Here is a 576,716-nt window from a genome sequence, read left to right as displayed (position 1 = left end):
TTTGGCAACACCCTTTGCTTGTGCTGGGACATTATAAAGCCCATTTCCATTCAGTTGATTGCAGCTTTCCAGTTATTCACCCTTTACATCATAATGTTCTGTCTGGTTTCTTTCCCAGAGTGAATTTTTCAGGAACTATTTCTGAAAACAAAACAAAATTAATCTCTCTTTAAAAACAAAGAAAAATTGAAAATGCTAAAAGCACTTGCCTATTGTTCTACATTGTAACCCTACAGGGTTGGTTTTTCAGTGTTGTGGGGTAGAGAGTTAAAAGTAGGCATAAATATCAGTCAATTAGGAACACACCTTTTAGTGAAATACTTGGTGTGATCACTGAGGCTGGATTTTTATCAAATTAATGGGTTATTTAAAAAGAAAAATCCTTACATCCAATTAACCCAGTTCCAAGAGAACTATTGTTGCATTGTACATTTGCACATGGAATAGAAATCATATTATAGGAATACGTCTACCATACATCTGATTATTTTTTTTCCCTCCTTGGATGTCAGCTTGCCTTCCCCTCACCCACCCTCTAGGTCCCATCTGGGTAACCTTTTCAAAATTGCACTCTGTGTTTTAAAATCTCTGCCAGAGTGAGAACTCTGGCTTTTTGTTTTGTTTCCTCTCTCTTTTTTTTGGTCTTCTTTCTGCTTCATTTTGCTACAGGGAAAAGTAGACGAGGGATGGACTTGGTCTTGCATGGTATCTAATGAGAGAGTGATAATGCAGTGGCAGCAACATGGAGGCACTAATAGGAGCAGTGCAGTTTGAAAATGCAGGAGGCAGTTTGAAGGATCATGCTTAGGAGAGAGGATGCCCTGAGCTGGGTTGATAAGGAGAATAGTGCTAGTGTTTGAAGGGGCTTTGATCACAGGGGAAGTTTGGGGAAGTGTTCCACCAGGCAGCTAAGTGTTTCAGGGAAGGTACAAGAGGTTGGGGTTTGATGACCCCCTCAAACTTGGGGTTGAAGGATCTCTGAGTTAGGAATATTTAGGATTGCCTCCCTGGGCACTTCTAACAAGGACTTCAGCTTATGGTAAGGAAGATGTTCAGGGCCGTTGAACATCCTCTTCCACCATAAAACAGGACAGGCAGTAGTGGTGGGCATGCCATATGGATCTTCTATAAACCTGCTGCAGAAACAGATCACGACACCTGTCACTGTTGTGATACTATTAAATCTTTTAGACATGGTCAGTAAGGTTTTGGGGGCTGTGTATGGAAAATTCCCTCTCTAGCTCTCTTTCTACTTCTCCCTCCTTCCATCCTTCCTTTGTTAGACTCTTGCTACCCAGTTAATCTCTTATTGGTCAAAGAAGCTCAACAGTCACCTTGAAAGTGACCCTAATAGACTAGTCTTAACATTCAAAAGTCTCTGGCATAGGTGGGAAGTGAACCCAGACCTCCCCAGTGGTCCTTCAGTTTGCTAAACATGAGGTCTGCTTCACACTTACCAATACCACCCATTCTGTTTCCCTCCTTTTAAAATTTTTTTTAATCTCTCCCTTTAGCACTTTTCTACTCCTTTTACTCTTCATATTCCGTTTTCTTTCACTTTTCAAGTTCAACTTAAAACGCTCTATTTAAAAACATAGGGGCCAGATCCTTGGAGCCAGCCAAACCACACATGGTGCAGGCCCAAGGTATAGGGAGGGGGAAGGTGGCTCTAAGCCATTTTTCATCTCCCTGGATTCTAGGTTGACTTAATGCCAAAGTGGCCCCTGGCATAACTGAGAGCAGGAATGCTCTAAATTACACTAGTTAGAACAGTTCCCAAGGGCCTATCCTATGCCACTTGCTCCTTTCCGCCTTGGCCACCTATGAAGGCCTCCTACACTGCCTTATTTTGTGCAAGGATTTCCTACATCAGGGAATGCCCAGCTGCCCTATTACAGCACAAAGGTGATGGAGATTCATTCCCTAAGCATTTCCAGTATAAATAAAGCAATTCTGTTGAAGAAAATTACCGAACTAACATAACATTAGAATTTGTCATCTTAATGACTTTGCTTGAACATCGCATTTTTCCTTCCTTCCTTCCATGTGTGTTTGTCAGGGAAAGGGCTTGGTTTTAATTAGGCTGTAAAGTCTTCAGGGTGGGGGCTGGGTAGGTTGAATAAAGAATGGTCTGGAGAACAATACAGAAAACATTTCATACCTTTAAAAAAATTGGCAACTTTTTTTTTCTTTGATCAGAATATTGCATGTGGTTCTAGTCGTGCCATTTCCCAAAGGAGACTGCCATTATGGAGATGTGATGGAAGGGCTGGAGCATGGGAAGGCTGAAGTGAGGCTGAAAAGATTTGAAGTGATCCACTCAGAAGACAACTAAGACAGGCTATAATAAAAAATATTAAAATAATACCAAAAAATCTTAGATTTGAGTGGGAGACATTTTTTACAACAGGCCTTTTTTAGTGAAAGATGGCAAACTGAAAACCAGCCCAGGAAAATATTTTCTCTTAAAAGGAGGTATGGACTGTGGCACCTGAGACTTCACTAACATACTGCACTAAAGAAGACAGCAAAATATTCCAAGTGAGGTAAACATGGCAACAAGAACATCCCCTGTTCTAGTTAATGATTTAAAAGATAGGTAGTTTGCATAAGGTATGTAGACCGATACTTTGTAGTTCATTATGGCTCATAGTTTAAGACAACTTCTTAGGAATTAAAATGTGACGTAATGAGGACAGGCTATCCCGAAGCTTCCTAGAAAGGATTTCTAGCACATAACTCTGAGGTATCTGGTTCCACCAGCTGACTAAGCAGGTCGCAGATATAATTCTGTATTGCTGTATATATGCAGAGAGACAGGGAGAGGGAGAAGGAGAGTTGGCCTTGTATTTTGGGGAGATCCAGATCCCTTTTTGGCACCACTGAGTGCTCTCACATTAGAAACAACTATAATTTTGATCATAACAAATGTAGTCAGAAGTCAACACTGGGACACAATGGAATGTCAGCTGAAAAAAGGAAAACAGTCCTAGAGCTGAACAGGTTATCTTCAAAATGTGTGGGAGAGTTGAGTTTTGAAGTGTCTGAAGGCCTGAAGTAACCTTTGAATTTTAATTACCATCCAACAATATCTTACCTTCCTCTTGAAAGAGTTGTTCTTCATACCCACATCTTCAACTTTTATGATGGTAAGTTTCCAAAAGGATTATAGGTTGGTCTAGATTTGACAATTTTAACAGAAAGCTTTGTTATGTGCTGTTGTCCAAAGTGACTAGATTTTGAGCTGAATTAGCAAAACTAAGTTTGAATTTGCTTTGAAAAGACTACTCAGTATTCCTGAGCTGCCTCAACTGTAGCCAGTAGATCTCTGTCATGCTGCTTCTGTTGCTGCATGTATCTTCCACCTGTATTTTGAGCCCTAGGAACCATAGCTGGGGCTCTGATACATATTCTGTGAATGTTTCATTACCTGGCATATCAGGAAGTCATACAGCCTCCTCACTTGGAAAGCTCACTCAAAATGTTGAGGAGAAAGGTTAGTGAAATTTTGCTCTGGGTTTTCCTGGAAATATGTGTCTTGGAGAGAGGGATTTATGAAAGGCAATGTGAATTTTGAATTCCCACTGCTTTCTGACCCTGTCTACAGATTGTGAAGATTTGCAGGGTAGGAAACCACTCTTAGATGTAAGAGCTGTGTGTTGGAATGATTGTTGTTCTTCTGCCTTGTTGTACATTACTGCTTTAGTGTTTTCTGGAAGTCCTAGGTTAAGATAGAGTCATAGCACATGTGAAGGAATATCTGTACAGCAAAAGTGCCACAGCCCACATCTCCTTTTGAGCAAGGAAAGGAAGACCTGTCTACTGAAGGGATCCTCTCCTGTACTTCTTTGCTCAGAACAAATTACTCAAATCAATTGAGAAATAAAAGATGTTTTTTTCCTGTCAAATACAAGGGGTCTTAATTCCCTAAGTTTCTTGAGCTTCCAGAACTGTATGATTGGACACCTAAAAGGGCGTTACTGTCATCAGACATCAGACATCTTTTGAAGAAATAGGAGGCTGATCACACCCATAGAACAAATTTTTCCTTGGTTTCAATCTCCAGGAGTGGTCTTGTGACCTGAGGCTACATTGCATTGCATTTTGCATTGCAGTCAGACATTGGAACCTGCTGCCCAGGGAGGTGGTTGAGTCCCCATCCCTGGATGTCTTTAAAAGTCATCTAGATGTGGCACTTGGGAATATGGCTTAGTGCTGGAGTTGGTGGATTCAGGTTAACGGTTGGACTCAATGATCTTAAATAACCTTTTCCAACCTAAGTGGTTCTATGATTCTATGATTTTGCTTCACATTGTTAGCTCTGAGAATCTGGAAAAATACCTTCTTGTGTGGTGGATCATTTGTCTAGCTATTAAGCTGCAAGGCAGCAGCAGATAGCTAGTGTGCGGGCTTCTTGCAGGTCAGGTCAGTCAGTGCTCAGTTTAATTCAATTGAGTGAGATTTTATTGGCCTGACAAGCTTCCCTAGCACATGCACATGCTGAAAGTTTAGCAAAATCACACCTACTAAAATTGCCCTCTTTTATAGGGCAATTTGTGGAGCACTGGTAGCACTCAAGTGGCATGTTACAGTGTCAGCAGAGGCTTTCTGAACTTACTGCTGCCACTGACCAATAAAACCATTAAGAAAGTCTTGAATGGCTTCTATTTTTAACAGATAGCTTAAATAATCATGTGATGGCACTTTCAAGAACTGAAGTGATTCTGTCATGCTTTTGGGAAATCTTAAGAAAGTGAGTTATTTTTCATTACATCTGTGCCTGAGTACAGTGTGTCAAATCTGTGGTATGACCTTGTGTTTTCCTACCCAAGGAAATCACAGCCCTCTACAGACATTAAAGTGCCTTACAATATCTCTGACAAATAGCTACTATTCTAATTTTATAGGGGAAGAAAATGAGTTTATATGATTTGAGCAAAGTCTCACCAGCTCTCTGCAGCAGGACCCAGAAAGAACTTACATATTATTTTAACTACAGGTTCAGAAAAATGGTGTGAGATGAGGTCTAATGCAATTGGTCTGACTTACTTGAGAAAGATTCATTTAGACAAAGACATGTCAAGGAATCTGAGCTAGAACTCAATCATGTCAGGCTCGTATAGCCTGTCTGATCTGGAAGCCTCTTTGGATGTCCAGTTCAGCTGTGGATATGCAGTCAACAAGAACTATAAGGAAGAGCAGGACCTACAACCAGTACATCACCAAGGTTTATTGCATGTTTCAGAGGGAGATGGAATAGTGTTGAATAGCGTTGGATAGCGGTGAATGAGTAGGCTGTAACTTACCAATTTGATCCATAAAATGGAATAAAGTATTTTACATTCTAAGATGGGAATGTGCCATAGAGATTCTAGAAGGAAAAATTAATTCAGCAGGGAACTCTAATATTTTTATGTTTTCATCCAGATCAGGGATGAGATGTTAAAAACTTTACTGCACAGAATTTTTCCCGAAAACTGTTGTTCACAGTATCAGAATACTTTACTGCAACACTTTCAATCAACTCCAGACACAATCACATAATTTATAAGTGTAAAAAGAAGAAGGGACATAACTAGGCTTTCAGTCAGTATAGATGCCAGCATTTGCAGGTTGCTGGATTTGTTTTTCAGTGTCAGTTCAGAATGTTGGTATCTGCATCACTTCTGATTCACTGCTGAGTCTGAGTCTAGGGGCAGTAAGAGAACCATTTATTTACATGTAAGAACTGCATAATTTTGTTTGTTAGGTATGTGAATTAGACTATGGGTTTCCTAAACTAATGAGCTGAGATCTCTTAATTATGCTTGAGATGCCCCAATAAGGCTATGGAACTGGCCAAAAAGGTATCTTCCCATGCCAGATGAATGCCAATGTGGCCATCCAGTGACTGTATCAGATTGTGCCAAGGGTCAGAATGCCACATGTGTTCCCTGGAGGACTTGAGCTCAAATAAACAGACCTGTCTGGTCTTAAAACTCAAATCTTTACAGTACAGTAGCACAATCTATGATTCTAGCATGGAGGAATATCTGATATGATCTAGCTGAGTGCCTGCTCTGGCATTTGAGAAAGATAATGCAAAATACTAGGAAGGATGTGGCATATTGATAGTAGTTAATAGCAACTCCTAATGTTGCCTACTCAATTATCAGTTTTCATTGCATTAAATTTGCTCTGAGTCCCAATGATTGTTCTCCTACTGGTGTCTGCATCATTGTGTTAGGGGCACAGCCACCCGGATGACCAGGTGTTTACCCCAACTGACAGCTTAGGGGAGGAATGGTAGGCAAAACTATTTTAGATTTATAATATAAATTACATAAGTTGACTTTGCTTAGTTCTGTCTGTGCTTTTCACAGCTCTAGTAACTGAGCTTTTTGGATTGTGTTCTAGAGGAAGGATTAACTTTATTCTTTTGACTTTCATGACTGTGAGCAGCCTGACTGGATTGTCCAATGGCAGTGGGAATACTCATGACAGAAAAGAAAGTCAGGATCAGAACCATGCAGAGGAGTCACCATTTGCAAGGACTTGCCCAAGCTTCACATTGAAGTGTTGCAGATAAGAACTTGGATGCACTGATAGCTGTACGTGAAAGTTTGAGCAGAATCTGCTTGCAGTTCTTGACCCAGGCCAGTGTGGTTTGCCCTTTGCCTTTATGTGCACCAAATTGACCCACAACATTTTGTGGATATGGAAGTATTACATGTGTTTAGAACTTGTAAATATTAAACTTCTCAATTGTTATTACACAAATGGTTTTAGAAGAGCCTGATCATCATTATGGACTAGTTTTATAAAACATAAAGCAGTTAGTTTTCAGCTACAAAACAGTTGCCCCACCACTACTGGTTTCCAACTTTTAAAATGGCCGAAATAATGTTTTTGAAAATATGCTGAGATGAATTTGTACTTACTTGGAAGCTTGCTGTAGAATCATATGCAGTGTGTCAGGCAGTTAAACCTTTGTGGGATGGGAGAAAATCTTGTGTTTTAATGGAATTCTTCAGAAGCATCCTGCACTGCTGCTCTACTCAGTTTTAACACAGCTTTGCATTGCTTCTTCCTTCATCATTCTTCTGAACCCTAGCGCAGAGACTGCTTCCAGACATGTACCCTTGCATCTGCTGAGCCTCAAGTGATGGTTTCACCTTTATTTCTTCTTTTCTATTGATCTTTCTAATCCTGCATTCACTTTGTCTCCCTTCCACCCTCCTCAGAAAATCACTGCCCCCCATGTTCTCAATGCAGTTCCTAGCCCTGAGATTCTTTGTCAGTCTGTGGGAACCACAGTTCCTCCCATAGCGGCGTTGCTCCAGACACACAAGCAATCTGTTTTCCGTCCCCATTCAGAGTCTGTCCACATGCATCCACCCTAATCTTTTGCTTATCTAATGCAGGTCCTTTGGGCAAAGTCTGATGTGAGGGTTAGGAGTCTGTGACTGGCAAGGTGCCAGCATGCTTTCCATGCTATAGTCATTTATTACAGATTTTAGAAAGACTTTTTCCAGCATATAATTATAGAGAGGGCCAGTGTCCATTTATTAGAAGTCCCCTACTCTGATCTATCAGTTACAGGTGTTGCTGAGTAATACTACTATAACATGCACCTGTTATTCCCATTTGTCATGCTATGCCTTTTCACTAGTAATTCTAGTCCCCTTCTCGGGCCCTTGTGAAACTAAACTCAAATGAAAGCCACAAATGGTGTTTAACGTTGCTCCACAGCCTGTGTACAGCTGAACACTCACAACTGTGCCTGTTCTTGAGCTCACTGCTGACCAAATGAAGTGCATGCTTTCAGAAGAAATGAGCAGAGGGTAAGAGCATACTCAGGTGGCTCCAAGTTGCTCTGATGGCTTAGAGGCCATGAGATACTGGAAGGGCAGAGTTGGAAGCTGCAAGGTGAGTCAAGGGTGAAGAAGCAATGGTATTAGGAAAAGCCATTGGTTGTAGTCTTTTCCCTGAATACACATGAGTAGACACTGAAAAGGGTATTGTTCCTGCCAATACTCTATGGTGGTTATTTTCCCAAAACTTCACAAACTGATCAACAACAGTTTTTCACATAATAAACAACTGAACATTGAATAACCTGGGCTCTCAGAACCTGTTTACTCTTAGTAGGGCTGTTATCCCTACTTTTCCTTCAGAGACCCAAAAAGTGAGATAGGGTCCTGAATTCAGTATTCAGGACTCCATTAATAATAGTTGTTTTCCCCTGGGTTTTAAAGGGTAACTAGGGCTCTCCATTAGACCAGATTTTGAAAGCAGAGTCAGAAAAATGCAGATGGTAGTTGGCAGCTACTAGCCTAATGATAGAGTGCATTTGTTACAATTGTAGCTCATAAGCCATGTAAATACAGCTTAGCAAATTTTAAGTAAATATAAAGAAATCTGAAAAAAGAAGATGTATGTAATATTTTCTGTAAGAAGGAAGGACTAGACGTAGTAACTTTTTTCTTTCTCATCTTTGTCTATAAGCTGCAGGCAGTTACTGTGCCCGCCCCAGCACATCTGTACATATTTAGACACTTCGCTATAATACATGAGAAAAATCTTGTAAATATACTTGTTGTTTGAGGTTCTACCCTACCACTAGGATATGTTAACTAGTTAAAGTAAAGCCACTAATTTAGATTGTTTATAAAGAAGTTTATTGTTGATGGCTTTTGTGGAACACGTTAAGTATATATAGATTTCAGAGGCATGAGGGTGTTTTTTTTTCCTTTTCTTTAATTGTATGAAACTTTCAGGTAGAAGAGATCTTAAATGAATATGGTCGGATTTATTGCCTTTAAAAAGTTCATCTGTCTGGTCCAATCAGTCTCTTGTCACTGTAGAAAAAGTGTGATGCTTTCCTGTTATGTCAATTACTAGAGTATGAAGAATAATATAAAAGAAATTAAAAATCAGTAAACCTGCAACACATATAAATACTTTACTTTCTGGCTGCTGTCATTTTTACAAAATAGGTAGAAACTGGGAAGATTATGGGATTGTAATTTTAGTAAATCAAATAATTTTAAAAGTCTGCAAGTTGGGTCATCCACTTGAGACAGCTAAAACCTCAGTGGAGCAAAGAGGCAGCAGAATTATTGAATGCTTTAAGTGTGAATGGGTGGCTCCTTCACCATGACAAGAAACATTTACAGTGCTCCTGTAAATCTTCCCAAGTGCTTCACATTTTGCTAAATATTTATAAGATCTTCATGGGTCTTCATGAAGTTTTTTTAGGAACTGCTCCTGACTAAATTCTTGTCTTAAGGACCTGCCCTTCATGGTGCTTATCCTCCTCAAATTCTGCTGAGACCAGGGATTGATGACCCTTAGGTTCTTGCAGAATGGGGCCCTATGAGTGAATTTCTTTGATTAGTTAAACTGGTGCTTTAGAAGTTGCTGAATTGCCTCCCATTTTGCTTTCTATTGATGGCCAGTTACTGCATAGGACCACTGTTTCCAGATGGGTAGAAGCACATTAAGAGTCATGACAGAAATTGTATGGTTGCCATGAACTGTACATGTAGTTATTGATTATTTGGGGTTTTTTGTCAAGTGAAAAGGAAGCAGGAGTTAGTGATATTTTCTCATGTTGCTTTGCTCAGATTCTAGGAGAGAGATGGTAGCAGGGGAAGGGATGGCAATGATAATGGTTACACTCATAAGCTTGCTGTCTGGGTTCTTCACTTAGTAAACACACCAGATAGCTGCTACATGGTAGTTCAGAACAATAGAAAGGCTTAAGTTGTATTTATCTCTTCTCCTATATTAGTTCATGTTTTTACCTTTAGCTCCTTTCTATTCTGAGTGGGCTTTAAGACAGACTTTTCTAGTAGGTATGTAAAAATGAGTTTGGTAACTTAATGCGGAGAAAATGAAAAAGGAATTAAATCTTTGAGAATTGCTTGGGTTTGTTCTTTTCTGTACTGTTAGTACTATCTGTCCAGCTTTGTTGAACTGTATTAAATAGCATTTTAGAGGTAGAAAAAAAAACAAAATTATCCACCTTTGGATAAGATGTAATTCCCAAATATTTGAAGCCTTTCTTACTCCATGAAAAAGGAGAGTTCTGTAAAAGAATTTTTGAAGCTATTGGTGGTTTGAATTATTTTCCATGAGACAGAGATGTATGAAAGGTACAAGACTGACAAATAATAAAAATTTAACTAATGTTTGTATCTTTAGAACACGCATAACATAGGTAGCAGCTGTGGTAATTACTTTCTCAATAAGCTGCCAGTGTGTTCCCACCTTGCTCTGCAGGGAACACAATTGTTCAGTTTCCAATGCACTTGTATCTTTGGTCTTGCTTACAGGGACACCAGTGATGAAGTAAGCAAGCTTCTCCATCAGAACAAGATGGAAAATTAGACATTCATCTTAAGCTTTTAATCAACATATCTAAAAATAAGAATTAAAACACTGTCTTTTAAATATATAAGTAAATAGAAGAGAATATTCAATGTCATTCAGATATTTAAATATTTGAATTATCTTGAACTTCAATACCTCTAATAAGCCAAACATAAAGTGCCTGCACCCACAAATAAAGCTTTTTAATGTCTTCATACAAATATTGCCAAAACTAAGACAAAATACATTTTATGCTTTAAAAAAAATTCCCACAAATCACACTTATTCTAATGGCATGATTGCTATAAAAATACACAGATACATCACAGGAACAGCCAGACCAAAGATCTATCTGACTTGGTAACCTGCCCCAAACAGAAGATAAAGCAGATGCATAGGGAAGGATATAAGGGGGAAGAAATCTCTCCTGGCCTCCAGTAACTTGCAGTTCATGTATTTCCTGTATCAAAGGTTGTGTCTTTGTTTTTAAAATTCCTCATTGGATTCCTTTGCCTTTTCATTTGCCTAATAAACTTTTACCATCCAAAGTATCCTATGGTGGGTAATTCCACAGTGTGACTAAAGCATGTGGAGAATCACCTCTCTTTGTTTTCAACCTGTAGACAAACAGGCTGTTCTTATTTTCCCTCTCTTTGCTCCTTTTTGCTTCTCCTGTTGCCATTTCTTGCACTGTACTGTACAAAAGGCAGAAGTCAATCATACCAACACTTTCCTGGGCCAGTTTTTAAAAAAACTGTTGTTGCCTTGCAAATGTCCTCCTCAGTTTGCCACTCTTACGTTCTGAAAGTTCCTCTGGCTTATTTTCTCTTTCTCTTAAGGCACATGATTTGTTTAGGGAAGCTTTTATCTTGCCCCCATGTTAAGAGTGCTAGAAAATTATCCCTGCTGAGAGAAAGTTGTGCTCACTCCAATACTGTTTGTTCTTTCTGTTCTGTTCACCTTGTAGCAAGCCCTGAAAACTGTTGAACTTTGCTGAGATAGACTTGTTCTTCCATGTCTCTCATCTGCACAGAAGTATGCTTAGTACCTGCCAGATACAGATTTGGGATTCATCTCTTTTATTTTGGTGTGCCTGTCGTGCAGCCCTCTTCAACTGAGAAAGTCACCCCAGGCTCCTTTTTAGGAGAGAAATAAACACTTTTAGAGCACAATTTGTCAACATTATTTGTGCTGTTTACTTTAGAAGCAGGTTACTTATATTTTCATTCTTTCCATTGACTATGAAGCAGTCTTGACAATTAAATCAGTTAGGTGTCCACGTTGTAGGTATCTACAGTTGGTTGTGATGTTAGAGAGGAAGTGTTCCATACTCATTGTTGTGGTTGATTCAGAGACCTCCAACATCAGGAGGAAAATGTTGTTTCCCATGTTTCACATGTTTTACACTCCCCTGTCTTTAGAAAAACATGCAGAAAATCCTGAGAGGTCCAACTCATGGAGAAATGGGCTGTCACTAGGAACAAGTAGCAAATATATAAGCTCAAGATCTACAGAAGTCAAACCTTAATCAAATCGAGCCCTTCTTCATTGGACACTATGGATGTAATGTATATTTGTATGAATTTCTCCTCCAAATCTGATGCAGTCGTGATGTACAATATGTCCCTTCTTGGCATCCCCAGGGGAGTCCATGGACTACATGGGTTTTTTCCTTCAAAGCCAGGGGAATTCTGAACCCCTAGTAAGTTTATGGAGACACTTCACGGGGGGTGCTTGACAGTTACCACTCTTAATTTCCTTCTGTCTTGGAGAACTTATGGTCTCTACTTAAAAAGGTTCTAGGAGTTTGCATCCATGGAATTCCAAACTCACTTGCAAAGGAGGTGCCAAAGAATTGAGGGCTCATATTTCTCATTTCTTATCCCTGTTTTTCTCTTTTGTTTATGATTGGTATTTTGAGCAAAAATATTTGTATGTGCCATGCATTTAGTAATGCCTGCCTGAGTCAGCAAGTAGCCCCTAAAAACAGCACTTGGAGAATTAAGCTGCTCTGTTCCTCTCGTCCATGGAGTTCTGCAGATGATCTTGCAGCTGAAGAACATGTCATTTGCTCACAACCCCAGGGACTTCAATCTTTGACTGCATCCAGACAACCACTATTAAGTTTTTGGTCTTACCATACTGGAATTTCTTGCCAGCCTTTTACTTTTTCACAACAATAACTGATTTTATTGTGTGCTTCAGGTATTGTACTGTGGATCAAGGGTTTTGGGAGTCATGGAGCCATCTTGCAGAAGTCAGAGGGTCAGGCTGGAGAGCTAGACAGTGTGGAGAGCAAATTGAGATGGAGGTCTGAGGAATAAAGCCATCATGAACATGTAAAAAAAGCCTACATTGGTGGTAGAAATTGTTAAGTTCATTTTCATATGGGTACTGCTATCAAGACTCGCTAGTACAAAATTTTATTCTATTGCACTAGAAGGTATGCAGAGCTGTGTCTTGAGTTTGCTTTGCCATCCTCTATGCCTCTTAGAGGTAGAGGACAGCATCTGGACCAGTTTTTTTAAAGGGAAATCACTCTTCCATGTTTATATGCACACTCCTCAGATATTTGACTCTTTCAAACCTTCTAATTGCATAGTAAAACATTTTAAAAGAATAAAACTATCCAAATAGGTGACTGACTCTCAAAAACAATTGTTTTTTCCCAGCATCGGCTTCTAGTTTAAAAATCTCAGCCATCTGCTTTCCATCTTATGTATATTGATGTTATTTTTTTATTTAGTCGGTATTTTATGGGGCTGTTATAATAAGGGGAAGTCTGGATATTAAAACTGTATCATGGCTTCTTGATCATTAGTGGTAAAACACATCTGTTGATGCAAATTTATCCCCTTCCGTTCCCTTCCCTTCCCTTCCCTTCCCTTCCCTTCCCTTCCCTTCCCTTCCCTTCCCTTCCCTTCCCTTCCCTTCCCTTCCCCTTCCCCTTTCCCTTCCCCTTTCCCTTCCCCCTCTTCCTCTCCCTCTCTTCCTCTCCCTCTCTCCCTCTCCCTTTCCCTTTCCCTTTCCCTTTCCCTTTCCCTTTCCCTTTCCCTTTCCCTTTCCCTTTCCCTTTCCCTTTCCCTTTCTCCCTTTTCCCCTTTTTTCCCTTTTTCCCTTTTTTCCCTTTTTTCCCTTTTTTCCCTTTTTCCCTTTTTCCCTTTCCTCACCTTCAGCTGCTTCTGGCATTTATTCTGCAACATCAGTTCAGGAGTCTGTTGTACTCTCAGGGTTGGTGTTAATGTTCACAAGGGTTAGCTGCAAGTGTGTCAGGTGCTTACAAGAACAGTGTACAGGGTCACCCAAAACCACAGACTGCTGCCTTCCCTGTTTCTGCTGCTTGGACCTTTCTCTGGAATGTAGAAATTTTCAACTACTCCATCTTCCAAAATATCCCAGTAGAGCACAGGAGCAACTGTAATATGCTGCTATAATTAGAACTTATTTCAATATTAATACGGAGTAATGCAGTATTCAGGTTTAAAAAGTGATCCTTTTCATATTAAGTTGGTTAGAAATAGTCCCCTTGGACCACTAAGTTTAGAAGGAGTACTTTCATTCACCTCCACTGGTAACCTGTGATCACTACCTCTTTTTCTGTAGTGGCTGCTATGTGAAAAGAGTGTTTTCAACCATTAAAAAATGGGAATGTCTGATTATATAGCAATGTCTACTGCACTGTCTTCTGACCAAGTATGCTGGATAATTTATATTTATATTGGGGAAGCATTTCTGGACTAACCCTTTTCTTTAAAGCTCTGTGAGCTAAAGTAGCATGGTTTTACAAACCTCATATTGCTCAAATGATGGGCTTGTTGACATCAGGCAAGCACAGGGTGGTTATTTTCACTTTACTCAGCAGCTAACAGAGCTACCTGGTTGTACCCTACATCCACACAGGATTTGCCAGTGCTGTGGAGAGAAAGGGCAAAGGGAAGGAATTTTTGCTATGATCATTGCTTTCACACAGAGCTGGTAAATGTTAAAAGATTTTCCAGAGTTGGAGAAGAGCCCAAAGCAAAGAATTGCTATAGCACAGGTCTTCTGACAGCTCACTAGATGCCTCTACCACTGATTTCAGGTGACAAACAGAAAACAGACAAATATGAATAGACCTGATTTTAGGGATTATTTGGGGTTGAATTAGAATTGATTACTGGATTTTATGCTGCACAAACAGAATGTCCCTTTATAACCCTTCCATGGTAATGCTTGAGCTGGTCACCCATCTACTTCAGAGGAAGTACTATGGAAAAAATTATTCAGCAGGATGAAACCCCATCAGTTTGTCCTGGTTTGAGCCAGGATGAAGCCAGTTTTCTTTTTACTACTTTTTTTTTTTTTTTTTTCATTCAGTGAGCTCTCTTTTAAGTAACAGCAAGTGTTCCAGCTAGTGGACTGATAACACTGGAATGTTTATGTTACTGCTGAGAGATCAAGGACACTTTGCTCTGCTTCAGTTTCACATGCTGAAGGACCAGAAGGGTTGTATTTGCAACCCTCCCTGAGGGAGGACTGGAGTCGATGGACAGCAAAATCAGCTAGAGATATTGTATACATATATATACGCATATAAGACTCGGTGTAAAGTAAGGGATCACAGAAGTCAAGCCCCTTCCTTCCTGCTTTTTCTTCCCTTCTTCTTCCATTTTTTCTTCTGTTCTTGGCTGGGAGGACTCCATCTATCCATCACCGCTGGTCGCTAGGCTTGCACATCTCTCACCCTCATAACTCCAGCCTCAGCTCCTCTCTGCTCTGCTGCAACCCCCAGCAGTGGTCTGGGACATTTTGGAGCTGCTCACAGCTAAGGAGAGTTCCATGGGAGTTGCTGGGGGTAGAGGGAAGCAATACGGTTTTGGACATTCCTGCATATACTTGTATAAATTTGTACATATTTTCTTTTATCGTTAGTATTTAACTAAAGCTGTCAGTTTAGTTTTCAATCCAGAAAGTCTCTCTCCTATTATCTCTCTCCTTTCCCCACCTGGGTCGGGGGGGGAGGGGATTGAGAGCATTATTGTCATAGAATCATAGAATCATAGCATGGTTAAGGTTGGAAAGGACTTTAAGGATCATCAGGTTCCAGTCTCCCTGCTATAAGCTGGGACACCTCACTCTACCAGGCTGCACAAGCCTCATCCAACCTGGCCTTGAACATCCTGAGTCAAACCCTGACACAGTACTGAGAGTTTTAAAACCTGGTGACAGTGGTTTACCAAGTATCTTTCTCTAATCTCTTGGAAGTGCACACATTCTGTCTCCTTTTGTCCCTCAACAGAGGGTGCTTTCTGTGGCTGTAGTGGATTTAATTATTTAAGCCTTGTTCGTGTTCTTGTACTTTATAGATAGCTGTACCTTAAATCTCTGTGTATTGGGATTCTCAACAGAAGAAATATGCAGACAATATGGTCACTACTGTAATGCCCCTTTATTAAGCTGGAATTGCAATTAATTAAATCATTGCACTATAAGAATAAAAAATGGTTGGAAGATAAATACCGTAGATACAGTCCCTAGAAACCACTGCTCACGTTAATTGAGAGCAGCTGCAATATTGCAGAAGCCCAGGGAATGTTGCAGTTCATATTCTCCCTCCCTGGCTTTTTCTAGGGAAGCATAATACATTTTGACTAGCATAATACCTTTTGACTAACATACATCCTGGCGAGTTTGTGTACAGATGTTTTTCTTTAATATATAAAAAAATGAATTTAATAGCTGCTTGCACCCAGGAATCCATAGATGATCCATAGATGCTCCACAGCTTCAGAGCCAAACAGGCTGCTCTTTTCACATTTCCTTTGTTCTTGAGAACTGCCCATACATTGGGTTGTACTTTTCAGATTTCCAATTGAATAGGGCATCTGGGACCTCAAGGAAACACTTGGTCTGCCAAAAATTTGCAAGCACAAATAGAAATGCATTGGAAAATACATATCTCTTATCTGGTTCATCTTCCAGTTCAAAGATTTTGTTTAGGCTGGTCTTTCATGTTACTTCTTTATCATTACTTGTGGAAAAAAAATGCATGAAGTCATACAGTGCTCCCAGAACTCCTATCTCTATTGAAACAGGCATTAGAGTAAAGAAATACTGAGAACCTGGTATTTTTCAGTCCCACTTGTATAACTGATGAGAGACTATAACATATCCTTAGTCTGAAGATATTCCTGTGTGCATTTTTGGAGACAGAAAACATGTATTGAAGAACACAAACAGCTTAACAGTCCAGGTGCATAACTTTCACTTTTAAGTCATTCTCCCCCCTCCCATATATGCAATTTTACTTTCCTGTCAGATGCACAAGCAATAGAACCATTTTAACAGCGTCAAATCTGCCTCTGTGTACCTCTCCTCTCGCTAGCTTTAACGACTGACTAAAGTGAGTGCAGTTCTCTGGGGGAACTACCATGGCTTAGAAACCTTCAAAACAATTGCCAGCCAAACACATTCAGTTCCTGCCAATGAATAGCTCAGTCTTCTGATCTAAGATAGATTTTATAGTGTATATATACTGAGGAAAATATGCAGACAGCAAGAGAGCATCTCAGAGTGGAACACTGCACGTCATGCAGAGTAAATCTGTTCGAGTTAAGCTTGCAGGTTAATCCCTGTCCTGCCATTTGAAGTGTGTGCCACACTTACTTTATTTGTTTAAAAAAGAGATTGTTCCTCCTCATGAGATTTTTATAAACCCTAATAAATAGTCTCTCCAGATGGTTCTGGGAGGGACATCGGTAGCATTAATCAATTTTTATTTTCCAAAGAGAAAGTGAGTCATAGCAGCTGTGTCTCTCACCCAAGTTCTCCTAGAAAGCCTGAACAAGAGAAGGCAAAAGGATCCAGATCCCCCTTACTCCAAGCCTCTCTTCCTTCCCTGCTAGTGTTCTGTCCTCCACTTTAATATTTCAGATTATCCATACAGTGTGTAGGGAAAAGGTTCATAATGAGATTTTCTTCTGTGGAATTTTTCCAGGGTTCCACCTAGACATGGCATTTTTATTTTCACAGGAGGACTTTCCCTTCCCCAGGCCCCACAAAAGTTTCTCTGATGGAGAGATGGGACAACTTGGGAGGTCTGTGTGAAGAACTGAATTTTGCTGGATACACTCCTGCTGTTAGCAAAATTGCTCCAAAGGGAGGACCAGCCAACTAACCCAGTCAACCTACAAAATTGGATTCCCTATTTTATAGAGATAGATCCTCTCAGTTAACTCATCTGTTAGATTGTAAAAAAAAATGAGAGAAGACAGAGCACGTACTATGTGGGAAGAGTAAACAAAGGCTAATGGGTAAGGTTTTGTAGGTATCAACAAAGGTTCGTACTTCCCTGTTTGCTCTTTGCTCTACATCAGTTTTCATGTGTTCCCTGTCTCCCTTCACTGATTCTGATTTTGGTTCTATAAACATAAACCAGGAAAAAAATTTCCACAGGGAGCAAACAAAGAACTCCTTGCAGATTATTCCCAGGATTGTCAAAGGGAAAAAAAAAAAAAGTATATGCAAACCTCACAAAGAATTCTCAGGAGACCCTCATCAATGTTTGCATTTAACCTGAGCTCTGTGAAATACGAATCCACTGCTCTTTACTGCTACCTGTACAAGTCGGAAACCGCCCAAGCAATTGGAAAACTGGTCCTAAGTTACAGGCTTTGACTGGATGTTTCCTTCAGTCAGCTTTGGCAGCCTATGAAAGAATACTGGTTTTTGGAACAGCTAGTTCATCACATGAAAACCATACTACAGAATTGTGTTATTTCTGCTGCTGTCTTCGAAGACAGGTCTCTGGTTCTCTCTCTTGTCATTCCTGAATACTCTCAGTTGGCTAATTTTGCTCTTCTTATTTTTCTGGCAGCAGCACTGTTACATCTCTAAGTTTCTCACAGTGTTGGATAGCTTTTGAAAGCTGGTCACATTTTTTTAAAAGAGCAATGGGTAGTTATAGCCGTGTGCTTTTTCTTTTCTTTATTGTAGCTAGTCAAAGCAATTGATGTGTCAATCAAAGTTGAACTCTGGGCTGTAAAGGCAAGAGAGCAGGGCATAGATGGGTAACATGCTAGAATGTCTGTCAGATGGGAAATCCAGCCAAGGCAAATGACAAGATAGGAACTGTTTATTGTGTGTCCTTTTACAGGCTGTATGCAATAATGAACAATGCAGAGAAGACAAATAGAATGCTTCTGCTTACTCTCTTCATGTAATTGAAGGTCACTCAGCTGCAAAGGGACCAAAATATGACAACACCATAAACAGCTAGCTAAAGAAACCAATTGCTGCAAGTTTCAGACCACAAACTTAGCAAGCATAAAGAAAGCAATTGGTTTGTTACAACCATGTATATTCAGTTTAAAACAGTAAAAAGAGAATGAGAGCTGTAAAATGACATTTTTCAGCACATGAAGCTGAACTTACTTCACTGGCAGTTGTTAGTGGAGGGTCTAAACAGTTAATTGAGCACAGGCAGCATTATATGCCAGTAAAATGACCTATAGCTTCCTTCTGCTTGGCTTCATGGTCCTTCATTAATTGCTGACATTCTTGGGATATCAAATGAAACACAACATTCATCTGATCATTGTCCTCCACATCAATATGCATGCTCCTTAGTTACTTCCTGCTATTTTCAAAGCCATGGAATGGCACTTTTTGTCAGTGATTCTGGGAACATCACTGACCAGTGGCAGCCTAGATGCCAGCAGCTCTGTAGCAAGTTAATTTATCCAGGGCTGGAATGCATGTAGTCCATGTTTCAGCTCCAAAGCAAAATAAGAAAAAAAGAAAACAAAGGCACTTCTCAGACTCTTTGTCACAGCTCTGTAAGAAACCGATATTCTTGCCTCTTTTAAGTCATGGGGGCATTTTTATTGTGTTGTTTTTGTAGTTATACTATATTAACTGTATCACTGTAATAATTGTATGAGCTCTGCCAGATTGAAAATTAGCTGTGAAATCATACCATACGTGACAAACAGATAGTACACAATATTACTTAAATTGTAAATTTTTTTCTCTGATGCTAGTAAGCTCCAGTCTTGTAAATCTATCAGAAATGCTGTCCTTACACAATTTTTGCATGCCTAGCAGTCTCTTCTGCCAGATTGGCATCTCAAGTCAAAGACTCACTCTGTTATATAGGAAAACACCTTCATTTCCTTGTTTACCACGCACTGATGCTTGTTACATGATGCAGCCATTCTGCTGCTCTAAAGGTGGTTGGCTGTATTATATTTTATTGAGGAAAAAGGTTGATGCAGAACTAGCATAACAGAGTATGATATTAAAACATACAACAATATGAGATTTGGATCAAAAGACTAATACTAACTTGTAGTACACCAGCTAAGCTTTGTTAGCTAATATTTGGACAAAAAAAATAGGATTTATATAAAGAAATGACATTGGCTTGTAACTCAGAAGAAAAATCCCCATTACACACCTGTGTAATTTCCAACCTTGCATGGAAACCACAAACCAAATAAAACTAAATAGCTGCTTACTTGTATCCCAAGTTCCTTAGGTGGAAGAAGGAAGGGGACTACACTCCAGGGCTACCTTCAGCTTGCAGACAAGGGCAGCTAAGTGAGCATACCTTTGTAAATGCAAGCCAAAGGACCTGAACTTTCTTGTAGGTATGTAGGCACCACTCTGTCCAGCAAGACCTAAAGAAATTAAACTACCAGTTTGATGTTCAAAATGGTTCATAGATGCAGAAAGCCAGATCCAGTGAAGACTCAGGTGTCTAGAAATTAATTCTTGCACCACCAGTCTGTTGACATGTGCTCCTCAGGGCTCTGTGCTGGATGGCAAGGCTCTCTCTGCAGTAGGGGAAGAGCTGGGTTCAAAAACAGCTGGCAAACTGAGCTTCTCTAAACACCTGGAATTGACCAGTTGAGAAATTTGACAAATGTGTAGGTGTATCTATAAACCTTCCCAGTGGATCTCATTCAGGGCCACAGGAACTGTTTCCATTCACTCGGCATCTACAGCTTGGCACTCCTTGAAGGAGGCTATCAATTCAACACCACTCATTCTCTTCTGAAATGAGGCTCAAGTTCTATACAAAAGCCATTTTGCCTTTGGTATAACAGGTAGAGCACACACCTCCAACATAAGAAATGAGGGTCAATTCCCAGCTCTGTTGGTGGGGGTTCACACCCAAGAGAATTGTCTTCCAGCAGGATGCTTTCACCAGTAGATCAAAGGCTACTGGAATGAGAGAGAAGATGGACTTTTCCCATTCCTTCTGTTAGGGCTGTGCCATTGCAAAATGTAAGTAAGAGTCTTAAGGCCAAGCATGACTTCGTCCTAATAGTTAAGAAAGTTCCACTTGCTGTTTTCAGTGTAGTTTCTGTATTTTGGGGGAGGAGTACATAACATTAACTTAGAAATATGAATGGTCCTGACAGACAGGATGAGAACTCGGGGTCTCTCTCTTTGTGCTGGTTTAAAAGAACAGGGTGATTGATACTGCATTTTCCAAAACATCTAACTCTATCAGTGTTTCCCATACATACTTAATTTCTAGCTCTGATAAAGAGCAACCCTGCACATCTAGAAAAGCAGAAGTTTCAGGCACAGATAGAGGTGTCTTTTGTGTAAATCCAAATGGGCTAGAAAGAAATAGAGTGTAAGGAGTCTACAGTTCTCACAGCACAGCCACTTGTTGTCCCATCAGGTTGCAAGCCTTGTGTTCTGTTGGAAACAAATCTTGAACAACCATGTTCTTTGAGATCTGGCACAAGTCTCCTCATAAAGACTTCTACAAGAATGTGCTTTTTGATATTTTATGCACGTATGTAGAAACACTCATCTCAGAGTTCAGATTTCTTAGACTTTTACTCTCCTTTGGTTTCACATTGCACTTCAGATATTAAATAATGATAAGCATTATTATAATCAGGAGGACATTACTGCTCTTCTGTTGGGTGTAAATCCAGAGCAAATCCATCAATGTCAGAAGTTTTAGCCTGGATTTGGTTTTGTGCACTCGACAACAGAATTTGGATCATACAACACATTTTACTTTTGATATAATACAGTGTATCTGGAAACAAGAAAGTAATATCAAGGTCCAAATCATAGAACTTAAGTTTTTAAAGATATCAGCTTTCTTTTACAATCTGGGTGGCCTTCACCCAGTCTGGGAAAACATGAACCCAGTGGCCCTGGTAATGCATCACCTGCTTTTTTCCTGACTGCTGTAATCAATTTGTCTTTATCCACGAAATTACCAAAAGACACTATTAAAATTCGTATCTGTGTGTTCTCCCCAGAGGGTAAACCATCAGAGATCTCCAGGGTTTTGGAGGTTTTTGTGGAGCTGCAGAAGGCTTTAATTAGGTTTAAAATAAGATCAAATTTCTTCCCTACAGTAATTTCAGATACTTCCACCAGATTCCTCTAGGCCTATTTTGCACTCTGAAAACTTGATCAATCCTCAACCTCACAAAGTACAGCTTTTGTTTACATTTTTCTAGAACATCAAAGTACAGGAGTGTTGCCCTTAACCAGTGTTCCCAGGCTTAAATAATGGTGTTTTAGTTTTTTGCTTAAAGATTTATGATGATCTTTCCTGTAGGCCCTGGAATGGTTACTTTGGGAATTTGGGCCTGAAGGATCTTGGTTGTGCTTAGGATAATCTTTGAGATACTTGGTATCCTTTAAGAGCTGAATCCTGAGGTTATTCCTCAGGCAAAACTGTTGAAACAAATGGAGTCCTGCCCAAGTAATAAATGCATAAGAACCAAGTAAGAATTAAAATTTTGGCCCCAAGATATTCACCTCTTCAACACTGTCAGCAGAGACACAGTATTTTTTTTTATCTAAGGGACTTGTTTCACTCTGTTACTGAAACACTTGGCATTATAAGTGAAGAAGGAGACTCAGTTCTTTTTCCAGATGCCTCTGACTCCAGAGAAGATGAACATCCCCAAAAAAACGTCTTTGGCCTACCATTCTCCTGCTTGTATTTAGGACATCTTCTTTCAAAAGAGCATCTTGTGAAAGCAAGCAGAATTCCAGAAAATAAATTAGCAAAAGTGATTGAAAAAGGAGGGGATACAAGCTAGGAATAATCCCACTATGAGAACTGTAACGAAGAACCTACTGGACTTTCAGAGCAGAGCTGCCAGGCACTCTGTACCTGTGTCTGTCTCCCCATTTACTGTGTTCTACTGGCCCATCATCTCCCAGAGTGTTCTTCTGTGGAAATCCATGGGAAATGTTGATTATGTTTTGCAAGAGAGAAATCTTATATCTCAAACACTGTAAAATTTCTTAGAGGAAGTGAATACATAAATGTGGTTTGGCTTCTCTAATATTCCATTTTAATAACTCTCTATATCTCCTTTTTTATTACTTTCTGCAACATCATATTTCTTATGTCCAAGAAATGTCTCTTCAGTGTATATTGTTTTACTGTGTCTGGTGTGAACAAAAAAATGTACTTTCTGTAACTAGAATTCCTACCCATGAACACTGATCACTTGGAACCCTTTTTGCTTCATTCATATTTTTTCCCACACTTTCCTGCTCTGGCTACTTCTGAATTCTGCATCCATCCACTTGTGATCTAAAGTCTTAAATGACAGCAAAATCTGGAGCAACCAGATGCATTGCTCTATGAGCAGCTAATGAAGCCTGGACACACTCTCGGTGGGTGTCAGTTAACTTCTGGTTCCCCTCCTCCTTTTTGCTGCAAACAATCCCACATTTGACTTGCCCTAGCAGACAAAATTAGGAGTTTTGCAGCAAGCCTGGAACAGTGCATGTTCTGAATGGTCAGCCAGTCATTTGTACTGATTGGATAAAAGGCTACTGTTAAATTTAACATATTATACCTGAATTCTGCACAACTTCCCCTCTGTTGGAGCAATCATTTAGATCCCTCTCATTTACGTATAGGAGCCTAATTATTTTTGAGACTTACACTGTTCTTTCAAGTATGGTTCAGATTAATGGATTGTTTCTTTAAAAGAACAGGCTTAACATGATTGCTGGTGGTGTGCCATCCATTTTGCAGAATGAACTAGGGGTTTCTTTGAAAAGTATACAATTCTGAGAAGCTTGTCCTCCCCACAGAACAAAATAAATGATCAAATCATAACATCAAAAGCAATTTGCCTTTCCCAAAATATTCCAGTGCTCTGCAGTCTTCCCCACACTGTCTCTGTGTTGAGATTCCCAAGTCATTGCAGAATTAGTAGAGCCTTGTAACTTGCTGTAAATGTTAATGTAACAAGGGTACTGATGCAATACAAATATCTTTCCAACAGCAGCTATCTTCAAAACTAAGACGTGTTCAGCTGATCTTCTTTGCTGACTGCAGGAGCAGCAGAATCCTGCAAAAACAGATCGATGGTCACTTTTGGATCAAAATTGAGGCTGATTTCAAGTCTTTGTTCCTGGCTTCATCAGTTTCCCTCTTGATTATACTTTTTCAAATCTATGCAGCCCTATATAACAAAACAAAATACCAAGTGTCAATACATTCAGCCTGTAGATGAGAATCTGAAAAGATCTGGAGTACTCTGCCTTCTGTCCAGCGAGACACATAATTTCCTGCTTAATTTTAGGCATGTGAATAACCCCACCAAAGAGAACGGAATTACCTACTCAACGGGGTCCTGGCCAAAGCACTGAGCCTATGAAGTATTGAATTCTCAGTGAAGATAAGATGGCTTGGTTTGAGCGAAATAGGCTTTTGGAAATAGGAGAGTATTATATTCCATGCAGTTCTGTTATTCCATTATTTAGTTATGCCAATTAATGTATGAATGTTCCATCAAAACATTTTTACTTCACAGAAAGTTCATGCATTTAGGGGAATGTTCAGTCTGACAAACAGTAAGAATTCCAGATAAATATATTATGTTTTAAAGAACCTACACATTTGCAATAAACCAACTTTCAAACATCTGCCATCTAGATTTTGGGGATTTCTTTATGTACTATTCTCCAAGAATCTTATTCAACTGAACAGAGGTATCTGTACTGATGTTACTGGGCAAATATTCCTGTATACATTGTCAGAAATAAAAATAAAGTTGATATGTGTTCAGTTCTAATATGGATATAGCCCCTTACCTTTAGTAAATATAAGATACTCTTATCTGTTATACTTTGTTATTGTTAAAACACTCATTCTATGTTATACTGACTTAGTGCTTGTATTTAAAACATTTGCTACTAGACTGATGGAAGTCTAAACATTTGGCTTTAAGGATAAAGAAGAAAAACACTGACCTTATATTTCTTCAGTTCAGAGTTTGCATTTTCATTGAGATACATGTTTTTATAGACTGTGCATTTAGACACTAGAGACACATGGTGCAAGTTGCATATATTATACTGGTTCTTGCTTGGAGTTGCTTGCTTTTGGCTATTCTGTACTGAAAGTTGACCAAACTCAAGTAGTTAAGCACCCTCTTCTCACAATAAAATATTTATCTTTTTCCATAAATATGGAGTATCATCCTTTTATGGGTGGGATAAACAATACTCTGCCTGGATCTGTGTTAAATGTGTCCATTTTAACCTATCAGGTAATGTAGAATTTTATTCTCCAAGTGAGCTGAGAATCTCTAAGGCATTAGTTGTTATACATGCTCAATCACGTGGCAACATAGCCTAGAACTGCCATTGGACTGCTGCACATAAAACTGCTATATGGAAAAGCTATTTTGGATAGTATTAAGAGGGTTCTAATGTGTTAATATGTTTTTTTTCCTTCCATCAAGCCTGGTAGTTAAACCTACAGTACTAAGGTAGCCAGACTTTAAAAGTGCAAGAAAAAAGTGCATGAAAAATATTGTCAATAAATCCTGAGTATTCTTGTAAGTGAAAGAAGCAGTTTTCTGTGTTACACTTTATATGCTTTTCTGAGCACCCTTGACCACAGACATAGTTCCTTCCCTCTTCTGTCCCCTAATCCTTTTTTCCTCAGTATCCTATGTCAGTCAGATGTGCATGTGGTTAACCCAGCTCCCTCCATCACCCCGGCAATCGAATGGACTAGAGACTACTTGTGCTGTGATTCCCCACTACACCTATGTTTACTGTCTGACCAGCCTCAGCATTCTCAAATGGGTGGTGACAGACAAAACAGGAAGAGAACTACTGAGCTCCCACTGCAGCTTTTCTGCCAATGGAGGCATCTTTATCTTTTTCTCTTAAGCTCAGATAGAATTTTACTTCTTTTTTTTTTCTTCTGTTGGAGTGATTTTGCTGTCTGAAGTGACCCTAAGATTATGAACTAAGTTAAAAACCAGAGGGCAGAGGTCTCCTTGGTGAAGAATGTTGCTGTTATGGAAACTGTTTTAAGTGCATCCCTCCTTCTAACACTTGATAGTTTGGGTTCAGTTTTTGCCAGTTATTTTATGTATACGTCTGGATTACAGTGTGGTGTTGAGGTATTTGGGAGCTTCTGCTGTTTATATTTGATGAGATGTATAGAGCCAGACAAGAGCCAGACAAGCTTTGTGAACTGCTATCATTTCAGCTCTTTTTCTCTTGCTAGGTCTTGCAGATTTTTGCAGATCAGGCGAAGACTAAACTTTGAAAGACTCCTCAGGTAAGCACTGCATTTGGTCTGAAGGGATAGGCCTGACTCATTTTGGAGCATTCATACTTGCTACTTCAGCTTTTTAGAAACCAGACAGAACCGCCAGGTAATCCATACTATTAAATGCTGCAGAAAAGTCTGATAGGGCTGGTTAACCTCCTTTGCCAGTGATCTGAGTAACACTATCCATAACATCATGACATCAAGTGTTCATTATGCATATATGTATCTCAGATATGCAAGATATACTGAATTTGTCCTACCTTAACCTGTAAGGATTTGATAACTAGGAAATGGTGATAGACTTTAAATAACCATCTTACAAAGAAAAGCTGACTGGTAGGTGGCATTTTTCTTCATCAAAGCGACAATATTTGTTTTTCCTCACTGGCCAAGTGAATTGCTTCAGATCTGCTGGAAATAATACATATGAATGCAGAGAGACTTACTTCCTTGCAGATCCTAGACAAGATGATTTTCTGCAAAAGCTTTTCTGTGAAGGATTTATTCAAAGCCAGTCTGTTCAGCAAAGCAAACCCAAAGAAGAAAGAATGAAGGAGCATGTAACTGGTGCACCATCTCTTGCCCTTTCCACTCATACACTTGAGTCAGTACTAAATCACTTCTGGTGTGAAGAAAATAAATAAATAAGAAAACAATTGTAAAGAAAGAAAAGAACTGCTTTTGCTTTGGGAAGCTCTGGAGATTTTTGTACCGTTTGCTGTTAAAAGCAGAGGAGGGAGTGGTGCTCTAAGGAGAGACTACGAAGTTTGGTCTAATAGATGTGAATGGATATACAGGGCATGATTGTTCTTTCACACCAGTGAAACTCCAAGGACTGAAATCAAGCACACCAATTACACAATATACTTCTGTAACGATTTGTAACTCCGGAGTGGCTGAATTGTAATATAACCTAAGGCACAATGTGAATGTGCACCCCTGGTCCCTGAGGTGTGTGTTAATAGTAATACAGCTTGTCATCGTGTGTTTTTAAATTTTTAAATCTAAGTAAAATATAACATTGCATGTAATACATACTTTAAATGGCAGACGTGTAATAAACATCTCTATTTATGACAGACTTAGGCAGCAAAACATAATGAGGTGTGGTTCTGGTACAAATTTTGCTTCAGGTTCACTTTGTACTTCTAAACACCCCAGTTAATTACACAGCTAAGATCATGCCCTGGAGAGTTTTAATTTCCTTGTGATTATATAATGGACTCTTACTAATATCATTATTCAAAAAAATAAATAAAAGGTTAGGAATATTTTCAGACAGAACTTTAAGTACCAAGATTTGTTTAAGCCTCTTTTTACTAACTCTGAGTCATGACTAAAAACATTTAAAGATGTTTCTTTGCCTTACGTAAGTAACCATGCAGCTTTTCCTCAGTGCTTGCACTATTCTCTCTCATACATCTGATTTTTGAATGTTTGCCATTACCCTAGTTTCTGTAGGCCAGAAATGTCCTCATCTTCTTAATGGCCCTGGAAGATAGGGTGTTTTCCCACCTGCATTTTCCTGATAAGACACAGACTTTTCCTTCTTGCTCAGCTCAGTGGGAGGTAGGCATCCCAACACCTCCAAGGAGCTGGATGTACATGGTTTGCCCAAGGTCAGACAGGAATGAACACTTGGCTATGGGAAAGGAGGAATCTAATTTCCTGAGCTCCCAACTGATGCTATAAGCCCTGGACCCTCTGTTGTACTCCATATATGCCCATAGGGAAAACAGACAAAAAGCAATCTAATAATCAAATAAATGGAACAGTTTGGAAACACGATGACTGTATGCTGTAGGAAACAGGTGCTTATCCTATGGAGTGCAGGCTTTTGTGGCAGATGGGACAATTTATCAGGCCCACAGCCTGTTCCCGGCAGCCTTCTTCCCTGGGCACAGCTCTGGAGCATGTAAGGAATGGGCTGTGTGTCAGATGAATTGTTCTGGCAGCCACCGCCGCTCCCACCCGGCCCCAGCCTTTCCCGATGGCTGCTTGGCTGCTCTCCCATCACACCAGGGTTACATGTCTGGGATGTGACAGGCAAATGACCCTTGGGCAAAATGGTGGCTGGGAGCAGCTGCCATTGCCGGGTGAGCTCGCTCAGCTTGCGGCCAGCTCTCCTCCCCGCTCCCAGGCCGGGGAGCTGCTCACCTACCTCTGCAGGTAGGCAGAGGCACCTGCCTGCTCGCTGCAGCCAGGGGTGCAGCCTGCCCAGCTGGAAACCGTGGGCATCTCTGGAGCCTGGAGAAGTTTTGGCTCAAAAGACTACAGGTAGTAGTAGCACGCACTGTGCCGCGAAGGAGGAGGTGGGTGTAAGACAGACAGCAGACTCAAATCTTCAGGTGCTGTGAACCATTGTTACTTCACTGGCTAGTCTGTATCCTTCTGCTCCATATTAGTTTATTTTCCTTCCCCCAGGGTTGACAAATTTGGGTTTTTTTTTCTAGCCATACAGTGGTTTTACATAGACACATTACAGTGGTTTTAAGGCTTCACCAGGCAACAAAAGATCTTAAGGATCTTAGTTTTAAGGCACATTCACAACATATCCATTAATTTCAGAGAGAATGCTGATTTTAACACCTTTTGGAATATGAACTAAGAACTTACTGTAATGTAAATAATTTACCACATACTTTGTAAAAGTAAGTATAGTGGAAAATTATATTTAGCTACTAATTTCTAAACTGAAACAGCAATATACTTCTCTGGTGTAATATATTTTCCAGTCATGTGCTGAAGAGAAGCATTTTTTTCAGCTGAGCTCACTTAAAGTTCAAAAGATAAATATATCACAATGACAAATTGCAAAATGCTATTCATACATTTAGGTAAAAATCGTTCCCTCATTTGTTTGTATTTCACATAAACTGTATTACTGTTATTTCCAAAGAAAATATAGTACAAAATAATTCTGATTAAAAATACAAGTATTGTTAATGGACCAAAGCAGAAATTTATCTTAGCTTGTGGGGAAAAAAGTTTAGAAACGAAGTATACTCTCTTTGGGTGAAATTAATTCCAGCACTAAACGATATCCACTCAGCCCTCTGAACTGCCTAATCTTCAACTCAGGGTCCCTACAGGGTGGGACATGAGAGGAATAGTTAGTGCAGGGGTTTTTCCATGTGTTCTGTTCCAGGTGGTTGAGAACTTGTCCACGTGGGAAAGTGGTCTGAATTTACATTGCTGGCAGACTGGTTTAGGACTTGTCCACAAGGAGAATTTAAAAGACATTTGGGAACAAACTTGCCATGCACTCCTGACTCCATACCTGCAAGGGTGAGGACACGCAGCCTGCTGAGAGTAGGAACTAGTTCATGTATATGCTGCGAGCTAAGTCATGCATGCTGTGCACAAAACCAGTTTATGCAGGGCATGAACGTGCAGTAGATTGCTGCTGTATGTTTGCCCCTTCTCCTGTGTGAGGAGTAGCAGGCAAGACTCAAAGGTGTCGACTGGGATGGGGCTACTAAGTTCATTTTGCCCTGGGAGTACGGAGGCATTTCTCAGTGTCCTGGTTTGAACCAGGACAAGAACTAATTTTCTTTCTAGTAATATTACTTTTCAGTTAAATCTCTTCTTACTAGCTGCAGCTGCTGAAATTAACAGCCTGCTTTTCAGGCCATGTCAATTAAATCCTGATGAGGTCTATCCATACATGATGACACTGTGAGTAAAGTTTTTTGTTTGTCTTGGTTAAAGCTTTTTATTTGTCAAATGCAGCATCAAATCCTGCTTTTCCTCTAGATCACTAACTTACCTTACACATGCACATTCTCTGTACAGTCTTTAGTAGTTAATGAGCTTTTTGTGTAATAAGTAAGGATTTGCAGCTGCTGCCTTGGTTTCATCTTCGTGTTGCTTACCATTGACTAAGACACTGTATGACTCAGGTCAAGGAATCTACATTTAGAACATAAGTAAAAATAAGGAAATGTGACAACAATAAATCTGATATTTAAAATTATATATCAGCAAAAGGTGAATGAGTAACTATTGGTAGAATATATAAAGTAGCGTGTTGGTATCAGAAGCATTAGTTACCACAAATACAAGGTAATGCACCAGAGGTCTGTAACTTGACTGCTCGCTGTTTTTATCACTTTTATGTTATCAGTTCAGAAATCATTTATGGAAAGAATATACCCTGATTTCTCTTTCCAAACCATTCTGTGCACCCTGCCTTGCTTCCAACACATATGCATGTTCTCTCTTTCTCACACACACACAAAGGATTCTATAACAACAGGACCATTATAGAGAATGATCTAAAACATGTGGACTGCAGCCAATATTTAGATATGGTATAGTAAATTCTGGAAGGTATAAAAAGGAAATAACTGAACTCATTGCATGAGAAAAATGAACCAGTCTTAAGTACTTTTAATCACAGAGTTTCATATGAAAACATATACAAGATACTGAGTCTAATATTGAAGTGGAAAGGGGCTAAGGGAGAGGAAAAATCCAATTCTACTGGCATTCTGCATGGGAGTTTTCTAGCATTTTTATAAGAACCTTTCAAGTGATCTACTAAAACCTTTTCAGCAAATATATAAATAAGTTTACCAAGAGCCATGCTCCTTGTGTGTCAACCAGGACCTGAGAACTTTGTCATGCATCCCCACAGCTAAACCTGAGCTAAAGCAGTAGTCCATATGTTGCTCCTTCTTCCTTCCATAGATTGCTGTCCCACCTGCTTTGCAGGCAGCTCAGTTACTCTGCCCACTTCCTCAGTTTGTCCAAAGGGATCCCTGGGAGAGAGAAACACCCACCACAGCAGTGCTAGAGACGAAGGCAGTGTGAGCCAGTTCCTTTCTGCTTTCTCAGAATACCCAGCTGTATCCAAGTTTCTGCCAAATCAGTTTTTGCTCAACATCCCAGCACCCTGAGCTGAGCTTTCCAGCTCACCTCCACGGGTGGGAGGCTGCAGACAGCATTTCATCTGTGGCTGCCCCATTTCCCTGGGCAAATTATGTTGAGCCTCTGTAGATACTTACAGGCATATGCAGTTGTCCACCATTCTACATATAGCTGTCTTCTGTATTTGCATGAAATGCCATGCATTAATTGAAACCTGCTTTTCATTAATCAAGGGTTTCCGTGAGCTAGAGTTATTCATGGAGGTTTTTGCTGAGCCCGGGCTTCAACATTTTCACACTTGCACACTGCACTTAGAAAAACCTGATTGCTGGCATCTGATAAATAGTTGTTCAAAGATTTAAAAAATGCAAAACAACTTTTCCTTGTCTTAGCCAGTATTGGACATGGTTGTGGAAGAAGGATAGACAAGAGGCTTTTTAGAAGTATTAGTCTTACTCAGCAGGGGGTGAAACCCCCTTTTCACCAGCCTGTTTCATAACTGCTTCCTAAAGCACATGGAAACAAGTGGGACTGATTCTGCCAACTCTGCTAATTTGAAATACAACTTTATCAGAAATTGCTTGAGCCTTCATAGTGCTGCTCTGCATAAATGAGGCTTAACTTGTTAGCATTAAAAAAGGCAAAACTGCTAGAGAACAAGAGTCTCCAGCCATAACTTCAAGAACCAGCTCTGTCTTAAGAAATGAATACCAAAAAGAAATCATGAAGTTTCCATGAATGAAAGGGCAAAATTAGTTTTGAATTAATGATTGTATGAATCAATGAAAAGCCACTACCAGACAACTGGCTCTTCCTCCACACAACTTGAAGTCCAGAGCTAGTGAGAACTAATGAGCAGAGGCAGTCGCATGGAGGTGACAGGGACTCCAGTTTGCTGAGCCTACTGAGTATTTAATACAGAAAAAAAAAAAAAAAAATCTTCTGGACTGTAAGGGCTGTAGGAAAAACCTCACTCTCAAGGGTAACAGCCTAGATGCATACCTGTTGAGGTGCAGCAGAAGGGTGTTTTGGCCCATAAGGTGACTATGTTGCATTTTTAGGCTGTTTTCAGGTTGGAGAACTGTTACCAAAAGAATCCCACATGGGCTGATTCTACTGCAGCTGCACCAGGGTTAGCAACAATGGGAGCCTTAGTATAGACAGCTTTCGGCTCCAGCAGCCGTTTTCAGCACTGTATCAGTTAACCCTGCTCTGAGGAGGGTTAATTGACACAGTGCTGCAAATGGCTGATGAGATGAAAACTCATATATTATGACTCCCAACGTCCCTAACAATTGTGCAGCTGCATTCATATTAGCAATGGAGGGAATTTGGAGGAGGGCAGAAAATTCCCCAATGCAGGCAAAGCCTGAGAGTGAGCCTTAATGTTCCTTTCTGGATCTTGTTTGTCAGCCAGAGTCGCATCCTCCCAGCCATCTGCAGATCGCTGATTACAAAGGAGCAGCCACTGTCGGTTCCACCAGTTGGCTGAAAAGAAATGAGCAGCAGAGTGGCGATTCAACCTGGGCCATCTGAAAGGTGCACTCAAGGTTCCCGTGCTTGCTCTTCTCTCTCATGTACCCCAAGAGAGCAGAGAGAGTCTATTCAAAAAGAACTGGGAAAAACAAAAGTTAACTTTCCCCACAAATATAGACAGTATTTGCAAAATCTGCTTCTCCTGGGAGGATTTGTTTTCTAGAAACAAAGTATTAGGATTCCCAGCTCCTTGAGTACCCATTGTAGCCTTTGATTACATAAATACATTTGGCTGCTATGTTGGCCACAAGAGTGTAATACCCAACCAATATATGACCCTTATAGACAGGGTAGTCTGTCTATAGCACTGGTAGGCCAAGACTGTTCTAAAAAGCTCTCTGAGGCAGTGCAGAGCTGTGAGCTATTTGAAGAACTGAGGAAACAGGCAGAAATATTCATCTGAATTTTACCATCTGCTCTCCCATTCCTGGCCAGAGATCTCTCTCAAAGTCAAACCATCACTGCGCGCCCTGAGCTGGGGTCTTTAACTTTCTTTATCACTACCCCCTATTGAGTAGCTGGCACTCCATGAGAACTAGGGTGGAGAAAACAGGACTCCCCCCCACTTGAGCAGAACAGAGGGGCGGCCTCACTCCTTGCACTCTTACATACATGGTGAGCCACTTCCCATCACACAGACTGCATCGCTGACCCTCAGGGAAAGGTAGCAGCTTGGAAAGAAATAATGTTCTGCCCTTGTGTAATGCACTACCAGTTGAGACCATCTGCACTCCCAGGCTTCCACAGGTGGGACTTAGTTATAGTAATGTATGAGTTATGTTATGTTGCTATCTGTACGTGACATCTCCCAGTGACAGTGAACAGCATGATCCTATTGGTGAAGAACCTTTGTGGTTCTTCTGCATCTACAGCCTTTTGAGAAGGGAGGTAGATGAAGAAGTGAGCAAGGGTTGCTATTTATAATCTCAAAGGCCTATTTAACCTTCAATTTTGTATTATTGCTGCTGTTAAGACTGCACAATTTAGAAAGATCCCTTCTGGAAACAAAGGCAAATTAATCCTCTAGAAGCCCTTACACTGACTATAGCATAGCAAATGGCCTCTTTATAAGTGTTCCAGGTTAGGCAGCAAAACAGCCATCTTATTTTCTTTCTCTTCTTCTTAATCTTGTAGGAAGTTCCTTTATTTAGAAATTTCCTGAGTTTGTAGGCTCATGGAGAGTAGAAACCAGGCCTTATTTTATGTTTATAAATTCCCTACACTATTAAAAATGCTTCCAGAAAAAAATAAAAGCACTGACAATTAATACTTCTGTTGACTGACAAATCTGGTGGAAAGTAGAAAATCTTTACTCCAGTAACTTTGCAGTATTCTCTTAAATGAATTACACAGTTCGGTGTTTGCACTGGATGAAGCAATAATCCACAGCCAGATTGGGTTGGAACAGTGGAAGGAACAGTTACCACATCTCTTTTGGGAAGAAATGTGAAACAAAACCAACAGCTGTTTCTGACTTCTCAGCTTCCACCAGCCACTTAAGGAAGCCGAGGCTTTCTGGGTGCTGGATGTTATGTTGCTTACCTGTGTTAAGGTACTCTGGATATAAATGATATAAGAACAAGTTTTTGGATTAGTCTAGATAGGTTTGCATCCCCAGAGTTGCCATCAGGAATATCATACTGGTTTATAATCTAAGAACTTCTGGTTAAGGAGGAAATCAAGACAGTTTCAAATAAATAAAAGACCCACAGTCGTTTAGATCTCTGATGCTAATTCTTGTTATAATAGTGAATCTGTAGGTGGACATTCCTTGAAAGATCCCAACTCTGTCGTCCTGGGCACAGCACAAGCGCCAAGAACTTTCTTGACTGGAACAGCTTTCAAAGCATGAGTTCAGGAGCACTGCTGGCACGTGAAGATTATTTGCTTATGGCTGTATGTAAAGAATCTTTGGACTATGGTGTTACTGGAACTACTCAAGGGAAGACTAATGGAACTATTAATAGCCCATATAGGACGAATTTATAGTGATGGCAGTTTTGGAGCTACTGGCTTTTAGCTACTGCATGTACCACTTTCTTCCAGAGAAATGGATACATGAATATGCTTCAAAGAGATTAATGGGTGTTATAAAAGTTATTTGCTGCTACGCTTTAAACTGTATATTGTATACTGTAGACTTTACAATCTACACTTGGCATCCTGATCTCACACAGCAGCTTTAATCATTTTATGTACAGAATGGATGCAGAACTCTGCAGATTCCTTCATGGTCTGATGGGAACTGAATATATTACAAGGTACAGTTGGGGCTACAAGACTTCCAATATATGCGAGACATTAACAGGTGGACTGTGTCCATCTTCCGTAGCTGGTTGCTTTTGGGGATGGGAGGGAAGCAGGCTTCAGGAGGTTCGTGATTGGATTAAGAACACTGTGGGAATATTTTCAGCCTTAATAAGTGTTCTAGGATTACCCTTACTTTAGCCCATCTGTCTGCAGTGTACTTTTCCTATTCCACAGAAAATAACTCAGCTGTCTCCTCAGCACAGTTCTTGCTCGTCAGGGCTTGCATATGTTTGTTTGGAGTAACTTTTTGTCTGATTACGTTTATTTATCTATAGGCAGCTAAGAACTTATAAGGTACCAAGACAACTGGATGTATCTAAATAGCCAGTGCAAGAAGTGTTGAAGTAGTATCTCTGCCCTCTTCAGATTATATATGAAAATGTAACTTATTTTCCCTTCTAAGATCTCTCATGTCCGTTCACCCGAGTAAGGGAGGCAGGATGTGAGGAGCCAGTTGCAGAGGCAGATCTCTCTCAGCCGAAGTCCGAGACTTTGAGGCAAGTGTGGGACTGGGGGAAACGCCGAAGTCGCACATGGAGCCCAGGTGCGGGCGTCTTCCTTCGGAGACGCGCAGACATCGGGGTCCTTTGTGGCGATCTCCTCGTGTCACGGGGAAGGGGCGCCTAACCGTGGCTTACACGGGAGCGGACCGGACACCGACGCTGTTCGGCAGCAGCACTTTGGGCAGATGCGTAGACGGCAGCAAGCCCAGCCGCGCTCACGGGAACAATGCCGGGGCAGGGCTCTGCAGAAGAAGCCATTCCCTCTGCCCGTCGTCCTCTCGGCAGGAAAGCTCCGGCCCGCTCCTGCCTCACACCACCCACTTCCCCCGCCCCGGCGGCGGCCGCACGTGGAGCGCCGATCCCGCAGCCGGCGCCAGTGCCGGTCCCGCAGCGCGGCCGCAACGCAGCGCCCCACTCGGCAGCCTGAGGCGGCCGGAGCGCGGGTGTTGCCCAGCGGGCCCGTCCCAGGGGCGGCCCCGTTCCCGCCGCCTTTGTTCCGCCGGGCGCCCACGTGCAGCGGCGGCACCGCGCCCGCGCAGCCGCCCGCGGGTGGGTTGGGGGGTGGGCGGCGAGCGCGCCCCGCGGGCGGCTGCGCGGCGGCCACCGGAGGGAACGGTCTGGGGGGCCGGGACCCTTGTCCTGGCCCTTTAAACCGGTGGCGGCGGGGCCGGGCCGGTGCGGGACACGTGAGGCGGTCGCGGCGTGCTCCGCAGCCGCTGCCCCGGCCGCCGGGCTGCTCGTGTTTTATCTGGCCGGTCGCCAGCCCCCGATCGCTGGGCTTTTCGGTTTTTTCGCTCTGCCTCCTCTTTTTTTTTCTTTTTTTTTTTTTTTCCCTTTCTTTCTTCCCCCCACACCCCCCACCCCTCGCAGCCCCCTCCTGGTTTTTCCACCCACGGAGAAAGGTGGTTTTTCTTTTATTTTCCCTTTTTTTATTTATTTTTTTTATTTTTTTCAACCCGCATCCTAGTTTAGTCCGTGGGCAGGACTCGCATAATATTTCCAGTCCCAGCAGCTCGCATCACAGACACGAACCCAGGACCGCCCCCCCAACCCCCCCCTTTTTTTTTTTCCTTCCCAATCTCCCAAATCGTTTTATTATTATTATTTTTTAAATGATCGCTCTTTTTGCCCGCTGCTCCCGCTGCTGCCGAAATCCCCGTCTTCCCAGGGTGCATGCTTCTGGCAAGATCGTGCAGTGTTCTCAGTCCATTTTCAGTGTGTCTTATCTTAATTTGTCCTGATCCGATCTAAGTGCGATAGCCACCACTTGCTTTCAATTTGTAGGATTTTCTTTCCCCTTCTTGGTTTGCTCCGACTACCATCGGAGTATTTCCCTCTCTCCCTGCGTTTCCAGGATTGCAATTTACTCTGCCTCATATTTTTCCTCCCTTTTTTTTTTTTTTTCCTTTTTCTTTTTTAAACCTCCCCTCTTTTGAATTGCTTCATGTTACTAACCATTCCTAAATTGTAAGAGAGATTCATTCCCCCTCCTCTTCCACCACCACCAGCACCACTACCACCATCACCTCCTCCTCCTCCTCCTCCCCTTCTCTTCTCCTTTTTGGCAGCACCAGGACGTCCGGTGTGGTGGTGGCAGCGAGCAGCAAAAGCAGCAAGAGCTCGTTTTGAATTCCCCCCCTTCCAAGGTGCTTTGGAGAGACTGGTTTCAGGCTGAGCAGCAGAAGTCACGATGAGTGCACAAGGTGAGGGACCCGGTCAGCCTTCCACTGCTGCCCAGGAGCAACCTGCAACCGCAGAGCCTCAGAAGAGAGGACGAGGCAGACCCAGGAAGCAACCACAAGTCAGTATCGTATAGATACGTAGAGCCGCAGATCTATAGTATTATAGGCATGTACATGTACGTATTATGCTGCAAGCGAAGGAGTCCTGCAGACGGGGCGGGGGGCTTTGTTGTGTGCTGCTTCCCGGAGAGGTGGTTGCAGAGGCGTCGCGGGGGGCTCGGCGAGGCGCCCCGGCGGGGGGACCCCGGGAGCGGCGGGGTGCTGCCTGCCTGTGGCTGAGCCGCACAGCCTCCTCGGGACTTTCACTATTGTGCAGGGAGCGAACTGGGGCTTTTCAATGTAAATGGGGAACATGGAGCAGCGCGGCTCCGACCAACCAGCGCTCGCTGGGTCATTTCGAGCTGATTTTGAAATTGCGAAAGCGAGGAGCAGGGAATGGGGCTCTCCTGTCTCCCTCCTCTCTCAGCCCTTGCAATGTCTCTGTCTGTGTGTGTGTGTGCGCGCGTGTGTCGGGTCCCCCCGGGGGCTGCTGCCGCCTCCGATCTTGACCAGCCCAGCCCCTGACAGCCCTGATCTTGGGGTTGGGGGAGAGGAGGGTGTCTAGAAAGTCGCATAGGGTTTTTTTTTTCGCTTTCTTTCTTCCCCTTTTTTTTTTTTTTTTTTTTTTTTCCCCTGGCGTCCCCCCCGTCCCCACCTCCTCCCTCACCCCCGTCATTGTATGCAGAGAGGTGCCCCCGTTGCCGATTGAGGTGGGGGAGGTAGCCGGAGGGGGCTTGCCCTGCATTTGCAACACCTTTTGCCTCTGCTCCGGCGCTTTCCCAGGCAGGTCGAGGCGAGGGGGGTCTGTTCCCGGGTCTCGGCTCCCTCCCACCCGCAACCCACAGCCTCCTCCCAGGCCCCGAAGGAGACGCGCTGAGCTCCAATTTTTCACTCGCAAGACCTGAATCCGCGCTAAGGTTGCTAGATCCCTGCTTTATTTCCACTCCCCACCCCCTCCTTCCCTTCCTTTCTCCCGAAGTGCCATTGTCGCATCGCCTGGAAATGCCGAGCAGCCTCAGACCCCGCCGCCGGGGAGGCGGCCCGGGAGCCCCCGGGCCCTGCAGCCCCTCCGCTGGCGCCGCCGACGGGGGGATTTTGCCCGCGGATGCAAGCAATTAAACCCGCAGTTTCGCAGGGGCAGCGCGGAGTTGGTCGCAGCCCTTTCTTTTTGTGCCTCCCTCTCCTCCGGATAATCGGGATTGGGAAGTTGGGCTACCTACGGAGCTCGTTTTTAAAGCCAGCTTTCGCGGACTTTAAAAAGGTTTACCCCATTCATTTAGCATCAGCCCACGGCCACAAGAGCCTGCGAGGGGCTCCGAAAACACGGAGAGAGCTGAACAGCAGAGCTCCGAGCCGGAGGGAAACTCGGCTGCTTTGCTCCCCCCGCCTCCCACCGATGTGCTCCTGCAAATTGCGCAGAAAGTCCTTTTTGGAAAGCCATAAAAGCGGAGCCCCCGGGTTTCCCGCTCTGCCCTCAGTGACACTGATTTCGCCGCAGCGGCTCCGGGCTCTGCCCCCCACCACTGTTCCGCTTAGCCCCCCGGGCTCCGCTCGCCCATCTCGGGCAGCCGGCATCAGCCCTTCAGCTGGGGCTGCCTTTCTCCCCCCACCCATCCCCCCCGCCCCCTTTTTGTTGGCTTGTTCTTTTTTTTCTTCCCCCTTCCCCTATAGCGTTTTAATGTATGGAAGAGAAAGAAAAGTGCTGCTCCTTAAGCGTGCTCAGCCCAGATGTGCAGTGGCTGCCAGGCGCGCCACCGAGAGCTGGGGCAGCCGGGGAGTCCCCTCGCCAGCCTCCCCTTCACCTACCCGGGAATTAAAAAGCTGAAGGGTTTTAAGCTGGTTTAAGTTAACAAACTGCATTTAATTAGTCTTACCACATCCTGTAATCTGAACGAAATGTATAATATTTAAGACTAGAAGAGTTTTATAGTATTTATGATTCACTGAATAAATATTTGGAATCTGAACTCTTAGTAATTCATACCCATGTTTAAGGACTGGTTATTTACTGTCAGGCAGAGGAGTTAAGAAAATAGCTAAAATAGTCAGTGTTCCTGTGGAGTCATTTTAGAGTTGGGTTTTTGTTTCTTTTGTCGAGTTTTTTTTGGCATTCTAGTGTTCTATTTGAAGAAACTTTCATATTTACAAATCAATTATGTTTACGTGGAAATGTAATGCCGACTGCAGAACAATTAAAAAAAAAACAGAACAAAACAAAATATTTGTGCTCTTTGGAGAGAAAATACTCAAAGGTTACTTTACAGTTTTCCAGTAGTTAACTTTCCCCAAAGGTTTGTGCTAGAAACTGCATATGATAATTGTATCTTGCTATACTGAAATGCAATTGGCAATTGTATGGGCAGCTGTATTATTTTTTGAATAATCATTCTTACATGAGGGGAAATCATAGCCATCTTCTTTTAAAAATGTGCTTTCTGCTGTAACTTACGTCCTGGAATAGGCAAACTTTACAAAGTTTTTAATGCAATTACAAGGGAAGTGAAACTTTTATTATGCAAAGATGTATTTTTACCTGGAGTTGTTTCATTTTTCATGCTGCATTTTAAATATTGTGTTATTTATTTATACTGTTAAATCAGATGCTTCAAGTAATTTTTCAGTTTTAGTTTATCCTTCAGATCTTCTGGGTTACTTGTAGCCTCTTGCCACAATAGCATGTTTTCCTGTATTTAGGAACCAACTGGTGAACCATCTCCTAAAAGACCAAGAGGAAGACCCAAAGGAAGCAAAAACAAGAGTCCCTCTAAAGCAGCTCAGAAGGTGAGATTATGAAAGAGAGTTCCTAATGCTGGTTTTCATCAGCTAGTAGCAAAAAATCTAGTAATTCAGGCTCTGCAGTGTGGGTTTGAAACCCTTTTAATGGACCTACATAAAGCATATATTTTGCATTTTAAAAATTGGCATCAACATGCTGCATGAAGAATCTAGGTACAGAACCTACTAAGGGTAGCTTGCTTTTTGAGTAGTGTGCAGGTTAGTGAAATAACATTATGCATTTGATGCATTTACATGAGATCCTTGTATCTAGTAAGGAAATCAACATTACAGATATTATTTTCTTGATAAGATTTTTGAAGGAGTGTTAATTTCTTGCCCACTTACAGTCATTACTGCTACAGACCAAATCTATGTATTAAAGCTAAGTGTTTTGTCAAACATAGGTTAATTAGAAGTAAATCCAATTATGTGTTGATGGAAATAAGTGCATATATTGAAATTTACAGCTTTAAAATATGGTGGTAAACTGTGAGTTACAGTAAAAGCCTTCTAGATCTTGTTTACTAATCAATTTCAAAGAGACAGTTAGTTGAAGTGCTAGTCTTCTGAACCATTACTTCTGGTTGGTGATGGGGGCAAACTTCTAGTCTGGTGTTTCTGACTGCATTTAGCCATAGGAGAAGCCACTGCATTTAGTGCATGGACTTTACATCACAAATACAGTGTGGCAGGGTGACTGCATTTTACATGAATTGGGGAAAGCTCAGAATTAGAAAACTGTGAAATAAAAAACCTTTCTCTAGGAATTGTTTTAGTGAAGGCACGTAGTTTTGTACAGGACTGAAAACAAATACGGGAGTTTTGTTTATGTTGATGGTTACACAGCAGTTAGCACTAATTTACAGGTACTAAATTGGAAACAAAAGCTTACCAAATCTGGTAGTGAACTGTAGGGCTTAAGTGTATCAGTGTCTTTTAAGTAGATCTGTGACAAAATGTGTGTGGAAGGTATTTGTGGCCTCATCTAATTATGGTTCATTTTTCAGTATGGCTGTGGTACTGACCATATTAAGATTGATAGTTTTCAGTGATATAAATTACTACAGCAACTACCGATAAATATAAATTTATTAGGGGGTGACTATGGTTTCATGTCTGTTTTGATATAAATGTTTTCAGCATTTGTTTCAGGGAAGTTTTCCAACTCTCTTTTAATTGAAAATTGGGGTTTTTTATTTTCTGAGCTATAAAAAAAAGCAGTATATTCCATCAATAAGTTAAAGAATTAGTAAAGAATGCTTTGCAAGTTAAGTATTGAAAATATATCAAAGCCACTCTGCAACTTAGTGAGCTTAAAATGTTGATCTATTTTTTTTTTAATGTAGTAAAAGTGTTTCTCAAATTCTCTACAAAAAAGTTTAAATGTCACTCTTCAAAAGAGAGAAAAGTTTTTTATTAGCCTAGCAAATCCAAATGTGAGCTTTAGTATTTTAAATATTACTCTTAGGAGTGTTGGCTTTCCTAGGAGAAATATTTGTAGTAAGATTAAATTTAAAGTAATTCATAGCAATGTGTTTTTTAAAGATATTTCTAAAATAAATATTAACATTATTTCATTTATATGAGTGATTTAGAAATCAGTATAAATGGAAAATAACTTAAAGCCATTCATATATATGTAGGTATATAAAATCAAGAGCTTTCCAGATGATACTTACACATGTAGTTGGGGGGGGTTTAATCTAATTTACAAACTGAGCAATTTCATGATAACATTTTGATTTTGAGAATGTATCAAGTTACTGCTCTAAATAAAGTAAAACCTTTCAGGTGTTGATAATGAAAAAAAAAATTGACGAAAGACCACATGTCTTTTTCATCATTAAAAAAACCTTTGAGGGATTTGTAATAACAAGTCTTATTTGTTCCTAGGTTTATAAATAAAGTATATGAATGTTTGATAAACCCACTAAAACATAAAACACTTATAAAGCCTTACCAGAAGAAAGTCACTGAGATCACATTTCAAATAAATATTTTAGCTCTTTTTCCAAATTGATAATTAACCTTCTCTAAAATGGTTCAGCTTTTCACCAGGCATCTCAAAGTATCTTTCTATGTAATATTAATTCAGATAGTTTTTCTAACAGTAATATGAATGGAAAGGTTTTGGCACTGTAAGAAAGGTTCATTTGGTGGTGAGGGTGTCACCTCTTAAAAGAACGAGCTGTATGTTTGATTTTGTGGTAAACATATTTACACACACATACACATCCATCTGTTTATTTAGGGCTTTCTACAGCCTGTCTCAGCCCTCAGGAGAGCTGGCAAACTTAGCTTAAGCCCCTCTACATGTGAACCTGGGTACTATACATGCAACTGGAAATTGCTGGAATTTCTAAAGAATGGTGTGTGGCCTGGGTGTTTCAAAGGGAGCTCATTGAAATGTATTAGAGTGTTCACAACATGCAAGATAAACGTCAGCTGGGAGAACCCACGGAGCAGCCATGAGAAGGCACTCATGATTAATTGATTGGGTGTTCTCTTGCAAACCATTACACATCACAATTAAAAATGTATTGCACAAACTGGCAGTGAGTTAAAAATACTCCAGAACTGGGTCTTTGTTTTGTTATACTTCAAAAAGGAAATACCCTTAAATCCATTGAGGGACAGTGTACCCAGGAATCATGGCTGTGGTGTGTATTTAAAATGTCTTGGTTCATGGGAATTTTAATTTATTTTTTTTATTATTATTTTTTTTTTAGCTTTCAGAGCTTGTGTTTGGTCTTAGTAAACTGGCCTTGGGGCATCTGAAAACAAACTGTGCTTGTTAGGAAATTAGCAATGTGAAACTTGACAGTGCATACAGAATGTTGCAAGACCAATTGAATGGCTAATAATGTAGCAATTACGCTAATTTTAGGTAATGTGCTTTTTTTAAAAGAAAAAAAAAGCCTTGTATATCACACATGCCTCATTTGTTATAAACTGGACACAAAAGAAAAACTGCATTTTATAGAAAACCAAACAATTTCTCAGTTGTTTAATTTTCATGACCAGAAGGAACACAACATGTTAGCAGATGAGGAGATGGGCACGAAAAAGGTCTTGATCACCTTGCGTTTGAGTCCCCACAATTAGGCTGTTACTGAAATCTGTGCCTTTAAATGAGTCATTCTGTTACTCATTTAAAATATTTGTCAAAAATTAGCAAAAAAGTGGCTATTTTCTTTTTTCTTCCCCCCCCACCAAAGAACAACTAGTTTTGCAGGAATATCCTAGTAGGGATGTTCCTTTTTAGATTCCTGGGTGTTCTGTGGTTTATTTGTTGAGCTGAGTTGTGTTCCCAGCCCACCACATTTCCCTAAGCATTTTCTTTGTTTAGCTCCTGTAGTTGAGCTTGACAATAATACTGTATAGGCATAAATACTCTCCTGTTTGGAAGAAGGAAACACAACTGTGAAGTTAAAAAAAGAGTGAGTATTAGCTCCTATGAGTTTGTCTTGAAAGAAAAAGTCAAGAGGTATCCCAGGAATATCCAAAAGTGAATGCACTTTACAAAATTCACCTTCAGTGAACAGATTTTGAGTTTTGTTGTCGTTATTGATGTAGTGAAACTCACTGAAAATACCTTCACATCTTGAAATATTCTCTGAAAACCAGAACTTGTGGTATTCTGTGTGTGACTACACTGAACTACTGTCTCTACATTACATGGCTGGAGTTTGGTGTGTAGAAAGGCACGTCCCTGCGTCAAGCAGTCCAAAGGTAAAAAAAAAAAAAAAAAAAAGTGCATGTGACCAGGACTCTGCCCTAAAATGGTTCATGAAAATCTCTTTGGCTTCTCCATGCTTCATTCATTCTCACCAACACCAGTCATTAGAGGCTTAAAGGGAAAACAAGATCAGATTTATCAAGTATTCATAGTGTGGTTATTGTACCTAAAAACATAAGAGACTTCAAAATGAGGCATTTTGATCCAAGGTGGGAGGAACAGGAGAAGACTGACTCCTGTTTAGAATTAAAATGGGTAAAACAGGACAGGAGGAGTGTGATGTTTTTGTATGTAGCCAATAACTAAGTTTGCTTTCAGAAGTTTTTTTACCAAAATAACTTTTTTGCTTGCGGAGAGGGACACATTCCTGGGCAAGGTCCTTAGACACACTTTGACAACAGTGATCCTGCTCCTGAGAACTCTTGCTTATTTCACCTGACTTATGCCTCTGACACATTTTATCTGAAATCGCCAGCAGATCATTTTGCAAAGTGGATAGAGTTCTCCAAGTTTGGATTCTGTTGCATTTGAGGTCTTCTTGACAATAGATAGATGCCCCAAAGAGCACTTTATAGCCATTCAATTATTTATACTTGTCTTGTTAATTGCTTTCAGTAGTACAGCCTCTGTTTCTGTCTGGGCATGGCACATTTCTGTGACAAGGAGGCCAAGGGGGTGGGCAGTCAAGTCCTAGGGTCGCTGACAGCAGCTGTTTGGAAGCAGGGTTTGATGGCCCTGTGGTACAGGGCTTGGGTGAATTGCAAATCTGCCTAGGGACATTTTTTTCCTGACAGCACAGACTAGAGGGGCCATCTTTCTCACCTGGGACCAAAAAAAAACTGGTCTCCCTTACAGATCGTGAGCTTAAAAGCAAGTAAATCTAGTTCTATTCCTAAAATGCAACATAGGAAGTATGATGTATTTTATTACTGATTGTAAGAAATGTCACATTTTTTCATGACATACGATAAATGTGTTTTCATACCATACCTGACCTTCCTTTAAGACTGGTGATCTCGCCTTAGCTGTATAGAGCAAGATCATGCCTCACACTGTAGCACCAAATGTTAAGAAAACTCTGACACAACACATCTCAATTTCAAAAAGCTTTTTAGAGGATGAAGACAGCAGCTTTCTTCCTGACTAAGCAGATGTTGACTGCTGCATGTAGGGTGGCTGGGAACATGAGTATCTTGCTGCCCAGGTGAGAATCCGTGTTACCTCTGGGTGGCTTGGGGCTCTCTCTGGATCTCTTCCTAGCTTCAGAGGCAACACTTCAGTTAAAGCAAAGAGCCATCAGACTGGCATGTTTCTGATGATGCACATACCTGTTTCAGAGGAAAGGCAATGCTTCGGCACTTACGTGTTCCTTTTCTTACTAATGGCTTGAAAATTATATGGAGAAACATTGGATTGTTTGTCTGATACGCAATAAAACCTTTCTTCAAATGCTTACATTAAAAGACAGTCTTGTGCTGCTGCAGAAAATACGGGCTGTGTTTGCAAAATGCCAAAAGAAAAAAAATTCCAGAGGTAAAGAGGTAGAATATTTTCCTACATTTCATGTCTTTATCATCACCCCTGGACTGCCGCTGCTCCTTTAGGTTGTTCTAGAAGTGTTTTGTCTTTCCCTTCCCTTGGAGTGGAGATAAAACCATCCATTTTGGAGGTGCTTGTTGCTAATTTTCTGCAGTTTAGTCTGTGGAAACCTTCCTATTTACTTACAGAATCGCTCTACACGGAAACAGCATCTCTGGCATGCCTCGCTGTTTGCTCAGCTCACCTCTGGGAAAGATTGGGTTTTGATAAGAACTGTGGAAATGTTTTTCTTCTAACATGAGGTGGAAATAATATACAGCAGCAATACAGTGCCTTTCAATCTGAAAGGTCCCCAAGCACTTGACAAACTGATATCCAAACTAGCCAGGGGGAACATTAGCCACTTCTGGTGTGGACCTTCCTCAGGGGTAAAGCGAAGCATTGTTCGTGCTGCTGGACAGTTTATGGCAGGAAGCAAAGATTAGTTATTCAAAGAAATCTCTCATGTTCTCTTTCCCATCAAACAAGATTATATGCTGTAGATAAATTTCCAATTCGTGTCAGGTTGGTAGGAACTTAAATTTAGAGACTAAAGTAGGTTTTCTTTCCAATAAGTTAGTTATTTATCTTTTTTTCATAAGGGTTTTGGAAAAGGGCCTTTCCTTCAGATGTGGTACAATACAGAAGAAAGTAAATGACAAATGATAACATGTCAGGTGTTGATTTGTTAAGACAATTTTAACCAATATTTTCTTTTAAGATTTATGGCCAGTATTTCATGAAATAAACATAAATGCAGGGGGCTACAGCTTGTCAAAACTGAACCATGTCTTTTTTTGCCTCCTTCAAGTTATAAGGTATGAGTGCTTTAAAAGGAAACAAAACTCTGAAATAGACAGCTACAGTATATAGTAAATGCACTTTAACAGGTATTCTCATAAGAGGGTTTCACCTTACATGGAACACTGGTATAAATGATTAAAGAGCAAGTTTACTCTTTTAACAAGTCTGAGTGATAATTTTGCCCTTTAGGAGCATGAATTTTATTTTTCACAGCTTTCTTCTTGGTGAGATATTTATTTCAAAGTAATTGCATTTAACTTGCAGGGCATCTTTTTGTAGAGATTCCTCCACTGCTTCCTCAGCTCAAGTTCTCTTTTAGAGGGATCCACTTTCCACAGCATTAAGTTACAGTGTCTGTTACAGAGATTGACCGGCAAGTGATTTATTTAATGGCACAGTTGATTTCTAAGGGCAAATCAAATAGACGTACAGTTAACTGGAAGAAAAAAAAAGACAATTCATGAAAATGTGGAAGCACAATTACTGAATGGGTACTGTAAGTCTTCATTCTAAAAGACTTTGGATGCAGCCAAAGTCCAGCTTTCACTAAAGCTGGTGGCAAAATCCTCATCGTCCTCCACTAGACCAGGTTGCTGAAAGCCCTATCCAGCCTGTCACTTCTAGGGTACCTTCCATGCTGTTTCCTCAAACTTGAAAAGGGAAGGTGTGTTGTGAACCACTGAAAGGTTTACTTGCAGCTTGAGGATGTATTTTTACCTGGAAAACTTCACCTGAAGTAGAGGGGTTATCACCCAATATGAACACACACACATTCATGTTGATAATCTGTCCAAATCCATTTCATGCATGAGCATCATGAGACTAAAATAAGGAATTGTGGCTGCTATAAACTGCTTTGTTCAGACTTGAAACAGCCTGTGATTTTCATTTAGTATCTACAGGAAATTTCTGACAGCCTGTGAAAGACTAGATTTGATGTTTTTGGGGGTTCTGGGATTCCCAAGCTGTCCTGCATCCCCATCCACAGCCTGCATGCCCCACGTCTGGCCAGTGCTGGGCACCCCAGGCTGTGCTGGGGGCACGCTCCTTTCTGCCCCTGGACACAGCGTGGATCAGGGCTGGTGGTACCGTTGGGCACAGGCGAGGCATCCCCTGGCCACACTGCCTAGGAAATGTCAGAAAAAACAACATAAACACATTCCACCAGAAAACCATAGACCAAGAGGGGGGCTTGGTACCACCCGAGAGTTACAATTGTGGATAATGTTACAGGAAAGGAGTTCCTAGTTACTGAGGCTGTTAAATAACACTGAGGTCTAAAATATGTTGTGTTTCTTTTCCCTTTACAGAAAGCAGAAGCCACTGGTGAAAAGCGACCAAGAGGCCGGCCCAGAAAATGGGTAAGTATTTCACTTCCAATAATATGATTTATTCGCTGTGTTATGAAACATACTAGAAAGTCCGTTCTTTTAGAGGCCAATTATTTCTGCTTTGTTTGTAAAAAAAGAGCATCCATCTTCCGTATCTGTTTGTTCTGCTGGGTTGACTAAAGGGTTAAGTTAGAGAAGTTAACCACAGCTTCCTACCTTTAGACTCTGGTAGTTTGCTCAAGACACTTTACTATTAAATGTTTGCTGGAAGTGAACATTTATGTGTCTCTTATCAGCATGAAAAGAGGCACAACTCTTCCTTCAAAAGAGAGTAACAATGAGATAACTTGTTTAGTAATTGAGTAACAGAGGTTAAAGGGGCACTATCAGACATCAGAAGGTGATTAAGAGAGGTGATAACATTCAGATTTAGTGTGCACAAGATAATGTTTAAAAGCTGAAAAGGTCTTTGTCTTACATTGCCTGAAAACACAGCATATTTTCCTTAAATCCAGTGAGAAAGTACAAAATTTAATCACAGGATACTTAGAGTTTAGTTTTTCCTTTGTGGACCATCCTCATGCCTCATATAATCATAGCGACTAGTAACATGTTTCATTAGGTTTCCTCTTTCCCTATCTGTTTAGTCTGTAGACATGGCTATCACACACACGTTTTGATTCTTTGGCCGTGGAAAGATACCAGTCTCTGATACTTGAAGTTCTGAGTTCTTGCTGGTGTTTACAGCTAAAGAGAGTCTGCCTCGTGCACCTCTGCTCTGCATGTCTTTCACAAAAGCTTTCAAAAAGAAAAGTGATGGGGATGTCACTTGGAAAACATGATCGGTAGTAGAAGTTTCAAAAGTGTGGCTCCATCACAAGTTAGCACTTATGATTTCCCTTTTCCAGTTCCTTCTCCCTCTATCAGTCAACATTTTTCTTTAAACTTTCTCAAGTCCATCTCTCCCTATCTCGGTTTTTTTTACTCTGCCTTGTCTTTCCTCTCTGCAGTCCTGTCATTTTCCCCTTTATTTTTTTCAGTGCTTTTGCATAGATGTTAACACAGCTGTAGAAGAATATGCTTGAAAAAGCTCAAACAGCACTCTAAGGTACTTAAAACTACAGCTGAGGTTCTTCAGAGTATCCACAGCTAAACACAGGAGAAATGGCTTTAACAATCACTTTAAGGACTAGTTCTCTTGTGTTGGCCAGTGATACAAAATATTTCTTTGGAGAAAACAGACCATTACACACTAGTTGTATTGTTTAATGCCTGCAGTTTTTAAGTCAGGAAGATTTCAAGTACGTGAGGAGGCTCAGGGACATGCGGAAGAAGGTGGCATGTTCAAATGTGCCTATGCTGGTAGCCTTCTCAAAGGCAGCTTGGAGAAGGCAAGTGCCAAGTGTGGTAAACCATAGATTGGTTACTGTCTGCTCGCTCCCCCCCGGCTTGGACCTTGGACATGTGGATGCTGAGTGTTGCTTGCTTGATACACACCTTGGGTGCAGTCCCAGGGGAAGCAGCAGAAATAGCTGGTTTATGAGACAGATTGATCAGAGACAGGTCATCCTCACTGAATTAGGAATGTATGACAGTTGCACAACAGTGGTTGAGCTTTGCAAAAAGGGAAAAAGCAGGGGTCTGAAATGTTAGAAAGATTTTTCTGTCCCCAGCACTTAAGAGTCAGACACTAAGGTGAGTTTTCAGTGAAAAGGGCTAAAATAAGGCTTGTGGCGTCTTTTAGGCTAGAATGTTTCCCCTTTGGTTTTGAGTTGTTATGAGGAAGAAAGAATAGGCAGGATCAGTGGAGCATTAAGTTTAGTATGGGCTGTTTGTCAGGTCAAGAGTTGAGTTTGCAGAAATGGGAATTAGTGGTTACTTAGTAGGTGTCTGCATTTTCTTCATTGTGAGACAGTTTCACTCATTTTTTTAATCAAAAGTGTTTTTTCAAACTTGGTATTGCTTTACTGTTGTGCCTTTTGAAAACACAGTCTTTTTATTTGCTTGTTCCAACAATAGGATGGTTTCTTGTGATTTTCAGAGATAATGCTCCTATCTGCAGCTTGCATTGAGTTAATTCGGTGGACTGTAATAATCAAATACACCTTCTTTCCCTCCTTTCTCTTCTCTCTTCAGTTTAAGTTAGGTTCATGGGTTCATCCTCTGTGCATGGTGAAATGGAGAGTGATGTTATATTTTGCTCCAGAAAGAAATGTAGTAAGATTATTATAAGCCATCACAGTGCCAACTATAAGCAAAGCTTACAGCTGAAGTCAAGGGAGGAATCTGTTTAAAAACAGATGACACAGTATCATCCTTTCTGTTCTGACGTTCAACATGGACTCAGAAAATGTCCCTTTTTATCATCCAAACTTCAGTTAACTCCTTAGTGATTATTTTCTTCTTTAATCCTGTTTATTTATTCACGTATCAAGTGTTAATGAGGGCAGTTCTTTGTCAATAAAAGTAAGGAGTGTGTAGGGTTTCTTTTTCTCTTGGAGAGAGCAGAATTCTATATGGCAGGTATTTTCCTAAGTTTGTAACCCTTTTTTTTGTGATTCTAGAGGTTCTGTGTCATATGTTGTTCATCAAATTGTAAAGTATTATTTCTGCTGTTTCCTTCAATATGCACATGCAGAGACATACGAGCTAACAGACCACTGTAGAATTCCGGTAGCTGTTCTTTCTGCCGGTTCAAATTAAGTATTTAATGTTTGTGACTCGCAATGTATTTATTTAGATATTAGTTTTTTGAAGAGAAGTAAATCTTTTTGACTAGTATAAAACTGGGAAGGGGGAGGGAGAGCCCATGTGAAGAGGGCAAGGAGCAGTTTATCACAAGCAGATGAGACATCTGATGATCTTTTAAATGCTATAATGTGTACTTTGCAAAGCAAAGGAAAGAAGACCCTTGTCAATAAAACAGACAGTAAAGACTGACAAACTCTTACAAAAGAAAAACATTCAGCTACATAGAAAAGCTTTCAAATGTGGAAGGCTGATTGGATAAAAATCCTGATGATAATAAGGTAGAGCAGCTGGGAAGTGGACATATTCGGAGTCAGAAACGCAGTGCCTGCTGCAGTAAAGCTCATCTTCACTGTAGGTTGCTGCATGTGTGAGAAGTGCATTGAAGGCTGAGTCCTATTAACTGAGAGGGAGGTAAACTTCTTCATCACCTTGGTACTCCTTAATTTTAGAGGTGTTCATGCAGGAACATGTTCTAAGCTCTTGGGATGCATCTACATTATTGTGTTAGGAGTGTGCTTTGGAAATAGATCTCCTACTTGCCCCCACATATTGTATGCCTTGTGAAGCAGTCCCAGAGCTCATGGGCTCCTTTCAAATGAAACAAAGTTGGAAGATGTATGCTAGAGAAGCACAGTCTGGTAGGCACTGAACCCACAGGACTAGGCTAGAGTGAAATGAAAACCTCTTTGAAGGTGCGTGGTGTGGACCTGAGGTCCTCAGCCCCAGCCTTTTTTCTCCTGCTGGTCCACATTTTCTGTATATTGTAGACATAGCCTTTGATGCTTGAAAAGGGCAGATGGAGCACCCTGCTTTTTATTAGCAGAATTATTTTCATGTAGCGTAGGCATAAAGTCAAATTCATAGCCATGGAGATTGATATTCCCAGAAGTCAGTGGAAGATTTGTCATTGACTTGACCAGTGCCACTTTTTTGCCACCGAGACCTGATGCTACTGCTTGTGGAATCAGCAACAGTCTTGCTGGTGGCTTCACCTAACCCTTTGTTAAGTGCTCACAGTCAAAGCTTTTTATTTTATTTTAATTTTTTAATTTGTGTTTGTCTAGAACTTGACTGAAAAAAGGGGTCTGAAGGTTTATGACTAGAGCAGGAGACTGAATGATCAATTCTTCTGCTGTTTGTTCCAAACAAACCCTTGAAAAGGATTGAAAACCCCTGGAAATCTTACAGATTTTAGTGCTCTGAGGTGTCAGCTTAATGGGGAAACCTGGGACCCAGTTGTGAAGTTGATGCTTGGAAAGGTATTTGCTTTTTATTTCAATGTTTTTTGTTACGTCTTTAGACAGATTTTTTTGGTCTGATTTCACCTCCACATTTTTTTACCTGAATCACAGATTCACTGCATGGCATGGCAGAATTCCTAAAAAAACCCAAGGAACCATCCAGAGCTTTTTCCATCTTTGAGCAGGACTTTCGTAGTGCCATGCTATAAAACTGATTTAAAGGGTGGAAAGAAGGAGTTCTGAATGCTTGTAACAGTGGAAGAGAATCAATGACTCTCCAAGCACAGAGAGCATGGGAAGCATCCCCTTGAACATGTTGTCACTGATGGCCAGCTAACAACTGTGACTTGTTCAGAAAAATTCTCTTTCTTTCAAGGTTTTTGTTTTCTCCTTGACAGTCTAGCTACTACATTTCAGGTTGGTAGAAGATACAGGCTAATGAGAAATGAACTTTTATTTCCTTTATCAGGAGCTTTATCTGATCCAGTTATGATTAGATAGTGCTTTTGAAGCTCAGGTTTTCAGCTTTTTAATGAGGGCAGAGTTTCACTTTATCCTGAAGGTCAGTTGAAGTGGTGCCAAACCACATGTAAAAAAATCATTACAAAAACGCTTTTTTCCAAAACCTTTTTTTTTTCCAGATTATTTCCCACTGTTTTGACATAGCTGAGATATCGAACCTTAAACATGGAATTTGTGAGATGTTTCTATGCCAGCACTTCCAGAAGGTTTATTTCAGGGCAAGGACTCCTAATGTGCATTTGCTCATAAAATTTTGAAAATGACGTTCTGAATTTTGAAGAAATACGTATCAAGAGAACACGTTGCCTCAGAAGACTCGTTAGTGTTTTAAGAGTGTTTCTTGCCCAAAATGAATCTTTGCAAACCATTATCTAAGTAGATGTTTCTGTCTGGTAGTGCCATGCTCTGTTATGTGAAGCCATTTAACTAATTTTGCTTATTTCTCATTTAGTGCAGGTTTTTTAGTCTCATCTGAAGTCAGAGTCTAGGAGGTGCTTGAAGTCACACAGGCTTCTTCACTAGGTGGTGGAGAGAGATGGATGTTCTGAGATCATGGTCCATCCTGCCCTAAAAAGGCTTTATTATAGGTGGAGTGAATTCTCATCTGGAATTAGCGCTCTTTTTTGACATTGGAAAAGACGCTATAGATGATAAATAAAACAGATATCTTATTTTCAGATAGCAAAAGCTCTGTGTGAGAGATTCCCCCCCTTTGATGGCATGGTGCTTACCAGGGCATCCCTGAGCTAGGTTAGAGATGTCATTGTTACAAGAACATATATTTGTTTGAATACATTACTTGATTGTCCATTTGGAGCAAACCACTATTGAGGTAAAACCTAAATCACAGGTATTGGATGATGAATCAAGAAGGAAGTTGCTTTTTATGTAATCATAGAAGACAGCACAGGTAAAATTCAGTTTCTTGTACTCAGAATCATAGAATCATGGAATGGTTTGGGTTGGAAGGGACCTTAAAGATCCTCTAGATCCAACCCCCCTGCGTTGTCAGGGACACCTCCCACTAGATCAGATTGTTCTGAGCTTCATTGTTGGAAGAATAATGTAATTTCAGTTCCTTTACATCTTTACAACTTTGATTGCAGTATCTGTGGTTTTACTGCTTTACCTTACCTTCTTTGTGAAGGTCATAGATACTGTTCCATAATATGGTAATAAAAAATACTTTCTTTCATTAACATGTTTTATATCTGTATGAGCAAGACTGCCACCTGGGAGGGGTGAATGTTTCAGTTGTCTGAAGAGCCTGAAAGGGCAGCTTTTATAATAACAAAAAACAGACTATTGACCTGTCTCCCTCAGAATTCCTAAATGTAAGAAGTGGGTGAAGAACATGAACTGAAAGACTTACAAGCTTTATACATAATCCAGTTCAGATGATCTGTAAAATAAACCATGTCTCATAACCTGAAAATTTTGACAGAAGTAATTACTATTGAACTTTTCTCCTATGATTAACAAATACTTAATACTCTTTTTTATGCCAATTTTTTTTTTAATTCAACATTCTGCAAAAGCAAAAAGCATCTTGCATGCTTATACAAAATGTAAAAAATCACAAAAAGTATGTTCTGTCTCACCTGTGTTCAGAAAGGAATTCTATGATTTAGTGATTCATTTCTCTAGGAGCTTGTCTAAGCAGTGTCCTTCCGTGGATCTTAGAGTCCTGCTCCTTGTTGCTATAAGTAGGTATGGCACCATTTATTTCAAGTGCAGGTCTTCCTGTAGACCACAACAGAAAATTTAGCCATGGTATTTCTTTTCTATATACATCTATATTATTGAAAAGGTATTGCATTCATTCTCTAACTCACTTCAACTTCTATTAAGGTATACTAAAAGATGTCCACTTTAGTTAAAAATGTTTTTTACTTTAGCTGTCATTTCAGAACCCTTAAAGGAAAATCTTTTATTCTGTTTGAGGTCCAAATAGGAAATTTTAACAGGCAAAAATGGAGAAAGTAAGAATACAGCATCTGTTGCGAAGAATAAACTGAAATTCTAGCTGTTTCCTTTTTATAATCTCAGATAACGGGTGTTTGGGAACTTTAAAAATTAGTTTTCTGTTTGGCTGTGTATTTTGATTTTATAAGCCTCATTGCCCATTTTACATTCAAGGAAACTGAGCACTGAGGCTGATAGTGGCAGCATCAAGAAGCATTTTTGCACCTGCTGTGTTTGAATTTTTTGTTTTGTTGCGAACACAGGTATTAGTAATTGTACATCCAGCTACCTGGCAGACAAAACATACCAAGTAGTGAAAAGTACAGGCACTTGTTCTTGCGCTGACAATTCCATTTTCACTCGTGAAAATGTTACGAATGCAGGAAGAGAAGCTGGGCCTCACCTCAATTGAAAATGTACTCTACAAGGTTAATTGCCTTGCCCAAGGAAATCTGTAGAAGAGCCAGGAATAGAACTCGGATTTCCTGGCAGGCTGCCCCGTGCCTTCAGCTCAAGGCCATCCTCCTCCAGTAAAGCTTGCTTGTGAACAGGTTGAATGAGGGAGGAAAACACTCTTTTCACTTCTGTATCTTAGACCAATGTAAAGTTTTAACCTGTTTCTGTAAACTCAGATGTTAGTATCTCTAGCAGGTGTTTATCTGGTGGGCAGTGAGAGGTAGGAACAAGACAGTAAAGAACTGTGTGTGTTCTCTATATACAAGGATAGAATGTAGATATCTGGGACCAGAAGGGTTTTGTACCAAACCCAAATATAAGCCTGAAAGGTATTTGATGTGTATTGGTGGTATTTTCTCATCTTCATACCTTCATGACTTACAGAAGTCCTATACTGGTCTAACAAATGAGAAACATACTCATGAAAGCAAGGTGCCCAGTTCCTTGAATGTTTTGAATGTGGTTACTCCACTTTTCAGGACTAGCTGATCTGAGCCATGCTGCAGGACAGGGCCCATCCAGGTCATCTCATCCAGAGATGGTGTTACCATTCCCTGTCCCCTTGATATAGGTAGTGGTTCAGAGGGAATGAAAACCCCTGTGTTAGGTTGAGAATCAGTACAGAAGACTCAGAGTCAAGACTTGTAGGTTTTCTTTAATTTCTGACTAATTGTGCAGCTTATTTAATGTAATTTTATTTATTTCTGCTTTATGCTGCAAGCCCCAGCAATGCATTAGCCTTACAAGAAAATATCACATTTTTTTCTCTGTCAGTGATAGAAAAGGGCCATATTAAATGGCAGTCAGTCCCTGTGTGGGTGAATTTACTCCTCTTAATTAAGAGTTATGATAATAATTAAAGAGGAGTAATATTTTTTATTTTGTTCTGCATTCTTTACAGACTCAAGCAGGTGATGTGGATGCAGAAGGAATGCAGTGTTGATCCTCTCCCAGAATGACTGGGGGGAGGCTAGTACTGTGATAATTAGTATTTGGAAAGTGCTTTCTGGTGTTTGAATGAAAGTCATTACATGCTTTAGGTGCAAGTATTGTTATTTCCTCTTCTTTAATCCTGGGACTAAGCCTCACTTCAAATTACAGTTCCTTATTACATTTTAGGTATGAGGCTAGACTTTCAACAAGAAAGTGGCCTTCTTTCAGTAACAGCTGCAAACTGTCCTCACCAGGAGGTGGCTTCTAATGCAGTAGCACACAGCTCCAAGAGAGGCAAAAAAAATATTTTTGTATCAACAGTACTGTACTTTAAATGTGATTTAGCTAGCATGATGCATTCTTGCTCTGCTGTCTTTAATTTATTTTGTGCTGGGTACCAATTTAAAACACAAAGGAGCAAAGTTGACAGTGGTGTTCAGAAGTGCACCTGTTTTTCTATTCCAAGAGTTATGTGAGATACTCATCAGACTGGAGAAGAAAGACAAAATAAAAATAGTGAGACAAGAACCTGAAATTTGAAAATTGTGAATAGTCAGATTGGGATATGCAGTGTAGTGGTTTAAAGGTGCAGTAGTGACTGCTAAAAGATGTAAAGAGAATCCAGGTATTTTCAGTCTTTAGGGGAACCCTGAAATGGGAAACACGGAGGCCTGAGAAGATGATAGACTGAGAAAGCCTTATGTTGAGGAGCTTGTAATCATGGTGTTGAGGCTGATAATGCTTATAGTGCCATTTGTTTTGCAAACCCTGTTCTGAATGATTTGTGGTTGCACAGAAAATGTGTCTTAGCCTCGCTGTGACTGGAGGCTGTGAATGGCGTGTGATTTCCTTCTTTGCAAATCAGTGAGGCAGGGAGGCTTCTCTGTTGTTTGGATGTTGGAGTGATTTCTTTCTAGAAGGAAATCTTCCTGCTGTGCCAGGGCAGCTGCTGGCTGCGCTGAGCTGGCAGACAGGAGAAGAGGGTGGATTTGTTTCCTCAACACAGGCATCTCTGCATTTCATCCCTTTTCTTTTGTAGCCTGGCATTGTGGGAAGTCCATTCCAGCCAAGCTACGTGTAGTCTGACTAGGATTTTAGGAGCCTGTCCTGGAAAGGGACAGATGATACAATCTACCTGGTAAAACCCATTCTTATTTAGTCTTTATGCAGCCAGCACTGTGAAATGGTTGCCTTAGAAGGGCTGCAGAGAGGGGCCCATTCACCCAGCTTGTGTACTGCCTGCTCCCCACACGTGATCCAGTGAGCTGACACTGAATTAGCACATCTGCCCCTCCGCTCTGTGTATGGGGATCCAGAAACACAGTGCTTCCCCTCGTGCTACTCTGGACAAGTCTGCTTAGGCAGCTCCTAAGTGTGGACGCTTTGTGGAGGAGGATTGTAAGTCCCTCTTAAGTATAATAGCCCAATAGCTGGAGGACTGAGAGACCCTAGGTACTGCTCAATCAGGACTGAACCTGTGTGCCGAGAGAAGTGATGTGCCATGAGCTCATCGGGGTGACAGCTCTTTAGACCTAAGGCTGCTATTCGGCAATGCATTTAAAAGTTGTGGGGCTACCTACAAGGGAGAAGAAGAAAACAAGAGGAAGCCTGGCCTAGTGCTTTAGGCATCTGTGTGAAGACCTGAGGTGACAGCCCTTGGGCTGCTTTTTGACTAATACAAAATGCAGACACTGACAGACGTAGCCTGGAGCCCCACTTCTTTCTTAATTTGAGAATGGGCCTTTGCTAATACCCCTTTCTTCCTCATTTTTCTTCTGGAGCCTGTTCTCTGCATGGCATTTTAGCTTCAAGAACAGGGCTGGAGAATGATTCTCATCCAGGGAAGTATAGAAGCTGGTGGTTAGGACATTTATGTGGGAGGTGTGGGTACAAATCTTTGTTGTGTTTACTAATGGGCAGATTTCCTGTGAGCACTCTTGCTCTGAGACACTGATGTACAGGTTGGGCAGGATCACTGTGAGTGGAGCTGTGCCCTGTCCTGACCTTACGTAGCTCTGAAGATTCAAATGGTATCACCTGTTATTATTGCAAGTATTGTAGAGTTTCAGAGAATTTTTGGCAGCTTAGTTATGTATCTGTGTGCTTGCTATTCACATAGCAGTTCTAGAAGGCTAGTAATGAATAATGTGTATCTGTATTCTGCCTTTTCTTTTTACTTTTAAAAATAAACTTGCTGCTTTCAGTTTGCTTTATTCTAGTCTGTCAGTTCTGAGAAATGTTGAACTGAGGAACTGCAGGGTCAGACTTTGGCATTACTTTCTATTATTTAAATAATAGTACTGATAAATTAAATTTGATGCATTGTATTACTTGTGCATCTGTATCAGAGTCAATGAGAACAGAATCTTGTCTACAGAGGTTGGTTTGCTTTGATTAGAAGGGATTTACTGGTAGTGGCAGTCTGCTGTTTTGGAGCCTTGAAGATTATCAGTGAGTTGGCAAGGTTTAGGATTTTTGCATCCTGTCTGTTCAGAGTAATTGCTGGGAGCTAGTCAGACTGATAGTTCCTATATACAGCACAAATCATTACTTTACCCAACATATTATCCTAACCCATTTTGACTGTTAGATCAATTATCCTAATAGACAGCCACTGGGGCCTTTTACAAGGCATATACAAGCACATATGTGAGCTTCACTATTACGATCTTATCAAAGTTGCATTGTGTTAACATGTTCTTGGGGTTTCCTTAGTATTCACACAGAACCCATTCATGCTCTGGCTGCTCCTGCAGCGTTATTTCCTGTTAAGGATGCTGAATGTCTTGAGAATTCTGCCTGGAGACTCTCTTTCCACAGACAACTGTTTGAGTCTTGGAAAAACAACTCATACAACACGTTGACAAAGTACACAGAGTACTTGGATCACAGTATTGAACATGTAAAGGAGACAAGGCTATCTCTGCCATGGCATACACTCTCACATTCATTACAATTTATTAGCGTTCATAAACTCTTTGCAGGAGGCAGAGCTGTCTGCAGTTTTTAAGGTGCTTCTTTTGCAGACTTTCAGTTCAAGTCAGGGATGACCATTCAAGCATGCAACAACTGTTCTATCACGTTTTATATGTAAGTCTTACTGAGAGAGGTAGACTGACAAATGATATGTCAATGACACATGGTGCCTCTGGTCAAATAGATTGAATATGAAGCCAGGAGATGCATGATAGAATCTTAGGCTTGATGAAGTCAGTGTCCAAACTCTTAATAGAATCAGCTGCCTGGATTTCAGCTCTTCGTCTGCCACTAGTATGATGTATAACTCTGTCTGCTGGTTGGTTATAAGTTCTATAAATTGTGCAAATAGCCATGTTTGTACAAAGCACAGGTCATTTGAGGAAGAAGATCTATACTTCTTCAAGTTAGGCACCACATGAACAGCAACTTTACAGTGATTCTCACATAGCAAGAACAGCATTTGAATCAATCTGTGAATATGATTTATTTATTATTTGTGTGAGTAAGTTTTGAGCAGTCACTACGCAGGTAGGCTAGAATTGTATAGGGATACAGACATTTTATTGATGCTTTTTTAAATACAAAGCAACTTGTATGCTATATAATCAGTATTGCTTCTTAAAAGTAGAAGTTTGTTCTTGTTTAATCATTTCAGTGGACTATTTGACAACCGGAATATGGACAACTCTGTACGTTAACCTTCAGCAAATTTTTGAAGCTGTACAAAGACATGGTTTTGACAATGTCTGAATGATCTTGCTTTTTCTTTTTCCTTAACTTTCCTTAAGGACTAGTTCAGCTATTGTCATACAGAGAGTGCATTACTCACTGAAACAAATTCTTTTTAAGGGAAGTCTGCAAAAAGTAGTGGTTCCATTGAAGCAAATTCAGTAGCGAGACTTGGCTAGAGTTAGGATTTTCTCTCCAAATACTTGTAAATGGTGAGAGATAAATTGGAAACCTTTTCTTAGTTTTGCTAACGAAAAGCCACTGATGACGGTTTTGAATAAGGGAAAAAAATTGTCCTTTTATCTACAGCCTATCTTGAGGGAGAACGTTTTGTGCATTGTACTTCTTATTTAAACAAGATCAAAATTTCTTAGGTAAAGGCGATACCCGTTGCACAGAGAGCAACAAAATACTACAGTTCACACATGCACACAAAAACGTTTCAAGAATATATACTTAATTTTGCTCCGAGCAGAAGCTACTTCCGTCTCTTTCATTGCTCATTTTAGGAAGCAGGTCTCAGAGCCTCTGTGGGCAAACCAGATGCCAATATTTTCCAAGAAAGAGATAATTAATCCTATCCTTCCAAATCGCTAAGAAAGCTATTTAAGGGGGAAGTTAGAGTCATCATTATATTTTTGCATAATTAGAAGTCATTTTGGTTTGCTTTGCATGATTAAAATTTCAGATAGTTACTTAAATAATGTCCCAGAGCAAGCTTTGTACATTGCAAAGCTCTGTACACCCTTCTTTACACCCCCAAAAGCCATTATCTAACGCATGTAGTGACTGGGAGGCAGAACTCTGATTTGCTTAGCTTCCTCATTTTTTTGTTGGCTTGTTACGGAGTTAATTTTCATAAAAAAATTTAGTGGCCTTATAATAAAAAGCCAAGGATTCTGTCCTTCTGTTGTACTTTTGCAGTGTGAGCATTCCAGACACTTTGCACAAGTACAGAGGCAGGGGTGAACTGTAGCTGCATCCATTCTCTGTCTTTTTCAGGTCCATGTTTGAATACTTAGTTTGCCCACTTGCCTCATTCAGGGCTACATAAATGTCATGGATAGAAGCTTTGAAAAAGTTCTCATTTTTAGTAATTTGAGCATGATAAGGCAGCTGAAAACCTGAAAAGGGTATTTATTTAATTTTAAAGTGTCTGACTGGATTTACTTGGAAGCTATCCAACAAAATAAACACCTGGTCCAAGACTAAATATGGGGAATTTCAGTTAACCTTTGAGAAGGTTTTCTGGGTAAGGTGAGAGCCTAAGTTACCTTTCTCTTATTTTACATGGCTGCTTGTGGTCAGTCCTAGCCCCTCTGCCTCTTGCAGTCTAGGAAATTGAAAGGAAAAATGATTTTTCCTCTTTCAGAAACAGAAGTGATGTGGAAAGCTCTTTTGTTTACAGCAGTTCTGCTCTGTATCTCAAGGCTCAGGGCAGTGGTCTTACGTACCTGGGTTAGCTGTGGAAAAGTACAGTTCAGGAGGTTGCATCCTGTCTTCTTCCAGTTTTCCCCATCACATCCCTTTTTTGGATCCTATTGCTCAGCCAGATACCTGGAGATCTTCTAGTAACCAGTTAATTATAGTTACCTTGCTCTGTCAGGGAGGGAATAGCCAGACCCCAGAGCCAAAAGCCGTGTCAGCTTGAGGACGAAGGCAGAATCATGGGAAGCTTGAAGGCAGTTCAAAATCACTTAATTCCCTTCATATCCTGCCTTAAGCTGTACGTTTGATTTTGCACTTCCAGAGTACACCAAAGAATTGGACCCAAAACATATGATTTAAACTGCTGCTGACATCAAGCTTAGCTCAGCACTAGCACCAAAGTTGACTTTGGGTGGCAACACATCAGCACCATGAATGACTTATGAATGAAACAGCAATTTTTAAGGGGCATTTTCATAACTGGCTTGAGTGAAAAGCAGATAATTTTATTTCTGCAGACTGAAATGTCCATGCCCGGTGAGGTGCAGTGTTGCCTTTGCTAATCTCAGATACACTTGTGTTTGAGTGTGGATTTTCTCCTTCACACTGAGGTTCTCCTTCTAGTTGGCCTGTCAGTGAAGTCATAATCCCACGATTGACATCATAGTCTGTAATGATGGAAACTATTGGGATTGCACAAATTCAGTTTTAAAGCAGTCTCTGAACGATGGGAGAACGAGCTGTAAGGATGTTGCTGTTTAAACTCAAATATCTTTTGTAATTATCAGAAATGGAGAAAATATAAAGATTATTGGTGTAGTACTGCTGAAGGCACTTTATTTACCTCAGGGAGGAACTTACCCCCTGTGTCTGGAGTGACTTGATGGCAAACATGTGAAGAGGAAGTGAATTTATGCTCCAGTTTAATATATTGGAAAGTTTTCCCTCATCTCAAAGTCTTTCTTTATCTCTGAATTTCCTGGCTTTTGTGGATTTATATTAGATCCTTAATGTTATTTCAATGTATTTTTTCTGGTGTTTGATGTCTTTTGGATTGTTTTTACTTGGGATATAATATATATATAAATTTAATGAAAGTAAAAGCAATCTTCCATTGAGGAGGTCACAAAACTTTCATGAAAACTGTGTTAGCTACCAAGTACAAGGCGTCTCCTTATTTCAAATCTGTGGTTGCTTTTGTAAGCAAAAGAGTTCATTTCAGTGAGAAGATACGAATATGTCTTAGAGAACATTTTAACACCTGTTTTCCAAGGTTAAACATTATTGTAACTTTTCATTATTTACAAAATAATTACATCTCCAACTCTATATGCAGAGTGCTTGTATCTTTTTTAAATTAATGACCCTCAGTATAAATAGAACATCAGTACATAGAACTAGTGGAAACCTTGGAAAAATAATTATTTTAAGACATGTGGAAAGATGGGATAAACAATTACATGCTGTAACTTTGTGGAAGTTCTTCACCCTTATTCTTTATGAGAATTCCATATTCGGAGCCTGCTGGGAGGCACAGAACGTGTACAAAGTCAGGATGGTTGCTTTTGAGGATGCAAGTGAATGAAGTGTCAAACTCCAAACAGAACAGCACTCAGTTCTCCTTCACTTGCACAAATCTACCAAGGCCATGGCATTTCCCCAGCTATGTAATGGTGTAAGGGGACAAGGGACAATAGCCACAAGATTCAGCAAGGGAAATTGCTGTGGAGCAAGGAAAAAAATGTGGAAGGAGATGAGCATGGGACATGCTCTGCAGAGAGGCTGAGAAATTTCCCACCTTGAAGATTTCCAAATATCGACCAGAGAAAGCCCAGACCAACCTGATCTCTCCTTTGATTTAGAATTTAGCCCAGCTTTGAGCAGAAGGTTGGACTAGATAAGTTCTAGGCACCTTCCAAACCAATTTTTTGGGTTTTTTTTGCTATACCAGACAGCGTACTTGAGCCTGCTTTATCTTAAATCCTTTAATGACTGAGAATGTCACCAGGGTGCTCCCACACACATGGGCTGCACATCCCACACTGGCCATGCACAGCCACAGCCTCTCCTCTGCTTGACCTCACCTGCTACAGCTGATGGACAGACTTGCCACCCAGCTGCCTCAGGCAGCTGCTGCCAGTCAGGGAGAAGAGAGGCTGCAGCAATCAATGAGCTGCCAAGAACGGTCCTCTCAGACAGACCCCATCAGACACATTCTTCCACTGCAGGCTAGTGCCTGTGCTGCCACTCTGACCCTTGATTCCTGTCCCATGACTCACTGCAGCCCTGTCACCTGCCAAAGTGCAAGAGTTCACAAGTCTGAGTATTGGAGGTATTTTGTGTGTGAACAGTGGTTGCTCTGATGGAAGGGGCTGCAGGTAGGAGCCACAAGGGGTTGGTTTTAATTATTTTGATCTGAAGTTCATCAAGATTATTTTTATCACTATGCCAAATGCATAGTTTTCCAGAGGAAAAATATATCCGTATATTAGCCACAGAATAGTTGGCTTGTTGTCTGTTGAGAAGGGAAGAAAAGCACAAGGTTCACAGTAGTCTGAATGTAAAGTCCTGTGTACTAGAGGTATCTTATCAAGATGCAGTAAATATATTCACAGCCAGACTTTTCTGAACACTGCTCCTGGGCCAAAAGTCAAAAAGGAGATTTTGTGTCTGGTCTGTGACAGCACTGCAGGAATGTCTCTCATAGATCAGGTTTTGGGGGAAGTTTTGGTCTTGTTTCTTTTTATTTTTGTGAATAGTTGAAGGAAAAGGGCCTATTTAAAAGTTCATCTGCTCAACTTGTTTATTCCCGGCTTGGAGTTTTGCTAATCCTTTTTTTTGGTGTTACAGCAATGGTGAGGTTGCAAACACAGGGTTATGACTTTGGGTGCAGAATGAACAGACAAACTCTGAAGAAACAGGTTTTCAGGCAAATTACTCTATAATAAAGAATGAGAGGGGAGGAGAAAGATCCTCAAACACATGATGTGCAATATCAACAGAGGTGATTGAAGCAGAACAGTTGTCAGGATTTCCTGTGAGGTTATAAGAAGGTTTGAAGGCAATAAAATACATGAATCTGCAAGAAATTATTTTTTCCACATCTCTATTAGAAATGCTGAAGTTGCTATTGCAAGCTGCTCTGTTTGTCAGAAAGAAGTACCTCTTTGTTGTTCCAAAATAACACGAACCTCCAAGGCATAACTATTATCAAAAAAGACACTTAGTGGTTCCTCAAGGACTTTGTTGCAAGTATGATCCATGTGTAGCTGACAGCCATGATGGGTTTCTTGCAAAAGCTTACTCAGATTGTTAGCAGCAAACAGTTTTGATGAACTTCATTGCATTCCCTGTTTGAGTGACATGGTGAAGAGATTCTGTCAGGAATAATCTTACCTCTCATACCAGAAGTTCCCAAATCTTTTTTGATGATGTTTGCTATATCCAGCTTCACTTTTGGCTTTATGGCTCTTCTTTCACTCCTGCTGCTTAGTGGGGCTCATAAACCCCACTTGAAAGAGTCATGACAGTCCTTAAGGTTCAGAAAGGTCTGCCTTACGTCCTCAGCAAACAGATTTTTAATTCCTTCCCAATACATTGGAATCATTAGTTTAAACAAGACAGGAGATGCAGGACTGAGTCCGTAACAACCACATAGTTTCTGTGGACATCCTTTTGTGTTCATATCCCTTTAGACTTTGTTTTTCCTTGAACAGGTTGCTGGGAAAGCTTACAAATCACAGCAGCTCTAGGAGTTTGCTTCCTACACTTCTTTCTGACTGCTAACAGAGATGGAAGTCTGTCCGTGTTCATGCTTTGTTCTCAGTTAGAAGCTCTGTGCACAGTTCATGGCCCTGGTTCTTTTCCAGTGGGTAACTGCCACCCTGCAGCCACTTCACCTCCCTGTGGAACAATCTTCTCTCCCTACCCTGTGCCTGGACGTCTTTACCAAAAAGCACCTGGAAAGTCATAGCACATTTATGGAGGCTTCATTAAATGGGCAGCATATCCTGGGTGGAGCTTTCCTTTCTCCATGCTCTTTCTTCAGCTTCTTTCCGTCTCAGACCTCACGACAGTATTCATAGTTATGGACTTGTCAGTTAATAAAATTGATGAGTTGTGGTAGGTCTTGCCGTATTTAGTTGTGTTTGTGTTCTTCAGCCATCTTTGTCTTACTCTCATTTCCCTCTTCTCATAATGACAGGAGGGGTTTCTGTGTGGGACAGTAATTCTAACCCTAAATGCTTTCCAAATTTCCTTTCTCCTTTGGTTTCCCACAGGTGCTATTTCTTAATTGCTCAGAAATATTTCCCCTAGGATTTGTCTCTCTTTTCCCTAGCATTTCAAAGTTTGTACAGGGAATCTTCACTGCCTGGAGTTTTAATAATTACATCCTCTGTGCCCAGCAGTGGCCTGTTAATGGAGTAATACACACTGGTTTTCATACACAGATTTTCTGTTTGCTGCTCCGAAGACAGCAGAAGGGCTTCTCACAACTGGTACTGGAGTAAGAACAAATGCATTGGGCTTTTCCTGGGTGGTGGGACTGACTGGGAGGGGTTGCTGACTCTTGTTTTATCCATCCTGAGGAAACAGCCAGTGTGAGTTTGCTCTTCGTTTTGGTGAGCTGAGAGAAGAGGTAGAGCAGTCCTTCTGGGGAGTGGGAGGTATTGTGGAGACCATTTTAACCAGGTTCCTTGTGTAACCTTTAAGTTGTTTATCAAGATGACAACTTTCCCATTTAGAACGTTAGATATTTCTAGTAACTCTGGCCCCAGTACAGTTTCTGCAGGTGCTTGAAAATTAAGGTTGTATAAAGGTAAATGTACTAGGCAGAAGAATTTTTTAGGGTTGTTGCAGTGATACCGACATCTTTTAATTGCTGTGGACTATTTTCAGGCTCTGTGGGCAATATTCAGCAAACTAGGGTAGATGTATAATTGAGGTGATTAACCACTTACCCACATTGACTGATGAGTCAGGATGATAGGTGATCAACCATCCCTTGAGCTGCCTATTGTCTTCTGTATGTAAAGCCATGCCATAAAGAAATGAGAGGACTAGTTGTGAGGTTCTTGTTTGATTCTTCTTCCTCCTGTTGCCTATTATGTTTTCCTTTTTGTCACCCTGAGCCAGGTCTTTCAGCCTGCTACAGTTGCCATAGGCACCTCCTTCCATTTGCTTTCATCTTAGTAAACCTGATGTATGGGAATGGCATCCTTAGAAATATTTGCCCCACAAGGCAATGCTTTCCCTCAGCCTTGTAGATAAAAGAGCAGAGCCTTCAGCTTTGTGAGGAAGTGAGCAGATACCGACAGGTAGTGTCTGCTGAGTTTTTTGCTGCCAGAAAGGACAAAAGAAAACCTGTTGCTTTTATGAGGTACCTAGAAAATCCATGGTTGTCAACGGATAAATGCAAACATACATGCTCTACACATTCCAGGCCCATGCACACACTGGAAGCACTCCAGCATCCCGCTTGCCGTTGTTGCAGAGTCATTCACCTTTATTCGCAGAGAGACATATTTTAGCCATGATGTGGGTGGTTATTTTAGTCTCTGTTTCATAGTAGCAGTACCTGGAATGATTACGCCAGCAACAGTGCAAAACATCTTAATGCAGACAACAGTGATGAGTGGCGTAGGCTGGAATCTGCTGTACCCCCACCTCTGTGCTCCCACCTCCATACCCCCACCTCTGCTGCAGCCCTGCTGCAAGTCAGGGCTGCCCACAGCTGGGAGTACTTAACCCACAGGCTTCACGTAAGTAGCTTCTATTTTATTTTGAGCACCGTGACATCTCTACTTAAAAAAGAAACCGTCTTTACTGCAGCTTGTGAAGCTGGGCTTGGAGACAAACACATTCACCAAGAGGTTTAAATGTTAATAAATGGAGATTAGTCTCAGGTTTTGGGGTTGATTTTTTTCAGACTCTACTTGGCTGCATCTCTTTCTGAATTGAGTATTTTATTACTTGATGAAGGGTGCTTCCGGAGGCTAGCGGAAATACATTTTACTGTTTGTTGGTTACATATTCTACAGAAGTTACACGTGTAAAACCTCCATGGCTGATGAGTGCATTTTAGCATGGGGCCTGCGGTCATTTTGTAACACCTGAATAATGCCTTCATCTGCATGAAGGAGGCAACAGGAGGATGTGAGTGGCTGTAGTGAGCAGTCAGAGCATCATAGAATCACAGAAGGGTTTGGGTTGGAAGGGACCTTAAAGATCATCTAGTTCCAGCCCTCTGAATGGGCCGGGCCACCTTCCACTAGACCAGGTTGCTAAAAGCCCCATCCAGCCTGGCCTCAAGCTGTGCCAGGGGAGGTTTGGACTAGACATTAGGAGGAGCTTTTTCGCTGAAAGGGCTGTCAGACATTGGAACCTGCTGCCCAGGGAGGTGGTTGAGTCACCATCACTGGATTGTGTTTAAAAGTCATCTAGATGTGGTGCTTGGGAATATGGCTTAGTGCTGGAGTTGGTAGAGTAGGGTTAATGGTTGGATTCGATGATCTTAAAGGTATTTTCCAACCTGTGTGATTCTGTGAATGAGACACTGAATGAGAAATGAGAAGGAGAGAGCCTTTGAGTGAACTGGATGCCATATGAGGGAGAACAGCTTGACTGGTATGTGGCTAATGAGGTCCTTACAGGTGCCTGTATTTGAACCATTCTTCTATATACATAATACACACAGACTCACATGCATATTTTAAAAATGAAGACATTCCAATCTTTGATCGTAATTAATAGAAATGGAACATATTAATAAAACATAGAAAATAGTAAACAGCTAAGAAAATAAAATGTATTAAATTGCATGGAAATAGAAAATAATACATTACATAGAAAAAAAATAACATTGGACTTAAAAATTTTAAATCCTCGTGCTTGTAAGCCTGAGAGATTAAAAATTCAGGTTATATTTGGAAAAAAAAAAACCCACAACCCAACTCTGGCAAACAACAGTGAGGACAAAATTTTAACCTCCCCAGTGAAATAACTTGGTTTCTTTTCACTTTTTAATTGTGATTTTTTTACTTGGCCCTCATGTAGTTTGACTTTGAATCCTAAATGTGTACTGTGATATCATTTGAAAAGAGCTGCCCTGCCTTGCTGACTCCATTTCAGCTGATGGAGTCGCTGCGACAGCCCCTCTTTGTGCGGGGAATGTATCCAGGTCTGGAGACTGTGGGTCAAGTTCAAGTCACAGGTTGTGAGGACAGCATTGCTAGTTTACACCTGGTGGTAGCAAGCTTACTTAATTTCATATTTCTCTGCAGAGAACGAATCCATCTTGCTCCTGAAGTCATATTCTGCCCAACAACATTTATCAACAATTACTTCTGTGTCTTTAGTCACAAAAATGTTGTATCTAAATAGAAAATGATGTGATACAAATCCTTAAATTATGGAATAATATATGTGGAGTAAATAATATGAAGTGCTATGTAGAGAATATCTAGAATGTATGGAATGTGCTAAGAACTATGTTTAATGATTTGGCAAATAATCTCACCCTTGGTGCATGCAGCTGGGGCTGCATTTAATGTGGCGTGTCCTACATGTGGCATTCAGCTCCCTGTGACTTTTCCATTAAGTTCACTGACATGTGTGCTGGTTTTCTTGAAGTGCTTAGGAAAAGGAAGTTTTGCAGCAACTAATCTCTTTCAAAAAAATAATGATAATGTAGCACTTTACAAAATAAATATGAAAGGTAAATGTTTGGCTGGGTTAATGAGAAGATTTAAGGTAGGTAGATAATCAGATTTGAACAATCATGTCTTTTACTTGTTTGCATGCTTGTGGTGCTAATTGCTGCCTCAGTTTTTATTTTAAAAATTGCAAGTTAATATGCAGCTTTAAAAGGCATCAACTTATCTTACTGAGCAAATGAGCAATGACACACTTTCAAGAATACTTGTTAAAGAGTCATTTCCTAGTCCCACAAACCGAGGAAGTAATTTTAAATTAGTAACTAACTAGTTGATTTAATAAGTCAGCTAATGTACTCTTTAAAGGAATGGAAATAATTTAATATCAAACTAAAATATTTGATAAAGAACCTGTTGTACCTTCATCTCTCAGGCTCAACTCAAGTATTTAAAATCTATGGAAGTGTTTTCTGTGATTTAGGGCTGGTTAATCAAGTTTTTACAAACACGTTAAGCAATTAGGTTGATCCTTTACAGTATGGTCCTTACAGGAGATTATGCAGATAGATGGTAATTTTGACCTTTATTAACATTGGCTTCCGTGATGGTTAGTGGAGATTGTGAATAGTAATGAGGTGCTGATGTAAAATTGTCAGTTTGCTATTACTACCAAAATGGATCTTTAGTACTAGAATTGCAGTTAGCAGAGCTAAACAATAAAAGCTGTTCAGCTGACGTAGAAAATTTCTATTTTAATGTATTTTTCTTTTAGGTTGATTTGCAAGATGTTTTTGTATTTAAATTGGAGATGACAAACTCTTTTACATGAAAACTATTTCCCTTCACTTGGACTTCCAAGTGTTTCTCTTGTCTGTTTGTAAGTGGCTTTTGTTGGTCAGATGGGAAAAGTATTCCTGAGTTATCTTATCCTTTTGCAATTAAAATCAGCCTGAATTTTATGGCTTTTAAAATTTTATGTATTAAAAATGAGAATATCAACTGTAATAGATGCACTAGTAGTAAGCACTTGTAAAATAAATGCAGAAAACCCCTGATGGATATGTAGCTGGTTTTCAGTGTTTATTTTCAGTGATTTTTGTTATTTCCTTTACTAGGAAGGAATTTTGCATGTTATATGAGCAGGGCTGAAAAATCACATTCATAGAAACTCATTAATGATTAATTATAGTAGAAATGTATGGCTTTAGCAATTTTTCTTAAACAGATAGCAAATAATAGAAAAGTATATTAAAGTATCCTGTGTAATGCAGTAGCAGAGATACAACGATTTATTAAGAATACTAGGATTTCTTTTGTTGTTGTTGTTGTTTTCCTTTTGTTGCAATTGATATTTTTTTTAACAGTAATGCAATCTATGATTTTAAAAGTTTTGTTATTAAAGTGGGGGTTTTTCCATCAGGGGCTTGGGAATCAATATTGCAGAACAGCAACTGAATGTGTTTATAGCTTTATTCTGTAAATGCTGCCAGCAGAGGCTCAACACTATTGGCACATTTCATATAAAGATAACCAAGGACCCAATAAAAACTAAAAGATAAAGTGGATGTAATAGGCAAAACTGAACAAAGGAAATTTTATATTGAATATCAGGAATATTTCCAAAATAGCAAAATGTATTAAGTCATGGAGCAGACTCCTCAGAGTTGTACTAGGAATGCCACTGCTTTAAAACACTTGAAGGAGAACTACCAGACTGAAATGAGCTTGGAGTTAAGCGCAGCTAGGCCTGCTGATAAACCACTAGCCGAGCTGCAGTCAGCAGAGACCTCAGCAAGTTGAGCTGCTTAATTTCCCATTGCCTTTTGCTGCCCTGGTGGAATCCAACCTGCTCCTCTAAGATGCTCATCTAGAAGCTCACCAGGTTGCTGCCTTGATGCTCCAGTCGTCACTCCCATGCTTTCTTAGTCTAGGAAGGTTTCTATAGCAAGATTTCTCAAGGTCTGAGTCTCTTCCACTCAGTCACAGCTGTGACTCTTCACAGATGTGAAGCTGGGTGGCCTCTGCAGCCACTGATTTTCCTTACTCTTTCTCAGGTTCATATGTCCCAGAGGGCCAATCCTGACAGCTCTGTGAAATAAAGTAGACTTTTAAGGTGTCTTAAGATGCCCTAGCTTAGAGAGACCTAGGCAAAATAATGAATGGCCACACATAGACCCTTGCCTCAGTTTCTTTATAGGTTTGTGGGGAAAGGGCAAAGTCATGTGAGAAGTCACTGTCCTTTCTGAGGCTTTTGTTCTATTAAGATCCGTGAAGTCACTTCCTGTGGCAGTGAATTTCCATCTTCCTCAGCTAATTCAGCTGTGAGACATGTTTCCCACCTAAGAAAGCATGCTTCTATTTCCTGCTAAAAGCCTCCTGCTCACATGAGTACTGCTCCTGTCTGCCTTACCTTCTTATTTTAAAAACAATTTTCCAACACCTAGTTTCTATGTTCTAGACCTTGGGTTTCTTCTCAAAATTGGAAGAAATCTGAGAAGAGGTAGAGTAAGAAAGAAGATCCAATTGACTGGGGACAAGTCAGAAGAGCCCACTGGGATTGAGTGTGCATACAAAGAAAAAAAAAAAAGGGGGCCAACAAGAACATGTTTTTTCTGTCTTTCAGAGCAAGATAGGCTAAAAGGGCTGGTAAAGAAGGATTAATACTATTTAGACAATCAAAAAACTGAGGATAATGTATAAAAATAAAGTAATCAGTGTCATGCTTGGGATTGCAGAAACTCTGTGTCTTTGATTTAGTGTGAGAAAGAGGAAAAGGGAGAATTCAGGTTAGTGCAGAAGAGGAATCACTGAAAGAAAAGGAGAAAAAAGAGAGAGTGGAAAGGAAGGAGGAAACAGACATTAAGGACAAGTGGAAAGAAAGATAGGCTGTAATCTACGGCACAACATAAAATGAAAAGTGGAGCAAAGCCAGAGAGGGTAAGAGAAAGCAGGAGATTACATTGTGTTATAAAACAAATGTATTGGAAAACCAGTGGGCTTTCCTGCAATCAGTGGACTAGATGAGGTAAAGAGTCTGTCACAGTCCAGACTTCCATGGTTCTGTGACATTAAAGCAGCAGGATGAGGGAGGGGAGCTCAAAGAAGGGACAGAGCAAAAAAGAATGTGAGTGGAATAAGAGACACAACTCCAGAGGAAACCTCAGAATTTATGAGTATAAACTAATGAATTCTGAGTTTATACTTGCATATTTAAATGGAGAGTCAGTGAAGTTATCCACTGATTAGGATGTTGTTCATTTGGGAAGCTGGACTGAGCAGTCCTGAAGATAGTGCTCACAGGCTGATCACGAGCTTGGTGTGGTCAGCAGAACTGTCTCACTCTACGTTGGCTTGTTTCCAGAATCTCCAGACCACTCAGCCCGAAAGGCAAATGCAAAACTTCTGCCATTACAATTTGGCAAGTGTTTCTGAAGCAAAGGAAATAGTCATGAGCGTGTTTTACCCACTGACCTGCCCTCTGACTAAAATGTTGGTGTGGGAGGAGAACTCTTATTAAGAGCAATGAGACAGAATATTTCTGCTGTTAGTGTCCATGGTTAGGGGGAAAAGGAAATAACACAGAACTGGTTCAAGCATTGTCACCCAGCAAACTCTGCACACTAGGATCATTCAAGGAGCATTTAGATAGCATTCCTATCTTAGGTACTCAATGCTGCCACATAATTCTGTCACTTACTAACACCAGCTAGAAGGGCAGCTACCCCCTAAGAGTCCAGATACTATTTTCCAGTTTGTCTTTGTTTCCATCCTTTTCAATAGAGATGGGTTGGTTCTTTGTAACAGGTTTAACCCTAATGGGTACCAGATAAGCAACAACAGTAAGCAAGTTTACGTCTCTGTAACTAATCAGCAGTTGTTAAAACTCTTGACATTCTTTGACCATATCTGGTGTGCTGTGAGTTTCCAACTATATTTGATCAGTAAGTTACTCTTCATAGTCTTTCTGGAAAGAGAACTCTATCTGTATTTGTATTTTCACATCCAGACTCTCCGCCTACTTGTGCCATATGTTCCATTTAAAGTTCCAGGACAGGAAGTATAGTAACGATACCGTTCACTTTTACGTCTAATGACAATTAAGTGCTTTACATTCAGTCAGATTTTCACTTTCCCTGTTCCAGCATTCCACAGGTGGGGCTTTCAGTTAAAGAAGGCTTTGCCTCTGTATTCAAGAATGTTGGATTTGTAATTTTCCTTTATTACTATCCAATGCAAAATATAGTTTCATAATCAGTCCGTAATAATTAAGAAAACGTTTGAAAAGGCCAAGCATAAAGTAGTATTTGTCATGACATAACATTTAGAGCTTCACTAAATATAGCCAATATCTGACAGTTAAGAACCTAGCCTTTGCCACTGTGAGCATGACACCTGTAGGTGCATTTTAGTGCTGCTGGGGATGCTTTTATCTACAATTAAAACCACATTTCTAATCTGTTTTTGAAAAATGGCCTTCTTTATTTTGCCTGCAAATTTGCTTCAGGAAATAATTGTGGTTGCCATTTATGGAGCTTAGAACACTAACTACCCGATCACATCTACAAATTAGGCAATTAGACATCTAAGAACTAGAAAACAAACCTGTGAAATAATCCTCACAGGTATTTCTGGAAGCAAAATTCCAACCAAAGAATTAATGAGGTCAAGCCCTTTCAACAACAGCAAAAAGCTCAGCACCTCTAAATGAGCTTTCTCACAAAATGATTATTGCCACGGTTTTTATTAGGTGAATGATGATACAAATATTTGATTAATTTGGAAAAGCAATGACCTTAAGCAGTGATTAACAGTATTAACAAAAGCAATACATGTGTAGAATGTAAGTATCTTAATGAAACTAAATTAAAGGTGCTGGATACATGGCCTCTGAAGTGGTATTCTGCATGCAAATAAAAATTTTATCATAGCCAGAAGAATTGCAGGTTGGCCCACGCTGGTTTGCCTAAAGCTTTTAATGGGTAGATTTAAATACAGGCTCTGTCTTTTGTCTGAAATCCTTAAAAATATATACTTGAACCAAGGAGGAGCCATGAGGAGGTGAAGCTGATGCCATAGACTCATTTGATGGAAGCTAATCAACCGGTGTGTAAAGCCCAGCAATACTCAGTCATTTGTCATTGAGGGTGTAGATGAATGCATGATTCCAGAGCAAGAGGTGTTTTATTGGTCCTTGGGAAAAGGAACCTTTTATTATCCTGTTTGAAAAGAGCTTAAAATCCATGGAGTCATAGTCATACTGGGCAAAGATGTCCTACTGAATCGTCTTTGTTCTTCTACTTCACTGTCATTTCTCCACAGTCATATCTGAGTTCTGAGTTCGTAAAGAGGAACAACATAACACTGAGGTTAAAAGGGAATGAAAAGGAAGAGTCAGCAGGGTGAAGTGACTTTCACTCAGGAGGAAGACTGCTTACAGACATCTTAAGTGTTCCAACTATGTGTATACCAGCTATCAAAAATACTTCAGAAGGATTATGAAAAGGCTGCCAATTTTAAGGAGATGAGTAGAGAGGACAATTTTAAATAAATTGTCTTAAAAACATAGAAGTAATGTCCAAATGAAGGAGAAAGGAAAATACGTTCCTGTTAAGTGTGAAGCATGTTACACAGGAAGCACTGATGAAAAATGGGCCTAAAAAGGTGCTGAGCAACAGCCTGTTACAGACTTGGGGGTACTAAAAACCACTTTCAAATATGCTCGAAACAGGAGGTCATTGAAGAGTCTGTAGAGACAATGAATTTTGAACAAGTAAAAGGAGAGCTCGAGTAAGGCAAGGCCACAGGAGTAGAGAGATACAGATTCTAGGCACCTTAAAAGAATTTAAGAAGATTTCCATGCCAGAATCTTCCTTTATGGGGAGTGATTTTGGGGAGCTGTCGAATGTTGAAAAGCAGGTGAAGGAGTTTTCAAACAGATCAATAAATTAGTAGTGACAGACTGTCAGGACCAAATACTGTTCTCCAAAGGAGCCAGATCAAACTGAAATAAGAAATTTCCAAACTTCCTACAGCAAAGTCCTAGCTGTAAGGCATAGAGTAGGTGGTGGCTCAGCACCAGAGAAGGTGATGGCATCTATTCTGATGCCACGAGAACTCCTGGAACCTACTGGCTAGTAGGTCAGATCACCACACCAGGCAGATAGATGCAAGCTGTGAAAAGGAATAAAATTATAGAAACCTTGGTGAGTATAGTATTGATAGGGAAAATTAGTTCAGAAATAATAAAAGCAATAAGCCTTTTTTAGAAAGGAATTGTGTATCATAAACCTGTTGGAAAGAAAGAAGCATGTGAAAAAAAACTTGTGTTTGGCTAGGATCAATTAAATCAGTGTGATGTGTCTGTTTTCCAAAATATTTTTTTCCAGTGTTATGAATTCAGTACTTTAAGTGAATTAAGTGGTCAGGGAATGAGAGAGAAGCATCTCTTCTGAGATGTTTTGACTGTGGAGGGGAGGTACCAGTATACTTCCAGGAGGAATTCTGCTGGGACCTGTGCTGCTCAAAATTAATTATTTTGAAACTATAGTGATGTAAAGTTAGGATTTGGTGTTGATAAAAAATTAATTAGGTAGTTAATACCGCAGTGGATTCTGAGCAGTTGAAGAAGCAACTCTTAGTACTGAACGGCTTGGCAATAGCAATGCAATGGCAGGTGACACTTGGTGTTGCTGTGTTCAGGGTCATGGGAAGGCACTCTGCCCTTGCCAGGGTGAGCTCTGAGTTAGTTCTTTCCACACAGGAAACAGAACTTGGGAGTCATGATGGATAGTTCTTGCAAAATTCCAGTTCTGTGACAGCGGTGGTCAAAAGAAAGGAGTAAAATATTAATAATTTTTAGGAAAGGAAAAGAGAACAAAATGTAAGACATAATCCTGACTTATATAACTCAGTGGCACACTTGGATTTTGAATGGATTTGAATATTACAAATAATAACGGACCTGAAGTAGTGCAGATGAATATTAGATTGTTCAGAGGTACAGAATTATTTCCCCTCAAAGGGTGATAAATAGACTGAATCTTCTCAACTAAAAATGAGAACTGAAAAACAAATATGACAGAGACCTGTAAATCTAATTAATTCTATATAGGACATTAATGGAAAATAATTATTTATTTTTTTTTCAAAATATAGCAACTAGCAGATCAACAGAATTTATAAGGGTAAAAACAAACAAAAGGAAGATTTTTTTTTCACATAACAGTTTAATTGTTGAGCTCATTAGCAGAGAAGTTCTTCATGTCAGATGTATAAATTGGTTTACAAAACTGTCACACAAATTCACAGAAAAAATAAGATACAGAAGCGGGATTTTTACAGGCCTTACACAGAAGGTATTTTTAAACTCAGTGGACTTCATGCCATCTCCCATCTTAAAAAATGCAGGAAGTGTCATTCCATATTTGCCACATATATTGTTCCTCAGCATCCATTATTAGCCACTGTCTGAGCTGGCACTACTCTAGAAATAGATTTTTATTCTGACTCACTGCAAGTGCTCTTAAGGTCTTAATTTCTATTTCAGTATGCTTCTATATTATAGCTAACATTTCAGCAATAAGAAATTTCAGCTGAAATAGCAATTCCAACATGTGCTACAGTAAGGAATATGTTTTTTGATGGTGTAAAGTATCAGGGACCCCTGGACTGGAAGTGTGTCTCCAACTTCAACATCTTTTTGTATGACAGAAATCAAGATTATACTTTCTCTTACATGCAGAGAAACTGCTGTTGTTTGCAGTAGTTGTCTTGGTAGTATGCTGTAGGAGAACCTTTCTGAACACTGAATAGAAATACTAGCATTTTTACTGAACACATGTTTAGAACAACTTGTCCCAGAACAGCATGTCTTCAATTCCATAGCAGCATATCTATATCTCCATTATCATACATACATATATGTGTATATATATATATATATACATACATGCATACCTGTCTGTGTGTATCTGTGAGAGAGAATAACCCTTGGAATGTTGTAAGTAAGTTCTGTAGATGAAAAAGTTTCTATATTAATACCCAAACATTTCCAAATGTTCAGGGTTAGTTATACATGATGATGTGTATTTATGAGCCAGATGGAACTGTGAACATGCTGAATTTCAGGTATCTTTGTGGTAGAGGTTATATTTGGATTTGCTGAAATTCATCCCAGTATCATGAGGCAATGATTACAGGCAGAGCAAGAAAATAATGCCCTTACTGCACTGCTTTTCCCCCTCTTTCCAAACCCCAAACCAACAACAACCAAAAAAAAAAAAAAAAAAAAGGGCTAATGTATGAATTAAAGCACCTTTCCAAAATGACAAGTCAAATCTGGTTGTGGTAGAAGTCTGTTGAGTGTAGTTGACTTATTCCACAGATGATTTTGCCCAAACACAACGCGCAGGATTTAAATTACATGATTCAGGCCCAGATGCCCTCAGTGGTTGGTTGCTGGGAGATGAACTGCAGTGCTCTGCTGGCTGCCAGGCCAGGAGGCAGGTCTCAAAGCAGACAGGGTTGCAGAGGTCCCCCTGTCACATCTTTCCACCAGGGCTTACAGGGAGGGCAGCAGAAGCTTTCCCTTGTGCAGGGTTGAGTCCTGCTGGCAGCAGGGACAGTTGGGCAGTGTTGGGTTTGAGGATGCTCTGTGGTCCTCTACAGGTCCTCTACCTTATTAGAAGGGTGGATTTTTTTTCCCCTTTTTCTCTGGTTTATGTCAGTGGAAAATGGTATGAATTAGAGATTTCTTTCTAATATATTGAACCAGTACAGACTCTTTAGCCCCTATAACATTTGAAAATGTAGTCTTTACTTATTACAGCAAAATCTGAGCACTACCATAAAGGTTTGTGACCTAGGCTGGGATAGGTACAAGGCAGTAATATCCCATTTTATAGTCAGCAAAAATTAGGGTCATTGTACTGCTCAGAGAAGTATAGAAAATCTTTAGCATAACCAGGAACAGCACTAAGATCTATGAGTCCTGTTCCCTATGGGATTGCTCCTTCTCCATCAACTACTGCACTGTAGACCTGAAGCCTTTCAACAGCAATATGTGAAATTGTGCATGTGAAAGTAGATTTATATAATATTTTATGGAGGTTCAGTTACATATTTTTAAAGATATGTTTATGGTCAGGTTAATTCAAGCCATGAAAGCATTGCCAACTAATGGAGTGCCTGCTTCTGTCGTGTTCATGTAGCTCAATGGTGGTTTAATCGCCCCATTTTTTTAACTCCGTGGAGAAAGCAGGTGTTGAAGTAGACACAAAAATCTACTGAGTGTACAAATCTACCTGGGGCTCTATGCAGAAACACTGTGACAATAGCACTTCTGTTTTCACCAGGCAATTCCACTCTTACTTTAGGTCCAGTTACTGAAGCTATTAGAAACCAGATTCTTTGAGCTCGTCTTCTTGGCTGAAGGGAACAGTTTAGCAGCACAAAGACCGTGTTACCATTTCACAGATCCTGAGTTTCCCAAAACAACTGGAATGTCATCAGGAGCAATTTAGAGCAGCTCAAGGCAAAAGCTGGTTACTGAAAAACTAATCTGGGCCTGCAAATGGGAATTCCTTAATGGGAATTTAAGAAGCTTAGTTTAAAAAGCAAACAAACTGTAAACAAAAATAAATCCTCAAGAATATGTACTTTGCATGTTTTGCATGAGTCCTGGAAACACTGGTAACTGGGTGAAACAGCCCAGTTTCTGGTTAATCTCTGTGATCTATGAATATAACAAGGTAAGACCTGCATGACCGTCCCTACTTTTACCTTATCTCATCTGCCTTCTGCAGAATGAACCTTTGGAGAAGCCAGGGGTCCTGAGGAGAGATTGCAGCTGAGGTGATGTTCTGCAGGGTAGGACAAAGACTTGGTGTGAGTGGTTCCCGTGCAAGTGTGTGCAGGTGTATGTTCTGTACAGTCACAGGAAAAGCTTGCAGTCAACAAGCCAGAGGAGGAATGGGATAAAAGGGATGAGCTGGCATCAGGTTTCAAGCTACTGCCATACAGTTCATCCCCTGTCTCTGGGGTAGTCATGCGACTGACGCTGGAAAGTTGAGATAGCAAATCTTCTTCCTAAAGCTGTGTGCTGAAAGGGCATGCAGGATTTTTGGGATGCCTGAGTTCATGCTATCATCAGAAGAGCATTGCCACTCTACATCAAGTCATAAAGGACAAAGTCAGGGTGACTTTGCATGTGCAGTTTGACCCTCAGAGCAACAGGAATTGTTACTTACCTGAGCAGCTAGGCCAGTCTTTAGCAATTTTCTGAGAATAAAAGGGTTGCATATAAATAAGTGAACCTGAGAATGTTTGTGAGCTCCTAACTCCAGATGTGCTCCCCAGCTGTGTTCCAAATTAATGCCCAGGCAAGACCCAGGAGTGGACCAGGCTCTGACTCTGTCCTCCAAACCACACACACTTTTCACCATGCAAAGGAAACCAGAACACACAGGCCAGAAGGGAGCCATGGTGTGCTCAAACCACATCTCTGATCTGGACAACTGGTACACCACAGCATTCAGCCACCACTCAGTCTAGACACAGCCAAAGGAAACTTCAGGTCTCCTCATTCTTCAGCCATCCTGGAGGGTCTCCTCTGCGGGCCAAAAATGAAAGTGTGGAGGGTGTGAGGAATTAAAGAGAGTGGACTGGAAAAGACACGCAGGAGAGTAAAGTGGATAATTAAAGGTGTAGAAAGAATTTCAGGTGATTAATCAAACAGAGTAGGGCTCTTTGGCCAGGAGGGAAGATGACTGTAGGTAGGATGTGTTTCGAGGGTCTCAAAAATCAGTCATGGCACACAGAAGGGGAAATGTTCACTGTCATTCTTTTGATAATGTAACTGGGACTCATTTAGTGAAAGTAGTACCTTGTAGGTCTGAAAGAAACAAAAGAGGATGCTTTATCACACAAGGTGTATTGAAACCCCTTATTACAGAATGTTGTAGAAAATGAAAGTTTTTAACTGAATTCAAAGATTAATGGGACAGATTCAAAGAATGTGATTTTTATCTAGGCCTATTGAATGCCAAAGCTTAGGTTCAGGAAATTCCAGAGCCATCAGTCACTGCAAATTGAGGCAGCATTATGGGGAGTATCACTATGCGCTTGTCTTATTCATACAGTCTTCCCTAGGTGTTCCTCACTGGCAACCATTTCAGAAAGGGTACTGGCCTTGATAGTCTTAACTGGAATGCCCATTCTTATCTTTTTAGGAAAGAGGTAATGGTGAAAAGATAGCGTTTGAGATCTGAATAACAGTGCAGAGATTTTACTAATGATAGTAGTAACCAACTAAACAAGCCATTACTGTAGTTAACAGCAGAAAATCAAGCATACCGTGTCAGTCACTTCTTTTCACTTCAGAGAGGGTTTTGCAGCCCTCCTCCAACTGTTTGGAAACTCTGTGAGGTCTCCAAGCTCCAGGTGCTGAGTTCTGTCAGTTGTCAGTGGAGTCATTCTGAGAGTATGGTGAAGTCAGATTGGTAACAAACAGGATTAGGTCATTTATCCTTTCCCCCTAGATGAAAGTGCATATTTAGGTGGAAAATGGAAAATGAGTTTCTCATTTAACAGACATCACACAATTAGTACATGATAAACTGCATACAGGATTTAGTTAAATATGAATTTTGGGGTGTAATTTTGTTAGGTGGTCAGTTAACTGTTTTTTTACACTACTTCAGAGGTGTAATTTGGTAATTAATCACATTGCATCATTTGTTTATATTTTAAATGTGCATTTATGTGGTATGCAAATAGGCATTTATTTGAGTAAGATGCTGCAGCAGAATATTATACCTGTGTTAAGTACAGGAGATAGTGCTCATTACAGGAAGCTAGTTATTACAGTTCAGCCCCAGCCTGTGACATCTGCTTTTATGTCATTTGGGGCCTTTGTGGAGCTGGGGGGTTTGTGCCAAACTGCATGTTCACTTGTTTGTTTTATGAGGTGAGAATAAGAGGATGCAAAAGTGCATTTCTGCTTGCAGTATGTACTAAGACCTTGTGCTGTTGAGGTGAAACGCATTAGTATACTGTCTCTGTTAGCTAGAATGACCTTGGTGTTCTTAAAGTTTGATACAAAAACATTTAATGGAAGAATGGAGCTAATTTAATGGGGTTATTAGGCTTTTTTATCTTTATGTGGTGGAAATGTATAACTTTTTAAGGTCTGAATTACAGTTAAAAGGCAAAAGTGAATTAAGAGTACAATAAAATTATATATATTACTTGAAAGTGCTTTGTATTTTTGTAATTTCTATTCAGCAGCACCAGCAGACTGTAGAGCAGATAAAAGTCAGTCAACCCTGTATAAGAAATGTAAAATATAAATGTATATTAACAGTGTAAAAATAGTTTCTGTTCCTTGGTGTTCCTCTTCTTTGCCCTTTAGTTATAATTTCTCTTAAAACATCAAAAGATCTTTCCCATAAAAACAATATATGTGATTTTGAAAAGTGCTTTAGTGCCTCTGTATGTCATTTCTGTAGCTGCACAGAAGTTTTTTGAAAAGAGAACATATACACCAGGCTTCATGAGATTGGCTGAGAATTTTAAGAGACTTAGAAGAGAAGCTGCTTTTATATTTGCCTTCAGGATTTTGAGCTTTTCCTTTAAAAACACTTTAATGGTGATGTAGTATGGATTTTAGTATTTTTATGTATGCATTTGGCTCTAGCATCTGAGAATTTAAGAAACTCACCAAGTATCACAGAACGTGTCATGGAACTTAGTGTGCCAGTCTTTCAAGGTAGCAGCTCCCAACTCTTCTGCTACCAGCCTTCATTGACAACCAATCTCCTCTTCAGCACCCCATCCATTCCCAGTTTGGCCTGCTGTTTCCATAACCTGCCCTGCTGGCCCCAGTAGCCCAACTGTCCTCTCTTCCTCCTGTTCCCTTCTCTCCCTGAGTCCTACCAAAGTGGCACCAGAACTCAGCCTAGTCATGGTGTCTCAGGGAATGAGCTTGGGCTCCATGCCACGTCTCACCTCTGTTGTTGCCACACCTCATCCATCCAATGCAGCAGGAATGCTGCATTTCTGGATTTATGGTTTTGGCTGCCATAATCCAGGGATGCTCATATCCATTAACATTTCCAGGCTTACATCCATGCCCGGAAGTACCCTTCTGGTCAGTACAAGTGGCAAGATGAGTATCAGAAAGGAACCTTTGCCATTTTGCTAGAATAACTAGAAATCTTGGAGGAGAACTTTATCCTGATTGCATGAGAAGCTCAGCAGGCTGCAGCAGTTCCAAATAAACCATTTCAACACAGCATATGCATTACTTACTTGAATGCTTTGGTATGTTGTATAAAATATGTATTTAGGGCAAGGTTTTTTGTTTGGTTGTTTTTTGGTTTCATTTTTAACACGTCTGTTTGTAGTTTAAGAAAACTGCTTCTTCAGAGATTTGCAAGTCTGTCCATTAAAGGCAGAAGACCAAGTCCTGCTTCAAATGAAGTTATTTTAAGAGGTGGCCAGTAGGCTGGAGCCTCACATAACACCAGCTGTGTCTCTGCCCATTCCTTTAGGAAAACATGCAGTCATCCAGAGCCATACCAAGGTTTCTTGTTACATGAACATCATAGCTTTATCTGTGCATTATCAGTTATTAACACAAGCAGTATTAAGTTGATCTGAAAAGCACCATGCTCCATCAGTCAGGGATGTCATTTCTTCCTCATTCTTCTTCCTGTTACTTTTTCACTGGATGGCAAACAGGGCCAACATGGACCTGGCCAGTCCAGCAAAGCCTGGTTGTCACAGGCTAATAGCAGGTTACAGTGGTGCTTTCTTTTCTGAGGATACATAGGCAAGACAGGGATGCACGGATTTAATTTACCGCTTGTAACTGGCATCCCAATGGTATGTATACTGGTGGCGCAGGATGTAGATGAGGTGGGTGATGGAGCAGGAGCAGTGCTGGAGTGTCTGCCAAGTACTGAATCTCCTGAAGTGAGGTGATATAAAATAGGAAAATATTGTCCATGTTGAAGATGTTCTCTGCACCAACAAAGCACCATATCAGGGCTATGTTGAGCTTCAGGTAGAGAGCTGGATGCCCCAGGTGTAGCACCAACAAGATTGTTCATAGTAACATAGGTAAGTGCTAAGAGGCAGGGCTGTGGAGGTATGACAAATCTACACTGGCAAGCTGTAAGCTCCTGGCCTTGGACGAGAACTGCAGTGCAGGCTTGTGATCCATGGGTAGCCTTGGCTCTGAGAGGTGGGTTCCGCCTGTATAGCCATTCTGTGCCCACACCACACACAGCTGGCCTGATGAACTCCATGCAGGTCTCTGGCCAAGAAAAGGGTCCACAGTGTGAACCATTTTAAAGACCTGTAATTTTTCATATGACTGGTGCGGTGTGGCAATGTTAGTAGTACATGAGAAAGCTTGATGGTGAGTCATCGGTTGTTGTTCCAAAAAGTTTGCTCCCTAGGGTTGGAGCTGTGCCATACCTTCCAGTAACAGCCTACAGGCTCTTTCAGAGGGCTGCCCAGTTGCTGCTGGCACAGCTGAACTCCTCCTGCATGTGCTGTGCCTGCGCAGGGCTGGACGCTGCTGCCGCACCGGCAGTGATGCATGGCCAAAACCAAATGCAGGGGCCCCTAACTTAACAGCAAGGTGAGTGGTATTTCAGTTGATGGCTAGTAAAGAGCCCATTTGTGGGCTGACCATCTTAGGCACCTGCTTGCTGTTCTGTCTGGATGGTGAACTTTCACTGTCGTGTGTATTACTTCACATGAAATAATTTTAATTTCTTCAGTGTCAAGCATCATGAGAATTCTATCTAGAAGGCATATTGCTCCAGGCAGAGAGCAGAATATGTGTCTGCTAAGCTGCCTTTTTATGACTATGTTGATCACTGTTCTTTTATTTTCCCAATCAGACTAGCTGACTAGAAGATCAGTGGTTTTTTGTAGAAATGGAAGACATACATGGAAAAGCATTCAGACATGGTAACCTCATTTTTTTAAAAAAACACATAAGTATGATTTTAAAAGAGCCAAACCAATTATTTTTGAAATATGGTAAAAATCATTTGCTCTCTGGCTGACAACTGTGTGTGCCAAGTTTTGCTCAGTGAGCAAGTTTTACAGCCAGTTGTAAACTCTCAAATACAGGGGTTTATAATGGAAACTGCAACTCTGCCATCACCAAGACTGTGTGGACACACCGCTGCAATATCAATTAAATTAGACACTGCACAGTTATTCCTGGTAACAAAAACATAGGGCAAGCAGTGTTTTAGCATCACACATACTGCTTTTATTCAGGATACTTGGCAGGTGAACATCTGAAGGGGAGAACTAGAAATAGAAGCTCTAAGCTATTTGAATTCCCTCCTTGCAGCACTGGTTTGTGAAGTGATTTATTTGATCTGCAGCCTATAGACCATACATCACCTTCCTGGTTGGCTTTGTTGGCACCTTGTCACATTCTTGTGGGCTTGAGGAATTCATTGTTCTTGTTTGAACTGATAAGAACAAAAAAGGATTTTCTGCCGGAGACCTTGGGAAAGGCAGAGGGGGAGGAATGTTGACATGAAACAGCAGGGCTGCACTTTCCCAAGCCTTTCAGCCACACAGCAGCCCACATTCTTCCCTAGTTGGGGAGCCGGGGCTGAGGTGTGCCGAGAGCTGCTTTACTTGCTGCTGCCTGCAAGCATGGCCTGGGATGGTGGCAGAGCAGGGAGGGAACAGGGCGATAGATGCTTTTGGGGCCCAGAGTAGGATTGCTTCAAAGGGAATCTCACATAGTGGCAGGAGATCATGATGGCCAAAAGGAATGTGAAGCATGGAGTGTCGCTTGATTTGAGCCAGCCCTCCAAAGTTCACCTCGCTCGTGTGTGCCTTTTGGGAAAGGTGCCACCCTGATCCTTCTTCCTCCACTGTATCCTTGAATGCTTAATTCAGGAAGGCAGCCTAAAGCTCGTGGTTCCAGCTGTCACGTGAACCACTCTTTGAAAGTGGAAGATGTAATGGATATTGAGAGCATCACTTTGCCCTGTGCATGCTTGGTAGCACGTGCCGGTATGGATCTAGTATCTTGTCACTATCCTAAGAGTTGCTATCCTGGATGAAAAGTCTAGCTGGTTTTTTTCTCACATTTCCTCAACATTATGAGAAAGATGTGTTTTCTTGCTTCTCCTGAAAGGTGTGCCAGTACAAACCCTATTGGTACTGGTGAGCAGTGAGCTACAAAAAATACTAAGTAAAACTATTATTTTTGCTCTGAGAACATGAAAGACAACCATCGGCTCTGGAGTTCTACACCTGCTACATGCACAGAGGAGTGCTTTGCTTTTTTTATGCCTTCCAGGTACCTGGGGAAAAGAGGTCATTGCATCCTCTACCTCATTTGCTGAGAGGATATCAGAAAGCCCTAACAAATGCTGTCCTTAAAATAATGCCAGCTCTCTTTGTAATAGCAATAATATTAATAATATTAATAATCATCATCATCATCATCTCCTCTTTACCTTTCCAAGTGGTTCCAGACTTAAATTTCAAAATGCTGATGACAAACAGATAGGCTGGTATAATTTTTAAATTCAAACAGTAACAAGGATGTTGGCTACAAGGGGAGGGTGTAAGGTCAGTGTGTGGCAAAGGATCTGACAAAAAAAATCCTTTGTTTCTGCTCTCATGGTTATTTTTCTTACCGTTTAGGCTACTGACCTGCTTATTACATTGTGTCTACAGAATCATCTAGAAGGATCCGTAGACACAACATGCCACTTGGCAGTAAAGCCCAGACTGATGGGGAAAGCAGGGGTTTCTCTCTCCTTAGGGCTGTTCCTGGCCAAGGGGAAGGCTGAGGATCATTGCTGAAGGCAGAGCTCTCAGATGCTTTTCATTCATGCTGTATCCTGCAGGGTCATGTGCCCACAAGATGCAGAAAGAGTATGTGGTTATTTGAGTAAAAAAAGAATTGTGCCCACGTGCATACTTGAGACCAAAAAGCATAGGATTACTTCAGGCGATGGCGAACATCTCCCCGGGTTACTGGAATGGAGGGTACAAGCGTGCCTGAACTCCTCAGCCCTGCCACCACCGAGGTAGGCTCCAGCAAAAGGGGAGCCAGTCTGGTTCCTACCAGCACCAGCAGTGCTCTCACCACCACCCTTTCTCCTGCACCCCAGCCATCCCCTGCAATGGGGAGTGTAGCAGGATTCACAAGCTTTCCTTACTTTGCATGTGGGTGGAAAGAGAGACTGGCTAGCCAGGTTGTAGTGCTATATATAACCCAGAGCCAGCTCTGACTGATGTGTCATTGCTTAAAGAGCAGTTCCTGCCTGGGTTTCATGAAGACAGGAAAGACTCCTTTGCTGCACTGGGCAAGGTGAAGTGGCCCTGATGAGGGCTGGAGTGTGCCTGTGTACTCATGCATGCTCTTGATTCATGGAGCTCCCCACTGACAAAGCAGCCTTCTTTTGGTGATAGCTGGTGTGAAATAGCCTTGTATTACAGCTCAAGTATTCAGGCTGGCCTAAAAGTGCTTTTCAGAAACTGCAATTTGTGTGGTGTAATGGATGTTATGTTTTTTTCCATTGTAAGAGCAGACTTACATCTATGTGTGGGACACAAAGCCAAATGAGACAACTTATGGTTTAAATTATCTGCTGTCACCAAAGGAGGTGGCTCTCACGAGACCAGGTTGCCTGCTGAGCCAGGGTGCTGCAGGGAGCACCGACTTGAAAGCTCTGTGGGGAGGATGAGCATGGGCTCCTCACCAACACTGCTGGTGTGGGAGGGTGAGGGAGAGCTGGGCCAGCAGCCAGGGAGGAGAGAGCACACTGGTGTCAAGAGGATGGTGGGGAAGGAGTGAAGTAATGAGGGAGTCTGAAGCAGCAGTGGCAGAGAGCTGAAGTAATGTGGCAGGCAGAAAAGCAGTGGCAGGGTGCCCTGGCTGCAACCAGGTTGGGAAGCATCAGTGTATAACACAAGACTTGCTTGCCTGACTTTGTGTCCTCAGTCCTCAGACAGTGTACTTTATGTGCTTCAATTTTCATCATGTGTAAAATAGGAATGGTAATGCTGGTCTTTTACTTTGTGAAGCATTTTGAGATCTTTAGAAGAAAACCTAACATTTACTAGCACGTGGGATGGAGGAAAAACTTTACACTTGGCAAAGCTTGCTTCTGGGGATCAAGATCAGTGCCTTTGTGGTTGGGACAGGTAAAGCCTGCTGCTTAGACCATGGCAATGAAATATGTAATTTAACATTCTGTACTTTTTATTGCCTAAGAGGGTTCACATTTTGACTTTGTAACTACTGTCAGTGGCTACTGAAAATATATACAAGGTTAAAATACAGATAAGATGTAAAGGGTGAAGTGGCCATGTGTGTGGATGGATATGTGTAAGCCTATCTTTGTAATAAGTGAAGCAGTTTATGTATAGGACAAAGCTTGGGACAAATTTGTTCGGTATTTTAAGTCAGTGTTGGCTGATTAATATTGGAGACTTTCTGCCTGCAAATCTTGCCTTGTTCACAACCTGAGCTGGTCAAATTTACCATGACTATGCTATTTCAAACACAGTTTGTAAGACAGATGCTATTCTGTTGGCGGCATCTTCTCCTTGATATCACCTGAACAGGTATAAGCACCTTTTAGCAATTGTTGCCAGAAAGTATGAGACATTAATTTGGAGGCAGGTGGACTTCATGGTACAAATGCCCCGTACATCTCTTGGCTTATAGTGTAAAATGCTGCAAGGATTGCATACCTGATCTGAGAGCACTTGATTTGAGTATTCCTATTGAAGTGAGGACTGGTGGCTCAGGAACTGCCTTTGCAGGTGTTCTTAATGGTTTTCTTTTCAGACAACCCCACGTTCACATCTTTTTCTTCAAGTCCAGCTCATCTGACATTCACATAGGCAAGCTTGCCAGCTTTGAGCTTTGCTTTTTCTAGAGCTTGGAAGCTGCCTGGCTTTCCAGGGCTGAGCTCACTGACAGCGTATCACTGCTCTCTGCTGGAGAAGCTCTGAGCTGGGCTAGGCCTCTCTGGGTCTCCAGCTGTTTGTCAGGAATGCAGGTATGATGGCCAAACTGATAACTTCTGAGCCTTCAAGAGCAATCTTAATGTACAGCTTATTCTTGTTCCCCATACAGCACAATTCAGGGTCTTTGTTGTGCAGGCTGGAGACAAGAGTTTTCAGAAGGAAGATGAGAGAGATAAATACAATGATGCTGGCTGAACATAAACATCTGTGGGCACATGGAGTTACTGCCTGATAGTGCAGGACAACAGACTACAGTGGTGTAATTTTCACAGGTTTCTGCTCTAGCCTGAAGTATGATTTTTTGATTGTGTTTGCAGTCATGTATCATGTTCCATCTGTAAAATATTTTGTGTCTTCAAATGCAATGTCCAGTTTTTAGTGTATTGTTTTTCTACTCAAGGGACATAGCAAGCATGAGGTCATAGGACTTAATGTTGAAAGAGTCTCATTCTGATCATCTTGGTTAGATTTTGGTAGTTGCAGAAGTTAATCTGGCAGTTGCATTGAGTAACTTTTTCAAAGACGCAGACAAATGATCAGATCTTCCCCACAAAATGAAAATTATTTAAAATAAGTCTCCCCCACTTGAGCCCACACACACACGTATAATGTACATGCACACATGATACATCTTCTAATTTCATATACTTGTGTAGAACTGGCATCTTTTTTTGCTTGAAAACAACTCAAACATAAATCATAAAAGGCAGCTTTACAGCAGCTTTAAAGTGCTATTATATTCTGCAGCATTCCAAGTGAATTATTGCTGTGCTGTCAAAGAAAACAAAAACATTTGGGAAGGACTGTTTATTTTACAGTGGTTGACCAAAAGTATGCAAGTGGTTATAAAAAATGTAGACAGTTAACGATGGGAGGTGCCATTGCTCATTCTGTAACCCATTCACAAACCTTTGACACTGATTTTAGATCACTAGAGATAGAGCGAGGCACTTCCCTCGGGAAAACACACACACTTCCAAATCACCTAAGTTATAAACAAAACAGCATTCTCCCCTCCCTCACTCCACCCTGATCCTTCTTCCCCACCCACCCACATAGCCAAGCAAAAAAGCATGGTATTTCTGTGTGTAGGAATGCCTGTTCAACCAACAGATTCTTTGAACTGTTTTCCACTATGACAAGGTGTAACTAGTAGAGCTGCGTATTTTAATTCTACTCGTCTTTCAGAGAAACCTTTTTATTAAGGTGGTACCCTTTTTGGCTCTGTCGGGTACCATTTCCTCTGATTAGACTCCCCTTGTATTGAGCTCCGCACCAAAATCGTTGCATGCAAGTTGAAGGTAAGTTGGGGTCTGTACACTAATGTGTTTGTCAACATCTTGGAAATATGGCACGTGGTTCTGGTCTCCTCATCCTAGAAAGAAAAGCAGCGGAATAGAAGATTTCTCAAAGGTTGATCAAGGAGGCTGCTGTATGAGTGGCTACCTGTGATGAATGACTGAGTAAGCTGGGAAGAGAGATGATTTAGAAGAGCCTATAAAGTCATGGAGAGAGTTGGTAGGGACTGACTGTTGACTGGCTTTTCTAAAGCCAGTGGAATCAATTAAAATCAGTAGTAGCATATTTCAGAACAAGTAGAGATGGTTCTTCACACTGCAGGTTGTAGATCAGTGCAACTTCTTGCCACAGGATGTTGCTTGAGGGTTCAAGGGAAAACTGGAGAAATCACTGAAAGGGAGATCCCTTGAGGGTTACTAAACACAGACCACGTCTGACTGAGGTGCCCCTACAACTTAAATAAAGGCTTTGAGATTTTCAGGGGATTACACATTGTAGTATCTTTTCTCTGCACGTCCTTTTTTAGGCATCTCCTTACAGAAAAAGAATACATAGATCAACATCTGTTCTGTCCTAGTTAGACCATTCCTGTGTAGATAACGTAAGTCTAATAGTGGAGGCATCATAGAATCACAGAATGGTTAAGATTGGAAGGGACCTTAAAGATCATCATGTTGCAGCCTCCCTGCTATGAGCAGGGACACCTCACACTAAATCAGACTGCACAAAGCCTCATCCCACCTGGCCTTAAACACATCCAGGGAGGGGAATTCCACAACCTCCTGAAGCAACCTTTTCCAGCACTTTACTACTGTCATGATGAAGAATTTCTTACTGATGTCTAACCTAAATCTACCCTCTTTCAATTTAAAACCATTGCCCCCTGTCCTGTCACTGCCCTCTCTAGGGAAAAGCCCCTCTCCAGCTTTCCTGTAGCCCCTTCAGGTACTGGAAGGCCGCTATGAGGTCTCCCTGGAGCCTTCTCTTCCCCAGGCTGAGCAACCCCAACTCTCTCAGACTGTCTTCATAGCAGAGGTGCTCCAGCCTTTTGATCATCTTCATGGCCCTTCTTGGGACCCTCTCCAACAGCTCCATGTCTTTCCTGTGATAAGGGCTCCAGAGCTGTACACAGTAGTCCAGGCGCAGCCTCACCAGAGCAGAGTAGAGGGGCAGAATCACCTCCCTGGCCCTGATGGCCACACTTCTTTTGATGCAGACCAGGATGTGTTTGGCCCTCTGAGCTGCAAAGTGCACACTGGTGGCTCATGTTGGGCTTCTCATCTACCACCCCCAAGTGCCTTTCTTCAGGGCTGCTCTCTAGCCATTCTCCCCCCAGCCTGTATTTGTGCCTGGGGTTGCACTGACCCAGGTGCAGGGCCCTGCACTTGGCCTTGTTGAACTTCATGAGGTTGGCGTTGACCCACCTCTCAAGCTTGTCAAGTTTCCTCTGGATGGCATCCCTTCATTCTAGGGTGGCAACTCCACACAGCTTGGTATTGTCAGCAAACTTGTTGAGGACCCACTCAATCCCACTGTCCATGTGTCCAACAAAGATGTTGAACAGGACTGGTCCCAATACTGACCCCTGAGGAACACCACTCATCACTTGCCTCCACTTGGACACTGAACCATTGATCACAACTCTCTGGGTGCGGCCATCCAGCTGCAGTGGTCCATCTGTCAAATCTATGTCTTTTCAGTTTGGAGACCAGGATGTCATCTGGGACAGTGTCAAAAACGCCTTGCACAAATCCAGGTAGATGACATCCGTTGCTCTGCCACCATCCACCATCTCTGTAGCCTTGTCACAGAAGGCCACCAAATTGGCCAGGCATGATTTGCCCTTAGTGAAGCCATGTTGGCTGTCACCAATCACCTCCTTGTTTTCCAGGTGCCTTAGCAGATTTTCCAGGAGGATCTGCTCCATGATCTTGCGGGGCACAGAGGTGAGACTGACAAGCCTGTAGTTCCCTGGGTGTTCCTAGGTCAGGATCCTCATGAATTAAGTGCTGACCTTGGCATCCTCAAATACACACCTCACAGCTGCCGTCTCTTAAATAACATCAGAGGCCATATACATGTTGTCAGTGAATCTAAACATCAAGCTGCCTGTGTTTGTCTGTCTAAAATAGATATAGAAGCTCATACTGTACTTGAGCACGTTTATTTTGGTTTGAGTGTGAGTAAGTGTATTTATCAAGCTGATGCAGAGCCTACCAAATTCAGTGGAAAGTTGGCTTGGCTGAGGAGTAGGACTAGCTTAATCCCTGGTGCTTAATGCATTAAGCGTTCAGGTGCTTAATGGTCTCCCAGTGTACATACACTAAATTTAGTACTTCAGGAGATGGTATTTCTTCCTAGAAGATCTGTGTCGCTGTCACTGCCCATCATGAAACACTTCACCAATCACCATCCCTTTCTGCTCAGTCCCTTTCTGCAACAAAACATCTGACAGAGGCTTTTACAAAGAAACAGCAATTGTAATTTTTATCAAATGAGCCCATTAAGAAATGGGTTATGGCAGAAAAAGAAAGAAATGGGAGAAGAGTCACCTCTGATTTGGGAATGATCTTATATTTCCTTGAATCAACCATCTTGCTTTGGTTGGTCACAGTGTGGTTGGTTGGGTGAGGGAAGAGTCCTTAAAAGCATTGGATTTGAGCTTGTAGGAAACTAAAAAAGAGGAAGGAGGGAAGGAGGGAAGGAGGGAAGGAGGGAAGGAGGGAAGGAAGGAAGGAAGGAAGGAAGGAAGGAAGGAAGGAAGGAAGGAAGGAAGGAAGGAAGGAAGGAAGGAAGGAAGGAAGGAAGGAAGGAAGGAAGGAAGGAAGGAAGGAAGGAAGGAAGGAAGGAAGGAAGGAAGGAAGGAAGGAAGGAAGGAAGGAAGGAGAGGGAGGGAATGGAAAAAGAAAAAAGAAAGAAACACAGGGTCCATGCTCTTGGTAATGGAGATCTGTTGATGAAGGAAGCATGTGATTCGGAGTAAATTTTGTAAATGTGCTGGGATTACTGTGTCATTGGTGTTGACACATTTCCCTTCTCTGTTGGTGCACATCCTTTCCCATGCATGTGAATTAGTCTGAGGAGTCATCCAGCTACACCCCTTAAGTGGAATTTCCTTAGAAAGCCAAGGTGCGGAGTATCTTTAAGCTACTTAACATCTGATCAGTCCTTCTGCCCTCTATTTACTACTATGATACATCAACAGTGCCAGAGACTGTACGGTATTACCTTGCATGGCTACATAATTAAAGCTGTCTTCCCTGACTGGAGGGAAATAAGCATGCAAAAGCCTGCTACTGCTTGCCAAGAGCAACCTTTGTCAGCGGGGGAGAGAGAGAGATGTTTTGTGCTTGGTCTTTTTGCTGCTTGTATTAGAATCATGCACTGCTATTTCTATCAGTTTTGCCAACTGGCATCCATCCACCTTTTCTGTTCATGCTCAAGCAGCTGGGAACACTGCGTCGGGAGAGGAAGCCCCTTCTCATATGTTGCTGGCTGAGCTGCCGATGGCTTGTGCTTGTAGTGGATCCAGCAACAAAACAGAACAGCCCCATCAGATCAGCTGTGGTCACTAACAAATAGGTCCCCTGAATAGCATTGGAGTAGTGTCCCAAAGCTCCCCTTCCTCTCCAGTCTCAATGAAGGTATTTAATGCCTTTAAAGCAAAAATGGGCATATGTTTCTCTAAACTTGAATAGCTATTTTGTTAGACCAAAAAATCCAAACAACCAACCAACAAAAAAAACACCAGAAGTAAAACCTTACTCGAGTAGTACTTACTACTCAAATGTAGGTGGAGGTGAATGAACTCAGTCTGAACTGATCAAGTTGATTAGATGGTTTAATTGAGCTCTGGTACAGCAGAAAAGTAGAAACCTCTTCTGACCAGGAAATGGTAAAAGCTGCTTTTAAACAGCCTGTAATGAGAGAATCTGAGTCATTAACTTGCATGTGCAGATGGGGTATACACTTACGTGTCTCATGCCCAAGTTATAGCCACAACAGAAATACTTTTATGTGGACTGAATAATAGTTGTAAGAAGCAGAGTGGGTAGGGAAGCAAGAAAAACAGCCAAGTAATTGAAAACATCCTCTGGAGAAGTAGCCTACAAATAATGTTTGGGATGCTGAATGTGAACTGGCAATATGAATACAATTCTTACTGAAAAGCTGCTTGTCAAGATAGTCATAATTTTTGGACTGCTTGATTTGAAAGGATATGCTTGCTGATAGAAATAGGCTTATCCCAGCCTTCCCCAAGGGAACAGTACCTACTGATGCTGGGGCTGGATTCTGCTCTTGGTGTCTCACTGAAAAATGATGTTAAAATTTTTCTTCCGTCCACTCATTCTGAACCACCTACTTATGTGATCACCACGGGAGTCAAGGTATATACCCCGGGTGCCGTCTGCTGTGCTAACCTTAGTGGAACCACTTACTAGGTTTAGTTCAAAGACCGATCGGAGTCTGTTATGTCTTCTAAAGCAGCTTGCTATCAAGAATGACGGAAGGAAATATTTCTAACATGAATAGTACGGTCTTGTTGTAGTCAGACACTTTTATTTCCAGAATTTATTGGTGCCTACAAATACTGCTTTCTTCCATTAGGACAGAGGTAACAATGATTTATTCAGCTTTCTGAAAATCTTAGACTAGGAGAATGTAATGCAGTTAGGATAAGTTAATAATAATTTATTTAAAATGGAGTGACTCATTTTAAATAGTTTCTTTTTGTTCTAAATTAAATGGTATTTTTGGGTCTCTGATTGAGGAAGTATTTTTTTACAAGAGTAAAAATGTTGTTATTTTCTATGTATATCACATTTCTGATGTGTGAATCTCTCGGGCATTGTAAAAAGGAGAATGCCATTGTACCATTTAGGAAATTAGGCAGCATAAGGTGAATTGGAAGCATGTTCCCACTCCTCATTCTCTCCCTGATAGATTCCCTGGAAGTGTGTTTCAGGAGTTTAAATTATGTTGTAAAGTACTTAACATATTTTCCTATTAGTTACAAGAAAAATAGTGTATTTTGAAAATAGTTACCCATCAGTTGCAAGAAAAAGAGTGTTGTGAAGGTGTTTCAGAAAACTACAGTGCATTTTCTCAAAGGCTGTCCTTTTTCTTACATGGAAACTTGCCAGTGGTTTCTGCCTCAGCTCCATAATCAGGACTACTTTGAAAATTGAAAATAGTCAATGAGATGCTCACATTACAGAAAAGGAGCATGGGCTGACCCCGGGCATTTCACACATGTTCATATTCAGTGTCTCTGTGCCCTGCAAAGCCAGTCAGAGCTGTGATATCCATAGTGTGTTACTTCCTAGAGAAAGCATGCAGAAGGACTGGGACCTGGAATCTGTTTTGCCTGTTGGCTGACCTGTGATAGCCAGCCGTGTGTGTGCCATTAGCCCACTGCAAATGGAAGGCAAAAGGCATCCCTTAAACTGCTCTCACAGAGCTTACACGTGGTCAGTAATGTGACTGTGTGCCTGTGATGCCTCTTTTGAGCTGACCCAGAGGCAGTCAGTTGGCAGTAAAACCTACCTGAGAAACATTATGCAGGGAACGTTTAAAACATAGCTTATATGGGAACGGGCTTAGTAAGAAGGAAATTAATTTAGTGTAAACTGTGACAAGTCAGTCCAAGCTTTTCATCCTAGCATTTGTAGGGTTCTCAGCATAGCTGCAATGTGTCAGGAAGGTGGGCATTCACATTTGGGACGTTTCTGAGCCTGGGGTCTCTGGCCATGGAAACACTGCATATGCAAGAACAAAGCACCAGAGCTCAGAGATTCCAGAGTTTAATATCCTTTGGGGTGCTTTTCCTTCCTTGCTTTTATGGACAATGAATAAACCTGGGAGAATAATATAAGTCTACATTTACTGTACACGTTTTAAGTCTCATATTCTTTATGGCACAAGGTAAGCTGTAAAAGTTCAAGGTTTCAGCTCTGTGTAAATCAGTGTAGAGCCATCTAAGAGACTGGGACAATGTTTGTGTATAAGAATCAGGGCATAATTTGGAAAAAAAAAATAAAACTAGCTCAGTGTTACTCCACTAGAATGTTTTCACTACCATAAGACAAGTAAAAACATCCCAGATTAGTAAAGCGTTACCAGCGGACAAGATTTTTCTATCATTTAGAAGCAGGTCAGTAATTTGTAAGGCTGGGTAAAGATACTTTTAGTTGTGCCAGAACGAATAAACCTTTTAGAATCCTGCATCTTAAGTCATGCTCCTATATCTAGTGTTCTGGACTGACACCACCATTCTCATGAAAAGGAAATATTTTCTTTAAGATGGGCAGTGATTTTTGCACATGTAAGTAATATCAGCACTTTATTTGAAAAGCATCTGAAAGGCAGGATTCTTTTGTCTGAAAGCTCTGTTTTAAAGATTTCATAGATTTTGAATTATTTTGGTTTTTACCTGAAGTACTCACTGTACTCTTCATGCTATAGGTACTCAATAGCAGCTAGCAGTTGGATTCAGCTGATGAGGACTTGAAAGTGCTATGCACTATATTTTTTTCTTTGCTTAAAACCCTAATTGAGGATTTTGTATTTTCATCCCTTACTGCGGTTTGTGGGTACCTTCTGCATAAAATCAATGCCAGTAGCAAAGACTCTAGAGAAGGGCACAGAACCTCTCATTGTTCTCTGCGGATGAAGTAAAAACCTTTGTCAGAGGCATGAGTTTGTGAGCTTGGCTGGCAGGAGGCCTGGTGGCTAGGCAGCTTGAGCGAAGCTGTGAGGGCCACTCTTGCACCCTGCTGAGGGTGCTTGCTGGTCCCGCCAGATCCCTCCAGCACTCACTTCAGCCCTCAGTAACAGGGTAGGGAGGTCTTGGAAACATAGGAACTGCTCTCATCCTCGGCTTTGCACATATTTATACCCGTCCACTGCTTGCTGAAGCATCCAGAAGCCCATATGCTTTAATTGCAGCATGTAGCCCCCACCTTCACATGTAAAGTGTATTTTTTCCTGAGCTTGGCACATTGAACACTGTTAGGCAGGATACCCTCTTTTCTTGCCTTTTGAAAAATGAAATGATGTGACCTATGTTCCTCAAGCTCCTCTCAGTTTATACTTTTCTTCCCACTCTCCTGTCTGTTGTAGACTGGGGCCCTGATGCTGCAGCCTGGGAAGACAGGTTCTGGTAGAGTTAGGCAGTCTCACAGCTCTGTTGTGCAAGGTTCCCTGTTGCTGATAAACATAACCTGGTCGAAAGCAGCATTGTACTGATCAGCCACTATGGGATGGACAGATGAAGAGTATCTGTGGGGGGGTGGGAGGGAGGATGCCATGCTCAGCCACCTGGCAGCACTGTGTGGGCTGCAAAATCCAGCCGGCCCCACACCTCCTCCTTCCCCTCTCTCCCTCTATTTCAGCTCCTGACTTACTCAATTTCTTCCTCTTGAGCTACACCAGTACCTCTTTAAACTAGCTCTGTGATTACAGGTCTCTTAATGCTGTGGCCTGCTTGTTTCCTCAGAGGAGAAGGAGGGAGAGAGGGAGCCCCGTCCCTTCCCCTGGCACTTGCCCCCATGGTCTTGGCTATGGGACAGCTGCTGCTGGCAGCAGTCTAGGAGGAACTCACAGTGGTAGCAGAAGAAAAGAATTTGGCAGGGAGGTGAGCCACATGATTGTGATTCATCCTGCACTCTTGAAATATGGCAGCAGGTCTAGGAAGGGCTGTGGGTGCCAGCACCGAGAGCAGAGACACTCACGTTCAAACATTGCATTCTTTTTATAATAAGGCATGCCTCATAGGAAAAATATTGAACTTGGCCTTCCAGGATGAAGAAAATAGGGCCAACTGTGATTTTACTGCTTGAGTCACTCACTTAATCAGTTACTGGTTGCATGTAGGAAGCCTTCTATTAGGCTGACTTGGAAAAATTGTTTTTAATTAATTAATAGTGACATTGAGCTGTTTTTCAATTTGCTCAAAACTGCTTTCATTTGTAGTTCCCTTTATGTAAAACCACTCTTCAGATACCATAATCCAGAAGAGTAATCGTCTTAATCCAGTCAGTTGATGTAACTGCCACCTAGATAGGGCCCTTTTTTTATCAGGGGTTACAAGTTTGCGGGGAAGGTGAGCAAAGTTGTACTGGAATCATGACAACTTTGTGGACTTGATTCTTCTACCTTTCCTCACAGAGGGTGGCTCCTTAACCCTGGGTTGCATGCGTGCCCTCTTCACATCTCACGCAGGAATAAAAGAAGCAGAAGATGTCATTTAGTATGCATGGGAGTGCAGGGTGGCAGTTTGAAGACCGTGTAACAAATCAGTTCCAGTCCAGCTTAAAAATTCAGGCTTTCCTTCAGTAGGCCACCTTGTGAAAATCCAACGTAACAATAGCCTTGTTTTGACCCAGCTCTCTTGCCTGGTTACAAATGCCACTGTGGAAGTGCAGTTCAGTTGAGGAACACCAGCCTGTGCAGCCCCCCACACTCACAAGGCACACACTGGCTCAAAGGCTTATTGCCTCCCGTGCTCCATAAATCTGCATCTGCATCCAAAAATGTAGAGGCCACAGTGTGTGGAAGTTCCTCTTCCTCACTGAGTGCGCTTATGACAGATTTATATTGATGGCAGCAGTGCTGCCACAGCCACAGACTTCTATTGTATTCAGGCTCTCCTAATTCAGTCCCTATTTCCTGTTGAAGGTGAGACAAGGTCCTGCGTGAATGAGGGGTGAAATTACAGCTGAACTTTCTAATTGCTGTTAGTGCAGGAGAACCTTTAAGAAATATAGCAAGAGCTTTTGTGTTCGGAGCTACCTCTGCCCTCTCTTCCCTGGTGTGTTAGCTTTTTTCTCCCTACAAAAAGCTAGCAAATATATGCCTATATATCTCATTACTTTACAAAAGGTATTTGAATAGAAGGTCAGAAGTGCTGTAATTCTTGAAAAAAAAAATGAAACAAACAAACAAACTAGCCAGTTCCAGCTACCCAGAACTTTGAAAGTGTATATAAAACCACAAATGCTTGTAACTGTTATTTCAGGCCTTGGACTTGGACATGATAAATTAACACTGTCCAGATTTCATTTTGGAAGCAGTGCCTGCTCCTGCACAGACACATTCATATCCTGATGAACTCCAGGGTGGTTCGGCAGGGCAATCATCACATCCTCTGTCTGACCTTGACACTGTCTGCTTCCTCCGGCCTCCCGCGCTGGGGCTGAGTGACCGAGCCTGGGTGCGAATGCTGGCCACAGCTCTGAAAGCTGAGCACATGCTGAGTTTAGCTCTGCAAAGAGTATTCTAGGACCAGATACTCCTTCATCCTGTCCTCCTTTTCCTCTGCCTGTTTCACTGTGACAGCGGAGGAGGAAAAATCCAATGTTTACAGCAAGGGCTTCAGAGGTTCCTGACACGTGTTAGGAGTGGTGCCAGCATCTTCAGGGTTTTGAAGTATCTCATCGTGAAGCTGCTCTGATAAACCACAGTCCTCCTTCTGGTCTCAGACTGATTTGGCACCACTGTTTTAACTGGAATAATTTGTTCTCAATTCTAAGTCTAAATCAGTTCATGGAAGAAGGCAATGCTAAGTGGTAACCAGAAGGAGGTTAACAGATTGACCCTTTATTTGTCCTCTGTAAATGTTCTTACTTCTTACATTTGTTGAACAAAGATCCATTTTATTTAGCTTGCTGTTGTGGGATCTGGTCACTTCGCTGAGAGACTGGAGGAGAAGTAGGTCTCCCATGGACACGAGCAGGATCCAACTACTTGTAAGAGACTATCAAAGAAACTGAATCAGCCCCAGAAATCACAAGGTGCAAGCTGCCTTTCCACTTCTCTTTTTGTTTGTACCAGACTCTGAATCTAGGCCAGTCAGTTATTTCTTGCTTCAAATCCTTGTTTCACTACAGGATTTAATGGCTTAAGTCTTAATGGTTCTTTGCAGTGGTAAATAACTCTGCCTTTGATTGAAAGGAGAGTTCAAAATCTTCTGAACCGAATCCCCTCTTTAAACAGCGAGTCTTTATTTTTTCCTTTAGAGCAGAAATCACTGGGGTGTTACTGGATGTGTTTGCCATGATTCACCCATCAGCCACCTACCTCATGCAGGGTGGTTTCATGTTGTCCCTGCCCGAGCCTCTGTGTCATCCCTGGTGCAGGAGGTTGAGCAGCTGGCTGAGCTGGGGTGTCTGAATGGCCAAGGTGTCTGCTGCTGGATTAACACAGTTTTTTTTGGTCTGACATGTTATTGCAAACATCTGTCTGTGCCCTTAGGTTTCTAAAATATCTTTAAATGCCTGGGTGCACGCGTCTTCTGAAAGACACAGAGGATGTCTGTGGTAGAGCAGGAACTTCTCCACAGGGGAGGGACCCTGATGGTGCAGAACAGCAAGTAAATCAGTCTGTTGATTGTGGACATTTTTGAAGGTAGCTCAAAAAGTGGCTGGTCAAAGGAGCATGTGTGAGATGATGTAACCCTGGCCTGCGAGGAAGAGCCAAGGGCTTCACACCACTCCATGGCAGCGTGACAAGTCAGGCTTCCAGTGACAGTAATTTACCCTTCTAGCCTGGATTTCAGTGGATTATATCTGGAGTTGTTATGGTCTGTTTGGCGGAACACAAACAAACAAACAGATCTTAAAACATCAACCATCTGCCAGGCAGAGGCTCAATAAATCAAGGTTGCAGGAGAAGGTTAGTGCACACACGTGTGCGCATGTTCTGCAGGCCTTGCATACTTCCACAATGACCACTTTTCCGAGTCGATGCTTATTTTGCAGAAGATACTCCAAGGATCTCCGCATCTGATGGCAATTAAAGAACTACGCTGAGGAGACATGGGCCCTGTTTGGAGGGAATTTAGTTACTGTCTCTCCGTTTATTTCTTTTTTTACTATAGTTGACGGTGCTTTGATTATCTAACCTTGGAAAGTGCTGAATACCTGCACTTCCTGTTGTATTTAAGTGGCACCACAGGTGTTGTATACATTTGCTGGAGGAATGATGTATCTTGAGATCTGTTATTTTGCTCAGTGGCCACATTGTCCTGGGGGTGTGTGAATGGCACAGCCCTTGCAGCCTATCTGTCTTCATGCTATTTTTTTTTCTCAAGGCTCCATTCTCAGTGCATCTCACCCATGAGAGCAGTTTGCTATCTCATAGGAATCCCATTGAATAAAATGAGTGAGTGAGAGACTCCAGCTCTCCCTTTCCTACCAGAGAAGGAGGTTCTGTCCCAGGTTTTGCAGTCAGGTACAGTGGCAGTGCTCCCACTGACACTGAGGGAAGCTAAAGCATACCCTAACCCGCTTGCTTGGGAATATTCAGGAGAAAGCAGCACCTGGCTGTTAGCAGAAACCTTTGGTTTCTTTTTTTCCTTAAAAAACAGAGGAAAAGAGCTCTTCTACCATGACTACTTTTTTTACACACGTGGTGGTGCTCTGCACAGCCCAGCTTTGTTTTTACACCCAACTCTATCCTTTCGCTGCCCCCTGTGCTGCTGTATGAACGTAAATCCGCTTGGACCAGTAAAAGATTGTTTAAAACAAATAGTAAAATGAACAGCATTTGCAGAGCAATAAAGGAAACACCTTTGCAAACAATTCACACCCATTTTGAAAAATGTCAGAGTATCAGTCTCCAAAGTTGCAAATGGTATTTTTATTTGATTTCAGATGCACTCACTCAAACAGACAGCATACGCCCATAGAGGCTTACAGAGCCTGCTTCCAACTGCATGATTATTACTCTACTCCATCATCACAGCAAATTCTTTAATACAGGACATAAAATGAAAATCATTAACAATGTTTATGAGGAAGCATATTGTGTTTAAGTGCACATTGTGAAGCAAAAAAAAGGCAGATTGTTCAGAGCATAGGAAGTGAGGAGGGAAGGAGGAAGTCATGTTTGTTGAATGTATTTATGTGAGGATTAAATGCAGTTTATGCAATTCAAGTTTTCAGAAGCAGATAAGATCTTCTAAGTCAGCCATAAAATCTCTATCTGGTTTTTCACACCAAAGAAATAACAAAAAATGGTTTTGTTTTCTCTGGAGGAAAACAGTGAAGGAGGCATAGGGCCAGATTCTGATCTCACCATTGCTGGTGTTCAGTGAAATTGTTGGAAATATGCTGGATTTACACTGATGTAAGCAAGATTAGAACTTTGCCTGTGGCAGAAGAAATGTTGTCTCTGTATGTTTAGTATGGTTTGGGGCTATTTAAATACAAAAACTGTATTGCTGTAATGTAGTTGAGAAGGTCATGGGAAGCAAATATGGACAAATGTTACGTAACATTTTGCAGCTTTAATATAATTTTACTGATATTTAGCTGAGTTTTGGGGTCTCTGTATAATTTTGCTGGCGTAAATGTGTTTCTTATGAATGAGTTCTTTATTTAGAAGAAGTAAGAAGCATCCACCATGTGAATCCGAAATGAATCAACACCCATATACCGTGTCCCTTTCAGTCACTAAGTGACAGCTTGCCTCGTCCAATCTTGTGAATTTAATTTGTGACTGAATGTGTTTATACTCTCAAAATGAATCTATCCAGGCAAATCTTTCATTCTGCAGCACAGTCTTAGGTGCCACTGTATAGCTTGTAGGTGATTTGTATTCATTTGGCACACATATTAACAAGGTGGGGTGAATCGGAGGTGGGGGGGTCAATGTCCCTTCTCTACTGGCTGTAGGTCCATTCTGGTGGTTGGGTGCATTTCTTCTGCTTAACAGGCTAAATCTGCGGTCAAATTCTATACTGCTGTAAGCCAGTATAGATCCTTTTATTTCTGTGGATCTCTAGCAGTTTGCACTGGCTGAGAATTTGGCCCCTAAAAGCTTGTGTCAACAGAAGTTTTAACTGGGCAAAAAGCAGTAGAAAAGAACTGAGTAAAGCTGTGACTGTCGGGAGACATTTCTATTATGTAATCCTAAAATAGTAGTGTTTTCAGTATTGCCCATCCAGTCATCCTAAACAGAATTAGTACAGTTGGAAAAGGGAGGGGGAGGTGTGAATGTTTCAAGGAGGTCTTTGAACGTTTTCTTCAAAAGTTCATTGCATCTGAGATCCCATTTTTTGTGTGCCTTTATTTGCTCCAGAATACCACAGGACTGCCAACAAAGGAGGGCCTGTCCTCCCAGGAATTTTCTGCATTCCTCTCTGGAGTAGGCATTTTTCTCAGCTACAAAGGCCCTTTGGCAAATTCCCTCTAATCATTGGATTTACCCTGGGGTCTGATAGGTGCCATTCATGAACTTGGTCTGCTGTTTGATGGGGCTGAAGCATTAATGGGATCTTTTCATGATAAACAAAACAGAGTAACATTACTGGAGGAATCACAAAGCTGCTCTTGTAGGGCAGTGCTGTTCTTTCTCCATTCTCTTTCAGTTTCCCTCCGTTCTCCATTCTCCTTCTGTTTTTATCTCATCCTTTCCTTGCTTTTATGAACATAGATTTTTTTTTGTCTCTGGGACCATTTTTAGTGGCAGATCTTGCCAGCTCTGCTTGTCTCAGGAGGCGGTGGGCTAGCTCACTGCCTGTGTTCAGCCCCAGGAGATTCTGTAAACCCATACAAACTGCCCAGCTTTAGTGGTTACTCCAAGAGCCTTAGACACTATGAGAACAGAGACATCCATGGATCCTGATTCCTGTCTTCCCTCCCATGGGTTTCATTCATCCATGGCTTCACTCCCATCAATAACTGGTGTTCAGATGAAGAGGGGAAGGAAAAGAAGTTAAGGAGAGACTTACCTTGGTATCAAAGCAAAAGCCAAAGGTGCCCCTGCTTTTGAACTCCATTGCTAATAGTGACTTTGTAGTCTTTCAGCCAGTAGATCTGCAGGTTTTTTTCTCTAGTAACTTTTTAAAAAGTGCTATACTGTACTGGTAATGGATATGTTGTTAAAAGCAATATTCTGAACTCACAGAGGTAATAGAAAAGTAGTTGTATTTGTAAAAAATAAGCTCAGACAGCAAAGATAAGACTGAACTGCATCTTTTTTTTTTTTTTTTGAAGTTGTTTCTGCTCCTCTTTGCAGGGTGATGGGACCCATTAAAATGTAAATAATACAATGCTCTTTCTACCAACACTGCTTTAATTTAAACTTTTCTCATGTCTCTGGTGAAATGTCTCACTGACAGGTTGTACAGCTCCTTTTGAAAAAAACAAAAATTGCAAGACTTTTGTTAAAAAAAACTTGAATTTTAAACTTCTGACTTTGAAAAACAGTACATTTACAACCAGCAGTTTGAAACCAAATAATTTTCACATTCACCACTTAAGTTGTTAAATAATCTCTATTTTAAGCTGATAATTAATTAATTAAATAAACATAAACCAGCTGTTTTTGTTTCAGAATTTCCTATAGCCAACCAGTCTTTTTCCGTAGAAAGAAAGTTTTGCTGGTATTTTTCTCTCCAAAATTAAAAAAGGGAGGAATCAGACAGAAAGGAAAAGAGCATGTTGTCTTCCATGTGCTGCACATAACTTCTCATGCTTCCATCCTGCTGCACAACACTGGATTTGGGGACTGTTGGGGGAAGAGCTGGATGTACTTGTAAGTATGTTAGAGAGCTCTTCTTAAACTCATAATAAACAGTAGTTCATCAGGCTATACATGAAGGCATTGCAGTTCATAAGTCCTTTTGTTGGTACCCTGGAGAACCCCCCTAGCTCTTCAGGTAAGAGCCTTAAACTTAAGTACTTGATGGGATTGTTTAGGTTGAGAGATTTACTGTAATTGGGCCTAGTTATAGCCCTTTTGGGGAAAATTCCCCAAATCTTCCTTCATTTATCTGTCTGTGTATCCATTTACTCACCTCGGTGTCATTGCAAAGCCATCAGAGAAGGCAGGGTTTTTCTCATGTACTCAGGAGACAGAAAAGGCTGCTTGAGCTGACAGTCACAGGAATGGAAAGCCCTCATAGATCCAGCTGAGAGCTCTAAAGTGAGAATAAATGTGAACAAGGGAGAGGAAGAGGTTGCATCTCTGACGGATGAAGGGAAAAATGGGGTGAGAATGACTGTGGTGCTGTTTAAGCTAACTAGGCTGGCTGGCCTGGACATAATGGACACTCCAGCTGCCTTGGTCACGCCACAACCAGGACCTGTTGGGTGTGTTTCATCAGCTTCCAAGTGCTGTGTTTCCAAGGAGACCACACCTGATAGTGTGCTCCTGTGGAAATTTGGCAGCTATAGAGGGTCAAGAGAGTACAGAAAGAAGTCAAGGCACTGGCTTGACAAAAGTTCAGTCTCCTTAACTGTAGAGAGATGCAAGATATGAATGACCTCAAGGCCCCAGAGCCCCTCAGCTCTTCCATATGAGCTTCCAAACCCAGAGTGCACAGCATTTTATTAACAGTTGCTGTCACTATAAACACTTGACGCCAGTCACTGTGGTGTTCAAGGACTGTAGTGCATTTTAGTGAATTAATTAAACATATTAGGGCATTTAATGCCCACGGTGGGAGATTCAGTCCTGGGCCATGTGGACTCAGAGATGCATGGTTTGAGTGGGACACGTGATTAAACGATGTATTCATAATTCCAATCAGTGCACTGACAACTTTATTTTGTATTTGTTCTCTTTTTAAATTCACCTTCCAAAATACTCATTGCCAAAAATACTGCAGGGATTAGGAATTAATATGAAAGCAACTTCATGTTGGAAGTAATATGTTTCATACCTCCTGGGAATAGCTTGAATGGTATAGAAATTAGAGGTATGTTAAAATAATGGAGGTTTTTTTCCTCAAAGACTATTGGTAAAAACGAGCTTTGCTGTCCTCAAAGAACTAGTCCTATAAAATGCCAATTATGATTTAATTGTGATTCTGTATGTTAATTATATATGACAGACTAAAGGTCTTTGAAGTCTGATTCTTGATTGTGTTTAATAATCTGGGTTTTTATAGTGCTGAACTTTAAATCATCAGCCTGCAGCTAAACTGAGGCAGGCGAATATAGTCATGAGGTCATATATAACAGTGATTGAAGGTGAAGTCCTTCTAGTGTTCACTTGGAGACTAGAGTTGAGTCATGAAGGAGTCATCCCAGAGGTCAGCCTCCAGCCACAAGCTCGTGTTTTCTGAAAATCTGTTTCCCATGTGCTTGACTGAAAAGCAGTAAGAATAACCATTTGAAAACTGGTGACTCAAGTAAAATGCCACCCTTCCCATCAAACACAGGAAATATTGGCATGAGGAGGGAGAAGGCTGTGCCTCCATGTGCTAGTTGGCTTCTTCCAGCTCACTGAAAGATGTTGGACCTCTGCTTTCCCTGGATGGAGTGAACTAGTAGGTGAGGGTCTGCTGAGGGTCCTTTCCATAGCCATACCCTTTGTGTGATCTGATTCCTCCAGGTGAAAAGAAAACCTTGAAGGAGAATGCGTGCTTTGGGAGGATTTACATTGGAGAAAACCTTCTGGCTTTATAGAAAGACCACAATGACAATTGTTTCCTTAGATCCCAGTGGCAGTAACAGGTTGACATCTTCTTCAAGGGAAGAACAGATGACAGCATACAGAAGTGCTGGTTTTGGACTTCCAAGACAAGAAAACAGAACACTTGCAACACTTTTTCCCCCCCCGCCAAAATATGTCCTTTATCACTCACTGCTTCCCTCTTGCCCATGGCTGCTGCTTTCTTTCTCAATCCTTGAAATACCAGCTGCAAGGTCAAGCAACTTCCAATTTTCAGACCCTTAGCATGACATTTGTCAATTTGCAAGGCAAAGTCACTCCCCTTTTGTTACATGCCAGCCACATGTCCTCTGTCTTGGTTCATATGGAGAAACCAGAGCTATAGATGGGAAAAAAAAAAACAAACGTGCTTTTGAGAGCACTACGGTTTCTTTTAACTTCAGGAGCTGACTTTTCAGCCCCAGCTGCTTGTCAAGCAAGCCAGTCTGGTGGCAAGAGAAAAGCCATGGTACCACTACCATTGTGGTGGCTGTTGAGATTATGTACCTTGTGTAAAAATTATGCAACTTGTCAAATCTGTTTTAGCCTTGAGGAAACACAATCTGAAAAGTCTCATGAAGTGAGGAAAATACTTAGCACTTCTCTTGCTAAATCCTGTATGAGATCTTCCAGAAAGATAGTGTAGCCTCTTATGTGGAATTATAATAACCTCATAAAACTGATATGAGGTTGATTCTTCACTCATTCCAGAGCATCAGAACTTGGCTTGTTCACCCTTTGCGTTTGCAGTTCCCACATGCACATGAGGTACACATTTTGAAGAATGAAAGCAGTTGATCATGGGAACAGCTTGCTTAGGGGATGTGGTGAATTCTTCAAGACTGGCAGTCTTTAAATCACAATGGGATGTTTTTCTGAAAGATATGCAATACTTCAACCTGAAATTATGGTGTTGATGTAAGAATTACTGGGCAAAACTCAGTGACTTGCGCTGTGCAGGAGGTCAGACTAGGGGGTAGCAATGGCACCTTCTGGTTTTACTGGTGTCTGTTAGGGGTGTTCAGGGATTTATTAACTACTACGACCCATACGTTTTGCCTCATTTTGGTGTTTTTTCAGTTTGGTGTTACCATGAAGACTATTCACATTGCTGTAGCAGTAAAATTATCTGAAAGCAAAACTTCATCCTTTCCAGAGCTGTGTGCTGGTGAGAAGGGACTGTTTGCCTGGGTGGTACAAAGTGTGTGAGGTCTGTGGAGGAAAGAGGACAAGTCATCCTGGTTGCCCGTTTCTGGTGGAGGACCCCACACAGTTAAGCTGTAGGGTGATGTCCCCTTTGAGATCCAGAGATGCTGGAGGAAGTGGTCAGTGCCCTCAACTGCTTGTCACAGCCTCTGGCCAGACGTTACTGACCTTGCCCAGCTGCTGCCAGGTGCTTTCTGTGGGAGCTTCCTCATCTGCTCCAAGCAAAATCAGTCGGATCAGTTCAGTTAGTTTAAATGGTTGATCTAAGCAAGCCTAGACACTTTTGTTAGAAGAGGATGAGAAGCTGTGCCACAGCACATGCTGATGGGAGAGCAGGGAAAGCAGTGCTGGCTCTTCCTTCCCCTCTCTGCTGCCCAGTTCCCACCGTGGAGAGTAATCAGGAACAGATAATTAGGCTCCTTATATTACATATCTAATTATCCTGTAGCACAAGGCTTTTTGTTGCTATATTTGCACACACCCAAGCCTCACCTGAATTCCACTGTAATTATCTTGACTGCACCTCCACCATAGCAAGCCCCAATTACAGGTATATCCATTAAAAAATGATTTGTTTTGTTTACTCATCTAGGAAACAGAAGTTCACATCCTCTGAGTTGTACTGGCCTTGTTTTTTGTCCTCATTTCTGGCACAACTCTGGCACTACTCTGAAAAGCTATTTAACTTGTCAGCAATAACGGCTTTATCAGCTCTTTCAAGTTATCAGCAAACCTGTAAAGCAGCATCTTTTGATGAGCCCTTGTGCCTTGCAGCCTCAGTGCTTGGAGAGCAGCACACATGAGAGAGATTACTGTGCCTGGCATCAGTACAGACTTTGTGCTGAGACTGGCCTCTTTTAGTGCAAGTTTTATTACCTGTGGATTTTAAAAAGGATGTTCAGTGTAGCATGTCCGACAGGCAGGAAGCAACTAAAGCTTGATTTTTAACTCTGGTTAATATCCAAATATTTTGTTGTACAGGAACTGCTAATTTTTGTTTAATCTTTTCAGCAGCTACTGGGCCAAAGTCAGCGCTGTAGTCATAACCTCCGTAAGGATGCTGAGGGCTTGTGTAGCCAGCCGTGATATTCTAGATTTAAAGGAGCATAATCTGGTCAAATGAATAGGGAATCTGGTCTAACATCAGTAGCTTCTGTTGATTTGCAGAAGGTGCATGGGTTTACGAAACCTGCTACTCCATGGGAGGAATTTGAGGATGGCAAGTCTTCAAGAACTGGGAGCAGCCAGTCCGTGCTAGTTTTATTTTATCCTGAGCATAAATGAATTAGATGGGATGTGAAGACATCAGAGTTTCTATTAGATGTTAATTGAATTTATTACAGCACTCCGTGCTGGTATTGCTTTGGTGGAGGTCCTCTCATTATTTACATTATAAACTGTGTTTATTAGTAATAACGCAGCCATAAACATTCTCTCCAGATTGAAATGTAGTGCGCAAGTTCACAGCCGAGAACCAGGAACATTTCTCTTTTCCTTAAAATCTGAAGGAAATTAATTTGGCCATGGTTTAGTTAGAATAAGATGAAAATGTGATTTTGGCTGCAATTGGGCATATTTTACATTTCTTCCACTAAAACAGAAACAAACATTTTAGAGGCAAAAAAATTCTTTAGTGTTTTTATATATAAAAAAATTAAGGAACCAGACAGAGAAGATTTTGCATACAATTTAACTGTCTATCCACATGTGAAAATATGCCATAATTCCCCATCTCATTGGCAAGGGGATTCTGTTTTAAGGTCAGCTGTGAGAGAGTAGGGGTTGTTATGCTCTGCAAGTACTGTGTAGGCATCTCCTTTTTTAAAAAAATACTTGTCCAATTAGGATAAGATAGTGGATTCGTTAATCTAGTGTCCTGTGTATAGTAGTCAGCACCAGAAAAGGATACAGTCTCCTAATAGACAGTTACTAATGAAGGAAGCCTGCTAGGGAAGATTCAGTCTGGCTTATGGGCCTTTAATGATTGTCAGATGCCTTGAAACATGAGGATGTAGACGTAGACATCAGACGGCACTAATGCACTTTTGTCTCCATTCTCCTTTAGCTTCTATAGCTACTTGTGATAATTCTGTGTAAATAAATGACCCACAAGTAAGATGATGGCTCCACAGACACCTCATGCAGCACCCACAGAGCACTCTCTCACCATGGGCAATTTGGGGACTGCAGAGGTGATGTGGCCTAAACCCTGAGGGTGCAGTGATCTACTGGTGCCCAGGCTTTTTGTGTCTGCAGGCTGGTGTGCTGGAGAAGAGTGATTCACTCTCATTGCTCCCAGCTCTCATCTGCCCCATCTGATCACCTAGAGGGATCAGCAGTTGCATTGGGTGACACCCTGCTCGCTGACATCAACCTTGCTGCTCTCACTCAGTGTGGGAAAGCCAGCCCCAAAACAAGTGGCCTGAGGCTGGGCAGAGTGCTAAAGGGAAGATAAGGTCATCCTCTCACAGTTGGATTCCCCTGTTTCTTGGCAGCGTGCTGGCTGCTTTGGGGGGTTTCACTGGAAGCAGAAGAAGGAAGTATTTTTAGGGGGTGCTTTTGTAGATACTGGTTGCTTGCCCTTGGTCTATGACTGCTAATAAGAGTTCTGACAAGCAGCAATTGCAGCATCCTCACCTATGGAGTGAAGTGCCCTGTGCCCCGCCGTGCCCCCAGTGGGACTGGGACACTAGTGTCATGTTTTGCACCAAGAAACTTGCTGGTGTGGGTGACACATGCTGTCTCATTATTCAGGTTTTAAACCTTTATGCTGGAATCCGTGTAGCCTCTCACTGCACTGTAGGAGCCACTAAGACAGTGGTGTCGATGACCGGCATCATAATTGTGTCCACAAGGCTGGGCTGGGCTGTGCTGCTGGAGCCCTGTGGGCTGGTCCTGCAGGGAATGCTGGCAGCTGAGGTAGCGATGCCACTGCAGCCCTGGACAAGCCTGCAGGGAAGGGGTTAACGACCTTGTGATCTACACTGACATGACGTGGCATATGTGGCACTTTCCAGAGGTTTTGTAGGTTTTTTTAATGTAAGTCCTTATGTTATGCGTAGGCTGCCAGATTAACATTTCACTTCCGTAACTGCTGTCGTGTCAGATGTGAGAGTCTCATGTAGATGTGATGGAAGGATTAGAGTGCAAATGTATGTTCCTCAGAGACTTCGGGAACATGAAGTGACCAAAGGAGATCTTAGAAGACGAGGTGACAGAGGTTCTTTTATGGTGCATAACACAGCTGCTCAAATGTGCTGAAATTTAGTGCACGTTCATGAGAACATCCTCCACAGACAATTGTGACATGAGGTAAACTCAGTGTGATAATTAAGCTATTTCTATAAGCCAAAAGGAAGAGGGGGACAAATCATTGTATGTGTATATTTTTTAGTGTATGGGAAATTGTCTGGTACTGTAGCAATAGGGGTTTCATACAGAACTCAAATGGTACTGCAAGCCAGAGAGGTCTCAGAACTTTAGGCGGTTGCTCCAAGGGGCTCTACACTTGAGTTCCTCTTGGAGCGTTTCATTGCAGAGCACATCTCCTCCCGCGACACGAGCCAGTTCTCACCAGTGCTGCACCACTGGAGCGAAACCTGGCAGGTCACCAGCTGCCGGCTGTTGATTTTGCCTGGTGCTTCCCCAAATGGCTTATGTTTGGCTCTCAAACACATCACTGTTCTTTCCCTTGATGCTTGGAGCAGACAAATCCAATAGTTTCATATGTGCTGATGTCCGCTTACGTGACAAGAGGATAAAAGCAGGGCACTGAGGGGTCAGAGTCAGTGATGTCTCCATCTTTGGACTTGCAGGCCATATTGAGAGCCAAAATGCATGTTGATTGGGCAGGATACTGGTCTGGGGAGTGGAAACACACAGAGATGTGCTGTCACAGCAGAGTACAAAGCTTTGTTAGCTACTGACAAGTCTATTTCTGTCTAAATACTTTTGCCAGAAAATTGGGTTTCAGATGAAAAGGAAATTTTGAGCTCAAAGTCCTTGCTCACTTCATAAGATTTTGTCTTCATGAAAACCCCCAAAACGTAACGTTTTATAGTCCACACTGAACTAGTGTATCAGTAATCAGTTTTCCTGTGAAAAGCTGATTTTATCTCTCCGTCAGTGCGTGGAAGAGTGTGTGGGGTGGGGAGGTGGCAGAGGTGCCTGTGTCTTTCCCAGCCTGCTTGTGTGACCTGAACCAAATCCAAGTAGTTCCGCGGTGTACTGAGATATGCAGCATTAACCCATTCACAAGTTTGAGAAGAAGGGAAGGGAGGAGGTCCTTACTTACAGAGGTACTGTGCTCATGTGAACCTTGTGGGACAACTCTTGAACTGGTGTAAACTGGTCTGGCTCCATTGACCTGGAGCTATGCTAAGTATGCATTAGGGGGTCTGATGCATTCAAGCAGCTCTTGCTTTGTTTGCATTAATTCAGAAACTGCGCCAGTGCCCAAAGTGTGACATGAGCATGTATTTTAGAACTTAAAAATCTGATTTTGAATGTGGTGGGTTTTTGTTTTTCTTTTATGTTATTTATGGCACTGGAAAGGACAAATTAGCGTGAATCCCAAGGAAATGTTTGATCTAAAATAAGGAAAATTCCTTTAAAGGAGAAACATTTAAGGGGCTGATAGTTATTTTATTAAGCATATAAGGGTTGTTTGGATTTGTGTCCTACCTATAGTTCCTCTGTTTAGAGCAATGCTGATGGGAAAATGGCATCCAGCGGTTAATGAAAGGTGATACTGTGTCAACAGATAAGCAGTGGATTGGGACATGTGACAGTAATCTACCTCGGCATCCAGAGCATTCAGACCATATGCTTTAAAACATCAGTAAAATACATGTCAGAACCACTTCCTCCCTGTGCCCCCCTCCCAATGACCATGGCAGGGGGACACTAAGGAGGGGAGCTGGGGGGCTGCCCTGCAGCCCTCAGCACCAAGGTGCTCTGTGGAAAGGCAACGGGCTGGTGGGACCAGGGCGAGAACTGCAGCGCCTTCTCTCAAGTGTATGAATGAATGAAGTTCAAACGTGTGAGGAAGTGGATGGATAGGGGCAACAGCTGGATGACGTTAGCAGGACGCAGTGGACTGATGTGAGGTTTGATCACAAGTATTTACTGACTTCTTTTTGTACGGTCTTGTTGGAGCAAACTCACAGAAATAAATGGTGGAAACATGGCTTTTGGCTGTTGTTTCTACTCCTGCTCTTCTGTACTGTCCTGGTTTTCATCTCGAGGCTGTAAGAGCTTTTTAGAAACACAGCACATCTTAGTGTATACAGCTTGCAGAGGGGATAAAGGCTGAAGAATGTTAGCAAAAGATTTTTGAGTATTTTTCAACTCAGTCAAAATCGTTGTCATGACATCCCATCTCTACCCTCTGTTTCTGCTCTGTAAAGGCAGGGGTTGCGGGTACAAATTCAAGTCACAAAACTCAAGAGAGTAATTTGGGAGCCCTTTTGAGTCCACATACAAGTCGGGATCGTGGGAAACCCCCTTTGTACCTCTTTGGGTTGGCCTGGAAAACTGAAAGTTCAGACATGAGGAAGCACCTCAAACCACAAATAAACTGTTCTGTTCATTTGAAGGTAATGGGCCAAAACTTGGTATTTTTACTCAGGCAGAACTCTCACAGAAGTCATTAGGCAGTGTGTCTGAAGAAGGGTGGCAGGTCTCACTCTGGAGTTATTTATTAGGACCAGCATTTCTGCTGGTAGTGCTCATCTGCTTGAAAAACAGACTTCTTGGGAAGGGAGCGACAGGGGATTCCTGTGCAGAGGCTATAAAATGGTTTACATTCTGTATTAATATTGATTTAACAATCATAAAAGGAACATAAATGTTTAAAAATTAAACATATTTTTGTTTAAATATTAAACACTGGCATTTCTCCTCCTCCTGATTTTTAAATCAGCCTTGAGAGCGGCTGGGGCAGGTTTGCAGTAATTTCTTGCCATCCCTTCGAGGTAACTTTTTAGTAGCACAAAAGCTTCCAGGCAGGAGAGGGTACCAAACAGCTAATTTTAATTGCAAAGGTTATTTCCAAATGTGCGTCGCTGTTTATTCCTGTCAAGAGGTGTTCCTCACCTTTTGAACTTTCTGACTGCCAGCCTAGGTCATCCAGAGTGTCATGCTGATTGGTATTTCTGAGCTCAGCACAGCGTAGAGAGGAATAACCCATTCAGGCCTCCTTGAAAGATCAGTGACGGCTTCCTTAATTGAATAAGGGGTGACTCAGTGTTTTATGAGAATCTCTCAACACAGTCATCAGTTTTATCAGTCTGAAGTTTTAAAAGACAGCTCTTGTAAAACAGCCTCTGAGTCAGTGCCAGCTCGCAGCTCTCTTCTGCCAGCAAGACCTCACCATTGCCAACTGCTAAATCCAAATACCTGGCAGGACTCCCCAGAGGGGGGAAATTCTCAGCTGGTTTGCGGTAGTCCTCATGTCTGGGAAAAGGCATTGTGACTTTATACCTCTTTGCATTTCCTTTTCATGGGCAAGAAGAACAAACAGAGCTCACACAACTTTTTGCAGTTTTGCAGCTGCTTGTCCCAGCGCCACATCAGCAGCTCAGACCTGCTGGCATAGTGGCAACTTTCAGACTTGCTCCTGCAGCAGGGATGGAGCAGCCTGTATCACCTCTGGCTCTATATGGCGTGCAGCTCCCTGACAGCAGGACAGTTTGGCTCTGGTGGTGGTGGTGGCAATGGCAGTACAGCTCCCTGTCACAAATGGGGTGGGAGAGTGACTCGGGGAAGCTGTTGGTGGGTGCCTTCCTCTGCTGCCACCTCAGTCATGACCTTTTGTGCAGCCACCCAAAAAGAAAGTTTCCTTCAAAACAGAGTGTAAGGCTCACTGCCCTCTCTCAGCAGTCTCCAGTGCTGCTGCTTGAAATAAAGATATGTCTTGAAACACCCTCATAATAAAATAAAAAAAATACTTCAAGGCATTCCTTCCAGAAGTGAAATCTCTGGGATGTGTTCAGTCAGCCAAGAAGAAACTGTGTAAGAAAGTTCCCACAGTCACACTTCTTCTGAAGCCACAGAGCTGGATGTGGACAGATCTCCACAAATAAAGCCATTTTTAAGCACATTTCTACCTTTGGTCTGTTTGCCTTGTGCCCATAGTTTGGTGTGTTTCTGGGTGGCATGGCAGGCTCCCTGGGAGCGGTGGTAAATGGCTGCAAGTGCCCCTCTCCCCCTGACATTTCACGTGGCACACACTTCCCAACACGTGTGAGGGGCCACGATACTCAGCCGTGCCTCTTGCTGCCCTGGCTACATCTGCTCGAAGCAGGTACTCTGCTCTGCCCTGCAGGACATGTCAGCTACGGGGGAGAAAACACAACAGCCAAACTTGGGTTTGAAGAGGTAGGAAAAAGGCTACTAATGCTTCATGTACTCCGTGTTGTGTAGAAAATGCATCAGAAATGTGCAGGATTGCAGCTTCCTTCTAACAGGTTTCCTTCTCCTTCCTGCCCAACCCCTTATGGTCATGCTGAGAATGCTAAGGGAGTAAAGCTGTTGGAGTTTGTGTTGGTGGCTGCCTCAAAATCTCCTCCAGGAAAAAATGCTGAAGGGCTGAAGGACTAAAGTTTGGGTTTGGGATTTTGCAAGGCTTGTGAGCACCTAATGAGGGGTGATTTTCCTTCCCCTGCCATTGGTCCCGAAATGCCACATTGTCACATCCAGTGAATGAGAGGCTAGAAGGAAACCATTAAGCTCCCTTTAGAAACCACGCTCAAGCCTCCTGTATTTCTGCAAGAGAACAAATCCTCTGGCTGCATCCACCACCTCATTCCTCAGTGCTGTTTGCAGAGGCTGGAAGAATGTGTTCAGGCAGTGACCCAGCTCTGGAGGAGAGCTGGCCAAGCTGAGGGAGACGTGCAAAGAGGCTGAATTGCTCCTGAACCCCTGTGGAAGTGACAGGGAGGGAGAGCTGTTGTTTGTCTTTTCAGTCTTGATTGTTAATGACCATGAAATGCTAGTGGGGAGGCCAGCCAGACCACCCATTCTTTCTAGCTTTCAGGGGTCGCAACACTTAGGGATAATGAAATAAATGTAGGTTGTCAGTCCAAAATAATAACTCTTTACAAAGTGGAAATGCAAATTTCCTGCAATATCGCTGAATAGCAGGTGGTATTTCCTGATGTATTGTTTCTGACCTTCGGGGAAATTGATAGTATGAACTGACTGAGGAGAATGAGTATGGTATCAAGCTCCAGCAATTAAAGTAAAACAACAAGAGAACGGTAAAGTGGGTAAAGCAACAAGCAAGAGAAGGCTTGGATTTTGTATGTTTGTTGTTGGGGAGTTTTAGAATGCTTTGGACACTTGGTGCAGTTAAGATGCAGGAACACACTTTCTGCAGAAAAGGCAGTGGCTGAAAGGAAACACAATAAAAGGTTTAAGTTAAATTGTTTTTAAGGGCACAAGCAACTAATCTAGAATGATAAAGACTATTACTAAATAAGTAAAAATTAGCCATGTGACAGGTTAACTAATACTTGTTTGTGTTGACCAGAGCAGACAAACATTCACTCGAGCTTCTAACAGTGTGATCAGGAGAAAAATGCTTGTGTTTCTGTTAACTAGATTTTCCTTTGAAAAAAGGACAATCTGTGCTTGGTTGCTGTCAGGCAAAAATCACAATTTTGGTTCTGATTTTATAAAAAGGAGATGAGCTATTAGATTTGCTGGTCTGCCCTTGGTACAGTGTCACTTCTGTCTCATTTGAGTGAGAGCCTTCTAATGTGACCTTAAGTACATAATGCTGTTTTCTCAATTCTGTTCAAAACCAGTCCCTACCTAAAGACTGATGACAGTTCTAAAATGTCTTCTGAGCAGGCATTGCTGCATATTCCTACATTATATATGACTTTATAGATGAAAGACCTATATAGTACCTTGCCTCACCCTGTAGAACCCTCAAGATTCATTTTCTTCCAGTGCCACAGTCCTGCACTTTCCCACATACAGATGCTCTTAAGCTATCAACTGAGTGGATTTGAGTTGGGTTCACTCTGTGACATGGTTCAAACAAATCTGAGATTTCTAGTTATGTGCATCTGGTCTTAGTGGGTTTTGTGTCAACTCCTTTAATTTTCCCTGATCATAATTTATTAAATTTCTCTGCAGCACATATGCACATGTTCCTGCTATGTAAAGGAAGTAATTGTGAAAAAGAAACCATCTTGGCAGTATATCTATGAGACAGACTTGCTCTCCCTTGTTAGACTAGTGACATTGTTATCCAACCCTTGATTCACAGATGCTAAAACCAGATGGGACCATGTAATAATCTGATGTGACCTCCTGTGCAAGATGGGCCATTGGAGTCCCATCACAGCAAAGGTCTGCTACAGATTTCTTAGGATTATGGCCAGAGGGGGATTTATTGGATGGCATTCAAATGCAGGTGACAAACTCTTGTCATCTTTTGAGTCACATTTTTAAAATTACGACTGTGATAGAGGTCTAGACCAGTTCCAAGAACCCTGCATTCAGTAATGTTTTTGACACCGATATATTCAACCAGAAGAGAAGATTCCAGGGAGGCCTTAGAGCAGTTTTCCAGTACCTGAAGGGGCCTGTAGGAAAGCTGGTGAGGTGCTTTTTACAGGGGCATGTAGTGATAGGACATGGGGGAATGGATTTAAACTGGAAGAGGGTAGATTTAGATTAGATATTAGGAAGGAATTCTTCACTGTGAGGGTGGTGAAACACTGGAACAGGTTGCTCAGGGAAGCTGTGGATGCCTCATCCCTGGAAGTGTTCAAGGCCAGGTTGGATGGGGCTTGGAGCAACCTGGTCTAGTGGGAGGTGTCCCTGCCCATGGCAGAGGGTTGGACTAGGTGATCTTTTAAGGCCCCTTCCAATACAAACCATTCTATGATTTCGTGTTCTGTGAGGAAACATTTCATCCTCTTTTCCATGGCCCGTGTTTTGTCAGTCTTCCATGTCTGGAGTACCTCTTCTTCATGTGAGGGGATCAGCTATGCAGCATATAATGCAGAGACAGTAAATTTCCCAATTCCCCAATGTTGTGTGAAAATCTTGGTGCCCAGAATCTTTCTGCCTCACTTGCTGGGTTCATTGCTTGTTTCACCAGAGCTGTACAGTGCTGTGGGAAGTGCTGTGGGAAGACACGAACAGAGTGAGAAGATGGGTGAACATTTGATGGGCCACTTGCAAATGTCAGCTTTGGTGATTTATCCTGTCTCCAGTAGCACGGGGTTTGAATCCTCCTAGTCTTGCTGCTGGTTGTGGTATGTAGTGCAGCACAATACAGTTCATGGGCTACTAGGACTACAGTCATCTGAGTTCCAGGAGGCATCTGCCATTAGGTCTGGCTCTCACACACTTTAAGAATTACCCTAGAAGCATCAGGGCTTGTTGAGAATTGTATGATGTTTTATGCCAGGCAGAATCTGTTCAGGGTGAGTAGGTTGCTGAACTTCGTTTTAAGAATCCAGACTGATAAAAATTAACAGTCTTAAGGTGTAAGCCACCTTAGTACATTAGCACTAAGTTCCTCTCTCCAAATCTATAAAAACAGCTATGGACAGAAATTCTAGTCTCAGGTATTTAATGCATGAATAGGTTACTGTGTCCGGCTGAGCTTTGACCAGTACTAGTGACTACCCACACATGTGCTACTAGCCTGTCCTCATCGATAAGTAGTATTCCTTCACCCTAGGAAAAGACATGTAAAGTAATGCTGTATATCCTCACATCCGAAGCAGGCTAAAGCCCGTATGTATTCTGTTATGCTGCTTACCTGGTGGTGGCTTTTAGGTTAGTGATGTGTTTTGTTTACTTAAATCATGCAGAATGCAGTAGCTAATACCGCAGTGGAAAGTAATTTGTTTGGTTTAGTAGCCATTCATAGATTAAATACCCATTGTGATTCTCATTTTAGACAACAGAAGTCAATTCATGAGTTGGTCATGGGAGGAGTATTGCTGTTCTGAAAATAGTGGGCTTGTGATCTGAGTTTCTGATAAATATATCCAACACAAACAGTGTCCTGTTCTCTTTGTAGAGCAGTGCTGAGAAGGGGGTATGTATATGTCTGCTGGGCTTTCAGATTATATAGGCTTACTCAAAAACAAAATTAATGCCTCCAAGGACACTTAGCCACTGTGCTGGGATGCACTTTTCTTATTCACTTAGGATGAATGCCTCTGTGTGGTATTCAAGAAAACTGGTGTTGGAGGTGTCATTTTTCAGATGAGATGAAAAATCAAGGCTCTGACCACTTGTGGTCATTAGTGTTCCCATGACACTTCTCAAAAGAGTCAGGGTTTTGACCCCAGTATCCTGGCCAAATTCCAATTTGGATAATTACATCCTTCCTTCCCTGCCACATATACTGGGTATGCTATTCTTCACCTCATGCCCCAACTGCATGTAACATTGTCTTGTGCTGTTAAAACAGCTGCCAGACCTCATCCCAAAAATGGCTGCATTTTGGTTCAGAGTGAAACAGATCCCTTTGTAAGGTTCCTCTGTCACTTCCAGTGTATGAATCACTTTGGGATTTGCAGAGATGAAAAGGATACTCAGAGATGGGATTATGTATTTAAATATTGTGATTGATTTTAGTTATCTGATATATATTCTAAAGTTTTTCTTAAGGAAGGCCATGTTGAGCTGAGAAGTGGTACCGATGTGACTCCTCACACAGCATCACAGGTCTCCCACAGGACACCTGGTAATGAGTTAGATTTCCATTTCTGAAGGAACACTGAGGGCAAAGAAAAATGTACTTGGAAGAAAAAAAAAAAAAAAAGGAATCCACCATAAGTGATACTGATGAGGAGGTAGACAAACTTGTTCATCATGGTGGTGTCCAGGCACTTCCCAAGTTTTTTTGCTTGGAGTTTGCCCTTGTCTGCTGCCTACCAATAGGTCAGGTTCAGATTGCAATTAGTTTTGTAGTCTTCAAGAACTAGATGTCTTTGTATTGGTGTTACTATGGCATACTGATCAGTGAATTAGTCATCTATGCATTTTGCTCCTGAAGTGTCCATGGTGTTCACTGGCATCCCGTGCTCTTCCAGGAACATGACTTCTGCACACTGAAGACTCCCCCAGGACATTGGCAGCCCTATTGTTGCACTGTAGTATGCCTGAGACAGCTGGGGGAAAGCATACTCCCAGGTATTACTGGCCAGTGCTCTAAGTGAAAATTCAAAATTTTAAATGGACCTACTCATAGCTTTCTAGGGCAGGGCTGATTACACTAAGGCTCATAAGCTAGAGCCTCCCTGCCAAAATTATCAACAGTGCAAATTACCCTGCATCCTCTTCTGAAGGCTCTTATTCTTGGCAGAGGGCAACAGCCTTCTTTCCATGGTGCTTTCTCTTGAAGGATGTGTGAATCCTGCTTTTCATCCATCTGATCTTATGTCTATTGGTTGATACAAGCACAGATATCATCTTGTCACGGGCTGAGTATGAATGTAAAAGAAGTGTCTTCATGTACTAAGAAGAGAGACCTTGAGTATCTCCATAAGGGACGGTTCGACGAACCCCAGCCTAAAAGGTTGGCCAGAAGGGCCCATGACACTTAGGAGTAAGGAGAGGGAGGAGACATCCAGAGTGCTGAGCAGGGAGCCATATGGTGCTTGCGTGATATTAGGGGGGGTCCTTCTGAGGTACAGAACATTTATTAATAATATCCTGATGTGGAGATCTCACAGAAGTCCTGACATTCTTGTGAGTGAGGAAGCTTTCTGGAACTGTGATAAGCATCTGGAAGACTCATGAAATCATCCGTTTTGGGTTTGTAAAGGAGTTTACAGTTAGCAAATCATTATATTTTTGACTGAGAAAAAGAAGAGAAGAAAGAAAAAGAAAAAAGCCCAGTATTTTCTAAGTAAAATGGAGCTAGACTGTATCACTTTCATGAGCTCTGCGTTTGCCTAACTATAAAATAAATTTATATTCAGTAATAAAGGACAATTATACAATGTCAAATGAGCAAAATAACCACAAATTGCCAAGGGCATGTGCCAGCAGGGGCAGACAGGAATTAAAGTGAAAAAATGTGGCTGAAAAGGCCACACATTTATTAATGTAAATGCATCTAAATTAGCCCCGAAGGCAGACATTCCTGGGAGGTGATGAAAGGCAAAGAGGCATGGGCAACTCCTTTTCCCATCACTGTCCCCCACCCTTTTGAAGTGCTTGTCTAACACACAGTGAATGTCCTGGCTGTCCCTCTGCCAGCGCCGACTAACCACAAAGCTGAAGCAGACCTGCTTCCTCTCAGATTGCCGTGCTGAGAGATGGCTTGAGTTCTTCTTCGGGAAGAGCACGAGCTCCTGCGGATCCTGCTGTCATCAGCCTTGAGCAGGAGGTTGTTTCTCTGCTTGTGGGTAGGGATGTAATCCTCTGCTCCAAAAGGCATTACAGTCCCAGGGCCTTCCTGTTTCTCTCTACCGTTTTTACGATCTGAGAAGATGAAGCACTCCCATAAAGCCAAAAAAATGCATCTGATCCTAAAATCAGAAAACCCCACCAGTACCTAAAAAGAGTCTTTCTAAATTACTGTCTTTAAAAATATAACAAAACACCCAAAGTATGTCAGTAACTCACACACTTCCAAGAGCATAAAAGGAACAAAAAAAAAGTTACAACAGTTCAGCCATCTTGTGTGTGCTGGTGGACAAAAAGCATTATGAATAAGGTATTTCTGTGTGCATCTTCTCAGTTCCTTGCACGTAACAGGCAGCGTAGAGACCTCTTTCCCATTTGTATGCAAACAGGGAAGATGGTGTTTGGTCTCCTTATTCCCCACCGTCCCTCCTTGCCACTTTCATTCCCCTATCCTGTCCCTTTGGATCTGTTCCCATTGTTTCCCCGCTCTCCTACTGTTATTGTGCAACCCAGCCAAAACTTCCCAAGACTCTTCCCAACCAACCAGAGACCTCCAGAAGCTCCTAGGTGTACACACGCTGTCCCCTGCTGTACTGTTGTTTCCTTGCCCTTCCTCCAAATGCTGTCCTTCTTCTCTGGTGTCCTTCCTTCTGGCCATGGGCCATGCCTGGGAGAGCTATGGGCTCACACCAATCTCTGGTGTCTGTGGGACTCACCTCAAGTTGAACCCCTGCGCTCCTAAGCTCTCTTCTTAAGATAAAGTCTTTCTTGGGGCTGGGCTGGGGAGTCACAGGCATGGATTGTGGGAACATTGAGGTGCCTGGGAGCGGCCTGCTGACTACAGGCAGAAGGACCTTGCTCTGCACCATCAGTAGCACCCATACCTGTTAGTATCTAGAGTATCAGGTTATCCTTGGCCACATTGCAGCCAATACTAAAATGATCTTGCAGCTACCATTAAAAAATCTGGTGCTGATATAATACTTGATCTCATGGAGGTGGATTATGTTCAGCTGCAAATGAAGCTTCTGTCTACTCAGTGTACCTAATTCCCAAAAAGGATATGACTCTCTGTGCCAACTAGAGCAGCATTTGGAGGCCAACTATCCTGCTCCTCCATCCAGCAAGCTGCTTTCACCTCTGCTGCCAGGACCACCTAGCCACACATGCTACCAACTGGTATATTTTTGGCACGTCCCAGACCACATAGGTTCCAAGCATAACAAAATGTGGCTGGTTGGGAGATGGAAGCATTTACCTCTTTGTGTAGACTCTGGTTTGGACCAAGGGCAAGATTTAGCTTTGTTTTTTAAAGCATGAAAAATCAAATTTTGTCGCTTAAGCAGCAGTAACAACAAAACATGGAAGGGTTCTCAGGAACTGAAAGTAAATATCAAGCAGTCTGAAATTACCTGTGTTAGGTAGAATGTTCACAGGCCCTCCCTAGCAACCGTAACATTTAAAAGCAGGCGGCTTTCCAAGTGGTGGATGGAGCTTTGTAAGTGAGGAAACCACTTGAAGCTGTCCTGGGGAGCGGGGCTGCAGGAGGGTGCTGCGGGAGCTGCATTCTTGGGGTGGGATCGGGTTTCAGCACTCTTATGAAAAAAGCTGCAGGGGATTTGCCTGCATACCTAACGTGTATACCTTTGGTGCTCACATAGTTAGATGCAAGCAACAAATAGAATCTTCAGGTGAGATGAAGCTTCTAAAAGGCTATTAAATAACTGTAGCCAAACAATCAGGTAATTGTCTTGTAAAAATTACCATCAAATTCTTCTTTCCTAGACTGGGCTAAATTCGGAGTCTATCCAGGGCCATAAATAGAAGAACTTTAAAATTATACCAGGATTATCAAGAGCAGAATCTTTTTCTCCCTCCCTCTTTAAGACAGAGGGAAGCGTCTGTACACAGTGTTCTTATTTCTTGCTCCTGTTAAGAAGCTGACAGTAGGATATCGTAGACTTTGACTTTGCAAATTTTTAGTAAATGGGTTCTAACTGTTTAAAAGATAAAATTATTTTGCTGTCATTTTTTAAAATACGTTACTGTGCCATGCAGGTTTCACAATGATGCATATGATGAAATTGCTTTTAATGAGTGAATAGTAAAAGCACACCAGAAATGCAATGCCATGTTTTTTTCCTGCTTTGCAAGAAGTGCCTACAAGGAGTGCCTTATTCTGGAGAATAAGTCCTATGAGGAGAGGAACTGGGATTGTTTAGTTTGAAGAAGAGGACGCTGAGGGGAGACCTCATTGCTCTACTACAACTACCTCCTGAAAGGAGGTTGTAGGGAGGTGGGTTTTGGTCTCTTCTCTCAAGTGAATAATACAAGATGAGAGGAAGTGGCCTGAAGCTGCGCCAGAGGAGGTTTAGACTGGATATTAGAAAGAATTTCATTACCAAAAGAGTGGTTGGACAGTGGAAGAGGCTGCCCAGGGAGGTGGTGGAGTCACCATCCCTGGAAGTGTTTAAAGGAAATATATAGTGCTTAGCAGCATGATTTAAGCACTGAACAGTTAAATTAGGTTATGGTTGGACTTGATGATCTTCAAGGTCCCTTCCAACCAGGCTAATTCGATACAAATCATGCCTTCAGACATTAATCAATGAAATTTCCACTTATAACAATATCAGCTGAGTTCAGTATTTAGCATACCATGCACCAGAATGATCCCAAAATATATCAAGCCAGGAAGTGGATTAATTACAGCAACTCACCACCAAGCCTGAGGTATGTTTCAAGTACGCAGAAAATGTATTTCTATTTTGGACACTGACTTCTTTATGAAACTGTGCCAGGATGTCAGCAGACTCCAGTCAGACTCTTGACAGACACTCTTAGCAGCATCAGTGTCCTGGAGGCAGTAATAATTATCAAATCTATTCAATAGACAGACAGCTATCAGACATCTGTATATCCCAGACATACAAAAACATCCCCAGCCAACCATGTGGCTACCAATGGATCTGCTCAGACAAAGAAGTTCAAGAGAAGTGCCTCAGGCCAGATCCTCAGCTGCAGAAAATCAGGCAGGCCTTCCTTGTGCTGTGTGCCATTTCTTTGGAGGAAAACCCTGCCCAGCTGTCACAGGGCAACGGGAGGTCACAGAGGCAATGGGCTGGGTGGGAAAGGGAAGCTCCTGCAGTAGTTTAGGGCCAGGTCTCGGGATGACTGCATAAGCTCTGTACAGGATGGTTTACACCTCTGAAGGGACAGAAGTGGCTCTGCAAAAGAGGCTGCCTGTATCCTCTGTATCCTAACCCCAGTTTTTGCAGATGAGGGGACAGATAGCTCTTCCAAATGGGATCTGGAATTGTGTCTGTGCTCAGTGAGCTGAACAGTGCCTGGGCACAGCCTCAGGCACTGCCCTACAGTCATCTCTGCAGTGCCATTGGGAGCCTTCTCTCCTTCACCGTCTTGTCCTCTGCCACCTAACATGGTGCCCAGATGTGGTTAAGGAAATAAGAAGGCCTGCAGGCTCTTCCCTCTAGGCAATGGGGAGGTGGTGGCCCCGCACAGGAGAAGGAAAGGTGGTGTGGATGCAAGCCACTGGACTGGATTGTTCTTGCCTACAGGTGAATTCTGCAGATTTTCTGGGCAAATTATGTTCTCCTGCACCTGCCTTTACATAGTGCCCGTTCTGATGCACTCCTCCTCTGGCTGAGACGTGCCTTGCTAAAACATGAAGCACAAATCTCTGGATGCAGCAGCTCTTCTAGCATGCAGCTAAACTGAAGAAATATGCCACAGTCTGCCACTGGGAAATCCTCAAGGGAGGACACTCAGACCCTTGGCTTGAATCACTGCCTTCAAGGTAGCTTGAATGGCCACCGTTCCAGGGTAGCAAAGGTGCCCAAGGGCTGAGGGAAGTTCATATTGTGTTTTGGGAGCTCCTGGCAGTGCAGTCCAGAGATGAGTCCACTGCTGACAGTTCTGCAGCTCTGATCAGCTCCACACAGCCACCGTCAGTGATACCACCAGGAATGGCCTCTGAAACAGGAACTGTCCCTGTTTTTTTGGTCTGTATAACAGGAGGTGCCTGAGCAAGAAGAGAGGGAAGACTCTAAAAGAGAAGTTAGAACCAGATGGTAATGCAATACGGTGCTTTTCACCTCTAGGTCATCAAATCAAATCTAGCCTGTTTAGTAGTGACCAAAAATCATTTCCACATGGGCCAAGAGAATTGCAGGGTGAACATAGCAGTTGCTGCCCAAACAGACAAGATAGTCTGAAGATCAGCAGTTGCACAGTAGTTATTTGTCTGGAGAAGTCTGCAAAGTGTAAAGCTAAGTAGTTTCTGATCGGTTTATATCTCTGAACCATGAGGGCTTCTTTTCTTTGAAAATAACTTGTTTATTTTTTTTCTGTCTACTGAAGTGTAGGTTTTTTCCTTACGCTATAACTAAGAATAATTGGAACCTCCCATTTGTTTTTCTCAATAGTCTGTCTGTGTAGGGAGTAATAAATAGAAATATAAATATGACTTTTGCCAGACAAAAGAGCCAGCTCATGTTTCTTCAGTTGCATAGCAAGAAAACCTCCATCCTGAACTGCATACTAGAATTATTCTGAAGGGCAGAAGTTGCTTCTTAATATTTTAGCAGAAAAATACACAAGTTGCTGAACTAAACCTGAGCAAAATACATCAGGGAAGTTTCTCAAACACATGATGGGTCATAATGAAGTAACAGGGGAACCCAACAGTGCAGCCGTGACTCTGAAGAAGAACAGTCAGCAACAACAGTTGCTCCTGCTGCCAAACTGTGTTGATTTTAGCTAAATAAGCCAATTCAAACTTTTGCGCTTTTTTTGATACTTAACTGCAGATAGAATGCCTGTATGGGTGTTTCATACACTGCATTCCCTAAATATTGTATGGAAATGTAGCCAATACTGGCTGAAATATTATAAAAATTATTAGCATGTATCAAGAGCACTGAACTAACAGCCACTGTGCTTGGAATCTTGACTGTATTCTTGATAAACTCAGTGGAGAATTGTGCTTGAGCTAACAGTTGCTGGCAGATGAAGAAAAAGTATGTTTTTTCCCTACCTGTTCTAACCATTGAGTTTGTATTTGCCAAGACCTGCAATGGTGGGAAATCTACCTCTATGAGGAGAGCTGGGTCAAAGCAACTGAAAAATAATGTGTTACATGAGTGTGAAAGAAAATAGAATATGGTTTTAATATATTTCTTTGATGGTTTTGGTCCTCTTGAAACATAAAACCATTGCATATGTAGTGGAGGTACCTTTGTCTAAAAAAAAAAAAAAAAAAAGTATTAAATCCTAACCCTGCTGGAGTCAGTTGTTTGATATACACATACCTGACTAGATATATGTGCCAGTTTCTGCGTTTTCAGGCTACCAAAAGAGTAATTTGAAGTAGTGTGTTTTTAATTTGCCAACTAAAATATAAAATTTTGTTGCCAGTCAGATAACTATTGAAAGTCACTTTGTGTACTTGGAAAACTCTGATGCTCTCTGCTCTTCTCCACAAGTGGAATAGAAGTACTATTTATTTTGTCATCAGCTCAAGTTATTGGTGCACCTCCGGACATGGTGCAGGGCTTTCTAGCAGCAGTCAGGGGAGGTCAGTTTAATAAGCTAATAAATATTTTTTGAATGACCTGACTTTCTATTTGGTATTAAAAACTCAAAGGAGTGCCAAGTAGGATAGAAAACAAAGAATCAAAGTTCCACAGATTTTGCCAGAATTCTCCATAGATTACTGTTAGCCTCATTTATGAGGCTGCACAGAGGACTGCGAAATCTCCTTTGAACTGTAAGGGCCAGATGGTTTTGCTGTTAGATCCTAATGACCCACAGCAGTGTGCATACACAGACACCAGGGTTGCCAGTTGACTGCAAACATGCGATGGAAGCAGAATTCCTGACCTGTGCTTCCAAAACACAAGCCAGTCCTGCTTGAGACAGAGAGGGCATCCTCCCTCGCTGTTGATGGGGTCAAAAAGCATTTTTGCTATCCCCTCGAAAGGTTGATCATTTCTGTAGCAAACCACAAGTGTACCTGAACCAGAGGAGTGAATGACAGGCATGCCGTCCCATGCAGGCTAGGATAGGTTCCTGCTGGTGGTCATGAAGCTGAAAGTGGCCTTTGCCCAGAGGTGAGGGCTCTCTTCCAGGCTGCATGGGGCCCCAGTCCCAGCGTTGTATCATTCTGTGCTGGAAGAAGGAGGGAAAGGCTGGACTCGAACCAATTAAAGCTGTAGGGCAGAACAGTAGTCACTCTGCTGTCATATGGAACTGCTTGGGAGACATGATTTATTTTGGATTATATTGGTTTCAACTGGTATAATACGAACTTCCTGATTTCTTAAGGATATGTAGACAAAAAGACTTAAGTATGGTTTTACTCATCTTTTAATTTAGAACTACAAGTGTTTAAGCGACCTATGAAATTATTTTAATGATCTCTGCACAACACTGAGCTGTCAGCACTATAAATGTCATCCTAACTGGGTATTAGTTTCCATCGTGGTCGTTTAGTCTCACATCTTCATAATACCCAGTTTGAAGAGGAAGATGAACACAAAATCTAGGAGCACTGTGAGTGTGCCCTTGGAGCTTCAGGCACAACAGTCAGGGGATGATTTTCATTCAAACCAGTGCTTTTGTCTCTGATCATTAAAAATAAGTTCCAGCACTGCTCATACTAGTTGACATAGACTTGTCCTTCCTTATTTTTATAACACCATGAAAAGTCATAGGATAAGAAGTACTCCAACGAATGAGAAGTGTGACAAATTGAATTTGATACACCTTTTGACTGCTGGTACAAGGTGAATATAGACTCATCACATGAGCCTGCTCTTTTGTTCTCATAGAGAAGGCAAATAAATTGTTTGACCAGTGACTGAGTAGGCTCTAAGCATGCATCTAAGTTATTGACAAAGAGTAAAGTAACAGAATCTGAAAATAAAATTAGGAATGTCTGACAGAGCAGGAGTGGAAGAAGTGTCTTGGAGGAGATAAACAGTTGGGCCTTGAACATCTGTAACCTACAACAAAAATAAAACCACCAAAAACTTTGTGTAGTTTCCTCTCTAGATGTATTTGGTTTTGGTTTTGGTTTTCTGCTCAAAGTTAGGGATCTTACCCTGAGGTTTGAAATTATTATATTTTGCCTTAACTCACATACTTAATAGTTTAAACATGGCAAAAGAAATTCTGCTGTATTTTGTATTTGTGCTTGTGTGACAGACATTTAAATGACATGGTCATAGGATTTTTCCAGCACTGTCACTTTTTCTTACTCTCACACAGATTTAAGAACGCTACTTAAGGTTGACTTGTACTTGTATTAAGATGTAAAAAAATCCCTGAATTTTGCTTCAAAGTGTGTGGAATTTTAGCTGCTATACATTGAATATACATTACCTGTTTTTTAAACTAAGGATAAAAATAAAACATGAAGTCTGGTACTGCATGAAGTTTCCTTAACATGGGAGAGCTGCTAGCAGAGCAGAAGGTCTTACTCTGCAGGCTGCTGGAGGGATATATAATAGTTGAGAGTTCTTGTGTCTTACTTACAACTTTATTTGGCTCCAAAGCATATCTTTATAAAGCCTTTCGTCCTTGGCTTTTTCGTGGTTCCAGTCTTCTCCATAATCAAGACAATTTATCTTTCTTTCCAGCTAGTTGAACATGCGGCTGTAACACTTCTGAATAAGAGGTGTCTCCTTTGAAGCCCTGAAAAGATCTCTTAACTCAGAGAACACAAAGCTTAGCAAGTTGAGGCATTTGTTTCTGTAGTGCATCAAAAAGTTTCCAAAGGCATCACATTCAGAACAGTTACACAAATGAAAGGGAGTGCTTTGGAAATTTCTCATTACTCTTGTACGCCTCAGTTCTTCTGGTCTTGGGGTGACCTAAGTGAGCAGACACAGCAATCCTCTTAGGACTGGACCTTGCTGGATTTATCCAGCCAGCATTTGTCCAGATAGCTCTGCAGTTGGGAGAGCTGATGCAGGAAAAACAATGCCCCTGAAAACCGGCACTTGCAATGATTCAGCTGCCACAAGCTGGAGCCCTCAGCGTGACATGAGTGGGCACAGCTCCTGGTGTGTTGGTGGTATGTGCCATCGATACCAGCTGAGGGGCTGAGCACTGCTTTTGAGCTTTCATTGCTTTGCTGCTCCCATCTAAGGGAGAAAACTTAACACATGCTGAGCTCCAGATCCAGTGGAAAACAAGCCAGCAGTAAGCGAGTGCTGCCAGGGAGCTCTCAACGTGAAGCACTACAATAGCAAAGGTCTTGAATGACTAAGATTCTTGAAAGCCTTGGTCAGTATCAGAGGCAGTTTCCAACTGGGCAAAGTACAATATTTTCCCTCTGCTTTTTTATGAATGGCTGGATACGCTTGTGCTGGAGTCAGAGCCTCCTGCAAAAGCCATTCATAAAAATAACAACAAAACAAAACAAACACACACAAAAAACTTTCTAGGTCCAGTCCAGAGCCACTGGGTGCCAGAGGCTGGGAAAACACACTGGCAGCTTGAACCCCAGCTATCACTGAAAGTATTCAAGGGGCTTTTTGGTGGTCTGAAAAGTATGAAGTGCTGTGTAGAAGGGCAGCTGGTGGAATTACTGTGACACATACTAGGCAGAAAGCCAGAGCTGGCCTTGTTTCAGACATTGTCTTTCCTCTCATTGATGTGTCAGGACCTAATTCATGGAAAATTTGGTGAGTTGGCAGCTCTTTCAGAAGATCTCATTGAGCTACAGAGTGTGAGAGTCACATGAATGCAGAGTGCATGGCCAAAAATATATGGGGATTTCTGAGCAGGAGAAAACAGTCAGCCTCTAAGAATGTCTGCGGGTTTCATGTGGTTTGGGAATAAACATGTGCACAGGTGTAATCAGCAGGCAAAAAAAGAAAATAAAGCAGAAAAGCACTACTGGCAGATTACTGAAGAGCTCAGTAAATTCTGTAATTACGAGGAATTCCTTTGAAACAAGTAATTAATTTGTCCAAAGGCAGCAAATGCCCATTAATGAGTTCAGGGCTTGCAGTCCACCTGGAGAAAGCATCAGTAAAATGTGTACCTTGGTAATAGCTTCTCCATTGCTAGGGAATTTAATGGAAAGAAAAGGGTCCAGCCGGAAGTATAAAGATAGACCCAGTCATCACGTAGTTTTTTTCTCATATTTATTTGAGAGCAGAACTTGGAGCCTGAGGCACAGATACAAAAATAAAACAGCAATAGGATTCTGTTGAATTAGAAAAAGACTGAAAATAAACAAAGCATCTCTTGTTAAAATGGGACACTTGTGGTGGGCAGTCTGAATTGAATCAGTTACATTTAATTTACATTTTCATTGATCCTTCCCTCTGAAATATTGCTCTGGAAGGCCAGTTACACTAAACTGTTTATTCAGAAATATTCCAGTTATTTGCTACTACAGTCATGAAAATTAGGTTTTTGGCCATGCAGAGGGACAGCATGTTGGCTTCTGCCCAAGCGAGGCACTGAAATCATGGCTGGGATTAGGAACAGGCAGGAAGGAAGGGCAGGAAGAAAATCATTGGGTGCAATTAATACACGTTGAAAACAGAAAGCCCTAGGGGGTGGGGAAGGCAGCAGCTTTGCCCCACTGAAGTAAGAAAAGCCCTTTTGTGTTCTTGGTCTCAAGATTTCATCCTTTATCTGTAGTCTTACTGTTCTGTGCTGCTCCTAGCACCCACAAGGGTTGTCACATCACCTGGGTGGTGGTGGTGTATTTTAACTGTGCATGTGTTAGTTCCCTAAGCAGTACTCCTCTTCCTCCCCACAGTGGGGATGAAGGGCACTGGCACCTTGATGGGCTTCCTGGTTCGCAGGGGGACTGTTTCCCGTTCCTGGGTGAGAGCAGTCAGGAAGGAGACCTGTAGAAGAGCCTGTTGCTTTACCACCAGGTCCCATGTAGGCAGATGGACATGGCCTCCAATTGTCCCCACCGTGTTCCCAACCAGCTCCCTGATGGGCATCCCTGAAATCATGTCAACAGGCTCACAAGGGTCAGCATTGCTTTCGTACAGCTAGAGGTCTCAAACGAGAGCTTCCCAGGGCTGAAGCCACTGCCCCTTCCAGCCTGCTGGCTTCATCAGGGTTCAAGTTAGAATCCCTGGCTTGAAATGGGGTTGTGTGTCCCTCACACAGCCCGAGCTGTGCTTCTACTCATGTCCAGGGGGGAGGGCTTCCCCACAGCAACACACTCCACTGAAAGAGTGTGGAAAGAGCGTGTACAGCGTCAGTGGAGACAACAAAATCTCATTACAAAATTAGGCCTGACGGACGTAATATGCTAAATTAGAATTCACCTTGGTTTTAATTACACAAACTTAACATACTCCTCTGCATCCACAGCAATCTGAATTACTTCACAGCAAGGTCACATAGATAAGTATAGGAGAAGCTGAGTATGAGAGCTGGGTATGTTCATCACTCTCTTTCTGAATGTAGGCTTTGCCTGTGTTCTATTTCTGTTGTTGAAAATATTTTTTTCACCATCTGTGAAATCACTGTTAAGTGATATCAGAGAACTTTGTTTCTCACTGTGCTTTTGTTTTACTTTTCAGCCTCAACAAGTGGTTCAAAAGAAGCCTGCTCAGGTAAGAAAAGCTATTTTAAATTCTTTGAACCACTTGAAATGAAAAAATTATTCAGTATTGAAATTGGTCTCCTTTACTGTGAAGAATGAAGGGTAATACATCAACCCTATGAGCTGGGGGACAGCTGTTGGTTTGCTAGGCAGGTACCAGGGCAGCTCAAGCTCTGGCACTTGGGAATGGGAGGAGAAAGCAGTGAATGGTGCTTGCTCAGAAATGTCTTCTTTCTGCGGTGACCACTTTGTGACGGTAATGCAGGCACATGCAAACCTAGATCTGGTACAAGTCCATGTGATGGGTATCTCTGTGTGTCCTTCAGAATGGGTAGCTGGGACTGCTCAGCAAGGAGGGGAACAGGTCTAAAACCCTACTGCCCACTGGTCTAAAGGAGTTTCTAAATCCACAAAAGTAAATGTGCTGAACTTGGTAACTAGACTGGATCCATCGTGAAGAGTAATATATTTGAACTTCTGCTGTTGGATGGCATTGTTCTTCTTTAATACCTTGGACAAAGTGCAAGCTAGGGTGTCATGTAAGTGGCCAGACACTGCATTTGAGATTGCCATAATGTTCTTTCCCCAACCTACCCCATGTTAAAAAAATACCCCAAATGAACACCCTAACTCTGCCACTTGGTTACATATAAACCAACAAAGAAAAGTGGCATGGGAGCAGGTCTGTCACTTCCCAGCTGACTCCATGGGCTCTGCTGCTATACCTTGGTGAACATGAATGATTGCTGAGTCAAGAGCATAAAAGGTTCATTGCTTTACTGGAAAGAGGTCTGCTTTCTGAAGGGAACAGTACTTTTGTTTTTCTGCCTTATGGTTTTAATACGTTATTGTACAGTGTGCGTTATTGTAATGTCTACTGTAATCTGAATTAGGAGCTGTTACACAAGAAAGAGAAAACATCCTAGCTGTGAGTTGAAGGGGCGAAATGATGTAACTCTCAAAAGCACATGCAGGAGTTTAGTTTCTACAAAATAAATCAATACAGTCACAGCAATGATGAATCCTTGGCACTGGCAGTAATGATTACATCTCTGAATGGTGTATAAAATATTCAGGATGAATGTAGTAGTATTTTCAAGTGAGGTAAGTTTTGCAAGGAGAGGTAATGTCTTTTGTTAGGCCAGCTTATGCAAGAAACACATCAGTCCCCAAGGACTTACCATCTATAACCTTCTAACTACACTACACAATTCAAAGCACACCAAGTTGTTCTAATAAAAGATATTTCCTCTCCCTGGTCTCTCCTACATCCTTCAACTGTTCTGGCCACAATTGGGCTATTCCTACTAAAAACAACATGGTAGTAAATCTGCCAGTGGGCAAAAAGCCAGCCATCTCCTCTGGGGCACCTGAGAGACAGGGAGGCTTAAACCCTGCTGTGCAAAGGAGGCCAAACCCAAGAGGCAGAGGCTCCGCAAGGCTGTTCGTGTTGCGCTTTGCTCCAGTACATGACAGAGCTCATCCCCACCGGGGTCAGTGGGATACAGGTGTCTAGAGGTGGTGGCTCTGCCTGCAGCTTAACCAGGTAGAAGCCATTGCTGCTGGTGGGACATGTGTCACTAGCTCTCCAGTCTCTCCGGGCAGTTATTCCTGTGAGTATTTTGTTTGTATGAGCCCTGACACAAGAGAGAATGAAATGACCGGGACTGAGACTGCAACAAGGTATGGGAGGACAGAAAGGGGACCTGCATCTCCATCTTTTGGTAGCAGGACAAAGTAATGACAGATTCAACTGATGGCGAAACGCTGTAGGCGTTTGAACCAAAGCGTGGGGGTTACCCGAATGCATCTTCCAGACCCTTCTTTCCTGAAGCGGTGACACCAGCGAGAATGCTGTGGGGTGTTTCAGCCAGCCAGATGCAGCCACTGCTGCACAGTGCCTCAGCAGCATCTCTGTGGTCAGAGACAGAGAGAGAAAAAAGAAGGCCCTTTGACATTCCCATTAGTAATGGAAATGTTTGTATAGAAATGAGGAGGCACAGAATGCATGAACAGAGAGAGAAGGCTTTTTAGAAATCCCCAGTCGCCACAACACAACTAGTGAAATTACACTCTTTCAAGTATTTGTGTGCCATGCGTCACTCGGAGAACATTTATTTTATTTTCAATCCTTTGGCCTAAGGGATGTGCAGTAAAATTATTGACTTGTCTTTAACCCTTCCTGGTTTTAATAGGCCCTGCTCCCACGCTTACACTAGCACAACATTGTGGTTTTGCTGGGTGTGGGTGCATGCAGAGAACAAAAATCATTGCTGTGAGCAAGTGGTCCTGACAGTGTCTTCCTGAGACTGAAAGAAGGAGAAGGTAGAACTGTGTTGCCTGGGACGATCAGGAACTTCATGCTGCTGGGTTTCACTTAAGTCCGGTTGCCTTTCTCCATTTTCCTTTTACACTACTGAATTTCCCTTTAAAGGAGGGAGATTCAGACTCAGAATTAACAACAAGAACATGAGCTCATGCAGGCTTCCTAATCTGAGCTGTCTAAGGAAATAGTGATAAATTATATAAACATGGGGACTACATGGAAGTTCATGGAGGATAATGTAAATCTTACACTACATTCAGAGGAATCTCTTCCTTTTCCATCTGTTTCCTTCAAAATATCCTCCCAGATGGCTTTACCATGTGGCAGTCTGGATTAAGTTAGAAATGTATCCTTTCTTCATCAGTGGGAACACGTTACAGTCAAGAACCACTGTGTGATGGCGAGCATATTACCCCAGCCTGCCTTGATAAAAGTGGCAGAAACTCTTGGTCATGTTTCACCCCTGAGTGCCATGCCTTGAATTTTGGTGTGTTCTCAGAGATTTCTGTGAGCATTAGTTTACATCACTGTTATTCTTGTTACTGTTGCTAGTACATGTGCTGCTTGGGTTTGTGTAATTTTTAAAAATATAGAAACAGCAAGACCAGATAAAATTCTCAATTTAAAAATAACAGCTCCACCATGATCTAAATCTTTCTGTGGACATCTGCTGTCCAATTTAGGGCCCTACAGATGCCTATGTAATCTTCTGCATCATCTCCAAACATCCCCAGAGTTCTTAAGTTTTACTGTCACACATACAATAAATGCAAAATTATAATCCACTGGAAATCTACACACCCAAGTCATTAATAAAAATGTTTAACTACTATGGTCTGTATACATCTTTGTGATGATCACTGATGCACACTCTCACGCTTTTTTGGGGAAATGAAGAGAAGATGGTCAGATGTCCATGTGACATCAGTGATCTTAGCACCTTCCAGTAAATATGTGCCTAAACCTCAAAAACAAGATGCTCTTTTGAAACCCACTCTGTCTCCAAAGAATGGACAGCCAAAGCGTACAGTTGTGATGTAGTAATATTCTTAATGAAGTGGGCAATTAAGCAGTCCAAATAGAAATAGAAATTTCTCCATTTCCTCATTTTTAAGCTTTTTGCAGCAGCTGTAGCTTCAGCCATATGGGGGAGTTACACCCTTTTAAGTAAGACAAAGGAAATAGGTATTTTTAGGAAGACATCATGAAAGCTATCAAAGTTTTCTGGAAACAGGACATGCTTTTATTTGTATGATTTCTGGAGAGAAGAAATTCTGTGAGTGTAGGACAGCCCTTTGAGAATATTCTTATAATCTCTTTCAGAGGTCTGTTAAAATCTCGAATCCTCACAAAACCTTTGCATCTGAGTCCGAAAGACAGTATATCAGTCAGAAAAGTACACATAAAGTATACATAGAAAAGTGTATACAAGGAAGTGTATGGAAAAAGTACACCAAAAGTGCACGAAGTGTACTTTCTACCTAATGCTGAACACATTAGATGATTTTAAAGCAACATCCAAGAAATCAAATCCCAGCAAGAATGAAAGCTAAAAATAAACGTGTTATTTGGTATCAGAAAGAAAACAGAATTTTGCTGTATTTTTTCCTGTTACTCATTCCTTACTCTTAGTATCAATAAAGTTATGCATGTTACCTTGTCATGATACATATATACCGCACAACCTCAAGTTATATGTGTTCCCCAGCTGTATCCATCACATATGCCTATTCAGTGCAGAACACAATAAATGCTAAAAGCATCAGATAGGCTCTGCAGCCCAGGAGCTCCATCAGTGACTCACATATTAATATGTAGCCTCAAAGCAGCAGACTGAGCAGAGTTGAGCCTGGGACTCATCATGGCTGTGTGGCAGGTTCGACAATCTGAGACACCCTGGTCAGCAGGCCCATGATGCACGTGCTGCATCACCTCTCTGGGCTGTGCAGTAAATCCACACTTCCGCTTTAAGATCCAAAGGCTCCTTCTGTGTTGGATTATGCCATGGCACTCCTCTTCAACTGAGTCAGAAACTGGCTGACAAGGACATGACATCTCCAAGCAGCACGTTGCAGCAGGCAAGACTGAATCCTCCAGACAGCCCCTGACAAAGCCATGAAGCAAAAAAATACCTTGCTAAATCTGATTCCTTTTTAATCACATCAAATTAGAAATCTGTGTACTCTCGTAACTCCCTTACACACAAAAGGAGCATCAGCACCCCTCAGTTTTAACAGAAGGGGAATCAAGGCACTAGGAGACTTCCTAAAATGGGACTTGCTCACTGCAATGCTCAGCATGGATGACTTTCTGAATGCAGCACTGGTCACACAGTTGTCCATTCAATACAGACATGCTCTCAGGTCGCTGCTTTTTCCCTGTGTGCTGGGCAAGGCTTGTCCCTAATGGCACATAGAAACGTTCAGGGACTGCAGCTGTTGAGCCTGCCCTCAGAGCAGGTGCAGCAGTTGATGGCAGAAGGCTGGAGGCTGAAGAGGGAAGCTAAAACATTTCCCTAAGTCAGCAGTGCTCCTCTTCATCCTCTCCCCACCTCATTGCTCTCCCCTCCCTACTTGGGGAAGAAGCTCAAGGCAGGCAGGTGATGGCTGTGGGCAGGGTGGCTGTGTGTTTGACCCCATGACTGTGTCCACAGGAGCTGTTTAGGGACATAGTCCATCCAGTTCAGAACTTCGCTGCAATGTGACATGAATCAAATTCTCACTAGCAATAGCCAGAAGAGAAGGAGCTGTGATGTGTTCTTGGGAAACACCATTGAGGAAGATGGCTGGGCAAGAAAGAGTGTTTAAAAAAATGTCAGTCAAGAGTAAATTAAACAGTACTACTTTTGCATACACGTGCTACACATTTTGGCCAAGTTTTCAGAGTCTTTGCTGCCAACATGTCGGTATCTGACTTCACAGACATACAGGATTCTAGGCCGTACTTGGCTACCCTGTGAAAATTTGGATTATTTAAAAATGGTTCCAGAATTATATCCAGAAGGTTGAAACTATCAGAACAATCAACCTCTGGACTTACAGCAACAACAGTAGTCAAGATGCTACTTAGCAAAGATGAGGTATGTCAGAAGGCTGCACAGGAAGAAAGTGCTCTTCGCTGAGAGCTTGATTCCTGAGCTCCTCATAGAGGCTCTGCGTCTTTCACAGGGAATATTGTTGATGCTCCTCCACACCTGGATGAAGTCACTGAAAGATGCCCTGTTTCCTGACATAAATGTTATCAGTAGATACTCCAGGGATGTAATCTATCTCATCTGCTGCACTGAAAAACATGGAACCTGAACCTTGTATATAGCCTCTTAGAGAAATTGCTACATCTTTGCTATGCCAGTTCAGGACCATGAAAATTCTGTTGCGAGTCGTATGTTAAAAATTAGATATGCTGCAATGGATGTGGAATAGGTAAACACAATGAAAATCAAAGTTAAGACCAATGAAAATACATTTTTTAACTGTGAGATAATTTGCTAGGATGGGCAGTTGTAGTATTTGGATACCAGCACTATACAAAAATTTGGTTAGGGAAAAGAGCAGTGTGTTCAGCCCTTATTAACTGATAAACATCTTTAAACATGTTCTGGGAGGAAGCAATAAGAATCCAGTATTCAGTTTTATTCTGAGGTTTCCATGATATATGGAGATTTTTATAACATCCTCTCGTTGCCCAAAATAGTCTTGGAATAGAAGACAAATAAGGAGCAATTCACAGCTACTCTGTCAGTCACTATGGGGCATTTGTGGAATTTGGTGAATTTAGTTCCTTGAAATCAGTGCTGCCATGCTACCCTGGGGTGACATCTGGCCTCCCTGGGCTGCCTGTCAGCTTGTGACACCTGTGCCAAACATTAAGGCTGGGAGGGATAGGCTGGACCTACAAGGGTGCTTCCTCCCTTGTAGCTCAGAGAGGACAATGCAAGCAAAGGATTCATGAAAGTGACAAGGAAATAAAATTGTGATAGACACTCTCAAGCCATTTTCCCCGATGGAGCTTCCATCCCGTATCGCTTCCATGGGCACTTTCACTTTGCTGTCCCTCAGTGCTGTGATGATGTGAAGCAGCCCAGCCAGCAAGCACTGGCTGTGACAGACAGTCTGCTGTTTGCGGGCTGTTCAGAGCTCATGGTCATCGATTTCTCGTGGGATGTTGTGGTCATGGTCTTTATAGGCAGAGTAAAAACTTAGGGAGAGTCACAGCCTCTCAGTAGACTATGCAGCGAGAATTACGCTCCTAGGTACTTCATGTTGAAGACTATAGGAATACACAGGTGTTTTTCAGACATCAGCACATTGCCAAGCAGTGCATGAAGAACCTAAACCTTCAGGCAATCCACCATTTGTAAGCATCTTGAGTTCATCCTTACAAGACCTAAGTAAATAAGTAAATGTGCTTTTCTTACACCGAGGAAGGAAAAAAGCCATTCAGAATGACTTCCTGACAATTGGGCATTGTAGCGCTCACATCACCGTAGCAAACCATCTCATGGATCCAGTTTCATTGGGATCTCAATGCCACAAATGTTAAATTCTTTATGAAGTCTGCTCCAGCAGATGGTGAGCATCACCATGATGAAGTTCTGATGCTGTTCCCACTGTAAGGCATTTCTGGAAATGCTAGAATGTTTTCAGAAAATGTTGGCCAAAATCTCTTCTAGAAACAACTGTTGCTTATATTAAAAAGGGATATAATATCACTGTTGTAGTTCTTCCTTTGCCTCTCGAGGTTCAAGGTTGATCTCTGATCTCAGGTTTGAAGAGTTATTTGCCACACAACAATCATGGGAAAAGAGGAGGAGAGAAATAAAAAAATTAATCACCCACATTCTGCCTGAATTCAGATCTCAGATTTCCCACATCCTGGTATTTAATTTCTCACAGAGTTACCAATGGTTGATCTCACGGCAGGATTAGTGGGAAGAAAAATGAGAGCTCCATTGAAACCAGACTTGAGTCTGGAAGGAAGGGACATGTGAGCTCTAGGACCTGGGAGATATCAGATTCGGGGCAGTGAATGGCTTCCACCCCCTCCCCTTCCTTGATTCTCATGCTTAATTTGAGGCAAAATCTGGAAACTGAAATCAGAACAGCAAAGAGACAGTTACAGTCTGTTAGGCAGCTTGTCCATGGCTTTAATAGTCTTCTGAGAGCTGTGTTATATAGTGAGGCATATCTGTAATTTATATTAGTATTTTTTATGTTTAGGAAGAGGAGAATAGATTAAAATTGGGTACAAATTGCAGAAAATCTGTCTCAGTCCTACAAGAAAACATGTTTTGAACATATTTACACCGGGATACCTTTTTTTATTTGCTTACAGAAGATAGATAAGTTCAATTGGAAAATAAACTCCCATTAAAGGTTCTGTAATCAAAAGGAAATTATCACTATCTGTTAAGTTGGACAGCCTGACTCACTTTTAGTCAGACTGTCTTGCTTAGAGAAAGAAAAAGCTTTGCCCTTCATGGTGTGGCATGGATCACAGTGCAGATGGAGCTTGAAAGGTTGGGTTGCTGCTCTGTGCTGAAGAGGACTGTAGTTTATCACCATTTCCACCAGATTGTGTGGACATACTAAAGAAGCTGGAAAAATCTTTAAATGCATCACTCTAAATCCTTCAGAAGTTGAACATATTAACCTGACAAGAAGAGTATGTCATTAAACGATAAATACCTTTTTAGATTACCTGGTATTTGTAGATTTATTGGCAAGATGGCTTAAATTAGGGATGTATTTTTAGCCTGCAGCATTACATAATAAAATAACAGCAGAATTCTTAGCAGTAAAAAAGGGAAGGGATGAGGCAGGGAGTTTATGAAAACCAACACAAATGTCTCTGATTTTGCACTTTTCCTGCACAAAGAGGTGCTCCATGGATACACTATCAATAAAGTTTGCAAGAAAAGCATTCCCTTTACCCTGCTTTGCTCTGAAGTTGATGCCCTGCCTTTCGCTGCAGACCTGCTGTTTAGTCTGAAGCTGGAAATTAAACCCAGAACTTCAGCTCCCAAAGTTAAATACTCGCTTTACTGCCAGCACACAGCCTCACCAGTGTCTGTGTGGTAAGACCTGTGACCAAACTTTTCAGACATTTTAAAAAGCATTTTACAAGTCTGTTAAGCTTTAGTGAGTGTTTAGTGAGCTTTAGTGGTTTTGTTTTGGTTTTGTTGTGTTTTTTGTTTGTTTGTGTTTGTTTTTTTAAGAAAAAAAGTCATTTAACTGAAATTATACCATAAAGCCTGACATGAACTTGGCTGAACCAGGTCGGAGAATCCAGCCCGCTGTCTTTCAGAAATACATTTCTCAGTTCAGGGCGGGTGCTTTTCTGAGCACAATCTGGGCATGGTAGAGTTCAACTCTCTTCTTCAGAAATGAAAAAAAGAAAGGAAGGGGAAAACGGGCTGAGGGGGGGGATGACAGGGATGGAGGTGGTTTCTGAGGAGCGAGGGCAGCGGCAGAGCACCCTGCCTGCTCCAAGGCCTGCGCCCGCGGGCGGCAGCACGGCGGGGCTGCATGCAGGGTCGCCAGCCGCTCGGCCTTGGGGCTGGTGCTCGTAAAAATGTCACTGGTGCACTTCCACCGTGAAAGGCTCTTTTATCTTTCCTTCTCGCAGCCCCTTTCCAGCGGGTACACGGGGCTGGGCCCGGCGGCTGCCGCTCGGCCTTCCCGCATGGCTGGGCCCTAATGAGGTGTGTGCGGCTCTTGGCTGCAGGTTTTCAATCTCTTTCTTATTACTTCAAAGCTGCTGCTCCGAGGTTCAGACAAGTTTGATCACTTGGCAAAATCTCTCAGCTGGGATTCAAAAGGGAAGACACTTTATTTTATTATTTATCAGTACAGATAAATAGCTGTTCCCAAACTGCAGTTGCCAGTGGCTCTGTGGACTGAGCTGTAATGCTTTTATAAGTGATAAAGGATTGGAGGTGAATAACTTCTGGCAGTTGCTTCCTGTCTGTAACAAGCAGTCATTTTTAGGGGGGAGGAAAGGATAATAGAAATCTAACAGGCCTTACTTTATTCTCCTTTTCATGTTCTAAAATAGGAGGAGGGCAAAAGGTAAACAATGTGAGTTTGACCTCCATTTCAAAGCCTGTCCTAGCATTACTTTCCCTCCTCCATTCTGGGAGACCTTCACCACAGTCCTTCCTCTGTCGCTCAACATAAAATACGCACATAACCAGGCGTTGTTTCAAGTACCGTGTGGGTTCAGGCGGGAGGCAGACTCCCTCAGGCTTACCTGTGCAGGCTCCGCTATCCTTTGGGCTTTGCTGTCTCCACTGCCACAAGAAAGCAGAGCTAATGCAGTGACCAACAGTGTCTCAGTGAACTGTGCAAGCCTAAAGGTTTTTAAAGATTGTTGTCCATGTTTTTTTTGCTCTTTCATCGAATTACAGACATACATATTAGTCATTCTTAGAATCATAGAATGGTTTTGGTTGGAAGGGACCTTAAAAATCATCTAGTTCCAACCCCCCTGCATGGGCAGGGACACCTCCCACTAGACCAGGTTGCGCAAAGCCCCGTCCAACATGGCCTTGATTAGACTATTGTTAGAGCCTCAGCTTGCCTTACGCTCCAGTCTGGATTTTGGCTCTGGAGCATTGTTTGCAGTGTGAATGCAGAGCAGTTTACCACTCCTCCAGTTTACAGCCTCCACAAGAGGTTGGTAAGAGCAACTTCTCAAAGCTAGGGTTACTCCAGCTTGGTTGTATATGTTTCTAATAGGCCCACTGCCTTTTTTTTCTTAATATTTCATTTCCTTCCCACCAGATCTGTTTTCATCTTGTAGGGCTGAAGCTCTCCAAGACAAAATACATCTCTGTCAATGTTAGCACAGCACACATGAATGCTTCAAGCAACATTTTTGCTTTAAGTCTGTGCTTTGCAGACTTCAAATGGTGCTTCCTGCAGAATTCTTCTGACTGGTACAGAGATTTTGCTTGAGATTTTAATTTTCCTTTTAATCACATGGGGAACAGATTTTTTCAAAGTGTTTTGACCTGCTTAGGTCGAAAAGGCACTTGCTCTACTCAGATGCCAAAATGCGTTTAAGAAATCTGGCCTGACGTAATTTAGACAGCTGAGTCTCAATTTCAAAAGCCTTCAGCAGCGCAGGCTTCAGCACTGAGCAAGTTGCTGCCTTGCAGACACCTCATTGCTGAGTTAACTTTAGGGCTGCCCTAAAATCTGGGGCAAAGTTGGGCACTTGGAGCCACGGTTCATTTTAAACCTATCTGTAGGAGATGTTTGGAGGCAGTGCCTACGGCAAGTACTTTTTAGGGCGTCTAAATGCTGGCCAGCCTAATTCCTGTCCCTGGAAGCATCCTGGATTTAAAAATTCTGTGTCAGATAAGCCCTTCTTTCAGAGTAACCAGAGAAACTCATTATCACTCCATTATATCAAGTTCTTCTCCTAGTAGGAGATAAGCTAGGAGATAAAGAAAAGCATTTGAATCTCCCTTAATCTAACAGGAAGAAGAGACTTGAATCTATGTTTAAAGAAGGATGTTCTAGCTTAAATAGGAGTGTAGCGTCCTATCCTAAGGGGATCCTCCTAAACGCTGGCCTGGTCCCTTCCAGTTATCTGAACCTGTTATGTTACTCAAGGACCAAAACTTTGCCAAGCCTTGTGAGACATTTCCTGCAGCAGAGACACCCTCAATTTGCTTACTAACTATGCAGTTCAAAAGCCACAGACTGGTCACCTGCAGGACAACAGTGTTGTGCTTTATTGTCTCTGCTCCCTTTCCATCCCTCACAGAATATTTGATTAGTTATATAAAATATGAGTGACTTCAACAGAAGATGCACCCTTTGTACACAACAGCTTAGTGGGTAGGCTTCTTCCTAGAAGGTAGAAAACACAGCTTGAAGTATCTGCTTCAAATCAGAGAGCGTAGGGATTTCAAAACAAGTCCACGTGTGAGTTTCCAAACCTTGCTATTATGTACACGCACTCTCAAAGATCAGTCTTGTTCTTTCTGTCTGTTGTGCATTGCCTTCCTGAGCATGGAAACTTTGAGGACATTTCCAAGTCAAAATTATCTTTAAGACACTTGCCATCCCTTATGCTGCTTGCAAGAGCATTAGGCAGCTCTGCATACGCCCACCAACATGCACTTGGCCATTGGGAAAGTTAAGTGACAGCTCAGCAGTGCTTCTTGCTGGTATCCAAATATTGGGCTCATGCTGTGGTCAAGTCTGTAGTCTTTTGAAGGCCAAGACCTTTAGGTAACAAGGTGGACAGTTAGAGGCCAAGTCTGTACGGACTTACACTTTTAAAGCAGCCCTTAAATCTCAACCCAAAACTGCCTTGTCAGCTGCCACCTCTCTTGTTTGTCTTTCTGTTTATATCTTGAATGTTATTTTATACAGAGAGTTTTGCTTACCTTGGGGGACCTGCCTGCTCACTACCCCCAGGCCTGTCCCATCCCTTAGTGACTGCAGAAACAGTGCTGGGAGAGGGCAGGGGGTCTCAGAATTTCTCCATAGGCAGAGGTTTTAATTGTGCTTTTAACCGCCTGGCTAGAGTGGTTGTGCTTCATGCATGTGAGGAGTGATGGCGCACAGGAATTGCTTGGTTGTGGGCTGATTGATTTACATGTATTCAGGTACAGGGTCTCTGTATTGAAATAATTTCTTTAGGTGCCCTTCTTAAAAACATACTTTAAGCCAGCAGTAAGAAGAGTTTTGTGGTCTTTCTGTATATGGTCATAGTGATCTCTTCTGCCCTAATAAGCGCTTTTATTGTGTGAAGTAGAGAGCTGCAACAATTTGAGCTCTGAATCCAGCTTTTGGAATTAAGCTTTGCCTTGCTGCTGAATGACAGCTATCACCAAGCTCATCAGTGTGCTTTACAGGGGGTGAAGTAGCTCGAAGCATCAGATCCCACCTTACAATTTAAGCAGAGCAAACCTACTTTGAGTGTCTGTTAGTGCTATAAGAATTTCTGAAGTGGTTCAGTGAGTTGGCTGCAGAGCAGTAGGGAGGGCACTGTGTCTCAGCTGGGCACAGCCTGGGCCCCCGGGTCTGCCATAGGATCCACTGGCTTCAGGGATTCCTCTAAAATCCTAGCTTGCATGCCAGGGGATTTCAGACAAGTTAACGGCAGACAATGGTCCACAGTTTGCAAGTGCTCTTGTCAGCAGTTCTTTTTGACATATCTATTCAAGCATACCCTCTTGGGCTTAGAAAGCAGCCAGCAGAATCTGTGCCAATAGCTAATACTTTGTTATAAAATACAAGCTCTGACAAATACAGAGTCTCCATATGTAGCATTACTGTCATCCTACAGTTCATCTCACAAAATTGGTTTAGTTTTTTTTAATCTGTGATTCAGAAATTCATGAGCAGAAGATGAAAAAATTGAATTGCCAGCTGAATTGCCAGTGAGTTTCTTGAGGCAAAGACAATTAACCTTGAAGTAGCCATAAAGGAGCTTTGCCCCAGGGTATTAGAGTAGAACAAACATTTTACAAAAAAGCCAAGCAGTTGCCCCTCTGGAGGTGGGAGGAATGCTCCTCTCAAACACCAGCAGCTGTCTCATCATTGGGTTTTGTTGCGACCACTTTGAGGGAGGTCCAGCAAAAAAAAAGAAATGCAGAGGATTTACCAAGACCAAACTAAGCTTGTCTGTTCTTGAGGACTCCAGGATGCTACTGTCTGCTTGTACTGCCAGAAGAATAACCCCAACCAACCAATGTGGTTCACCAAATCTTGAGTGGCAGGTAGAGCTGCATTTTACCCACACAGGATGTCATGGGAAAGAAGTCTCTTGGGAATACAGGGTGACTCTGACCTGAAAAGTCACTAGTTTAAATACAGTAGTTTGTTGCACAGCTCTTTTCTGGATGGTGCCACCTCTGAGCTTTAGGAATGAGGTGCACATGATAGTGGTTATCACTTCGCGTATTCCTGCGTTGTACACCAGTTTGTTTTTCCACAGTGGAGGACCTTCAAAGGGAGACATGCAGCATAATACCTCTGGAGAGGGTTATTGAGTCCATCTATCTTGACTCTGCTGTTTTGTGCCCTTTTACGTGTCCCAGGGGATCACAGACATCCACACAGAGCAGGTAGACATGACACAGGAGACCAGAACCCTTCTGGCCTGGCTGCTGGATACCAGATGCAATACCAAGGGCATCTAGAACAGCTCTGGGGTCCTATCTTTAGGCAACCAGATCCCACCAAGGATGTATATTATGTGTTGGGCAAGCCCAAAATAGGCATACTGGCTGCAGACAGCACTTCTAACTGAAGTCTGCTGTCCTGCCTCCTGGTCCTTTTTGTTACCTTCACCACTGTTAAATCAGGGCTAACAACAGCCGTGCCAGCCCCCCCACAGAGTAGCCCTTCTCAGGGCAGATAGCTGCTGTAAGCCACTGGGAGACATCTGTCCTTTCTCTCCTGCTGGGAGCCAACAGCAGTGAGAGGTGGGGAGGCTGCTCTGGTGTGTTCCAGTCCAGTGTACACATCTGACAGCTACTTGCCAGTGATACCTCTCAAGGAAAGACCTGTTAAACTTCTGTGCACATAGAAGATTCAGAGAAAACTGCCTTGCTGCTCTTTTTTGGGAGAGAAAGCAGCTCCACTCCTGGCTTGGGATGGGGCAGTTACAGCAATTAATGATGGAAATGGCTCAGGGTGCTGACTTGCAGTTTGTCTTACAGTGTCACACTGCGACCTGTGCTAACTTGGGATAAATGTACCCAAGTACGTTGTCCCAATGCATGGGACAACCAAGGACAGGACGTGCCACATAAAAATGTTTCTGTGGTGCATCCCCCAGTCAGTCAGCCCCTGAGGATGTATGGATGCATATCTCAGGGGAGCCACCTGGGATATTGTCTTAGCAGCAAGGGAGTGAAGCCTGAGCTATGCATGTGAGCATTTACCCTGCCCTTCAGGTGGGTGTGCTGTTCACCCTGAGGTCTGCATGGCTGTGGCTTCCCTGTTAGCCAGGTACAACCTGGGTAGTTTGAAGCTTTCTCAGGTTTCTTGTTGCTAGCCCTGCCTGTTGCAAGCTTGCTGCAGCAGAAAACAAATAACCAGGGGAGTAGCTGCTTGAGCCAAAACTGGGTCAATGAACATTTACGCTTAATTAACACATGTCACCATTCTGGCTCCAAGACTACGGTGAATGCACCTAAAAAGTGAGAAAACCTGAATTAAGGCTGCCATGTAACCTGAAACTTTTGCTTCTTGGCTGAGCATTTCCTGTGATGGTGTTGCTGAATTTATGCTCTGCATGACTATGATGCTGTGAGTGACTTGGATTTCCAGTGTCTGCTCTAAGGACCATGCTTTCCTTCTGGATTTTTGCTCTTCTCTTCAACTTGATCGGGAACACATCTGGCCATCCAGTTCCTCCTTTGACTTTTGACTCAGGCACTGATCCTATGATATGTGGCTATACCAGTGACTTTGGTGAGTCTGTATGGGCACCTTGTAAGTGCCTGAAAGGTGCTAACTGGTGCTAAAGCATCCTGTCCCTGAGCTGCCCAGCACAGAATCGCCAAGGCTGGAATCACAGAATCACCAAGGCTGGAAAAGACCTTTAAGATCAAGTCCCTGACGTGTCACACAGTACACTTCAGTGATTCTCTGGCTGAACCAACTCAGTGCAGAGCTGGTTTGTGACTTCCAGCGGGTGCACAGTTTTCAAAACATCTGCCCCCCTCCATCTTTTGGGGAGAAGTGTGCGTGGGTGCTGTAGAGGCAAAGTGTGGGTTGAGGATCACAGCTGCATAACCTTCTGATATTTGTAACCAGTTTTTCACCAGAAATCCCTCTCTGTTCCTGTCTTACACATCCCATTTTCTTTCAGAATCTCTACCCACTTCTTCCTTTGGGGTCCTCCATGCATGTGTGTCTGATTTGTATTATCCCTTTGTTTGAATTGTAAGCACTTCAGAGCAGCAATCATGTCTCCATCTGTGTCTTGACAAGGAACTTATATGATGGGTTGGCTTAAAACCACCCATCTGTAACTGAGCTATCTTAGGCTTTTGCAAGGAATAAACTTAATGAAGGCAAGTTTTCTTTTTGCTGCACGACAATCTGATTCCTCTGCCAGCTTTTCTTTGTGAATAGAAGTATTTCCCAACTGATGTGAATTTTAAGCCTGCCGGTCTCAAATATATTTTAATAATTAGTTTATTATTTAAATATTGGAGGGAGTTTAGCTTGATTTTTGATTTCTCATCCTTCCAGGTACTACAGGTATTGGACATTTGCATGTACATATGCAGATGAGAGAAACTCATTCTTCATTACATGAACATATATATCGAGAGAGATAATGGAAGAACTAACTCATTTTCTTGGTCACTGTAGCAAGAGCTACAAGAAAAAAAATTATTGTGAGGTTGACAGTAAAAATCACTAGGGTGGGCAACTCTTTAACTAAAAATAGCTCTTTGTGGCTGCCCTGGCTGGGCTCTGATGTATGTCTTCCCATATACTTTGCCTCTCCTCTGCCCTTATTTTGTGATTGGTAGTCCACCTTCATGGAAAAGGAGTCTTCCAGGTTTCAGTAGTCTCCTGAGAAGCCAAGCGTAAAACAAAGTGAGCTGCCACTCTGCACCCACTTGTGCACAGCCATCTCCTGGGAAACAATTATGAGAGGCTCAGGGCTGACTGCAGTGCTGTAAGGAATTAAGCACGTGATCATCATCAAATACCAAAACTTTTCTACCTGTATTATGTCAAGAGCACAGAACCCATAGTTGTAGTTTTTAACTGAAATACTTGGCTTGGAGGCAAAGTCGTTTGCCTTGATGATCCCAAGTCTTGAATTACCGAGGCTCAAACCAACATTTTGCACTGTCTCTCCACGTGCAGACCACATTAGCCCTTCATTAGGTGCCTGTAGATACCATTTTTCTTCTTGACTGAAATGTTGCAGCAGTCGCAGTCCCATTCAGTGGGGAAGTGAAGCAAGGAAAATGCAGTAGGCATTAACGGGATTGGATGGGACGTGAGCGAGGTCCCCCAGTGCTGCCAGGGACAGGGTAAAATTTGCTTAATCATTTAGTGAGTCAAGGATCATTTTCATAGCGACGGAGTGAATGTAAAACCCTGCTATGAGTGAACATGAATTGTTGTGAGGAAGAAATTGTTCATCTGCATGATAGATCAGTGTCTTCTGGAATTTAAATGTTAATTGAAAAGTCAAGGTCAGAGGGCAGCTGACACTTGACTTAGCTCTCTTTCCTCCGTCCATGGCTTTGATCATGCTCCATCTTTCTTTGTGCCTGGCGCTCGAGAGAGTACCCCAGGGTCATGGCCTGTTTCCTAGTCAAGAGGTAAAAACCTACTGGCTTAAATATCTGAGGTCTGAGCTTTAGCAGGGGGCTGGGGGCATGAAGGGAGAGGGGGGAGCGTTTGCTTCATGCTTTTCACATTTCCCACATAACCCAAAGCAGACTAAACAAAACCAGTGTGAAATCTCATGGCTTGATGCTGCTATGGTTATATTTTCTAAGCTGTTATCCATTCATTTATATGTATGTTTATTCCCTGGATTTACAGCTCTCTTTTTTTTATTATTTTTTTCCCAGTCTTTTCTTGCAGGGAGGTGGGGGTGGGAAGGAGGTTGAAACCTTTTGAAAGAGGATTGCAGTGAGCAGTGGCCTATGATTAAAGCCCAGTGTTTTTCCTTGATGCCGCTCCCTCGGCAGCAGTGTCACACATGGTAGCATTTAGGAGCCCTTCACAGCTGAGGTGTTTCAAACACTAATGAATGGAAGTTTGGTCCTGTAACGCAGGCAAGCTTTAAGACGTGCTCCGCTGAATGGTGTACTGTAGTGGCCTGGGAAAGGAAGAGAGTTATAAATTGTGTCAGTTAGCCACCCAGACAAAATGAAGCCATGTGGAAAATCAAATCTATTAAAGTATGAAGACTGTTATAAGCTGTTTTAAGCTGGTCATTCTTAAAAGGTCTCAGTTAGCTGAGGGGGTAAATTCCTCTTCTTCCTAGATCTTTTTCACGTGCTGTCTTAAGCAAGGATGTGCAGTGTTTGATAAAGACCAACTTTTAACTGACAGCCCCTTTTATCAGAAGTGTTTGTTGCCCCCATTTTACCTCCCGTGTCCTGAAAGGTATTGCACATTTGTGAAATAAGCAGCGTGAGAGCATTGCATTTGGTCAGGCCTGCTGAAGGCAAACATGAAAGCTTGATGGCAGGGAGAAGGCTTCCCAGAGCACTTGCTTAACCTTGGATACCTACTCAAAATGCTTTCATTTTCTAACTTCCCCTGTCTGCTGGCTGTAACAGGCTCACAACAGAGTGCAGCACAAATTACTTTTTCTTGGTATCCCCTGGTGTAGGAAGAAAGCCTGGCAAACTAAAGTGGGGTGACCAGAGGCCAGGGGATCTTCCATTCCTCCCCAAGGTGGCTTCTTGAGATGTGACAACAGCTGTAAAGGGCATTTTGTTAGCTCAGGAGATAATTGTCAGCTATGTGAGATAACAGTGAGGTGGCAGCCTGAAATGCATGCTTACCACAGTATTTATTTTTTCTGGTCTTGTATTCTAGGAAGAGACTGAAGAAACATCCTCACAAGAGTCTGCAGAGGAAGACTAGGAGACCGCACCATGCAATTTCTACCTCATCAGCAGTTGGGTCTTTTGAAGGGAGAAGACACTGCCTTGACCACTTATTTTCTATTGCCATGGTCTTTCCACTTTTGCCTGGGGAAAAAGAATATCGCATAACCTTAAAAAGGATTTGACTAATCATCTTCTTTGTAATCCCTTCACAGTCCCAGGTTTAGTGAAAAACTGCTGTAACACAAAGGGGACACAGATTAACGATGCAACCTTTAATTACCGTTTTCTTTTTTCTTAACCTACTAATAGTTTGTTTGAGCTGCTAAGTAAGGGGGAATGGGTGAAGAAGAGCTCAGAATCAGGTTTATGTCATTCACTGCACTGCATATAAACAAGAAACTTGTAACATAGTCATTATAATGGGCATTGAAATAGGAAAGGCTGAATGTGTAACACTACAGCCTTGCAACACTTCAGCAACCCACTCCCTACTTAGTGAACTCCCTGTTTTAGAACACCAAAGATAAGGGATAGATACTATTGTTTTTTGGGTTTTTTGTTGGGTTTTTTTTGGTGTTTTTTTTTGTAACCCTTAGACTTGTACTTGATTTTTAATTTTTTTTTTAAGACTTACTGTTATTTCAGGAAAAAAAAAATTGAAAGCTGATCTTTCACTTCATTCAGCTGGTAACCAGAAGAAAGAAATCAACATGAAAAAGGTACTTTCATTTTGCAAAAGGGAAGAAAGACAGAGATAGGTTGTATAGTTATAGATACAAACATATCAGCAGAAGCAGTAGTAAACAAAATGAACCTCCCTCATCTTCTGGAGGATAGGAAGCCAGACAGAGTTGGCTTTCTGTAGAGCCAGGCATTTTCTATGGGAAAAAAGTGACACCAAACACCCTGACGCCATCAATGACCAAGTCTTTAGCAAGAAAAGTGTTTTAAAACATGCAGAAAGGTACCTCAAAATTAAACATAAATTTATCTGAACAAAAATAATCCATATGTTTTGTTTAGTTTTGACTAATTCCAGTTGTCCTGTACCAGTATTTCAAAATGAACAGAATCTCTCCTCATTACTCATCGGTCATGATGTAAGAACCAAAACACGTACCTCAGCTAAGCTCGTGCATTACTTTAAGCAATGTTTTTTGACATAGGATGGTTCACTGAGCACCTCTGTGCCAGTGGCATTTCTCCATCTTTTCATTCAAAGCAGCACTTTTAGCACCAGATGCAATATTACCCCACTATTCAATACTACCTCTGATTTTTTACAAATAACTCAACAGACTGATAAATACATGCTGCTATACACATTCAATGCAGGAAATTTTTGCTGGGTAGATAATCATTAATATCTGCATTTTCCCCTTATTTCTATTTCAACACTTAATTACAGTTAAGGAAGCAATATCTTTATTGTGTTTCAGCATGAATATGTATTTTTCTTTCTCTTGGTTTATTTTGGTTTGGTTTTTTTTTAATGTACTTACCTATTCTCTGCTAGACTTCTGTGTAATGTACTGTTAACTTGAATATATTTTTGTACTGAATTGCTGATAGGTTTGTGAGGATAATTTTCTTCAATGACACTACATGACATAGAAAAAAATTTAACTGTAATGTTTAAATATTACTGTCCAAGTTTGTACCTCAAGTGAATTGTTTAAAGAAATGGACTAATTGATTGACAAAGACCTACCTCCAGACTTTAAATGGAATGAACTTCTTACTTTCAGCATTAGTTTTGAGACGTTTGAAACAGTTAGGACTGCAACTAAATCCCTAATTCAAAACTATTTTTGTAAAATAACTTGTGGAAAAAGAACACATTTTAAATTACTTTCGTATTAAAAAAAAAAAAAAAAGAACAAAAAAAGCCTTCAAAGAAACTTGAAGCTTTGTAGGTGGGAAGCAACAAGCTCAGCTTTTGCATAATGCAATCACAAATATGTGTTTAAAAAAATAATTAGTAGATTGTAAGAAAATACTTGACAAGTATTTTCGTGTATTTTACACAAATGTGATTTTGTAATATGTTTCAGCCAGATTTATTTTAAATGCTTCTTATGTAGAGGTTTTTATTCTCCTCTCTCTCACTTTCATTGTTCTTTCTCCTTTTCTCTCTCTCCTCGTATTTTGTTTTCTCTATCTCTGTTTTATTTCCCTTCTTCCTCTCTTTCCTAGTCAGTACTTTGTACCATTATATTAATGACTGGGCCAGGGGTAGTTTCTCAGGAAGGCATCTGTTGGTATGGGTTAAGTACCGAGCCAAATGCAGTTAAAGATTACTTACTGGCTTCTTCCAAGAGGCAGTGTCAAGAAATGTGGACCTCCTCGAAAGCCTGCAGAGGGTTCAGTGACAGAAATTGCTGAGAAAGAGCTGATCGGAGTATTGCAACTAGACACGTTCGTTTTAAATGAAAGAGAACTAATCCTAGCTGTACAGTAGCTGTAACAGGCCAAATCCATGGTCACTTGAAGGCAGTAGAAGGAATTCTGCTGAATTCAAGGGCATCAAATCAAGCCTTAGCAAGTCCTTTTTGGGGTTTGGGGTTTGTTTTTATCATTTTTTTTAAATCACAGTATTCAGTGGACAACACAGAAATAATTGCTGGGTATGTGTCACACTTTGACCTCTGAGAGCGACTTACCACTCTGATGAGCTGAATCTTGTATTTTCTATGTAATTGTAGTACAATCAAAACACATTACTACCTCTTAGGGCCTACTATACCTCATTTTTTCAGACTGAAAAATAGCATGTGGTCATTGATCCAGCAAGAACATCATAAAATTTTTTATATATATAGTTTATTTTTGTGGGAGATAAATTTTATACGACTGTTCTTTGCTGTCATTGGTCACTGCTAACTAAGACTGGACATCTAACTCTTCTACCATTTCTGCAAGAGAGGTGTGTTTGCAGGAAAAAAAAAAAGGCTTCAAGATGTTTAACTACAGTTTACTTCTTCTTGTGAGTGTCTTCTAACTTTTTGCTCTGTTCTTCATGTAGAGATGCTGTCTATGATTGTACTTCAAATCGCTTGCTTGTTGAAAATGTTCCTTTAATGGTTTATCACAGTCTGTTCAGCACAATAAACATACTAGCCTCTGTGATCCCCATGGTGTTTGGTTCCTAGACTTTTGTCACAGTTCCATAAAATGGGTAATAAAGTTTGGTCACAGTGACCAAATTTGTAAAAGCTTTGCATGCAAGTAGTCTTTTTTTTTAATCCCAGGACCGTAGGACAGCAACCTGAGAAGAAGTTTGTTTGCTGTTAGGGGCCCCAGGGGTGGGTGCACAGCAAAGGGACATGTCTTACAAGGCTCTCCTAGAGGTGAGGCACCCGTTCCTGGACTGGGACTCACCATACTGAGCTAAGGGCTGAGCCATGCACTGGGGAATGACAATCCCACCCACCAGAGAGGAAACACATACCAGGCTCAAGTTGAGGTTTTTTTGCCTTGTCTTAGACCTGCCTCTCAAGGTTACACCAAGATGATGAGCCTTCTCCTTTTTTTAGGCAAGATCATAGTTCACATCCAAGTTTACGGAGTTTCCACTATGTGGCCATTAGGTTAAAAAGAGCAGGGCAGGGGAGACAGGGGTGTGGCTGATACAGTCTGGGGTACAACTGGAGCACAGGAAACTCTGCATTAGAACTCAGACCTGTGCAAGGTTTCCCCAGGCAAGTTGGGCAGGATTCTTCTGGCTTCTTCTCTTCAGTTGCTCTTACATGGGCTCCCAGCCTGTTAAAATGAGATTTGATTGTGGTGCATGTCTATTGATTCATATTTGGGACCGTGCCTCTGTCACCTAGAATGATTGTTCAGATACTAATTCCTCAGATATATAGGCTTACACGTTCTCTGTGCTCAATCATTTGCAGACTCTCCACCTAATCTCTTTAGGCCTGGTAACCTCTGCTTTCCCAAGAGCTTTATGGCATGTTCCCTTTGGACTCTGTTACTTGTAAAATAACCAAAATACAAACAACATATTAAGTAGTAACACTCAGTCCTGAGTCAGAGATGAGTAATTGCATTCATCACATGGTCTGTCCTCTTCTCCTCTCCTTTCTTACCCTGCTCCATGGTATTAAAGGATTGTTTCACTTTTCAGTCTTCCTGGTGGTCTTCTTCCCTGTGGTTGCCATCACTCGACTCTTCCTGTTATTTTATCTGATGTGGTGCTCCAGCTGTAACCCACCCACCTGATGGATCAGCCAAGTGGCTGAACTTCTGCTACCCTGTGCTTAACTCCCCTACACTTCTTATTAGTCATTCCTCCAGCTTGCTTCACTCCCACTTCCCTTCTTGGGGCATCTTCCAATAAACTTCTGCATGCTTTATGCCACAGTGGGACTATTTGTGTGTATAAAACTAATAATCTTCTGCAGGATCGTGGCCTGCATTTTGTCTAGCAGCCAAGAGTGCTTTATCCAAGATGCCTGTGGGTCATACTAAATTTCTGCTTTTGCTTTGTACTCCCATCACATCTCATCCACACAAAGACAGGGAATTACTGAAAGCTGGCACTGCCAGTGCCTTGCACAGCCATTTAGTTGTCCGTATCTCTTTTTAAAACCAAAACATCTGGTCATCATTTGAGGCAGCATCTGGCACAATGGCAACAACATGTTCTGATGACAAGAGAGGAGTCAGATTTGTCAGAACTCAAACATCACCTCAAGTCTGAATGAAGCAATGTTTCTCACCCCGGCACCTCTGCATACATGAATGTAGAATTTCTGTTTCTCAGTTAATCCATTTTTTTTCCATCTCCCACCATCTTCCTGCTCACATTAATTTTTAAACACAAAAAAGTACTTCAGCATATAGCCTTCAGTAAAAATAAAGATCTGATTGTTACATGCCTTCTTCATTCAGAAATAATGCCAACTGAAGCCTTACCACATCTACGTAACCAGTCTGATGAATTTCTGCCACTCTCACTTCTGTACTTTGTCTGAAAAACACAGACATCTTTGCTGTCTGGATGTCTCATAGTTGGCACAGTTTGTGTGGGTTAATGCTCTGTTCCTGCCTGGCTCCCAGACCCAGGGACTGTGTGCCACACAAGGAGACACAAGTGATGGGGACCCTTGACCCCCTTGACACCCCACCTCACTTGCAGGTGCCTGAGGAGCAAAGTTGCCCCATGCACATGCTCCACCTTGCTCCAGGACTTCTCTGGCACACAGGTCCCAAGCTGCTGCTCTAACCATCCTCACTTCCTTCATCCTGATTCACCTCCATGCAACAGCAAGATTTAACTTGTCTTTTATCTTCCCACTTTCATTTCTCTTTGCCACCTTGTTTACCTATTTATTACGCTTTGCCACCCAAACAACCTTTTGGCTTACTGGAATTTATTTATTTTTTCCATTTCTTTCCTTCCCACCTGTGATTTAATGTGATTTATTGTTCCAGACTTGCAGTGGCCTTGTTCCAATATTCAAGAAAAAGAAGGCATCTTACTGTAATTAACATCCTCTGAAGATACGTGAGTGTAATCAGGATTAGCCTGAAGATAACAGTCCAGTGTGGTAGCAGTTTAAGTGGGAAGCAATCTGCCTGTTTACACTCTAAAATAAGGCTGCAGAGGCTTGTGCCCCAAACCTGCAGCACAGAATTATCATCAGCTTTTATCTGCTAGCAAAAGGGGAAATTCAAACATTAGATGATAAGACACAAGCCTTCAACAGTGCTTCCCTACTAAGATGAGGCTAATTAAATACAGCTAAAACCATTAGCGTTGTCATATAAAGGAGGAGCTTTACATTGTTAATAATGGCTGGGGTAAAACTGGAACAGGAATCCAAACATCTGCTACATTAAGGCATGCTATTAAAATAATCAGTGGAAGAAAATAACAAATGAAAGCTGGGTGGATCTGAAAAATCAATGGCAGGCAGAAACATTCATTAGCCAGAGAGGAAACTTAGCAAAGGCAGAAGTCCCATCAAAAAGCAAGATTACGTTACATTATATATGAATGTCAGCTACAAAATATTATGTGGGACCACCAAAGATTATGATTTTAATCGTAGGGGTTTCTAATTCAGAAAATCCACTAAATATATATAGTCCCTTAAGGCATTTTATTCTTAGTTCATGGAGTAGGCAGAAAAATAAGCACATTTTTATTGCATTGGAACACATTTGCCATAAAATCATAGTTTTAGCAATATCACATAATAAAAACTAAAATTTAAATCAACATTTGAAAACAAATTGGCTCAGCAAATGCACAGAAGGAGTTACTCTGGGGCTACATCACAGTCTAAGATAGAGCTTTTATGAGGCCTGACATGCTCTAAAGGTGTTTACAGTGAATTACTGCTCCAGGACTGCATCTGCACTTGGGGCCAAGACAAATTAATTTCTACCTGAGGTGCTGTTCTAAGACTGTTTTTGCCAAAGGTTCATGATGTGCTCATTTTGGGATGGTTTAGGTTTGGCCTTTGTATCCCAACAAACATGCAGTAACTTCAATGAGATCCAAGACCTGGGGAATATCACCCACTGGCATCTTGCTCTGCAATCCAGAATTTGGGTGTCCCCAAAGCCTGAAGGAAACAGGTGAAAAGCAGGACCACGTTTGGATGTTCTTGTGTTACTAGCAACACTCTTGAGATCCACTTCATTGTCCAGAGATATTCCCTATAGATCTCAGAGGTATCACCATGACTGGTCGACACGTCACCTTACTTTTTTGCAGGGAGAAAGGGATCTTGCCCTCAACAACACCATGTGTGGCAAAGCCCATGAAACAGAACTTGTGTTTGAGGTGGCCATAACAAAAAGCCCTCCATCACCTTTGCAAACGGTTTGCAATCACAAGATGGACCTTTGTTTGTCTTTGGGTGCATAAAACTATACAGCAGAACAATTAGTGTGACTGTATCTTTTTAACATTTTAAAAATACTGAGATTTTAGATTTTACAAAGCTTTCTGGTGGTTCTCCATCACATGTGCCTCTGGCACACTCAGCAAGTGTTATGTTGTATTCAAAACAAAAATACAGCAATGACAGCACAGAGTAAGTGACCAGAAGAAATGTCAGCAACTCTTTATTATCCAGATCAATAAGTACATTTGTTTCATAAGTAAGTTTCAGTGCATCATTATTCACAGACTTATGGGGGGAAAAGTTACAGTTTCTGATTAACATCCTTAGAATTAAATGGCTTCATCAGCACTTAATTATCCATGCTGGGAATGGAAGATGCTTTCCTTCTATCAGAATCTGACAAAAAAACCCTTTGGTTTGGTTATGCATGTGTGTGTTACATGAAAATAGTCCCCATCTTTCTTAACCAATACACGATTAAATAGCATATCTCCTGATTTCAGTAGGAAATAGGCTTAAGTAATGAAAATAGGAAGTTTTCATTTCCTATGGAACACAGGAAGCATTCATAGTCTTCTGTCTATCCCCTTGCCCTTAACAACTTCAAGGCTGTTTCCATTCTTTTCAGTAATTAGCCTTGACCTGTAAAGGATGACCTCTACTATTGCCTTTTTCTCATGAAGTCTTGACTTAGATCAGCTTGTAGTGCATAAATTAACCTGTGTACTTTTCTGAACTCTGTGTTATGGGGAAGCTCAAGGTCTTAAATACACCCCTAGGACATGGTGCCCTGAAAGTAACTGGTTGTGGATAAGTAATGACTTCTCTGGTAACACCAAAACCTCCAAATTCATGAGGATAAACAGGCACAGATTTGGGTGCACACACGTGACAGAAGCAGAGATTAAAACAGTGCTGGGGTAGTGGGTGACATCTTTCCAGAGTTGCTTATGGCAATGACCGTTAGCAATAATTAATTTCTTTCATGGAAGTAAAGACCTCCTAAAGTTGTGACATCTGTTCACAGAAAACTAGTGAAAGATATTTTATTGTTATTATAGTAAAATTTATGTGGAAAAACAAAACAAAACAAAACCAAAAACAAACAAGATGAAAACAGAAGCTGAGAAAGGAGTGACCCAAAACACTGAGATCATGGCTGGAGGAAAGCTTAGCAAGAGCACTTTTGGCCCAATTGCAGACTAGAAAGACTAAACCTGTGGGTAAAGAAGTTGTGCACGACTCCTTGGTCAATTCCTGTTCTACTCAGGAGACCAAACTCAACTCCGTCTTCACAAAGAGGCAGGCTTAGGTCAAAGCAACACTTGATTTTTCTTTCCAAATAAAACTACATTCAGGGCCCTGGATTTTGGCTAATTGCTTGGCTTGGAAATGGGAAAGTTCCAAAACAGCCACATCCAAAGAGGCCAAACAGAGCAGAAGGCACTCCAGAGTGTATCAGCAGGTTGGGAGTGCTGCCTCTACTCACACTCCCCCTTTTGAGATGGAAGGCAACTTATATTGCGCTATTTACACACCTTGCTTCTCTCCTGCTCAAATACTTCACGGAAATTCAGAGGCTAACACACAGCTCCTAATAAACTTAACATTCTGCTGTCTGCTTAAGAATAGCTGTGAGTTACACAAGAAAATTAAAAATTAGTAAATAGCTCAATAAATCATTCAGAAGTAACCGCTCCCTGCCTGCTCCACATCATCACAACTAATGCACTAACTCTTACGCTTTTCAACAGAGTCACTCTGAAATATCCTTGCTGGTAAGATTAGGACTTCTCCTCAAGTGCCTTCAAAAGCTCATGGTGCAGTCTAGGTGCCTTGTTCTAGACAATGCTGATCATCCTGCCCCTTGGATCTGAGAGACGTGGCACTTTGCAGGATCTGGCCTTGAATTTGGACTTGCTTTAGTTTCCCTGCTAAGGCTGCTGTACTGTATGTAAAGCATTAAATTGGTTTACATGAGGTTTCCCTTTCACCCATTGTTGTGGGTTTCAGTAGAACTAGCCAGTGGTGACTACACAGAGAAGAGCCATCCTTAATCTGAGAAGCTTCCAAAACATTTTGTATTTTAGTAAGTTCAAGTAACCTGCACCAGCCTCACAGTTTTGCTCTGGGTGATTGAAATGTATAGATGTGATTTTACACTGCCAGGAAGGTGACACGCAGAGACATAAAGCTACAGACAACTTGGGGTGTGATTGTCTGCCGGTGACAAAAGTCCAAAGGCTTCTCTGCTCCAAGGGGACTGAGTCCCCTCAGTGGCAGAACCCTGCAATAGTGTCAGCAGTGCAAACCTTTGGGATGAGTTCCTCTCCCCTGCTCCCCACCATACGCATAAGGGCAGTTAAAGACACCTGGACAGCATCAGTAAAATGAGCGGGTACCCTTGTAGTCTATGTAGGTATAGGGGATTGTGCTAGAGCACCCACACTGTGGTTTCAGTTGACACCCACAGGCTAAGGAGGGCTGACCCCAGGAAGCAGTGGGATAGTAGTAAATAAAAACTAAACTTAAGTGTTAGGTGTTGATGAAAAGTCAGTGTGGGTTTTTTTCCAGAAAAAGGTCAAAAGAGTAGCCAAATAAAACAGGCTTTCTGCATTTAGAAGGGGATCTGTGTCACCAAGCTTTAGTCATATGTAAGTTAGATGTCTCATCTAAGGTCTTCACCCGCCAGAGTAATTAATTCCTTCCTAAAATATGGGTGGGATGACTCACTGATCCCTCCCCACTGACTGTTCAGGAAGCTGAGGGTGATGTTAACCTAGCTCCAAAAAATTTGGACTGTCTACAACTACATTGCTGAGCTGAGAGTTCCTACTTATGAGCAATTGCTCTAACCCTTGCACTGCTCTTCCAGCTTTGTCTCCAAAGGGAGGTAAGCCAGCTGCCTTCATCACATGTCCAGGGTAGGAACATAAAATCCTGAATAGGGTTCAGGCTCTGTGTCCCAGTTTCACAGAATTATCTAACTGCAGACTGGGAAAAGGACATAGGACAGACAGACATCTCCCCCCTGAGCCAGCACAACCCACTACCTGGAGCTGGCAGGTATTCTCATACCTGTCCTTTGAATGCTACTTGTCAAAGGCTAAGGTAATTTCTAACTTTATGCTTAGAGGTATTTATTCACATGCATCATTCCCTCCTTTGATGCCCCTGGTACATTTGGTGGACTAAGATCATACATGCTTCAAAGTCCTGCTGTACAACACTGTCATGTATCTGCAAGGAGATTTCCATCTGTGATATTGTGTTATCACTACACTTTCCTATCATTGTGTATTTTGCTTATGATTTGTCCAGCCCTCAGTACAGCACTCAAGAAGTGGGGGGAACAGCATCAACAATCACAGCAAATACAGGAGCTAATGCAAAGCTTGCAGTCTCTCCCAAAGGATGGATGGGCTGCACTAGCTGAGAAGCCAGTGGGAGCCAGTGGGATAAAATAGTTATCTTCTGGTCTTTCTTAATCTGATGTTATCAAATTTTTAAAATAGTTTCAACTTAAAATCACCTGGAACAATTCATTAAATAAGAAAGGCTAATTAGAGGCATAGACTTAAAAAGTCTGTCCTCAATCATAAGCCATCCTGCCAAAACACACTTCTACACAAGACATACTTCCTTATCTTCCCTAATAACAAATCTCACTACACTGAATGTACCACCTACGTAACTTCAGGCTGTTTCTGTCCCATCATGCTCCTAGTGGCCTGAGAGCGAGAGATGGAAAAAATGTTCCAAGTTTAAGATTTGTGGTGGAAAACAATAATCTCAGCTGAGACTTTCTGCTCAGTGAGTACAGTTATGTCACAGACTGCAAGGACAGATATTTCAAATAAGAGCCAGCAGCTTCTTGAGGGTTGGGAAGTTCATCAGCACTTGGTCTTCCTGAGATGCTACCAGGACATGGGAGACTGAAAGCCCAAATACGATCAGATTCCCTCAGGTAATATGTCAATTAAACATACCAAAACATGCCAGACACTTCCTACAATGAGGATTGGTTCATTAAAGCAAATAGCCACTTCCACCAACATTGCCATCTGGCTCGGTCCTGCAGCACCAACTCTACCCATCCTCAATTGAGAGTTCAATTGAAAACTACACAGTTGAGCCTTTATATGGAGCCTAAATATCCATCCAGGCAGTCCAATAAAAAGGCTATAAAAGGAAGCTTTTGAATTATCATTGTCCAGAACGTGATGCCATTACAATAAAGCAACATCAGGAAACAATAAAAATATTACGTACCTTTTTCACTGTAAATCCTTTGTGTCAGCCTCCCAGATGGTGCAAATCTGTGTAGCCCTGAGAAATCAATGAAACCACTCTGCCTTATACCACTGAAGAAGTCAGCCTATTAAACTCAAGTCAAAATATTTTCAAAGCCTCCTCAACTGAAAGGAGGAGAACGGAAATGCACAGGAGCACCAAAGGTAATATCTAGCAGCACTTCCCTGGAATCAGGGGCAGGTGCTCCAAAGACCCATTTGAATGTCTAGATTAGACCTCAACAAGATCCAATTAGAAGGCAAAGGCACGTTCTCATTATACAAGGACAAATGCGGAATGATCCTGCAGAAACCACACACTCATTTGAGTGCAATGTGTGTAAGAAAAGTTTCAAACCTTCTGAGTTGTTGTTTTTTTTGTTTGTTTTTTTTTGCATTCATGGGTTATACAAAACATGTTCATTCTGCCTTAGATATCTCATGGGTTGTGGTATCTTCAAAACCCTCCAAAACATATGTTCTGTCTTCAAGTGCTTTCAGAGTCAGAGCCTGAACTCAGCAGTATACTCCGCACTGGGTGTTACTATGTGGAGACAGTGCTTACTTCTCCATGTGGAATTAATTTCAATAGATGCTATCAATTCTGTATGAATCAAAAGCCTCCCCTTCTCTCCAGCCTTGGGATGGTCTGGATCAAGGGGCTGGATGTCCCCAAAAGCAATAATCCGCAGACAACAGGGGGGTTCTTTGTACCCTGCTTTGAAAATCCTTTGAAAACTTCCCTCATCCACACATTGCCTCCCAAAACTTTGTCACTGGCAAACATGGGCATGGCACCGACCCCCTGCCTACAGCCCATCCCTGTGCTGTTCCCAGCACCACGTGCACCACCTCCTCCTCCACTTCCTGACAGCAATGGTGAGCCCAGAGCTGCAGTCCTGTTGAGAACCCCACCAGAAGGTGCATCAGGGAGGAGGTCCTGGCTGCAGCAATGGTTGTGGCACCAGCGGGGCCATGCTCTCACCTTCAGCACTTTGCTGAATCATAACTTTACAACCCTGCAAGATCACAAGAACAAGCACATATGGGGAAAAAAAAAAAAGAAAAAAAGAAAAAAAAGAAAAGAAATACGAACAGGAACACTAAAAGAAATATCTAACAACCAACTATCACTTTCCAAATATTTTTCTTCTATTAATTTTAAAGGGGAAATCATTTGGTGGTAAATGGGAAATAAACTAAAACCATCTGCACCCTGCTAGGCGGCTGTTGGAAAGCCAAGTGAGCTCTTTGGGTATACAGGCCTGATGTTTAAATCCACTGAAGCTAATCCAGCAGTGTCAAGCACACTGATGAGAGCTCTTTCCCAGTGCAGTGCAGTTTATTGTTGTGGGAAGAATATTGATAGTATTAGAAAGGTGCAGTAAAAGAACACTAAAATGATACAGTTTTGCAAAAAATGAATTGTGTTGGGAGATTAGTCATATGGCACCCATCTATTTTAGAATTAAAGGAAAGCAGGAGGGCAGAGAAGAGATGTCAAGGATTGATGGGATAAGATGCCTAACACAGTATGTAATTTAAAAAACAGAGGTTCAGACCTGAGCAGAAAGGGAGGGGAGCAGCCTATAAACGATTTGAGAAGAATGTCTTAATCCAAGGAGTAGCCAGCAGAGAGCCCGATGGCTAACTTTGGCAGTTTGATCTAAGCAGCAAACACCAGCAGTCCTGGAGGAGGGAAAGGCTTTTTGAAAAAGAAGTAAACTTAAGAGTATATCCCATCAACTAGATTTTTGAGATAAGGTTAATGAGAAATAGGTTGATTTGTACTTCCTGAGTTTAAAAGTGCAGATCTCCATGGATCATAATGTCCTGCCTGGCTGCTAATGTTCATGTGTTAAATAAACACAACTTCTCTTCCGAACATTAAGAGAGTGCAACAGTACTTTTCCAGAGCAAATCTAAAATACATCTTACTTTACAGGATCAGTGTTATATGGGGAGGAGAGAGAAGGGTCAGTATTTATGCTGCAAGGTATTGAAAACATTTTATCTGAAGATTTTGTAATTCTACTGGGACAACTGGTAATTCAGCTGGTATAAATATGGATATAACTACTATCCCTGAGTTTAAAATTTTCATCCTACTGAACAATCTTTACAGATGGTACAAAGGGATTTATTTTAATCCATTTTACGTCTTCAGCCACGTCCTTTCTCCTTACTCGCATAGTGTAGCAAAAGGCACATAAAAGTCTTGAGCAGCTTTCCCTGTGTCCTTCATTATGGCTCACAGCCTGGTCCCAGCACCCTTTCTTCATGGAGAAAACAGCCCAAGGGCAAAGTGCAAGCCCTCCCTTTGAGTTTCATGGGCCCAAGTCTCACCTGCAATTCTCAGGCCAAAGCCTGGAGTAAATACAGAGATTTGCACTGGCAGGAGCCAAGGGGACCAGCAGCAGGAGGTGGGAACCAGGAGAACAGCCCAAGCCCTGCAAGCACCCACCTTGCCATGGCTCACTACACTGTCTAAAGAAGCCCAACTTAGTTGGCACCTACCTTTATGAGAAAAGCAAACCTTGTGTTTGAATGCACTGACTCCTGGGGGAAGGCATCAGGCTAACTTTTCCAGTGAGGACCTTGGGCTCTACAATCATTTTGCTCCCCTTCACATACTCTCATAGCTCATCCTGGCCAACCCCTATGAGCACACACAGCTGAGCACATAACCAAAGTCACCAGAGTTGGCACCCTGAAAAATTTAATAGCCATGTCTCCAGACCGCCCTGATCATGGTGTTGAGGAAACCTGCTTAGTGTCATGGAGTGACATGGAGTGTCACAATCTCCAGCCCCTGTGAATTTGAGTACAGCCCTCAGCAGGAGGTGCAAATGTTTCTTTTAATTTCCAGAAGAAGATTTCTGAACTCCAGGGAACTCCAAAAACACAGCTTTCTTCTATTTCATCCCATAGAGCCATTGCATGGGAAAGAGAAGACTTTATCTTAAAGGTTATTTCCCTTTTTTCTTCGGCTCCTTTTTGACAGTGTGTTTCCCAGAATAGGTTCTTGTCCCTGGGCCAAGAGCACCCTTGTAATGTCAGTGTCCCCTAACATACTTTAAGTATTGTAACCAAATGGGATTCCCACATCTATTTTCTCTAGACAATGTGAGCAGCCAAAGCTGCATGAAGGGAAGGCTGAGAGCCAGCTTGCACAGCATTCAGTGAGGTCCTCCTGGACATGCTGCATCTCAGCTTTCAGAGACCTGTGACAAAACTCTTATTCAAAGGCTTTGGGATATGATAAAAGTGAAGAAAAAAAAACAACAACTACCCTTTGCCTGAATTCTCCTTTGGCCTTGCAGGATAGCCAGACTCTCTAACACACATGGAAACAAGTATCACTTGTGAAGCTTAAATATTAAAATCCAAGAGCAACAGTGCTTCAGATCTGTGTTGTAATGTGCCCAGTTTTCATTATTACTTTCATACAATTTGCTTCTAGTATAAGAAAGTGAAATTACTGAAAAAAAAAATAAAAAATTAAAACATCATGGGAGAAAGAGGATAATATAGCTATGTTGAACTTTTCTTCCTGGATTTTCTTAATAAACTACAGCAATAGCAGCTTAAGTGCTAAATGTAGAGACATAATTTTTCTGCCTTTAATTCCATACCCCTGAGCATAGCACATATCAGCACTTGGAAAAGCCATTAGTTTCACATATATCGGTAAATAGTGGAGACCTGCAATAAAACTAGTAATTTTGGATTACCACAAATTGCTAAAACTCTCACCCTCCTGTTCCATGGCTGGTTCCTACCCCAGAGTTACGGCAGGTGGGGACTTGTTTGTAGCCACAGGGTTTCTGCTTGTCTGAACCAAGGAAGTGTTCAGAAAGACTTGCATGGACTTGCTGCAGCATTCTTGAAAGCTTTTTAAGAATTGAAGTACATGATAGCTCACTCATACTTTAAAGGGCCAAGCTTTATCAAGTGTGGTATCATTTGTACCCAAAATCAGAACAGAGTTCTCTTTATTGGAAAGCATATTTCTAAATGTTTGGCAAAGCAAACCTTTTTTGTTCTGGTACTCAGCAAGTGAATTGCTCTTCCTAAGTGCTCCTCAAACAGTTTTGCTACAGATCCACCATATTTCTTGAATAAAGCTATAAACCAAGAGAACCTTTCTGTGAAGGTTTATGAGCATTTTTCTGTGAAGCACAAGTCAAACAAAAGATGAAAGCCATAGAGTGAAAATAAAAATAAGTTAGGGGTTAAAAATAGAACAGCATGTTTTAGGTGGGAAACCTACTTGGGGGAATTTAGAAAAACACTTTAAGAGCTTCTTAATAAAAAATTAATTACTCCATCCTGATGGACACTGTGTATGAATATTAACATTTCAGTTTTATATTCAAGTCTTGTACTACTTTAGCAGTCACGCCACAGAGCAGTTAGAAAGGAGATGCAGGGCTTCAATACTAACAGAGAAACCCAGCTGCTAAGTGCTGTTAAAGCAAATGCCTCCAAGTTTTGCCTGTAAGTTCACCGGAGCCAGTGTTTCCTCCTTCCCTGCAGAGAGTAAGGGTACATGTTACACCAGCAGTTCTGAGCTGAGCCCAGCTCCAAATATAGGATGAACAAGGGAGCCTTTTTGCATGGCAGGGAGCAGACAGGGTTGGGATGTGCTATAAGAAAGGGTGCTCTGACTCAGTTTTCCCCTGGGCTTCTCCCTGCTTCTGTGCTCAGAAACGCAGGAGAGGACCACCTGCTGCCCAGCTCCACAATACGGTCTCTCCACCCTCTCAGTGTAAGGATGTAGTGGGTGTGTTTGTTGCCACCACCCAGGTGACAAGAAACAAAATGAGTTGTTAACAAGGTCATCTGATACTACATGTGCATGGAGAGACCAGCAGGTGGGGAAGCCAGATTGCCTGGCTGATGTGCAAGGGCTTGTGGCAGCAGCACTGTCTGGGAAGCGCAGTGGTAGAAGCACAGAGCAAAACTGGGTCAAGATTTTCTGCTTTGTATTTCCCATAAAGCATTGGTTGGTGAAGCATGTGCAGTATCCCACATATGGCGAGTTAGGGTAAAGCTGTTGGATGCCTTCCCTGGATGATTTAGGAGCCCACACTGCAGGTGAAGGCACTGATCTTTACAATCTCCAGTCACTGCCAGCATCTCCTGCTGCTCACACGCACTGCTCAAAGCCCACACCCTCCTAGGTGAGGATTGCAAGCTGACTGCCAGGGGCAAGTGGCAAACTCAGCTAGATTCCTTCTTCCAGAGCAGGACAAAACCCTTCACTTTTCCCCTCACTGTCTGCAAAGCAGCCATCTCAACCCTGGAGCTTTGCTGGCATGTTTCTGCACATCCACAGTGGTGGATCATGCTGGAAGGGTTGGACCCACTGGGGACATCAGCAGGATTGTGGTGTGGAGGATCTGCCACTTCAGCACAGCTCAGGTGATATCTACAGGTCTCATTAGACATGTCTAAAAGTGACTCTGGTACCAAAGTTATGGCCTGGATGCAGTAGATCGGGATTCAGGTTGCTAGATCATTTTTGTTTTTTCCTCCCATGGCTTGCTAATTATTTAGCATCTCCTCTGGACACCTTGCAAATACTCATCTCAATATGCCTGTGCACTCACACACCTTCCCCACATCTTCTGCTGGCTAGGACCAGGGCAGGATACCAAAATGACAGTGGTCTGACTCTCTTACACTATTGGAAAGCCACCAATAAAGCTGAAAGTAATTGCTTTTTGCGTACAACAATTGCTAAGTTCAATTGCTAAGTATATCCGGATTGAACACAAATTGAAACAGCTAAACACACACCAAATATGGCCAAGAAATGCTTAATCATAAATACGTCAGTTGTGGAATAGTCTCATAACAGTGTGGGATCTAACATTTTGGGGAGAGGGAGGTTATACATATATATAGGATGGTTATTACATTGTAAAGAAATTTCCTTTCAACTGTTCATGGAGAAAATAAATCATGTTTCTGGTACTGTGAAAATAAGATTTTAAAATAAAAAAGGAGATGAACATAGTACAGGATGGGAAGAGGATGAGAACACTGAGCCACACAAGAGTTGGTATTAAAACATTTCCAGCTAAAGCAGTCACAGACTGTTGTGTTAACTTAGCAATAAGTGGAGAAAATGGCTCCCACCAAGGACAGTCTGGCATCAAGCATGTTCAAAAGGATGCCGGGGTCCCAGTGATCACAGTTAATAAGAGTTTATCCCAAAAAGGCATGGAGATACACCCAAATGTGCACCGTATGCCCTCATCCACTACACTTTGGTGTCAGCCCTTTGGCCCAGAGACCACAAGGGCAGATGCTCACTGCCACATGCCCTCAGTCTGAAGATTGTCACCTTGTCACTTAACCACAATCCACAGGGTCTTTGTGGTGCTTGCTGTGGAGCCTGTGGGACTGCCCCATGCAGCCAATGCCTTTACTGGGGACCAGTATTTTTTAATATATTGTAACAATTGTAAAGCACTTTGCCACAGTAAATACCTACATTATTTATATTTCCCCCGCCTTCTCTTTCAGTGTGATAATATACATTCAAAATAAACATTATCAGTTTATACCTTCATTAAAACTCTGTATATGCTCTTCTACATCCCCAAGGCATTTGCTGGAGTCATAATCGTAACCGGCGTGTGACGTAAGAATTGAAGCCCATAAAACCCGTTCACAGACACTTCGCACCATACGCTGTTTATTTGGGCATCCATCAAAGGTATTAAGTTGCCATACTTTGCAAGAGTAAATAATTTCAAAACATTGCTTATTCTTTAAATGGAGCTTGGGTATCTGTGGGAAATTGCTGGCAAAAATGTGCCTAATTGACCTGTTGCTGTGCACGTCTTTTTAACTCTCTTTTTAACTCTCATTTCAGCTCTGCAGGTAGATTGCACTCCTGCAGGGTGTTTTGGGGGTGCAAAAGGCACTGTATGGGGTTCCCCGTATCATTTCAGTGCTTAGCACAGTAAGCCAAGCATTCCTCATGGTTTATTTGGTCTCTACTCTGAGCCCACTGGAAAACCCTTGGGTGTAGGCAGCCTTCTGCTGATGGCCACATTACCAGGACTGTCTTCTCTGAAAAGTTCTCTGTAAACTTGCCCTCATCTTGAAACCCAAAAAATCTCTAGGCTTTTCACATTTCTGGCCACCTCATTAGACCAAAATATTACTTAAATCCTTGCCTTTTATACCCTTCTGGTTCCTTCATCACAGATTTTTTCTGTAGTCTCACAACCTGAGACAGTTCATCCCACTTCTTGCTTCTCAGTGTTGTTCCATTTGCACTGAAAGGGCTGAACAAGGCAAGAAGAGATCAAGAAATGCAAAAATGATATTTCAACATTTTTTCAGAATACATTTTCATAAAAAGCATCATGAAAAGATTTCCACTATTTTACCATCCACTAAGCCTCCCAAAATCCATTTTTGTTTCTTACTGAGTTGTATAAAAATCTTGATGAAATACGCAAGTTCTTCTGTATCTGTTCACTTTTAGAGATTGTTCTGTTAACACAGATTCGTTATTCAGGCAGCTTTATTCTGTTTTATTCTTCATTTTATCATTATCAGAGATAAACAGAAAACATGCAAGCACCAAATTCTGCCCTTGGTCAAAAGTAGAGCTTGTGATTGCTATAACTTCTATGGGTTTGCTACTCTTAGGCTAAAGTAATTCTGAATATCATAAAAGAGCAGTTTTGTCTCATCCTACCAAACAAAGGCCCAATACTACAGGCACACAACCGATTAACTGAATGCATATGGATGATTCCACAGAATTCAAAAGAATCTGTATGTCTGGAGACTAACTTGTGTATAGAAGTGCTTGCAAATGGCAGCTTACACTTTAGAGTCTAGTTGGGTAACAGACTTACCTTTCAACAACATCTAATATCTAGCATTGCTAATACTGGGACATGAAATCGCATAATCTTTTCCCTCTTGCCTATTTTGGAGTGAAAGCATACATAGCAGAAACCTAAAAGAAATATGGTGCATCACTGTCATTAATTTGCCATATTGCAGAGCTGTTCATTGCAAGCCAACATTTTCCTCATTTGCCATTGTTACAAAGTGTAACAGATTAATTTTGTGGCACTCAATCCTACGAGAAAATAAACAGCATTGAATGAGAAACCTAACACTTTCTGCTGGCACAGAAACCAGCATTTCAGCAGACAGTTAGCACATCTGATGTTTGCAGTTCCAGATACACTCTCATTAGAAGCTGGTTCCAAACCAGCATCCTGCACCAACAAAGGCAAGTTATATACAGAGAAGACCCAATTCTGGTCCTGCTGTAACCGCTGGCAAACTCCCACAGTTTTCAATAATCAACTAGACTGGGTCCAAAATGCAGACGTTAGACATACCATAAAAGAATGACTGTCTGGAATTTATTATGCAGCAGATATGCCACCAAACTGGAAATTTCACATGGGGGGGGGGGGGGGGGGGGGCGAGGGTAGGGGGGAAATCACATTGTGCTTTTAGCTTGGATAGGTTGGAAATTATGTAATAGAAGCATTATGATTTATAACAAATTTATGAGCTATGCAGGCAAGTCGTTCTCTGGGGATATATGCGGTAAATGGAGAATACCAGTGGCAAATAGAATTAACATCAAAGCAATCCTGCAAACCTCAAACACTTATTACTCTATTCATGACCTTTGTTAGTACACAGAAGTAGAATACAGCTTAACATAATGTTAACATTCACCTAAAATGAAACATTTCTGTTTAAACGCTTACTGAAAACTTTACGTCAGCTACACAACATATATTTTTTACATCATGCACCATTCTTTGAAAGCAAGTTGCCTTTAAAGGCTGATGTAAGTTTATTAAATCAACACATTTTGATGCAAGGGGCTGCTTTTCTGATAAAATATCTGTGACGCTCCTCAGAGGGCACAATGTAAAGCTTTGTGATTGTGGGCTCAGGTGGGGTTTTGGTAATTTTTTTGTGGACTTTAGGCCACATATCAGAGACTATCACACAATTCTCAGCTAAAGGCAAACCCCTTCTGCAGAGATATAGATTTCTGTATCAGTGGCCCCAAAATGAAGTTAGTTTGTGCTCCTAAAAGGGGAGGAACAGAAATTTTGGTATGGGTTCCAGGGAATTTTCCCTGCTATTTTGCTTTTTTTAAAAATTTTTTATTACCAGACCTGGTCTATGAAGAAATACTGAGTAGCAGCAAACACAGACAATGCCAGGTGACACTCTCTGCATTGCACTGGCACACTAGGCACTAAGGGTTTCATACAGACATGTGGCCAAGGAGGGCTAGAGGGCTATGAAGGCCTCAGCAGGGCTGTGCAGCAGTTTGCTTTCACTTTTGGCTTGTACTGCCTCTCTCTGAGACAACCAGTGGAAGTATTTATTGCCCCCACTTGCTCTTTACAGTGGGGCTAATTTATTAGAAGTCTCTGGGTCTTGTGCCAACCTACAGTGTCTAGGAAGCCATGACAGCTGCCAAGCTGGAACAGTCCCCTGCTGAGCTCCATCATCCAAAGGATGTCCTGACCCAGTGTTGAGCAAGCAAAGAGTTTTTATTTTTTTATTTACTTACTTTCCCTGGATGATGGATGCTGACCATCTTGCTTGCACGAGCTGGGCTTCCCCTAGAAAATCCTCTGGAAATTCTGGTTCTCTTTCTGCTCCCCAGTTAAGTTTTCTAGATTAACAGGTGTTTCTGGATCATTTTGTTGAGACCTGAGCTCCCAGTAAAAAAGAGGTATGGACATCCTGGAGACAGTTAAAAAAGAAAGGGTCACAAAGATGATGAAGGACAGGAATGTGATCAGAGGGCTGAAGCACCTCTCATATGACGACAGGCTGAGAGAGTTGATGTTGTTCAGTCAGGAAAAAAGAAGGCACTGGGGAGACTTTCTAGCAGCCTTCCAGTACCTGAAGAGGAAGGGGGGATACAGGAAAGCTGGGAAGGGACTTTTTACAATGGTGTGTAGTGATAGGATGAGGGGCAATGGTTTCAAACTGAAAAAGGGCAGATTTAGATTAGACATTTAAAAAAAGAACATTTCTTGTGAGGGTAGTGAGACGCTGGAACAGGTTGCCCAGGGAAGCTGTCGATGTTCCCTCCCTGGAAGGGTTGAAGGCCAGGTTGGATGGGGCCTTGAGAAACCTGGTGTAGTGGAAGGTGTCCCAGCCCATGGCAAGGGGTTGGGAACTAGATGATCTTTAACATCTCTTCCAACCCAAACCTTTCTATGATTTTAAGATCTCTTCTATGGGGAAAGGATGAGAGAGCTGTAACTGTTCAGCCTGGAGAAGAGAAGGCTCAGAGGGATCTTAACAGTGTATATAAATACATGAAGCGAGGATGCAAGAAAGACAGAGCCAGGCTCTTTGCGGTGGCGCCCAGTGACATGACAAGAGACAATAGGCACAAAATGAAACACAGGAGGTTCCTCCTGAACATCAGGAAACACCTTTTTTTGCTGTGAGAGTGATCAAGCACTGCCACAGGTTATCCAGAGAGCTTATGAAATCTCCATCCTTGGAGATATTCAAAAGCCACCTGGAGACATTCCTGGGCAACCTGCTGCAGGTGGTCTTGCTAGGGACATCCAGAGATCCCTTCTAAATTCAATCACCCTGTGATTCAGTGACAACCCTGACAGTGTGCATCATCCAGTGATCCCACCAGTGTCTTGAGAGCTCCAGCCTCTTCTAAAGCCCTTGGGGACCCACTGAGGTTTTAAAACACTGAGTCCCTTACACACCTACATAACTTAAAGTCTGTTTATCTTTGTGTTTGTGCATTGTGTCTTTTAAAGCACAAGAAAAACATTTCTTGTTCTCACACTGGAAAGAGGGAAGAGTGAAGAGAAGTTGTGTCAGGTGGTTCCAGACCTCTTAACTTTTGATAAGAGGTGAGTATATTTAAAATATGTTTAGGTATCATATGTATCCATCAACATCAGTAGAGCTCAACAGTTTCTTGGCAGCTGGGACATAGCAAAGGATGTCTGCCTGGCCTACTGCAGCTGTTTCACGTGGAATTAAACTGTGACCTGCTATGTCTTTCACACAGAAGTGGCAATATATGGTCAGAAAATGAGTAATCAAAATACATGTATTTCTTTTCCTGAAACTTCAGGTGTTCTCCTGAAAACTATAAAATGGAATACTGAAAACTACCTTCTCCCCCAACATGTCTAAGTTGTGTTTTCCCAAAACTTGAAATACTTTCTGCAAGTGATTTACACACCTTTTTTAGCTGAACCTCCTTGATAAACTTTCACAGAAAACCCACGATGATTCATTTTGACCATGTAAGTCAAATGAAGCAAACTGTAGGAAGTTTTACTTCTCCTCAAGTCCTGTAGACCTGCTTCAGACTCCAAAACTCTCCTTCGTGATGGAGCTGGGTAGCAGCAAGAGTCAGCCAGTGTCTCCAGGAGCTGGGTGCACTATCCTAGGGCAAAGGAACTGAAGGAAACTAGATCAGAGCATCGAATTTGGATCCCTCAGTCTGAAGAGCTGTCTGAGTGAGTTATTCCATTAAGATTGCTCCTGCCACTCTTTTAATATTCATTCACTCAGCAGGAGACCAAATAGCTTTTAAGTCTTCATGAAAACAATGGCCCATTTATCTCAAACTTAATCAATAAAGGAAAAGAAGGATGCTACAAGGCTAAGCTATTCAAACATAAGTGTAATATTGGATGTCAAACAATAGCATATTGTAAGCAATACCAAAAAAATGTTTACTCCTATAGCAACATTTAAGGAAAACATATGATAACAATAAAAACTATTTCCACAACCTTTTCACCACTTATTCCATGTGGGAATGATAAGTGATACTCCTGCTATACATTTTTAAAGAAATATTCCTCACAAATAATACAGTACAAGCTTTGTACCTCTATTGTGAGTGTGTTCTCCATTACTACTTTTCTAGAACATGAATTGTATTATGAAGACCAGTGTGCAAAATCACTCAGGCTCATTTAAAGCCATTTCAATGGGCTCTTTCTAGCCTTGAGTTCTACCAGAATTAAGGGAATGGTTTGGTTTTGAGTCATCTTCCCCTAGTTGCCATTTGAGCACAAATATTCAAATTTGTTCTTTTTTAAATTAACACCGGATGAGGCCATTAAATAATATACATTCATTCAACAGTTCATGGTCATGATCTGCATCAAGGCACTGCCAAGAACATATATGCATTATTGCTTAGTTCTGTGCTCTGGCTTACATTTTTAAGCATGCGTCAATTCACAGCAATGGTTTTGCAGCCAGAAGAAAGTGAATGAGCAATGGATTTTGTTTTATTAGAGGATTCCTCCATTAGTAAGACACATGCCTTGATCAGTAGGCTCAACGAGCAGAAATATTACAGTGTCTTGCATTTCCATGCTTTTCATCAGAGGACCACAAAAGCTTTTTCAAACTTGGGTTACGTCAGTTGTTGCTACGGACCTTAAAAGAGGTAAAAGTGAATGATGACTCTGGTACAGATGGCTAAACTGATATAAAGAGAGCTCAAGGGCATGATTATATGAGCTGCAATCACACCTTTGATGGCAGCATGGACATAAAGACTTGCTCCAGATCACACAGTCAAATTGTGGCAAAGCTTGACACGAAATCAACAGCAACTCCTTTGTTCCAGCCTGGCCTCCTTGGGCTGGGTTTCATTATGCTGCTTTCCTCATATCCCTTTCTCTTAAATACTGGACTAGATCAGACAATGAGATTTTTATGAAATGTAAAGTCTTCTCAACTCCCTAAATCATTTTCGAAAGAAGGATGGTTCAGTGATCGTATCTTGTGTTACTAGCCTGCTCTCACATTTCAATTAACAAGGCTGTTGTGCCTTTTTGTTTGTCCTGGTATTTCATGTTTCCAAAAATAGCTTTTAAATATGAGATTTTTGCCTATAAAAAAAACCCAGCAATTTCAGCAGGATAGAAAGGCACAAAAGCAGAGAGAAGTGGTATTTTACTCCTCCATTCTTCTTCACTGTTCATCACTCTCGGAGTTATACCCAGGTTTATGTGAAGCTGAGGAGTGTAAAGGAGCCCTGGCTTTGTTGTTGTAACATAACTTTCTAAGTTCCTTTTTTTATTTAAGATTTTGAGCTTCAAATCAAAGCCACACATTTGCAAGTGGCCAGACCTAAGCTCCCCTTAGCCTTTCCCAGCCCGAGATAGTCTGGCAAAGGGATCTCCTTCACACCAGGCTATTTACTGCTTTATTTTAAAATTCTGAGTAGATAAAGTGTTGATTTTTTTCTACTGTAGATCAAAATACCCTGGTCTTTGGAATTAACTCCAAATTGTTGGTCTGGACATGAACTTCACCATGAGTACCTCCTCTATCCTGGCTGACATTTTCCCATTAATTTCTTTTTCCCTTTTATCCACTCATTGGCTGATGAGCCTACAAATACACTTCATCTGCTTTTACTTTGCTTTTTAAGCATAAACCAATTCTGAACACGTTGACTTGATTATGTCCAGAGGCAAAAGCCTTGCATGCTTCTTAAGTCACAGCAATAGCTTGAAACTTGACTTTCTGCTCCTTCGGTCCTTTAGGATAATCAGTGGGTCACCTCCTCCTACGCCCGGAGTAAATAGTGTCATGCAGAAGAAATGCCATCTTTGAAAAGCAGTAAACCACTCACAGCCAGATGGAGCAGAGGGCAGAAGAGCGCAGGAAAGCAGTAAATAGTGACCTGGTGATCCCCTGCTCCCTGCCCCAGCCTGCTTTGCAGGCTGCAGGAGTTTCCTTCCCTGCCCCCCAGGAGACCTCTGCCCTCTCCAGTTTCTATTGCTATATAGCAACCGATTCTTCCTGGGAGGTGCTGTCAGTTTTACCCACAGCCTGTCCATGCACTGACATCCACTAACTAAATTAATGCTTCCTTCCTCTAACCTTAATTTCCAGGCACCCTTCTTGAATAGACCCACTTACCTCAACTCATGCAGAGGGTTAAAACCCCTGCAAGGATCGCATGAGATTTTTTTTCCCATCTAACTAGTCACTGGTGGCATGGGTTAGATACCTCAGTGATTTTTAAAAGGTGCAGTTTGTCGGCATCTTTGACCTTTTGTGCATTTGCCTGGTGAGACCACCGTGGACTCAGCTTGATCAGCAGCTGTTATAGCACTGCCTGCAGCTATAGCGACTGGATATGGATAATCTATCCAGCAGCTGGATATGGATAACAACTTGAGCAGGCATTCCTTGGCCAAGCAGCTCATAGAACCACAGAAAGGTGTGGGTTGGAACGGACCTTAAAGATCATCTAGTTCCCAACCCCCTGCCATGGGCAGGGGCACCTTTCACTACACCAGGTTGCTCAAAGCCCCATCCAATCTGGCCTTCAGCCCTTCCAGGGAGGGACTATCCACAGCTTCCCTGGGCAACCTGTTCCAGTGTCTCACCACCCTCACAGGAAAAAATTTCTTCCTTAATATCTAATCTAAATCTACCCTCTTTCAGATAAAACCATTGCCCCTCATGCTATGACTACACACCCTTTTAAAAAGTCCCTCTACGGCTCTCCTGTAGGCCCCTTCAGGTGCTGGAAGGCTGCACAATCACAAGGGACCCAGGTTCTTATCACTTTCAGGAGGCATCTCCTGCTTGGGAAGTGCTCCCAAAGCCACTCCAGACAAACTCACGCTAGCCAGGACCCTCAACTGGAAATTGTTCAAGATGAGATCCACTGAGTTAAAGAAAATGTAGGTACACCCATCTGTTGTAGTTGCCCTCTGCAAGAAAGCAGTGGTGAACCACAGGGGCCATACTGGAGGGGTAACTCCTTATCCAGGACAGCCACAGCCACATCAGAGTGGCACAAACAAAGCTGGCTGAGTGTGGCAGACATCAGGAACATAATTCATGGCCTGCAGTGTATTATCACAAGCTCTTCTTTCTCTTGCTTTGCTCCTGAAGCATTTTTAAAATTACAATTATTGGGAAGTATCTGTCGTGGTTTGGGGCCCACATGATAACAAAGAACAGCCACATGGCCTCACTCAACTCCTCCCCCAACACACACACTCTGTTACGAGGAGGACAAAGCTCCTGGGTCAAGACAATGGACAAGGAGGGTTCTTCACCGATTAAGGTCCAGGGCAAAACAGTCTCAACATGGGGAAAAAATAATAATTTAATTTCACACTAATGAAACACACAGGACACAAACAACACGCAGAGCAGGGCTTGCATATGTTACCCCACCCCTCCCTTCTTCCCGGGCCCAAATCACTTTGTTCCTGGTTTGTCTCCCTCCTTCCCCCCAGCGGCACAGGGGGACAGGGGAGGGGGTTTAGAGTCAGTTCACAGGCTGGTGGTTCCTGCTGCTCCTTCCTCCTCAGGAAGAAGGATTCCTTACAGTCCTCCCCTGCTTCCCCACAGGGTCCCTCCCATGGGAGAGAGTCCTCCACGAACCTCTCCTTCATGAGTCTTTCCCACGAGGTCCAGAGCTGCTCCAGCCTGGGCTTCCCACAGAGTCACGGGCTGCTTCAGGAACAAACTCCCCTGGCACCAGGGTCTTCCAAAGCTGCACAATCAGAGTCCACTGGCACCAAATCCTCTGGTCACAAAATCCAAGTCCAGTGGCCACGCTCACCCCTCCTGGTGCCTTCAGGGAATGTTCCACCACGTTCCTCCACGAGTGCAGGGGGACAGCTGCCATCTCGCCATGGGTTGCAGGGAAACTTCTGCTTGGGCACCTTCTTCCCCTTCTTCTTCACCAACCACCAGCACCACTCTCCTCCTCCAGCACAGCTGTTCTCCCCACAAGAGCCTCTCTGCTCAGGTGTTACAGCTGTTCTTTCATATGTTAATCGCTGAGGCGCATCTATTGACCCTCTAATGGATCTTTGGCTGAGTTTTGGAAGTAGGGGAACTTCTCAGCGTCTTACCGGAGCAGTTCCTGTGGCCCTTCCCCCGCTACCAAAAACCCCACCAAACCAAACAGAACACTGTCCTAAAACAAGAAATGCAAAAGCTGCAGAACATTATTCGTAAGAGTTGCAGATAAAAATCAGACTGTAAAAAGTGGTTCACTTCTGACATTGATTAAAATTACATTTTTTATTACATTTACATACATTAAAACTACGTTTTGCATTATCTTTGCTTTCCCAGATGGTTTAGCAGATTTAAATCCTTCAAAGAAGTTAAGTCTCTTGCTAGCAAACATATTGCAACAAGCTTGATCAAATGATAGCTCTGATTCTTAATGCAAGTACCACAGCAAAAATAACATTCCTCCTATATAAGCAATTACAGGCAGAGAAACTGATCCAAATCCCAGAGAAATCAGAGAAAGTTTACCACAGAAAGTTACGGCGGGCTTTGGATTAAGTCCTCATTTTTTATCAAGTCCCAGCCCTGTGCAATGTATGTATCAGGAAAGATTATTACGGCCCATCTTCAAATGAGGTTTCCCGTGAAAAGCAGCAACTCAGCCTCCATGACAGCAGCAATGCCGCGTGCTGCTGGAATAACAGGATGCAAAACATCCTCTGGAGAGTGCACAACTGCTTCTTCTCTGTTGTGAGGTTGGTGGTGTGTATTTAAGCTGCTGCTGAGAGCTTTCCTGTAACTTTCTTCAAAGGGGACACTGGGTCCTAGTTCAAGGAAATAATCTAAACCGTGCCCCTTTTCAGACAAAAAAAAAACGTAGTTGGTTTTACTTTGTTTAAATTTAATTACATGGTCTGTCATATTCTGGTCATGAATGGCATTAAAATCATCTATCAGTAATAAGCAAACAAATCAAAAAAGTGCAAGAAAATGAAAAACGAGGCCAACGAGGCTAGAATTCCAGGATGAAATGATAAATAAATCCTTGTCCTTCCTACTAAGCTTTTGCAGATTTCAACGCAAAAGGCATTTGGAGCTGAGGCTCTGACAGGGAGCTTGGCCCCTCTTCCCACTGGGCTCCATGGTACTGGAAGTTTTTTCTTTCAGATGCTTGTCAGTATCTGTAGCACAGTGGCTTCCTTGAAAGAAACTTTCCAAGGGAAGATGTACTAGACTTGTTCTACTTATCTATATTTTATTGTGTGTGAAGATAACTTTGAAAGCTCCATTGCTTCTGTTGTTCCCTCCCATTTGTGTGATCAATGCGAGTTATATTTAACTCAATTCCAGCAAAGCAAAAGGGGCACTGATGCTTTTCTGAGATAACAGGCCAAAATCTTGGCTGTACTGATTTTCCACTCCCAGATTTCCATCCTGGCACACTCTTCCCACATTGCAGATCATGTGTTCTTGCCATCACAGATGTTTACAGCAGCACCTCCCTCCCCATCCTCACTTCAGCAGCTCCCAGGTGAGGGGTCCCGAAAGGAACCTTCAGTTGTTCCCAGGACATTTTCTTCATACAACAATTGTTTGCTACTTTCTTCCTAGTCCCCTCTACACCTGCCCTGTTTTTCCTGCCCTCTTCCCCAAATGCTCTTTCTTTTCCATTTAGCTGGCTCCCTTCCTAAATAAGCTTCTTTTGACCACAACAAGGGGAGAAACCAAAGTACCTTTAGCCACCATCCCTACTCAAGCAGGCACTTGCCTGTGGATCCCATTGCACCTTGCAGACCGGGTTGACGTGTCCATGTGAGTCCAGTGCCATGATATGGTGGCACAAAGCTCTCTGCACTGTGGGCTCTGAGACCTCACCAACAGGGGTAGACCTGGCTGCCAAGCTTACCCACTGGCAACAGGGTGCAAGATTGTCTGCTGGTAAGAAGTAGCACTGCCATGTCATGCTGGCAGGTTCTTGGGATTTTTTCCATTACCTGAATGGGACTGTGCGTATGAAAGAAGATCAGCTTTAACTCCAGGACTCAAATGGCAACACATATATGGCCACAGAGTCTAGGATGCAACAGAGCATCTTGGACTTCGAGAGTGAGCACATCTCTCCACCCAACCATACGCTTGCCACTAAGTCCTCAGGGAGACAGTTCGACTTTAATATGTCTGTAGAGCACTTGCATGCCAATAACATGGCATAAACAGCAGCACTGTTCTCCAGCCATACAATCCCAGCTCATGAAATAACATTAAAATCCCATGCACAGAGGAGGAGCGAGTGCGTTCTCCCACCGACCAGACACCGGTTGGCCTCAGCAGGGGGGGTGGATGCCAAGTCTGTGGGGAGATTAAAAATACAAAGTACCCAGTATCAACATGTTCTCACAATATACACACAGTGTAGTGGTATGTCACCCAGCCTGGTTGCTCCACGTTATTTATAACTGCCTACATGGTTGATTCATGTCTCCTGAAAACTTATTGCCACAGCCTTGTTTTGAAAGGAATGCAGTGTCCCACTCCCCCAGCAGCTCCTGCTGGACTGCTCCTTGTTTCATTTATTAATTCATTCACTGCCAAGAACAGCACAGTGATGTAATAATGAAATGTGCTTTGAAATCAACATGATATAAAGGACTTCTGCAAGGCTTCAGGCTGGCAAAGCACTTAAACACACGCGTGACTTTAAGCATGTGAGCGGTAGTCCCGTTGGTTTCAGCAACGCTACACATGTGCTTAAGTGCTTTGCTGGATCGGGGCCCACATTTGACAGACAACTCAGGTTAGGCCTTGAACAAAGAACCTCTTTGACACAGGATTTTTTACAGAAAAAAACAGAGTTTCACGTAATCCTTAGAACCGAGCACAAAGCCAGCGCTGAGCCCGCAGGAGCTGATAGCCATTCTCCCACCAGTTTTGGTGAAGTGAGGCTTTTGCTCTGAGATCTGGAGCTGGGTGAGTGTTGTGGCTGCTCTTCCCTTCTGACTAGAGAAAAAAATTTTGACACCATTAGTTTTTATCAAAGAATCGCAAATAAAAATAGCTGACTTTTATTGGTTACAGGCCATGTCTGTTGCAGTTGTTCAGATTTTTAGCTGTGTTACTCTTGCAGGAAAGTCTGAAGAACTGATTCTCTTGTCTACAAATATAGACCTGTCAAGGTTGAACACTTATGTTCAATGTCATCGTAAGCAAAACTGACGTTTTATTTACTCATTTGTACCACCAGAGTGTCAGCTCAGCAATGATTAAAGCTGTCAGTAGAATCAACAAATAGTGTAAAAACACTGAGCTGCCAGTCCAAGTTTCTGTTTCATTGAACATGTTAGTTTGAGTGAAGCTTTGCCTGAATGTTTTGATGGTTTTGTGGCTTATTTTCACTAATGAATTTGCTTGGCTATTATCCTCTGGAGGCAAACAACATAATTGACAAATAAAATGGCTCTCATTCATTCATTCAGTCAGGCCTCAAGAGGAAATCCTGCTCAACTGGATATGAATTTCCAGCTGATCTGTAGTTTTGACCAGAAACAGGTTTTTTTATGCTATTCAGATTTCTGTCAAGGAATTGAAAGTCACCCATCTAAAGAACAGATTAATCCAGGACTGATCTCAGGAAAGTAACGTGCTTGGAAGAAATGACCTGTGGTGCTCACCTGCAGAGAAAGATGTATGTTGCAGAGGCTCTTGCAATAGAAGTTAGCAGATTTGCCTCGGTCTCTTTATTAAAGCCAGGTTCAGGAAGATAATTTGCTCTTGCTGCTGATGAGAGAGACGACTTTTTCCCTCAATTACATGGACATGGGATGTGATGCCAGTAATTACAATATGCAGAAAAAGACAGATATGAGGCATATGCTCAAAATGGGTCACCAGTGTAGTGTTCCCAGACTAAGAATTAACACTTCATTCTCTGTAATCTGTAATAAAATAGGTAGGAGTTGCTGTGTGACTAATTTTAAATGACTTCCATTACAGCTATCAACTTTCCTAACGGAGGAGCCTGTTGATAGAACTAAAGTTACATGAGGCTTTTTACTGATGAAATGTACTTGCTGCAATGCACTTCTTGAAAAATCATTCAGGCAAGCATCAAAATAATCAACAAAGCAATCCCATTTGCTTTCAAGCAGGCCTGATCCTGCAGAAGAGCTCCCATGCCTGCAAATGAAGCCCTTTCCTGGTAGGAAACCTGTTTGCAGTACTGTTGTGTGGCACCACCAGTATTTGTACTTCACTTCATGTGCCCACGTGTCATTGGGACTTGCCTTGTTATCACAATGCTGACATTAGGCCTGGTCAAAAATAGATCATGTATGTCACTGAATGTCTGATTTTCAAAGGCTGGTTTCCACCATGGTAGCAGATAAGATTTCTATGGCTTCAAGTAGTCATACCATAAGTACCTTGTGGCATTCAGACTCAAATGTTTAGCTAATTCTTCTCAGAAAGTGCAGAAGCCAGGGAAAATTTGATTTCTTTTTAAAAGTCATCTTAATGCTTTTTACTGTATAAAATGTACTTGCAGTCATTACTTGCCATGCTTATAAAAACTCCTGAAGCATATAAAAGTGATCTGTGAATCCTAGAACAGAAACTTCTCCTTTTACCTACAGAAATTTACATAAAATTACTGAAGAAGGTTAAATCTAAAAATTATTCCATTATTTCCAATTATGGAACACTGTTTTAATTTTCATTTCTGTCTGCAATCTGCCCTCATTTATATTCCCAGACCACGAAAGTTACAATAACATTTACAACATGTAAGTGATGTTTTGGGGTTTACAGCTGAATATGTAAAGACCCCCAAAGCAGGGTCACCAAAGCTGTTTCCAAAGTAAATTTGGGTAAAAGCTAAGTACAAGAAGTTGTGTTCAAGTTTCTCTTTTCCATGCAAAGTCTGGGGGGAGGGTGTGGGGGGGAAGAAGTTTCCTTCATTTTATACAGTTCATAAAGATTATTTTTCTGACCAGACAAAACCTGAGAGGAGTCTGATAGTGGTACACATTTGGGCCAGCTAGCTACATGCTAGTAACATGCCAAGGATGAGTAGCCACTGACACACTTTATCCTCTCATTTAGGGGACACTTCTCTTTAGTTCCAAGAACACCTCTATCTTTAACAAAAAATATCCTCTGAAATCCACTTTCAATGTCTTCTATTGTGATCTCCTGCCCTCTTTGTTTTGTCTCATGCTTTTGGGCTGCTGCAGCTAAGTCCTCAGCAGATTCTTTTAAGCTTCTAGGTCTTCCTTCCTTCTATAAGAGATGATGGGTGTGGTTCTGTATTCCACTCAGGAAACAACAGGATTCTATTTGTAACAAGCAGCCGTTTTCCAGCACATCCTCGGAATATTTGTAGTTGTTATTCTTCTTCTTCTCAAAAAAAAAAAAAAAAAAAATCCATCTAGCAAATGCTCTAATAGGGCTCACTCAGTTTTACCTTATGTGACCACCTACCCACTAGGTATGTAATGAAGCTGAAGTATCAGGGGGACAACATCTGGCAAAGGCTTGTGAATTACAATTTTCTTTTGCAAGTGGAGAACCATATCCTGCACCAGGTCTCAGTGGGGTTTAATGCTGTCAGAGCATACAAGGTTTGTTTTGATCTGTTATGGAGTAACACACATAGCTTTCAGTTCACGCTAATAACATCCCCGTGCCTGGGGTATACACCAATCCAGAGGCTACTAATTAAAGGTTAGAATTAACCCAACACAGCTCTTCTACAAAACATATGCAACTTATTAAAACTTAAAAGTGACGGCTGGGTCTCAATATAAGCAAAGCAAAGAATTCAAGAGTATGATGCAGGGTTATTCAAGCACATTTTATTTCAGCGTATTAAAAATTTCCTGTGTCTGCCAGTTCAGCACATAACATTTTAGTGTTTCATGTGAAAACACAGCAAACTTTTAAAGAATCAGTTATCGGTCCAACGTTATCATAAAATAAATCTCGGTTTTGGTATTACCATCAAGCTTTTAATGTTATTTTGATCTGAAAGAGGTTTTATGGAAGTTCACAATGTTAAAAGTGGGGCAGCACAATGCTGTTGTGAGCCACCTTTCATTTATTTCAGCTACCGGTCGGACATTTTGGGACAAACCTCATATATCAGAGTACTCAGATGATACGGGGGTGCACAGCAGCTATTTCAAGCTTATGATACTGTTCAAATGAATAAGCACAACCAGGAACTCCTGCATTAACAGGACTTGATCTACAAGGAGAAAATCCTTTTGAAATAGTGGGAGTGACGTAACCTGGTAACTTTTACCCTCTTTGCTTCCATAAGCCAACTTGGAGAGTATACTATGAGTGTTATGCAATTTATGTGCCCACTAGATCCTCCTATTTATGTTTTATAAATATACCCTCATTAAGCCCTCCAATGTTATCTATCATCTTTGAAGTAAATGCTCTTGGTGCAGATAGGCTATCTCTGCTGGCAGAGCCTCCTTTCCTCGGCGGCGAGTGTCTTCAACATGTTGCAGCCTGTACCCTCAGCCTGATAATGTCTTCACATGGAGCTTAATGAGCTCATTACCCTTAATGCTGTCATAACAAGATAGCTTGTAAATGTACTTATTTTTAATTAGGTCTATTCAGCTGCATGAATTGAATTATATAAGACTAATTAATTGATGTAATTGAAGCCCTCGTAAGGATAGGGCTTCTCAAACTGGCAAAACACACTTTTGTCAAATCTTCCTGTTCCCAAAATTAATTAAGGGAGACCTGGAAACAGCAGATTCAAAGCTGATAGAAAAACTTAAAATCTGTTGAAGAATAATGGTTACTGAAAGGCTGTTCCCTTAACAGTGGTTTTTCTCACTACTTCACCTCAGTACAAAGAAAATAAAAGGTAAGACTATAAAATCTGCACTTGTAAACTGTTTAAAAATGGGTTAGGGTCCTATAGCTTCTAATTAAAAGATAAGAGCTGAAATCACTGAGCATAGATCTACCTTATTAAACTGTGCACGTGTTGGTTTACAGCCAACACAAACTTTTCTCCCACAGGCTCCTTTTTTATTTTTTTTGATCAAGCCGAAACATTACAAACACAACACCACTGCACATTCGTCCAACTCCAAGCACAACGGGGCTCTGCGCCATGGCTGGGGCTCCTGGGCACTACAGAAAAACAACTAATCCCCAGTAACAAGTGCTCTAAAACACAGAGGTGAGCATTACACCGCTGTTACCAGAGCTGGCCCCTGAATCCCACAGCTGCAGAACCCTGAGACAGGGAGATCTTGACCACTGCATGAGGATAAACAGCTTTCTTCTACCAGTTTAGCACAATTAGGTGGCATGGAATCCGTACAATAATATAGGCTGTGAGATTACTAGTCTGTTTTTTACTTGAACATAGTTATGCTTGTTATTTTCCTTAAAAATAAGGTTCGTTTGTTTGGTTTTTAAAAGCATTTTTTTCCTTGAAAACAGAAATCTAACATGAATAGTTGATATGTATTAGTAGGAGAGGAAACAGGAGAAGTGCTTAGCCTTTCCCTTCCCTCTTCCTCCCACCACAAGCCTCTGTCTCACCCTGGACAATAAAATCTCTCAAACAGCAGTACAGTTTATATGCTATTACAGCTATTACCTATCAGAGATCAGTATCACCAATAAGTAGTGGGCTGGAAATGAGTGCAGAGTTTTGATGGAAAAAATGAACATACTGGAGTTTCCTGAGTCCATCCCACTTTTGAGACCTGTAACTACTTCAACCAGAAGACAGACAGACAGTACTTTAGGTTAGAAATTATCAGGAGCTACACACAGCTACTTCAGCCGTGGGTGCTACAGTGGGAAAAGCCTGGTCCCTGGGTGAGCTGCTGCAGACTGCTCACATCTGATATGCTCTGGCTTATCACCAAATATTTGGCACAGGGCTTCCCTGGGCACCATGTCATAACAGTAGCTTCTGGTGGCTTTTCTGAGCAAAGTGCCCAAAATAATAAAAATGCTGTATTGCAGCCCATTAGACTTCTTTTGATACCCTCCATGTGGAGGAAGCTCTTAGGGCTAAATAAACTCACCAAGACTTGGATAGCTAAGAGTCTGACACAGTGACAGAGCATTCACTAGTGTTGAGCTCTGTGTTATGTTCTGCTCTTTTCCCACTTAGAATATTTTATTCCCTTTTATATTCAAAACTGCCTTGGTAGATCCTAGTATAGAACATAAAATTTGTTTTCTTTTCTGTCCTCATCAAGGAAAAGAGTTGTTTATAGCTGTAGTATTGGTTATTAGATTGCCACATATTTGTATTGAAGAAATTAATCTCCCAGAGGGTAAACACTGTAATAGGTAATAAAACCTGAGAGCCCAGTCAAGGACTTTCTAGTAAGTGATCAGTCCTCTTTACCTGCAGTGAGTTTCAGGAGGTTCTCTCCATTTGAGTTGTCAGTTACATACTGGCAAATGAGCAGTGGTGTGTGGTGATGAATATGTTCTCTCTGCACAAAAAAAAAAAAAAAGAATATTATGCTAAAGCAACTGGCCTCTTCACCAAAAAGAAATGTAATTTAAAATTGTTATGCAACAGCATTCTTAGCCACTGTAGCACAAAGCAAACTAAAGAGGAAGGTAACGGTGCCTTGCTCCCTTTCAGTCCACACTCTCTCCCTCTGCCAAGTATTTCTAAATGTTGCAGGAATGTAGTTCATGTGTTTCACAGACTACCCACTTTTCCCAGTGCTTTGACCACCAGACACACCAGCATCCAAACGCAACACAATGGTAATTCAAACAAGACTGCAGGTTCTATTACGTTATAGGTGTAACACTAGAGTGGTGAAAAAATAGATCTGTGACTCCTGCACTAGATCTGTGACTCCTGCACAAGTCTATAATACAGAAGAAAATCTAAAGGAAGTACAGTGGTAAGATAAAGAGCAACAAAATTAGCAGGGCTGAGCCTCATATCCCTTTGATGCATATAGCTTATCTTCAGGATGAGCTCTGGATGGCCAGCTGAGTACATAGTCTGTAAGTTGTCTATAATTTTGATTATTTTGCAGATAAGTGTGCCAAAGCCTTGTACAAATCACATCTATAGAAAGGATGGTTCCAACTGGAGCTGAATCTACAGTTTGTGGTATGTCCTCCAAAAAAGCAAAGAGGGAAGTAAGCAAGTTACAGACACAGCTTTCCTGAAGACTTGCAGTACTTTGTACCTCCAACTACCCTGGCCACAATCCTGGAAGAGCAGATGCACAGAGGCTTACCTTATTATCACAAATAGTTCCAAAGATGCTCTTTGATCACTTCCATAATGCAGAAAATAATCTCATCCAGGAGAGACACAAACTTTAAATAGTCAAATTGTACCACAAAGCACACAACTAACTAATTACAGGAGAGAACATTAATTAGACAATAATGCTTAAACCCATTAACATTATTTTCCCTTCCATATCCTTAAACTGATTGTGAACCTTTCACACCTAAATGTGAATTTCTTGCCTTTCTGTTTTCTATGAACCAGAAGCTTCCAACCAGACCCTGAACTGCAAATACATAGAAGTGTTTTTGTCAGAATACACTTACCCAAATGTCTCTGGATTTAATGTAAGCTTGCCTGCTTAACCTCTCAGGGGTCAAGATGTTTTGTAGTAACTAGATTCACCACAAAGAGGAGGTCAGGTGGTATGGTGAGGACCTCAGGATGAAATCTGGAGGAAGCGTGTGTAATGCCCATGGAACTGGGAGAAAGAGTAGAAAGAAGAGCCTAGGCATTCCAGGATGGATTCTAAATTTGGCAGCACAGTGATTCACGCAAGTCTGTTTGGAACAGCATTACAATGGCAGCTACAGGAAGCATTGGAAAATACCCAAAACCTTCAAAGAAAATGAAATTAAAATAATGAGATGGAAAGCTCTCCTTTTTCACAGGAAATAGTGACCATTTCAGTCCGTCTGACTTGCAGAAGCACCCGGTATCATGTAGATGTACTTGCGGACACACTAGGTTCAGGTTCCACCCCTTGCTTTGCCTGACCTGTGCCATGCACTCCCAGACCCCAGATCACTGACAGTTGCATACCAGAGAGATACCACTAAAGCCTTCAAGGGCTACATGGATTTACTCCAAAATGAAGCACTGCCCCTAGCTCTTCTTCTGTAATTTTTATTTAGGTTGTGTCTTTTTTGTCTGCTTGTAACAGACTTTGGGGTGGTCTTTTCCATCTCTTTGTATTCTTCTTGCGCAGCAGAGCTGATGGTACTTTCACTTGTGGTTACAAACTGTGGACAAAAGCTTGATATTAATCTCCATTTGAAGTCAGCACCTACCCCTACCGGGTGGTCCAGAGTCAATCCCTGGTCATGATCTTGGCACACCTCACTACTCTGCCATGGAGATACGGACCTAGCCCCAACTACCAGGGAGACTGTAGCTGGGAAGTCTTCCTGAAATGTACAAGGTGGTGCTACACTGTGCATGGATCTCTCTCCTCACAGAGGCTGTCTGGGCACAAGAGAAGAACAGTCCCCATGCCTCCTTTCCCAATGGACCTATTTTGCCTGTTGTCCCCCAACTAGTGCCAGGCTCAAATGAGTGAATGTGGTGCAGTGAGAGTGGTGGAAGAAAGAGGTTGTGTCCAGGCCCTGCTGCACATGTATTTTTGGTGTTTATCTATTTAATATATACAAATTTATAAAGAGGTCTGGAAGCAGGGACCAGACCATCAGGTTCCCCTGCTTCCAATCAAGACCCTTCACTGTAAGATTAAGTAGCCAGGAGCTTCTTTCAGATCCATGAGGTTTGCATACCTCTGTGCAATTTCAGTGGGGTGCTTTGCTCTGGAATAGTCTAAACCCGGTGGCCAAAACATTCACCTTGGCTCCTTGAACCAAGGAGCAACTGGAGCACACATCTCCCTCCTTCCTTGGCAAGCCATTTGGCCAACAGAGACAAATAGCACCAGTGTTTCCAGAGACGCCAACTATTATTGTGATGTTTATACCTAAAATTTGCTTTTATCTGCTAAATATCACTTTTGTGGGTGTGGCATTTCCACACCCATGGTCAGTAGGTTCCTCGCTGCAGCTCTGGCTTGGGCACTCACAACCTTCCTCTGTTCCATGCCTTGTGTTATTACTGTGGTGTCCACCTCAGCATTCCCAGGGCTTCACCTACACCACTGCACTGACTTTTCAGCATAGTGCTGAACTGGCAGCATCTCCAGCCACGTGCCAGAGTTCCCAAACTGAGGCCATGCCAGAAAAATGGGTTGACTTGGGCGTTCAGTGTAGCTGGGAAGGAGGGAGAGGAAATGCTTAGGTTTCTGTCAGGAGTGTAATCTGCACGTCAGGTCCTAGACTTATCCCTTGTAACTTCAGATGCTTAACCAAGGTGCCTAAATTAGGAACCTTGTTCACTTCAGGGTCCTTCTACAGCCCCTGAAGATAGAGGGAGAAGGTGAGCAGGGGGTTGCAAGTGCCACTCTTTTCCTGCTGAGTGCTTTGCCTCTGATTTTGAGAACCACCATAACCTCATTTAGGGAGAAGGAGCATGACCCTTGGCACTGGGAACCCCTCTGAGCCTGGCATTGATGCTCCCAGACTTCCCCTTCACTTCAGGCCCACAGGCTCTTAAAACAGAACTAACATTTCTTTCTTCAAAAGAGACTTTCTTGCCATAACAGATGTCTCAATGTAAGTCAAGTTGATCAAATCAAATTCTGGTGAGTAAGGGTCTGCCTACTTTGGAGGAAAACGGGACAGTGTTCTCGCCAATGGGAATGTGCACAAACAGGTTTTTCTGCAACACTCTGCTTCTCTGCAAAACCCTGGCTGAAGAGGACCCAAACATCCATAACCCTGATAATTATTCAGGGTTTCCACCAAGGCCCTACAGGGTGGCAGCCCACCACAATTTCATTTTTCACCCCTACACATTTCCTTCCCGGGAAGCCTCCACCCACCATTCACTTCATCTAAGATAATGCCAAAAGAAACAAAGTTGTCTTCTTTTTTTTTTTATGTATAACATTCATCCTTCTACCACAGAAACCACCTGATGGCTCAATTTTCACTCTTCCTAAAAAATCCCACTAATAACTCATGGTAAATACAAAGGCAAAAAATACTGATTACTGTATTCAGCAGATGCGGAACCTGCAGCTTCGCCTTAAACTGGCTGCTTTCTGTTGTCACTACTATTTTCAAAAGAAAACATCTCGGCACAGAGTAAACAGTTTAAAACAAGGCAGATTTGGAGTGTGACAGAACTGCTGGCTGGAGGATGAGCCAACTGCACATTTCCTACCAGCTACTGAAAATAAGTGGAGATTGCTCAGCTCCGGTTTAGTGTGGGGAATGGGTGTAGGTGTCAAACCGAGGAGGAAGTTGTGTAATAGCAGGGAGTGTATTACTAATATGTACTTAGAAATCATAATAAGGCTGAATCACAAGTTACTCAGCACTTTCCCCATTTATAATCTTGAAAGCTTGTTATGACTAATGCAATAGGCACTGACCTGGCTCAGCATATAGCTCTTTAAACAAACACAGACACTGAAGGGCCAAATCACTGCCTGCCAGGGCTTGCACCACCTAATTTGAGATGCCTGTCATGGATATGGGAGTCTAGACATTTTCCCTGGGTGCTGAGCTCCAGTATGTGGGGGGAGTTAGTGGTCTTTGGAGATGCTCCAGAAAAACCCACACTGAGGCAAAAGAGGGTTTCAAAGGTACATACCATGGCTCCCTCTCCTCTGAGCTCTCCTTCAACAGCAGAGCAAGGCTGTTTTTTATGCCTTTAATAGCCAGCTAGCAGGGGCAGCTATGTTTCTTTATACAGCAATGCAGTGGCAGGAGTGCTCATCCAGCATGTAGGAGACCTAAATTGGGTTTCCCTGTCTGCTTGCAGCAACCCAGGCTCCTGCCCCCCTGTAGATGGAGAAACCATTAGGTAAGGTGTATAAAAAGATGCTGGAGCAGATGCCTGGATTCCTCCATCCTGAGAAGCAGAAAGACATAGCAGTTCCTTCTTCCTGGCCAAGTAATTTCTGCTTTTGCTAAGCAACAGGGGTTGCCCCAGCAAGGGCAGAGGACATGGAAAACTGATGAGAGGATTAGCCCCCCCTCACGTGCATGGGGTAAGCATAGGACAGTCAGCACAGGGCAGGACATTGCCCTCCCCCCTTCCTGCTGCTGTTGGAAGTTAAAAGAGCTGTTACTGGGCTTGTGAGAAGCCTCTTTTATTAAGCACAATGTGACAAGGAGAAACAACTTCCTCCACAGGTCCCAGTAGACCTTCAGTCCAAGGCAGATGCCTGTGTGCCCAGGCCTCTCAGAGGCCACCTTCCCCATGCACTGGAGCCAAGCTACCCCTCCCCAGGGTACGGAAATGGAAAAAAGAGTCTCATCCCCTGTGGCACCAGGCACTGAAGGAGCAGCAGATTGGAGGGTCTCAGCTTTGGAACAGCATCCCAGATTCTTTCTGATTCCCGTTGGAAGTGCTTGGCCTTCTCCTGGACCTGAGCTTTCATGATTTACTGCTGCTTACTTTTCTGTTTGGAAGGACCAACCTGTTGTGTACGACCAAGGCTCAAACCTGCCTCTGTTTTGAGCCACAAAGCTGCTCCCAATGTTACAAAGGCACAGTTTTTTGAAATTCAAGGAAAGGAAATTCACTACAATTAAAAATATGAAAAGCAGATTTTATTGCTTTCATTTGATGCACTTTCTGGAGGAAGGGATTAGTACTATACTCTAAACATACTCTTCTCATGGAAAAATAAGTAGGAATTCTTGTGTTTTGACACATACACATTTAGTCTTTCAGCAGACAAAATCTCTTCTCACCCAATTAATACACAATCTGTATGAGCAGAATGACCATCTCAAAAAGTACGTCCATAAGTACCATTTGTAGTACACAACTACAAAGATAAAGGAAAGATGCTAAAATAAATGTAGTTGTCTAGAAATTAGCATTGTCTCTGTCCCTGTGACACCTGAGTGTCTCACCATCAGAAATGATTTTATTCTCACAACATCCTTATGTGGTTGATAAGTGCTATCATCCTCTTTTCTTAACCCATTTTCCTTAGGAAACTAGGTTTATACAAGCACCCTGTGTATCTGCTTTCAGTCTCCTCACAAACATCTTTTGGCTAATTTCAACCAAATCTAACACCATAACCCATGGTCAGGGACCCCAGATCCTGCTGAGCCAGGTGAGGACCACAGCCCCCTCAGCCTGGGACATAGGGTGCCCATGCCTTCCTGCAGCATACACCCAGAGCTGTAGGGACAGCTTGGGCAGCAACTGCCTGCAAATCCTGTGTGCTTTTGTGGAAAGTACCTCAGATATATTTGGAGAGGGCCTCTCTCTGCCCCATGAGGACAGCTGGGATAGCAGGGTATGTCCTCCCCAGCTCCACTCTGGGTCAGTGTGTGCTGCCACCAGTGTCCATAGCAGCAAGAGCCCAATACTTCAGTTTTACTAAAGTAAAGCAGTTGGACATGGCATTGCATCCATATCATGCCAGTATAAAAGGGGTTTAGTGTTGGACTTGGACCTGCCCCAGGGCCTACCTGTATCCCAAAGAGCATGTGCTGTGGTAGGGAAGATATTTGTAGCAGAATAGGGAACTGAGCTCACTCTTTAGCATTTCAGATCAATGCCTGTTCTGTTTATACCTCTACACACTGTAATTTAAATGAAACATCAATAATAGAAAGATTTTCTGTAGGGACATCCCTCTGTGCTTTGCTACCTGTGGATGATGCTTAGGTGCAATTGTGTACTTGTTATGTCTAAAAGGACAAGACTACCTGCATGAATCTATTAAAAAATATAATGTCAAACCTTCAAAGTTATAATAATTTGCATACTCACAGGGTAGTCTTTCCACTACCTCTCCCTCATCCTCACAAGTAAAGCGGCAGAGAGCAAACAGGCATGTGATGAATGTTACTTACATCTATTACATGTTAGAACTCTCATGAAAACAGTCAGTCACCACAGTGTATATATACTAAGCAAAGCATTAAAATATTTTGCTGTTTTTCTTTCCAAATGGAGTAAACAAAGTTTATGAAAAAATGGTTATTGGATAATTGGCAAAATTACAGTTCAATAATGTAACATCCCACGTCCCCAGATTCCTTAACAAGGCTCAAGTTTTCCATTATCTACTCTGAAAAAGATAAGAAAAGTGCAACATCCTAAATGGATTAGAAAGGATCTTTATTTGCCTGACTGATGGAGGTTAAGTATTTTTTAAAGTCTTGTATTCTGACATCAGTCAGACAACACTATGCCTCTGAACCCTACTGAAAAATAAATCCTTTCTTCTTTCATTATTCCATCATGGTAATGTGACTAATGTCGACTACAAAAGTATTTTTCATGTTCCAGGCTGGATATGAATGATAAAAATGAAGGGACTATGTTTCTACCCCTGTTAATGAGCTTGTCCTTTTTTTAATCCCACATAAAATGTAACCGAAGTAAAGCAGACACAGAGACTGATCCATATAGCACTGAAAAACCCTTTTTGTTGCAGCAAGTAGGTCTTGCTTAAAGCACATTAGCTGCTCTGCTGCTCTGATCAATATAAAATACACCTTAGCACAAGTATAAAAAAAATATGGTTTTGAATCCACATTGAAGCTCCACCCTCATGGTGTGGCTATGCATTTTCTGCTAAAGATCATCTGAAGTCAGGGCTCCTCTTTTGTTACTTCAATTCCAAGTTACTCTGATAGAAATGAGAGGAGAATTGGACCCTTCAAAGAAGTCAATTATAGGACCAGAAATTGGGAAAATACTTAAGTGTCAGTTTAATTTGTGTGTACATAGGAAAACATGTAAGATCTAAAATCGCTGAACATTTGCTTAGAGTGCTTAAACAGTTTGTGTTTATGGAAGAAGAAATCTTATATTTCTCTGTATCTCATACTGTAATTTTCATCTCTTTTAAAGCAATTCACTCATACTTACTTAGAAACTAATTCTCTTTTATTTGGGGGTCCCAGAAAAAACATAAATTTTAAATTTTATTTTGTATTTTCTTAAGACTAAATATGCTTTTAAACAGTCAAGAAAGGACATGGAGTCTGAACTTGTTAGAACGTATTTCCACTTAATGCAAACAAATAATAATTTAAAATATTCCATTTGTTTCCAATTGAAACTGACTAATTCTATTCTGTGTGATGATTTAGTTATAACTCAATAAAACATACCAGCAAACTCAGATTTTCTTTTGAAACAGAATGGTCTCTACAACACAGTACTTTTAATGGCTCGCTTATAAGTTTTTTCCTTCCCTTTCTTCTGCAAATTACTTAAGGGTTTCTTAAAATATCTATTTAAGAGCTTCCCTGCACAAAAAGAAAAAGCCCAAAAGAGTTGCTTGTATCTTTAACATCAGGAAATGCATGTAGTAAGAACATAATAAGTAATAAAATCAGTGTTGACAGAAAAATAAATATAGCACTTTTGCCTGGGTTAAATGTCAGATGTAAGGAAGTGCTGAGCATCCTTACTTCCTATAGAATCACTCATCCTTCCTCTACTGAGCCTGTTTCCAAAAAGGTTGTTATTAAGTCTGGGAAAGGATGTGGCAGCAAAAGATGGTAAAACACTTGAACACATGTGCTTTGTAAACCTTTCTAGAATGAGAAATATTTATTTCGCAAAGAGAGCAAACGCAATGTCAGATGAAGAGAAGCAACCCACCGGTTTCCATAAATGTAGCTGGGCTTAGGTAATGCACTATGCAGTGTTTGATTTAAAACGTTAAAATATTAAAAGAAGTTTTCTGTAGCATAGTGTTACTATCAAAGTGAAATGACTCATAAGAATGCTAAATTCAAACCATATGGGTATAAACACTCGCTGAAAAAAATCAGATATTTAGAGGTCAGCATGGGTCTCTGTAAAAATGAAGACCTTGTCTGAGTTACTGAAAAATGAACTTCAGTGATAAAAAAGAAAACAAGAGAAAATATTAGTGATTTTATTTTAATTATACAAGCCACTGTCAATTAGGAGAACTAACATTTACAAAACTTTACATTGCCATTTTAATTTGAAAAAGATGGCTGGGACAGTCCTTAGACTCCAGAGAAACAGCAGCGCGGTGTCTCCCGCACAGGGAGAGAGTGAGGGATGTGAGAGTTCAGAAATGCCATGCTAATGTTCTGCAACAATCCCTGTGCTTCCCATTGAGGAGTAACCCTGATTACAGATTTGTACAGGAGAGAAATCTTCCACCCCAGGTCGGCAGCATGATGCCAGCCTTCACTTCTCTTTGAATCAGACCACAGAGCGGGGAAAACCTCTCGTTCCTGCTACCATACCAAAAAAGTTCATACCAACCAGCACTGCTGCTGCTCTGCTGTTAAACATGCTTTTTGTTTTGTTTCCCTTTCCTCATTTCATCCATTGCTCTCTACCATTTACAGATTGTCTGGAGCATGTACTTATTTTAAACTTTTATACCCTACCAGAAGAAAAATATGTGGGCTCAAAATTAATATATTTTTTTACTTACGGTGAAATTCCAGTAATGTTTAACTTGGATCACTAGACCTGTGCATTTTACTGAGAGCAGAAAGGAATACTTTTTGAGCTGAAATGTGTAATGGGAGTTCCCTACTGTTTTGTTGCTGGGATCTTGGACAACAAGAAAAACGATGAGCATAAAACTTGTTCCTTTCAAAACATACTAAGTGGAGAAAACGAGAGTTCTACCCATGCCATAAACTATAAAGGCATGTGCTTGTATCCCTCTTCCCTGATTAATTTGTTAACCACTACCATTCAACCTTCTAATAAAAAATGATTGTTCAATGTATGTTACTGTCAAGGACTTTACATTCCAAACCATAATCTCTTGGGGCACAAGTCAGCAAAAGATATGTGTGGCTTCCATCGTGCAGAAGCCCACACAATGCTGTGGAAACAGATCTTTCTGGGCTTCTGGGGCCTCCTACAAAAGGGCCATAATTTTATTTTGCAGAAAAAATGCCTGTACTTTTGGCCTATGTGTGACTGTCATTAGTAGCCTTCTCAGAATAAAGGTAAGGGGTGAAACTCAACCCCAGCAGTGTCACTCAGAGCTTGGCCAGTGGGGTTGGAGGAGCCAGCATTCCCTGCAATGTGCAGGGTGATGCTTTGCAGGGCAAGCTCCAGAGCTGTCATTGCAGTATCCTGAAGGCTGCATAGCACAAGTATTACGGATTTTCCCACTGGTGGCTCTTTCTGATTGATCCTTTTTTTTGCTGTAAGTAAAAGCATTGCTTGGAGATCAGACCCCTTTACCTAATTAGATGCACACTTCTAATTGGGGAACTTGCCTTTGAAATGCTTTGGGTCCCAGCAGATCTCTCCAGATCAAACATATGACTGTCACAAATGGGATACTTGCAGCATTCGTTCTTAAAAAAGGTTTTAAAATGTTTCACTTTCTAAGACATTGAATACTCTTGGCATTCTCTCGGTGCAAAATTGAGAGAGTCCTCGTCCACCAAACTACGCCACTACTATTACCCATTTATTTCCAAAGGCTTGCTTCTTCCCCGTGCTGCTTGGAGTTGAACATTATGAGCCATTTCCTATTGATATGATTCCTGTGGTTTAGAACAACTATCAGCAAATGCTTTGCCAGCCTCCTATGCAAAATGCCCTCTTCATGCCTCACAGGTCCAATCCACCAAAACCTCTCCCTTCCAAAGAGTACAAATGGTCATAAAGACAATGAAAAAAATCCCCAGCTCTGAGCAACTGCAGTGCTAAACAAAACCATAGGGCTTTTGGCACTTCCAAAAAATCAGGCAGTGTGCATTCATTTCACTGTATCCCATTGCTGGAACCTGGTCTAGCACAAAGAGTCCACATACACACATAAATAACAGTATATGCATATGCTTACATACATATGCACCCTTCTATAATGAACACCACTCCTTCATTATCCTCATGGATAGGCCTAAATATTTCACAGAATGCTGGGAGGAAAACATGGTGGTTGGGGCCCTAACATTTCTGTTTCCTTGAAACAGCCAAAAGCTTTTTTAAAAAAAACACAGGATAACACAGGACAGGTATCAATTAAAGTCTCTACATTCTGAAGTTCAGATGTCTAAAGCCACATGCAATGGTTTACATGAAGGAAAAGGAGACAATTTCAAGTGCAAGGAAGTAGGCAGGTGGGCAAGGAAAGGGCTAAGATGGAAGGACGGGGACTTGGTGTAATAGCCAGGAAGAAAAGACAACAACAACAACAATGCTGAGAACTTGTGGCCAAAGGGAAAAACACATTTGAGATGAACCTCAGGGTGAGTCTGAAATTAATTTTTTCACTAGGTGTGACAGGGAGCTTGCACAGCACGGTGAGAAGTTCTCAGTGTATACAGTGACTAACAGCTATGGGAAACTCTGTAGCATTGTGAAAACCCAATTCAGCTGGGAAAAGGCTGGGAAAAGGCTGGGAAAAGGCTGGAAGAGCTCTCCCTGGTCACCAGGGACTGTATTTCCTCCATTTTAGACAGGGGAGTTCCATGAAGGACTTTCAGACAAGCACTGTGAGCTGGAAAGTTAAGGAACATTTTCTACCATTTAGCATACCTGGGCAATGCCAAGGGCATAACATAACTGTCGCCCCAAATGAGAACTGGAGCATGCAAGGCATCTTCTCTGAGGCATTCTGAAAGCCACTGGAGTCCATAAAAACAAAGCTGGCCATAATGATATTCAAAAGCCTGAGGGTGAGGGAAGAGTGTGATAGGGCCAGGCTGGCAAAGCTGGCCCACCACAACACGTCCTTGTAAGACTGGCAGGAGAGGACAAGCAGAGACTCTGACAGGCCAGAAAACCAGGCACAACTTCAAGGAGGCAGACTTTGGTGTGCCCAAAACTCTGTGCAGGTCACGGGTTATAAAGACAGCAAACTCAGCAGTGAGATACAGCAAGGAAGTACTGAGATCCCTGCACATCAAGGGGCTGCCAGAGGGCAGCGGGTGAGGGACTCATCCTTTCTGCTCCCTGAAATGACACAACAAAATGAAAGCTGACAGAAGAAAGTTGTAACAGCCTAGCAGAGAAAGGAAGGTTGCTGGAGGGAGGAGACATCAGGAAATCAGTCTGTTTGCAGAACACTAGCAGGTCAGCCGTGCTGGCAGCATCTTCATAAATATTTCTCTTGATGCTGAAGAAGTTTAGTTTTATAAGCATGGGATCCTCTCATGTGGTTACTGAGCATGAATCAAAGACATTGTGGCTCAGCACTGCCCTGTTTTTATATTGTGCTTTCTTGAACATCCTGGGGTTGCACAGCCCCAACAAGCACAGCAGGGCCGGAGGCTGGGACCACTCCCATTCTCTCACCCCCCCAAGTTAAGGCAACCAAGGGTTGGCAGCCCTGGGTCACAGAAGTCCCCCAGAAAGGGGGATCTGAGGAGGAGCATGAGGCCAGGCCGCCAAGTGGAGGAAGCTGGTGGGGAAAACCGGCAGAAAGAGGTCCTGGGGAGTCACAGAGCCCCACTGAACTGTGGCACCTCAGGCTCAGCTGCTGCTACCCCATCCCCATTCCCCTGCCCACCCAACTGGCCCACCACAGAGGGATAGACTTCCTGCCTCACACCAATTTTCCTCCCATTTCTCCTCACCATCGTCTTCATGTTTCCAAACCTTAGAAGCATCTCACCAAAAGGGAGGGTAAGCAGAGTCAAAAGCCCAGCAAGGGCAGAGCATCCCCAAGGACAGCACAGACAAAGCCTGAGTGAAGTCTGTCAGCTCTGGGACAAGCAGAAAAGAGAGGATATCTGCTCTGTCTGAAATTGAAGGAAAAACAATGAAAGTGGGCCATTCATTTTTACTTATGTATCTGGCTGGTTTCACTTTTTAGTCTACCTGCCACAGTTTTTGAGCTACAACTAATGGGAATTTTCCAATCCAAACAAAACAAGCAAAACAAACAAAACAGTTCTGCTGGATTACTGCAATGGGCGAGAGAGAGAGGCAGGCTGGTGAGAAGGGAAGAGTGAGACTGCAAGTACAACCCCCCTGTCTGCTCTTTTGTTAGAGGATTTTAGATTAGCTGTGGTCTGACTGGTTGGTTGGTTTTGGGTTGTGGTTTTTTGTTTGTTTGTTTGTTTGGGGGGGGGGCTGGCAATTGACATAAATAACAATTTTGAGCAGAGGTTGTGTCCAAGCTTATTTCCCAGTTCTGGTGGATAAAATGCACCAAACAACTCTGGTTCCTCATGTTCTCTGACTGGTGTGCTGGAACCCTCGCCTGCCTCAGGAGATGGCCGGAGAGGCACCAGGGAAATGCTCCCCCTTGCCCCGGGACAGCTGTCCTCTGAGCTGTAGAGCTGTACGCTGTGCCCAGACCGCCGGGAAGGAAAAGCTGGGGCTAAGCAGAGCTGGATCCTAAGGTGAATGCTCTCCCACCCCCTGTGAGGCAGTGAACAAACACCTCCTCTGGGTCCAGCCATACTGGTGGAGAAGAGAGTCTCCTCCCAGTGCTCCCTCACCTCTGCCAGTCAAAGCAACACATCTACAGAGCAAGGAGCAGGTTGTTGCTTGGAGCCAGGGCACTGAGAAGACAAAGTACCTGCTTGGCTTTGTGCTCAGGGATTTCCTCACAGGCAGCACCTGAAGCAACAGGCCAGCCCTGCCAGTGAAGCACCTATGGTGCTGCCGTGGTGCCCTGGTCTTCCCCGCTAGTGAGGTGCAGAGGGGAGGTCCTCTCTGGGGAGCTTCAGGCAATGCAGCGAAACCTCAGCCCTGCTGAAGTCAGTAGTAGGACTCCACTGGACGTCAATCAGCCCAAGGTTTCACCCCATCAGTTGACAACTAACACATTTTGTAAAAACAGACTCAGATAAGGTTCAATAAATGTCTTTGGGTGATTTCAGATTGCTTTTTCTCTGCTTTAGGAGAATGACTTTCTTTTTGAAAAATGCCTGCCCAATTTTCACACTTTTTTTTTTTTAGTCTGTTGTTATTTATAGATTTCACAGATGGACAAGACCCACTAGGTCACCCAGTGCTCCCTGCCAATGCAGCACTGCTCTCCAGCAAACATGTATTATGAGCTTGTTTAGACTAGTTTCACATGCTTCAAACAGCAAGGTTTCGGCTACTTCCCCAGGGATAGCAGGCAGCAAGTTCATGCCACTGACCCACAGAAAGGCTTCTCCTAATTTTCTTCAGCCCATATCTTCCCTCTTCATATGTTTGTTTCCGTTTTACACTCTAATGTCTATTTAACGTGAGGTTTTTTCCTCAGTTTTGCTTATCAGTACAGCACCCGTGGTGCACAGGGCTTTTAGACTGTGTATGCTTCCAGCCCCGCCCCTAAACAGAAGTACAGAATCACAGAATTACCAAGGCTGGAAAAGACCATTAGGATCATCAAGTCCAGCCTATGACCTAACACCAGCACAACAGCTAGACCATGGCACTAAGTGCCACATCCAGCCTTTCCTTGAACACATCCAGGGACGGTGCCTCCACCACTTCCCTGGGAAGTCCATTCCAATGTCTAATCACCCTCCCCATGAGGAAGTACTTCCTAAACCACCCCTTATGTGCCCCTCCACCCTGAGAATGAGAATGTCTTTCCCCTCCAGGCTTCTCCTTTCCAGAGCTCTCTTCTCTAAGCAGTTCTCTGGTTTGTATGGTGCTTCCTGCTAATCACTAGCCTGGAGTACAAAAGCAATATTGCAGGTGTGATCGCACAAGGAATAATTACTTCCCTCATCTGTCTGCTGCCTCTTGAAATACAAACCCAAATTGCAAAGGCAGCATTGCTGTCAGAAAGCACGGGAGAGTCACATCTCATTTACTGCCAGCTACCTTCACCAAGTGTCTCCTGATGATCCTGTTTTCTGTACTTCCACAGCCGATTGAATGTGCTTTGGATTATTTCTGTCCCACTGAATTCCATGGGTTTTTCCAGCTCACTGCAGCTTATAACCTTTACATTTTCAAAATAAAAAGCAAGTTGCCTTGTAATTGTTTTCTTTAGTCTCTGTAACAAACAATGAACTGGGAAGCAAATGAGCCTTATTTATCTAAAACATGAGGTATAAGAAATATAATGGCTGGCCTAACAGAGAAACTTTATCTTTCGAGGAATATTTGGGGTTTGCCAACAGTAAACAAACCAGATTGTATTACTAAAGCCATTCCAAGTTAGCTTTCTTCATTTATGTTACAGAAAGTAGCATTTGCTGTTCCAAGAGAAAATGAACTAGAAATAAGAGCATCAAGAGTATTAAGCATTTCTCCATTAAACTAAAATACAATTACAGAGTCTGTGCTAAATAACACACCAGTTTGCATGAAACACATTGCATGTGTTTGCACGAGAAAAGCACACAGAAGAAAAACATAAAGAAATCATTTACTTTGTCCATTTCACTATATAGTAGTATTTGTAAAGGAAAGTAACACAAAGCCAAAACTGGCAAATTGAAAATACAAGGAAATCAAGACAAAAGCTAGCCCAATAACCGCTAATGGAAGGGATCATCTTGTCAATTGAGAAGAAACATGAGGAATACAAATACCAGTTTTTTCCCTAACCCTTGAATGCTGATGGCTCCATCATGCTTCAATTTTCTACCCCTACACATGCCCTGCTCTGCAAACGTCCCACATATTTTCACTTAATTTCAAAGTGGAGCTCCTCTCTGAAATGGCACTGTAAACATTACATTGTGGGGTCCCATGTTTGACTTCTGTCAGTGATTTTCTAATCAAAACTGCTCAATTAATAAGTAAAAAACAGATTTCTTCTTGTTTATTTCTCAGTGCTGCCGTCTGCAGTATGAAAAGCAAGCTTGATGCTTTCCATTGACATCTTGCCCATAATAAAGACTGGCACTGGGCGAGAACCCTATGATGGAAGAGGAGCTGGATTACAATCTGGTGGGTTTGTCCTCCTGCTGTGGAGTCACCATGGCTGGGAAGGGTGAAACACTGCCAGGGCAGTATGGTCTCCATACCACCAACCTCTGACAGTTGCTTACAGTCCCTTTGCATGAGGTTATCTTTAATGGAGCTCTGCTGGCAAAGTCATGGTGGTTTCAGCACTTGCTAATCCACTTTCATGCAAAATCTACCAAGGTAGCTTAGATGGTTTAAATTGAATTAGCCCTGCTCCTGTTGCCTAAAGTAGATTATGCAATGCTTATACCATTTCTCCAGCCAGAAAGAACTAGCAGGGAGCAGTCAGAAGAGAGAAGCTTTTTCAGCAGGCAAGGGGAGACCTAGAAATCATCACCCTGCTGCCTTAGCCTCTGGCATGCAAGAATGCAATACACAGACAGATGGCCTATTTTCTCTTGTCTCCTTATTTGTGTGACGTTGCTGTCCTCCCACCTGGCCAGTTCCAGAGCATCCCTGAAAATTCCAGACCAGATCAGATTTAGAGAAGAGTTAGGAAACCAAATCCTGGAGAAAGGACATGTGGGTCATGGCCACCTAGTTAACAGAGCTACAATGGTGCAGAAGACCAATTGCTCAAATTAGTGATGTTTTCCATTGTAACAGTACCACTCTCCAGGCTGCCCAGCTCGCAGCTAATTGGAGTCCTGACTTCTTTCCAAGGGAAACAATTATTCTGAGTGAGGAGAGGAAACTGAGAAGAGAAAGCACAGTGTGGAGAAAATGGGAAGTACTGCTACAGAAAAAAGGGGCTCAGAAAGCTCATCTGTGAGGGCATCGTGCTGGATTTTTGCTAAAGGTTTTTCCAAGGTAAAAAGCCTTGTGTTAGTCCCAGCTCAGCCACTCAAGCATTTGCTCCTGTGAGCTCAATTTAAATACATACTTCCACATCTCACCAAACGAAGTCCCAAGCCTGCAAGTACTCGTCACTGCACAAAACAAAATGCATTCCCAAATGTTACAGGGTCAGGGCCTAGGGTGTACCTTGGCTTGTGCTGGAGTAATTTGCTGAACAAGACAATAGTTGGACTACAGTTCATAGCATTTGGTAATGAGACATTGTGTGATGTGATGCAGAAATTAAAGATGAGAAGGTAACTGAGAAGCTTCTCTTTCCAATAAGGAGCTATGCTACTAGTATTAAGGTAGATGCTTCCACCTAGTGACTTAGAGCAGTAGCTTATAGATTTTTATTTTAGAAGGTTGGAGGGCAGCTGCAGCAGAAAATAAAATTATAGAAAAATATCATTAATCATCTGTAGTCAAGAAGAGACACAGAAACATACCTTACAAAGGGGGTCTGTACATTCAGACTTCAGTAATACCCAGAGTATCCTTTCCACAAACAATGCTGGCCCAGTGCATGCACTCTGATTCACCTCTGGATAAATGGCACTCCCCCCTTCCCCCTCCCCATTTCTGGCTGTGCTACTGATAATCCTGCACCCTCGAAGCCCACATATGGCAGAGCAGGAAGGATAACTCCTGGTGAGAGGAGGTGTTGCTGATATCCTAGCGGTAGGCAGGTCACCAGAACAGTGACTCCATCAAAGGTATAATTGCCAAAGTTTTCCTTCCGTTTCAAAAAGTGAGAGCAGTAGGTTTTTTGTGTTCTTTAGCAACACAAGTGCACGTGTGCTAGGTCTGACTGGCCAGTGCAAGAGCAGCAGCTGCAGCTTCAGAGCCCAGGATTGTTCTCTTTCGCCTCTATGCCAGAAGCTCTCAAACTCCTGAGATTTTACACACACCTGCATGTGCAAAAGTTAGTGACTTGAGCCCTCACAGCATACTCAACAAAAGACATAAACCCCATAAAAGAGAAGTGCTCAATGTTAAGCTTCAGGCTTTGATGTCAAATGACACTTTAAAATAAACAGGGAGCAATATGTGGCTCTGCAAAAGAGTCAAAGTCTGCTGAACATCCGCTTCAAGATGCATCCTGAATCTTGTCTCTCCCTGGAAATGCCATATTCAAGACTAACGAGAGATGTCCATTCACCTCGAATCCACAGCCTGGAAAGCTCTCTAGAGGGCTGGCTGCTGCTTACATCCTTCCTCCGAAAGAACATTCTTATATTTTCAGATACAGACAGAGAAGCAAATAGTTTCAAGGTTAATGCAAAAGTTTTGATAGTTTCAAGGTTAATGCAAGGCACAAATTCTGCTTGCAAGAAGTCAGGCTCTTCTGTCCTGTCACCCTGTGGCTTCAGCCTGTATGCTCTACTGGCTGGGGAGGGATCTAACCTAAGTAAGTGACCTGAGGCTTTCCCTGTGGACAGAAGTGGGCAGAGTACAACAGATTAGTATATACAGAAGTAGTCAACAGAAATTAGATTAAATATCCCCTTGAGCTGTCTCTTATTTCCTCCACTGGTTGAAAAGGGAGCTAAGAACAACCAGCTCTGATTAAAGTGTCTAACATAAAGAATCTAATCCTGGAGCTCTGATTTCCCAGTTGTGCTTAAGGATGTGCTATCAGCCTGCAATAATTTTGAACATGAGCAGAAACACAATTACAGGCACCAAGTAAACACGTGAACCCAACAGAGAAGAACAGAGGAAGCTTTGGGGGCAGAAAGTGGGTCTTTTTTCTCGGCAGTGTTGAAGTTAGGGCTCCCATTTCTGTACATTTCCTCCTCTGGTTTCCACTGAAACTCATTTTTCTTTCACTCTGGCTTTACTCCCTGTGGTCATTAAGGACTGACCTGCAAGGCAGTGAGCGATTTACCCTGAGCAGATAAGTACCAACCTTATCTTGAGGCCTATGGTTTACCCCTTTGAAGTTAAGTAAGCATCTGTGTGTTTAGCTGACTCAGGACCTAAACCAGCAAATGCATGGCATTGACAGTAGAACTCAATGACCTCGGCTTCCCCAGACAAGGAACCAAGAGTCAGTGCCAAAAAAATAAACACTTGAAAATGGCTTTTTAAAAAAGAGTAAAACTCAAAGTTCATGGTGTGCCCAAAAGTATGACAATTCTACAGAAGAAAACAGATTTACGCACTTTGGTAGATGGTGTGCAATCTGGATGTAGCTTCGCTTCTCATGAACTTCTGTAACAAACGCTAAATCCTTTGTTAAAAGGTTTGGTGAACTCCCATCCTTTCAATGTATTCCTGTTCTCTTATTGTATAGTCATTGCAATGTTAATAGCTTTGCTAGGGTGTTCTCTCTCATTTGTGCTTTAGTGAACTGACATATAGATTAATCTTTCACTAGTTAATGAACTCTGGTAGCTAAGACACTGCACTAGATCTAACTGAGGAAGGAAAGGTGGGGAAGCACATCATCATCTGGCAATTTCCATGGCAACTTCTATCTACTTCAGGCAAATTGTCAATTGTATTCCAATAAGAGTGTCAAGGTGTCTCAAAATGTAAAACAAAACAAAACAAAAACCACATCACCTCCAAGCAGAGAACATGGCAAAACTTTATGTAATTAAGATTCTTACTGATAATTTTGATTACAGCAGGGAGACATAGGAAACAACCTTTTTTTATCAACTGTGTAGGTAAACAAGGCCTTTGGTCACCACATCCCTATCACCTTTCCAGGTCATCACCTTTAATGATCACAAACCTCTGAGCTACTCACTGTTTGCAAAGCCAAGCAGGGACTATGTCATTCCTGCCATCAGAAGCACTTCAAGTCACTGAGTCAACTCCTGAGGAAAATGTGAAACACATCTTCAAAGCTCTTGTTCAAGATTTATACAGTACTTCAATTTTATCTACAGTCACTGAAATCTCTGTATTTTATTAAAGCAAAATATTTGGATTTATAACTTTTGAATGTTTAACTTAACACTACCGTGTGAGTATGCACGATGCACGCATACATACATTCACACGTGTACAGGCATACATATGTTAAGTTTTAATTTTTTATGTTAGAATCTATAAAAACATCATATAATTTATTGAAGTGCAGAAGACCTAGTTTCCCTTCCCCTCTTCTGACAGTTTCTCTCTCGCCCACATGGTTTATATGAATGATATTTATAACGGAGCTGTTTTGATCTGATAGAGCCTCAGTGGATTTATTGCTGTTTCTGCCCCACTGTAACTGAACCTGACAAGAACCAGAAGAATCTGCAGTTTTATTTTGGGCTTTATAGGTTTTTCCTCACTCCCTTTTCTTATGCCTGGATGGGGTCGGCAGCTAAAGAAGACCCGTACATTCTGCAACAACAGATAGCTATGAGGCTGCAGGACTTGCAGGATGAGATGAATTGCTCCTTTGATCAAAACCAGGGTTAATTTGCTCTGGCTAATAATTGGTTTGTCAAAAAAAAAAAAAAAAGTTGAACAACAGAATTTTTCCTTTATAAATGTAATCTTTCCCTGTATGTAATTAATAGCTGCAGTGTTCACAAACATCATATGCTGCATACAACCATTAGCCCAGCTATTTAAAATGTGTTGCTGTATTTTCCAAGAATTTGTAGGATTTTGAAAATGGATGAGCATTTCCTCTTTGTTGAGACAAACATTTTTTTCTGTTCCTCATAAGATTTTCTCCCTAACACTGCATATAGAAATGAAATTACTTGCCTAAGTGCTCTGAATGGCTCAAAGGAAAGATAAATGAGATTTAGATTTCACTCCATTAAGGAGGAAAGCTGTTCAGGCACTCACTTGATAATTAAAGTTGTTATTTTAGGGTAAGCACTTGGTAGCTACAATCGAATGTAAAATTGCTTTTAATAATTGGTTTCACTTTTGATTTTCTCATAAGTGTTTTTACATAATAAGACATTTTTGCTGATCACAAACGCAATTCTACTGTAAAAATAATTGCTATAGAACAAAACAAAAAAAAATTAACTGCAGGTTTATGTCATGTGAGCAATGTGTTCCTCTTGTCAAGTTTTAAGGTGCTCAGACTCAGTTTCCCTGAAGTACATGAATGAAACTTCAAGAAACTGCACGCCTGGTAATTCATCCTAGAATTCAATACAAGCTATTTTTTCAGAACGTATCCACATTTATTAGCAATCACCAGATGGAATCCCAGTGTAACCTCAGGGAAGAAAACTAATGGTTTTCCCATCAAGTCATATTTGGATAGGATCCAGTCACTGTTAACATATCCAAATTCATTAGGAGCCACCGAATCCAAGAGCTGTTTAACGCGAAAAGATACTTGGGAAAGATCATTTTAGAAATTATTTCATTTCCTTCCACAGCAAATTCACATTACATCTGAAAGGGAATGAAAGCTGTGGGTCCTCTGTTTCTCATGAAACAATCTCTAAAGATATCAGGGCAGACCAGAAGATGCATTCGTTGGCTTACATTTTTGTGTTAGTGAGGTTTCTGACAGAAATAAGAACCTAAAACATAGAGATTGTGAATGAAACATAGTATTATTTTTTTTAATTGTTTCAGGTGTATTTAGGAGTTTAATTTACATCTGGGACAGTTTTTAAAAAACTTTACTGCACATTTTATGTTCATTTTTTGTTTTTTTTTAATGAAAACCAAAACTTCTATTCTTTTGAAGTTCTAATCTTTGTTTCCAGGCAAACGAATAGCAAGATTCTCATTCACTAAAACTGGCAAGTTTAGATGCAACATAGATTTAGCTTATTCATATAGATTTATGCAATTTGAATCTACATCTAACTTCGTTTTTGCAAGTATGAATCTATTTCTCCAAGTTAAGCAACACTTAAAAATATTTTTTAAGTGATAAGAAATTCAGTTTCAAATATTATTCCATAAATTCATTCAACTGTATCACTGTGTATTTGTTTTTTAAATTTCTGTTTAGATAAAGAGGGCTTGTTTTCCGTGTTTTTATCACAGAGTTGATCTTGTACTTTTAAAATGTTTTTTCTCTCTAATTTTATATTACCTAATGCTTGCATCTTACTCCTGACACACACAAGATTATTTTATATTCCTCAGCTTCAGTGACAGTTGCAGAAAGAGGTGCCTGTTATTGTAACAGTGTTTGTTGGTACAAGAGCAAAATTTTCTCTATACATTCCTAAACACAAAAACACTTTCTTTTCTTTTCTTTTTCTTTAATGCATAGAAACCAGTTCTTGTAGTTTCAAAACTATTTCTAACCTAACACAAACAGTTATCCTTTTTGGTGTTTCTGAGGTTCCTTTTAGAATTTAAAAAAAAATCCAATTCATTTTTAACCATGTGAAACTGCTGGTTTAAGTTATTGCACATCATTATGTTTGGACAATGAAAACAACACAGGCATTTTTACTTGTCTCTGGTCAACTTCACTTCTGGGTTTCCCTGACACAGTACCTTGGTTGAAATCACCATGTGGAGGTTTTAAAATCCAAATAAAACAAGCAAATATAAAACGAGTCTCCACCAAGTTTCTGAAATTTTCATTTAAAAAAAATTCATTTCCGTTTCTTGATAAAAGGCTTTCCAAGAACGTTCCTTTTAAAGACTAAACACAATATATCAGAAGTCATTATGGATCCCTTTGTGTTCTTTCCTGGAAAAATGATACGATTAAGGAAAAAAAAATACTAATTACATTGGGGAAGCATTTGCTTAGCAATTTTAGTATATTTTTAAAGGATAATGGAATATCAGTAAAAATATGAAGTGATTTTACACATTTCAATGTCACCCTTAATTGGGATGAAATACCTGAGAATAATTACAGCAGTTTTTCTGACAGCTAGGAAAAGGGTGAGCATAAAAGTACTAGAAATACCCACAGCAAACTCAGCACAGATTATTGCAGAATGTTGCAACATTCTGCAGTAAACACAGCGCTGAGCGTTTTCCTGCAATTAATACAATACTGGAAGATAATTATATTTGCTGAAGGAAAAAAAAAAAACACAACAACAAAACCAACAACAAGCTGTTCAGGGTGATAGAGATGTGATTTTTCAGATGGTACTTGGGCTGGGGACACGCTCAGTGGCTGGTTTGGCTCCCTTCCGCTGCCTGCTGGACAGGGCAGGGCAGAGCAGGGCAGTGTAGGGCAGGGCAGAGAAAGGCAGAGAAGGGCGAGCAGAGCAGTGCAGGCAGGACAGGGAGGGCAGAGCAGGGCAGAGTAGGCAGAGAAGGCACTGCAGAGCAGGGCAGGGCAGGGCAGGGCAGGGCAGGGCAGGGCAGTGTAGGCAGTGCAGAGCAGAGCAGGGCAGAGCAGAACAGAGCAGAGCAGAGCAGGCAATGCAGGCAGACCAGAGCAGTGTAGGCAAAGCAGTGCAGGCAGAGCAGGGATGGCAGAGCAGGGATGGCAGAGCAGGGATGGCAGAGCGGTGCAGGGCAGAGCGGTGCAGGGCAGAGCGGTGCAGGGCAGAGCGGTGCAGTGTAGGCAGAGCAGAACAGAGCAGAGCAGGCAATGCAGGCAGACCAGAGCAGTGCAGGCAGAGCAGTGAAGGGCAGAGCAGGGATGGCAGAGCAGGGATGGCAGAGCAGGGACGGCAGGGCAGGGCAGGGCAGGGCAGGGCAGGGCAGGGCAGGGCAGGGCAGGGCAGGGCAGGCAGAGACCCCCGCCGGCCGCCGCCTCTCCGCTGGTGCCACCTACCGAGCAGCGCGTCCCAGAGCAGAGCCCGGGCTGCAGGGAGGCTGCCTGCCCGGAGCTCGTTGCTCCTTGGAGGGGGGCTCGTTCTCCACAGCGTCTTTCCGAAAATGCCCAGAGATGGACCGGGTCATCACAGCACTAAGACATTTCGGAGGAAGTAGACTGAAGGAGCGAACTCACCTCACCCGTGTCGCTGCTGAATTTGAAGCACTCGTTTAGGGGTTGGTGCCATAGATAGCGGCATCAGATGGCAGCAGATAGTGGCACCAGATAACCCAGCCTGTTACTGGTGAGTTTGGATGGTGCTGTTACGGACACTGAAATGCTGAGATGGGACCGGGGAAACACATCACATAGCCACTTTTTTGCTTCCTCCTCTGCCCATCACTGTCACAGGGCAATCACCAGACATGCACAGATCCAGTTCCAGTTGCTGGGAGCATCTTTCAGAAGCTTGGTGAAGAGGTAGAAAAGCAAGTTTATTTTCCACAGGGAAAAAAAAAAAGATTACTTCCTCAGACTAGCCCCTCTGTGACTAACAGGGGGCGAAATTCCTGAGATGAGCTCTGATAGCATGTGTTACAGACACACACTGGCTGTTAGGATCACACTGGCTAGCTAGGGAAACAGAACTGCAACTCGGGTTGGTTGTTTAGGCATTTTCCGTTTTATAACAATTATTCTAAAATAATGAACAATTAGAGGGCTTAGCGGACTAGAATGAACTTTAAACACAATAAAGTAAAATAATAATAAAAATGGATCTACATGGGATTTTCTTCCTCCAGAGAGAAAAAGAGAAGGCCTAGTTCTTGACATTCAGTTGCCCCTTTGAAAGGGACAGATAAAAACATAGGTGTCTGTATATACAAACACCATACCTTATATTGGAGCAACAGTTGCAAAAGTTCTTCCGTCAGCAGCCCGACCTGTAAATTTTCCCATGGATGATCTTATACCCTGGTCTTACACTCAAGGAATAAGGATTTTTTTTTTCTGTTCAACATGGTAACAGCCAGGGCTATGATTAACAGCCCAGGCAACTATTTGTATAAGGACAATACTCTGGCTGCAGCTTCTCTAGAACAAGCCTGGCAATCCTCATGCCATTTTCACAAGGACTCAGTCTTAAGAACATTTAGGAGAGAAAGAATAACTGTTTTGCAGCTCCACCACCAGCTTCCCGCATAACCTGGTACAATCTGGTCTCTGGCTTCTTTGTGTTCTCTGACAATATCACCTTCTAGAGGAGTGCAAGAAGTTTAGAAAAAGCAACATATCAGGGCTTTCTAAGTTCACTCTTTTAAAAATATTTGTTTGCACATATTCTTTATATTAAGAGAACTAACTTGAATTTTTAATTTGGGGTGGGGATGTTCAGTAGCAGAAGTGATCATGATCTAAACCTGAGACTACAAGCAAAAAGTTACTGACACACAGCCCTCGCTCTAATCTTTCATAGAAATCTTTTGTAACCGTTTGCATGCCATCACTTGGCTCTGATCCTTTCTGCACAGAAAAATGGACAGAAATTAACTGTAAGGTTATAGAACCAGACCAGGAAGCACAATCAATAGATCTAAAGCTTTCTTTTTCCATACATACGTTACATACAATCTGTCAAAGCCAAGCCCAAGCTTACAGAACGTCTGTTGTCTAAGTAATTTCAAGACACAAGGTAGCAATCTGTAGCACTGAATTGGTGTTGAACCTGTACATTAAAATTTTGCCCGCTTTTTGGAAGGAGACATTATACATGTTTCACGTAACAGTGGCAGGTATGGAGCGATCTGTTGGATGAGAAGTAATGAGTCAAAAAATGTGCCTTTGTTTTCTGAAATAGTGTCCCCAAGCCCAATTTCTGGTTAAATGCATAAGTCTAAAAATGCTATAAAATCTACATCCAGACTTCAGAAGCCCTATAAGAAAATTAACTTCAATTAGAGTCAAAATATGCTGAATAATAGTTTACCAAATCAGAAAAAATATAACTCCTAACCTTCCTAGTCTCCTGAGTAGTTCAGACTGAATTTGGAGGAAAACAATCCACCGATTGTTCACCCTCAGTAAACAAAAGCCCTTCACAAAGCAATCCTCCTGCTACCTTGTGTAGGACCCTTGACACACAACCCTCTGCCACTGTACTACATACTGTTTATAACATTTCAGACCTCTTCTATCAATACATGTGCATCAGAAAAATTAGTGACCTGTGAGAGTGGTGTTAAAGTGATTGGGAAGATGGAGAGGGGGCAGCACAAAAATTCTCCTCTTCCCATTCTGCCTTCTATTTTCCTTTCAAAACTGTTGCTATTGATAAGGGAAAGTTGAAATCAGAACCCTGGAGGAGTGCAGGAAGAATAAAAAGTCAGTGGGCATGGGGGGCTTGTCACAACTGTGAAGTGCTCATTAAATGGAAGAAAGTCATCAGTCCTCTCCCTTTTAGGTCAGGAAAAAAAAAAAAAAAAAAAAGAGAGAGAGAAAGAAAGAAAGAAATCCCAATGTCTTTTTCTCCTGAAGCAGTAAATCATGAATTGGGCAGTACAGCTGCAGAAGGGAGGGGGGAAACTTGAAAAGCAGAGCCTCTTCCTGCAGCAGTGAGCTATCAGATGGCTCAGTCCTCCCCTGAAACCTCAACCTTAGATAAGTTAAAATTGATGGCAAAACCCTGGCCTGAAGAGAGCAATTCATAGCCATTGCTTCAGACTCTAATCATCCCCACAACTGCCATAACTCAATTAAGACCATGCCACCCAGAGGAATAGATTGCCTTGCACCTCTCAGATTTCTGCAATGCTAAGACTGTAGTCCTATAATCTCTAATACCAGACAAATTCACACTACAAATCTGATATAGATCAGACATCCAGCTTCCATCAAATTCACTAGAACCCAAGTGACTCTTGAGACTGCAGAGGGAAAAGGTAGCATGCTAGAAACAGACGTATAGAGCCTTCATATAGATAACAGAAGACTACTTCTGTTTAAAAAAAGCTGTGACCATGAGGAGCACTCAGCATCACATGGCCATGACATTCTTCCTCCAGTACTAGACACCCCTCGAGCAGACTGTCTACTCTATAACCACAGTGTCAGCTACAGATAAACCCAAAGATAAGGCAAGCCAAAAGAATCTGTGAAAACTTGCAGCTCACTACATGCACCACTGGAGCCTATCCTGTCTGAGCACTACAGCAAAACTTAATGGGGGCTGTAAGAAGGAACACTGACCTCAATTATTCTAATACTACACCCTCCATTGAGTAACACTTTCAAAACTACTATTCAATGCCCTGAACCTCTCCCCATCCTTAAAGACGCTGCACTAAGACAAACAGCCACTAGTGTCCCAGCAGAGAAGGTGTCGCACAAGATCAGTGCCTAAGCAAGAGGACTGTCACACAGCCCTGCCTTCAGCATGTTTGCTCCCAGCCTTGTATTGCCTCCTGCTGGCGCTTTTTGTACAGTAGTGCTGTAAACCCATCCAGCTGAAAAAAAAAATAAAAATGGGGAAAAATAGGAGTATTTTCAGTGTATCTCAGCTAGATTGGCTCCACAAACCACATGGCTACACAATGCAGAAAAGGTGTCCCAGAGGAGGAATGAGTGACCAGAAAAGCCCAGGAACTGTACTGTCACCACCATCAGTTATTTTAGGCATCTGAAACAACCCACTTTAAAACCAAGTCCTGCATACTGCATCACAAAAGGCAGACGTCATCTCTCAGGAAACTGCTGACGATTTCCAGGACATTTTGCAATTTGCTAATGTAGCTTTTATACTGCACACACACACACACTTTATACACATAAACATTTCAGTAAAATGACAATATTTATGTCTTTGTGCTCTAGCATTTATGCTTGTTGTTCAAACCTGACCACGCTATTTCCCCTACCTCCCACAGGTCCATGAAACGGAGCTACCACCGCGCTGTGAGGGTAGGGGGCAGAGTTACAGCGGTAGGAAACTTAGAGCAGCTGCTTAACAGCAGTTACACACTCAAAATGCCCCGCCGCTGCTAATGCCATTTCAGTTACACAATCTTAGACTTCCAGTAGTTTGCTTCATCAACTGCAAACGCTTCCCCCCAGTCACTATATATATATATAAATATATATATGTAAAGGGCAACAAATTATGTTACAATTAAATGTTGCCTACAGGCAGATAGCTTACTTCTTAAGGAAATCCCTCCGCAGGCTTTAAAACATTTATTTCAGCCCAAACTAGTATGTTTAATTTCACCTTCTACTGTAAAGAGAAAATAATTATTTTTCCATCAACTAATCAAACAGAAAGTGGTTCAGATTCAGCAATATAAATACTCAGTGACAAAAAAGGTGGTGCTCAGTCAAAAATAGCTGCTCAAAGCAAATTCAAAATACAGAATTACAGTATCTGTATATAGTATATACTGAAATCCCTGAAGATAAAATTTCCCTGCTGCATCTGTGACCCAATCTCTGAGGCTAAATCCATGCTGTGCATTTAGCCAGGTTCCTGATGTCTGCAAGTGAGCCTTCAGCCTGGATTAGAGATCCCACCCAAACCACGACTCAGATTCCTTCCTGGCCTACAGGGAGCTCATCTTCACCCCAATGGTGTTGTACATTGGCCATCAGTAGTAGACCAAGAGCTGCCTTCCACTCAAGACTGAGGTTTATTACTTTCTTACCCACTGTTTGAGCTCAAAAAGTCAAAGAGGATGTCTTAAAATATCTGTAGTTTAAGTGAACCTGTTTGACTTTATCCTGGACACCATGAAGGAAATACCTCACACAGCCATTATTGTTTCAGCTGGCAGAAAGCAACTGCTAAATACAAGATCAGTGCAGCATCTGCCTTCTCTCATTTGAGATTCAAATCCCTAATCTGGCCACAAAAAACAGTAGACTCATAAATTTGTACAACAAAGCTCAGAGCCAGGTTGTAAAAGCAGAAATAAGAAAGAGTTGTGCAGATCATTTTCTCTTAAGAGGAAAGAGCAGAGGCAGAACTGGAACAACTCCAGAGCGACCAGAGGGTAAGGCACATACAGCGGTGGCTGCCTTTGCTAAGACGAGACACAGAGCACGGCTGCACACCTGGAGAATGAAAATAAACCAACTCTGAAGCCACACACTTAAATGGGAGCACTTTGCCAGTTTGATGTTCTCCCCTCAGGAAAAGCAGTCTGCTTGCCCACCAGCAGCTGCCTGAAAGTAATCTGATTTACAAACAGCTCCCCTCCACAACTCCCCAAAGCACACATCAAGCAAAATACACCTTAAGTAGGGGAATACAAACTGACTGTTCATTCCACTCCAGTTCTGCATAAACATAATTATTAACCTTAAAGAGCACTTTCCTCCATACTATTTTTCAAGTAGCACTAATCCAAATGCTGAAATATTTGATACCGAAAGCTAGATCCACTAATGTAATGAAACAAAAAAATTGAGAAGCATGTTGTTTTAGTAGGGGTATTATCAACTTAACGGAAGTATTTTTGAAATACAGTTATTAGTGGCATGTAATTTGGTAAACTTGGATCTGTACATCTTAGCAAGTCTCACTAACTGTCAATGTATGTGAAAACAGAAGCCATGCTGGTATTTCCTCTGACACGTCTGTAGTTCTTTAGCTAAATACTTTCCCCCTAATAATAATAATAAACCTACTGCATTTTTCCAGAAAAAAAACCCTTAAGTTTTCTATCAGGTTGACTCCTTCTTAGTTTATTTCAGCACACTCTAAGCAACTGTAATTATTTTTAAAATAATAAATCCTATTCCCTATGCCCAAACTATCACAACAAACACATACCACAATTTGTGGGCAATTACAAAACCCACCTTGGATGAAGTTGGACAAAGGTTATGCTCTGTCTCAATGAATGGTACTTCAACAGGCAACATACTGCAGGACCAGTACTGTAATTGTTTCCATCCTTGAAACAAGAGACATTTTAAAAACACCAGCTTTCAGGGTAACTAATTCTTGCATCTGTCATCATGTGTTATTGCCAAGTAATGTGCAACGAACTGTAGCTAATCACACATCAACGGCATCTGTTATGCAATCATGCAATATTTTATCCCATGCCCACATTGCAAAGCATGATAGATGAGTACCATTTTAAGAGGAATAAAAGGCTACTGAAAATACATACAGAAAAAGTAAATTCTCATCTGCTTTAGTAAAACTTAGAATGTCTTAAATAAAACTGTATTTTATTTCCAATCCGTGTGTTTGCATTCTCAATAATACAAGAATTCATTTTACTTTCAGTTATTTGACAATACCTGACAATATTTCAGTTACAGACAGCAGTAAAATACCTCTTTCTTCCAACAACTTTCTCTCTGTGGATTAAAGTCTTTTAACCTTTTAAGTTCAAGGCTACTTTTGTTAATTACCAGATGTTAAAAGCAACACAAACTGGCACGACAGAAGTAATTTTACAGAATTTAAAGGTTATGGTGTGTTTACAGAATTCTTTGGTTGAATTTACTAAAAGACAAGTTACGTTCACAAGGATCACAGTACAAAAAACAGTTTCATTATTTCTAGATTTCCTTTAGCATTTTCAGTGTTCACAATATAAAAGATGAAGACCCTCCCCCCTCAAGAAAACAGATAACCACAGTCTATTCAAAGGCACTCAGCTTGCTTTTTGTATTGTTCTGAAGTTCTGCAGACACCAAGCTGATATTGCTTTCATAATTTCTGACCTAACAGTCTCCTGAAAAGTTCATGCAACACAGTAAGTTATACTTGGTGGCCAAGCAGAAAAATATCATGTACTTATTTTGGGATATTTATTTTTGAGTAAAATATTCATGATCTTCACAAGTCTGATTTTACCAGACTAGGCCTTTGGCCACTTTTGTTTTTTTTTTCCTTTTAACACGCTGTGCCTTCATCTTCTTTCTCTGCCTGGAATTCATCCATATTGGGTACTGTCCATGCTGGTCTAGAAGAGTTTTTTTGTTTCGTTTATTATCTATCTCCATTTTGCAGTCATCTGAAAAAGAAATGTATTTATGGTGAGTAAAATACATGAATCAGCTTCACAGAAGCTATTTATTAGAATCACAAAAATGATAGAAAAAAGATTCCTATGCACAATGGTATCTGTACATAGAGAGCTGAAGGCTTTATAGACTGAAATCACTTTCTAAACCAACACAACTGCAACCCAGAAACTTCAAGAGCTGATGGTAAATATGCAGAACTTAAAGGCCCACACCTGGGCAAAGCACCTTATTCTTTAGTCTGCCATCTGTTCCAATACTGTGCCTAAAAACATTATGTATGGTCTCCATCAAATGCTGCAAACATACAGGAATCCACAGGCTCAATGAAACATATGCACATTTAAACACTTTTTATGCAGCAATGTTTAAGATTGGTTCTAAAAAACTGAGTGGAAGAGATGTGCTTAGGGAGACCCAAGGCTGGAATACAGACACTCCGGGTCAGCAGAGCATCAGCACAGAAGCCTTCTGCCTGCTGGCACAACTGAATGCAGATCCAGCATGGGACAGGCAGCAAAAGACCACCTCCCTCCCAAAACCTCCTGAGACATCAGAGAAACACAAAGCATTCTTGATGGTGTTTTTTTCCAAATGTCATAGAAGGAGGCCTTCAACACCACAAGACAGAAACACCAAATCCCAAGAAAGCCAACGCTATATAAGCTGCTTCTCTGGTTCCTGTTCTCTTACATGATTGAATCTGTTACATGAATTTTGACTGCAAAAAAGCACATCCACACTGCATGTCAGCTGCAACATTAACTAGATTAAGAAAAACTCCTGGAAAAAAAATACCAGTTGTTCACACAGAACAAAGTTTTCAACATACTTTACAATCTCAAGGATGCTGTAAGGAACCAGTAATGGGAAAAAAAACCTACTCAACAGAGAAGTGGACCAAGGACATAAAGAAAACCTTGAAGAGAAAAGAAATAAGAAAAAAAAAAAAGCTATCAAGGTAGCTTATCAAAGCAGACTCAATGGATATGATTGTTGTAAAAAACATGTGCATGCTTCAAGTTTCAAAAACAGCTACAAAACCAATCTTGACCAAAAGTTAGACAGAGCTTCTTAATTTTCCTTCTAACAACAAAAACTTAAAATAAAATTCCATGCGCTGTGAAAAATACCTTAAAGTAACATACAAATGTGTCCCTAATGTACACCTATATACTTTCTTCAGCTGGAAAACCACCACCTATCTACGGGAAATGAATATTCTAGATGAAGCTTTAGGACAAGGAGTAATGGATACAAATTGGAGCATAGGAGGTTTAAGGTGAATATCAGAAAAATTTTTTTACTGTGAGAGTGACAGAGCACTGGAACAGGCTGCCCAGAGAGGTTGTGGAGTCTTCTTCACTGGAGACATTCAAAACCCGCCTGGACGCCTTCCTGTGTGATGTACTCTAGGTGACCCTGCTCTGACAGGGGGGTTGGACTAGATGATCTTTCGAGGTCCCTTCCAACCCCTAGGATTCTATGATTCTAAGCTTTCATCTACTCCAGTCCTTACAACATTTGGCAATGTGAACTCCACTGTGTTTACAAACACAATGCCGAAACACAGTGCTGAGAAGTCCTGTCAAAGACATTGCTATTTAAAAAAAAGACATGGCTGTTTTGTGAAATATATACATTCTTAGGTATTTCTGAGGCTGCCATTTTTCTATACAGGCCAACTGAAATTGGCCACTTGTAGAAAAGTTGCCAGCAGAGTTAGAAGGGGGTGCAGGAGTGACATACAACCAGGCACTTGCTTCAGAACCAGGCTTAAGACAGTGATGTTTCCCCCAGCTTTAGATTCAGTGTCAGAAGGCTGACGATGTTCCAAAACGTTTTGAAAATTCAATTCCAACAATCCCGTAAAGAACAACTTCTACATTTGTTTCATGGGACAAATCAGAACGACGGATAAAATTACAAATTATACTCCAAGCTACTCTTAATCTGGCAAGTATTTTTTTAAACAATCTATTTCAGTTTTCAATATATTTTATATAATTTGCTATTCAGCCTCACAACACTTCCCTGTCTTTCCTAATTTCTGCAACAGTGACAAAACTGGCTGCCTGACTGAAAGCAACCATGAGTATTGTTCTGTACCCCCACTGAGGTGTTTCAAGAGACTTCTGCATACCACATAAAAAGCTCACATCAGCAATATTGTAACACCTTAAGTGGCATAAACTGGAGAAGCAAAAAGGCTTATGATTTAGTTTGGGCTGCAGTTTTGAAAACATGTCTTTCTGAGTTCTGTTCAGTAGGTAGCTATTTCAAACCTGTTTCCACTTGCTGGGTACCTCCCTTTACAGATCACATCCCATTCAAGGAGCAGAGAGGAAGATGGCATCTGTAGACACTTAGTATCATCCACTCCTGCCCATGTGCAATGCAGCACTAATTAGCATACAAAAACAGAGTCCCTACTAACCCTACCTTGAGGTAGTGCATTTGAAGAGGAAAAAAAACCCCACCACTCTATTACTGATAAAAACTGTACAAAATTGCTTCAGCTTTAGGTCCAACTTTTATGCTTCCTTCCTTAAACTAAGAGGAAAACTGTATCCTACCACCAGCTTAACAGCAAATACGATGCTGTGATTGAAACAAGTGCTACGTGATGAATTCTCACTCACCTGAGGTCTTCACAAAGAGAGACTACGTACTTCAAATCGAACCTTAACAAGCTTGTTCCACAAGCGACCACATGCCATATAGACGCGAATGTTGTGAAACTACCAGATTCAGTGATTTAACGGCACCCTTTGGCTCTCACGGATAAAGACTGTTTACCCAGCTCGCTATGCTCGACCTGCAATAACCCTAGATGTGATCCTGCGCAGGAACAGCAACGAACGCCCCGCAGGGCGCCCCCGCACCCGGGCGGCTCCTGCAGGAGAACCGGCCCCGCGGCACCGGCCCCACGCCGGAAGCGGCACCGGGGGGCGGGCGGAAGGGGCGGGAGGGCCCGGGGAAGGGGGGGCGGGAGGGCCCGGGGAAGGGGGGGCGGGAGGGCCCGGGGAAGGGGGGGCGGGAGGGCCCTCCCGGCACCGCGGCCTCCTCCGGCGCTGGCCCGCTCTGCCCGCGGGGCTTCCCCGCGGCTCCGGCGCTCACCTCCCCGCTCCAGGACTTGCTTGGGGGGCAGCACGGTCGCCACCTCCTTGACCTCCTCCATGACGGCGTCCGCGTGGGTTCCCAGGACCTTCTTCAGCCGCTCCAGCTCCCTGGGCGCGTTCTTTTTCCTCTTCTCCGCCCGCATCTTCCTCCTCCACTTGCTCCTCAGGCTCTTCGCCATGTCCTGAGGAGGGGGCAGAGCGCACGGTGAGGGCACAGGTCCCGGACACCCCCCCGCCCCCCACCCCCCGCAGACGCAGCCCCCCCCGCCCCGCTCACCCCCGCCCGCGCACGAGGCCTCCCGCCCGCCCTCGCGCTAGGCCGCGCGCCCTGCCCGCGCGTGCGCAGGGCGGCGGGCACGCCGGGCCCCGCCCCCTCAGGCGGCCGGGCGGGCGGTACCGACAGTCCCGGGCGGGCGCCGTCAGCTGGGGGCGGGGCCGGGCCCCCCGGGGCTAGCCCGGGCCCCCCCTGCCGGCCCCGAGCGGTGAGGTCATGCCCGGGCCCCCCCTGCCCGTCGAGAGTGGCGGGGAGGGATGAAAAAAAAAAATCAACCCGTATTCCATCAGGAGGAAAAAAAGCGAAGTTTGGTTTGTTTGGGTTTTTTTTGCTACTTCTGCGCCTTTCTTAAGGAAAGCCTGTGACAGAAGAGAGAAATCGTCAGACTCGCTCAGAGCAGTTCGCAGGCTCAGTCAAGCTCCAGCCCGGGAAGCAGGTGTTCCTGCTCCTGGCAGCGACAAGAGGAATAACGAGTTTACAACCAGCAGGGTTACAAAGGAGGTGTTTATTCAGCGCCGGGTGCACGGGGCCTCGCTCCTCCACGAGCCTGCACACCCTGGAGCTGTTGGCAAGCTCATTATATGACACAAAGTAATACATATTCATCCATGTTGTTGCATATACATTAGGTGTCCGAGGATAGGGAGGGGTTATTACAATTAGTTCCCGGAAATCATTATTACAGTTGCCCCCCGAGCTCCTCCTTGTTGAATCATAGAATCATAGAATCATAGAATCATAGAATCCTAGGGGTTGGAAGGGACCTTGAAAGATCATCTAGTCCAACCCCCCTGCCAGAGCAGGGTCACCTAGAGCACATCACACAGGAAGGCGTCCAGGCGGGTTTTGAATGTCTCCAGCGAAGGAGACTCCACAACCTCTCTGGGCAGCCTGTTCCAGTGCTCTGTCACTCTTACAGTAAAAAAATTTTTCCTGATATTCATCTTAAACCTCCTATGCTCCAACTTGTATCCATTACCCCTTGTCCTATCACTGGTCTTCACTGAAAAAAGCTTAACTCCATCGTCTTGACACTCACCCTTTACATATTTGTAAACATTGATGAGGTCACCTCTCAGTCTCCTTTTCTCCAAACTAAAGAGACCCAGCTCCCTCAGCCTTTCCTCATAAGGGAGATGTTCCACTCCCTTAATCATCTTTGTAGCTCTGCGTTGGACTCTTTCAAGCACTTCCCTGTCCTTCTTGAACTGAGGGGCCCAGAACTGGACACAATATTCCAGATGTGGCCTCACCAATGCAGAATAGAGGGGGAGGAGAACCTCTCTTGACCTACTAACCACACCCTTTCTAATACACCCCAGGATGCCATTGGCCTTCTTAGCCACAAGGGCACACTGCTGGCTCATGGTCATCCTCCTGTCTACCATGACCCCCAGGTCCCTTTCACCTACACTGCTCTCCAGCAGGTCAGCCCCCAACCTGTACTGGTGCATGGCGTTTTTCTTCCCCAAATGCAAAACTCTACACTTGCTCTTGTTAAACTTCATCAGGTTTTTCCCCGCCCAAGTCTCCAGCCTGTCTAAGTCTCTCTGAATGGCAGCACAGCCTTCTGGTGTGTCAGCCACTCCTCCCAGCTTGGTGTCATCAGCAAACTTGCTGAGGGTACATTCTGTGCCCTCATCCAGGTCGTTGATGAAGATATTGAACAACACCGGTCCCAGTACCGACCCCTGAGGGACTCCACTAGTCACAGGCCTCCAACTAGATTTTGCCCCATTGACTACAACTCTCTGACTTCTTCCTTTCAACCAGTTCTTGATCCACCTCACTGCCTGATCATCAAACCCATACTTGATCAACTTATCTACAAGGATGCTGTGGGAGACGGTGTCAAATGCTTTACTGAAATCAAGATAGACCACATCAACCGCTCTACCATCATCTATCCACCTAGTAATTTCCTCATAGAAGGCTATGAGGTTAGTCAAACATGACTTACCCTTGGTAAAACCATGTTGACTGCTCTTGATGACCCCCATCTCCTTGATATGTCTAGAGATAGTGCCAAGGACAAGTTGTTCCATTACCTTTCCAGGGATGGAGGTGAGGCTGACCGGTCTATAGTTACCCGGGTCCTCCTTCTTGCCCTTCTTGTAGACTGGAGTGACATTTGCTATCCTCCAGTCCTCAGGCACCTCTCCTGTTACCCATGACTTACCGAAGATGATGGAGAGTGGACTAGCAATGACCTCCGCCAGCTCCCTCAGCACCCTTGGATGCATTTCATCCGGACCCATCGATTTATGGATGTCCAGATTATGCAACTGATCCCTAACCCAATCCTCATCTACTATGTCCTCACCTATCTTGACTACTTCTGGGGTTATATGAATCTGGGGCTCATGGGAAAAGCCTGCAGGAGTAAAGACAGAGGCAAAGAAGGCATTCAGCACCTCTGCCTTCTTCATATCCTCTGTCACCAGGGCACCCACCTCATTCAGCAGTGGGCCTATACTGCCTCTGGTATTAGCTTTGTTGGCTATGTATTTGAAAAAGCCCTTTCTACTGTCCTTAACCCGACTTGCAAGGTTAAGTTCCAAGGAGGCCTTAGCTTTCCTAGTTGCCTCCCTACATTCCCTGACAACATTCCTATATTCCTCCCAAGTGACCAGTCCCTCCTTCCATGATCTATAGATTTTCCTCTTCCACTTGAGTTTCCCCAGCAGTTCCTTTTTTAACCACGCTGGTCTCCTAGCTCCCTTACTAGATTTTCTACCCATTGGGACACACTGATGCTGTGCTTGCAAGAAGTGGTCCTTGAATATTGTCCAGCTATCTTGAGCCCCTTTACCTTCTAGCACTCTGTCCCATGGGACTTCCCTTAACAATTGGTTGAGGAGGCCGAAGTTTGCTCTGTAGAAGTCCAGGGTTCTGGTCCTGCTGGAAATTCTGTTCCTCCCACACAGGATCCTGAACTCCACCATCTCATGGTCGCTGCAGCCAAGGTTGCCATTGACCACCACTGCTTCAATAAGGCCCTCCTTGTTGGTGAGCACAAGATCCAGCAGCGCTCCTCTTCTAGTCGGCTCATCCACCATTTGCATTAAGAAGTTGTCATCAATGCATTGGAGGAACCTCCTAGACTGTGAAAGGCTGGCTGTATAAGTCTTCCAGCAGATATCAGGATAGTTAAAATCTCCCATGAGGACCAAGGACTGCAGTTGTGAGGCTGCTTTCAGCTGCCTGTAGAAAGCTTCATCAACTTCCTCATCTTGATCAGGAGGTCTGTAGTAGACCCCCACAACTGTGTCACCCATACTACCCTGTCCTTTAATTCTTACCCACAGAATTTCAACTCGCCCCTCATCAGCCCCTGTACAAAACTCAATACATTCTAGCTGCTCTCTCACATAAAGAGCAACTCCACCACCTCGCTTCACCGACCGATCTTTCCTAAAAAGCACATAGCCATCCATGGCCACATTCCAGTCGTGTGAGCTGTCCCACCATGTCTCTGTTATTGCTACCAGATCATAACCCTTAGACCGCACACAGACCTCTAACTCTTCCTGTTTATTCCCCATGCTGCGTGCATTGGTGTACAGGCATTTCAGGAAGCAAGTAGAGCACATCGGTGGGACTAAATCCTCCTTAGCCCATCCTCCTACAGGCCCTGGTATGTTCCTCTTGGGCTTGTCCCTAACAGACCCAGTTTTCTCCCCTTCCCCCTTCACATCTAGTTTAAAGCTCTCTCAATGAGCCCTGCTAAGTCCTGCCCCAAAAGCCTTTTCCCCCTCTGGGACAGGTGCATCCCACCCGCCACCATCAGGCCAGGTGTCTCATAGAGCAGCCCATGATCAAAAAAGCCAAAGCCCTGCCTTTGGCACCAGTCTCTTAGCCATTCGTTCATCATTAAACTCTTCCTGCTTATCTCTCCACCCATTCTTGCAGGAGGTATGGAGGCAAACACGACTTGTGCTCCAGACCCCCTAACTAGCCGTCCCAGGGCCCTGAAGTCTCTCTTCATTGCCCTTACATTTCTTGTAGTAATTTCGTCACTGCCAACCTGAAAAATCAGCAGTGGGTAGTAATCAGATGGATTTACCATACTAGAGAGTTTCCTTTTAACATCTCTAATGCGAGCCCCAGGGAGGCAGCAGACCTCCCTGTGGGATGGGTCAGGTCTACAGATGGGCCCCTCTGTTCCCCTCAGAAGGGAGTCACCCACCACAACTACCCTCCTTTCCTTCTTAGTTGAAGAAGTCCTAAGTCGTGGAGCTGAGCGACAAGTCCTAGGCGGTTCACTAGACAAATCTGCCACTCCAGCTTCATTTTCCTTTCCCTGAAGTTCCAAGACCTCGTACCTATTCTTCAAGGGCAATTCGGAGGATGGACGGAGTTGGGAGGGTTTTTTCTTGCCTCTCCGAGGACGGACCTCCCTCCATTCCTCCATGTTCCTAAAGTTCTCTCCTTCTGTCTGAGAACAGGAGGGGAGGGGATCCATCACTTGTTCTAGCATCTCTTCCTCCTGCCCTTGCCTCAGGGTTTGACTCCACCAATCTATTTCATTCTCACATTCTCTGATAATTCTCAGTCTTTCAACCTCCTCTGTCAGTCTAACCACCTGCCTGAGGAGATCATCGATTTGCTCGCACCGCACACACGCGGTGCCACTGGCTCCCTCTGGCACCAGTGCCAGGCTCAGGCACTCGCTGCAGCCAGAGACCTGCACGGCTGCGTGCCTGCTCAGAACCTCCGTCTGAGTTCCCATATCCTTCTTCAATACAGTTTTAGGGCGTGTTGCCACCATGCTAGAGAAATTTACTGGTGTTCTCTGCTTCCTGCCTCCACTCACGCCGCTCTCCCCCTGCCCTCGCGCTACTTCACTTCCTGTGATGGCCGCTGCCGCTCTGCGTTCTCACCGCTGCCGCGTGCTCTGAGGGAGCTGCCGAGATGGCCGCTTTTAAACCTTGCCGCGGTTCTCAGCCACACCCCCTGCCACGTCAGCCTTCCTGCTCCTCTCAGGATTCCCGCTCAGACTCGGGTCTCCTCGCTCTGCTCCGGCTTCGCCGTCTCCGGGAAGCCCGGTCTCTTCTCTAATCCTCAGTAATTAAAGGAGCAGCTCTCACCGCTGCCGCTCTGCGCTCTCACCGCTGCCGCGTGCTCTTGTTGCACCTGCGTAGTGTCTTATGGTGGTCGCGGGCCTTTGGGATGAAGGCTGTATGTCTTCCTCGCTGTGCACTTTTCACACTCGGCATTCTTTTCTGGGGTCTGCACCATGTTCTTGCTTTCTCAGCAAGTTTCTGGGGGAACATCCTCTCACACAACACCCTCCCTCACAATCCAAACCTTATCTATACATTCCAAGCCTTATCGATGCTAAGCAATGCTATCCTGTTTACTCCTTATGTGTTAGTCCTTTTTACCAAGGGAGGCCGCCTGGTTTCCTCAGATCAGCAGGACACGCACGGGACATTTCCCAGGTACTGTCTCACCTTTTTGCTCAACGCTCGCTGACAGGGCAAGACCTGACATAACCACTGCAGTGGGAAAGACTTCCCAAACTGTTTTCACCCCACCAGCCCTTTCAGGGTTTCAACAGCCTGGGCAGCAGCTGCTACTGTGGCACCTCTCCCTAGTCCAAACCGGGTCTGCAGTGCTCCCCTCAGCACCCCAAAGTTCTCTGGTTGCAGCAGCAAGAACAGACTAAAGGTTTCCCAGTTTTTATTGACAATTAACCTTAATATATACAATCCGACAAAACAGCAGAATCCATCTCCAAATGATTCTTTGGAACATTGAAAGGCAATCAATAATACTTACATGAACAACATTCTCTTTAATTGCTTTAACACCCTCCCAGTGTACATCAGTCTGACAGCCCTGAACAAGAATAAATTATCTGTGAGAGACAGCATTCCACTTTACCAAACAAAAACAAGAAATACATTTTAGCTTAGTAAAACATTGCACAGTGATAAACTCAGGCTACCCTTACACAGTCCATTCACTTGTAATCCCAAAGGAAACCTTTCCAGCACTACAACGTAGCAAGACAGGCTTATGCTGGAGCAAGTGGAAGTTGGCAAAAGTTTTAATCATTAATTATTGTCAAGCGCAAATTTAGTGATTAAAAAAGTGACTGGCATGATGACAGCGTGTTAACTACATAAAATATATGTTCTAGAGAATAACTTTAGCTACATAGAAAGCCTTTTTCCTAAGGAGGGATCAATATTCATGGAATGAAAAAGTAGTAAAGATTCAGTCTACACAGTTTGTAGATCATCCAAATGCTATTTAGATACTTAACTTCATATACGCTATAGCCAAGCCACACTTCTTTTGACTATTTTTTATTAAATACTTCCAGTATACGCAGCAGGTGTAGGAAGAGATTGATGATGTCCAGGTAGAGATTGATTGCAGCCTGTATGTACTCTTCAGGGGACAATTTGTGCATCAGCAAATGAGTGTCATAAATAATAAATCCACAGAACAGAAGAGCGCCAGCAGCAGCAACCACCAACTCTATTGTCTCGCTGTAGAAAAACACCTGGAGGCAAATGAAACATGAAAAAAGAGAACCGAAAAATTAATTTTATTTTTAATATTAAAATCCCTGCATAATGATACACCACACTTAAAAAAAAGGATGCATGATGAGTTTTTACTGTTACGCATACACATATACAGTATTACGATGACATTTCAATATTCTATGTAAATATTCAATATTAACAGTAGAAAAATTAGAAAAACAAAATACAACTGAACACTAAATTTTATTCCCATTTTCTCAATCAAGTAGTGGATCCCAACTGGCTAAGTTTGTCAATCAGTGCAAATACCATTTTTACATTAGCAAGAACAGCATCCAACAAAAATTTGAATTAGAAATGAATGGTTAAAAGATCAGCAGCACGACCTACACCAATAATGGATCTGCTTAGGAATTTTCTTTCATTAAGCTGTCGTGGATTGTCCAAAACTTTTTTGTTATACTACAAGTTAGTACAAGATTTATGTTAAAGAATAATTTTTAAGCTTGAATATAAGGTATCTTACCCTCAATAAACACGAGAAGATTAAAATCCACAAACAAGTGAAGAGGCTGGAAAAAAAATTAAACTGTGAGCAACAATGCATTTTATTTAAAATGTTACTTAAAATTTCTTCCCTTCCTATAAAACCTCTTTGTATTATATTTAGTAAGAAAATATCAATAATTCTTAGATGTCAACTGTTCACTGGCATCAGCGGTAGAATTCAGTTTTATAAAGCTGCCAAAACTTATGTCCTACATTTACTTCTTTTTGAAAGTATTTGAAGCAGTTGCCTTCTGTCTCAGTGAAAAATTCAGGTAAACTAGATTTTAGTGTAATAATACAGTTTTAAGAATCATAATCACAGAAAAGAATTCCTCACCAAGGAAGTGGAACTGCATAAAATTAATAATCTAAGATAAATAACACCTTCACCATTCTCTTCAAGCATGTTCTGTTGACCTGTATTCATGATCATATCTGCAAAGCTTGCTTTAGAAAAGGAAAAACTAGCTTAACAAAAACCAAACCAAAACAACAAACAAAAAAATCTCAATATGACAACATACCCTGCTCCAAATTTGCTGAAGTCTCTCTTTGACTGCAAGGTATATGCAGTCAGTCCAAGAAACACAGCAGTAGTAAGAAGAAAGGCTTGCAAGACCACGGACACGTCAAAGAAACTCACTATAAACAAAAGAAGTAAACTGTCATTTAAGAAACACTACACTCTGCATTTGCTAAATTATCTTTTGAGGAAACAGAAGTTTAAACTCACAGACAGGAAAAGAGAATCTTAACTGTGAACTAAACAAGTAAATTGTGCCTGAACTTGCCTTCGCACTTCAAAACCATGATCATAGGGCTCGGGTACCCCTGCACTAGCTAAGTTTGACAGTTACAGTATAGCTGTAGCTTCTCAAAATAACAGACCTTCCCTACTCATAATAAAAATAATTTTTTTAAAAATGTATTTTTAAGCCTAGATATGGGAGATCCTTAAGGAAAAAGCTATCTGAATTTTTCAGGATACTGAAACAACAACAAAATCACAAGATAATCAGTCCCCTGTAAAGGCTCATAAAAGCATTGATGAGGGGATAGAAAGGGAAAGATAAGTGAATCGAGTCAAACTTTTTCTTCCCTTCTGCCTCAATCTCTTTTTTTCCCCAAGCAATTTTTTATTGTTTTGTGTTTTTTTTTTCAGGAGACCATAAACCATAATGAAGAGGTTTTAGCTTATGCTGGAAGCTATAGTGCAAGGTGATGCCGTAACTTGTCCACATGCTCCCCCAGCTTGACCCTGACAAGAAAGTACAGAATGCTCCAAACTCAAAGTCTTGGAGGAAGCAGAGGAGAAAGATGAGGTTGTTCCACTTGCAGATCAGCTCTGCTGACGGCTGCCTTATAGCAGAGAGCATTGTTAACTCTACTGAAAGAACAGATGGCACAGCCCATTTCTCACTTCAGGTTTATAGAGTTTTAGTTCTGGATCAGAATCCAGTTATCACCCTTGATTCCCTGTTGTGCTTTTTTTCTAAACTCATATCACTGTCATTACAATTTTCAAACAGGGGATTTATTACCACTTTAGTCACATCTAGGAATGTCAGATAGCAATTAGTATGACATATTGGATTCCTTTTCCAGTTTTTTTAAGGAATCAGAGAATCAGACGGCTACCATTTACCTGTAAAGGCAACTGACAGTGCTACCAGCAGGGTCTATAAAAAGTAAAAACAAAAAATTACAAGGATGAAAAAAAGGCCCACAAAACACTCACACGTACACTTCACATGCAATGAGTACCATTCCATTACGTATCCCAGCATGGAATACATTAGCTCTCTTGTTATATCTTTGTATATGAAAACGTTTAGTGTTCAACAAGAAAATGGCAATCATACTGTCTTATTGTGTTAGAAGTTGTTGTGTTACATAAAAATAATACAATATAAACTGAAAAGGAATGAGAGACAGCTCCTGTAGAAAAATTTTGTTCAGGTCTTCCACTCCAAGCCACAGTGTTCTTACCACGCTTACTGCCAACTATTCGAGGAGTTATAACATTTCTCAGAGCTGCTGTTAGAAATTAACTGTTTTCATCTTTTTGCACACTTTTCAATATTTGAAATACTTCCATCCAATACTCTTAATATCTCATTAGACAGCTAAGTATCAGCATCAATTTCCTTTCCCACACATCCCTGTTTTGAAACAGCTAACTTAGAAACAAACTTTACTGAAGTTCAGCCTGAAGGCTAGTAGGGGCCCAGAGTTATTCTAAAATGGAATTTCAAATTAAGTTCCATTACAATAAAAGATGAGAAAAGTATCTATGGCATGACCTGAGAGGTCAGAAATAACAGAACATTTAACCCATATTCTGTTAAACCACTTTATCATACAGAGATTTGAATCCTTCTATTCCTATGCGATGTCATACTTAAACTGTCATATCACTAACTCCCACACTACATTTAGCCCAACTATTACATCAGTCCTTGTTACAGCTGCATCTGTTGAAAATTTTTAAACATTTAATTCTCCTGCAAGACTTCAGAAGTCAAGAAGCATGTAACTGTGTTACAATTTAAACAGTCTACTTACACGGCAAAGTTGTCTGCCTGTTGTATCACAAATACAATTTAGGCAGCTACTAAAGCATCAAATTCCAGTGGTGCTACTGTGAATTATTTTTGGAAGGCTGTTTTGTTACATAATCTAAAATATCCAAGAGCAACAGTTAGGACAGATCTACAAATCTGCAACATCAGGCAGGGGACTGAAATTTAAGGACAGCTCTGATTGACCTGTCTGTGTTGGAAACATGCTCAGAATTCAGCATCAAGATTGCTGATTGCATTTGGGTCTCTGCTTGAGCTTATCCATTAAACAAATAAGGTAATGGATACACCTCCTTCCTTCCTGCTGAGTAGTTTCGTAGAAAAATCACCCACATAAATAGGTAAGACATCAATAAGAGCGCACAGATAGATACACAAGCCATGAAAAAAAATGCTTGCTCAAACTGATTCAAGTTCTAACACTCTTCCTAAAAAGATGCTGGAAGAAACCTGAAGTAGAGGCTACCTAGGAACAACCTGTGGCTACAGCCTACAAAAAAAAGAACTCAGAACTTCCTAAGTGTATAGGGCACCTTTCAAGAAATACAAGAAAAACAAATTAGCCATCACCACTTTGCTTCAAGGAGTCAAAAATTGTATTCTAGGGACTATTAATACTGAATTTATATAAATACTTACAAATCCAAAAAGGAGGTATAAATTAACAGGATGCTTGTGACTGTAGAAGCCCAGTGCCACAATTACAGCCAAAGATCCAATCCAAGGTATCAAGACCAAGGCAGGCCTGTAAAGTTTCATACAAGATAGTCACCAAAATTAAAATAACGGAAAACTAAAAAACAGTTTATATAAACTCAAATTTTTAAGTGATCACCTACATAAAGACACTACTATGTAAAACCGAAGCAAGTTTTACAATAAAATTGCTCTAAAACATACCACCATAGATAATCAGTTAAAACTAGTAAAGTCACAAGACAATTTCTTCATACTGGAGCTAAAGACTGACCAGGAATCCACTCCCTGTAGATGAACCTGTATGAAGAGAAAAATCCATCCATACTAAACTCACAGTATTAAAGTTTATATGGTGTTTCCCCTATTAAGAACTCCACATTCATAGAACCATTTTTCATAAGCACCTGCATGCAACAAAAATGGGCACTAACTGCACCAAAGAAGACCAGTACTGACCAGGAAGTATCACTATAATTAAATAATCCAAGCAGCTCTTCAAGCAAAAACTGGACCAAAATCAAACACAAAATTACAGCAGTTCTAAGTGAGCAGGACAATTATCCTATTTAAGAAGAAAACTGTAGTTTTACAACCTCTGTTATGTACACTACAGCTTATAGAGAAACTTTCATATAGTGTTTGATGCTCCTTCTTTGTTTGGGCTTTGAAAAGTAAAAGTAAAAGTAATGTGAAAGTAAAAGTGAAAGTAAAGCAAAGTCTGCAAGTGCACTTAGGAAAAACAACAATCAGACTCCCTTCCCCAGTGTTCTTTCCCCCTGCCTGTTCACCACAATTTATTTTTTGACTTGTTTTTTTCTCATTAAAATCTGAGAGGCAAAAAGAAGCAAGCCTATGAGAATTTCAGCAGACTAGTTTTCAGAAAACAAAACAAAATCACAAAACAAACAAACAAAGCCGAAAGAAGATGTAGGGAAGAACAGGAGTGGGAGAGTAAGATACTAGTCAGCTTTTTGGAACAAGGACCTATGAACTACAACATTCCAAACAGATTCTAAAAGCAGGTACTTAGGCCACAAAACAAGAAATACCACTAACTAAGAAGTTCTGCAACTGATGTATAGGTTTTTATAATGCAAACATTAATTCATATTAATAAGCGGTGATTAAAATAAAATTTAATGGTAATAATAAAAACTAATTTCATAATAAACCAAGTAGAAAAATGTCAGAGAAGAAAAGTATTTCCTAATCGTGCTATGAAATTTCTATTACAGAACCAAAACACAGGGTATAAACATTATTAGGAATACTTAAATGTTCCAGAGCAATAAACTACAAAAATTACAGTTAACACATGATAAACTGCTCCATTTCATTTTAGTATTTACCTTTCAAGAACAAATGCCTTCACTCCAGTAGAATACAGAAAAATTGCAGATATGACTGTGGTCAGAAGAATTTGAACAGAAAGAATGCTGTAGACTTTCCGTAGAAAAGCTAGAATAAGGAACATAAAAAATAAATAACTTTAGAGTTACACCCACAGAGTTCAACAGTAAATCAGATAAGAGCTTTCTATTTGTTAAGGAACCATCAGAAACTCTTTATTCAGTGAAAAAGCACTGAGAAAAGTGATAAGAAGTCATTTTTTCTTAAAAAGAATTTACACAGTATTCCAGAAAAATTACATTTATTCCTGGACATCATTACAAAAGTAATAACACTGGTAAGAAAATAAATACAAAAACTAGTTGCAAGGAATTTCTTTCAGGCTGTTTTAAAAACCACATACACCTAATCTCACCAAGGAATTATTAACAGTATACCTTTTCCATCATGTTACTGGTAACTAAGGGACCTAAATGAAGCAAGGTTAAATTAGAAGTTCTGTAGAAGACAGAAACAGCCATAAAAGTTTAAAAAAGAAAACCTTTTACAGTAATATCTATTTTATTGACCTTCTACCACGTTAAATATCCTTCATCATCATTTGCCACTTGCATTGTACTGAATGGGTATCTACAGACTGCTACCAAAAAAAAATTAAATCCCAGAATTAAGATAACAGGCTTCATAACTCTAAAATTAGTGGGGAGTCATTCAGGACATACAAATACATCTATCATACAGATACTCTCCGTTCTGCATGCAAAGAGACCAAGCCCATTATGCAAAACGCTCTGAAAGGAAGAATAAACTTACAGAGAGAATCAATTCAATCTTCAATAGTAGAGCCTAAACATCCTACAAGAAGCTGAATTACCTGCTTGTAAGCCATGAGGGACTGCGACCTGCTTTGCTGCAACGAACAGAACACACCTGGAAGCAGCCTGCTCGCTAGCATAGCCTTCTCCCCACACTATTAAATACATCAGCAGTTCTGCTAATGGCAATACCTCTTCCATATTTCCTATCTCATCCTTTATTTTCCAAAAATAAAACTATTTTAACATGAAAAGGTCTCCTGTTTATCAGAAGTATCCAATAAAAATTCACAGCACACAGCTGTTTTTATTCCACGATGTATCCAGTAACACTTGCAACTACTTCAGCAAGGATTACTCATTAGGAACCTTACAGACGAGTATTTGAGGCATTTGAAACCTGCATACAAACATCAAAGTAATATTTCGTGGCCACTAATATGATGTCATAGCACTCAAACACTTACGTGGAGGAGCAAGTGGAAGAGAATATTTTAACCACCTCACAGAGGAAACCCGAATCCCTCAGCCTCCTGGTTAAACCACTCTAATTACGGGCAGCAAATTTAACTTTTATACATCTTGTGTATTATCACGTCTGGGCTTCAAAAAGCATCGCTGCGGAAAATCAAGCCTGGCTCTACGTGAGTTAAACCTCCCCGTCAAAGACCTGCCCTCTGTAGGCCGAGTCCCGTTTTTCGCTGGCCACTGGCCCTTCTCTCACCCTCGAGGCTTCACCTGGACTACCAGACCCCCTGGCTCCACACTCACAGCCTTTACCAGCAGGTTAAAAACATTGCGCAGAACCCCAACCAGGCGATGGGGTGAACGGGGAGCGACCTGTCGGGAACCCCGGGACAAGACACCCCCTTGGCCGGCCCAGCGAGGGTGGGGAGCCAGGGGGAAAGCCAAAGGGAGAGCTCGGGGCCGAAGGGGGCGGCCTTACTCATCCCCCCCACCCCAGCCCCTACCCATGCGGATGTGGACGCTGGCCGAGGCCACGTTGGTGCCATAGTTGAAGTCATCCTCGATGGAGCTCCGCGGGTACCGCTGCCCCGCCGCCGCCATGGCCGCCTCCCGCAGCCCCGCCCCGCAGGGCCGGGCGCCCGCAGCGCCGCGCAGGGCCCTGCCTCGAGCGCCGAGCGCCTCGATGGAGCTGCCGGGCCGCGCAAGGGGCGCGGCGGGGCGGGCACGCAGGGGTGGGGGCAGGGGGCCACGGTTGGGCTGGAAGGGGCCTTGGGGAGCGGTTACTTACGAGCCCCCTGCACGGGTAGGGACACCCCGCTGCTCGAGCGGGTTGCTCAGAGCCCCGTCCAACCTGGCCTTGAACACTGCCAGGGAAGGAGCAGGCACAGCTGCTCGGAGCAACCTGTTCCAGTGTCTCACCACCTTCATAGTGAAGAATTTCCTCCCAATGTCCAATCTAAATCTTCCCTTTCCGAGTTTTAATCTGTTCCCTTGTCCTCTTGCTACAAGCCCTTGCCAGAGTTCCCTCCCCAGCTTTCCTGTAGCCCCCTCGGGTACTGGAAGGCCACTGTGAGGTCTCCCCAGAGCCTTCTCCAGGCTGCACAACCCCAGCTCTCCCAGCCTGTCTCCATAGGAGAGGTCCTCCCACCTTCTAATCATCTTCATAGCCCTTCTATGGAAGAGAAGAGGGTGGAAGAGAACCCTGTGTCCTTTAGAGTTTACACGTGGGCTTTACGTGAGTTGAGGAAGACTGGGTTTCCCCACGAAGATCTCTTCAGGGTGCTGGCATTTACCCACCCGGGCCTGCCCTGCACATGACTCACCGTGGCTTGAAGGGAGTATTGTATATGTGTTTATCTTGAACATGATTTCCTGTGTGTATTTTAGGTCTGAAAGGTCTGAAGAGGAAGTTCCAGTGACTGGAAATTGAGCCCTTTTACTGGTTTTCACCTTTGATTCACCTCTAGCTGCTACACAGAAAGAGTTCTCCAGCAACCTGGGGTTGTCCACAGCTACAAACACGTAGTAACATTTAGATATAAATGATAAAAGAGGCTTTGGACATTATTGCTCTCCATCAGGTTTGTATCCTATCCTTCAAAATAAACTCAGTTTAAGGCAATGAAACACAAATACCATACAATGGTTTGGGTTAGAAGGGAACTTAAAGATCCTATAGTTCCCACCCCCCTGTCATAGGTGGGGGCATCTTCCATGATGTCAGGTTTCTCAAAGCCCCATCCAACCTACTCTTGAGCACTTCCAGGGAGGAAGTATCCACAACTTCCCTAGGCAACCTGTTTCAGTGTCTTACCACCCTGACAAGAAATACCTTCTTACTGATATTTAGTATGAATCTACCCTCTTTCAGCTTTGAACTGTTCCATGTCATATCACTACATACCCTTATAAAAAGTCCCTCCTCAGCTTTCCTGTAGCTCCTTCAGGTACCAGAAGGCTACCAGAAGGTCTCCCTGGAGCCTTCTCTTCTCCAGGCTGAGCAGCCCCAACTCCCTCAGCCTGTTTTCATAGGAGAGGTGCTCCAGCCTTCTGATCATCTTTGTGGTCCTCTTCTGGACAGGACCATGCTCCAACAGGACCAAGATGCTCAACATTTCTCAGGCATTATGCAGCACTTAGTCCAGTCAGACTTGGCACTTGTGGAATCGCCCCCCAAAAGTTACTCAGGATGGTAGCTGACATTAAGGAATCCAGGAAAGCTAAGATTTTTGGGAAGTGGGATGGGGAGTGCAATATATTAGTCTTTAACTTGTGAATGTTATCTAAAGCATGGCAATAAACTGGAGTGATAGACACTTTAGAAATTTATGTAATAGATTAGACTAAAAGCACCTTTAAAAATTGGAAAATAGTGGTCTTTACTGTACTCATAGTATCAAGGGAGAAGTAAATAAATTACATGATTGTGTGATGAAATAATTTTGAGCGAAGTTCTACTAGCGAGCTGATTTAGGATACTATATTTCAGTTGCAGATACAAAAATTATGAGCATGACTTTATATTCTGGAAAGTATTTATTTAATGGATCAAAATTGGAAGAGAGGAGATTTAGGTTAGAAATTAGGAGGAAATTCTGTAGTGTGAGGGTGGCGAGACACTGGAACAGGTTGCCCAGGGAAGATGTGGAAGCCCCATCAATGGAAGCATTCAAGGCCAGGTTGGATGGGGCCCTGAGCAACCTGGTGTAGTAGGAGGTGTCCCTGCCCATGCAGAGGGGTTGAAACTAGATGATCTTTAAGGTCCCTTCCAACCCAAACCATTCTATGATGCTACGGTTCTAAGATTTATGGTTTTCCTAATGATGTTTTGCTTTTTTAGTTGCTGCAGATCAGGATCTTTCAGCTCTTTTCCTGGAGTTGAAGATTTATGCATTGTTTGTGTTGCTGAATAGTAACTGTTCTGAAATAATTATACTGTCTGCTTTCTTGCACATCTGTTCAGAAGAACAATACTGATGTTGTCCCAAAAGCAGTGTTTAGAGTTCTGGACAAGAATCCTGTGTTGCCTTCTCCTAATATATGCAGTGTAATTTTCTTTGAAATGCCTCTTAGAGATGGCCTCACTCCTGAGTCAGATAATTGCCACAGAGTTGACTTCTGTGAATAGCCTAGAGATGTTTGAAGGAGAGACATAATGGTAGCCTTCAAATACTTTATAAAAGGCAGTAACAGTTCTCCAGCTGTGGAGAAAGTATCATGTAAGAGGTAGTGTGGCTTATACAGTAAGGAAGATTCAGGGTGAAAAGTTGAGAAGCTACTTTTTTTAAGAGTGATCAGGGTAAAGCTGGGCAATAGTTAGCCTGGGGTTTAGGCACAGACTGACAGGTAGGCAATTGCAGGAAATAGGTGTGTGCACCTTTGCACTTTAGCACACCCACCTCCTGCGTGGAAGTTGTTGGACTGATGCAAGCCACCAAGAGGCAGTAATGGGCTCATTTAGAAAGACAGGAGATAGAGCAGCAGATAATTCAGTGACGCTACTCACAAGCATGGTCTGCTAGTGTTGCTGCAGATGGGAATGGAAAGAATATTTACGTCTGCAATACTGATAAAGCCTGTGATTTTCATGCCAAAAGAAAGTGTCATTCTTATCTTGAGATCTTTTTGTTGCTTGCAGGGACCCATAAGATGTGTGGTGCAGCGAGCAGTGCTTCAGAGTGCCCGTGCTGCACCAGGGTTTCCTAAGACCAAGCCTGGCTGAGTGCTTGCAATGTCTTTGCAATTTTCCATTCCTCACTTGCGAAAGCGTACCTTACAAAATGCTAAATATTTGCTTATTGAAAAGCAAAGGATGTTTTACATTGCCTTTCTTTTCTGTATATGAAGTTTCCATAAGCATGCCTCCATCAGACTATTCCTCAGTGACTTGCCTAGGACCGGCTCGACACTCCCACTCTGCGTGCAGGGGTGAAAGAATTTTCTGTTCTCCAGGTCCTGTTTTGGATGCCACTACAGGGAAAGGAAGCTCACTCTCACTGGAGCCCTGGTTAAGGACCATGGAGGTCTCTGTGCCTTTTGTCTGAGGTGTTCATATTCAGTGACTTTGCTGGAAAAAGTCCATCCCGTGTTTGGAGATGCTTGGGAAAGGTACATGGAGCATTGCCAGAGTTCTGCTTCTTTCCAGAAGTTTGTTTTAAAATCATTGTGTCAGAACTGTTTTGTTTGCTGGAGCTTTGAGCAGTGTTCCCAGAGTGACCCCACTCAGCATCACTTTGATATACATCTGTGTATCTTCACATCACCACGGCTATTGTTGAGGCAGGACTAAGCAGTCTCCTCTACCCGAATTGCAAAGTTGGTGACCTCTGCATGGCTCCATACAAATGCATGAGCCATGACGGCTGTAATATTGCTGGAGCGCAGGCTGTGGGGTTCCAGGAGTATGTAGTCACACATGGCGTCTCGTGGCTCCCTGCCAGCCTTTCAACAAGGAGGTAACATCCAGGCAATTTGTGTTCAAAACAGCACAGCACATGCAGTTCAGATGCAAAGCAATGTGGGAAAACAGAGGAGAGAAGTTTGATTATATATAGGTACATCCACATGGCCAATAACTATTAATTTATCTCCAGGTGAACTTTGTTCTCTTAATTTCAAAATAGCTGGCTAGTTAAGTTAGAGGGATCATTTTATTGTGTGACCCTGAGGAATCTTAATTTGAAGAAATGAGAGCTACTGTGAAATTACCCTCACACTCAAAGTAGGAAGTTTTTAATGAGAAGTGGAGACAATCTCATAATTGCAAAGTTCTTCCAAATTATACTTCAAAATGTACAGTATGTAGCTGCAAAACTGTCATGATACTCTTACAGGGCAGGAAAATAACGAAGAAGCTTGGGGACAGATGTGCCATCTGTTGCTCTAAAATCCCTTATGGTGAATTTTCAAATCCACTGATCAAGGGAAGAGAGTTTATCTTCTTTAATACTTACAGTTTCATGAGAACAACTCTACCCTTTTGCAAGCAAGTCACTAAGTCAACCTTTCATTATTCCAGGATGAAAAAATAATTTCAGTGTTCCTTCAGTTTTCTAGTACCAACATCTTTGCCTAATATTCTTTTTCCTATTAAATCCTTATTTGAATTATAAATTTGTTTCGTTATGCCTCATGATATTGTAACCCAATTCACTCCTTTTTTTTTGTTTTTGTTTTTGTTTTGTTTTGTTTTTTTGTTTTTTTCCCTGTACATTGTCCGTAAGACATGCCGGGTTAGTTTTGGGTCTTGATCTCACTAGAGGTCTCAGATGCAGTAAGAAATGTGTTACTTCTAGGCATGGAGCTATCTGGTGACACTAGTCCATCAGTGTGGGGTGTATGACTTTACCTTCAAGGAAGCCTGATGTGGAAGTTAACTGCCTGGACCTTTATTTTAAGGACTGTGAACAGCTCTTGAACAGATCTGTTGGTTTGAACGATGTGATTTGGTGAGGCATTTTGAGTGGGGTCAGGGTGGGTATGTCTCCTTTTGAAAACAAGACTTCAGGATCATTATCTCTCTGTGGTTAATAGAGTAGTGGTGGTAGTTAATCCTAGCATTAAAAGTCTTTTACCAAGGTGCTTGTCCCTTTATGCAAGGCTCATCTCTTTCAAGGGTGTAATCTTCTTTTGACAAGTTCAGATGTTTTATATTTTAAGGTCATACTGAAAGCTGTCCTTACTATAATCCCACCTTTGTTATTGTAGTAATTGCTGGAGTTGAAAAAATTACCATTTTATTCCATGTATAAGCCTGAATCCTGGGGAATACAGAGTGCTACTCTGACAGCCCAGTTATAGGTAACTTTTCCTTTTTTATGGAAGGTTTTGTTTTGCATTTTGGTGTTTATTTTGTTGGGGGTTTTTTGTTGTTGTTTTTGTTTGTTTGGGGTATTTTTTTGCATGGAAGTAATGTTACAAACTAAACCAATCTAATAGCTGCACTGCCTCTTGAAACAGAAGGGGAAGCATTCTTGTTTCTCTGAGTGAAACATGAAAACATACCATAGTTTGGGTTTGACACTATTCTGTTAATTTTCAATTTAGCAGTAAGAGCTGCTTGAATTTTTTGAGTGCCACATGGAATCTGTTTATAAAACACATAACTACTCTTTCTATACAAATTCCAATGTGCCTTAACTATCTTGACTGGACAGCCTACATCACCTGAAATGGCTGGTCATTTTGCCATCTAAAACCTGGGTGTACTCATGTAAATTAGTTTATCTAAACCTTTGAGATTATTTTGTCCTTAACGTTTTTAATTCTGAAGCTTTTTTTTTTCCCTTGCATTTTGAAAACTTGATGCCAAATTTTCTTATTTCTGTTTGAGTGTCTGGTTTAATCAGATCCTAAAGAGCTCCAATGTGTAACAACAGTATGTGTGCTCCAAAAGGAAAGAAGGCCAATGGCCTTACAACTGTTGGTCAAGTAGAGATTGAAGAGCAGGATTCAGCTCCAGATGAAGACAACTGCATTTAGGTTTCTATAAATAGGTATCTACATATGTGCTACATGCCTAAGAAACTATTACTGTCAATGGAAAAGGAGGCAGCATTCATATGCCTAAGCATAAGCATCTGGCACCATTTTACGGCCTGCAGGATATCACTCTCAGTTCCATTTGCTTCTCCCAGAAAGGAGAAGCTGAGCTTCTATCAATTTTCAATTACAGCTGCAAAGCCATGCAGATGCCTTAAGTGCCCTGTAGCATCCTAAAAGGCTCTGGATGCCAATGCTTAGGCAATGGCACCCTGCATATGTAGAAAATGTATTATGGCTGGGATGGGGACATGGCAATGACAGAAAATGAGGCATGGGAAGGGTATGGGAAAAGGAACTTCATAATTTCAGTATCTTCAGGCAAAAATGCCAAGAGTACCAGGGTACTTTGGGCCATGAGGTGCTGTTGTCCACCGAGCAGCCTCCCTCCTTCTCCTCCTCCTCCTCTTCCAGGGTCCAGCAGAGAGGGCAGAGAAGAAGTGGAGGGCTGATCATGGAGGTGGGTGGTCTTAGGGAGAAATGTGTGTCACGTAGTTGCAGAAAGGAAGAACTGTAACAGGTTTTACTGCCACTTCAGAAGTGTGGACACTTCAGACCTGCAGGTAGGAGCTGGGAGCTCCAGATCTCTGGTCTGCATTAATTAGTCAGAAGTGAATGGAAACTGCCTCACTTCAATTGAAAAAAACATCCAAGTGCCAGCATGCATTCCAGTTACAGTGGAGTATATGGCTTCCAGCCATGGAAGATGTGGCTTTACTCCTGTTAAAGAGATGCTCCTGTCCTGTCCTTTTCGCAGGGACAGCCTTCTGCCCTTATTTTTCTCACTTCCCTCCCTGCCCCCTCCCAGCTGAGTAGCTTTCAAGACACTTGCTGAAGCATTGAAAAATATGGAGGGAAGGACAAAACTGGTGTGAGGGGTTTGTTCTGATGCTGGTGGAACAAGGCTGTTGGCAGCCTCACCTAGGCTCTTTGGGAAGTGGGTCAATGGCAAATGTTTGCTTATTCACAAAGTTAATTATTTAGTTTTGTCAAGCAGACCAGCATTAATTCTCAAGGTAGGTGTGCCAGATACATAGTTACTGCTTATTTTGCTCCCTGCAGAAGCAAAGCTGGTGGCTCCAGACACAGCAGGGGAATTCCACATTGCTTCAAGCCACCTTTCTGGAAGAGCAGTCAGAAAGGAATACTAGAGATCCCTAGACAGTTTGTCCTGACTGTTGAAGCCAGGGAGAAAAGAGTTGAAGACAGGTCTCTCACCTTAATGCTTCCTAGTGTCAGTGTTCCCTAGTTTTAATTAATATTTAAATACCATTTTTAAGAGCCTTAGTGAGCCTCATGTCATCTTGACTTTCTCAGATACTACCAGTAAGAAGAGTGGTTTGTCAGCCAGCCAGAGGTTTGGATAATCACTTGAAAATTTTTAGCTAGATGTTCCTTTTAAAACTTGCTTTTGAATTATGTGCCTGAAAAATACTATTCATTGTTGTGTGGTACCTTTGTAGAGATTGTGGGCTGGACAGTCATCTTTTTGAATGCTGCATTTTTTCAACACTCTTGCCAGCATTACCCCCATTTGCGCTGTTGAAGGTGTTGTTTGGACAAACCCTGCCTTCTGTGAAAAGCTCCTCAGTTTTTTTAGGAAATGGAATTACGGTGAGATTTTTCTGATGCTTTTAGGATTGAGAGGTATTATCACCAATGTTGATGCTGTGGCTTAAAAAGCAGAAGCACCACTTCTCCTGCAGCAACAAAGCAGATCAGCAGCCTCTGTTTATTTAAAAAGAATTAATTATGTATTTCACTCCACATCCAATGCTGCAGATTTTGCCTACAAGGATTGCAATTACTGGCATTACCTCTACAAAAAGTGTTGTCCTATTGAGTATAAAGTCCACGGTAATGCCTTCTCCAGAAGGATGCCTCTACTAAGAGACAGGCAGGCTAGAGGGTGGATTTACACCAAACAGATCTGTAATCTCTGTGGTGGCTATCAGCCTGCTAACACTTAGGATTAAAATGTCCACACTGTGGTTAGAAACAGCTTTAGGATATCTGCTGGTTGAGTGGGCTTTAGCCTGTAATTCCTGGCTTGGTCTTGCAAAAAAAGACACCAGATGTGCTTGAGCTCTCTCCCTCCTTAAATTTAGGCAACTAGGAAACATGAACAAGGGGAAAGTCCGTGTTGAGACGTACCATGTATCATTTGCTTTTCAGGAGAGCACAACCATATCAAATTGATAGGTCAAGTACACTAATTTAAGGGAAGATATCTTTGACAGCAGTGTTTAATTTTAAGCCTATTTCAGAAATGGTTGCTGCTGAGCATGCAGAAAAGCAGCCAGAAGGATGTAGCAGTGGTAGTTATGCTAAGAAATTGAATGATCCAACTAAATTTCTACTGTAAATCCCTAAACTTGGCCACTGTCACCTGTGTGAGATCTTCCTGACCATTCTGAAGCATGCATTATTTGGAGCACATCTGAATCATATTACATCCTAATTGTTATCCAATACTGCTTTCAGTTTTTAGAGATCATTGCCTGAGAAAAATGGATTTAAAAATTATTTTAGAAGGTGATTGTCACTATATCTTAATGAGTCAACCATTAAATTCATTAAATCTAATACTTGGTTTTAGACATGTAATGTAATTGGAAATCTAATATCTTTGCTAAAATGCTAAACACATTCATTAATACCTGCCAACAAAATAATTGTAATTGCAAGTGAACCCTTTTAATGGTGCTTTCATGATTCCTGGCCAAAACACAGAACTGTTCACAACTGATGTGCAGTTCCTGTGAATCGCTATGGCCAAAGTCAGCAGCCATATTTTAGATGCTAACACCTTTCCTTTAACTGAAAATAACTGCTGGGACAGGATTCTGCTCAATCATCTCTGTCAGTAGGGGACAGTGACCTGTCAGCTGGCTTCTGAAGTATCACTTTGCCATGGTATTTTCTAAGAACTGGATCTCAGTCTGAAAACTCCTGTGCTCTAGTATTTAGCAGGACAGAAATATCCAATCTTACATGGCTGTGATGCAAGACATTCCAGGCAAAAGGTCCAACAAACAAAAATAAAGCCAAGCAAACCAAACACAAGCATAAGCTCCTCTGGCAAAAAATGAGGACACAACAAAAAACAACAACAAAACCAACCAAAACAAAAACAAAAACAAAAACCAACCAACCAAAAAAAACCCAAAACACAAACCATCAAAACAAAAAAAACCCACAAACAAATAAACAAACCAACCCAAACTAGCAGCTTTTATAAAAAATCAAACATCTTACCAAAAATTCATTCTCTACCATACGTCTGGGTTTGTTCCTTAAATACTAGCAGAATCTTTACACGAGATCATACAGGCAGAATTCTGAATTTCCCAGGTGGGCAGAGATTTTCTTTGTGCAAGGCCTTGCCCAGCACCTACCCTCTCTGCCCTGGAGCAGAGGGGGTGGCATCTCTGTCATTAGGTCTGGGACTGCCTTATAAACTGCTGGTTTTCTGATGGGCTTAGCAATACACATGCCTACATGGATCATTATGAAGTCTATGTGCTTTTTTTGAGGGTGGGGAATAGAGCCATTACTTGAGATTGCTTGAGCCAGAAATCAATCCCAGAAAGGGGGAGATTTACAATCCCACTTGAATAAGCCTTTGATCACAAGCGTGAAGTAGTTATTTTAGAATAGTCTGCATAAATTTGAGACCAATGTATGACTTTGCTCTCTCTGAAACTGTTCTCCTTGTTTGATTTTTGTACAGAAATTCGTATACAACTGAATGTTTGCCTGGGTTAGAAGGACTGTGGATGGAAAGTGCAGCAGCTCATCCTGAAGAGCTTTGGAAGCAGATTTCCAAAGATAAATTGGAAAAACAACCATATTTTTTTATAAGTCCATACTTAATAACTGAATGAATATCTAGAACATAATCAGTATGAGCTGATCTCTGTGGGGGCTGCTGTATATGCTCACAGGAGGGAGATGTCGGGCACACAGGAGAGGGTATTGCCTTTTTGGGTGGCAGCCTGTGTTCCAGCAGCTTGAACTAATTAGAAAGTCACAGTTTCAATTAATATTTGGCCCAGCTATTTCCTTTGTGGATATCATATTCCAATGTTATTCAGAGAAAAAAAAAAAAAAGTTTTCCAGTAGTGTTTGGGCTTGGGACAACATTACCTAGTTCCAACCCCCCTGCATGGGCAGGGACACCTCCCACTACACCAGATTGCTCAAAGCCCCATCCAACCTGGCCTTGAATGCTTCCAGGGAGGGGGCTTCCACAGCTTCCCTGGGCAACCTGTTCCAATGTCTCACCACCCTTACACTAAATAATTTCTTCTTAATGTCTAACCTCTCAGAGAGTGTGTAGTGATAGCATGAGGGGTAATAGTTTTAAGCTGGAATAGTGTAGATTTAGGTTAGACTTTTTTTTTTTTTATAGGAAATAATTTGTGTGGTATGCATCCCTGAATCTCATCTTTAAGTTAGAAAATACTTAAATATGCTTTGATTGGCAGTTTGTAGCAGCACTGATGTGGGAAAAGATGCTTTTCAGCAACCCCACATATAATTATAATTCTCACTGAAATTCCTTCTGTAAATAGGTTGATGCTGGAAATACAGTTTGAGAAGCTCACATGCTTTCCTAAAATATATGCTTCCCATGATGGCAATAAATTACAAAACTCATGTTACGTGCCTTCAAGTTCTCAGAATACAGATGCAGATTTTTCATTCTGAAGCTTATGGTCATTCTACATCTGTGAAGTTTGTTGCTTCTATACAAGATAGAAAACAAATATAAAACTGCTGCATTTTTGTCATTTTATAGATGTTTTAGTTCATAACAGATCTAGCAATATATATATATACCATTTATGGTATTATTGATGGTATTTCTAAATACAGACTAACTTTAGCACAGTTTTATTTTGGCTGTGAAACTGCAGCTTCATCTCTTAGGTTACATCAGCGTAGGCACCACTGAGTTCCATCCCACTGATACCACTATCCTGAAGTAACAAAGAATAAAGTTTCTACTTTAATTAATACATTCCTGAGACTGTATTTTTCTGTGACAGGAAAATATTTTATGTGAAAAGCTCTTGATTATCAAAACCCTAATCAGACCTCTGACAATAGAGAAAGTGAGTTTATTTATCAAAATATGTGTTGTTTTCCAACATAAAATGTTTTAAAATATTTTTTTAAGCAGGTGTAGTCTAGAAATAATGCTGCTGTATGAAAACAAAATTGATGCCTTATGAAGATCCTGCCAATATTTCCTTATCTTCTCAGTTGAAACCATCTTAACTTTCTCAGGCTATGTATGAGGGCTTCCAAAAATTGAATTGGTGCTGAAGATAGTTATGATATATTCTATTATTTTTGGCAGTGGTTTTGATCTACACTAGCTTTAAGACTATTACCTGTGCTCTTTCAAAGATTTCTCATGGAAGTATTGGACTGGATCAAACACTGGGTTATGACAAAGTAGTCCAAAGTGTGTGAAAAAAATACAAATATAAATAACATAAATTATGTGAAAATAAGGCTGAATTTTGGTTTAATGTTGACAGTTGCATACTCCTTGATGTCCAAAACATTCATTTTTTTTCACGTTTCCTTTCAGGAAATGTATGTTTTTTCCTGGATTTATTTGCCCATGCTTAAGAGTACAGAAGCCCAGACACTGACCCTGTCTGTAATTCAAAATATGTTCGGGAGCAGCTTGAACATCTTGGAAACAGCACACTTTTCACCTCTATTGTTTCAGACTTCCTGGTCATGTTGAGATTTGGTTTCAACATGCTTTAAATAATCATAGTTTTTCTGCAGGTCAGGCTGAAAAGAAACATAATTGTAAGTGCAACACTAAATAATACGGGTTTGCTGAAATTTGGGATCAGTATCTTTAGCAATAAATAGAAATCAGGGGACTTTAAACCTACTCTGAACTGATGGGGGCTGAGATAACTAAGTAGTAATCACAGAGAGTCATATGCCCTCATATTCATCAGGGTGCATGTGCAGTCTTTGGGTGAGAGTAGCAGCCATCCCTCTGAGTGAGCAGGCCAGACAGGAGGGGCTTTATGCAACCTGAGTCTTGTAAGTGTTAATTTTATCTATGTCTATTTTGGTGTGAGTTCTTGAAGACTGCTGGGAGGAAAATTTTAACTAAATGACTTGAAATTCCCCTTCCTGCAATGAACATTTAGAACAGAACAAAAAAGGAAGGGAAAGGTAACTTGCCTTTTGCTTACAAGTAATTCTTTGGCTAGTGGTATTGAGACATCAGAGGTGTCATAAAGTATCTGCACATGCATTTATTTAGGTTATGTACACATGGAAATACTGTCATTATTTTCTTGAGTTTTGTTATATGGTGGTGTCTGTTGGCACAGGCTTTTTGTGTGCTGGTTTTCGGGATGACTTGCCATCAGTCTGATTCCTGTTAAAGATAGTTTAATTAAATTATAATTACAGAAGACATAGTACTAATTATCATATACGTCCTGCCACAGAGTGTGGCTCATTCTCATCATTATGGACAAGTGTGTGAACTGGATCTCTTACAGCTGTCCTGGAAACAATCCCAATGCAAGAGCTCTCCTGGGATCTTGTGCCTGTCTGATAGCAAAGGAAAAGTAAAAGTCTTTGGTATCTTCCCTGGCATATGCTTATTCTTACCTTTTATTTGGGCAAACACAGAAGTTCATGCACATTCCCCTGTGGCCAAGGTATTGGATGTAAACAAGGTAAATGACTTTGCATTTTCCCTTTGTGAGAGAGGTGTTTTAAGAAAACAAGTCTTAAAAACATCTGCACACTGTAACTCACATATTGATTATGTATGTTTCCTGGCTAATATATAGGCAAAACATATGAGGAAACAGTGAAAACTCTTCCATTCAGAAACTGAAGCTTTGCAGTTGTGAGTTGATTTTATGCTTTTAGCTTTTCCTTTTCACATTAACTTCTTGCCAAGCTGCATGTAAACCTCCTTTGTGTAGAAAACGCAACCTTTTAAAGAGCCAAATATTCCAGAGGTTAGCTGAAACCAGTCTTAACAGTGCTATTCTTCTGGCTTCATGCCTATGGAAGTGGTTAATGGTTGGAATTTATGTCACAGAACACATAATAATTTGTTAGAAGAAACTGGATTCAGTCACAGCACAGGCATTTTTCTCTTCCTGTCATTATATTTTGTGAGGACTTACTTATTTCCTGCAATCTCAGCCCATGTGAAGAAGAGAATGATAAAATTTCTGCATAATTTTTCTGAGAATACATTTATACTCCAGATGACCTTTGGAGTTAATTTGAACTATTAGATTTTCCTACATATTTATAGCTGTGGCCATGTATCTTTGCCAGCAAATCTTATAGGCTTTAGCCACCAAATATTTATTTATGTTAAAAAAACAATTTGCACTTGGAACACTACAGAAAAAGTTCAAAGCCATTCCATTTGAAGTTAAGCTTTCCTTCATAGTATTTTCTTTTTTCTGTATTGTCATCAGCCAATGTTACATTCAAATTCATAACACATTTGCCTAAAATAACTGTTTATTTAATTTAATGCCTTTCTGTGCTGATAACTATTGTCTGTGAAAGTGGTTTTCCTGAGACCACACTGGTATACTTAAAGTACTGGTCCTTTTCTTTCTGCTGAGAGATCACAGATTCAAAAGCTACCTTACACCTAGTCTCCTTGATCCGAGCTTAGTTGAACTAGATGGATATTTCTCAGGGAATGGGCTGTTCTGCTTCATATCAAGAAAAAAAGAATGTGGAAATCTTAGTTTGCAAATAAAGACTGGCCATTCCGCTTTTGGTCAGACATTATCAAATTATTTGCTAATACTGTATGAGGTATCCTGTTGTTGACTACATTAATATACATACCCAAAGAAAAAAATATTTGCTGAAGAGTACTTTTGGTCTGAGAATTTGATCTGGATTTCTGTTTGGGATTTTCTGCCTCCATGTGCTCTGTACACCTTGCCACACCGTGGGACACCAGGGCGGTTACTTTCAGCCCAGATAACATCCATGTAAGCTGGTTTTGGGTAGATATCACTTAAGGATACTAATGAAGAAACCTGGAGCATGGAGAAAGGAGGAACACTGACACGCGATTGAGCAGAGACCCCAAGGAGCAATACCTGGATGTGCAGAGAGTCCCGGGACAGAGCCTGCTGGGTGACCCCACAGTGTTACTGACATGCTGCATGGAGCAACCGCTGCTCTCCAAAGACTCATTAACTCAGGGCTTCCTTGAGCAATGCCTGTGAAGGTGTGTTAAGGCCCCAATTCACCAGTGCCAATAAGAACTGTTTCTTTTAAAACATACCTTCAAATCTGGTCTCAAAATACCCATTTAAGTGCTTTTCTGAACCAGGTATTAAGGGCAGCACCTGTGTTATTTTATAGGCTGGGTTTAGGCACTGCAGGCACTGAAGAGGGTCAAATGGGAGATGATTTATCCTAACTGCTGTGATGTAAGAAGAGCAGCAGGGGGTAGACAGGCAAAAAATTCTTTAATCCTGCCATGTATAGAACAAAAGCATTTTCAGCACCTTTTCAAGATGTGTGATGGTGCATAATCTCCCATGTCTCTGTCAATCCTTCTATAACTGCACTGAAAATGGATTTGCCCTGTCAACATCAATTGAGAAACCCTTGTTGCCAATAATTGAAACCTGCAATAGCAATAGATTTTTCCTGAGATGAAATGGGCTTTGAAAGCCTCCAGTACAATTCAATGTAAAACACTCTCCATTATCCACTGGTGTTCATACCAACCCCATCTCTTCAGTGTCTGTTTTATACTGTAAAGGTAAGAAAAGAAGGTTTTGAGAGTATTGGTGTTGCAAATACAGTTGTACTTCTTCAGCAGTAGTGTCATTATTTTGGAAAAATGTATATTATTTTTCCAATGTATTTCCAATATATTGGAAAAGACTAATGTGAACTTAATCCCCTCTGAAAATTTTGCAAGGTTATTTTTTAATTTGATGACAAAACTCAACTACATGGCTCTAATTGAAGAACAACAAAACAGACCACTTAAGTGGGAGAATGTAGAGTAGACCATATATCAAAGCCCCTCAGTGAGTATCCACTCTATATTCAGACACAGAAGAGTAGCAATTATCATATATGGGTGGTTTATTTTTTAAGATTGTCATCTAGTGTTTTGCTTTTTGAAATGGAATTTTTTGATTATACAGAGCACCTGCTTAGTTAGTGTCTCTATTTTTATAACGACGGTCTCTCTTTACCCTAGCAAACTTGCCTGTAGGTATTAATAGGAATTACTGAAGCTTTTCAATATTTGCATACTCTCCAGCCCTGCCCTGTTTTATGTGGTAGAATAGCAAAGTAGGTCATAAAAAAAACATTTTCATACATGCTTTATAGTATGCATACATGGACAGGACAGTAGGAACCAGCATGGCATGGCATGTATTTAGAACGTGACCACTCTATAACAGTTTAATTCTGTTAAAAATGTTTGGTTGTCCAATATTTGGATAATAAATCATCTACTTAATGTCTCTCAGTTACCTAATTTTGTGAAGAGCTCTTAGCAGAATGAAAAGCATTGAAGTGACTTGGTGCTTCATCAGGGAACACCATTTCAGCTCAGCTAGGGGCTGTCAGTCCCTGCTCCAGATGACCCTGTCCTCAGCCCTGCCCCAGCCCTGTACAGCTGTGGACCCTGCTGACCCAGACCCTGACTTGCAGACTGACTTTCTGGCTCAGACCTGTGTGGTGTCACCACAAATACGCCTGGCTGCGGGGCTGGGCGATGCCCCTGCTACCCTCCCCACCCTGCCTCACTCCCTTGCAGGGTCTGTGAGGCAGATCCTGGCCTATTCGCCCCTGTAGGGGTCCCCTGTGGGTCTTGACATCCTGGTCCCTTGCAGGGGGCTTCATCCTGCCCTTAACATCATTCAGGTGAAACCCTGATCCTCCTTGAGTTTTTGTAGAGCTCATTGAATCTGTGAGTGGGAGTCATGGTGCACCTGCTGAGGATTCATTATAAAACAAGAGGGTTATTTTGCAGTTTCAACCCTGGTTGAAACTTCATGGCTGTTCTCAGTTATATGAATGTAAAAAATTGAGCTAGAGATCATGGTAACCACTTCTGCTTTCTCCCCATATTGTGAATTCAGATGGATGTATTTTACAGGTACTAAAACACAAAGACTGGCTTTTTGCATGAAGCCAAATATTTTGAATATAAGGTAAAAAGGGAATTTGATTTTTGTAGTTATGAAAAGCTGAAGAGAGAATTTAGAGTGGAAGCAACTATTACATTAACCATGCACTACTACTAATACATACTGTGTAGTGTGGTTAGGCACTGACCCAGTGTATGCTCATTTTAACCATCTGTTCAACTTGAAAAAATTTAAGGAATCTCACTGAATGTTCTTCCAGCATGCACATAAATGGGATTGCTTCACTGGAGCTATAATGCAAAATAAAATAGTAGCATAATAAACTGGAAGAATTTGATGCATTAGGAAAATCTAAGCATTTTATTTCCTTTGCCCAATTTTTCACCCTCCCTTCTTTCTCCCTCCCCCTGTTTTCTCATATGTAAGCTATATATATATACATCTATATATAATTCCAGTACAAACATACTTTTGGATTACCATAATCAACCAAAATTATTGGATTTTGCTGCGTCATGTCTGAGATCACATGAGGTACTTCAGAATTGTGCTTTAAGTGTGGATATCAGTCCGTTCTGGAGATACATGCCAGAGGAGTTAATAAAGTAGGGCAAACCTCTGTAAAATTGTCTACAGCTGTGGAATAGTGAATATCAGCTTCTGTAAACCAAGAAACAAATCTTCTTTTCTAAATTATCTGATTGGGAGAAGCGATGATCTTAATCTGTTATCACTATTTGCTTTAATGTAAGCACAAAATAATAAAATTATTCTCTAAAAAAGATAAGTATTAAAATATTTTTAATAGCTAACATTGGTTTTTCATGGGACATTAATATTTTATGATCTCAGAAAAGAGCCTATTGTTATTTTGAACTACATTAGGACATAATGGAAATGTTTACAGGATTTAAAGCACAGAGAGAGTCCAAAACACTCTGTTGGTAAAGTCACAGTTCAAAGAGTCATGTTGTGTTCCTTTTTTTTTTTTTTTTCTTTTTTGATGTAACTAGATTATACTTTTCCTAGCCAGAAGTACGTGATGATGAACATGATGAAGAGCAGCTTTGATTCATGCCTTGAAAATGCTTGGTCTGGTATGTCAAGGTACATCATGTGCAAAGCTGAGAGCCACAGGGAGAGAAGTTTATATGAGATTATAAATTTTATGATTAAAATAAGCCTCGGGTTCCCTTTTCCATGTACCTCGCCCCCAGTTTTTGTGAAATCCCTTCCACACACGGGTTGTATTTCCAGAAGAAAACCTCAGGTGGCAGCAGCTTCACAGCTTTTGTAACTGGCCCTGGTCTTCGTGCAGTTCTTCGTTGTGCCACCAGCCATTAGACCTTGATTAACGCGGGGCCCTTGTACTTAACAACGTGATTAGCGCACCGTCAGCCTATCGCAGAGTGAAAGTGTTCTTTCCTGGCTGATTTCGTGATGTGCATTTCTCATTTGAACGTCCTCCTATACCATGTTTTATATATTAACGCAAAAATGTGTATTTTTATATATTCATCCAAGAGGAATGCATATAACTTTACTGGCTCTTGATGGTAACCTGCGATGGTGGTAGCTACTTTGTACTGATTATGTGTTTGAGCTGAGTTAAACCTCTTAGAGCACTGCCTGAAAGATCTTGCATCTCCTTTAAGCTAGATAGTTGTCCACTTTATGTTTTCTTGTATGTGGCAGAAAAGGAGGGGGGGAGGAATTAAAAGAATTGCTAAAATGGCAGTAGGGAATCCAAAAGGGAGGAATTTGGGAGTAGAAGAAGCAACAAAAAGAGATGTACGAAATCAGACAGAGAATGCACAAGGGAGGAACAGTTTGAGCCTGGTTGGAATATGGGTTGTTTCTCACAGCTGTTTTTGGGGGTCATGAACACTTGTAGTTCCTTTGCATGGCTCCAAGACACAGTGTTGCAGAGATCAGCTTTGGGATTTTTTGCTAGTCTCACTTGCAATTACATCCTTTCCACCTAACTGGGTTTTTTGGGTACTGGATGCTAGAAAACTCTCTCTACACTTCGAATTTCATTGCCAGTCAGCCAAGATCTTTGAAGTCTTTTACTGCTTCCTCTGTAAGGCTCCTGCCATTAAAGTATACCTGTAGAAAACAATAAGCACCAAAACTTTCTGTTCTCTCCTCCCAAAACAGACAAGTGAGCAAAGAACAATCCTCTTAAGCACAGTGACTTTGAAGTCACATTCCTGCAACTAGACAGAAAAGAAGGGTTAAGGATCAGCAGAGCCTACCGCTAACTAACAGAATTGTCGCTAGCTGGGGGACTGTCAATGGGCCATTTCTCCAACCTAGCCCTGAAAAGACCATGCTTCCTGATATCCACAACGGCTTATAATCTTCTTGACTGCAGCATTAGAACAAGATTCTCATGATCTTGTGGGACTGAAGAATGGTCACCAAATGACATCAGCACCTTCTGCACCAGAAAATAAACGAAATGGTAAATGTATTCAGTTTTAATGGACTGTGATGAATTTTTGGTGCATCTGCTGCATTTGATAGTGATGCTGCTGCGTCTGTCTGTTCATGACACCTTGGCCTGGTTTAGACACAGGTAAAGTTGTTATTTGGAGAAGCATATGGGTATAAGGTGATGGAAGGTCTGAGAAAGGCAGCCCTGCTCCCTGCTGCTAGTATAACTATTCCTCAGTGCAGCACTAGTGGTTGGAGTAAAGGAGAACCAGAGTCCATGCTGTGTCCTCTCTGCCAAGGACTAGGATGAGAAACAAGGGAGTAGTTCACTTTCACACATACCATCTCTTGCTGTATGGGATTCATTATGTGAAGGAAGTGGTGGTAGACTGCATGCATTGGCATTGCTGTTTGAGAGACTGCTGCCAAGTATGGGTAAAGCCACTGCTCAGCAGTTTGCAGAATGCATCCAGGAAGCGGAGAAATTAGGATGGAGCAATGCTGTGTAGTGTTAAGGTGCTGGTGGCATCTCAAAGCTGGTATTTCTTTCAGGATGGTGGATGATATCAGTAGGTTGGTCTCTCACAGCATCCTAACACACTGCATCTCACCAGACAGCAGGTGAGTAGGTGAGCAAGGCCAGATGTTTCAGCACCATGAGATGTGAGGGATGCCCATGAAGTGAGCCAACCTATACAGAACGTTGTGTATTTTCGCTTGCTCAGCAGAAGTACCAGCACATTCTCACTCTCCACATAGACTGATGTCATAGAATCATAGAATCATAAAACTATTCAGGTCGGAAAAGACCCTTGGGATCACCAAGTCCAGCCATCATCCCTACTTTACAAAGTTATCCCCTAAACTATATCCACCAACATCACATCTAAATGACTCTTAAATACATCCAAGGATGGTGACTCAACCACCTCCCTGGGCAGCCTATTCCAGTGTCTGTCATTTCTGTGAAAACATTTTTCCTAATGTCCAGTCTAAACCTCCCCTGTTGCAGCTTGAAGCCATTCCCTCTTGTTCTGTCACTAATTACCTGTGGGAAGTGACCAGCACCAACCTCTCTACAATGTCCTTTCAGGTAGCTGTAGAGACTGATGAGGTCTCCCCTCAGCCTCCTCTTCCTCGAACTAAACATTCCCAGAATGTCATACCTGAGCAGATCCTACTTGAGTCCCTGTTGCTCAGATCAGCCAGGGTCTGACCTGTGAGAGGTCCCACAGGCATCAGCAGGGCTGCTCAAGCTGTGGCACGGCTGAGCACAGCCACAAAACCAGATGGGTCTCTAGGACCAGTGCTGCTGAACCTTGGTGCAGAGCAGAGCAGGTTTCTAACTCCAGAGCTGTCTGCTGAGCCCATCCTCCTGTAGCACCCCGACACTTTCTCCAGAGCCTCCTCACTTGAACCAGCAGTGGTGGTGTATAGTAAATATTTTCCTTGTGCAAGAGGGTAGGTGATTTAGACAGGTTAGGTCAGTGGGCCGGGGTTAGGTGTATGGGGTACAACAAGGCCAAGTGCCGGGTCCTGCACTTGGGTCGTAACAACCCCATGGTAAGCTGCAGACTTGGTGATGTGCGGTTGGAAAGCTGCAGGTTGGAAAAGGACCTGGGGTTATTGATGGACAGTAGACTAGATATGAGTCAGCAGTGCGTGCAGGTGGCTAAGAAGGCCAATGCCACCCGGCTTGTATTAGGAACACTGTGGCCAGCAGGAACAGGGAGGTGATCATCCCCCTGTATTCAGTGCTGGTGAGGCCACACCTTGATTATTGTGTTCAGTTCTGGGCTCCTCACTATAAGAAAGTCACAGAAGTGCTGGAGTGTGTCCAGAAAAGGGCAACGAGGCTTGTGAAGGGCCTGGAGTGGAAGGCCTCTGAGAAGCAGCTGAGGGAGCTGGGGTTGTTTAGTCTGGAGAAGAGGAGGCTGAGGGGAGACCTCATTGCTCTTTACAACTACCTGAAAGGAGGCTGGAAGGATGAGGGGGACAGCCTCTTCTCCCTGGTGAACTGTGATAGAACCAGAGGGAGTGGATGCAAGCTGCACCAGGGAAGGTTTAGGTTAGATAATTAGGAAGCCTTTCTTCACTGAAAGGGTTGTCAGGCACTGGAATAGATTGCCCAGGGAAGTGGTGGAGTCACCATCTCTGGATGCATTTAAACAGCATGTGGACCTGGTGCTTAGGGACATGGCTTAGTGGTGAGCTTGCAGTGTTAGGGCTAGGGCTGGACTGGATGATCTTGGAGGTCTCTTCCAGCCAGGGACATTCTGTGATTCTGTGATTTTTCATTGCACATGAAATACATATAGCTCCAGTTGTTTCAATACTGGAAAGAATGCAATGAAAGGTAGAAGAACCTTACAGTAATGTGTCCTCCCATAATAACAGTCTTTTAAGAACTTCAGAGTAATTTATATGTAATATCCATATATGTATATTTATATGTAATATACACATAAATAGCCTTTTAAAAATTAGTTATTCACTGGAGACAATTTTATGTCATTTCATAAATGCACACCCAATTACAATACAATCGCTGGTCTATTAAATACCTGACTTACCTGTATTTCTAAATGTTTTGTTATTACAAGGCACAGTATTTAAAATTGTGAGTTGACTTCAGCACAGGGTTTATCTTACTGTATAATTGCTGGTTTTATTTATATTTATATTTTGAGATTTCCCTGGACATCCTAACAGATATTTTGCATAAATTGATTGTCTGCTGTTTCAAGCTCTCATGACTTTTAGAAGAAAGAATTGCAAAGCTTCCAGAATTGCATGCATTCATTACATGTGAATTGGCACTTTTATCTAATTTGAGCCTGTTGCAAGGTGGTTTACGCTCCCATAAACTGTATCTTGTTCTTGTGTAGTTTGAAGGAAAATTTCTACAAAGCATCAATTAAGTCACTGTAAAATATGAGCCAGTCTACACAGGCTTGGGGATCTTGGGAGTGAGGAAAGTACTTAACTCCCAAAACGAATGCTAAACTCAGTGGAAAATAGAAAGAAGAAATACTTGCATTAATCTGGAGTGTATACAGTGACTCAAATTGGGTTGTGGCAGGTTGTTGTTTGTTGTTTTTTTTTTTTTTCCTGTGGGATGACTATAGAATCACAAATGGATGTAGGAGCCTCAGGCAAAGGTTGTTTCCTTGAGACATGTGATAGTGAAGATGGGTGAGGAATCCTAATGTCTCAGGCCTTCTCTGCAGCTGGAAGTTTTAAAGCTATTTTAGCAATGTGGAAACAGCGTTGCTACTTGAAATGGAGCAAACACAGCTGTAGACAGGCTTCAGGTGCTTGTAGTGTCACAGAAATCTGTCCGGATCAGGTTCTCATGTCCCAGCAATCAAATTCTGGCTGCTCTGCTTGCAGGGCTCTGCTGGTGGGGTGCAGAGTTGGGAACTTCAATCAAAAAAAATCAGAGCAAATTCATGCTGTGTGCTGCAATGGGCACAGGCCTTTGAGATGCTGAAGGAACTGCCAGGAGTCTCATGTATGACCAGCATATGTTTAAAAAAATAGCTACAATGCAAATGCACCTTCAGGCCATTGTAACCCAAGAAACCATGTACAGAGTTTCAGCTATGGAATTACTCTCTCCAACTTCAGCAATACTTCTCAAAAGCTTGATATTTCAAACATGTTTTAAGTGTGTGCCAATGTCACAAAACTCTGACAGCTTGACATCTCATGCGTGACTGACTTGTGACAGAGGTGGTAGAATGGCCAAGTGCTTTGATAGGCTCTTGTTTGCCATCCCCTTTTCCCTGGGGATGGAAACACAGACTATAATAAACCCATCTCCAGAAAGACATAGGTTCATAGTCTGCATTTTACAAATTATTCAGATGCAGTGGTAATTAGTACACATACATATGCATACACTTTTTTTCTTTTTCTATGTCAATAGTTATACTTAATTTTTATACACATCCAGGGAAACAGTGAAGTCACAGAAATGCAGCACAGAAAAATAAATGAGTCAATCAAAAGTCAAGACAAGCTGTGTTCTGGAGCCTGTGATGAGAAGGTGCAACCAGTTCAGAACTTCACTGATTTCAGTGAGATGGCACATACATTCTTTGCAAATCAAGGTTTTAAAAAAGGCAGGAGAGGATACACTGAAAGGAAAGACATAAGGAAAAAACAAAATAGGAGAAAATTAGTATAACTGTATGCTAACACAAATCATAAAAGAGAGGACAGCAACTATATGACATCTACAAAAAAATTTAGGGGAAAAATACAAACTGTCCAAACTGGGAAAGTGGCAACGTAAAAGCACAGTTGAAAGCACAACACATCACATCATACAGGTGCAATTAAAGCTGCCCTGTAACATTGGGTTATGGTTTTGAATAGAAATGGACAAGAAACAAAAGGAGTATCCTATGCCAAAAATATGTCATTTAATAAATAGCTTTGACAGACATACAATTTCAGGATGTGAATCCTAATTTATAATGGAGTAGCACCAAGCTAAAAGAATCTTATCTTGATGAAGCTTTCACTAGCTGGAAAAGCCAAGTGAACACAAGGGCAATACTAACTCTTTTGCAGGACCCCATTGTACTCAACACACTATGAATGAAGACTCTCAAAGCCCAGTGTCTCAGAGAGTTTACAACATAAATATTATAAAGCAGATGTTAGACATCAATCCCTGAACCACTGAAATTAATACAAGGTTTGCACTGATTTCAGTGAGCCTGGATATTGGCCAGGCTCTCTATGCAGTGTAGCAGTAAGTTTAATAGTTCTGAAGGCCACATGAAACCACTCTCTTATCTTGTCTTCTCTTCTTCATAATGCAAGATTTAGGATTTCCCCTAAATCCTTTACTTAAAATCCAACTGCTATTGACATAACACACAACTTTTAGACAAGTGTCCATTTTTACTACCTATACTTTTAATCACTGGTTTCCTTAGGAATAGGCCTATTTAACAAAGGTTCTCAGTTTTCATCCTGAGATCCACCAGTCCATTTAATGCATGATGTCAGCATCTATTCAGCTGCTTAGTCAAAATGTTATGCTAGATGAGGTCTCATACAGTAACCTGCATGTATTAACTTCATACCAATCCCTTGCCAACAAAATTTATAATTGGCAAAAAAAGGCAACTTAGAAAGCATTGTGGGCTTTTAATTTTTTTTTTTTTAAGTCCACTTTGATTGCATCAATAATAGTTTCCTGAAACTTGAAAGCAATTGGCTCATCACTACAGTGAAAGCGAAGCACCCTGCAGGTCAGCATTAGTCCTTTAGACTTCAAAGGCCACCTAATAATTACAATACCTCCTGCCAACCACTGACAAAATACAGGAAAATTCACCAAAAGACTTTTTCTGTCCCAAGCGCCAATGATATTTTTTGTCATACTAAGCTGGGAGCAGGAAGAAATTACCAGACAACCTTTCCCTCTAACAAAACTCCTCCATGTACATATTGACTAACATCCACCCAACCTTCACCAGGGAATGAGCTGGAGCCAATTTCTTTCTTGTGTCATCTCACACGGGACAAGACAAACGTGTATGTATTATCAAGAGACTGGAAGGAAGGCAGACACAGTGTTTGCCACACTCCAGGGAGCTGATGGCTATTTAGCTTTGTGTAGTCAAGAGGGATTTCTATGGCTTTGCTCCTTGCCCAGAATGGTGATTGTGCTGGGAGGGTTGGAGAGGAATTGTTTCTAGTAACACTGTTCCTGTGTGTATACAAATATTCCCTGGCTGGAGCTTGCTCATCACACAAGATGGCAATCCATACTGCCCTTCCCCCTGCTTTCCCTCCCTCCTCACATCTCTACCAGCACAGCAGATTCCAATAATAAACCCATCACTGTGAAAGCCAGGTGTCATCCAAATTCATTTGCTGCAGTGTTTGATCTATCCTCTGCTTCAAGATACAGGTTTCAGAGTATTTATGAGATGCACTTCATGGCTTTGTATCATTCAAGACATTCTACAGCTTTTTATGTGCTGCATTTTATAAAATTTCATTGACTATTATGTAGAATATTTTAGCAATAAGCCCTTTTTTAGGTGATCAGATCGAGTACAATCTTGCATACATATGAAAGTGCACAGAGAAAATGTTAACATCCTCAAAATACTTTTAACACTTAACCTTCCGGAGGATCTTTGCTGGGCTATTTATTTTGTGATGGAGCTTGTGCTGTCCACAGGGATAGTAAAATGGGATATAAGCTCCAGCAACTGCTTTACTATGGCTAAAAAAGCAGAGATGTCTCAGTTCATCCAGTGTCCTCAGCACTGTGGGGCAGCCCAGGAAGGATCACGGGCTGAATAACATCACCTTATTCCTCACTGGGCTCCCCTTGGCTTGAATAAGCATCATCTCTGTTTCCAGGTCTCACCAGCCACTGACACATGCTCCATTTGGCAGACTGACTGTACAGGTGCACCTACAGCTCCGACTCTTCTCGTTGCCATTATTTGTCTTGCCCAGTGCTAAGCAAAGCACATCACATGCTGCCAGGCCCTGCAGACCTGCAATCCACAGCCATCCCTCCACCTTGCAGGCACCCCAAAGTACCACAGGAACTCATTACATCTGGGAATCAGATAGTTAATGTCCCCTAATGGTGGGAAGATATTAACAAATGGCATCTGAAAACTGTGGGAAATGTTGTTTTTAATGGTTAAAATGGAAAAGAGAAACAGTCAGTATTTGTTAATTTTCTCAGCTTGTACCTAAACCCAGGCACAGGTAAGATCCATCTCAGCTTCTCAAGGTCTGGGGAGTGGAGGGGAGGATATCTGAAGATCTTGCACTTGCAAAAAGAGCCAGGCCATGTGCTGAGGAGCAGCAGTGCTTCTCCAGTCTTTTCATTATGCCAGTCCTGTCTGAGGTCTGGATTTCAGATCTTTGGGGCTGCACTCTGCTGGCTCAGGCAGCTCAGAAAAGCCTTCCCTGAAAAGCACTGAAGTGTGGGATTCCCTGTATACCTGCAGACGAACACCCTGGACATGGCAGGTTTCCACCTGACATGAAATGAAGGGTCAATTTCTGTAGAGCTCTCTGGAAGAGGCAGACCAGTCCCATTTAGCCAAGTCACTATGAAATATTCAACTTTGTGTTTAATTTTTTAAGTCTTTTCCCATTTGTTTAATGGAAGTTGAAACACTGTCATCACTGTCAAGCCCAGGAGCAGTGTTGGTCTTGCCAGATATTTTTGGGTTTCTAGAGAACGGCAATATTCATACTTACATTACAGAAGCAGAAAATAAAATTGAACATGGCATTTACATTTGCAGCATGAAAATTCAGGTGATGAAACACAACGTGGAAGTTATTTAGGGTCCTAATAGTCTATGCTTGCACACTGCTAGTGTTGTGTCATGCCAGTTGTTTTGAGGGATATGCACTCTCTTAGAGTTCCTGCAAAGGAAAGAAATAAAAATGCTGAAAAATAAAATCAATATACTTCAAAAGAAACCCAAACCAGGAGGAAAATTAATAAGAAGAAAAATAAGATTTCATTTTATTCCATTAACCAAGGAAAAAAGAAACAAACAAGCCACAAAAATTCAGGGCTATTTTTTGATATTTTTTTCCTAAATTGCTTTCTGCCTGTGTTTTTTTTTTTAAATTATATTGTAGTAACTTTCTTCTTGGGCATCAATTGCTAGTCATTACTTAGTTATATCAATGAAAACAAGAAAAAACTCAGGTAATAAATTCTATTGGAAGAAAATAACAAACCAGACTTTCTTCTCTAAAAATGTTGCAGCAGAAGATCATGAAATATATAACAATCACCCTAAAATAAAAATTGCACTGCATTAAATGTATGGTTTAGGTGGTCATCATGCTTCAAGCAGAGATCTGCTGTCCTTACAGAGAACTGAGCAACTGTGAGCTTTGTTCACCTTCACAACCCCTGTACATTTTGGGATAAATTGTCTCTGAGCTAGCAGACATCTCAGGAAAGCATTTTGAAGAAAACTGTTGCTCATTTAATAATATAACAAATTTAGTCTGATGGCTTAAGTGAAAGAACAACCCTCGCAGCTGCCAAGCTCTTACAACCACTATTTTAAATCAAAGAGAGAGGAAAAACCTTATCTATAAACTCAGTGACAAGCAGGAATCTGTAAAGGATAAGAATGAAGTAAAAGAGGAACACACAGATACGGTGAAGGCAGGCAAGCAGGAACCTGCCACTGCTACAGATGAGTAAGTGATACCATGTTTTTTACAGTACACTAATGAAAAACTAGTGCAGGTTAGGTAACAGCCATTCCAGCACACTTAGGCTTCTGTTGTTTATGCTGTTCTCTATTTTATATTAATATTTAATCTCAGTTAGGCTTTTTGATTCTATGCCGGTAGTCACCGATGTATAAAGACAAGTACAGTGCAGTTCAGGAGCATACCCTGCTAGGTCTGTTGATTAGTTAAGGGTCTTAGGAGGAAAATGAGGGATGGTTATAAAAAATGTCCACCCCCCAAATTAACAAGGTACCTGGGAAATATTTCAAAGCTATGGGAATTTAAAAATTGTAGTTCTCATTCAGCAATTCTAAGATGAGAAACACATATTAATATTTAAAAATACTACATTAAATAATTGCTTTAGACAGCTTTGAAGAGTCCTCTTGGCATATTTCTACAGTTTCTGGCTTTCCAGACATTGGCTTAGGCTCAGGAGAAACTCAGTCATGGATGTGAGGCTCTATGAGATCCAGACCCCTCTCCCGCTCCAGAGACCAGACTGCTGAGAGCTCAAGCTGGAGCTATGCTCCAATACCCCATATTTTGGGCACTGAAACCAACCCCAGAGCCCTGTCTTTGTTTTGAGACAGGTGCTGTAGCCAGGAATCACAGCTCAGCTATGCCTGAGGCCAAGAGTCTGAGGAGAAGGCCAGTGAGGAGCACCCAGCAGGGTACTTCCAGGGCCACACGTGGTCCAAAACCCTGCTCATCTTTGGAGATGGACACACATATCAGCTTGGAACCTATGGCTCAGGAGGGAGGCTTGAGGAGCTGATCTGGCATGAAAAAGCCATTAGAGATACCCACTGAGACCCCAAGACCTCACTTCCTTGGACCAGCCTGCATTATCAGGCTTTGACCTTCTCCTTTTCTTTTACTTCCCACTTATGTATCTTTAATTTTACTAGAGGATTATGTATCTAGGAAGGCTGCTGAAGCAGGCTTCATGGGGATGTTAGGAAGAAAAACACACCAGCTCTGGATCCTGATTGGACTTTGGGCTGCTCAGATCAGGTCCATGTGTAGAGACATGGGAAGCTTTAAGGTAGATAAGCTAGGTACCCAGGGTGTTTCAATAATTCCAGAGTGAGGCAATTACAGAGGGGGTTTGAGTTGTAATTTTGGTTTTATGTGCCTAATCTGTGCTTAAATTCAGGTGCCTTCGAAGATTCTAAATCTCACTCTAATTTGAAACGCAGTGCTGCAAGTTCTTTCCTTACTGTCAGCTGAAAAGCCAGGGCTCTGGGAAGTTGCCTGGGGAAAGGTAAATCTTTTCTATCACACTGAGCTACTGTGGGTGCCAAATAGAACGAGGCAGCTTTAAAGGAATTTCCCAAGTCAGCTCAGAAAAAGTGATTACACAGGATTTATGAACCAGCTTCTCATAAATTTAATAATGACTCACCATTTCCTCCACTTGCTAGATTGCTTAGTGCTGATTTGGATGCTCTGATAGAGCAGCATTAATAAGAAGCTGCGTGATTTACCTTGAGGTGTTATTTCATTCTCTGAAGGTAGTTCACAACTCTGATACCAGAATGAAGGAAAATAATGCTTGCATAACAGAAGGTATAAATATGGCATATTCAATAAATGTTTTTAAACTGCTGCTCTCAGAGCTGTTTCAAATGAATCTAGATTTGTCCCCTAAACACCGTGACAAGTCAGGAAAAGAACCAAAATGCCCTGAGCGCAGGTAACTGATCAGAGAGTCTCTTTCAGGTGAAAGAACTTACAAGGGTATCACCTCCAACTGTTCTGTTTGCCTCCTCATGTTTAGCACAAATGCACTTCATCTGTGTCACTGGAAAAACAGGTCATTTAGCTTAAATTGCTGCTGAAAGCTGCTAAACTAAACTGCCTGACTTTGCACAGGAGAGGGTGAGTGCTCTGCCAGCTGAGGGTTTGGTTTCACCTGGGTGGAGACTGACAGAGCAGGAGAAACAAATGGGCCATGATAACATCAGGTCTGTTGTGGAGGTCTGAAGTCTCAGCTCTAACCTTTACTACCGTGGCAACTAGATGAAACTGTGGTTCATTAAGAGGTAGAGGAGCAATACAAGCAATTTATCATCATATCAAGGTCTTAATGGAAATAATTTTAAAAGGAAGCATAGTCACCAGGAAAGAAGAAAAACCTTGTTCTGTTCCTGACCAGTATTATGTTGGAGGGTAAACATCCTGAATCCACTATGGCTGGTCTTGCAACCTCTGGAAATTTTTTTTTCATAATCACCTTATTATTTCAAACTTAGTGGGACATGTTGCCATAGTTCAAAATGCACACGTGAAATTTGAGTTCTGCTGTGAAATATGTTGTGGAAGAAGGACCTGGTACATTTGCATATGCGTTGTCTTTCATTAATTCAATATCAGATTCAATACATGACAAATTCAAAGATTTATTCCAGTCAATAGTCTTGAAATCCTAGCTGGGCTCTGAAATTACTGACTGCACTGTCATTAGTAATAAAAGCACAGTCTGAAGGTAAGTGGTGTGTCTGCCTATATTGTGTTACGGAATCCAGGGGCTCTCCTGTAAGCACTCTCACCCGTAAGCAAAACAAGTCAGAACATAGCAAACTCTGCTATTCATAGAAACCAAAAATACAAGTATGTTATCAAGCAAGTAGGCTTCACGGCAACAGCTCTCTTATATATGAAGTAAATACGTGAGAAGAGTTGAAAGATTTAAAATCTATCACATCAATATAGACAAATTTGTTTTATTTTCTGAATAGCTGTTATGTGAGCAGACTCATACACAAAGGAGTTGGAAAGTGAAAAATTATTCCTTTATTTGTTAGAAAATCTTTGCCACATGTCATGACAAGAAAAGATTTTCTCTGTTTTACATCTTAAAACAAGCTCTTCTGAGACCATCTTATTATTAAACCAAAAATGTTGGATGAAAAGATCTCGCTCTATAGAATAGACATGTCATTACTATTGGAGGCATTATGAACACTGTGTGAGTAATGCTCAGACAATAACAGAGAAATCATGATTTGTCACTAGCATCATAAGGTGTGGGACTTACCAGTGGATTCAGTCAGTGTTTTGCCTTTATCTCTGGAAAGCTGTAGGTGAGAGAAAACTTGCTTATAATTACTAATCAAAACTCTAGCCAGAAGCTGGTGTTTAAACAAGATTAGATGGAAGAGTGCTGCTTAATAGGAGCGGAGATTTCAAGTGTTGTGTTATCTTTCCCTTGAAAAACTGCTATAGAAAGTCTGCCTTCCTTTGTTTTATATTGATTTTCTACTTTTTCTTTTTGCCTCCTCAGAAAGGACGGACCTCCTTTGCTTTCCAATGATAACATCTTCCCCCATTCCTCCACAATTTGGCATCTTCTAAAATGTTTCAGCTTACAGTTCAAGGTAGTCCCCAGATTTGCCTGTGTTGGCCCTCCAGCTCTATGTGCTTTGTTGGGGATCCCCTGGAGCACCGTGTGGCGGGAGCTGCTGGGAGGAGACCCCTACACAGCACAGCCACCAGTGCAAACCCTTCCATCACTTATGAGAGAAATCTTGGCTAAGCTGCAAATATTAGAGCTTCATGTTATACTCTCCCTTCTACTTTATCTCAAGCCATTTGCCATCCATCATGGCAAATTTTATGCTTCAGAAGAAATAAAAAGTTCATTGCGAAAACTACAGCAATGGAAACTGAGGAAACAGCCCTACAAAAAAACCCAACAACAGTGCACACAACTTGTTACCTGTTAAGGTTGCTGTCTATCAACAAAAAGGGAGCAAACATGTCAGTCAAGATAAAAGGTTCTTGTTTGAGGGTCACAAAGGAATTGCTACATTGCAATCAAGAGCAAAAATTCTTTTGAGTTCTGAAAAATCATCCTGTAATTTTATTTCTCAGATATGACAAAGTCCTGGCCTGCAGTGATCACTCAAGGTCTAGCACATTTCCAAAGGAAAAGAATATTAGCTGCAGCACTGTGTCAGTCCCCAACCACTGTGCATTTCTATCAGTCCATAATGTCTCTGGCATTTTGGTCTGGAAAACTTAAATTTCACTCTGTTTGAGGACTCCAAAGGGAGCTTTATTCTTTATTTTAGTCATTCACCTATGCTAAAAAAAGACCAAACCAACATGGTTTGAGCAATTAGGCTGTCACCATGCATTCATTTTCCATGAGTATCTTCTGTTCCATACTATGTACATGACCCAGCACAGTGTTATGTGAGCATTTTAACTTTTTATTAAGCTCAGAGCTGCCATGTCCCTCTTGTCAGATCTAATTCCATTCTCTAGGTGCTTTATTTAGGATGGAAGCTGGTCACTAAGAAAAGTCCATAGTGTCATTAAATACCAGTGGATTTAAAATCCTCCTGACCTCTATGTCTATTGCTGCTTGACAACATCAATCAACAAGATCTCACCATTCTTCTGTTTTTCTACTGTTCACAAGCCCTTTGTACCAGAGTGCCTTACACAAGAACAAGAGGTAGGGCTTACAGTCTGTTATTATTTATCCAGACCTGGAAGCAGTTGGGATGAATGGAAGGACTGTGAAGTTCTTTCCCACAATGTTGGGCTCTACTAGTGTCCCTCATCTGCTCCTACCCCATCCCTTCTCCTCAATAAATCCTCCTTGGAACTCTTGCTTTTCCAACACAATACCTATTGGGAATGGCTGTTTGAAGAAAAAGAGAAGAATGAAAATTAGTGAGAAGTTAATCTTTGTACTCATTAATTTTGTTGTTACAAAATAAGATTAACAGCTGCATTTAAGCTGTTTTTAGCTGTAAACCTAGCACTTCCATCTGCTAATTATGCCTGTAAGATCACACAAAGAATATTGCATTAAATTCATTACCAGGAAAGTATAGAAAAACTGGAGGAACAGTAACAAAAAAGGGCTACAGCACAACAGTGATTTATTTATGAAGAAAGATTAATAGCTAAGCTCAGGAGCCCAGCTGAAGGGAAATAATTGGAAAGGTTCTCAAAGGACCCTCTGAAAACAGGCTCAAACCTCAGACTGTGAAAGTCCTTACTCATTTTTATTTAGTCCTCGTTCAAGAAAAGCTCCAGTTAAAAATTAAATGGCGGAAAGTGGCTACAAATATTTTCCAGGTCTAAGCATCAACCAAGTCTTTATACAGCTAATGTGAGCAGAGGCTTTTGGTCGCAAACAGCTGGAAAGTAGAACTGTACACAGGTAAATGACTTCTCTTGGGAAGCTTTAGTGGCTACCTCCAGACTGGAAAAGAAAACAGCCAGGATTTATTCTTTGGTCCTGAAGCTGAACCATGAGAAGAGTGATAAAGGCACTCAGGGCCTGGGCATCTTTTGGGATGGTGTTTGTTGGCAGAGGACAAAATGTGCCAGGGGCCCCACAGCAACATACAGCGCGGATGAAGGCACACTCCTGCTTCAGCCCCTTTTCTGGCTCAGGTTAGTTTCCAAATATAGTTGTAAATTGGGTCCAGAATCACCTCCTGCCTGTCACACAGTATACTACTGCACTAGAGTGTACCTGTGCTTAGGAAAATAAAAAAAATTACCAATAAGCACAGAGTGTACTAAAATCGTCAGTCAAATCTTGAGGGAAACATACCCTTAATTTATTCCTCTCTGTTATCAGACAAATAATCTCAAAAAGCAAAGATGAGCAACTACAGAACAGTATTTAAAACTTATTTTACAGTCTCAAAGGACAGAGAATATTCCTTTTCTGAAAAAACCCTTTATTTTTAATTTGGGTGTATTAACTAGATATTCACTATTTGCTTCACCAGGAATATAGAGATTACACCATTACAGAATAACATAGCTCTGTAAATTATAGGTATAAATGAAGTGCCTTGAAATGATTTTCTTGCTAAAATGCAGACTTTTGCAATTCACCAACTATTTCTCATCCAAACCATTCATTTTAACAGGATGCTTTAGGAAAAAAGAAGAAAGACAAACCAAAATATTATCACATGGTCATTATAATTACCCAGACTTTAATTACAAATAGCACTGGGTTATTTCAGGAATTTCATAGGAAGGTTGGGCTTTGATTTTCTGGTTTGAGGGGTTTTTTTTTCTGTTTTTCTTAGCCTTTTCATTAATGGAACACATTGGGATAATGTAGTCTTTTTTTTAATAACCCACCAAGATAAAGACTGTTTTAGAAACAGCACTGCAAAGTATTATCCACTACAAAACACTGTTAAGGCAGGTTTTATCTGTTCCTGGAGAACTATATAACAGTTCTGGATTTCTCTCCTGAGAGATACAAACCTGTAAGTATGACGTGGTGCCTGGTGAATGAATGTAATGTATTCAAGCAGAACTCTTTGTACACATAGACTTAATTATAAAAATAGTTATATCTTTTTTAAGCCTGTAGCAGCAGTTATTCTATCCAGAAAGTGTTTTATGTTGGGGTTGTTTTTTCCTCCCTCAGACATAGAGAAGAAAATCGTAACACCATTTTTTAAAATTTTTTTTTAATTCTCTGCAACAGTGTGGTTAAGCTCAAGCAACCCTGATCTTACAGATGAGGTCACCGTTCTGTAAGGGGAAATATATGCCAGATGCTGCTAACATTTTGTGGTCTTGGGACAAAAGAAGAATGAGACCTCTCTTCCTGCTACCAGCCTTTTGCAGAAGGTAGCCTTGCAATGCCAAATAACATATATTTCAATTTGCTTTTAAAAATGATTCTGTCATGCCTTTGAATAGCATATGAACAGCTATAAAGAACACTGTCTATAAGAAAGGTAGGTAAGGGCTTCTTTGAGCATATTTAGTATCCATTTTCTTGAAAACCTTGAGACTAGAAACCAACATTCCTATAACAAGTTTCCAAGATCTCACACACAAGGATAAAATTTTTCAGCAATGTACCTAATCTCAGCACACTCACGGCAAAAGGAACAGGCTGATTAACAACTCCTAGGAATACCAGTCCTACTTACTACTCATAGGCTCTTGAATCAATTTTGTCTTGCCTGTCTGATCAAGAGATAACACTATTGTCTGCCAAACTTGCTGTACTTAGCATCTTGATGCAGCACAAGCTGATGTCCCTGTGACATTCTGGCAAAACCCTTTTAGATAGCTTGAGGAAATTTGGATGGCTGCAATAATACCAAGGAACAAGACATGTGGCCTTAGACTATGCACTACATTAAATTCTTAAAAGTGTTACCAGCCTGAGCATGTCAAGAGCGGACACATACACATTAAAGGTTTGATTATATCCTATTATAGTTGAGCATTTGGTATTTGACATAGCAATCCTGGCTTCTATGTTAAATGCCCTGAGGGAACACTGGAACAGCTTCTGTCTTATGTTTCTTACAGACAAAAGAATGAGTATGCTGAGGCACCACACAAAGCTGTGAAACAAGAAGCAGTAGCTAAGGCACAAAAAATATTGAGGCTGAACTTTTTTTTTTAAAGAGATTTCATTGTAGAGGGCTACAAAGAGGACTATATGGGCTGTACAGGGGACTGTGGGCTATATAGGGGACTATAAGCTTTATGACGTAGCCAAATGTTTGCTTCTCCTCTACCATTTAGAAACAGACCTTTTAAAGTAGGATTTTTTTTAACATTTATTTTAAAGCATTTGCTCTGCACACTGCATCAAGGCTTCATCATGATTTTTTGATTTTTTTTTGATAATGAAAAGATTGTGTTGCTTTTTAGATTCTTCTGAAGCCTTTAATAGGGAGCAGTCCTTTGTCAGAACTTTGAATTAAATGCAAATAACTCACCTTGCTTCCTAAAGCTCTGATAATGCCAAGCATGTTTTCCAAGCATAGTTTAACATTACTGTTAATATTTGGTTTATATTGGCAGAGTTCCAAGCCAAATTGCGGTATCTGTCCTGACCAGGGGGATCTATCCTACAACCCTCAAGTTTTCAGAAAGCCCATCTTCTAGATAATTATTAAGTATGCTGTAATACTATGCTTTTATAACAACTCTCACCTTTTTTATTTCACTTTTTACGTATGTCTCAAGCTTTGCTAGTTCAATTATTTGTAAAGCCTCTGAGACATATAGAACTCATTCATTCCATGTTTGACATGTTCAGAAGTTCATTGTCTGAGGGAAAAAAACCCCATATCTGTGGAATTACCAATTTCTGCTTTATCTATAGAACTGTCATACAGCTGTGTAGAAATTTCACATGAGAAACTCCGGTAAGTAACACTTTTAATTTATCTGCAGTTGATTTACAGCTCCTTCTCACTTGCCACCCCCCCTGCAAAAGCTTCTCTATGTTGACATATCTTTATGGGATCCTTGGACCTCCTAAATCACCATCCTCTGGTATTAGGTCATGCTGCTGGTTGCTGATAACTCCAGGGACTTATGTCATCTTCCAGGAAGCTCATTACGCTCCAGTGCTTGAATTTAGCATCTCAATAATTTCCCTTCCTCAAAAGTATTGCTGTGGAGATGTTTCCTGAACACCCTGAAAAATCAGGGAAAAGCAAGCCCCTTCCATTTCAAGAGGAATGGACGTTTAAACTTCTCTCTGCTACTTCTGCCTGCTGATGTGTGATACAACATTACCTACTTTCATGCTCTGAGGGTTTCCAGTTGATGTTTCTGCATGGCCAAGCCAGACTTTTGGAATTTAGCAGACAGGAATCTCTTGAGTCCCAGTAAAGTATCATGGAGCAAAATACCTGATGATGATGATGATGATGATGATGATTAACAACAACAACAACAATAATAATAATAATAATATCTCAAATAACAAATTTGAAACAGGGGGATCCCCCCTGATCCTAGTGAGATTCAGAGATCAGCTGCCAGTCACCCCTTTAAAGGAGGTGTTTGTCATGCAACAACACTAAGTTTTCAGAGCAGGGTTTCAAATACCCATCTAAAGGGTGGAGAATTATGTGTGCATACTTTTTGTTAAGTGAAAACTTGTTACTGTGTGTCAAGACACAGGTACCAGACAGCACAAATTTTCTCTCCTTGTTCATTGTGACTATTTGCTTCTTACGGGGTTGGAATTTTTTCCCACTGAATGCAGCAATATTGAGTTCAAATTTATAAATAGATTTTTCTCTGTGGTCAGAAAAGTAATAACTTCTTTAGTGTCATGTCAAATTGTACTCTAAGAGTAATAAATTATCATGGCTCTGATATTAATGTGCGTTAGGGGTGAAATCATAGGGTTGTCAAAGTGTGTTTTCCTTTTACTATACATGCTTGGCTTTTGGGGTGCAATTTAAAGTGAGACATGATGAAGAAAAAGCCAGTCCCCAAAGCTGATCTAAGATTTCACAGTATTTTTCAAGCTATGATTTAAAACTTTCGTGACAGAGTAATTTTTGACTGAATCTCCTGGCCTTGCATTCATGTTTTTTAATGCCTAACAATCTTTTCTTGCATGTCTTGTAGATTTCTAAATCTATACAACTGCTCATATATTTTTATATTTTTCACTCTTATAATATGAGTTTCATGGGTGAAATCCTACCTGTATTAGAGATAACCATTTTACCATTGACTTCATAAAATGGAAGATTTACTTCAGCTTCTATTCTCTAACTGCATGGGTTGCAGTATTGAGTACAGGGAAGAAAGTGAACCAGGCAGATGGGAACCTTAAACTTGGCTACACTGTGGAGATGAGAATATTGTTTAGTCTTAAGTAATCAAAAGGATCCTCTACTGCTCAATGCTTGACCACCTAGCTCTAGAAAACAGATCTTACTTCACCTGAGCAGAAAATAGTCACATTTGTGAAAATGAAGGCTTACTGATTGAAAGCTGGGCACACAGAAAGCCATTCATAATCAGGATGCATTGAAACCTCAGGATCTGTTCCTCAGTCTACAAGATAGAGTATTTCTTTACTGAAGTGACAAAAAGGACTGGAAATGTAAGGACTTGTACAGGAACTCAGCATGTATAGAACAGACTGTACAAAGACAAGGAAATTCCAAGGTCAGGCTTGCTGAATATGGTATTAATTTTGTATTTTCAGAATAGACCTGAGCACTCAGACATCCAGTTTCACTTAGACAAATATGAAGTTAAATGTAAAACGATGTTCAAAGAAAAAAGTATCTTAAAGCACTAACTCAAACGTACCACTGCATAACACCATTAAGCACCTCAGTAAGCTAATGCTTTAAATTTTTTAAATTAACATGAAGGTCTATTTCTCCTCTCCCGTCTCCTTTTTGTAGGCCATGTGTTTTCAGCCCTACCATGTGGAGTAATTTCAGTATCTGTGAATCAGGCTGGAGAAAGAATACCATTATTTAAAGTTAACTCACGCAAGATCTGAAACCAACTGTTTCAAGACCTTGTTTGTACGAGACTTGCAGCTGGTTTTAAAGATAATAAAGTCATGCATACGTGTCTCTGTCTTTTAAAGATGTTCGTTGACGGAGTAACGTAGGTTTTCCCAGGAACTGGAAGTTAACAGAGAACACCGCCAGGACAGAGGGAGAGTCCGTGCTCCTGCACCTGACAGAGCAGAAGGCCCCTCAGTTTTGCAGGGAGGAAGGTGGCAAAGGGAGTTACTCTGTGTGCAGGGAGGGTGTGCATCCGGCGCGGGAAGGGGGACTGCAACAGCGTGGAAATGGAGAGCGCCTCTTTTGGCTTAGACCAAGAGGAAATGTTGTACATTGATGTGTTTGATTATATACCCCTTTTTCTAACCGTACGTGCGAACAGCCCTCGCTCCTGTTCGGAAGGCGCTGCCCGCGCCGCCCCCAGCTGCCCGGACCCCGGGCAGGGCCCCTGCGGCCGCTCCGCTCGGCGTGTCCCTCCGCGCCGGGCGCGGGGCTGCGGCGGGCGGAGGGATCCCGCGGCGCGGGCGGGCGGCATGGCGGCGGCGGCGGGCGGGCGGCCCGCGGGGGCGGCCGAGCTGTGGGGGCTGCCGCTGCCTCCGCCGGCAGCGCCGGGGGGCCCGGAGGGCGAGAGCGAGGAGGAGACCGAGGACGAGCCGGTCTTGGAGGAAGCTGCGCTCCTGGAGGCTCCCGGGCAGGAGCTGGCGGCCGCTCTGCCCCCGCGCCGAGCCGGTGAGGGGCGGCGGGGCCGGGCGGGCGGGACAGGGCGCTGGGTTGGAAACGAGTGAGCTGCAGCCGAGGCCGGTCCCGGCGGGAATGGCGCCGGGAAAGGCGGGAGCCTGCGGAAAGGCGGGTGCTGGGGGGCCGCGGGCTCGGCGGTGCCTGGCAGCCTCCTCCCCGGGCGGGGCTCGGGCCTGCCGGGGAACTCGAAACTCGCTCTTCCCCCGCTACCGGATTCCTAACTGAGGAAGGGAAAATTGTCCGAAGTGTGGCCGCGTGTTGCAACAGTGAGGAAGTTTTCGCGTTCAGGCTTAACTTTGAATAAAAATAAATAAATAAATACGAACGATATATTTTATGACATGTAAGAGTGTTGATGCTTGACAGTAATGATTCCCTACTTTCTGCTTAGTGCTTGGAAAGCAGGTGACATTGGAGTGCCTTTTGCCAAGCAAGAATATTTTATCAAAGAATAGCTTAAAAAATGGCCAAGTTGAACTAGGTAGCAAGGGGAAAAGCAAACGGAGTCGTTGTTACAGCCTCAAGGTCTGCTGGTGCTCTGGTTTGGTGAGAAACAAGCCCTGCTCAACACAGGTTCTCACTTTGTTCTGGTCATAGCTTTGAGCACATTTAGTCCCTAAGCGTGAGTTGAGGAATAGTGTTAATTTTTGTGAGGGAACGAAGATGGAAAGAGAAGACAAACCAGGTAATAAAAAATCTTAAGAGCTTGTCTTAATTGCTCATAATTTTGGTGGTTTGAGTTGCAGGAAGTGCTTGGTATAAAAATGTATCTGAAGGGCATGCAGGCACCGTGGTGCAATACTTTGTGGCAAAAGAGTTTCAAATAGAATGGCAAATTTGACTTGACATAAATGGTGAAATATTAAACCACATGCCAGTGTGTTCGATTGTGCTTAAAAATGTTTATGTGCAAGTTTAGTTTTGTAGTTTTGACACTAAGAAGCAGATTTAGTGCTTGTCTCTGAGGTTGGTTTTGCTTTCGTTTTTGAATACTACTGGAAAGACTGACATCAGGAAGTTTATGAAAGTCCCTGTTTCAGTTTCATTACTGCAGCTGATACAAAAGACAAAAGTAAGCTTCGAACAAGCCCAGCTTTTTTAGTCACTCCAAACTTCTTTTTATGACTATCAATTAACAATGGTTTTGTTTTTCTTTTTAATGGTTCAGTCATTATACAAGAAGAGAACTCCAAAAAGCGGTATGAAGTTGTTGGACGTTTTCCATTGGTTGGCCCTTGGTGGAAGGTTAATGTTAAAGCTAAAAGTGCAGGGACAAAGTACTTTGTGCAAGGATATCCGTCGTATTTTCTGCGGACCGATATAGAAGAAAACAACCGACAAGTCTTTTCACTCTTTCTTAAGGAATGTGGTGTTCCTGAGCATTTTAAAGAAAAGTTTTTTACCTGGCTTCCTGCGGGGTTTATGCTGAGTTTTAGAAATCTTGAAGAAAAACTGAAAGAGTTTCAAGTTGCTCACTTAGAGACAGGGAAGAAGCCTGGAGACACCAAGGATTATGATATCTTCTACTATATTTTGAAATCATGTAGGTATTTTGATTGTATTATAAGATACCATCTAACATGTCGTCATATGAAGTGTATATTCAAATGAATTTTGAACCTGCAAAGATTCTTATTTTTAAATTTGAGGACAATGGGACAGGTGACCAATTGAAGATAGGCATACAGTTAGAAACACAGGACTTTCCTGAATTCTCTAGGCTTCCAGAGTAGAGTTGTCTGTGGTAGAGATGCAAAGACACTGGTGCGGGCTTCCTGTGGTTTATTCAGATGTAACAAGGCTTATTAAAAAAAAATGGGTTCAGTACTGCTTAAACATGGTGGTATACCTTTTTAGGACAAATACATGTTCAGCCCTCTTGTTCCCATTGTGATGCAATCTCTGAGAGTGCTGACTATGTTCCTGCCTGGACGAAACCCAGAAGATGTGTTCCAGTTGTACACCTAAGGTACCCCAACCCCAGTGGGCATTCAGTCCCATGGGACCAGACTATAGATAGTCTGAAGCACAGCATTAAATACAGTCAAGACATCTGAGTTGTGCCTTCAGCACTAGCTGTGTTGTTTTGCTGCAATGATCCGTTTCCATTTTACTGTGTTCCTGATGTGGACACAGGCAGTCCTGGGTTGCTGCTGTACAGAGCCACTTAGATGTCAGTGCCGTGGGACTCAGTACTCTGAGTTGGGGGAAGTTTTTTAAAGTCAGCCCTAGCTGTGCATTAATCTGTACAGACAGGTTGGGTCTATTTACTGTTACGTGCATGCAAACAAAGTCTTCCAGTACTTGGTTTACTGGGCAGTGTCAGGTGAAAAGATGGAGGTGACTATTTCAGAAGTCAGATCATGTCTTAACAGAAGAGTTCAGAACTTCAGTTAGACTTAACTCCAGGTCACATGTGTAAGGAGAGGAAAATTTTAACAGTTCTACTGCTTTTTGTTCTGGTTTTGTAATGCTTGTCATTGGGTGTTATATATCAACAACCCACCCCTCTGTATGTCATGTTACTACTATTGTAATTTTTTTCTGGTTGTCATTAATTGCTGTGGGCTCAACCAGTTTGTTCTTCAAGCCTTCATGATGCTTTTGTGTGGAAGTAGTGTGTGTTGGTTCTCCATGTGTAAATTAAGTACTTGCTTAAAAGGGAAAAGTTTTCATCGTTGCCTTTCTGTAAGTAAGAAAGTGATCAGAGAAAGTGAGAAAAATTGATGATTTAAATTTGGAATGACAAAGTTTCCATATCAATTAATTAGGAATGGCATTTTGTTTTTTTTTCTTGCCAAGCGATGATATTTCTAGAAGTCTCACTTTCTTCTAAAATTTGTTTAAATTCTTCTGAAATTTATTTTTCCACCTGGTCAGTTTCATATCCCCCTTTTGCAGCTATCAAGGGAGCTGATAGGGGAAGTGATAGCTTATATTTGAAGTAATTGAGAAAGATAGTAGAGAGCACTGTTTTCCTATGTTCCTTTCCTATTTTGAACGTTCAACATTGCTGTGTACATCAGTAGGAAAATTATCCTTAGGTAAGAGACAGGTGTGGTGAGGTCTGAACTGACTACAGTATGTAATTGAGTATGCAGCTTAAACCAAGTGTCTAATACGTAGTTTCCAAATGAGTACATTTAGTTGCAATCTGTTTACATTCTTTTTTTTCCCCAAGGCTGTTCAGGGAAAACACTTTAAAAGAATTTGAAAAGGGTTACAAATAAGAAGAAACTGAAAGAAATTTGGGATGTTTTGGAGGTAGGGGAGGCAGAAGGATAAAAGCCAGAGTCAGCTTAAATCGCCTTTGCCAAATGCCTTTGTTTATTGCTTTAAACTTTCTTGGTTTCTGGTGCATACAGTTGCAGGGAAGGCGGTGTTGGTAGCTCTGAGTTTTCCGGTGATACTGGAGTTCTTGCCGGTTCTTCTGCCGCGCCATTTTTGCTGCCTGTTGCAAAGACAGACTGACAAGAGCCATGGTATGGATGGTGAGGAAGTACCTTCCCAAGATGACATGCTATCAAAATTGGATGAGATATTAAAGGATGAGCCATGGAAACTTGGATTCAGCAGGGTAGGTAATGTCAAGCAGGGTAAAAAATGGGGTGTTTGTTACATTTGAGCTTCATTAGAATACGGTGGTGGTTTACTTGCATTCAGTTGATTAACTGGGCATTTGTAGCAGGCAAGCTTACTTCACTTGGAAGTGGATGATGTACTGGACTCAGTTTTAGCAAATGTTTGGGTTTTTTTTCATTTGGTCTACAATTAATTCATCTCAGAAGATTTAAAAAGTGGTTTTGTTACAACAATTTCTTTAGTCTTTTCTACAAGGAACAGAACATTATTCATATGAGGTAACTGGGCCAAAAGTAAGAAAGCTAATTTAAAGTCCTCAGTTGTGCTGTTCAGCTTTATGCTGGCAAATAAGATTTTCTGTGCTTAATACATAGGGCAGTATCTGCTTTCATAGTAAAGTAAGTTACTCTCTGAAGAGGTCATCTGGACTAGTCGTTCTCCTTTTTCGCAATGGAATTTGTGGTTGCTGCTTACCTCTCTGTTCTCCTTGGCTTCATGTGGCTGTGCAGCTTTGCTGCTGCACCTCACCTTAGTGTTTCTGTACCTCAGATGGGAGCTGTAGTTCACAAATGTGACTAGTTAATCCCTCTGCTTCATCCCACCAATGCTTTCGGTGACAGATGTTCTAACTTGTTTTTAAGACCTACAGTTTCAGAGTTTCAGCAATCTAGCCAATATATTCCAGTGTTTCATATCCTTTCCTTTGAAAAGCTATTCCTGATGTCCAGTTTGACTATTCCTTTATGTCGTGCAGACTTCATGCTCTCTTATGTTTTGTACCAAGGACCTGCATTCTCACTGCATTTTTTTATTGCTTGAATACTCTCTTCAGCTTTTTCCCTTAAGGTTCAGCAAGTCCAGTTAAGTTTTCTTTCCTTCGGTTGTTCGCCTCTATTTGCCCATCTGTCTCTCACTATTTTGTGGTAGTCTCTGTAAAGGTTGAGTATTTCTTGGAAGTAGCATGTTCAGAATTGGGTATTCTGGGTAGTGCCTTTCCTATGCTCTGTTTTTACAGTTTTTCTGCCTTTACTTGAAATTGTGCTAACCAGGCTTGCACAAGTTCTCCCTGTACCAAATTTCTGCTCCAGGTTTTTATTTTTAAAGTTTCTCTTTTATAAAGAAGGGCCACTGAGGGGAATTAGCATTCTATCTTACTTTTAAATACCTTGCTTTCATACAGCTTGAAAAGTATTTCAACTTAATATGTGATGGAAAAAACATCAATTCAAATTCCATCCTCTGAATTGCAGTTTGTATTTACTAAGAGGAATGTTACTCAGCAAAAGACTAGCATGTTCTGAAATAAATATATATCGTTTGCTTTTATTCTTTTGGGGGGAAGATTACCCATAGGGAATTGAACCTTTCTTACTGTGAGGCAACGTGGGCTGCCTTCTGTCAGTGTGAGCATCTCCTCTGGAAGATTCCTGACTTGCAGAAGAATGCATTAATTCTGTATGATCAACTCAAGAGGCAATGTAGAGAAATGGGACACACTTATGAAGATCAAGATGAATTAGCTCGTTTTGTATCTAAAGACATGTCCATTGAGCACGTTTGGCAGTCTCTTGAATTTTTGAAAGATGAGAACATAGTGATTAAGGAGAAAAAACTAGTGTTTCTGCCTCATCTTTACAAATCTGAAAAAGACATTGCAATGTATATAGGTGACCTTCTATCAAACCACTCGTGGAAACTGGATGCTGATGTGAGAAAGATATTTAATGTTTCTGAGACATCAGGAGAAACGGTAGACAACAAAATGAATGTTACCCAGGCTCATGAAACGGAACATCAGAATGAAAACAGTCTGGACCATCATAATGGTGAAAATCACTTTTCTGAAAAGGAAGTGGGGTCTACATCTGGTACCCAAAGCAAAGCTGAGGTAGACTCAGATCAGGTGATTGCTATGGAAAAGATTTGTTCTAATCCTGTCACAATCATAAGTGGAAAAGGAGGCTGTGGGAAGAGTACGGTAGTTAGCTGCCTTTTTCGACACTTAAAGCAGATGGAAAAAGAAGTGGAAGCTGCTTCTAAAGACTTTGAAGAAGACCTGGATGCATCTGAAGAGTGGAATACCTTTGATCATAATTTGGAGTCAGAGAATATGTACACCAAAAAATATTTGAATGTATTATTTACTGCACCTACAGGGAGGGCAGCAAGCCTTTTGAGTGAAAAAACTAAGCTCCCTGCGTATACACTGCATCAGGTAAGGATTGTTTGTTTGTTTGTTGTTGTTGTCTTTTGGTTTTTTGTTTTTGTTTTTTTTCTGAAAGACCTTTTGACACTGTCCACTCTTGTTTTGGAAAAAGAAGCTTGTTACTGAACTTCCCGTGTGAAATGTATAGCTATTAATGATAATGGTTAGGTACAGCTTCTCAGCATTTGACAGTCAGTGTTATATTTTGGGGAATCATAAATCAGTTATTTGAATCATAGAATCATAGAATGGTTTGTGTTGGAAGGGATCTTAAAGATCATCTAGTTCCAACCCCCCTGCATGGGCAGGGACACCTCCCACTGGATCAGGTTGCTCAGGTCCCCATCCAGCTTGACCTTGAACACTTCCAGGGATGAGGCATCCACAACTTCCCTGAGCAACCTGTTCCAGTGTCTCACCACCCTTGCACTAAAGAATTTCCTCCTAATGTCTAATCTAAATCTAACCTCTTCCAGTTTAAGTAAATTATTTGCTGTAACTTTTTTTTTCCCTTCTTATGCACATCTCAAATTTGTGCCTTTCCAGGGCATCTGATCTTTTTAGCTTCTCACGTTGTTGTTTTTTTAAGACAGAAATCCTTTCTAGATGGCAGAGCTGTTTTCTAGTGTCCTGTTTTCTAGTGGTCCTATTGATGCCTTCACATACATGAAGAGATCAGTAGCTTGGGGTTGAATAATGAGATAAATTTAATTCACAGTGTTTTCTTAGTTACTGTCAAATATTGTACAATTTTTTAAAGAAAAAAAGTACAAAGCCAGCTCTTTGTTATTGAACTTAGGTTCAAGTTCAGAATTTCAGATAATAGCTCTAAATACAGAATTGGATACAACACCCTGGCTGCCTTTATAAGGCATTTCTTTACAGTTGATCAGTGTCAGAGCTTGATTTATTTTAATTTGTTTCTAGATCATCTATAGTTTTAAAACATGGAGGCGGAGTGAACAAGTACAGCCATGGAAGTTTTGTACTGTGACGATTCTGGTTGTGGATGAGGGAAGTTTGGTGTCTGTACACGTTCTTAGTTTAGTTTTAAAACTCTTGTGTGAGCATGCCCAGCTTGCCAAACTTATTATTCTAGGTAAGTGACACAGCAAATTCAGCATTGCACAGTATTTAATAATACACAATCTACAGTCCAAGTAGCAGAACTGCCATTGGTCTCACTGAGTTTCTTAACAATTCTTGACTGTTGCACTGTCCGGGATTTGGAGATTTCTGCTTATTCATAAGGTCAGATGCGATAGGCAGTTTTCCATCTCTGCTACCAGTATGAAAGGATCTCCCTCCTCTGTTCAGCAGTGTTTTGTCTAATTCTGAAAGTATTAATGACTCCCATGTGGTAGCTTATTGCACCTTAGAACTGCAAAACTTTTCTGATTTCCTTAAATTTAAAAAAGCTAGTGTTAGTGTATTAATCACTTGCTAGAAGGGAGGATTCATGTAATTTTTAATGCTGGAATCACCTTGTTTTAATTCAGAAAGGAAAACAAAGAATTGTAAAATCAAAATCTTTTTCAGAGGTTTGCTTTTTGGCAGGCCATTGATGGCATTTGTTTTCCAATTTGTAACTTTAGAAATATGCTTGTGTAAGATGTGATCACTGTCAGTGTTCATCATGCAGTGTGATCTGCACCTGCTAGTAGAGCATTACTGAGTGAGGAATATGAAAAATGGAAAATACACTACAGTCTGATTCCCCAGAGTTTCTTAGATTCTTGAAAGTTTTATTTCACATAATTGATACTGAGAAAACATGTTACTATGTGAAGGGTTGAGTATTTACTAATTCCAGTGTTGGGTTTTTTTTCAAGACAGTTTTTAACAGCTGATCTCTTACTGCTTCTCAAATAATAATTTCCATTTTGTTTAGGTGATACTAGGCAGCTGCCAAGCATAGACCCAGGAAACATGTTTGCTGATATCTTTGAGGGCCTAAAACCAAAAGGTTTTTCTATGGAACTGCGAACTAATCACAGAGCTGAATCACAACTAATTATAGATAATGCAACAAGGTAGGATTTTCTTATGGATGCAGGAAATATGCTTGTAGTAGGCCTGGTCCTTTATTTGCAAAATAGTAGTGCATCCAGTTTTGATTCTTAGTACTGCTTCTGTTACAGTTTCTTACACTAAATCAGTAAGGCTTGTTTTAAAAGCAAACAACCCCAAAAAAAACAACAACAAAAGCCCCAGATTTTCCCAAGAGTGTATGTGTATTGGACAAAAAAAAAGTGTGTGCTGGAATACTCTTGAATTCCATGGGACGTATTTCACTATGAAATACTCTGTTGTTTTCAAATGAGTTGTGCATGCACAAATAACTTTGTCTTCTGAAATGTCTCAAAGTTGCTTCTCTAAAAAGGATGTTTTAAATACATTGCTGGTAAGTGTGGCAACAGCTAAAACAGGCTGAATTGCATTGAGAGTTTAGATGTCAAGGGCCATTAAATCATAGTTTATATTTTGATGTATTAATACCTAGAAACCTCTAAGTGTTTCCAGCATTTGCATTACTTTTGGTCTGGAAATAATCCTGTTTACTGTCAGTGCATGATTTCTTTTTTAAACCTCAGACAACAAAATCTAGGTCTGAATGCCCAAGACCTTTTGATGTTGATTGGAATTTGAGAATATTCTGAACATTTGCAAGATGTTCCACAATTAGTAAATCTTTTACAATACTCTCCCCATTTTGTTCCATAACACTTCTGTGTCACTTCAGTTTGCTCCCATGAGAACTGCATAGGTAATACTAAGTATCTTCTGCAGTGCAGAAGGTTTTAGAGAATAAATTACCCAGTTTCTACGTGTGAAATCAAGTTATGCTCAGAAGGAAGAGTTTTTGGTGTATGTAGTGTAAATGACCAAGAATTTATAAATGGCAGACTCCAGGCTGATGCAGATGATGATACAGTGGAATTCTTTAACTGGAAATAATTTTTCTTCTCTGTTTTCTCACCACTGCTGTGGTCAAGAATCTCTCACCGGAGGTTTCCTGAATTTGATGAGGTGCTGGAAGTTTCTGATTGGAATGAGGAAATGACAATGCCAAGCCCGGAGAAGAAATTCATTCTTATTGCTTTGCCTGTTGGTGCAGATAGCAAGAGTATGTGTGTACCGTCTTGTCATCTTGACTTTCCCTTTGGTAAAGCATAGACTGTTTAGCTGAAACAAACACTTTGGGAAGATTTTTAGTCTGGTTTTGTTTATGGTATAAATTTAAGTGCTAGAATCATAGTTTACCTTTTGCCTTCTGTAGCTGCACATGGCAAGACCCAGTAAGTGCAGAAGGATACTCTGTAGAGCTCCAGCACACCAGTTATGTTTTGAAATGGGAGTGATAAAGCTTCCACCAGTGTCATCAAATGTGATTGTCCTTTTCATGGTGTAGCTGGAGCTGCCAAAACACAACAGATTTAACTTTTCAGAGGTGAATCATTTGAGTAAACAGCAGCTGTAACAGAATGGCGTGTTGGACAGGAATGTGCACCCAATTCTAGAATCAAGTTAGGAAAATGGAAACAGAAGGGACACCACTGTTTAAAAATACTTTGGAGTCAGGGCTAGGGCCATTTTTTACCTTTATTTAATGGATAAGTGGACTGAGTGACTTCTACTTTATATGCATCAAGAAGCTTCAAGGAGGATGTAGAAAAAAATAGTGCTAATATTATCACCGTAGCGTACTATAGTAACTTATTTAGCAAGCAGAATACTAAAATCAGATTTATTCTGTGAAATCTAAATGTATAGGTCTGTGACCTAACAATGCTTTATCTTTACCTCTTTAATGTGCTGTATCAGAACCTTATATTGCATGGAATACACAGCAGGTAGCTGTTTAACACAGGGAAATAAGAATTTCTATCCTTCCGTATCACTCTTGTCTCTCAGATTGTAATAGTGAGATAACTGCATGATACTTTTAGTGGGGGAGTATATATATGGATGTTTTGTGGTGTATTTTTTTTAGGGCGGGAGTGAAGAGGTGTGTTTTTGTGATGTGTTTTTTTCTGTTGTCATTTTAAACAAGTTGAAATGTCATTGAAGCAAGAAATAAACAAAGGAATTTTCATACTGATTTATGCTTTTCTTTCTTAAAGTAATTGTTCTGCATGTTTTTGTACCTTACCTTTTATGTCTTCTAAAACAGATCTGCAGACTGCCATAAAGACTTTACTTGAAAGAGGACCAGGATTGCAGGATGCCAAACAGTCACAGTTCATTGCTTTCAGAAGGTAATGTGGAATGCAGGCAGATTGAAAAAGCCCTTGCCACAATCTAAAAATAGCTGGAAGTGTTGAGTTGAAGAGACTAGTGGTAATATCATAAAATTACTAGAGAGAACAACAGGCAAGGTGTGATGTTACCTTCTGGTTGCCCCCAGTCTCTCCATGGAGAGTTGCTTCATTTTTTATAAGCTGAATGTTATTTTGCAACATATTTTCTGCCTTTGTGTTCATGTTCATCTGTACTGTGTATGGTAAAGAAGCAAAGAATGGATGTAAGTGGTCAGTTTTTAGTAGGTTCCATACTCTAGTGTCTGCTAACAGTGTAGTGTTCTTCAGAAACAAAATGTGAGGGCTTGACTGCAGGAGGAACCCGCACAATGCAAAGAAATCTCCATATTCAAATGTATCCCATCGTGGCAGATGGCAGAATTTCAGGGTACATGATGGAATATATAAACATAAGCTTCTGTCACAGGTGGACACTGACCAAGTAACAGAAGATATGTCTATTTTGATCACGTGACAAGGGTCAGACTTAATCATATAAACTGATGGGTACTAGTGCTCCTGCTGGACAGTGGTGTTTGCTGACTGGCGTATGGATATTTGGAAGCACAATACTTGTCATATAAGAAGGGGTGGGGTGTAGGGCTCTAACATACGTTGAAGATTGGAAAGGTTGGTAATCAGTGATAGTGTGAACCATTACAGGAGCGTGAACAGTATGGATGGCCTCACAGAAATGCTGATGGGATCAGTGTAATGTCCAGTAGTCCATAAACTTACACTTCTGCACAAAAGGCTACTTGAGAAGCAACTCTTCCACTTTGATTTCCAAAGAACCTTTTTTCAGCAATTGAAAAAACACCCACTTGTTACAGGTTACTAACGTGCAGATAAGAGATGTGTACATTTTAGCTAGTTCACTTGTTTGTTGTGAATGCTCAGTAGCTCTGAAATAAATTTTCTTTCTCCAGCCTGCATTCAGGTACAGTACTGTTCTTAATGATTTCCATGTAAGATTCTTCTAGAATGTATTTATAGGTACTTAATCTGCATTTGAAAGTTAAAATTTCAGGTCTTTAAAAAGCAAATAAATCTTCTGATTATTTTTAATACATCCACAGACAGGAAGTAATGTATCCAGGCTTTAGTTTTTCTTCAGTTTTCTTCTTTATCTTAGAAATAAATCTAGCTAACCTAGATGTGCATTGCAAACATCTTTGCCTCACTTTCAATGGTATTTAGAGAAAACTGTTCCTTTACTGCTCTATCTTCTAAACTTAGAATGGGTGATTCCTTTAAATTGTTGGAGGAAGGTCATCATTGCTAAAACGGGCTTTGTCCATTATTTATAAATTAATGCCTTTGTGACATTGCATGTAATTTTATCTTTTGTACATAACTATTTTGTTCATGTTCTTGTTTTGTATGTTGTAGGCAAGACTGTGATATAATAAATGAACTTTGTTGCCGACACTATTCAAACCATCCAACCAGGTAAGCTGGTGTTGTGCAGTTTTTCCTTCGAACAATCTCACATCGTTTTGGAAGTGTTCATCAGGTCAACAACCTAAAACAAGATTGTAAAACCTTTAATGTTTTACCTAGATCTGATTATTTATGTTAGAAAAAATGCATATAATAATCTTTGGTGGGTTCTTTGCACTCAACCTGGACTGTGAACAGAGATAACATTAAACTAAATGTTTGGTTTTTGTTTGAATTGTCATTATGTGAAATCCAAGATTTTGAGTTACTGTTGAATATTCAAAATTGATGTAAAAGCAACTTGAAAAAAACCCACAAGGTGAATTATTTTTTACCACTGTATTTCTAAACAGATTCTGGAATGTTTTTGGAAGGAACATTGTGGTGCTACTGCATATTACTGGTTTTTACCAAAAGGTTTTACAAAAGTTCAAGAAACACCTTTTAAATGTGAGTTGACTTAACTGTTTAGAACATTGTTAAGGTTTTTAATATGACCCAAGTATAGTGAGGGAAAGAGGAAAAAATACTGAGAGATTCTAAATACGTAGTTTGTAAATAGGTTTCTCCCTTTTTCTTTCTCTGACCTAGAGACCATAAAAACCGACTTTTATTCCAAATTGATGACAAGATCTCCTGCACGCGGAATACGTATCTCAAGGATCTCTTGCCAGACTCTAATTTCAGAGGGGATCCTAATGTACATGAAGGTGGAGAAACCCCCCTCACTGCACACCCTGCTGAAGAGGACAAGCGACTCTGCAATGGAGACATATTTTTCATTACAAAGGTAAGTCCTTTTGTCAAAGCCCCAAGGGTTACCCATTCAGTCTTTGTTGACTCCCCAGAGCAAAACAATTCACACTTCAAAATTTTAGTCCATAACACAAACTAACTTAGTTCTTCTGCTAAAGTATCATGGGAAAAGCAAGAAAGAGGCAAACTTGCAATAGCAAGTTAAAAAAAAAACAAACTGGGCATTTCTGTAGTTTCAGTTGGTCTGCTCGTGTCCAGTGTAAATCAATTCTGTAAATACTCTACTGCGATTGTAACATATAATGTTTTGGATATAGGTAGAAACACAGCCTTAAGTAAAGAATAAAGCTAATGTTACATCTACGGTTCTTTAGCAGCAAACTAAGCTGACCAAAAAATACAGCAGCACAAAACTCTGTATTTTTCTCCTGGATTCAGTGAGTTGAGCTGACTCAGGAAAGGACCCAGTGAAAGTACCAATATTTGTGAATGAGAAAGGGGGATCATACGGGGTTGGCAGGAGAGAGTAGGCTCTTTCCTGTTTGTGGCAACAAATTGTTGAATGGCCTCACTGCTATTATTTCACTGTACCCTAGGATAATCCAAGTTTTCTGGGAGCTAAAACTTAAAAAAGCTTTTTCTTACTAAACAGGAGTTAGGGTAGGCCACGTACAGGGAAACTATTTTCCTTGACAGTAGTTGGTGAAAGGTAATAATCTTTTGGGTTTTAAGTATCTTCTGAAGCTGTTCCACTTGGTTGACATTGCAGCTATTGCAGTTTCAGGGAGGCAAGCGCAGGGACAAAGGCAGATGTACAGACATCGATCAAACTGCTGAGACAAGGTCAGTGCTGAGTGTTCTTGTGCTGTTTCTTTAGGATGTAGAAGTTGATAAGCAGCGTTTACTGACCATCAGTAGCACGTACGGCTCCACCTTCACTGTGAGGTATAAGGCACTGAAGAAGCTATGTCATATAAAACATGCATGGGCCAGAACTATTCACACATTTCAGGTAATAAAAAAAAGTAGCTATGAGCTGATGAAACTTTCTCATGGCTTTATCTTGGTAATGCATTGTATTTTTACATGAAGAGACAAGCTTTCTTGAAACTAAAATTCCTTGACTGCAGGATAGAAAATATTTTTGAGCATCCTCAGTTGTCTCCAGTTTCCTTGTTCTTATACGTTTGTTTGTTATTTTGTGGTTGTTTTTTTTTAACTACTTACTGGAGATCTTACTTTGATAAGGCATTCTTAAACATGTTTCAGGGGTCTGAGGAAAAAACTGTTGTCTACGTGGTTGGCAATCCTGGCCGTCAGCACTGGCAGCACGTGTACACCGCCGTGACGAGGGGGCGCTCCCGAGTCTATGTTGTATCTGAAGAGCCGCACCTCAGGAGGGCAGTCACTAACAGAAACATTCCCAGAAAAACTCGCTTGCGGAGATTGTTGAGAGAGGCAATCACAGAAACAAGCAGCTGTCCCAAACAAACTTCCTTTCCCCTGACAAAGCGCTGGCAAAATCAAGAGCTTGAGACTCTGTCTGTTTCTGTATCTCAAGGTGCTCCTGGCCCATCTGAACCTCCAAGTGACTTGATCGAAGAGAAAGGGTCTCTGGTTCTCAGTAAGGAAGGGCAGATGGGCATTTTGCAGCAAAGTCCATGTAAAAGACAAAGTCTTGCACAGAGTTCAGCAGCAGAAGATTCCCCTCTTGGGTCTTCCAGACTTAAGAATCTAACTTTGGGACAACCAACTCCTAGGAAGCTTTTCAAAAGCTAACAAACAAGTAGCTGCCTATGTGAGGAACTTTTCTTGGATCTGTTTTATTCAAGATTTTTGGAATGGGGCAGCTGGGTATGTAGATGATTTTCAAAGGCTCTTCTGTATTTGCATGTTCTACAAAGAACAGCTTGTTTTACAGCGAGCCTTTTCAGTGATCTGTTTTTAGTGGGAGAGTCCTTGGTGTCAGTCATCAAAAGTCATAGAATTCTTTTGTTTTGGTGAAAAATTAACTTAAGCGTCTTACAGGATTCAGACATTTCCTTAAAAAAAACCAAAACTGATGTGCCCAAACTTCAGTTTGCTCCGGAATGAAAAAAAAAAAAAAGTTTGCAAAGGGGACTTTACTTTTTTCTAATGTGATAGATTTATGGGCATGAAGCTTTAATGGATTATGGATTTTAATCTTGTTATAAATAGAGCAAGAAATTTGCCCATCAGTTACATACAAATTTTTTTCCGCTTTGGACTTGAAAGAGATTTTAGAACTTGCTGCTTTAGCTCATAGTTACATGCTGATAATGCTTTTGGTAAGAAAAGCAAAATTCCAAGTCAGAGAGTTCAAGTACCAGTCCATTTTCAGGCTTCTTTGTGTACTGTGTGACTTGCTGGATTGTAATGTTTGAGGTTAGTAAGCTGAATGTTTAATCAACATCAGACAAATTGTATTAAAATTTGGACAACTTGCTTAATTACTTTTAACAATTTATTTTTTTATGCATATGGCAGGAAAAAAGTGTAACATAAATATGAACATGGTATTTTTGCTAAAACTGAGGGGAAAAAAAGTGGGAAAAATATAAAGCAGAAAAATGCTAACTCATCTTCAATGTCTTTAAATCACTGTTTATTTCAATTTATACAGTTTTTCCATACAAATATCTGCAACAGTTTGGATTTCAAAAAAACATAACATAGACGATAAATATCATGCTATTAAAGTATTAAATTTGTACAAAAATACTTTACAGTTTAATACTTATTTGTTACAAATAAAAATACATATTTAAGTGATTCATGAACCTTTTTTTTTTTTTTTAACATGATTCAGCATTGAATGTCCTCCTGACCTTTTCTGGCAGTGCTGAAATAGAAACCAGAGAAGCTTGTGTGTGCAGGGCAGGTGAGCTTGTTCATATACTGGAAACAGCAACAGGGATACAGTTAAACAGTTTAAATTGACCAGAAACAACTCTGTAAGGTGATTTGCTTAGATATGGAGACTCTACAAATGTACAAATCCAGTATCTTTATATTCACCAATAACAATAATTACCAAGAACAACTTGAGTACCGAAATAAACCAAAGCAGCTGCTGGTGAGCCTATAGAGCAACTGGCAGTATTTTATTGCTTAGGTGGAGAGGGGAGAGGAGAGAATTTGTGTGATGTGTTTGTAAAATATATTTACAATTTTAAATTCTAAAAACATGTTGCAGGGGGTAATGTTTATCATAAACATGGCTGAAAATCAAGCATATTAAATGGGACTCTTGGCCCTTTGAGAAATTGACTTAAAAAGCTCGCGTGTGACAGTACAAGTTTACAGGTTTATGAATGATTAAGGAGCTTTTGTATCAGTCATCCAGTGACAGTTAAAAAAGGTCATTCTTTTAAAATCTTTCTAATCTGCCTGAACTCATTATTCTTGTCAGTAATCCTCCTTTAGAGGTTTTATCTCACTAAAAAGGTCTCTGCTTAAAAATTGCCACAGGTTGCCAGACATACCATGAAACAGTTCATTGCATAGGGAATACCATAGCTTCTAAAAGAACATACCAAAGGGGGGGGGGGGGGGGGGGGGGGGGGGGAGCGGGTAGTGATGTTGACACAAACAACGCAGCTTCCTACAAGCATTTTGTTAAAAAGATGGAAACGGTGCTGTGTCTGGAGAGCGCACCCTTCCTGCCAGCAGGGTAAAGGTCCCTTGACATGACAGATCAAACCACCTGACAAGACAGCTGCTGCAGTGTCCTGCTCTGCCCCATCAAATGTTTTTTTTTAAAAAAATGTCACCTGGACACCACTGTTAGCAGCAGTTAACTCTGTGCTTTTCCCACAAACAGCAGCTGCTGATGGAGAAGAACATTTAAATCATGTTTTAAAAATCTCCCCAGCTTTTTATCTGTGGGGGGGAGGAAAGGCCCTCACAATTTTTCATACTGTTGCTAATGATAGTGTGTTTAGAATGGAATTACTTAACGAAGAATTAAACTTTTCCAAAAGTAAGCATGAATTAATTTAAACCTTGAAACAGACAGGCTGACCTCCTGTGCTTTCTAGTGCTATACGGCATCTGAGCCTTGATCTTGGAGACCTCTTAAAGGGATTTAGCACCATAATTGTCTTCTGTTACTGAATGTCCCCCTGAAGTGACTTTCTGCTATAATGTATTGGTAGGATCCCTTGTCTCTGTGTTCACACTGGCATGTCCGCTCTGTTGAAGGAAGGTGTCATGCTGATCACTCCACTCCCCACTCATGGAAGTCTGTTGCTCTGAGCTGCCTTTCTGAGATGCCAGTGGGTTTCTGCTGATCACCAGTTCCAGCTTATTTCCAGACTCTGCGATGAGGGGCACAACTAGGCAGCAGTCAAAGTCTCTGGTGCGAACGTGGTTTACCTGAATGATTAAAAGATTGATTTTCCTTACCATTTTAGGGAAAAGAAATGACATCACAAAAGAAACAGATTTATCCTTGAGATTATAGAACCTGATTTAAATATTCCAAGTTGAAATATTCCAGGTGGAGAGTCACCCACTACAAGACTTGCTTAACCATGGTGTCTGGTCTGAAGACACCGGGTAAGTCTTCTACGCACCCTGAACAGAACATAGCTGAAGTGGGTATATTTGCACTGGTGATAGCTGCTGGCTGCTGTCATCATGCCCACTCCATAAATGACATTTACCAGCGCATAGTTTTTCATGGTGTTCATTAATTTAAATGCAATAAATCACATCTGAAATTTCAATTCTGTTCAGGTCTTCTCTAGCTTTAATTAATATGCTTAAATTTATATAAAGAGTCTTGCTGGTCTCGTTTTTTTCATCACAGTGCAGCTTGGCACAGTGCTAAGTGTGATGCTGAGTATTACATTATTCAGTCAACAACTTGGATTAAGTGCAGAAACAATTCCCAAGTCTGTATCAAGAACAGCAAAAATTACAAATCAGTCTGGAAATGCCTTGGGAAATTCCAGCTTTCCAGTGAGCATTCTTATGTCTCCTTGGGCATTCTGAAATACCTAACATTCTAACAGAATTTGTGTATACAAAGCTGGTTTCACAAGAAAATCTAACCTTGGTGCCACTGCATAAAAGCCCAAGTCACCATAAACTGCTGCCTGTTCTTTTTGAGGCTTTAAGCAATTTACATGGCCTGTGGCACAGAGCAATTAAGATCATTTTTCCTTCTTCCTTTCCCCCCCCTACACAAAACCTTTCCCAGCAGAGATACAAAAGAACAATACTGCTCATCATTTAAAATATAAGCAACATAGATAATAAGGCTGTTCCAAAGAAGTGATGAAAGGACTTTGTGCAGTTTTCTACAATCATGGCTGTGTAGGGAGTCCCAAACACCCTGCAGTGTGGTTACAAATCTTTTTACAACATCATCTGCATCTCATGTCCCTTCACACTAAGCCTGCCTGGTGCCAGAACCATTACCTGTAAGAGTCTGTCGTATGGTTTCAGACCTCCCAGATCGCCAGGGCCAGCTGGCCGAATGTTTTTAACATACACGCCTTTTTCTAATAAACCATCTGAGACACTAAATCCAAAGTCTTCTCCATCAGAGTCCTTGTACAAAGTTACCTGTGGAGGTGATGTGACATGATGAGAAGGAATAAAAACCAACACCAGAACAAACCATTTGTCCACATAACTACAAGCATTAGGCAGGCCTTCTTCCTTGGATGGTTTTGGTCGTTTTTTTTCCTCAGGGAGACCACTTACCTACTATTTGGTACTTACAGTATTAAGAGTTGTTCCCATTTTGACATTATATTAAGATGCTCAGAAGCCACCTTATTCTTCAGTAATAAACAGCCCTTTTCACTTCTGCTTGCCAGCTGGAAATTGGTGGTACTTAGCCCACTTTTTGTGGCATCAATTTTTTTAAGACTTAGGTTTTTGCTCTCTAGTTGCCAGGACCTGAGTACAAGATTAGGTTTAGTTTTGCTTCAGGGATGAAGACCTGGCCTCAACCAAACAATTGGTGTCATGTCTTCCAAAACTTCCAGAGGACATAACCACAACTGGCACTGGCAGTGGTCCACCCTGTAAAGCCAAATCTCCAAAGTGCTCAGTATAAGAGTTACAATGCAATCTTTTAAGAAAGTACAAATAAGGCTTGTTCTGAAGGAACTTGCAGGCAGTGTTCTCAACAGTTACTATCTAAAAGATGGTCATTCAAAAGCGGGAAATAGAAGTTAACAAAAGTTAGGAAAAGGGTTTTGGGCTCTCAGGTGTTCAGAGAACAAGTCCTTGCAGGTAGTTCTGTGAATTCAGTTATTTCACAGAAGAAGACCGAGAGACTTCTTTGTAGGAATGTGTTTTTGTTTCTGTGAGGTTTGGGTTTTTTTCTTGCTTCTCTCTCACATAAGGAGTGCAGATCTATACAAGTAAATTGTGTCAGTGGTGTGACACCCATTTTGTATGTAGACGTGGATGGTGCATTGCTGGGCTGCTGTGAAAACATCTCAGTTTTGTGCCATGGTGAGCACAAATACCCACACATAGTATTTGTCCCTTACTTTACACAAGTTCCTCCTCTTCCCTTATTTTTCTCCCTCTGTACAGCAGAGCAAAGCAGAAAGCCACACCTGACAGCTTTCTCCCTGCCAGTGACTTTTTTTTTATATGAGCTGTCCTGTTAAACTTCCCAGTGGCTGCTGTGTTTATCTTTTTTCCCATCTTTCCCCAAAATAACTTTTTGCTGAACCTGTCATACTTCCTCCTTCTCAGTGTGTATGTTAGAAGTCAGTGGGCATTTCAGCTGCTGAAAAAGCTAACTGCAAATTCAAAATAATTAATCATAGAATAATTTTCATTTGTAGCAACAGCTGCTGTACCAGTAGGACTCTGAGGAACTAATGATTTGTTATCAACAGAGGCATTTGTGCTATCATGGCATGTCTAACATGGCTTTGATCTCAAGTATGTTTGAGGTGCTATGAAAGTGCTGTAAGGCTAACATTCTACAAGACTAAAAAAATAAAGGAGGGAGAGAGATTTTATTGACGTATTTGTGTGCATTTCCTGGCAAGAATGAAAAATAATTTGCATTGGACCAAGCCACAGATTCTCTTCAAATGAGGTAACTTTTTTTCCTCACCATCACAAAGGACAGGAGCACTTCATGTTAACCACTTCATAAAGAAGCCTTGAAAATTCAATGTAACAATGTAAGGCAGTGCCTAAGAGGAGAAAACTTAAAGTACTATGCACTGTTCTGGCACAGATGGCACAGTTTCCAAAGGAACTTCCCCTTTCCACTTAGTCCTTTTCTTCCCCCCCCCTTGTCTTCCTTCAGGCACTGGAATTAAAGGGAGTTGGGTCTGGCCTCAGGTGAACTGCAAAAGCATATGAAATGGGACTGTGAAGTCATCTAGACTACATTCTTGTCCTAAGGCAAGATCAACTGCATCTAACCCATTTCTGAGAGACATTTATCTGTCCTGCTTTTTAAAATCTTCAGTGGTGGAGAGCACACCATCTATGAAAGCACTCCTGATTCCAGTGCTTCAGATGTTTTCCTTGGGTTTAAACTAAATCATCCTTACTGAGACCTGAGCCTGCTGCTATCTGCAGAGAACAAGATCACTCTATTTTCTCCGTCTCTGCAGCAATGTGAAACAAGGCTTGTTTTTCTCTGGACTCTATTCAGTAGGTCAACATCTTTATTTAATTTTAAGACCCCAAACTGGAGACTCTATTACAGTCAAGCCCTTATCAAAGTCAAGCTAGAGTGGAGAATAATTCTGCATGCACTACAGATGCTGGCTTCATTTGTGCATTCTAAGAAAGTGTTGCTTTTTTTCTGTTTTGAGAGAGTGGCCTAAAAGCAAACAAAATACATCCAAATTCTGCTCTGCAGAACTACAGGAAGTGCTGTTCCACATTAGCTCACCTTACTTGTGTCTTGTGTGTAATGCACATTACTGCATCCTCAGCTTGTGAGTCAAAAAACTGGAGGGCTGCAAATACCAAAGGGCACAAAAGTGGGTTTTGCTGCAGAGGGACAGTGGGAAGTACTGCAGTGGAGTGGAGGGGTGGGAGAGAAGGGCAAGGACAGAAGAAGTTGAGAATGATCATCCAAAGTCTTTTACTGCCCCCCACTTGTTCAGGTTGGACTTCCCTGATTTATATGGATTGAGTACTCTGGAAAGGGATGACTCATTACCCTGCAATCACAACGTTCATGAATCAAAATATTTTCTAATTTCTGTGGTTCTTCAGATCTACAGAATATTTTCTGCATACAGATCTTCAGATCTACAGATCCTAGAATATTTTAAAAAAAAACTGTTTCCCTTACAGCCATCTTCTCTTGACTTTTGGTTTATCTAACAGGAGCTTGGAAATTATTCACTTAAGGGATGAGGCTGCAATTTCACTTTGTTGCACGTTTGACAGCTGTCACATTTTTAAGGTGCAAGTCATGCACAGAACTTTCTTTTATATCACAGGTTACAATTTTGGAGCTATTTCTTTTTAGGGCAGCATATATTCTTCAAAGGGAAATGCAGAGTAAAAATCTTGCTGTCTGAAATACTCAGATTTTTATTTCATACTGGCTGTGGGCAAAGCCCTACCACACAGGTTTCTCATCTTCTACCACTTCTTGCCAGTACTGCAGCCCTATCTTAAGGGTAGGAGATTGCAGGCAATTCATGCAACACCTAAACCATGCTGGTTTATCTGTATTTCTGATCACAACTGCTTGCAAGGTTTGATCTCAATAGCAAAATCTCCATTATGGGCCATTTGCTAGACTTCTAATTTTACATCAGAAGCCTAAGAGAACAAGCTGAAATGGAAGTTTAATTCATATTTCATAAACAAATAGTTACAAATTTTAAACAGCAGCTAAAAGTTTTGAGTGTGTTTCTATGCCTCTGTTCCCTCTCAAATCTGCAGGAAAAAGCCTTATTTAAATTTATACATTTTGCACAGATCAGCTATTCAGGTATTTTAACCAACTGTAATTTTAGGTTAATGACTGTTTGCAATAATAATATTGAAAAATTATCTGATGTCTAGTGCATATTTTTGCTCTCAAAGGAATGTGTGCTCTAAGGAACTTGTAAAAACTGGTCTACTATGATTTTTAGAAAAATATTAATCTATATGATTGCCTAGGTAGACAAAATCAATTAAAGACACTCATTAAATTTGGGTACTGATATAGCAATATGCTATCCAGCTAAATTAAATGTTCCTGATTAAACCACCAAGAACAAATGTTCAAAGAGATTTGTACAACCTTTATCTCAGGTTTCCTCCTGCTTTCCTCAGGACAAAAGACAGTTCAAGTGCACGTTTGGTGAATGTAAAGCAGTGAAGTAAGAAAAAGAGCAATGAAAAATTCCAGTTAACTTGCTGCAAAGTTTGCAGCATTCAGCAAAATAATCCTCAGGGCTGTATACAGGGAGAAGGAAAAGCTGTCAGGGGTACAGCTGAGAAGGACAAGCTAATAATGTCATCTGCTCCTGCTGCTGCTCCTTTGGACTTACTCATTTGTGTTTGCAGCCTGAGCAGTTTTTATTCAGTCTTATTCTCTCTTACCTCATACAGTGGGACATTTCATTTTTAAGTGTGCCTTTTTCTTTGGTAGAATCATGTATTCTTGCTCTCTCACAATGAGATTATGAAAAACCAGTGGAACATTGACCTTAGCTGGTCCAATTTCTGCAATCAAACTAAGGTATGAAGTGAAGGTCACAGAGGCATGCGAACTCATTACACTGAGACAGCAAAAAGGCACCTGAACTGTCCTGGTGAAGAAACTGGGAAAGCTCAGCAGTGTACAGATACATGCTTGAGTGTCTTGCTGAGGTAAGTCTTAGGCAAATTGTCTTATCTTGTATTTCCATGACTGTTTTATCATCACAGTTTTCCAAAAGAGTTCTTATTTAATTAGTTGTCCTGTCAGTGGCCCAGCTGATGAAGACATTTGCCTGCAGAGGGCAGAGCACATTTGCCAGCAAGACCTGGTATGAGAAATACTTAAATCAAGGCATTTGTCTGATAGTGAATTCTGTCTGTGGCTGTTTTGGAAAACTATCATTAGACAAGGTGTCCATGAGAAACAGCAACTGAATAGGTTAGTAGTGTTAAACTAGAGATCTAATACAAAAATTAAGGAGGGGAGAGAAAATAACAGGCACGTTTCTACACAAGAAAAGGTAAGAAAAGTAACAAATAAGAACTTGCTAAGATGGGCATGAATCCAAAAGCAGTCCCTGCTGCTTGAGTTAATCTGTGTGTGTCATCACAGGGATACAAGCCCAATTTGGTGAACCAGACTGTAAGAGTCAACCATTGGTTTCTATTTTTTTTTAAATGACTGTAAGGATTTGGAAAATCCTTGGTGCAGGTTCAACTTTTAGATTTTTAGAAAGGAAATTACTCTCTTGTGGATGACAGGACAGACAGTACAAGCAAAGTCAACATTGCTTGAGCAGACAGTGACAAAAGTGGGTATATTGTCTGAACAAAATGTTGAAATCACTAAAATGGAAGGTCACGGGAATCTTAAAAAAAAGAAAACTGAACAGAATGAGATCAAGGACAGGGGATTTTTTACTGTCCAGGACTCTGAGAGCAAGCAGCTATCATAGAATACCCACTCATTAACAGAAATCTGACTCCTCTCCAGCAAAGGATTTATTTTATCAGTCATGAATGACTGGTTTTATGATCCATAGGAGAAAACGGCCTTTGCTGAATATAAGCACATCATGTAAATGCCTAGTGTAGCTTTATACCTCATATCACATTGGACATACGAATAGCATAAAACTATCACAACACACCCTACTGATTGTTTACATTGGCAGTTGATTAATTTTCCACACGTAAGATCTGCTCTCCTCTATTTTCTACAAACATTCCTTTAGCCCATCCCCAGTGAGTCCTTACCTCTGTCAGCTACACTGAACAAACTATGAACTAAGCTCAGTCAAATCCACAGGGACTAGAAACTGAACCATGAGAATGACAACATGTGACCTCTTAACAAAATTTCTCTGCCTCCTCTCTGGGAAGATCTCAGAACTTTTAAGAGGAAGATGGGTGCGGGGGATGTGATCCTCATTCCCATCAAGTCCAACAGCACTGTAATGTTCCCCAAGGTTTTGGAAAATGGTTGTTGTTATAGCCTCAGTGGACTTGAGGCATGAGCTGGTAGGGGTTTGTTGTGAGTATCTAAAGATACTTTATCCAGTACTTCCTGGATAAAGGAAGAGCCACCTTAGTATCACCAGGTGATTTCAACAGTCTTGAGCAGTGAAAAATTGCATAGACTGAAGATTATCCTTTTTAGAGCAAAGAAATTTCAAAGAGAAGAGCAGCAATAGCTAATTTGAAACAGCATTCTATATTATGTACGTCGAGCCTCATGTATTTGATTCAAAATGAGTGTTAATTTGAAAAAGGACCAATGGGAGCCCCAAACTCTCCTGAGTAATTTCCTAAAGAAATATATTTTCTAGAAATCAAACTTTTCTTTCTTAATGAACACATTTTGCAGAGATGAGTTATTGGTATTGTCAATTCAAATTAGCAGCGGATCTTCCTTGCAGAAGAGCAGTCCCTTCTGAGGATTTATTGTAAAACAAAATAGTAGACAAGGATACATCGTGTTTGTTTGTTTCCCCCACAAGGATGTATCATTAATGTGTTTGTAAGAACTAATATGCATGGCCCCCAAATTACATCTGTGGAGTCATTATAAAAAGTGCTTACTGTATTGCCACATAATGAGATTCCCTGTGCTGAATATATTATTTCAAAACTGTGAGAAGGAAAATTACAGACCTTGTGTAACTCCACAGGAGTTGGTGACATGATTTCTTTCATTTCTTGCTTAATTTTTCTCAGGGCCATGGACTTTCTCCCCACATCTGACGGCAACGTGTTGCTACGAGTAGCTTGACTGTAATGTGGCCTTACAGTACTTCTTTCCTGGAAGCTGGCTTGTCTTCCCAGCTGGCTACGAGGTTGTGGATTTTCATGATTCAAACTCATTGTACTTCCTGACATAATTGTGGCCTAGAGCATTAATGAACAGGTTAATTTTTAACACAGAATGTGGGTTAAGTATGCGGTCAATTCATAGCAGTAGGACAAATGTCTCTATTCTTTGTTAAAACACAATCACTCAGGGCACAGCAAAAGGCAAGAGGATAGATGTTCAATCTGCTTGCAAGTCACTATAAAATAAAGGACCACAACAAACCACAACAACAATAACAGAACCCTATGGGCAAAAGTTTTCAGATGGCATTTCAAACTAGAATACTGAGCACTGGAATGGCTAGTTCCCTGGCAGACTGAAGAGTGTGTAGTACAATTGTTTATTTAAAAAATACCTGACATGTAAATAAAATGACATTTAAGTTGCAGCATAATTGCTTTTGTTGGAATTGGAGCTATAGAAAGGCATTTACAATTCAGACTGCGTGCAAGGTAAAAGACTGTGAGTCAGCAGAGTATGTAGGCGGCTCTGGAATCAGCATTGGCAAGAAAGGGTGCCTGGACACCATCTCAGGCTGGGGAAAGCTCCCTGCCTGGAAGGAAACTTTGCGTAACATTGCAAGAGTAACTGCCTTAGCTTAGCACTAATACTTCAGAGACTGGAGCCTCTGTCTCTCTGCTGTTTTTAAGCTCAGTAACAGCTAGTCTTTTCTGTTAGATGTAAGAATACATGGAGGCTGAAATCTTGAAAGACAACGATGGGAATCACCTCATCCACTGGGTGGACCTACCTGAAAAGCACCCATGCACAGCAAGAAGCCTCCTTTCCTGTGGAAGACTTTCTGCTCTGGGGAATGGGAGGCAAACGCACCTTGGCGCAACTGCCATACAGAGGCGGCCCTGCTGGGATCGGGCAGGCTCAATCTCCTGTTTATTCTCCCTGGTGCCAATGGACAAGTAAAAGGGGAAGTAAAAAGGCCGTAACCTGAGCTCTGACTGGGACAGGATGCAGGCAGCCTGCTTGAAAATGAGAAGTAAAAATGAAGGCGGGAAAAATAAGGGCAAAACAGGCAAAAAAGTGTTTGCTTCTGACACTGATGAGCATGTCTGCCACCCTTCTTTCTCCCGGCTCCAGCACAACTTTCAGTAAGGGGTAATACATTATAGCCTTTAACATTCTCAGTTGTGCTCAGTAATGACTGATACTACCCCCTGATGGAGAACAACCATCCAGAGGAGTTGGCAAATAACAGCTGTCTTTGCTTTTTGGCTGAAGACCTTGAAATGAAAAACGATAAGGAGTCCTTGACTACACACTGGCACTTCATAAAGCGGAGGCATCGCCATTCTCAGCATCCTGTCACACTGAATGAGCCCTGCTTTCCTTTCAGAGCTGTGGCTTGTGCCACAAGGCAATTCTGTATATGATCCAGCATCTCCCGGTCTGAATTTCACTTTTGTGAAAGGCTGAGGAAAATTCAACATGTTGAAGCAACTGAATTCTGGTCAGCCTGAACGATCTGTTTCCATTTCAGAATTATCTGTTTCCATCCATATCCTTTTATTGTGCTCTGAATATTGAAAATTGCAAGAGAAGCCTGCGGTATCAAACTGTATCTAACTATGGAATTAAACCAGTAAAACATTTTCTCCTACATTTCTCTGGTTTGCAAGAAAAAATACATAAGAATCACATTTTGCTACCCGTACATGCAATACAAAAGCCATAAATCTGTGGAAGTAAATTAATCTGAACTGAAAAACTTTCACCCAGTTATGCCATTCACATTCCTCCTGGCTGCTAAAGGACTTTATATATAACATAAAAATGAAAATGAGATTCTGCCAGTTTTGCAGCTCCAGGAATTTAAAAGAACATAAAAGAAAATATTTTAGGACCTTTCATTTCGTAACTTTAAGTGGCAGTATAATCTTAATTGTTCTGATTAGACAACTTAGAGAAAAGATTATGAAAAAAAAAAAACAACACATGAACCAAAGTTACTCTCTGTTTGCCTCCCCCTCTGCCCCCCTCAAAACTTAACATGAAGTATGGTTAGATTTGCAATTAATTAACTTCAGGATTAATTGTGAAAATTATTTACACGGTGAAGAAATTGCTGTATAACGAACACTTGTCACATTGGCAGCTTTTTTTTTTTGGTAGAGCAGTAAGAATGTAAGTAACATTTTGGAAAGCTGATTTTCTTTTATGTTCATCTTAATCAAATTAAGTTTCAGTTGCAAAGACAACCTACAGCATGCTAAGAAAAGCTGCATAAAGCGTCTGTCAGAGAATGGGATGCATTGCTGCAGGAAGGTCATGGCCACTTAAGAAGTTCTGCACCTTTTGCTGCCTGTGCAGACAGCATCAATGGTTATGCACAGCAGAAGCTGCAAGTCAAAAGCTCTGGGGTGAACATGTTTATAGAATTTGGGTTGCATTGTACAAAAGAAAACAGCTCTGGTTAGGGGCGGGGGAGGCAGCTGCACAAGCAAAAATACAAAGGTAAAGGGTAGGTACCAAGAGAGTCATGTTTCTCAAACACAGACGCCTGTCAGCCTTGTCCTGTGGAGAGGGGTTAAAGCTTTTAAATGAATTGGTGTGATTAGTGCAACTTAAAAGAAAAAAACAAGGAGAAAATAAAATGAATGTAAACCAAAACCATTATATTTCTCTATAATTGGAAAGAAAGGTTAAGATTGTTCTACCTCTAGTTCCCTCAGAATTCCTGACTGGCCACAGGTCTCTAAATCCTCCAGAGCCTGAGACCAGAAATTTTCCTCCTGGTCAGCCTCGGTGTTATCATGGGTACCTGCGAAGCTAGATTTACAATGAGAGGTTAAAAAAATGTGGACTTTTTTTCCCTTGAAAAATATATTTTACACAAGTGCCTTGCCACAGATTGCAACTTGAAGGACAGAACATTACGGTAGGTAGACAGGAGAGTGGGGAAGAGTTGCTGATCAGGAGAGGCTGGATGGACATGCAGAGCATGGGACAGACAAGTCTTCTCATAACCTGGCAGTCACTAGCAGCTGGCAGGATCTGAGCAGCAAGTTATTCAGTAAGGAGATAAATGGATTCCAAGAACAATTCAATACACATTTTTACTGGATTGAAACTCGGGCCTCCCTATGAAAATTAATGAATCAACTAGTAGGTGTGTGCAGAGCTGCTCTGTGCAACAAATATTTGCAATAACACCTTTCAACCTCACACCTTCTCCCAGGGAATATGAAAAGTGCCCACATTTTGCAAACAGCATTTTGCAAAAGAGGGATAGTGGTGCTTTCTACCCGATTCCTTCAGCCTAAGGTGCATTTATCATGATCGATTTAAGCCCACCTGACTGCCATCATATAAACTGCTCCTGTCATTTCACACACAAACACAGAGAAACTTTCAGGGATGCAACTGTCTTGTGTGGAGACTTGGGTCTCTGGTGTTTCATAAATGGAATGAAACCTTATTACTGGCACTCTTGAGCAAGATGTTGGTTACAGCGATGTTTAAGGAAGTTGCCCAGGAAGAGAGGTCTGGTAAAAAATGTCAACTTTGGACTGCAACACAGCCCAAATAAATACCATCAGCGTGTATGTTTGTGTGGGGAGGAAGCAGGAGTTTTTTGCTGTCTTAGCAAAGGGAATCAGCTTAATCAATGAAGGTTCACACAAGCATCAGAGCTGCGCAATGGGAGGGAGATGATTATGATTACACAGGAGAAGGATGAGGAAGGAATGAATGAGAATTAGCCCTTTGGTGGCAGCAAGCTGTTTGGAGTAGCTGCCCATGGACTGCAGCTAGTGGTGCTTAACAGCACATCAACAGAGCAAAGGCTACTATGGAAGAATTTGAGGCCTTGCTTGACAAACAGTGTATTACTCAGAGTAGTGTGAACGTAACACTGTTAACAGAATGACTTTTAAATAGGAGAACTGCCCAGCACAACAGTCAACAGCTTGAATGCTTCACACACATGATACTCTGCCTCAGAGATGCTTTCTTACAGTTACGATCAGTCAAGCAGACAATGGTCAGCCATTTCAATCTCTTATGATTCTCCATCTAGCATCAGTGTCTCTTCTAAGATATTGCAATAGATACAGCAATGGTGAGAATACCTACTCAGATCACAGATGCAATTCCTCCCAGGCAAGATAAGAAAGTATTTAAAACAGTATTTTAGAAAGATCCTTGACTTCTGAAATTAGCTCTTTCAATAAACCTAAGTAGTTATTTTAATAATCAATGGTGAGCACAGGCTAATGTATTCATTACAATACCTTTTCTTATATTTACTGTAATGTAAAATGGAACTTGAGTTCTTGTAATATAAAATGGAACAAGATTATCTAAGGCAACTGTCTGCAACAGCAAAGACTGGATTTCCTAGAGCAGGAGGTGCATTTGTTTTCAGGAGCATCTGGACCTCTTTTTAGCTGAAACAATTCCTTTTTCTGTCCACACCTCCTCTTTTGCCTTTTCTCTGAGTCTTGTCTCCTGGAGCGTGATATGCTCAACTTTTGCATCTCCATTGCAGCCACATGAATAAATAAATTTGTAGCTGAGCTAGTGCACCAGGAAAAAAAAAAAAGAAAGAAAAAAAAAAGTACCAAAATAATTTCTCATCTAGATAGCTTTTTTTCATGAAAGTAGAGAAATTGATTTTATGTCATGTGAAATATTGTTTGACCTATAACGAATATATATTTGGTTTTCTGATGCTTATTCAAAGAGCCATCAGAGATCTGGATGCATACAAATGCTTAAGGAGATGTAGTGGGGTAGATAAGAAGACACAGGTGCCTATGACTTGGTTCTTATTACCATATGAGAGACAAAATCTTTAATTCAGGAGGTGATAGAATGTTCTAGGATCTGGGAGACTCATTCCTATAAGTATTGTTTTAATGTACAAAGAATTTTCCCTGGAACAGGAACTCTAACAAACTTGTCCTAAGTGCCAGTGATAGGTAGATACCAGGCTACAGAGCAGTGTAAGCTCTCTGGTTTCATCCACTTGCCAACTGAAATTTCACTGTCACTTAACAGCATGTTAATGATGTTAATGATCTGTTTTTCTCCTTTTTTCTTATTTCAACTGTTTTTCCTTTCTTCCCCCTCTCTTCCTCCCTGATCCCAGCCCAGCTGGATCTCGCTCTTGTGCACTCTTTGTTGTCCTACCTGGAAGTATTCCAGTCTTCCAGCTGTCCCCCACCTTTCCTTTGCCCACCAGAGGCACCTTTCCACAGTTTGCCCTCTTTCTTCATGCTCCTGACGCTCTCTGCACCTGATCTTTCTGTGGAAGTTTGCTTTAAATGGTTTTCTTGATTCTCTCCCAATGTCTCAGGATCTTTCTGTTGCCACATATTCTTGGAAGCTGTGCTACACAAAATAAAGGTAAGAAAAAATCACATTTTAGTGTTAGAAAACAAGATAAGTTGCTTAGCTAGAGGCAGAGAAGAGGTGGCTTTCTGGGGATCCCTGTAACAGGCTGGAAGAACAGACATGTCCCTCTCAAATACTCCAGCACTTGGTATAGGAACACCATAAGGCATGGCAAAATCCATTTTACAGATACAGGGTTAAAATAATCATTATTTTAATTTGTGCCATATATCTCAGGTGTAGGTCACATTGACAGGTAGAACAAGATTCTGTAATGTGCATACTCTCTGTTGATCAGCGATTTAAAACAGTAGTAGAATACATGCTTTTCATTTAGAAGATTCTGTATTTTACAATCCAGCTCCCCAGTTCACTGCTCATCAACTTTTTTTGCCTACTACTTCTGTAACTGAAAAACAGTAGGTTTTGGAATCTATGGCTGCCTCTCAGCTGAGACACAAAAGATGGGCTTTAACTGTGGATAAAGATGCTGCTATTAAATTAAAGGTATTAAGTTGCCAAGAATGGGATATATGAATGAAACTACAGTAATTTCCTTTATTAAATATTGCCCATGATTAGCCTATGAAAGTTTCTAATATGCTTCTCATGAGTAGGGACCAATGGAGCCTGGATATAGGCTGAGAGTTCACTCTTGCCCAGATCTTAGCTATCACCTTGCCAGACTTGCTTCCAGATAAAATGCCACTGAGGAATCTGCTGTGTCAGGATTTGTCATGCAGATTCTGAAAAGCAGAACAGGCATCTAAGCCTTGCCCTGATGTATATTTCAAAGCTAGTAGACTGGACCCTAGGGATTTACTTATCCAGCATATTTATACAGGACCCAGAAAGGTTTTCTTTAGTATGACACCTGAATTTCTCATAGACTGGGATTTCAGGCTCATTGTGCTGCTACACCAATAAATGGTATTTCCAGTGAAGGACATGTATGTCTGCTAGTCCTGATGATGAGTACAAAGAGCATAGAAGTCCTTCCGACTGTGACGTCTATCTTCCCTTGTCTGAGGAAGAACTATTTGGCAGAAATTTCCCAAGTCTCTGCAGTGGTTCCATCTATTCTAAGGATCATCCTTAGAATAGAGAATAAGAGACTTTTGGGTTTTTGGATCTTTCACTACCTCCAAGCACTGTCAACTAAGCATTCTTCCCTCAGGAAGTTCTTTTGCCTGCAGAGAAATTCACTGAAGAAGAGATTTACTTCTCCGAAGAAGCGGAATGCAAACTCCCATGACTTTGGAGAATACATTTCTACCTGGGTCACTTTGTTCTACTGAATCACTGCAGATGTCTCAAACATTTATGGAAGACAACCGTAATTTCTGCTTCTTTGCCCAAACCAAAATGAAGAATTTTCATGGAAGACAAAACATTAACATGCCAGGTTTTTTCAGCTGCTTTATTTGTCAGTTTATTTTTGTGAAGTAGAAAACAGTGCAGGGCTTGTTTTTTTTAAAACTTACCAAGAGGAATGTCCTATTTAAATTTTGTTTTGTTTTGTTTTTTATTCTTAAAGAGATAAATGCTGTGCTTTTTAGTCTGAAGTAACAAAAAATAAATAGATCTATTTGTTTTGGTATCATAATCTTCTAGAAATATCACTAATTTACCCTAAGAAATGTTATTCAGTATAAATACTGTATCTAATATTTAAAGGAAGAGCTTTTACAGCTGCGTTAGAAAAACATAACTTAATTTCAGACAGTAAGTGTTCATTTCTGAGGCCCTGCTACAGCTGCAAATCAGGAAACAGAAACTTGAATGTGAACTCACCTGCTTGCTGTAGGTCTGTCCCATTCATCATCACTCAGCCCTGTATCATGAAATGGGTGGTTTCGTGGTTGGCTTGGAGGGGACAGACTAGTCTGTTTAGGGCTCCTCCATTCATAGGCATTGAAGGTGTATCCTGAAGCTTGATAGCTGTGTCCTAAAAAGATGAATTGTATGTTTACAGCACTGTATATGCTGTGATGACAGAAAAGCACAACTCTGGAGCTGGTTTCTCTAGGACTTGGATGTGGACTCATGACTGTTACCTTTTATTTTGCAGTAGTAGTCATATAGTCAGAAGAACAGATGACCTGAAATTAGGTTTGCTCTAGAGCTTCTCCTGTGCAAGTCACTTGAAAGTAGAATCTTAGATATATCCATCCAACACCGTTATCCTACCATTTGTGTCTCAGTTGATTCTGATGTTTAGTTCTGGAGATTTTAATAATTTCTCGATTTCCAAATTTACATAATTAATTGAATTCTAGTGAATAAATCACATTGTGTTATGGATGTGTTATCTATGTGCCAACATGGTCATGTGTGACATGCTCAAAGCTAAACCTGGGCTACTAAGAAAAATGTGCTTCAGATCTATTGGAAAAAGTGTGTGCAAGGATGCATTTAAAAAAACCTATACATTTGACTTTTCAGGTAACTGGCAAGAAAGTTTTTAATTCCGCTGGTAACTTACTCAAATTTGGAAGCAATGCAGCCAAAAATTAGTGACATATTAGTGTCAACTATGCACAATAATACTAACCTGTGGAATGACTGCAAAAATGCAGAAGTTGCCATGATGCAAAGGCTCTTGAGAGACCATTAACTGGAGTAATGCCAGAACAAGGAGGGGGGGTGGTCATCTTCGCAATGCTGAGGCAAGGACTCATCAATACAAAGGCAGGACTGTGCTGCCACAGCCCTGCACTGCCCTGCATGAAGGGCAACATGGGAATCTCTGTGCCCCTGCCCCTCTGTGGAAGGGGGACCTGGACTTAGCAGAGCTCCTGCTTTTTGTTTGGGCTCCGAGAGCTGAGAAAAGGCCTGTCTCATGATGGGCACACATGCTTAGGACAAATACACCCCCTTGGAAATCTCACCCTGCAGAAAGGGATTCTCTGTCAGCCATTTCCAAGTATCTCAAGGCTGTGCAAGTGGTATCAGACAGCCTTTATATCTGAAGAGTTTATCTCTGGGTGCTTTTACTGTATGAGCCATGTTGGTATTAATTCAGTAGTATTTCTTTAACTGAATTAAGCATAATTTGAATTCCAAATAGGAACCAGACAGTCTGGCTTCCAAGTGATGGATCAAGCAGAACACATGGATCAGCTTGTCACAAGCTGATGCTGATTGGGTAAGGAAAGTTCATTATGGTAGACCTTAGCTATCTGTATCTATACCCACATCTGTATCTATATCTATACCTCTATAACTATATGCATTTCATCTGAACATAATATTTTCCTAGCTCTATAGTTAGTGTTTTCTGATATGCATCTTGGATTAGGACATTCTATTTTGTTGACGACTAGCAAATATCACTGCTGTCACCTCTCTATACAGGGCAATTTGCTTCCATAAATCAGTTTAGACCTGTGTCCATGAAATCCCATGTAACTACACAGTTGTTTGCATTTTCCAGCTAACTGGCAGATATTAACATATTCCCAGATTCTAGAAAGGGTTTTGGTTGTGAAAATGTGACTGCTGTGTGGGGAAAATGCCAGATCAGTAAGGCAGACACATTAGAGAAAGATACAAAATGGGGTATTAATTGAAGAATAAAACCCACTGCTCACCAGCATTAAATTAGCAGCTAATGGCATAAAGCATTATCTGATATCTGGTGCTCCAGAAACAATCCCCAAACACCTCCATTTGCTTAGCCTGTGCTTGCCAAACATGCCAAAAAATATTTGGAGGGAAAACAAATTCAACTTGGTAGGTCAAGACAAAATGAACTTTAAGGGGAATGTGGGTCACATGAGTACACAGCAGAGGATAAGGCCCAAATCTGATTACACGCAGGCTGTTTAGCAGAAGTGCAGGGTATTCAGCCAAGATTGGGCTGATTTTTTTCAAAGGAGTTAGAAAAAAAAACTGCTTTGAATTACTAGTTTAGGTTTGGCATGGCATCTGAATCACCAGGGCTCAGGAAAGCAGTATGGGCCTCAATCCTTTCCAGAGTTGGAAAGAACAATTTGCCCCAAATAGCATCAATTCACCCAGGAAATAATAATAATTTTGGTACTTTCATCAATACTTATCCTTAGAACTTAAAGTATCAGATGAAAATCTAACATGATTTCTTTTGATAAATGGACCAAAACAGTTAAAAACAGAAAAAAGGACATATTCATCCCAACTCTAACTTCAGTGAAACACAAATTATACAGGGAGAATACAGCCCAATACTAATTAAAATGTTATATGTAACAGTAAATTAAAAGTAAATTGTAGAAAACATGAGCTATAATTAAATGTATCAAGACTGTTGTATTTAAAGTAAGTTAATGCCAAATACATGTAGGAAGGCTAAGAAATAAAAATTAAAGAACATAAAAAAAAGGCCACTAATAGTGACATCAACTACTTGTTGATCTCAAGTAGCTCAGCAGGTTTCAGAGGAAACCTTCTGCTTCCCAGAAGAAAGTGCCAGTGTTATCATTGAGTCTATATGGGATTTCTGCTGGGCAGAGCTCAGTTTCTCTGTGTGAGGGTACAAGACAGCTGTCCATGAGCTACTACCCATGCTCCTGGAAAGCAAAAGAAAGAAACAGAGAAATAATAGGAAAAGCATGTGTGCAACCAGAGCATGGGAGAAAAAATTACCTGATGTAAAGATCTACCTGTCCAAATACCTACCAGGTAGTAGGAATACCTACTTCACTATGGAAATAACATTTTGAGGAGAGTTAAATAAAAAACTGAAGCTGTGTGGAAGTTATTTCTCTTGTTATCTAGAATATTACAAGATGTCTATATCCCTTGCTACCTAAATATATGTGTCTTATAAACTAAAATGAAATTATTTGATAATCCTATATAAGACAACAGTCAAACAGAAGTAGAAAATTTAGCATTAAGGAAAACAATATCTTTAAACAGAATGACTGCTTGTGAGAGCTGAAAGTTAGATGCTAATACTGCAGGAATGAAGAAGCAGCAGCTTTATAAATCGCAAGCAATGCCTAATGCTCCCCCCTCAGCAGTTTATAATAAATCTGTTGTCAGTTAAAAATTACTGTATATGAGCAAATTCAGGAACATCTTCAGTGTGTTCTGTGCCTTGTATTGATCTGTATTTGAAGGATACACCCATTTAGTTGTGGATGAGCTATGGGCTGTGCTATTCAGTTGTGAGTAAAGTTAACAAAAGCCTGTTAATGTATTGATAAATGCTTCATAACACATCACATTGTCATGAAAGAATGAATCTGAGGCCAACCAAGTGTAAGAAAGCAAGCTGCCTGGTGAGGTGTTTGGTCATAATGAGATATCGGCACATTACAAAGTACGAGGTTTAAAGTTGGTGCAGATAAAGTTCATTTTAAGTCAAAGGAAGGTCAACCATGAAGGCTATAATTTCAACTTTAAAGGTCAATTGCCTTCTTCTTAGTACCTTGATTCCCAAAGCTGGTATCAATACCAGAGCCATCCCACGACTCCACTGCACTGTCAACACTTGGGACTGTAGCAGAATAGATGTCTGAGAGTTTGCCAGATTTCTGTGCTGCAGAGGTTTCATCTTCAGCATCACTCAATTCAGTCATGTGACCCACGGGGACAGAAAATTTCTTGGGACTGGTAGCTGAAGAGGGTTATAAAAAAAGAAAAGCGGGTGGAGGTCCTTGCTTTACTGCAGTTCTAAGAATATGCTTTTTACTAGTGACACAACATTTTTCATGGGATGGCCTAAATGCTTGTTAATCTGTAAGAACACACAAATTAAAAACCACTGATGCCACCCTTGGCCATACTCACCATCTGTCTGCTTCTTGATTTTCAAGGTGACAGTTTCTCCTGCCATCTGTAATAAATGAATGGCTTCACTCAATGGTTTTCCTTTCAGACTGCTACTATTTATTGCTAAGATTCTGTCTCCTATGTGAATTGCCCCAGTCCTACAATAAGAGAGAAGTAAAACACTGAAGAGCATAAAAAGCAACAAAGGTAATTTCTTTGCATATTTGGAGCAGGAAAGTCTCATTTCTGTATTTCATTTTGCTTTTATAGCTGTGTTACAGAGTAATTTGTTTGTAAGAGACACTTAAAAGCAAGTCATCTTTGTTGTAGTGACAAGAGCAGAGCTGCGGCATGGAGGTGTGGATTTCTGTGTTGCTGTGGTACTTGAGTTAATCACCTATGGATGATATTAATTGCATCCCACCTGTTTAAGAGCAATCTCAGACAGCTCAGTAAGTTCTGAAATGTGTCGAGTTTCTAGCAGTCTCAGAACATAACAGGTAATGGCAATGTGAACAAGTAACCAGCTATTTCACCAGTGTGGTTTTCAGCATGGATCATATCAAGAGAAGAAAATAAATTCTCTCTGTGTTTGTTCCAGCTGCACAGTGTCCTGTTCTGTGTGCTCTAAGTTCTCGCTGAAATCACTACCAAAGGTACCAGTTCCAATAACTCTACCAATTCTAGAAATAGCAGGTGACAGAAAACACATTACTTACCATGAGGAGCATTTCCACTCCTCAGATAATACTCACTACTGTGTATGTAAGTGCACATACAGATGCAGTGTGTATATGATAAGCAGCATATTTTCAGATAAACTTAGACATACGTAGTGCTTTCCTTACCTATTTTACTCCACATGGCTATTGCTTTTAAAAGCCTAATAAAATGCTTGTACGACTGCAGTCGGATTGACTAGTCTTTGCTAGGTGATTTATAGTCAGGACCACAATCCTCTCCTCTGTCTTGTATAGTATGTGCAAGAACATCCTATTAAGACATTCCTCATGCTCCTGAACTTGGCAATGATCAAAATATTACAGCAAAAGGCTTACAAACTCAAAATTGGAGAATTATAAAAAAATGAATCGCTAAACCATAAAAATTAGCACGTTCAGGTAAACAAAATAAATCGTCATCTTGACAAAAGGAACACTTAAAAATAATTTGCTTTCCAATTTACCTTTCAGCTAATCCTCCTTTTGTAAGGCTGGAAATGATTATGGGATCAAAGGGCTCTTCAGTACCAGAGATTGTAATTCCAAGAGGCCCACCATAACGCTTCAGCTCAACGGTATAAATAATTGCTCCAGAGCTCTCCTGTTCATCTGCAATAAATGCCAAGGGGATGCAATTGGTTTCTTATGAAAGAGGGAATGAAAAAAATAGCACATTCAGTCTAGTAACTGGTAATCAAGCAACATTTTCAAAGGATTACATTTCAGATACACTTCTTAATCATATTCTACCAGATTATTTTGGAAAAAAAAACCCTCTCTTGTGCAATTACTTTTTTATTGCCAAAACTTGATTACATGGAATTTAATAGAAAAAGCTCCCCTTGTTCTATTAAGATTAAATTTTACTCTGTTTCAAATCTTTCTATCTTCTTTCCTATTAAAATGTAATTTCAGGCTATTTTATAACAGAATCCCAGAATGGCTGAGGTTGGAAGGAACCTCTGGAGGTCATCTGGTCCAAACCCCTGCCCAAGCAGGGCCACTTACAGCAGGTTACCCAGGGCTGTCTCCAGGTGGCTTTTGAATATCTCCAAGAATGGAGACTTCATAACCTCCCTGGGCAACCCGTGGCAGTGCTTGGTCACTCCCACAGTAAAAAGGTGTTTCCTGATGTTCAGGAGGAACCTCCTGTATTTCAGTTTCTGCCCATTGCCTCTTGTTCTGTCACTGGGCACTACTAAAAAAGCCTCTGTTCTCTTTTTGCTCTCCCTTCAACTGTTAATATAAATTGGCAAGATTCTGCCCTGAGCCTTCTCCAGGCTGAGCTGTCCCAGCTCTCACAGCCTTGCCTCCCACCTGGGAGTGAGGCTCCAGTCCCTTCATCATCTTTGTGGCATTTGATGGACCTGCTCCAGTACGTCCACGTCTCTCTTGCACTGGGGAGCCCAGGACTGGGCCCAGCACTCCAGGAGCCTCTCACCAGTGCTGAGCACAGGGAAAGGATGACATCACTCAATATGTTGGTAGCGCTCTGCCTAATGCAGCCCATGGGGCCTTCTCTGCCTCAAGGGCACATTATTAGAGAGACAACAAGTTAGTAATATTGTATAAATATCATTACTCATCTGTTTCTTGAACTCAATGGAAGGTACTTAGAATCAAAGGTAATTCAAAAGTTTTAAAACCAAACTTCCTTAAAAGATTGTGGAAAAGGTAAAAAAATCAAGATAAGATGAGCAGCTGTCTTACTAAGTGAACCTGAAATATATCCTGTGGCTTTGATGGGCAAGATTTAAGCTTTTGTAACAGAATAAAAAAAAGATTCTGAATTCTGAATTATCAAATAACTTGAATAACAACTGCATTAAATTTGATTTCATAATATTGCATGAATTAATTTGCAGTATTTTCAAAATTTAGTCTCACCAAATGACGATGAGAAATTGAGAAGAATTCATAACTGGGTAAGCTTAACCTCCCTCCCAATGCAGAAGGATTGGAACTAGATGACCTTTAAGGTCCCTTCCAACCCAAACCATTCTGTGATTCCATGAAATACAACGTGTTTTCCCTAAACAACACATAAAAGATTGTGCAGCAACAAGAAACACTCCTGTATTTATAGAGTGCGTGCTCTTTACATGCTATCAACAAATATCACAGCAGGAGAGCAATCAACTGTAGTATCTTTGAGTTATGAAGGGTTATTATAAAATTTAAAATGTCAGATTTCTCCTCAGATCAAAATGACAAATGATCCTTTGCTCATCTTATGACATTGGTATTCAGCCAGGATGTCTGGCCTGGCGGGCAATTTTTCCTAGATCTGTGGGTAATGACATTTTGAATGGCTCACTGAGTGTGGAAAATGTCTAGGACACATGTTCTGTAAATGTTACTAGAACTAACCTGAGACAAGTTAGAAAATTCAAATGTTCCCCTTTCTGTTCCTGTAGATGAAAAAACTTTAAAAGGAAGACACCTGCATCACTAGCAAAGGTTCAAAGGGAGTTTAGCTTCCCCTCCTACTTCCCCCTTGCTATCCACATAAAGAAAATGGTACACACATAGAATCAAAGGAGAGGAGAATTAGTGGTATTTGTTCATCAGAGAATACTGGGATTTTCATGCCTAGTATGTTTGCCTAGTATTCCTACTTGGAGCACTATCATCAGTGTTGTGGCACAGTTTGCATCAACGACACTTTAACTGACATGCTCTTTCCAGAAGCACCCAGCTCCCAAGATCCCACTGGAAGCCTCTGGCTGGCATACAGTGGGCTAGCATGTAAGCTGCCACTGCACAGCCGAAGAATGCAGCTCTTGCTCGCTGGAGCATTTATGGAACAATGACAAATCCTCTGGGATCTAATGCATATAATGTTTACACATGGCATTGACATGATACAAGCCTTTGGCTGAAGGATGAAAAGTAATCCACTAAGCTAATTGAAAATGCAGGAACTGCTGTTTGCTAAGGGTTGACACAATACCGATGTTTCCCCACTATCAACAGTAAGTGAACAAGAAGTTATTAATCACTCAGCAGCCCTATCACATGAAGAGTTGGAAGTTTATAGATCTTAGTGAATAACTGCAAAGGAGACTGGTCTATTATTTCTGTCTTCTGCTTAACCCTAGTTAAGAAAATTAACAGCACAGATGCAACAAATTTATCTTCAGTGCTCTTTTGAGGCAGCAGAAACGTGAGCTATCCAAGAACATGGCATGTATGTGGCCTAAATTCACAGTGAAGACCAGTTTTGCTGTGAAAGCAAAGAACTTGGATACGCTAGAAAGGGTGGCAGCCGTTTGTTTAATCAGAGATAGAATTATCACAGATTGGGAAGCTGACAGGAAGAAAAAGAGAAAAACTGCTAAAAACATACTCCCATCTGGAGAGGAAATATAATCAAACTGCCATGTTTCGGGGTCTTGTGTTTTTGAGATTTTCTTTCTTTCTTTTCTTGTGATAGAACTGTGGATTATTCTTGGAAACCACATATAATGAAAGTAGACCCTCTGTGCTGCAGCACCTCTGCCCTGTCCACTAGTCTTTTGCTCTTCAGAGCAACATATGATCCATACAGACAAAAGTGCAAAGAAGAGCATGGTCTGGAGGAGCACATGACATATGCTACTCTGCTGTTGGCCTCACCTGCATGCTTGGCTCTAAGGAACACAGCTCTGGGCTGTCTGGTAAAGGGAAGAGTAGGAGAGCAAGCAGAGGAAGGAAAAAGAGAAGGCAGAAAGAACTACCAGAAGCTAAAGATACCTTAAAATGAATATCAAGTGAGAGTCTGAAAGACAGGGAGGAAATGACAACCTAGTGAGGAAGAACCTCTGCTCCCTGACTTCCCCTCCTCAACAAAGCATGCCATTAGAGGTTAAAAAAATTTAAATTAATCTCATTCTTATTTAGAAATTGTTTTGGATTGTTCCATGTCTACTCATCTATTATCATCAAGCTTTTATTTTCTTGGGGACTTTATGTATGTGTTTGTTTTTTTTCTGTTGAGTTTGAGAAGCACAGAGAACAGACTTCCATAAATAAACAAATGGAAAACAAACAATCAAAAAATTATTTTAACTGAGGTCAATTTTTTGCTACATCTTTGCTACTGTTTTGCCATTGCTTTTTAAAGTATTTTTTCTTTAGAATTCCAGGAGCTATTAATTTTAGATTTCAAAGTAACTGAAATCTGCTATAAATACTTTCAATTACACTTTTAAACTTCGTCAACTGTTATAAGAACCATTGTATAGAGAACTTTGTTCAGTTGATCTCTGAGTAGCCACCCATTTACATTTGAGTCTGTTCAGTCACACCAATCATGCCTAGACAGGACACTGTAGTTGTGTGAGAATCTTGATATAGATATATGATGTAATTATAAAATAAGCAATTTGAACGTGTGAGAGAAAACCATGAAATAAGAATCCCACTCAGACTAAAATCTGTGCCAGGTACCATGGTGTGCAATGCCTAAGAAAGCAAAGATGTTATTCTACATGGGTGGAGACTGAAATCTGCACTTCAGAAAACAAGAAAATGGGTACCAACTTCAAGGGAAATGGAGGCTGTTCTAGAAAAAGGTTAAGTCAAGTTGAGAGGGAGCAGGGGGATGACATGACACACAATCTTCTACCAAGTTTGCTCTTTATAACATACCTGGTTTGCTCAGTTTTGCAAAGCACTCTTTGGATGCATAGCCACTGGCCAGTTTGGCCAGCCTCTGCCCAAGATGGACCAACTCTGCATAGCAAATCCCACCTCACCACCTGGGAGGACCTAACCACAATATCCTGCTGAGCAGCAGCTATTCATTTCGCTGGATCAAAATTTACTTCTGAAAGCCCATTTGCACAAGGTGCTAAATGCATCTGCCCTTGCTTTGTACTGATCATACTGCAAAGATACTCTCTTCTTGCTTTCAAAAGCAGCTAAGGGAAAGAGCATTTTAGTGCTATTCTAAACACCATTCCAATAGTTGCACTTGATTTTAAATAATAAAGTGCAGCAGGCTATGCCTTTTTGCTGTGAGATTGTATAGAGCTTAAGACAAGTGAATCTACAATTCATGCTTTTGTGTAAAGCTGTAAGATAAATCCCAGCAGTAATGGTAGTTGTAATTGTCTAACTTCCTTTGCCACTAGAATGCATAACGGAACTAGCTTTATTATCTCCAGGTAGAAAGTCTGCTCTTATGGAATCCATAACTAGGAAGATCCAGGAATATTAATAGATGTAGGTGTACAGAATGATGGCAGCTCCATTACTTCTCACTGGGCTTATCAGACATGGCTCCTCCACTGGCCATCCAGCACAGTGTGCTATTTAAGCATGTGAACAGTCTAGTGAAGTGAAGTTTGCAACCTTATGGATAAAGCATGCACTTCATCACTCTACCAGAGAACTGAGGCCTATGGATCCATGCTTTACTAACCATGATTTTAAACTTAAAAGAAGAGACAATCTCACTAAGTTGATAAGAGAAAGATTAACCTTATATGGCTGCACCTGAGGGGGAGTTGCTTTTCCAGAAAAGTGAAGATCTCATTTTGCAGTGCAGCTCTTGCAGGCACTCTAGCCACTGAGAAATGCAAAACTTGATACACCACTAAAATTCTTTTTAGTTTGACTTTTTCAGATTAGCGTTAGCATAAATCAGCCATGGGTAGAGAAAACATTTCACTAAAATGTAAATGCAAAAGAATAATACGATATTCTAAAAATCCTGAAAATACACAAGAATCTGCAACAGGCTCATTGTTAATACCAGAATTGTCTTCATCTTTGCGGATCTTTAACTTTACAAGGTCCTCACAGTGCTGAAGGATCTGGACAGCATCTTCCATTGAGCAATTGTCAAGTCGAATGTTATCTATTGCGAGCAACTTATCACCTAGTTCGAGTGTTCCAGTTCTGTGAAGAAGCAAACAAGCTTGCATGACATTCTAGTAATATAAAAGCAAGGTATCTTAGGAGGTATGGACATTTTTATAGAATTGAGATGGAATTTTTAGAACTAATTTTGTTTGTACATTTCATTTGTACATTTGTACTCTTACAAACTCCCGATGTTCAACTTGGGTCATACTGGCTACACAATGGAGACAGATTTTTACTGGGAGCTTGAATGTCTTACCTGTGAGCAACACTTCCTTTCTTGATATCAGAAATAACCAGAGGGTCCCCTGGTTTTCTACTGGATGGAGCTGTAATAAAGCATACACACAAGTATCTGTTTTTTATTTCTAGAGATGCAGACGGGCTAATACTGTCCACAAATCAGTATTTCATAGACGTTGGTTTCCTGTATTACATTTCTCCCCTTTCCCCAAATTATATGTACATGAATATAAACAAATAGCAGCAGGGTATTAGTAGGACAGAATACTCTACTTCACAACAACTAGAAAATGCCAGAACTTAAAGTGACTGGTGTGAAGTGAATTTAACCTGACCTGTCTGAATTGTGGGTTAGGCCAGGAGTGAACCTGAACCATGTGAAGATATCATGGTACAGCTCCAGTGATCTACCATAAACTGCTGTGAGCTTCTAGTAGTAGAACTTCAGCACAACTGCTAATGTGGATCTTTGGCCAGAATATTTCTGTCCATCATAAATCATGTTTTATTATATCCCTGACCAACAGAGCTGCTCTGGCAAAAATTTCCAGAGTGAGCTAGACCACATTCTTTATTTCCACTCCTGTCTCCTTCAGTGTTTAAGGCAGAGGTATGAAGACAGTGCTGCCTGGGTGAGTGCTGCCTACTTCACAATAAATGAGATGCTGTGGAAAATTGCCATGCATACCACTGGGCTGATATGCAGTATCATATCTGCACAGATGTAGCTTACATCAGACCAATGCTTGCTTCCTTGTGTCTTGCTACTTCCTCTGAAGTAAATATGTGTCTCTTACGAGTTATCTTGCTCCTCTACACTCCTGCTGGGCCTTAAGCATGGGGGACTTTCCCCCACTTTGTACTGGGGATACCTACTAGAACCCAATCAGTTCCAGCAACGGTCAGATTAGTAAACTCTCCACCAATCCTCTCCTTGCACACTTATCTCATGTCCTCTGGGAGGTATCTGACATAATTTTCAATTTGTGATCTGTCCATCATGGAGAAAAGGATGCTCTGCTCTATAATGCCAGTTACTGCTTTTCGTAACTAACTTGTGCAAGAGTATTTGACGGGTTTTCCTTAGTCAGTTCTGCAAGCCATTCACAATGCTGCTAAGCAATTCTGCTTGATTTCTGGTTGCATGGGAAGCAGTTAACTACCTCAGGGGAAGAAGACAACAATTACTGACTGCTTCCAGAGGACTGTTTCTTTGAGTAGCTTCAATCAGTGCATTGTTTTGGAGGGTTCATCCATCTGCTGACAGAAGATTGCACTTGAAGATCTGATATGGTAAGTAGAGGGCTCAGAACTTGAAGGTGACAAGAGACATTTTTAGCAAATAGTGTAGCACCCATTCTTTGCCACTGGGAAATGTGTACCACCTACAGCTGCTCTGGCCAGGAGGTAGTCCATATGGTGAATGCATACTGACTTTTGGGACTGTTTTATTAGAGAAGAATGTGGTGATATTAAAACATGGCCACATGGTATAAGGTGCTCAGTTCTCCTGAAAGCACTAAGTATGGCTCTTTAATTGCCCCCAGCCACGTCTGCTCTATGTACTGAGGCCCTGGCATTCATTCACAGAAGGTACTTTTCCATTAGGCTCCAATGCCCAACTGACAATCACCTAAAAAGCTCCCCATATTGGAGGATCATCTACAAAATGCTTACATCAATTACTTTAGCAGCTCATAACTGTTTTCTTTGATGGAAAATGACATATATTCATCTACAGCAACCACAAAGTGTATTAATAATGACATTTCCAACACAATATTCTAACAGATCTTGTTAACCTTGGTTGGCCGAGAAAGCTTTTGAATGTTCAGAGAAACTGTTTAAGAACTGCTAAATAGCCATATTGCAAATGCAGTGTCTTGCAAGTCCAGAATACAGACATACACGGACTTAAAAGAATTTTTAGAAACTTGTCTAGAACAGCACACTTTCAGAAAATGCCTATGTTGCAATTTAGAGAACAACTATTAACTTTTTTCATTATGTGTAATTTTCATAGCTTGTTTCTCATACTTTCATGCCATGGATCTACTATATCTTATATGACAGCTCCATTATTCACTTGAATTCTCTGGGTTTGTCTCATCAATTAGTATTCTGTTGAAATTTTGAAATATCTTTCACTTTAGTGAACTTTTTTTTTTTGGGCAAGAACTGTATACAAATCTGGGACACTATGGGTGCAGGGAAGCACTTCCCCACCGACAGTGTCGCTGGACAGTGGTGCTAACTGTTCTCTCGCTTGCTGTCCTCTGTATCTCTGCTTTCCTCCCTGTCCTATCCGCCCTAGGGACTTTGTTGTGTTACTCTAATAGAAGTTTGGTGTGCATGTGACATCTGATCTCTTAATGCGTCTTAATTTCACCATTTGGGATCACCTTTAAACCTTTTCACAGGTCCTGCCGGACAACAAAGGGTGCAGCTGCTGTGTGGCTTATCCCAGGGGAGGGAAGGCAGAATCCAGCTGCACCAGCCTCCCACTGCGGTGAGGAGTGTTGGTAAGCAAGGGGGTTCTGCCCCATCTCTCCTAAGACCACGCACCAGCCCCAGTGTCTATTTGTGCACCCAATGTTGTGTTACCTTTGTTTTGTTCAGGCAAGATCATAAAAAATTGCCACGTATCCCAGTACCGGCTCGTGACAGGTGGATGACAGCCTTTTTGTAGGCAACAAACACAGCTCAGTGTGAAATGAATCCCCTCATGGTGGCAAGCCCTTAATAAGCAGCTACACCACACTTTGTTTTATTCTTGTTCAATGCTCATGACATACTCATTATAAACTATTCAACTTGTGTTGTGGAGAGAAAATAATTAATTTCTTCCTGAACTTTTCTGCTGCACATCACCAGAGCCTAAGATTTCCTCCCAAACACTAGCAAACAGATGCTGTCCCCAGCAAGAAGTCTGAGTACCATCACCCTGATTTTACAAATGAGAAAAGGAAACATAGGAACATGTAGGTCAAACCATGACCATTTTCAATAAGCGAATTGAGATATGCATGCCTTTATTTCTCACAGTAGTTTGTAGCATATAACAGGTTCTATGTCCAAAGCACAACTACTGTCATTTTCAGCAACAGCTACAGATGTGGAGCATTTCTGCAAGGGTGACCCCAGGATCTCAACAATTTCCCCAGAAAATCAAGCAGCCACTTGTGAAAAATCTCACTCCATTCACCTCTCCAGTAAAATGACTAGCATCTCAGCACAACTGTGTTGCAGAAAAAAGGAAAAACCTCTAATTTCCCCAGGGTAGCATAAACCATCCTAACCATGAGATCACCTCCTTTTGCTTTCTGTAATCCTCCACCTCATTCAATATGCAGCCTCCATCCCCTTTGATACACACCACTGTTTCATCTCCCTCCAGGGAGCACAGAAGCAAGAGTCCCAGTGAGAAAATAGTATTTGACCACTTAATTAAAAAATATATCCTCTTGAATTCATGCAAGTTCATAGTCACTGCACAGCCTTAACTCTCCATTTTTATGTTTAATTTCAGAATTATTTTTAAGAAGCAATTAAAAACAAACTTGATCAAACATTACTATGAGCACAAACAGGAAGAAACACTTGAGGTTCACTAGACAGATCCAGGTGACAGAATCACATGGCACAGAGGTCAGGGACAAAGATGAGAGATAGTTCAGCATTTACTGCTACTAGAAATGCTGTAAAACTCCCTGAGATCTAGTTTCAGGAAGTTAGTGGGCTCCAGTCCCTAGCACAGTTAGTTTCTGCTCCCAAATTCATGTCAGGCCCACTTCCCACAGTTGTCTCTTCCCTTATAGTTTGTGCTTCAGAGACTGAGTGGCCACATGCACAGCTACGCCTGTACCACCCTGATATTTTCCCCTGCCACCAGCGTAACAGCTCCTTGTCACACCTGCTTCTTTCTCCTCATCTCCTCATCACTCACCCATGTCCAGCCTTCTTGCTTAGTTCCAGCTTCCCCTACACCAGATCACACCTCCGCCTCTTGTTTTCTGTCTCTAATAGCTCTCCACTCCTTTTCTCTCCTTGTCGACCAAAGATCTCATCTTTTCCCCTTTTTGGTCCAGCTGTTGGTCTACCTACTGTTGAGCTTTTGTGGAAACCCTACACAGCCTGTATGATGAACTAACTACAACCGGACTGAAGAGCGTGCAAAGTTGTACAGATACTAAGTTTGTATCTGGAAGACTGATCTTCAACGAGTTGTCCTCTATATTTAAATTATTCTATGGTCCTAGGTCTCTGTCCCAGGCCTCTACCCTACTTCTGCTAGTAAAGACCTGCCTATCCCCCAGTCACTTGAAAGCAATATTAGTGAAGTGGTGTCAGTTTTGTAAATCATTAGGTTAAAGAAAAACCCAAACAACCCTCCTTTCTTATTTCACTCCTAACCCAAAAAACCAACCAAACAATATGATTTAAACAGATTTTGGGGTGGATATCTCACCTACCACCCAGGAAAAAACCTGCTAACTAGTCTAAACCTTCAAGTTCCACTGTTTGGTCAAGCTCTGAACAAACCGAAGAAGCAGAGGAAAATGCTCATGGGATGGAGAAGTATTTTTTTACACAGTCAGTCCACTTATCCACAATGCTGATTAGCAGCTACTAAGCTTTTTTAAAGTAGTGAGATTATTAAACAGATAAAAGAGCTTTTTCAAATTAGACTGGTGCAGATCTTTTGTTCCTTAAGTACTGGTTCACAGGGAGCAGCAGAGAAACGTGCTGATTTTTAGGTCATGTTTTGAAAATAATTACTTGTAACATTGCAAAATGAAGTTGAGCTTGCTTGGTGAAATCCCAAAATATGGTGAAATTTGCCTTAGAAAGTAAATTCTACAGTGAATGCCAAGTATCTGTCTATACTTACAAAGCTTGTTTCTGATGGACTATGAAAGCAATAAAGCAGACTACAGTGTAGTTGCTAGTCGAAATGACTTATAAAAACTGATGATAGTTTGGGTGAGATTCTGATATTCTTACCAGCTTTGCAGCTTCTTATTCCTTGAGTAGTCCCATTAGCTTCAGACAGATTATTAATGAAGCAAGGTGCTGCAGTTCATTATCAGTAAGGATATCAGAATCTCACTTCAGAAAGAAAGAGAAGGGAAAAAAAAAGAGTTATTAACTACAATTACCAGACTGTACTAGTAAGTAATTTTCTCGGACATCATTCAATGTATTTAAAGAATATTAGTCTATGATAAAAGTAGCCAGCAGCACAAAAATGTATCTTTTTTTAAAAAAATAAAATCTATATTCTGTTACATAGTCTAAAATCACTGGCAAACAAATTGAAACAGATTTGAACACTGCTACATCTACTTGAAAGCCATCCTTCTTCTAGGGAATGGTTCTGTTATAAAAGCAACATCACACACATGCAGACACCATTGTGTTATGTTCTATTTGGATGATATAATTTTAAGAACAGAGACATTCTAACTGCTCCAACCAGGTAACTAGGGGTGAAAAATATGGTATCTGAAGCGTATGGTCACTTCTATTTGCAAACTATGAAGTAGGCTCTTAATTGAGTGTAAGTAGCTATTAATGGGAAGATCGGACAGATATTGCAGAGATGAGGGAAGTATGACAGAATGACAGAGATCCAGCATGTGTGTGAAGGCTGCAACGGGCAAGGCCAGCATACTGCGAGGTAAGAGACACTATCCAAAACTCAGTGTCCTGGATTAACACTAACAAAGATGCTCATGAAGCCTTTTCTGCCTTACACTCTAGGAGTTTCTGCTATCTAAGGGATTTTGGATTTTTTTGGTTTTGCCTTTTTCTTGCTTTAATAAATCTGAAACTAAGAGAAGCTTTGTCTCTTACCCTATTACACATCATGTTTTTCAAAGATGATGAAGTTTAACTGTCTTCAGTGTTGTGTGTCACCTCAGATATGCCCTCAAGTACCTGGCAGTAACTCCATGCAGGAAGACTTTGCATTCACACATTACCAAGGAAAACAACAGAAAGAAGGAGAAATAAATTCCTCTTCCAGGACGTCTGCCTCTTAACAGCTGACTCAGAGTAATACTTGGATTTAAACTTAGGCATATGTTCAGGTGCCAACCTGAGGTGAGGCTTACACTTCCCATCCGACAAAATGTGCCTGTCTTGTCTGTGTTGGTAATTTCCTGACTTTGTCAACCAAACAACAAATTAAACTGGGAATACGAAAAACAAGACAGATGCTCTCTGCAACATTTTTAGAGAAATCACACTTTCTCACTCACAATTTACTTCACTACCTTGCAAAGTGACAGGATGAAACGAGTCTCTAGCACTTGAACGTATCAAGCCCAAAAGTGAAAAAATCCGATATCCTCTATCACCCCATGTCACACCAACTCTGCTGAGTTTCCCTTAGTAATGCATTTGGTTTTTAAAAGAAAACATATATTGCTTTCTGACAATATCAGTAATAAATGGCATGCTAATGTGCTAAAAGTGCCCTGACAAAAATGTGACAAAATGAATATAAACCACTTCTATTCTTCAAATCACACTACCTCATTTAGGAGTTAATTAGGTAGAACAGGGCAAAGCACTGAAAAGCAAGCATGAAATGCAGCAGTTCAAGACTTCTACTAAGCAAATTTACAAACTTTCAGTTATTAGTATAAATCCTTTAAAATGAAATAAATTATCATTCCTAGGCACATTTCATATGCATTAAATAGCATCAATAAATGGGATTATTATATGTAATAGATAATTTAATTTAAATATTAAAGATCTTGCAGTATACTCAGAAGAGCAGATCTAAAACAAACCAGATGTTTCTTTGATTATATAAATCCCTAATTTTATAAAGCACTAACTTTTGGAATTAATTTCCAAGTCAGGAAGGTATCCAAAGTTTGGAAGACTGGCAAATACTGAATCCCAAGAACATTAGCTTTTCATTCAAAGTTTACTCTTACAGACAAAAAATAAGTACAAGATGTCTGAATTCCAAAAAACAACACAAATCAAATTACTAGGAAGACAGTATTCTTGCAATAATCCTACAAACCATTACCAATCCTAAGAATAACATTTAAATAGAACAGCCTCCCTCCAGGTTTTCTCATTTCTCAATATTTTCATTTGCACAAATACATGCAGACCTATGATTTTGCTTCAAGCATCACATAACATCTTACACAGCCCAACAATTACTCATTCAAGTCTGCAACGCAAGCAAACAGGCCCGCAGTGTCTCTTGTTTGTTCCTCTGCTGTAATTCTTGGCGCTGAGTTCCCTGCTGTACTTTTGATTAACTTTATTCCATTGTGCTGGTAAAAGCTTCAAGAATATAAGTCAAAGCACAATCTTCCCCCAAGACACATGAATAATTCCAAAGAAAGACTAATAGTCTAAGAAAGGCCACAACTGTAAAGAAATGTTAATTCCAGTGAGAACAGATTCTGCACTGTCATTAAGTCCATTAACTTTGATATGGATTTTTCTTTCTTCCATCCAGGCCTGAACTCTCTATACTGGAGTTTACCTGGTCAAAATTTAGCCCAAACACAGCCCTTATTGTCTGCTTCCAAAATAAATAAATATAGAAACACTTTGATTTCAAACAACAGTTACTAATACTTTTTGAGAAATGGACTAATGCACATCCTTTTTATCTTGTTCAGGAATTTCTGAAATCCCTAGTGAAAGAGGATTTTGCTATGTGCCCTGCACATTCAGGACTGCCAACTAGTTTTACTGATTGAGGATGTACCTTCAGGCTCTGGGTTCTGAAGCAGAAAATAATCCCGAGTATGTGGATCCTCATGCCTGCAAGAATCCTTGAATTCAGTACAGTTCTCTTCAAAAGCCTGGGAGAGAGCATGACAGGCTTTTCTTTAAACTTCCCAGCTATGGGAAGAGTTTTGCATGGGCCTAATTCTATTGACTTGTTTTTTTAATAGCTTTAATGGGAGTTGAGTATGTGCTACACATGAAGGAATAGGTCGAGCTTTAGGCCTGGCAAACTTCTGGCTTGTTGAACTGCTAGAAGGGCTGTATAAATCCGTTACAGAATGACATTTCATCAAAGGCAAGAGAACTGCTAATCAACCCTTTCTAGAAAAAGGAAAAAGAAGTTTATACCAAAACAAACACAAGCCTACAGCTACAAGGCCTATTATCTGCAGATTATCCCATAAAAGTGGTCTTAAAAATAAGCACTTTTACTTACAACTTATGGTGATGCCAAGTTCCACATTATGTTTCTTTGGTAGTTTTACATGAAATGTTCCACTGCTTGGTATAACTGATTCTACAAAAAAAATATTTTAAATGTTAGATAATTTATAAGGCACAGCAATTCCAAGTGCATGGAACTACATGTGTAAGTTGATGAAATTACATCAGCATCACAAGCCACATCTGAAAAACAGGTGCTGAAGTGAAGGAAGCAGAACACACAAAGTGTGATTTATTCCTCTTTTGGTAATTTCATGGTAACTCAATTTTTTCTAAGGTTTAACTGAATTTAGGAAGATTGCACAGGCTAGTAGTCAGCTGAGACGACAGGTTTTTAGCTTGTATGCAATTTCTGTGAGCATGTGAAAATTCTAGTGCTGGCAGATACCTTTTAATTAAAAGGACAAGAGATCAAGTCTTAAGGATTTCAGGCCCTTGTTGCTGTACGTATAACACATTTTTAACTGTCTGCTAAGGTTAACTGTCGTGCATTTAACATCTACTGGGAAGAAAAGGAATCAAAACATCACTAACAGAAAAGCACCTGGAGCTGACTGAGGAAAAAACCACCCAGCACTGTATTTGAATTCTGACTTTTGGTGTCACTGCTAGCAAAAGTTTGGGCCTTGGCCTGAAAAGGAGCACTTGAAATTACAGCTGTGGAAACACATAAACATAGATGTGGCAGAGGAGTCTAACCATGAGTATGAGTCTGCTGTCATGGAGCAAATGGGAAGAGAACAAGTCCAGGGACTGAAATACATGTTACTTCAGCTGTATTTAAATTACTTTCTCATTATTCCATTTTATTATTTTTAATATTTCATTTCCTGTGTATATCAGCATACATATTGTATTTTGAGAACATTATACAAGATGATACATACTAAAAGATTATGAAGAATTACTCCACCTTAGCCTGTTTTTGACATAATGATTTAGAATACCATTAACAATAATTACACTATGCAAAATACAGCACAACCAACATTGTCATGACTTCAAAGCAGCTACTGTCAGATGAACATAGAAGTCTTTAAAGTCTGTACTATTCATGTGGGGTCATGCAGGTACACAATCTGTACTTGTTTGATTTACATTATTTGTGATTTCACAGGTGTATCCTGTAGGCTTAAACACATTACAGAAGAAAAGAAAGCCATTAGTAATAATAACGACTCACCAGCAACATTTATCATGATTTTTTCTGGCTTTTATTAATTCAATTTCTATTATTTTCTTTAGATTGTTGGTTTTTGGATACTGTAAGTGAAACCCTTTGGATCACTCTGCTTATCCACCCTCTTATATTTTTCTGTCTAGTAAAACATTTCATTAGCTGGCCTGCAGAAGATTTGTCTCAGCACAGCAGAGTATTTCTGAGGACACAAAAATGTTAGGAAATAACTCATAGAAGGGACTGTCACCAAATCGTACTACAGGACTTGTCATTTCTATTTGCATTCTGAAGCAAGCTGCAGGGCTATGTGAAATGAAAAAGCAGTACAAAAAGACATGTTTCAAATAGGTCATTTGAAAACTCAGTGGTGTATGTGAGAAGAAAATCTCCACCTTGGATGCCTAACACTTGCAATGTGCTTGGGATTTATTCCTTCACTTTTTTTGCAAGACAGAATAACAGTACATTCATACCTGCAACATCAAATTCTATTTCCAAAGTGACCTTATTGGTGACAGAGGAGTCTCTGAGCAGTTGATTGGCCTCATCAAATGTGCTGTCTTCCGTCGGGATGCCGTTTATTGCCACTATTCTGTCTCCTATTTGCAGCACTCCACACCTTGGTAAACGATACAAAACCACCATCAGATGTGTACGTTACCAGAACCAGCAGTATCAAACACAGTCAACCTAACCTTGAAGGACAAGAGTGGTGTAGCAGCTCAGCAGTCTACCCAGGCTCAGGTGAGGACAGAAGCTGCTCCAGTCCCTTTGCACCAAGATGCTATCAAGCACTCCCAGCATGGGTCTTGCTCTCTAGATGCCATGCCCCAAGGAGCGAGGCACAGTCTTCATGCCTCCCTCCTACCCGTGGAACCCGGGCTACAGGTGTTGTAGCTTTGCAGTGGCAGCTAGCACTTGCTTGTGCAACCACTATTGTTCTCATGCCATGATTAAAGACATATATCAGCATAAAAATGCAATTGAAATGCTGCAATGAAATAATCAGTAAATCAAATTTCTGGTATTCCCTAAGATTTGGCTCTGTACGAAAACTGAACAGAGATGGATATGGCCTCCTCCCATGGCACACTGAATTATTACTATTTTGACTTCAGCGATGTTTTTATTTTACTTTTTCATTTTGTATGAATACAGCTTCCAGTCTCCTGCTGAAAGACTCTGGATGATAAAAACACCGGTGCTTGTCATTCTTCTTATAGCTGATCAAGCATATGAAATACCATTGTCAGAACAGACAATTTATTACTTGCCACACTTCCATTGAGCAAAGCCCTGCAATTTATCACAAATCAAAAGCAACAAAGCCTGAAGGACCACAAAGAATGCTCACCAAAACGTACTTGGCAGTCATCTGAAAGAACCTCACCTTTCTGCCGGGCTGTCAGACTCAATATAGGAAATGAGAGGTGGAGAAGATAAGGTCTCAGTCGCAAACACGCTACCCTGGAGCTGTATCCCAAACCCTACTACAGGGTCAGCTGTCAGCACTACTTCTGTTGTTTCTGTGTGGACGACCTGCCCGGCCAAGCCAACAGTGCTAGAGGCTAAAGACACTACAAAACAGAGCAGACCAGGAGGAAAGACATTCATACACAATAGAAATTTCATTGCTTTTTGAGAAAATTGATCTGTACAATAAACTTAGTCAATGAAATATCTCTTCTAAAGTCAGTTTAGGCTAAAGTTTATAATTTATGTATATACAGTTGTGACATATAAGAGAACAGAAAACATCTGGTTGTATGTCAGAATACAAAAAGTTCTTGTACTGAGTAAAATAAATGTGTTTGACATCCCACCCCAAAATCTCAGAACATCCTTGAATTCTGTTTGCATTAGGTGTGAGGCATGGGTGAGCAGAATTTTCACAGGAGCTGAGGCACAAGCCCAGCTATTATTCAGGCCAATTCCCTTAAACAACTCACAGCAATGAGTTGTTAGCAACAAAGCACATGGCCCAGGCTTGTTTGCAAGCAATAAGGATGCCTTTCTCTTGTACGTTTACAACATGTCAGCAATTTGGCAGGTAACTAGGTAGTGTAAATAAGCTGAAGAAACCCTCTGTTTCAGCAACCAGTGTATCTCAAGCAACTGTGAGAAAAAAAGTCCTCTGGGGTCTCCCAAAGTAACCTCAAGGACTCTTCTGTGAGAAACACAGGCACTCCTGATTTACTCCCTTTCTGTTCTCACCCTTGTTCTGAATAGGCTGCATTACAGAACACATCAAGAAAAAAGACTGAGATTCCATGCAACCTATGATGGGAAGAGGCTGCACCTTTGGTTCTTTGGTGTCTGTTTAAAGGTCTATTGTGTGATTGTTCAAATTCCCACAGCGACAGACTACTGCCTTTCATTATGACACACACACTACGATAAGAGTTTTTTTCAATTCCTTTTCAGACAGTAAAGTAACAGTACAGTATTGTAATGATAATCCTCCAATGCCAAGGGTTCTGAAAGTTTTCATGTTATAAATATTCACCATTACCTCTTCACCTCAATTTTCCTTCAATATCCATTTCTGCCCTCAGTAGCTACTAACAATTAGATAAAAGTTCATGGCTTATCTGAGGGATGGTTTCGTTCATTATTTACCTGATGAATTGTTTAACTGAGGGATTTTTTTCCTTGATTTTAGTTCTTGTTTTTACATTATAGATAATATTAGCACAGCTGTACAAAGATGTCAGAAGTTATATAAATATTTTCCACACTTTGGAGCTATAAACATATATTTTCAGACTTTTGGTCTGAAATAGTTAGCATAAAATCTGATTAATGTGGCCCAGTTGGCAATGACAGTTCTGTTGCAAAAGGCGCACTTGTCAAAAAACTAATGGCTTTCTGTTTTCTCTCAGCAAAGCTCCTTTCAACTCTGAAAGCTAAATTACTGTGAATTCCCACTCATATAATGTTTTCATTTTCCTTTATAAGAATTGTGTATTATTTCACTTATTCAATAGCTTCCTTCTTACTATTTCTATTATCTGCACTGGGTAAGACATGCTCATACCCAAACGCAAATATTAATAATCTCTTCTTAGAAATTGCCACCCACTTTAGCATTTACTGCATGCAAAAAATAGGTTTTTCCAGCCCTCAGCTCAGCCAAGGCTAAAATACGACTAAGCCAGATAAAGTCAGAGTCAATAGAATACCAGATCCCCTAACACATCTTCCAGAAACATCTAAATTTAGGGCATCCAAGCTCAGGAAAGTTTCATTCTCCCTTTCTTTAAGGTCATGTAACTACTTGTTAACTGCATCTTTGTTTCCCATCACTTCTGTGTCCATTCCTTCCTTGCAGCAGGCATCTAGCTGACTCTAACTTTCTGTCCTGGTTTAAGCCAGGATGAAGGCTGGCTCAAACCAGGACATTTTCTTAGTCTTTTTCTAATACCCTATCAGGAACCTAAAGGTCTTAAAACATTTTTAACTTTTAGGACAGCTAAGATTTAAATTCACATTAGGAAATTAAGTTAATGTTTGTGGGATTTAAAACTCACCCTGATAAATTATTTTTACAGGGGTGTGTTGTGATAGGACGAGGAGTAATGGTTTTAAGCTGGAAGAGGGTAGATTTAGGTTAGACATTAAGAATAAATTCTTTAATTTGAAGGTGGTAAGACACTGGAACAGGTTACCCAGGGAGGCTGTGGATGCCCCTTCCTTGGGAGTGTTGAAGGCCAGGTTGGATGGGGCTTTGCGCAACCTGGTCTAGTGAGAGATGTCCCTGCCCATGCAGGGGGGCGGACACTAAATGATCTTAAAGGTCCAACCCAAACCATTCTGTTGTTCTACGATCCTATGACATGGACACCTAGAAGCAGCCATCAGCCACTCCTCCCTCTCCCAAAGAATATGAAATAGAAACAGGAACAAAACCAGCAGAGGTGAAAACACGCTTTCCAAATAATGTAACAGGAATCTGCTAAGCCTCTCTAAAATGCCACGGGTGCTCAAAAACACAGCTTAGAGCTTTCAGGGTTTGTAACACAACAGTAAATGCAGCAAGAAACACTGCTTTTTTTTTTTTTTTTTTTTCCTTTGGCTGCTTGATGGATTAAAAGTTTTACAGGCCAGGAAGCAGGCTTACTGCTTTCAAAAGCAGGCATGGATGTGTTATATGGCTTCAGTGAACCCTGGTTGCTAACTGCTAGGGGTACATTTTAGCATACCTGCATATTTTGCATCCAACTCTCAGCAACAATCCTGAGGGCTGCTTTTACTATATGCTTTGCAGCATTTAAATAATAATTTTTAATTTGAAAATTATGTCTTTGTTACTTTTATTTCCGCAGTGTATGAGAAGCAGGGCAAGATGTATTTAAAGGTAAGTGGGTGGATTAAAGATATATGGATTAAAAGTAAGTATATGGATTATGATGCCTGCAGTCTGACCCTTGGGAATGTCCACTATTCCTCCTGGCAGCAGCTAACTTGATGTGTTGAGAAAACAGCACTCAGGCCTCTACCATATATGCAGCTCTAGTAACTATCATGTAAATTGGTATAAAATTGCATCTGACTTTCAAGTACCGGCATGGAACTATTACAAAATACTTCAGGATTTAAACTTTAACCAAATAATAATCTATGTGTTTCCACAATGAGCACAATAATTTAAACCAACTAACCAACCAAACAAAAAAAGCAGAGGAAGAATAAAAATAGAAAACAAGTGGCCTAAATAAAGCACATGACAGCAATGCATGCCTTCAATATTTACAGCCACGTTTGGGAAGATCTGTGTAACTAATGCAATGATTGTAAAATCATGGCTATAAAAGTCTTGTAATGCCCTGTACCATAACACTTTATCATAGTGCATTTTGGCATGATCACATTAAGCTATGCAAATTTTCCTAAATAATTTGCAATGTAAACTTTACAGTACCCTTCACCAAAACATCCTTTTCTTTCCAAATGACATCCTAAAAGATTTATTAAAAGTTACAGTAATTAAGCCCTCAAATTATCCAATTGGATTAATGAAAAATAACTAAAGAGAGCAAGCTATTCCCCTTCTATTAAAAAGAGAGCAGTCAATGCTACCTGGTTCTCATTATTCTCCCACAAAGGCAGAAAAGCAAGGCTTCTCAAGTCCAGTCGATGGATGGTGGAAGGGTACAGGACCAGTCATTCTCTGTCATGGTCACTTGTAGCACATTCAGTCCAGTGTGGGTCTTTTACTGGCTGTTACTACAGTCACAATTATGGGTATAAGTCTAGCAACTGCAGTAAGGAATTCTGTGTGGGCTGAACAGCAAGCTCACTGAGAGGGGAAGCAAGCCTGGCTGGCCGGCCAATTCCTCCAAGGCCAGCTCTGATTCAGTGACTACATCCAGTTGTGGATGTAATCACTGCTCCTGGTGAGGCACAGACTTATACAGTGAAGGGCCCAGTTCAACCTATTTTGTCATGCTCTATATCCAGACCTCACAATGCAAATGCTTAACAAAATACCCCAGAAGAAAACCTCATTCTAATTCCTCCTAGCTAGAGATTTTTTTAATCATAAAAGCCTGTCATTCCCATGGTCTTCTGACATGAGGAATCCTTCAGGTGGGCTGCAGTGCTTACGCAACTGTCCTATTTAAATCTAATGTCACTGGCCTTGTTTCAAGCCTTTGCAGGATAGCAAATTGCAAAGCAAGGCTTCCTTGAATGAAAAATATCTGAAAAATGTAATAACATAAGTAAGAGCTGGCTCCAAGATCATAATAGGATTAGCTTTCAGGATTAGCAGACCTTTGCTGTATGGAACAGTTAAAATATAGAACAACCTGAGAACTACTTTTTGCATCCAGTCTTATTTTACTATTCAATTAAATTAGTATTTGTGTAGAATTACTACTGTTTCTCATGTGCACGTGAGGACATGCAAGAGCTTGACTGATACAGTAGCGTGAATGGACAGACCATCATCACCCTATGACCCAGCAGAACACACTAGAAGCTAACATGTCAACAAATGAGTTGTGACAAATGGCTGACTAGATTAAAAATAAAATCATTCACTTGCAGGCAAGTATTATGTAAAAATACTTGCTTTACAAAAGAAATAAGAACAAGCAAGCAACTAAAAACTCTGCAAAGAAGCAAAACCTCCGTTCCTCCCTCAGACGTTTTGTCTCAACTCCACAGCAAATGGCCTTGGTTGGAGGCTGCTGGTTTGGTCTGATTTTGCTATGATCATTGGAAATCTTTAATATGGGGCAGCAGCAGTGTAATGTGCAGCAGCTCAGTTTTTCCAGAGTCGGCTTGTATTATTAGCTGGAGCCGATGATTTATAGAGCCCTTCTCGCTTCCCTGCCCTGGAGGAACTGAGCTGCTGAGGACTGTAGGAAGATGGACTAGCCAAAAGGAGAGATGGAACTTACATGGAGTCTGGGAAAAACCACACTGATACAGCCATACTCTCTCTCTAGTCCAGTAAACGCTTGGCAATACACAAAGTGGAACAGACTGAAATATATCAGCTCTGGCGTGGGAAATAACTGACTCATGGGAAATTAATGCTTTGAATTCCAGAGAGTGGTCAGATACAAGGCTATTTAGTCCTCACTGTTATTTGTTGATCTTCCTAACAAAAATGATTGTACAGGTTGTGGTGTAGATGCAAATATCAGAACTATCTAGGAGGTACTGCATCAAGATCTTCTTCTCTAATGTGACACCTGAGCTATTTTTGACTATTCAGTTACAAAGTTTATTCCCTGATGAAAATGGGAGAGTTGAAAAGGGAATTTAAAAGTAATTTAAGTCATGGTATGACCAACCCTGGCAGGATTGTCTGAAGAAACATTGTGTTAAATATTTCAGTGGAGACAGGCTGCATGGCCTCTACTCATCTCATTTTAGTGTTTGACAAACACCTTTATGCTGATGTTTCCCTACATGTAACAGAAACTCCAATTGCTCTGTCTTCCGCCTAGCATATATGTTAATTAAGGTACTTTGGACCTTTTTTTCTGAATCTTCCCTCTCCTTTACCCATTCACTACATGTTTTGAGCAATTGCTGTTACCACCTACAGGAGCTTTTGAAGTCCTTCTTTTTCATCTTCCGCCTCATCATTGTCCCACGTGGGCTGGTGGAGTAGAGGCTGCGAGGTAAGGTCCCCATGTTCAGGGAACTCAGGCTGTATGCACTCATGGAGGTAGGAGAGAAGGATGAAGACACCAAAGCTGCTGTAAGAAATGAAACACTTGGCATACAGCACTCAAGTCTTCACAGCAGAGTGCAGCATGTGCCTGTAACTCACCAAGGAATAAACAACGTGGATGATGCACAGGAATGGTTTGTGCATTTCCAGTAACAAATACGCTAAACCAGACAGGTAAAAGTCTTGCCAGCATTTCATGAAAATACCTGCTGGAAGCTAACAAAGACACTGTAGATACAAAAGTACATTCATAACATATAACTTATTTTAGGCAAACCATGTTAAATTAATTTTTTCAACACATATCCATGAACCAATGCAGATCAATAAATCTAAATATACAGATTTTAGAAATGTCTATTTTTAGTCAGTAATTTCTGACAAAAGATTTATAAGCAATGCTTTGCAGTACAAAAAAACCAACTTTATATACACTAACTGAAGTCTAATGGTCCACTCATGTGGACAACTGATTAATTCAGAAATTTCAAGCCTCTTCCTGTTCTACAAAGTTTGCCTTGTTACAGAAAGGAAAAGGTGTAAAATGTCAGAAATAACCTTGGCATAGCTATGAAAAAGTATAGCATCCATAAAACTGAAAAGGTTTTAGTGCCTGTAATGGGAAAAGTATGAGTGAAAGAAGAGGGGAGAGAGAAGGAGGAAGAAGAGGGGGAGAGGATACGTCAGCAGGAAAAAGTGTGGAACATTACGAAGGCTTTTTTGAGGAGACGCTTTCTGGAATTTCAAGTCTGGCATCCTGCAATGGTCAGGGTGGTAGGTGTTATAATGATGGTAGATGAGGAGGCTGCTGTGGCTGCTGGCACATGGGTCCCCGGCAAGTTGTTGCCTGTTGCTTCTTTGAACCTTCACTGGCCACATGAAGGGATGATGGAAAATCAGAAAACAAAAGGACCAGAGAAGAGGGAAAAGTAACTGAATTGCACAAATAAGCAAACAAAAAGAAGTAAAAAAATGAGAATAAAATAAAACGAAATAATAAACAACCTGGTCTTGTCTTCTTACCGGGGGTGTTAACTCGAGGAAAGTAAGTAATATTTTTTCTCAGTATAAGCGCTTCTGATGGTTTCCTTTTTGTTTTCTTGTGTTTGTTTTTAAAACGATTAGCACTGAATGAATTTCTATTCCCATTCTGGCTTTAGGAGCTAAGATTGCAGACTTCCTTAGAAAATACTGAGATATTACATATGACCACTAACTAAAGGTTAGTGAGTCTCTGCTTCCATTCATATACATTAAAAAGACCTGGCCAAACCGTAGAGGAATACTTCGAAGTGGGAATTATTCACTGAATTCTTGTCTTAAAAAACACAAAGGGATTCACTCATACTATGAAACTTAAGTTACAGTCTTTGGCCCATGAGCTGTATAACCTGTGTCTCTCTGCTACCTCCTACAACTATAATGTCTGCAGACACGTGTCCCCACGCTGGACTTTAACAACAGTAAAAAATCTTGACGGTTTAGGTTTGATCCACACCGTGCACTCACACCTTACTCTGGTGAGACAAAATAAAGGGGACGAGGGTAGCCACTGCAGTAAGCACCCCCCAGTGCCAGGAGAAGAGCTACCCTTTTGTTTCACTTCATATTACACGAGTAATGATCTGCTAATTGTCTGAATATATTAACCTTCCTCTGACTGAAAAGCAATGCCTGTCACTACAGTGAGGAGTACACACCAGGGAAAGGAGAGGAAAAGGAGAGTTCAGGGGCCCACCATGCACCTTGTGGGGTGGTCGGGGCTCTGGAGGCCCTGGCACTGCACCCCTGCTGTGCCCTAACACGTCTTTGAATCAAAGTAATTTATTTTTTTTCTCACTCTCAACAGATAACGAAGGCAAGGGTGGGGTGCCACACCAGCATCCCGAGGAGCACCTGGCACCAGGGGATGGCCTGTGCCCTGGGGTACCTGAGCCACAGGCATCAGTGACAGTGAGCTCAGAGAATGCTGAAAATCTCACATCAGCCAGAAACAGCAGCACTAGCCTGGTACATGTATCTTACAGACTTCTCATATCTTCTCGGATGGAACTCTGATTACACTCACAGACAGGAAGATTTCCAAACTTTAACTATAGTTTTAAAACTAAAATCTGATAAGAACAATGTGGCCAGGTGGATTTTCATTATTTTCAAGCTGCGATGAGCCTTGTTTAATTAAAAAGACTGCTTCCAGCAGGAAGTTATCTGGCAGCCTTTTATTTTTATTTTTCTTTAATGTTTTATTTTCACACTGAGAGTAGAGATAAAAATGTCCTACAAAGTGGGAAGGTACACAAATTCTGTGTGCTCAGCATCTAGAAGGATAATCCCAATTCAACAAAAGTTCTGTAAAAGAAAATCCTATCATGTGTAACTGTAGTAATTTAGCAGTAATTTCCGTTATTCCAACCCTGGGTTCTGTATGGCAAACATAAAACTAATGGGGCAGCAAGAGAAATGAATGTTAGCAGCACAATACAAAGGAACAAGTTATGAAAAAAAAAAAAATTGGATATTTTATAGTGCTCTCAATTTTATTTTAGGGCTGAAATTTCAATTTATTTTATATACTGACTTTCCTGCCCATTTTAAACTCCTGACATGTTCCCAAAGGTCCAATAACTGAGCAAAACAGACACAGCCCTAATGACTCAGCTTATCCCAGACACAGAAAGGGAGCTTTTCAAACTCTGCAGTATCTAGGCTATACCAGACCTGATGAAAGGTTGATTCCAAGCAGGTACTTGCTTCCATAAAGCCTGTTAAATATTGATTCAGTCATGGGATTGGAGTAGCACCACCTGGTGAGGGGCTGGGAAGGGCTGTAAACATGCCAGCTATTCTGTCTTACTTGTGAAAGCAACTGTATTCCCTTAGAGAGATTTCTCTCCAAAAGATATGCTTATGTAGTTTTTGCAGATCCCCTTGATTTGATTTCATAATGGCCAGTTCTTAACTCTACCATGGCTAGAGCATTGCTTTTTCTAAGCATCTGCACTGGGTCAAGATGAGTGGCACATTAACAGCATCAATTTGTTTGAAATGTTTGTTAAGAAACTAACGGCTTCAAGTAATACAATCCTCTACAAAAATCTTTGGCCCTGGTGCTTATCCTCCCAGAAGAAACACTCTTCAAAAGGTTATTTAAACAGTAAAAAAATTGGTTGTGTGATATCTTTGCTTAAAAAGTAGGAAAGACCTGTTTGCAACATACTGTCATAACTGAAAAGAATGGAAATATATTGCAAAATTTGTTCTTCATCTCATTCTGCTTCTGCAGCATCACTCCCTGCTCCCTTGCCCTCTAACTGTCTTAAATAGGAGGGGGAAAGAGGTGCAGCTGAATAACAGAACAACATGGTATCACAAGGTTTACCTTTTGTTTAACCTACTCTAGGAGAAACTAGCATCTCCTCAGAGACTAGTTCAATATTTGGCACTCTAACAAACTGACTAGTTTCGCTTATCAGGGAAAGCCTCATCTTGGATAGATGTCCAAAAACATTTACCATCACTGACATTTCTAGGCCTCAGAAATCTTGGTCTAAAGGAGACAGAAGCACAGTACCACATGCTCACAACATGGTACCACTGGTTCATGCTGTAACATAGGTACGTATTCTCTGTGTATTTGGTAGCCCTTGCTACTTCTTAGATGCCCACCAACATGTGGTATTTTATACTAAATTTATGAATACTATGAATGAGTGACTTTCCCAGGATTAGTTAGAAGACAAGACAGGCAGTCCCCATCTTCAAATACGAAGACGTTTTATAGGTATTTGATTTGAAAATGGAAAGCCGTTCTCTTCAAGCATGTCAGTACGAAACACACATCACAGTGAAAAAAGGGCTGGAATCTAGGGAACTGTTTCCAAACAGACCTTTTTCACAAGCGCTGACAATGAAGCCATGAAGCAATCTCAGAAGTACTTTAAAATATTATGGCAATAAAGAAAAATGCCACTAAGAAGAGAATATACAGTGGTTTTTTGAGGTATTTTAGGGGACAAGAAGTGTTATTAATGAAGTGGTCAGAACAGACTATCAATTAAATATGCTGAAAAGAAGTTGGCTGTGGTCCGTCCCTTCCTCTCACTCTAAATTAAGAAGCAATTTATTCATATACTGAAGTACACAGTTGTCCCACCAAATGATTGCAACAGTAGAGTCAACAGGTGTCTTTATGTACACCTACAAGTGCACAGAGCTGTTTCTCAGTAAAACATTTCCCTCTCTATCCATAGGAATCTCTGAGGGTTCATTAAGGCTAATAAAACATAAAGCTTCTCAGAAACTGGAGAAACAGAACCCGGGGAGCTTAAAAAACATTTACAGACATAGCTGCTGTGATAGCTTCCTTGGCCATTCAGCAAGGGGAAGAAAAAGTAAAAGACAGAAAAAGAAAGGGGTGTTTGGGGCTACAAGTCCTCTTACCGTGCTCTGGGCCTTTCAGTGCTAGTCTTGTCTGGTGGTGAGGAAGGATCTCAAGTTTGACATTATCCGCTGCATTAGCCAAAAACTGCGTTGCTTCTGCCAGTGTGCAGTACTCCATGCTGGTGCCATCAATGGATAGAATATGGTCTCCTACATGTAATGCACCACATCTACATAAAAGGGGAAAAACACTGTATTATCATGTATGCCCTTCACTTAGAAAATGAGTTTTACTGCCTTCAAACTGGTCATGACAACTATGAGCGTGTTCTTTTTTTTCGAGAGAGATTTGTGTTTTGTAGGCATTGTCACTGGTCAGACTTTATATCTATTAGTACAAACCTTAAAAACAATTCAGTTAATACAGTATATGCCAAGACATCACTCACAGAACTGGAATGGGGTAGCTGACCATAAAAATATGTGTGAATGGCAGCAGAATAAAATGAGAAGAGCTTAAGGAGACTCAAATAACTTGGTCACATATCCCTCACACAAGCACCCAGTTCATCATTTTTTGAGTTATAGTTCAAACATTAATTAGTACAAAAGCTGTAAATGACGATGAAATTATGCAGTAGTCAAACAAATAATGAAACCAGGGCTAGCATGGTGACTTGAGGAGTGGGGTGGGGAGGGGGCTATCTGCTAAATCTCGCTGCACTCAAGAGACTGGCTACTGGATGAGTTGAGAAATGCAAACACAGCAGTCAGCAGCCCGACGTACCAGTCAAGTAGACAGCTCCTTTAATTGGTTACCCCCTGTGGAATGGGAAAAAACAGAGGGAGAAAATTAAAGCATCCTGAACCATTGAACTGGAGAACACCCCTGGATCAATGGCCGTCACTCTCAAAGTTTCTACTGTAGGGAAAAGCCCACAGAGGAGCTGTAGACTCACTGCTACAAGTGGGTGCTACCAAAAGCACCGTTGTCAAAGAGGAGTTACAAGGTAGGGTGACCGGGGACATGCAGGAGGAATTTGCTGCTGAAACGTAATATTTAAGGATTTTTTAGATAGAGTTATGTATATAGAAATACACTGCATATGTATAAACACATACACACACACACGCACACACCCCAGAAAAGATCCCACAGCTCTTGGTTGTTTAAATGGTTTTATTTAAGGGTTTAAATGAAGTGAAAGAATTACTGCAAAATAACTCCAAAATACAGAAGCCAGTCTTCCTAATGCCTCAGTCATATTCTAAAATGTCAAAAAATCCACACATAAGAAACTGTATTTCACTGTGCCACAAGAATGAGTGATACATTCTAAGAGAACACCTCAAGGTTGCAAAGCCTCAAAATTTACTTCCCATGACAGCTGTTCCATATTGTATACTTACTTTAAGAACTCCAGTGGTGGTTTGTTTTTTTTCTGTTTGTTTGTTTGTTTGTTAAAAATATTAATCTCTGCTGCAGAATTACATTTAATAGTCAGAGCAGACCTCTAAAGTTCTGTGTCACACAGTGCAAAGAGACAGTCACATATTACATAGGGGCTGGCTTATTTCATTGAATACTATGAGAATGATGTAAAGTAAATGGTGCCCAGGAAGTCTTAAACTCAGCAGTATGAAACAACAATCTGTCAAAGTGCTAATTTTAAGGCCTAGCAACGTTGGGAGCATCTGGTTCAGTCAAATTCATCAACAATGTTTCTTTAAAACCAAACCAAAGTAGAAACAAAATGGATGTATGGACCTGCAGTGTCAGCCCTCTGTAACACTCACCTGTCTGCAATACTCGCAGATTTGATTTTGTCTATGACAATGACCTGTTTGTTGCAGCACATCGAGGTAGTTAGTGCAACCCCAAGAGCAGTGCCGGGAGTTTTGGCAACTTCAACTAGTAGTGGCCCAGATGCCGTTGCTACTGAATCTGTTAAAATTAAGACAACAAAAGATCAGTATTATACTGATGTGTTAATTATGCCATGTTCATATTTTCCCACAGAGAATCTCCATGGCTATTCTATTTCTCTAACCAGACAACATACCACATAAAGAAATTCTGGAATAGTAACAGTTTAGGTGTCAAAAATCAGCTCTTAATATTGAAGCCAATAAAACCAAGAAGAGGCCTGTGAATCTGGGATGTTGGGAAGCTTCTGAGTGTGTCAGGATCAGAGATGAACCAGATCAGGGAACCAGGATGTGTTAGTGAACCATTCTCTTGTGCTACTATGCTAAAAATCACCTGGAATTAAAAACAGGCTGAAAAAATAGAATTAATAAAACACGTAGAAAATTATCTGAAAAAAAAGAATGAACTGAGATGAATAGGTTAGAGTAGGATGCTAAATTAATTTTCAGAAAAGAAGGGGAAGGTCTGGAAAACAGCTGTAATAATGAAATGAAGAAGGTGAAGGAAAGGTCTACCAGAAATCTCTCACAAAGGACAATTTAGGAGAAAATGGAGAAAGTGCAGGAGGCACAACAGCTAGAAATAGAAGGTAAACTAAAACGCATCTGAGGAGGTTCAGAGGATTCGTGCAATATCCTGTCACTGGATAAAGTCACTGGGCACAGATCATAAATGACCAACACTGAAAAAAGAAAGCAGAAAAACAGGAGAGAGCAACAGTCATGACTGATGACTGTGGTGAGGAACTATGCCCAAGAGAGACAAGTGCTAGACTGAATGAAGAAAAAAGATAGCAGGCTGCTTCCTAAACGCCAAAACAAAGCAGGCAGTGATAGGAGTGAAGTACATTCTGGACACTGTCTGAGAACTCCTACTAACTGATACCCATCGATCAACATCTGATCTCAGTGGAGTAAGATACAGTAAGCGAAGGTGTCCTTTAAGGAGATAAGAAGACTGAGACAAAGGGCTATCACAAGCCTCTGGAGGTGCTTACAATCAGAATAAACCAAAAATGAATAAGCAAAGACCAAATGTCCTCCTAGCAAACAGGATAAATTTGTATTCAGCAGACTGGAGACTACTGTAAGAATGCTAGGAAATGTTCAATTGAGATGTCTTTCAGAAGTCCCTGAAATTGAAGCTGTAAAAGAACTGCAGCTGGGCTTCAAAGTATGAAGGAGAAGACAGATACACAATATCCCATTCAGTCTTAAATTTAGAAAAGTAGTCCAAAATGTAATTCTGACAGAGAAGCGAAATAGTGCATTATTGTATAAAATTAACAAGCTATGTGATGGTGCAAGAAACTGAGTGACAGGCTTGACTGACTAACACTCAGCTACGGTGCTCTTCCTAGTTAGAGAGTAATGTAGGTAAAGTGAATATAGATATGAAGTGAAAAAGGATGTTTTTATGGAATAAGATATGATACCAGTAAAGTGTCAGTTAATTGTTCTTATAGAATTCCTTTTCCCCTGACAACTTGAAATAAATTTTATATTTTTGCTGTCTTTTTCCAGTTAGAAACCTAGTGGCTTGAAAATGCCCATTAAACGTGTGTTTAATTAAATTAATTTAACTTAAAATTAAATAAATTAAATCAGTTTTGTGACCAACTAGGACTGACTTTTTAAAGGCTGAACTTCCACAGGCACTACCAAAAAAAGCTGCTCCACAAATCCAAACGAAACTTTAAAATGTAATCCAAAAGAAGAGAGTCTACCCAGTAGCATTCCTGCTCAGAATTGAGTAGCTTTAAAGCTTGATGAAGTGCCTTTAACACCTACATGTCTTTCTCTAGTAACTAAAGGCAGCAGTTGTGGCAATCAAACCCCCATCTCAGATGCCTTGGTTAATGGTCTCAGTAAGGCAGGATTCATGCAGTGACTTGCATACAGCCAAATAAGCACGGGCAGCAGAGCAGAATTTAAGAATTCCCAATTCCCATTCCTGCACTGAGAAACAATTATTTTCTCCTTGAATATTACAGTGGTTTCTGGACCTAGAAGCAAGCTCACATGTACAATCATATGGGAAGAAGTCTCAAACAATATTTGTCATCAGTATTGTGTCAAAGGCTTGAACTCACATTAATCTAGAAAATGGTAAAGCTCCACTTGTTATTAGCCACCAGTGAGTTACTTCTGCAATGACTGCCTTGAGGAGAGGAAACTAAATGCAAGTATCTGTTGAGAATTAGTAAATCTTTCAAGATGCTGCTCTGGAGTTCCTTGAGAAACACACCATCAGCTTATGCCCTAGTCTTATTTCCCAGGTGCCTGTTGAAATGCACTGGGAAGGCAAACCAAGGCAGACAGGATGAATAAATAAGATAACTACATTAGAGGAACCAGAAGAGAAGAAATGGAGTGTGTCTAACTGTGGAAAATAAACACAAGGAAGAGAAATCAGAAGGCAATAATCAAGCACACATTCCCTGACAGAGAAGGATTAGTTTATTATGTTGAACTAAAGCATGGATATGAAAAATGAATCATACAGGTATAAATTATTCATGTGTGAAGATGTTTCAGTCATTAAGATATTTACACCGTGACTGAAGCACTTACACACTATGTTGATTTATTGCCTATGTAATTACATAAGATATACCGATGAATGTTTGCATGAAAAACGCTCCAGATTTTTGATTTTGTTAATATTTTTTCTCCCTTTTGAGCACTGCATCTCAATCAGTAGAAGAGGCTTGATTAAAATCTCCCAGAGGAAGCAGCATTGCTTTCCACATGCCAATACATTTCTTCAGCTACATAGCAGCAAACCTTTTTTATTTGACAACTTAAATCACTGGCAAGAAGGGGTTTTATACTGCTTACACTTTGATGACACATATATATATATTTGGATAAAGCAAGCAGTGTCACTACCCTCCTTCACCTCAAAAGAATTGTAAATTGTTTTGAAAGTTAAAAAAAAAAAATTTAGCCTACTACAGTGATCACTCCACATGTCTTTCTTCATGTCCTTGCAAATGTATGTATCTGCTAATCCTTACCTATTCTCATAGCTTGTTGAATCCATTCAACAACTTGTGGGTGGTGGGGGGCAGAAAATCTCTTTCGGTTTCCCACAGTGGGGAAGCCAAAAGTAAGATGCTTGTATAAGGCAGTAAACATTGTGAAACATTACTAATAAATGCCCTAAAAAGGGAAAAACTTCAGTCATAGCTTGCAATCAATAATGACACTAAATCCACAGGAACGCAAACTTTATTAGTTTATGGTGGGGCTTTTTTGCTTCTCAAAACCTTCTTGTACTTAGAGCTGGGAAGTGCTGCTATACCGTGAGCTTGTTCCTGTAGGAACACTGAGCTCTGTGGCTACTATCTGTGCTCTGCAGCTTCTCACTTCTCTAACTGGAAGGTTTTGGGTGCTTTCTTTTTTTTTTCATAAGTCATGGCAACACAAGGTACAAATAATGTCTCTGAGCAGCTTAAAAAAGCCAGACAAGGAGGATGGATGTCAAAACACATTTTGACCTGAAAGAGTCAGCTGAACCAATTGAAGCACAGAGCTCCACAAGACTGCTATTGATCTTGCCTGGATGCTGCTGTATCTTGCAGCAATGATGTGAATGACAAACAAGTGGATACCTTGCTATCTCATACTAATTTTTCTCTTACTGAGATTCTTCCCTATGAGGTGTTGAGAAACTAAGAATTTTTTCACCTTATAATTTTATATAGCAGGTCCATATAGCCTTCTCTGTTCTTGTTGTGATTCTCTTACTGAAAGTATAAAAAAAAGTGAGTCTTCTCTGGTTCTGATCAATAAATAAATGCACAGTTCCTCAAACCTTACAGTGCTCTCCATCCAAAGTTTTAATGCTTTTGTAGCAATACATTCACAGATCTACATGTGTCTCACTCCTATCAAACCAGAAGCCAGTATTTCACAGAAATATTTTTCTTGGTCAAAAAACTGTGTTCTCTGCTCCTCACATCTTTCTTTATTATTTTCTTACAAAATCTTTGCAGCCCACAGAGAGAAAGCAGAGGAATCTCCCCTTCAGTTAGGAGCTTTCTTTTGTCCATTCAGTTCTTATCAGTACAACCAATTCTTTACCTTTTTTCTCTTTTTCTGTAACCCTAATTTTTATACCCATTGCCTCATGCTGTACACATTTTATACCCAGTGAGCCTCATGCTCAGACTAGTCAAGAAAGCACAATGTTAATTAGAACAATGGGACACCCAGAATATATTTTCAGAGCAGCAAACATAATTAAGCTCAGGTCATATGACACCTGGATACCTTTCTATAACCCCCTGAAACAAAAAACCTCTTCAATCCTAAAGTGCAATTTCAAGTACCAATACCCAAAGACTCGACCATTAGTTGGGTAGGTTGCAGGGGTATATTTTAGTAAAGTTAAGGAAGATTGTTGAGTACTGGAAAAAAATCTGAAAGCACTGATACTTTCTCCTTTAAGAGAAAAACATGGAACATTCACAGCAGACCAGTTTGAAGAAATCAATTTGAATCCCCCCATCACTCCCAAATGCCCTACACTTAATTCTCACTTTCCTTTACTCTCTCCGTGCTCTTTTTTTAATTCACAAAAATCAATGATTCTTTTCCAGTACCAGCTCAGCAATCATCTATGCTACAGCACTGATATATTTGACACAGTCGTTGACTGTTCTCCAAGGAATCTGTTGAGTAAACTCTCCTAGAAGGACCCTCCCATGTCCTTAAATGCATAAATGCCCTGCAAGTTCCTTGAACTTGTTTTCACAAAACTGAAGCAGAATGTGTGTGGTGGGGGTGTATTTATGTACGTGAACTAGTGTGAGTTACAGAAAGGGTTCACCATTACAGAACACCCTACTGCAGTCGATTCTTACTTTAAAAGGGTTGAGACAACCAACTCACCACTGTCAGCACTCAGTGTGCAAGTGGAAGGTACTTAGAAATTGCAGTGCTAAGACTGAGGTATAAAGCACAGAATAGGATGACAGCAGTCCCAGCTCCTGCGTCCAAATCTAGGCCTTTATTTGACTTATCTCAGTCTCAGCCGGTATTTACAGAATAGTCTGACAGTGGGGGGATGCACAAGCAGGTGTAGTTTGTGTCAGCCCATTCAGAATCAGTGTTAGGGATAAGCACTCCTGTTTTCTCTCTTTTATATTTTATTTCTCATTATTATTTATTTTATTATTTATTTCCCCCCACTTTTCTTTTACAGAAATGGCTCAAAAAATCAGGTGTCAGACATACCATAGATTTATCACCAGGAGCTTTGCCATTCTTTTGGAAAGTTACATTGCTGAAATCCAAAAATCAAGAGCTGACATTTCTTACTGGGCACTTAAAATCCATGGCCAGCTATACAAATGTGAGCCTGGGTAACCAACCTAAAGAACAGGCAGAACTTCTAACAGACTGGATGAATTTCGTCTTTGAGACCTGTGGCTTTTGCAGTAACACTCTCCATTTTGCATTTTCCTTTTATAGCATTTCTCAGCTGACAGTGCAGCAACATAAAAGCACTCTGATTCTGTGTGCATTCACATCCATTTTTCTTTAGCACTCAACAGACTATTCATCACTGTCAAACAGTATCTTAAACTGCACTTAATGAATCTTGTCATCCTCCATGTGGTTTACTTATTGTATTCATAAGGATATTAATTTTTTAAAATTAACACCAACCCAGAAAGAACACTCCTTGTGTCCTTTAAAACACTCTCTTGGTAAGACTGATACAGTTACTCTTGTCCCAGCTCCTCATAGCAGTAAGATTGTATTCCAATCTGAGACAGTGAGATTCATAATCCCTTAGCATACCTTTCAGAGTCTCCACTATTTGCCTTCCCATGTTTTCCTGAGACTGCCCTAGTGATAAGTGGCTGATCTCCTCCAATTGTCTGCCTTTTCCATAGTCTCCAGCGAAACAAGAGCCAAAACCAGTGACTTTACTGTGCAGGAGAAAGATTTGCTGGGATTGGGGAAGCTTTTCTCCATCCTTCTCCTTCCTTTGTGCTTTACCCCACTAACACCTTTCTTCTTTTTTCCCCAGGTTTGTAGTTCATCAGGTCACAGATGCAGAGATGAAAAAACCCACTTTCGGCACCATTTTCCAGCCACATCCTAAAATATTCCTTAGGCTATTTTGCTAACATTTTTAATTTCCTTTGTAGAGGCATTTTCATTCACTCTTAACACCAACTAGATGATTAGCTAAGTTTCCCTTATACACACAGAGCTGACCTATGTTATTTAAAACACTAAATTTTGGGGGGTGGGAGGCTGCTTATTTATGTAATACCCTTTCCTTGCACACTAAAGATAATCTGATCTCAATGAATCCCTAATCACCATTTTGCAAAGAAGTAAATAATAATTACATATTTTTTTTAAGATTATCTAATTAAGAAACTGAGATTGGGATCATGGGTCAATGGTTTCAAGAGGGAAAGCAGCAGCAAGCAAGAGAGGAAGGAATAAGATTTCTGCAATATTTAAAGGGCAGAGGAAGAACATTCAAGATGCCCTACAGCTGAGTAGCACCATTATCACTCCTTCAGAGCAGTATTATTTGATGCCTCATACTTTTGTGACTGTAAAGGTCATAACTGAACCACACACAGGGCACTGATGCACAGTACTGGCCTTGGTATTCTGTTCTACTGATATTGCATAATATTTGCACCCTGGATTTGTTCATGCTTCGTTTAGCAGAGTAACCTTTTTTCATCTCAGATCTTATGGGAAAACTAAAATCAATGTCAGCTAGCAAGCTCTCATAATGATTTCTGAAAAGCTAGAAGTCATTGACCATATTTCTAATTCTCCCCTGATATCCAGAATGCAAAAATATTAAAAAGCTAAATAACATGTGAGACTTCACCCTAAAATATGTTTTGGAATTGAATAAACTAGCATTATAAATTGTAGGCAATATTTGGAGAAAGAGAGTGGTAGTTTCTTTAATAATAAAACAACTATTTAAAAATTAAATATTGTTCTAAGGATCAGTGGCAGTCTCAAAGGCCCAACTTAGAGCCTACCATAAAATATGTGTGCTCCTTACTGTTCCCTTGATGATGGAGTGTCTGTGTGTTTCAGGCAGGCAGTAGAGTGAGCAACAGTTGTTCTAATCTTACCCAGCTCATTTAGAACTAGAGGAGCAAAAACAGTACTAAGAAATATACTGGGTTTTTTCTTATTGCCAGTAACAGCATGGCACTGGAGTGGCTGGGCTACTAATTGAAAAAAAGGCCACAGAGTCCACAGAAAAACACGAAAGTGCTGCTCTGGAAAAAAAGCCACCAACAACATTTTACACCTTCTCACCTTTAGAATAACCTGATTTCAAAAATGAAATATAGGAAAAATTTCAAGAGGATGCCAGCAGAATGAGTGATGGTGAAATCAGAGGGACCTCTCAACCTCACAATGGAAAACAGAAACATTATTCTCTAAATGAATGTGCCACCTATCTCCTCCCCTATACACAAGCAATTTCACATTATTGACAATTGACTGGCGCAGTCTTTCCACCTTCCTCTTCTTGCTTCCTGCCTGCAGTTCATTTATATGCCTCTAATTCAACTAGGTTCTTCAAATCAAAAGCTTAGGAGCTGCCTTTGCCTAATTTCATACATCGTGACCTTAGCTCCGTCATCCTTTTCAGCTCAGAAATGCCTGCTAACCAGCTGAAGAACCATCCCTGCCTTCTAAGTGCCCACACCAGTATGGGTGGGGACATACTCAAAATCCACTTGTGGACTTTCTGAGCCTTACTCTCATGGTCAGACCACTAAAGCCTGCCTCAACCCCTTCCTCTTGAAAGACTTTCCCCAATTCTTGAAACACTCTTTCCTCCTTTTAACACTGTCTCATGCTTGGGCATCTTTCATTTTTACTGGGTCCCTTTTCTGCTCAAAAGCTGTATTACAATGCAATTTCTTCATTTATCTGTATCCTTCTTTTCACATGTCCTCTTAATCTAAAACCCAATTTAACTCATGCTGAATTTACAATAGAGAAGGGACATGGTGGATGGAGCCTAAACAGAAGATCCTGGATCTGACTCTCTAAGCCTAGTCTGAATGCTTTTAAAGTAGGACCAGGCTCTGCAATTCCTTTCCTTTGTAACCTTGAACACTAACACTACATAGAAAATTCAGGTGGCACTTCAGAACTACTGTAAACTCAAATCTCCACCTGTGATGGCAGCGCATAGTTTCAGAATGTGGAAGCCTATAAACACACCTTAATGGTCAGCTTGGCAACCTGGGCCTCAAACACCACTTTTCTATTGAAGGATGGCTCCTGAAAACTGTTCTGAAACACCATATAGCATCAGATCAATTGCAAAATGTTTGCAGAAGTTAGCTGTGATGGAATTCTGCCTGCATTTCATTCCAGGAATGTAACTCACATATAATTCCTTTTTTAAAGCATCTCCCAAAATAAGAAACACACCCCTCCTGCCCCCCCAGATGGTGTAAATAACATGCAAAGTCCTCTGCTGGGACACTACAATACAAAACACTATTTTCTCTACTGCAGAAAGCATAGATAAAATCATAGAACCATAGAACCATGGAATGGTTTGGGTTGGAAGAGACCTTAATCATCATCCAGTCCAAACCCCCTGCCATGATCAGGGATAACTCTCACTAGATCAGGTGCTCAAAGCCCCATCCAATTTAATCTTGAACACTTCCAGGGAGGGGGCATCCACAACTCCTCTGGGCAGCCTGATAGATAGATAAGATTTCTCATACTTTTTTTTTCTTCCAAGTAGGACAGGAAATAAAATACACAAGAACTCTGATTTCTTCAAAACACTCCAGCTCTTGCACAATTCTGTACCTGACTAATCAGAACAAATAGAACAAATAAGGACAGTGTAATCTGTATCTCTGCCTGCAAACTAAGACACAGCTGGTGTGTCAGATTCTACATCTGCCAGCCTCAAAAGTATGCCTGCAAATACACACTACAATAGATAACACAAAGTGCTGCAGTACCCATAAATTATGTGTATTTGCCATAATGACCCTAAGTTTCTATCTAACAGGAACAGCAATAATTAGAATGGGGCTGGATTCTCTTCAGAAGCCTACAGAGCACAAAGCCCCTTGCTGCCAGCACTTGGCAGATGGGAACAAACACTGCAGACACTCAAACTTTGTGTGGAGCTGACAGTTCCCATCTGCCCATGGCTCTACTAGGATAACAATGTCTTGGATAATCCCAGAAGCTTCAGAGCAGAGGTGTGTGTGCCCTGGACAGCTTGGACATCTCGGTAAGAAAGCTGATGTGCACACAGAACAGTTAAGGCAAATAAGGACATGTCAATGCTGTGGTAGTGAGATACCTGAGCTGTCCCAGTCTCTGCCATGCTGGTGGGAGCTGAAGCCCTGGAAGCAGCAGAGCCACAGAGCAAGGTGCCAGGCCTGTGACAGCCACTTCTGCTTCTCACGAGGGTGGCTGACCCAAGTGCAGCCCCACTCGCACGTGGCTGGGCTGCTTGGCAGACTTGAGATGTATGTCTATGGGGACCTCAAGGGGACCTCTGTTCTGAGCCACACTGTCTCACACATTCATGATTAATTTTGCATGCTTTAGTGATCTCTGCACACCAGCTAAGGGCAATCTCTGCCTTGGAAAGCTAACCTCAGGTGTGCTTCTGCTGACCAGGAAATCATCAGACTTGGTTTGGTTGAAAAGACAGGAGGTTTCAGACCTGTCTTACACACTCCTCTGCAAAGCCCATTAGGTAGTATAAAGCAGAAGAAAATTAAAAATTAAATTAACTCTTCATCATTGTCCACAACAAACAGTATCAATTTCTGATGCTACAAGTTTGTGCTATCATACCAGTTTTTTCCCAAAAAAACTTTGATCTCTTTTTAATAATCCACGCTCTAGCACAGCTGTCATAAATAATTGGTGCTTTAGCACAGCCACAGTATAAAATGCTGCCATGGAGAATACTGAGGCTGAGATCTGACCTTGATATTTATGCACGGAGGAAGAGAGTGAGAGTTTTGCAGCTCTCAGGGGTTGTGCAGGATATTTTGCCATTCAATGCCAATCACTCATGAAATGAAACTTTGGTAGAATGAGTTGGGAAACAAGTTTATTAACTGCCCTCTCTTTCCACTCTGGTATTGCCTGAGCAACAGTTCAGCAAAAACATTTCAAAGAAATAGAGAAAGTAATTTAGGTAAATTGCCCTCAAACCCAACACAGAAGCCACGGTTCTGAACATACGCTCTTTGATCCCACATTGCAAAAATAATTTAGGATTGCTTACCTGTTGCCTATATATTTCCAGCTTTTCCCTTCCCAGTTCTTATTCTGAGCAATACAGAAACAGTACTACTGGGAGTATTCACACACTTAAAGTAAGTTTCTATATCCCCTGTTGTCTGCAGTATACACTTCCAGCAAAAACAATTCCCCATATTTCTTCTCCAAACATCCCAACCAAGCAATAACCTCTAGAAACCCAAGCACCCCATAACTGATAAGAATTCCAGCAATGAGAAGTGCACTCTTTCATCTGCTTCCTTGGTAGGCAGCTGCCAGGCTTGCTGCCAGCCTCACCCTTGGCAAGGTTCCCATGTGTCCCCTTCTTTGCTGCAGGACAAGCCATTTGCCTCCTGCCAGAGCAGCTCCTGCTGCCAGGCCTGAAGGGACTCCGGGTCCCCTCATGCCCCTGGTCTGATGACTTTTTTTTTTCTTTTTGAAGATGTTCTAGTGCTCAGAAGGTACACAGACTTGTAATTCAGTAATCAATGAATTTGTGTAAAGAAGAAACTGTGAAAAGCCTTTCCAGAGGTGTTTTGTTTTTTGTTTTTTTTTTGATCAGTGCAAATCTACCCAAATTCACCTAAGCTGTAAAGACCTTGAAAAATTAGAGGTCACAGTGCTCAGAAGAAGGCTATTCCACTCAACACTGCTGAGCTGACTGAAACAGAAAGACTATGTTTATGCAAATTGTGAAATCCCAAATGAGGAGTTGATTAAAATCAGCAGAACATCAATATAAATCATAATAAATATACGAGCACATTAAAAAAAAAAAAAAAAAAAGCTCAGAAGTGTCTGTTTACAAACAAAATGCCATTAAAAGGAAAATATTACCTTCACCATGTGGACACAAAGCACTTGAAACTTAACGTAACCCCAGAATGAATATTGCCTGGATGAACTTACTCTTACCTCCCTTCTTTAATTAAATAATCACATATTCTTTCTTCTTCAAGAGCCTCATGTGGAAGATAGACAGTGACTATTTAATGAGCAGCAACTCCCTTCCCTTTTTTTTCCCATGCTCATGCCTTAATTACTAAACAGTGTTCTCAACCTCCTCTGAGCATATATTCTGGGGGGAGAGCTACTGTATGGTGCAGCCTCTGAATATTCATTACAACATGGGTTTATTAATGATTGTATCTTATAACCATCCTTTAGAGCAAAAGCAGGGTGTTTTCCCCACTGTATAGATAAAGAAATGAGGTTCAAAGAAATGAAGGTCAAAAGCATCCATTGGTCCAGAGAGGATGATTTGAGACACGTATGCTGGGATTCACTGCACCAAAACGCAGGGATCTATAGGGCAGACCTGAGGTAGCTACACCTAAGCCAGAGGCTTAAACTCCCTCTACAATCATCAGAGAAAACTAGCATTTAAAAATATATTTAACCTGCCCTAGTTTAGGCATCTACATCAAGATGAGATGATTTCTCTCACTTGACTGTTTTTCAGATCACTTAGTACTTCGCAGCAGGTGATGGATGAAAAATGTATGCAATCATTCTAATTAAAATCTGTATCATAACACATATGCTGCAAGGCATCTGAGTAAAGCTGCACGGGCATCTTCAATTCTGGCGTTTCCCACCCCTGAAGAGCTGAACTGAAAGGAACTTTGCAAAGACAAGAAAATACATTCCCCAGTATACAGATTTTTTTTTTTTTTTGAAAAGTCCTCACAATATGCTGCTTCTCCTGAGCTCACTGAGCTGTATGAATTCAAAGACTTCAAATGTAGCTCAGTCTGGGTGGATTTTCACTGGGATAAGCAGAAGAGACTTGCTTGAAAAGGCTCTTCTTTCCCTCAACCAGTGCTTCAAAAAGACACGTCTGTACAAAGAAAAGATTTTCCAACTATTTTTTCATAGGCAAAACAACCTTCTCAGAACTCATTCTCAAAACTCATTCCTAGAAATGGCAGAACGATTTTACCTGAAAATGCTGAAAAAAAACCACAAAACCTGAAGCCTTAGGCAGTTACCTGGAGGAAGGTGAAAGAGAGACACAAGATAAACCCTAGTGTAAACTGCTGATATTTTTCCTCCTTAAAATCATGGGTTTAACTGTGGGGCAATTTACCAGTCTCAAAATAGCCATTCCTCCTGCAAGAGGGATCATAAAGAAGCACAGAAAGGACAAATCCTTTCTACTTTGCTTTTCCTTTGCAGCTGTTTTCTAGTTTAAACATAGCAGCTGATCCTTCTCCCACATTCCATATCCAACTAAAGCATGGCAGTATGCATGGAGACAGAGGAGCAACACCAATGCCTTGTCATGATTTATAACATCAAATGCTAATACTTGAAATCCAGTCTGATATATGAAAGCCAAAAAGCAAATAAAATGAAATGTATGGTGGTTATTCATCTAAGAGTTTCTCTAGCCTGCTTGAGGGTGGAGACTTTTGCTGTGATCTAGATCCAAACTGGGACAATCTATAGAACTTATCCCAGAACAGGTAACTTCATGCATGTACACCCTGTGCCCATGCAAATGCTGCTCAAGTACTTGGAGAGATATATCTCAGCAGAAGGGCCAAGAGAAAATGGGCCAGGCGTGTTCTCTTTTTCATTAGCAGACAGGAGAGGACTGAGTGGTTACCACTGGGTGGGACTAAACAGTGTGAACAACACTATTTTTAAATAATCTGCATCAGAGTTAGGTAATTGTAATACAGGTCTTTTGTACATTTCAGACTTGAGTTGGCTGTAGAATCTCTAAAGTAGATGCTCTTATGCTGACAACGAAATAGAACATTGTTTTAGTGGTACAATCATTGCTTAAACTAGAAGAATGTCATGCTGATGGAAGTCTTTTTCTTTTTAATAAACTGGGTATCCATTTGGTCAGAACTGAGGAGTGGAGCAAAGAAGCAGAGTTCTGCTGTTCACTTCCCTGTGAGCAAAGCTCTTCAAACACAGGACCGGAGCGAGATTTTTCTCCCTTGGGTCTTACTATAAATGTCAACTGAAATAATCAAGAGTCTTCCTACTGAGTCATACTGGCCTGGGCCAGGCCTTGGTTAGCTTCATGAAAGGCACCTGACCTAGGAATCAATAGTTCTTATTCTCATCCTAAACATTTCAGATGACAGCAGCACTGCAGCACTGCTGGGCCCAGGGATTAGATGCGCCTCATGTGCATGGAAAAATGACTAAATTCCACAGAGACAATCACCTAGTGGAGGGGATTCAACAATCAAGATAAAACTACACATTTAGCTAAAAAATGCAATTCCACAGTATTTAATACCTGAATATTACCTTTATTTTAAAAAGAGAAAGTTAAATGTGAACAACAACAGCTTAAATGTGTAAGTTGCTAGTGGCCTTCCTGAGCCAAAAAACGACAGGAGTAATTGCAGGGAGAGTTTGGTTTAGATTTTCTTTGCAGCTATAGGGATGTTGTGCCAAAATCATATTAATGACAGAGTGGAAACCACAGGATCAGTGTGTCTGCAGTACATGTTTTGTGTTTTTGTTTTTTTTTCTTTCTCTCTTTTTTTTTTAAGCTGCTTGAATCTTTTAGATTTCAATTAAGAGCTCAGGCAAGATGACCTGAATCAGCAATAGCTTTTGGATTAAAAAAAAAAAAAAAAAAGGATAAAGAAAAACCCAACTAGGAGCTTTTACAGAAAGTGTTGAGGGACTTCCTAAGTAATATAAAACAAGTCCCAAAGCACTACCTCAAGACGTATATATCACCATCTTTTAATATATATAATCTTGGATTATCTGCCCGGAAAAAAAAAGTGAAACTAACTCTGTAATCCAGAGTCAATATGAGTTATAGATGCCTGTGTTTAACACAATAGGAAACTTTACCCTAGAAAGCCCTTTGCTTCTCATTAGCATCTCCATCTCTGTTCCCCCATTGTCTGCCTCTTTGCTCCCCAGAGCCTCATTGCCTCTGATGCCCTACAGCCAATTTAATCTACTGGCAAAACCCTTCTCTGCTTCCAATTTCATGCAGGCAACTTGAGGGCCACATGACTTGACTCACTTCCAAGATAAGAGTGCTTTTATACCGGTGTGGGTTCTGCATGTAAAAATGCAGTTTTATCAGGCAGGGAAGAAATATCTGGAGGCACGTAAGAGGAAGAAAGAAACCTCAGCTTGCCACAGTTTCACCTGTAACCTTGGGAAGCTGTCATATCCTTCATTACTCATCTCTTCAGGAGGGCTCAGCACTCTTTTCTTTGGCTGCAGTGAGCCATGATTTTTCTGCTAGTGTCAGAATTGCAATTAAAGATTAAACTGGTGTATTGTCTAGGTAAGTACTCTTCATAAAATCACTCCTACCCTCTTCTCCTCCAAGAAGAAAACAGGTAAGAAACCTGGGAGTCAGGTGCGTGCCTTTGGTTTATTTCAAATGCATGTGCAGTTCTCACAGAAACATCATTTCATAAGGGTCTCCCAGCATCTACATTGAAATAGAAACATGACCAATCAATAACAGCTGTCAGAACATTCTAGCTAGTGTCCCTACAAATGAGAATCATGAGACTCACAGAAGGTCAAACACCATCACTGTGAGTCACAGATTAAAAAAAGAAAAATTCAATGATTGTTTTGGCTGAATGTGGGGTACCACACGGAGCAATCTAGTGTTTTTGTCTCCTTGGAATGGAGGCAGGAATGCAGCCTTCTGCTGTTGCTGCTGCTGCTGTTTCCTTAGAAATGGGCTCTTTCAGAGACAGCTTCTGGGGTAACAGACCAAGTCCCTTCTACTATAAAGAAAATAAAATCTGTCCCTTACTCCTTAGTCTCTCAGATGACTGCAGTGCCTCTGAACCAAATCCAAGGCTGATTTTTTTTTTTTTAATTGGATTTTTTTCTGATAATAGATCTCTTGCATTCAATTGCATGGCACATGCAGATGATCCTTTAATCTCAAAGAAGCTTAATTATCATCCTCTTTGTAAAATTTTCACACCTGCATTCTCAATTTAAGTACTTTGGCTACCTGTTCATTTTTTTTCAGACCAGCACAAATTAGGATACCTCATTATCCTTGTTAGTCAGCATGCTAAATAACAGATAATCCATCTTACTTAAAGACCTCTTGACTAACTTCCAGCTGACCAGAGGTATGAGCATGTATTAGAGATGGCAATTCTCTTCATGCTGCATTTCATGGCAGATCTGGATAGCCCTCATGGAAAGTGGTAAGATTTGATCAATTCTTTTTTCCCACCTCTTACTAAATATATATGAGGGTTATTTGCTCCTTCCCTCCACTTGCTTGAAGCCTGGATGGCAGACAGGAGAGGTTATTACAGCAAACTCCTCCTTCCATAATTTGTTTTAAAATACTTACTAAAAAATGATCAAATAGCGTATTTTTAATAGGCAGAAGCTGCTTCCATTTAAGGATCCAAACCCTTGAATTGTCATCTAAAAAATTCAGACCATGTGCTTTGTGAGGGGATAAGAGGACAGAAGAGGAAGGCTCTACTGTAATCAATGTCCATCATGAAATATATTAGATATTTCTGGTTTTTTGTAATTGTACACTATTTAGACTAACTGCATACAAGTACAGGCTTCACCTTCCTCACAAGTCCTTGAAGACAAATTCGTCCATTGCTTTCTGTACTAAGTAAAACATAGAATATTTTATAGATGAAGTGGAACTTGGAAGATAATACCAACCCTCACACACTCCCTTTGCCCCCTCCCCCTTTTCCTAGTTATTTACGACAAATACATAGTATTTTTAGTTTTCTGTTACAGGGACATCTCATGTCACCTTTACAGTTTTTTCTCCCACACAAAGCAATGTTTATTAAGCTGCTTTTAATGAGGCCACGGTTTCAAAAGCACTAGAGGGAAAAGCTAATTGGACCTGTTAGAGTAATTTGTAACTTATATGGCTCAGCTAAACTCCATTTATTTCTCTTTAGGGATGATCAGGAATTTTGTAAAGGAAGAAATTTCTGTAAGATTTATGAAATCCTTGTAAAATATGACAAGTCCTCCCTCCTGTAATCATCTACTAGCAACATGGCTATCAAACTGTATCAACAAATCACAACCAGGCAGGGAAAGAAAGAAAGAAAAAATATTTCTATAGGGCAAACATACTTGGGAATCATAGACTTTTCTCATGAACATATCTTGATTTTAATTGCTTACAACTTACAACTTGGCCACAGTTCAAACATGTGGTGTGATTTTTTCTTATGACTATCAGCTCTCTCAGGCTGCATTTTTTTTTGGTCCCTTAGTTATTTCAGCTGAAATAGGCCAGCTGTGTCTGACAACATCATTAGGAAAAACCATACTGGTTTGCCCTTACACAGAACAATATTCTGTAGGCTTTATATTGAAAATTCATGTTCTCTATGTGTCTTCATTACCTGACAGTCTGGCACAAAGAATCAAGAGGAGAGCCAAGAGGAGGGGAGAGTAGGGCTTTCTGGGCAAGAAGGGGAGGAACTGAGGTAATAAGGTGACTGGTGTGAAAAGAAGCTGCAGTACAAGAAACTTGGGAATGGTTTGCTAAAAGACAGAGACAGGAAAAATGGCTAAAGGAGGACAGGCATGAAAACTGCAAAAGGCCTTTATGGAGGGAAATCAGCAGTGTGAGAGAAATGTGTTGGAAAATTACCTAAGCCTTACTTGACAAAAGATAGAAGAAAAAAATGGGCTGTAAGGAGAGGGAATAGCATGTTGGGGATTTAGGACCTTCTAGACAAGAAAACGCAAACTAGGTCAGTAAGGAAAGGGAGAAATCAAACAGCTGCTGGAAAAAAAGATAGTAATGCAGCTAGGAACCAGGACAAGAACAGAGGAAAAAAATATTATGCTTGCATGAAATGGACAGTGAGGAACACAGAATCCTGAACCTTTACAGTTCTCCGCTGTCAGCAACTGTCTTTACAACCCACGGGTGACACGCGTCTCTCAAGTCTTCTCTGGTGCCCAGGAAGCACAGGTGTAACTGTGCTGGGCAGCGGTAAAGACATAATGTCAGAAAGTTTTTCCCACAGAGAAACCTAGGTGATGATAGACAAAAATGTGCCAACGCTCTTAAGAGTGTAAATACACAAACACTGGGAAATGACAAACTGACAATTCCTCAAGCAAAACAGCGATGCCATTAATTAGATAAATAGTATTTTCTTACAAGGCCCCATTCCACACCTCTTTAACTACTCAGCAGTCCTCATGATGAAACAAGTATCCTATCCATACGGCAAAGCACAGTAAGCATTGACAGAGTTAGCAGTGAATGAATTGGGTGGCAGGTGTTTAAGGCCTAAAAAGGAAATTGCAAGAAAGAGGTCATGGAATATGGAGGAGACACCTAAGTGCTGCTTTTTTAAACCATAATGCCTATTTACCCATTTATCTCAAGGTGTCAAAGGAGGTAGTTATCTTCCTTTAAACCAAGTAAATAGAGTAGATTAAAGCAGGTAAACAAGCAGGAACTGATGCCTGACTAAGAGATATCAATCCTCTTGTAAATTCATGACAAGAATCAGTGAAGTCAGCATGTCATATTTAGTAGAAGCATGAGAGATGAAGGGTTAAAAGCAATAACCACCACTTGCTATTGTAAAAATGCAGTCCTGAAAGCCATAAAATTTGGTAGCAGAAAAAATCACAAGCCTCAGACTTCTCTGAATAAAAAAGCTTCTTTTGGTGGCCAGGGATAAGTCAAATCCAAAAACATTTCTCTTTTGCTAGACGAAGTCCTAACAAGCTAGCACTCTTACTGTACACATCCATGTCTGACTGTCAGATCATACTGATGTCCCTGATGCTGCCATCTGGCACTGACAGCAGAAAGCACAAACTGAGTTTGATAAACAAGGAACTTGCAAAGTTAAGATGAGAGACTAACGTGCCATAGCACATACATTTAAATATCTGCTTAGTTTGTAAAGTGTGAACAGGAATCGTGCATTGGCCTCCAGGAAAAACAAAAAATTCCACTTTTTTAACCTAGTGACACATCTGTGAGTGAATATTTCTGGAACTGTTAAAGAGATATGTCTATGCCATCTTCTGCCTTAAGAAAGAGCCAAAATATTTGGAATGACCTTGGGACACTGAGGTTTTCTCCTTGAGATCTGCATATTGCTTGAAGCACTCAAACTGTGGCAGGAAAAAAGGAAAAAAAAAAAACCTCAGGGGAAAAAAACACCAGGAAATTAATAATTTTGCATTCAGACAAGGATCTGGGCAGTGCCTTCAATGAGCCCATGGTCACATACTGAAGACAAAAAGAAAATTCAAAATTAATAGCTGCATAAAAAGGTTATTATCTCTTGTGACTGCATTGCATGCACACCAAGCTGGACAGAGGCTGAGCAATCTCAATCCTGACATTCCCCAGACAGCATGTTCAACTTTTTTACTTCAAACATTGTCTTTCAGCATAATTTGTGTATGTGTTTGTGTAGCAGTATTTAAAGTAGAGTAATACTTCAACTAATACAGCTGTTGTGACCTTTGCTTTGCACATGAATTTTCATTCAATCTGTCTCTGAAGCAACATAAGTGAGGAAGCATTCTTTAAAGGTTTAAGTAATTAATATTTAGTATTTCAAGGGATCTAGGTCTATCAGAGGAGACCTGCAGTTGCAGTCAAATGCTAGAGTAAGCTACCTATCTGTTCTGTCAAAGACTTGTAAGAGCAAAGGAAATGTTAATTTTAAGTTTGTAAAGAAACAAAGGGCAGTGTGGAATCCTACAGGCTCCCTGACTTCTCTTCAACTTTAAAGGTATTGCAACATTTATAAGGTTTATGAGGATTTGAGTCTGTCCTTGGAGTCTCTGGAGCTCCTATTCCTTGGTCTTTTAAGACTCTATAGCTCTTATAGGTCTCCACAACTCTGGATATGCTTGAGTGATACTGCTTTATGAAACTTAAGGGTCAGCCCATAACTTCTTTTTTCTCCTGTATTTCTTGTCTTGCATGAACTATTGTAAATCTACACTGGATCACAGATTACCTCACCTGATGTGTAAACCATGCAAGCTATCTCTCCCTATTTTTTGACTGAATGGGTGAACTTAAAGAGGCAAAAGGCTTGGGCAGTATTTACTAAACTGCTGTCAGATTTACTAGCAAATGATTACATTAATAATTCCCTTTTTAGAAAGTTGTATTAGTAGTGAATGTTGACTTCCGAAAATTGAGGGTTTTAGTCTAGCTAAAGTTGACCAGTTCTATGTCAGGGTGACTCTCTCTGGCAGCTTGGGACTTAGAAAAACCTGACTATATCTGTTTCACAGAGAACAATTCCAGGGTGCCACATTCCAGAAAATCTATTCTGGCTCAAATAAGTGCCAGAACTGTTAAAGAAGCCGGAGAAACATATGGAATTTGAATGTGCAATATGTTCATTCCTGAAGACCACAGAGTGGTTTGAACTAAGAAAAACCCCATGAACAGATGAGAGAGAAAGATACTGTGTCTCTGAGGTGCAAATAGCTAACAAAAGCTCACTTTTGTGCCTGGCAATAGCTAAGAGTTTTGACTACAGTATCCTTGATTCAAAGATTATCCCAGTAAGAACATCCAAGTTTTAAAAAGTAGGTGGCTCAAAAGCTCAGCAGCAGCAATTTATGAACTAGAGTTAAATATAAATTTTATGGGCCAGCATTTAAACTCAAGATAGCCATTACCTTTGAACTTTTCTGAATGCTTCTTTTCAGAGTAAATATGGAAGATTACACAAACAGATGCAATCCCAATTACAGAGACAACAGAGAGCCCAGTAGCATCATGGCAGTTTTAGAAAACCTGAAGGGAAACAGCATCTGCTCTGCTTCTTAATAAATGTAGTGGTAAACTTTTATTTCTCATTTTAGACAGGGGTAGTGTGAATCTCTGCAGCTTGTTATTAGCATTGCATTCTAATTCTCATTTCTCACTCTAACTGATGATGCCTGTCCTACAGCTTTCAAGCTGTGAGCAGGTCATTAGGACGCTTCACCCAAACCACTGCCAAACAGTGAGAACTTGAGTCTTCCCAACCTACGTTTATAGCTTGGAATTAATACTTGCTCTCTGGTTGCCACAGGAAAAGATTCAGGCTGCAAAATTACCTTGGCAGTGGCAGCAAGACATTGCTAGCCACCTCTACTTCCCCATCACGAGTGGCACAGGTGTAGTCATATGGCACAGAAAGAGCTGAAATATTCAGACCTCTCCCACCACTGGATGAATATACATGATCCACACCACCATAAAGGTTGGACACTTCAGGTGCAAGGATTACTAAGAAAAGTGACAAAGCCCACAAAGTTTATGTTACTTCCACACAGATGTGTGTAGGGCAAGTCCATCTCCTCTGCTAACACCAAAGTGCAGCATTATTAAAGCCTCTCAAAATTAAAAAAATGCAGGTAGTTTCCTGTAAAATCAATGAGTATAAGCAACCACACTGCTTCATGATCAAAGGAGGTGTTTTGGAAGACTGCTGCCTCCACAGCTTCTAATGTAACTTTTATCAGGTTTTAAAATATTTTCTCAGAGATTGTTTTCCTAGTTTCTCCAGAAATTATCTTGGTATTTCTAAACTGCTACCTCCACAACTTCAAGTGTAACTTTTATCAGGGTTTAAAATATTTTCTCAGAGATTATGTTTTCCTAGTTTCTTCAGAAATTATCTTGGTATTTCTAAACCCCTATTATTTCAAAGTCTCTTTGAAACTATATGGCAGCACACTCTACACTCCAACCTGGAAACACTTTCAGCAGAAAAACAAAATAAAAGATCTAACAAGCTAACAACATCTCTTCCAAGAGGCTGAATTAACAAGTTTATTTCCTAGGCCCCAGCTGAGCAGGATACTCTAGGATGTATTTAAGCAAGCACAAGTATAACCCCAGAGAGTCCAGTGGGACTAGCCACATCTCCTACATTATATACACATTTAATTACCCTGCACAGAAGCGCTGGGTGGTTTTTCTATTCCAGTTTGTCTAGGTTCCAGAAACAATAAAATGTACAAGCTCCCCAGGTGACCTCTTGATGACTTCAGGCGAAGGAACTAAACTTCAAGAAATACAGCACCTTTGAAACAGTTTATGCTTATAGGAGTATAAAAAGTCAGTTACACACTACAGGAATGTAGCTGAAAAATAGTTCAGGATTATTTTCTTCATCTAGTGTAACCTTTTCAAATCAAGTTCCAATTTCATGCTATGAGAATATATGTTATGGCTTTTTCCAGTTCTGGCCACATGGGATGTGACTTCACAGGATACAGCCATCTGCTAACAGAAGAAAAGATATTAAAGCTAAACTACTAAACCAGTTCAAGCACCAGTTATTGATAAGCCACCTTACCCAATGTTCTTCCTCTTGTTTTAGCCTATTTTCATATTCATATCAATCCTGAGGTAACATTACGAAAAGCTTGCCTTGTGGGTAATGGAAGAGTTGGGGAAGAGAGAAACATTTCAGTAACTCTGAAATTTCTTTTGATGGCTCATATCCTCCCTTTCATGTTACTTCCAACTCTGACATCACTGCTCTTGAGCAGCAGTAAGTGGAAATTGAAATCAGCACTGTTTTCCTAGGCTAGGAATCAATGGATTTTCACACCACTGCTGGAAACCTATGCAGGGTGTGAAAAAATCAAAACCTACTGGGAGCCAGATAAAATCTAACAAAATCAGAATGCCTTAGAAAGAGAACCACCTGGATTCCTTTATTCTTCCAGACATTGCAGGACCACTACGCCATGCAGTTGCCAGAGTTTGATAACCTTTTCCTTCCTACTTTCTGACTCCAGAAGTTTTAGGTTCTTCTACCTCCTTAAGATCCATAGGATAAAACATATATCCAGTTTTTTTACTGAGAACAAAAGGGAGATAGCAGAGTTTATTCAGAGAGGGAATGACATGAAGAGACCAACTGGTTGGTACTGCCTGCACAGTTATAAGCCTGAAATTTCCAACAAAGATCTGCATCCTTCTGCACAGAGCTCTATCCAGTTAACACCAAAAAGAAGGTTGCCACCTTGAACAAACTGAAATTTAGAGCAGAACTGAGCTTCTCATCTTGTAGTCTTGTCCTCACACAAACCTCCAAAGGTTCCCTCTCTGGGGTATGCAGGAGAACAGGGATGGGAGTCTTCTCTGAAGTGCAAGCCAGGGGTTCTTTTTTCAATGAGATCTTGCTGTTACAAGAAAGAGGAGTATAAAGAATCTGGTTTTAACTGTGGTAGTAGATAATATTTGGTCACCCATCATCTTCCAAAGAAAAAGAAGAAATAAATGGAAACACCTAAATTATAGCTCTCTTCAGGTTACAAAAATCACCTGCATTTCCATTTTCTACACAGGAGGCTCCTGCCCAGAAACTGAGCTGTCACCACCATTCTGGATGTGAACCTTGCAGGCCTGCCAAATGCCAAGCAAACCTTTCACTCCATTCTTGATAGTTAAGTAAGCAAGGGTATATATTATAATAATAAAAAATATAAATCTGTGTCTTGGAGAAGAGCAAAGAAAGCTGTTCCAGAAAAAATAAATATCTGACATTATTCTTCTAAGTATTAATCTTCACCAATGCTTTGAATTTTGACAGTGCTATTTCACAAATTCCTATGAGGCTGCTTCACTGTTATGCTAGAAATCTGAGTGTGGAACTGAGAAGGAAAAGAAGAGAAAGGTTCTCAAACAGAGAAATATTTTAGCTTGACTGGTGACTATTTCTGTCTTGCTGCCATGAATTTTCTCTGCCTTGCAAAAATGGAGGGGATATGACACCTTCTAAAACAAACGGAAATTACTCAATCCCAGATCTGTTGTGAAAAATCATCTCCTCTCCTTGACTTTCCAAAAACCCTCCCATACCTTTAGTGAGTTCAATCAAAGTTTGTATAAAGCATAAGCTCAGTTTTCAAACCATGATTTGCCACCTCTGCAGTTCTTAACGACTTTTCGCTTACCCGTTCTTTTTTTCTATGTGGCAGTTTTGTGGCTTTTTAATAATGTCTTGGCCACCCAGCAGCACTGGTAAAAGGCAAAAGAATTCCTGTAAGAGCAAGTAAACCCCTCTTTCATGTGACATACAAACACTTACACTTCATTAACCTTTGTTATAAACTAGTCACTGGAAAAGTTACTTTGCTAGAATCCACACTATGGTTTCACTCTACAAACCATGAAATGTCAGAATGCTAAATTACAGCAAAATACTGCTCACCTCCTCATGAACCCAAGATTAATGATACGGTGCAGGAGGGAATAGCAGTGCTACTGGGAGCCTAACAGGTCACGATCACTTCTAAAATAGCTCATCAAGAACAGGCAGCAAAACATGGCAGATGGTTCCCACAACTGAAGCCCCACTTCTCAACCTACCCATCACTGAGACATCATATTCAACCAGCAAAGTTGCCTCCTGTCCACATTGTTTGAGAATACTCATGGCTTCAGTGTGTGTTGTTCCAAGCAGTCGGATCCCATCAACACTCAGCAGCCTGTCCCCAGGTTTGATTGTGCCCTCTCTGAAGGGAGATTAAAGGAATGATCTTTATTAATATAAGCAAAATTTATTTGGATAACACCATTTTTATGCAAAGTGGTTCTCTCACACCCTCTCTGACATCCATCCTTCTTGCCTTAACACTTAACATTTACTATGATGGGGAGAATGCTCAGAGGGCGCAGTGGAAAGGAAATTGCTTTAATTGGAAAGTCAGCGACTGGAAAACAGCTTAAGAGATAGCTAAATTATCAAGTCATGTTAAACTGCAACTAAGTATAGCTTCTACTTCAACACATGCTTTCTTTCTGCTTTGTCCACACAACTCCTCTTTCATACATACATAAATACCTCCTTCCCAGATGTTTTCTTAAAAATAAATATCAAGTGCAAAGACACAGGTTCAGATACAGATTGCAAAATATGAACATCCATTTAATGACTTTCTTAAAAAATATCCCTTAGCTGGATAATTCAATTTTTCTTTTCTTCCTACCTAAAAATAAATTGGCTATAAATATACTCTGTCTCCCAGGCTTATCTCATAAAGTATTCAGGATTCTAATAGAAAAGTAAGTACTAATGTTGTCAGCTCAAAACTCAAGGAGAAAAACAAGGAAGCAAAGGGGGTGAGTGTGGCACAAAAGGGAGGGACAAAAGACAAACACTCTCTTGAAATGTTTGCTTCTCGATTAATGTGTCCAAGGTAAAAAATGTTAACACAAGCTGAAGAAAATCAGCCTGCTTTATGTAATTTTTGAAAATATAATTCACACTTACAAATAAAGTGAGTGTTCTTTCTTTATATAGATACAAGATGGTCTTACATACAAATATATTAATTGGGCAAAAACATAAATCAGTACTCGGAAGCTGTCCAGGTGAAGATATCTCTGAACTCACATGCAAGTACATACAAACATCCTAAAATAATGACACAACAATATACAAACACGACAGTATTTTTCTGAAGTACAAGAGTAAAAGATTGTGGTCTTAAGAGTATGAAAAGCATAATAAAGACCTACACTGGTTGTAAGAAGGCTGCAAAAAAATATGCTCTGACCTATTTGTTTGTCCTAACACTTCAGCTTAATTTTTTAAAATGTTTAATGGGAAAGTCATGCAACATACTACATTAAAGTTCACACATACCATGATGTGCTGAGCCTCTGTCATTGCCTGTTACTGTTATTATTACAATTAAACGCATAAACCATGAATTTCAAAGGAACAGGAAAATCTTTAGTGCAAGGGTGGTGAGACACTAGAACAAGTTGCCCAGGGGAGTTGTGGAAGCCCCATCCCTGGAAATGTTCAAGGCCAGGTTGGACAAGGCTCTGAGCAACCTGATCTAGTGAGAGACGTCCCTGCTGATGCAGGGGGGTTGGAACTAGACGATTTTAAAGGTCCTTTCCAACCCAAACCATTCCCTGATTCTCTGATTCTAAGAATATATCTACTTCACTCCAAATCCCAACTTTTGTCCCAAATAAGTCACCTTTCTTAATTTGTTTTTCACATGCACTCCAGAGAAAGATGAATTGTACCTGTCAGCAGGCCCTCCAGGTCTAACACATGTTATTACAACTGGACGAGATTTATTTCTGTCATCATGTGCTCCACCTAGAAAGGGAAAAGTGAGAGAGAACAAACCTTAATTTTGTGCTTTTTATGAAAGCTCATTTCTGAGAGGCAACTCTAAATCTTGCAGCATGCATGCTTACAGATGGGCTAAAAAGATCAAAAAAAGCCAAGCAATTAATATGAACCTCCACTGATTTTATCTTAAATAAAACTGACCTAGTGTATGGCAGAGATGATCCTTTATTAAATATTTCTACATGTTTTGTTCTTTAAGTCAGTGTTAATATTTTTATTTTTTTTTTACAATTCTGACTATCAGTGCAACTAATTAGATTTCATACCTAATTTACACAAATGCTGTAAGTGAACCTTTTGTAAGAACTACAATCTTCCTGCTGATTTCAGTGGTAGCAGAATCTGGTCTTATGTGAAACAAAGTTTGTAATGTTCTTGGTATAGTTGATTAATTTCTGTTATTCCATAAACAAGAAATTAGAGTGGTTCATAAAAGCAGTACATTAATGTATATAAAAAGTAACACATAAATCACAGAGATTTTTACAAACTGTAAGCCATGAATCTTGAAATGATTTCTTAGTGCCATAAAAACTTACTGCTTTTTTTGCTGATTTAGAAAATAGACAGTTCACATTTAATGATAACTCACCTCTTATTACAAATCCAAAAGTGTTCCCCTCTTTATGTAAAGTAACTTCCACAGTTCTAAAAATGAGACCTGATCCTTGTACAGCTAAAAGAAAAAAAAATAATAATAAAAAAAATAAAAAAAATTCCAAAACTTAATTATTTTTCTAATAACACACAGAGATTTTCACCTTTTCCAATTTCAGTCAGCTATTGTGTTTCTGGTTATACAGTTGGAAAGACTCCACTACAGAACAGTCAGATTAAAGACCTGTAATTAAATACAACTCATCCTCTTTTTGACAGAATTTTTGGCCAAATATTTTGAAGATTCCCAGTTATTTGGAAAAAGAGCCATAGATGCACATAATAGATGAGGAATTTGAACCTGCTTAAATTATGGTATAATTTTGCTTTTGGTATTGTTACAGAAGAGAGCTAGAAAAGATAGAAACATGCAGTGAGACACTAAAATGACAAATTAATTTCTAAAATCTACCTCTGGAGTTGGTTGTTCAGCCGTGAAAACATTTATTTTTATTGCATAAAGTCAATGCAGGTGAGATTTTTAGGGTGTATCTTTAACCTCAGATTGCTAGATTAAGATTAAAAAAGTATTTTGCATCACAAGGATTTGTTATTTTTTTCCTCTTTCATCATTGCTAAGTGAGTAAAAAAAATCTTAGCCTTCTAGTCAAGTCAGTATTTTCTCTGTAAGCACTAGAGGAGCAGTGCACAGCTGGGATAGGAGGCAAGAGGCCTAATGCACAAACCAACACATTTGAGCGTGATAATCCACTTTACAGAATTTGAAACCACTGCTGTTAAGAGACCAATGGCCAGTTTACTATTAGCTTTGACAGGAAAAACTTTGGCAGAGTGTAAGAACTCTCTTTTCCAAAGGGAAAAGGATGCTGGGCAAAATGAAATGCATGCGTGCTTCCCAGCTTCCAGTGAGATGCTGCAAACAACACAACACACATTAAGAATAAAAGAAACCCACAACAAAACCCACCTCTATAAAATATATGTTCTGTGAGCAGTAGAACTAATGAAAACTTACATCCTTTACTGCTCCTGCCTGCAATAATTTGTTTCCCCAGTTCCCTATAGGATATCCTGAGGGGGCAATGGCCACTGCAGGCTACACAGCTGAGGAGGTGTGAGATGCCACCCACAAGAGACCCCCAAGGAGAAGTGGTCATCTCCTCAGCACTGCCTGCCTCTCCTTCTGAGGAGTCCCCTGGTCTGGAACTCTTCTGCCCAAGTGTCTGTTTCCATGAAACATGCTGCACTGTACTTTTTTTTTTAGTCTTTCAATCCCCTCTTTAAATAGTTACTGCAGGGAATCAGAAGAACAACACAGTGAAATCACATAAATCTCATTTCCTTAGGAAAACAGGCAAAAGATGGCTCTGCAAAGCACTGCTTTGTATTGCTGTAATTCCTTCTACAGCTTGAAGATTAAGACCACGTAACTGATGTTCATTCAGTTGGTTCCTTTTCAGCTAGAAATGTTCTACTGCTCAAAAAGGACTAAATAACGGGGTGAAAAAGACAACTCTTGCCTTCATTCCTGCCAACTGGAAGTGGCCCAGCACGTAGCTGGAGCTGAATCTGTGCTTCCTAATCTGCTTGGTGCGGCTTGTAACCTCCTCTGGGGAGAAACGAAGCCTGCAGTTCAGCAGTGAGGAACAGCACACAGCATCCTTCAACTTGGGCATCAGCCATTTAGGTGACTGTCCTTCCACCTCAGCCCCAGCCTGGGAGGGGAAAGAAGTCTTTAACCTTCAGCAAGAACAGAAGGCAGATGTAGACCACTCATTGGGCAAAGATCTGGCTGGATGGTCGCACTCAAAGAGTGGTGATCAGTGGTTCAATGTCCAGATAAGAGGCCTGTGACAAGTCACGTTCCCCAACAGTCGGTACTCCAGCCTGTGCTACTTAATATCTTTGTCAGTGACATTGACAGTAGCACTAAGTGCACCCTCAGCAAGTTTGCTGATGACACCAAACTGGTGAGGTTGACATGCTGGAAGGCAGGGATGCCATTCAGAGGAACCTTGACAGGCTTGAAAAGTGGGCTCGTGCCGACTGCAGGAAGTTCAACCAGGCCCAGTGCAAGGTCCTGCACCTGGATTGGGGCAATCCCGAACACAAATACAGGCTGGGTGGAGAATGGATTGAAAACAGTCTGGAGGAGAATGACTTCGGAGTCATGGTACACAAGAAGCTCAACATGAGCTGGCAATGTGTGCTGGCAGCCCAGAAAGCTAACTGTGTCCTGGAGTACTGTGTCCTGGACCCCACCTGGAGTACTGTGTCCAATTCTGGAGCCCCCAACAAAGAACATGGAGCTCATCGAGAAAGACCAGAGAAGGGCCATGAAGATGATCTGAGGGTTGGAGCACCTCTCCTACGAGGACAAGCTGAGAGAGTTGGGGCTGTTCAGCCTGGAGAAGGCTCTGGGGAGACCTTACAGCAGTCTTCCGGTGCCTGAAAGGGGCCTACAGGAAAGCTGGGGAGGGACATTTTACCAGGGCTTGTAGTAAGAAGACATGGGGTAATGGATCAAAACTGGAAGAGGGGAGACTTACGTTAGACATTAGGAGGAAATTCTTCAGTATGAGGGCAGTGAGACATTGGAACAGGTTGCCCAGGGAAGATGTGGAAGCCCCATCCATGGAAGCATTTAAGGCCAGGTTGGATGGGGCTCTGAGCAACCTGGTCTAGTGGGAGGTGTCCTGCACGTGCAGGGGGGTTGAAACTACATGATCTTTAAGGTCCTTTCCAACCCAAACCATTCTATGATTCTATGATGGTTCTATGATATGGTTCATGTTCCAGTTTGAAACCTTGAGGTGGCTCGTGCTAAAAGTAGCAGCTGGATGCTCCTGCTGTGAATGTTGTCAGACAGGGAAGGAAACCCTGGGGAGAGTGGGATTACTAGTGCTTAGACAGATTCAATCCATCATTATTAAAGTACTGAAATTTCCCTACTCTGAAACCATGATAGTCCTCTCTCTGAGGGAGCAACCATGAGACCAACAGAATTTCATTATGTATGGGGCAGGGAAGAAGATGCCAGGACTTCACCACGACCTACTGGAAAACTTCTGTATATAAAGAAGCTAATGGGAAGAACTAGACTGCAAATTATCTCCAGCTTTATTAGCTATGTTTGTATGAAGGAGTCAGAAATTCCAAGGACTTAAATAAGGAGTGATGATTGCTACTTCGATTTATCATATCAAAATCATGTTTCAGAGGACAAGAGTGGCAATTACACCAAAAGCAGGTAAAACAGAAGGAAGCCCACCAGATTAAACACAAAAAAATACTCATAAAACAAGTACATGTCCAGCAAACGAATTCCGAACTCAGCTGACAACATTAACTGAAATACCATAGTTTTTTTTAACATGAAGTACCCTTACCACAAAAAAACACTCATTAACAGAGAACATGCAAAACATATTAAGGGATTTGCCAGGAGGTCACAAAAGCAAGTAAATATGTAATTACACTAACTCTCCATCTGCTGGAAAGCAATGGGGAGTTCATCCTCTTCTGAGCACCAAAGAGAGTGATGGACTTTTTGCCTTCTGTTTTGAGGAAAGTCTTTGTTTAAGGAGACAAAAGCTTCCTAACTGGCTTCACAGATTTTTCTGGCCACACAGCAGCAAACCACATCTCCCCTCTGGTAAGCAGCACGAAGGAGCACACACTGTTTCACAGGTGTGACTGGTGCAGCCCCCTGGGTGCCAGACAGCCACCTGCCACTCACTCCTTCACTTTAGGTCCCAGGTTTCTGACTCACCATTTCTCTAGCTTTCACTTCATACCTGATAGCCTTAATTCCCACTGATTTCCCCTGTGGACAGACGGTCACAGAAATAAGCACAAAAATAAAGAGCAAAGGAGAGGCAAGGACAACATTCAGGAGCATCCTGTGACTTCAGTGTCAGCATAAACTTGTATTTTGAAGACAATCATGCACAGCATGAAGCCCTTGTTTCAGTCACCCAATTCTTGCAGGTTTATATATCCCCATAGCCTACCCACTGGGTCTTCTGCTCTAGAAACAGGATGTTGCCTAAAAGTGATGTCAGCAAAGACTGGAAAGCCCCGAAATATGTTGCTTATCTGGGAGAGTGAAAGGGTGCTGCAAGTGGAGAGGGGGAAGGAAAGGGCAGAGGCAGAACTCGCAGATGTTAATTGGTTGCATCTCAGAAGTTCTTACTATAACAAGGAGGATTCTCTTGCCTGGATTTTATTTAATCTAAATCTCGGTAATCAAACTGTAAACAAGCAAACAAAGAGTAGAGGCTGGCAGCTCTGCTCTGCCATTGTCTGGATTTGTGCTTCTAAAATACCTGAGCATCTCACTGCTAACAACACATCTGCTATTCTGCATAGGTTTCAGTTTGCTCTGCTACTTACAGACTGGAGGCAGCTCATACTCCACTTCCAAAACAACCCGCTCGCCAACATTCTTGAGCAGGCTGATGATCTCATCATGGCGAAATTTGGTCAGGTTGATTCCATTCACAGATTTGATGTAGTCCCCTACATCCAGCTGGTCACTCCTAGGAAAAAGTACGTTTCTTTTTTTAAAGACAGATCTGCTGGCCCAAACTAACTAAATCCTTTAAATTACTGCATAGTGAGAGCAATAAATATTTTTTCCATTCATCTACATTAAAACAAGTTGATTGTTTGAATAGAAGGTGGCATTTTAATTTCTTAATCTAGTCTAGCTTGTTAAATATTGAAAGAAGAACACTGTTGCATTATTAATTTCTGACGTACAAACCAGCTGTACAACAAAGGAGTTGGATGATTTGACTTGTTTGGGCACAGAATCTGGGAAAATGTCTTCTTCATGTCCCCATTTCTCTCTCTCTTTGGAAAGCATCCAAAACTATTCTTTTTGGACAACAGTTGCCTTCACAGCTAACATCACAGCCACAGGAGATAGGCCACAGGCCAAAAGCATATGTTCTGCTCAGTTACTTGGAATAATTTAGCTTAACTCTTATCTTTTGACCTGTTTCACTAATGAATAACAGATTCTTGGTAGCAATACAGCTATGACTTTAGACTTCTTTTTAATCTTAAAACCAGTTGATGAGTAAGTTTTTTTTAAATTAAATTATGGTAGTACTATAGTTAGGTTTTCAATTTGACTTTTTCCCCCTCAGTATTTTATGCTTCTCTCGAGTTTTTGTTCAAGGACACAAAAAAGGAGAAATAAAATGTATATAACTTAGAAGAAACTTAACAGTTGTATGATGACTTTCAAATATCTCACTGGTATTTCTAGTTTTTGTCAAAGTAGCCTTGAGGGAAGAGGGGGACCAGCTGTTGCAGTTTCTCTCTAAGCATCTCTGGTCTGATGGGCTGCCATTATAGATGCATCTAGTCACATATTTGTTAGTGACCTTTCTGATGCAGTACGTATGTCTAAAGCAATCATATCTTATAATGCATTTTGTGGCTTGAGATATGGTTACCTAGCAGCAATTCCTCCTTGACGAAGGTTAGATACTCTTGGTTTCCCATCCTTGTCGATTCCACCCGATACTGTAAGCCCTAGGGTGGTGCCTTCTTTTTTCATTAATTCAACTATTGTTGAGCCCTTGAATTCCTCTGTTGAAAGAAAATTATTTGCATTAATAAAGTTTAAGTGATAACACAGATGTTGCCTATCTAAAATGTCATCTACTTTCCAAGAAAATCATTGGGTATGTTAATAAGAAATAACGTGTTCATCTGGAGACTCTTTATGCTACAATTCACAAGCACTGTCCACAAAGCTCTGCATATAGATAAACCTGAGACATATGCTTTGTAAAAGGTTATTAAAAACTACAGAAACATGCTACATTATAGAGAGTCAATAAATACAAAACCACTAAAGGTAGTTGTTTGACATTTTTAAAAAGCTCTCCCTCTGAACCCTGTATTTTATGAAATATTTCAACTGATTAACTAAATAGAAGTGTAAAAGACACAATGATATAATGGTACTAGAGAATTTGAGACCCAAACTCACTCTGAGGCCACTAGTAGATGCTAATGTTAATAAAAACAATTGAATAAAACAAAAATCCAGACAGAGATTAAATGTATCAGATCTTAAGAGTTTTATTTCTTTATTTCTACACAAATAGATCTCCCCTGTAACTCTGACACCTCTGCAGAACAGGTACAAAGTAAGTGAAGAACTTGCACAGTAATAATTACATATAAAATTTCCCTCGCATGCTGGCTGGGACATGCTCTCCTGCAGTTTGTCCAGTTAGCATTCTTGGAAAATGTCAAGCTAGTGTCACAGAATTCAACATATGCGAGTTACCTGCAATGGAAAGCCTCAGGCTCTCAAAATGAGATTGTCCTTATTGCACATGGCTGGAACAATCTATGTATGCACAGTTCCAGCAGGGCTGCAACTGTTTGGAAAACCACGAGGGAATAATACCTCATGGCCAGTGTGTCTAGTCTGAGAAGACCTATTACAACCACCTGTCCAGTTATTCTGGAAAAATGCATGAAGTCCTAAAAATCCACCTAGAAAATTATAAAATCCTGGAAGGATCATCCATCTCTCTGATCCTTTTCAACATCAATATGAAGCTTTTAGATTAATTAGTTAGATACAAACATCATATATGCACTGTAAATGAACAGTGTGGCTGCACTGCACTAGCAATCTTGTTGTGGCAGTATGAAAAAGAGAAAAAAAATATGAAAAAAAAAATATTAAAAGCCGCCCAAAACCCAAGCAAGCTCCTTGTATACATTCATATGTTCAGCAGTAAGGTCTATAATTAGCACTACAACAAGGCTCTATCAATACCTTTTCATATGACTGAGAAGATGACTTAGTACACCTTCACCTCGAGATGAAGAACAGCTGCCCTGAACGAGAATTGCCAAACACGAGCAAAACACACACGCTGATGACAGACAGAGAAGAGTATTCAGAAAAGCCTCCAGCCCTGGTGGGAGTATCTTGTAAACCTTGGTAATACTTCTAACAGGGTTAACTATTGAGTCTTTTGCAGACACAGCATCAACCTGTACAATGTTCCTGCTCCTCTTTTAGGCAGCTGACAGAATCTTCCCATTCTAGGTGATGATGGCTTCACTTATTCACATATTTACCATTGCATAGCATGATTTAACTGCTTGGGCAAGAATTCTCCTATGCTTATAAAGCATCTATTACAACAACATTTTGCAGTGTATTCAGTCATCAGAACAGGTTGTTTAAATGAGTTTTAAAAATATTTAAGGTGTATTTGTAGAAAGATAAGATTGTAAGAGACTGTGGAACTGAAAACATGCCTCTATCCAGTCAGCACCAGACAGCAGCATAGCTACTTGGTGTATTCTCCAATTTGGCTGACACCAAACCATCATTTGTCATACTTTGGAAGCTACTAAGCTTCCATAATGTTTGCTCACATCTGGCCTTTTTGACAGTTCAGAAAGAACAGATGTGATTACCTGCATCTGACTATGTAGACAACGTTGCCTAGCTGTAAGAGACACTATGGACCAAAATGCTGCTTTCAGTTTTATAAAAACCTGCAAGTATTCATAATGATTACAAGACTTAGTCATGGTACCTACTGCAAACAAAAATACTGTATATTTGCACCCATGATGCAACCTAAAGTGCTTGGCTGGTGTGTCACCATTGCTCAGTCAGGGTTTACTCAACCATGAGATCTGAAGTCAAAAGGAAAAGTCCCCTCTCTGCCCCACTTCCCAAACCAAATCCTTCTTTTGTACTTCTCAGTAGTGCAACCTGGTTCTCAGGACCACCTACTTTTTTTCTTTTTTTTTTACCAATACTTTACTAGAACATATATAGAGGACATCAACAACAACTACCGTAGCATAATACTGCCACATGTTTTGATCTTTTATATAGGTTCTCAGTTTGCAGTCCAATTCTGGGGAATACTCTGCTGTATGAAGTGACATGTAGAACAGACGATCCATGCAGTGTTTTAGCTACTAATGATTACACAGTTCCCAGCAACTACTGGCATGGAAATTATTGACCAGGCTCGCTCCTTCGCACCATCTACCTTGCCAAGAGAACCTCCAAAGGAAGGTGGGAAAGATGCATCAACACTACAAGGGAGTGGTAGTGTGAAATGCTCATTGCTGACACATAAGGTCATCTAAGCATACATAACAGTTTCATTAGCTTTGCAACTCTGATAGATGTCGTAGCTTTGCTTGTACATAATATTAGCAGGAAGAAATTACACAGAATCAAAGAATGGAATGGGTTGCAAGGGACCTCTGGAGATCATCAAGTCCAACCCCCCTGCCAGAGCAAGACCCCCATAGAATCTAGGGCAGGTCACAGAGAAACACATCCAGACAGGTCTTGAAAGTCTCCAGATAAGGAGACTTCACAAACTCTCTGGGCAGCCTGTTCCTGTGCTCTGTAACCCCCACAGTAAAGAAGTTTTCCCTAATGTTGAGGTGGAACTTTCTGTGCTCTAGTTTGCATCCATTGCCCCTTGTCCTATCACAGGGCACGACTAGAGATCGGTCCCTCCTTCCTGACAGTTGCCCTTCAGATATTTATATACATTAATAAGGTCCCATCTCAGTCTTCTCTAGACTAAACAGCCCCAGGTCTCTCAGCCTTTCTTCATAAGGCAGGTGTTCCAGCCCCTTAATTATCTTTGTAGCCTCCGCTGGACTCTCGCAAGTAAATCCCTGTCCCTCTTCAACTGGAAAGCCCAGAACTAGACACATACTCCAGATGTGGTCTCACTAGAGCAGGAGACACACTGTTCTTAATGCATCCCAGGATAACATTAGTCTTCTTGGCCGCAAGGGCACATTGCTCTTCCATGGATAACTTACCTGTTCACCAGGACTCCAAGGTCCTTCTCCATGAAGCTGCTTTCTAGCAGCTCAGCTCCTAATCTATATTGGTGCATGCTGTTTTTTCTGCCCAGGTGCAGGACTCTACACTTGTTGAACCTCATTAGGTTCCTCTTTGCCCAGCTCTCCAGTCTGTCCAAGTCTTGCTGAATGGCCACACAGCCATTCAGTCAATCAGCCAATCCTTCCAGTTTCATGTCATCAGCAAACTTGCTGAGGATACACTCTGTCCCCTCATCCAAGTCATTGATGAAGATGTTGAACAGGACTGGACCCAGCACTGATCCCTGGGGAACACCACTAGTTACAGGTCTTCAGCTGGACTCTCCATCATTGATCACAACCCTCTATTGTTTAGCCAGTTCTCAATCCATCTCACTGTCCATTCTTCTACCCCACACTTCCTGAAGTTGCCCACAAGGATGTGGCAACTTGTGTGACAAGGATGTGACATGGGGGACAGTGTCAAAAGCCTTGCTAAGGTCAAGGTAGACTACATCCACTGGTCTCCCTGCATCCACCCATTCAGCCACAACATCGTAGAAGGCTATCAGGTTAGTCAAACCTGGTTTCCCCTTGGTAATTCCATGCTGGCTACTCCTGATAATTGAACTACCTCAGCTGGTTTAGCTTGTGAGAGACAGTTATTCCTGGGTGCTCCGAACCAGGCACATTTGATACCCCAGTCTCTCAATTTTTCATCTTTGCTTCTTAAATCACACAGGATTACTATTCTTATAATGTTATACATTACACGTTTACTCGTCTGCATTGCTTTGACATTATTATTACAAACTAGTCCCACTGGAGTATTATTGAAATGCCCAATATTAGAGCAACCCTGGGACTTCATTTCCAATCCAACAAGCATCTGCATCTGTACATGATATTCCACAACTAAGGCAAGGTCAGGCTCTATTCTCCAGATAACCCAGTGCTATGGTTTAAAAATCAAACTACTTTATGTATCACCTCACTCATAACTTATTACTTATGCCAAAAAGCAAACTTCTAATTAATTAGGAGTCTCTGGGGCCTGTTCTTTCCTACATGTACTCCTACATTGCTAATAACATTAGCACAGCCAGCAACAGAAGCAAAGGTAGAGAAGTTATTTTCAGATTTCCTATAACTTGTGAGTAAATAGGAATTGAATTTAGAAGCTTTTGCTTAGTGGTAAACTGAATATAGAACACAAGCTTCAGAAACATCTTTTTACTCCATAATAGTCTATGAAGTATCAAATACCAGACTACCACTCCTGCAGTACAGCCCGGTGATAGGAACCAAATGAATTATTTTTAAATGAAACCGTCAAGAAAAGATGGTTCCAGGTCTATAAAAAGTTCAAATCAATACCATTTTACGCTTCAGCTGGAGAAATGCACCTGAGAACACCTTCCCCTCTCCCTGTTAACTCCAGCAGCACTCAGTGAAATACAGCTCACGCTGGCCCTACCTTCCCTCAGCCTTGGAGGGGTTTCAGTCTCTGGGTGGTGGGATCAGCACCCAGCAGTGCCCCAGGACTGCATCACTTCCTGCTGCTGCAGGGGTGATCCTGGGCACACATCTGTCCATGCTGCACCGGTTGCCCTACAGCTTTGCCAGCCTCCACCTACCTCTGGTGTGGGGCTCAGAAATCCTGCTGAATACTGGAAGTGGCCTTGGCAAGGGGAGTGCGAAAATGCAAATGTGTGCACGTATGCACCCTTGTACATGCAAGCAGCAAGCAGGCATAGGATGGAAAAGAAAGGTTCTGCTCCAAAGAACTTCCTTTAGATCCCCAGTCTTGTAAGGTGCAGTATACGTAGGAGCTTGGCTCAGAAGAAAACATTACACTGTTGTTCTCTTAATTCCTGTTTGGGATGTTCTTCTTGAGGTCTGCTGCTGTGATACCACAACTGCACGTGCCTGACTTGACCAGGGTCAGTTGGTGTAACAAGACCATGATCTGCCCTGCAGCCTCAGGGACTACAGGGATACTCAACATAGCACAGTGGGACGTGTCCCTGCCCACAGCAGGGGGGTTGGAATTAGATTATCTTATTTTACCCCTCAAACCCAAAGCATTATGTGATTCTATTCTACGATTCAATGAAACTTCAAATATAGCAGGTGTGCAAATACAAGACGAGGTAAATCTTACTGTACAAAACAACTTGCAAGTAAGCAAAATCCATGCAACACCATGTCAAATTATTTTTTATTCAAGGAATATACTATCATGATATATTCTAGAATTTTATACGTGATCAGATATTCCGTGTCTTTTCTGTCCCTTCTGTGAAAATTTCATTTTTAAATCCAAGAAAATGCCTGGAATCTACACTATCAGGTCAAGTGTCTGTATCTTTCACCAAAAGAATGAGTTTGTTCCATGCAGCTGGGACAGGGCATAAATAGAACTTATCCAAAAAGTAAAAAAATTACTTGTTGTTATTGTTTCCTACCAAAAGCCACAGATAACCAGTAAGTAAATAATTGGTAAGTCTCATGAAAATACAGTCCATGCTGTCTTTGTATGGATTTTCCCTGTATGTCAGCATAAATTCTGCAGAGGAAACAATTTTGCTTTATATTACAGTAGGCATCTCACAGCTTAATAAGAAAACACATATGACGTTAATTCTTAAGAAACAGATAACAGTTTGCTATACTGGGGACATCACAGCTACTCCACATTTCAAGTCCTGCAGGTAGATGTATTTCTTTGACTGTCACAAGAGATAATGAATGCACCCTTCCTTGTTGCCCCTTTCCTGACTGACTGTCACTAACTCCTAAACCACTACAATTTTTATTAGAAACAAGCAAATAAAATCACATAGGTGAACAGATTCTGAAAACATGAAGCTGACCTACTTACCCTCTGCTGCTTCCTCTAGCCTGTGGACAGACAGTCCCCAAAGCAGTCCTAGTTCAGAACCCAGCAAGCCACAGCTGAAGACCAACTGGTATGAGGTGCATCAGAGCACATCTCCAAGGCACAACATACTGCAGTTATCAACAGAACTGTAAATTTAAAGCAATGCCAATGCAGGTAACATTGGGTCAGTGGCCGGGCTGACGTGACTCTGATAACTTGGATAAATTTTCTAAAGGTAAGCGTTGGACCATTTTCAGTGAGAGCAACAAAGATGGGTAAGGGTCAGGCACTTGCACAAAACTGCCTAAAATAGACTCAGGTTGTACCAATAGCTATTTTGGTGACAAGAAAGCAAGAATGCAGGCTGATATTCTAAATATCCCCCAACATTCCAAGTATTAGAAGCCTAAAATTACTGATGATGTTACTTTGACAGATACTGTGCATTCAAAGAGATCAAACTGAGTTACCTCAACACAGATGATGGCACCTGATTCTTCTAACAGCTAGCACTACTAGGATTTTTTGGAAGTGACCAAAATTCTTCTCTCTGCATTTGCTTTTCACCCTACACCAAGGACTGAATGTATCGGGCCACACACATTCAGAACAAGTCCTTCCCTCTCTACAGTTTCTGGAGGCAGCTGATGATGAGGCTTATGGAGGAATAAAATCCATGCAAAAAAATAAGAAGATATATTAAAACACTTTTTTTTTTGCCATTCCACTTAGCTTTGGACTGTGTGGGACAGTCAAACAGTGGGGAAGGACAAAATCATAGCCACTGAGAAAATGTTGAAAATGGCCATACCGTTTGGAGGGGTTCTTATAGTTTAGGTATTTTTCTATCATATTTTGCTTATATGCTTGGTTTTTGGAATTTGCATAGGTTTGTATGGAATTTTGCCCATAAAAGTGAAATGTAATGCAATGCAGAACATCTGCTTAGAAGGAAATTGAAAACATACAAGATTACAGTTTTATAATCCCCTATTATAGGTAAAGAATCAAATTACAAGCTTGAATTCTTATACATATATTGAAGAACAATCAATGTATTTTAATTAAAATGGATTTTAAAAGTACGATATGTTTCAAGTCTGAGTGTCAAAAATTACAGAATTACTATTCATAATTCCTGAGCAAATCTTTGCAGAGAAATTAAAGGAAAAAATAACAAAATTATAAAACATTAAAATATCCAGCTTCAGTAAACATGAATACTTCTATAAGAAGATGCAGATTTAGTGGAATCATTAAAAAAATTAAGTTTTGTTGGTTTTATTGCCTAAAAAGAAGATATTTTATCCCTAACCTACCACCTTGCAATATGGTTGGAATACAGATGCAGTGTGAACTACAAACTCACCCAGTGATGTAGGCTAGTTAAAGTACTTCCTTGGGTTAGCTGTGAAGTTGTAGTATTTTCATTGATGGTTCTTTGGGCAATGTTATAGCCTTTCTTTGGAAGAGTATCTACAGTATCTACTGACCATTACCTGCATGCTTGAAGATCTGCAATTATCAACTTCCTCAACTTTGGATCAGGACCCGTTCCCACCTAGAGGCACTTTCTACGTTTCAATAAGTTTTCCCACATTATCTGTGGCGGCAATTAAATTCCTGAACACGTGTAGGACCCAAAGCAGCTCACTAAACTGTCAAGCTGGAACCTTCTGAAGGAAGAGCACTGGAGGGTAAGGCAAAACAAGCACCATGATGAATGACTCAATGGTCTCAACCTTCACAAGCTCTTCAACAGACATTACAGAACTTTCTATAGCTCAGACCTCTGCTTCATGCTATAAGCAACTATGTCTTGAACTCATTAATGGTTTGTGCACCAGTGATGCCACAAACACCTCCACATGTCTGTTAAACACTACTGATGGAGACAGGACCAAGCTCCATGACAATATCAGTCTTCTCTAGATTTCTGTCTGAACTGGATGAAGGCTTCAGTAACTCTCCTCCTTGCTAGTAGAAATGCTGCTGTGCAGAGCACCACAGAGTTTTGACATTAATATGGTATTTTGATCTTTAAAACTTCTTCCCATAATTCAGATGGATTAACTTCCAATTTCCTCTCCATTTCCTTTACTGAGAAATTAGCACCAGGAGAAATCTTGCTAATTAGCATTTATTTGTACTGAGGTGACACTATTCATGTAAGTGCAGCCAGACTGTTCCAATTTCTCTGCTTACTACAGTTACCAAAATGGATCAGTCAGATTGGATTACAGGATTGATTACATTTGCGCATTTCAAGGCAGGAAGGAACCACTGAGAACAATTCTCCCCCTGATCTCAAGCATAAGCAGAGAAACATGATACAGCGATATCTGCAGCTACAGATTAGCTTTAGAAAGATATCCCAACATGGCTTTGAAAGCATCATGTGATGGAAAATCTGCTACGTGTGCAGATAATTTTTATCTGAATTGGCAGTAAACGAATCTTCAATACCAAAATCTCATTATACTACCACCATCACATTCAGGATATCCCTGTAGATACAGAACTCTAACCCTTAATCTTCTTTCCATTTTACATTAAAAACTGAATCGCTTAGGTTTTTGCCATTTAAGACACATTTCATAGCTTCTTCCAATGTTTCAAAATCCTGTGGCTACCGGATAAGTTTTAGAAATAATGCCATTAGATCCCATTTCTCCATTTAACTGCCATTTACTTTTATTAAACATACTTTGAGTTGCCTTTCATGGTCTACAGTTGCTATATAATTCAACACTTTAGTAAATTCAGAACCTCACTTTTTCTTTTTATGATGTAGAGCAGAGATCACTAGCGGCAAAAGTGAAGCAGCAAAGATCAGAAAAGAATATAGTGACAGTGCCACTCTTTTTTAGATAAACTATTGTGCAGGCACTCGAATAAGGGATGGTGAATTTTCAAATGATGACTGAAATGTGGAGGAATGGGCCAGTAGAACCTTTCCTCGTACCTGGATTAAGGAACAGATATTTTCAATTTTTAGGGGTCATAAACATCTTTGTTTATAGAACATACAAAGTTGAATGGTTTGGGCCCAACTTGACAACATGGTCACTCACTCAACTCCCCCCACCCCCACACACACACACTCTGGGATGAGCAGGACAAAGCTCATGGGTCGAGACAAAGGACAAGGAGGGTTCTTTACCGATTAAGGTCCCGGGCAGAACAGACTCAATTTGGGGAAAAAATAATTTAATCTCACACTAATCAAACACACACAGGACACAGACAACACACAGAGCAGGGCTTGCACATGTTACCCCACCCCTCCCTTCCTCCCAGGCCCAAATCACTTTGTTCCCGGTTTCTCTCCCTCCTTCCCCCCAGCGGCACAGGGGGACAGGGGAGGGGGTTTAGAGTCAGTTCACAGGCTGGTGGTTCCTGCTGCTCCTTCCTCCTCAGGAAGAAGGATTCCTTACAGTCCTTCCCTGCTTCCCCACGGGGTCCTTCCCATGGGAGAGAGTCCACCACGAACCTCTCCTTCCTGAGTCCTTCCCACGAGGTCCGGAGCTGCTCCAGCCTGGGCTTCCCACAGAGTCACGGGCTGCTTTGGGAACAAACTCCCCTGGCACCGGGGTCTTCCACAGCTGCATAATCAAAGTCCACTGGCAGCAAATCCTCTGGCCACAAAATCCAAGTCCACTGGCCAAGTTCACCCCTCCTGGTGCCTTCAAGGAATGTTCCACCATGTTCCTCCATGAGTGCAGGGGGACAGCTGCCATCTCACCATGGGTTGCAGGGAAAGTTCTGCTTGGGCACCTTCTTCCCCTTCTTCCTCACCAACCACCAGCACCGCTCTCCTTCCCCAGCAAAGCTCTTATTTTTATTTAAGTGCTTGCTCTGCTCAGGTCTCATTTCAGTTCTTTCATATGTTAATCGCAGAGGCACACCTACTGTCCCTCTAATGGCTCCTTGGCTGGGTTTGGAGCAGGGGGAGCTTGTCAGCTTCTTATGGGAGCCTGGCCCCTCCCCCACTACCAAAAAACTCACTAAACCAAACCAGAATAATGGTACACACACTCTTTCTACTTGGTAGTACTGGGGGAGATTCATTATGACAAATGAGTGTAAGATTAGAAATTTTTTGGGAAAATGAGGAATTAATTAAAAAAATTGAAAACCAGAGTGAATAATTCCTACAGTTTTTACCTTTGTCCTTTGTCCTCAGTGATCACTGATACCTTTATGGTTTGCTTATTCTCTACCTTTGCAGAAAACCACAATCCAGAAATGCTCAGTTCTGGGAGAAGGTATTTCAAAAAAGGGTGAAAAGAATGCATAGCTATCAATGTTTTGAAAAGTGATCTAACAGTGACTCATTCTTTTTCTACACTTCAGTCTGATACTAAGCTGATAAAAAGTTACAAGGATGGTTTAAGGGGGAATTTAACATGCAACAACATCTGACAAATAGGATGCACTGAGGATTTTTATTAGGTGTTTATAGTAGAAAGAAATGTCTGTGAGAAAAGGACTATTAACTTACTAAACGTTTAGGATGAAGAAAAAATACAGTTAAAGCCAAAGGAAAAACAGGCCTAAAGAACTACAAAATAAGCTCCCAATTGATATAAAAATTTGCCAAATCACAGGAACAGTGATGACTTTAGCTGTCAATACACACTTAAAATTGTCACGACAACAATGCTCTCGATCCCCTCCCCCTCCCACCCTGGTAGGGAAGGAGAGAAAAAGAGAGAGACTTTGCTGAATTGAAAACTAAACTACACTGCTTTAATTAAATACTAATGATATAAGAAAATATATATACAATTATATACAAATGTGTTCAGACATGTTCAAAAGCCTCTTGCCTCCCCCCACCCCCAGCAACTCCCACAGCACTCTCGTTAGCTGCAAACAGTCCCAAAATATCCCGAGGCTGCTGCTGGAGAAAGCACAGAGTGATGAGGGTCAGGAAAGCTCAAGCCTGGGGGTCGATGGCCATGGATGGAAGAGAAGAGAAGAAGAAGCAGGAAGGAAGTTGTCTTCTGTGATCTCTGACCTTCCTCTGAGCTTACGTAGATATATGGAATGGAATATCTCTGGCCAATTTTGCTGTCTGTCTAATTCAGCCTCTTATGGGGGGGTCACAGATCTCCCGATAGTGCCTAAGCTGGCAGGGCAAAGATGTGACCTTGAAGACCCAGCAGTTAGAACATTATCAGTCTTAGCTGGAACATTCTGCTACTAGTTAAAAGAAAACTTACTGAAGGAAAAAAAAAAATCAGTAAAAGGAAAACTGGCTTCATCCTAGCTCAAACCAGGACAAAAATACATAAGGGTTTACTATTTCTGTAAAAGAAGTTTGCCAACAGGAAAAAAAAAAAAAAAGGGGGGGGGGGGGGAAGAAAAGGAGTAATTCAGGCATTTCTTGTCTGCTAACCTGCGCTCTGTAACTCTCTAATCAATCTCTGTACTTATTCCCTGAGGATTAAGGTTTGCATAATGAACTAATGGCAGAGGAATGAAGACAGATGCATTCATTTGCATGAACTAACTTGGTAGATAGTCAAGGTTGCTGAACAGATCGCTGCAGCAAAACAGCAAAATGCACAGCTGCAACAATGTACCTGTGTGATTTCTTTGTCATCTAAACAGCCATTGTATGCTATAGTATTAGCACAGAAACTGAAATAGAATCACATTAGCACCTAGTAATATTGCAGGTATTAGCCTGTGAGACAAATGGAACATTTTGCATCTCAGGTCAGTTCAAGAGGCTGTATGCAGATCTCAGCAAAAATCTGAATGTGACATCAATGTAAGAGGCTTATGTTATCCTGCAGCAGTCTCATCATTGTATGCTGCAGGAAAAAAAAGACTTCCCCCTGTCAGTCTCCAAAATGTGATGCATGTTTCACAAGACAGTTTTCTGGCTTTTCTTTCATCATTTGCTGTTACCCTCCAGAAACTTCAGGTGAAAAGGAACACAGACAATTACACTTACCTGACTCTTCCAAAATACTAAAGGCATGCTAGTTATGAATTCTGGTTCATGTCTACTTCCATCACACATCTTGTTCATTATGTCTGTTGCAACAGTTTTCTCTCCTACCAGTTATCAGGAGGTTAAGACAAAGACAGGTAAGTGTCTCTGTGAATTGAAGAAATACCTAAAATCTTAGACTGAAACAGATAAAGATTCAACTAAATAGTACTATCTGGAGGCTTCAATGACATACTTCGTTTCAAGCAAAATGCAATGTACAGAATCTCCACACTGATGCAAGCAGGGGAAACTGCTAACCTGTTGATAACACTCACTTATTTTAAAGTAAGATTGTCTGTGAAAGCTGTCACTTAAACAAGGCTGTTCTTAAAGAAAGAAACTGCTTCCTTTGAGCACTTCTTCAGGTTGCTGACACCATGCAAACAACTCACAAGATGTGATTGTCCCTTTCTCCTCTAATGTACTGCCAGGGTTTCTTTTTAAAGGAAATATTAACATTCTAAACAGTTTCAAGCTTATGAAATCACCTCAATAGAGAGGCCTCAGCACAGAAGATACTGTATTATCATTTACAGTAAAATTTGCTAACCGGAACTGGGAAAAATTGTTTGTATATTTACCATTGACATGGTTCCAGTATTTACCCCGACATGGTTCCAGTTTCCTAAAAAACTTCTTAATGTTAAACAAACCAGAGCATTCTGTCACTGCTTTTTGCTCCAGATATACCAACACATGGTGAAGTGAAATAAACCTCTGCTCACTGTGACCTGTATCTTTTTGCTTCACTGCTGCTTACACCAGGCTGCTCCCAGCTGTATACCATGTCGTGTGCCCCGAAAGGCTGAGGACACTACACCAGAGTAGTATATTTGCAGTTCAGTTCTCCTTCGTCACTGGATTTATGAGCTACCCCAGGTTTAATAAATCACTGTTTTCCAGCTCAGCTCTGCATCACTGGGAAACTTCTATCTAGATCAGGCACTGAGCATCTGCAATTGTCATTCATTTCACCTAAAAATTCTCATATGAAAATATTTTTTTCCTTTGGAGTACTGTACAGTTAAATTGCTTTGAAAAAATGTGATAGGCTTACTCATGAGACTAAAGCAATCACAGCAGCATAAATCGTATATTGCTTGCCTCTCCCAAATACACTATCAAATGCATCAACCTTAGTGGATTCCTTAACTTCCATTTTCAGCTGATTTAATACAAAAAAGCACCATGACTTAGACCTTTGAAATATGGAAAACCTAATCCCACCCTTTGTTTTTCTGTCAAATTAACACTTTGACAGTAACAATGACCGTTTAATGACATTTAATGTTACTTAGAGATGCATATTTTACAGCTATAATTTCTGAAACCTTTGAGGATGTCACTTGAGTCCTTAACTAATAATGGCTACTCAGATTTTACTGCTCCCCCCCCCTCGACTTATTGCCCATCCTATAGTTTGTGCGTACATAATAGAAGACACCACATGCCAAACATGCAGACATGTTTAACATTTCTGCCATTTTTTTAACATCACTTACTCACCTTAGCACTGTTCATGGCAGCATATCATACCAGTCTGAGTGCACCTTATGGAGCTAAGATTTACACCAAAAAACAATGTCTGGCATGATAAGATGTTTTTACTCGTAACTACACAACAAAGAGTTCATTAAAACAGAGATCAGCATTATCTGTAGATAATTTAGAACTTCCTAAAATAAATTTAGTATTTTTTGTAGGAGAGCAGGAGAGGCAGCTGATGTCACCTAATACTGCCCAGTGTTACGCACTGGAGAATTCAGAAGAATCACTAACAGCAAATGTTTCTAGACAGGATCTAACTTGATTCCCAGAACTCAGCTTATTCTGAAGGTCACCTGCAAGATTTTTTTTAACTGAAAATAAATGGGAAAGGTGATTTCTGCCTGAACAAAGCAACCCAATAAACACATTTACCCTATTTTTTTCTTGGCATTTGTAAAACATGATCAACTATTGTTTGGACTTTTCCTCTAAGCTCACTGCAGGTCCCACCTCCAAACCCCTTTTCTGCTAAGGGCAGATTTACATTAACAAATTGTCCCCAAAATGACTATATTAAGTATGGATATAATGTCAAACTCTCCCAGGAGAGATGAAGACATAATGGAGTAAGAAAGATAGCAAAAAAAAATTAGACTAATTCATCAAGCAAATGAAGAAAGACAGCACTTCTGTTCTGATGTTGCTTTGCCTACCATGAAGCTTTGCTCATGTGGAAATACTGCAAAATTCAGATTTCCAATCAACCCAGCTTCACCAGCAGCATTTTCCAAGAAAGACCTACTTTATACATCTTACAGAAAGCCTGTAACAAGAATCTCTGCCCTGAATTTTCTTTCCCTTTTTGGTTTAGCAATGTTCAGAGCAGGTGATCTTGAGCCATAACAGGAATGTACCTTCATCACGTTTTTTCCCGAGTGAAGACCCGGACAGATGATGTGTTTTATTTAAGAAACACCTTACATGTACTTCCTAGTTCTTCCAACTTACAACAGAGATATCAGCCCCATGCTAACTGCTGCCACGTATTTTGATGAGCTTATGTTTTGTTTTGAAAACATACATGCATTAGGAAAATGCATGCCCTCATGTCTTCTGATCCCCACAAAATGGCTACTGGTCAATGACATATTTACAAGGTTGAGGATATATTAAAATATGCATTAGGTCAGCATATAAAATGTTCTAGACTCTACTCCAAATTTTACAGAGAGAAAATGGGGACTATAAAATGCCACAACTTGTCAAAAATACTTTTGAGACTCCCAACATCACGACCATGAAAAACACATCTTACCATACATTATAATCATGTCCAATCATCCTGGCTGGTAGCACTTAAGCTAGACCTACTTAAACAGCTTGTCTATTATTTTTGTGGTGTGGCATTAAGTAAGTCGAGCTACATGATTTTTATTATGTTCTCATCCACTATATCTTCTCTATTGCACCATTACCTTTTGTTAGTGGCTAAGGAATAAAGCTTCTGGATTTTAATGGTCTCATTAGAGTTAGGCACCATCCTTACCATGAAATTGCAGAAGTTCCTTACTAGGCATCTAGTTTTGTAGCTACTAGTTTGCAATGACTTGCAGATACATTTGCTAAATTTAGCATTCCAGAACTAATGATGTATCTTTTAGCTAGAACTCAACCTGAAAACATTTTGGAAGAGCACATTTTTACTCCCATGTAAATACATTCCATGTAAGTTACTTAGAAATTATTACTATTAATTTTAATTGTACTGCAGCATAAGTTATTATTTATAGATTTGGTCCATTTTGTTGCAGTCTTGGTGTAATGGAAAGATCTCCCTATACGACCTCTATAATTTTTTACTTCTCACTTTTGTTTACAGAAGCAATATTTGGGGATCAATATTCAAGCTGTGGTATGAGGTATGATCACTCATGGTTTGTCAGTGATATAAAAAATTCAGCTGCAGCATGTGTCTCTCATTTTTGTATGACATTTGGGTTTTACTACCTCAAAGGTCAATGCTCATTTCTATAACAATTATCTGACAAGTATTCCAGGTCAAAATGTCAGCTGATATGGGAAGAAGGTCCTGGCAGGATCTTGTCTCACAGTTAACTATTAAGCTGGGCTTGTTTTGCTTCACTGATAGAATCAATTAGCATTGAAGACTTGGCACTTGTTTCTGCTTCAATTGATATTCACAGTGTCCTTTCACCAAGGTTTTCTGTGAATAAGAGCATTGAAATCTCCTGATCTTGCCCTTGTTGCTGTTTTCACCCATTAAAGTATTCATTGGTCTGTACTCTTTTCAGTTTTTTAGTAAGTGAGACTTTAGTGAAGTGTCTTTATGCGCTTATTCACACAACATTAGTGGATTCCCAAGGCCAGACAGATAGAAAGTGAGAAAGAGATCTGTAATTCAGACAAGGACAATAAATAAAACACATAAGTATCTGCATCCTACTAGCCTGTGCATCACCTACAATTAATAAAGACTCCCACTCTATTAATATAAGAGGTATGAATGAATGTATGCACCTGTATATAAAAAGAACAGGTGCCCAGCAAATTAATTACAAAAATAATTAAAATTTGGGAATCCTGACAGTTGATGAAAACACTCACTGGCCAGAGTAATGAATACAAACCACGAATATATAAACAAGACAGTTTTACACAGTAATACTTAGAAAACCTTTGTATTTGGTGGAGTAGTGACTGTCATTTGAGTGCTTTCTCTCATTCTTGTAACATGATTCAACAAGATTATTAATAACCAAAGAGAGGGCAGCAGAGTCAGAAAGGAGCTTTCAGAATAGTTAAAGAAACATGCTTGGGAGAAAAAGATCCCAGAAGCACAATTTGTTTACTTTAAAAAAGGGAGATTAAACACTGATTTAATAATGAGGTATCTATAAAGGATGAAGTGAATTTTGATGAGAAACAACTCTTCATCATGCATGAGATGAAGCTGCAACCACACATACTCAAGCTAGAAATAAAAGCAGTGAGGCTAATTAACCACAAAAGGCTGTGATGGATTTTGTATCACTGGCAACCTTAAATAGATTGAATGTTCCTCCAAATATAATTCAAATACCAGTTGAAATATAAGTAAACTCAGGAAAGTTGTATGTCTAGTATAGATGGTCACCAAGATCTCTCCTCACTCACAAACTTCATGTAAATTCACAATAAATACAGTAAAACCTGGAAGGAGGAGCTCTTTGTTCTTACCACAAACGAAAACTAGTTTGTAACGATGTTACAATTAACTTGTGGTCTTACATCTCTACACAAAAAAGACATGTCTAACTCTTTTATTCTAGACTATGAGAAATTCATGTCTCTGTTTGCTCCAGATACCAGGGATGTGATGAGGAATACACACAAGCACAAAAATCGCTCCCTCTTTTGATTCTAAGCCGCATGAAAATGCTATTAAACAAACAAGCACAGAAACAACCTTTGCTACATCCACATGAAACACTTCAAACCACTTCATATTGGCAAAACGGGCATAAAATTTTGTAACAAAAGAAAATATTAGATTTTGATGTAACAGTCAAGGCTTACAGTGCAAGTTAGTGGCTTTGACCCATTGATACAGTTGGAAAGATCTAAGCTATTATCCAGATCTGGGATGGCATATTTTGGTGTTAGAGTGCTGTTATCTTGGAAGATGATGTATTATTCCCTTGCTGTCTTCATGCCTTGAATTCATAATCATTGCAGAAACTGAATAGGAGATTAAAAAAATAACAAAACTGAAAACCAAGCAGATGGAAAGCTTGCACTAACTCCTTTAAAGAGGTATTGGAAAATACATTAGGAACATCATTAAAAAGTCAAGTTAATTATCTATAACTGTAAGATAAAAATAATCTATCAACTGCAAAAAGACCCAAGTAGGCAAATGACAAAAAAATAATAATAATTAAAAAAATCCTCAATTTCTCAGATTAACAAATTACTCAGACCTTAAAAGAACATGCCTGGGTTTTTGGTTTTGTTTTGGGTTTTTTTGCTAGACTAATGCTTCTGCCTACAGCACTGGGGGACACAGGACTTCTGAAAGCCTTGCTGGGTCAGACTAACACTCTATCCAGTCCTCCTTCATCTTGGAAAGCAAGAAAGGAGGTCCCGTTTAGAGAAAGGATGCAAGTCTGCCTACTTTTTTCAGTTCGTCCTGCCACAGTTCCCCAACAACCAGTTCTGCCACATTAGGGGTAAAATGCTCCTCAGTCTTCATAGTATTTACATACTAATTTCTGGCCAGTTAATTTGTTTATCCCCTTCTGAGTCTACTGACTGCCTGCATCCACAGGTTTACTGCTTACTCTTCCTCTCTCATGATACTGGATCCAGGAGGATTGTTTCTCTTGAATGATGCCTGAAGCTTTTTTAAAAATACATTTCCTCACTTCTGAATAGCCTGGGGAACTTGTGTATCCTCACGGATCTTCTTCTCATGTAATTTCCATTTTTCTAAAGATACCCCTTTTTCTCCCCCAGGAAAACCCAGCCATGCTGTCCTGTGGAAATATGGTGGTTTTCAATAGGTCAATACCAACCTTTAGCTTCTCAGTTACTGAAACAACAAAGAACCTCTGGCAGCTGCAATGTGCTCCTCTACTCCGCAAGGGACAGTCAATGTCCAGCTTCACAGAAAGTTTTACAACTTCTTGTGGACAGCTGAGATTATAGGGATTGATGAATCTTGTGTTCAGCTAGGAATGGACTAGTGCAGGGTTACAGACCTCCCTGTGCTTCTCACCTCTTTCTACGACCTTTAATGAGCATATGTCTCTCCTGTCTCTTGACAAACTCATCCAACCTGCCCAGCTTCTCTTTCAGATATCATGTCTCCACACCTCTCTTTCTAGCCTAGTCTTGGCCATCTTTGATTGGCTTTTCTTAGTTTCTCTCTCCTCACATGTCCTCTACAGCCTGCTCCCTCTTCTAGCTGAAGTCTTTAAAGGAGAATACATTTTTCAACAGACATCACCAACACTTTGATGAAAATGAATGAAACTAACCACCAAAAGGATGTTTTCCCTTTGAGGATCTGGGAAAGCATGCTGAAGTTGTGCAGGAGAACAACCAGGAGATGGGACCCTCAACCTCAGGAGACACACCAATGCTTTAAAACCAGCCTATCTGCAGGTGCCAGGCTCCCCTGAGAAACTCTGTGGTGTCACAGTGACAGCAAGGCAGGCACTGGGGACTTTTGCCTCAAACTAGGAAAGTGCCAATGGAACACATGCACACATACACACTGCAGACACATTTGATCAGTACAGAGTGATTCACTCAAAATTGCCATCTCTGTCCCAAAATGTGTGTGTGCAAGGGCTCAATATCTGACACAATTTTTAAAATAGATACTATACGGGATTTCATCCTCATCATACAACATGCAGCTAAACCGATTTTGCTGGGGAAAACTGCAGCTGGAATAATTTAATACATTTTATTTTGAAGGGCTGAAGTTTGTTAAAAATATATGCAACTTACTCCAAATATCCATAAATTAAGGTATTTGGAACCATCAGCAACAAATCCTCCTACTGGCTGTGCCCATAATCAACTTTTATACAAAAGTGAAAATTGCTTAAAGTTAAATAATTTTTCAGACCTCACCTCTGCTGCATATTTGAAAAAGCACCATGTTCTTCAGGCACAGTATTGCTTTTAATGTATTTTATTCCTCACTTACTGTGAAAGGAATGAAATCAAATCGTTCTCTATTCTAATCCTTTTCAGTATTGAAAAGCACAAGCATGGCAGCAGATCTGTTAAGATAGTGTCTAAATAAATCATCAGCAATCTCATTCTGGTAAGAAGTCAGCGGGTTTTTTTCATTTTCTAGCAGAGCCAAATTTTTGTGGGGTTTATCCTTGTATGAAACATGTTTACATGAATGACACACATGAAATAATTCCCAACAAAGTTATTTTGGTGGAAGGGATGGACAACAATGGAAAAATCTTATTTCTTTCAGCACTAAGTATGTGAAAGAGAATTCAGGAATTTCCAGTGTTGACGGGAAGGAAAAGACATGTAGCTCTGCAGATGCTTCACAGACCATTTGATAAACCTCCAGCAGGTTAAACAATCACACAGGGAAGACTGTAAATGACACAGCAACTGCAGCCTCTCATCAAACATGAAAATCAGCAAATGACTTTGCAGATACAACGAACACCTCAAGTGCAGAAAAGCTTACTAGCCTGTGATCTGCATTTCATAGGTCAAAACACTTGCTTCTGCTAGGAAATCACCCAAGATAGTTACCATAATAACTGTGACTGCAGAGGTTATTGCTAATGGATAATAAATGCCAAAAATCTCGTCAGTGGCAAATCTGAGCATTCTGTGTAAAAGTACACTGTACAAGTATTTGTCTATGAGACAAATGAAAATTGAGGAAAAAAATGCTTTTGTAGACACATACTTCAACTTCATAACCTGGCCTTTACTGAGATTTATATACATACATATATATTATTTTCAGGTTTTACTTCTTGAATGAATTCACTTCTTCAAGGAATTCTTTCCACTAGAACTACGAAAAAGGTCAGAGATGATTCTGTGACAGGTTTTCTCATCCTCTTAATCTGCAAAAACAGTTAGCCAGTGAAAACTGTTTAATGTTTTTGTACAGAATGAAGGATTAAGGCAAGACAGCACAGCATCCATTTAAATCAGAGTGCTTATGAAATCTGAGGGAAGCTGAAGTCAAACGCAAGGCAGGTTTCTTTTGCTGAGGCTGGAAAAGGTGACAGAGGTCTGCACAAGTTAAGCAATGCTGCTGGAAAAGGTGGATGCCCTGTGGCAAGTGATGCAAAGGGGGCGGCTGAAATTAGCAGCAGTCAGTCAAAAAATAATGGGATTGTTTACATCTTCTGAAGTTTCACTTGACATAGGAGTCTGAAGGAACTGGACCAAGTTAACTGCAAGCATGAGAACAGCTATTTTTGAACACCCACTGTCTTGTCAATGCCAGATTAATGATAGAGGAAAACAAAACTGGCTCTGGAGGTGTGTTTGCACATAGGTAAACATCTTCCCACCAGGGATGGCTCATCTGTCTGTCACATTTTTTCAGTCACTGTGAATCAGGCTCACATATTAACAGCTGAACTACAGCAACAATAACCTGGGAGCCGTCTTTCCTTCTAAGCAGTGTCATTTAATGAAACTTGTATCCTTGGATCACATCAGAAGTCTTTAATTTCTTTTTAAATCCATGTGGATTTTTTTTTCCAATTCTTCCAGTCTCACTGTACTACTTTCTATAATTCTCCCTTATTTCTGAGTATATCTTGTAAAGGAAAAATTATGCACTCGATCTATTCTAGTATTATACTAGGTTGTACAGACCTTTTCCTCACTTAAATTGTAGCACAGCACACACAAATGTTAAATTCAGTTAATATGATTTTATATTGACAACTCAAGCACATTGAAACTGGATCACATGTTCTGTCTCTAACTGTAATGTCTACTGGATCCTGGAGCTACATATATATTTTAACTTTCAATTATTTTCTTATTGCTTCACAACCTTTGTTTGTTTTCCTATTGCAATACATTTTTGCTGTCAGGATTAAACAGTCATTTCTATATGTTACAAAACACCCAACACCATAATGAAGAAAGTAGAGGGGGTCTTTAAAATTCCATAGCTTCCAGTTGACCTACATTCAAGTTTTTCTGTTGTGGGCAGTAGACAAACCCCTCAGAAAAGCCAGATTTGGTGTAGCCTGAGACAGAATATGAACATTTGCTGCACAGCAGGCTGTGGGTCAGGGAGAGGGAAAAAAAAAAACAGAAGTACTTTTCTGTTTTTGTAAACAGTTAAATAGCACCTGTATGTGCTCAGAGCCAAGGATCAGAAGGAAACTAACTGCCTTACTGCTTTCTACTGACATATACATAGTGTATTTAAACATTTCAGAGCCTAAAAATTCCCAGGGCATTAATTATTGTTTTTATTACAATTATTTAGTATTTCCTTACTTCTCCTAGGAATATTTTGTGTCCTAAGCAATTACTGAGGACACTACATCATACAGTAATTATTTTTTCAGTATCAGCTCTGTAAATAATAAACAGGCAAGGCATTTTAAGGTTCTTTGATTTGTGTGTGCTCCCTTCTAGCTCAGAAGTTTAAATTTCAGCCTACCTTATAATTATGTTTAACATCTCATTTTTGCATTAAAAGTCTGTTAACAAACTCCCCAAAAATGAGACTCCAAATCTGTGAGTAACAGCAATACTAGAGCCTGAGCCACCACAGAGGATGTGCTCAGGGCTCTACATTCACACTGTGTTTTCCCTCCAGTTTGCTGGCTAGCCCTATTTTTGAGATCAAACATTGTGCTGAAATAGGAAACCTGCATTATAGCATGCTTCAAAGAAGCAGGTAGTGTGGAAATAAAGTGCAGTATTCATGCATGTACAAAGGAACTGAAAAATCTGGTCACTTTAATTTCAGGCTTCAAAGTCTTCACAATTTTCTTTCAGAATAGAGTTGCTTATTTTAATAACTGACCTCTTAGTACATCCTTCCAACTGCATACAAAACTTGCAAATGACAAATAATGAAAAAATTGGTTAGAGAGAAACACAGGCTCCTTATGGTGTAGAAAATGTCAAGGGAATGATTTATAACATCTAGTCCTTCCTGATCGTCATAATCATAATAATTATTGAATGGTTTGGGTTGGAAGGGACCTTGAAGATCTAGTTCCAACCCCACTGCATGGGTAGGGACGCCTCCTACTAGCCCAGGTTGCTGAGAGCCCCATCCAACCTGCCCTTGAATGCTTTCAGGGATGGGGCTTCCACAGCTTCCCTAGGAAACCTGTTCCAGTGTCTTTTTTTTTTTTGTTTCATGGAATATTTATTTTTATGGTTGCGGCACGTCATTTCTTGCCTTCCCACCCCTCCAGTTTTCAGTGAGTGAATTGCAAATAGACAAATGAACAAATGAAGCAAACATTTAGCACAGCATTAGCCTTCACAGATTTCTCCCTGTTGTTAGAACAGATAAGAGGGCATTGGATTTCAGTCTGGAAAGCATGTGAGCAGCGATTAATCCTGTCCATATTCAGGACAGCCCTGAAAACACACTTGTCTTTAAGCATACCTTAAAGACTCCGTGATTTCAAAGCACCTCTTTAACAGTGTCATCAGCTCTTGACATTATATCAGTAGTGTTGGAATATTTAATGCCTTTTAAAGCTCCCACAGGAGTTACACCTTCACCTCAAATGCTATTGAGCTAATGTTTCCCCTTGGCTGGGCAGCACTTTGCACCCTTGACAAGCCAGCAGGAAATCTCAGCCCAGGAACTCAAAAGGAACCACAGCTATTTAAACCTAGGGATTCAAGAGGTTAGCTACCAAGTGGGTACCAAACACTTTTTTTTTTTTAATTACTGGTGTTTTTAACTGCACCTGTGATTCTGAGGGAAGGCTCTTACCCATGAATTTTGAAACATGTTGCTCTCATTTATGTGCCCAAGAACTACAACAGTGACAGCTTCCTGAATGGGCACAGTACACAGCCCCTTGGCTTTTGTAACCTACTACATGGGCAGAGTAGCAATAAGGTTTTGTTATATATTGGTCAAAATCTAATTTAAAAGATTCAGATGAGAAATCTCTCTTTCTTTCTTTGCAGGCCCCAAGCCTCACTTTTACATTAAGAAATTCTGATGGTAAAGCTAGGTAATGTTTCAAACAATCATATATATATAACTGTAACTAAACTCCTACACATCTGCAAAATTAAGTCCAAATTTCAAACTGCAATTATATTAATGCATATAATTTTAATTAACTATAATTTCATCAATTCTGTAAATCCCTTTGAAAGGATCTGTTGCTTGTTGATTTTGCACCATGTGAAGACATGATAAATATGACATGTAGTCTCATCACATGAATAATGCATTCTGCATCTTAAGCAAGCAAACCCCGCTCCACAGAGATGCTTAATCCATTGCCTGCTTCTAGGGATGAAAGGAATTAAACTCAGTGCACTGATCTCACAGTATGTGCTCATTTGACTTTAATTATAAAATGATTATTTCAACATTTTTTTTTTCCTGTAAAATAAACCAAGCCTGAGCTCCATGTAACCTCTGTAGAATTATATGACTTCTCTGTGCATTCAGTCTTTGCTCATCAATGCTGCACTTTCAATACAGTTCCACATGGAAGGATGCAAACAACCTCTTGGGGTTTACAGTCAGTGTAGCAGTTTTGGGTCTCACAGCAACAAAAGCTCCCCTTTTTGACATCTGACCAAAGGAAGGATCACTGGAATCCTTTACAGTGAATTCAAATGTCATGAGATAAGGAACTTCTATCAGGCACAGGGAGATGACACAATCCCACACTACTCTGGAAGACTTATATCACACATCCTGGAGATGTTATTTTCACTAGTTTTTTGTTGTTTGTATGTTTGTTTTTCCCCATAGACTGTCCAAGCCTGTGCGAAGCTCAGTATAAGATCATTTACCTCGCTAAAACCCGTAAGTTTTCTCTGGGCTGATTCAAGGGCTGGAGCATTCCTTGGGAATAGGATATCTGCTGTCTGTGTCTCAGGAATGACAGAGTGTCAAGTGGACTAGACAGCTATACTGTCAACGGCACTGCCATGCTTCAAGCTTGAAAAAACAAGACTTCAGGAATGTGATGTTTGATCAGACATACCACCGAGGGGAATAGAAATGAAGGCTTTCCATAAAGCCTATGCTCTCCATGGAGAGGGGTAACTGACTGTGACTCTAGCTGACACGTCTCCATCAGGTCTAGAAGTATTTGCCAGGTTCATTGCATCATACCTGCCAATTCAAAAGCTATTTAGAGCTGACCTACATACTATCAGAAATGTGACCCTGTCCCCAAGAAAAGCAGCTGTACTATTTCGGGTCTCAAAAGAGTTAACGTTACTAGTTAATACTACTAGTACACTTCCTACTGCCAAGCCAAGCTGGCTAGTTGGGATGCTTCCACATCTGTGTCAAGACTAATCCGTAATGTGGATCAACTGCTCACAACCAAGCAAGAATAGATGCAATTTACAAGGTGCTATCTTACATATGATATATGGGGTAAAATTTTCTCAGTGTCCAAGTGATACAAATGTTTAAAGGTTATTTTCAGAAACTCCAGTCAACTCCTAAATGTTAGTTCTCAACAAACTTAGTAAATTAAAAAGATAGTTTTACAAAGCTATTTATGTATCTAAACCCACAACATCTACTGTGCTAGAAGGTATGTCAGGGCATGAAAAAGTTATAATTATTTTTGTTTAATTATCCAACCAGCTCAATGTCATTTATCCTTTGAAGCTCCTAAGGTCTAGAGATGCAACAATGCATTAAGATAAACGCCTTTACTATATTAAAAGCTTAAGAACTTACATAAACTCAGATTAGTGTTTTCAGAACACCTGAAATGAAACAGTTACATCTCACAAAATACTTATCAGTATCACCTCTCTGAACAAACTGTGACTTATGCAGAGCACACACAAAAGACTTCTCTGCAATGTTCTCAAAAACTCCCAGCATATACAGCAAATTTTAAACAGAAAAAAATAAAACTTCATTGGTCATGACAACTATTCAACACTTGAAATTCCTAATCTTATCAAACTCTCTGAACAAAAACTGCACTGGTTCTATTTTTATCAAACCTTATAAGTGAAAATCATGAGTTCTCAAAATGTCATGTGAAATCATGAACTTGTTTGTACGCAGACCTTAGCGTTAAGTGTTTTATAAATACAGTAATCACATCATAAGTGACAATTACTAACTTCACAATGAAAAAATGTAAAAGATTAAAAACAAGTAGATGCTTATTACATTAAATATTACTGAGCTATGAGCTAAAGCATTACCTAAAAAGGTACACATATTGAGGTCTTAATTCATTCTGAAAAATAATGAATCTTGTTTAGTATTGACTTGGAGAAAAAAAAAACAAAACTGTTTGGTGTTTGTATAACTAAAGATTTTCTCATAACAATGACTGTGCATTGGACACTGGTAGTCAAGTTATTTCACAAGGGTTATGATCTTCCTGATTCCACCACAAAAATAACAATCTTAAAATCACCTGGATATTTTCAACAGTCAAAAATGTTTATTACGAGCAACAGTAAATCATCCAGCTCACTCTCTCTCATACACATACAAACATGCACATGAAGCATCCACAAAACATGTACTTTGGCCTTCATAAACATTACAGCTTTTGAGGTGAGATCTGAGCCACGCAGTGGTAAAGGTCTGAGCTCCATCCCCTGTATCCTTAACCTCCTGTGCTCTGTGTGACTTTGTTCAATAATAAGGCCATGGAGTGCAGAGAATATGAACTTTAGTCATTAGAAGATGGGTGACATGACCTCACAGTTTCTGATTCCTGTTTCAATCCAACTTCCCTTTGAGTCTGAGGTTGCCGTGCTTGAGGTGAGACTAGCAACATCAGTTACTTCACCTGTGTGCAACCTTTGTCAGAGAAGTTCTTCATTGCAAAAGCTCAAGGTAATTTAACCGCGGGAATTCCTTACAGCTCCTGTGGAAGCTTCCCTATAAAGTTGCTTGGTAGCTACTGTAATTAATTTGCTTTTTATAGCCAGTGAATTTTGATTAGTATTACCTTTCTGTTCACAAACAAGTTAGGTGTTATAAAAAGCAAAGTAAGTCTTACCTGGAATACTCTGTCTCCTCACAGACAGTGCTCCATCAGGTGCCCTTGCCTGGTTTGCAGACTTTGTGTAAGGACTCTCATCTAAACAGAAAAAAGCAACACTTGCAGTTACCATTAAATATAATGTTAAAACCAACATAATTTTTACCCAAATGTTGTGTGAACTAGCAGTGCAGAGCAAAAGAGTTGATATGAGCTAGACAAGAATGGGTATTTCTGAATGCTGACTCAATGGCATCTCTAGACTCAACGACAAAGGCTTTGAATAGCAGAGCTGAAAAGGATGAGGTAAAACCCAAACTGGAGATAACATGTAGTTGATGACAGGCTTGATATACAAAGGCCTTTTCAGATTTAACTTAATAATAGAAATTTACTTTTTCTCATGTTAGGAAGCTTCACATGTCAAAGACTTGAAAGAGAGAGGTACCATCCCTGTTCAGGAGTAAAAGGCTTCCAGAAGCTTTTGAATATTCTGGCTTTAAAGATGCACTCCTTTTCCTTTGGGAATTGTCAGTGGGTGATTCCTTTTCTGTGATATCAATTGATTGGGGAAAACATCAGAAAGCTGTTGCCAAATAGGCCAGGCATATTTATGCCTGAAGAATGGCACTGTAATAATCTGTGTCTAAATAGGAGCCTATGTGGAACACTTCCTGATCAACCTCAGCACATAAGAACCTACTAATGGTGGGATGAGCAGATGAGTCATCAATTAAAGGCAGCATTAGGCAGAAAATGAGTCACTTCTACATCCCTCTTAAGAGCAGAATGATGATAGGGGAAAAAATCAACTACATGGTAAAATGTATGTCCTTAAAAAGGACAAGCTACTAGCTCAGGAAAGAAATGTGAATAAAACAGAAAAAATAATACTATGCATTTTATAATTTCGATCAAAAGAAATCAGAAGAAATTAAGCTTCTATCTTGCTTGTCCTTTAATCAAGTGCTCAAACACTTTAAAGTATTATCAAATCCTTCTATTTGCATATTTTCCTTCAGGTTGCAAAGGACCTGTGTGTTTACAGCAACTGCACGAATACATCCTTAAATACAGATCAATGAGCAAAAGCATCAAAGACTATGTTATCTGCTACAGCATCTTGAGATCAAGTAGATTTTTTGGAAGATCAGTTATTCATTTCAGCTGACACTCTTGACATTAGAAGCCTTCTTTGCTGATTGCACTATTTACATCTTGCAAAGTCTTGAACTCCTTTAGAACCTTGCATCAAAGACAGCAGACCATTTCTATACAAGTAAGGTAAGGGTTTGGTCAGCTTAATTTAATTTAAAACCAGGTCTCAGAAAGAAGTGACTAGAAGAGCTGGCTGGCTTTTAAAACCAGAATATCTCCAATGGACTCTGCTATTGTTAGGCAGATGCAGTAACAAAAAAAATCTAAATGAATTGGGGAAAAAAAAAGAAAGTGGCAAAATATTGTTCTATAGCTGTGCATCTTGAAGAAAATGCAGCAAGTAATGAAGAACATATATTGGTAAAATACCTCAACAGCCAATACAATTGTTTTTTTTACAATCAAATGAACTCCCATTCCTCTAAGACTGTATTGCTACAAGGAGAAAGATAACAAGCTTGACTATACTGTATGCTAGTACAAAGTCCAAGAAAATAATGCTGTCTGCTACAGGAAATACAGAAACATAAGGAAATATTAACATAGATCCAGCTACACCACTTAGGAAAAAGGTAAACATGTAAAGCTTTATTCTTCTATTCAAGGAAGGTGGAAAAGTGAGTATTATAGCATATACAGAATATACTTTCTCTCATTAAAGAAATTAAAATAACAGTGAACTAGAGTTTCTGAAGGAAGTAGGATTATCTTTTTTCTTTCATAGAAGGGACACCACTGAGCTCGAACTCAAGGCAAGGCTCTCCCAAACAGCCTTTGTAACTCATACAAATACCAAAAAAAGAAAGCTCATCAATAACACATGGCTTACATGTCCCATTCATTACTATTTATTTGCAGGTGCTGAATGTGACAGCAGATAGTGTGAGACATGCATTTTTCTATTATTAAGTGGGCAGGAAATGTAATACAATTTCTCAGGAACTGATGGATGGTGATGACTTTTGGGCCCTATTTAAATGTATGCCCTACCTATGAAAAATCTATCAATTTACAGGATAAAACAGTGCTCTCCTAGGCAGACTTATTACGTATCAGACTGGAGAGAGAGCGAAAAGGAAAGAAGAATTTCCCCAACTTGCCCATTTTCGCTAAATCGTTGTCACTGAGCAAACTAGTAAATCAGCTACACCCTCCTGCTGGAACAGGATCTTCCCAATATTGCACTGGGAGTACCTGTGGTTATCCTGAATTCAGAATAAAGGACAAGCCTGCAATTTATTTTTTTTTGTCAGTGGCACCAGTGAGGGAAGGTAAGTTCACATTCTAGGGAGCCTGAGTAAAAAGTCTAGTATTTTCTACATAACAGCTGGCAGATATGAAAGATAATGGAGACTATGTTTGTGAGTAAGCTAATAGTTTAACTAGGCATACCAACACTGAAAACTTACCAAATATTTATACGGGTTAGGCACTGTAGGCATGTAACTGTGTTACATTTCTTAATCTGTCTACAGACCTTCATGACAAAATAAAGAGCGCCAAAAAAGTGCTTCATAAATTTTGAATCCCTGTTAATGCAAAACATGCCTCATTATTATTGAAAAAGAACAATGAGCCATTGTATCATTGGTGGATCGGGAAGCTGTTCCCAGGACAGGATGCAATTCTCTTTCAATGCTCATTTAACAGTAAAATCACACTGCAATATAACTAGAAATCTGTGTAAAGGATTCCCAGAAGTGATGGAAAACAAATATAACCAACTGGAGAAAATCTACTAACAGCCTTATTGAAATGCTTATTTGAGACAGAAAAGTAACAGAAAGAGCAGACGGATGCAGAAATAGATGCCATCCTGAACAATGGAGTAACTAAAGAGACAAGAAAGCCATGATAGCCTTAAAATGTTAGACAACATTTATGCAGTCATAAGGGGAAAATCTGCATTTTTTAGCAAAGTTGTATGTATGGCCACAAGAATTGATTATCAATTTACAATTTATTGATATCCCCATCTGCTCTGCAGTTAGCAGGAAGGGTCTTAAAACATGTAAAAATGTCTTAGGGTAGCAGCAGTGCCTAGAGGGACTTGTCTGAATGTTTTGCATTACCAGCTTTCCCCTCTCTAGGAAAGATAAATTTATTTGAGATGCAACCCAACCCAGCAAGCCAACACCCTGAAAAAGCAAAGGAGCAAAAGGGTATGAAGCATTCCCCCAGTGGGAGATTTACTCAAAATTAGGTAAAAGTGCAATGTATTTAAGAAGCCACATGTACTAAGGAGAGGGAGAAACAGGCTGGATTCAGAATCAGAAACCTCACCTAGCTACACTCCTAGTACTAATACATCATCAGCAGGGAGCGAGTCACAGTTCATAAAGAATTCACAGGCCAAATTGCATTGCCCTTGAGCACAGAAATGCCTTCACCTGGAACAGGCAGCTGCAGCCCCTGCCGCTCGGTGCCCCAGCCCCGGCCCGGCGCTGGAGGGATTGCGCTGCAGGCCGCCACATCCACTGCTGCGGGAATAGCCCAGCTACATGGATACACCCCAGGAGATGCATGAATTACATCATCCCTTCTTATTTCTGTTGTTTGCTCTTCTAATTTCCTCTGTCTAAGAGATTAGACAGCCCATAGTAAACAACTTCTGGCAAGTCAGTAGGTCATGTTAAGGTGACTGCTACACCAGCACATCTCTTCGCTTGGTGACTACAGGAAACAAACCCTCTTGTGCTGTTAACATGTGGGGGTCATTTTCCCCCCATAATCATCCTTGCGTATTGTTTCCAGTTGCCAATGTGCTACAGTGAACAAGATGCTCATGTTAATTCACCTCCTTCCTGGCAGAACACAGCAATAATGTCAGAACTGACATCTTGCAGATTACTAAAATTCTTAACCAGCAAAGCAAACTGATCTTCCTGTTTTCACTTGTCCTCATGGAACAGCCCCAAATACTTGTAACAGTAGCTCACATATCATCCTTTCACAGCTCTGCACACATTTCTTCTAACTAAAGACTGCGAAGATAATGATAGAATGGATAGGCAAGTAGTCTTACTGCTTCCAGCTATTACTGTAGGCTTATTGCCTTTAGCTATTGACTGTGGCAGATAAACAGCTTTTTGCACCTCACTGCCTGTTTTTAACCCACTGGCATCTCTATCCTGTAACTAAATGATTCATTCTTTGAGTTAGGGACCATGCTGTGACCCATTTATATCATTCTGTGTTGCTCTTACTGTACAAGACAGACTCTGTCCAAGACTAAAGGCTCTATAATATAAACTGTAACAAACTAACTCTAATGTAACCCTGCACAGACTATATGCTGGACAATGGGTACAGATATATATATATATATAAAGTGGTTGCTACTGTGCTAGCAAAATGACCATACGAAATCTTTAGATATTTGCTATATCCAGCTTGACACTCTTTCAAATATACCAACTGGGGACAAATAAGAGAGAATGAAAGGAAAGTCTAAAGATATTTCCTCAATAGTCAAGTCTAAACATTCAATGTATTGGGTGGTTTATGGCTGTGGAACCATTTGCGTGTCTGTCAAGGTGGCTGTGAAAGCTACAGACACAAGGATGTTGTTTATGGATATGGTAAAGCCTAAGAGCACTCCCTCATTCAAGTCTTCATAGCCTGTTAGAGGATGTTTCCTTCATTGCTGCTGCCCCATGTCCAGGAGATAACTACTGAGCCCAGGAAACATGTCCAAGCCCTGTGCAGCACCAGGTGGCCTCAGAAGGTGATGGAGCACAACTGTGTCCTGTTGGATACAAAGGGGAAGTCTCTTCCCACCCCAGTGGGAACAGCTATTGAACAACTCAGTGGCTGCCACTTTGGCCCTCCTACGCAGAGAGGAAACGTGAAGATCCTTCACTGTCGTGTCCTGTTTCTCCCACACAACAGCTTGTTCTCAGCTTTACGGCACCACTTGAACCTGCTTCTCTTCTGCAAAACCTGCATTCCACTGGGAGCAGAGGAAATAATGTGGCACCAAATTTGCAAAGTGAGGAATTTCAAATGCAAGGGAATTTTTTTAATATTTAGGAGCTTGGAACCTATATTAATTTTTTTCCATAGTAGATGTGGAAGCATCATGAGGGAGAGCAGAGAGTTCTCATCTTTCAGTTTTTCATTCTCATTCTTCAACAGCTTACTTATGTTTCATGACAGATAAGCTGTTCATTGGCCAAAACAGAACTGAAACCTTTTTAGAGTTTGTAGTCTAAGTAGACTTCAGAACCCAAGCAAGTGAAAATCAAGGTGTTCCTCAAATGTTCCACACTGTGAAACACCTCCAACTAAATTGAGCCCCACATCTTCAGCTGTCTCAGTGTACATAAGGGGTAAGATTGACTGTTTGTAGTTTACACCATTTGGGATAGCATGCACCTCAGAATAGCAGAGAATCACATACCTGCACAGACATAGAGGATGACAATGTGTTTTCAAGAGGATGCTTACAACCAAGAGAACATCACCTCAAGTTTAGTTTCTCAAAAATTAAAAGCACTGTGGTCAAAGTTACTACTTCAGGCATTCCTGTAATATTGCATTCACAGAAATTTGCCACTCCTTACCTTTATAAGGTTTTTTACTAAAAGCAACAGATTTCTATGAATCCTGCCAGTCATACCATAGGTTCTTTTACTTCCTGTATTTGAAATCTATACAGAATTTTATCTGTAAATGGAATATCTTTAAATGGCAACATTACCCAGAAGTATTATTTCTGGCACAGTACCACACTGGTGATGGTAAATTTAGAGCTGCAGCATTTCTCAGTTATCCCCCCAGCTTGTAACTGGAGGTCTTCACAGACAAAAAAAACACATGTACCCACTTATGTCTGTGGTTTATAGAAGCTCTCAAGTTGAGGAAAGCTTACACAGAGTCTCAGAACAACTTCTAGGACTTTACCTGCAGCAACTTACTCTCTTCTGTTAAAAATCTTCCATTCCATAAGAAAGCTGAAATATTTACTGGAGCAGGGACTTGAACCCTGATCTCACATTCATAGACGAGAAACCCAACTCCCAGTTACACAGACATTCAGTCTTGCTTGCTCACTCTGTTCAATGTTTTAGGTATGTCATACAAAGTAAAAAAGATTGCAGCTAGCTCCTCTACAATCCATTCCAAGCCCTGAGCCAGATCAGGCAGAAGAGGGTATCTGAACTCAAGGTTCCCTATATCTCTGTGAGCAGCCCAGCCACTACCAAGGCATCAGGATCACTCTAGAAAAATGTCCCTGATCCCACATAAACTCACTTTTCAATTGCAGCTCTTTGTTTCTGCTAAAAATGCATAATCATTTTCTCTAAACTGTTGAAAATTCAGGAAAATTTCATTTTCAGGTTGATCTGCAGCAATGGGAAGGCAAAAATTATCCAGAAGGAGCAGAAGCTTGGTTATCACACTGCCTTACAGCTTCCAGCTGAGACGAATTCTGTTAGACAGTGGACAAATATTTTCCCTGAAGGTAGAGATAAAATAATTCTGAATTAGAACTGACTAAATAACTCTGAATTTTTAAGAAATACTCTGATCAATGTAACCTGTGGCAGTCACAATCAGTAGGTAGATACCAACACAACCCAACTGAGCCTGTAAAAGTTGTAACAGCTGTAAATTAATCATAGAAAGAATACTATCCAGACCTTTTTTGTTTTATAACTGGAGCTTAAAAAGGCAACTGCAAATTCTAAAACTCTGGTAAGTTTTACTATTGAATTATTGAATACACTTGAATCAATAAACCACATTGAAGTTTGCTGGGAAGCGGTGAATACTGGGAACTTTACTCTGGCTGTTAATGGGAGATTTGGAACAAATGTTTTTAGCCTGGTGTAACTTTTATCCTTAGTAACTGGTATTGACAACAATAATGAAAGAATACCTCAGAGAATGCATTTTCCCTGGGAAAGGAGGAAGTTTTTAGAAGATTTGCTTTTAAATAATGCAAAAGGCTAGAGAAAAATTAACATCCTGGAACATTCATGCTTACCACAATTACACCACAGCTGTGTCAGAGTGTAATGGACTATAAACTGTTGAAAAAAGAAACAAAATGGGCTAAGTTCTTTCAGCAGATATATAATGTACAGCTTCTGAATGTATATGCTTCCTGAAACAACAAAATGTCAACAATTTGCTTTGCCGATACTTAATATTTGCTGGTGTGTGTGACATGTCAGAATTATGAGAAGGCAGAGTTGCAATAGCTCCTCTGGTGATTTTCTTTCCCACATTTAGCAGATGTGTCCTCTGTTTTTCTTAGAAACTTAATTTTAACAGATATAGCACACAATGAATAACTCTTGTCTCTCTAAAGTGAAAATTTACTCATTTTTATTATACTTTATGTAAAATTAATTACCTTTTTTCTGAATTATATGGATACTTAATACAGTAACAGCTCAGATTTAATCAAGAAGCAAGAGAAGTAGGATACTGTAATTATGCATAACAGTGAATCCATTTCCTATTGATATTTACCATACCCCAGCAAGCTTGATAATTTGAAAAATGATCTGAATATCCTCCAAGTTTACTTGTCCAAAGTTAATTTTCTAAGCCTGTGCTTAGGCACCTGAATGGACATGCTTGTTTCCTAAATGGCTAAGTATACTGATCTCCTCCCACAGATATTTTGCTCAGGAAAACTCAGAACTTTACAAGACCATTTAAAACATGTAGGAGCTGAAGAAAGCTGAAAACACGTCTCCACAGATACTAGCATATTGTGAAATTCACTTCACTGGATTATCTAACGCAGAAGTAATCCTATTTAACTAATACCCTAACGACAAACTACTTCAAATCTGATAAATATGTCTTTTTGTTCATACAGCATCAAGCATTTGTTAAGGGATTAAACTCAAATGCCATAAACCAGAATCGTTACTGAATCATTACAGAATTTTAGTAACCAATATTTAGTATTTAGTGTTGTCTTGAGCTTTTGTTTATTGTTTCTGGAAATATTACAGGCATCACATAAGGGAAATGTGTAAGGCTTAATGAGAGCAGCTAGAAACTGAAGAAGCTGGGACAGGGAAAAAAGCTCAAACTGAGGAAGTAAACTGCTCTCCTCTATGAGACACTTTGGGCTACAAACCTTTTCATTTAAAAGGAAATTCCTAAGTGACACAGATCTCACTGACAGGAAACATTTCCAGATATTCAAGCTACAGTTTTTGTTCTGAACACTCATGGTTCGTCAACAGTTACATCTTGGTCCACAGGAAGGTTTTGTTGTCCTCCATGTGTGTGTGTTTAGGAACACCACATTACTGTGATGTGCCACCATATGCTGCCATTGTGTAAAGGGGTCATACAAAACCTTTTCAGAAAAAAATAAAACTCAAAACTATTTTCCTTACGAAGCTCTAATAATGAAGAGATTCAATTACATTGTTTAACATTGGTAAATGCTAAATCAGCATCTCTCAAGAACATTTGAGCCAAATTTGTCAGAGGAATACCAATGTTAAGATGATGATAAAAGTTCTAACAAGGCTGCTGGAGAAAGGTGTTGACCAAAGAAGCAAGACCTGAGCCAAGGCAGTGGTCACAGGACAGAAAAACAGATGGGGAAACACATTTATGAATAGATATGTACTTTAAAAATACATAAATGACCTTAATATTACTTTTTTTCTCCAGCCTTGATTCAGTTAAGCCTTCCAGTTGGGATTGTGCTGGAGTAGGAAGACAGTGATAGCTGATTAGGGGAAAAGCGGCCAAGCCACATCTCTTGGCTCTTGGACAACATCCTTAAGATAAGCCACCATGCTCCTGACTTCTGTGGCTGCCCACCACTGTGTCTCCTTAGGACAAAAGACAATCAGCTTCCTGGTGTGCAGTGTTTCACTGTGTATTCACAAAAGATGATATGTAGTATGATCTGCTATTATATTTGTGGTTAAAATGCAACAGGAGACACATGTACTGGTCATTTGAGCTGTGCATACTCTGCATGGCACCTCCACTGTACCAGCAAATCTTAACAGCATTCACTGTTCTGGTGCTTTCTCAGCCCAACCTTGTTGGAGATTTTCCCTGCAGTCTGACTTCTTGAAAATTAAAAGTAGAGGTGATGTTTGAAACTGCTATTAAAGTTTTCTTATTGTCCCATTGGAGGAAATAAAATTCCCCCTTTCCTTCAGAGTGCATGTGTTTATATATATATGAATAATGATCTAGGAGTACTGACAAGGAAGACACCTACCACCTTCTCTATCTGTACAGACCATAACGTGAAGTAGATCAGCAACATCTGCCCATGTTGCTGGCATTACAGTTGACAGGAATTGGGGGAAGTGAGCATGTCAACCAGGAACTTTTCTACTGCATGGCAGGGAAAGCAGAAGCTAGTTGCATGTGTGCTGGGGGAAGGTAATGATAAAGGTTAATAGCTGAGACAGTGAGACTGCCACTCAAGTTGCATAAAAAGGAACTAAAATATGTTAAACTGTTTAGAAAATGGGAGTTTAGTTTGCTTCAGGAAAAATAAGAGTAAGCACAGTCACAATATTATGTTCAAAGGCAAGAAGTTAGGAATGGTAATTTTTTTCAGGAGGTTATTTATTCTTCCTCTATTCCAGTAAATTATATCATGTATTTTTCAGCCTCCTTGTGTCTGTAAGCGTCTCTAGTGATGGGATCTCTATTGCTTTCCTTTGGAGACTGCTCCACAGGATGCATCGGATCTCACAGCTGGAAAATAGTTCCCTCCATGAGTCTACAATTTTCTTTCCTTGCATTAACTGTCATTCCATTACTCCTAGTAACATTCTTACACTCTTCAGAAGATCTTACAAAAAACTCCCTTATTTCATGTATTGTTCATTCCAGAAATCAGATTACTGGGCTAGCAGCTTTAGACACGGATCCTATCAGTTCTTCTCACTAGGCATGATTTACCACAAACATTGGCTGATTTTGTCACTAATGCATGGTGTACATGCTGACTGGGATAACCATTTGGTGAATAATCCATCCGGTTTCTTTAAACCAAAAGTTTGCACAAGTGTAACTCCAGTGTGACTAGGAGTAAAGCATGCTTTGCATCTTAGTAATATGCTGAATACATTTACACCACTATAGCTATCCATATCCATTTTAATCCCACTAACAAGCTTTATTTGATTCATAAAACAATTCTAACATGGCCACTAGGAGCTGTATAAACATTTTACCAGTACAAGTATATTTATATTGGCACACCAGTGGGACTGCTCTACTTACTTACAGTTCAAATGATGCACATTAGTCCGAATTGGCATGGCTCAGGCTTAGTGAAAAAACTGATCTTTCAGAAAGCACTTTTTTCAGAAGTCAGGCTATAAACCTGTCACTTTTCTTGTGCCATTGTGAAATACTCTCCTACTTTCAGTCCCTACCCTGGGAGAGTTCACTCTATATATCCACAAAGACTGTGCAATAACTCTGACTAAGTTCAGTTGTCAGCAGAACTTCACTGTTTCTTGGAAGCTGTGACAAGTTTGAACATAGTCCAAGTAAGAGTCTTTCAAAATTAAGTGCTGTGTGCTTTTAGGAGTGGGAACAAAGGATAGCAACAAAAGAGATGTCAAGTTAACAAAACAATAGATATGGATTTGTTTTACGTAAAGCTCACACAAAGCCCAGGCCACCTTGTGTGCTCCAGTCAGCATCTATCCATGCACTTGGTTCTTTACAGCAAGCCTTTTAACCTGTCAAATATTCTTTATTTGCCAGTGCCTTTTGAGTCCTATTTAATCTCAACGCTTATTTAGGACAAGCAGTTCATTGCCTGCAATATTCCTCAAATTTTGTGAAACAGTAATTATTAGAACCGCTTGCTCACATCTTTGCCTATATGCAATTTAGCCCATGTCTGAACCAGCTTTTTGTAGTTCTATGAAAAGTCCAACAAAAAACAAACAGATACAGATGGATGTTTGATACACATGAAAAATTACACCCTATGACCTTCAAGAAGGCAGACGAATAACTTTTAATCTTTCCATGCACCAAGTCCCCAAGCTTTTTAACCAGGACTCCTCCTCCTTTAGGAATTCACAGCTTCACATTTACAGCCTCTTTGGCTCTGAAGCTCCTAGAAACACAGGATCAACCTATCACCTACCATAACTGCAGGGAAATAAACACAGATTTTATTTTTCATAATGTGAAAACTGTACTTAAACTTTTTGTCCAAACATTAGTGTAATCGTGAAGTAATTATTATTTTTTTCTCTGTATTTCCAGTGTATTGCCAGCACATTCAGCTCCATCATAATGGTGTGTGCGTGTATGTACATGTGCCTAATTTTAATGATGGGTTAATTTTATTTGTAAATTTCAAAACAGACAGCAGAAACAATTAAAAATAACAGGAAATCTCACAAAGTAAAATAGTTCAAACCAACCTGACACACTATCAGATTAAGGACTCTGCTCAGATAAAGAAAAGCTCAAACAAACTGTCCAGGCTTGCTCTGTTCTTAAGGTCAAACAATGGTTTGACCTTGGTTTTGGCAGCATGACCAACAGCACAATGAATGCCAGAGTCCAGATCACTCAATCATGGCCAGTCTGTGCCCTGTTCAGGATTTTATAATGAAGGACTGAGGGAATCCAAGCTAATTTTAGGAGCTTGAGTAGAATATAGGTAATTAATAAGACAGAGGGTATAACTCTTCAGACACATGCAAATGCCAAATATATTAACATCTGCACACTATGCAGCCAATTAAATACATCTGTAGTAAACTCAAAAAAAAAAGTGACACCAAAAAGGCCACACCATTATTTCACAAAGATGCTACATTCTTCATTATCTGAAGTCTCTAAAAGGAGAGTGTGGTACAGCATACAGTACACCTTAATGCAAATAGCCATTGGAAAAGCAGAGAGAAACATTCAAGATAAAAAGTAAAAGAAAATACTAAAACTGCAATTTCTAAGCAAGAACAGAGAAAAAATTATTTCAACTATTTGCTGTAGCTTTGAAATCCAGAAGACAACAACACCTTCTTAGCCATGCCAGGAAGCAACCACCTACCCAGCATCACCACTCCTATCAACCAGAAGATAGAACTGCAGGTGCAACTGGAATTTTATTGACCAAATAAACAGGAAAACACTGAGGAGATCAGCTATATCCATAACCAGGGCAAGATGTTGGATAGATTACAGTAGAATTTTGACCTTTAAGGTATTTCAATAAATAACTGGTATTTAAAACAAAACAACAAAAAAACCACAAAAAGCCAATGATTCCAAGCTATGATTTCTGTATTGCACTAAACAAGCACTTTGCTGCAGCCAAAGAGTTGAACACACTCATTAAAACCACAAGAACAGCAAAGCAAGCCACCGAGACCCACGTAAACTGCTGGTTAAGGCAGTAGCTTTTAAGCTGTTGCCTGTCAAGCTGGGAAACATCACAGATCACTATGCCACATCTCTTGAAAGGTCTCTAAAAATAAAAGACACTTTTAGTCTCTACTGCAGTCTAATTATGGAACATATCTATCAAGGCGTGCAACATCACTAAGTATCTAAACGAAGAAGAATGAATCCATTAAGACTAACAGGCACAGTTGGCTGCCTTGGTCTGCTCTGAAAAAAACCAAGTTTCTGCACTCCACAACCAACATATTCTGCATTCCAGGTCTTATGCTGCTGGAAGATGTGCAGTGATTTTGGCTGGCTATAAACATAAATACTTTTGAAAACATTTCCTAACTGGAGTTATGACAACAGCGGCCAACTGCAGAACAAATATTGTTAACTTCTCTGATGGACAGTGCCAGTTTGATATGCTTTCAGCTTCCCTAGAGCAACAGGTTAGGGACTGATCTGTTGGACAGCAGCTCTGGGGAAAAAGACCTGGGAGTCATGGTGGACAACAGGCTGACCATGAGCAAACAATGTGTCCTCGCAGCCAAGAGGGCCAGTGTCACCCTGGGTGACATTAAGAAGAGTGTGGCCAGCAGGTCGAGGGAGATTATCCTCCCCATCTTACTCTGCGCCCTGGTGAGGTCTCATCTGGAGTAACGTGTGCAGTTCTGGGCTCCCCAGTTCAAGAAGGATAGGGAACTACTGGAGAGAGTGCAGCACATGGCCACTAAGGTGATTAAGGGAGTAGAGCATCTACCTTACAAGGAAAGGCTCAGAGAGCTGGGTCTGTTTAGCCTAGAAAAAGGAGGCTGAGGGGGGATCTCATGAATACTTACATATCTAATGGGTAGGGGTCAGGAGAATGGGGTCAGACTCTTCTAAGTGGTGTCCAGTGAGAGAACTAGGGGTAATGGTCACAAACTGGTACACAGGAGACTTAACCTGAATATGAGAAAATAGTTGTTTATTCTAAGGATAACAGAGCACTGGAACTGCTCAGAGAGGTTGTGGAGTCTCCATCCCTGGAGACATTCAAAACCTGCCTGAATGTGTTCCTGTGTCATCTGCTCTAGGTGATCCTGCTCTAGCAGGGGGGTTGGACTACATGATCACCAGAAGTCCCTTCCAACCTGTATCATTCTGTGATTCTGTGATCCTTCAAGAAGAGAGTGTGGGGAGGAGGAGCAGGTCCCTGGAGGAAGGGAGCCTTGCTTCTATTATGGGAGCATGCGAGCAGGGCAGGGTACGGAAGCATCAGCAGGGCAGGGTGTAGTGGATGGAAGAGAGAAGAAAGCAAAGGCTGACAATAAGAATCAGTGGATGATTCAGTGCACGAGCACTGAATAGAGGGAGGAACTCCTGGGGACCTGAGAGAAACCCTTGCAGAGTCTGAAATAAATAAATTACTAAATAAATAAATAGAACCTGTTTACTCCAAAAGTCTTGCTTGGTGAGGGGGAAAAGAGACTGTTCACCATAACTTAAAGGTCTAGGCTGATTTATTTTTAAAATAACCAGGATTCCCATGAGTACTTTTAAAAAATAAACATTAAAACACACCAAGAGGTCTTCCAGCAGACAGAACTGCCTTTTCCTACACATAAACTAGGACTCAAATTATTCTTTGTGAGACTTATAAAACATCTTGCTAACACTTCTCTCATCTCCTATAACTCCACAAAAAAATCCATTACTATTCCTATCACCCTGCCTTAAGATAATAAATAATAACAAGCTTGTTGTCTGTGAGGTTTATGGGTGCTCGAAGTTGCAAGTTACCTGCCATTTCCATGCAAAGTTTAAACCCAAGCACACTTGTCCTTGAAGGAGCTGTAGGGCAGCTGAGCTGGCAGTTCTGACCCCAGGCTTTCCAAACCCACACTGTCTCAGAGCCTATCATAAAATTGTTGCTCTTTCCATCAAAAAAAGCTTTCACTGAACAGCTCTGTGAATGCAGCTCCTATGCCTCATACTCCTGTAAAAGGTCAGGCTAGAGGAAAGGGATGCTAAACAACATTTTTGCATGTTTTTGCATGTTCCACAGCAGCATTCATTCTGCCCACTTCCTTGTGTCCGCAAGCCTCCCCTTCAGAGGGGCATTACATTTTAGCAGCACACACACAACAGAAGAAATAAAAAAGGAGTTAAGGTCTGACAGAAAACATAAATATACACAATGCATAGGATGCTGTATGTGAGATAAGGAAGAGGGAAATAAGAGAAAAACAAAACTAAATCAGGTTGCACAGGGAAAAGAAAGGAAGGGTTGGTACGGAGAGATGAATAGAAAGAGATTAATCCTCCCCCTCAACTTCTCAATCCACTCCCAAGCTCCTCTAACAAGCTCTATTTCCTTTGCTAGGTCCACAGTAGAAGTGATTTGAATAATGCAGAAGTTAAAAATTCTCAGCTTTGAGTTTGTACTGCTAATAGCAAAACGCCAAATTAGAAAACACTGGAAAAGCTGATTTGACAAGAGACACCAGGACTTCAGTATCACAGCAGGAATTAATACTTCACTGCTTTCCCTTCCTGAGCTATTTCCTCTGCTTCTGGGCTAACACTCCTCCCTGTGAGAAGCAAATGAATAGAGGAGTTAGCGAGATCTGTATATATATTCTATCACCATCACCAGCTCAAATAACTTGAGGGGGGACTGAAAAAAAGTTTGGAGATTAGGAAACAAAACTCTTAATACTTTTTCAATCACGCAGGAATTTTTGGTTAAGATATTTTCATCAATATTCTGCTTAGCAGAGAAGCACAGATAACAATGACAGTGTTACTGCTTGCTTTATATGGATGGAATAAAAATATAAGTGTCAATGACAATCTAAAGACAAATGCAAGTGAACATAAAGTCTTGACACATAAATTATTTATTTAACCACCACAGTTTTGCACAATTTTTACTTTCTAGTAGGATTTTTTCTGGACTGGATTAGTCTCAGGATTGCTCTCATCGCTTCCAGTATAAAAGTCGATTGAGACTTGCGTGTAAAAAGTTAATTAAAAATTGAATAAAATTACTACAGAGATCAAACAATGTCTATTCCCCAAGTTCATGCCAAGATCCATATACATGTAATGTTTCATACAAACAACTTAAGTTATTGCATTATGTTCTTTACAATAAAAATAATGAGGAATAAAATGTTCTCATTATCATTTCCTAGTAGACTTACTGAAAATAAATCAGAAGTTAAAACAAGTAGGTTAAACACAAAAGGATTACTTTACTAATTGACATTGCCAGGATACCTTCAGTTCAGTTAGATTAGCTACTATACCATAGTAAAGCCAGAATTTTTCTTTAAGCCTCTGCTCTGAAAACCATGTCAATTTAAGGGATCATTTGTGCCTATTAAAACCCAACAAAAACACAGAGGGATTTTAAAGTCAACAGGGTGCTTTAAATTCAAATATGGGTTGGATGCTCTCCTGTTTTGGGTTGCAAGGACTACAGGCCCTTGTTTTGCAGATATTCATGCACATGCATGAATTTTTGCTAAGTGAAAAACAAGACATGTTCTTACCATTAACACATTTTTCTGTGGGGCTATGTCATCTCATGCTTTATAATGTGAGGAAAAGTATGCAAAACTCCATCACAAATCACACCCCATTATTTCTAAACACATTTCTAAAACCTGGAACTTTGTATTAAGCTCCTATATACAGGTATGACAAAATAGGCCTCTATAGCAGTGGGTCCACACTGAATAATACACTGGCAAATTGCCGTGAGCATGGCTGTGTGCAAGTCTGACACACTATTTCTATGTAAGAATCAAAAATGTATACTAAAGGTCATACATTCATCATTTTAGTCTTTTTTTTAAAAAAGAATACTGTAACGTTTATTCTCATAAAGCTCATAAAAATAAATACTCCCAACATAGTGATTTATGATACAAAACAATGCTAATTCAAGAATAATAGCACTTTCATACAGAAAGGCCATGAAAGATCATCCATGATTTTGGTATAAACACACAATCTATTTTGGAATTCCCAGATGTGTAGGCTACCATCCCTTTCTTCGAAGATTTTATCTGATGTGTGCTCATGCACACTTTAAAATAGACTGAGATGTGTTAGAGTGTATCAAAGTCCTGAAGAAGCAGCTGCAATCTATCCTACAGACAAATAGCATTGTATTTGGCTTTCCACTTGAAAAAACAACTTTATTTCCTTTCTCTGATGTAGTTTACTCTAACACTTAAAGACTCCTGTAACCATTTACGCATTCCTTGCAATTAATCTCATCTTACATGAATTCAGCCTTTCCTAGGGTACTATGGAAACCAATGTATTTGAGAATGAATAAATGATAAAGAGCAGTGTGCATTTGTGTATGAGTGCTGTCTTGACTGACCAAGTCCTTTTATGAATTCTTGGCTAAACAAACAGAGAAGAGACATCATGGATTATAATTACAGCTCCAATGAACAATCTCAGTGAATCATAATTTCTTCATATTGCTATTTTAGCATGGCAGGAAAAAAAAAAAATAACCCTTGTAGCTTTTTAGTTCACCATACAACTTATAATATCCCTAGTTCACTGTATTTTTTTCTTCCCCTACCAATTCAAGCCGGTACACCGAAAATCCTCAGGACACCCCACAGAGTATAATACGTTGCAGCTAACAATGACACTGGCAAAGATCAAGGATGGAGAAAGACATTTTAATTTAGCTGATGGGTTCAATAGGCAGATATTTGGCAGATGAGACACATTAGTGTTATCTGTGCTTCTATTTCTACCACCTCCAGCCTTTCACCAATTAATTTTGGCCAAATGTTCAAACCCAGGAAGCACCACAGAGCAAGGCACAGCAGTCAACACATCCACAAGATGGAATGATTAGCACTTAGAATGCAACTCTGCAAACCTCCATCATTATTTTAATGACACTTTATGTGCTAATTTTAAATATAACAGCTGCTTCTTCCAAGTTCTAGCTACAGCATTCTGCCAAATATCACCTTTAACATTACAATCTGAATTCAGTGAGATGATACATAAACAGAAAACATTCATATTATCTACCCAGTGAACAGTAATATTTGCAGGTTTGGCTTTTTTAAAACATTCTGTATGAACTGGCTAAAATAAAGAAATAAATTGTGGCATCAATACTGGCATAAAGGCAAAATAAACATGAAATTAATTTTTAATTATTATATTTTTTTTAAGTCTGTAAAACTTATAGTTCAAATCCGTATTTTTCCCTAGGAAAATTCCAGTTATGAGACACTACACTTAAAAATGAAGCAATAAAGTGCCTAGGCAAAATACATCTTTAATTTAGTTGGCCTCAGAAATGTCCCCAATATAGTGTCTCACCTGACCTGGCACTAGGGTTTTACAAACAATTATTATTTTCTTTTCCTTCTTTTCCTTCTTTGACAACATTGTGCAAGGAAAATAATTTTCTTTCTGTTAAATACATTTTAAAATTTGAGTTTATCAACCATTCATCAAGTAATTTGAGTTTATCAAGAACTTAGCAAGGGAAAGCTGCTCTGGAGAAATCTTATGTGGAGATCTTCATGAAGTGCAACTTATGATCATTTCCAGCTTCTGCAGGAGCCAGTTCAGTTAATCTACGTTCAATTCACCACAACCCGATGGCCAGCACTAGCCCAGCTCTCCTTGTCATTGAGCATTTTCCTGCTGTCAGACATGGCTGCTGGGAACAGCCAGCAAGAGGGAGAAATGATCCTACAGGCAATTACATGTGTCTGCCCAGAAGGTCTTCAAACCGGATAGAGATCTTGGATAGATCTTGGATAGAAACCCCATGCAGAACAAAGTATAGCTACGTAGTGACCCATGTTTCATCTGGACTGCTGTATTTGATGCAATTTGGAGATTATATATATTTTTAATGTGTGCAGCCACAGAAGCCCATGCAAGAGATCAAGCTTATGGCTTACTGAGACTAGAACTGTAACTGCTGCCCAGAAGCACAGGGCAGCATCACCCTCCCCAGTCCCACAGCAGACACATTTTCTGTTAGAGCTATTTGAAACACTCACTAATACAGGCAGAAATTTTCAAGACTGTGGGACAAAGCTGACAATCTGAAAGCAGATGATTTCTGCTGCTAGGAATGTTTTTAGGAGAAAAAGATGGTATTTTTAAACTTCCCTGTTAAAGCTATCAAAGATAACTGTATCTGACTCCTTTGTATTCTTTTCAAATGTACTCCGTATTAGCCTGCCTTCATCTTTGGCATTTAGTTACCAACTATTCCCAGGACAAAAGCATAAAGGAGTAAGAGAGACTGCCCCAGTCCCTGGGTTGGCTTTTGAATGTAGGTCCCTAGCTGACCACTATTCACACTAGACCAAAAAAGTGAATTAACTTTGAACATACATTTTTTGCAGATCTGTATTATTAGATCTTTTTTTAATTGGACCAACCACGTGTATCGTACTCTCCTTTTGATCTACCACTGCCTTCCTAGCAAGCACCACACACAAGCCCAGCCTGAACACAGAGCCAGCGAACGGGTGCGTATGCCAGTGTGTAAGTCGGCATCTATTATATCTCTTGGATTTGAAATTTGAGATAGTGGTGGTCACCTTTGACAGGAACCAGAAAACCTCTCAGGCACCCTTTGAAGGGGTCCTGATCCCTGACTTGGGGCCAAGAGTCTGGGAGATAGGAAAAAGAGGAGAAAATTGTTCACTCTTCAGATCATCCAATGCCAGGCTCTGTCCTTTTCCTGGGGTACAATGCAGAAGGGAAGTGTACTAGAAGGTCACCTGTGGCCTTGGAGTCAATCTGCTAATTTCTCTACTGCCTTTTTATAAATCTATTACATTTAAAGCTTCCACTTGCTTTAGCAGTGGAGCCCAACTAAAAGTTTCCATGGTTGATTGAAAAAGAGGTCTCAGATTTATCTGGAGTAACAGTAACAAAAAAAAACAACCCAAAATGAAACAAAACCAGGAAGCTACCCACACTGTTAGTCTCTTTCCCCTTTTTTTCAGCTTCCTCTCCTTCTTTCTCCTGCACAGCAGTCTCCATGACTCAAATCCCAACCCCCAGACTTCAAGCACTGGAACTGCAGATTCAGTTTTTACATGTGCTATAAGGTTGCAATAGACACAGGTTGCACAGGACTTGGGGATTTCGGACTGCCAGGGAGGTTGCCACTCTTTAGACTTCCTCCTCAACCTGACAGGTTTTGCCAATGAGCATGTTCCCAAAGGCTGTACCAATCCTTTCGCCTCAGGGAGCCTCGTATCTTGATAATTAAAGCAAGGAAGGCCTATTACAGAATACAGCTGGCAGGAAGTGACATAAAGGGAGTATCACTTTTTTAATGAAAAAAACTAAGTCATTCAGATTGCCTTCTCTGATGCAAAAAGAAATTAAACCACTACAATGTTCTTTGGCGCTGTAGGCTCCAGCCTATGTTCAAGTCAGTTTCTGAGTGCATAGAGGTTGCCAGAGCCAGCATTATTTCAGATCCAAGAGGAAGCAGCACAGCCACGGAGAGACACAACTAACCTTGCCCTGCGCTGGATGGCCCACGCCCTGCAGCGCACGCTGCACCTCTCGCTGCTTTTGGGCCATTGCAAGCCCTCTGAGCTATCACACCAGTGTATTAACATAGTCAACAGCATTTACAGGCAGCAATTTACATTTTTATGGTTCTCCCTTCCTCAGTTTCTGTTACCCTCTGTGTAACCCTCTTCTGACTCAGGGTTCTATCTCAGAGCTCTGCACTAAGCCATCTTTCCCTTTGTCTCCACTCTGCTCTGCCTACAGTGGGCCCACGGCCACAACGGTTCAACAGCACACCCCCTTCAGTCACAAAATGCAGATTTTCTTGAAATTGAAAATGGAAATGCATTATTTGCTGGCATTTGCTTGACAGGAAAGCCTGGCAGATTTAGGACTCCTTGTTGGGGGTCCTCTTTAATGGAGCAGACAAACCACTCAAAGGTAACAGTACAGCTGCAGAATTCATATAAATTAGGGTATTTCAGTAAAAACTGACTGCAGCTGGAAACTACTATCCACTCACAGGCACTGCAGACCTCCACAGGAGTGCATATTGCTTTCATGCAAAACATTGTGCTACAGAAGCAAACATTTTGTGTAAACCAAATCTTGTGCAGGCACAGCTAAACTCCAGTCTGCCCATTCTGGGCACAACAAATCCAAAACACAGCAGCCATTCTGAGCACCATTTGATCTCAGATTTTTCTAGATATTTGCAAGTTTGTAGTTCATGCAGATTCATGTATTTGGCTGGAATAAAATCATTGAGGCTGTTGAGGTCCACAGGGCAATAGGCAAAGACAGATCATCTGCACCCAGCAGCTTCCTCCCAGAACTGCTCCCATGGGCAATCACAGGCACTCCTGGAGAGATCTGGGCTGTAGCACCTCTGGTGTTATGAGATCTGTCACCTCCCATAGATGCCCAGTGGTTCCATCCCCTACTTAGACAAATATCTGTCATCTGAATAAAAGCCAGCTGGTGTAGGCCCAACTCAGATAAACTAGAAATGTCGGCCAGCACAGGCAAGCACTGGGACAAACATTCAAATGCAACATCTGTTCTCTATTGCATATCCTCCCAAATCGCCATTGATCTTAAAACATTATTAGGCCTCCCTCTGGTCCAAGATTAACCCAGCAAACAGATGTATTAGCAGCCCTCAAAGGCAGAAGGGTTTGATTGTGCAGGACTATCACTCGTTTTCTAAAGGAAATAGGCTCATAACCCAGATGCCCTCCAACTCTGCAGAAGGGGAGCCAACCTTGCAATAAATAGGTCACTCAGGATTACAACAGCAAGATAAAACTAATAACAAAAAAGGAGATATATTTAGAACAGAAATCAAAGATTTCCAAAATAAATTTTACCAAAATTCCCAAGGATGAGAAGATACTGTGTTTGCATCAGAAATAGTAACCTAGGTGGTAGACAAGAGATGCCAGAACAATTAATTTATTGTGGAAAATTCAAGCTGAGAATAAAAAAAATATATTTAGGTTGGAAGAAAAGCATTATTAGATAACTAAAATCAGTAATTAGAACTTTTGTTGGAATGGATGTGTGAGCGAAAAGGAGAAGGGTGACAGTATCTAGAAATGCTGTTACTAATCTATGAGCCACTGATATGGGAGAAAGTGGAAGTAGATGGTGATGCGCAGATTAACAGAATCAAACCCCAATAAAATAACTTGCAGTATTTTAGGATAAAGAATCACGATTGTCATATGGCTTACCAAGTACAAAAAGAAGTGGTAAATACAATATTCCTGCTCTGTTGTTGAGAAAATGCTGTATGGCATAATAGATCATGATAATGATAGTCATGTATTTCTAATCCAACTTAGAACAATGTTAAGCAATGTTAGCTAGATCAGCAGTCTGGTATCAGCAGGTCTGGATTACTTCAATTCAACAGCTAAGCCAAAAAGCTCTGTGGATCATTAACATTGATTTTCAGTAACATTTTTGTAAGAATGTCAGTTTTCCATTACTAAACATTTTTAAAAATCAAGATCAATATTTATCTACAGGCTGCTCAAATTTAAATAGGATTAATTTCTTAATTTAGGGAAATTGGAGGCTTGTGTTGCACAAGTCATACTACAGGATCACTGCAGACTTTTTAAAAAAGTCCTTGACTGGTTTTTGAAGATAACCAGAGCAAATGGTGATAAACAGATTAACTGGCATCAAGTGGCCAGTTCCAGGGATACACATTGGGTATGACCCATGAAAAGAAATTAAAAAGTACTGGGAGGCAATCATGGCTGAACTCCAGCACTGTGAAAGCCACAGACGCATAATGGTGTTGTGCAGGAATTGCCTGAGGCCCTAAACCAGACGCTGAAACGCTAAAAAACGGATCTGTCTGAAGGTGAGGCAGGAGCCCTGAGGCCGTGATGTGCCAGCGAGTGGCAGGGAGGCACAGCCACTACCTGTCGAGGGACTGGCAGACAGCAAGGTGAGATGGCCAGAGGGAGGAGATGCCCACAGCCATGCCACCCAGGGCACAGTGCTTTGGCAGGGTCAGCTCCAGTGGTAAGCCATGGTGCTGGCTGTCTGTAAGCCTTTTCAGAGCATCATGAAGCACTGCTGTGGCTCAGCATCACCAGGATGGCAGACACCCTCAGCAAGGCTATAAGCAAGAGATGGTATCTCTGGCACAGCCCCAGTCTTGAGCCCAGCCCCCAAGAAGCAGGAAACACTCTGGTGCTCCTCTCTCAAGTCCGGGCCAGAGAGGCACCAAAGAGACCCTACCAACAGCACCTGGGCTTTCAGGCTGGGCAGGTAAGAGAGGCCAGTCTCCTATATGGTGCCAGATGGGTGGAGGAGCTGCATGTAAACTATGAGATATGGCCAGAAAGGCATTGGGGAGTTATCACAGGTTTACCAAACACCTGCTTGAAAGGGATATGCATCTCAGTTTGGGAAAGCATGGACTGTGCTGACAGAAATTAATAGTAAGTGCACAAAAAGTATCAAAGATGGAGACTCTAAAAAGCTCCCCCAGAAACCCTATAAAATAAAAACTAGTTATGGGAGAAAAGCCATCCTAAAGTGGTTCACATTTAAGGACAGGACCTTTAAAACCATAGAAGTAATTCCTGTGCTGTCCTGGAAGGCAGACATGCAATAAAGAAACAGGTGCTGTATTCAGTGTATGTGTAATTCTTGTTTAATACATGAACAAACGACCAGCATCTTTCCCTATGGAATCAGCAAATAAGGTGGGGGGGGGGGGGGGTGGAAGAGAGGGAGAGCCACGACTACAGGCAGGAGACAAAGACCAAAGCAGAGAGAAAAGCTGGAAGAAGTAGGTTTCACCTCAAAAAACATGTGGGAAGGGGCTGTACGAAGCCACTGCCAGAACAGGCAACCTCCCTGCAGAGAAAGGACTGTTGTAGTCACTGGCACAGGCAGATTCTTTCTTGTCCCCTGGGAAACACAGAGAAACCCATTTCCCTCAGCCTGCCCTCAACACAGAGGGAGGTGAATGTCTCCTCCTGCAGCCTTCAGGAAAAAGCAAGACAAGGCAGAAGCTCTCTCTTCTCCAGTGCTTGGAAATGACTAACAGTTTATATGAACAGAGTTGCACAAGCTGCTGTGTGTGCAGAAGCATATTTATGTTCTGCTACAAAACTGAACAACTACAGCTCTTGGAGAGGCAACAACACAATGATTCTGTGTTTTTTCCCAAGTTTCTCATCTGTTTCAATTTCTAGCAGAATTGAGTTGTTTGAGGTTGCCCGTCTCCAGGCATGCACAACAAAGATACATGGAAGAGGCAAGTACAAAACACGTGTGTGCTAAAGCTTAGCACACAACAATTTCTGTTTCAGGAAATTTATTTCTGTAGGTAGCTTAAGTTTCCTGGTTCTCACAGGAACATAATATTTACTACACTTTCACTTCCTTAACTGCAAAAAATAAACAATCCGCATCACCTCGCAAGGCTGCACTACCTTCTTGCCATATCTTGAAGCAAATGAAAACCTGGATTTTGTAACATGGGTTTTGCATCCTGGGATGTGAGGTGGCAGATGAAAAGTACAACCAGGAAAGAAGACAAATTACATAGCCTGCAAGGTCACTTGCTGGCAATCCCCAAACACAGACAGCTGCCATGCAGCCATTTGGCAGGTGCCCAATTGACACTCTATGGCACTTCTCTTTTCATTAAATATTTTCCTGTGTTCTCAACTGCAGAATACTTGATCTGACGAGCACATGCAGGCACAAAAGATTACGTTAAACAACAGGAAAACAGAACAGACAGGAAAACATATCTGACATGAACCCAGTAATAGCTTCATTTGCCTGTTTCCTGGGGAGATCTGAACTGTTATGTGTCCAGAGGCTGTTAAACAGAACATTATTTATTGGAAAGTTAATACAGCATGCTTACAAGCATTTCACAAGAGCTGGGTAAGTATACAACAACCTCTACTTACCAGAAGAGAAACCGTGTCCACCAAATCAAACAGCTAGAGTAAAACCTGGTCATTTCAGCAGTAACAGTGACAAGGTTTAAGCAAGCCAGGCAGCCCTGCCTTATGCACAGAAGCTCTGAGGACCCCTTTGCAGGTGTGAAGCAGCTGAGCAAGGGCAGAGAAAGAAGCACCCACTTCTGCATCTCTGCATCTAAAACCCACTCAGTAACACGATCAAGTTACACTCACAGGTAATCGCATGGACCTACATTAGCCAACAGTCCCTTTTCTCTCAAAGGCTCTCTCATCAGAAGGGATACAATTAAAACTGATATTCAACGTGATCTTTTTAACCTTCAGAATTACTACTCTACCAAATGAATACAGACTGATCTGCAGCTGATCAGCACAATTACTTCAGGTTTCATCCATGATGGATGCGGCTCATTCTCATTTTCCATGAGACTAACAGAGGTCAAGAGACTTCACTTGAACTGCAGGATGTGGCTATCCTGGCTCAGCTGCCTGTGAAGCAGCAGGAAAAGGGATTGAACACTCCATCTCATAAGGCTGTGCCTAAACCTTCTGAAACTGTGGGCTTCCACAGGGACCACCAAATCTCGGTTTGAAGCTCTCTCCAAAAAACTGGAGGAAGCGATGTATCTTCTCTTAGATCTGACTTTTATAGAATGTGTTTGTAAAGCTGCCAACATAAACCAGCTGTTTAGTAAAGCATAATATTCCCATAACATATTTTGATGGGATTGTCTGGTTTATGCAGAGATATTGTACATATTCTGAAACATAAATCACATTCATTTTGCTAGAAACTTTCAAGTGATTTTTTATACAAACTCTAGATTAAAGCTGGGCTGCTGACAGCTTTGAGCACTCCAAGTAAAGAAAAAAAAAGTTTTAAAGGCAGGGAAGAGTCTGAGTTTAAATAAAACAGATATTGCTGCAAAATAACATGATAAAACAAATAAATCTTATTTTGGGTCAACCTGAAACATTATCTTCAATCCAAAATGAAATGCCACCTTTTATTTTTAAGTTATTCAATCCTTAAAAACATTTTCTTTAAGGAAAAAAAACAAACAAACTTTTGGTTTTTTTAAGTAAAAAGCTCAACAATAATTTTTAATAAAAGAGTAAAGATCTAATTTTGAAAATGCTGAAACAAGACACTGCAGCATCTGGGGAAATCATCTTTCTTCTTCAGTCAAAACTACTGGTAATCATCATCCTTGAAAATGCAAATACTTCTGATCCCTATGTAACTCTGCTTCTCAGCAAATTTATGACTTGTCAAAAAAGTATCTTCCCAGCTTTATTCATGAAGTCAGAGGTAATTATCACTTTTTCAGCCAATATAAAATGAATGTGCTGCTAATCAAGCCAGTGGAAATTACAAGAGTTATAAAGCAGTTTGCACAACTCTCACAATTATTCCAGAGCATTGTAAATTATACTAGAGATACACTTTCGGTAGGAGCAATATAATCCCACTCCAAACCTAAATGGAATAAAGAAATCACACATGACTCATGAGCCAAAAAAAAAAAAAAGAACAAAATGCCTTTTTTCACCAACAACCACAAGGGCCACATCCCCATTACAAATCTGAGAGTGCAGAGTCCTAACTGATGCTAACATGGGTGACGTGACGGGATGAGTGGTTCTTTAGTTCTGTCATCTTGTCTGTTGTGAAGCAATCTGACCTCATCCATTTAAATGCTGTAGTTGGCTAAGCTGGTATTTTCCAACATGTGTAGTTATACCCAGATGGCCAATTTGAAATGACTGCTATTTATATGTGCATCAGAGGCATCCTTTTCCATAAATGCCAAGGACCAGTAATGTCCAATAAAACGAGCTACAAGCACTCAATGCCATGTAAGAATAGGTTGATAAATACTGTCTGAGATGGAAAGATTATTTCATACCAAAGAAGAAGGATATTTGCTAACTCTGAAAGGTGCAGAAGTACTACTGTTCCTCTGAAAGCATGCTTTTACGTTTGTTAATCTATCATTGCAACAAAGGAAAACTGATGGCTAATTTTTCAACTAAACAGAAATACACTGTATTAAGATAAGTAAATGTATAGAACATAATTATATATTTATTTTTCAGTGGGTTTGACCTTATTACAATGTTTCAAAATTATTCCTGATTGTCATTACAGTTGTGGTCAGAAACATACGCATCACAGAAGGTTCTGCCTTAACAGTGGAAAGCCCAGTGGCACATTCACGTGTTGGATCCTGTGAGTCTTATGTTGACCCACCTGCAGTGGAGAAAGGCATCCTGCTACTCTTCCAATAATGCTCAAAAAAGATAGTTCTAATGGTCTTTGATATTCCATCTGTTTTTGAATACTAAGAGATCAAGGAGACAATTCTGCGTGCAGGAACACATGGATTAAAAAGTTCTGACTCTTAGGGTACATCACTTAATACTACTTTTTTTTTGGATGCAGAACATTTGGATTTCTCCTCTCTTGAGATAATTGTGCATTAATAAAATATATCACAGTAAAAATTGTAACTGTTGAATCACAACTGAAGTGTCCAACACTAAAAGAAGTTAGAGAGCAATTATGTTAAAAAGACCTCTAGAAAGCCAAGTTTCCTTTTTCACTGAAATAACTGAAAATCTACCAGAACCTATAACAACATAGATAATATTTCCAAAGAAACCAGTTGGGGAATTTCATAATTCAGCATAGTACTTAAACATACCAAAGTCGTTGAGATTTAAGCAAGCCTATAAAGTTTTATGTACTTAAATGCTATGCTGAGTTGGAGGGAAAGGTCTAAATTCAATATACAAATATTAACTGTAAATATTACAGCAAAATTCTTTCAAAAACATTCCACAGAAAAACCTTTAGGCTTCATTATGCAAATACATACCCAGAAATGTCTTGCAGGGATTCTTAAATAGGCAAGGATACAATTTCCATTATACCTTTTCCCAGACAGCTCAATGTTGGCAGCTAAATTTCCATGCAACATTTAAGAAGAAGAAAAACAAAAACAAACTTCAAACCTCTGAGAGATGCAGTTTGCATCTGCCCTGTTCTATAAAGACAAATGCCAGTGGAAATCACATTTGCTTTTTGTACCACAGAATATGAAATATCAGCAAACAGATTTAAAAAAGCCTAAGGGATAAATTCAACAATGATGTTGGGTACCTACGCTGATACTTTATAACAGCGTTTAGGTCTCCAGATTTCCATAATCTGATCCTTAAAATCCTGGTCCTTTTGCCACCTACATCTGAAGGCATGACACACACCATAGAGAAAGGAAACAACAGCTTCCATGTCAAGAGCTGTCTGGCCAGTTTCTGCATCTTGTTTTTGACAGGATGAACCAGCTGGGGCATTTAATCAGAACTGAGAAATCAGACATCTATATGCTTCAGTAAATCTACCATATCTTTGGGATTACCCAGAAATTTATTTATTTATTTTCTGTCTGGAAATCTAATTAAAGCAGATCTTGAAGGTTTTTAAGAAAAACACTTGTCATTGATTGGACAAACTGCATACTCAAGGAAATATGACCCACTGTTAGGACAGTCTCTCAGGAGACAGGACAAGAATTTGGTTTTATCTGCAGTCTCTTTCATGGAGAACAGTGAAATACTCCCAGAAGGAGAAGCTGAGAAGTCCCTTCCCCATGATGGCAATTTTCTGGAAGCTGCAAGGGTATGATTTCCTCTTCTGCTTTCTCTCATGTTTGTCCAACACTTTGCCAGTACAAGTGTCATCACTGTGCACCATCAGAAGAAAAAGAGTATGTACTGTTGCAGCCGAGCACACAATGGTGTGGCTCAGGGACTTCTTCTGTGATGTGGAAATAGAAGGTATAGGCTTGAATCCTCTACAATTAAAGAATGGAAACCTAAGACCCCACATACTGGTGAAATGGACTGTAATACAGGAGCATGCATAGAGATTTTTTTTTTAAGAAAGAGTGACTTCTTCCATTCCCTGTCTCACTTAATTTTTTTTAAAAAGGTTATGGGCATGTGCCTTCAGAAGAATACATGGACTGTAGAGCTGAGTTGAAAAAAAAATCATTCCTGCAGACCCAGGAGAATCCCCTGACTCACCTCACTCTCAGGGTCAGCTCCTGCCTAATTCAAGGTAGATGCAAGTGGTGTGGTAGTGACATATAAGCTCTTGCTTCCTTGTCTGGCTGAGATCTCACCTTGTGATAGTCAATTCTACTTGTACGCTGTGTAAGGAACACAAGCATCTAACATGACTTCTGTGTTCTAGCTCAGGGTCCAGGATACTATAGATGCACCTACTTTCTTGGCATCAATGTGCAGATTCGGCCTTAAAATGACAGAAGTAACACCATCAAAATATTGTGGGCACTTCTGCCTCTAAATAATGAAAAACCCTGTTAAATTACACCTGCCACTTTCACATACTTCTTGTTAAAAGAGATAGTATTAATGGTTTAGAGAACTTTTCTCTAACATTTATAATATTTTAGTGAATTTTAGTTTCCTTCAGAAACAGGATTTTAAAAAGACTGTTCAGAAATTTTAGATATACAGCTGCAAAATAAACAATAGCAGTTGCATCTCTAAATCTTACACATACTATGGATTTCTAAAACTGTACTGATTCCAAATTATTTTATAAGGAGGAGATAAGATGCCTGAAGTTACTCCTTCACGTACATACTTGGAAATGAGCTGTATTTTCAGAACTAGTAAATACTTAAAGGCCTCTAAAATGAATTAATTAAACACGCTACAGAATATGGAAGAAGTTTCATTGCTACTGCTTTCTCTATAACTACAATTTCCAGACTGTTGTAGTAAAGAAGACTCAGAGCCAGAACACCAGCTAAAAGTTCTACAGCTCTTGCTGAGAAGCTTCCCTGCAGAAGCCAACCTTTAAAGTCTGAATCCTCAGAAAAATTATGAAGATCCTTATACAGGACTTGAAGAAGCAACAGATAATGAAACTACAACACTGTTAAAGGAAAGGACATACCAAGGCTTGTTTTTGCATTCACAGAACTATCAGTCTCAAACAAAAGCAGGAAGAAATCTGACGTGCAACATGTCCTAGCTTCCTGAAGTTTTGCAGGAGAGAGAGAAGGGCAAAACTTGAGCTCTTTTGAACACCTGAATTTGTAAAACTTAAGAGTAAAATTCCTGTTTGTTTCAAAATGAGCTTGCTTCAGGAAAGTAGGAAAGCTAAAAACAGACAATATTTGCAAGTTGAAGGATGACTTACAAAAGCCCCTAATTAGAACTTACCAAATTTCAAACTAAATACTTTTGCCAAATCTTCCTATGATCTATATGAATTAGAATTTTTTCTACTGCAGGAACCTGCAGATGTGGTTTTGACTGAGCTACTGCAGTTGCACTGGATGCACATACTTAGATGTAGGGAAGAGATCCACAAGGGCTGACAAGTAAGACACTTGCCATATGTCAAATGTTGATCTAATGCTCAGCACATGCTTCTCTAACAGCAACTCAGAGTATGATGGGTGTCATAAAGTTTTTCAAGGTTCTTTCATTCTATCTTGATTCTCTGGGGACTGAATCTACCTTTCACACGTTTTGTCAGGATGTTCAGAAACATAAAGCAGTATGTATGGGCATGATATATGTGTGTTTGTATGTGACTGTATGTGTATTTCCATGCAAAGGTCTGGCCTACAAATACATGTTCATGGTCTTAATATTTACATAAATATGGTACAGTTTTTTAATAAATACAAAAGATGGTCTTGGAAGTGTATAATGATAATGCTGCAAAGACATGAAAAAGACAAAAGTAGAATGCAAAATGAAGTGCTGCTTTTTCCTGCCAGTAATTACATTTGCATGAGAATTACTCCAACCACTATCATCTATCATTTCTGGCGATGGAAATCTACAGTTCTATGGTTACATATTCTATCCAGTTATGAACCCTACTGCAGCATTAAAATGTTTGTTTTAGCTTATTACAATATCCTGGAGAAGTCTTCAAGAAATACTGAAACATACGGCTACATCTCTTGCTGTGCTTCATAATCTACCAAGCACATAAGATTGACAGGCAATAACCATGCAACTGGCTGCCAGCCTAATCTCCATAATGACCTGCATTTCACAGTTGTTAACACAGTTATCAGAGTCACACCATCACCATAATTCTAAATAAATGGGTGGGAATGACAGCGAAATGCTTTTTTTTAAAAAAAAAAAACAACAAAACACAAAGAATCCCTGAGCATCATCCTTTAATAATAACATTCACAATACTAATTTTAATGCGATTTTTTTCCAATGGGTTTTATTATTTATTTTAAGATGCAAACTGCAGCAGTATTTTCACTGAGGTGCATTTTTTCAAATACTTATGCAGATGCTTGGAGAATCAAACCCTACAAGACTAATTAATAGGCACAAAATTCAGGAAGAATTATTCATATCAAAATAACTTTTGAAAGAATTAACACATGCAGCCACACTGGCTGGCTCATACATAGAGGATAATTAAAACAATACATAGATTTATGAAGTTAAACTCATTTAGAACCAACTATAAAACTGAATTTTATGTTGTTTGAAATCTTTCATCTCAATATTTCAAACTTTTCCTCATCCTGAGGAATTCAGCTTCTTTATAAGGCTGGAAATTATTTAACCCCCAATTAGAATTTCACTTGAACTCCTTATATGATGGCATTCCTCCATCTGTGGCATAGTAAAGAATCCTATGTTAAAATCTGTTACCAAGTAAAATGTCATAATTTTGTATTTTATGGTTTCATAACTTCTTTCAAAATGAATGCAGTATTTAAACTGTGCCCAAGCACTAGCTGTGCATGTACAGAAACTCTGAATATTTGTAATTTTTTTTATTAAGTCCTTGCAAACTTGGGAGTCACAGAAGTAAGAAATATCTTCCAGTGGCAACTCCTATGTCAAGATCATGGCTGGGAGACAGATAGATCCACTTTGTACTTCACCTATTACTATGTTCATTCTGAAGCTATAGCCGAGGGGGCATAAAATAAGTTTTTCAAGGCTCTTTCACAGCTCTTGGCACTCATTTTGCCTTTAACAAATTTTACAGCTCTCAGGATGCTCAGAAACACACAACGGTTCCTTTCATAGTAAGTCCTATCAAACTACATCTGCACCCAGCTTAATTATTTCTTCTTTATCCTTGGTATGCACACTGAACAATGATGGGAGGCCATGAAAAACTCTCACAGATGTGCATTCTGCACAGTCTGATTTGCCCGTCATCTTTCAACCAAAATTCTCCTAGATTTACTCTCCACCTCACTGTTTTTACAGTAACAAAAGAAGGGTCACTGTAACCTCCAAATAAAATACAAAAGCATTCATTAATATGATGTGCTTCCCATCTTTCAGATTATATCAAAATACGGTAGATGTTTCCTAAGATGATTCCTTGCAGAATCCTGTTTTTCAACACTGAGAAACAAAAGTATTTCAGCAAGTAACTGGCGATTAATCATGATCAACTGTCACATCTAATTTAACTTCAATTCTATGAAAAGGTCTTCTGTATAATCCAAGGTGAAAATACACATTTTAATGTGCGGATGAAGAAAGTGCAATAGCATACCCAGCATCCATCTTTTTTTTTTCCAGCAAAAAAATAATTTTTCAAAGTTTTAAACTATTAACAATTGCTTCTTTTTATTTACAAAACTACACAGAATACAGATAAATTTGGCATTATTTTTCAATTGCTTTCATTTATTTCTATTGCTCTGAAATAAGTCCTAGCAGTTTACAGTACTACATTTAGTGTTTCAATAGGGAGGATGCAACTTCAGCAAGAATTCATCAAATGTATTTTCCCATGTGTATTATGGATCAGACTGTATCAAAAAGCTGAGCTTTCTTCAAAACTAGAAAAAAAACCAAACACAATAACTTTGTAGCTTTGAAGAAAGGAGTTTGCTGAATATTTTTAATATATTAAAAAAAAACCAACAAACAAATAATTAAAAACAATACATGCATAAACTGGAAGAAGCCATCCACAATAAAGTGCCAGGTACAAAAGGCAGAGGGGTACCCTTGCCACCAAGAAGGCCAATGGAATCCTGGGTTGCATAAGGAAGAGTGTGGCCAGTAGGTTGAGATAAGTCATCCTCCCTCTCTAGTCTTCTCCTGGTGAGGCCACAGCTGGAATACTGGGTTCAGTTCTGGCTCCCGAGCTCAAGAGATAAAGGGAACTACTAGATAGTGTCCAGCAGAGGGCAACAAAGATGACTGGGGGATTGGAGCATCTCTCTTATGAAGAAATGCTCAGAGAGCTGGGACTCTAGTCTGGAGAAGAGAAGGCTGAGAGAAGACCTTATTAATGCCTATAAGTACCTGAAGAGTGGGTGCAAGGAGGATGGAGCCAGACTCTTTTCAGTAGTGCCCAGAGACAGGATGAAGGGCAATGGGCACAAGCTGGAACATGGGAAGTTCCATTTAAATATGAGGAAAAACTTATTTACAGTGAGGGTAACAAAGCACTGGAACAGGCTGCTCAGGGAGGTTGTGGAGTCCCCTTCTCTGGAGATATTCAAGACCCACCTGGATACAGTTCTGAGTAATGTGCTCTAGATGATCCTGCTTTGGTGGGGAGTTGGACTAGATGATCTCTAGAGGTCCCTTCCAACTCTGACAATTCCATGATTCCGTGAAGAAAGAACTGTCCTGACACTCTTCTCTACTAGGCTGGTAGAGCTAAGTATACAACCTTTTAGAAATGGTAACACTACTAAAGCAATGTAACTTAATAATCCAAATTTCCAGTTAGGTCCCTTTTTGTATCCAACCTGAAAAAGACTATTGCAGCAATTTGTTAGGTGTAGTCACTATTCTTTCAACTCTTGGCTTAAGTACACCACACATTTCCCAATGTTAGATGTGGTGGAAACCATGCACTGAGCAGAGGGTTAGAAGGCAGTAAATAAATGAAACAGGCAATTTAAAGTTTTGGGGTGACACAAGGACGACTGCATATATCCCCCAGGGAAGTAAAGCTATTATCAGTTATTTGATTGCTTAATGGTACTGTCCACTTACTACAGAATTTGACCAAAAGCAGTGGAAATCCACACCAGCACTTCATGATTAGTTTCCTACAGCGGGACTTCGGAAAATAACCTTGCATTAATAGTTTGAAATATGACTTTGAGTCTATAGTCTGCTTGGGAAAAGATGTAACTTGAAACGTTGTTCTCCTGAGTGATATATGCCCACATGGAACATCAAAATTTATATATAGAACATGAATTATTCAGTATATGCATGAAAATGATATTATTTTATACTGTGTGACACGTGGATATTGTAAAGCTATTCCCAACTGCAGCAAGGCTTTAATTCTTGAAACATTTAATTTATGTTCCACAAATAAGATACCTACTGAGAAGCAACTAAGATATTTAGTGAAAAGAGACAATCTAAAGGAGGTAAAACCAACTTCAATGGCAAAGACACACCTGCAGAGAGATCAAAGGTTAAAACAAAAAAAAAAAATCACAAGTCCAGAGATACTGACAACTTCTCAGTCAACATTTGTCACTCACGAGTCCCTCTCCTTACAGCTGCTTCTGGAAAGCTCATTTTCCTACTCAGACCTAACAAATGTCAGGACCCAGAGTCAAGGTCAGGGGTTATTCACCTTTCCTCAGCTCCCAAAATGTGAAGCAAGCAGTGTGGTCAGGCAACATGAGGCTCTGCTCACCCCCATCAGATTCATTCTCACCGTGTTTGTTTCCTGTAAATCCAGAATGTCCCCCAGACGGTTGGTGAGAATTAAAGCGCAGGCACAGAAGCTTCACACCCAAGTCCTGAGGTGAAATCATGGCACCCCGACTCAAAAGCAAACTACGCTAAGCATGACAACATTTCTAGCCTAACCTTTATAAGGCTTTAACAAAAAAAAAGCTATAAAAATAGAAGCATCAAATTATTTTCGCCACATCCTGCCCCAGGCTGGGATTGTATCCATATTGTTGCCTAACACAGCTAAACAGAGGATGAGGGGAGACTGGAAACACACTCAGAGCCCATGGGCAACGCTGACGATGCAGCGAGGACTTGGCTGGACTGCAGCTGTTACTGATGTTCTCCTCCTGTTTTGCCTGAGGCTTCACAGCTTGCATTTGCAAGTGGGACCCACTTCTGCTCCTAATTCGGGGTTGTTTTAAGGAGGGAGAAAATGACCACAGAGAAGAAACAAGAATGGAGTGGACATGGAAGCTGTTACCTTTTAACTTCTTTAATACATAACCACAGTTGCCTTAAGGGATGAATACCAACCAGTTTTACACTATAGGAACAGTATGTGCTGATTGGAGTTATCTTCTGCACAGCAAGCTAGGAGATAAAATGTTGGCCTCTGTAGATGCTGGCATCTACACAAAAATCAAAGAAAAATCCTATATTCAATGAATTATTGCCATTACATGACTTAAGGGTTTGTGAAATCAGTTACACGACACATTTTACTCTGAAAAGGTTCCCTCAAGTAACAAAGGAGCAGGTAATTTCCAAAAAACTCTTGCAAAACTAAACAGAGTTCTCAGACACAGAATACAGGAGATGGGGAAAGAAAATTGCCAAGTGCTAAAAGCTTACAAACCCCCAGCAGGTCTTTGGTAAATGACTCACCTAGAGTAGAATGTGGTAGTGAGCGGTGTTCAGCAGGCCTGATGCCACAAAACCATGAGGAACTAAAACTGTTTTCAGATAAACCAGAATATTCTTGTCCATCCTTGGAATGAAACTTTGCCATCATCCTCTAAATCATTCCTTACTCAAGACAAAGAGTTCTAATTCTCTATTGTTACAAGAATGAATATTCAAAGTAAAAAAACCATGATCCTCTCACCATTCTCCACTCAATGTTTTTCATTTTCATTATAAATAAGAACATCAGTAAAAACAAGAACAAAGAAAAAATTACAGGATGCAACACTGATTAAAACTACTTTTTTTCAAGGAATATGTAAAATGAAATCTTAAGAGAAAATATAGTCAACTGGATAGAACAGGACAAATACAGTTGCGGACCTGTCCCAAGAAATGAAGTTATCAATTTTCTGTAATCAGTGAGTTTCAGTCAAAAATTTATTACTTCAGCCAAAACCATCATTGTAACAGAATTATGAACTCCCTACAACTTCAGTGCACAAAGCTATGACTACCAAATCTCACTGATAGCCCAAGCTACTGCCTTGTAAAAACATTAACAATCCAAAATACAGCTACCTATAAGTGCTAGAAGATGTTCTGAACAAAAATATAGAAAACAGTATAACTGCTAAGGCTTGAAGACCACCAGTTTATTCAGACAGAAAAGGCACTTGATTTGGATGGAGTAAAAAATATATTTATATATCTCTATAAATGCATAGATATAAAAATATTTTCCCAGGCAGGCAGAAGTGTGACTGGCATAAATTGTATTTCACAGTGTCTTCCACTCCTGAGAAAACTGTACTACAGTGGCATTAAGACGATCACTGGAGAATTGGTTGAAAAGCAAGCCACCATTTGCCAGAATATAAACTCAGGAATTAAATTACAGCCAACATTTTTCAGCAGCTAACATTGTAACTAAGTTTCTGAAACAGCGAAGTAGTACAACTTGCTGACAGGTAGCTGCCACACCAGCAAAATAGTGTTTTAAACCATTAGGAGTCACTGTTACAAAGAAACTCTCAATCAATGTAACTATGTATTCACAACTTGTTAAAATACCCACTAATTTATTAACCTTCAATAAATTACAGCTGGATATAGCTGTGCCCTTTAATAACGTGACATGCTACAGAACAGAGAGGTGTTAAAAAGACCAAGGACTTTCAGTCCTTGGGACAAGATGTTAGGACCAGGTCTTTAAAATTAAGACTACTGAATGCTCTACAAAAGCCAATACATTTCTCCAGCTAAGGCTTTGTGAGGAATTATCATGTCTGCATTACACTGCTCCTGCAGCATTACAGCTGGAAACAATCTAGGGATCATCCAGAGAAAAATGCATCCAATTACCACCCCTCAAAACTCCGAGCTATGATTTTTCACCTATCCTAAGTGCAATAGATTTGTCAGGAATTCCAGAAATGTTCTCCCAACATTAACTGTCAGGTAGTTGCCTGATCACCACTCTATCTCCATTGCAGATAATGATACGGCTCTCCAGTCAATCCATTAATAAGGTTCAGCTCCATTTCAGGTGAGAATCGCTGACTCAAAAGCCCTTCCAAATCTCACCTGGCCCCTCTATGCTCTGCAAAGGCTCATTGCTCTTTTCCTGATACACTTCTTGAGAAGTTGGCTGAAAGTTACAGGTCCAGAAGTGTGGAGAAAACCATGTACCAAATATGTCTGAAACAGTTCCTGCAAGATCCACTGATGGAAGTCTTGATCTGAGTCTGGACTGACTAAAATAGGAAAAGTTTTGCTAAAACTCATAGCATTTGGATAGTATCAAACTAGCTTCCCTGACACTGCTGTCCTACTGGTGATGCAGGAGTTAATTTACGTTTACTTGCTGTAGTTTTATAAAATGCTTGAACATCTCCTGAGGAGGACCTGTATAATGCTACTCCATCCACATCCACAACTGTCTCCTCAAAGCTAGACTCCCAAAGGTCCCTTGTCCTTTTTCTATGTTTTTGTAATGCTGCAAGGACTGTTTCTTTCCCTGCTACTTCAGGCGCTTCTGCAGTTTATAAAGTTTCTTTTTTTTCTCTCTGCACCCAGATTATTTCTTCCAGTTGATAATCCGTTCTTTCAAATGTTTCACGGTTTGTCCCAACACTCCATCCCAAGTTTCCCACCATGGTTATCAGGATACAGTTGCACTGGCATATATATTTGCCCTTGTCAAGTCATAACAGTCATGTTCGAGTTTTCTTTCAGATTAGAGCTTTAATCCCACCACGCTATTCATCTACCTTTCTCATAAAACATCTCATCCTAAGTTTCTACACCCAGCTACTGGCTCCTGAATTTCAAGTGAAGCAGCTGGTTTAAACTAGTCATGCTCCTCAGCATTTGTCCTCTTTAGACCTATTTCTGAGCTTCACCAGCTCCTGCAGAGGTAGAAGAGCAGAGCCAGGTGACCTTGGCTCTCTTCTTTAATGTCTTCATTATGATGGCAGCTTTGGCAAAGAATGCTATGGATTTAAAAGTGTTGAGAGGCAGATGGATTTAAAACCAAAATAACTACTGATAATATATAAATATTTAATTACTTCAGGTCTTACTGACTACTGATTTTGCTTGAAAAGGATCATGGGGATTTCTAGTACAGTAAGATGCTACTCCATGGGCAACACAAACCTTAACAGGGTTCTGATTTTGTCTACAGGTCCCTTACTAGTACCATCCTAGGGAAATAATAAAAATCCTGAAACAAACCTAGGATTCCTAACCCTGAAACAAACAGCACCTATAGTCTGTAGCTGCATCTATCCAAGCCATCAAAGCAAGTCTTTCTATCTGCCTATTTGGACATATGCCTGTATAAATTAAACCATCACAGGAGGAGGACAGCCACCCCTGCACAGGCACCAACTATGTTTGGAGACTGAGGGAAGAGGGGACACTCCAGTGTCTTCCCAGGAGTCTTGTTCCATCAGTGCAGAGGAGGCTTAGGCAGTAAAAGAGCTTGCTCACAGGGCAATCCAGTGACTCCCATCTCACTACACCATGCTTCATCATCTCCTCCCAAAAGCAGTGGTTCAGATTAGCCAGCAGCCCCAGTACTACCACGGCCATGTTGCTGATCAAATATGGAGTAGCTCCAGCTATTGCATATACAGTAAAACTACCACATACATATCTCTCTAGCATTTTAAAAGCTTCACAATCAGACCCATGACAGCTTTTTCTTCCTAAAGAATTCAGCACATGATCTCATTCTTTTTAATTGTGGTATCTGGGGCTGGAATGCAGTATGGATTCAGATTTCCAGCACTTGTACCTTCAATTTTGGTTCTCCAAACTTTGTTTGGAAAAACTACAAAGAATGCTTTAAAAATGAAGTTCTGAACCAGTAAGATGAGAAAAAGAGAAATAGGTTTGGATGTGCTTGTTGGCACAGACACCACAAAATGAGCAGCTGAAGAGAAGGAGGCCGAGAACAAAATCTTAATGTAGTTCACAATTCAAAGAGGTGGTATTAGATGAGCAAATGCTCCAGGAATATGCTGAATCCATTAGCAACTGCAAATCAGACAGAGGGTCCCCAGGGATTCATGTCACAAAACCTACATTTATAGGAAGACTACTCCTCTTTGCAGGAAAGGCTTACCAAGAATAAAAACCCTTGTAATGAAAACCAACAGAGAGAATAAATTACCATAAATATTTTGCATGTCAGCTGCACAGATAATAATGTGGGTATGAATTTCATGGTCTCTGCACAAGAACATTCCTGAATATCCTGATGACACCCTGATTGCAAACAAGGATGAAGAAGCTTTAATCTGACCATGTTCTCTCTCTTTCACTCACACAATCCATGTTTGCTATTCCTCCTATTTAAGACAAAGTTGATAATTAAATAGTAAGTCTGATTTTGTTTACCTTAAAACTTAGTAAAAAAATCATTGACAGTGTGTGCACACATTTTCAGGAAGAAAATAAATTTTTAGTCTCTTTTCAATACATGACTGAATTTTCCAGATACATAATTTAGATATCCAGTTCATAAAATGAGTAGTGGATAAGTTTTCCAGAATATTTTCTTGAAGAAAAAGCATTAGCTACAATTTTCCAAGTCTTTCAGATTTTTATAGCATGAACAACACTTCAGTCATTTTTTACTACATTCTGTAAAGTTACCTTCCAAACTACTACTACATTTTACCTATATTTACCACCCAAATTGGAACAACAGTGGTTATTTCTTCACTCTAAACACAGATCTCAAAGAAAAATCAGGAATTTGAGACTGACTATTCCAATGTCCTGCTACACTCTTCCTTACATGACATTTTTTAAACTATAGACAAATCTATGTAATAAAACTCATCTATGCAGATAGATCAAATTGCATACAGATATGCAACAATCCAAGTATGACTGGTTGCAGAGAACACGACTGTTCCAGATATTCAAATTCATTCTAGTCTTTTAAGGAAACTAAAATTTAGCATTATTCTTTCCTTTATTGTGCAAGTCTTTTATTGTAATTATTTGGGATTTGAACTGTTGCTGTACCTTCTGTACAGCAATACCTACCTGCTGTACCTGAACTAGCTGTACCTACTGGTTTCAGTAGTATGATAGCCTTTGTATATGTGTGTCCACATATGTGGTATATATAGACCCACATACATTTATATAAACACATTTATATCCTCCCCTTTTTCTATTTTTTAATGATTCTCAGATGCTTTAATATTTACCACAACAGTGAAAATTAACTGCTGAATTTAAGTTTGCTTTTCTTTATTTAATTGACAGATCTTTTGAAAGTAACACACAGACTGTGAATAGTCCATGGGCCACACACACACTGAATAACATTGTCTGTCTAAACCTTAGCTAACCTATTTTAACTCAAGATAGTTTAACTCAGTTAAACCATTGAGATCACTAAACCTAAATTTAATTTCCTAAATTACTGCAGATTTGCAAAGCTGACCTTTTTCACCTCATTTAGCTATGCAAAGGATTCTCCTAATGTCCCTAGCCATTACAACATTAAGTTTTGGTGAAATCACATACTGATTTTCCACCTGAGTTTGAAAAATGGTTGATGAAAACTCTGCAAGAGTTACTTGGTGTGATGTCTTCAGGTTTTAAGTCAATGTTTACATATATTTTCCAATCCTAATGTTTGTTTCAAAACAATAATTTTCTTTATTCTTTTGCCATGCACCATGATTTAACATCATGAAATATTCTTCTGTCTCCCTCTATTAAAATACAAGCTCCACATGTGATGGCAGTAGATGTCTGATCAGAAGATGTTGTCAAAGTTACCTATACACACACTTGGTTTCCTCCAGACGCAATTAAGTCACTTTAGTGTTTTTTTTGCTAGCCAGGTCATCACTTGAACCCCTGACAAACTGAACTAGTGCCTCATCACATTGGCCTGGACTTCTCAAAACTGTGGTGCATGTACAGTCACAGCATGCAAACCCCTGCAAAACTGTACATAGCCCTTGTGGCTAATGCCCATTCAGGAACGTCCAACTTCCCCTACTGTCTAAAGGCAGAAATAAGGAAAATGTTTGGAAGTCAGTTCACTAGTCCATTGGAGAAATGTGGGGAAAATAATACCTTGGATTCACTGCTTCTCTACCCAGCTACTTACTTGCAAAAGCAGAGACACTTCTTTTGACAGCCAGGAAAATAAAACAACAAACCAACCAAAACACACCATAGTGTAGAACAACACAGCAGGTGTGAAATCTGCCTTGGAAGCCAAACAGACTTGGCTAGAACTGTTAACTACCATTTGACTTTCAGCTAAATGGAGATCTGAAATCTTAAAGACAGCTGCAAAGCTCAGAGCTGAGCCAGACCGACCTCCTCAAGCTCTTCATCTGGATAAATTGTGAGGATGTGAATCCCACTCAGAGTAAGGGCAAAGTTTATACTGTGATCAGAAAAAATACTCACATTTCTTCAGGGACTAAGTGAAAACTGGATGTACATTTTTCTGTTACAGTAGACAAAGAAGATCTCCACACTGTGCTTACTGCCACAGATGCAACAAATGAGAAGTCAGCCTTACTCCCTGAGGCTGAGGTTACTACCTTGATGCAGCTGTCAGCCAACACAGAGCAGCTGCTGTCCAATACTACATCAAGCATAAGAGGTAGCTTTCAGACTCCTGTTTGCAGGAAACTCCTGCTGCTGGTGGTTTGGTGACCTTGCCTGGACCATCCTGCCATGGTCCATAACAGCATCACAGAAGAGAGAACAGCATTCTTTTACATAAGGAGCTCAAACATTTCCTAAGGCACAATGTACCTTCCACTTGCTCCTGCCAGCATTTGGAAGGGCTCCCTGCTGCCTTGGGAGCTCCGTAATGTCTTGTAAAAGTGGCCATCATGCACATTTGTCACTGTGTTATACAGGTGCAGAGTGAAAACGGAGATGAGATACAGCTAGACAGTCTTGTGGACTGGGAAACTTCCCAAGGAACTCCCTCATCAACAATGCACTTCTCTACCTTTTTTTATAACTGAAAAAAACAAAACCTAACATGGAATCCCTTTTTTTCTCAGTCACTTCCCATTCTTTGAGAAAACAGCTAATAACTTCAAGGCTTATGCTTGTTTATTTTTGAAGCATGCAGTTTCTTTTACTGTCAAGCATTTTTTTTTTGGTCTGGTAAAAAAGAACCACTCATACTAGATATTTGCTCATCCTGTCTTGTTTTCTCTCAATTACTAACTGCTTTTACCTCAATGGAACAAGAACAGGGATAATTTATGCTTAGGCTCAGCAAAATGGAGTCCTGGCCAGGTGCAACAACAACATCAAAATGTCTTAGGTCTACAGAAATTTATATGCACATAGACACAAACATGTCATTAAGGGAAAAAAAAAATCAGCATGTCACTGGAAAACTTAAAATATTCAAAAAGCGCCCTCCTTTTGAATGCTGGGGAGAAGGCAATGATCTATCAACTTCAGTCTCATAACATGGTACGAAATTTCATCTTTGTTATTCATGACTGGCTCGTGATATAGCCAAGAACAACATGCCCACAATATCTGTGCAAAGCTGCATTGGTCTCTGACAGGTCACAACACATGCTGGATGCCCAACAAAAGGGATCTAAATGCCAGGAACAATTTCTTCTGCCAGACAGGGCTGTCAAATTCTAGTTCATTAAAAGCATAAATGTTTCCTTGAAAGTACTGTGGATTTAAACTGTATTTTATTGGTGACATTAACCAATGTACTATGGCAATTCAGTCGCTTGAATAGCTGGGATTTCTCTGCTAAACATCTTTCTCTATTCAGCACTGAGAAACTATGGCAGAGTAAGCCTGTTAGAGGAGATGTTATTTCCAGTGACACTTTTTCCCCCACAAAATTATGCCTAGTGTTTGCCTTTTCATAACCAGTCCAATCTGGAGTAACTTTTCTGCCCCAACACAATTTTTAGGCCACTCGCCTTTTCTTCTAAAGACATTAATAAAAAGCATTAATAAAAACTGCAGACAAGCAGTTCAACAGATAAGATATAGAGGCTGCAGTGGAGGCTTACCTGATACTTTCCCTTTCTCTGTAGTAACAACTTTCTGGATTGAAACTTTTGCTCAGGTCTGAATATGTTGAAGACAGGGTCTTAAAAAATTCCTAAATATTAAGAGGAGTTATGCTCTAAAGCAAACTCCCAAAAGAAGAATGGAGACAAAAAAGAACAAGCATTTTTAAAATTTCATACACTCACAAGAGTGAGGGAATGGCACAGTGCCTGTGGTAACACTGTGGAAACTCAGTTTGATGATAAAGAAGGTCTCATCCATTTATATTCCTACTAATTTTAGAAGATGTTCATGGAAAACCTCTAATTACTTACAAAGTTAACAATCAGATTTTCCCTTGAGGGAAAAAAAAAATGTGATGAGAAGGTTTCTTTTTTGCTTGCCACTTGCATGAACTCAGCCTTCAGGATAGTCCTCACCCAGGGCAGTCCTCAATGCATGTCCCTTGAGCAGCCCCCTCCACAGGCCGGCAAAAATCCTGCGGGGAAGGCCAGCAGGGAAGCATGAGGTTACCTTTTGTGGATTTACTTCCAGCTGTTTGAAGAGATGCTGTAGCCCAGGCTGGCAGAGAGACCCGTCCGCTCAGGCGCTGTGCCCACAGCGGGACTTCCCAGCAGCAGAAACACGTCAGCATCAACGCAGAGAACGCAACGCAAACAGGGCACTACTCCCAGCAGTCATGCTCTTATACCGGTTACACAGAGTATCTCAGATTTAGCAGATTCCCAAACAAAATATTTATAAAGCACGTAAGAGAGTGAGTCCATCCTTCCCTGTCACACCTGGGTACATGAGGAACCGGAGCCCATTTCCACCTGAAGTCACACCTTGCAATACATTCCTAAAATGCCTAGGTAAGTACTACTAAATAATTGTTGACTTTGTATGGGCTAAAACATTTTCACAACATGACCAGTTTTTAACCCTTAGTATTTTACCCTCAGCAGCTTGGACCCCTTTTTTCCTCATGTCCCCTGTGCCTCTCCAGTAGCTGAGGCTGTGCACTCAGCAAGAACCATGTCTGCTTCACATGCATCTTCTCTCACATCCTATTCATTGCTCCTCTTTCACCCATTCCACTCTTTTCTGTTTGCTCTGCAGAGCTCCCAGCAGTGCCTCATCTCACATTTCCACTGCCCTTTCCCTTGATGGCAGTTCAGCTCTCCTTTGCAGCACTCTGACTCTCTCCACTGGCAGCACCCACAGCCTTGGGTCCATGGGTCCCACCAGCTCACCGCAAAGTTACCTGCAATGTGTACCTTCTCTTTTCTCCTACGCCATGCCACCCTTTGCCTTTCCGTAATTCCTCAGGCTTCACTTCTGCTCACATAAATTCTATGCAAATGCTTCACTCAAAGTAATAAAAACTGCTGCGGGCACCAAATTTGCACAGGCAGAGAGCTAATTTGGTTGCAAAGAAAAACCCAGCACTGTCATGAGAATGGGCCTGTGGTTTTGCACACCGGCAAAACCTATGATGTCTAATGGAACCTGGGGTTACAGGTTCATATTAAAACTGGCACCGCTTACCAATAAACTACTTTTTTGAGTCACTTCAAATCACCTTTAGTATTTAGAGAGCCTATGAACTGCCACACAATAATATACATATTTTCATTTTTTTCTTTAATACACTTTTGAAAGGAGAGAAGTACTACTATCCCCATCACACAGTCAGGGACAAGGCACAAAGTCAAAGACATCTACTGAACTCCTGCAAGTATTCAGCAAGGACTAGCCAAGAACTTGTGTAACCCACCCAGCGCCCACAAATCCAAACATGCTGAGAAAAACTCTCAAATGATCTCTACACGTGCAGCAGGTATCAGAACTGCCATGTAGGATATCAGCTACTAATACCTAATAGATGTCAATGGCCACTCACCCTCTCTTTATATGACTGCATGGCTTTCTTTTCTCACATTACAGGCATCTGCATGCAATTAAATTAGCTTGTCTAAAAGAGACACAATTTCTATGCAAAACTGCCACATGCACCTTTTAGACCACCAGGACTTCAGCAGAGCTTCAACTTTAAGAGGTACATGCTTGATTTGGGAAGTATTTTTATGCCATTCTTTCCTGTCAAAGTTTCACACAGATTGATTAGTAGGCAGCTGTACTTTAGATCATCCTGAATAATTAATAAAGAATTTTTCAGTTCTCGAATATGTTGGTGAAGTATTGCATGAACTTGTGAACTGTGATGAGCCTGCTGTGAAGAGAAAATCTTTGCTCCTCCCTTCATTACTTCTTGCAACAACACATTCAAAGAAATCTTTTGAACAAAAAGACAATATTGCAAATTACTAATACTCGTTACATATAATAAATCTGCCTCCTTTGTCTTATGTGTACATGGTGCTAGAAAGCCTAAACAGCCATTACAGAAGGAACACCTTCTTAACAAAATTCTCTCTCTCCATCTCCCTCTGCAACCATAATTCAGGCACTTACCATTTCAAAGCATTCTTAAAACAACATTGACTAAAGGTGCTCTTAAGCACAAATAAAAAAGGATGGACGAAGTATCTAGAATGGAAAAAGTCATGCAGTATCCTCCGCTCTCTCACAGCCTCTATACCTATTCCAGTAACTGATCCCAACTAATGATGCAGAAACAGGAGGAAGCATGCTGAAGTTGTGTCCTATACTGTCACAGACCAGCCTGGTGGCACAGGGCAGGTCACAGTCACCCTGGCTTAATTTTCTTATGCAAGAGCCTTTCAAGAAAATATAGGGATTTTTCTCTAAAAAAAACCCCAACAAACAAATAAAACCAACATATATCCAAGACCCAAGGAACAGGGATTTTGTTGGGTTTTTTTACTTTCTTACAAACACTAGGAGTGAGAACTTCCCTTGCTGACAGACTTGTCCACAGCTCTTTGTGGACTCTCTCTTATCTTCTCAACAAGTCCCTGCTAATGGCCATTGTTGAGGAAGGGCTGCAAGCCTGAAGCTGGCCCTCAAGTTCCCATGTGCTAGCGTAAAAGAAAGTTTCCAGATTTTGCTTCCACTCTCTATTCTTTAAACAGTTTTTTTACAAAGTCAGAAGTTACACCTTTTAGAAATACAACAGAAAAAAAAACCAACAAAAATGTGGACAAACTTGGATAAACCGATGTTGAGCATGAAAAAAAATCTCTGAGCCCATTTCCAAACCCCAACCAAATGCACAAAGCCAATAAATCCACACTGACTGCCTATTTATAGAACTTCTCAGCACATTTAAGAGTTCTCTGAATATTCAGAACTAATTGTAGAAAGACAGAAAACTAACCTATGTTTAAAAGTCTTTAAAGATAATCTTGCAAATTTTACTTCATTCAAAGCAAGTTGTTGACTCAGTTCTATTACAGTAAACTTGCATTTTTATACGCACCTTAATGACAAAAGGAGACCATGTAGTTAGAATTACTATTAAAATAACATACAGGCTGGTAACTTGCTGACACAATCACTGAATACTGGAAAGTTTGTAGTAAGATACTATACAGCCTCATTGTCAAGTCCTTAACACCATTTTAATTTCATGCTTTTACAAAAAAGTAATTCTGGGTTTGTTCATATTGTAGTTGCCTGTGCACAAAGCAAAGTATAACCAACATCCTGCTACGTTCAGTATTCATCCTTTGATGCTTTAGGCCCCTAACCAATTTTTAGATAACTGATTATCTTGTAAATTGGAGTGCACCATCCTGTCTTTTAGGCTTGCTTTATCTCACCGTATTGGAAACATACACGGAGCATAAAAATCTATGTCTGCGGAAAGGATCTGTATGCGCAGTGGGTGATAAATTATCTTGAAGATACACTATAAAGCCTTGATGGGTGAGAGGCAGACCACTCTGCTCCTTACGCTCTGCTGTATAACAGCAGTTGACATCTTTATCAGAATGCTCTTATTCTGTTTCCATTATAATAATACCCAGAATAACTCTACTGATCTGGGTATATTAAAAAATGCATTCGTGCCTCTAACAGAGAGAGGCATTTCCGTAAGCAACTTTATGCAGTAGACACAGCTTTCTAAAGACCTGTTCTTGGGGCTAATAAAGGAAAAAACTGAACATGACCATACATAAATTAACCACAGTCAAGGCTTTGTAATGCAGAGCTTGAAAGGCAATTTTTAAACTATAAAGTGGTTAACTTAGCTGTAAACCCGACCAGCTTACACATTTCAGCAACCTTTCACTATTGCACTACACTGTTACACTTAACAATTATGGCAAATTGTGAAATTTTGATTTAGCATGTGTAGTCAATATAAGTGTTTAGCACAGACTCTTCTGTATGCAGAGCATACAGCTCAGTGCCCAAGGTCTTACAGAAATAAATTCCGAGGGAAAAAAGCCTAGTATTTCTCCACTGCACAGAAAACCATTCTACAATACAAGCAGCTGCACAAAGAGCAGATTTGCGGCTGCACTTACAATTTCACATGTGACATCTCCTTATATTTAACAGGTGTGAATTTAAGTTACCATTCCCTCTGAATGTACTTCTCATAGATCTATCAAAACAGCTAATGCTTCAGATTCTTAATACAGCTTTTGGCTTACCTTGCTCTTTTGGGATAGGAAAGATAAAAATTACAAGAATATATAAAAGCATAAAAAAACCTCTTCTCAGTGCAAATTTTAGTAGGTAATATGATAGTGAAGATAGCTTTTCTTTTTTCAGAACTGCTTAACCACTTTCAATATTGCTTAAGATATATATGTACACACATATGTATCTCCAAATACATATAGGTAGCCACAATTAAAAAGAGACCAAGCCAGCAAAATTTCAGCTCATACGTAAAAGCATGAGAGATTTATGCATGACAGAAGTCAGGTATCTACAGCACAAACTCCCAACCACAGTAAACATTTTAATGGCTATTAAAAAAAACACGTAACTGAAAACCAGTGTAGAAATAACACACTGGTGTAGAAAACAGGAATGGTTTTTTGGTTCTTAATTAGATAGACTACATTGAAATTCAAATCATGTCTCAGTATGTATGAGACAACTGTCTCACAGAACATCCTTCTTGAAAATTGCATCATCAAATGAAATAATACTTTTCTTCCACGGGTGCTTGTTAATGGACACAAATGTGGACCTTCGCCTAAGCTCAGTAACAGGCAATTTCATTACTGAAAATGTAATGACCTCCAAAATAAAGACTCACAAAAGCAAAGTGTAATACACATTAAGGGAGCGAATCTCACAGTATTTTGAATTTCCCACATGAAGAATTACCATGGGCTTCTTGTTTGCCATGTATTTTGCCATAAGAAGGGGTAGCTGAGTGAGTGGAAATATGGAAGAAGTCTTGATCTACAGCAGCACAGAAGAAGGGCACAGGGTGCCAGGGGTAGTGGCAAAGGAGAACCAGGGAGGTTGGGTTACATGATCTTTGAAGGTCCCTCGCAACCCAAACCATTCTGTGATTCTACAATTGTTTCTGTGTCCTACAATTGGTGTAAGTCTGAGGGTAGAGAGCAGAGGAGGAGTTCAGAGCTCCCATCTCGAGATGACCCAGATGCTGAGAAAAAGAGAGCCAGGGCTTGTCATGCTGCAGGGTCTGACTCAGAGCTACAGGAAGGAAGAGAAGCACTTGGTCATTGACCAGGTTTTGGAGAGCATGTCCAAAACTATATGGGTTCTTCACCTTAAAATTCATGCAGAACACTTGAAGATTCTCCTGTCAGAGACTTTTAAATGACAAATTAAGCATGGATAGAAATCTAAAAAGACAGAGCTCTGCCTTTTGCTTTGAAAGGTTAAGATGAAGCACAAGAAGAGGGGAGTGTAATTGGTGTAAAACACAATATTGCCTGAACATCTCCCTGTTGTGAAGAATTGCTTTTGGAGAGTCTCCAGCTGCCCAGATGAGGCACTTCCATTTACATCCTTATACGAAAGAACAAAAATTACGTTACAAGCTTACTTTGTCAAGAGAGGCATGAAAAATGACATACACCAATAAATTAAACCAGAGATTTCCACTTGTTGATATTCAGTTGACTGCATATGTATCATTTATTGAGAACACAGGACATCAATCAAGCGTGCAGCATACCTATTTCTTTTCATCATGGCAGGGCCTGAAAGACAGTAAAGAAAGGATTTAGGGGGGCTGCAGAAAGATACAAGATTAGTGCAGAAGAAAAAGTCTCCAACAGAGACAGGTTGGGGAAAGCACTGAGGGAAAGTACTAAAGCAAGGAAAATTGCTTTTGGAGCAAAGGAATTAAATGAAAGTGCCAAACCTCAAGACTAGCAAGCCAGAAGGGATCTCCCAGCAGATGCAGCAGCAGATTGCCAGCTGGTGGCAAGACAGTCTTTTCCACACTAACAAGGTGAAGGTCTACTGCTATCCTCAGATAGACTGATTATGTTGAGTAGCCCTTAACTGGTGTCTAAGAGGCAAGTGCCAAGGCCAAGAAGCACCAAACAATCAGCAAAAATATCAAAGGTTTTACCCCAAAATGGTACAAATGTGAGAGTTTGTCAATTAGGACAGCACCTCCAGTCTGGCATGCATAAGGCTCACGGAAGAACATCTGAACATACCTTTAAACTGCTTTTTTTTTTTAATGGACTGTTAATAGTAAGACAAGCATAAGGCACACTAATACAAAAAAATCAATAGTATCATGCCAATTCCTATTGGGAGGGAGTGGGAGGAGCAAGGAGTCTCAAAGGAAGTTAAAATTATTTGAAAAGAGAAAAAACTACCAGCCTGAGTTCTGTTGAATGATGGAAGCATGAAAGAATTAAGATAGCTATGATGTATAAGAATATTGATTTTTCCCAGGGAAACTGTATTTAAGTGGAGCAACAACTCCCATCAGTGATAGACTAAATTAGTGCCCAGATCTGTCTTACAAAGGCATCAGAAGACAAAAAGGTTCCAGTACTCAGACCAGGAAAAGAGAAAATGCTGACTTCCAACCTGATAAATGTGTAATAAAGCTACCAAAATAGAAACATTTTACACACATGAGAAAAATGGGCACTACCCAGCAGAGATTTGAAAAAGAAGCAAACCCAGAGAGGAAGCAATGATTAATAATTATTTGAGTTGATAAGTTTTGAACAACGTGGCCCCACAGAGCAATCTAAAGCAAAGGAAAATGCATTATATGTTTGATTGCAATATTCTTCCCTTTTTCCATTACTGACCTCATTGTATTAGCATCCTACTCCTTCATGATTCTGCAAAATAAAATACTAATTGATTTTGAGCTATACTGATTAATAATAGAAGATTTCTGGTTTTTCAAGCTCTGTTGATACAAATAGTTTCATTTACATATGGATGTGTTTCCAGCTGCACAAAACCAGCCATTAACTGTTTCACAGTACCCAAGCTAGAAAACAGAAGCTTCTTATTTGCAGACACATAATGGTAAATAACATTGGAAGTTGCCATCAAAAAACAACCCCAAACCCCCAAACGAACCTCGTTACAGTGAGAAGGAAAAATTATCAAACATAACAGATTCCTTTAAAAATTCAGTTATTGTTAAAAATAAGAGATGTTAATTTCTGAAGAGAGGAGGTGTCTTACCCAGACAGGTTTTCACACAGCTGCTTTAATAATCACACAGGACTCAAGAGTAAGATGCAAGCAGTTATTTTAAAGTTCTGAGTGATAAAAGTGGCTATCACAAAGATTTACAGTAACATAAAATGCACACTGCTCTAACAGGGAAATTAACTTCTCAAGTGTGACATGCCAGCAGAGCCCTAAAAAAACACATGCTGCTACCCATACTTCATCACATACAAGTCTTGAGCATCTAAAGCAGAGACAGAAATAGCCTATGAAAGACACTAAAAGACAGAAACTCATCCTGGGTGAAGGTCCTGAATATCAGTCAGTTGCTCCCAGTAAGGCAGAGCACATCCTGATCTGGGAGAGTCTCCTATGAGCCTTCAGCAGAAATACAGAACAATTAAACCCCGCAGTAACTTTAGCACTTCACTTAGGGGAAAAAAAAAATAAAATTAAAAAATTCTTCTTTTAGCAATTAAAAAATAAAAGAAAAAGGCAACATGAACCTCTTGTCCTAGCAGGAGCACAGCATGGGACTTGGCAGGATTTTAACTGAAAGAGCCCCTACACCTTTCTGTATTCGGAGTTCTTTGTTGCCTGACAGTAAATTAGAAGGCCGGTCGTACTGAAAAGTAAAAACATCAGGCTGCAAGGGAGCCCCTGAATGAATCGAAAAGAAAAGCACGTTACCTTTAGCAAGTCTCCTCAGGATCTGACAGCGGCATTTAAAAGAGACAGCGATCATTCTCCCTGCCTGCCTGCCCTGGCAAAGCGCGCTCAGGGCTCTGCTCAGCTGAATGCAGCAGGAGCCTGTGAATTCCTCCTCCCGCACATCGCAGGAGAAAGGTAGTCCCGGCGGGGAGTGACAAAGCTTAATTCCTCTTGGCTGATGCAGCGATCAGCTCCATGTCATCCGGCAAAGCCGTGCCATTCACTACTAGCAGCAGCAGCACCTGTGTGGGGAGATGCAGGGCTGGAGCAGCGGTGTTACTTGAAGAGCCAGCAAGCATCCAGCTGCGCACACGGAGACGGGATCAGAGGGACCCGTTCCCGGTCCCTCGCATCCTCTGCCTGTGCAGGGAGCGATGGTCGCTGTGCCAGGCGAAGGGCCTCGCGTTTCAGCAGATGTGGTGATTTTTCTCCTCTTTTCCTCACATCTTTCCTTTCCCTTAGAGTTCCCTCCAGATATATAGGGCAAAAACACGAAGAATCCTACCTACTTCGGGGGGAGAAGGAGCCTGTTTCAATGGAACATAATTCTAATAAAAGCATATTGAAGATTTAATCTAACAGAGCTGTAGGGAAGAAGAAAGGCAAAAGCCTGATTTTACCACCAGGAAAGCTTTTGACAATCGTAGACAAGTGTATCACAGCCATTGAAGCTCAGACCACAGAGGGAGGGAGCGATTCGGAGGGAAAAGATGGATTGTTGAGCATGGGCAGGACTGCCAAGTATTTTATCACACCTGAATAAATAAAATTAAGCTGCATACAAAACACACAGTGAATCAGGTTTTCTCCCCTCACTAAAGAGAAGAGCTGCTTTTAGTGCTCCTGAGAATTTATTTGAACAAAAACTACATAATTTTTTAAGATTTTGTAAGATTTCTTCAGCCCACCAGGAATCTTACATTCCCTTCTGTTTATTCAGACAGCAAATTAACTTATCCTTACAATTAATTCAGAAAATGATGAAGTGGATCACATTGCTTAAGCAAGAGCTCCACCCCACCTTTATGAAGCCAAAAATTTACTAAAGGCCAGAACTCCACACCCTTTCTAAAAACCAAGCAAGAGAGCAAATATTAACCATATAAAGTTCAAGTTATATTTTTGCAAAGAACTCATGTGCTGCATCAAATCTCCTTTAAAACAATAGATAATTGCTTCTTTGTCAAGACTTCTGCTTCACTTGGGTGATATATTTAAAACTGTCTCCATATACACCATATTCTCTTCCCTTGCTTTGATTTCAAAACTGCTCAATTTATCTTCTGACATCTTTTATGCACTGCTGTATTTAATGTTATGGCCCAGCATTAAGGAGCACATCTTCTAGTGTCAGCTACAGGAAGCTCAGAGGAGGTTAAGGACAGCTTTCACACTTGGGAGCCGCCTGTCTCTCCCTGCCCGCCCTGTGCTGCATCAGCAGCTCCGCACTTACTCTGTTGCAACTCACTATTACAGTAATTGTTTTTCTTATTTTTGTTTTATTGGTTACAGCAACAGCTGTATTTCCAAAGCCAAGGTGAAACATTCCATCAGCGCAATTGCAATTGCTCCGACAGTCCCGGTGAAAATTGATTTTATTCCGTTGTCATTAAAACCAGATAGGGGTAATCGAGTCATCTGTTCCCCAACTTTGTTATCGCTTCTTGTAGTGGCTGTTGTTCTAGACAGCTGGAAAAATCCAACCAGTGGAAAAGCAGATGCATCTGAAGCCATGGGCTGACAATGCCAGACCCATGACTGCTGCCCTCTGGCATGTGATGGACAGGGTGTGCACGGAGGGGTAAAACCAAGGGAAGAACGTGGAGGTTTAAGCCAGTGTAGTTCAGCAGTCCAGAAAGAAAATGGAAAATCAGGGAGGGGCAGAAGAGCTGTGTATTCTTGTCCCTTCAAAAAGATGATACCAGGAAAGGAGTAAGCAGCTCTCTGTCTGCCAATCCAGTTCTTCAGGGGAAAATTTGCCACCATTCTTTCTTGCCACCTCCTGCTCAAGTAACAGGGCTTGACATCAATAACACCAATCAATACCACCCTGCATCTGATTTCCTTCTTTCTGTGCTCCACTGGAAAAATGGTCCCAGAGACCATCACAAGGCCCAGGCGTCAGCACGCAGCTCCTGATCATGGGTCTTCCAGGTCTGAGATGCCAAAGCTGCTCTTCATCTGCTGCTTCCTTTCTGCAGATCAGAACCAACACTGCTGTCTTTTCGTCCACCAGGTGTCTGTCGTTGATGCTGTAAATCTTTTTGTGTCCAGACAGACCCATTTAGACACCTTCCCTTACCCAAGAGATACTGCATTTAGCTGCCCTAATATTTGTTCTTTGCATCTTCCCAGTGGGGAAGTTTGGGGTCAGCACTGTCTACATCAGGCAGACAGGTTTCCACTCCCACCTCTTTGGAGATGGACCTTGCCATCACCAGTCAGCACTGGAGCCAGGTGAGCCTGCAGTGCTCCTCCTGCCCTTAGAAATAAGGCATTTTTGGTAACCAGCTCTCAACTCAAGAGCCTGCTTTTGTCTTCTTTCAGAATGCAATTTTGTCATCCTTGAGGACTTCTGCCGTGCACAGAATGGCAAGAGGTTGTATCCAGACCATGAGAAAAAATTGCTCTCTACTCATCTTTGTGATCTGAGTCCACAGCCTACTCTGGTTCAGGCTCCTTGGCAGAGGAGGCTAAAGAGAAGACAAAGTAAGGAGGTAATGAAAAACAGACTTTGGACACAGGAGAACAATCAAGCCTTTGTGTAAGGACATGCAGAGCCCCAGTGTGATTATGTAAGAATGTATACAAATATATAAAACTGTAATAGCAATATAGAAACTGTGCTATGTATATGAAAACAGCTGCAGACCTGGTCAGATAAGGCTTCACTCACAGGGAAAAGATGTAGTCCTTGATCCAAAAAACATACTGTATTGTTTACTACTGCTAGATTACTGATGCATATGCTAAATAGCTTCTGTAGCACATCAACAGCCACGCCCAACCAAGTCAACAGGATTATTTTCTTGCTTATGTTTCTTCAGACAATTTTTCTGTCCTTGCAAAAGGAGATCATATGCAAATTTGAACTCCTCAAGATGATCTTTTAAAACAAGGATTTCATACTTCAAGTACAGCACTGAATGTGATGGTATATTGTATTTACTGGAGGGGTTTTTTTCCTTTTCTTTGGTAGTTCAAGTAATGCAATTACTGGAACAGATTCTAAAATATTCACTCATGATGCTCATGGTTTTACCATCTTCTTGCAGGAAAGCGATCATGAGGATTGACACAACTGCTCTTGCTCAAAGTTCTACTTCTGAAATGAATTAAAGTACACTTTGGATATTCTTAACTGTTCAGAATATAGATTTTATTTTTTTTTTTAAACCAATTTAAGGATTTTGTGATTATAAAATGTCCAGACTTTCAAAAAATCAGTCAGCATTTTCTGATATATGAGTCATTCAGCTCTGAAGATGGACTCAACTGGTAAAAAATGTGAGGGGGGCAGTGGGGCTGGAGGTAAGGGTAAGTAATATTAGATAAAAAACTTTCAGACATACTGAAAATTTATTAACACTGGTTAAAGTCTTTATCAATTATGTTTTTTCCTTATTAACTAACAGGGCTATAAATCTTACTACTGTTTTTTTCTGAGCTCATCTGTAAAAATCACCTTTTTCATTTTGATCTTTTTGGATAGCAGTATGAATTTGTATGACTTTTATTGCTGCACTCATTCCTTTCTTCAGGAGTCTGAAAGGTTATTTATAAACCTTAGGATATATATAACACACAAATATTTTCTCAGCTGAATGTATATTCATAAATACTCAGTAGAAGGTCAATAGATGAAAAAAGCTTATATTTCCATATGATAAGACAGGCAGTATAATATATGTATCCTATTTAAACCCATCTCCTGGTTAATCTTATCAGATCACATTAGCTGAAATAAATTAATCAAAATAAGTTAAGATCTATTACACTCCTCTGCAGGATAAAAAAAATATGTAATGAAATTTATCTAAATCAAATAAAGGCTTAGAACCTTTATATAGTGTGAAATTTATGTGAAAATACAGCATTTGATGAAGAATCTAAATTCTGCAAAATATGAAACTATATTTGGGGGGGGAAAGTGTGTTTGTCAAAAATACATTTTTTTATCCAGCAAACATAGCTGTCATACTAATACCCTTTCACTTCATAGCAATATATACGCAGAAGGTACTCACATGCTGCATCAAACATTTCCTTTCACATACTGACTGAGCAGCATCTTAAAACCAGTTACATTCTGCTCCTCTCTTTTAGTTTACAAGGGATTTGTTCCCATGAGGTGCCATAATTGTTTTGGGGTGTCACATGCTCCTGTTTTTCTTTATGGATCAAGTTTGTGTGTCATCACTACGAAGGGGATACACCACAGACTACTCGGTCAAAGAAGTGTACACCAAAGACCCAGTCCTTGTAGAAAGCCTATCCATGGGGTTCAACGAGGACAGTAACAGACTTCAACCACAGCCTCAATGAAACACGAAGGCAATCAGCAAACACAGATATAACAAATGCTTAATGTGTCAGGAAGATACAATGATATCTAGAGGATCCATCCAGATACGAAAACTGAAACAGTATGAGCTCTGAATGCATAAAGATTCGGTAAAACTGAGTATTTTCTTCCACCATTTTAAAAGACACCACTGGCACCTACCACGTTACTCAAACCCAAACTACACTTTTAAGCAAAAAGATAGTTAATTTAGCTCTGAAAGTAACAAATGACCATATGAATACTTCTATTTTGAAAATCTACACATTTCCACTCTTATATATGTCCTTATATCAGTCAAAAGCCAGCAACAAAACCAAGAATCTCAATCTTAATAAAACAAAATTTGAACATCTTTCATCCCAAAGAGATGTATTTCCACACAGCAGCAGACTCAGGCAATCAGACAGTTTGCAATGGATACTGCTTTATTACAAAGACACCCAATCACTGCAGGGAGAGGGAATAAAAAGGAGAGTGCAAAAAAAACATCCTGTTGTTGCCCAGTGCTTGGGTTATCAACACAAACAACTTGTCAGCTTTGCATAATTTGGAGGGTCTTTTAAATTTACATTTTTATTAAATCAACTACAGCAGCTATTTTCCAGCTGCATTAACCACCTTTACAACAGTGTCATACAATTTCATGCAGACATTGCAGCAGAAGACTTTACAGGTCACAAAATGCTGGTAAGAGGTGTGGTGGCTTCTGTAGCCCATTGGTGGAGAACATTTCATGTAGAAGGAGCAGCATGATGGAGAGCATGGATACCTGTGTGCTAAAAGTGGTAATAGATGATAAATCTTTTAAAGATCTGAGTGGATGCCAAAACACCATTGCTGGGGCACCATACAAATATGGTAGGTTCACTGCCTAGCAATAAATAAGTAAAAAATAATTCATGGGCTTTCTGGATAGAAAAATAAAAAAAATAATCTTAATTTATTGGCTCCAAGCAATGTTAACCTTTTTAGAGCAGCAGGTATTAAACAATTGGTGGCAAAATCAGTCAATACTGCCACATTCTGGGATGGCTTTTTGCTAAAGCATTTTATAATACAGCAAGAAATCACATCTTAATTGATTTTTTAAGTCTGATTTAGTGATGTATTTTGTAAAATATATAATGTAGTATTAAAATAGAACACATACACCTTTTCTACACGAAAATAACTCTCCAGGACACACTACCCTCCAGCATCATGTAAGGAACAGGATTATCTACATTATCCTTCACAGCAATCCCAAACTAGAGCTTCACAGAAAAGCTATATGCCAGTCCATATTAATTACTAGCAAAAATTAAAAGGGTCCTTTCCAGCAAAAAAAAAGGACCTGTATAGTCAACAGGTCAAGGCAGGTAATTCTTGCCCTGCACTCTGCTTTTGTGAGACCCCACCTGGAGTACTGTGTCCAGTTCTGGAGTCACCAACACAAGATAGACATGGATCTGTTAGAGCAAGGCCAGAGGAGGACCACGAAGATGATCAGAGGGCTGGAGCACCTCTCCTATGAAGACAGGCTGAGAGAGTTTGGTTTGTTCAGACTGGAGAAGAGAAGGCTTCAGGAAGACCAGTATCTGAAGGGGCTACAGGAAAGCTGGGGGAAGGACTTTTTACTAGGGCATGTAGTTACAGGATGAGGGGTAATGGCTTTAAGCTAGAAGAGGGCAGATTTAAGTTAGACATTAGGAAGAAATCATTCACTATGAGGGTGGGGAGACACTGGAATAGGCTGCCCAGAAAAGTTATGGATGCCCCCTTTCTGGAAGTGTTCAAAGTCAGGCTGGATGGGGCTTTGAGCCACCTGATCTAGTGGAAAGTGTCCCTGCCTGTGCAGGGGGTAAGAACTAGAAGATCTTCAAGGTCCCTTCCAACCCAAACCAGTAGATGATTCTATGAAACTGTGTGGACATAGAAAGGTTGAGAGATGCTTCTTACTAGAGAAACTGTCCTCCAAAGACCTCCAAGATATGTAGGAGAACTCTTGATTTTTCATTTGTAATCGTTTCACTTGCTGGCAAAATAGGCTGTTCATCTTTTATTAGGTTTTCCTAGATGCAAATGGTTTGTTAAAAATTAACTACGGACTTAAGAAGAAAACAAAATACAAAAATACCTCATGTATTACAAAAATAGGGAACTTCTAGAAGCACAAGTATGTTGCTGTCTCTCAGAGGTAATTTGAAGCATAGACACAATTAGTTGAGATTTAATTCGGAAAGAAGTTTATTCAGGAAACCAGTATGTTGTGAACCATTTCAGGTATTCCTCCATTTCTAGGACTTCCATGTGTCTGTACCCTTTCTTTGGTTTACTTTATGATGACAGAAGACAGCACTTTCTTTCAGGAGCATTACTAATAATTTGTCCTTGCATGTTCTGAACCAACAATTAGTAAAGAACCTTTAATTTTTCAAAATATAATGAAATAAACCACAACCAAGGTAGTCTGTCTGCCCTTCCAGCAGAAGCAGCAGTGAAAGGACTAGGCACCACAAACTGCCCTGCATGTTCCAGGATGCTGGCAGAGAGAAACCACCCTGTTCAATGAACATAATCAGTCCAGCATGGGCTCCTGCCAGCAACATGCATACAATTACAGGCTCTGGGATTTAATGTAATCTCAAAACTGAAGGATGACTCCATCTTACAAGTAGCTTCCACATGCTGCAGTACATGGTTAAAGACTCCTGTAATTACAATTTCTGTTAAGACTTTGTACTTTATAGAGGCTTTTTCAATTAGTCAAAACGATGACCTTTCTATTGCTACATCTGTCCTTAACAAGACACAGCTAAACATTTCCTCAAAATTACTATACTGTGCTGGAAGTGGGGACAATCTCTTACAATGTGCAGAAAACAGATGTTTTTACTCTCATTTAAAAACTACCAAAAAAAGGTTATTATAACACTGAAACCACTTGAACAAAAGTGCAATAATTACACCACTCTCTAGCTATACTGCTTTGTTTCCATATTTTTATCAACCTATTTAGCAACTATGAAATTGGAATATCACATTAGAAAATAAAATGTGCATTTGTGTATTTGGAGGGATGAGTCAAGAATATAACATAAGGTAATTTAATCTACCACAGGAGATTTTTAGGAATTAACTCGGTAAGTTTTTTTGTGCAAGCTTTAACATTCAAGATAACCATCAAAAAGGATGGCAATGGAAGATGATGGCTCTAGAGATGGAGCAGAAGGAATGGATGGCCCAAGCAGAGTTTCAACCAGCAATACCTGCAATCCATTGCATGACAAAGGGAAATGCTGATCCACTGATACCTGCATTCCTACCTGCATGCAAGCTGCAGGTAGACACAGGCAGCAGCTGCTTTTCTGAAGCAGAGCAGGTTTCTGTACTGAAATGAGGTCGCACACTGTGTGCTTGCCTGTGGTGCGAGCAACAGCAGCCAACTGGTACCCACCACTGCACCTTCCCAAGCCACATTGGCTCCTTCATTCCAGAAGTGGAATTGGTGTATCTGAAAACTAAAGATTAGGGAAAATCCAGAGAAAGTGATCCCATATACAGGGCAGGGAAAAAGAAGCAACAGGGAAAAGAAAGAAAAAAAGCACTGAACTTATTCAAGTTAGAACAATGGGTGCTGATAGTCCTGATTATGATGTGTTTGCTGGATAGATCTGTTAACTTGCTAGCAGGATCATGTTTTACTCTAATCCTGAAACTTGCACAGCACTGTCCTGTCCCTGTACAAGTCCTAGTACGCAATAACACCAGACATACAAAGGGGAACTACACTGGGAGCAGCCAGGCTGGCAGTTAGGAAGCTTTGGATGAAGTTGACAATTCTGTAACAAGAAGGGTGTGATGAGACCCTGGTGTTGACACAGGCTTGTGGTACATACCTTGCCATTGCCAGTTTGCTGATCTCTGCAAGAAGAAATCATCACTATCTATCATTAACTACCTGTTACTGTAGTTTGTTTTAATACAAGGAGAACGAGAAAGCCAAAGCAGAGCAGGGACAAGGACAGAAACCTTCCAAGCAAGTGAGAAGAAGGTAACTTTTCAAGCCGGATCCCTACACACCATGAACACACTCTGCTCTCCTGCTGTCACCTGGGAGCACTGCTACACCTCCCCATGGCTATATCTGCTGGAATTTTACAGCGTTGGTGCCATATATTCTGTGGCCTCCTGAGATTGGCAATGTTGATACCCTATAGATTGTCCTGTACTCGTTTGCATTGCATGGCAACCTGCAATTCAATGACCAAGTTATTTCCTCTGGTTTTGTGTTCTGGAATAAAATTTGTGACAAAGACATGGCTTTAGCTGGCCTCAAATTCGAAGCCTAGTGTCCAGAACAGGCTTCTCTGGCATTTTCTGAAACTACACTGTTTGAGAAGGCACATCCCTCACGTTTTCATGCACATATGTCAGTGTTCATAGTCTCAGGAAGAGTGTCCTACATCAGCGTATCAGTGCATATGGCCAGTATTACCGACATTTCTGTACAAACTCTAAACCCTAAGCCTTTGTTTTAGGTGATGATTTCTAAAATGGAATTTATGAACTAAGACTTTTTGGATAACCATTTTGAACTACAATTGCTTAAATGGTATTTAAGACCTCTGAGCAACAATCACAAACAAAAAATAAGAACTGAGACTTGTGTGCTCTTCCACTGCAGATATCTGCATCCCACTAGGGAGTGCTGTACCACCCAATGCAGTACACCTCAAATACACTAGTCTAGCTCAAGGCTCAGGAATAAAGTGAGTTCAGTCTGAATTAATTCTGTGTTACTGCAACCAGACTCCATCTGGCAGCTAAATGAGAGCTAGCTTGGGTGTATCCCAGCACTGCAAGCTTTTACAAAGTCTCTGTGAGTTACTGAATACTGTTATAATCACAGTTTAGTGAGAAATCATACAATTAAGTGTCCAAATATAGGATGTAAAAGCAAGGAACACGTACACACTTGCAGTGCCAGGGAGCGTACCTCAGACTACAATAACCCTAAAAATGACTGAGCAGCTCATTTGAGGTCAGTAAATGAACAGCAACTGTGACAACAGGTTTAATGCAATCATTGCTTGTGAAGATTGAGTAGGAGTACTGAAAAGATGGCTACCTGCCTTATGTAAGGAGACCTATACTAGAACTCATTGTTCAACTCCAGTATCTATGCTGGGCTTCGATTGGTTTGGATTTGTTTGTTTTTAAAAGGTTGAAAAACTGGACAGGATGCAGAGAAGAGTAACAAGAGTGATTTGAGCAATAAAAATGCCTTGTGTGACAAAAGATTCAGAAAGCAGAATATCATATTGGAAGAGTTTGGACTGTGACTTGATTATACAGTAAGAGCTGTCATAGGAATGATGTGTTGAGTGCTCAAGAGCTTGTCCATCACTTGATGGACAAGGGAGGCAAAAGAAAAGTCACACAGGAAAAACAAATGGTTGGAATTCAAAGCCAGTAAAATTCAAACTAATCACCATGTTCTGATGTGAAGATCAGCTGATGGATAAAACTGTCAAAATGATTCTCTGAAGAGCCACTGCCTGCCTGCCTTTCTGGAACACGCATTTTTGTAAAACATCAATTATTGGACTTGCTGTAACAGTAACAGGCTGGATGCCACGTCCTGCTTACATGGGGTGGGAGGGTAACAAAACATCCTACATGTCTTGTCTTGCCTTAGAAAGTATATGAAACAAAAGATGAGACTGTGATAACCTCCTGCTGTCTGTATCTACTTTAAAGTACTGCTTTGAATAAATGAAATGGACACCATTTTAAAGAATGGACTGAAAGAGTCTTCCTGCTATTTTAATTCTTAAAATACTAATCAGGTTTGCACAACAGTGAAATCTATATAAATGTTATTGAAATACAGGAGTAGCTACAGAACATGTTTTATCAAAAGCATACAAATATTTTTATAATCAGAATTCCTAATATATTAGAAAAACTGTCTCATGAGCCAAAACTGTTTCACATTCTCAAAGCGCCAACACTTCTAAAGCAGGGAATCCCATCCTCACACCACCCCCCATGCCTTCCTTTTTGCTGCTTGTGATAGGACAGGATCCACAGCAACAGGCAGCAAAAACACATGTGCAAAGTAGCAGAAAGCACGTAATTTACATCAGGAAAAGAAAACTTCTGTAGCATGTATGACTCAAAGGGAATTGTCATCACTTTTTGCTCTCAGGAAACAGTTACCAAAACAAATGAAAGAAAGGTTCCCAGGCAAGCAGTTGAAGCATTTGTAAGGTAAGTCTCAAAAGTGAAAGTTTGATAACCTCAAGCTTGTTTTAGGGTCATTCCTCCATGGATCATGAGTGCTTTAGTGATGTCCTGCTGCTATTCATCACACTTAATAGCTCCTTCTAAAACACTCTTCAAGAAACTTTGAAGCTTGGCCAGATAACACTAACACTTAAAAATCTGTATACACATTTATCAGGATTTTTTATTTTTTAATCAGAGAAAGCCTACAATCTCCTAAGGTAAACACATCATCATATACAATAACGATCAATAAACTAGTAGCAGCTAAATACAGAGACAAACCAATACATTCAAGAACAGCCCAACAGAAAACTAAAATATGCCAGTCAGAAAAACAAATGTAAAAATCAAAGCACCAGATAATCTTCCTATAAAGAACAAATTCTTCCTGTATTATTGCAAACGTACCTCTTGTAAACTATCAATTAGTAGTAACAAATAATTGTTTTAATTATTTTTCTAATACTGCAACCTTTTCATACAAATACCCTTTCACACATTTCTTTTGCATTGTGAGGTATAAATGGATAGCTTAACAACAGACATCAAACTTCAAGTTATCTATTAAATTTCCACTAACCAATTAGCAATTTTGCCCAGAACTTGCATATCTTTTTAAAGAGCAAATCCATTTTGAATTCCTCATGTGTTAGAAGCTCCTAGGCTGGCTTTAGGGCCCTGAGAAGAGCTACAGCTTGGGCCAGTCTGAACATTCCCCAGCTGTCCAGGCTCAGGGGGGAGGCAAACGGGCTGCCTCCACCTCTGCCACACCAGCACTGCTCTGAGAGCTGCCACTTTGCTCCTCCATGTCACACAGTCAAAATTCTTAGTTTTCATTTCACAGTGAAATTTTCTTAATAACCCATTCTAATTTTCCTCTTATTTTTCCAGGCTTTTCTGCAACTATTGTGACCTTTCAAAATTACCCTTTAAATTTGTCTTCCCTCTGTAGATATCTAGGCTTTTCTACTAATTCTCCACTGGATACAAATATGCTATATGCATACATTTTTCTCTTTTCTCATAACCCAGTCCTGAAATCTATCTGCTTTTTACTGAGCCCTTTCTGTTTGCTTTTATGTTTCAAGAAGGGAAGCAGCCGCAATTTCATTTAATAGTCTTGCTGCAGTCCAACAGAGATTTAAGTAGAAGCAGTCACTTTCTTGTGCCTGTGACATGTCCTCTCCTGGTACAGCATTAGTAACTCCTTTTTGCAAGTGTTACTGCTACTAGTATGTAGCAAACTTCCCTGCCATTTGTCTGCACATGCCAGTCCCTCTATGCAATACTGCTTTACCAGCTTCCCATTCACAGTATATCACCATATCTTAGATTATTTCCCCATAGATTCATTGACTTGCCAAGTCATACAATATTATTCTGCACACTACACATTTCTGATGGTTTTAAAGACTAAAAACACATCTCCACTCTTATTACTATGTAGGTCTCCTGATCTAATTTCAGCTGCTAATTTTATCAACAGTGTATGAGGCAGTTAAGTCACTGCCAACTTTATCGTTGACTGAACTCTTGGGGGTTTTCTCAACCAACTCATTTTGAGGTATTTTCCCTTGTTAGATCATGAGCATTTAAAATTTACCAAACACTTAGAAAGACCCACAAATATCCTGAAGTACTGTATCAAGTATTTCTTCCATTAGCTTTGTATTATATTCCACATTGTGGCAGAATTTATTAGTTACAAATCTATTCTGCTTATGAACTGTGGCCAACAATACCTTTAAAATCTGAAACCCCTCCCCCTCTTTAACGCTTCTTCAATATTTATTTCATTGCTGAAATTTTACAGAAACCAGCACTAAATTAAAGAGAAGACAGTGGTCAAAGGAACTGCTCTCTTCTGGTTTTTTCCTCTCCTCTTTTTAGCTGCACGTATTAGTCCATTCTATGGCACATCACTAGCTTTCCACTCAAATGTAAGGTCAGACACTACCTGGATGACCACACACAGGCTGCATCTAGAGATCCCAGAGATCAGTATGTTCACAGCCAGGGACAGAAAGCTGGCAATACTGTAGGCTTATATGTCTTTGTATTTTTTCATGTGCCACAGGCTTTATGAAAACTGGCTCATACAGCAATCCCTATGAAGCACTTAATTTTTCCCCCCCCAAAAAAATATATTTAGGTTTGTGTCACACCAGCTGCTGCACTTCAGCAATGAAAATAAACCTGGTACCACAAAGAGAAGGCTGTGTACAGATTCTCTCTATGAACTTCCCTGGAAAGAGCTACATAAACTTAATTGATCAAAAGGGAGTCACAAAAGCATGAAATATTTTGCAGAGGCATATGCTAATGGTACTGCACCAACTTCCAAGACCTGCTGCCTTACCGGAAAGGTCCATAAAACCATTGAGGTGATGGAAATGCTCCCGAGCTGCCACTTGGGATGCGGAAATGGGATGGTAACTGTGCCATTTACTTATTTATTTTTTAAAATAAGGCAAGCAGAAAGAGGCCTGGCCATTTTAACAGGAAATTAGAAAACTAGCTGATATAAATTCACCACCTAACAAAGCTTGAACAGCCCAAGTTCCCCTCCCCCTGCTTCTCATTCCTGATCTCTCAGCTGCACCCGAACACTTGCAGTGCTGCTAATGGATAAAAATGGAAACAAATGTATGCAACAAATCACAGCAAGCTCTTGTGCCAGCTTCCCACTCTGATTCATCGGACCCAGATCTTTATACTGCTGCTATATATTAAAATCAATGTTCTGCCTCTTCATTATTGTCATTATTTCTCTTTCACTTCAGAAGTTTCCTTTCCTTCAGATTGCTGCCTGACCAGCTTGTCAGGACCCATTTAAATCAATATTTCGTGCGTATGCATGTGTGTGCTGTGCATCTGGATGCCACCTCATTACCATCTGAATTCCTATCATCTCTGCTGGGGCACAAAAATATAGGGGTAAAAATCACATCAAATGACAGAAGATTACAGCCACCTATCTACATCATTTAAAAAACTGAAGTAACTGCAGATTTTGCCATCAGCTTGTTTCATACCTGATAAGAAAACCTAAATAAAGATTGAATGCAGCACTTTCTGTGATGCATGAAAACGCAGTGCAGCTCAAGCAGAAAGCATTAAAGATTTATCCTCTAGTTGGCCAGAACTGGGGCTTCAAGCTGTTCATGTCAACATCACCTACCGCACCTGAGGCTCACCTTCCAGGTCATGGAGGAAAAACCCTAATGGTGCAGGCTGTTAATAGGGAATTCAGATATTTGGAGTCGGGTGAGTGGGAAAGCTACTCTTTGGGAGGGAGAAGCCCTACCTAGAGTAAATGCAACCAAGGCAGCCCGTGTTTACAGAGCAATTGCTATCACTAGTTGAGCTCCAGGTCAGAGATGCTCTGCTGGTACTGTGGTCCAGCAACAGAGATGCTGGCTCCTGCAGTACTGCCAAATGTACAGTGGAGGAAGCAGCTGAGGCTGCAGGAAGTTAAGATGCACAATCCTAGTACAGTATAAGGAATTTAAATAAAGTGTAATAAATAGCAAATCTCTCCCTGTTTCCATTTGGATATGAAAAGCCACCAAAAAAGGAAGCATCTTCCTTAAGTTGGTCATAACACGGGTATCCACTGCACTCCCTCCTGTAACAACATGCTGGTGTATTGATTTTTTAATTTTAATTAGAAGCACAGCATTCTCCTGAAAGAGGTGTTTCATTTATGTCAATTCATGTATCACTGACATGAAAACAAGTCTACAGCTACTGATGTCATTTTCACATAAGGCTTCAGTGCAAATGCTAAATTTCCTCCAAAATAAGTGTAAAACCAAAAACAAACCTAAAAAAAAAATCCACATTTACAGTTACCCCCACACAGAGGCAGTACATTTTCCACTGACGTGTTCATTTCAGGCTGTGCATTTTCAAGCTGATAATCTATGAACAGGTGATAACCAAGGACTCTTCACCTGGGGGTGTCTCTGGGTGGTGCAGGTGTAACAGCCCTACACTGGGTGTGTGGTGCTGCCCTTCCCACTGGGCTCTGCATGGGCATTTTGAACTGACGGATTTGGGATGTGCCTGCACCTGAGGTGTAGACAAATCTTTTATCTGCCTTTTGCACAAAGATGGAGCAGATACTAAAAAAAAACTGCTTAGAATGCTGGAAATACTTAGTTTACTACTTCAAGATCCTATCACCAAGAGCAGAGAGAAAAACTAGGCAATTTTCATAAATTTTGAAGTACTTGGTTGATATTAATTTTGTCTGTTCTTTCCTAGTCGTTTTTTCACTTGCTACTATAAAAAAAGATAAACAACTGCAAAATACAAAACTCTTCAAAGCATCAAGGTTCCCTATAAACATTGTGGTTTGTTTTTTTTTTGTTTTTTGTTTTTTTTAAATAAAGCCTGACTGAAAACTCTTTATTGACAGTATCCCTTTAAGACCTGAGCAGAGGTAAACTCAAGATCCTCTTGTCACTTGCTCTCATAAAAACTACTGGCCCTACTCTTTGACATAACATGTGGAAGCCTGTACAAATAAACACATTCACTGATATTTTCCCTTAAAGGGTTGAGTTTAGGAACCAAAACTGTAATGCAACAGGCTCCAGCACCAAAGGCTCTTATTCTTTCTTTCAGCTATTTAAGACAAAGAGGAGCTGGAGAAAGGGTAGGACCATATTGAAATGCCTGCATGGAGCCTGGAGTTGAACACCATGGGGAGCCACAAACCAAGAGAAGACTACCCACTCACTCCACGCAGAAACAAAGACAGAAGAAAAAATGGCAGAGATCACTCTAAAGGCTCATTTTGTTATCAGAGCCATTAATATTTAGTTTTTTCCACATGAAACATTTGTTTCAAGGGACTGACTCGCTCAGAAGATTGACTTTGATGTTGGGAGGCTTTCATTCGTACGCTGTCAGTTTGGATCCAGCTGAGGGAGGTTCTGATGGATGGTTTCTAATATCTAAGACTTGCTTAGTGGCGTATGACAAATGACAAAGCAGTTGCAGAGTGAGTTATATAGTGAGTCAGCAGTCCTTTCCCAGAAGGTTCAATACTAATTAAGAGGCAACTTGACACCCTTTGTGTAAGGCTGCTTGGAAACTTATGCTCAGATACCAGAAAAAAATCACAACTGAACTAAATACCTTCAGCTTCACCATGGAAATAAACAACCGCCATACAGTTATATCATAGTGCATCTTTCAACACCCCCATTGTATTTTCACTGGAAGAGTACCTTCAGGAGTTATACAACACCTAACAAAAAGCCACTTTTTGTCCGCTCAAAGGTACTGTCAGTGTTGAAATACTCACCTGTTATTTAAAACAGCACTTTGGTGGACAGGCCCCTTCTCACGTCTCTCATTCCAGGCTGACAAGCACAGCCACAGGCTGAGCAGGACTAAGGACGAGGTCCCGCAGGAAGGCACTGAGCCATGGCTAGCACGTAGCTCCCTCTGCCATTAGCAATGGATTTGAATGATAGTTCCTATCAAGTTTACTTGCTTGGAGTGCTTCAAGCACTGCAAAACCCTGCTTTTGGGGCACCCTTCTGATCCTTGTTTTTTTATCTAATGCAAAAGTCCTGTGGAAGGACTCATGTAAAACTTCTGCTGTGCATTTAACAGCACAAAGAAAATTACATTTCAGGAATGGGACTTATCTAATTGTGAGGAAAAGAGTTTCAGAAAAATGGCAGTAAGAACTACTGCAATAAAAGACTGCCTCAAATAAAAGTTACAATAACAACACAAGAAAAGATACAACATGATGCATGTTATTAGCCTGCTCAAAATCTCAGTACAGAGCAGCGCTAAACACAGGAACTCATCTTCTGAAAAAGCTAATAAACCATTTAGTTAACAAGGGAAGGTCATGCTTTTAGATCAATAGGATCTAAGAATTACAATGAAACAGAAGACCCGTATCATATACACTTCAAAAAGGCTATCATGTTTCAGAAAATGGCTCTATTTGATTTGTGCTTATTTTAAACACTATGAAAAAGTGTTTTGTTTTTTAATTTTTTACAATCAGTGTTCTTTTTGTTCTATTCTTTGCATACTTAAAACATCTCCCTGGCATGGGTAACAAAATCTAAAAATCCTTCTCTCCCTTATCTCTCCCGCTGCTTGGGAACCATGCGGTGTTTCATTCATGAGTGGGGAGAACATTTGAGTTAAGTCAATAATGAGCCAGCTTAAAAAAAAAAAGACAGCTACAAAACAATAGGAAACTCAGTAAGACCCAATTAGAAACAAACAAAAAAAAAAGGCTATGTAAATGTGGCTCTTGTAAATTTGACTATACAAAAAATAAGTCTCCTGCTACTTTTAAAAACTGGCCACAAAGAAAGCTTTTTCTAAAACTGAAAGCATGCTTTTTTTTGGTCTGTGTCTCTATTGGAGAGCTTTAACAGTTCACATCTCAGGAGAAAAAGTGATTCAGTGGATTGTTAAATTTGTCTCCATATGAATCGTCTTCACAGCATTTTTTCCAAGTTGATTTTCAAGGTTAAGAGCTCTTTCCCATACTCCTCTGCTACATCAGATTACTAAACAAGTGTCATAAAAGAAGGCTTTGCTTTTATAAAAGATTAAAAAGAAGTTTCCCTTCATAACTTTAGCTCTCAATAGGCTACAGATACATACTCAACATCAGAGCATTAGTGAGCCTGCCCTGACAAAAATCCCTGACGATGCAGAAGCTTCCTTCCTTCCATGCAGGGTGCAAGAGGCAAGCTTTCAGAGAAGGCAACTGCATTTCATTTTATGCATCACAAACAACTTCGGGTGACATCTATTAGTTTTAAGTTTAGTCAGGTTCTTAAAGTGCTCTTCTCTCAGCGACTTTTTGACACTACTCAAAGGCAGCTTTCCCTCTCCATAATTGTCTCTCTCTCCTTCTCACTTTCAGTTTGTTGAAGGAACACCAGAGGAAAACTCACCTGGACACTTCTGCACTGAGCGCTGGTTGGCAACACAAGACTGAAAACACAAGATTGCTCCATGTTTGCAAACAGAAATGGAGAAGGTTGGGAATCTTTCAGTTCCTCTCTGAGCATGAACTAGCTTTCAAAACCACCTTGAAGGTGGCTTTGACACCACCAGCACATTACTTCTCTCGCCTGCCGCAGATTATTCCACCACTTCAATGGGATGGATTCCTTATCCTGGCTCCAATGCCTGTGATAAGGTCATGTTTTGCCTCCCCCAAGCCTAGGACATGATGTGTCTTGTGACAGCACCCCTGGATTTCAAGTGACACATTCCATCAGATGCCAGAGCAAGAGTGACCAATGCACAAATAAAACTTATTGGTTTGAGTTATGCAAATATAAACAGGAATATTTTCAGATAAAACATAATGAAACTGTTCTACAAATGTCAAAGCAACACTTAGGAGTTCTTTTTGAAATGGGAGTTTGTTCCCAAATATCTCAGAAAATAAAAAACACAAAAAGAGCGCCAAAACCTCAGGAGACAAAGTCACAAGTGTGGAACAACAGCCCAGTGGTGCTTCTTTCAATGGTACTTCTCTCTCGATCAGAAGCTGGAGTGGGGTGATGGTATCCTGGAATTTAAAGCTGATCTGCCCAGCAGACCGGCAACAACAGTCTCCCTCTCTTGTTCAATCTGAGAAAGACCTACTTTGAAGGAGTAAGAGACACTCAGTCTTGGTATTAGGAATTAGTAACATACGACAGAAGCTCCTGTGTCCCAGGATCTAGCCTTCTGCTTTGGCCAACACACCTAATGCACGGAGCAAGCTCTGCCTGAACCTGCCCTTCCCTCAGGGCCAGTTCAGTCTAGGAAGCACAAAGGTTCTTCCCAAGCTGGGGGATGTTGTCCTGTAGCCAGAGCTTCGTAGCTGCTTCCAGGAATGTACCTGCTGCCACACACATGCTCCGAGCTCCATTTCAAGTCCCAAATAGCACAAAAACAACATCAGCAATCCAGCTTTCCTCCTTGCCTTTCCCTGCCAGACCTTCAGAGCAAGGGAAAGGAGCTGCCTCTAGCCCTCTGCCACCAAGACAAGAGTGGTGACAAGAAGGATCCTACCACTGGGACTGGCCACCTCATTGCCACCCCATTCATCTTCCCAACAAGGTCCCGAGGGTGGATTAGTAAGAGCCAGTCACCTCCTGCCATGCCCTATCCCTGCAGCCCACTGCTGCCCTCTGCTCCCCCCACCAGAACCCTGGACCCTCCTTCTCCGCTCCTCTAGAGACCATCAAACTCAGGGGCAAGAACAAGCCTTTGCCCAAAATGTCATAACCTGTTGTTCTGCCTTACCTATCACAGCACGGAGAGACCACTTTAAGTGGCAGAACTACAAGCCTTTGTGACTTGTAAAATAGTAACTAATAACAGCTGCCTGGTAAGTTCACAAACACTTACTAGGGAGAAGAAAATCAGTGCAAATGTTAGAAAAGGCATTATGGTGACTAGGAGTTTGGCATTCGAGCTCACTGTAACAATATTAGTTTAAAGACCAGGACTGGCACGATTTTTCTGTATTTTTTTTTTAATTGGAGCATTTTGCATGTTTTAGAAAAGATTGCCTATGAACAGAATCGAATAAGAAAGAAAAAAAAAGGTCTTATTTTGCTAAAACCTTAGATATTACCAAAACTACAGCAAAATGGTGCACCAGTCATTTTGCCTCATGTGTCTGCAACAAGGTGCTAATCATTCAAACCCTTGTATTAAAAAGTGAAACACTGATGCATTTATTCCTCTTTTTTTGATCCCTAACCATAAATCCCTATCATTTTTGCAGCATATGGAAAGGATGAACATGTACGAACATGAGCACAGCACCCGCATCTCTGGAGCCGTTCACAAGCACAATCAACTCCTTGTGCACGGATGAAAACTCTCAGATCAGCGTCCATCGACTCCCTCTACTGGCAAGAGCTGCCACTTTCTTCAAAAAAAGAGTTATTTTTGCCGGCTTTATCACTCTGGAGCAGCATAGAAATAGTATCGATAGGTCACTTCGAATGGAGGGGGGGAAAGGAAGATCTAAAAGCAATAAATTACTCCAAAAGGCAACACAGAACATGAACAATGCAGCACATTGAGCCAAATCTTACCCAGAGCTTGTGACTGGCTGCTCTGCACTGCACATTTGCAACCAAGATAACTTAGAATCCAAGAAGCTTCCTAGCAAATTCCAGATAAGCCGAGAATAAGAAACCAGCATTCACTTTAACTGTAGTTTGCACAGTAATGTACATGGAAATTAAATTGGGTTCTGTTTGCTCTTCACTCCATACAAATTTTTAGATTTTCCTATTAAAGCTGACCTTAAAATAAGTAATGTAAGATTCATGAAATAGTGCATTACGTTTCATTTAAAATATTTATGGGATTCTCTAAAAATGAAACTCTTTACTTGCATTTTACTCTAACACTCGAAAGGTGAGAGCCTGGATATGCACGAGTGAGGCTAAAGGGCTGCAAAGCCACTCCTGCCCTCTCATCCACCTGTCTTCACCCTCCCTTGGATGGAAGGGCCAGCCAAAACCAGCCTGCTCTTGCAACCTGCCTCTCATTTTAAACCTGTGAATTGTTGATCTGCAGGGGTTTTTTTGTGACTGACTTCACAACATTTAAAGGAAATGCCATATAACTCTACAATAACACACACAATACTTCCATAAATATGAGCATTCAACAGAGCCTCGTTACAGAGAAACTTAAAAAAATTTGGGGAGGGAAGCTGAATGAGCAAATAACTATGAAGACTCCTTTGATGTTTCCTATTCCCCTCTTGTCCCCTGCACTGGGCCATGAGCACCACGAGGCACAGCATTCAGGAGAGAGATCTAAAGAGCCCTGTTAGGGTACAACCACATCTTTTTGTGCCAACAGCACTAGAGGGAAAGTGTCACAAAACAGCAGCAGGATTTTATACAACTATTATCCCAGAAGGCTTTATATATAAAATAAAAAGTGTAAGCTCTGACATGCTGATTACTTGGGCAAACATGGCACACGTTGCATGATCAGTAACAGCTTCTACAGGTATGAACCTGTTTTATCATTGAGGGCAGGGAATACTGGTTAAAATGCCAAGGTTATTTTCAGATTACTTTCAGAAAGGATAAAGGGCTCCTGAACTTCTATACAGATGCTACAGGTGGGTACAGGAACTCTCATTTATTGTAGCCAAAAGACAGCACTCCTTGCAGAAAGCATGGCTCTGGTATTTCACTGCAGTCTTAGAAATAGAGTAACAACCCAAATTGTCTTAAAGCCAGGATTAAAAACATCCTGCAAAGCGACTGCTATAATGGCAGGGAATTCCTAAGAGACACCAAGTTAATTGCATGCAAGTTTTGATCTGATACAGGTTAAATGCTGGAGAGGAGCAGAATACACTTCTCAAATTCTGTAGGCAGAGGGCAGCACGCTTCAGCCATCAGAGCTCTCTCAGGGCTGCCTGCAGTTTTAATTAACATCTCACTCTCACAAAGAAAACATCTCTGTGAAATGGTGAATCCCTGAAGCCAGAGGATACTTAGGTCATTTAAAAAGGAAGTTGATTATATACATTTTTATTATTTCAAAAATGTCCTTTTTGTTACATAAAATCATACAAAAAATGAGGTTGCGGTCCTAGTAAATGTTTATCTTCAAGTCAATAAAAACTGCACCAAAATGTCACTGCAGTGCTGTGGAAGGAACACAGTAAGTGATGAAAACCACGGTGTTGGAAAAAGAGTAAATGCATTATAAATGACAACTGGTCTCGTCAGAGATCAGCCATCTTTTAAAATCAAGAAATACAGTGCTAACTAAAATCATGCATCTTTATGGAACTGGACAAGTCTGAAGAATTTAATCTTAAGTAGATAATTTTTGTAATTGACTCTATCAGGCTGTCTGCAAGAGTGTAACGTTTACATATGGTGATAACACATATCAGGCAGTAATTGCCATGGACTTTTCTCTAATTATAACTGATAATGCAAATAAAGCTTATGCTCCTAATTGAAGAATGTCACTGAGTCTGGGAAAGAGAAGGGAGACAAACACCGATTTTAAAATCAGGAGAATGACACAGTATAGCAAAATTTCCTGTCTCTGTATGTGTCAAAGAAGATAAGAAATCCATCCTCTCTAATGAAAATGAAATTATCAACCCTGATTTGCCCCTTTTTACTAACGATACAAAGCGATTTCTCACACAGCTTTAACCAGAATTCGAAAAGTCCCCTTGCTCACAAACAACAGAAACCATTTTTATTTTGACACATCAACACTGTGAAACCTCCACAAGTTTGGTGAGCATCTCCAAGCAAAGGAAGGATTGTTAGTGAACAGAGAAGGACAATCTGGGGACAGGGAACAAAGGGGAGGGAGACTGAAGGTAGAGGTGAGATCATCTGAGATCCATAAAACATCCCGAATTTCAGTTTAGTTCAAGGAGGCAATTTAATAAGTAAAATCTACCACAGGTTATATTATTAGATGCCAATAACTTAAAAATACACGCTGCAAAAAATTACCTTTCACAGGTATGCAAGGACTAGCCCTGAAAGCAACACCAGTTGACTAAGACCGAGAGTTGAAGTCCAAGTGTGCATTTAAAAGACATGGACATGAAAAGCTGATGGACAGTAAACTCCACAAACACCTCAAGGCAATCCATAGGATGTAGCCAACTTGGCCACATGGACTTAGAAGGATTTATGTATTTTTTCAAATAGTCAGCAAGAAACTCCTGCATTTAAAAAAAAAAAAAAAAAAAAAAAGGCAAGGGCAGAACAGAGTGAACTTTGAACATTTCAGGCCATGTTGTTCCCTGTGGAACTGACTAAAACTGACAATCTATCAGCTTGACCTTCCCTGCGCAAGCACTCCCTAGGCACTGGAGTTTGAAAGTTCAAGCTTTACATTTCATATCGACAGGTACTGGAACAGCCCCAGCAGGAAAAGTTCAACGTCTCTGCCGAGATTCTGCCCAGCTGGACTTGTAGCCATGGCTTCTCCCAGAGGATACAGAGAAAGCCAAAGGTGATCACACTGAAGTCACTCTCCTTCAAAGCACGCTAATCCATTCTCTAGAGAAGGAGAGAGCAGCAGACTGGCTGCCTGGTAGAAGAGAGGAGACTTCTCAGGGAAGAAGTCTCTTTGAGGTTAAAAGACAGCACTAAATCAGCAAGAACTTCAGCAAGGCCTTGGACTGACTTGGCTCCTTCTGCATCAAAGAATTGTGAGAAATTCTATAACACAAAGTATTCACAGCAGACAGCTCTCCCCTACATCATCTTCAGTTCAACTATGCCTGAAGTTGAGGGACAGATTTTCCTCAGTTAAACACTTGGGATAAAGACTTAGATTCAGGCAATTAGCTCATATGAAAACAGGACTACAACTCTGCAGATTTTAAACTGAATAAATCTAATCTTATGAGTGAAAAAGAAAATTCTATGCTACTCTACATGGTTTTTTTTAGAAAAACACCTGCACTACCATTAGGTATAATAAACCACATTGGTAAACAGTGAGCATCTCAAGGGCAGCTTAAGTAGTAAAACATATCTGTCAAGTGCTATTTAATATAAGCTGGTATTCTGAAATGTACTATGAATTGATACCACAGGGAATCTATGTTTATTGTTTCTCCTTTTTTGTCTCAAATATGCTAATTTTCCTGTGTTTTCTGGGTGTGGGTATCAGGCTTTCCCCCTCTTCCCTCCTGTCCTTCCTGCAGTTTGCAGCAAGACTGCAGGGCACATGAAACAACACTCACCCCCCTGCAGCTAGAGGGCTTGCACAGTGTGCCCTGGCTAGGACAGAGCGATCAACACTTTTAGCACCCTAGCACTGAAAGTATTGGTCTGTCTTATATTGGTTTATTAATGTTTGCAAAACGTTCACTTCAAAATAAAGCAATACCTCTGGGTGAAAACAAGGGGAACCACACAGGCAGACCTGCCAGCTTTCATGTTGTGCATGGCCAAATGCCACCTGCAAGAAAAGAACAAGAATCCCTGCTTGAAAACCATCTGCTGATCCCATCTCCCCCTCCTCACTAACTCAGTCTAGCTCCTGAAACAAACTGCCAGCAGTACCCAGAAAGCAACACCAAGCAAGTTTCCCCACAGACCACAAGTGCTCCTGTGGGACCTCAGTCACACCATTAACCCATGAAACAGCACACTGCAACTGCAGCCTGCCACCAGCCTAGAGATTAAAACAATTAAGTTGTGTGCAATTAAAGGGGATGCTTAGAACAAATTTCAAAAGTCTCCCTTGGGCTTTTTCCTCTCCTCTGAAGCATGGTGCAACTAGTAAGGGAAAGCTTTCTGCTTACACCCCTCCCAGCATCAGGAGATTTCTTACTGTTATGTGATCCCATGGGCATCAGCAATACCAAGAGGTTTTGAACCAAACCCCGTGCTCTGGCAGGTGAAAGGGATACTGGTTTGGGGTTTGTTTTTCCTTTTTGGAAAACACAATGGCAGTGACTTCAGTCACATCTGGTTCAGAAGCACTTAACTGAGTTCAGCAAACAGATATTTTAAATATTCACCCTTATGCTCTGTTATATAACTGTATATAACTGTTACTACAGTTTGCAACTAGTTTGTAGTCACCTAGGGAGTATAAAGCACAACATAGGTCTTTAATACACAGCAAGGTGTTTGCAGCAGAACTAGAAATTCTGCAAATTGAGCAGATACTAAAGTAGTAGATTTTAGATGGAATATTGGGGGGAAATCTGCTTAGATATTGTATGGTACATATATTCTCATTCTGTCTTTTTAAATAATTAGTCACCCCAGTTATTTATTACTAGATGCATTTATAGCTTTTTTGCCTGTACGTTCTTCAATTTATTCCTAACTACCGCAATATATTATAATGCCCTACAGAAGTTTCAATGCGTGATAAACTATCATTCCCATCTCAGAAACAAAAATCTTCTGAGACATGAGTCCCAACAGAACTGAAAACCCCAGGAAGCTGCATAACCCATATCCAATTAACATCATTAAAGGCTCAACAATTATCAGACAGTTTTCCACAAATCTGTAGGGGAATCCACAAATTGTAAGGGAACTGAGGTGTGCAAAGCTGCTGTACTTGCAAGGCAGGGAATTGCACATGGGATTGAAAGCGTGTGCCAGCAGGACATGTTCCACCAGGCACCACTAGTTTCTACAGCACCAGAGATATCTGGGCTGCCCAGTGATAAAACTGGAAGTTTGCTGACCTTACACTCATAGCTGCAGCCCACAGCTCAGGCAGATGACACCCAAGTCTTTCAGAGCAAACAAGACCTGGAAAGAAGCAGCACTGTTGTCCAACAAAGTGCATCAGGGGGCAACCTAAGAGCACGCCTGGTAGAAAACTGCTCACTGATCAAGTTATTCCAAAGAACATGAAAAATACGACAACTTTGGGGAACGTTGGAATTTTTCCTACAAGAAGTGTGCAAAATACCAAAAGAGGAGTTGGATAGGTGTCTAAAAGGAGTATAACTCACAAGGCAAAGGCTGGGACTGGCTCCTCTGTGAAAAGAGGAAAAGGCAGCACTGCCATCAACTTGTGGGAGAGCCTGGAAGGCAAACTCTCACTGACATCCTAATTAAGGGCTGTTTAAATAGTAAGGTTATGTGCACCACGATTAATTCCAGTGGGGAAGAAGTAGTAGGAGTAGAAGGGTTGAATTAAGAATTTGAATTCCCTAGGAAAATAGCCAAACCCCAAAGCTCTTCAAATGAATTGTACAGTTCTTTGAAGCACTGTTTTGTTTTGCTCATCTTCATATCTGTAATTTCAAATGGTGCCAATTCCGCTTCTCCTTGGAACAAGTTCAGTGGATCTGGAAATGCTGTATTATTTCATTTGAGTAGTGGAATGTTTGGTGAACTGATGAGTCCAGAAAATAAGAGAACTCCTAAATTCAAGTAAGAAAATACAATTTCTTCAGCCCTGTCTCACATCATGTTTTCCAAAACTATCCTCCTTCCTGCTCCTGTATTGCATTTGGCTCTTCCTAGTGGTACCCAAATACTGCAGATAACACCCACAACAGCTTCACCTGGAGCATAGTGTCTTTATAAAACTCAGCAAGACCTGCACTCTTTGCATTGTCATCACAACCACTAAGCTGCTTAATTTGTCATCCACTAAAAATGAACACTGATTCTGCTCTGCAGCACAGCTGCTGAGCTTATTATTTCCTGTTTTACATTTCTACATTTGATTTTTCCTTCCCAGCTGTGGTTTCCACACTTAACTGAATACTATTTTATTCATTTCAGACTCTTATCCTAATTTATCCAGAACATTTTAAAGTCTGATCCTGTCCTGCCTTCAAAATGTTCATAACCTCTTTCACAGTTGAGTGTCATTCACAATTTACATAAGTATTTTCAAATTTATTCCACAAATAATAAAATAAACATTGAAGAGAACAGGGCACGTGACAGAGCCCTTCAGAAAACTGACTCCCACCACTTGGACTATCAAGTCATTGAAAGCCAAACATTTGCTGCAGCCTTTCAGCCACTGAAGCAGTCACTTTATAGAGACCTCATTTAGAGTACTTCCCTGGTTTACAAAGTACAACGTCAAGTGAAATAGTGTCAAAAGCCTTACTGAAGTCAGAAAGGATCACATCTAATATTTCTGTCCTAGCCTTTCTGCCAGTTACTCTGTGTTGGAAACCAGACTAGCTCGATGTCATTTGTTCTTGACAAATCCATTTGGGTATTCCCTCACTCCTCTTAAGTACTTGCAAATTATGTAATAATTAATTCCATTTTTTATTTAACATCTGGTCTACAATTATCTATAACTTCTCCTCTTTTCCTGTTAAAGACCACAGCCATCTTGCCCCTCCATAGTCCTCTCAGACCTTCTCTCTCTTCCTCCACAAGCTCTTAAAAAATACAACAATAACAACTGAAAGGTCACTCTAGCTAATTTCTTAAGTACACTGATGTAAATTCCAACAGATGTTCCTGATTGGAAATCACCTCACACCTTTAGCCTCCTCTTCTTCATTCTCACCCACGTTTGGTTTCCTTCCTAGAAGGCCCTGAGCATGGACCACAGAAGCTCCTCCCTTCCACTTCTCTCCTTCCCACCTCAATATCCCTTTCCTCAACTTCAAAGCTTTTCAGTAGTGGTAGATTGTGTCTTACCATAAACTTTGGTTTTATTTTGAAAACAACAACATTACAGATGGGCATGGCTGCTGAAGCCCTCCCCACCTTGCTAAATCATGAATACATTTGGTGGCAATGCCACAAAGACACCTCAGTGGGTAGGAAGGCTGAGACACGCTTCTTTTTCCCTGGAGGTGGCTGGAGCCAGCCAGTCCAGAGAGGAAACAATTTGTTCCTGGGGAAGGGCACTGGTGGCAATGCTCATGCCTTCCCATGAGTAGCAGGGAAGGGACAAGCAACCATAAACATGGAATCAGCACATCATCCACTTCCCTGCCCAGGCACTTCTGCAGATGTCTGTGAGCTTCTGGGAGGACCCTGAGGGCTGCATCCAGGCTCTGGCTGCACAAAAAGCAGAACCAAGACAGCAACAGAAACAACATTCCCATCTTAAAAAGTGATGTTACAGGTGGAGCAGTGTTATTTTCATTATCAAATCAGTATCAAGATCATCTGAAAACCAACTTGCATAGCCTTTCAGTGGATGCTAGTGTGAGCCAGGACAAACGTGGTGAGTGGAGGCAGATCTGTGTGAAACTGGTGTAAATGACAGAAGAACTGACCATGCAGCCCTGTACATACAGCCTCTGTGCTGCCATCATCACAGCACTGCACTGAAGAAAACCTCATCCTGCAAGTCCCTTCTAGTGGTAGGAAAGTAAATGTCAGTCTAACGTGGCTGGCCAGTGACTTTCATAAAAGCCAGTTAAAATAGTGTAATTTTGTATCGTTTCAATTCATTAAATCAGGAGTATGGAAAATGTGAATGCTCAAACTGCAGAATGGGGGAGAAGAGATGCAACTTCCTCTCCAGTGAGAGATAATGTGGTTGAAATAAAAGAAAAAAAAAGTATATTCAATTATACATGCCCTGATTCAGCTGAGCCCTAGTGCCCAATATATTCAAAGCTCTTTTTCACTTGAGCTAAGCGAGGATTTTAACTCTTCAGCAGTCACAGAAAGTTGTTTCACCGAGGTGCATTTCTGAGGACCTTTCCTGGCAGGTGGGTTACAGGACCTGCTGGCCTGTTGCCTGAACTTCTGATTTATAAGGCAGGAGCAGAGCTAAATACAGAAATGCTTCGCTCACATAAAATATTCCTAAAAGGGGACCACCTGCTATTTACGCCTGGCAAAGAGCAAAAAAGTCATGCTGCAGGTGCAGAAAGACAACACTGATTTGTGACAAACCTTCAACAGCCACTGGAAAGCCACAGCGCAACCATGTGTGGTTTTCAGCTCTTTGGACAGAAGACAAAGCAAATGATGAGGTGATGACCTACATGCCAGCTCAAGAGCAATTAGCCTGAGAACTGCAGCACTTGCACCATTATAGTGAAGTGCACTGAAGGATGCTCATATGAAACAGAAGCCTGCAATTCTGGTTAAGTCCTCTGAAGCTGGGAGGGCATGGAAAAAGAGGAAGAGGAGGGAAGGGCTGACCTGATATGAATTGGAAATTGTTATTCAACAAGCAAGCATGACACCAAGATCCTAAGACATAGTGCCATAAAATCTCTCATTTATTTTTATTCTCATTACCACACTCTAGGCTGTATCAGCATTTTAATTTATATATATTCGCAGGGAATTATAACACAACTCCAAATATGTGTTTGTGGTGAAAACTGGCACACAAGCCTCAGCCTGAAAGAAGCTTTTCATTTCTGTCAAATAATGTATTTGTCTGAACAAAAAAGTAATAATAAAAAACTACAGAATTTAGAACTCATAATCTGTATTCTCTCTGTTCAAGGCCTCACATTGAAGTGTAATGTGCTGTTAAACTTACCAGCAACAATTTATTTTTTTTTCTTTTTGTAATGAAACATTTCTTGTGTTCTATTATTCTTCCTCTGTCTTCCCTGCACACTTCCTTTCTTTTCATGCCACATCTTTCCTGTGTGAATTCAGCAAGCATTTCTCATTTTATTTCTTTCCAATTCCCTCCATCATGTTCACTTATCTCTGAAATACACCCTCTTTTCTCACCTCTTTTTCACCCCCAAACCATCCCCTCTCACACTGCACAGACCCATGCCTTAAATCTGTCCTATCCTCCCTCCTTCATCACGATGGCCAAACTAAAACCAGCACAGAGGTAGCACCAATGGAGAGAAGGAAATATATTTTACCACAGCCTTTGAAAAGGAATTACTCTCCCTTCGATCTCTCTTGGGACATGGAGATGACAGAAGAGAAAAGCATTGCAGATTGCAGTAGCCCTGCCACTGTGCCCAGCATCCCTTAGACAGAAGGGCATTTACCAGTTTTCTGTGAACATAAGATGGGGAAAGAGTAAGTTAACAGTTACATCTGATTGGAGATTGCATGCTGGAATATGGTCAGTTAGAAAAAGTCAATCTAGCAAAACTGAAGCTCCTCACCCTGATGACTCCTCAAGCCAAGTATAGAGTAGGCTTTGGGAGCCTTTAGATAACTGTCCCCAGTGTAGACTGCTATTTCTTACCTCAGTAAAGCCCTGAAGTTCCAGACATCTCCACCACTTTATGGCTTTAGACACCACTGCACTAAAATATATCAAACTATTGGAACTCATGGAATAGAGCTCCTCTTAGAAGCTCTGACAAGGCACATGGAGGACAGGGAGATGACTTGAGATAGCCAGCATGGCTTTACTATAGCAAAGCCCAGCCTAACCAACCTAATGGCTTTCTACAATGGAGTGACTACATCAGTGGACAAGGGAAGAGAAGTGGCTGCCATCTATCTGGATTTCTGCAAGGCCTTTGACATGGTCTGCAACAATATCCTTCTCTCTAAATTGTAAAGATATGCATTTGATGGTGGACTGTTCAGTGGATAAGGAATTGGCTGAATGGTTGCATCCAGAGGGTAGTGGTCAATGGCTTAATGTCCAGATGGAGAGGGGTGACAACTGGTGCCCTCAGGGGTCCATACCGGGACCAGTGGTGTACATCAATGGTACAGACAGTGGGACAGTGGGATCTAGGGCACCCTAAGCAAGTTTGCAGATAACACCAAGCTGACTGGTGCAGTCAACAAGCCAGAGGGACAGGATGTTACCCAGAGGGACCTGGACAAGTTAGAGAAGTGGGCCTGTGTGAACTTCATAAGGTTCAACAAGGCCAAATGCAGGATCCTGCACCTGGGCAGGAGCAATCCTTGCTATCAATACAGTCTGGGAGATGATGTGGTAGAGAGCAGCTCAGCCGAAAGAGACTTAGGGATACTGGTGGTTGAAAAGTTGGGCATGAGCAAAACAATGTGCACTCACAGCCCAGAGAGCTAACTGCATCCTGGGCTGCATCAAAAGGAGTGTTGCCCAGAGATGTGGTGATGGCCCCATCCCTGGAAACATTCAAGGTCAGGCTCAACCAGGCTCTGAGCAACCTGATCTAGTCAAAAAGGTCCCTGTGCACTGCAGGGGGGCTGGACTATCTGATCTTTAAAGATTCCTTCCAACCCCATACATTCTATGATTCTATTACTAATGAAATGCTAGACCTTCAAGTTGGCATTTTTGTTTTCTTGTTTGTTTTCTTTGCATGTGTTTTAATCCTCATTTGGAAAAGTTGGCAGTGTTAGGACCTGGGACTTTTAAGTGGAAACATAACTCTTACAGCTCCCCATAAGACTGACACAAGAGGTCAGTCTCAGGACATTTAGGGAACTCACCCAAAAGTCTGTGCCTACCTTAAAAAAACCAAATAGTTGAGTATTTAATTTTTAAGCACTCAGGATTGATTACAGAGACAAATCTTAGAAAAACAAACAAACAAAACCACAAAGGAGAAAACACAATTCTTAGGAGTAATGTGCTGGAACAGCTCAGCTATCTGTCACACTGCTGACAGCCAGAGCATGTAGTCTATTTACTTTCTTGCAGGCTTGGTGGATACACTGTGAGCTACCCTGGTACCAGTCATAAATTTGCTGAAATATGTAGACTGTGGATAAATTTCAGTGATGTCTAGTGATAGGACAACGGACAAGGGGTGCAAACTGGAACACAGGAGGTTCCCCATAAACATCAGAAAAAACTTCTTCACTGTGAGAGTGACAAAGCACTGGAACAGGCTGCCCAGAGAGGTTGTGGAGTCTCCTTCACTGGAGACATTCAAAAGCCACCTGGACACGTTCCTGTGTGATGTGCTCTAGGTGATTCTGCTCTGGCAGGGGGGTTGGACTAGATGATCTTTCGAGGTCCCTTCCAACCCCTAAGATTCTGTGACTCTGTGAAATTTCTGCTTCTGAGATAGCCTATGTTAATTGTCATAATTCAGTTCTGAATCTGGTGCATAGCAACTTTCAGACAACTCCAGAGATGATACACTGCCACCTGAAATGAAGGGTCCTCACTCACAGTACACAAGTTGTGTGCTTATTCTTCATTTACAGTGATTTTACTAACACACTGCCCTCCATGCAAAATATATTGTGCTTCTGAGGTGCAATTCAAATGCCACTCCAGCCACTGTGGTCTCTAAGCTATCACTTTGTGCCCATTCTGACTCCACGATGCTCGCCCCATCCTTGTCTCTCATGCATCTTTTATATCCTTTCTGCATCGCATCTGTCTCTCAAGACACAGTGATTGCTCTTACACCAACCAGCATGGATTTGTTTCATCCTCCTCTGTTCAATTCCTGAAGCTTGTTTTAATTTTCTCTTATTTCTGTATGTTAAGGACCAATGAGTAAGATTCTCCAGCTGATACAGAATCGATCTCCATTCCTGCATCCTTTACAGCTGTGTGACCCTTAGCAAATCAGTTAGGGAAAGCTGCAAGACATAATAATATATTATGTCTAGGAAAATCACACTGCCCGCTCCCAACAGCTGCGTATCTGGTGGGCTCTTTGCCCACAATCCCGTGATATCCTCACCAGCTAGCAAGTGCAGGTCCTGGTGGCAGACACCCAGCCTGACTCATACAATCCAGGCTGCCTCCGAACGCTGCCAAATCCCTTCTCACAAAAGAGAGCTGGGACTCATATGATGCTCAGTTCTGAGAAACCACACCTAAAAGCTAAGTGCACCTGATGAAACTACCACCATTTTAAATCACTGATGACTGCAAAACATAGTAGCTAAGAAGCCAAATTATGTTTCAAAAACTATTATGGTGAGAAAACAGTAAGTATAGCACTGGGTGTGTGTACCAGGACGAGGACCTGTTGGAACAGCTGCAGAGGAGGGCCAGGAACATGATCAGTGGGCTGGAGCACTTCTATGAAGACAGGCTGAAAGAACAGGGGATTGTTCAGCCTGGAGAAGAGAAGGCTCTGGGGAGACCTTATAGCAGCCTTCCAGTGCCTGAAGGGGCTTCAGGAAATCTTGGGAGGGACTTTTTACAAGGGCATGTAGTCATAGAATGAGGGAGAATGGCTTTAAACTGAAGGAAAGCAGATCTAGGTTAGACATTAGGAAGAAATTCTTTCATGTGGGAATGGTAAGATACTGGAACAGGTTGCCCAGGGAAGCTGTGGATGCCCATCCTTGGAAGTTTTCAAGGCCAGGTTGGATGGGGTTCTGAGCAACCTGATCCAGTGGGAGGTGTTCCTGTCCATGGCAGGTGGGGAGAAATGGATGATCTTCAAGGTCCTTTCCAACGCAAACCAGTCTACAATAAGTCCCAAAGAGCCTACAGTGCTGGGGAAGAAAGAAGGCAGAAAATGGGTACACAGAGAGGGGCAGAAAAGGATGAGGAAACAGACAGCTCTGGTCCCAGCTCACCAACAGCCAGTCAGTCACATCAAAGATACTCACTTATGGAACTGAAATACAATAAGGTTTTGTATCACGTTTCTACTTTTTTTCCTAACAAGACGTAGCTAAATAATTTAAACATTTGATGAGTTAAATAATAAATGCAACTGCAAAACTGTTCTAGAGCTCTGGATACAACACATTTCTATCTGCAAACCTTCCCAGCTTTCTACATCCCTGTAAAAAGGTACCCATTGTTGTATTCTCATATTTTCTAAATCAGGTAATTGTATAATATATATCACACAGCACATCTTTTTAAAAAGCCATTTAAGTTTTTCATACTTCTGTAATTGAGCATCACTTACTTACCAAATACCCATTTCCTTGAGAGACCTGAGTTTTATGGTTTTTTTTTTCTTGCTTTGGCTTCCCGAAGTTAAGATGGAAAATCAAAAAGTTCACTTTTGCAAAAAAAGATGAAAACTCAATTAAAGCTTTATTTACAAAGATCGAGCACTCTGAAAAACTAAGTAAGTTTCTAGACATTTACAGTTATATTGAAAAAATTGAAATTAGATGGCTTGAAAAAGGAATTGGTTTAATTCCATGGTAAAATAAAATACAGAGATACAGAAGATCTCTAGCAATGCCTGTTATGAAAACCCTAATTTTCTGAAGTGTTGAAAACCACCATAATATGCCTACTTAGTTTTTCTGATCCAATAGTAAAATAAAACCTAGTAAAGTGCAATATTTTTCAAGCTGACTGACAGGATATTAAAAAATTCAATTTAATAATTTAATCAAGGTGACTAGGTTATCTGGAAAACAAGATGAGTTTTGAATAAAGCAAGTACATTACAAGGAACTGCAAGAGGAGAGGGGAAAGAACCATGTTATATGAAGAGTAAACAAGGATTTATTTTTTTTTGACAACTCTGTAAAATGGATCAAAAATTCAAAACTATGAATATGTATTATCATAAATCTAAGTAAAGTCGCAATATGTAGGATTTCAGTACGTGTAAAAGGGAACATTTTGGAAGTATTCATAGAAACTGTAATTCTCAAACCCAAAAACTTGAATTAAAAAGTTTTTTTAAAATCAGACATATACATTAAAAAAAAATAAAAAAGAGTATAAAGTGTATAAGACTACAGATAAGGCTGTGGGGGAGGAAAACAGGAAGGAAAAGCCCACCATGACATAAATAAATTTTTTGCCAATTATTACACCAGATGCTGAAAATTTACAATTTTACTAATACTAAGTCTTGCATATAGAAATTGTATACAAACACGTTATTTCCTTTTTTTCCATAGGAGAAACAAATAACATGAACACTATATTAGGAATTATGAGACAGTTAAGCTTAAAATCAAATTAACTATGATATTTTTATCACAGTATGGAAAACAACAAAGAATAGGGCCAGTAAACTGTAATTCATATTTGAAATGCCAGGCTAGAAAAGGAACAGTACCAAGACAAACCAGAAAAAAAATGTGCCAATGTTTTCAATATTATCTGATCTTCATTGTATATTTTAAGTTTCAGTGAGACCATCAGTGAAAAACCGTATAGAACAAAAAATTCTAACATTTTATCAATTTTATAAGCTAAATTTCTGTCTCTCTAAAAGCTTTTTTTGAAATCTCTTTAATTGTTATGGACAGTTGTTGTTTAGTACAATGAGGCTTTAAAATACTTCATCAACTGTCTTAAAATGTTGCTAAGCCTAAAATGAATTTCAGTTGCTTAGATTAAATGAACCTCTACTGTGCTGAAAAACAACAAATAAAAATTAAAATGCCTTATCACTGTGGGCCTTTTACAATTGCTTCAGGAAAATAAGCTTTGTGTTAAAGCCATGTTTAACTGTGCTTTATTGCACAGCAGACCTCTACGATGGCTCTCCTAAGCCAAAATAGTCAGAGGCTTTCCATGCTCAGTATTTCTTTCTCCTTCAACACCAGCTTTCTACTGCTCCCCATATAATCTATAAAAAACATCCAACCACTAGTGAATTTTGTTCTAAAAATGAACTGTGCAGGAATATATTGGTGCATTACAAAAACCTATCAAATATCTGAATACAGCATTAAATGCAACATTCACGCTATTTGTATTTTCTATTAAAATAATGATTTTTACAGGACCATAGGGGAAGCTATAGAAATGTGTCAGCTTTTTGAGTTATTTGTCTGCAGCCAGACCAACTTATCGAGACGTCTTTTTAATTGAAAGTAACAGGTGTTGAACAGTTTCATATAGTATCAACCAATGGTAGGAAATACAGTAAGATATGCTCAGAGTGCAAAGAGCCAGCGTACATTGACAGGAGTTTATTAGGTCTGGATCAGTGATGGATCAAAGCTATCTGCTAAGAGGTGATCAGACTGGCCACCCTGACCTTCTAGAGAGATCTCAACACAGATTTAGAAGCAGGTTCACACTGTATATAAACCCTTTCCCTAAACAGCCAGCCCTCAATCCCAAGAATAAAAGCAAAAGGTGAGTAAGTGAGCAGGAGGCTGCTCTTCACACAGTGAGCAGCAGACAGACCTGAGGAACTCACTGCCAAAGGACACTGTAGTTGCTTAAGATTTTCAAGAGAATGTATGAGACCATGAAGCAAAGATATGTTGATGGTTATTAAATAAAAAGCCACTTCTTCAAAGGCCCTAAAACAGAAAAAGAAAAAAAAAATTGATGCTAAGAAAGCAAAGTACTGTCTGCACTTGTACACCCTGTTCTTGCTATTCCATAGACATCTATCTGCTTACAGGTGGAGATAGAACAGTAAAATGTTATGGCTACTCTTACAGACACAATCCTCAGTCTTCCAAATATCCCCTTAAATTTTCTAGAGGTCATGGTGCTTTCCTCACCTTGCACACCGTCTTCTTGGGCATTGATTCAGGCACAGTGTAGCCATCATATGATGTTGATCCTCAACTCAAACAGATCCACACCATGCCAGTCACATATCCCTAAGCCCTGATACAGCAATCAAAGTGTGCTGCCTCCACCAAAGCAGCACTGTCCTTCACCCTGGTCTGTATCTCCTGACTCCAGCATGGAGCCCCAGCAGAGAACTACTGCCATTCACATCTTCAAAGCTCTTCAGCATTCTGCATGGTGCAAACTCAACTAAGGCCAGACTGAGTTCTCTGCCCAAGGCTTGGATCATTCCTGTCTCAAAGGATCTACCCTGTCAGTCCCAGTCTTGCCCACCCCATCATTTCCCACTCAACATGTAACCTCAAACAAGGAAACTACCTAGAAAAGTGCCAATCTTGGATATTGACATGAACCTGCTGGATCACCTCCCCATGCCACTGTTCACACTGCCTGATGGCTGTGTTTGGCTTGGCCACCTTGCATTACCATGGCTTGATACTGCCTCAAGAACCAGATTCAGTCCACGGATCAACTTTAGCCATCTCTGGGTTGCACAAATAAACGTATGTGCCTATAAAGAAATCACTGACCACATAAAAGTTTATCTTATCAACAATAACCCCTTTATTCTCTTCTGAGAAACAGCTGAGGGAAGTGTGCCCTTCAGCAGAAGTAATCCATAAGAGGTGCAGCAGAGCCAAGGGCTTAGTCAGCAAGGACAGAGAGGGAAAGGCAGCCCATTCATTTTAAACAAAGGGTGAAACAGGGCACAGGGGAATTCAGTGCCAAGGAGAGGTTTTACTTTATTGTCAATTCATAATTAAAATACTGTTATTATTCAAAAGTATTTATTCAAAATACATAAAATGCAGGTAGAGATTTGGGGGAAGAAATATTGTCCAGGTTGTAAGCTTTGGATGACTAAAATCAGGGTGTTAAATGTAGTTGCCAAAGCCCAAGAGGTCTGAACTTCAGACACAGAAAATCTTCAGTTAACACTGATTTTCATCACATCTGGGGTAGGCTGGGGGACTGAGCACCAGATTTTACAGCAATGAGAAATACTGCTTGGAAGAAACCATTTATCAAAAAAGGACATATTTCCTATTACCATTATGAAGAGTTAGTTAATAAATTGTATCAGTTAAACTTCTGTCTCTCATCAAATCTCTAAGGCGTGGAAATCTAAGGCTGCCCATGTGGCTTTATCCGACTTTGCTCAACAGTTTCCCTATAAAAATAACGGTTTTATAAAGACTGATAGTCAGTATAATTATAACTAATGATAGATAAGTTCATGGGCAGCCTTCAACAGCATTTCTATAACAAGATCTGCAACGTGTCCTCACAAAAGCATGCAGTGATGGTTGGAAATTCACCCCTCACCACAAAACCAGTCATCCATGAATTCTACCAGAAGTACAACTGAAAACTTTAGACTGCACAGCTCCATCAGAACAGTGGTTCTTTGTCCTCCACCCTTTTGTTTTTTACCCTTCTGCACCACAAGCTATATTAAGGATTGCCTCAGGGCAGGAACTGCCTTTTAATTACATACCCAGGGCTTATTGCTGCAGGTTCCCTGCCTTCTTGCGACCTACATTCTCCTCTAACACATAGTAGAAACAGTAAAGATGACTGTATTTCTGACCAGGCTTTCTCACACACATACACGCATATCAATGTACAGGCTAAGGTGACAGGTTGGGCACATCCAGAACTACTACACTGTGCAGTCATCCCACATGGGAGCACATTGACCAAGCTGTGTGCAACATGTGCACCAAACTGCTCTTCTCCAAGCCGTGAAGCAATGGCGCAGAACCCTTCCCCTGAGGAACTTGCATATGGTCTTTGTGGCTATTGAAAATTTATCTAGCAAGGCCTCTGACCTTCTTCTTAAGAGGAGACTTTTTTACTTGTTTTTCGCCTGTTTTTTATTTGCTACCCAAAATTACTGTCTTACCTATTTCTTCACTTGCATTCACATGACAATGTACCGATACATTTTACTTTTCAGAAGAAAAAACCCTTGGTATAATAATTTACTTCTGACAACGTTTTCAATAACTGAATCCTTGCAGACACTGAGAATGATGGCAAATAATTATGGTCTGTTGTGGGTTTTGGCAACAGCAAAACCGAACAAAGAGTAATAATTCTGTCAGCTATTCAAGCCTGTTGTATGAAAAAAACACGCAGAATGATCTTTAAGGTAATTGCTTAAAATAGCTTTCTACATATACAATACCAAAAGCCATATTTTCATCCAAACTACATAAAATAATTTCCTACCTTTTAGTTCATAATACTCAACTCTCCATACAGCACAGAGCCTTACTGCTCTCGTTTGCAGCTGGTTGTCAAGAGGTTTTTGCAGGGGAAAGTTTTGACGGATCAATTCTTTACAATGGCAATGCTCTATTCTCTCACATTACCACTAAGCTATCGAGTAGTTTTTTTAGAAACTACTGTTATTCCACTAAACATGAACTACTTATGCCTCCAAGAAATCCAATTATTGTTCCAGTAAGGTAAAACACTAATGATAAAAGGTAAGTAAAGGTAGTAATGACTGTAATAAATGTTTTTCAAGCAAAGACACTGGCAATTGAGATTATGTAGTAACATAAGGAGATACCACTGCTGGTGTGACAACTCTGAAGTTGATAGGGTTTTGCCATAATGGATATAGCCCAGTATCTCTACTCCTAAACAGACAAAGCATAAAGAGGTATTTATCACGATTTTAAAACAGGCATGTAAATTCACAACTGCAGACACATTAAGGAGTGCTGCATAGTTTAACACATGGATGAACAAGTAATTAGACTTCTTTGTTTGCAGATTAAATGCCTGCAAAATAAAAGGCTTTTGTTCAGTCTTAGAAAAGGAGAAAAAAAAAATAAAACCCTGTCTTCTCACATTTGCACTATACGCTGAAAAAAAACCAGAACAATTGAGATTATGTTTTAATTTTCAGTACAGCCATGCTTGAAGGATTTTGGGAACTTTATTAGAGAACAACAAAAAGCTATGCATGAAAACAAGAAAAAGCATACTGGATTGTATTTTCAGGAGTCACTTAAACCCTGGGAAAACTTCCACGTAATTTAAATTTTCAGTTTCTTCAGTGAAAAGTAGAATATATCACATTCGAAGGAGGTATATCACATTCTACTGCAACATCATCTTCTTGCAGGTCATGTCAAAATACTAATGAGTAGACTGAGAGTTATCCCATTCTGTGGTTTCCTTTCATACACAAGAGAAAAATATGATCTGAGACCATGTATGACCTAAATCCCCCCACCCTGCTTCACCCCTACACACCGACTTCTAGTTGTTTACACAAATGGAAAACATTAAACCCTCAATGACAGTTCAGAGTCACAGCCTCTGAGCCCTCCTTTTTTAAATTCCAGTAAGCAATGGGCAATGTTTCCAGCAACATCCCGAAGAATGGGGAAAATCCTTTTTTTCCTCACAAAATAAGTATTCATGACTTGAATTCAGGTAGTCACAGGTAAAGATGGTGACTTTATATGGCAGGGAATAAATTCCAAGTACTATGATGAAGGCAAAAAGGGAGGAAAAGGAAGGATACCAAGTAGGCTAGAAATAAAAACAACAACAAAAACACTTAAACCTTCAGCTTTTAATATCGATATAGTTATTTTATATGGCTACTCTGTATATAATGCAGTTTCTTCCTCAAATACTTAATCAAAACAGGAGGAGGATAAACAACATGAGCAGAGACATAGAAATACTCAGGTGAAACCTCCATCCTCCATTTACATTTCACCTAGAGGGTTTTGTTATATTAATAATACAGTCAGACGTGCGAGTTTGAATATTATTTATTCATACAAATTCCCTAATATCTTCTGACTAGAGACAAGAGGAAAGATCTCAACACACAAAGTATAGAATGTATATGAAAAAAAAAAAGAAACCAAGGGGACAACAGAAGAAAACAGTTTGTCTACACCACTGTGCTAGCCAGGATCTGTCACAGTGCAGTGGACTCAAAGTTTCCTCAGCAGCCTGACAAGACCAATTAGCATCTTCTAATAACATAAAGAGTATCACAAGACTCCCAAAAAACACTATTTGGATTATTTCAGATGAGTGAGTCATTTTATCAGCTCATATTTTGAAAGTAATGAAGCTATTTTAGTCCAGCAAAAAGTGAGTAAATCTTTAACTGCCCCCAATAATCTTTTGCATTTCTAGAACAAACTGCAAAAAGGATTTAAATGTTCTCAAGAGCCTAAAGCTTCTATTGCTGCACCCTTTCTGAAGAGATTTAATAAACTATTTTTCAACTGCATGACTTGAAAAAGGAGCATTTGCCTGCCTCCCCACCAGTAAGACACTGACATCACAGCTTGGCAAGGAGGAAGCAGGAAAGATGAGAGGAGCTGCTTCACCCCACGCTAAATGGTACTTGGTTCCCACTGGATCCCTACGCTGTACTTTTCCTTTGTGTTATGAGGACAACTTCAGAAAGCAAGACAACATAATAAAGCTACGGAAAGACAACCCCATTATTAACGCTGCAGAAAATAAAACACAGATTAATGTCACTAACGCACATGCCATAAGAGATAATAACGATGTGTACAAATGAATCTTCTCATCACGAGCAAGGAACAGAAGCACCACCTAAAACTGAATAATAATTACATACAAATCAAAAATGACATTGCCAGCTGCTAAGCACACATTATTCTCTCAGATTACTAAAGGGTTTGTTTTCCATTTTTTCCCTAAAACTTGCTAAGTCTTCCTTTTCTATTCAAGTGACATAAATTATAAAGTAGCAGAGCAGGCACTTGCATTCCCTAGGAAGACAAATGCCGGCACCATTGGGTAGTTTGCTGCATACAGCTTTAACTACCCTTTGTGCCAAGATAAAGGTGCAAATGTGCAGTGGAGGCTGGTAACAGAAAACAGCTTTTCTAAGTCAAAACACAAAAATCAGTTATAAGTTGCAATAGATGCCCAGTTTTCATTCTCTGAAGCATTTAATAACAACGTGCCACAAATTTTTCAAGTCTCTCCCTTACTTCCTCAGGCTTGCATTTATGCACACACTAACCACTGATGCTGCACTAAGACTCAAACACAGCAGTCACATTCAATAAATACAGGAATCATACTCTCCCACCCTCAGCCAAAAAGAGTTTGGCATAGAAAACCTTGCTTTGGTTGTATTATTCTGAATGCATTACTTTTACAACCACCATTTCATCTGTTTTCCAAATACATAAGGTCAAATACCACAATCACACACGTCCTGAACTAATAATTTATTTTACACTGATCCTTTTCATTCAAATTCATACCTTGAAGAGATAACTGCAGACAAGCACCAGATAGCTTCTAAGCAAGCTGTTTACTAAAGGAATATAATTTAAAATCTAGTATAATGAAGACAAGACCTAACACAATACATCAAAATGAAGCATCAAGACATGTTAACCTTTACTGACGTTATACTATATCCAGGAGTTTATCACCTGCATTTCATCCATCACCTGGACAAGACAAGATTTTGTTATCAAATGGACACATGCTTAATGCAGCAGTTTGCATTAAGCATTCAAGACATCAGAAAAAGACAGACCACTTTATGACCTGGACTAGAGAATTGCTTTCTCCTGTACATCTTTGCTTAGAAACTGCTACAATAATTTTTGTAGTCTGTAGGAACAGAGGTACATTAATCTTTCTTCTTTACATTTTATTGCACATGACCTCTGAATTACTTCCTCTGATCCAGAGAGATGACAACCTTCCTATCTATATTATGACATTATCACAATTTTAAAGTGCATATATGCTATTTTATAGGAAGTGATACAATAAACAAGGATAAAAATCATCACTGATAAAAAATGAATCTTAATTAGGGTATCTGAAATTTATTACACAAACCAACTGAAAATAACACCTTTGGCTGTATGTCAGTGTGCCTTTTCTGCCAGCAATACACACAAGCACTAGATGCTTTCATTTACTTCACTCACAAGACTGCTGAATTTTATATTCTACCAGACAGTACTTAGGATGTAATAATTTCTTTTTTGACAAATACTGCTAAAATCATGACAGCATTCTTAGCAGATACTGGCACAAGAGCAAAATGGAAAAAAAAAAAAAAATGAACTCATTTTCTGCTGAACATTTATTTTCTGTTGGTCTGTAAAACCAAGATCAATTTGCTACTTACAATGATTAATAACTTCCTTGCCCTTGACAAGGCACTCTATAAATTGTTACAGGCACAGCAGCACATAGCAATACCATTAAAGTGTCTACTTACTGTGTGTTTTTTAAGATTTTATTGTGACAAAGCATAATTTTGTAATTGTGAGACATTTTTCTTATTTTTAAGTGGATTTTCTCATATTTGTTCCCATTGTCCTTTGTCCTGTCACTGGGCATCACTACCAAGAGTCACCTCTATTCACTCTCATCAGATACTTACGCTCATTGACAAGATCCCCTTAAGCTTTCTCTTCTCCAGGCTGAACAGCCCCAGTTCTCTCAGCCTTCAAGCTGGTCCTCCAAGCCCATAATCATACTTGTGGCCCTTTGATGGACCTGCTCCAGTATGCCAATGTGTCTCTTGCACTGGGGAGCCCAGGACTGGACCCATCACTCCAGGTGTGTCTCACCAGGGCTGAGCAGAGGGGAAGGATCACCTCCCTCCACCTGCTGGGAACGCCCTGCCTGATGCAGTCAGGAGGCTGTTGGCTTTCATTGCCACAAAGGCACATTGCTGCCTCATGGTCAACTTAGTGTCCACCAGGACGCCCAGGTACTTTTCTACCAAGCTGCTTTCCAGCTGCTTAGTCTCTTGCAAAAATTGGTACATGGGGTTACTCTTCCCCACCTGCAGGATTTTGCATTTCCCTTTTGTCATGGTTTAACCCCATCCAGCAACTAAGCACCACCCAGCAGCTTGATCACTGCCTCTCCAGTGGGACGTGGGGTAGAGAACTGGAAGGGTAAAAGTGAGAAAACTCGTGGGTTGAGATAAGAACAGTTTAATAATTGAGAATAATTATGATTGATGATGAGTGATGACTGATGATGAGAATATCATTATTGTAAAGAAACAGAAAATAACAAAGAGACCATTAAAACCCAAGAAAGACAGGTGATGCAAATGAAAATAATTGCTCACCACCAACTGATGCCCAGCCAGTCCCTGAGCAGCAGCTCCTTTATCAACCTTCTTCCTACTTTTATTGCTGAGTATGACATCATATGCTATGGAATATCCCTCTGGTCAGTTGGGGTCAGCTGTGTCACCTCCCAATTTTTTGAGCACCCCCAGACTAGTTGCTGGCAGGGCCATCTGCAAAGCAGAAGAGGCCTTGATGCTGTGTAAACACTGCTCAGCAGTAACTGAAAAGTACTATCAACACTCTTTCCAGCACAAATTCAAAACATAGCTCCATACAAGCTAAGATGAAGAATATTAACTCTATCCCAGCCAAAATCAGCACACCTTCACCGAACTTCATGTTTGTCCACTTCTCCAGCCTGCTGAGGTCCCTCTGAATGAAGTGTAACCATCCAGTATATCCACCACTCCTCCCAGTTTTGTGTCAGTAGCAAACGTTCTCAATGTGCACTCCATTCTCTTGTCCAGGACATTAAAGATGTTAAACAGTATTGGTTCCAGTATCAATCCCTGGGGTACACCACTAGTTGACTGTTCTCCAGCTGGATTTAGTGCTGCTGATTACAATTCTCTAAGCCTGGCAGTTCAGCCAATTTTCAATCTAGCTCACAGTCCATTTATCTAGTCCACAGTTCAATAGTATCTCTGTGGGGGTGATACAGAAGACAGTGTCAAAAGTCAAGATAAGGAAAACTCACTGCTCTACTCTCATCCATTCAGCTGTCACATCATTGCAGAAAGCTATCAAGGTTGGTCAGGCATGATTTCCCTCTCTAAAATCCACGCAGACTGTGCCAAATCACCTTCTTGTCCATCAGATATTTGGAAATGCTTTCCAGGATTATTTGCTCCATCACCTTTCCATTGACTGTGGTGAGGCTAACATGCCTTTAGTTTCCTGGATTTTCCTTCTCATGAGCTTCTTGTTCAACCATGCAAACCTCCTATCACCTTTGCTTGGTTTCCTGCACCTTGGGATAGACCATGCTTGAGCTTGGTGAAGATGAGCCTTGAAAATCTACAATCACTCTTCTCTCCAGCATCACATTTCAAGGAATTCTTCCAAGCAAGTCCCTGAACATGCTGAAGCCTGCTCTCATGAGGTCCAGGGTTATGAACCTGCTATTTGTCTTATTCCTGCCTCACAGGATCCTGAATTCCACCATATCATGGAAACTGCAGTCAAGACTGCCCCCACCTTCACATCTCTGGCCAGCTCTTCCTTCTCTGTAAGTAAAATGCTCAAGAACACAACACCTCTCATCAGCTTATTTATCACCTGTGATACAAAGTTATAATCAGTGCAGTCCAGAATCCTCCTGGATTGCCTGTGCACTGCAAGGCAGTACGTCCTAGCTGGACTTAACATTTTGGAAAACTGGCAAGTAGTTTGAATCCCAGAGCCAACAGGTTCCAATTATTTCCCATTTCTCCTTCTGAGAAAGTCAGAAGAGCAGATTTTAATTTGTGTCACAAATAAGATGTTCTGTATGCTAAGGCTGATGTTGATTGTTTACACTTGTCTTTGAGCAACAACAGGTTACAAGTGACATCCTATATAAAAATCATCCTTCTATTTCTCTATCAGCCTCAGTTTTTAATATTTAATATCATTTTTCTTTTATGTAACATGTTTATATCTTAGGGGTAACACTCTACAACAAGCCATTGTCTAAGGATAACTGGTCCAGAGGGAATGAGGAAAAAAAGAAATCTGTTTTGCTCTACATTTCAAACAGATAATTTTTGTTTTAGTGGGAATTTCCATTTCTAACATTGGCTTCTCCAGCTCTACTTACTTCCTGATCCATGTTCCTGGTCCACTGTTTGTGAAAAGTTAGTAAGCAACCACAGAGATTCTCGGCAGAGTCCTGACAAGAACCTCTCTCCACTTGCAGCTTTTGGCTCAAATGTCCAAAGAGAACAAGGCAGAAAATACCTGTACACAGACATTTCCCTTTTCCAATTAAGGCTTTTGGACAGAGACACTTACAAACATGTTTGGACCCTTTCAAAACACTCTGATGCTCTCAACTCTCTGACTCTTCCCTCTGTTAGGGAAGACAAGAAAATAGTATAAATTGGTCAGGCTGTTAGGACAGGTTCTGATACAATGCTGGAAATGCTGTGGATTTCCATGTAATTTGCCACATGCCATGATTTGCCAACCAGCTGCAGACTGCATTTCTTCAGTATAACCGTCTACTGTGTCCAATAACTAGAATATATAAAGAGTATATATGCTGGACATCACCAGAGCAGAAGTCCACACGATGCTCCATCTTTGCAGGCAAGGTTCAGAACACACAAGCAAACAAATATTTTTACTAAAAAGGGTCCTGCTACAACTAGATAAAAGATTAAATGCTTTCACACTTCAGCTCTCTCAGTCACAATAATTTTATGGTGTCTTTGACACAACCTTAAGTGTCACATCACACAAACTATCTCACGAAGTTTACGTATGATCTTACTTTCTTTTAGCTAAGACAGTTCTGCTGGGGATACCTTGAGGAACTTTTCTTCAGTCGATTCATTTAGAAGCTGAAATTCCACTAGGCTGCAACAGCTTTGTCTTGAATTTTAACGTGCATGGACAGCAAACCCGCAGAAGTTTCTTTCAACACTAGCAAGATTATTACTTAGACTGCATTTTTGAGCCTTAAATGGAAAGATGATAAGGAAAGCACAGGATGGCATACTGCATCCATTAGACTCTCATTTGGGGATCATCTGTTTCAAAATCTCCTGATTTCAAGCACATAGCAGTTCACCATTTGGCTTATCAAATGTTTCATGGCATGAAAACACCTTGAGTCCTACATATACCTATAGTAGAGAACCACAGAATCATTTTGGTTGGAAAAGATCTTTAAGATCATCAATTCCAACCATTAACCTATCACTGCCAAGTCCACCATTAAACCAAGTCTCTAAGCACCACATTTACATGTCTTTTAAATACTTCCAGGGATGGTAATTTCAACAGACTAGATGAGTGGCCTGTTTAGAAGCTTGCCTATGAATCATAGAATCATTATGGTTGGAAGGGACCTTAAAGATCATTAAGTTCCAACCCCCTTGCCATGAGCAGGGAACCCTACCACTAGACCAGGTTGCACAAAACCTCATCCAACCTGGCCTTAAAAACCTCCAGGGACGGGACATCAACAACCTCCCTGGGCAACCCATTCCAGTTCCTCACCACCCTTACAGTGAAGAATTTCTTCCTAGTATCTAACCTGAATCTCCCTTCTCTCAGTTTAAAACCATTACCTCTTGTCCTATCACTATCTTCTCTAATGAAAAGCCCCTCCCCAGCTTTCCTGTAGGCCCTTCAGGCACTGGAAGGCCACTACAATGTCTCCTCGGAGCCTTCTCTATGCTAACACACCAGGCAAACTTAAACTGAGCAAAGGATCCAGCCCTGTTTCCAAGCCAACAACCACACTAACAGGTGCACACACAGTAAGTTTATTTTAAAAATATCTCTGGGAAATCCTTTGACATTTCCATTTGGTTCACAATACCATTTGTTCTGACTGGCAGTGTCAACTCCAAATGTCAACATTTCTTCAGCTTTGGAGTCCACAGCTATTCGAGTTTTTTCTCACAACATCTTGTCAAAGCACTGGCTTGCAATACTTCTCAAAAATAAAAGTTACAAAGATTTCAGCTGATAGTTTCCTCACTTTTCCCCTTACAAACAGCCTTACCACCTTCAATATTAGCAGTGCTGAGGGGACAGCTTACAGACAGTTCCTCTGTCTGAGGATAAACTGTAGCAATCTCCATTATGGGCACTGCTGTTAAAACCAACTTCTATAGGAAATTACCACTACTTATTAGGAACAAACTGACTTTTTATTCAAGCAGGACTACTGGGATGTACTTTCTGTGATAGCCTGCTATGCACAGGTGGGGGCTTTGGCAGCTGTGGCATCTAAGACGACACTGGGGGAAAAAACAAACCAAACCCAACAAGTAATCAATCCCCCTTGTAGCTGCAGAGGAATCTATCTGTGTTACTTTCTACTATCTGCATTTACATTTTACAAGCAACTCACACAAGTTTCATGCTACTCTTCCTAATTTAAGTAATAAAAGCTTGTGCGTTTAACAAGCATTGGTTCTCCACAACAGACTGCTCTCTACAATCTATAAACCAACACACTAATCGATAGGAGCCCAGTGCTATTCACACTGGGATATGTGACTGATGTAAAATCTTGAGAGCAAAGCTAGAGTAATACAGTAAACTTTTATGAAGAGTACTTGGAGGACAATTTCAACTGTTTAGAGAACTGAAAATTAGTTTAGTATGTACATACCTACATTGTATGTATACACTTGTGCATATACATCCATCTCACGGCCACATCACTTACTTGGGGGGTGAGGGGTATGGTTCCCTCCCATAAAAGCAGTTTTGGGCAGCAGCAGCTATGCTTCCAGCAATGCATAGCACAAAGGTTTGAACACCTCTGGAACTGTCTCTTCCATTTGAACCATTTCTAAAACTGCTACTTGACAGGACTGGAATAAAATCGGGTAAACATTTAGGAAGATCTGTAAGGAGACTGAAGAGAAAAATGATGCCCTGGCAGCTTCTTACATTCAGTAGAAAAGGACAGCAAGGTTGGGAATTTACTTTGCTTTATAGTTTTACTCTGCAGTTTGACCTGGCAAATGCAGGACATCACCCTGTGGAGCTGGGGCTGCTCCCATGTGCTGTGGGGAGAAAGCTCTTTCTAGTTCATCAGTTGCTACTATGCTGTCCTATAGCTTACTCACCTCCCCTCTCATCTCATCTACGCAAAATCTGGGAAGCAGGGAGGAAGGTGACAGAAAGGAAAAGTGTTCTGCAGATATAAAATTAATCCCAGAAGATTTCCTGACAAGAGTCTTTCAAGGCACTTTGAAATGTTCTCAGGGCAAAACCATGGTCATGCCTGGCAGTCAAGGCTCAAGAGATACCTCAGCATTGCTTCATGCTTCAGTGCTAAGCATCCCTGTGTTTGTGGGGGCATGGGCAGGCAGCTGGTGCTGCTTCAGCTCTGCCCACTCCCTCTCATCACAGAGAGGAAAAGGACATGCTGCCTCTTCATGTCTTTACGCTTTTCATACATCCTATATATATATGTGTGGGGATAATACCTAGAGATATAAAATGTAAGCAGTTATATATGTAAGGAGGAAAAGAAAGGGTCAAATTTCAATGGAAACCCACGGTACAGCTGCATGAATGAAAGCAAATCTCTCTGGGTGGAGAATGGATTGAGAACAGCCCAGAGGAGAAGAACTTGGGGGTGTTGGTTGGTGAGAATCACAGAATCATATAATGGTTTGAGTTGGAAGGGACCTTAAAGATCATCGAGTTCCAACTCGCCTGCATGGGCAGGGACACCTTCCACTAGAACAGGCTGCTCAGAGTCCCATCCAACCCGCCCTTGAACACCTCCAGGGATGGAGCCCTCACAACATCTCTGGGCAGCCTGTTCCAGATAGAGCAGAGCAGGATGACCTTGGGTGTATTTCATAGACTAGTTTGGGTTGGAAAGGACCTTAAAGATCATCTAGTGGATGGAATTTTTAACTTCCTCCTAATTTTACAGCAAAGATTGATAAAAACAAGGACAACTAATTAAGCAGCTATACAAGAAAATCAGATAAATAAATGAAGAGAAAACAAAAAAAAACCAATGATCTTCAATATTATAATCTCTGCCTTACCACCCTGAAAATCTTGTACAAACATGACAGTGTGTACAAACCTAGAAATTATTCCCAGATTTCAGCAGAACAAAACAAAAAGATTTTTGAGCATCACTGAATTTATGGGGAACTCTAGAAAAGTATGGCTTAAAAAAAAACAAACACAAAAAACACAATTTCCGTTTTAGGTTTGTTAAACAGCCACACTGTAACATTTGATTGCATCTTTTTGAGATGAATTTTCTTGCTACATCCACCATTGAGACATTTCTCAGTAAAAGAAAAAAATTTTCCATAGTCACAGAACACTTTTAGTCTCCAGTGGCAGGAGTTTCAATGATAAAACAATATTATTTTGTAGCACACAACTGACTGTACTGCACTCTATTCATTCTTGCCTGCTGACATTACAATCATCCTCTGCATTGTCTGTATATTAATAAACCTCTCCAGGGTCTGCTTTTAATTAGAGATATATATATACACACACACATACCACACTCCTGGTTCTTACTCTTTTATTGGATAATTTTATTTAAATTAGTGTTCAAGAAGCAGTGAAAATCCTCACTCCATCTAGCAAGATTTCCTCACTACCAGCAAAAGCTTTGATTTCTGCTCACAGTGTCCATCACTATGACTCAACATATGCAAGAGCTGAACTTTAAGACCACAGAGAATACAAGGGAAGGAACTGTTACATCATTGCACTTGAATGCAAATCCAAGTGTTTCGGTTTGGTTTGGTTGTGGAGTTTTGTAGCATCAAGAGTGTTGTTTCTTCTTATTTTGGGGCCATAAAACAGTTCTTCACCACGAGCACACTGTTAAAGCCCTCCCGTACATTCAAGCAACACAATGATGCTGCATCTACAGCTCATCAGAAGTACACATCCAACCAGGTGCTGCATCCCAGCTGCCCCCTTCTCCAGCTGACTCCTGGGCAAAACCCGACTGGCTTAGGAACAGCAGCCCAGTTGTGGTCTATGCCCACCTATCAGCAGGTGCTGAGCACACATCAGATGGAAGACCAGCTACCCGGGGGGAAAGGGTGTGAGCTCAGTACTACAGCCAGAACAAAAAACACCTCTAGATTTGAATTATGCCTAATGAAAATACAAAGTCATCTGTAATTTTATTAGACTTAACTAGTAACCTTGTGAAGTCCTGGAGAATCAATGTTAAGAACAAAACCCATGGGGAGACAAGGGACATGCAGCTATACAGTAAAAGGAATTCTTTCATTACTTTAGGATATTGACTAATTTGGATTAGCTGTGATCTTTGCAGAAGTAAATGCAATCACTCTTGCCTACTTCAAAGGCCTCTTATTCAGGCCATGTTTCCACCAAGTCAAATCAATGTTTGTGTTGCAAAGATTTTGTACACTACTCATACAAGGTTGTGGGCAACTGTTCAGAGGCAGATGATGTTTCTAAAGAAACACAGAGCTTCTGGGAGATCAAGACATAACTAAGGAAAAAAAAATCACAGCCACCACAGATCCTACTGCTTTATAATTTACCTTTTTACGGCCTTTTTTTTTTTTTTTTATGCCAGACTTCTGACTATTTTGATCATCTAGAACTTCAGTTTTTCTTGTTTCTCCCCAGACTCTTCAAGCTGTGCAATGCAATTGCCATCTCTGACAGGAGAAGCTATGGGACATAACAAATGAATACAACCTGGCATTTTACCTTGAGCAACTCGAGTCCTCAAGGAAACGATGCTGCCTGCTGACTGAGAGCATAACATCTCTCTTTAGTCCCATTACAACACAGATCCTCTCAACACACTATCCCCACTGCCCAGAGCATCTTCCCTCAAACACCGGCTTGACCCACAAGCCTGTGGGAAGCCTGCTACCAAACCTGATGTATTGCAGCCTTTCTGACCTGTCTACCCCATGATTACAAGCCAGCTGCATTACGCAAATACTCACTACTAACATGTCTGCTCTATCATAACGCACTAGGTACGTGCCTCTCTCAGTACAGCAAATTATGAAGAAGCTGGAACAAACTTTCAGCAATTTAATGCTGCTCTAGAGAGCACTGCAAGCCACTCTAGACAGCATACTGTCCAGCATGTAAGTGGATTTTTAGGAAATTAATTATTTCTTTTTTCCCAGAAGGCCGGAAGACTCTTAAAATATCTCAAGTGTGTGCATGTGTACACCCACACACAGAGCAATTCACTGCAGTACAGCACTACCACCAAGAACACGCTACTAGAGAGAGACCCCTGTGAATGCAAACAGTTTGCTTCCTTCCCATGACCAGTCACGGAAAGACAAGCTGCAAGTTAATTTCAGGTGATTTCTATCGCATGTAGCTATCAGAAATTTCTTGCATTACAATTTAAATTCACGAACAAACAATCCATGCACACTTGCACACATGTATAAATAAGACACTGTATCATTCTTGAACGACTTAATAGTTAAATATGCAACTAATACAAACAAAATACATAGAAACCACCAAAGCAAATACTATCAGCCAACCTCACTATGCTAAAGGCAGCTCTCTGCAACCCAGACACCTTCCTTACAACATCTACTATTCCACTAGAGCAGCACAGGGAAGCCATGGGGGTAGTGACAGCAGGAGCTGATGATCTAGCCTTGCATGTCTGAATTCAAGTGTAAGAAGAAAAGCAATCTCCAAGTAAGATGTCAGTATGGGTTAACATGTTTAAAGCACTGCTTATAAGCACTGCTTGTAACAAAGTCCAAGCTCAAGAATTTGCAGCAAAAATGTCCAAAAAGGTGCTTTATCTTCCAGTGCACCAGCATCACTATTACATTACAGATCTCACTGTGTTAATCTTTAAGAGCCTGGAAACTCACATTGAGAGAGAGGTATGATAGCAATGCACAGATATATTCACTGACATTTAATATAGTCACTTTGATTAATTATTAAATCTCTGAAATGAACTTGGTGCTGAAAAAGCTTTTCAGAGGGTCCTGTATTCTCATTAGTAAATTAGCTTTACTCTCAACAGCTGGCATTAGTTGCTTGGAAATAATGACATTATTTAAGACATCTAAACACACTTCATTTAATCCACCAACCCCCAAACTGGTTTCCCCAAAACTGAGTCATTCCTGATTCAACAGATTTACTTATTTTTTGAATCCCCTACATAGCATAGCATTACATTTTCAAAACCAGCATCTTTGCAATCACTGAATTTACACTTAATTTCATCCAGTATACCCAGTCATTTTTAAAGTCAAAAGTAAGAAGTGTGAACATTGCTCAAAAATACAATTCAAATTTTACATCATATAACAACATATAAATATCTCTCTCACACAAAATTTCTACTCATATGCAATACACACAGGCATATATAACAGACAATATAAATTATTGAGGCTATCCAATCGGTCAGTACAGGAAAAGTCAGTGAATCAAAACACTAAATATATCTAAGGAAAAAACATAATTGCAAGGGTTTTTGTCTCCCTGAATTCATTAGGTGTTTCTTAAAAAAAAAAAAAAAAAAGCCATTTCATATGAACAGCCAATATTTAACCAGCATTAACAAGACAAGAAAAAAATGTCACAGCTACAAGCATTTTACAACTGTAAATAAACAGTAAATATATTTTGCTGACAAGAAGAATAAATTATTTTTGGTTTTGTTTCTCACAATTTCAACAAAACTTTTTTTTTCCTATAAATGTTTTAAAATGCACTCTTACCTAATTCTTCAGAATGTACCAGGTTAGTAATAGCAGGATCTGATTTGACCCAGTAAGACTAAAAGTAGGTGCTACTGCATCACCGATGCCCACCCACCTATGGAATTGTCAGGAAAGGAGATGAGGGAGAACTGGGGCTGGGCAGAAGCAGAGAAGCCACCTTGGTGCCAGACAGGCCCTGCCCACAGCCACCCTGGCAGCTGGAACCCAACTTTCAGTCCTGGTTTTGGAAGAAAAGCCAGGAAGCCCCACCAGCCCCTAGCGCCACCTGAACTAGGGCAGCTTGACATAACACCAACCTAGATGAATCTTCAGCTCCAAGCAGTTAGAAAAGCTAGGAAAAAACCCAGGTCTAATTCCTGGCCAAACATAGTCCCTCAACAGGCCAAGACAAGATGTGGCTGAGATAGCGGAAAAAGTTCTAGCTTCCTGCTGGACCTTGTTCATGTCTACTACAGCAGTGCTCCAAACCTGTTATTAATTTTATGCCATTCATCAGTCCACGTTCATTTAATTTTGTAGAAACAAATTTCATTCCTTCACATTCTTCAACATCTTAGTTTAAAATTAAATAAAGCAAGAAAGTGAAAACAAGTGTTCACTCTCTACAATAGTGGTCCTCCCACTGGTGGCTTATTAAAAATAAGTTTTCCTAACACAAAAATGCTGACATATTCTTTTTAGGCAGCTTTATGTCTTAGAATACTTCAAGAGAAGTTGTAGGCAAACTGACTTTTAAAAACAATTTCATAATTCTGCATCTTTGAGTGGCCCTATAGTTAAAGGCTATGTAAAAGTCACAAAACTTTTCCCCAGACTAGACTCACCATCTTGAGAGTGACACATGCTTCTCTGTACAGAAAACAACACACAGAGGTGGCAAGTCCATCTATTTGTATCCATTTGCACACTTCATTAAATCCTACATAGACAAAACTTCAGCATGTCAAGATAAACCAAATCACACACAAAAACCACTAAAGTTTTTGTCTTCACTAGGACTGCACCAAGGAGAAGATGGCCTGAGGTCAGGCTTTGAGTGCTAAGGTACATCTAGGAAAACAGTACTTATGCCTGCTAATGAGCAGAGATGAGCACAGAGTAAGCACTCTTGAAAAGCCTCCTATAAATCCCAGTGGAAACTTCCAGGCATCAGAAGATGTTTCAAGGTGTCTCCCCCTTGCTCCTGTAGAAGTGCAGCCCCCCACCCAGAGCAAGAAAAAGCAGAACTAAGTTACAGAATTAAGTTCTGGGATCCTTCTGGCAGGGCTGAGAACAGACATGACAGGGACCCTATGTCCTGTTCAGCGTGGGTCACACTGTCCTGTCTCTGGCATCTGCTCACCCACTGCCTCTGCTCCAAATTCCCACTGTAAACAGCAAAAATAAAGACTATCCACACAATTTTTAAAAGTAACATCAAAAAAAGTCAAAACTCCTGATTTTCTCCTACAATCATAATTCAAGAAATAACAATATATTATTTGCCTTATTATTTATCTGCAATTAGTAAGTATTTGTAAAAGAAATTGCTGGGTGCCCGCCCTTGCATGCCAAGTGCTGTCTATCAGATCACAAGCAACACAGAAGTATCTCCTCAAGGGGACAGCCTGGAAGGGAGATGTCCCCAACACATGCAATAAGGAAGATTGCCTTGACATGGATTAAATATTTAGTTTCTTATTCCCTATGGCAAAAATACAGAGCTTGGAAAATAATTTACAGATAGGAATGCAAAGATGTTTGAAGTGGTCATAACCTTTGAGGATACAGGAACTTTGCCTGTTATAGAGGTTGCTCTTTCTTTTTTTCCTCTCTCAACAATTCAAACAGGCTCATTGCATGGAAATGCATCTTATCTACATTTGAGGAGCAGCACAAGGGGATTTGGTACATGCTGTTCTTGGAGTAAGTTTCTGCTCAAAAGTTATCACAGCCAAACCGTGTATATACATGCACAAACACATTTGAGTTGAAATTTCAACACCAAGTGTTTTTTCCCCTAATCTTTGCTCTCATAGAAGAGGTTCAGAGGAGTGCTCATGCCCCACTACCAGGACCTTCACATAGCAAGAGCATTCACTCAACTCTGCAAATTACTTGAATGCAGACAGAGACCAAATCTTTGTATCCTTGTTCTGTGTAGTGACCTTAGGCTCCATACTGAAATTATTGTTTCACAGAAGCTGCATCTCAGAAGTCTGCGTTGTTGCAAGTTCTTCAGGTCTTGCTTTTCACACATCTAAAGAAACAATACTTAGCTGGTCTAGCAAAGAGATCAATACAAACACACAGCTAATCTTGTGCTGTTTCAAATCTTTTACACCCTAACGAAATACCTGAAGCTTCTACTTGCATTTTCTACATACATGAACAGACGTGCTTAGCTCCTGTCCAAAATTCAGTCTACAACTTCAGCATCCCCACTGGCCTTCATACCAAAGGAAGCACACATTAATTTGCTTGGATTCTGTAAGAGTAATTGGATTCCATACACTAAAGAGCAGCAGTCAGATCTTTCTCTAAAGCTCCACCTGAAAGCATTTTCCTCCAAGTGACTAAAATGAATAATAATAAAAAAGTCCCTGTACTTGACAGGCAATTTAACATTTACTACAATACATCTATCTACTTCAGTTTTTGCTTCAATGGAACAGCATTTTGGGGTCAGTGTTAAATAAGCCTCACTTTTTTTCCTTCCCCCCTCCCTTCCCTCTCCTCCCTCCCAGCAGCATTACGATTTTAAACATTATTAATACAGGTTAAAATTTTAAATTCTAAGTGAAGCCTCATGTATAAAAGATACTGTCAAGAGTAATTGGTTTTTTCAAAGAAAACAAATCAGCAGTAAACTGTATTAATCAATTATTATTGAATTCTGTGCTCCAGGCTAGTGGTTCCTGTCAACAGTGGTCCCTCAAACCCAGGTTTTCCACTTCAGCTTTAATGAACAAAGTTGAAATCATGCATTGAAATGAAGTAAAGCAGAACTAATCAACTGGCTTTGTTTTTGAAGTCTGAACAATTTCACTCACAAACCAAGATGCAAAAAAACTGTGCATGCTTACAAATTACCTCAGAGGAAACAATCCAGGGATGCTGATCACTCAGGCAAAATACCCTTTTATTTCTTCTAGGAACTGGAACAGAGTGCAGGAACACAGCACAAACATTTGGAAGAAACTCTTAGAATTACTCTTTTACTCTGCCCATACACACAATTTTCTTTAGGGTTCACTGCTACAGACCCTTATATATCTAACCTTCAATAGTGGGACTACTCACACTAACGGAGTTCCTCTCATGACCAGCATTTGCAGGACCAAATCTTTGGCTGGCCTACAGGAAGGCAAAGGCGAGACAATATAAAGCCTCACAAAAAACACTGTCAACTCTACAACTCTGCTTGATAAAACAAATACCAACCCAGAAAAGTGCAATCACTGCAGACAGATTTTTGAAAGCTTTTTCTGTGCAGCAGGTATAAATAAACAATAAATAAACAAATAAATCTTCCTATGCATTTTAAGATGCACAGAAAAATATGTTCAAACCCAAGACCACAATCTTTGAATAACTCAGCTCAATTTGCAGACACAAAGACTACATGTGAACTCCACTTCCTCTGCTTTTTCCCCAGACAGCTTCCTATTCACTTTGGTTTTTTGACCTAGCCTTAAGGCATCCCCAGTGGCCTCAGGTCAAGTCTAAAGACAGGCAACACATCTCAAACTCTAGACTATTCTGTCACATCAACAGATGACCATCCTCCCGGTTTGCTGAGCAGCATGTATAATTCTGTTTAAATAAATAAGTAGAAAGAGCAACTGGCAGTCACAATAGTAGTAATTTCTGCTTTTAAAAACACATACTGTAGGCCATGAGCAGGAGTTTTTCACTTTGTATTAATATGGGACACACAAATGTATGCATCTATCGTTTTTAGTAAAACAAAAACACACAGCTCTCGCTTGTATGAGGGTTTAATGACTGCAGATGGGATGTCTTACCTTTCTCCCCTTCGCAATATGATTTTATTACAAAAAATGTGAGAAAAAAATCTTCATAACATAGCAAATTTATGAGGCACTGTGTACCATGGCTGTACTTGTCAAGTGTTTCAAAGTACTGCAGGGTATGTGAAGAGAAAGGAGTTCCAGGCTTGTAATACAGGAATTTAATGAAATTTCCACTTTGGAAAAACAAACCAGTAAAACAGGGTCACTCAATTGCTCAAGGCCCAGTTGAAAAATTAAATAACTATATGCATTAGTAATGGGGAATAACGAAAAAAAATAAATATTAGCAAAACATGCCACAGTACACAGCAAGCAGAATGCAATACCAAAATGTCAATTCTCTCATTTAGATATCAGCACGTAACCTCTCCCCCTTTGCTGCGGTTCTTGTTACTACATTAGACTGGACTTTGAAAAGGGACATATTTTCCTGATTCCAGAAGGTGAAATCGGAGGCCTAGAGACAGATAATCCATTCAGTGATCTCCCATCGCTAATTGTTTCCAATCACTGCTAAAGCAATCAAAAGAACAATTCAGGATAATTCACATAGCTATTACAAGTTTGGAAATATTGCTGGTTTCTCAGCTTCTTTTAAAGTTTAATTTACCTGTGTGTTTAAAAAATACAAATTGCTACCAAGAAAATATGAACAGTCTTTATAGGAACAATTTTAATTGCTTAGAGAAGCAATTAAAATGAGAAGTGTCCATGAGTGTTTATTAATTACCTTCTGTAGGTTACTTTAAATCTTTCTTCTTATTTGTACATGTCCCCATATCACATGGTGGTAGTTTACGTATCTCTGAGGCCATAAAGCTGCTGCTACTTATGATCCATTAATTAATCATCTAAGACATAACTTCCTAAGTTATGAAGATTTAAAAGGCCTTTTATAAAAAAAAATGAGATCACTAACCAAAACTACATTTTCCTTACCTGCAAATGCACTGATAATTTACCAATGCATAAAATACTAACATATTGAAGCTATATAAGAATTTGTTCCAAGCAATTGCTTTCACAGAATTTTAAAAATTGTCTTAATTAAATATTCTGAGAAAGATAAAGGGTTTAGGCATTTTCCTTTCATTAAATATATTTTCATACAGTGGAGCAGAATTTTACTTTGGCTACCTTCTCTACTCATATTGATGTAACCTCCTGAATAATCATGCCACCAGCACTTCATTTTTGTAAGAGACTTAAACCAAGAGCTAATAAACTTCTGTCATTATCTATGAGGAAGAAAACAACCTACTGTGAATAGGCATGTGGCTGTAAAAAGCCCAATTATCTGTACGGTACAAAGGACCACCAACTCTGGGCTGTAACTAGAATGGCATTCAACAGTTTTGCTCAGTCTCTGGAAACAATCCACATGACACAATCCGCCCTACAAAATCCACAGCCATTTAGATTCCTTACAAGAGCCCAAGATGAGAAGTAGTAAAAAAAACAAAAGACAAGACATGAGAAAGGAGCACCGTTTTCTAGCCATCTGAGAACAAACCACAAACAATGAACTGCAGCAGACAAATCAAGCTACTGGTTACAAAATTATAACATTCAGCGTTTTCTCTGTCCCTTGGGATATGCTGAGGAGTGGCAGTATTTTAAAGGGATGGCTGAACTCTTTCCAGTAAACAAACTTCTCCCTCCCTGCTTGTAGGGCAGAGCTGGGCATTCCCTGCCTGAATGAGCCAGCAAAGATAGATACAATGACTGGGAGAGCAGAGGGATGTTGTCAAACCCACTACACATCTAAATATAGACTTAGAGCTTTGTAATTACATTTAGAGAATACCAAGAAAAAGGTAAGCAAATCATCAATGCCCTATGCTTGAGAAGGCTTGTCTCTTTTTTCCAGGCAGGGTATGGCACAAGTGAACAGCAACAGATTTAGAGTCACAGAATTGTCAAGGTTGGAAAAGACCTTCAAGATCATCAACTCCTACCACCACTCAACAGAAAAGCTGTGTTCCTGCTTTCCAAATTGTAAATATCACCAGAAGTATTCAGATTTACTGACAACACACCTGAGAACTGGTGCTGCTGGCAGCACTTTGCCAGAGATCCAAGCTCTCTCCCAGCTTTCCTTCAAAGGCATCTTCTCATTGCTCCTAAACTAGGCTGTCAGATGCAACATCCCTATCAACAGTGTGGAAAACATCACTTTTGATTTCCAAGCACAGCTCCTGCCATGACTCATTGCTTTTTCACTACACAACTTCACCTCAAAGACTACCAATGGGGCACAAGTAGCAGGTCATCAGGGCTTCACATTATTTTCTACTCTCACCTGCAGAAAGCAAGGGCAAAAAGCTAGTACCACTTTGTATTTAGAATGTGCATTTGTGTCCCGTTCATTTTTACTGCATTTGTTTGAGATACATTGTTAAACCTTTTTTCTCTTTTTTTAATAGAGATGCTCCCAGCTGAAAGCAGAGCAACAAGGTGTACTGTTGAGGGAATTTTGCCCTCTGGGAGACAAATACTGTTACCAAAATAACATAGACCTGAGCAGCCACAAAGCTTGTTAAACGTACCCAAAGGGACCATCTGCGAACAAATTTGAAAACACACTTTTGTGAGTTAATTCTTCACATGGTCTCTGTGTATATTTGGTTTCACTTCCTTTTTGTGGTTTCATGCAGACAGTATCTCCCCCAGAGATGTCTTTAATCACTGCTCTGTTTTCCTTTCTGCCTTCCACAGTCCTTTTTTCTTCCCCAACCAAAGTTCCTTTTCATAAAATCACAAAATAATTGCGGCTGGAAGGGCTCTCTGGAAGTCCTCTGGCCCAAGTCCTCTGTTCAGAGCACAGCCACCTTTGAAGTTTTATCTACCTCAATTAGATAGGATCAGGGTGCTTTGCAGCCTTGTTCCGTTAAAGATTTGAATGTTTCCAAAGAAATTTATCATTTTCCCATAAATATCATCTTCCATCTACTTTGTCCTCCTCCCCTCTACACCCAAGCATGTATACACAGGTGTTACAAGCACCAGGGCTACACCTACAAGCCTAATTTTGACACCTGGAAACCCATCTCTGATGGCCTATCTTAAGTGTCAGCTTTATGTAAAAGACCATGGTGTCGGTGTGCCTTACACAGGAGGATCCCAATTTTGTATCATGTTTAGCAAATACAGAACAGGCTGGATAAATCTGAAGGGCTTGTTTCTTGCTGTCCCTCTGTGGGACTGGAGGAACAGAGCGGCAAGGTCCTCCATACACTGCAGATTCCTGCAGGGTGGTGACATCTCACACCTCCTCTAGCACCCTGCTGCTCCTGTTCATTTTGGCTCTTCACTTGGCCATCTTTCCAGCTCTCCTCAATGCCTCTTATCACCCATTCAAAGTGTCCAAGGACAGCAGAAGAACAAGCAGTATTCCTCCCTCCTCGGTCTCTCAAGCTGCCTGTGGTGTTCGCAGAGTCAAGGACTGAACTAGCAAATGCACTGAAGTGCTGCACGTGTGTGATCAGATCTTATGGCCGTTCACCAACATTTACTTTTGCCATCTTAAAGCCAAGGATATTTTGGTTCATTTATATATAACTATGCCCATAACCTGCTGTTATGGGATTTTCACTGTACCCTAAAACTAAAGAAACTGCTGCTCCATATCCTCTACTACATACATATAGACACACTCCATTACCAAAAGCAAACTGCAAGCACCAGGTTTAAGAATTCCTGGCAAGCCTCAATTTAGCTTCCTTTTGCATAGGCATTATAATACAATCTTTAATTACCTGATCTCCTACAAACTTGTCTCATTTAATCCCCAAGAGAAATTAGTTTAAGCACCTGAAAAATTATTCAAGACCTTGTTTTCCTTTCGTTGCTCAAAGTTTAATTCCATGGCTTAGCTCCCACCTGCTATTCAAGCCCTTCTCTCCAGACAGACATTACTTTTTTCCGAGCTCTTCCATAGTGCTCACCACTGCAGCATTTGAGAACTTAGCAAACACTAATCTCATAGCATACCAGTGATGGAGAGGTACCATTAACCTCATTTCACAGGTGGAGAATCAGAGCACAGGGAGATTATCATCAAAGGTATGCAATAATTTAAAGGCTGCAGCCCAAGATGCCTTACGGCTGGATTTTCAGAGTAGTTAACCTTACGTAACTTTTTATATATACAAACCATACTTCCCTTGGCGTGCTAAAACAACTTCTGCCAGATGTCTGCCAATTCAAGCTTTCAAGTCAGGGAAAGAAGGGATGAGACCCAATGAGAAGGGTGGTGGGAAGGCCAGGCACAACGCTGCACCAGGACTCTGCACAGCCTCCACCATGCACTGAATCCATCACAAGTGCCACAGAAAAATGAGCAAATGGCCCTTCATTAAGCACTCCTTACAGGGGAGCCACATGTAAGTTCTACAGGCATCCTAGCTCTACAGCCTTTTAAATTTGAGTAGATTCCCCCAGAATTGCAATTGTCTTGCATGCTGATTTGTGTGTAATTTCCTGTGTTTCAGAGGGAAACTAGAAAATAAAAAAAATCTGAAGTATTCAAGTGTCTGGGTGATCTGCAGTCTGGTTGTCACAGTCCAGCCATAGTGAGCACCCCTGCTATTTTCTGCTGAAAAACATTAAAATTACCTACTGATTTCTGCACATATAATGAGGACTACCAAATTTGTCTTACACAAATACTACCTACAGTAAACAGGTGTTTATATTCATGTTGATAATTATATCTGCTGGCATGCCCTGCTGAAAAAAACACAATAATCACGCAATAAATGTTTAGAATCTCATCAGCAAGGGACTTACTTTGTTCGTTCCTTCTTTGTTCCACTACTTGTTTTAAGTTTTCAATTGGAACAGAAAGCCAATATTAAAACTGACACCTCAGTAGTTGCTTTTACCTGTGTCTTTAATCTTAGTTCATAAAACCTGATGTTTCATTCACTTCACAGTATGCAAGCGGAAAAAATAATCACATCGCTACCTGATCACACTGTAAATTGATGAAGCCATTATTAAAATGATGAGCTTGCATATCATTTCAGGAAGTGGGAAATCCAGATCTCTCTAATTTTCATTGTTTGAACCTGAATATCATATAATCTAGATACTCTAAAATATAAAGGGTATCAAATTCTAACCACTGAAGGTATAACCTCATTCCAACAGCTACTGTAAGAGAAGGAAGATCTATAACAAATAAATCACTTGAGCAGGGAAAATCAAGATCTTTAATAAATCAGTAAAGAATTGGACTGAAAAGTAAATTAAAGAAAAGTAACACAGAAATCGTACATGCGTAATTGCTAGCAGGGAGAAGTGTTTACACTTCAGGCAAAGAATTATGTAACTCAGGTCTCATTATTTCAGTGACTTTAAATAAATAAGCTGTTTTCTCTTAAGAAACTCTAAAGCAATGTTTTACCATCCACATTCTGCACTGCCCCAAGAGTCTAAAGGCCACCTGTAGAAGAGCTACAAAGGATAATTTAAAAAAAAGTAATCCTATTGCTAACAAACTTAAACTGGCTGTTGTACTACTGCTTAAGGGGCAGGGCGAGTAACACTTCTGTGTCCTGTTTCAAAGATAACAAAAATGTTTCAGCAAAAAGCAGTACACACTTGCATGGCTAGAAGAAAGGCACAGCTCCAGCTTCCTGTAGGGAACCTTACAGGCTCAGGTGTCTCCCTGAAAGACCTAGCAACTGGCTATCAGGCTAGTGCACACGTAAGAACAACAATTTAATTACCATTGAATTTATATAAACAACATAAAGTGGCTAAAGCCACTTCAAACAGCTTAAGCATCTGCAAACACGAGTCCCATCCCAAGACTAATATAAAACAAGACAGGAGTATATTAAGATTTTAATATATGCGTATTTCTTATGGGCTTGGAAGACCAAAGTAATTTAATGGGATGGTCAAGAGCTCCTAACAGGCACCTTTTTATAACTCATTCCTATTAGTTTGCTATCCGTAAAATGAGAACAGTATGTAATTCTTCTCCACCTCTTCAATTAACTTAGAAAGGATACCATCCACTAATGACCATGACAAACAAGATGGAATGACCTCCAAAACACACACACAGTTCATAAGAAGTCAAGCAACCCTTTAACAGAGAATGGCCATCATGAAATACAAAACTCTACCTGATGCAATGATGAACTGTTTAAAAAAACCCAAAGCTAACACACATGAAAATGGAAAAGCAACAGAAACAGCGTAAGAGTACAACACCTTTATCTAAAGTGCTTGAATTTTCTCCAAAATGAAAAAACACTGTAATTGGCATCTGCACAGGGGAAGAATAGGCTGGAAGTGGATGCAGAGAAAACAGTCACTTGCTATCACTTTTGCTTCATTCAGAAATCTCTGAATGGAAAAGCTGACACTGTCTGTCCCAGCAGTAAAGCTCAAAGACAGTCCCCTGCCTGGCCTGTGAACTGACACTGGATGGTGGCCCTGTGATCACAGAGTCTCTCTGGACATGGGCATGACATCCCATTTCTGCTGAACTCATGGTGTTGGGAGTCATCCAGACTTCAGGAAAAAAGTGACTTATGGAAAACAAACAGTAATACAGAAGAACTATAATGGATTAATGAAAATCTCAGGGTTCAATAATAATAATGAAAAATCATTACGCAGAAGGAAAGAAGAAGCTTTAATAAATCCTGGATATTTTTTAAAAGATTAATTTAATTGTGTTTTCAAGGCCTGTCATATTCTCTGCTCAGGTTAAGAAGCCTTTTTTCTTGCAGCCTGCAACAAATGTACTACTATCTTTAGTTTCAATGAAAGCTGAGATCTTACTGTACTGACGTAACAAGATCTGGGATAGAAGGAGAAATAACAAACCCCTCCCCCACACGCACACACATCCAATTAAACTGCAAACCAGCAACACACACTCTTTGTAACATCAAAAGCAATTGTCTTGCACTCTTCATCATTAAATCAACTAGCATCTCTGCAACCTGAGCTACAGACATTCAATGCCCTTGTCAACATATTACTCATAAAACCATTGACTCTTCTACAACCCCACTCAACTTTTTGTACACATTTATAAAATGGAGAAAATCTTGACAGGAGTGATGCTGTTAGACCGTAGCATCGAAAAGCCACAGGCACATCACTTCCTTTGGTGTGCTATCTTAGTGCTATTTCAGTACCAAGTCTCTTCTATCAATATTTAATACAGCTTTAAAGCCACCCAGGGTATGAAATGCAAAGATATTTGTTAGTAAGATTTTGTCAGCTGAGGGAGTTTCTGCACCAGAACATTGAGTTGTGTGGGAGAATAATGCACAAGCAGAGGTTTTTCTGCTGACATCACCCCAAGTAACACCCATCAAAGACCCAATATTAATTTTAACTAACTATTCCCAGAATTCAGTCAACAAAGAGGACATCTTAAGCTTACAGTTATATAAAACTTTTAGGTTTTCTTTTTTGCCTTATTTGCTATGCTATATGGAAGTCAAACGCCTCACCTTCACTTTGCAGTGATGAGACAGGGAGAGAGAAAGGGCAGTTAATGGAAAGAAGGGAAAGACCATCACATGCATTTTGGCAGCAAATTCAAAGAGGCTGATGTCTTAAAACTGAGGAACCAGATGACTCTCACACAAGAACTGTGGAAGAAATAATAAAGGGCATCACAGTGAAAAACAATACATGACATTACTGCAGATACACTATGGCAGACTGCTTTGTCTAAAATATCAATGCTCTTGTCAAACAATATATACTAGGCCTTGACAAAGGACAGAAGAAAATTATTCATGGGACCCTGAGCAACTAAGTTGAAAGGTCACAGCTAAGAATATGGGACTTTCAGTGTAGGGGTAGTTTACTAGAAAATTTTTTAAGCATTGCATTTTAGGATCACTTTAATATTTTCATTCCATCAGCACAGAAAATAAAACCCTTTTGCCAATGAACTATGCTGCTGACATCATGCTGGGAGGAACAACATAAGAAGAAAAACCAACAAAAACAGGGTATCTTTCAGGAAGAGATGGATGACAGAAAACAGAAGTAACACAAATTAGACAAAATTTAACAGTGAGCGTTCACAGCAGTGCACTCTGGACCTGCATGGGCAGGTCATGATAACCACATTTCATGCGGTATGTGAGGTTCCAAAATCAGTTGAAATAAACCCCAATCCTTCCAAGTGTTTTACAAAATAAAAGACTCGGCACTGAAATCTGAGTGGGATCAGGGGGAGGGGAAGGAAGGGTTTTGTGTTTGTTTTGGTCAGAGTTGACCAAATGAGGCTGGATCCCAAAAACACCTTCCCACTCAAGATGAGGCTGAAACTCAAAGGTCTTGGCAAAACACCCCGACTTCAGCCAAAGGACATATGCCATTTTTGGGAGCATTGCAGGCAGCTCTGCCACACAGCATTCCTGATGTTCACTATCAGCCTTGGTAATAATTTTGTCACGCAAAGCCTGAGTGGAAGGTTCAATGGCAGGGCTGTATCGCTGAGCAAGATATATAAAATGCTTTTTAAAGCATTCCATGCAATAAGCACCAACTTGTCTGAGTAGGTTGGGCAGCAATTTCATCATCCATTATGTTCACACTGCAAAGTCTCACTGAAATGAGTAGGATGTCTGCACTACTCACATTAATAAGTGTTTGTGTACCAAAATTATTGTTTTAGTTATTCTAGCATTACATAGCACAGAGACTCTTCAGAAAGATAGGAGAGCTGATGTTGCATGTCAAAACAAGGATACCCATTTAACTGAAACCAAATAGATTAAATGTCCAAGCAAAAAGACATCTGACTCGAGAGCTGGGTCTCTTTCTTTTCCCAAGGGAGCTTTAGGCAATACTGCATCTTCTTTTCATCCAGCTGCATCCCAATATCAGAGCTAATGCTGTCTTTCATGAGAAAGATTCAGGAATAAAGATGTTATACCTAACAGCAGGAGACACAATATCCCAATATACAGATACAGCCGGGGTAAGGACAAACTAAAGTCACCTTTTTTTCCCATGATTCCCAGAGGCCTATTCTATTTTTAACTTTGTTTTATTTCTGTCTGATCCTCTGGTTAGGGTTGTAGTTTCTGCATTTTTCCATTATTTCTGCCTCCAAACAACACTCTAAGCAAAACCACAAATGGCAACTGGGGGAGGGACAAGGGGACAGGGGGAGAGAGTAACAAACTCGAAGTGATTGGCTCAGACAATTTTCAAATGCACTGGCTAATTAGATATAACACTCATAAACAATGGTGGAGGAGGGATGGACAACAGTGCAGAGAGAGGAAGCTAAATCTGAGAAAGCTCCAACTTTGTTCAGTTGAATGAACAACAGGTTTTTTATTTCATTAGCTCTAAAAATCATACCAATAAATACGATCTTATTCTCAAGCATGCATTCTTCTAAGCATACAAATACAGAAGAAATGGCTATTAAAAGCTCTGCAATGACTTTACATTTGCACTGTAAACAGCGTAACACCGGACCATAAATAAAATTAAATACGAAATATTTAGTTGTCTGCATTACATGAAATTCAGCTTCAAGAGGGCATTTTTACTAGGACCAGTGGTACCTTTTCACATCTTGTACATTCCTTTTAAGTAGGTACCACACCTATCCAACTAAAACAGTGACATGGAAAGACCAGACAAAAGAAGCCCTTGAGGAGCAGCCGTGTGCATTGTGGTACCTGTATAAAGACTCCACAGCTGAAATCTTCTGTGACATGTTTTGTTTAAGCAACTGTGAGAAGTTGTGAACTCCTTCTGCATTCAACTCCAGAGGACTGTGCACTATGCTGACCATTTATCTGAGTAGTACAATCACTGTTGTAAACACCACTTCAAAATCTGAGACAGATTCATTCAGTCTGAAATACTTAGGACCTCCAGAGGCTGAAGCATGTACTATCCTTTTATTTTCTGAGTAGAATAAAATTAAAAACCTATTAGACATTTGGCTCAATCTTAGTGCCTTACAATAACACAAGAGTTATAATTTTATTATGACAGTTCTTGGAGGAGTTTTGCTTTCTTATTTAAAAAGCCTCCAACAACTACAATCAGCTGGGGAAACATTTTGACATACAGCTTTGATACATTCCTTTTGATTTTTGTATTAAAGAAAGAAAAAGTTAAGTGCTTTCACTAGCATGTCTCATTTTCATATTTTTCAGTGCGAAGTAGACTTAAAATTTTTAGTTCTTATGTAGAAAGTTCTACAGTCATATGTTACCTGTTACAACTGTATGGCCCCTCAAAATAGGTCTTTTCTTTTAAGAACTCAGTCTTAACAACACAGATGAATTATGAGATTATCAGCATGGTAAATTTCCTTAAAAACAGAAAGAGATCAAGGTTGTATTCAGGAGGAACCCAGTAAACAACCAAACACTCTACATGAGCTCACTTTTAGAGATAGGCAAGCAGGGTCCACTCAGAGAAAACTAAGAGGAAAATCTGTTGCTTCCTAATTTTCCCCCGAGCACAGCAGTACTCAGGTGCTGTAAGGCACAATCACATTCAGAATTTTGTCTTAAAATAAGTGCAAGGCTCTTGTCATTTGTTTCAGCACAGTCCACTGTAAATAAAGCCAAATGATACAAAAAGATCCCAGCAGCCAATCACATAGTACAGAACAACAAAAGAAAGTGCAACAAACTGCTCAACAAAAGGCACAACTCCACTGCAAAGCTCCCAAACCACTGGTCAGAAACCTCTTAAAAAGGTAATTTCTGTGCATGACTGGTTCTACTGTCAACACCTTGCCCTGACAGTGCTGCTCAACCCCCAGGGCATGAGCTGAGCACAATTTTCCTCTCACCAACCCCGTGGGCATGTCCTCTCCTTTGGGACAAGCCCAAAGCAGCTCCAAAGCTGGACAGGTACAAAGGACAAACCCTAAGGAGCTGCAGCGAACAGCACACAGTTTGCACAGAGACTTCTGAGCTGGCGGTTTATTTGGGTTTCAGGAGAGCTGCTGTTGTCACATGAGTGCAAGTGCGCAAAGCTAACCACTGAATTCTTCATGAGTGGTCCTGGACCCCCAGCGAGGAAGCAATCCACTTGAGTTCCTACTGAAAAGAGCAGGTCACGGAGAAGGCTCAGGGGACAGACTCTTCCTTGGCAACAAACATTAACCATCAACTTCAACTTAAAATGAGCGATCGCTGCCTTTATAGAGCTTTAAAAAAACCCACTGTGCTGCTTTCTGAATGCAGTCTAAAAGGGCTACTGGCCACCCTAAAGCTTCTCAACACAAAGTGCCTTAACAAAAGGTTTCCAGCAGTCAGACTCAATTACCTGCACCTGAAATCTTACCCGGGCTGGCAGACAGACTCCGCTCACTTTGAGAGCAGCCGTACCACTTCAGCTGCTTTGTATTGTTCATCAGCAGTCGCAGCCAGATAAAGCCTTAACAGGAACCAATGTTTTATAATACTTGCATGAGGCTCAGATTCCAGCAAACAAGGGGTATTGTTTGCCATTTGGGGGTTTTAGGGTTTTTTAAAATCTTAAAAGCATAGCATTTATCACCGCCAAGCAAAATGAGGTTATGCTAATTACTTACTTCGAAAATGCTCTGAGGCATAATAGTAGACATCCTCATAGCCCTCATGGTAATCCTCTTCTGGCCGGTACTTTTTGCCTTTTCTTCTTCTCGACCTTCTTATCTGCCTGACAAAGCCCAAGAAGCGCTCCATCTCCTTCCTCAGCAGCTCCAGCCAGCACCCCCTTCGCCCTCAGCTTCACAAAGAGCTGTCCCAGCATGAACCAACCGCAAGCACCAGAGCAAAGCTGCAGCCTCCCACCAGCCGCTCTGCTACCATTAAAAAACCCCTCCCTTATCTCAGCTGTGACTAGAAAGCATATTGTTTTCCCTTTACAAACAAGCAATAAAAAAAAAAAGGGGGGGGCTGGACCTTATCAAATCTACTGACTGGCGTATTTCAATGTTAAAATAAACAAAGGAGGAAAATACGGGAGGGAAAGGAGAAAGTCAGGATTTCAGGCAGTTACTAAACAGCAGAGGACAGAGTTGAAGAGACCTGCCTGCCAGGGAGGGGAAGCCCAGCACTGAGATCTCCCCGTCCTGTGTCTCCATCATTTGAAGAGGGGCTGGGAGGCGGGGATAGATCTTAGTCAATGGATTGAACCATATCTCAAGGCAAAACAGGTTTCATTTGCCAGTTAAACGCTGCCCCCGTATTTACCCAGGCACAGGCTCAGGAGCCCGTTTGATTTCATTTGTTGTCAGAAGAGGAAACGAGTCAATCCCTTTCTGGCATCACATATGCCGGATGAATAAATAGCAAAGTGGTTTAATCCATACACACAGCCCACTCATGGGCAAGTGTGTGCTGAATGTGTTAATTGGAGCAGCAGGAAGAAAGCTTGGCAGCTGTTAAAAAATGACACATATACCCACTGGGCATTAGTGTATTCTAGGCAATCACTGCTAGATCTAAACATCAAAAGGCACTCCACAGACAGGTCCCTCATAGAGCTGGCCAGGCGAGATGGCAATAGGCAAACAAAGGAAGCGACATCACGAGCACACCCCAACAATACTTGTTTAAAATCCCAGCAGAGTTTTAAAAACTTAAAAATTAAGGCATGGCAGACTATCTTTTGCACAGGATGACAGGAGCAATAAGCTTGAAAAGGCACTGGCTTTTTTCCTTTGCTATGTGCCTGAATCCCACACGCATTCCCTAAGATAAGACTGGAATTTCATCCTTGTTTCTGATGAAGTTTCCTTCACGCAAAAGCACAAAAGCAGTGTCTGCTTGAATCCTATCACACTGACATCTGCCATGGGGATTTTTTTTGTAATCATGCTTCCAGAAGCCAAGTGAGGTCTCTAGTCCAGCAGGATCTCTCCTGTCTGCTGGCACAAGTCAGGGATCAATCAGTCACCCCAGTCAAACCACATGCTGAACACAGTCACTTGCACCCATGCCCTCAGGAGATACCATTTTGCACCTGTGAGTGGGAGGAAGTCAGAGGATCTTCCTGTAAAACACATTTTACAGGATCATCATCTGGAAAATGAAGAGCAAGGCAGAGGTGGGATTAGTTTCTGGTGACAGAGACACTTCAGTGAGTCATTATTTCGAAAGAGCAAAGCAGATAAATTTATTTAAAAATGTACAAGTTAAAAAAAAAAAAAAGGACTACAATTCATCATTGTTTCAACAGAAGTACCCACATATTGAGCAGAACTGAGCTGGAATTTTTTAGTTTTGAAACACTTGAAAGCTACTAGTAGAGGTCTGGTACATGTGCTTTCTGAGGGTCCTAAAACAAACACATACTGAAAGCAGGCACTGGAACTCTTCCAGCTTCCTAGGTATTTTAAAACACTACTGTCACAAAGCCACACCCATTTTATCCATATAAGCTCAAAAAAACCTGGATGCACCTACCAAGCTCCCCACAGGAATAGAGACTCATTCTCCTTGACCTTACCAGCCCTTGCTTTTCCACTGTGAAAATGCAGCCACTGTCATGAGCAGATGAACACCCCAAGGGCACTACCAGTATTTAGTGTAACTTTTATAAGGAGGTTGTGTTTTACTACAAGTCTGTTTTTATCATACAGCTTTCAACTTCCAAAGGGTAAAGACCTTAGAGGAATATTACAGGCACATTACCAAAAATAAAAAAAGCCAATAAAACTTTTTATATGGATCTTTAAGAAGTTACCACTGTATGTTATAAAGGTTTCAATTTATATGACTTTCCATGCTCTGCCACCAAGCAGCACAAACATTAGTATCATGAAACATGAAAACCAAACAGCCTACAGCAAAGGCAGCACTCCCTTATTTCAGAGAAGGAAATGATGTTGTGATGTTTTATTTGCTCCTGTAGAGCATTCTCCCCAACAGATGTGCAAAAAGTTAATTGTAAGTGTCAGAAACACACACCTCGAACACATAAGTCTTGCAGCCAGCACCATTTCTCAAAGTTAAATTATAAAGTTCAATTCAAAATGATACAGCTACATTTTGAAACACAGAAAACACAGAACTTTCTTGCTTTTAAACTTGGCTTCCATCACGCAAACCTGCCCTTCTCCAGCACGGTGGTTGCTAAACACACTGCTGCAGCAGGCGCTTCTGCTGGAGAAGTGGCTCCCTTGGCCCCAGTGCACCCCATGGAGACTTCTGTGCTTTCCATCCCAAGACCAACACAGCAAATAGAGACAAGGGAGCAACCAAATGACCTCAACTAGCACCACAGGCACCAGATATAGTACACTAAATATCTGAGCATTTTCTACAGAGAAGTGATCTATATTTGGGCTAATTTTGAGCTTTGGAAAGCATGTCATTACCTTGCACAATGGACTTTCCCTTCTCTTCCCTATGCTCATGAAGTGCATCGCCCAGGTGCATTACACACATTTATGGCTAATTTAGTAAAGCCAAAAAAATTGCATTAAACGGTGTTATTGATCAGTGCTCAAGGTAATAACTCCCATGTACCTTGTATGTAATGCGTGAAGGGGCTGAGAGGAAACAGTAGCACTCCTTAGGTTCAAGCTCTGCTGCTCTTTATCATCTCCCACCAACTACTACTGTGTATAACAGCAGGCTCCATCCCCCACATCAAAGGTGCAGAAGCAGGTGTTGCCCATAGTTTCTAACACACAAGCCAACAGTCTTGCCAGCACATAAATTATACACCTGTTTCCTTTTGCATGGATATGAACAGCAGGGACAAATAATTTCATCATTTATACATACATATTTCAACCTAGAACAAGCTGAGCTTTTGAAAGGATTTTCCCCACCCTGAAATACTTTGGTATTCGGGGCAATTCAAAGAGAAGGAAATACCTTAACTAAGGGCAATTTTGTTACTTATCAACAGGACTTGGAGCACGACGTGGTTTAGTACACTATAAAGATTTCTGAACAAAACTTGTGTTTCATATGCATTACATACTACCTCCAGTGCTTTACTGCAAACACTGGAGACATGTCATACCTGTAAATATTTTATCATAGTCCTACTTTCAAAGGTATAAGCAGAGAATTCAGTTTCACAAACAGTTTACTGTAGTTTAAAAAGCCACAAATAAACAGTTAACTACCGCTTTCCCCACTGCTCAGGATTCACCATTCTGTACCTTCTTGTGGTGAACAACACATTCCTTCACAGAAACAAACACAGCTCTTGCAACCTTCTGCTTGAAAAGGAACAAAAAAGCAGGAACATAACAGATGCATACCACATTTCTAGAAAGGAACATTGATTTTTATGGGAGGAGCTGAGAACAAAAAAGAATGATGGGAGGAGCAGAAACAACCGTTAGCTTTCAAATTTATGAAACGCAAAACATCAGAGGTGACAACGACTTCTATCCCTCAGTGACCAAGAGAATAGGATAATTATGCCCAGCAGGCATAAAATGAGGTGTCAGATGATATTCTGAAGCTCTCTCTGAATTAGAATTTCTGCTGTTATTGCCACAACAGAAGTTGCAATGTAAATATATCTCAAGCTCTTTGGCTCATCTTCTCTCCACGAATGTGCCTACTCCAATCAAAGCAACTGCTTTATTGCCATTTCCAAGATGGCTTCCTTAGAAGAAGCAAAGACTGTCATGCTATCTCCAGCATGCTTTGCATAATAAAAATTTTGCCAAGTGACACCAAGTAGATAATACTTACATTCTCCGTTCTGATAACTAATTTGTTTTAGAAGAATCTTCATCAAACTGGATCTGTCCCAGGTCAGTGACTTACCAAAAAGACTTCACGGCAGTAATAAAACAAATATACCATTAAGACACTGTCCTTCTCAAATAGTTAAGCTGAGGCATAAATGCTTTTGCAGCCATGGATAATTTTTAGAAGACAGCTGTCAGCATTTAAGCTTTAACTTGCCTTTGTACTCACAGCAAAGGTTAGGTCTCTTAACATGTAAAACACCTGCATTTAACATTTTACTTGCACAAATTTAACTATGCAGTTATCGAGCTATCGTTTCATGGGTGACATATCTATTTCCTACAGCACCTTTTCTAGTATTTGGGGAAGGCAGTAGGAAACAGTTTGGTATCCAAGGATAAGCCACTAAAGTACTAAATATTTAACAAGGATTTCTTTTTGAGTGGGCTTGCAAAAATGATGCTTTGAAAGGAGAGCCTGTATATGAAGCACACCTCTCTACTGCTTCAGATCATAAAACCAGAATGGAACCTGCACGAAATATTAACCACTCTGAACAGATATTTTGCATCCTGTTCATCATTATGTCTGTGTTTGAAAAAAAACAAAACATTTTAAATGGAAGAACCCTCTTGTGTCTCCCTCTGCTTCTCTGGGCCGCCACTAAAAGCTGGGGGAAGAAACACTCCCTGGGAAGCAACCGTGCAAAAGAGCAAACAACAGCAGCCACAGGGACCCACATGCTCCAGGCTACTCTCTCAGAAAAAAACCCACAAGATTATAAATGCACAATACAAAATTTGAGATTAAACAGTTCTTGGTGGTTGACTCAATAGAGAAAACATTCTTTCCCCTTCTCCCTCAATGCCCCCAATCATAAAGATACAGCAAAACTCAAAAGGGAAGAAGAGACCATTATTTCTCTGACTGTCTTTCAGCTGAGGGATGTCTTTGATAATCTGCTGTCGTTGTTTCCGGAGACTAGCAATAATAGACAAAGGAACTATTTCCTTTCTTCATCTTACAGTATCATCTTGCCTGACCTTCCAGTTTATCAAGAGCAGATGTTTGTTTTACGTGCCATAATTGCTCATGTTAAGGCTGCAATTTTTCATTCAAAATTCACATTCAAAATCCTGGTGTAAAATCTAAGCTTATCTATTTGAAAATTACCAAATGCCTGGAATTAGCAATCTATTAAGCACTGTAAGCACATATGTTGCATACATGCAGAAGCAGGGCCATGTAAAAAGTCAGTATTATGTGGAAGGAGCAATTAGCAGCCCACCACCCCCCCGAGGTACCACAGTCCCACCTGAAACCTCTATGTCTGAAGGAAGTTCCTGAACACAGGTTCTGTGCTCTTCCTAAAGTGGCCTGGAGACACCATCAAAAGCATACTTTTAATATGTTATTACATTATTGGTTTGCTCTGATTTTAGTGCATGACACCCAGTTTCACAAGTCATTCATACATTCTTCTTATTCATTGCTCACATACAATCATAGACCCCTGCTTCCTCCTGCTTCTGAATTAAAGAATGCAAGACTTAAGAGCTGGAGTTCAGTTTTTCTGTCACCTAGCTGTAAATTAACTGGCAAATCATTTGTTTGGGTTTTTTTATGCCAGTGGGGACACACATTTTCAAGAGAGACTTGCAACTGCCAGCATATACTTGAAGGAGTTCTTAATTGTATTTTATCTCATATATACATTATTTTGTATTAACATTTCCAGTGGTTTTGCTTTTTGCAACATTTTCTCAAATTTAAGTGTGCACACAATCCATGAATGTCAATGCAGTGAATAAAGTAGACCACAAAGGATACAGGAAGAGGCTACATTAATTTAGAGGGAACTGGAGGGCTGCTTGTGGGTTTAATACAAGAGCACTGCTTCTTGTCTGTGGAGAATGTTGAGAAATCTTTGTGGTACTGTTTTAAAAGGGTCACTTGTCAAGCTGAATTTCATGCAGAATGTGTGCTTCAGGGAAAAGAAGCTTCCCCCCCCCCGCTTCATTTCAGCTGAAACAGTCTGCATACATTCTGTTTTTCTCCTCTTTCTAGCCTTCTTGACTTCAAATAAGTGACTGATTAGAATACATGAATATGAAGAAAAAAAAGTTAATTTGACCACTACCAAGGAAATAAAGCTAAGGTAAAATTAAGCACAAAAAAAGTTTGAGTTTGCTCCATATTTTGTGACACCAATAATCATAAGCTAAACAGAGTACTACTCTAACGATATTTAAAACCCCTCAAGGGCTGAAGCAGTAGACTGATATTTTTAAATACTAAAACTAGAACATAATTCTTTGAGAAGTCTGAATTAAAGGTGTTTTCATACGTCTAAAGAAAAGCAGCAAATGGCTAGAGGGAACACTACCAAGATTTTGCATACTGTGTCTGCACAAAATATCTCTCAAATCAACTATGAAATACATATGGAGAAGTGGTTTCAAATATGGATATGATTTTAACTCCTCACGGAGTAAAAAAAAATAATTTGTATTTCCCTAATTTTCCAGTCTCAAAAGCTGCAGATTTCAATTCTAACCAAAATTAAAATGTTCATAGAGCAGTGGAAAGAAAGAATAATTAATTCATGAAATTACAGCTCACTAGAACAGAAGTACCTAGGAAATGCATTAAATGAAGCTCTTGCATAAAAAAGCATCAAAATATTTTCTTAAGTTGCACAGAAGACTACACAAGGTACAGGTTGCCATCAAACCAGGCTGAGGTAGATGGGGTTTCATAGTTAATGGACAGTGGAAGACTGTGATGTGAGCAATGAGCTTTAAATACACACATACACACACATGTTCTCATAGATTATACTGCCCTACTTCCATGGACACAGAGAGGTCTTCTCTTAAAACACAAAGGATCAGCATGATACACACTAGAAAGAAGCAACCTTCAGGTGCCATTTCATATAAATCCTCCTGTCTGCTCATCTTCTGCCTTGTATCAATTCTCTGTATCAGAGACATCATATGGAAGATTTAGATTTACAAACTCTTTGGTGCACAGGAATGTCTGTACTCCTCGGCGGCACCAGAACAGGTGTTCTACGTCTTCTCATGCTAATACTTTATAAGAATAACCATCTGGGAGCAGGGAAAATGTTATGTTTCATTATTGAAAACATCCACCGGTCATGTGTTGTTCAGGTCTCTGATCAAGGAATTACTGCAACAAGAAACTTTCGTAATGTGTTCAATAAATTGAAGGAGCAGTTATAAGTAATAAATGATGGGCAAGAGGAAAGAAATCTGACAGGGAAGACTGTTATTAGGAAACTGGAGCAATTAAAAAGCCCATCTGGGGAAAAACACAGGCATCCAGAAAGTGATTTGTATCCTGAAACCTGTATGCTTCATAAGGGTCAAGGTAAGGTGGATAAATAGAAACATTTTATTGCAGGTGAGCTCTGACAAGAAGCAAATTCTTCTCAACAGTAAAGAAAAGGCAACTACAGACAAATTTTCCATTATGAACATGTGAATTTATTATTAAAGACTATGTAAATATATATATGCAAATTAAACTACCCATCTGGAATCCTCTACCCTAGAGGCACAGGCCAACATGATGGTAATGAAGAATCCAGTTGTTCAGACAGATTAACCCTTCTCTCTAAATGCCCTCCACACCCAGTTGTTCCCTTTTTCTTTTTAAATCCTGAGTTTTAAGTAGTGCCTGTTGTCCTTGTACAATCTGAAACTGCAAAGCATGCCAAGTAAAAATAACATGAGACTTGAAAGACAAAAGGACAACTTCACATGTAACCTCACATTAACGAGGCCCGGGCATTACATGTCCACCGACTGGAGGGATCACAGTTTCCATCCACAAGCCCTCGGTACAATACCAAGGCCCATTGAACATTACTGTGGTGCTTCATCTCCCTCACGCCAACCAGTAATTTGGGAAATGAGAGCTGCTGACATTTCTTTATGGATGAGGTTTGACTTCCCTTCTGCCCTCATCCCAAGGGCACAGAGCATCTTCTGCAGTTCAGATCATAATTTGTTTCCTAGTGCAAGTCCCTCTTCTTCCATCCAGGAAAAAAAATTATGAAAGCTGCTTTACACTGTTGTGAAGTGGCTAACAAAGACAACACAGACAACGCAAATATACATACTTAAAAATTTCTTTCTTGGTCTACAGGTTGTGTTGCAAGAATCGCTACTGCAACTATAGGAGTTTTTGCTTCCTATGATGTATTTGGGACACCTGAGTAAAAAACGTGCATATCAACACATAGCATTCCTCTTGGTTAATTATGAAAGCCATAGAAGATTAATACACCGCTCAAAGAGCATGTTCTGTATTTCTTAATGCATGCATGAAGTGCTAGAGCTCATAATTAGTCACCTCTAGATTCAAGAGAGCAAGATAATTGAAGACTTCAGCTTTCACCAGCACTAACCAAATGATAAAAGAAAGAATTAAGGAAATTTTACACCAGACCAGATAAACTATTAGCAGTCAGTGTACAAAATGGACACTACTATGTGTGTAAAATTCTGATTTTTTTAAAAATAATTTTTCAATCCTCCACATGAAGTGGAGGATTCTATGACTCTATTATTCTACTAACTTCACTATCCTAAAGATTTTTGTAACTTACTGCAGATATCCCAGCTGAGAAGCATTGTCACTGTTTCAGATGCTAAGTATATATCTATAGACAACAGTTCTGAAAGACGAAAATTCAGACTAGACGTGTACTTACGTGTGAATTACTGGTATTTTGATTACTCAACCATTAACATTTTGCTCAGAAGCGCTAAAGCAACTCGATAGACATGCCTATGCATTCTCCCGGGTTTTGTACCATACTGTGCAGGAAAATCACATGGTGCTGACTGACATTTAAGATCCTTTAATAAACTATTTTGGAATTTTCAATTCTTCTTTCTCTTTAAAAAAAACTCAAGTCTGAGTTTAACCCCATAAAAAAAGGTCTTTCAGTTATTTATAATTTACCACCATTCTCTTTACTCTTGGAATTGACTTGCCTGTAAATTATTCCACAATTCAGCATTTATATGGTAGCATCTGCAGAATTTTGTCCCATCTGGAGCTTCCCAGCAAAGACAGACATACTGAAGCCATTCCAGTGGAGGGCCACCACAACGATCAAGTGATGAAGAACTCAATGTATGGAGAGACGTTGAGGGGCCTGAGTTTATGTAGTTTATAATCTTTAGAAAAATACTTAAAGGAGAATCTAAGTGCTGTTTTCAAAATTATGCAGAAGAGAGTCTGGCTCTTCTCAGAGGTTCACTGTGAAACAACAAAAGAAATTAGGCACAAGTTGCAGAAAGAGAAACTCCAATTATTCTAATTAGATAGAAAAGGAGGAAAAACCTCATAATAAGGGTGGTAAAACGTAGCATGTTGCTCAGAGAAGATTTACCATTCTTACAGTTATTCAAAATTCAGCTGAATAGGTGCCCTGAGCAACCTGACCCAAATTCAAGGTGGCCCTGTCTTGAACAGCGGGCTGGACCAGATGACCTCCAGGAGTTCCTTGCTACCTAAATTATTTTTTAATTCTTTGTGATACAGTGTCTGTGAGGAATGGCAAAGATAGTGCCTTGGGCTAGGAGACAGACTGTACAATCTCCAGAGGTTCATTCCAGCTTTTTTTTTTTTCTGCAATCCTGAACACTGAAAAGCACTAATAAATCTTCAGACAGAATATGTTTTCTCCTTTTTGCATGAACAGTGCCTCATTTATTTTATCCAACACAATATAGCCATAAATAAACATACAATATTACATACTTAGAAATTTAATACTTATAAACTTAGAAATTAATTTTAGGTACCAGACTGCATGAAAAACAAGGAGGAGGGGGGGAAGTGACGGCGGAGAAAGTTACAATAGACAGCATATAAACCAACATTTTTAAATACTTCCTTATCCCCTTTGCAATTCCCAGAGAGGCTCACAGTCACTTTGTTGATGGCCAAAGCTGGAATCTCTGCTGTGTACTGGGCTGACAGTGTGTGGTGAGAGAGTGCACAACCATTGCTGGCAATTTTAAATCCTTTTTTAACTTTCGAGGCCTTCGTAACACAAAATACAAAGTGAGACTGGTGGCATCACACAGGGAATTCACCTGTGGATCTCACAAAATTAGTCAAGGAGGGTACAAAAACCCTTCCGCTCATCACCTATAATCTTTTTAAAACTAATTTCACGCTGTAAGTATGATCATACAGCCCTATTTTCTGTATCTCACAGAGTCTAGGGGCCACTGGTGATACATGCAGTATGGAGAACTAAACCTCAGCCTGATACTTTCTAATAAATGAAGATACTATAAAGTGAGAAAATTCTGTAACAACCTATCTGGTATTTGGATATTTATTGAATGCTTCTTTAAACTTAAGACCACCACTTATTTCCTTTAACATGCAGATGTAATGCTTTGTCCTCAGTATAAATAAGCTGTTGATAAATGTGTCATAAAAAAAAAATGAAAGAGCTTGGAACTGCTAACATTAATCTGTTAGTGGCAGGAGAGACCGCAATAATACCAATTACCTAATGTGACTGATTTTGTCAGCTTAAAAATAAAAACTGCCTACATGATCACGGTCTCTAGCTTTTGTGTAGGAACAAAAACATGACTACCAGATGAAATACTGGCCAGCAGACAAAGGTCACAACTCTTTTAAAAGGCAGTTTCCCCCTCTTCCAATTAAACCTGTAAAAGCCTTTCAACATTACAGTTCAATTTATACTGAATAATCCAGAACACTTCCCAAACTCTGTTAAGAAAGCTCTTCAGATGCATATTACAGATAGGCAAAAATATCTTATTTTCATATACGCAGAGAACAACAGAATGCTCACTTTTTGAGAAGCCTGAAATCTCAACCTGCATATAAACATCCATTTTATATATATATGTATCTTTTTATAGTAATTCTCATTATTTTTTGTGATTCAGCTATATAAAATATGCATATCTACATATTACCCGCAGAAAATAAAGGCAGAAAATTGTATGATCTTTACACTTTAAATGTGTATGTGTAACTTCAATGAAATTAACAATTCTGCTACAATCTAATATTAAGCAAATATATGTGCCTATATACTCCAAAACATATATACACACATCTAAAGACATGTATATAAAGACCTCTGATTGAAATATGAAATCTAGATTTTTAAAGCTTATGATTTACTAAGATTTTGATAGTTCCATCCTTATCTCAGATTAACTTTTGTAAAACATGTTGTTACCTAGGAAACAAGAACAAATGCAAGTGCAGTATGATAAAAATTCAAAAGCTATGGATGAAACTACCTATACTAAAAATCAGATAAAAATTCAAAAGCTATGGATGAAACTACCTATACTAAAAATCAGACATTTTTCTTTCACTTCCCTACATCTGAGTTGAATATTTCATCAGTACTATAAACAATTCATTCATAACTTCTGTAATAATTAACAGTAAAAAATGAAATGTTAACCCTCCTAAATAGTATAAAACAAAAAGTATTTTATTATTTTCTACTTATTATATCTTTTTCATCAGTCATTACTGGAAGTTTTACTCTTCAAAACTAGCTGGCATACTGTAACAAAAATTTTAAACAAGCAGTACAAGAGAACCACTTAACTCTCAGAAGTTCACAGAAAACTAAATAAATTATTCCCAACATGAGAAATTGAGAAAAGAGCCAAGATACTTGGCAGAGGCTCTCTGTAGCATGAATGCCATTTTCAGAAGAGAAGTGGTATTAACTGAATCCTTTTCTTAAATCAGTGCATAGAATCCTCTTTGGCATCTCTCTTAAATACTGTATTTTATGGGATCAGGTTACACCAATTTTTACAGAAGCAATTATTTTCAGTTTCTTGTTTGGTAAGGAATATACTTTACAAAGTAAGCAAGTCATTGGTATTACCATTTGCCATATTCTAGACATTAGAATCAACAGTAAAAAGAATGAATTTTTCTTTCTGTCAGATGCACAACAGTATATTAATATATAAAATCAAAAAACAAACCTCGGAACAGCATTTATGTGAGAAGTATCATTATTGACAAAGACTGCTGTCTGTGTGTTGTTCTGTCAGTAACTCAATGTCATGTTCAGCTAGTTAAGAAGAATGTTGTGACAATTCCTGCTTTTCACGGGAGATCTGTAGTACAAAGAAAAACACCTCTGGAACTTTACAACTGCAAAAAGTAGGTTTCCCTTATAAGTTGAAGCAGAAATACCTTTTCTCGTGGGTTACTAGACCAGAAGAGGTATGAAAGCAAAAGTGGGACTAAATTAACAGCTGTAAAACTTAGGTGAATTACTTACACCCAGAAAATGTCAAGAAAATTCCTCAACTACCAAACAGATATTTTAAGTGTAAAAACAGAAGCATCATCAGGCAGAGGTGCTTTGTGGCAAGCTCTGCATTGCAGAGGTAGGAAATAGATCAGAGTTTATTATTGTTCTCATTTCTCAGAAATAGGAATCTTGATGAATCTGTTTTTATATTCTGCACTGCTATTCTAATGACTTCAAACACTTGCAAATTCAAAATCGTTGCACAGTTATATTTTAAACAACTTAGAAAGTACTGAATTATTTTGCATGGAAAATAATAAAAGGCTCTGGATAACATAAAAATAAATACCTACCCATTTGGTGTATTCAAAAGGCAAAAAATTTTAAAAGCTACCCAAGAGGCTAGAAGAACAAAAAAATAAAAAGCTAAGCATGCTAGTTAAAAACACACTCAAATACGAACAGTAAGGACATGTGTTGGAAGATGTGTTTTTGTCATGTTTAGAAACAGTCATGTGAGTTGTCATAGCTTCCAGTTGCCTTTCTAGACACCATTCCATTAATTTTGCTTGACATTTCACACATAAAATGTCTGTTTATGCTTCCTTCTGCAGCTCATCCCACTTGTCTTTTATGGTCTAGCCTTTTTTCTCTCTCTACTTCAATTTCCCAGACTTTCTCGGCCATCCTTACCTTTTTCTTACCTTCCAACAATCCTCCCTTCCAAACTCAGTTTTACTCTTCTAGTTGCCTTAGTTGCCCATACTGTTTTCAATGACCGTACAACCCACCAACAGGATAAACATGTCAGCAGAAACAGGGCAGGAGCCAGGAAGAGCTGCTGAACATCCCCGTGTTGCCTCCATGCATGAAAGAAGCAGAAAGCTCTTTCAGACTAACAGCACTTCAACCACCTCCTTCAGCACCTTCCCTTTCTCCTTTCTCACATCTCCATCCTCAGCCCCCTGATTTCTGCTGTGCCACTGTCTCCCTATACTCTCCATGACCTCTGATTTCTTTTTTCTACCATGCCCCATATATGCATTTTCCCCTAATCCAAATACAGAGTTTTTTGTTGTATGTATATATATACACACATGTGTGTGTCTGTGCATTGACAGACATCTTTATAAAAAGATAAAGCTTTCCTTATTACCTTAATTTTATTTCTGCATCTATTTTTTTCTCAAGAAGGTTCAGGATAGATCATATTCAAAAAGTATAAGCTAAGCTTACTTTTCTTATGAGCTAGTAAAAGTGATAGCCAGACTTTAATTCCAGGGTAAATATTCCAGATATTGTAATAACTGTACGAACTGGAGAGAACATTGCTTCTGAAATAGTAATGACAGCTGTTTTGAGCCCAAGAAAACTGTATCTCCAGCTCAAAGTCTTCTGATTCCTTTACTGCTGAGGCTAGCAAACTTTCAAAGCAGGGTGACAGGCAGCTGTGCTTTTGTTTTTCAAGTTAAAGGTTAAGCATGCCGATAAAAACCCAGCAGGAACTGGGAGATGCTGCTGAGCATCCCATCTCGCCTCGGCATGAGGCAGCAGCTCCTGATGCCTGCTGAGCCAGGCTCCCTGACTGCAGAGATGCTTCTGTCAGTCCCAAGGTCAGGACAAGCAGCCCTAGCTTTCCTCCCTCTCCCCACCTTCCGTCCCACCACCCCCATGCCATCCCCTCTGCTGAGCTGGGAAATCAATCCAGGACACCATGAACCAGGTCAGGGATCAGATCCAGATTTAAAAAAAAAAAGCTTTCCTAGGAGAGTATAGCACCCATGCCATAGGCAGCTGCCCCCCTCCTCCTATGCTTTATAGAAAGTCTGAAATGGTGGCACAGCTGTAGCTTTAATGTGGCCATCTGCCACTTGAAAAGACATTCTTCATCATTAGACTGTACTTATTTTGGAAGGAACATTGAAACCTACAATATTAAATTAATTTTCTCTTATTTTTCTCTGTTGCTGCTGCAGCTGACATACATAATGCAACATACTCTGCAAAAAGGGCCTGAAATTCTCCATTTCCACATCCTCTTGAGTAGACTTTTTTCTTCCTAAAGCTCTATAAAGGCTGCCTGATGCAGATCTCTCACGTTGTTTTCCCTGTTGCCTTTGAAGAAGATTCATTTTCTTCTCTTCCCCAGGTCTTGCTCTGTAAGAACAACTTCACGTAAAAACAGAAGAATCACAGAATCATCCTGGTTGGAAAAGACCTTGAAGATCATCAGGCCCAACCATAACCTAAATCCACCAGCCATAACCTAATCTACCCATTCACTGCTCAAATCATGTCCCTAAGCACCACATCTGTATTTCTTTTAAACACTTCCAGGGGTGGTGACTCCACCTGCAACATGGCAGGTTCTTGCAACCATGCAGAGCTATGCTGTGGGTGCAAGGCAGAACTTACACGTGCCAGACAAAGAGCCAGGTAAGAACAAGGATCTTACCAGGAAAAAAAACAAAACAAACCACAAAAAAACAGCTGTAGCTAAATTTGTCTGTACTTCCTCAATGAAGAGCAGACTATTTGACAATAGTTTTCAGACATCTGTCACTTGTGGATACATCTCAGAAAGATACAGGAGTGCTTAACTTTCCAACTGGAAGCATTGCTGAGACAGGTATTTGGAATGCATTTAAAATATTTGCTTTGACAAGGACCTGAATGACTGACACGAAATATTAAACTGAAAGCTGGGGTCTGTATCACTGAGCTTCTCTATCTTCTACCTGTTTACATTTTTGTCCTGCTTTTCATGTCTAATACATCCCAGGAGGAAACTTCTGCCCCTGCTCTCTCAGGAAAAAGGTACTGATGCTCTGCTGAACTGTTAATTGGCTAGAGGACTTTTCAGGGTATGTTGGACGATGGAGACACTGAGGTGGTGGGAAGCTGGGGACTAGTGTGCTTGAGATGATGCTACCTACAGGAAACACGGTGCTGTGGTACAGGCACTGGGGGCAGGGGGGAAAGATATTTTTTCTGCACTTCCATCTTGCACAAATCTTTTCCTGTGCTTTTAGCTTTGCTGCTGAACAGCCTCCCGGAGCAGAACTCTTAGATGGTTCAATGCACAAGACAGAAGTGAATACAGGCAGAGGTCACTGAAGGACCCTGCCTCTTTTGACTTCAAACTTTCAGTCAAAAAATTTAATCTGTAAGCAAAGCTGTGTGACAAAACAGTCTGAATAAATATCAACTAAGTAAATAAATAATGAGACACAGTATTTTTACTATCAGGAATCTGAATATTTTGCACATCTCTAAGGAAGGGATTCAAATAAAAAAATTAAAGGTAAAAAAAATTGTAATGTGAGAGGTCCGAGTTTTGGAGTAAGATCCTTGGCTAAGCATTCCTGAAGACAGAGAGCTCCAGGGAGCCCAGGTCCTGCAAGCATTTCTTGAAGGACAACTTGACAATAATAATGATGAGAAACACTAACCCACAACTTCATTTGGACTGGATAACAAAATGATCCTCACTCACAAAAATGTTAAAGCAAGGTGTGAGTAAAGCTAAAAATACCATTTCAGCAGAGAACAGTATCAGAGAAACTATAACATGAGTTCATGAAGCAGATTCAGTGTCTGCCTTGGAGACACTTGCTCACTTGCCAAATCTGTCAGAAAGAATTAACTTGTCAGCAAAAATAGGGTATAGTATAGGAAAAAATGTTTGAAAGTTACACTGTTTTTGTCTTTCCATAGACTATTTTAAGCTTTCAGGCATGATTTGCTGTTTTTCATCTTGTTAACTGTAATTCCATCACATGGGCACATCCGCCCTGTCCTTGATGCTTATAAAATAATGCCTGCAAAAGGGAACATTATAAAAAAGGAATAATTTGCAAGTTTCTTGATGGCTATGAGCAGACAAAGAATTATATTTTAAAGTATCTTTATTTTGGGGACAGAAGCTTCACATTAAGACTTTCTTAAGAATAAAGACGTTTGTCTGAAGCAGCAGCTGAAGATGTAGTGACCTGAACAACAGAATTACTGTCCAGGTTTCAGAGCCAGGGGCCATCATGATCACCCTTTGGCCACCAATGCCATATGGATACAACACGAAGTATCAAATAAAAAGATTTTATTATGAGAGATTCAGGGAATAATTTCAGAAAAATAATGTACAGATGCAAAATTATGTCCTAAGTTAAGTGTTTGGAGTTGGTCTGCACTGAATGAATTGGCTGATGGAGTTATCTGGATAGCTTTTCAACCAGCATGTGAGTGGTGTCCTGTGTAATGGGACTAGGTGGAAGAGAACAACAACATACAAATGTAGATTCAGGCAACCACAAAAAAAGAGCCAACTTTAACTCTTCTCATCTCAAAAATAGGCACTGAAAGAGAAAGAAAAGGAAAAAAAGAAGCATATGGCAGCTTACTGCAGACATGCCTTCAGCAAAACCAGCTGTTAAATGAACTAACTGGCAAAAGTATATTAAACTGTAATGCCATGGAGACAGAAGGCTCTTCCTCAGAAGTCAAATAGTTGTCTTACCAAGAATTAAGATGCAAATCAATCAGAACTTACATGAAATAAGTTTACATGCAACTTCCAGTGGGAGAGGCTCATTAAGACTGGCCCCAGCCAAACCGCTGCACTGTGAAGCACAGCACATGTGCCAACAACAAGAGACTTCTCTGATGGAACGTGCAAACCCAGTGAGGTTGAAACATTTTCTGCTGCAGTAGAAGGAATTTTACTCCTACTGGTTGACAATCCCATCATGGATTTATCCAGAAGTATTTTGATTAATCTAACACAGAAGTAACCAGCCCCCTTTAAACACAGTGTCTGCCAGCAAGTACGAAAAACACACAGCTCTCCACTTGTCACCCCTGTCTGGCAAAACTGATGTGCCCTGACGACCTAAGTATTGGTACCCCCATGAACATCAATGTTAGTGATCAAGCAGAAATCATCAGGAAATGAAGCCTCTACTTTGGCTTTTGAATTCCTTCTTCTTGGAATATTAATTATGAAACCAAAGAAGGAAACCAGCATAATAAATTTCTTCAGAACTACCGAGGAAATAAAGCTGGTGCAACACGAGAACATTCACTCATGTGGGTTCATGCGGACCTCCTGCCCACAGGGGATAAATCTTGCAGCCAATAAGCCCACCTGAGGCAGTAAAGGAACTAGTATAGTCCGGCTCCGGTACTACTGCCTGTCAGCTACAAGGTGACCACATCATAGTCACTATCTGAGAGATGTTCCTCAGGCAGTCAACATAGCAGGGTCTCAGTTCCCCTTCTTTAGGCTTGAAGGATTTTGCACTAAAATATTCAACATTAAATTTAGAAATACCAAGCCAAATTCCTTTAATGCAATCTTAAATGTATTTAATATTTACTTATCGGTGGACAAAATTACCTCCTTGTTCTCTGCCAGCTAAGAGATCTGTTCAAATTCAGCAGGCCCCAAAACAAACATTTCAATATTGAAAACTGATTTTCCGGTACTCATTAGCTCAACGTAAGGCGCTCCCTATATAACAAACAAAAAACCTCACCAAAAAAGAATGACAAAGGCACTGAAAGCATGTGCACTGGGAGACACTTTCCAGTTTTGTGGAAACTAATTTTTCCTGATCTGAAAATACAGAAAGGCAAAATTCTCATAAATCCTTTGAGTTTAGACATGACACAAAGAAAATCTAGGAGAACTGCTCAAGAAACAGGGAACACAGCTGAAAAGGCTTCTTCACTGATATGTTAACATCTCACTTCTGTTATCTCCCCCTCATTCCCCGAGCTCACTCTGGTTTGCCAGAAGATGTCTCCTAAGTCCACTTAGCTTTGGTGGTGTTCTTACCAGGTATGCCTCAAGTTTTTCATTTGACTGGGAGACACTATTAGGGACCATGAAAATTTTCAAGGTAAAAGGACACCAACAGAAATGCAAAGAACACATCAGAGATGAAATCAAAAACAGGGTAAGAGCTCAGTAGAGATTTTCAGGAACACAGAAAAAGTGGTAAGCAGGGCTGAGATGGTACATGTAGATCTGTAAGCAGCACAGGCTCTGATTAAAATTACATCCTCACCATCATCACATTAATTGCATTCTCTGTCATGCTCAAACTTTGCTATATTAAAAATATTTTCTTCCTATCCCTTTCACTCCATTCACCCCCTGAGACCTAGCTAGAGTCTGACGTATCTCCTGAATGGTAAACTGCACTGTGAGTGACCAACCTGATACAAATATCAGCAGCCAACTGCCAAGTCCCATTTTGTCAGGACTTGGAAACCACTTGCTCAGCAGCTCAAGGAGCTGCATGGTGCCATCACCACTCTCATGGCCCCATCAGGCTGGACAAAGGTAGCAGAGGCAGGGGGCTGTGTGAGGCATTAGCTTCCTCATTACAGGAATTTCTGGTGGGCTGCCACTGTTTTGCATAATGGCATTCAGCAGTTTGTACCTTTTTTGCCTCTGGTTTGCACTTGCCCAAAGTCCTCAGCCAGGACAACACAAAGGACTTCAAGTGTGGCATCAAGGAAAACCACAGCATCTGACTCAAATAAAACAAATAAAAGCCCTGTTATTGCAAAAGCCCTTGGCAAGCAGACAGGAGCTTGTGCCTGGCTGGTCCCCAGCAGCCTTCTGGACTCAAGCGCTGTCTTCACTCGTATCATCAGCAGAACAGGGAAAAAAATTAACAGGGAAAGTAAAGAACACATCCACTTTCATATAATTAACACTGAAAACATTATGCAGCCTTCCTGGCAGGATTCTCGGCAGATCAGAAGCAGCATTTTACCCAAAGACATGAAGACACCTGCAGAACACTTTCCCCTGTGCTAGCCAGCTAACAGGGAGCAAAGTGTTATAGGGTATCTGCTTAATATTTGGACCTCCAGGATGGGGATCCAAGTTAAAGGACATGAAGCAGGGGCAGTATAACATCAGGTTATCAGTTTGTCCAAAAACAGCCTCAGCAGAACTCCCCAAACAGGGAAACCCTCAGACATGGACCATGTGCCCCTGCTCCCTGAATCATTGCTTTTCTTTGTTCAATGAGGGGACACAAAGACTGCTTATATAAAAGGCATATTGGTTTGGAAGTTGACAAATTACCGCTGCAGGTGGTGATGTTAAGAACTTCATTGCCTATTGCATGGCATAAAGGTCAAACACACACAAACAAACATTTCTCTTTACAGGTTCAGCTCTGTTGTTTTTTTCACGTCTCTTCCCTCACACAGAATTCAAGCAACGAATCAAAGGGCTTTTTCTCTTTCCCTGTGGAAATAATATCACAGCTGACTTCTTGTCCATGGCCATAAATATCTAAAGTTAGCAACAGTGATAAAACATGTACTCAGAGAAAATCAAATGAGAAGATTTAAGAAACAGTTTTTATGCTTTACAAGCCATTATTTGAGCAAACTGAAACTCTCCAGTACTGAGATAAGGATTAATGCAGAAACAAGATCCCATCTTATTTACTTATGAAAGTAAACCATAAAATAAATTTATTCTAACCAAGAAGCTGCTCCATTAACCAGGCATCACTCATCAGTAATAAAGTCTCCCTCTACAAATCTAACTCTTAGAGGCAGTATCTGTAGTCAGTTTGTTCTTTCAGCAAGCAGGAATTGATAAGCATCCGTAATAAGTGAGTAAAGTCTGCTATTACAATGAAGAGAAAGTACATTTGATTTAGTAAAGGAGATGAATGATAACTCACTGCCTGGAAACTGGGCAGCTGTGCTGCATACTGTATACATGGGCATTTCAGAAGTGGTGCTCAGGTGTCATTTGAGAGTAAAAACTTCACCTATAAAAACTCCAGCTTCAGCAAAAGTAAATTCAATGCACCTTGCACCTCTCCTGTGGCTAACCCATGCCAGTGGTGCTGGCATCTCTCTCTGAGATGCAAGTTCAATGGCTTCTGGAGATGCCTCAGAAAAACAGGAAATGTATTTTAAAAGGTGTATTTTAACACCACTATATTCCACGAACACAAGTAAACTCAATTGTTGCATAAAGTTTTATAAATCTAATTTATTTTTTAATAGCCTGATCTCAGATAACAAATTCAGAGTCCTTAGCTTGCCCACAGAGGTACTCAAGGCCTTTTAGCCTGCTGAGTCTAATAGAGACAAGTACAGACAAAAGAGTCCACTTGCAGATCTGATTTTGTAATTAAAGACCCCTCGTTAGCACAGCTATCACAACAGACAGACATGCTCCAAGATCCAAGCTCACGTGTGACCAAGCATCTGCTCTGCCCAGATTCCAAAACCTCTCCTACCCCAGCCCAGCACCTGGGACAGACAACAACCCTGTACTTGAACTTGGCAGTGCATGTCCCTCTGTTACAAAGCCACGAGTACAAGGAGCAAAGGTGGCCATGGGCCCACAGATTACAGCTCAGAACATACAGAGGATGCGTCTCATTGCAGACACATTGAGTCCTATGGTGATGATGGAATCAAATGGTGCAACTCCAAAATAAAGTGTTGTACACTAAATCAAAGTGAACTATCTTAATGATTTTCCCTAGAGACATAAACAGCTGCTGCAAACTAGCATCAACTGAAGCAAAATCAAGGTGGTTATTCTCAAAAGCTGCGTATTTCATAGAATCACAGAATACCTGGAAGAGACCTCAAGGATCATCTGTTCCAACCTTTCTAGGTACTACTGTGGTTTATATGAGATGGCTCAGCACCCTGTCAAGCTGAGACTTAAAATATCCAATGTGAGGGAATCTACCACTTCCCTTGGAAGACTATTCCAATGTTTGACTGTCATCATGATGAAAAATTTACCTCGTGTCCAATCAGAATCTCCCCAGGAACAACTTGTGCCAATTACCCCTTGTCTTTCCATGTGACTCCTTGTAAATGGGGAGTCTCCATCTTCTTGGCAGCCACCCTTTTACATACTGGAACTTTGTAATAAGGTCTCCCCAAAGCCTTCTTTTCTCAACGCTGAACAAACCCAGTTGTCTCAGCCTCTTTTCATATGGTAGGTCCTCCAGTCCTTTGATCATCCTTGTGGCCCTCCTCTGGGTCCTCTCCAGCCCCTTCTCATCCTTCTTGTAGAGTAGGGACCAAAGCTGAAGGGAATGCTCCAGGTGTGGTCTGACAAGCACTGAGCAGAGTGGGATGACAACTTCTTTATCTCTGTTGGTGATGCAGCCCAGCATCCTGTTGGCTTTCCTTGCTGCTGGAGCACACTGTTCACTCATGTTCAGCCTGTTATCCATCAAGACCCCAGGTCCCTTTCCACAGGGCGTTCTAGCTATGAATTTCATATCTATTTACAATGAAAGACTTCTTTCCATTTCATGAAAAACTATACAATTTGAAATAATTGTTTTAAGTACACATTTGATAAGAGCACCCACAAACCTTTATGGAAAACCTGGATGCTCCAGGCTAAGCAAACTTTATGGTGCAGTCCTTAGGCCTATAATGCATCACAACTAAATACAGCATGGCCTTCAGAGTCTTAGATTTGGATCTTAGCATTCTTGCCCCAAGCTATTCATAGATTCAGGCAATGTGTGCTTTATATTGTATTCTCTTTTAAAAATACCTTTTCATACCCTCATTTGCCTTTGCTTTCACTACCAACTGCAGAATTGACACAAGTACTAAGTCTGATTAATAAAATTATTATCTTATTGCACAATGATCTTTCGAAATAGTACTTTAATCTGTCTTGTCTCAAGATGAAAAGCATTCAGAGGATGTGACTTCTTGTGATTAATTTAACCTTTGTTCATCATCTAGATTTTTTTTCTTTTAATCCTAAGAAATTGTTTCTAAATTTAGAATCAATGTCTACTCCTGAAATAATGAACAAAAATTCACCTGACAGCTATAACTTACTAATAAAGAGTAAAAGAACATCAAAGGCCTTCTTATTAAAGACCTTTCTCTGGGGCTAGTAAGGTTTGCCCTCATTCTAAATAATTAATAGATCATAAAATACATATTTTTTTAAGTTCACTAAAGTCTGATTTTTGTCATGTATCTCCTCTCTCCTGCAAAATCACTGCTTTTTGGAATTCTAAATTATTTCGCTCAAGGAGAAAAAAAATGAAAACATGTTTTCCTGAAGAACTGAATCACCCAGAAACCCTTTTGAAAGAGAAATAGAAATTGATAACCAGTGTCTTTTATTGTCCCCTAGATGAACAATTTTTTTCAACTACAAGAATGCCCAAATGAAAATTCTACATTTGTAAAGCACAGATGGTTGGGACTAAGCATAGCTCTTCAAAAAACATAAAAGCAATTAATTTTCTAATTACATTTCCAGAATAATCCTTTTTATAATTTTGAAGCTGATTAGTAATAAAACTCTTTTCTCTCCAATTGCGTTTTCCAGGCAGAGAGTTACTCAGACTATAAAATCACCTCCCCACTTCCCACATTCACCATACTGCAGGGATAGTAGACAGCAGAGCAAAAGGATTTCTGGCTGTTTGCAGGATCTCAGAAAGTAAGTGCATATTCCAGGAAGAAGAAATAGCAAGACCAAATTACTAGAAGTCATAGGATCCAGGAAACTTAAGTCACAGAAAGGGATGCCATTAGGCTTGGCTTCACAACCATGGTGATTATCTTCACTTCAGAGAGAATCAATTTAGATACAATCTGTATTTACTTCTTTTCAACATCATAGTAAGCAGGGGTAGGGAAGAAAAAAGGATCATTCCAGCTATTAATTGTTCCAAGTCTTTGTTCTGAGAAATGTTAGTCTCCAGAGGGATTCCTTATTAATGGATTCCTGTGACTGGCAATTTTTTGTTGTTGTTGTTGTGAAAGAGAAGCAGTAAAAGGTGGATTATGTATTCAGATGTAGAACATTCCTGCTTTCCTAGTTTTAGGGTGCCTATTGCTTATCAAGTTACCATTTTGTGACAAAACAAATGCTTTAAAGCCTTCCTCTTTTTTTTGGATATTGGCGATTTAAGGAAAGGAGATGAGCTGTTGAATACATACTAAATCAGTTAAATCAATGTATGCCCATTGGTCTGTAGAACTAGTCTGAATGCAAGGTACTCTTAAACGTCTTGAAAAGTCTTTTGCCCTATTTCATAATCCATGAATCATTCAGGGAGCTCCAACGACCACTGATGTGATGGCTCTGCCTCAGAGGATCTCGGAACTGCAGCCCAGCAAATGGGCAAAGCCCTCAATGCAAGGATGGAAACAAAGACCCTCAGCTCAGCAAGATGCCACTTAATCCACTCTGTTTTGGGGATGCAGTCAGATGGCAGCATCTGCCCACAGCCTGGTGGCACTCCCTGTGCCAGGGATCTGGCCATGATCTTCATTGGGATCATGGATGAGCACCAAACCAACCCAAAGAGGTGATGTGAACTCACAAAGCTTAACTGGAAACTTAACCAGCTGAACTGCAGTGGAGCTTAGCCATTGCCCCATTCAACATCCAGGGAGGGATAAGCATTTATCAGGCAAACACAAGAGTTCATGCAGAATTTCTTCTACATTAAATTAATCCTCTGCAGGCTGGTGAACAGGGAAACCAATTCTGTAAGCATCTACCTTGGACTGAAGTTTGTGCCCTGCCTGGCAAATTTTACCACCTAAATTATTTATTAAGAGCTTCATTCCTTTAGTTATTAACCACAACAGATGGACAGGAGAAGAGATTTTGTTTGGGTTTTTTGTTTTGGTGGGGGTTTGGGACTTTGTTTTTTGTTGTTGACCATATAGGGTGAGACAGTGCTACATGCACTACACACTCCAAACTGCCAGCACAGTGACCCTTTTAAGATACTTCATACATTACCTCTTGGAAAAATGGCTTACCCTAGGGACATATACAGATCTTTGAGAAACTGTAGATTTTTGAGCATCTGCAGGGACAGCTGGCGTGATAGTTACAGCAGCTGTCGCACTTGAATTACGAAACTGTGCATTGCCCAAGGAAAGGATCAATGTCATGCAAATCTCACAAAACTGAATTCAAGTCACAAAGAAAATTAAGGTGGGAGAGATAACTGTTTCGATGTTGTGAGCCAGACTTATTTGAATTACTCCATAATTTCAAATAATACATTACACACTATATGCTGTAATATACACTGCATCTCTGAGGCTTCCATCTGAACAGTCATTTTATTTTGAAATGTCTAGTAAAATTTCATTAAAATCTTTTTTGGGAAAAAATACATTGGTGAAGCAGGAAGGCTATGGGAGTTTTTAAAATAAAATTTCACTAAAACATTTATTTATTATGCCTTGGTTCACAGCTGGTGAGTTATGAGAATGAACTGATTTAATATGTATCACTGCTTCCTCAGAAGAGGACCAGCTCTAAACAAAGAAACAGAAGTTACATCAGTATAAAAGCTCTGTCTCAACTAACTGGTTAACAGGAATATTCACATCTACTATTTTTTAACTTGTTATTTGATATTTACTGTTTTGTGTGAAAAAAACCCCTCTACTTTTAATGAAACTCAGGTAATTGGTAACAGCTGAGGTTGTCTGCTCACACACCGTAGGCAGGAGCTGAAGGCTTCTAAGAAAGCCTTCTCCCCAGGCCTCAACTTGGCTTTTGAGAGATTCCCACAAAGCCAGGTAGCCACTGGGACCCACTACAGATACCAGCCAGCTGCTCAAAACCCTTCAACAGCCCAGAGCTGGGTCTGGCTCCCTTTACAGCACAGTTACCTCCGAATTTTGAGGAATTATAAAAGACACACCATTTAGTTCCTTGGGAAAACACGCTGGGAGGCTTAGAAGAAAACAGCGAAAGAAGTGACGTTGACAGGTACTTTTCTTCCCCTCCATTTTTATTCTCTTTTTCTTTTCCCCAAGTAATTTCCATAGACCAAACATCTCACATAGTGCTAATCATAGAATCATAGAATCATAGGGGTTGGAAGTGACCTCGAAAGATCATCTAGTCCAACCCCCCTGCCAGAGCAGGGTCACCTAGAGTACATCACACAGGAAGGCGTCCAGGCGGGTTTTGAATGTCTCCAGAGAAGGAGACTCCACAACCTCTCTGGGCAGCCTGTTCCAGTGCTCTGCCACTCTCACAGTAAAAAAATTTTTTCTGATATTCACCTTAAACCTCCTATGCTCCAATTTGTATCCATTACTCCTTGTCCTATCACTGGTCATCACTGAAAAAAGCTTAACTCCATCTTCTTGACACTCACCCTTTACGTATTTGTAAACATTGATGAGGTCACCCCTCAGTCTCCTTTTCTCCAAACTAAAGAGACCCAGCTCCCTCAGCCTTTCCTCATAAGGGAGATGTTCCACTCCCTTAATCATCTTTGTGGCTCTGCGCTGGACTCTTTCAAGCACTTCCCTGTCCTTCTTGAACTGAGGGGAACTAAGCTGTTCATGTCAGGAAGCTACCAGATCTGTTCAATTCAGGAAGCGCAGAACTTGCTGAGAGCAGGGTTACGGGATACCAATTCATCAGTGGAAATGCACATCTTTTTTAAAAAAAATAATAATGCCGAAAACTCTTTTATATTATTCATTTACATAAATACGCGCTAAAGATCCCCTATTTAAACAAACTAGGACATTCAAACACAAAAGCAATACTGCTTTACACCCAATGAATCAATTTCAATACTATTAGAGAATACAAACATGATTCACCCTATACAGTCTGGACACTAACAATAAAGACAACATGACCAGAAACTCATCATGGGACAAAGATTTGTTTTTCCTCTATCAGAATTTCCCCTGGATTCAAATGGAGAAAAAAAATCAATTAAGTATCTTGTATCTGGATCATTTTCCTCAAGGTTTCTCCCCTGTCCACCTTATTAAAACATGACAAAGAATTGAAACAAATGTTTCTTCAAAATTATTTACTTATTGCAAAAACCTTACTATTCTAATCAGAACACATACTGTAAGCTACAAACTAATGCAAAACCCATGTGATTTCAGTTTGCAATAGCTTGCTTAGTCATCGGTGGATGCGTAATGGTTCGTTTCAGCTTTGACCCTGAAGTGCAAAAATGAAATGGCAACAATCCCAGGGAGTTATCAACACACAATGACTTTATTAGTCTTGCCCGTAAAGCGGCTTGCGATAGAAAGGAAGAAAGAATAGACAAGATGAGGTAAAAAAGGGGGGAAATGAGGGTAATAGCTACCACCACGGGTCCAAAGGCGTCCCTGTGGTTCCGAATTCAGAAGGCGTTTTACTGCTTCTTCGATCGTCGTGATCTCTCGGTGGGGAAGATCTTCCAGGTTCAGTTACTAAGGAACCATCTTTTATCCTGGGTAGCACACCTTGCTCCTCCTTGGACCCACCTCCACTCCACCTCTGTCCCATGGAAATGTGCTAATCTTGACCTGCCTGGAGTGAGGCTTCCATGCATGCCCAGAGAGGAGTGTCTGAGGTGTGGCCAGTTTTGCAGGTGGGTAGCTTCTTACCAGGAGGTGTGGTTTTGTATTATAATAACATTATAATGAGGAAAGCTCAACTGAGGCTTCCTCAGTGTTGGCACAGCAAGCACAATCCATCTTCCTTGACAGCAGTTCTTCACTTTGCTGCTCCAGTAGAACAGACCCGTACCAGGTACCCGCACTGCCCGTACCTCAGTCCGTTCTCCATGGTTTCTTCATCTGCAGCAAGCCACTACCAACTCATGTCGAGATGTTAGTCCAGTTTTTGGAGTCTAGTCACTCATGACAATGTTGAGACAATACTGATCTTCTGATCGACTCTTACACATACATATTATTTTTTTGTTTTAAAATTACTTAGTTCATTATTTTAAGCCAGAAGTAATTGTAAGTGAAGACAAGTTCACTATTAAAATACTGTGGACCATCAGTGCTAGTACGACACTCCTGTCTTTAAGAGAATTATGTCCACTTTGTAAAAGGGAATCACCTTCAGTTATTCCAACAAATCCAAGGTGGACAAGAATGCTGAGCTAGCAAAATGTCATTTAACTATTGCCATGACAAATTGGCAAGCAGCAGAAATCAGAGGCAGACATTCAGAAGAGCCCCAAATAATCAATGCAATGAACAGCAAACCAATAAAGAGTTTCAGTGTCCTTTCTCAGGATCATGCAGTTGATTAATATACTAATAGGTTTACACATAAGAAGGTACCCATATACATCACTGTCAGTTTTTAATGGAAAGTTCTCAGAAGTGCTTTGCGATTAACATCACACACCACTTTAGTTAAACAAGAAAGGCCATCAGCTAACTGTAAATGTAAATACAGCCTGATTTAATCTCTTTAGCAGCACACCAACATACACAGAAGAAAATATTCTTAAGCAATACTTGCCATGCTTAAAGGACCTTTTCTGCTCTACTCCATGATTACTGACAACAATCAGTTAATTCCTTGCATTCACCACATTCTTGGTCATATTCTCACTTCAAATTTCTGCTTCTGATAACAGCAAGGCAGCGAAGCACTTAGATCTTTAAGTATCTGCCTTAACTCCTATGTACTTAAATGTTCAAGTATCAAGCACCTTCCATTAAGTTAAAAGTTCTGCTTATAATGCTAAATAAGGATGCTAAGAAATAAAAAAACAAAATAATTGCTACTTTAACATGAATTTAAGAACTACAGCCACCAAGGACATTATGAAATACAACAAGGATTACAGTCCTCCACATCAGATTATTCCTAAATCAAAGGTAAAACCATGAAGCATGTTCCTGACCAACCAAAAAGGACATGAACTGGTAAATTCACCCATGTTCAAACTGGCTGACTGTTTATAAGGGCCCCATCAGTTCTGAAGGGACCAATGTATTGTATTGGGTTTACATGGCAAGGTTTCGGTGGCTGAGGAGCTGGAGGAGTGGCTTATGTGAGAAGCTGCTGGAAGCTTCCCCCATGTCCAACAGAGCCAATGCCAGCTGGCTCCAAGACGGACCCATCACTGGGCCAGGCCAAGCCCATCAGTGACAGTGGTAGCACCTCTGGGATAACATATTTAAGAAGGGGTGAAAAAACCTGAGCAACAGCAGCCACAGAGAAGAGTGGGAATATGTGAAACACCTCTGCAGGCACCAAGGTCAGTGAAGGAGAGGAAGGAGGAAGGAGGTGCTCCAGGCACTGGAACACAGATTTCCCTGCAGCCCATGGAGAAGATCATGGTGAGGCAGGCTTTGCCCTGCAGCCCGTGGAGGTCCATGGTGGAGCAAACATCTACCTCCAGGACATGGAGGACCCCACATTGAAAGAGGCTGTGACCCCACAGGAGAAGTTAATTAAGAACTACAGCCTGTGGGAGTGACTCATGTCAGAGAAGTTCATGGAGCACTATCTCCTGTGGGAGGGACCCCATGCTGGAGCAGGGGAAGAGCATGAGGAGTCCTCTTCCTGTGGAGGAAGGAACAGCAGAGGCAATGGGTGATAAACTGACCACAACCCCTGTTCCCTGTGCCCCTGCACTGTCAGGGGGAGGAGGCACAGACATCAAGACTGAAGTTGTGCTTGGGAAGAAGGGACTGGTGGGGTGAAGGTGTTTCAACATTTTGTTTTTATTTTCTCATTACATTACTCTGATTTGATTAACTGGATTAAATTTTCCCCAAGTCAAGTCTCCTTTGCCTGTGACTTTTAACTTCTGAGTGATCTCCCTGTCTTTATCTCGATCCACGAGCCTTGTGTTGTATTTTCTCTCCCCTGTTCAGCTGAGAAGGGGAATGACAGAGCAGCTTTGGTGGGCTCCTGGTGCCCTGCCAGGGTGAACCCACCGCAACTTCCTGAGCCCCAGACCTGTTTGTGATTTTACTCCAAGACCCCTCAGGAAGAAGAAGAATCAGGCAGCAGCTAAACCACACCATCAGTAAGCATCACAAGAAGGTGGTCACTGGCTGTAGCTCAAAGTCTGCAAAGATGCTGTGTACTTTCAGAAAAGCCACTGAGAAGGGATCGAAGTTCTCCAAACCCTTTAACTTGTTTTTGTACAGGACACACATAATGTTAATAATTAAGACTTGATTTAAAAACAATTGTCCAATTTTGAGGCACAAATGACAAGATAACTTGCCCCACTAAACCTTTCAGATCCTTCACAAGTTATTCGGTGCTACAGATCACAAAATGCTGTCAAATCAACTCACTATAAGAAGTAGACAAGGCCACACCTACTTGAAGAGGCAAATTCCAATCAGGTGACAGAATCACAGCGATACTGACCAATTTCACACTACCTCCAATGAAAAACTGGCTTATCACGTCTCTTTGATATGTACACATAACTGGGGAAAAAAAAAACAGAAAAGCTGTTTGAGGGTTGCCATTCCTTACCTGTCATCATTACATGCATCACTCCCTTCTGAATGATGCAATGAGGTCGTTTTGTGTTCTTACATGGGCTGGGGATGTGGGAAGAGGAGGATGGAAGGGGAGATGACAGCACCTTTGCCAAACACTCTTTCCCCATAGCTGAATTTGTTTCTAATTTGTTGACAAAATTCACCATTTGAGCACACTTCCTAGAGCCGAAGTTGCCCCTAAATCTCCAAGTGGCCCTCTGGCAAAACTTTTTCTGGCATTCATCGAGTAAGCCAAAAACATTTTGCTTTTTTTAATTCAGGAGTGACCTCTTGACGTTCTGACTACCAGATGCTAGTACTGCCGTGCACAGCACACGCTGCCTCTGGAAACCACTGCCATGGCACAGGGGTGGCTTGTTTGCTCAACAGTGTTATCAGCAGAAATAACACTGAAGACTTTACAGGCTTCTTACTCCTTTCTGGATGAGACTTAAGATATTGAAGATCTCACACGATTTGAGACATGTACAATGAGAAGATGTTTCTCTTTCACATTGTTACGACAGTTCTTAGACCTAAAGGAATTAGATTAGAAGTGTTATTATTTTCCTCTTACTGGTTTCACACAGCTCCTTCCATTATCTGAAAATTCACCACACCTCAGTTTATTCCCTACTTATTTCCTTTTTTTATTCCTATCTTGAGTAAGTCACAAGCACTGCAGAAAATTATGATCTAGTGCTCTCAGGTCTCTTGTCCTAAGTCACGGAAATATTTTACAACCTGGTTACCTTAAGTCTGACAAATTGTTGTGGGGGGTTTCAAACACAAATACTAATACACAGATCAATACACTATTGGGTCACGTGGGGATGTTACAAAGCAGTCTTTGTTTTTAATAGTTGAATAGAAAAATGTATGTATTTCAAAACTACATGTTAAAGATAGCTCTAGAACAATTTTAAACCATTTGTAACAAGCTTTCCACACTCTCTCCTAGCAATTCCTACTATCTGAAGAATCTCCTGGGAAAATTCTTTTGATTAAAATTTCTATGCTACTTGATCTGCTGCGGTGCAGAGGAAGAAAGCTGTGTATTTCACTTGACTTTGCTTTCATTGTTTTTCAGTAACACTTAAGCTCCTAGGCATTTAGCACTAGAATTTCAACTACAGCTAAAAAGATGATTGGAAACAGCACTGAACATCATTACTAAGAATCACCAAAGCTTTACTTGACATATACGCTACACAAGTTTCCACAATTCTGTTCTAAAACACTTTGGCCTTCTAACCTTTTATCGCTGTTTACAAGAAAAAAATATTAATAGGTACAAACTCTAAACAAACACTTTTTCTACCCAAGCCTCTCATTCTATGGTTACAGCATAGTGCCATCTGCTGCACATTTGTTTATGTGCAATTCTTCCAATCGCCAAAATTACAAAGAAAACTGCATGGTGGTTATTTAAAAACTTTGAGCATAAGCAATTCTGCAATATGCAATTTTGTCACTAGCATTTTATACAAAAATGAGACTGAGCTCTGCATATTCTATTCTACAAGGCTACACAGATGTATGCTAACATATGAGTGGCTGCTGAATAAAGAAATTGAATGAGACCGTAGGGAACCACTGCTTTTATTTCTCTCATAAAAAAGCCAATTTTTATGGTCACAGCTGGGGTCTACATGAATCTTCTTCAATTAAATATTAATACATGTTTTTAACAAGTTATGCCACAGGCTGTAAAAAAGCTGCCAATTTTCAGAGTTCACTTTGCTCCAGCTTACAATGTCCATCTAAACACCAGATTATTTTTTTCAAATATATTTTAGGGTAAAACAGGATGCAAAAAAAATTGTATCCATGGAGATGGCCAACAAAACTTCCACAGTTAATCTTTGGGATAATGTATCTCAGCATAATTCACCAGAGTCTGCATTACGGATATTCTCACTCCATCCTTATCATATGAATCAGACTCTCATGGTCTCCCCTTTTCCAATGAGAATTTTATCTTTCCTTGGATACCCTAAACAGACCTGCTTTTCAAGTGGCTAAAAAGATAACTCTGGCCAGAGAACAGATGTGTTACTTTGCCACTAGAGAGACTACAGGATTGGCTAGCAAGAGCCACTAACACAGGAAAGAAACAACCTCCTGGTAGTACTTACTCGTGTAAGTATCTGAGGTCTCACCATACTTTTAAACCTCTCTGCCCATGATTTGCTACTGTGCAAGAGCCAAGGAAACACAGCCAGGTTTTTAACTCCATGTCCCGTTACAGCCTCAGGGAGGGATGCACCCACAGCACCTGCAGCAAGAACAGGCACCTGCAGGCAAGTAACAGCCTCTGGGCACGAAGCTCTGCTGCTGTGCTGCTACACCAGATATTTTTTTTTTTTAATATTGGTCCACACTTCTCGTCCTCCAAATTACCCTTATTCGTACAACTGAGTACCACACTTGTGCTGATGCTGTTTCCTATTTTAAATTGCATGTATGAACCTGTTCTCAGGAGTAGTTAGTCTCCTGAAAATCCATTCCTTAAAAGATAACATTAAACTGATAGAGAATTCAATCTATTGTTTTATGCATTTTCAGTTTCTTTTTTACATGAACTGAAAGGTGCTGGATGTATGGACACTTCATGGAGGTTAACCCGGGGGGCTGTCTCTCAGTATGTCAAATACTACTTCTAATTTCATCCCAGGGAAATTTCTTACCAGACCAGGTGACCATCAAGTTTACATTTTTACGGTCGCAAAAATGCTCAAGAACATTGTGCTCGGAAAGTGGAAGGTAACTTTCAAATGGCAAAGAAATTGATTTTACATTGTGATTTTTCAAGTGCTTGGGTTTGATAGCCCTGCAAATTGATAATCATTGCAGCTGAATTCTCTTGACTATCTAAATAGCAAGTGCATCTACTCTCAGCTTTGGAAGGATAAGGCAGCTGGAGTTCTCCAGCCTACATGGCAATAGCAGCAAGCACAGAAAAAAAGATTTTGAGGTGATGAAAGATGCTGCTGTCATATTAAATGTATCTGATTTGCCGCTATGATAGTTCATCGATTACAAAATGAACATGCAGAGAAGTAACTACAGATACTTCTCCACAGTTACACTAGATCTGCCAAGTGTGAAATGTATGCTGCTAAATTACTGACGCTGCTTGCAAATTAATATCCTCTACAGAGAGAATTTTAGCACAGCAAAACATTAAAAATAGCTATTTTGTGAGTTAAACAAGGAAAATAGATAAACCTAAATTTTTCTGAAGAAAAAGTATCACAGTTAAGGCTTGAAAGTCGATGTACAGTTCTTCTAAGCAAGAAGCAAAGGTTCCATGCCTTTTTTCAGATGGCATCTGCAGAAGTTACACGAAGAAATGCCAATCACAACAGGAAACCCAGTCCCAGTTTTGAAGATAGCCAGGAACAACTAACACTTTTAGAAAAAAATACAGAGTACTTCCCTTGGTCTCAAAAAACCCATAAATAAAAACAATAAAGAGTAAAGATATACTTACAAAGTTATGCCCTGATATTTCCTTCAGGTCTCAGGAGCATAATTTGAATATTAAACTGATTTTTGTAAAATAAATGTATAAATTGATAAATTGCAGTTAATTTTAGAAGGCAACTTTTTGAGTAAATCTGTAGAGAAAGTATTGCTGTTTCCATCCAGAAGATAAAGTTCATATTAACACCCTGTTTTGATTAAAATAATAATAATCACTACATCCTGTTTCTGTCATTCTTATTTGTGTAACACAGCTGCAGATTCATTATCCACAGGTGACTCTCCAGGCTCATTTCCTTCTACCTTTCTTCAAAGGCACTGGCTGTAGCAGAGCCCAGGAGTAGGGTCCTCTGTACACTACATTTTGCTCAGCTGATTGCTACTCTGAGCTACCCCTACTTTCAGCCAAAGTCAGCTTGTAAGAGTTCCAAAGGTGAATGCAAGGAATACTGATTCCTTAACAGCACTGTTCATGTATGCTCTCTATTAGCCATTTTTTTTACTTCTTCCATGTTCCCACTCATTTTTTGCAGGAAAACAGAACTGAATGTTGTTGGTGTTGTAAGACTATTTCAACACTAGTAGGGCTTGGGCATAAGCAAGTCATCCTGACTCCCAAGACCTTGAAAAAAGCAGATTATTTCAATTAATAACATGATGTGCCAAAATCTCTCTATTCTAAAACTGTGAAAATTACACTTCTATAACATAACAGCTGCAAAACCTGTAATACAGATTCATCTAAAAGTAACAGATGCATTCAGCAATTCAAACTGTTGTTCTTCATGGCTTCTATGTAATAATTCATTATTGGTATCAAGAAATAATGTTACTTCTTGAATGCAAGCAATAGGGAAATCTGCTGATTAATGCTGTTAGCAGTATATTTAGAAAATTCATTTTTCAGGTCCTTTGCACAGTAGGTTAATCCCACACCATTCATCTAGTGAACAGACTAATAATAAATGCACAACTCTCAAGCAGTTTCAGATGGCACCTTATGTGATAACTGTTTCCATTCAGGCATGTCTGCAAAGCATCCACTAAAACTCTTCAGCTTACACAGCAAAACAGCAACTGAATTATTATTTTCTGAGGTTCTTGTGTGAAACTTCATTGGTCCTTTTGCGGAAAAAAAAGATAGTCACAGGATCTGCTTTTTATTCTGTACTTTGCAGTTCCCCTTTTCCCCAATATGATCTGTCTCTCCCTACTGAAATTAGTGGTCTCAGCATGATGCACCCAACTAATTCTGTTTAGAACATCAGGAACTACAGCAGTAAGCACATGTTAAAAGTTGATCTAAAGAACAGAAATTGGTATCTCTGTATTGTGCAGAAAAAACTTGGGAGAGAACACAGCACTCTCAGAGACATTTCCCTGTGTTAGCTGAGCTGCTGCTTTGATTCTTTATTCTTAACAACCCCTCACTTCAGGATGTTTTAAAACAGACTAAGCAGAAGGTGTTTGATTCTTCACTGTATGTAATATTATTCAGGACATGCTCTAGTGCCCAAGGTTGTGGGGTTTTTTGTGCTGTCAGTTGGATTCAGTGATTCTTAAGGAGTTTTGATCAAACCTAAGGAAATTAAACCTCTGTTAACACACTAAAGGGCTGGCTTTGAGCGTAGCACTTTCCATTTTGTTTGAGAGGTTTTATTGTGGTTTTTATTTGGTTTGGGAGGTTTTAGGGGTTGGTTGGTTATTGGTTTTTTTACAGAGAAAAATATCAACTCCCCATTATGATTTCAGTCCACCAAGCTGATTATTTCTTTCACTAAAGTACCTGAGTGACAGCTTCTGATTAGACGTTTTAGGGTCAGAATCAGTATGAAATTTTGGGGAGTTATTAGTTCACATTCACAGAATGTAATTATAACCAGAGTCAATTTTCAGAGTACCATAGGGAAATACAGCTGCAGGAATTTGGCCATTGTCATCTGTCTTTCAGGCTTGGCCTTCAGCAACAATCCCTCTTGAGATGCTGGTGCTGAGTGTCTTTGTGCCCTGGAGATCAAGGCTGCCCAACCAGTCTCCAAGGCAAGAATATATACCTGTAAAGGATAGTTGTGATGCAGTCCCAGGCCCTGCCAGGAGGCTGGGACTGATCACAGGCAAAGCTGCAATTTTATGCAGTAAGTACAAAAGTATTCCTGACTGATAGCTTATAGTTCTAAAAAGATTAAGTTGCTGTCCAGATGTATATTAATACTACATATAGCAATAACCTGTAGGCTTCAAAGAATTGCTTCATCCTGTTAGACTGGAATCTAACAGCCCTTCACATAACAACAGTGCCATGGATTTGTACTCTTCTATTTCTAATAGAACTGCTTCTAATATATATTGTGTATAGACAGACCAGAGTTGATCCAAAACCAAAAATTCTTTCAGCAGAGGACACCCCATGACATTTCTTTTAGTTTTCACTTGGGCAAGAGGCTGAAAAAATCTTTCTGCCTTATAAATAAAATAATTTTGTCAAATGTGTCTTTTTTTTTTTTTAATTAAGAAACATTTCATTAAGTATTTTGATCAACCTTAAAAATGACCATTGTAACCTATAACAAGTTTACATTTGGAAGACTATTGGTATTTTTCCTGCTCATTCTCCAAAACATTAAGATCTAAAGCTGGAAATTAATTTCCTCCTCTATAAACCTTATAAAAATATCCCCAAGCAAAATATATGCACATACATAATCCTATCATACCTGTTTTGTTTTGGTTTTGTTGATAGTTTTACATAATCAGACAATCAGGGAGCTGACAGTTTCTATTTTCAATCCAGTCAGACACCAGCATGAAAAAAATGCATTTAAACTACTGATAATCCACTAGTGTCTTCTGACTAAGTCAAGACAAGCTAAATCCTAGTTTTCCAAAGACCCTTCTTGTTTTTTCCAGTACAGTTACCATAACACTTCATGGCTTTGAAATGTGATGGCAGCATGCTCTCTGCTACTGAGTGCAACAGAAACTGGAATGCATGGAATAACCAAGTTGTGCTGTAAGACCATGTTTCCATCCTAAATGAAGCACTGTAAAAGGAATTTGTGAAAAAAGGGGACATCTTTAGAAAATAGAAAGGGGACACTTGTCAGCAGATGCAAGTATAGCAGACATTAAAATGGGCGAAAACCTGCAAAGGAATCATTGTGTCAAGAGGGTTTTTTTGGGGGAAGGGTTCTGTAAACTGAAAATGAAAAATTGTGACAGTTTTAATATAAGAATATGTACACAAAACACATGCATTAGGCCATTCAGTGGTTAATTTTGATAACTGCTGGGTTGGTTCTACTATAATGTTAAAACTAACTGCCAAGCACCTTCACATCCTGATTTATCAGAATAAAGACAGACCATAATTACTTCTAAAGAAGATTGTTTCATTCTTCAGAGCAAGTTTTCCAGAAATATAATGCATGCAGTGGTGCTGTGGTAAGGCTGCTTCTTCAGCCAGAAATTCATTAGACATGACTCTCTCAAGGCTGTTTAAAAACCTAATGGAAGAAACGGGATTGATCCCACTTAGTGACACAGGAGTTTAATAGAGGACTGGATCCTGCAGCCTTCAGTCTGACACCCATACACACTGGGATTCAGGACTCTACATCCTTCCTGATTTAAGTGCTCAAATCTCTTTTGAGGGTTTGGGCTATTTTTTTTTTCCCTTCTGTTTTTGTTTTGGTTTTAAATATATTTCCATTTTTAAATACATTTTACTCAACAGTGTAAGGGTTAGAGCACTTCCTAAGGCACAGGTCAATCCCTAGCCAGCAGAGCAGAGTTGCAGAAGGGGGCCCACCAAGTTGCAGAGGAAGGGCAGAAAGTCAGGAAAGAGAAAAGCCTAAGGAAGAAAACTGAGCAAGAAGCACAAAGTCACACTTTCAGATCCACTTTGAAGAACACATGATTTCTGGAGCCACAAGAGACGATACAAAGGAAGGGTGTAAGTTGTAGCTTAGTGATAGAAACATTCTGCTGAAAGAGAGGATACCCAAGACAAAATTCCCAATATTCTTTACACAATTGATGCAACTGCCACTTAAAATCAAATAAGTTCTGAAGACCAAAATGGGACCTTTTCTCCTCCAGCAGAATCCTTTAAAACACTAGCTTAGAGGAGCTACACTTTTCCACACTTAAGTTTTCTCTGACTGTCTGAATATTGAGAAAGTTTTCTTGCATGGCTTCACTATCAGGAGATAAGAATAATCCTGCTATAATCGAGCATCTCACCTTAGGGTAAAATCTCTTTTGTGAACACCCTGGGTTGACAAAGGCATTGAATCAAAGTGTAATTTAGACACTGAGAGTCCACCACCTCAAGCCCCTCAAGTGGCTAGCACATGGCCAGCATGCAGCTCAACTTAGTCACATAGGTACTGAAAAGATTTTTATTAAAGCCTATGTAATCAAAGCAAGTGACAAGTAAGATTATTTTCTGCAACATTTTCCCTGAATTTCACAAACTCTCAGACAAGGAAACAAGACAAATACCCATTGCCTCTCACATCCCCTTCCACTTCAGCATTTAACTTTCTACCTCAGAATTACCAGATTTACAAGCCTGAAATAAAACGTAAAATGTGTTAGAAATTATGATCATTAAAGACTCAGAGAAAACATCAATTATGATAAATAAGTCATCCCCTTACCATTAGAGTTTCAGAAACCTGTAATTTTTGCTGATGTTTTTAAAAGACTCTCAATCACAATCACCTATTTGCTGCCATGCATAAAATACCAACTGCAAACTAGAAGTTAAGAATGAGCCAGATGTATGACATACATCAATTTTACAGTTTGTTTCACAAGTTATTTGACTAAATCTATGTGCTTAAGAAAAAATCCTTATGAATTTATTACAAATGCAACATCTGTCCTGCTTTTTATGCTTACACTGACATCAGGATTTCTGTCCACATTTTTAAAGTAAGTAGGTGTCACTGCCCTTTTATACCCAGAAAGTCACAGTTTACCTTGAAAACTCTCAGCGCTGGACTTTTTCCATTGGCTGCAGTAAAGTAACCCAAACAGGTACATACCACATTATCCCTCCCCCCTTCTTAACACTCAGGGAGGGCATGTTTCACTTACTGTTTTATAATTTAAAAAGCCAACCAACGACAAAAGAATAAAAAAAATATATTGGGTTACCCTCATAAATCACAAAACCGTGTCCTAGACTCTGCATAACCTCATTGCTTCAGCCTTGTCTCCATCACTATTTCTCAACTTCAGCTAAATCATGTTTTCCACCTTAGAATAAAGAAGCTGGTCAAGTTGCTAGCTAATATAAACTAACATAGCAGTTTCACTCATTTAAAAATAATAAATAAATCTGGCTTCAGGTCTTTGTTCACCTACTCAACAGAAACCATACTCATGGTGCTCAAGAAGCCTTCATGGGGTTTGTTTTCTTCTCCTGTAATGCTGCCTTTTGTCTTACTGTGCAGCACACACGCAGCTCCCAACCATTCCGAGACAACCTTCCCATGGTAACACAGGCTGCAGGCAGGGGAGAGCTGGCCAGGGAGACAGGGAAATGGGGAAACAGACCAGAAGAAACCTGGGAGGTGAAAAGGCCATCATACGAGGTAGCTCTAAAACAAGATTCTCTAATGCATTATGTTATCCAAGGATGACTAGTTAGCATTAAAAGAAAACAAAAATACAGCTGTAATGGGTTGATCCCATCTGTTCAAGAAGACAAAATCTTGCACCAAAAAGGTACCAACCAAAATCCTTTAGCTGTGTTTCATGGCTATGCATATAAACCCATTTTAAGAAGTGCAGAGCATCTCCAAAGAACCTCAGGCTGTTGCTCTTGCCTTTGTCTTCAGACCTTTCTTTTGTCCAGAGCCTTAACTGGCCAAAGCCCCAAAGACCAGTCTCACCTTCTGCCTGCTTTCCCACCAGCACCCCTTACTACCACTCAGTCAAATCTGTGAGAAATACTTTACATCAGCTCCTTGATGGCACGTGAGTGGAATACAAGACCAAAATGACATAACACAATATCTGAAGTATCCACAATAAGTACACGTGTAACAGCTCAGTGCCCTGTTAATAACAGTTATGAAAAATATCATACATGCAATATACTAATACATTATAAACAACCATTCCAATTTTTTATGCTACCAAAACCCCAAAAATATGCAGATTTATGAAGGTGAAGTGTTCACATGGAAGATTTCATAAAAGTTAAATCAACAAATAGTACCTGTCAGGAGTGACCTTCACTCTGGTTTCAGCCTTATGACCAGCAACTGAGCTAATGCAACATAATGACATCCCAGCAGACCCTCATCAGTTGTACAAGGAGTGAACCAGCACAGGTATTGTAATAGACAACCATATGGTGGCTGTCTTACAAGGAGGTGCTCAAAAATCTGCTAGGAGGCATCCCTGAACCAAGGTCTGAGATTGCAGCCTTCAAACAGTATGGCAGACTACCCCAGGAAACTTAAACTCCAGGCACGACTATCCTCAACATCCTTCTTTTTTCTTTTAAGTCACGATTCCTTTAAAAACTCTTCCCATGTAGAAGAGCCATGTACCAACAACACTTTCACAGTAATTAGGGGATCATGTCAAATTTACTTAGCCTGGTACAAAATTTGAATTATTACTACTCCCATCCCCCTCACAACTAATTGGTCTTGAGTCATGATGAGATCCGAGTTTTCTTTGTTTAGTCACTTTAGAAAACTCTTTTTGTTTTCTCTCTTCAGGTGGCTCCAAGTATAACATATTGAATTAATTAATACTAAACAAACAAACAAACCAAACAAAACAAACAAACACCCTCAAAAAACAACACACAGAATTATTTACTGGGTCAGTTTATTCTTTTGATTCAACATAATCCTCCCTGAAGTCACAGATTGTACTGAATTTTAAGGAAGAAAGGTTCTTATGAAGCAATTTCACAATTCTACAACATTTTTTCTAACAGAAATACTTCTCTTGATCTGGTTGCTACAAAGCTGTGATAACCCCAGCATCTCTATACGTTGTCAGTCCCAAATACCTTTGATTCTGTATGGGTGTCATCTGAAAAAAAGAATTCTGGTGCAATGTTGAAAAAGTCTCATTCTGCTAAAATTATGCCTTATCTATTATTTGTGTGCACTGACACTGAATTAATTTCATTAGAAATAATTTTTACAGGTGCACAGAGAGAAGAAAAAAGGAATGATGCTGCCGCTGGGGAGAGAGTTGACAGTACCATGTGCAGGGAGAAAAGATCAAGGATGATTAATTAAAATCTTAGGAATTCATTTGAGCTCTCCAAGCCTGTATTAAAATCTCTTCCTTTTAGTGAGACCATTCCAATACAAGACACAAAAAATGAAATGAATGCAACAGACATTTGAGAACAGAAACAGAATTCGGTTGTTACTTGCTTCATGCCTAATTTCCATCCAGTCATTGCTGACATGCAGCAGCACATTTCAATTAATGAATTATTATATTAGCAGTAAAAGAACATTCTTTTCAGAAAAACACCAAAGAGCATCTTCTCATTAATCAATCAAAAATGTGTCTTGTGCTAAAGAGATTTCAAAATGTATACAACTTCACAGATGGGTCTGAAAGACCCATTAAGCTTTGTAGTCCTGCAAGTATGATACAGCCAGTTTCAGAGCTAGCTGCTGATACATTACTGGTTTTGACAAAGTCATGAAAGCTTAGATTAAGCTTCTATTAAAACTTACAATTTATGACAGATTTGTCAGGTTTAATTTCTTTCTGGTTCAGCTGTATCAAATTATCCCAATTTGAGATTTTATTATATGATTTCTACCAAGGGATAACATATTATTTAGTAACAAATTATATAAACTACTCTAGTTCAGTTCAGAGGAATAAAATCCATTGGAATTTTATTATGAGAGGCAAATATGCATTTTTTAATTCACTCAGAACACCTTTCTCCACTTTAAAAATACATTTCCATATACTCTACATACATTTGATATATTATTACGAAGTCAAACACATTAATTTCCTTCTGTATTCATAAATGCATGATATAGACTTCCTTAGGTCAGAGATCTACTTTCCCATCAATTCTAATGCTTCATTTGAACTGCCACTAAAGAGAATTATGCACAAGCAAAATATAAAAGACCTTTTCTACAAAATTGCCAAGAAAATAACAATACAGCAAAACAAAAATTATGTAATCCAGGGCTGGATGCTTTCTCATACCCTTTTTCTTCAGATGCCCATCTTTTTCTCAGCATAGATCTCTTGGTCAAACGCCTCACCAGACACACAGGACAATTTCTCAGTTATTTGAGGAAAACATGGGAGGGAGAATAACATAGATAAACAAACCCCCAATATTAAAATATGTCAGGTTAAACCAATACTCTGTAGTTAGTGTCAGTTTTGAAAAACTGAAGATATAAAACTACACTGGCCAGATCTCACTTGCGTTTTTTTTTTTTTTTGCTCTGCACTGCTAACCTGCACCACAGACAGCAAAAGCCCTTCTCCTCCCTGGAAGACTGATACTGGTCTAACACAGCAGCCCTTGGGGTGTCACAGACCCCCACTATATTTCAGGTAACCTCAAGAGATGCAGAGGCAGCACCTAGGCTGAGCTGTTCAGGTGCCCCCAGAGGAACTGCAGGAAAGTCCCTTCTTCCAGCTAGCCCATCTGGGAGTCTCTTCCCTCCTCCTCATGGAGAATGATGATGAAGGGGTGGGAAAGCAACATGTTTCCAAAAGAAGGCCTCCAAACTTACTCATAACACACGACTTCGATTGTAGACTGGGTTCAGGATGGTGAGAAGTTAATATAGCCACAGAGCAGACCTGGAGATGCATTTTTTGCAGAAATATTACTTCTGGTTTTCTCCACCTTTTTTATTCTTACACACCTCAACACAAGCAAGCCTGCCAAAAGGCTTAACTTAGGATTTTGTGCCTATGCCAGTAACTCTACATTTATCTGTGGAACACAATTTTCAGCACCAGACAATCACAGTGTCCATTAACCTCTTTTAATCATATCACAGAATTATATTTACATTTAAACCTATTATCTCTTCTCCTTTTTTGGAGGAGGAAGGCAATGGCTTTGCATGTCTTTGATATCTCACCACTTCAAAGAGAAAGCAGGAGAAATATATGCCACTTACTAGCTCTGGTGTATCACCTGAAGGCTCTCAAATGTTTTCAGATTGGTAGCTGTAACTGGTAACACAGTGAACTACCAAGCCAACCACTGAAAAGACAATCTTGGATGGCACATGAATATTTTTTTAATCAAAGCATCCAGAATTTCCCTCCCTCCAGACCTTAGAGAGGCTCTCTAGTACTTGCCTACCCAATGCATTGAGAACTTAAATGTGTATTTACCTCTTGCACATCTGTACTGCAATACACACGTGTACTACTCACACGCAAGGCTCACTGCTACTGAAATTCTGATTTTCCCAAATTAATTATACGATTTTCCACCTACTTACTTATTAACTGTTTACTTAACACACCACCTCTGATTATGGTCATTAATTCAACTTACACAAATAAAGCAAAAAAGTTAGACATGAAAAATCAAGCAATTGCACTCATGTAATTACAAGTAAGGAAAAAAAAAAATTAACTTCAAATAAGGCTTGGCAATGTAGTATTTGGATCTTACTAATTCCAGCAGTCGTTCTCTCAGTTTGAGCTAAGTCTTTGCTACTCTAAAGAATAATGAACAATGGTAACACCATCTGATGCTTTCTGATCATTAAGACAAAAAACTTCAGTAATGCAAGACTTCACAGGCCTGCCTCAACAACACTGGAATGTACAGACCTTTCTGTAAAGTTTAGGTGATAATTGGAACAGTGAAACTGAAAAAAAATGTGGTACACTGCAGGAGAAACAGAAGACTAATCAAGTGAGGCACACTTACTCTATGTGAAATTTCAAGAAGTTAAATGGCGAAACACTGTGCCAGTGAGTTTAAAAAGGATCCAAGCAGATCCCAGGGTAAAAGAGGCAAGGTTTTGAGGCAAAGACTAGCAAAAAGCCATAAAACAGAGGGGTCCTGGTAAACACTGACTGGGGTATAAATATTTAGCCCTTTACAACTTCCCACTCCTTACATTTATGTGTGCACCTGACAAGGTGACAGTTTATATTAAAAAAAAAAAAGTGCTTATGTGTTGACTACACTTTAGGAGGGGGAAAAAACAAACAAACAAACAAAAACCAAACAAATTCTAAGCTTAAGCAAATGCCTGGAAGATGACTTTATATCTGTTAGTGGTAAGAAGTCCCTAGGTATCCATCAAAGCACGGATGCTGTCAATAATAATGGCTCCTCCTTGCAGACTCACACAAAGTGCAGCTACTTCTCCCATATGCCTAGTTTTTCCCAAACTTTAGAGTCTCAGTTGCAAATACGAAAAGGTTACCTTGGTGGGACCAAAGGAAAATTTGAATTTTACTTATTTAAAGAAAGATGCTGAGCTGCAGTTCTGCACTGCTGCTGATAGGAGGAAGCTGGCATTGCCAAGGGCAGTCAATCTACAGCTGCAGCCATCACCACACCCATGGTGGAGCATCAGTGACAGTGACTTTGCCAGCCACACCACAAGGAATGCCTAACTGGACTTGTTGAGTCTAAACTGACAACAGTAAAGCACAACAGACGAGCCGAAAGATGTGTTGTCTCAGAATGCCAAAACAGAAGCAATGACTTCGTTAAATTCATGGGATACTGTTGTCATCCATTTGACATTTACAGGAAAGCAGAGTTTCTTTCAACTGAAATAATTTTTAACACACTCTTAAGCTCTACCTAATGGAAAACGAGATTGTCTAACAGAAAATTAAGTTTTGCTTAATTTTGCTTAAGCTTTGCTTAAAACAAAACAAAAATACTGAACAAAATGTTATGTCTCTATTACAATCACCAAATGGTGTCATTGTGTTCTCAGGCTTAATCAGACACAGCTTTAAATACCTTAATAAACTTAAGACTCCTCAGTGTTGCAGTAGCTAATCAAGTTTTAGCCTCCTTTTCATTTCTGTTCAGCTTATTGCATAAAGGGAACATCCAGAGGAAAGCCATCCCCAATATTTTGTTTCATTGTTGTCTACACTATTTGTTACCTTTGATTCTGCACCAATATCCCTAACTCCTAGATCTGAAATCAAATCAGCAAAATACTAACAATATTACCTTCTTTTTTTTTTCCAAAGAGAACATCAAACAGGATATTAAAACACATTTCATCTCCAAATACGTAATTACCATATATTTAATACATGACATGCAGAAAGAATACTAATAAAAAGGCATCAAAGCAGAATTGAATGATAATTTATACCATCCTGCTGTCTGCTCTCACGCTCCCCCACCCCTCTTCTCTGGGCACATGGTTCTCAGTGAGAAAACAAGCACTGCTTGTTACTTCCCGCATATTCCAAACCAGCATTAGCTCACCTGAATGCAATGCTAATGCCAGTTAGCAGAAGCTTTTTTAAAAGTGGTACTTCTCCCAGACAATCAGATCAAACAGTGAAACTCATAGACTGTTTCTTCAGCCCAAGTAATAGGCTTTGACACATCATTAACTGTCCTTAAACTGCTTCCAATATCCCAAACCTAAAGAGTTGCTTTATTAAATTAAGTTACAGTTTTAGGAAACAATCAGAATTGTATTTTTTAGGTACAGGAGTTTACAAAGAAGAGATTTTGAAGACAGCTGCTTATGCTTCTACATATTTAAAGTTCCTGTGGTCAACAATTCCAAAATTACTCATGGTATAGTTTAACAGTGTAACAGTGCAGCAGAAGGAAACCAGGAAAACAGGAGTTTTGCAGGTGAACTACTCAAAACACTGGGCTTAATTTTCTCATCTAGCTTTGACAATTCTGCAAATGTTACCTCTGGGCATCAAATGCCCTCCAGGAGAAGTGCAGGAGTTCACACACACTTTCCAGGAACCAGAGTTTGCTTTATAAAAAGCTGAAGTGTGTATGGCTGCAGAGAGGTCTCCAAGAGGTTGGAGAATTCCACCCATGATCGAAGGGGCAGCCAAACACACAAGTCACAAAGCTCAACCAGATGCTAAGCCATGGCTTTCTGCAACCCAGAGGGAAAATAAAGGTCAAAACTCTCTGACATGCCTTACCTATAAATTTGTGAACTAGATTACAATTGAGATACTGAGCACAAAAGTGTCATGCAAAACGATTGCTAAGAAATAATTAACACACAAATAAAAACACTCAATCCCACACCTCAATATATTGCCTCTGATAAAACTATGAAGAAAGTTATTCTTCCATGAAGCTGTAAGACAAGAAAATAAATGCTCAAGGGGCAGGTATGGACAGAAAGAAAACACATGCTGGGCAGGAGCTTTATGCTCTTCTCTTTGCTGTCTTAAACTTTTGGAATTGAAGGTTTGTCCACTGAGGCAAGCAACATGGGCATGAGCTGCCCAGATGCTGCCTGCTGGGGGCTCTGAGCCCCCAGCCCAGCCTTGGGCACAGGGAGCTGTGCAGGGCACTCCCGGGGTCTGCAGCTCAGGCAGACCTGCTCAGTGGCACTGCAGCTTCCTCCCCTCTGCAACGGGGATAAGCATGTTGTTATGGCATGGACACAAGCAGCTTAGCTGCTGCAGAGCCAACTGCTTTAGAATGCCAGGAACAGTTCCCAAAAGACATAGGACACAGCCCTTAGGCAAGCCAGAAGCAATTTTCTCATGCACTCTTTCAGGCTCCATCCTTTTAATAAGCAGCCTGTTTGTTTCGGATGTTTAAAAAGTCACAGTTTAATTATCTGCCACAGCACCAACCATTCCAGCTCTGTCCCTCAAACGCTGTTGCCCTGAATCCATAGTTTTCACTCACAATAAAATTATGCACACCCAAAAAAGATAGTGTAGGTAGCTAAAGTAAGTAGTACACCTTAAGTTAAACCATACCCTACATGCACCAGCATTCTTATAGGTCAATAAATGCTAAACTTGATACCCCAATACTGGTGGCTTTATCCAACCAGAAGATCAGAGCACTTTGAGCTTAACATGTTTCTGTTGTTGTTGTTTTTTTCCTTTATATTTGCTTTCTGTAGTTCATAAACACATTATTTTGTTCCACTTCAACTATAGTTTGCATTTGACTGTTAACGTAAGCTTCCAGATGCTGACTTCATGTTCCAGGAGATGAAAACTTTTACCCTCAAGGATGAAAACAGTAACAAGTGAGGCTGACTTGCCCAACAGGCATAAAAGGTCAAAAATCAAGTGTCACATACTAGCTACTGCCTCCATCCAAAAAAGCTAGGCTCTACGTGGCAGCTTGCCCACACTGTCAGAGCACCCACAAACCACAAGCATCTCACAGCCTGGACACTCCAAAATACACTGGCCCTATAGCTACAAAAAAAGACCCAGTACTAATAAATTATGGCATTATTTGCAACCTGTTATATATATCAGCACAACTACACTGGGAAGTATGATAAAGTCACCCTGCATTTACCAGATGGGGCAAATCTGTTCCCACAGGCAATTACTATCAAATGGCCAACATACCATCAACTTATGGGCAGCATCCACCAGGGGAAGTTCTTTGTGTAGCCATACCTCTAACTGGAAAGAGTGAAGTAGCATTAGCTTGGAAATAAAATCATGGACTTGGAAATGAATCATGAGCAAAAGCGCCCAATGAGCCAGGTGACTGACAGAAATCTGTATGCCATAAATCTTATCTGTTATGCAGGGATTTACCACAAGGGTTGGGTTTGTTGGTTGGTTTGGGGTTTTTTTGGGGGGGTGTGGGTCTGTGTCCTAGTATGTAGGCAAGACAACAGCTGTATAGAATCACAGAATCAAATAGCAAATAGAAACGAAGCAATTTCTCTTTGTAAAGTAAACTGACCCCAAGTACCAAAGGATAAAGAATAATTATTGTGATTACAGAACTGAGAAAATCAGGACACTGAGGATATTGTAGAGGATAAATACATATGAAAGTAATTTTTTTTTTGTCAGTCTGTTTTCACAAAACAACTTCCACTAGGGAAGCATTTTCATTGTGGCTGACTTATTTTAGCTGATGAAAGGAAGGTTGTGTCATTTTCTATCAGACAGTACAGAAATGTTACAGGAAGACTTTCTCTCCCTGTGAAGCTTGAGTTGCACAGATCTTCAAGGTTTCCACTTCAGCCTGTTTCTGAAGCTTTCCAGAGTTCCACTGATCACACCTGATACCAGCATCCAGCATTAAGATTTCCATCTAGTGAGATAGTAGACAAAGCTCTCAAATACACACTAGCTACAGGGATATGCTACAAGTTAGCAATGTCCTTTTACTGACAGGATAGGTGATGTTTGGGTGGATGCAGATTCTTTTACAATACATCATCCTTTAAAGGTTACCTAATTTTCTACCCACAGAATTGTTCTGATTGGAAAAGGCCTTTAAGATCACTGAGTCCAACCATTAACCTACTGAGTCCAGCACTAAACTATGCTTATAAAACACTCATATACCCCCATGTAGTGGGGCATTCCTGCTGGTAGCCATGTAACTGGCTATTCTAGACCAGCAATGAAAACACCAAGGAGGATGATATCCTACCGACTTAGGACATAAAACTTGCATGTCAGACACCCATGAGTTAGGATCTCCACATACTATAACTTTTTCCTGTCACTGTGGCATAAGCTGAATTACTTACGAACTTCATATACAAAACTTTTTTAAATTATCCATATGGATTCCCAAAGAAATTCAGCTTATTTTATCACATTATCTGCCCACTCACCTTTTAAGTCTGTTAGCTGATTCTACCCAAATTTTAAGAGGGATAAAAGCCCTTCAAAATAATTATGCTCCTCCAAATTTAACAAAAAATCAGCTGCTGGTAGTCAGCTCCCGGTAAGGAGGAACTGTGGTGCCACTCATTAAGCATTGCTTGGCAGCAGCAGTGTCACCAGGTGCTGTGCTTGCTACCACTCTGGTAAAAGGGACAGGTTTTAAGGATGTGGCTGGGAGGGGGATTTTGCCCTGCTCTAGACAGAATGTTGGCGTGGTGGAATGCAGGGGCCAGCAGATAACCAATGAAGTCAGGCTTCATTAGTTTTGATGCTCACAGACTCAACTGTTATACATTATGATTGCTATTTACCTCTTGTACCTTTGCTTTTTAACTAAGGAGCCCATTAGCCACAACTCAACAGCATCACTGAAAGAGGTGGCCAGTAAGTCCTATCATATGGTAGAATAGAGTGCACCAGAAGCCCCCCAGAAGTAAAACCAGGATTTGTTAAAACATACATGTATGAAAGATGTGAAGGAGATTAATCTTGGGCAGTGGAGAAAAGAGAGAATCTCACTTACTACAGAAAAAACACATTAAAACTGCAAGCCAAGTTTCTGAATGCTCCCAGAAATTTGATCTACAGCTCTAAGAAACCTGATGCATAGAAATATTGAATAAAAACTTTAAAGACACTTGAACAGATATTGTATATATTCTTTTTGCTGGAAATAGTACATTTTCACTCAAAGTAAAGAATATCTAAGTTCAGAAACAACTTCAGTGTATTTATCAGCTTTATCTATGAGGTAAAACTGAAGTCCAAGGACCCACATGCTCAAAGCTTTTGAAAATGACACAAAAATATCAAAATCCATCACTGGTCCCAGGGAGGGGTCTATGACACCTGGACTATTTGTCCTATGGGACTGAGGAGTAATAGGAAGAAGCTTTGTGCTCATGATGGCACTAAGAAAAAAAAATACTCAGTTTAGTCAACCAGAATGTTTCCAGTCAGAGTTGCTGTACTGCAGTCTAATTCTCACCATCTTACCCGGATTTGCCAAGAGCCTTTCCCATCTGTTTTATAAGATTTTTATTACTCTGAAATTCCCAGGGTCCACATCTAAATCACTCAGATGACAGCAGCAATGGCAGATGACACACACAGCCACCATGGCTCCACCAGTCCTGTCCAGAGGTTTCCTGAGTGCCACCTCCCATCTTTGCTAATGGGAGCATCAGCCAAGCATCTGGCACTTTCCACCAAGACTGTCCTTCCAATACACATCCCCTTTAAAACTCAGTTTCTGAAACCATATCAGCAATCTTAAATGAAAACAGCAATGCTATTAGCCTTCTCCAGTGGCACCTGTTAGTACAACACATCCCTAAACAGCACCTTACATAAGCAAATACATGTATTTGAGTAGAATATTTCAGTTGTTATCTGTCTCATAGTCCACTGTAAGGACCAAGAACACTACCATCTCAGAGACCAATTTCAGGAATCCAGCCTTCACATCGTCTCCAGATAAGCTGAGAGCAAAAGAACAACCCACAGACTGTTTTCCACCAGTGACCTTGTGATGGCCATGAGTGGAGCACAGGAGAGGCCACCTACTCCTCTGCTGGGGCACCATTAGCCCAGGGTATTCAAACAACCCCATGCTGAAAGATGCTCCAAGAAACAGAAGCTGTCTTGCTTTTGTCTTTTGTCATTGCTGCCTGTAGTTTCATTAATGAAGCATTTTAATTACAGGATGATGATAGCTCATAATACAGTTTTTGAAAAGGTCATGGATGGAGAACAAGAAGAAAATGGATGCCTGTAACATTTAAATTTTAATGCTGAGGGATTTATTTCTTTGGTTTAATACAATATCTAAACAGATGAAGGAAAAGTCTCATATTTAAAGGTGTATTTTTGACACTCTCCAAGGACTAGCTGCCTCAGAGCATACGCTGCACTGGGCTTCAAGACAATAATAGAGGTCGAATATGTTGTTTTTACAAATGCCACCTGCACTTCAGTTTGTTTACTTTTATTCTTCTCAACTCCAAAAAGTTACGCCAAAAGGAAAATGCTGTGAGGGTGGTGGTGAAGGAAAATAAGGTACAGTTCAAACAGCAGGAGGGATCTGTAAGGAAACAAAGGCATACCAGCACCTGGAGAACTGTCCCCAGCTCTGTACAGACCAGCAAAATTCAATCCTTGGAGATACAAGCCGAGGATGAAATGAATAAGATAAAAAGGTGCCAGACTTAGTTGTAGAATTAAAGATATTTATCAGAAGCCATGAAACAGAGAAAGTAAAAATAAATTAATAAAAGGTGGGTTTTTTTGAAAACAACAACAAATCCAAAAACAACAGAAACACACACACACACAAAAAAAAAAAAACAAAACAAAGGAGGAAGAAATAACAGTAAGTACCTTTTGAGAGCCCAAAACTGATGGTACTGCTAAAGTCCACAGAAAATTCAAAAGTTTTGAAGAAAATATGGCAGTGTAGGTTCAACTATACAAGTCTTTTTTTCTCATCCTATTAATTCTTCACTGGGCATGCTGTGAGCTCTGGATGCAGACATTTGAGAGAATCAGTACACGTTCGCCTAAATCAGATGCTCCCATAGGAAAAAAGAACTTAAGTACCAAGCCCTGCTAAGTCAGCCAAAATAACAGAACTAGAAAACAAACGCAAGGCTTCTGATATCTGCTGGAGCCACAGCTATCTATCCAAAGGGTGGTGAATGCAGGTTTGGCACTAGAGAGGCTGATAGGAGAGCAGTGGAGAGGGCTGGCAGCCTTTCCTCAGAGCCCAGGCCAGAGTAGCATGAGCTGTATGTAACTCGCTTTTCTGTAGTGGTGATTTCTGAGGTTTTGGTAACAGTCCCTACAAAATCACCACTCCATGTCAACCTAATTGCAAACACAGGACAAAAAAATTTCATGGGCTGTTAAAACTGAACAGTAAAATCACTGCTAGAAAAAGAACCTCTGGAAAAACTACTTTTCTTTCCTTTTTAGGCCAAGGCTTGTGATCAAATGCACATTAAATCAGTAGGATATTTGCAAAATAAAGAAAAAAAATATACACACAGTAGTACTGCAGCTGGGAAAAATTTGGGGAGGTACTTTTAATACCTATTTTTAATTTAAAAAACAAAAGAGTGGTGATATCCAGATCAGTAACAGGACACAAGTTTAACCAAATGCTAAATGTGCAAAATATGTACTTAATTTTCATTCTTTTAATTTTTCTTTACTGGAGTTTCAAATAAACAGAAGCATACGTAGCCTTCTTTCTAGAGAGGCAAATTTTACCACAGCAAACATCGAGAATATCAGTATGTGGCACTTAAAGAAAAAACCCAAACCTGAAACACTAACTTATTCACAAAATGAAATTAATTGTATAAATATCTGATATATTTTTGTATTATATTCATTATTTAAATTTTTTATTCTAGTAAGACATAGGAAAGTAATTTGTTTTTAAAACACACCTTTAAATGAGATCATAAGACTTTTAAGAAAAACCAGGCTGCATCTTAATGTTTAATACAAAAGACAGGGATGTACTTATTAATTATAATGTTAAATTATACTTGATTTAGCTGGTTTATGTAAATAGATATCCGGAAGACAAACATTCCATCTTGCAAAAGACAAAAAAATTAGAGCAAGAGTGAAATACATAGGAGAGATGTAACAATTACATCAATCACCTACAAAGACAGAGGAGAGAGCGCATGGTAGTGATAATGCCACCAAGAGAAGGCTGGGATGGGTGTGAAGAAGCTACTCCTGCAGGTTTCCTCCATAAGGAATGAAAGGGAGCTTTTGGCAGACTTTGTACACAGTGGGTGCCACAGACACCTCCAGCAACTTCTCCTAGAGGACAGAAGGTCTTGAATTCTACCTGCCTTTTGGCGATATACACATCACTGCAAAATTTTCAGGAGTTTCCATAATGCAAATGCTCACATTTTTAAGAGATCGAGATATTTCCCAATCTATACATTTCAGCAAAAACCCCTACCTGAATCTTGGGGAAAACTTTGCTTTAGTATGTGAAAAACTAGAAATGAGACGTCTATAAGCAAACACATTACATTTTAGCTTTCCAGTACTCTGCAAAAAGCAGAAGCCCCTTTGAAAGTAAATCAAATATGAAGTCAAAAGAGAGAGGGTCTATTACAAATAGTGAAATAAGCTGGGGTTATTATTTGTAAGTGAACTATTATACAACAGTAACATTTAGAAAGCTGTTTTCACCAGTGCATTCAAGAGGAGCAGCAGTGGAGGTTTTCAACTAACTACCTCTCTCTCAAGGAAATCTCAGTCATTTAATCAATAATTCAATAAAGAACAAATAAAATCCATCAGCTACGGTTTGATGAGGCAGCATTGACTCAAAAGTTTTTAAGAAAGCCAATTATTTCCCACATTCAATTTAAAACAGTGTCACCATATACACAGATCACATGACAAATGTGCTGGAAAACCTAGTCCTGTAATTAAGCAGACGACAAATTATTTATAAAAACCATTTGTTCATTTGCTAGATACAATCGAAATGTCACGGTCCATGAAGCATGACAGCATTCATTTGTATATGCAGGCAATAAAATCTCAGCTCCTGCCTGATTTCCAACTGACACAGGGCCACCTTGGGATTAAAAACAACAGAGTATGTACTCAGGTATTCCAAATGCATAGACAATAATGGAAGATTAGTCATCCAAAGCAAAACATGGGAACAACAAATTGGAAGACAGTCAAGAGCAACATTATCGCGTTAACTTTAAAAAAACCTTCACTGTCAGCTCTTTGACCACAACTAAGTTTGGAACTTGCAGGTTTGATATATTTTGTCTTGAAGTACAGGCCTCAGCCACATCCTTACAACTCAAATCTACCTTAAAATTGAAGTAATTTGCAGGATTAGACTGTGATAGTGTATTTTCAATCCACTACCTAAGGATATCACTGATAGACACCGTACCCAGCAATCACATGTACTGTGCCTTCTTTGTTCCCTGTCCCTACAACGCTGGCTGGCCACAGGTGACTTGCTCCCACATACCATGCTAAAGAGCCACAGGTTTTAATTCCTGCATTCCTGCTGGAGCATCTGGCTGCCAAAATCACTGACTCCACCCTGAGGAGGGGTTTTTCAGAGCAGTGGGAGTGGGATGGAAGGCCATGGAAATAAATGGGCAGGGATGGGGACTTTAAATGCTATGAGCCTGGAGGAACACCAGGGAAGCAGGGTGGCAGCAGTGTTCTTTTTTCTTTGGGATGCAGGATGAAGCGAAGGGATGGGAAGAAATGCTGAGGAGTATGATCAGGTGGGAGTGATAGGAAATGGAGAGAAGGAGAAACAGTGCTATTATGTGGGTTTCCTGGGATGCCAGGAGCTGACAGAGCTGGCTCTCCCCAGGAGGACTTCCTCCTTCCAAAGACATACAGACTCCCCCCTAACTTCACAGTAGAAATGTCATTTTTCATTAAAAAGTGAGAGGATTGCACATCTCTGATCAGCACTTGGAGGACACCCTGCACTGCAGACCATAAACGGCCCTTTTAGTCTTTCTACTCCAAAAAATAAGCACTGAGCTGCAACAGGTCTGTACGGCTTACAGCGTACCCTCAGCACAACCACATCAGAGGGGAAAACAGAGGCCACAGCTTTTGCTACAAAGGTACTGAACAAGATTGCCACTCTCAGTCCTGGGCTTTCACGTTCTGAAAAAATATAGTGAATCTATTTAATTCTTCAAAACTCCAAAGAGTTAAGGATACTCCTTTCTAAAGTTAAGCTTACCATTAAAACCCTGTAGCTGTACAGACAATTTTCAACCAGTAAAACTCTACCTGGTTCTCAAATTCAAGTTTTAGAATTATGAATCTCCTGTCCAGATTGTAATTTGAAACAAGAAAACGTTACTAACTACAGAAGCCTTTTACTTCAGGAAGCAGTTCTGTCAAATTCAGGTCTCTCTAACATTTTTGCATCCTATGAACTCAAGGGCGTAACATTTTACTGATCAGCCTTTACCATAGGAAGTACCACCACCTGGCCACCAACTGAGTACAGTATCTCTCCTTGGCTTGGCAGCTTTCTGGCAAAGGCACCCTGTGAAATGCAGCACACCTTTGAAAACCCTGACTGCTGCAGCCATGCACCACAGGAGGACAGGGCTCTTCCTCTATGACAGCTCAGGAAAATCACAGGGGAAGGAGGAGATTTGCCTCTTCAGGAAAAAGGAACATTGTGGCAAAACAAGCTAACAAAACAAAACAAACCAACCAAACAAAAAAGTACAAATATTTCAAAGGTTTTATAACTTTTTTTTCTAGAAAAGACAAGCTATCACTTAAATAAAACGTTGACCCACTGCATTCAGAATGCAGCAGAGTCTCCGTTTAGTTTTTAACTCCCATTGACAGAGTCATTGAAGAGAGTTTTGGGCTGGAAACAAGGCTGTTTGCTGGTCCTGTGGTGTTGCCATGACTGCAAGAGGAGAAAAGCTGCAAGGGATGAGGGAGGGAATTCCCTCTGTGTGTCTGATAGCACACTGCAGGCTCAAATCCCTCCTTCTGTCCTGCACCATATCCACTTCACAGCATTACTAACCATGTAAGCAGCATGGGAACAGATGCAGGGATGCTGGGATGCTCCCATAGCACCCAACTGACACATTCCCACAGTCACAACTGGTGTGACAGGAAGGGAATTACTACAGCATAAAATTGACATCTGCCTTGGACATCTCGAAGTGAAAAAATACTATACAATTGTTATAAGGCACTTTTTTTTTTTTTAATGGAGGATGGAGGACTACAGATGTTGTCAGGATCTAATGTCATATGAAAGTACCTATTTCAAATTATGAATCATTCTATCTGACAGCACAGTAAGTGCTATAAAGTGCAATTTAGTACTCGCAATAAAATTCAGTTTTTATATAGATATACATAAGGAAAGGGAAAATATCACAAGGAAAATCTGCACCAAATTGTAAACCACAAGAGGAACATGGAAATTAAAATTCTGGAGGCATTGTGCATTAAACGAGCAGTATACTATTCCTAAAAATCAGCTGAAGCAAATTCTTCTACTTCTACAATTATTATAGCACAATAACTGTCATTTTGAAGGATGAAGGTTGTTTTGTTCAAAGGTTTCTATACAGCACTTCTCTGCCTACTTGAATTGTGGTATTTTTATACTGCAGTATCAGCCAGCCAAATAAATGTATCAGACACCTCTGAGCAATAAATGAGAGAATATTCATAAAGGATTTAGAAAAACATCTCAATTCACTGACCTAAATATTACAAAGCAAATCATCAGACTGCCTTCTACATGCAGTTGTGTTGGAAAATTTCAATTACTTCTTATCTTATAATTAAACTACTGGCTTAATACTTCGCACTTCTATGGTACCTTTCACCCAGGGAGCTTAACGTGCTTTACAAACATTATCAGCTCTTACAGTTAGTTGGCTTTTGTGATGAGATACTGTATTGCAGTTTGAGATTTTATTTTAATTACATACAAGTAAAAAGGGATCTCAAGTCACACCAGGTAATGTAAAGTTCATCCAAATAAAGGGAGTTACTAAAAATTCATAAATGAGAATGTGAATGCAGAAAAGCAACCAGAAGGAACACACCATGAAATAGACCTTCTTTGGCTATCTTGCTGGATCTTTGCTGCCCTTTTTCAAATAATATTTCTTAATACTAAAAACCACAACAGGATTTTAAACCCTTTCTAAAACAATCTGTATTAAATAAAGCAGGAAAAACTGACATGTTATTCCATTCCTTTACATTATAAGATATGAAGAAATGGATGGCATTTCCATGTTACACAACCAATGCTGCTTTTTGGCAGGTTACGTTGACTCAGCTGTTGAAGGTTTAATTGCTCCAATACCACAGTTAAAATCCAAGTGCTCCAAGATGTAAATCACCTTGACTTTTCCTAAAGTAGCTTATAATATAAGAAATCTTGCCAGGTCAGGAGTAACCAAGCAATGCACAAAAGTGTGTAATATTCATCTAAAACAACCTGCAGCAATAAGTACCAGAACTTCCACTACTGGTGCTCAGCCCATGAAGGATAGCAGATAGCCACAAAATTCAAAGTTCAGCATGTTGACTATTAACAAAATAAAAAATTTAAACAAACACTTTAAAGTAATGAATAATATATATGTACAACTCACTGCTGCAGAATGAATAATCCTTACAGGACAAAATGGAAATATTTTATAAAGTTACAGATTCAGAAAAACAGAGAATGAATGCTGATGGGTTGAGGTACTGAGTATAGACTAAGACAGTATGACCTCGATGTTCACATGAAGTATGCAGTTCATCTCACTAGAGTCCTGATTAGAGGAGGAAAAAAAATTGTAAAAAAAATCTTGAGGTAAACCACATATTTTACAGACACTTTTACTGAAAAACTACTTGAGCAATGGTTTAGAGAGCTTTCAATATTTTATTCGGACCATTTTTTTTATCTTTCTACCTACAAAGCACAGCATTTCATTCTACAGTATGTTCAACATTACAGGATTCAAAAGGGAAGAAAAATTACAGCTAATATATTTTACAAACCTCTAATAATATCCTAAAACATGTTTTCTGAATACAGAAATTACAGTATTTTTTAATATCCAAGATTTGGACTCCTTTGAGTATATCCAAGCACTGCATCCCACTAGAAAATAAGTATTACCTCCTTTTCCTAAGATATAAAAATAAAATACTTTGCCATTTCAGATCACAAGCTACTAGACCACAAACAACAACAACAACAACAACAAAACCCACAACAAAACAAGCAAAACCTCAAAAAAGCTTATCCAGGAAAAAAAAATATTCCCAGCAGAGGAAACAATTTGCAGGGGAGGGGGGGAAACAAAAAAAACCCACCAAACAAAAAAAACACACAAGCAGTAGGGGGAGCACATTTCACTTCCAAATGGATATTACAAAGATACTACAAAAGGATAAAGACACAGAGACAGAATAACGAGCAGGGCATTAGAGACATTCAGAGCTGCATGACAAATAAGTATAAAACTCCACCACTCCTCATGTGATTCTTCAAGACAAATACACAGATCTCTCTCTGCCTCTCCTTCCTCCCTTCCCATGTCCGTATCTCACTGCCATTAAATTACAACTTCGCACTCCCCCTATGCCCTATACAGCATGTATAGAATGATATTCAAGGGACAATGGTGATAGTTTTTGGACATATCCACAATACTGAAGCTACTGCTCCCCAAAGGTAATCAATACCCCTGCATCTGCTCCCTCCATTTACAAGACCTTAAAGACTTGAGACATTCTCATATCAACAAAACATTTCATGTTTCATAATCTATTTATTTGGAGAATTAGTCTGAGTTAACAATGCTGAGGTCTCTATGGTGGTTTTGAATGAAAGCAGGTAACAACATTTAGATATTTGGGGTATGCCTAAAACTTTGTGTGCTCGAAGTCCCAAAGCCTCTTCTAATTATCTACAAATCTGTTACATGACCCAATTATCATGTGTGCACGGCAAGTTAATTAGAGGAATTATGTTGGAAAACACAGGGATGAAGGCAAGTAAGAGCAGTGCTGGATTCCACCAGCTCCTACAAAGCCAGCATAAGGAAACTGGAAAAGGACAGCAGATTTGACAGCCTGTTAGGGGAAAAAAAGAAGACAAGAATAACAGCAAACCCCAGTCTTCTCACTTCAACATTCTTTGTCCCTATGGCTAAAGATTACATACTCCTTTAAAAAATGAAAGTAAATCCAAAAAAGCTGCTCTCCATTACCACACTTGCTACTGGTGAGGATGGCACGCAGGTGCTGAGCCTGCAGGGCTGCCGGGCTGGCAGAGCCTGGGCACTGGACCCAGCACTCTGAGGCTGTCTCACATCTCCCCAGCTCTGCCTTAGGAAAGATGCCACCAGGCTGGAGGGTGGGCAAAGATGTACTCAAAGCAAGTGAAGGGGGCAGCTGTGTAGCTTGCTCCCCAGTGCATAGCAGGCATACTTTGCCATTTTAAACTATTTCTTCTTTACTGACTTGTATTTTGTATTTTACTTCAATTGAAGGCTAGGCTAATTGTTTTATTTTTTTTTTCCTGTGGTTAGGTCAAACGTATCATCAAACAGCTTCAAATAGTTCATATTAAATCCATTTAATTGCACTGCTGCAAATGATGAGGTTATATGTGGCCTGAAGCAATCATTTTTTAAAAAAAAAATTTCTCTTTCAGGTTGAGTGGAAATATATGACTTGTTAAGCCAGGGTAAAATCAGTTATGGCCTGGAGATGAATCTTCCCTTCTGTCTGAATAAAACTGACATTTGTGTTCCACACTACAGATCCCAGAAACAAAAGTCAATTAATTTCGGACAGCAATTATTTTAATGCTTTTGGCAACATCCTAAACCAGCAAATTCAAATTTAAGTGTTTAAGATGTCCCAAAATCTCAGGAGAGTGGCAGCCGCACAATTTAGGATACTTAAAAAATTAAAAATGCAAAGTGCTCAGTTTTGCACTCAAATTTCTAAACTTCCACTCATTTGCCAAATGCCATTTGCATCTAGGTATTTCTTCTCCAGCTAAGTGATTTATATTATTGCTTGCTTTCTTAAACTCTTACTGCTGCAAGGATCAGTTCAATTTTATAACTGATGCTCACTTGTTATTTGTGAATTATACCAACAGCTTGCAGTATGCTCAGAAACACAAATCACCATACGCATTTTATATGCACACATATAAAGAGACAGAGAGGGAGAATATATTAGAAAGACAATAATGTGTCGTAACATTTACCAGTCACTTGCCAGAATCAATTCCTGATGAGATGAGTGGACTAATTTCCCCAGAGACAGATCATACTGTATCCTGTGTGGCTGCAGTCTTACTGCCCTGAGAATAAAGCACAGCTCCTCCAATGAGCCTGGAGATGTGAAACAACACCTCATGCTCTAAGTTGGCCTATAACAAGTGTGTTAGGTAAACATGTCTAGTATTGCTGCAGCTAATTCTGTGCAAAATATTTATTCAATGAGATGCATGAAATAGAGTATTTCATTGCCTTTTACGTTCCAGTAACATCTTCAACTTTAAGGGCATTGTTATTTTATTTTTTTTAATAATGGAGTCATATGAAAGTCTGGTCTTAGAATTAGTCATGTTCTACAATGCCAAATAATTGGGCTTAATCCTGTCACCTCCTGCTGGCTCCCTGTCTGAAGTTACGTAGTGTTAAGTCACCCTTAGCTTAAACCATCTGTCTTTAAATAAAAAGGGAGGAACAGAGCTTCTTGCCTACTCTTGACCTGTTCTGTATAACCAACTGGCAAGCACAGGCTCTTGTGTGTATGGCACACTGCTTGCTTAGCACAGAGAGAGCCTGGTCTTCCTCAAAGTTTCCAAGCAACAACTGCCACCCTAGCACGTGTTTTTCACCAGATACACAAGGAGACAGACAATCAGCACCCTTCACCCCTGCATTCAAAGGCTCCACACTACCTACAAGAACAGCTGCAAGGTGACAAAAGCCACCCAGGCCCACAAAGTCACTTATGAGGAGAGCCTGTAGGAAATCTAGTTCTGCAAAAACATTTTGACTTACAAAATCCCATTTAATTAAAAAAAACCTCCTTTATCTCTATTCACAATAAGAAGCCTTCCAAGCTTCCATGTTTTATAACAGAGTTCCATAGGAACTGCAGACAAGTACTTGATTTTTGAAAAATGTAAAGCTGAAGCAGCGAAGTTTGATCCAGAAGAAAATCCAGTAGCTCCACAATGGGAGAAAGAAATGTTCTTGCTTGTGAAATAAAAAATTAGCAATTCTGAGGGACTGGGCATAGGCATGAAGACTGGGGACCAGAGATGCAGATGTCTGTGTCTGAAGGCTTTTGCTTGCCATACATAGCACGGCACACACAGCATCAGGGCAGACTACTCCTTTTCAGCTTGACGCACACTCCAACTTCAGTAACAGAATTAGCAGGACTATAAACTTTGTGTTGATAAAACAAAGTGACAGATACTCAGCCACCTTCACAAAAACACTTCACTAAGTTTAATCAGCAAGTATTTCCAGAGCCTCAGGCAGAACTTATAGGATCCCTATACCAGAACATGTTCATTCCCCAGATCGATTCTGGCAACGAGTAAGTGTTTCCTACCCCATCTCCAATGACAAGAACTCCAGACAGAAACCGATCACTAAGTAGCCTGGGGTTAGGAAAAACCAAAAATCTCCCATACGAATGCTTATTTGTCCAGTGATGCCTTTGGTGCCAGCCACTGCAGCAGGGCATCAGTCCATGAGGTGATTCATGGCCCTGCTGCAGCTCCCACAGCAGAGTCTGGAGAACTTCAGAAAGGGCTGGCCAGAAGCTGCAGATACACTACATAACTACAAAAATCTGGACAAAGAGAAGTTCAGTGGAATGACTGGAGATACCGATCTGATATGGGAGTATCAAGAGAGGCATATTTTATTATACCTTCAATTGAAAACAACAGTCCTGCAAAAAATAATTCAGGAAAAAGATCAGAACCTTGGTATGCTCGTAAAGGAGAAAATGGTGAAGCAAAACACTCATAAAACAATTTTTTGCCTTTCTCAAGTTAGACACTCGTAGAAACTGTCAGTAAGAAAAAAAACCTTGTAAAAATTACTATGGTTGAGGTAAATAAGCCAGAATACATGAATTACTTGTTTATATGTCTATGAAGCTTACTATAACAATTTTCTAGGAAAAACAAAAGCCATGCCTTTTCACAATCAGCATGATATGTCTGTGGGTTTTGTCCCCAAGTAAAACACGGGCAAATATACACCAATAAAAAAAAAAAGATTATAAATATAAAACCAACACTTAAAGCAAAGTTTACCAAACAGAGAGCCTCAGACTTGTCCAAAAACCAAAGTGGGGCTCTATGTAATACTGACCTGAGATGCATTTCTTGCAAATGGAAAAGAACACACATCAAGCAAGATACTAACTTCTGCTGGATCTTGGAAGGAAGTCTTTAAGACAGAAAAAGTAAAGGGAAGTATTGAATTTATAATGAAAATTCAGAAAAGTAGAATATATTTAATCTGCTTAACAGAGGTGCACAGGAACCTCTTTACATTGAAGGATGACAGGACTAATTAAAAAAATTATGAGTTGGGGAAATTACCATGAATGATAGCATAAAATTCTTGAGTACATAAATTCTGACAAAAAAGGTATTAAGAATATGAAACAATTTCCAAAAGAAAATGACAGAAGCATCATTGCCAATGACAAGCCTAAAATTGCACCATACAAAAATCCTGAAAATAGACAAGTTCTGTTTTTGCTAAATCAAAACAGCACCTAATTTACCAATTGTCAAGGGGGTTAGATGTAGCTAAGATATGACTCAATATGAGAAATTCCTACATTCTGGTTTGTTTTTTTTTAAAATATATTAATAATACTAGAGGACAGCTTTACGTACTGCTGATAGTTTTCTTATTCTGCAGGCAGATCTGTTTTAACCTTCTTCCCTGTTTTCAGTCTGCAGCAGTTCCTTTTTTTACCTGGATCATTTGTCACAGACCAAGGTTAGACAAAGGACCAACTTGAGAACTGCCACATCAAGAAGAACCAACATCCTTCTCTGAAGAAATGGAAAGAGGCAGCTGGAGAAATGACAAATGGGAAAACGATGCCAGTTTAGATAGAGCTGCTGTTGACAAAACTGCAGCGTGAAACCAAAGTGCGTCTTTGCCTTGCTATACATATTTAGGTAATAAGAGGAAAGAAAGGATAAGGCATAAATACATAGGAATCCTCCTGAACCCCCATTTACATAGCAGGGAGTTCAGCTCCTATAGCTCTTTAATAGCAATCACATAAACAATAGTTTAGAGTTTGCAGAGAGGGATTTACAACCACAGCATTGCCTGTAGTCCTTGCAGTACAGCTCCTACTGGACTACAAGATAAAAGTTAACTCTATAAACATCTGAATAAATACCAGCTGACTATTAACAGTGAAACACACTGATTAATTCATTCCAGCAAAACATCTCATCATCTGAGGTCCATCTTCTGCATAAGAAGGGAACTCTAGTCTGTACCTCCTCAGTCCCTCGCTCCTAGGACAGACCTCCCTTCTCCCACACAAACCTACTCACCTTCGTCAAGCACAATGGCATAGACTGTATCTGTTCCACAACACATTTACAACCCCAATCACGCACCACGGTGTCAGAGAAGGGAGAGCTGGAATTCAATTCAGTTAATTTTAAACAGTTCTCGGTTTAAGGAAAAACAGCACAAACTTCAAACAATTAATCTAAAAGGTTACAATTACACTGACCCAGACAAAGCTTCCAGAAGCCACAGAGACTATTTGCCCATAGTGGAGACAGCAACCCAGTCATCACGACAGCACTTCTTTACTTTTATTTAAAAGGACAGTCTAGACCAAAGACACAGAATCAGCAACTCCAAACTCAAGTTCAATGAAGCCAGACATTTCAAATGCCTGCAAGTAAGTAAGCAATAAAGGGGGAAAAAAGGATTTGAAACAGCAACATGCACTCACAAAACTCACTGCCAATAACAAGAGAATTTCAAAGAACAAGTCTACAAGACAATGTAGACTGACTGACAACAGTTTTACTCAAACAGACATTGAATCTGGTCAAGTAAGAGCTCTAGTGCATGTCTAGGCAATAAACATACATCGTAAGAGATCTCAATCCCACTTCCAAAAACTAAAGGCAAAACAGCATTAATATATTTAAAATACAAAATATTAACAAGGATACTCTTCATAAAACTTTGACTGGTTCCAATTATTTTTAAAGAAAAGCAGAACAAAATGCTTTACTAAATCCTGGCTGAAGAAAAGCCATCTGATACAAACTGAAGCTCAACATGCTTGTCATGGTTCCTTGTCTCTGCCGTGCCTGGCTCGCCATTAATGTCGCGGTTTTGGGCCCAACACAACAACAAAGGAACAGCCCCATGGCTGCTCACTCAACTCCTCCCCCCACACACTCTAGGATGAGGAGGACAAAGCTCATGGGTCGAGACAAAGGACAAGGAGGGTTCTTCACCGATGAAGGTCCAGGGCAAAACAGACTCAACTTGGGGAAAAAACAATAATTTAATCTCACACTCATCAAACACACACGGGACACAGACAACACACAGAGCAGGGCTTGCATATGTTACCCCACCCCTCCCTTCTTCCCAGGCCCAAAACTCTTTGTTCCCGGTTTCTCTCCCTCCTTCCCCCCAGCAGCACAGGGGAACAGGGGATGGGGTTTAGAGTCAGTTCACAGGCTGGTGGTTCTTGCCGCACCATCCTCCTCAGGAAGAAGGATTCCTTACAGTCCTTTCCTGCTTCCCCACAGGGTCCCTCCCATGGGAGAGAGTCCACCATGAACCTCTCCTTCATGAGTCCTTCCCACGAGGTCCGGAGCTGCTCCAGCCTGGGCTTCCCACAGAGTCACGGGCTGCTTCGGGAACAAACTCCCCTGGCGCCGGGGTCTTCCAAAGCTGCGCAATCAGAGTCCACTGGCAGCAAATCCTCTGGCCACAAAATCCAAGTCCACTGGCCAAGTTCATCCCTCCTGGTGCCTTCAGGGAATGTTCCACCATGTTCCTCCATGAATGCAGGGGGACAGCTGCCATCTTGCCATGGGTTGCAGGGAAACTTCTGCTTGGGCACCTTCTTCCCTTCTTCCTCACCAACCACCAGTACCACTCTCATTCCCCTCTCCTAGCTCTATTCAGGTGCTACAGCAGTTCTTTCGTATGTTAAACGCAGAGGCGCATCTATTGTCCCTCTAGTGGCTCCTTGACTGGGTTGTGGAGCTGGGGGAGCTTCTCAGCTTCTTACTGGAGCCCCTTCTGTGGCCCTTCCCCTGCTACCAAAAAACCCACCAAATGAAACCAGAACAACATGTAAAATCTGATGAGCAACTGGGAGAAATTAACTTCCAGAACAGACCTAGACCTTCCAGCGCCCCACAGAAGCATGATTTTTGACATGTACAAGCCTCAAGTCTATCACTGGGACAAGCCATCTTCCAAAGTTCTCCAATGCAAACACAGGTAACAGGAAAACAGAGTAATTGCAGTGTTGCAGACACACAGAAACCCAAGATGGGGTAATTTGTAACCCTCCTGCAATTACAGGTAGGACTTTTAGCACAATAAAGCTGAATATGGTTTGGGCACTCTTTGCCCTGCCCTTGTCAAGATTTTCACTTACTTCTCAGATGGTTAAAGATAGTAGGTCATCTATAAAAGTTCAAATAAAAGATGCAAGAGGAGTGGGTTTTTTGTTTGGGTTTTGTTTTTTTTGTAGGTGGTTGTGGCCAACCAAAGTTACTTGATCCAAACTAGCAGTAAACATACTCATTACTTTTCAACACACACTGGCTAAGGAAGTGGGAACCATGAGACTATGTAATACCTTAAAGCAGAGCACAGGAAGCCCTAGAAATACAGTTAAGCTAGCTCTGAAGACTCAGCTAGCAAACCTCCCTGAAAGCCTTGGCACAGCATCATTCCTTTAAGACACAGCACATTCACATCATCCTAAAACGCAGACAGAGCTTGCTGACACTGAATTTCCAATTGAATTTTGTTTCCAACTAAACCTCTGAAAAATGCAACTGGGAAGCAGCTTTTTTTGTCAATTTTTATATGCATATATACATATTTGTGTGTGTGCATGTCTGCATACTCAAAATCTCATTTTATTTTGCAGTTCTTGCATAAAAACTTCCGCCAGTTGTAATCTTGACAATTTACAAACAGAACAGTGAGTTTAATAAAAACAAACTAGAAACCATATACACACAAAACCACCAAGTATTGTCTAGAAGTGGGAACATTTCCCATACTGTTAAAACACGAACATATCATTTGCACTCTCCAGTATTAAGTATGATGATAGGAATAACTAGGAATTAATGAACCATTCTGTCCTTGAGATTAGGTTAGCCTCCAGAAATAGTAAGCAGTTGATTTTGGAATATGTAAGAATAAATCTTTGCAAGGTGTAGCAGTAGCTAATGTTTTAATAACAACTTGCTCTCAAGATAGGCCTCTTGATGAACCCTATGTGCGAAGCGGGAAAATAGCAACTCTTCTTGCAAATACCACCCAAACTTCTTCTTTCCAAGTCACCTGAAAATACATACTGCTCTCTCACACAGAGAGAATGCAAGGGCAACACTGTGATTTACATGGCCACAACTCAAACCAGTTTAGCATACCCAACCAGTACACAGATTAAAATATAAAAGTAACATATCCATAAATTAGATAGGTTTCTGCCTCTTGTTTCCCCAAAACATTCCATATGAACTTTTGCCACAGGCTTGCAGTTGAAACCAGTCAAAACCAAGCATGACTGAAGATAAACCCAGTATAGCACAACTGGGTTTAAAAGCTTGAGATGTGTCTTTCTTTTTAAGTGACATACAGATTAACTTTAACTGCTTAAAATGAAAGCCACCAGAAGAGCAACTTTATTAGTCTCTCACTGCAAGGGAAAAACCACAAAAGAAAGGGAAGACTTAGTAAGATACTATTGTAGAGTGTTGTCTTCAATAATATGATGGAAATTACAAAAAAATTAAGCCAGTTAAAAATACAAATTTAATTAAAGCTATTTTTACTGAAAGACAAGAATCAAAATTTGAATTTCTGAAGCAGACCCTAGCAGAAGCAGATACTGACAGGTGAAAGCAAGCCTGACAAAAGTACAGATAGGAGAATTTGGAAGAGAATGATAGGAAAAAATCCTGTCCAAATGAGAGATCTAAATGCTAGAAATTGAGCCTGTCATTCAGCCACTAATAAAAATAAAACCTAATACAGCCAAGTAACTTGCTCTGTAAACTCTGCACAAGCTCAACAGTTGGCTGCCAGTTCAAGAAGGCAATCCAGCTGTAGACTATAAATGCAAACCCAATTCCAGCTGAGTTTGCAGCTTGTCTAGTCTCAAACTACCAGCAGTAAGCAAAGATGACAGATACAGCTAAGGCCAGCAGCCAGCCCTCATATAAAAAATACCCTTTGTGTGGTCTGAATTATCTGTATTCCAGAGCAGAGCCCTCCTCCAGGACTGTAACAATGCTCAAGATTGACAGGTGGAAGAAAGCATTTAAAATACGTAGAGATCAACAAGGCTTATGATGGTTGTTATTTAAGGAAATAGTGCATGCTAAAACTGCTTAAAAATCACTAGGAAATTAAGACAATCTGTGTGGAGCCCTTAAGCCACTATAACTGTTAATTTCTTATTAAACACACTGCACTTCTGATGTCAGAGACAACTTGGGTATTTCAAAATGCTTGATTTTCTAAAATTTGCAACTATACTTTTCAAAAACACTAAACCACGTTTTTACAGCAGCATGGTCTTTTAATGTTTTTATTATCATTCACCTAATTCTTTGGTAAAATTACAGTTTTTCAAAACCTAAGTAGGAGTTGTACACCCTATCACACCCCACATGCCTTTTAACCTCCCCATAGGGTAAAGGGTACGTGCTGTGGCTGGTTAAGAGGTTATGTACATGCCAACTGCCAGCC

At 40.6% G+C, this 576,716-nt stretch overlaps 5 protein-coding genes across 7 annotated transcripts; 2 read left to right on the top strand and 3 right to left on the bottom strand.

Moving 5' to 3' along the window:
* Nucleotides 1–36,531: 36,531 nt before the first annotated feature.
* HMGA2 (high mobility group AT-hook 2) lies at nucleotides 36,532–150,831 on the top strand. Of its 2 annotated transcripts, XM_051623160.1 has the most exons (5): nucleotides 36,532–36,943; nucleotides 39,618–39,704; nucleotides 47,133–47,183; nucleotides 129,777–129,809; nucleotides 147,683–150,831. In XM_051623160.1, exons 1-5 carry the CDS (start codon nucleotides 36,833–36,835, stop codon nucleotides 147,728–147,730), a joined length of 330 nt encoding a protein of 109 aa, XP_051479120.1. In that variant the 5' UTR covers nucleotides 36,532–36,832; the 3' UTR covers nucleotides 147,731–150,831. The 2 variants fall into 2 exon arrangements, with proteins under 2 accessions (XP_051479120.1, XP_051479129.1); XM_051623169.1 differs by lacking the exons at nucleotides 129,777–129,809; nucleotides 147,683–150,831 and adding an exon at nucleotides 49,290–49,385 and having other exon boundaries at nucleotides 36,650–36,943.
* A 61,519-nt stretch (nucleotides 150,832–212,350) lies between these two features.
* LLPH (LLP homolog, long-term synaptic facilitation factor) lies at nucleotides 212,351–216,650 on the bottom strand. 2 transcript variants are annotated; one of them, XM_051644088.1, is made up of 3 exons: nucleotides 216,571–216,650; nucleotides 216,292–216,475; nucleotides 212,351–213,161 (listed from the first exon to the last, which is right to left on the bottom strand). In XM_051644088.1, exons 2-3 carry the CDS (start codon nucleotides 216,470–216,472, stop codon nucleotides 212,998–213,000), a joined length of 345 nt encoding a protein of 114 aa, XP_051500048.1. In that variant the 5' UTR covers nucleotides 216,473–216,475; nucleotides 216,571–216,650; the 3' UTR covers nucleotides 212,351–212,997. The 2 variants fall into 2 exon arrangements, with proteins under 2 accessions (XP_051500048.1, XP_051500047.1); XM_051644087.1 differs by lacking the exon at nucleotides 216,571–216,650 and having other exon boundaries at nucleotides 216,292–216,528.
* A 5,585-nt stretch (nucleotides 216,651–222,235) lies between these two features.
* On the bottom strand, nucleotides 222,236–230,155 carry TMBIM4 (transmembrane BAX inhibitor motif containing 4). Its single transcript, XM_051607938.1, has 7 exons — nucleotides 230,037–230,155; nucleotides 228,250–228,358; nucleotides 226,841–226,946; nucleotides 225,265–225,298; nucleotides 224,144–224,261; nucleotides 223,597–223,642; nucleotides 222,236–223,084 (listed from the first exon to the last, which is right to left on the bottom strand). Exons 1-7 carry the CDS (start codon nucleotides 230,131–230,133, stop codon nucleotides 222,878–222,880), a joined length of 717 nt encoding a protein of 238 aa, XP_051463898.1. The 5' UTR covers nucleotides 230,134–230,155; the 3' UTR covers nucleotides 222,236–222,877.
* Nucleotides 230,156–267,528: 37,373 nt separating this feature from the next.
* On the top strand, nucleotides 267,529–282,738 carry HELB (DNA helicase B). The gene is made up of 12 exons (XM_051622133.1): nucleotides 267,529–267,970; nucleotides 269,148–269,522; nucleotides 271,345–271,556; nucleotides 272,904–273,776; nucleotides 274,695–274,866; nucleotides 275,659–275,800; nucleotides 276,764–276,894; nucleotides 277,942–278,026; nucleotides 279,461–279,520; nucleotides 280,103–280,301; nucleotides 281,145–281,279; nucleotides 281,537–282,738. The coding sequence occupies exons 1-12, from the start codon at nucleotides 267,529–267,531 to the stop codon at nucleotides 282,044–282,046; spliced, it is 3,336 nt and encodes a 1,111-aa protein (XP_051478093.1). The 3' UTR covers nucleotides 282,047–282,738.
* A 1,140-nt stretch (nucleotides 282,739–283,878) lies between these two features.
* Nucleotides 283,879–510,158, bottom strand: GRIP1 (glutamate receptor interacting protein 1). Its single transcript, XM_051607939.1, has 25 exons — nucleotides 510,026–510,158; nucleotides 391,138–391,218; nucleotides 364,628–364,763; nucleotides 363,555–363,700; nucleotides 359,134–359,217; nucleotides 358,430–358,505; nucleotides 356,756–356,901; nucleotides 332,983–333,130; nucleotides 331,246–331,415; nucleotides 326,675–326,830; nucleotides 321,004–321,190; nucleotides 320,087–320,232; nucleotides 318,426–318,506; nucleotides 310,233–310,302; nucleotides 309,864–310,009; nucleotides 304,588–304,732; nucleotides 303,420–303,559; nucleotides 303,058–303,246; nucleotides 299,436–299,589; nucleotides 297,438–297,638; nucleotides 294,962–295,073; nucleotides 294,774–294,818; nucleotides 292,091–292,324; nucleotides 285,716–285,862; nucleotides 283,879–284,665 (listed from the first exon to the last, which is right to left on the bottom strand). Exons 1-25 carry the CDS (start codon nucleotides 510,156–510,158, stop codon nucleotides 284,429–284,431), a joined length of 3,510 nt encoding a protein of 1,169 aa, XP_051463899.1. The 3' UTR covers nucleotides 283,879–284,428.
* Nucleotides 510,159–576,716: the final 66,558 nt, after the last annotated feature.

Source organism: Apus apus, chromosome 1 (assembly GCF_020740795.1).
Source record: "Apus apus isolate bApuApu2 chromosome 1, bApuApu2.pri.cur, whole genome shotgun sequence".
NCBI classification, from domain to species: Eukaryota; Metazoa; Chordata; class Aves; order Apodiformes; family Apodidae; genus Apus; species Apus apus.
The sequence above is the reverse complement of the archived record's forward strand: the minus strand, read 5'-3'. Positions and strand labels throughout refer to the sequence as shown.

What these genes read in the sequence shown, in the direction of transcription:
- HMGA2 (XM_051623169.1), top strand. Translation starts at nt 36,833, where the DNA reads ATGAGTGCACAAGGTGAGGGACCCGGTCAGCCTTCCACTGCTGCCCAG. An exon ending in GACCCAGGAAGCAACCACAA is followed by an intron (nt 36,944 to 39,617) that starts GTCAGTATCGTA and finishes TCCTGTATTTAG; the next exon opens with GAACCAACTGGTGAACCATC. An exon ending in GAGGCCGGCCCAGAAAATGG is followed by an intron (nt 47,184 to 49,289) that starts GTAAGTATTTCA and finishes TTCTCTCTTCAG; the next exon opens with TTTAAGTTAGGTTCATGGGT.
- LLPH (XM_051644088.1), bottom strand. Translation starts at nt 216,472, where the DNA reads ATGGCGAAGAGCCTGAGGAGCAAGTGGAGGAGGAAGATGCGGGCGGAG. An exon ending in GCAAGTCCTGGAGCGGGGAG is followed by an intron (nt 213,162 to 216,291) that starts GTGAGCGCCGGA and finishes TTTCTTTTTCAG; the next exon opens with ATGACTGCAAAATGGAGATA.
- TMBIM4 (XM_051607938.1), bottom strand. Translation starts at nt 230,133, where the DNA reads ATGGCGGCGGCGGGGCAGCGGTACCCGCGGAGCTCCATCGAGGATGAC. An exon ending in AAGGCATTTGTTCTTGAAAG is followed by an intron (nt 226,947 to 228,249) that starts GTAAATACTAAA and finishes GAAACTTTACAG; the next exon opens with GCCTGCCTTGGTCTTGATAC. An exon ending in TATACCTCCTTTTTGGATTT is followed by an intron (nt 225,299 to 226,840) that starts GTAAGTATTTAT and finishes TACTTTTTATAG; the next exon opens with ACCCTGCTGGTAGCACTGTC.
- HELB (XM_051622133.1), top strand. Translation starts at nt 267,529, where the DNA reads ATGGAGAGCGCCTCTTTTGGCTTAGACCAAGAGGAAATGTTGTACATT. An exon ending in TCTGCCCCCGCGCCGAGCCG is followed by an intron (nt 267,971 to 269,147) that starts GTGAGGGGCGGC and finishes TTAATGGTTCAG; the next exon opens with TCATTATACAAGAAGAGAAC. An exon ending in TGTTGGTGCAGATAGCAAGA is followed by an intron (nt 276,895 to 277,941) that starts GTATGTGTGTAC and finishes CTTCTAAAACAG; the next exon opens with ATCTGCAGACTGCCATAAAG.
- GRIP1 (XM_051607939.1), bottom strand. Translation starts at nt 510,158, where the DNA reads ATGGAGCGCTTCTTGGGCTTTGTCAGGCAGATAAGAAGGTCGAGAAGA. An exon ending in ACTGAAAGGCCCAGAGCACG is followed by an intron (nt 326,831 to 331,245) that starts GTAAGAGGACTT and finishes CATTTCTTACAG; the next exon opens with CAGCTTTGGTGTCTTCATCC. An exon ending in GAATTCTGAGGGAACTAGAG is followed by an intron (nt 294,819 to 294,961) that starts GTAGAACAATCT and finishes CCCTCTCCACAG; the next exon opens with GACAAGGCTGACAGGCGTCT.